We start from the raw sequence: 462,083 nt of genomic DNA on the forward strand, positions 1-462,083 counted from the left end.
GTCCTTAATGTGCAGGCAGCACCTTGGTGTGATGCACAGCACCCACAGAGCAGAAGGCTGTGGTGCCTTCAGTCATATTCCCCCTCCAACAAAGCCCACACTGTCCCAGAGAGCAAGGACAGCAGAATCACAAACTGCAGACACAGCAAGGAATCTGCCCAAGCCCCTCCTGTGACAGCCCAAGCTGAACCAGAGGTAAAGAAGGATGAAAGGAGGCTGTTTGGGAAAGTGGTGGGCTTTCTCCTGGGATTTGCTGTCATTACACTGTTTGAAAAGACTGATGCTTTGGATCTTACATTGGTAGCACTGGGGCACACAGAGGCTTGGGGCACACTGAGGCTTGTCTTGCTGCTTATATAGGAAGAGGTGGATCTTGCCTTACTGCTGCTTGTGACAGAAACAACAGAGGAAGGAGCAGAGTCACCCTGAACCATCCTCTGCTTCACACTTTTGTGAATGGTCAGCTTTTATTTCAGTCATTTCCATTCTGCTCTGATCACCTGCCCATGAACCAGCTGTGGTGTGTGCTGAGCATGGTGCTCTTGATGAACTGGCAGAGACAGGGCACGTTGCTGTGCTCCAGGTGCCCCCCTGCCACGGCCCGAGGGAGCCGGCCGGTAACCAGGAGCCGGACATAGCATCCACTGAAGATCACCAGAAGCTGCTGGGCCATCACCTGGAGTGAGAACAAGAGCTGTCAGAGCAGAAAGAAGGAAGAGGGAAGACATTTGCTCCCTTGTTCAACAACTGTCCTTGTCTGAAAGAAACAGGAGCCAATGGCAGGTCTAAGTGTCCCATAGAATCACAGAGTTGTTTCAGCTGGGAGAGACCTTTCAGCCCATGGAGTGGAGCCTCTGTCCCAGCCCCATCAGCCACCAGCCCATTGCCCTCAGTGCAACACCCACCCAGCTCTAAAACCCCTCCAGGGACAGTGACTCCAGCCCCTCCCTGGGCAGCCCCTTCCAATGCCTGACAGCCCTGACAGCAGAGAAATTCCTCCTCACATCCAGCCTCAACCTCCCCTGGTGCAGCCTGAGGCCGTTTCCTCTTGTTCTATTGCTTGTCCCAGATCCTCTTGTGGTCAGCAGTCACTCCCCATGGGGAAGTGACAAGAAATGACCACTCAGTGGTGGGTGGCTGATGAGCCAGGCTGCCTGGGGACCTGCCTGCTCTGTCACTGCCTCTTGGTGCTTGTTTTTTCCTGTAGACAGCCAGAGAGCTTCTTCAGGGATGTCACCTGCACCAAATTCACTCAGTAACAGTGAGAAGAAAACCATAAAATCATCCCTTCTGATGCTTCTTGCCACATTCATTGCTCAGCACAGTACAAATCTTTGGAGGCATGTTCCACAGAGGGGACAACATGGTCACGCCTCATCCCCAGCCCAGACATAGGAGCTGGATCTCTGCAAAGACCCTGCAAAGACCCAGCAAGAAAAAGCCCAGTGCATGAATTCCTCAAGGATTAAGCATTAGCTGCTCAGAAGGCATTAACTGCTCAGCAGTGTCAGGGCTGAAGAAGGTGTATGTGGACTCCCAGGTACTCCTAATGGTGAAAAAGGAGGTGTCCCTATGGCTGGTGGCTGCTGGGATGAGTTTTGGAGTCAAGGTGCCTTGGGGAGGTGATTGAGCACCTCTGTCATGGAGGGATATTTCTCATTACCTCTGGTGGGCCCTCAGGAATGAGGTGGAGCAGCTCATTGCATGTCACAGGCTCTTTCTTTAGGTTGGCTGCATTGGATAAAAGAGGAGACTCTTCATGTGAAGCCTCTTCCTCTGTCTCCAGGTCAGGCTGAACCACCATCTCTGTAACCACACAGAGTTGGTCCAGGCTGTGCTGCAAGTCTGACTGGAAAAGAAAGACTTTGGGAGTCTCAAAAAGCAAGCAGCATCAGCAGCCTTCAAAAGGCACCATTTCCCTCCTGCACACGTTTTACTCCTGGTAAAAAGCAGCATTACCCAAGAACCATGCCCAGCACTTGGAACTAGGTATCTTCATCCCACAGCCTTGCTGCCATCAGCTGCCTCTTGTGCCTGTGACTGTTCTCAGGGCAATGGCCACAGCCTGGCACAGAGAATCTTATCTTTAAAAACCCTGTGAATTCTATCAGCCAGTATGAGTTGGTGTGTTGCTGTCCATCCCCCAACCTGCACCATCCACCAGTTCACCCAGGGAGATGGGCAGCCTTGATTTTTGGAGTGTTGTATCCCCTCACCTCTCATCCCATGGCAGTGCTCAGCAAAGGCAATAAAGTACAGGAGAGTATGGTGTTTGTGTATTTATACACCCACATACTGGAAAATATGTTTTGAAGGCCAAGAGGACAAATTTTTCACATGGTTAACCCAGTACAGTGTTTACTTATTCCTCAGACTCATTTATTTCAGCAGGACAGTTATTTCAGTTGTGACACATTCTCTCAGCTTTTGCCCTTGATGCTTGATGACTTTCCTTTGTTAAAGCTGTACAGTTAATTATCCAGACATGCACATACCACAGGACCTAAACCAGCTGACATTGCATTGACAGATTTTATCCACCTCCCAGTCTGTTCAGCTCCCAGTTCACAGCAGGGGATGCCCAGGAAGACAATCAAACACTCAGTTCTCCTTGCCTACCTCTACCCTTCAAAAGTTGGGCAGAGAGGTGGACCTGCACATGTCCCTGTGGGAGCTTGGGCTGTGCCCACTGTCACTTACCCCTCGCATCCTCTGCAGGTCTGTGATGTGAGCTGACAAGGACTGGAGGCAGTGCTCTGGGCTAAAGTGCACAAACCACAGCTGGGATGGGTAGGGTTAAGGAAAGGGTCTTGCCATGTTTCTCCCTCTGAAGCCCCTCACTATGGACCATAGTACAGATCTTGCAGGAAGAAGAGCAAAGGCAAGTGGTGCCCATGGGATGCTCAGGACACCAGAACCAAATAACACACCACAGGGCTAATTTTAAGCCAAGAGAGTCTGGGCTCAGGCAAAGCCTAAAGGTAATGGGGGAGAGGGGAAGGGAAGGGGAAAGAGAGGAGAAGAGAATGAAAAAGCCCAGGAGGCAGCCAAAGGTCTGCCCTTGTGTACTACTCAAGCTGCCATAATCAAAGGGATTCAGGAACAGCCTAAAAGCTAGAGGGCTAAAACAGCTTTGACATTGGAGCAGAATGAGAAACAACTTGGGTTGTTTTCTGCACTCAGGCAGTTCTGCGACACATAGATAGAGCTGAAAGCTGGTCTGAACAACAGTGTAATCCAGGTTCTCAGGTGTTTCCTCCTCACTCTTCATGATTTCACCCCTGCCAGACCTCTTGTGCCAGACCCTGCCACCTTCTCTGGTTCTGTGTTTCAGCCTTGGTTCCTTCTCTATTTCACACTTCTCTGTATGTATAGGGGAGAGTGATGTCCACCAGCAAATCTAAGACTGTCTCTCTTACCTTTTAGCACTTTCATGCTGTCTTAAAACTCTTAAAATACCCAATTCCTATGGCATAGGAGAAAAACCACATCCTAGAAATACCACACACTGGAAATCCTCATGAATCATAACATCATTGAATACTTCCATGCCATTAGCTACCCAGGAGAGGTACAACCCACTCCCTACAGAAAGGATACTTGTAGGATGCTGCGTGGTCCATCCAGGGCATCTGTAACCCCAAGTATTAAACCATGCTTGATAAAGATCTCATTGACAGCTGCCAGCCTCACATCTGTGTTCACATTTATCTGTTAAAGAATGAAGGAAAAATTAACCAGCTGCAGGCTGGTTACTTCTCACACTACCATCATCTTGCTGTTGCCTTCTCCTGCCCAGACTACCTCAGGTTTATAATTTTATTGCAACTTCTGTGGCCTTTTTCTTTCTGGACCTGTTGTAAGGTCTGATCCAGAAAAGGTATCTCTAAAAAGCAGTCAATGAGCCTTCCTCTAGCTGGTTTCTTCAATCTGTACTTTTGAAAGGCCATGAAGGTCACAAGTGCTTGTCAGCTACACACCAGGCTGCCCAATGTGCATCCCCCTTGCAAGCTCCAGAGCACCACAGTGACACAAGTAAACAATGCTATTAATAGGTGCACACAGCTGAGGCTGCAAGGACTGTCATCAGAAGCAGGGCAGGAGCTGGCTCTGTTTCAGAGCCCCCATGACTTCCCACCAGTGCAAACCATGCTCTGCAATGGTCACTTCCAACATTTACTTTTTAGGCCATTAAGACACCAAACTTGGTTGTAAAATATCCCTTGTCTGAACTCAATCTCCTGGCCTGCTGTAAAAATATTGCTGCCTCCCCAGATAATGATGTTCTTCATACGAATCCAGGAGATGACCTGGGTCCCAGCACTTTGGTGGGAGGGAGTCCTGCTCCCCAGGAGCTGCATGCCCACACACACTCAGCCTCCTCTTACCTTCCTCTGGTGACGATTGACAATCAGTATGACAACCACAGTGACCACCACAGCAGCCAGGGTCACCAGCACACTGGCTTCCCAGTAGCGTCCAAAGGAACACAGCTGGGTTGTGGAGTAAATGCTTGTCCAGAGAGACATGTAGAAAACCTACAGAAGGCCAAAGAGACTGATGATACAAAACTATGAAAGAAAAGTCAAAGGAAGAATAAAACTGCCAGCCCCTTCTCCCAGAGTAACACTTTGCTATAAATTAAGTCACACGTGATTTTCAGAAGGCAAGAAAGGACAGAAATTCTTTCCAATCATAAGCACAGGTAAGAAGGGACTAGAAGGACTGAGTGAGCTCTAGTTTGTTATAAAAAAATTACCAGTCATGAGAGACAGGGAGGGAATTACTAATGATGACACAACACATAACATTTGCTGGTTGTCCAGCCCACTTTGGTAGCACCACCAGCAACGAGCTGGAGAAAATAACTTGCCCTCCATCTATAGAAAATCTGTGAACTGGGATTTCCAAAGGAGCACACTAAGATGAGAAGACCACTATCTCTTCCCCACTCAAACATCTCTCCCTCCTTGGGTATGTGAGCCCCAGGTGTGGGCCTTCATGTATCTCAGCACGTGCGTGTCTATGGCAAGCCCATGGGAGACGCCCCTGTCCTTACCACAGCAATGGCTATCTGGAATGCCCTGGAGTTGTAGAACATGTATCGTCTGACTTCAGGCTTCAGGACAGCGTTCTGGATCAATCTTTTCCACTCATTCCCTGCCACCTGCTCAGGGAGCAAACAGAAAACTAGAGCAACTCTCCAGCTCCAGGCTCCTTGTCCCATCAGAACTAACTTGAGCAGTTATCGTGGGGCCAGGCTGGCACTGCAACTGAAAGCTGTGTCCCAGAGCACCCTCCCAGAGTGCAGCACCCCCAGGCTCATCCATACAGCTGTCACATACCAAAGATCTGTTCATTATCAGTCATATCTCCCTGGAAAGTGCAGGGAAGGTCACAAGAAAAGCCATTTCTTTATGACAAAGAACAAGATGAGCCACTGTCCCAGGGATGCCCCGTCCCATGAGTGACTTTCAAGCAGTACACCCAAACCTATGTTGAATGGGTTTCTTTATGGAGCTTTAAGCCAAGATCATTAGAGTTTACTTGCAGTTCATGGGGAACAGACTGAAATTGAGTTGAAATAAGCAACTCTCAAGCCAAGAAAAGTAAAGGCTGTCTGTGATGTGGGTGCAAAGGCAAATTATGCTAATTCAGCTAATCCAGAGTTCCCAGGGGACATAATGTGGGAGAAGCTTACCTGAACCCCAAGGGACTTCAATTTCTCTGCACAAAGCTCCATGTCAAAAGAGGTGGCTGAGCAGTTGTTGTCCATGCTGAGCACCATGAGCACCTGGCCATTGGGAGGTTCTGCAAGAGCCCAAAGGACTCATGAGCATGGCTCTGGCATAGGTTTTCCTCCCAGCAACTAAGGAGCACATGGCAAAGGGAAGGCTGGGGGATGCAGATCATCTTCATATGTTTTAAATTAATCCAGAACCCCCCCTGGATATTTCTAAGAACATCACACAAGCTTTGGAAGCAGCCTGATGTCCCCTGTAAGGAAACAACCTACAAAAAGGGAGGAAACCCCAAACACATTGTAGGAGTGAGCAGTCAGAAATAACCTGATACTCTGATCTTCAGCAGCATAATCATTGCTGATCCCTAACTGAATGGCCAATGGACTCAGCTGTTCATTGTTGCTAAGGCTATCTACCTCTTGGAGAAATCTCCCACCCCACCCACCACAACAACTTTGAGCAATCAAATTAAAGTGCTTTCCAGTAATCACATTGTCTGGGATGTGGCAGGGCTGTCCTGCAGAATGAGCCTCATAGATCCTCCAGCACCCAGGTCTCTGCTCCAGAAGTGCTCCTGGACAGCATGACTCAGCTCAAGGCTCTCAGCTTCCCAGTTTCAGCACTAGGTTTAGGATCAGAGATGTAATCTAGAGACCAAAGTTGCAGTCAGGAGCTTAGAAAGTGTGAGGATAGCTTGTCTTAGATTTGAGCAGCAGGTTGCTCAGGGCTGAGGCAGAGCAGCCATGGAGTGGCACAGGAGAGCTGTGATCTCCAGACACATCTGGCATTCATCTAGAGTTTACACAAGTTGTGCTACGTCAAGAGGAAGAGATTGAGTTTAAAGAAGTGTCTTGTTTGGATGAGATCCTGTTTCACTGAAACTATCCACTCAGTTCTCCTTCCCCTTTGCAGATCCAGGGTCAGAGATGTGTCCTCTGGGGCTGCTCCTGCTGACACTGCTACTTAGTGCTCTCCCAGACTGCTGTGCAGAGCTGCATGCACTCACCTTTCCCTTCTCTCCTACCTATGTCCCCCATCCTCATCATCTCTTCACTGCTTAGGAGTGAAAAGCAAATACATTGCATTGAGTTAAAAAGGGAAGGAGAAAGGCACCTGAAACCACCAGAATAACAAGGTGCTGTTTGTTTCCTGAGGTTTCTCTCCTCCTGACACAGAGCAGTGGAGGCAGTGGGTATAAAGCAAGAATCAGACCAAGTGGCCTCAGCCTTGGGGCTCAGCTTTCCTGTTCTCCATGGGTATGGGCACATTGCTTGGCACAAAGTCTAGCAACTTGGGTACCAAGCTGAGATACCTGAGATTTGCAGAGGGGCTGAGCTCCTTCAACCTCTGCTGGGGCCTGTTGGAGTGACAGGGGCTGCTTCATCCTCTCAGAGGTCTCAGTGAGAGTAGCCATCTGAGGCACTGCCCTCTGGCTCTGCACAGCAGCCCATGTGGTTTCAGAAGTAGTGAAGCAGAGAGGAAGCTGGTGCAGTGCAAATGATCACTTGGAAAGCACAGGTCAAGTTTCAGAAAGATTTGTTGAGTTTTGAAGGCCAAGAGAAGAGAACTACCAGGGTCCTGGCTTTCAGTAAGTGCATGTCTATGCTTCCCTATATATCAGGCTTTCCAAAACAGGCCAAGTGTCTCCGTGCCCCCCCCAAAATGCTGAAACATCCACAATGTTTAGTTACTTTTGCAAATGAGATGCTGTTAATGAGCATCTTACAAAAAGCCTGCCTTCTGTTATTTTGAGAGCACTCAGTACTGCCTTTCTCTTTACCAGCCACAAGTTGCTCACTTACCTTTCACCCACTGCAGGGATCCTTCCTTTAAATCACTCTTACAGTAAAGGATGGAGGAAAATAACCCATTTTTCTCAGTTCCACCAGCTTCACTTTTATGGGCCATGCTGAAGCTGTCTCTCCTTGAAGGATTCTGTGTTGTTTTGTCAGAAATTCAGCAGTTTGTGTATCTGCTTTATCTTTTACTGCTAGGAAACATGGATCCAGCCCAGGCAGCAGGCAGCTGCTCTCCTCCTCAGGGAGCTGATTGTGAAATCCTCATTCATGCTGCCACCACTGATGACTTCTTTGAGACCTTGCTTTCCATGAGCAAGGAGACATTTTCTAGCCCTGAAAAGAGTAAAAAAGGAAACTCCCAGATCTTCTAGAGACAGTAAATAAAGACTAACAGCCCAGATTCCCTGGGTACACTCTGCTCTTTGGACCGTGCTGCCTGTGAATGTTATCACCAGGTTGTTGTTAGCCAGCCAGGAGTGCAGCAGGCACAGGCTCACCTTTTGCTGCAATTACCTTTTATTTTGTCAATCAGTGGAAAAGTTATTCCTTAAGTTATCCCAACACTGTTATATATTCCTGTTTTGTAAGCAGTTGGTTAAGGAATGAGGAGGATTTCTCCTTGCAAAGACAACAGGGCGTTTGGCTATTGCTTTCAGCAGGCTTTATCAGAAGAAAGTGGAGCATTGTAAATGCCACTCCCTGGAAGTGGTACACCCTGCTCACTGATACAGTGCATAATTCCTCAACTCCAGAAGAAAGCAGTGCAGATAAGGAAGAAAAATGCATCCACTGAAGGCAGAAGCAAGCAGGAGCTCTCATCCAGCAGCAGAAAAGCCCTTGAAGGTCTCTGCTTTCCTTACCTGTCTCCACCATGGGCAGTGCCAGGAGCCGCTGGGGCACATCCCTACAGCAGGCACCGTGCCCACGGGTTTTCCAGGCAAATGCTGCTGACACAGGTCTCTAACCTACTGCCAGGATCTGTGGGTGGCTATTAAAGCAAATGTTTGGAAGACTCTGAAGTTTACTTTCCAATTATCTTCCAGTGACGTGGCTCAGCTGCCTCTGCACTGGCTTTCCAAAGCTATTATTTACTCTTTAACCCCTACTTGGTTTTACTTTCACACCAGGAGCCTCTTGCTGTCATTTAGCATAAAGGTCCCTGGAGGAGTTTATCCACTCTCCTTCCAAAGAGGATTGCTGTATTTTTGTCTGATGGTTGTTGCTGCAATGACCCCCTTGCACAAAGCCAGAATGGGCACTGCCTGAGGAAGTGTCAGGCAGGAAACTGAGGCAAGAGAAATAATATGAAAAGTTCTTCTGATTGCAGAAAAAAAACCAACCCCAGCAGAGGGCTGGAAACTCCCACTTAAAGGAATCCAGCCATGGTATGCATTGCACAAGAGGTGTGCACAGTATGTGTCTGTGTGTACATGGGAATGGCACAGCACTTGCTCTTCAGCACAGGTGAGGAGAGATTCTGCTGTACCTGGAGAGCAGCTGTCCAGTGCAATTTACGTGCAGAGCACAGGCAGCCATGAGTTACAGAGCACACCCCCAGTCCCCAGAGGTGGATTCAGACAGTGAATTTTCTCACTTCATTCCCCTTTACTTTCAATCCCTGCAGGTTAGCATTGAACAGAAGAGAAAATGAAAAACAAAACAGAGAAGCTCACACAAAACAGCAGCAAAGAGTTAAAAAAAACCCCAGGAAATTAAAGGAAAACCTAATTAAAACCTACTTGTCACTGGCATGTTAAGTTAGAGATGAATCAAGGCTCTCTGGCTTAGATGTTGAGTTTCTGAAAGCCAGTTCCCAGCAGACAGCAGTGAACAGTGCAGCAGGGTGTGGGAAGCTCAGCCTTCTCCAGCCCGTTGGAGAGCTGCAGGAGTGAGCCTTCCCCAGCCAAGATGAGCTCATTTGCAAAAGCAGCTTTGTTTTTGCCTTTGTGAAGCACAGACCTTGTTTGTCTCTGTTGCCTTTTACTGCAGAGCAACTGTTTTTAGAGTTGAATACCCTTCAAATATTTCTCTGCCATCTCCTGTGTTAACATGAGGGGCATCCTCTCATCTCCTGTGCTCCCTGGTTCTATGTCTCTGTATCTCTTCTTATTCTTTATGCAATGTTAATGTCTCTCTAGTGACTTTGCTTCCTTCAAGCTAACAACCACCTTTTTATACCTCCAAGCCCTAAACAGCAGAGAAATGTTCAGCAAGCCCTTCTGTTTCACTTCCAGAGCAGCTGGCAGAGGCTTACCTGCTCCAGCTTACCTCTTGGTTGGTCCTGGAGAGCCAGCTCAGCTCCCTCCTCCTCACTGTCCTTTATCTGCCATCGTCCCACTCTGCACTGGCCAGGTGCCACACTGTCTCACACCTGAGCAGAGGTCTCCAGTCCTGTAGCCCCAACCAGAGTGGAGAAGGTCACTCTTTTCCCTGCATCTCCCAAGGACCAGGGACTAATCAGGCACAGCTCACCCAAGGCAAGAAGCTCGCGCCCCCGCGCTCCCTCTCATTGCTCCAAGCTGCAAGCACCAACTTGCAAAATCTGCCTTGTGCATGTGACTTTTCCCCTAGGCTGGTTTCAGAAACATAGTTTTAACCCTCTAGAGTTCCTCAAAAGTGTTTCCCCACCGAAAGCACAGTCATGGGAGAAATCCCACCACAGGATTTACCCTCATCTTTTGCAGGGTGAGGGACCTGAGGTGGAGCTGGACCCCAAAGGTCCTGAAGGAATGAAGTGTGGCACAGACAGAAGGCTGTCCTCCCCCTCAGTCAGTCAGGCAGGACTCATACGAATCCCAAGGTTACATCAGATTAGTTGCTGTGAATATATTAGTGAAAGCTAGACATCGATGACAGGGAGAGGAGAAGGAAGACTCAAGGCTGAGAACAGGTCACTGTACATTTAGCTAAAGGTAAATGCTAAAGCTCAGGGGTAACACACAGGGTGGGGCTTGTAGCTCCCCTCAGAACAAGAGGCTGTGCTGATATGGGGGGCAGGTTGTGAGATTTTTCTCCAGCTGCTGGACTTGGAAGAAAAGCAGCAGGCTTGGACACACAGTCATACAGACCACTCAGATCTGGAAGAAGTCATTTTCTTTCATGAGGAGACATCACTGAGAGACACCACAGGAAAAAAGACTCATTAGCATGGGAATTGTGGTTTCATAGCTCACCAAAAGCTGGAGGATCCATGGAGGCTGGGAGCTGAGTGACTCAAATAGCTTAGTAACTGGTGTTAAAGGAAACTTCATGCAGTGCCTGTGTACACTTCCTGCAGAAAATGCTGTTCTTCTCTTGAGGGATGAATTTCTGCAGCCCTGCTTGCTCCAGACATTGCTGAGCAATGTGTTGGTTACATCACAGGGCTCCATGAGGAAACAGAACTGACTCCAAAGCCACTTAACCACATGGGATCTCATTACACTGGAAACTGGCAACTTGCATAGTAACATCATCCAGGCATTGAGAAAACCTTGCTGTTGTCACTGTCTCAGATCTCCACCTAAGCCAGGGCCATGCAAAGCTTTAGGTTCTTTTGAAAACGATCCCCATCAAAAGCTTTGGCTTTGTTTCCTCCTCCCACCCATGCAAAGATGCTGTCAGAGGCAGAATACAAGCAGCAGAGTGCTTAGAAAGAACAGTCAGCTCACTGCAAAAATACCCCCGAGGCAAAACTCTGTGGGGGCAATAAACTTGAAAGCAACACTTTACCTGCAGCATGCATATCATGCACCTGCTCTTTAACAAGATGTGTGTAGGGGCTGATGTTGGCATCAACCTCTAATCCCATCAGAACAAGAAGAAAAATCCTGCTCATTTAGGTGGGGAGTTATCCCAGGTTTGCTGCTCCACACTACTAAATCTTCAGAAACTTTTTGACTGACAGCCTTTCTCTGGGGAGGTTTTCAAAGCATCTGTTTCATGTGTAGCAGAGGAACCAAGGAGGGAGCTTCACAGCAGCTTACACCAACCTACATGGAAAGCAAGGTTTTGCAGTTGTTATCCTGAGAGTTTTTCAGCCAAACACCTCCCTCAACTTGCAGCTCTGGCCCGAGGACATAATGGATCTGCAGGCTGGGTTGTAGAGAGTCAAGGTCTCCCAGCTTGACTCTTGCTGACTTCAGCAGTCATCAAGCCACATGCTCACAATCCTCTGTCAGGTGTTGGTTTTCTGATCAGCTTGTTTTGGGACATAATTTTGATGCTTTTGTTAGGCAAGCAAAATCCTACCAGCTCTCTTCACAATCCAAGCAGGTATCTTGTAGCCACAGCTCCAAGAGTATAGTCCATAAAATATTCAATGATTAATACACTTCAGTATATAGATTCTAACTGGACAATAGGCTGTTATTGTGTTTGCACACACACTTTTATGTCTGTTACATTCCTATCCCATGTATTAATGGCCCTACCAACACTTTAGTATTAGAAATTTAACCCTCTGAAAGCCAACAGGTAGAGCTGTAATTAACAGCAAACACAATCAGTAAAGTAGAAGGAATTTGCAGAAAGTCAGGCAAAGGCTCACAAGTAACAGGGAACTCTTTTGACTCTAAAATAGAGAGAACATTGGCAAGTTCCCAATGCAGATTGGAGGTGCTTCTGTTTCACAGAAGCTACCTGACACCCTCTGAAATGAAGGTCTGCAAATAAAGGTCTTCCAAAAAATGAAATGAAAATGCAGATTGTTCTGCTCCAGGAAGCAGCAGGTCAGCTACATGTTCAGCTTGTGCTGAATGGCAGGGGACCTGGGGATTTGTTTTCACAGAATCCCAGCATGGTGGGGGTTGGAAGGGCCCTGCAGAGCTCATCCAGCCCAACCCCCTGCTAAATCCCTTCCATCAGGTGACACAGGAACGTGTCCAGGTGGGTTTGGAAACCTCCCAAGAAGGAGCCTCCACACCCTCCCTGGGCAGCCTGGTCCAGGGCTCCCTCACCTCAGCACCAAAGGAGTTTCTTCTCCTGTTCCAGTGGAACTTTTTATGTTGACAGTTTGTGCCCATTACCCCTTGTCCTGTCACTGGAGACTACAGGAAGAAGACTCACTCCATGCTCCTGACACCCACCTTTTAGGTATTTGTGTTAATGAGGTCTCCCCTCAGTCTTCTTCAGGCTAAACAGCACGTCACTCCCAGCCTGTCCTGGTGCATGGGGTTGTTCCTCCTTAGCTGCAAGACTCTGCACTTGCCCTTGGTGAATCTCATGAGATTCCCCTCTGCCCAACTACTCAGCCTGTGCAGATCTCACTGAATGGCAGCTCAGTGCCTGGTGAATCAGCCAGTCTTCCCAGTTTGGTGCCATCAGGGTCACTCTGTCCCCTCATCCAGGTCGTTGATGAAAATGTTTAATAAGATGGAGCAGTCAAGTCCTTCACTGCCCAGTGTGACTGCAGGCAGCCATTCATTCATGCATCCTGCTTCCCTCCCTCCCAACCACAAGAAGGGTCTGTGGAAATACATCAGTAAAGCTTTTTGCACAGACCCTGAGCTGCACAGCTCTTGGGTCTGATGAGGCACATGCTGACCAAGGGCTCTGTTCCGCAAAATGCCTTACACTGAAGTCAACAAAACAGCAAAGCTACATTTAATAGTCTGTTGGTGAGAGTGGGAGAGGAGGAAACCACTACAACATGAAATCTCTCAATGTATTTGCATGTGTTTTAATCAAATTGCTAAAAGGGACTGCGGAGACAACCCCAACACACTTCACACTGCTCCTGGGTACAGCAGGATGCTGCAGGATACAGTATGATCTTGATATAAACAAGCAGTGACCAGTGCTCAACCAAAGGAAGGATAATGACTGCACAGTACCTGGCTATCAAACCATTCTAGTGAACTGGCAACCTTTTATTTCTCCTAATAGTCACAAGAACCTTTGTTCCTGAAGGTTTTCAGAATGATCTGGCAGGTAAAGCATCAGTCTCTTGCCAAAGGAGCTCTGCAATGGGTTTTTAACTTACCTGCTGTGACTTTCAGACACTGCTGTATTTCTCACTCTTTTATCAATGCTTGGTAGCTGTTCTGCAGAGTTCAGACTCCCAGGCAACACAGTGAGACCTTGCAGCACCCTCAGAACAAGTTACCAGGAACAAGAAGACTGACGAGAAACTTCAGAGTGAAGTGTTTTTACTTCCAAGTGTCATAGTGCCAGACTTGTAACTCAAGCTAAGAGCAGAATATACAGATACTCAATACTGAGAAACTCAAGCACCTGAAAATTAGCAGCCAGCACTGTAGAGCCAGAGAATTCTTCTTATAAGGTTTAATCCCTGTACAACAGTTAACAGCACATCAAAAATGTATTTTTGTCAATGAGAATGCAGTTACACAGCTCTAACAATTACTGACATGGGCTCTCCATTTAAACCTGGCCAGCATCTCTCTCTCTACTTCACAGAGGAATGCCTCCCACTGAACACTATCCAGATAAATAATGAGTATTAATGTGTCAGCTGGAATATATATTATTTACTAACTGAGCAGAGATTTGAGACATGGCCATTTAATGTTGAAATCCGTGTCAAGAGAGAAACTAACAGAAATCCAACAAGGTATTGCAACCTACAACTCACTGAGAGAAACTTAACACATTGACAAGAACAGCTAAGGTATGGCTAAGAGCTGTACATTCCATCTGAAGCTCAGATGTTACTACCAGCATTCCCAGCGTGCTTATTCCTTCTTCCACCACTACCCGTTGATACGATAATTGACGTGGATTTCAGGTTTGATGTCACACACCAGTGACAAGAGCTGGGACAGGACCACCTCACGGTTCTTCTGGAAGTTCTGCTGGATTACACTCATCTTTTCCTGGGTCTCTTTCTCAACTTCAGTGGTACAGCTGCCATGAGATCCAAGTGCCTATAAACAGTCAAGGAAACAGAAAGTTCAGGTGAGGGTAGTTTGACAAAGAAAAACCTACACCTAACCATGTGTTTGGTTATTCTGGGTGAGTTCCTGTGTGCCCTACTCTAGGTGCTGCTGCTCTGGCAGGAGGGTTGGACTAGATGATCTTTTGAGGTCCCTTCCAACCCTTAAGATTCTGTGACTGCCCCAGTGCATCTCAAACATGAATCTCTGCTGAGGGAAGACCTGCACTTAAAAACAATAAACACTGTTGGATTTTCTGCTCAGATTTCTCACTAGACTCATACAAGTTTGTATTTCATCCCCAGCCCATGCCTGTTACCCTCTTTAATTCACCATCAGTTTAGTGAATAAGCTTTTAAAGAATACCCCAAATACAGGGCCTGCTGCACTGACTGGAACTGGCAACCCCAGAGCACTGCTGCACTAGATGGTGCAAGAAAAGCAACACCCATCATTTGGTTTAAGCACAGTCTTCAGATCATGTCATTGCTTCTGCTGTTGGAGAATCTTTATTAAAACCTCTCCCTCCCTGACAAGCCTGTGTGCCACATGATACACACAGCAAGGGGTCTCTCAAGGAGTCTGAAGGCACAGAAAAAGAGGCTGAAAATAGACCCCAAGACTCAAATTCAAAGAGCTTCTCTCTCTGGGTAGGGATAGATAAAACCAGCTGTCAGGCAATTAAGTCCACTTTACTAGCCTGGGATTGCCTGGTACCATATGCCTAGTGAACAGAGCTACCAAGCAGTTGTAAAATATTAACCTTGTCCTACTTGACATGAAAGCTATTGTGCAGGAGAACAGAAGTGCTGGTACTGTGCTCACCAGCAGATGGACAAAGGGGAGGGCTGCCAGGCCCTGAAGATTTCACAACTGACACAGGCACTGACACTGGGCAGCAGAAACAACCTCAGCTGGCAAAGGGTCCAAGTTCTGCACCTTCTGGCAACACCTCCTCTTCCTCAGAGGAAAGGGAAACACATCTCTTGAGAAAGAGCAGGTAACCCTGCTAAGCAGACTACAAGCCACATAACTGCTTCATCAAGAGAGCAGTATCTACTAGGCAAGTGATCTCTATCATGACAGTATCATCCAAACCAGCTTGTCGTAAGAGGAATGAGCTTGGGGTTTTTTTGATGCTGCTACATACAAATTTTGCGAGGTACCAGGCAACCCTTCTTAAGCTGATTCAGTGCCAGTCAAGAGTTCTGGCTGTTGAGATGCATCACACCACTATCTGATTCACTCCCACTGTTTTTCCTGGGACACGTGGCTTTGTATCAGAGGAAGGCAGTTGGGGAAATACCACTCTAGCAACACGTTCCACATTGAGAGCTGCTCTCAGGGGAAGTAATCCCACACACAAGGCTGAGTAGAAAACAGGGAATGATCTAGAAAACAAACCGCTGCCTCCTTGGCTTTGAACTCCTTCTCCCTCTGCAGGCGGTACTGCTCGATCTCGGCCTGGGCTTCTTCTTTTGCCTGCTTCAGCCTCCGATTCTTCCCTGTTTCCAAAGAACACACCAAATAAAATACAGAGAAGGGACTGAGAGTGTATTTCCCTACACCTCCCAGCCACATGATGCACAACAATCACTATAGTGTTAGCTACTGCCATAGATCCTTCTGCAGGAGGTACAGCAGGGCATCACACACCCTTACAGCCCCTGCAGCTCTGCAGTGATCCTGGGAGCAGGAGGATGCCCCATGTGCCAGCCAACAACAGCCAAGCTCACCACGCAATGAGCTTCCACCAATGAGAACTGGAGAAGCTCTCGAGCCAGTGGATGAGACCTGCAGCCTCTCTGAGCAACTCCAAGGAGCAAAGCAGAAAGAACATCAAGGTTTAGTTTTGCCTCGGGCAAAAATATCTGCCACATCAACTTCCTCTCTCGGGCTTTCCACTACTGCTCCCCTCTAAGGTTATCACCGTCAGAGGGAACGACAAGGATGTGCTGCTCTTGTCTGGGGGCTGAACTGCAAGAGGGCGGCTGCATTTAAAAGAAAAGGGAAAAAAATAGGACCTTGAAGCAGTAAAGATGTGTAAAGGTGGGGACTTTTGTAACTAGAATTGATCTCATTTAAGAAGAAAAGCTAACACGGATCCCCAAGGATTACTTCTCTCAACTCAATAAATCTAATTGCCAACACGGAAACCCACAGTTTTCATCAGGAAGGGGAAGGAGAGATGCAGACAAGCATCTCCCAAGCAAAAGCAAGGCGGCGTTTCGATCGCAGCCCGGGCCAGGAGCCACCGAGCTCCTCCGAGCCCTGTGCCGGCCCCTCCAGCTGCCGGCACGGAGGGTCCCCACCGCTGCCAGGGCGCATCGGGCTTCGGTCCCCACTGCGTCACCCAGCAGACGGGTTTCCCGATGAGCCCCCCGCGCTCGCCGCCGCCCCGAGCAGCCCTTCGGCCTCACCGTCAGTCTCCTGGGGCAAGGCGGGCCCGGCTTCCTCCCCAAAGGCCCGGGGGATCCCCGCCGGGGCCCGCAGACGCGGCTCCTCCGCCCCCTGCGCTGCCGAGCGGCGGCCGGGCGGGCCCGGGGCCTTCCCCGCGCTCCGCGGGGCCGCAGCGGCAGCGCCGGGCCGGGCCGGGCCGGGCCGTTCCCCCTCACACCGCCTCAGGCTGCCGCCGCGCCGGGCCCTGCGGGCCGAACTCACGTTTGCGGGCCTCAGCCACCTTCTCGGCGGCGCGTTTCTCGGCCTGCAGCAGCTGCTGGATGCCCTGCGACTGGCTCGCCATGACGGCCCCGAGCTGCCGCTCCCCGCCGCCGCCGCCGCTGCGTCAGGCCGGGCCCGCCCCCGCCCGAGCACCGCCGGGCCGGCCCCGGGGCGGAGCGGGGCGGAGCGGGGCGGAACGGCCGCCCTGGCAGTGCCGCCCGCAGCCCCAGGTTGTCGGGGGTGTCGTTGCCCATGGACAGAAAATCGGGTCGTCTTTATTTATTGTTATTTATTTCTCGATCGTTAATTATTGGCCCTGTGGCAGCTCAGAATAAAGGTCGTTTGCACCAGCCATCCCCCGTGGGAAGCTCGGTGTCAGTATCTTCTCCTCCCGCTGCACAGGGAATGTGGGGTCTGACCCCCAAGCACAGCCACCGAGGAACCGATTGTCATCCAGGACCCTGTGCTGCAAACACCCCCCTCCTTCCCTCCTACCCCTCTCCAGCCCAGCCGTCAGCCTTCACAGCCCAAGGATGATGTAAAGCCCTGAACGCTGCTCCCCGAAAGTTTGGGAGCATAACTTACAATTATTACCAAAAACTATTGCTCTGACGAAGGGTCTGAGCCGTGACAGTGACTCCTGTCGCTGCAGGGAGGAATGGGGGGCTGCTGGTTTGCCTCTTGAGTCCACTTCAGGGAGTGATGTGAGCCAAGGAATCAAAGGCACATTTAGAGTGCTGAACAGACATTATGGCTGTACGGCAGGGTGACCTTCATCTGGGCCCAGCAAATAACTAAACGAGCTTAGTGGGCTTGTCCATCCAATGTTACATTTGCTTCAGTAGAAAAGGAAAGAAGATGAGAAGAGCTCTGATCATAAACCAGTGTTTTGGAGGCAGCCCAGGGCCCAGCCATTCGGGCGAACAGTGAGCAGGAGCCACTGGGAGCAAAGGATGAGCAGGCATCTGCCACAGCACCAGCAGCTCCCACCCTGCAGAGCTTGAAGGAAATTAAAGCTCCTTTTCTGTGGCTGTTTCCACAGGTTACATTAATCAAAGGGAAACAAAACACACTTCTTAATTTTCTTTCTTTTTTCCAAAAGCTTGTTTATTTTCTTGTAAGCAGTGAAGACTGACTTCATTTTGGAGTGGTGTCTTTTGTCTTTCTTCTTCTGTTCCACACTGGATTGTAACTCCATGCCTGTGTTATACTGCTTTCTGAAATATCAGAGGGTGTTTCTTGAATCAGGAAGAAAAACACCCCCACAGACTTCCTCTTCTTTTTTTGTCTTTTAGTTTCCAGGCACAGCAGACATGTGCCATGTCTTATGATCCTGCAGTCATTAAGATTTCCAAGGGAAAGGAGATTTTAAACGTTGTGTCTGCTTTCTTCCCACATCAAATAATTACACTTCTCTCTCCTCAATTCTCCTGCACTTTAAATTGGATGTTATTATTCTCCATTCCCTGACTGAAACTGTTAGGCTATGCAACTTTCTACCCTCTTAGAAAAGTTTTGTGTTGGATGCCTGGGTACTAAACCAGTTTTTCTCTCTGAGGTTTAATTCATTAACACAAAGAGCTGACAAGCAACTCAGGGACCTCTTGAAAAGGGCAGGAAACCTGGCACTGGGTGCTTTCCTCTTGCTCTAACTGTCCAACATTCACTGAATCTCCCTTGGCTGCACCCTGGCTTTTTCAGTCTCATGGAATCACAGAATGGTTTCAGCTGGGAGAGCCCTTTCAGCTCATGGAGTGCAGCCTCTGTCCCAGCCCTATCACCCACCAGCCCATTGCCCTCAGTGCAACACCCACCCAGCTCTGAAACCCCTCCAGGGACCATGACTCCGGCCCCTCCCTGGGCAGCCCCTTCCAATGCCTGACAGCCCTGGCACCAAAGAAATTCCTCCTCACATCCAGCCTGAACCTCCCCTGGTGCAACTTGAGGCTGTTTCCTCTTGTTCAGTTGCTTGTTACTGGGGGGAACAGACCGACCCCACCTGGCTCCAGCTGCCTTTCAGGCTTTTAAAGAAATAAAGGGAAAAATACTGAAATTGGAGAGCAGAGTAAAACAGAGGCAAAAAGTGTTTAAAATGAGGGCACAAAGGAAAGAAATTTTTAACAAAACAAGTAATTAGGCACAGAAAGAACATTTAGAAACTGATGAGCTGATTAAGGAACTGAGCTGATTAAGGGTGATGGAGCCCTGGCCCAGGCTGCCCAGGGAGGGTGTGGAGGCTCCTTCTCTGGAGGTCTTCAAACCCCACCTAGACGTGTTCCTGTGTGATGTGTAGGTGGGACCTACTTCTGCAGGGTGGTTGGACTGGATGATCTCTAAAGGTCCCCCAACGTGCCCTCGTGGCTAAGAAGGCCAATGGCATCCTGGGATGCATCAAAAAGAGTGTGGCCAGCAGGTCAAGGGAGGTTCTTCTCTCCCTCTACTCTGCCCCAGTGAGGCCTCATCTGGAGTCCTGTGTCCAGTTCTGGGCTCCTCAGCTCAAGAGGGACAGGGAACTGCTGGAGAGAGTCCAGCACAGGGCCACCAAGATGATCAGGGGACTGAAACATCTTTCATAGGAGGAAAGGCTGCGGGAACTGGGTCTTTTTAGTCTGGAGAAGACGAGACTGAAGGAGGATCTTATTAATATTAACAAACATCTAAATGGTGGATGTCAAGAGGTTGGGATATCCCTTTTCTCTATAGTAGCCAGCAACAGGACAAGGGGTGATGGGATGAAGCTGGAACACAGAAAGTTCCACTTAAATATAAGAAGAAACTATTTTACTGTTTCAGTGAGGGAGCCCTGGCTCAGGCTGCCCAGAGGGGTTTTGGAGGCTCCTTCCTTGGAGCTCTTCAAGACCCGTCTGGACATGTTCCAAAGCGACCTGATCTAGGTGGGACCTGCTTCTGCAGGTGGTTGGACTGGATGATCTCTAAAGGTCCCTTCCAACCCCACCACGCTGTGATTCTGTGATTAGGGAAATAAAGAAAACAAAAAAGTAGGAAATAAAGACAGCAAACTGAAAGATGTGGGAAAGGGATTTTCAAAGAGGTAGTATTAAGGAAAAGAAAGAAAGAAATTAGCAGAGTGAACTCGGTGTCTGCAGCAGCGGGCGGCTCCGGCTGCGCGCTCAGGGAGCCGCGGTCCCGCCTGTGCCCGCAGGGAGCGGCGGTCCCGCTGTGCGCTCTCAGGGAGCCGCGGTCCCGCCTGCGCGCTCAGGAGCGGCGGTCCCGCGTGTGCGCTCAGGAGCCGCAGTCCCGCCTGTGCCCGCAGGGAGCCGCGGTCCCGCCTGCGCGCTCAGGGAGCCGCGGTCCCGCCTGTGCCCGCAGGGAGCCGCGGTCCCGCCTGTGCCCGCAGGGAGCCGCGGTCCCGCCTGTGCCCGCAGCGCGGCAGCACACACGGGCGGCTGCTGCAGGCGCGGCCCGCCACCTGCAGTACCGGGCTGTGACCACAGCGCGGCAGCACCGAGGCCGCTCCGTGCCGTCGCCACTGCGCATGCGCGGCCGCAGGCTGCGGCACGGAGAGGGCGAGGCCATGCTGGCCGCGGGGGGTGAGCGGGCTGAACCATGCACGGCGCGGGGCGGGATGGTCAATGCGATTCCGAGGGGTGTTCTCGTGGCTTTTCCACGTGAAAATGGTAAATACTAGAAGGGCAAACCAAAAGAGATGTAAGAAAGGACATTTTAGAAGCGTGGGCACGAAGGAAAGACAAGGAACAATAAAAGCAGCAGCAAGAAGGAACCAGGAGTAGAAAGAAAAACTAAGTGAAGGGCATTAAGAAAACAAGGAGTAAATTCAAACATAGAGATGGCAAGCTGGAGCCCACTGCCTTGCCCTGAGCCTCTCCCTAAGTTCCTTCCTGGAGGATCATGTCTCCTGTGCAATATCCCACCAAACAGTGAAGAACAGCCCATGAACATGAGATCGGGTTTTACAAAAGCTTTAATAGTGAAACGTTTGCCAGTGCAAGAGTCAGATGTGAATGAAGGCAGAGCAGGACTTGGTTATCTGGGATGCTGCCAGGGTGGGTGGCAGACTTGGCACTGGCAGAGAGCTGCAATGGCACGTTCCTGCTCCCAGTCCTGCTCTGAGTTAGTGAAGGAAGAACCAGAAACCTCAGCAAAGTGCAGAATGCACAAGGCACAGGAGAGCACACAGTGCATGAGAATGGCAGCTACCAGCCTCCTTGGAAAGCTCCTGGATTTGAGCATTTGCTCTTGCTGGTGTTTGGCATAGAGCAACTGCCAGAGTCCTGCTGGCTGTACAAGGCAGGCTCTGCCTATGGAGATCACAGGTCTCTCCAGGGTATGCAGCAAGGCAGAATTTAGCCCTTTAATACAGAGCATGTAGGCACAAAGAATAGGAGAATCTAGACCAGTTTCCATGCAGCCTAGTGTCAGTGTTGGCTTCATTTCTGATCACAGTCACAGTAGGTGATACCTATGGTCTTGCCCTGAGACTCAAATTTTCACTGCCAAATGCATACCCAAGGTATTGCTGGAATCCAGGGGCTACCCAAGCAGGACCTTGTTCAAATCCTTGTTGTCAGTCTAAGTGATTTGGTCAGCAGGGTAAGCTCTTCTTCCCAACCAGGTGCAATTGCTCCATAAGGAATTGTCTCATGCAAGAGCTCAGTAGGCTTGAGGAAGGTATGGTAAGGACATGGTGAGCAGCTACAACCCCTGCTGCCCTGCCTGCTGCCAGAGGGAAGGAGGACAGTATATGTCTGTGGGCTTTGCAATCACACCTCTGGTGCCCTGGAGACATCTGCCAAGGCTCCTAGCTGAAGCCTGTGCCAAACAAGGTGATGGTGCACAAACAACATCAGGGAAAGGTCCAAATGTAAAGCTTTTCCCAAAATGCTCAAAATTATAGCAGTGTTAAGAGACAAAGGCACTTTAAAGGCAATTATGGCAATCTTTAGGTCACTCTCAGCTCTCATGTTGCAGCACAGGTACAACACACTTTGAGTTCTGATGCCCTGAACACAGAAGGTAGAAGAGGATCACCAGGGCTGAGGCTCTGCTCCCTGTGCCAGTGCCAGGATCATCCCATTCCAGCACTGCTGCCCATCAGCCAGGGTGGCAGGAGCTACCTGAGGGCCCCTGGCCACCTTCTACAGGAGGCAGCAAGGTATCCTCACCAGTCCAGGCCCTCCTTCTGCACCGGGAGCCTCGTGCTCTTCTGGCTGTAGAACTGGGCGTACCAGCGCCGGTGCTTCTGGATGCTGGAGTCCTCTCTGACCAGCAGTGGCTTGGGCAGGTACTGCTTGTTATTCCAGATTGTTATATCCCTTTCAAACTGGGGGGAGAAAGATGGCATCATTCAGAGGGGGAAACTGAAGCCGCTGTTTCATGTGAGTTACTGGCACAGTAGGTTTGGTTTTGAGCCTTTCTCCCAGATGGCTGGTGTGGGACCACACATGCTATTTGTAACCTGTCACACTACAGCTCTGTCTGCAGTCAGGAGATCTATAGCCCATTGTAGCTCCCAAACAAGAAGCCACTTTCAGCTTAGGCAGCTTTTGTCATAGGAGATACTGGAAAAGAAATGGACGTTGTGTAAGCAGGAGCTGCTTCACCTGAGATTTTTTATAAGCTCCAGTCAACCAGGGCTTCTGGTTAAGCATCTGTACCTTAAACTCTGCTCAGACACACAGGCAGTAAGATTATGGAGTTTTTCCTCTGGGAAGAGGTCTCTGTAGAACTGAGTGCTGCTCAGTCTCATTTGTAAGCAAAGTATTAAGCCAGCATTTATACAATATGAACTAAAACAGCTCAGTTTGATTTGAGGTAGGTTTTTGGCATCTGAAAATCAACTTTTGTCTATTTTTACTGTAGTGCCAGTGAAACTCTCTCTGGTCAGATCAAACTGTTTCCAATCTTTAACCCCTGAGGGAAGGAAAGGACATGAACTCTTCTGACTATCTGACCTGAACTTGGCCCAACTGGGATTCTGAACTGGAGACCTCCAGGGGGACCTTTGAGCACTTCTATGAATCCCTGTGGTAAGCACCTGGCAAATCTCTGTCAGGAGCTGCAAGAGTTGCCAGATCTCCTGACAATTTAACAACAGGAGGATTCACTGGCACAGTTTTCACCAAAGGATATAGGATGAGGTCTTAAAGCACCAGCCTGGGATGCAGTTACCAGTTCCCTCAAAGACTTCCTGCAGTCTGGGAGAGGTGGCCTAATCCTTTTGCCCTGGTTCCCCATCCACAGGCCAGGGATAGCACCTCTCTGACACCATCAACGGATGACCCACTGCAGGGACCCTCTTTCCTAAACCTTCAGTGTAGCTCTTTGGGCTACTAAAACTGAAAGAACATGCCAAACATGGGAAGGATCTTGCCCACAAGTGCTTTGCTCCCACATCTGAGCTCACATTGGCAGCAGCTCTTCCTTCTCTCTACCAGGCTCCAGGGGAAAACCTTTGGCTGCTGTTCTTCAGAGGCCTTACCTGTATGCACTCTGCTCTCAGGATGAATTTGGGGATAATGGCTGGAATGTTCTTCTGGTAGTAGATTTTGTGGACAACACTCTGCAGGAGAGGCTCCAGGGGAGTCACTGTCTGCAGGATGATCCCATGGCCCAGGAAAGCGTGTTCAAAGAAGAGGAAAACCAGCCCTGGTCCCACCTGCAGAGCAACAGAGCAGCCTCAGGGAACAGTCCCATGTGGTCCAGCAACTCCCAAAGCCTCAACTCTGCTTGAGATGACTCCTAGACTGTGTTCAAGTTCCCATTCATTCTGTCTCTCTTAGTCAGGCAGTAGGCAGAAAGTCAAGCTCCCCCTCAGGGATGTGAATCACAGTTTGCCAACTGTTAATGCTCCCCAGGCCAGGGGCAACCCAGTGGAGCCACACAGCCCATGTTGGCCTGGGGTATTCACAGATGTGGCAGGGCTGGAGGGCTTTGCTGTGGGCCCATGGGAGTTCATGGGGGGTTACATTGCCTTATTGGTCCCAAAAGGTTTAAAATCTAATCTTCTAGGAAATGCTTCCAAATTTTCACTTGGTCTTGTTGTTCATCACTGAGTTCCCTTCAGGTCATGAACAGCCTTACTGGAATTGCTGACACCAGTCCTGGGCTCTGCTCTCAGTAGCACCAACTGCAATACAACATAGAGGTAACACAACATCCCTGCTCCTGTTCTGGCTTTCTGCTTTGCAGCTACAACAGTCACATTGGGTTTTAGCTGAAATCAGGTTCAGCCTTTTTCCTTTGTGCTGTCTCAATACCAGTGTGTAGTTTTGGCCCATGTGTCTGCTGCACTTGATAGGAAAGGCTACACCAGGCAGGATGGGCAGAGACTCAGACTTTTGGGTGACAAAGCCCTTCAGCTGGCAGTGCTGCTGGGACATACCTGCCTGGCTGAAACAGTCAAATCCATCAGGGAGACACGCAGCCCGAAAACAGTCGCGCTGTGCTGAAGCAGCATCCGGGAGCAATGGCCATTGGGCTCTGGCTCTGGCTGCCATTCAGCCTGGAGGGGTGGAGAAGAACTGGCTCAGTCCAAGAGAGTACAGACTGTGGAGAAGTAGCTGCAAGTTGGTGAAGACCATCTAGAGATGAGCACAGATAAGGGAGTGCAGCTAAACCCCTCAGAGACACAGAGACTGGACTGTGGCAGAGGTGGTGAGGTGGGACTGATGCTTTGAGGGGACTTGGTGACCTAAGCCACCTCCTCACAGCTAAGAGGGGAGCTAGGGTCTTACCTTCCAGATGTGCTTCATAAAATTCCACAGCTTGGACCTTGTGTATCTCAGATCAGACCCGCCTAGAATAGCTGGTCCATGGAGAAAAGCCAAGTGAGCCGTGTCAGCCGCGTTCTCGGGGATTTCCTGCCAGTGGGGAACAATTTGCCCTTGGAAAGAGCTGACTTGGCTGTGAGCTGCTTGGACTTCACAGCAGCATTGCCAAAGCAGCAGCACAGCCACAGTCCAGCCCAGCAAGTCAGTCTGGATGCAGCAGAGATGCTCACAAGTATATGACACAGCAAGAGGCAACCAAGTGACTGGAGGAAAGGGCCTCAGCACAGGCTGACTGACCTGGGCCCAGTCCTTAGTGAGTGTATAGGAATAATTTAAACATGAAGCTCAGAAAATTCAGCATTAATTTTAGGCTCAAAGAAGCCCATGTTAACTTCTGCAGCTGCACAAGCTGGGACTCCAAATAAGTCCTTCCTTGGACCCTGTAATAACTGTAAGGAACAAGCATTTCTGTGTTTGTTACAGCAGTTAAAAGTCAAAGCAAATGAACAGCTTCCTTTTAAGTACTCAGGACATCTGTTCTCTACTCAAGAAGCTCACTATCCGTGTTTGGGGGAGCACATGCCATATTCTCAGTATACTCACAGGGCTGAGCTCTGCCAGCAGCAGTGATGCCACTGAGCACAGGTTAATTGGGAGGAGGATGTCCCTGAACTGGACTAATAAGAGAGGATTCAGGTGTGGATGTACCCCATGGAGGGACTGGGCTTCCTACCTGGATATGTGCATCAACCAAGTGCTCTGTCTGACCACGGAACACCCACTCTTTGCTGGTGATCTCACGCTGCTCAGGCACTGCCCATGTTGGCCCAAGCCCTTCGCAGTGGTACCACAGCAGCAGCATCCCATTCACCTCACAGGACGGCCAAGTCCGGACCCTGGCAAAATCTGGCACTGCAGAGGACAAAGAGGAATCAGTTAAAAGTGGCATCTCCAGGGATGACACTGACACTAAGGGTCACCTCGTTCTGAAGCACAGCTCAGACATCATCTTTATGGGAGACATTCACATGGCACAGACTCTCGTGACACCTCAGCTGAAGAAGGCCAACAGCTTCTGAAGATCACAGAACAGAGTTTGCTTAAAGCCCTTTCATTTCAGCTGGGTGGTTTGTGGAAGATTTTTAAGGAAGAAATCTGGAAATCTTAAGCCTCTTCCACTACTCTGAAAACTGTTCAAATAAGTGAATGTCTGCTGCATCAATGCTCTTCAAGTTCCAATGAGCTAAAGGAAGATGCTTTCAGTTATAGATGTGCAGAGAGTAAAAGCCATCTCAGCCCCTCGAGCTCAAGTCATTCTGTCACAATACTACAGTATCCTGTTGCTTTGGGAATGCATCTGCACTCTTTCCAGTGACATTTTGGCCTTTATGTTTACCCAGTTGTCAGAAAGTGGAGCTTCTACTGGACTGGAAAGCTTTTGCCTTTTTTTTTCTCCTAATTTTCAAATAAGCACAGAGTATAGAGCTTCCTTGATATGCAGCCTTGTACAGTCACTTGGGAGGTGGAATAAGCAAGATAATGTTTCTCTTTCAGTCAGTGAACATCAGAAGGGGCAGGAGGAGGCCATCACTGCCCTTTCTGATTGATAAAAATCCAGTGCTTTGGGTGGGATGCATCTTATTACATTTCAAAGAGGGTTTCATCTGCTCTCACACAGATACAGAGTCACAGAATTGTTGAGGTTAGAAAAGACCTTTAAGATCATCAAGTCCAACCATCAGCCAGTACTGCCATGGCCACCACTAACCCATGTGTCTCAGCCACAGCTACATAGCTTTGGAATCTCCCGAGGGATGAAGACTCCACCACCTATGGCCAGAAACTTTGCTTCCAGCTTGGTTTTCCTTTTATTTCAGACTGACTTTTCTCCTTGTCCCAGGCTAAATGGTGATGAACTCAGGTCAGAGGGTAATTATGGTATTTTGATGACATTCTACAGTGAGTTTAGTACTTTGTCTTCCTTTAGGAGAAAAGGTGAATCTACACCCAGTAGATGAAAAGTCTTTATGCCTTTTTGAGAGGGAACAGAAAACTGACAGCAAGAGCAGCAACACAAGATACAGGCACAGTGGATTTGGATGAGGACTCGATCTTAAAGGTCTTTTCCAACCTAAATGACTTTATGCTAATGTGACAGCTCTAAGCACTGACAAGGTGTAAGCTGTCACTGCAGACTACTGAATTTTCTGAACCCCAGTAGCTTCTCAAGATCCATCCCTGCTGGTGCAATGGATGATGCAGAGTTTAAAATCTTTTATATCCTACTTGCTGAATGCAGGAGATGTAGGACCATCAAAGCCAAGAAGGATGGATTTTTAATTAAATTAAAGTCCCAGTTGTCATCTAACATAGAAAAGGGGCATTGGAACATTATGAACATGAACAACCAACCCAGGAGGAAAATTAGGGTGCTGCATGAGATAGGTGAGCAGGATGGAGAGTGAGTTATGATAGAGTCCCATTTTCCTTAATGAAGTAGCTTTTAATGAAGACACACACAGCACTACCATTTCTGGGGCTGCTTTCTGTGGGTCTGGGGGATGTTCACCTTTGTCTGCATAGGGGATGCTGATGCATTTCCCATCTTCTCCTCGGAACCGCCAGCCGTGGAACGGGCACTCGATGCAACTGCCCACCACGCGCCCGCCAGCAGCCAGGTTGGCCCCGAGGTGTGGGCAGTAGGCATCGACCACGTAGGCTTGGCCATCCCGGGTGCGAAAGGCAGCCAGCTGTTCTCCTGCACAAACACAAGATTCTCGGGTTGTAAAGAGCAACATCGCCACGCGAGGAGGGGTCGGGGGTGGGGGATATCAGGCGAGTCACACCTCGCTTGGCCGCTTCTGCCAGCTTTAGCCAACGCTGCAGGTGGCTGCGGTGACAAGCCAGGTAGAAACAGCCTGTACAAAGTTAACACCGCTGGTTGTCTTTCCTTCCTAGTGAAGTTCAGCGGCCGGACAGAAATAAGGCTGCTGTTGAGAAGTTGTTTAACCAGGAGATGGCAGCAGACAGCTGGCAGAGCCCGGTCCGGCGCAGGAGATAGCGCAAAGGGGGAAATGCAGCTGTAGCAAATGCCCAGGGCTTGGTGGTCGTGAGTTCACTGCCCGGGTTTCAAAGCCATCGCAAAGCAATGAGGAGATGCGTCTCATCCCGTGTTTCGCAAACAGCAGGTTGGCATCCTGCAGACAGGCTGCTGCTCAGTGTCCAGAGAGGCTGCTGTAGCACAGAAACATCCACACTCAAGGGCACTGTCTTGCTCCACACGGGGAGGGGAGCAATTTCTCCTGGTAAACTCTTACAGCTTTGACCCTCAGCCCTGGTTTTTGAGCTCTCAGAGCCTGTTTCAGATGCAGGATAAAAGGTGCCTTCACAAAAATGTTTAAAGACTTAGGATGCACCCCCCCTGCTAAAGGAGAGATACACAGAGAAAAGTGATAGCTGCATTTAAAGAGAACTCTGTTGCCATCCCTTTGCCTGAAAGGTGTAGACCAGAGCTCATGCATTTCAGGAGTCTCTGAGAACAGCAGCTGGAAGGAGAAGCCCTTCAACTGTTTGAACTCTAGGAGCCATCTAAACTGCCTTCCTTGGGCAGGGACAGCTGGGTGCTGCAAGCCAGAGCACTGATACCTCCTCATCACTGCTTTTCTCCATCACTGGGCCTGATTCTTTGTGCTTCCTGAAGCAGTGCAAGGGTTTTCCCTACTGGGATCCATCCCTTATCAGTTCATGGACTGCCCTTCTCCTCCTCACCCCTAGGGTAGCACCACATTAGCTGAGCAAGGAACTATTAAAGTGGAGAGACAGTCCCTGTGCTATAGCCATAGCTACAGCACTCAAGTGTGCAAGGCAACCACAGCTGAATGACTGACCACAGTATCATCTGAGTAAATGCTCTTCCTGGACAGACCAAATAGGTACCAGGTGCTTTCCCAGTCTGGAACAGAGCTGTGCTAAGGGTGCTGTGGCATCACAGACCTACCACCACTCACATCCCTGCCAGAGGAGAGGGACTGCTCATCGATGCCCTGGCTGGAAAGCAAAGCTAGACCTTCTCCAGTGTCCTCTCAGGTCTTGTCCTGGTTGGAAGGGGACACAGCTGGTTTGGGAGCTCAGGAACACTTGGAGGCTGTCCATATAGATGAGGCCAGGTCCTCTCTTCCATGCTGTGCCTCAGCTTATGTGTATGTGTATTCATATTTGATCAGCTTGTGAAATCTGATTGTTACAGTGGTTGCTGTAACTTAAAGCTCAACCAGTGAGAGAAGACCAAACTAAACTTTGGGAGCCAGGTTCTTTGTGTTTTCCCAGACAGCCACACTGATGGCAGGTAACACAGTCTGAGCTTTCCCATCCAAAACCACTTTTCTTATTTGAAGTTTCATGATCTGGGATAAGAAAAGGAAACCCTGCCAACTTTCCCAACCTTTGAGTCTAGGAAGGATTAACTCTGATATCTGGCAGAAATGAGTCGTACTCTGGTGCCTGGAGATCCCTCCTCACCAGGACACCTGGCTCTGTTGCAAGTCCCAACAGTCTTTCTGGAAAGCTCTCACACATCTGCTGACAGCAGCCACAAGGGAGTGGAGGCACCAGAGGTGCAGGTTCTTCCCCTAACCCCAGATAACAGGGATTCATTTTGAAACACGAGCATTTTCTTCTCTAACCTGCCTCTCTACCTGAACTGGGGTCCAGGGCAAAAGGAAGAAGGCAGGAAAAGGGTTTCTGCATGTTGTTGGAGGTGTTGCAGATTCACCAGGAGCAGCAGCAGTGTAGAAACAGAGGAACAACACTGGATGAGTCAGATCAGAGCACTTGGAGCCTGGGCAAGATCCCAGCCACATGCCCCAAGGAGCAGCCTTGCAGCCTGCTGTTCTGCCCACCACAATTTTAAGATGGTTTTACTCCAAGAAGGTGTTACCTAGAGGTAACACCTTCATACAGGCAGCCTGGAGCTCTTCTGCCTTGGAGATCTCAAGTAATGCCCATAGCCATACCCCTACTGGGCTGCCCATAAACCTCACCCAGGACTCCTGAGCTAGTGCTGCTTTTACCTCCAGCCTTTGCACTCTGGAGCCAGCTGATCAGAGTAGAGTAGCAGCTGATCTTTGCTCTGGCTTGTGCATCAAATCTCATGTCTCTCCACAGGGGATGACAGTATATTAGAGCATTAAAAACCTCTAAGAACAGCCACAAACTGATGGTCACTTATTAAATTTGCCTGTTTCTTTTATGGAAATCAAAGAGCAATTGCAGCAAGGATAGCACATGGGACACAAAGAGTCCCAAGTCCATTGTGCAGTTCTGGGTACCTGGCTGGGAGGCCTCATCCCAGCCTCCCAGGACACAGTGAGCTGCAAGCAGCAATACCTGGGAGGACAGCCAAGGCACTGAGATGTTCCAGCATCCCAGCAAAGAGCTCAGGCAAAGGAGGAACCCTGTATCATGGTGTCTCAAGTGCCTCAGCAGAGATACACAATGCTAATGCAAACACTCAGGCGGTGACAGCCTTGGTACTCATGTGTGGGGTGCTGCTATGCTCCTCCTGGAGGGATGCCCAGGCAGTATCATCCCAGTGCCACAGCAGAGACCTCAGGCAGGGGTGCCCTGCCAGGGATGCCCTGCACACTAGCAAAGAGCCTGGGCTGGGACAATGCAGTGCCTCAGCACGGGTGCTGGTTTGAATACACCAGAACACCCAGGCTGGGGTGCTCCAGTGCCCTGGTGAGGATGTCTGGTAAAGATGCCTGGGCAGCGCTGTCCTCGTGTCCCAGCAGGAGCACCTGGGCTGGGATGCCCCGTTTCCCTGCCAGGGGTGTTACCCGGTGCCCCATCAGGGATGCCTGGGCAGGGCTGTCCTGCTGACCCCACGGGGATCCCGTCGGGGGTGTGCCAGTGCCCTAGAACTCGCCTCGGCAGCGGTGCCCAGGCAGGCGGGGATGCCCCGGTGCCGTGCCCGGGCAGCGACGCCCCGCGCCGCGGCCGCATCCCGAGCCCGTCCCGCCGGGCCGCACTCACCGAGCAGGGCGATGCCGAGGGTCGCGCCGCGGGGCAGCTGCGCCGAGTCCATCAGGCGGTACCAGCCGTTGGGGTAGGGCGGCGGCGGGGCCCCGGCGCGGCGGGCGCGGCGGGCTCGGCCGGCAGCCTGCCGGGGGCTCAGCCCGGGGGCCGGCACGTAGCCCACCTGCCCGCGGCCTCGCCGCAGCGCCAGCGGCCTGGAGCAGCCCAGCAGCACGAGGAAGAGGAGGATGCAGAAGAGCAGCAGCCCGCAGCCCGGCGCCGCGCCGCACCAGCCGCACCACGCGCTCGCCATCGCGCACCCGCCGCCGCCGCCGCCGCCTCTTATAGCGCGGCCGGCTCCGCCCCGGGAGAGGCGCCGGGGGCTGGGGGCTGCGATCCCACGCGGGACCCCCTCCCGGGGCATCCTCGGCTGCCTCCCGGGCTGCGGCGGGGGAATCGCCCCAGCTCGGCACCGGTGGGGGCTGCGAACCGGAGCAGCAGCGGCCCCGGGGCTGTGCGGAGGGGGGCGGGGGACGAGGAGGGGCCGGAGGAGCCGGGTTTGTTTCGTCCGGCAACGGGGAGGCGAAGTGAGGGAGGTCGGTCTGCAGCCTGCTGCGAGCTAGGGGTGCCGGAGTGGGGGCAGCCGGGCTCTACTCCAAGACTTGCAGCAAAGAGGCAACGAGCACAATATGCAACAAAGGGAGCTCTACTTGCACAGAAGGAGAAACAATGCCTCCTTGAAAGAGTGGTCTTCAATCTGGAAGATATATTAATTAGATAGATAAATACCCCACCACCCTCCTGAGCTGAGAAAGAGGGAGCCGAGTGTTTGGGCTGGCCTTGTTATCAGAAACCTGGCAGGACCCTGACCTTAAGTTCAAGAGCAGCTCAGGGAGGTGTCAGCACAGAAAAAAGGGGTAACATGGGACCTGGATCTCCTCGGTGCAGAGAAGATAAATAAGGGCAAAGCCAAAGCTGGGCTCTCTGAGCATGCCAACTGGCTGGAAGGGTGATGCAGAGAAGTAAAGCTTACTTTAGTCCAAAGAATTGCACAGGTCCAAGAGGTAACCATAGAAAAGTCACCTGTAGTTGTAGTCAATAGTTTCTAGGAGAAGCAGCAACTCAAAATACTCACCATGGCACCGAGTAATTGAAAAGGGAAAAGTGCAGAAATGGAGCATCCAGCTGAGTCAAAAGGAGCATCTAAAAGGGGGAATTCACACAGGGTGAATTGCTTGAAGACCTCACATGAAAGATTCAAGTAAATATATATATCACTTCTTGGAAACCTGTACTGGGAGAAGAACACTGGGGTGGTTCCATAGGACACTGAACAGAACAGCTGGAAGTAAACAGAGGTCCCTCAGAGAGGGAGAAGCTGAGTCCTGCCTGCACAGGGAAAGATGGAGAGCAGCAAGTCTGGCAAGTGAGGGATTGAGTCAAAATAAGGCAATTTTGAAAGGGATTTTCAAGAGTGGCTTAGTAAGTGGCTTAATACATGATAAATAGCATCCATTGCACAAATCCAGAGGCATGATGGGTGGTTCAGGGACTAGCAGATCAATGAGTCTCAGTACAGTGCTGGGCAAATCCATTAGGCCCTGCAATGAGGGGCTGAGAAATGCAGGAATAAACATGCTGTGTCAGGGATGAGCCCAACGCCCTGTTTGCACAGAGAAGTCACATCTCAGAAACAAAGCCGAGGAGTCAACAGAGCTGAACAAGTTCACACTTTGTTCACTTGGCTTTTCAAGACACTTCCTTTAGGATATGTTGCCAAAGGTCTTTAAATAATCCTGAAATAACAAGGGGAACCTCTCTGCTTCTGTAATTGGAGAGAAAAGAGGAACCAAGGAAAAGGAATAGATGCTACAAGGGAGAGCAGTACACGTTTATTTCCAGATCATAGTATCATCTTGATTAAGATGATTCCAAATTATTCACTATGGCAAAACATAAAGTTAACTGTGAAGTCCTGCAAAAGAAACCTGACAAATCTGCTGGTGGTTGGTGGGTGAACAGCAACGTTTGCCAGTGAAATGTTATGCACATGCTGAAGACCTATAGGAGAGTGTTAGCTGTTGACCAGCACTCAGAAAGAGATCTGAGCATTACTGGGCTTGGGCTGTGAATACATCTGCTCAACTGGTCCACACTGCTCAGAAGGAAAAAAAAACACCTGCACATATTTAGTGTACTGCAAGGTGTGTGTATGGTGGCCAACTCACCTGGCATGGAGTAAACCTAGAGGTGGGTAGGTTAGAGGCAGGAAGGAGGCAAGTGATCAGAAGCCAGGAGTAGCCTGAAAAGAGCAGACCTAAATGAGAAAGTGACTTTACCCATCCATTACTAGCCATTGAACTGGCTTTGTCTCAGTCTGACATTTTCCTTTTAAACTCATATTTGACCGCTTTTCCAGCTTAGAAGGAATTTATGAGTGGGCAGAAGTTGGTCAATCAGGAGAGAAAACAAAAGGACAAATGGGAGACAAGAGGGTCCCCAAGGTGTTGCTAAATAAACCCAGCAGCAATAGCTACTGCCACAACAAAGAGGGGCTCCAAGAACTTGCTGACCAGAGACTTTATTAACACTCACACCCTTTGCTCTGCTCAGTTTCCCCAGATATCTTAAACATCTCTCTTCCAAGTCATGTTACAGGTTCAAGGAGGAGGGCCAGAGCACCCACAGCATCTTGGGTGAGACACACAGGGTGCACCTCCACCACCACTGATGAAGCATCAAGTGTTACTCAGCACACATCTGGTGCCTCTGCTTCCTCAGGCATGGGTTCAGGCAGAGAACAGAAGTGAAACAGCTCCTGATGTATGAAGGCTGCACAGAAGCCCTGGACATTAGAGACTGAGTGCAAGAAGCATTTACAAACTGACATGATGGGCCCAGGACAGAGAACTGGGAGTTCCTGAGTGAGGTGATGACAGAAGCACCCAGGAACGGGTTGAGTAACGCAGGACCTCCATTCACACACAGGGCATGTGCCTCTGGCTCAAGTCCTGCTGCCTTCTGGGATTCCTGGCTCAGAGGTGCTGGGGATGGGCAGGACTGGGATGAAGTACACCCCATGTGAGAGGGGAAACCCAAGTTCAATGCAGAGATGTCCTCCTAATTAACTTCTCAGGCAATGCTGGGCAATGACCTGCATGGGACCATTCCAAGGCATCTGGGAAAAAGAAGAGGAGGATGTTAGGATGTTAGTCCAAGCAGCAGTAAATGTTTCTGTTAATTATGTAAACAGAGGATAATTAAGTATAGGTGAGGTAACTGTGGCTCTGGAGGCTATTATCTCTGTATTTGTTTTTAAGATATACTGAGAGTCTTTTGAGTGGTACATAGCAACCTTAGCTCCAGCAAAGCATTTGTTTGGGGTTCAAGGTAGTGCCTATGGTTTCAGATGCTGAACACTTTTCTCTGTGTAGCAAACACCAATTCCAAACACTCCTGAGTTTGCTAACCACTGAAATGCTTCTCTCCCCAGGTCTGGCACAGACAGGAGCAGTGATTGTGGTAGAGAAGATTCATCTACTTCAAGAGGTTGAGAACTCTATAAAAAAAAAGCAAGTAAAGGAGAAATGTGGTGTTCAGCTAATGTTAGAAACCCTTAGACTGGTTGGGGCTTTCTGGCACATCTCTGCATGAGATCAGAGACTTGACTGAAATGAGAAGTAAAGGGCAAGTGACAGGCTTGCAGGAAGAAGAGGAAGCCCTGGAGAACTGAGTTGCTGGCCACAAAGATTCTCAATGACGTTTTTCACCAGGTAACCCTACCTGTGTGTCATTCCAGGAAACCCCTCTTGAGACTTGCTTTCCAGATGCTCTGACTTGCAAGTACATTATAGATAACTTTAAGGGTAGGAGATGAGATAACTGTCTTCTTCAAAACCAGTGCTGTTTAGCCTTGTCTGATCCTGTGTTTATTTGGTTTTAGGCTGATTTCATAATAGAACTTGTATAACCAACCTATCTGACGTTGGCAACAAGGTTTTGGTCTTCTAGCAAATATCAATCACAAATGACAGGAGGACACAGCTCTTGAGGGAGCATGTTTGCTAACACATTCCTGTGCTCTTGGATTTTGAGTTGGAGATCTATCTCATTAATTATCTGTTCTGGTGCACACTGGAACAGACCCAGGTTCCACGCTCCAGCCTGCCAGCTGGCTCCTGGGGTGAGCTACACCAAGTGTCTGATGCCATTCAGCTCCTGCCCCTACATGCCATATTCACACAAGTGGGCCAGCTCTGGCTTTGTCTGGCTTGCTTAACATCTTTCAAAGTTACTGTCATGTCTCTTGTTTATCGTATTTGGTGTCTCTGAAAGACACATCTGACAGATTGGAGAGCAGCCCTCTAATCTTTATGTTGTCCCAAAGATGGGAGCATTCACCTGGGAGCTGCATGGGCTGGAGCTAGTTAAATACTCACATAGCATGAAAATTCCCCAGCATTAAGCTGTATTCAGCACAGTTCACTCCAGGGGGGTAGATCCATGTCTGGCTGGGGCAATGCAGAGCTGGGCTTCAAGATGTGACAGAAGCTCTGAGCACTGTGAGGGGCTGCAGGGAGGTTTGGCCATGCACACAAAGGGGCTCTGCCATTGAGATGCTCTCGCTCCCTGCCTCCTCCCAAAGGCAGGTTTCAGAGGTAGAAACTCTTGGATGTTTCTACACCCATCATTGTGAAACAATGAGTACACCTTTCTCTGAAAGGGTTAGAGGTTGCAGAGTGCCTCATTTGTCACTGGCTCCTTTTTGCTTCCCTCTTTTCAGCTTCATCCCAGCCCAAAGAGGTTTGGCATGGCCCAGAGGTCTCAGTCTCCGTTTGACAGGGCACTTCTGCCTATCAATGAAGCCTGTGACTGCTAGGACTCTGCTGGGGACACAGGCACCTGGGGAAGCTCATACAACCCCTTTCCCAGGGAATTTGGCTCTTCCAGACTCTTCAAATGCTGGGACCATTTCTGCTTGACCAAGATGCTGCACAGGCACAAACCACCGTGTCTTGCAATGAGCAAGGCTGCAGGTTATTGGTGTAACAGCTGTCTCTAGTATCCCAATGTTCCCAGAGAGTCCCTGGAGTGAACTTGGATGTCAGCTCTACCTTGTGAAGCAAGGCACCCACATTCCATAGCTGAGCTTTCCCATGTACACACAAGCTGTTGGACTGAGCTCCATGCTGTGGGCTGTGCATGTTGGAAAGCACCAAGGACTGCTCAGGTGCTGATGTTCCCCAGCATGCTCCATACCCTGCCACACTGCACTGGTGACTACATCACTGCATTACTTGGACCCAGGCTCTAGCATCCTTCAAGATGAATATATGCAGGAAACACTGAAGCAGTGGCCAATCTCTCTATGCTCCTTTCCAGCCTCTGCTATGCAGCAGTCCCAAGGGGCTGGAAGTCCCTGAGGACAAGTTGTCCCATCTCCTGGGACACGATGTGTAGGCAGCTGAAGCACAGCCACCTCTTGGCTGTTTTTTCAGCACCAAATTGGAATTTTGTCAAAATGAGTTTCCCTACAGAGCATTTCAAAAGTGAATGCTGGTTTTCCCTTAGAAAATTATTCTAGTGGAGATTCCCCCCCCATTCCTGCTGCACATCTGACTGTGTGTTTCTGTGCATTCAGTTCCTTCTGATTTCACAGAAGCTGTTTCTGTGTTTCTCACTGTCTTTGCCTTTGGCCATTGATGTTCCATGTCCCATCTTCTTAAGGGTCATCTGAGTATCTCCCTGCCTGCCCAGGAACTCCTTGGTATCCAAAACCCAAGCTAACTGCTTCTATCTTGCTTTAACTCTCCCCAGCCCTGTGAATGCTCAGCTGCTTTGGATGAAGGAAAAGAGCTGGTGGGTGGTGGGAGTGCTCCTTCCTGCACATGGGTGATGCAGTGATGCAGTAACCTGACATTGGAGGGGGAGGGAGTGATACCTCAATTCTCTCCATCTGGTATAAGATGCTGCTGTAGCTTCTTTCTGTGATGACAGGGACTCCAGAGGTGACACACATGCTATGCTCCAGAGGGTGGCAAAGGCCCTTGGAGTCCTAGATCTCATGCCGTGTAGGGAGAGCCCAATAGAGGCAACACATACCCCATAGTAGGGCAGCTATGTGCTGCATCAGTGCTGAAACAGAGTGCTGTGCTGCCTGGTGATTTCACCAGCCACATCTGAACTGCAAAGTAGGCTGGGCTGAGTCCCTCTAAGCTGGGAAAGCATTTAGGGAGGGCACAAGACCTGCTGAGGGACTGTAATCCATCCTGGGTGTCATCTGGAGAAGAGATAGAGCTAGAACCATAACATATGACAGGAACAGAGCAATTCAAATGGCTGTTCAGACGCTTTCACCTTGGTTTCTACCTCATCTCTTCCTGCATCTCACCCACCATAGAAATAACACCTCTGGGCACCTCAGTCTCTGAAGACACCAACATTGCCCATCAGTCTGGCCAGACAGCTGACACCATGACAAAGACATCCTCCTGCTGTGTCCCAGCTGCTCACACAAATTGCAGCCCCAGTGACAGGGCTGATGGTGGGGAACTCACTGCACCTGTGTCCAGGTAGGTGGTGAGGAGTTGAGGGAGGCCCCTGCACCCCCTTCCTGGTCCATGATCCCTGCCTGCCGTCTGCCATCACCTGCTGCCCACCTCCACCTCAGGCTGGGGTTTAGTGCTGTTCTTCACCCCTCTCCCAGGCCATCCTGGCAGAGAGCCACCAAGGCCAGGTTATCTCTGCCTGCAGGGCACCCAGGGCACGGGACTCCCCTAGGAGGTGTCCTAATGCAATAGGAACAGGAGATGTGATGAAATCAGGCAGGAGGCTCTGGCCATGGCAGGGAGACAATGTGAGGAGGAGAGGGTTGTCTTCTTTCAACTTTGCCACCCTGCCCACCCCAGCTGTGCTGAACCCAGCTTGTACTGAGAGAGAGAATCTGGAAAGAGCTTCTGCAGCACTCAGAGGACCTTGGGAAAGCATCTGCACAGAGAAAACAGTCTGTTATTGCTCCTGCTGGGCAACTCCTGATACCACAGGCAGCATCATTTCAACCACTTGCATCTCTTCTGTAGCAGCTCATGAGGGGCTTTTCTTCAAACATTCTCAGGGGACTTGCTTCTATTCACATGGCTCTGCACCAGCTGTCTTAAAACATGCTTCAGTGCTCTGTTTAACAAACATCCAAACTATCTGGCATTACTATTTGCTCCCTCACAGATTTTCTCATCAGTAACTGCTTCCAGAGCAATGGCAGCAATGCTGAAGCATCAAACACATCACAAACCCTTTCCCACCTGCAGGAAGATCTCTATCCTATTGCAGTTCTTCACAAACAACTGCTTTTAGAGCTGTGCCACGAGCACCCAGCGTGTGCTGTACTTCATTTTACACCTTAGATCAACCACTCATATGGCTTGAAGCTGTACATAAAAAGCACTCCCATAGCCTGTGGTTTAGCTGTGCAGTTCCTGTTGTCAATTAAATTTTAACTTTCCCCAAAGAAGAATTGAGTTTGTTTGGCAGCTCCATGATGACTGGCACAAATTACAGTCACATTATCTTTTCCACCACTGGGACTGATGCCTCATGCCAAGGCAGATGCAATTTCCTGCTGGGTTCAGTGCTGTCTCTAGGTTTTACACCAGTGTGGCCATAAGAAGAGTTATACCATCCACAGTCAACAAGACACCACACAAACACCATCCCCATGCTCTTGTCCCTCTCCCCTGCATCCAAAAGGTGGCAGACATAAAGAGCAGGATCATGCTATGCACATGGTAATTGCTAACAGGCAACTGTGTGAAGTTCCTGCGCCAAAACATAGCCACAAAGGTTGCTATGATATGCCAGGAGGCAGCAATAGGAAAAGACCATTGCTTGCTAGAGTCCTGACAGGGATCAGCTGGTGACTTGCCATTTACACAGCTCCCACCCTGGGAAAACCCTGCGTGCACCCATTGCCTGCAGATGATCAGAGAGCGTGAGGACACGGTGAAAGTGGAAGTTGTGCAGTGACAACATCTGTGCCGGCTGAGCCTGGCTGCTGGAGGTGATCTGGGCTGTTCCTGATGCCAGGACAACACAGAATGGTGTGAGGCACAAGCTGAGGGGGAAGCAGGTGTTTCTCAGATCTCAGCAATGGTGCCAGAAACAGGAGTCTCTGGAGACAAAAAACAAATGGAGGCACAGAGGGAAGACCCTGGCTCCAGGGCACGATCATCCTGGACTTCTGTGTGACACAGCATGGGCTCACCAGCTCTATGCCTTTTTCTCCCTACAGGGGACTCCATGGAAGGTCTTTTGCACTCAAATGTGAGCAAGCCAAATAGTATTTGAAAGCCTTTTTCCTTTGTATCCTCTGCTGAGTCTCTGCTGTGGCCAGGTCTTGCCTTTGTTTTTCTACTGCCATCACACCCACCTGGGTCTGGGTCTGTATAGCTCACTACAAAACAGTTTCTTCCCAAACAACCTACTGCAATTGCACCTGGTAGGCAGAGTACAGTATGAAGTCACATGTGTGCAGTCTGAGGGTATGGATGCAACTCTAACTTTGTACCCTTTATTCCTCCAAGACAGCTCTGGAGCCCTTTGGGTGGGCAGAGTCACAGCAGTACTGCCAGACCCTCCCCTCTGTGCATGGAGGAGCAGGAGTGACACAGTGACATGGAAAAGGGTGATGCCCAGAACCTGTGCTGAGAGCACAGCAGGGTCTATGTGAAGCTCCTTGCAAAGCCCTGCAAGAGTTAAGGTGAGGTAGGGCCATTTTCCCTCTCTCACTGAGTGTGTCATAACCTCCATGGGGTTCATTGCTTTCCAAAGCCATTGTCTGCAGCATCTCTGAGAGGGTTTCATAGCTGGAAGGGTGCTGCAGCCCCTTATATGCTGAGACCCTGCAGCATTACACAACAGCCATTTTGCTTCTGCAGCTTCTTCCAAATGCATGTGGGCAACGTGGGACACAAGGCAAAATGGTTTCCATGGCAACTCGCACTTCAGAGATGCCAGTGAGAAAATGTGTGTTGGGGGGGGAAAAATTCTGCTTCAACTCACGTTGCAAGCAAGCACAGAGGTGGGCTGCAGAAGTACCTGAAAATGGCTGCTGTCAAAATATCTCTGGTGATTTTTCCTCTGCAGCACTCAGCCTGCACTCATCTTGGCTGGCACACAGTGGGCTGGCTGATGGCACTTGGCCCATGCAGTCACAAAGGAACACCCTGTCACTCTCTCAACTCCTTTGTTTTGTGGGGTTGTTTTCCCAAAAGACCAAAGCAGTGGCTCTGGGGAGCACTGTGCTGTTCTGGCTACTTCACCCCTCCAGCCCTGGAATGGGAAAGATATGGTCCAGGAGTGAAATTCAGACTCTTTCAACCACAGAGCAGGACTGTCCTCCAGATCTCAGCCTCTAGCTGCTGTGCCTCCATTTCTTTTGGGGAGGCTGATGTCAGCCCAGAGGCAGATAGAGAAAAGAGAACTCCAACAAATCTCCTCAGCAGACAAATCTTAAGGTCACATCCCAGAGGAATTTGGTGAATCAAATGGAGGAAAATGGCTGTTTGCCCTGTGAGCTCATGGTTGGAAGAGTGGTGGCTCTGTCTGGGGGGACAGTGTGAAACCAAGGAACCAGGCTGAGCACGGGGTTAACATCCCTGTCCAAGCCCACAGCCGTTCTCCAGCACTGCAGTGAACACAAGCCCTGATGGCATTCCTCTCACAAGCAGCTCTTGCTTGTGAGATGCTGCAAAGCTGGGAATATTTGTTCTGGAGAACAAATCCTGGTTTACCCCCATCCAGTGTGATCGCACCCGAGGAAGTGGTGGGTTTGCTCCACGGCTGCCGTCATGATGTCTCCTGAGGCAAGGGGAACACTGGCCCGGAGCCAGCAGTGCAGGTGGGAGCTGGGCTGGGCCCCTCCATGAGCCCCTCTGCACTCCCTGCCCCAGCAACATGGGGGAGCTGGAACCTGGCCCCTTCCCTGTGGCCCCCAACACCCAGCCCCTGGCTCCCAGCCCCATCCCCATCCCTCAAACCCCAGCCTCATCCCTCAGCCTCATCCTTCAGCCCCCATCCCTCAGGTCCCAGCCTCATCCCTCAGACACCAGTCCCCAGCCCTCAGCCTCCAGCCCCCGGCCCTATCTCCGTCCCCCAGCCTCCATCCCCATCCCCAGTCCCATCCCCAGCTGCATCCCCAGTCCCATCCCCAGCTCCAGCCCCATCCCCATCCTCATCCCCATCCCCCAGCCCCAGACCCATCTCTCAGCCCCCAGCCCCCATCCCCATCCCCCAGCTGCATCCCTCAGCCTCCAGCCCCCAGCCTCATCCCTCAGCCCCATCCCCAGCCCTCAGCCCCCATCCCTCATCCCCCAGCCCCCAGCCTTTAGCCCCCCAGATCCCAAACCCAAGTCCCAGCCCCAGCCCCAACGCCATCCCTATCATCCCCATCCCTCATCCCCCATCCCCATCCCCATCCCCATCCCTCATCCCCCATCCCCATCCCCATCCCGATCCCCATCATCCCCATCCCTCATCCCCCATCCCCATCCCCATCATCCCCATCCCCATCCCCCATCCCCATCATCCCCATCCCTCATCCCCCATCCCCATCCCCATCCCCATCCTCATCCCCCATCCCCATCATCCCCATCCCCATCATCCCCATCCCTCATCCCCCATCCCCATCCCCATCCCCATCCCCATCCCCATCCCCATCCCTCATCCCCCATCCCCATCCCCATCCCCATCCCCATCCCTTATCCCCCATCCCCATCCCCATCCCCATCATCCCCATCCCTCATCCCCCATCCCCATCCCCATCCCCATCCCCATCCCCATCACCCCCATCCCTCATCCCCCATCCCCATCCCCATCATCCCCATCCCCATCCCCCATCCCCATCATCCCCATCCCCATCCCCCATCCCCATCATCCCCATCCCTCATCCCCCATCCCCATCCCCATCCCCATCCCCAATCCCCATCATCCCCATCCCCATCATCCCCATCCCTCATCCCCCATCCCCATCCCCATCCCCCATCCCCCATCCCCATCATCCCTCATCCCCCATCCCCATCCCCCATCCCCATCCTTCAGCCCCCATCCCCATCATCCCCATCCCCATCCCCATCCCATCCCATCCCCATCCCCCATCCCCCATCCCCATCCCCATCCCCATCCCCCATCCCCATCATCCCCATCCCTCATCCCCCATCCCCATCCCTCATCCCCCATCCCCATCCCCATCCCCATCCCCATCATCCCCATCCCTCATCCCCCATCCCCATCCCCATCATCCCCATCCCCATCCCCATCCCCATCCCATCCCCATTCCCGCCTGCCGGGGTCCCCGCGCTGGGTGCCGCTGCCCGCCGCGGGGGGGTCCCGCCGGGGCCGTGTCCGTGTCGGGCCGCGGGGGGGCGCTGCGCGGGGCGGGGCGGGGCGGGGAGCGCGGGCGGTTCAGCACCGGGGACAGCGCCGCGCCTCGCGCCTCGCCTCGCCGCGCCGCCGGGCCCGCGGGGGGGGTCGGGGCGGGGGGGCCCGCGGGGCTCCGGGCCGGCCGTGGATGAGCACCATGCGGCTGCTGCTGCTCGCCCTGCTCTTCTCCTCGTCCTTCGCCCGAGCCGGCTGCGACCCCAAGATCGTCAACATCGGCGCGGTGCTGAGCACCAAGAAGCACGAGCAGATCTTCCGAGAGGCGGTGAACCAGGCGAACAAGCGGCACGGCACCTGGAAGCTCCAGCTCAACGCCACCTCGGTCACGCACAAGCCCAACGCCATCCAGATGGCCCTCTCCGTCTGCGAGGACCTCATCTCCAGCCAGGTACCCCGGGCCGGCGATTCGCACACCCCTCCCCTCCCCGCGCCCCGCTCCCTTGCGACCCGAACCCGGAGCCGAGCCGCCGGCCCTGCGCGACCCCCGTCCCCGCGTCCCCCTCGGCCGCCGCCGGGGCTCGGGGCGGGCAGAGCCGCGGCGGGGGAGCCCTGTCCCGGGGGCTCCGGGGCGCGCTGCCCGCATTGCAGCCTTTATGTAAGCGCGGCCAGGCGGCACACTCCGCCGCACGGCACCCGCAGGCACCCCGGGGCACCCCCGCATACACCCCGAAGCACCTGCGGGCACCCCCGCACACAGCCCGAGGCGCCGGCGGGCTCACACGCGCACCCCGCGGTGTGCACAGAGGCTCTACCCACGCAGAGTGGATGTGCAGACCTGGCCGCCCGACACCATGCATGCAGAAACTAACGTGTGTGCACACACACACACACACGGTGCACAGACACCCATCGCCGTGGTCACACCCGGGCACGCACCAGCATCCACACACCGCGGTCAGGCGTGGGCACGGGGACACACACACACACACACACATGCACAGAGTGTGCTCACTTATTGCTGTGGGAATGCCCTGCACACAGGGATGTGCACACAGGGATGGATGTGCAAACAGGCATGCTGCATGTCTGCACTCATGCCGGTGTGCCAGCACACTGCTGCACACATGCTGTGCCACATGCATCCATGTGCATACATGAGCACACACTGCAGCAGGCACACTCACACATACAGCCACACACTCCGCAGCGTGCACTACAAGCACACACACACAGCCCCACATACACACACACAAACCCTTGCACAACCCCAGCTCATACACTTGAACAGCTGTGTACCACAGCAGCACACTCGCCATGGCATGCAGCACCGTGGCCTCCTGACACCACACAATGCCTGGAGCAGCCACAGTCCCCTGCTGCCACACACACACACATACCGATGCAGGCCACAGTGCTCACACACCCGCAGGGACACAGAGCCATGTGCCGCACACACAGCACAGCTCCTTGCTCCCTCCTGGCTATGGGGGTCACCCTCAGCCATCACAAGGGAGCAGCCTGAATCTGCAGCACTGGTGGGTGCAGCCTGTGTGCCCTGCTCCTCCATCTCCCTTGCGTGTGTTCTTGGTGCTGAGCCTGGTTAATGAGCGTAGTTCTCCCCACTTGGGGCCATCAGGAAGGTACAGACCCATCCACATCTCAAACACTTCCCTGCACAAGCCAAAGGTGAACACACATAGGTACAAACATGCACACAATTGTATGAGTGCCCACACCATGGAGACACACACATCCCAACACAGAGATAAACACTTCTATGCACACAGAAAGGGAGAGGGGAGGGAACTGGACGGGCCAGAGGTGCACAGAGCAGCAGAGCTGACATATTTGCAGCTCAGCTTCCAAATGTGGAGATGGAGAATGGCTGGAGAAATCCCTGGGGATGGTGGCAGAGCTGATCGGGAAGCACATCACAGGCTGTAAAAGATACCCACTGCTCGAGAAGGGAGAAGGCTCAGCTGGGTTCCTCACTGAGCTGAGGCTCCGTTTAAGCAATCTGGTTGATGGATGCCTGTGTCACTGCCACCTCTGAGCCTGGTCCCCATGGCAAACCCCACAGAGCCCCAGGCCAGTGTAGGGTTGCAGGCATTGTCATGTCCCTGCATCAGGGATGGGATGAGAGGAGCAGCTCAGCCCGGGTGCAGAGGGGGGTGCAGGTGCTAGAGGTGGCCACTCTGCCTCAAAATCCAAAATTCCCAGCCCCATGGCCCCAGTGTGGGGCACAGCCCCCCTCAGCTCTTATTCACTGGCACTGTGCCTGAGCAGGGGGCTGTAAGGCAGAGGAGGGGCTGGGAGCCCACTCAGGCAAAATAGCTCCTGATGCATAGCACTGCACAGCCCTCACCCCCACACAGCCCCCAGCCTCTCCCCACAGTGATTGCTCCTGCCCTCAGACCCATGCCCCAGCCCTACTGGGTGCTGGTCCTCACTCACCCATGTCAGCAGGGCCCTGGGCACTTCCCTCCCCCTTCCTCCCCGAGTCAACTCCCCAACCCCTTCCCCAGCAGTTCCTCCCTTCTCACACGAGAAGGTCTCCAGCTGCTGCCCCAGCTCTGCACACTCAATTTGCTCCCACCCAATGCCAGGCAGGATCTTCCTTCCCCCTCTCAACCCAGCATCCCTGCAGCCAAGGACAGAGCACATCCCGAGGCTTGGGCAGATGCTTGGAGAAGGCAGAGGTGTTATTTCTTCTCAGAGATCAAAGTCCTTGCACTGATGTGCCCTAGCTGGAGACCTGTCACCAGCTGGAGAGAATTCCTTTACTGTGAAAGATCATTAGTGTAACAAAGCAACCCCCAGGGATTACCCCAGCTCCTTCCTCTGGTTTGACACAAAATAGGATCTTGCTGGAGACCAAAATCCCAGCCCTGTGTTAACAGCAGGATCTTGCTGAGATCATCCTTCCCCATTCTGGTATATCCCAGATCCCCTTCATCCCAGTGTGCTGAGAGCAAGTCCCAGCTCCTGCCCCCACAGACACCCCCAGCTCTCCTTTCCCTTCATGCTCAGGGCCAGATGGCTGCTCTGTGCTGGGGCTCTGCACAGGGGCTCCACACTCCTCCTGCTCAGAGTCCCAGCTGACCACTTTGTTTGTAATAGTCCTCAGAGGGGAATTACAACCGAGTATTAAATGTGTGGTTAAAGAAATCGCATTACACAGTGTGACTGTAAGGGAGATGTTTCCCTTTAATCTGTAATCCATGAAAGTTATTAGTTTAGCAAGCAGAGTGGCTGGGCACGGCTTTGCCATTGAGGTGTAACCCTGAGCAGACCCGAGCCGTGGCACAGCCCCTCGCTCTCCAGCCTGGCACCTCCGTTCCCAGCTCTTTGAGTGCCGTGACTCTGCTGACATGGGGCTGTTTTAACATTGCAGAAAAGATGAGGAAAATAATGGCCCTCGATGGCCAATGTGCTCCTGTGAAATAATGTTTGTGTCGTGTATCCTGTCCTGCAGGTCTATGCAATATTAGTTAGTCACCCTCCTGCTCCCAACGATCACCTAACACCAACACCCGTATCATACACAGCTGGCTTCTACAGGATCCCTGTCATTGGTCTGACAACACGCATGTCTATATATTCTGATAAGGTAACTGCTGCATGTTTCTAAGTCTAGTACCTCATACATGTGGTGTAAAGCAAGAGTGCTCGTCAGGAGGGTTAATGATGTCCACACTTTCCTGTCTATCTCTGTATCTGTTTGCACACCCATCTCCTCCAGCTAAACCTACTGCTCCCCCTCTCTCTCTTTCTCTCTCTCTCTCTCCTGCATTCCCTGGTACATTATTTCTTTGCAGCTGCCAGTGTTGACCTACATAGTGCTGGATGATTTCTGCAGCGTTGCTCTGCCAGGCTGCTGGGCTCCCTGCACTTCAGCCATGGCAAATGCACAAACTCGCTCCTGCCCCGTTCACTGGTGACAGCCCTCGAGGTCCAGGTGTACCCTGGGGTGTGGTGAGCTGCAGAGGGGCAGGAGGATCCTGGTGCAGATCAGGCAGGAGCTCCCCTGGGTTTGAATGTTGATTGTGTTCACTCCTCTGGGTTTATGTGACGTCGGTAGGGCAGATAATAGAATTGACTGACAAGTTACCCCAAGGCTTTAAATGACATTCAGTCTGGCCAGCACTCAAAAAAGAGATTCAAATTCCAGTGTCTCAACTCACTGTCTGCTGTCCCTGTGGGAACACAGAGGCTTTCAGGCTGGATGAGGTCCTGCCATGTGCAGGGGCTGGAGGCAGTGCCCTGGATGATGAGATGTATAATGAGATGGTGCCCTGGCCAGCTCTTCCACTGGGTGCTCAGCTCATAACCTGTCTCGTGAAGACACTTTGGGATTTGTAAAAGCCAGAGGAGCTGAGCAGAGCCAGGCAGACCACATGCCATTACAGCCTTGGTGGAGGTTTTCATCCAGGTGCATGAGTTTAGTGGGTGAGACCGAGCTTGTTTCAAAGCACGAATCAGCCCTTGCTTGGAAAATGTGAATATTCAGTTATGCAAATGTTCAGTGCAAAAATAGTCACTCCACCTACGTGCTAAATGAAGTACATTTCGGGAGGGAGGAGCAGAACCTCCCAAGGATGCAGCCCACGGGACTGCTCAGCTGGAGAAGCAGCCAGTCTTGGCATTTCCCACCATGGAAGGACATCAAGGAAGCTGAGACCATGGCAGTGACAGGAATGGTGTCTGGCAGAGCTGGGGATTCACACACCCAGGCAGGGGCCTGTCAGGCACTGTTAGAAGCAAAGGGATGGTAACACAGCTGGCAGACAGAGTGAGGGGGCAGGCAGCAGGTAGGAAACGTGCAGGGGGAATTTGGTTCGTGCTGTCATGGGGAGGAGATAGGTTTAATCAGCAGTGTCACCAAGAGAGACCTTGTCACAGTGCATGTGATGGCAAGGAGAAGAGGCCCTGCATTCTATGAGCCCAACTTCTTCTCAGCAGAGCTGTGTTCATCAATGCAAACTGGCCACCTTTTCCACAGAACAATCTTGTCCTGGATTTGCCTGCTGCCCTGAGGGGGTGGGAGCTTCCCCTGCAGACTCTGCTTCAGACATTTCTAGTTAAAACACATTATCTGCCAAAGTGGCTCATAAAACCTACCTGGCTCACTTCAGAGCTGGAAGAGTGACCCAATGATGCAGTGGTGACCCACTGTAGTGGCAGGGACGTGCTTCCCACTGAACATTTGGGGCTATTGGACAGGTACAGGGCTGTGGGATGCACTCACCTGTCAGAGACCTGGCAGGGAGTCTGAACTGTGTGTCTCACCCCTCTGAGCCCTCCTGCCTGGATGGCCTTGTACCCAATCTCCTTCCTATCAAGACAGCCAGGAGCTTGAGGTCTTTGAGAGAGGGGAGTTGCAGGCAGGAGATGGGGCAAAGGCAGGGACTGGATGGGTAGAGGAGCAAAGATGTTGAACAGTGGACTGGCAGGAGCTGGAGGAGACAGCAGAGGTGGGAGTGAAGGACAGCAGAGCAAAGGGGTGTGCCAGGCTCTGCACAGTCCATGCAGGCCAGGCTGGCTGGTGCAGCACAGGGACATTCAGCTGATCTCCTTTTTGGGTTCCAGTGATCAGCCTCATCTTTTTTTTTCCTTTTTTTAATTGAGGAAATTATCTCTTTCAGCTTAGTTTCTATGGAAACAAGCTTGTAAGATCACTTTATATGTATGCCCCTGATTGGTTTTGAAGGCATCAGGCAATTTTAGCTGGATTTCACAGGGGGTTGAAGTTGCAGAGTTGATTATGGTCCTCCCAAAGCTAAGCTGCCAGGGAGAGGAAAGGCATTGGCCTCAGCACAGACAGGTTTGCCCAGTACCTTTTCATGCTCTCAGAGCATCTCCAGTCAAGCACAGTGGTCCATGAGCTGTATCCAGCCTTTCAGCAAAGATACCCAAGGGAAGCAAGCTTCGTTGCTTCCAGTATTCAAAGAACTGTTTGTTCTAGGAATGGTATCACAACTATCAAGCTGAGCTGAAGCTTGGACTTGGCAGCCTTTGTTTTGCCTCCTTGTGCCAACCAATTGCATGAACATTACATGTTTCTTCACTGAGATCCTCACATTATTCAGCACAGTCCTGCCTGTGTGATGAGTGTCTCTGAAGTCCCTGTGATCTCTCAGAGAGTTGCAGGAAGAAAGAGGAGGGTCCTGTGGTAATGGTGGTAGAGTGGTACCCATCATGGTGGTGTCCATCACTCTGGAGAACCCTACATGAACTCCTCATGGACTGAGCAGTGCAAGGATTACAGTCTGACTGGCTCATGCTGGGCCCCTGAATGAACAGGCTGGGCTATTGCTTCAGTGCTTCTCTGAGTCATCAGGGGTGTTTATACATCCTTTAAGTCTCAGCTGAAAAAGAGATGACATTGGTGTTTTGACAATATGAGGAACATGAAATGACAGTTAGAGCATGAGAGCAAAGCTCATGGGGAAATGCACAGCTCAAGAGCTGGGAGGGTCTGGTGCCATTCATCACCAGCACCTGGAACCACACAGAGCTGGTAGGAATGAAGAGTCAGGCTGGGTCCCCTGAGGTGCTGAGCCACACACCATTCCAGCATCAGAGAGGATCAAGTGTGGCTCTTGACTGAGACCTGCTCTGCTGCTGAAAGAGGTGGAAAATGGAGTTTAGTTGTTCTGCAGATGGAGAGGCATTTCAATGTCCAGCTCATGGTCCTGGTAGTTGAAATGAGGTCTGTCTCTCTCCCCTACTTGAGCCTCAGATGATTCTTTTCTCTGATTCCTTTTCTCAGTAGAACCACTGCGTGCCCTTGCAGGGGTTGCTGCTCTCTGAGAGGAGTGGTTTTGTTCATCACTGCTCAGCAGAAGCAGTGTTAGTGTGGGAAGCTGTACTGAAAGCAGGGAGAAAAGTGATTCCCCCGAGGTCAGCGTCAGGAATCTTCCACTGGCACCTGCAAGATGTGACTAGAGAGGCTGGTTAAGGTAAGGTAGAGATCTTTACCCCTGGCATGGATCTCAGAGCCTGTGCCAAGCAGCACAGCCGTCAGCAGGGGCTGCCAGCACTGCATCAGAGCGGATGAGCAGCTCTGTGCTGATGGCAGTGATGGAGCCCACTCATCCCAGCACAGGAGAGCTCTTCACAGGCTCACAGAATCTGAGCTGATAGAGGGACAGAGCAGCCTGATGACTCCCCAGGGCTACTGCTGTGGTGCTGGTTCATTCCCCAGAGGCTAAGGAGTCCTTTCCTCTATGCACTGCAGGGAAGGGCAGATGATACATTTGTGCCTGAGCTCCACATCCATCTGCCCCCACTAAACTCCTCCCCAGCACATGTCTAAGCTGTTGCAGAGTCTTCTCAGCTCCCTCCCACGTCTGTGGCTATCATGCAGGGCAGCAGGAAGGCAGCTTTTTAGTGGGGCAGAGCAGCCCAGGTTTCTGCCATGGAGACATTGGCCAAGGCTGCTTGTTTCATACCCAGCTGATGACTTTTGCTCATTTGTCAGGAACTTTATATATTGGGGCCTCTGTCAAACTCCTTGAAACTGTGCAGACAGCTTAGTTTTGGGGGACTGACCACATGATTTCCACAGATAATGAAACAAAACCACATTGTTTCCTCAAACCTGTAGGAGAAATTACCAGCCATGAACCATGAGCTGTGTTGAGCCCTTAGGCAGACAGGGCTGACCACCTCTGCTCACCACAACTTGGACTTGTTAACCTTTGTGGGACTCTGCTTTCATTTTTCTGCTGGTCTTTGGGCCCTGCAGAGAAGTTCAGGAGTCCCAGGCTCTTCAAAAGCTGAGCACAGAAGGTGAATGCTCATCTGACATCTAGACTCAGGATTTGTGGTTAGTTATTCTTCAGGATCCTATTTGAAAACTACAGCTCTATAATCTGAGAGCTGAGATACCACCATAGCAACTCTACAACCCTTTTGACACCACCTCAAAAGGTTTGCCTGACCTGTCAAACCAAGTCACTCTCTGGCAGCTTTGCAGCAAAAATCCTTTCACCTGAACCTAGTGACACATAAGAAAGTCACCAGCAGTTTAAAGAGCATTTTTATAAACTAGTTGGAAAACCAGAAAGTCATTTGAAGCAATATACTGACATGTCAAAGATGTTTTAAACTCAAGAAAGAACTGCAGTAATTCGAGGTTACTTCTCTTGAGTTAGTATTTCTCTGCTGGAGTTTGGGGTTTTTTGAGCTCTTATGTTCTCTTATTAACTTCTTGCCTCTCTTCTGATGTTTTTTTCCATTTTCATTTTCCCTGGATGTCCTTAAACCAATTGAAAATGCTCAATTGAAACATGCTCAGAGCTATTTTGTGTTCCCCTGGCCCAAGTTGTGGAGCTGGACCTGGAAGTACCTGGGCATCTCTTTAGACTCCAAGGAGAGCCTGAGCTCCAGTAGTGATGTGGAGACCGTGACTGTGCTTCCATTGCTTGTCCTTCTGGGACTGCTTCTCCTCAGTCCTGTGGGAACGTTGTATCAGTCAGATAAAACTGCAGCTCTGACATGCTCATCGTGGCTCTCCTGGTTCATTTCCTTCTTCAATTAAATATCCACAGTTCTCAGTCTTTTCAGTGATCAGGAAATGTTTACAATGCTTTGGGATTCTCGGGGCTGCCTCCATCATTTCTGTGTCTTGGCCCAGGGGAGGGGCAGCAGGTCTGTGCAGAGGCACCTAACCACGACAGGGGGAGTATATTGCTTTCTTCATGTTGCATGGTTCAGTTTGACTTTATCACCGTGTTGAGTGTCAACAAAATGCATTATCCAGTCTGCTTGTTCCTCCTGTAAGGTCCATGGTGGACGTGATGCCTCTTCCCTTCTAGTGTGAATTGCTTCAGCCTGTTGAGGACTATTTCTGACCTGCGCTGGGTCTGGTCTCTGGATGAGCAGAGCCCTGTCTGATCCAGAGCACCACCATCTTAGCCTTAAAAAAAGAAATAGGACAATGTTTTCCTTTTTGTGCTCTCCTGCTCAGACTTCTGCCTCTCTCCAGCACACAGCTGGTTTGTCAAGTAGCATCCATGCTGAGCTTGGGCACTTTCATGTTCTAATATTTGACTCTAGGGCCTTTTGGAAAAAATGCCTTTTTAAAAACCTCTCTGTCAGCTGCAGCTTTTGGTCCAATTGCTCCCCTAAGAGTGTGGTACTTAATTAGGCTGAAATTGCTATTGCTCAGTCATCCAACCATAATGATACCTTATCCAAATCAGATAGGTTAACCGGGACACGAGTCCAGAGCTGCCTCCTCCTCTGTGCTGCTGCAGAACTGGCTGACCTAGAAACAGCCAAAAGCCCTGTGATAGAATTGCTTTTCTGAACTTCTCTCATGGGAAATAACTCATATATTACCTGCCTGTACCTGCCACCGCTCCTTGTTGCTCTCTGAAGGGGATTTGTGCTCTTTTTGATGTCCATTGCCCTGTAACAATTTCAAAGAGTCCAGAGGAAAGGCTATATTTGCACTGAACGTTGCTGGATAGGCTTTTTCTTTACCTTGCATTTACAGACCACAAAGCAAAAACCCCTCTTTGCCACGCACTGGACTGACCACAGAGGGGAACAAAACCCTGAGTCCAGGTCCCACAGGCTGGCTCAAGACACAGTTCCAAAAGTTGCTGCTCTAACTCTGGCTTTGTGACCCCAACCCCACCCCTGCAAACCTGCCCGGTCCCTGAGATGTCCCTGGCTGACAACCCAACCAGTCTGTTGAGCTCTTGTTCTTCCTTGCAGAGCATCCACCTGTCCTTTTTGCGCACGGTCCCACCCTACTCTCACCAGGCCAACGTCTGGTTTGAGATGATGAGAGTCTTCAACTGGAATCACGTCATCCTGATAGTCAGCGACGACCACGAAGGTCGTGCTGCACAAAAGAAGCTGGAGACGCTCTTGGAGGAGAGAGAGTCCAAGGTCAGTTCCTGAACATTGTCTTGTAGCTTTGTTTAAGCAACAACAACAAAACTAGAAGTCTTGGGCTGTTGTATGTATGTAGATTTCTGTATGTAAAACACCTTTTCTTTCCATTGTAACATGGCTAACATGCTTAAAGCATCAACAGTGTCTGACTAGTACCTGACAGAACTTTGTACTTTATTCATTTCACTTGCTTTGCCATGGTCAAAATCTCCTACATGTAAATCGACTTCAAAAATGAAGGGAAGGATAACCTGGAGCTCTGCAAATGCCTCGCCCAAGATTCCCACCTAAGGAGAGGACCAGTCGCTCAGCTTAGGGAAGCACCTGCCCTGTTACAGCCACCCAGGGGCCAGGCAGACCCAGCAGTGCCAAACCAACCCCCAAAAGCAGCTTCTGAATTGGCTAACCCGAGCTCACCTTAGTGCCTTAGGAGGGGTAAAGGGCAGCCGGCGTGTTGATACGTGGAGGTGGGATGCACCCTCTCTGTAAAGCTGTGGGCTCTGTGGCTGCAGGCCCAGGGCCCTGGTCCCATCTCCATTGAAGCACACGGCAGAGGCTGCTTCCCTGAGGCCCCACGAGCCGGCACAGCAGCTTGATCCAGGAGGTGCACTGCACCTGCACTCAGGGCTGAGCGAGAAGGGAGGCAGGGGAGGTCCCCGAGCCTGAGAGAAGTTCAGGAGGACTGCTGTAGACCTGCTGCCGTTGAGTAAAAGCACCGAGCAAGCATTCAAGACAAGCAGAGGAGAATACAGGCAGTGGTTTGGCTGCAGGGCTTCAAAGGCAGCCACCTCTTTGGAAGGCATGAGACCACCTCCTGCCCTACGGGGTGAAGTCCCAGCACATCCTCTTACCTGGGGCAGGGCGAGATCCCCCTCAGCTGGGCAGAGTCCAAGCCCATCTCCAAGTCTCCAGCAGCATCAGGATAGACACCCATTCCTGGCTGGTCACTCCTGGGTCGCAGGCAAGGACCACAACCTGTTCTTCTTCAGCCCCAGCAGCAGCTGCTGGACATTTGGCAATCAGATGTTGAGAAGATGTGGCCATAGACACATCTTGTGCTTGGATTTGGCAGCTGAGAGAAACCAGAGAGAGCAGCTGGACACCACTGTGTGTTACCTTTTGTTGAGCCACTGCAAGAGCAGCTGGAGGAACAGGGGTACAGCCTGGCACAAGTGACACTGACCAACAGGCTTTGGGCTTTGGTGGTGGCTTCCATGAAGTTTCTTCCTTGCTGCATCCTGGGCCATGGTGGTACACTAGTATTGCCACCAATCACGGTGGGATCCTCCTGCCTCCAAAACAGCTTCCCGTGGGAACAGACCAGAGTTCCTCTGCAAGCACAATGTCTCTCACCCAGGGAGAGTTATGTTCCCACTCTCCATCTGCTGTCCCTTTCCTTGCATCTTTTGATTTCAACTTTGTATTCCTGCAGCTCCTGTGCATCCCCCTTAGCTGCTCTCTCTCATGCCTCCTCTCCCTACTTGCTTGCTTTATGCAATGCTCCCAGGTACAGGCTGCATTCCTTCTCAGCTTCCCACCCTATGGGAAAGCCTTTGATATCTGGTATTTAACAGGTGAGGGAGGGAAGACCTGGCCTCACACCTGACTTGCATTTGCATTTCATTTACAACATGTCTTGGTGTCTTCTGACAGCCACTGAGCTACTGCAAACACCCTGGCTATCCTCCAGTCCAGGACATGTGCTCTGTGGTGATAGATCGCTCTGTCTTGCCCTCAGGCTGTGCCACCATGTCTTGTTTCTTCTTCCTTTGAGGAGCTTGCTCTGGTCAAACTGACTCATCTGAGTGGTCTTGAAGGTGGTGGATACCCCTCTTGGGACTTTCCTGTCTTCCTCTATCTCTTCTGCTGTCCAATTGCTCTTCTGATCACTAGTGTGCTGACTCTTGTCATGCTGTGAAGTGGTTCCCTGGACCCTTCCCCAACCTGCTCAAGCACAGCCTGGGCTTTGGGGAGGAAGCAGATGGAAGACCTGTTCTCGACCTCTGCAGGGCTTGCATTGCAGCTCCTCTGGACCTGGGGGACCTGGTATGGGTCACCTGCTCTTGGATCTGAGCATGGCTTCTCCCCTGGAGTTTGCACCATCCCTGGATGTCACTCGGTCACTGTTGATTTGCACTTTGAGCCCACTGTGGAGCCCTGCACTTGGGCCAGGCTGGCTGGTCCTGTCACACCCCATGTGCCAGCCTTGTCTTAGGTCCAGTAACTCAGCCTGGAGCTACTGCTGCATCTCAGTACAACTCTACTCGTTTGTCTGGGCAGGCTGCTGTTACACCAACACTGCTTGGGCTCAGGAGAGAGTGCCAGGTACCGTGAGAGTCCGAATTTGTCCAAGTGGGAGGTGACAGGTCCCTGGTGTGCCAGCCCCCTTTCTCTGGGACACTGGTGTTCATGAAAGTGGTAATTTTTAGAGTGAATGCTGGAAAACATGGTGGCAAGTGAATTTTGAATTTGTGTGTCCCTGTGTGAAACACGGATGGAGGAGCAGGGAGGGGCTGCAGGACCACGTGGGGAAATGGGAAAGAGGGGAGACATTACTGGTCTAGTTCTAGCAGTAGGGATAGTGGAAGGGAGAAGCAGAGGTGATCAGGTGCTGTAAGGTCCAGCTTTACTGCACCCAAGACTCTATTTCACTTTGCTGACCAGTTTGGGTTGAAACACCAGCACATCCTGGGCACACAAAGCGATTCACGGCTCAATGCTGCAAAATGGATCACCAAGTTTCTGGCTGAATTGACAGTGCCTGAGCAAAAATGGCCAGTGTCTCATCCCTGGAGAATATTTATGCTGTCCTGCTGCAGCTCTGCTCTCCCTGGAGGCAGTAGTTACTCCAGGTCTCACTGCAATATGAGCAGACTCTCAGAAGCTATTGCAGAAGTCTTCACCATGGACCTCATCAGAAATGAAGGCAGACCTGGGCTCCAAGCAGATACTCCTCAGATACTATTCCTTGCAAGGACCCAACTTCCTGTCAGGCTGTGTCCAAGAAGAAAGGAAAGATCACACAACTGCACAGAAAGGAGACCTGGCAAAAATGAGTGGTCTGGGTGCTCAGGAAGAGGCAAGCTATTTGGTTTGGAAAGCAAGATGCAGAGATAAAACCTGACTGCCTAAGGAGCAACCTGGGAAGAAGAATGCTTGCATTACAAGGGTGCAAAGAGTTGGTTGGGTTCCTGTCAGGGATCACCTGCCATTGCCATAAGATGCTACGAAATGGAGATTGGCATAGAGTTGTGCCTCATACACCCAGATCAGGGATGCCCAGCTGGGGTGGGACAGGGCCAAGGAGAAGAGGTCAGGCCAGGTCCCATTGAAACCTCCCAAGCACTGTCCTGCAGATGCTGTCAGGTTGGTGTTATTGACCTGACCACAGGTGCTACTCCCAGAAAGTTCCATGAGGCTCTTTGCAAGCCACTGACAGGTCAGGGCTCCTGAGAGCAGCTACTGTTGACCCTCAGCACGTTGCCTAGAAGAAGAGGTAAAAGTAGGTTTCATGCCCCTGGCTCCTTTGGGGCCAAGCAATAGAAGTTCCTCAGGCAGGAGACAAGGAGAGAAGCAGGCTCTCTGCTCCAGTCCATCACCTGCAGGGTCAGTGCATGCTGAGCCACCTGCCTCTAGTCCAGGTACGATGCTGAAGCATGGACACCACCAAGCAGTGAATACCACTAGTCACACTTAGGGCCAGGTGTTGGACACTGTGGTTTCTGGTAGGCGCACCTCCTCCCAGGGCCATCCTCGTGCTACTGAGGCATGAGGTGCCCACGGCCTCCCCAAGCACCAGGTAAAAGCTGCAATGTCATCCCATGATCACCATTGCTTCACATCGCCACGCTCTGAGCCAACGCAGGACGTAGAGAGCTTGCTCTTTCTTTCTCTTCTGCACAGCAACAGAGCTCCAAAAAAGCTACTCTGTCCTTGCAGGGGGGTGAGAAGCTCAGCTGAGACCCCTCACTTGCTGTGAGCTCTCTTAGGGTGAGCAGGACTGTAATGGTGCTAGCGACAGTTGCAATGCTGATACTCTTTAACTTGTAACCGTTTGCGTTTATCCAGCACTTTCCGTACACAACATTTTGTCCTTTACTTCCAGAGTAACCCCACGGAAACCCCAGCACTGTAGGCCCTTAGAGACGCATTAGATGGTTTTGTGAGATTTTCAGATAACACAAATTTCTTGCTGAAGAATTTACCCAGTCCCACAGGGGAAATGCAACTGCACCGCCACAGCTGTGACCCTCAGCCTTGCTCTAACCCTGCGGCGTTGCACCGTGACGCTCCCGCGAGAGCTGAGGCCCTCTCTCTCCTGATAGCGGTTTTTGCGAGCTCCAGCGTTATAGAGACCCTTTAGCAAACAAGTGGAGGAGGAGGTGGATGTTGGATTGCTTTACTACACGTCATTTTCAACTGTTTATAATATTCTTCTGTGTCTACATATTTTCTCTGTGCACATTATTCATCAGAGTAAAAAAAGGAACTATGAAAACCTCGACCAACTTTCCTATGACAACAAGCGAGGACCCAAGGTATATATGCATGGAAATGCACGCCGCCCACCAACCTAACTAGCAAATGAAAAATAGCCACAGCCACCAGAAAAAAAAAAGATAAATAAATAAAGAAACTAAATAAAAAAAAAGAGAAAGAGAAAAAAAAATTAAAAAGAAAAGAAAAGAAAGCAAAAAAATAAAGATCCATGACCATGTTCCTGGTAGCACGTTTTTATGTTGAGATAGTTTGGTTTGGACTTGAGAATGGAAACCTAGCAAGCTGACCCTGGAAGGATTTCTTTTTGAAACATGCATGTGAACCAATAATTAACTTGCAAGTTGTTTTTGTTTTCTTCTGGTTTTTTTTTTTTGGTTTTGAAAAGAGTTGAACCGAATTCCCCCCCTTTCCTCCCCAAAGGAAATGGTTCCTTGGTGTAAGTTGCTCACTTTGACTCCCAAAGGTTTAACCCTGTGCAATATGGTGTCTTTTTCTTTTTTTTTTCATTTCCCATGTTTTTGAAAAACAACACTCGTTTGAGTTTTCAATTGCATTCCAAAGCCTTTTTCCTGTACAATGCACGCCTCTTCTTAGGTCTTGATTGACTTCAGTTTGCATGCACAGTGCAAAAAAAAAAAAGAGAGAACAGGAAGAAAAAAAAACCCAAAAAGGCAAAATCTGAAAAGAGAAAGGAAGGAAGGAAAGAAAGCAAAAAAAAGAAAATAGAAAAGAAAAAGAAAGAAAAGAAAAGGAAATAGCTGTAACCAACCTTATTTAGCAGACTTTTGTGCAGTTTAATGAATTCTCTTGACCTTTTCTAGATAGCATGGCTCTCACAAGCAGTCCTGGGGTTCTCTCACTAACCAGCTTTGCTCACACTAATCACAGGCTGAGAAAGTGCTTCAGTTTGACCCTGGAACCAAAAATGTGACGTCGTTGCTGCTGGAGGCTAAGGAGCTGGAGGCTCGGGTCATCATCCTTTCTGCCAGGTAAGTCAGAGCCGTCCCTTCCCCTCCCTGTGCTAATTTCCTCACTCTCCCCTTTGCAGCGCTGCCTAGCACTGGACTCAGTGCATATTTGAGGCTCGTTGTCCTTTCAAGGAGCATGAGAGAAAACTCCCATGGAGCCCCATGTCCCAGTCAGGGGATGCTGTGCCCTGCATGCTGCTGGCCAGGGAGCTCGCAGCCGTGAGCGTGGTTGAGCTGTCTGGCTGTCCTGCAAAGTGTGAGCAGCAGCACTTACCGATGGGGTATCCCAATCCACCTCTGAAGGAGAGGAGGCTCATTGCCCCTGTGCTTGCAGACAGTGGGCCGTAAGGGATGGGTCAGATTTGCAAGTGCTCAGCAGTGCTGAGCGCCACCGGATTAGATGAAGCTGAGAGACAGGTTCCCATTGCATCAAGGAATTACCCATTGCCCAGGAGAAGCGGTTATCAGAGGAGAGCTGCTCGGGAAAAGTGTTTTCCCTAGTGCTGCCCTTGGCATCCAGTGGAGAAAAAGGGCCATCCAGCACCTGGAGCCACATTGCCGTTCCCTTCTTCTCGTTGCAGTGAGGATGATGCGGCCACGGTGTACAGATCAGCAGCCATGCTCAATATGACAGGCTCCGGCTACGTGTGGCTGGTGGGGGAACGGGAGATATCGGGCAATGCCCTGCGTTACGCCCCTGATGGTAGGCACCTGCCTGAGGCACGCGTCCCGCTGGCAGCCAGGCTTGGAGGAGCCTGCTTGGAGCTGGGACCAGCAGCACCAGCCGTCCCGGGGACCCCTTGGGCTGGGGGAGCGCCATGCCGTGCTGGTCCCAAGCGAGCAAGGGTCCCACACATTGCTCTCTGTGCCTGTTGCCCACATGAGGAGACAGCAGCCTTGGCCATGCTGCCATGCCCCAAATCCAGCTCACCGGGGCTTTCAAGATGACTGTCACCTGGGGGAAAGCCTTATGGAAGGGGGTTGGAGTGGAGCAGGGGTTGTGAGCACTCCTCCTAGCTGTCCTCAGTCCCCATCTCACAGGCAGGATGGTGCCAGCCCAGCACGGCTGCAGCTGCCTGCTCTACCTGCCCCTGCCTGAAGCTCAGACAGCTCCCCAACCGCATCCAAGGGTTCCTCAACCCCATAACCACGTGCTTTGTGGCCCCCAAGCCCTGGGCATGGGAGGAATGGCAGAGCAGGCCGTGTGCCCCGCTGACCAGCCTCCCGTCTGCTCGCGGCAGGAGTGATCGGTTTGCAACTCATCAACGGGAAGAACGAGTCAGCCCACATCAGTGACGCGGTGGCAGTGGTGGCCCAGGCCGTGCACGACTTGTTTGAGAAGGAGAATATCACAGACCCGCCTCGGGGCTGCGTGGGCAATACCAACATCTGGAAGACAGGACCCCTTTTCAAGAGGTATTTGAGAAAGGGTCCTGCTGGAGGGAGCAGAGGACCCACTGGGGGAGAGCTGGAAAAGGTGGGAGCATGTGGAAGAGGTGCAAGAGGGCAACATGCTAGTTTTGTTCAGAGTAACTGTCACTCTTGCTTTGGGGCATGTGGCACAGGAGCACTTGGACTCTCCTGCATGATTTGGATATGAAGGCTACATATCTCCTAGAGAACTTGCCAGGACATGGGCTCAGGCACTGTCTCCCAGTTTGCACAGGCTGTTTAGGTGTCATTCGAGTGCCCAGCACCCATTCAGTCCATACCAACCCATGCTGTCCTGGGCAAGGCCTGGGCAGCTGGGATAGGTGTGAGTGGGGAATGACCCTGGGAGGAAGAGATCTGAGAGCCACGATCTCCTCTGGTCTGGATCTTAATTCTGTGGGTGGAAGAGGGGAGAAAAGGAGTTTTTATGCCAAATCAGAGTAGGGGGATATTTGTGCCAATTTTGAGCTCAGCAGTGCAGACACATTTGTTACTGGACATCTCAGGGCTGCAGCATGGGTTAGCACGCTGAACGCAGGACTTTGGGGCAGGAGATCTCTGTGCATGGGACAGGCTGCTGTAACAAATACGGGTGCTGTGGTTTCGGGTGGTGGGGTCTGAGCAGAGCAGAGCATGTGCAGCTTGGATCTCGCTGCTGTGGGTGGTGTGATCAGCAGAGGCTGTGTGAGCTTCCCAGAACCCAGCCTTTGTGCTGTGGGGTTTTGTGCTGCGTCACTGCAGATGCTGGAGCCACAGGGGCCTCTTCTGAGGCTGCATCTTGGCAAAGCAGCAGTTGCCTTTGCAGCATGGCTCCCTGTGTGGGAGGACAGCTTTCCAGGGGGCAGCCAAGCACCAGCCTGTGGATTTGGCAGTGAGACCTTGTGCTACAGGTCACTCTCCACAGATACAGTCATGGTGCCTGTGGGGTGTCCTTTCTGTAGAGCTGGGTTCTCTTGAGCATGGGACCTGCAAAACTCCAGGATTATTTCAGGAAAAAATCTGGCATTCTCTGCAGCGACACAATTTTTGGCATGAGCAGTTTGCAGTTGTTCTCTGTGGTGCATGACAAGTGGCTCAGCCAACTCGTCTGTATCTTCACTGTCATCATTCCAGGGCTTGGGGAGCTGGATCTCTCCTCAGTAGTATATGTGCATGCCTGGGAAACTACCCAGGCTGTGATGAGCTGGTGCCAGACAGAAGCACCAGGAGTGGTGGTGTGGACACAGCTCACAAGGGACCCCCAGAGGAAGGTGTCCTGGGGTCCTGTGGGACAGAATGTTCCTTAAGGGAATGGGGCTGATCTGGTGGAAAACAAGGGGCAATGGCAACAGATGTGGTACTGCAACCTTTGGGGAACTGACCCCATCCATCAGAGGGGATGGCCACAGGTCTGTCAACAGACCATAGGTAGCCTTGCCTGGGCTTCTGTAGGGCAGTGGGCATATGGCAGGCAACTGAGAGAAGGCACTTCTCAATGGCCACAGCAGGTTTTCTAGGTTGGCCCCGCTCTATTTCCCTCCACAGGGTGTTGATGTCTTCCAAGTACTCAGAGGGTGTCACGGGCCGGGTGGAGTTCAATGAGGATGGGGACAGGAAGTTTGCCAACTACAGCATCATGAACCTGCAGAACCGGAAACTGGTCCAAGTTGGGATTTACAACGGCAGCCACGTACGTGCAGGCCTGGACAGCTTTGGTAGGAGGGAGATGTGTGCTGGGGCATTGACCTGTTGCCTCATATATGTGTCCTTCCTCTGGGTTTGAACACAGGTCTTGACCAATGACCGGAAGATTATCTGGCCAGGGGGAGAAACTGAGAAACCTCAAGGCTATCAGATGTCAACTAAGTTGAAGGTAACAAGAAATGTCATTAGGGAGATGCAGGTCTCCTCAGCTGTCTGCATGCAGGGATGTGTCTTTATCTGCCTCCCACTTCCACTGTTGCCTCTGCAGCTGTAGCAGTATTTGCAAACCCAGGGCACTTGTCATCTCAGAGAGGATATAGCAGAACAACTTACAGGGGGTCTAGTTGTGCCCTGTTCCTGCAGAGGTGCTGTGAATGCACTGGGATCCTGCTGTCCTGAAAAGGTCCAGGGCAGGACTGAAATACCCACATTACCCTGAGGCAGTGTGACAGTGTCTGGAGCACCATTCAGGGCACTAATCCCGGCTGTGCTGTGGCTCTTGTCAGTCTGCTGTTAGAGAGAGGGCCTTGAAGGGCCAGAAGAAGGATGCTGATATGGCTCTTCCTCATCTTGAGTGCAGGGAAAGCAAACATTCCCCATGCCAAAGCAGGTCCCACTGAGAAGGGCACCATGGCATTTGGGCCATGCTTGCATGGACAGGGCAGCCCAGCTCCCCACCCAAAGGGAACAAAGCTCAGGAGGGGAGTAAAGACAAGCAGGTGTTTGTGCTTCCTCTCACAGATCGTGACCATCCACCAAGAGCCCTTTGTGTATGTGAAGCCCACACAAGCAGATGGGACCTGCAGGGAAGAGTTCACCATCAATGGAGATCCTGTGAAAAAAGTCTTTTGCACTGGACCCAATGAGACCATTCCAGGTAACTCAGCCTGGGGGTGAGCACAGTGACTCTGCCAGCCCACTCAGCTGATAAGGACTCCCATCCCAAAAAGAGGTCTCCAGAGAGGGTACTCAGTCCCACGGGAAGCCCAGGGGATGAGGAGCAGAAAGATGACAGTACATTCAGGCCCCAAATGCCCCCTGTCAGCTCAGTCCCACAGTAGTGCTGTGCAGTAACTGGGCACTGGAATTCAAGATTTTACCCCAACAGATGACTTTCCCATTGTGTCTCTTCTGAGTGGGCTTCAGGCATGAGAAGGCTCCATGGGAGATTGCATCTCAAGGTTTTGTCTCCTGGCTTGCTCCAGCTCTCTGCCTTGACCCCAAGCAGAAGGGAGAACCCCGAGGTGCTTTAGTGTTTGCTGTACTGGTACCAACACCACGAGCTTCAAACCATTGTTACAGAATGCCTGTTTCAGCATTAGGAGTGAGCACCTGGTGAGGAGTGTGAGCTGCTTAGCAATGCCAGGCTTGCCCAAATCCACCTGAAGAGCATCCCCTTGGCCCACCATGCTTTCCCATGCACAACTTCCACCCCAGCCTCAAGCTGTGTCCTGAATGTGTTCAACCTGATGGTTCATGTTCCAGCCCAGCATGTGTCACACCCCATCTTGTCCCTTGCAGTGGGTCAGCAGCACCAGTGCTCAGCCCCTGCTCCTTAGGACCTGAGCGAGTCCCCTTGGACCCCAGCCTGATAACACCCACAAGCGATGGAGGCAGTGGGAGAGGATGGTCAAGGTGGATGGCCCTGCCTTGAATACATGATTCCATCACAAGTGAAACCAGAGCTGTGCAGGTGGCAGCTTTCTCTGGTGACAGCCATGGACCCTGCATGGGGTTCCTGCCTCCATTCCTCCCTCTCGTTTTGTCCCCCCCACAGGCCGTCCCACCGTGGCACTGTGCTGCTACGGCTTCTGCATCGACCTGCTCATCCGGCTGGCAGGGGTGATGAACTTCACTTATGAGGTTCACCTGGTGGCTGATGGTAAATTTGGTACCCAAGAGCGGGTGAGTCTGGGCAGCATGTGGTGTCTTTGTACCTGTATCGTGTGTTGAAACAGCCCCAAGCCCCTCTCTGGAGTGGGGTGGGGGGTTGGGCAGTGCAGGGTTCCTGCCACACGTGTGGGGGTCCTGGCTGGCGGGGTGGGTGTCAGGGCAGTGGGCTGATCTTGTGCTGGCCGTCTGGCAGGTTAACAACAGCAACAAGAAGGAGTGGAACGGGATGATGGGGGAGCTGCTGAGCGGCCAAGCAGACATGATTGTGGCTCCCCTCACCATCAACAATGAGCGGGCACAGTACATCGAGTTCTCCAAGCCCTTCAAGTACCAGGGCCTCACCATCCTTGTGAAGAAGGTACGTGCTGGGAAGGGATGTTTCACAGAACAAGGGAGGTGTGACTTGCTCCCCAGCTTGCAGACACATGTTGTGCAGGCACCTTGCCCCTGCCCACCCTGGGGCAACCACCACAAATCCCAGCAGCTGCTGTGGGGTGGCAACCTGAGGGCTGCTGCTTTCAGTGCTGGGACTCAGCACCCCTGAGCCTCACCATGTAGCAAAGCAGGAGGTGCTCAGAGCAGGGCAGGGGCCCTTGTCAGTCCAGCCAGGCAGGCAAGGTGCAGCATGATGGGTGCCAGCGCTGTTCACCCCTCTCCTGTGTGCTAGGAAATTCCCCGCAGCACCTTGGACTCGTTCATGCAGCCATTCCAGAGCACGCTTTGGCTGCTGGTGGGGCTGTCTGTGCACGTGGTGGCAGTGATGTTGTACCTCTTAGACCGATTCAGGTGAGTGTGCTTTGAGTCACCCAAGGGCTGGAGGGGATAGGGAGGTGCTCCTGGGAACTGTCTTCTGGGTCCTTGCAGTGTCTTGCTCAGGCACAGCCCTGCAGCCCTTTGGGAGGCTCTCACAGGAGCTAAAACCACCTTCTCAGCTGAGTCTGGCTGCTACTAAGCAGAGATATAGATATGTGGGGTATGTGGGAATACACCTGTCAGGTGCCTGACCAAGGGGACCATCAGCTCCTGGGCTCTCAATTAGTCCCCTTCTTTGGTGCCAAGGCAGCTCCTCTGAAGGGCAGAGAGCCTGATCCCAACCTCAGCCCTCTGCCCCAAGGCTTTTGTGGTTCATCTGCAGCAAGCCCTCCTCCTTGCAGCAGGAGAGGCTCGAGCTGGCCAGGATGACATGACCGTTCTGTCCTGGAGATAAGCATGATGAGACCAGTATCAGAATGAGACAGACAGGGCTGCAGATCAGCAGAGGGGACATGCAGGGCAGTGGGATGTGAGAGTTGTTTGAGGCATAGGCACGATCTGTAGGAATCAGTGATGTAGGTCTGTATCAGGACATGTAGGGTACCATGGAGAGCCCTGGGAACTGGGATAAGTGATATAAGAAGAGCTCACTGTCTTGTTTTCCAGCCCCTTTGGCCGGTTCAAAGTGAACAGTGAGGAGGAGGAGGAAGATGCCCTGACCCTCTCCTCAGCCATGTGGTTCTCCTGGGGAGTCCTGCTGAACTCTGGCATTGGAGAAGGTACATCACAGCACATGGTGGAACTGCTCTGTCCTGCAGCCCCAGCCTGAGCCGGGCTGGGCTGGGGGAGAAGCCCATCCCCTCTTCCACTGCCTCCCTCTGCAGCAGGGCTGATGCCTTGGAGATCCTCTTCCCCTGAGCTTTCCCTGGAGCAGGGTGGTAGGAGATTCAGTGATTCTGGGGGTGGCACACCTGTGGCACTTGTGCAGACCATCCAACCATCCCTCACCACTAGCAATGGGAAACAGGCTGTTTCTCCTGCCCAGTATTTTCCAGCCATGCCCTGGAAGGAGATGGGATTTTCCTTGGTTTGGGCTACGCAGAAGCTTCTTACCCAGAGCAGACAGACAGTGCACATCTGCACCTGCTATTGGTCTCATGGGGGATGGATGTGGGCTTTGCAACCAAGTCGAGCCCTTGTCGTGCCAGTCTGATCTCACCTCTCTCCCTCCAGGTGCTCCCCGGAGTTTCTCTGCCCGTATTCTTGGCATGGTGTGGGCTGGCTTTGCTATGATCATTGTGGCCTCATACACTGCCAACCTGGCAGCCTTCCTGGTGTTAGACCGGCCTGAGGAGAGAATTACAGGCATCAACGACCCCCGGGTAATGACCCCTCCCTTGTTTTCCCCTTCCTTGTCCTCCTCTGGGCAGTGATGCAGGAAGGGCCTCTGGGGGGTATTTGGTTCATATAATGTGACATTATATGGCCTCTGGCTCATATAATGTGGCTGGTAGTATCAGAGCCTTGCTTTAACATGGCCAAGGCATTGAGCCCTGGGTAGCTCTGCTGGGGGCTGTTGCAGGTGGGTTTGAGGCCCTGTGCTGGGTAAGCATCAGCAGACATGGGGAGGGATCATCAGAAACAGCATGTACCCAGCCAAAGTGCTGACAGTTCCTGGAGAGCCTGCACTAACCAACGAGGAAACAATTCATTATGGATGAGTTATAACTAATGAAATTGTCCCTGAGGAGCAGTCAATACTCTCAGCAGATACCAGCATGCCTCAAACCCATTTCCTGCTCTGGCAAGGACGCAGCCACAGCTCATCAGCCCAGGCAAGCAGGGACGTACCTCACAGCAGCATTGATCCACAGCAGCCCACACCAAGCTGCATCCTCTGCCCACATCACTGGGGGCCTCCACAGGCCTCCTGCATCCTCGGTGCCACAGTGTCCCTGTCTCACAGCATCCCCTGCCCCATCAGTGTGGTCCCAGAGCATCTTCTGCCCTATGGCATCTTCAGCCCTGCTGAGGAGACCGAGGCCTTCCGTGGGAAACAACTCCCTGAAGGAGATAAAAAGTTAGGAAACAGTTTTAGGGTGAACTAATTTGGTGGATGGACAGAAGAATCAGGAGACCTGCCTTTGCCTTTCAGCTGCGCAACCCCTCTGACAAGTTCATCTACGCCACGGTGAAGCAGAGCTCGGTGGACATCTACTTCCGACGGCAGGTGGAGCTCAGCACCATGTACCGGCACATGGAGAAGCACAACTATGAGAGCGCTGCCGAAGCCATCCAGGCAGTCAGGGACAAGTGAGTCATTCCCACGTTGCCTGGCCGTGGTGGGAAAAGTTTTAGGGAGCTGCAGCTTGGCGCAGCAAGCAGGGTTGAATGTCACCCTGGAGGGAGCTGCAGGCACAGTATGGCTTGCTGGGATCTGGCCGACCGGTGCTGGGTGGCATCATCCTGGTTCTAGTTTTCTCTGGGTGGAGAGCATGAGGTCTGCATGAGGAAAGGTACAGTCAGAGCCCTGCCCTGGCTGTGGCCTGCCTTTCCAGCCTCTCCACTTGCCTCTGTGTGATGCTGGCTGCCTTCAATTCTTCTGTAAACCCCTCACACTCCTCTCAAATTTTGCCTGCCAGCGGCACAGACCCTGCTGGGAGGGAGAGGCTGATGCTAAGCAGTGCTGAAATTAGGTCTGGGAGCACCCTTGCTGCTGCTGTGGTGGCTGCAGGCAAGCTGAGCTGCCCAGCCTTACCATCTGTCCTCTGTCGGTATCCAGCAAGCTCCACGCCTTCATCTGGGACTCGGCGGTGCTGGAGTTCGAAGCCTCTCAGAAGTGTGACCTGGTGACGACGGGGGAGCTTTTCTTCCGCTCCGGCTTCGGGATCGGGATGCGCAAGGACAGCCCGTGGAAGCAGAACGTCTCCCTGGCCATCCTCAAGTCCGTACATGTCTCTGTTGGTGTGGGGCTTCGTCCCCTGAATGTTGCATGTGTTGGCACTCAAGTAGCCTGGTGCCAGGCACTGCCACCCCTCCAACCAGGGCTCTGGGCGCTGTGGTGTCACTCCTGACAAAGGGGACATGACTGAGTGACTGGGGTGGGCAGTTCTGGCTCACAGGGCTGGTGGGAGGGCAGGGGCAGAAAGCAGGGGCTGTACTTGGCCACAGGGCTGGCAGAGAGCAGCCTGGGGCCATCCAGAGCAGGGCAGGGCTGCAGCAGCAGGCAGGGTACTGCCATCTCCCCTCTTCTCTCTGTGAGCTCAGCCTGACTGACAATGTTGCACTGCCCTGGCTTGATCTTCCAGGGGTTTTTCTCTTGAGTTTGGCTATTCTTGTTAGGCAGAGATATGCCAGGACCTCTGTTAAGTCCCACAAATGCTTTTACACCAGCCTCAGCCTCCAGCGTGGGGTGCCACAAGTCAACTCGATACTATGGATACAAAGGGATTTCCACACACTAATTCAGAAACGCCACACGTTGCAGAATGTGCTGATGGAGTAACAGATAGCTGGGAAGCAGCAAGTGGAGATTAATTTCACAGAGACATGGGGTTGGGAGCCCCCAGGATCCTGCCCCTGATGTGGAAATGAAAGGCTTGAGAAGTGAGGATGGGCAGGATGTGGAAGACATGGGCAGGACCCAGAGTATTGTAGGCAGCCGTGGGGGATGGTCTGTGAGGTGGTTTTACCATGGGGATGGGTGGCAGCAGGACAGGTAGGATTTGGGGCAACAATGTGAGAAGTCTGGAGAAGCAGCAGGAGTCCCTTGTGCCCTCCTGGGAGAGGATGGAGAGCCCCAGGGCTACAGGTGGCCCAGGAAGGTGGTGAAGGTGGTAGGGGAGCAGCAAGAGGGAGGACAGCATAGGGGGACCCATGGTGAGATATGTGCTCTGTGCCCACCTCCATCGCCACTAACTGTCCAGGCAGGAACAGGCACTGCAGGGATGTGGTTTGAATCCTCCCAAGCTGTGACATCAAGTCTCTGGGGAGTCCCAGCCCTTGACATGCACAGCAGGGAGCAGCCAGGCAGCCGTTTTGCCCTTGCCTCGATCCAGAGGGTGCTGGTGATCACCAGATAGGATTGGGGTCCAGCATCACTTGGGCTCCCTGCTGGCCCTGGCAGAGGTGGGGACCATGCAGCAGGGCCCTGGGAGATGTGTGCCACACCAGCTCCCTGCAGCCTCCTTCCAAGCACGCTCTCCAGGAACTGCCCACACCTGCCAGCTCCATACAACAGGTTATACGTGACTCTTTTTGGCAGCAGCCAGACTGCTCTCCGGCTGTCCAACACAGGGAGCTGGCACCAGGCAGCTGTGGGTGCAGCACATGGCTCGTGGCAGCACTGGCATGCAGGGCAGCCAGCCATGGCAGAGAGGCCACACACGCTCACTCTGTGCCAAAGCCATACCCGCACATCTGCCTGCACTCACACGCAGCTCCCACAGCATCAGCCCGTGTGCCTGTGAGCTGCAGGTGAGCACAGAGCTGTAGGGCAGCGGGCAGGAAGGCACAAACAGCTTGTGCTTCAGCTGCCCAGTGACTACTCTGCCCTGTCTCCTCGTTCTTTTAGGTCCCACGAGAACGGCTTCATGGAGGATTTGGACAAGACTTGGGTGAGGTATCAGGAGTGTGATTCCCGTAGCAATGCCCCAGCAACACTCACCTTTGAAAATATGGCAGGTTTGTTCTGCAAACCTCTTTCTTCCTCTTGGCTGGGTAGCCTGCTTTCGCTCAAGATATTCTCCTCTCCGGGGCTGTCCTCTCTGGCCAAAGCTCTGCTTCTTCGGGTTTGTGCTTTCCTGGTGCTGGGAGGCTGCTGTGCTGGGCTCCCATCCTGCATTATCCTAAATGTCTCTGCGAGGCTTCCCCCACATCCCCTGGGGTGGCTTTCTCCTTGGTGGGTCTGCCCTGATTTGAACATTGCTCCCCTCTCTCTGCTCTGGCCAAACTGTGCCTGCCATAGTGAAGTCAGAGCTGTCACCAAGGCAGAGAGAGGGGAGCAGCACCTCAGGGCAGGCAAGCGACCATCCTGCTGCAAGAGGGAGCTGGTGGTGAGGGGCAACCCCAGCCCCGAGGAGCATGTCCTGGCTGGTGCTGGGCAGTGGGCAGGTGCAGGGGAAGGGTAATTGATACAGAGGGGGGGAGGTTTCTTGATCCCCCTTGGCAAAGGCTGTGAGTTCTCTTGAATAGGCTCTCTCTGCAGCAATGCAGTGCTGCTGGTCCTTCGCCCAGCTGATGTGGTGATGGGGGGTGAGTGGTGTCCAACAGGACCCAGTCCTCACTGGCACCACGGGCCAGGGCAGAAGCATCAAGAGAGGGGATGCTTGGCTCTGACTCCTCAAGACACCACTCCCAAAATTCCAGCCCTGAGAGCTGCAGCTGGCCAAGGACAGCAGAGAGCTCTGTACATGGCTGTCCTCCCTGATGAGCCAAAGGCAGGCACCAGAGATGGGTTTCTGGTGCAAACCACCCTACAGCCCCAGTAGCCAGGGCTGCCCCAGGGCTCAGTGCAGACCCAGCACACCTTGCCTGCCCCAGCATCACCACAGCACAGCTGATGCCCTGTGCCTGACAGGATCTTGCACAGGATGGCTGCTGGGTTCCCCTCCTTGACCCCTCCAGGCCAGGTTGTGGGGGGACGTTGGGGGGCCAGGGGGACCCCGGGTTGGCAGGTGCTCCTGCTGCTGAGCACGAAACAGAGGAAATGAAGTGTCGTGGTGAAATTTCCATTGCCCCCTGTAACTTTCCTGCTTATTTCAGGTGTGTTTATGCTGGTGGCTGGAGGTATTGTTGCCGGGATATTTTTAATATTCATAGAAATAGCTTACAAAAGGCATAAGGACGCGCGGAGGAAGCAGATGCAGCTGGCGTTTGCGGCCGTTAATGTGTGGAGGAAAAACCTGCAGGTAGGACAAATCGTTTTTAGAGCAAATCTCCAACAGGTGCGTTTTCCATTCCTTCACCAAATCAGTGAATGCAGAGCTGTGGATTAGCATTGGGCCCTCTGTCCCACACCCCACACCTCAGTAACTCCAGCCGGGCATTACTGGGTGTCGAGCAAACCCAGCAGGGTCCCTGCCCTGTCCCCAGGACCTGCCCTTGGCCAGTGAGTTTGTCCCAGGAGGTGTTGTGCACAGCTCCAACTGGGACAGTGGAGTGGCCCAGGTGCCCCGGCGGTGCTCAGGGTGGGAATGTTTCTCTGCTGGGGACCGTGTGCCAGAGTCATGCTTCACCCAGGCTGAGCAAGCAGGGCCAGTACAGCGCCTTTGCTGGCACTGAGCTCTGACCACGCTCCCCAGCAGATGGGAGGGTTAATCTGCTGCCCATGAGCATCCCTGCCTGGTGCCCAGGTGCAGAAATGCTCCAAGGATGGTTTCCATTGCTTTCCTCTCCCTGCCCACTCCCCAGGGGTATAGTGGCCCTTGTCATACCTGGGACCAACTCCAAAAAGAGGTGGTGCGTGCTCTTGTCGTTTGGAGACAAGGACGTCTCCCCACGTGGGAGCTAGCAGTGCCAGTGCCTGTCAGTGCCAAGGCTGCTCCGGGCCCCTTCTGTGGGGCCATTGCTTGCCCTAGCTTCTCCCATCTCTGAAACCCTTGCATGCTGCTGAGGCAGGGGAGCCCAGGAGGAGGTTCATTGGTGCCTGGCAGTGACACTGAGCTGCAGGCACATTTGTGGGCCACCAGCCTCACACTTCCCTTACCCCGTTGTTTTTGGAGCTGAGCCCCAAGGTGCCCCCAAACACCAGTTTAGTGCAGCTGGAGGCTCTCTCTGATTTGCCCAGGCTGCTTTTCTTCCTTGGGTATGCAACCTGGTGTTCAAAGAGCACAAGATCCTTTAGGCAACTAAAGGAGACTGCTGTTCATAGCAGAGCCAGTGAATGACAGAGAGAGAACGAGGCTCAGGGCCCCCAGAAGGAGCCCAGAGCGGTGTCCCCTGGGAGCAGCACTGGCTGGGGCGTGCGGGTGGGCTGCCCGGGTGGAGGTGACCTGCCCGAGAGCAGCGAGGGGGAGCAGGAGGCCGGGCTGCTGTATCCTGAGAGCTCGCTGGGTTCAGTTCACTGATGAGAGTCTCTGAAAAAAACAAAACAAAACAAAACAAAAAAAAAAGAGCCATTTCTCTATTTTTCTTTTTTCCTTTTTTCCTTTCTTTTTTTCCTTTGCTTCCAAAAAGCAGCAGCACCGAGGGGGTTAAGGCTGCTGGGACAGAGCACACTAGTCGCACTGCCATTTTTCACTTGCCAACCTTCTAGAAAATACTGCACTGGGTCCTTGGGCAGAGTCTGTGGGACTGAGAGCAAAGCATGCTGCCCTGTGGGGGTTAAACAGCCTCATGGTAAAGAGCCGTTTGACATTGTGAGACTTTTCCACAGGAGGAAACGTCAGAGCACTAGTATCTGGTACATTGCTAGAAGGTAGGCAAGTGGAAAGATTTATTTGTTAAAACAAACAAACAAAAATGATGGTTTTTGGGATCACAGTTTTGCCATGGCTATTTCCTGAGATGCCATGGAAGAAAAACGACATTTCATTCCATTCATCTTGCTTTCCTTTCCGTTTGTGCATGTCCGCAAAAGAGAGAACTGAGAAGGAGGAGCAAATGTATCCCCGAGCATGCTCTACGCACCAGCGGGATACATTTTGGTTACCCCCGTGCGGTAGCAGAGCCAGACCTGGTCACTCCGTCCCCCGTCGGAAAGGTCACACTCATTGGCACGAAAGCAATTGGGGAGGAATCGTTGTCAGCGCCCGCCGCAGAGCGCGGCCGGTCCCCTCGGCTCGCTGCCCCCGCGCCATGGCGGCTGGTGCTCCCAGCCTGCGCCAACCAGGTCCGACTCGCTAACACCAACGCCTACATTTTTCAGTTCTGTTTCTCTTTGAGTTCATCCCGACCCCGATGACATCATAGTGCTAACGCTTTGCCTCCTCCCTTTCTTTTCCCTTCTATTTTTTTCCCCCTTTTTCTTTTTTCTTCCAGTTTCTTTTTTTCTTCAGTATTATTATTTTTTGCTTTTTTTTTTTTTTCTGTTTTTCAACCTTTCTTTTTACTTTTGGAACAACAACAACAACAACAAAAAAAACAACGAACAACCAACCAAACCAACCCCACCACCACCAACCCACGTTCGGCTTTGCACAACCGCCTCATTTGACTTTTTGAACACATTTTTTCTTTTTGCAGAGTCCCCATACAATGACTTCTCTTTCAAACGCAGTCCTCTCTCTCTCTCTTGTGGCACTAGGATTCAGCCTCAGAAAAGGCCCTCAAGCAGGTTTTGGTTTTGTTGGTTTTTGTGGTGCTTTTATTTTTTTTGTAGTGGTAGGTTGCAACATCTCACCTCCCGGTCTCGCCAGGCTAGTGGTGGAAGCGAGGGGCAGGCAGAGCATCCCCAGGAAAAGCGAGGTTCAGCCGTGCCGGCCCAGCCGCAGACAGCCAGGAGAGCAGGGCTGTTCCCGAGGGCTTCCCGCCCTGCAGCCGTAGGAGTGCTGTAGCCCTGGGCCACGGAGGCCCTTGGACAGTGACAGGACACCTCCAGTAGCTTTCTCACCTAAATGAAGGACATGACACGGGGCAGTATTCAAATAGATTTAGCGTTTCCGACAACACACTAGAGATCTAATCACTTATACATATTCATTTTAGGATAGAAAAAGTGGTAGAGCAGAACCTGACCCTAAAAAGAAAGCCACTTTTAGGTCCATCACCTCCACCCTGGCCTCCAGCTTCAAGAGACGTAGGTCCTCCAAGGATACGGTAAGAGGAAGAAGAACAATTCTGCCCTCTCTCTTTCTCTCTCTTTCTCTCTTCTGCCATCCCATCGACTGCCACACACCCATCCCGAAGCTGCCAGTGTACATGCATAGCTCATGTTCGTCACCAGTCAGTCAGTCAGTCAGTCAGTCATCCCGTGTACCTGAAAGGATGCTGGGTCCTGGAGGGCAGGCAGGAGGTGGCTTGGAGTCCTGTGATGAGTTGGGAGATGCAACCGAGTTTTTTGTTTCGTTTCTTTGGTTTTCTTTCTGCCTGGATGATTCCTGACGTCCCTCTCTGTGCTTCGCTCACCTTCCCGGTGCTGACCTCTTGAAACCAATGACATTGATTTCTTTTTTTGAGTTAAACCTTTTGGGTTGGTTTTATTTTTTCCCCCCCTCTGTTCCTGAGTGTTCCTGTCCCCGTTGGTCATTGTATGCCTAAAACAAAAAAGATCACCCCGATTTAATTTGGGCACTGTGTCGCCTCACCCAGAGCCATGCGTGTCACATTCTCTACATGTGATTTTTGTTTGTGACGGTTTAGCCTTCGGGACATGGTCCATGGCACCGGAGTGACAGCTCTCTCTGGTTATCGTCAGCAGTAATGCAGCTCTAGAAAAGAGACACAAAGGCTTGAAAGAGGAGGTTGTTAAAGACCCCAACCTTGTGCTTTCCACCTCGGAGTTCAAACTGCTCTCACGTAACCAGAGAAAATATCCAAATTGCTGCCTCTAAAGCCAGCTGTTTCCAAATGTGCAAACGTGTCTGCTCGTGCTGGAGCTCCAGACACTCTTCAGCGTCAGGTTGGGCTGTTGGTCTGTCGGACTGAGCCGGTGTCCCTCTGCATGTCGCTGTCTGTCGTATGACACTCTGCACTGTGGCTACTCTGTTGTCTCGTGTGGCGGCGGCCGCTGCGTTTTTGCTGCCCGACCTCCTGGCGCGATGTGGGCTTCCCAAAATCGCCTCCCCGGGGGGCGAGCAGCGCGTTTCTGCCCAGGGTTACTTAGAACAGGCTCCCTGCCAGGCTGCCCCAGGCGCGAGGTGGGCTGGGGGGACGGCGGCGGCGCGGGGAGACGCGGGTCCCGCAGCGGGATGGCCCATCCCTGCCGCAGGCTCGGGGCACTCTGAGGAGCGGCATCGCAGGGGGTCTCGGGGCCATGGCTCTGTATGCGGAATGGAGGCGGCTGCCTTTGACACCAATGCAGGCTCCAGCTAGAGAAGCAGCCCTGGGACACAGCCCTGGGGACAGCTGGCCCCTTGGCCAGGCTCGGCTGCCACTGCCTCACACAAAGTGCTCCTCTCGCTGTCACCTCGAAGCCTGACAGGCCAAGATGGGGGCCCATGCTCTCCCCACTCATCCCCAGTGCCCCACATGGAAGACGGGCATCCCTGCCATCTCCTTCACTATCCTCATGCTCCCTTGTCCTAGAGATGCCTCAATGTTTGCCTCCCCGACCCATCCCCACTGCTGCACCCCCTGAGCAGCTCTACAGAAGGACTGGAGGTTGTGCCTTGGTGGCCTGAGCCCTGGTGGGGGTAGAGGAGACAGAAACAGGATGAGTGGTTCAGGGGAGAAGATGGGAAGAGTGCAGAGGAGGAGGGACAGCTGTGATGCACAGAAGAAAAGGGATAAATATTGCAAAAAGAGATGCTGGGGTGACCCTCAGCATGTCCTGAGCAGACCCCCATGTCTGCAGTGTTTGAACCACTCCATGGTTAGGAAACCAAGGGATCCTGTCTTGGGAGAGCAGGAGTATCACAGTGCAGTGGGCACATGGCAGTCAGTGCCCATGATGGGTGTGGGAGACAGGGAGAATCCAGGAACAATGGGGCAGCTGGTGTGTGGCACCCGTGGTACCTCCCACTTGCCTCCTCTTCAGGGAAGCATCCTGGGCCTGATCCTGCTCTGCAGTGCAGCATCCACCCTATGCCACACACTCCACTGCACTCTCTACCCCAGGATATGAGCACTCTGATGCCCTAAGCTGACCTGGTCCAGGAGCCACCTGTATGAGAGGGTGAGCAGTGGAGCTGTGCTTCCCAATCCCTTTGCCTGGCAGGGGCTGATGTGGCATGGGGCTCGCCGTGCTTTGGGTTCTGGCCATGCTCTTGACACATTGCTCACAGGCAAGTTATGGAGGGAGATGACACCACTCATCCCAGAAGATGGCCTCTGCTTGGGAGGCAGCTGCATTTGTGAGGCAGCTATGGGCAACCATGCCCAGGAACCTGTTGCAACCTTCTGCCTGCCATGGGGCAACGTGGCCAGGGTCCCAGGAACCATTCCCTGGGGAACCAGGCTAGTTGGAACAAAACCAGGTTATTGTGACCAACATCCAAGCCAATGCAGTCCAGATGGAGGCTAGTAGATGCAAGGTCTGGCTATCGCAGGAGGTGTGTGGTGGAGCGAGCTTTGTCGTGACGTTGGGCAGACCTGCTGCTTGCTCCACAAGGCGAGTGACCCATGGAATGGTGCTGCCACCAGTTTGTGTCACAGCCTGACGTTTGGTGCCCTCCGCTTCCGTGCAGCAGCCCTGGCCCAGACACCCCAATCCCTCCAGCTGTGGGAGGCCCCGTGAGTGCGTAGCATGCGGGACACATTGCCTGGGGTCCTTGTACAGATGAGAAAGCAGTGAGGCTCTCTGTGTCATGATGCTCAGCAGAGCTGCGGGCCCACACCAGGTCTCAGATGGGCAAGGCTTGAGAGCCCATGAGGCTGGAAGGCCAAGCTGACCCCAGCCCCATGGGCTCTCCTGGCTAGTGAGAGAAAGACGCAAACCTGGTGGCCTTGCTTCTTTCCTTTTCGTTGTCGGGAGTTTTAAAAATGGATTCTGCTCTGCAGCCCTGCAGAATGGTCCCTCAGGAGTGCCAGAGAGACAGGCTGGCACCATGGAGCCAAGACAGCCCTGGGAAGCTGCCACCCCACTCTGAACGTCCTAGCGCCCACCATCACCCGAGCTGCACAGCCTCTCCGCGGCACATCATCCCCACCGCCCCAGGAGGAGATGCATGTGTTCCCCATAGGCAGCTCCTGCAACTCGAATAGCACTCGCAGAGCTGACGTACTGCCATCCATCGCAGCCACCCACGATACTGCAACCCCACAGAAGCCATGTGAGATGCATAAAACCACACAGACACCTTCCGAGCCGGCACATTTTGTACAGACACATCATGAGGTGCACAGGTCCCATAGGCTTCCCGCCCACCTCCCCGCCACAGCCATCATCAGCCCTCGCAGAGTCACTGCCAGCCCACGGGCATCCCCCCAGACACAGCACGACACAGGCCCCACGTCACCGCCAAGCCAGGGCTCGGTGCGGCGCGGCAACGCTCGCCCTGCGCCCATGGGGATGGTGCCAGAGCTGGTCGAGAACTGAGAGGGGCTGGTGGAAAAGGTCACCTTTTCAGTGAAGGATCAGCTGTCCCAAAGCCAAACACTTCTTGGCTGAAAAAAAAAAGAAGAAAAACCAACAAACCACACCCTAGATTTTGACCCAAAAGAACCAAAAGTAGGTCAAAGACGACTCGTTTTATTCTCTTTTTTTGAAAAAGGAAGGCTGATGTTTTCTACAGCAAGATTGCATTTAGCTGGAATCCTGATTTTTAGTTGAAAGAAACCCCAACAGACCAAACCCTGAAACTCTTCCAGAAAAATCTTCCACCAGCCAGGGACTACCATATGAGCCCAGATCAGGTTGAAGTCATTTTTAAAGACATAACTAAGTTCTTGTCTATATTTTCTTCCTGGTTGTCATTTAAAGTTTTTGGTGCCTTCACTTCACTTCCATACCTTAACATGTTTGAGTCTCTTCTACGGTTAATATTGATTAATTTCTTGGCTTTATAATGTTTGGTTTTGGGGATAGTTGCACCATCCCTGTAACATACCCTAAATTACTGATCTGTGCTTCTAGCATTAGTTCTACTTTACCATAGCTTTATATGACCGCTTTCTTGCTTTTTTTTTTCCCCTCTCCTTTTCCTTTTTCTTTTTACCCTTTATTTTTGTTATTAAAATTGCATGCATGAACTCTACACAACAAAAAGTAAATGCAACTGTTACCCTGTGATAACTCTGTGATTGGAGGAGATAATGCTTTCAAATCAAATGCCATGCTCTTGTATTTTAATTTTTTTCTGCCAGATTCCCCCACCTCGCTTGGTTACTTTAAGCATTTCCCACCCCCAGAGCTGTGCAGAGAGGCCAGAACGCCCCAGCCTGCCCTGCTAGACCTCCAGCTTTCCGCTGCAGCCGCCACACGTACACCGAGGCACACGCACACAGACACACAGACACACACACACACACACACACACACACATACACACACGCACACGCTGCTTTTTCCACCCTGCTTGCATCAGGCAACATATTGAACAAAGGGCCTTTCTTCTACCCCTTCCTTTTTGCACCTCAAGCTCTTCCTCCTTCTCCAGCAGTGAGTCACTCAGCCTCTCCCCTTTCCCAGTCGCCTCCCCGCAGGAATGGAGCCCCGTCCCACCAGCACCAGCCTCCCATTTTGCTGTGAAAAGGAAAGATTGTATTTAGCTGGAGTCCTGATTTTTCACAAGGAGGGGGTGGTTGCACTCGTTTGCTGGAGAGATGGGCATTTTTTTTTGTGGAGTGATGAATAGCCACAAAAGTCCCAGCAGGGCAGCAGAGCAACTTCAGCATTACCTCGGCCATTCTCTGTGCAAATAGGTGATGGCCGAGGTGTTGCCTCTCAGCAAAGCAAGGCCACAGCAAAGGGAAGTTCTCAGAGTCTCAGTTTTGATGCGAGCTACTCCCCTAAATGAAAGAATGATCCCGTGAGAAGCTCTCTGGGTGTCAGCACATCCCCAGCACGGGCAATGGGGAGAGGGGATCACGCTGAGTGCTGCCCCAGCCGCTCCCCACTGAGGGATCCTGGTGAAGCACAAAGCTGGGCAGAGCAGGGCAGCCCCCAGGACCCCACGCAGCATGCAGGGGGACCCCAGCCCTCCCCGCAGCAGGAGGCCCAGCAGAGCTGCACAGGGTAGCCACAGTGCCAGAGCCGCCAGCAGCACCGCGGGGCCACAGTCACCACCGACCAACGCACGGCAAGGAATGTCCTGTCACCGAGGAGCCCCGCAAACAGCAGCCCTCCTGCGTAGTGTGGCACAAGGGCCAGGCAAACGTCACTGGAGAGGGTCTGTGCTGCAGCACACGAGACCCACAGAGACCCTTTCCTGCCCCAGCAGCGACTGAGGTCCCCAGACAGCAGCACAAGATACTACGTGCTTTCAGAACAGGGCTGGACAGGGCTTGCAGGTCAGGGTTTGGAGTTAGGAGAGAGAAACTGGGAGAGGAAGGGAGTGTGGATGGACAAAAGGAGAAAGTAACTGCCCAGTTGTAAATCCCTGCCTGGGAAGGAAGGACTTTTTTTTTCTTGCCCACTGAAGGGCATTCCTGCTCTCTTCATTTGCTGGTGGGACTGTGGCTGGGGAGGTCTCTCCCAGGGAGCACTTGCCAAACCCCTCCCATCCACGAGGAGCTCAAAACCCCAAATCCAGGCCACATCCCTAACACGAGCAATTGACACAACAGTCTACTGGCAAGCCAACCACACCACACACCTCCTCACCTGCATGACAGGACAGAGCAGAGTCACTCAAGCAAGGAGGTGAAACGCCCTGGCCTCAAAGCACAGCTTGATCTGGCACCAGAGAGATGCCAAAACCCAGCCCGACCCTCCAAACACAGGTTCAGCCGTGGGCTGGGCTGATGAGTCACAGGTTTTGTGTTGTAGCTCTCCCTAGCAGAGGGGCTGGCTCAGCAGGCGACGCGGCTGGCACGCTCGGCGGGAGCTGCGCCGCGCCTGGGGCATCCTCCCTGCCCATGCACGGGGTGCTTGGAGAGTGTCTGCAACGACCTCTGCACAAGCCTGGATGGCATTGGGAAGGGGACCTCAGCCAGCAGCAGGTTTCAAGCTGTTGCATCACCCCCAAGAGATATCCTGTAGGGACACATGGGATGTAAGTAGAGGCAGGGACAAGTGCCAGAACTGCCTAACACTTCTTTCTCCTTGTCTGTCTATTTGTGTGTTGCAGCAGTATCATCCCACCGACATCACTGGCCAGCTCAACCTCTCCGACCCCTCAGTCAGCACTGTGGTGTGACCTTCTCCCCGAGGGCCATCAGTCCTTGCCCAGCACAGTAGGAAGGCACAGCCAGGATTGCCTTTCAAGGGACACTGATGGGTTCTTCTGGGTGAGATGGGAGGAAAGCATCCTTCATCCATACACAGTGACTTCATTGTATATCTCCCTTCCTAGGCCTGCTGCCATGCTCGTGCCCCAGAGTGCAGGGCAGAACCAGGACATGGTTTGGACTTCACTGTACAGAGATAATTGTTTCCAACCAGTGCTGTTGATTGTCTGTATTGCCACTGACTGGCTATGTGCAAGGGGAAAGGACTTTGAAAGGCACATGGTGCCTGCTCTCCCACGATAGTTGGGAGGAGCTGGTGCCAGACTTGTGCTTCACTTTGCAGGCTGCAGGCTTCTCAGCACACGCACGGTCCCTCAGATGTGTGTTCCCGGTCTCCCAGCACCCCAGAGGGCTCCAGTGTGATGTGCCCATGGTCCTGAGCCGCTGGAACAGTCAACACAGTTCAGCAGGTTGGGCATATGTTCCTGCTGTACTGTGACCCCACCCCCCCCAAATCTGTAGCAGGGGCTGGAGATGTGAGCTCTGATCCTCACAGGGGATATTCCACTGTTCCTCCCTCCCATCAGCCTGTGGCTGTGGCTTGGCTCCTGCACATGGTCTGTTTGCAGCAGGAGCGCTCCCAGCCCTGCAGCTCAGGCTCCTGGGCTAAACGTGGTATTCTGGAGCTTGTAACATGCTGCCAGCCAAGATCCTGGCTCCCCACCTCTCCTGGAGGACATCTCCAGGACCTTACCATAGCCAGCATGTAGCTCTCACACTGTGGCTCTCCAGGCCAGGAACATCTCCGCGGGGAATGGCTCTGGGTGGTTGCACTGAACTCCAGCCAAGCTCCACACTGCCTCAGCACCAGCAATGCCAGGAGAGGGGCTGTGGGCTGGTCGTGGCTCGCTGAGTGCTGCCATATCTGCAGCAGGCACCCATCCTGCCCACAGCCTCGGGGCACCACGGCAGGCACCTGCAGCTTCCGTGCCACACTCACCTGCAGCTCAAGCTTGATAGCTGCTCCTGTGGCAGCCCTCAAGCCTCAGCATCTGGCCCACATAGCTGCATCTGCCTGAACCTGGAGATGTTGAAACTGGATCCCAGTTCAGGAGAAGGGAACGAACAAGATGGGTTGACACCATTCCTCCCCACACCTTCTTCCTCTCAAACAGACGTGCTCATGTTCCAGCATCCCTGAGCACCCTTCCCGTGGGTGCTGTGAGCTGGTGCGGAGATACCAGCGTTGGGGAAGGGTCTGGCATCAGCCAGCCTGGTGATGAGCAGCTACAGCACACGCACGGGCAACATCACATCCTGCCTCCTGTGAAGGTGCAAAACCTACCTGCAACGTGGTACCAAGCCCCAGGAGCATGAACTGCCTTCTCCTTGTCCCGGTCGAGCAGATGGGATTTGACCCTGGAGGCTGGCAGGCTCTTCAGGCAGGATTTTCAGATGGCAGCTGAGGTCTGTGAGCATCATCCCACTGTCTGCAGTGGCTCCATCAAGTTCATCTCACTCCAGCTGAGAAATTGGACCCATTCTACTTTATATGTCAATGTAACATTAATACCAAGTTTTTGCAAGAGCTCAGTAAAGTCTACACTGGATCATGAAGTGGTTTATTCCAGTGCCATGTGCCTTTTTCCATCTCTGCCTCCTGGCAAAGCTGGCAGGGAACCCTGTGCTGAATCAGAGCCTCACCCAGTACCACTACAGGGTTTGCAAACACTAGAAGGTGGAGGGATGGGGAGGGATGGAGAAGCCAGCAGGAAGGAAGGCCAGGAGCTGCAGGGAAAACCTGGAGGGAAAGGACATCCCCATTCTGGGATGTGGGGCTGATGTGGGAACAGGCCTGGCAGCAGGGGCTGGGGACGGCCTGCCACTGACCAAATGCCAGCACCATGCCAGCTGGGTCTCATCCACCTCAATCCAGGAGAACAAGGTGCTGTGCCACTGCTGTGCTGCCCATGCTGGTGGGACAGGCCTTGAGGACAGGGGTGAAGGCAGCTGGGGAAGCCCCCGCACATCAGCATGCGTGTAGGGAGGTTCCTCAGTTTGCAAAGCAGAGAGGCAGCTTCCCTGGACTGGACTGAAGCAACATCACCCATTCACAGCATGCTGAGATCACCAGCCCAACCTCCATGGGGGTCTCAGCCCTCAGGACAGTCTGGGAGGAGGAGCAGGGCTCAGGGCGCTGTGCACGATCACAAGTGATGTCCTAGCTCCAAATGGGAAGCCCAGGGCTCCTCAGCAAGGACCAAGTGCTAGAGAGGGTCTGGGAGAACTGGGCTCACTCCTGGAAAGGTGCAGTGCAAGGGGCTGGTATTGGCAGAGGTCTTGCAGCCATCCCAGAGGCAGGGCTGGTAGCACTGGAGGAGCTGCTGTTTCCACCCTCTCACTGGGGAGAGGCACCATGGGCACAGCTGAGTGGGCACTGAGCACTGTGGCAACATGCTGGGGTTGTTTCTCTCTTGAAAATAAAAATGAGAGCAAGTCACATCCCAGGTGACGTTTGTTTTATTCTCTGCAAGATTTACTTAACCTTTGCCAAGAGCTTGCCAAAGGATGCACTGACCCCTGTCCCATCCCTGGCTTGTCCTGCAGCTCTTGCATGAGGTTGAGTGAACAGGGGGAGGCTGGTGGCCACAATCTTCACATCATGGCTCTTACCACCTCGCGCTGGGTAAGAACTCCTGCCAGAAAGGGCTCCTTCTTGAGAGATGTTTTTGTCATTCCAACTTGTGTTTTCCTCTGAAGCACAGCTCCAGCTCCTTCCAGGCCATCTCCCCCAGCATTTCCATGCAATACAGAGGAGAAGCATCTCTTCAGGAAAGGGCAGGAGGCAGCAGGGCAAGGAAGCGCAGAGCCAGCCCCTGCTCCTCTTCAAAGGTGACAGGGGGAGTGGCAGCAACAAGAGCCGCAGGCTCTGTGCTGTAAACTCACAAGGGCTCTTTTATCTCCACTCCCATCACTGAGCTAATCCCAGACCTTGGCCTTGGATGAGCTTTAGCCTCAGGAAACATTGTGCAGCCTCTTTGCCAAACCATATCAGTGAGAGCTCGAGGCTCTGTTTCCTTCCAGCCCTCGCCCTAAACTCCAGCCTCACCCTAGGTCTTGGTTGTTGGCTGAGCCTTCTTAGCACTAGCAGCCTTGACACCAGGGAAGAAAAATACCCAACAAACTATTGAAAGACGTATTTTGCAACCTGCCCTGTCCTTGGGCAGCACACAGAGGGCTCTGGGATTTGTGAAAGTCCTGTGGAGGCCCTGGAGTGCTCCAAAGGCACCCAGAGATCTTCAGGTGCAACAGAAGGCATATGGAGAGCTCTGGGACACGTTAAAAGGCAAATCAATGTCTGTCAGCATACAGAGAGCCTAATGGATGGCATGTGGATGCATGAAAAGCAAAGTCAAGAGGTCTCAAGGGCACAGAAGGGCACCTTCAGGCTGATGGGGCCACTAAATGGCACGTGGAAGGTGCTGGGAGCACCAAAATGGCCAAGGAGGGTTTTGTGACAAGCAGAGAGGCATGCAGAGGCTCCTGCACTGCAGCAAAAAGGCAAACAGAGGCTCCTGAGGTGCATTCAAAGGCACCCAGAGGGATATGCAGGCTCTCAGGACACATCAAAAGGCACACAGAGGCATCCTATGCATCCTGAAATGTACCCTGAGGGCTCTGGGCAGCAGAAGGAGCAGGACAGGGTGAGCTGGAGGAGAAGGATCAGCTGCCTCCTGCCCCAGGAAAGGGGCTGTGCAGGTCAGAGGGGGGCCTGGGGGGAGCCTCCCAAAACACTGAGAGCAGCTGCAGCCAGACTGTGCCCCCTAGCAGGGCTGAGCTGGAGGTTGCTTCCCCCAGCAGCAAGGCAGAGGGAGCATGGCATTGTCTTGGAGGACTCTAGGAGGAACTTCCAGGAACAGAGCATCCTCTGGAGAAGCAATTTCCAGGAACAGAGCATCCTTTTCCAGGTCCACATGGAAATGTTTGCAACAGCAGGGTGTAGACAGCTCTAGAGTCTAGAGAGGCTTAGACTGGTTAAAGCCTGGTCACCCTGCCTCAGGGGGTGAGCCCCACCTCAGCCCCTGCAGATGTGGGGTCTCCTGTAGAAGTGAGGTTCCCTGCGCAGGTTGTGGAAGGCAACTGTGATGGAGCCCACGAAGGTGCAGAAGAAGATACTGGCCATGAAGGAGAAGGGTCCAATGATCAGGAAGGTGATGTACTGCTGGGCAGGCAGCGAGGCCTCCTGGCATCGCCTGAAGGACTCGTTCCCGAAGGCCATGATCGGGTAATTGTTCAGCTGCTCTGGGACTCTGCACAGGATCAAACTCTTCACTGGAAGAGAAAAGCAGTGCTGACAGGCAGCTGGGACAGGAAGGTGTCCAGGACAGAGGGGATGGCTGGTCCATACGGGACAGATGGGCCCAAGGTGGGAGGCCAGAGGCCAGGTTCCCCAAGACCACCCAGGACAGAGTACAAAGCCAGGGAGCAGAGGGCTCAAAGCTTATCTATATCCTGCACCCTGGGGAGGAGGGTGAGATGGGATTGGGAGACAGGCAGAGTGCTGGAAGGCGACTGCAAAACAGGCTTGGGGCAGGACAGTAGATAGGGCAGGCAAGGTGTTGTGCCTTGTCCCAGGGGACAGGCGTGGGGGACAGTGACAGCCACTCTGGAGATGCCACAGCAGATACAGCCAGCACGAGTGACAGGAGCACAACCACAGTGGGAACAAGCAGGAGTGAGTGGCAGAGGAGGGAGGGATCTTGCTGGCAGAGCTGTGGTCACCAGGGTTCACCAGATCCCTGTGTGAATTGAGCTGAGGGCGCTGAGTCACGGATGGGTTACCCTGATACACAGGTTCTTCTTATCCCTTCAAGTGCCCACTGCCCAGCACACCTTGCCCTCAACGTGGCAGGCCTGGTGCCACTGCCAGGGATGGTGCTGGGTGTCTGCTGTTGGGACATTGCCCAGCCCTCCTCCAGGTAATCCCTGCTGGGGAGCAAGGTGGGCACCAGGTACCAGACCCCAGGATGCATCCACCCAAGTAGACACAGGAGCTGCCATGGCCTGAGGCCAGGTCCTGAGGAACCTGGCATACCCCCATGGGCACCCATCATGCAAGCCCATGGCCAGCTGGCAGATAGGGTGCTGGTCAGCCCCGAGGAAGTGACCAGCCCAGCATGGAGGGGTTGGGGAACACGGTGCTCCAGGCACTCACCTCGCACTTTTTCCCTGTTGTGGCTGAGCCAGCGCCAGAGCGGCAGGACGCTGCAGCTGCACACCCAGGGGTTGTCCTGCAGCAGGAGGGCTCGGAGCTGGGGCAAGGCATGCAATACCCCAGGATCCAGCTTCCCCAGCCTGTTGCCACCCAGGTTGAGCATCACCAGGCTGGTGAGAGGCAGGAAGGTTTCAGGTGCCAGCGTGGTTAACTGGTTGTTGCTGAGGTCCAGCTCCTGCAGCGCCCTGAGCCCCTCCAGAGCCTGCTCGTGCAGCAGCTCCAGGCGGTTGTGGGGCAGGCTGAGCAGCAGCAGCACTGGCAGGGGAGGGAAGGAGAGCGGGCCCAGCACAGTGATGAAGTTGTAGCCCAGCCACAGGGTGCTGGTGTTGGGCTCCAGGCCGTAGGGCACCTCGCTCAGGCCGTGCTCGCTGCAGTCCACCTCCCCCGCGGCACAGCGGCAGGCGCCCGGGCAGGCGGGCACGGGCTGCAGGTGCAGCAGCAGCAGGCAGCCCAGCACTGCCCACGGGCCCCTCCAGCAGCCCATGGCCACACACCCACGTGGGGACAGCTCCAGAGCCTCCTGTGCCAGGCTTCCCCCACAGCCAGGATCCCGAGTGCCCAGCCGCCCAGCCCTGCCCGGCACCCACAGTTCCCCTCTCGCTGCCACCCTCCCGCTGCAAATCCAGCACAAGCTGCACTCCCAGACCCAGTTTTTCCTCGGGGTGGAGCTGTACTTTTTTCAGCAAATATTTTTGCAGTGATGCCTGCCCTGGCAAGGTGCAGAGCCGTGCCCTCGTCCCTCCCTCTGCCAGGCACCGCTCCAGCCAGGTAAGCAGCCAGCCCTGCGTGGCCTGGCATTAACTGCTTGTGTGCGCTGCAGGCTGGAGACATGGGAAAAGTAAACCCACTAAAACCATCTCTTGGCCTCCATCGTCCCCATACGGCATTCCCCATGGGTGTACTGCTCACCAGTTGTGGACAGAGGACCTAGGACACCCATAGCTGGCTGAGTTGGGACAAAGCTGAAATCATATCATCAGCAGATCTAATTGGTCTCTGGCTCACCATGCCCAGAGGTCATCCATGGGGAGCTCTACAAGGAGCCATGGGCTACCTCACTGAGCACAGCCCTTGGCCAGACTCTGTTTGCCCCTGGCAGGAGGCCACAAGCTGTGCCAAAATGAGGAGGTTGGGATGCAAGTCCCATGAGCCACCCTCCTCCTTCTCATCAGGATCACACGTGTGCACACTGGGGGATATCACATGAGAAGGCATAGGAAAGGTGAGCAGCCATCCAAAACTTGTTTATCCTTGCCCCAGCATGGCAGCACTGGCTCGAGAGGGCTCAAAGTCTGCCTCCACCCTGTTTAATCCTGCTGCAGTTGCAAAGCTGCCTGAATCCCTGCAGCAGAAAGCTGGAGAGAAAAGGTGTCACCTCCCAGCACACACACTGTCCTTGGCAGAGCTCAGCAGGCACCACAGGATGAAGGACGTGGCCAGCAGCATCTCATCCAGCCCACAGGCCAGAGTGGGGACCTCAAGCAGAGCCACTGACCTCCACTCACACCCTCACAACTCCTGTCCCATTTAGGACCCTGGCAGTCACCGTCCCAGAGGAATTCCTGTCACCTCTGCCCCATGGCCAAGGAGAAAGGCAGCACATGCCTGTGTCCCCATAGGCCAGGACTGGGATGTTCCCAAATCTGGGGCAGAAGCAGCAGACAGGAGGTTTATTAATAGCATCCAGAGGAGCTTTGGTTTGTTTATCTATCCTGCAGCAAACTCAGTTTGCAGCATTAATCCCCATCTGGAAATAATTCAGATGAACCCTCCAGCCCAGCCCAGCCCTGGAGCAGGGCACAAACCCAGAGCAATGATGAGTTGCAGCATCCTGTCAGCAGCTGTGGGCTGTATGAGAACCTGGATTTTTAGGGAGCCCTGTCCCAAGATGCTTTTCCCCCTCAGGGACTGTGTCATCCATTGCCTGCAGCCACCTCGGAACAGGAAAAGGTACAAAAATCACATGGAAAAAAAACCCAACCAACAATTAAAAGCAAGGCCATTTGCAGCTTTTGTGCTCAGATAGGCCAGGAGGCTGCAAATCCATCTCAGCCCCTCCACAGCCCCTCGCTGTCGTCCCAGTGCACAACCCCATGGCACATGGCAAGAGAGCTGGGGCCAAGGTAACTCAGCGTGCCCAGCACACCAAACCTGCTCCCACAGCAAAGTGATGGAGAGGCAGATAGAAACTGCTTCAGAGACTGGCTGGGGACAGCAGTGACATGCACAGAAGCATATGCTAAGGGCCAGGCTCCGTGGCTTGGTGCTGGTGTGGGGGGATGTCAGGGAGCAGAGGTGGGAACATGAAGGCAAAGACCCAGGCATAGGGACAGGCTGCTGTGGGCCTTTGTCACCCTTTGCCATCAAGAAGCTGGGACCTAAGGTGCCAGGCTGAGCACAGAGTCCTGCTGGCACCTTTGTACTGGGCTGGGATGGACCCTTCCCAGACTCTTCCCACCACCTACTGTGAAGTATTTGGGGAGAAATGAAGGTAGAGGGCAGGTAAGACTCTATGTCAGCTTTTATCTCATTCTCGAAGGCTTCAATTTATTGCATGTTTCCATGTAATTAAAGACCCGAGGCTGGCAGATGCCCACTCGATGGAGTCCCTACACCATCCCTCTGCTGTTCCCCCCGGGCACCTCTGTCCTGGGGCATCCATCCCTGGTGGCCCCGCTCCCGGGGCCGCTGCTCCCGGGGCTGCACCCAGCGGGAACAGCTCAGCCGTGACTCGTTTATGGCAGATGACACCAAGCGGCAGAACTCTGCAAGCACCGGGGCTGCCCGGGGACACGGGACCACTGCTGGCCCCGGGACTGCCTGGGGACACAGGACCATCAATGGCTGGCCGGAGTCCCTGCTGAGCCCCAGGCTGTGCCTGATGCTGGGATATTGCAAGAGCTCATAAACCACATGGGAAATAGGTACAGCAAATGGGGTTTGGGGAAGGAACACAAGAACTACCCAGGCAACACTGAGCCCTGCCCAAAGACTCGATTGGTGTCACCCTGGTACACTCCAGTCCTCCTCATTTGGCCTCTGTACACCTGCCCCCAGCTGCACAGGGGCAGGCAGGAGCTCCCATGGGCTCAGCTCTCCTCCTGTACTGGAACAAAGTTAAGTGGTGGACAGATAAATCCAAAGAGACTCCTAACAAATGTGTCATCCTCAATTACAACTGTCCAGCTACTCCAACACTCACATTCCTCAATGCAAACGGCCAACAGAGCAAACACCTAGAGGAGAGCAATCTGGCAGGACAGGTCGCTCCTCCCAGCCTGCCCCCTCCACTGGCAGGGCTTGCCCCAGGGCTACCCCCAGGCTTGCTGACAAATACAACCAGGACATTCAGCCCAGCAGGGCCAACTGAGAGTTGTTTAATAGGGGTGAACCTTTCGGGTGCCACATGCTCCCCAGAGCATCACTGAGTCACTGTGCTGAGTCCCTTGTCCCCTGCCTGGGGGATGCTCAGCTGGGGTGTCCCTGCTGAGAGCCACAAATATGGAAGAGGGGACATCCACGATGGCTGAAGCAGGTTTCTGAGTTGTCAGAGGGGTGGGATGAGGGGATGAGCACCTTCCCCCCCCATTGCACCCCAAATCCCAGCAGGATGCACAACAAGCCCTGAGCAGGTCAAAGCCCTTCCCAGGCTGCCAGCACAGCCTCATCATGCACATACAGGTGTGGGGTCTCCAGAAACGACCCCAGACTGCACCCCAGCAGCTCAGCCGCCTTGCAGCCCACCAGCAGCCCCCTCCTCACGCTCAGCTCTCGAAGGCCGCCGTGACCCCGCAGCACAGGCAGGGCCGGCAGCAGCCGCGCCGGGGGAACGACGCCGGAGGCACCGAGTCTTGGCACAGCCCGGCCGGCTGCTGGGTCACAGCCTGCTCCTTGCAGCAGCCCTTGGTGCCCGGCTCGGGCTGAGAGCCGCCGGGCAGCCGGGGACGCTGCTCCCTGTCAGCCTTGACCACCAGGAAGGTCGGCAGGTCGAGGTCGAGCATGGCGACGCCGGCGCGCGGTGTTGGCGTGTTTTGGCGGCACTGCGGGCAGGGGATCCAGCGCTGCTCGTTGGCCACGGCGTCCAGGCGCTTCAGGCAGGCTTGGCAGAAGGTATGGCCGCAGTAGAGGCGGCGTGGCAGCCGGCTGCTCAGGTCGTAGGACGAGTAGCAGATGATGCACTCGGGGCGCTGGCTGCCCCGGCTCAGGGGCTGCGTCTGTGCCCCCACAAGCAGCCCCACGTCCTCTGCACGGGGGCTGCCACCGGCCTGGGACATGCTGGGGAGGGCAAGAGGAGCCGTGACAGCCACAGCCCCAGTGTGGGATGGCACCTCTGAGTGCATCTGAGTGGGAGATGAGGCCAGCTCCGCGTGGTGGGCTCCCAGGGGATCAGGCTCGGTGCCCAGCAGCGCTGCCTCTGCCCACCTGCCACTACAGACGGCTCTGCCTGCCTCCAAGAAAGAGGCGTTTTCCCTGGTGCTCCTCTGCTGGGAGCTCTGCTGAATGTTCCTTACATCCCATGGGGATCAGGGTGGGATGGACTGGACCTCAGCAGGCTGCCTGGGCTCTGGGTTGGTGAGGAATACAGGGTGGGCAGGAATGTGTCAGCTGGATGGGAGCACTGACCAGAGAAGGAGGCAGTGCCACAATCTGTGGCTGTGCCAGCCTGCTGTGGGATGGCTGTCAGCAGCAGGGGATGGGCATGCAGGTGGATGGAGAGGAGCTGAAGGATCCAGCCTCATCTCAGGTGCAGTTTGGCAGCAGCAGATTTGCAACCTCTCCCAGAGGCCCAATTCTCTACGGGTGACCTCAAGAATTCTGGTGTACAAAGCTACCCCTCTCCTCCCCTCCTCCCAATTGCCCCATCCTTACCTGTCCTGAGATGCTCCCCCAAGGCCTCAGGGGAGGTTGCAAAAGCGCTGTGCTGTGCTGTGCTGTGCCAGGGGGCTGTGGCAGTCCTGTGGGAAGCATCAGGGGCCTGAGCTGCCAGCAGCTCCCCAGCCAGGTCCCGGAGGCTGCTGGTGGCTGTGACAGTGGGAAGGGGCTCACCTTTCAGGGACTGGCACGCTATTGGATCTGCTGCTGGGAAGCCAAGCCTGAGAGATTCAGTTACAAGCACCTGGATAACAAAGACCTCTGAAATCTAAGCCCCAGGAGCAGTCATTAACTGTCCCTCTCTGCTTCATTAGCAGAAGAGACCATCCCTTTGAGGCCAAGGAGCTCTGGGTTTGGCTTGTGGACAGAGAGGGCTTGGACATCAGCTGTACCTGGGCAGCAGTGTCAGAGTCTTCCACATCATCAGCCACCTTCCATGGCCAAGAACACGTGGGCAGATGTTGAGCAGTGGAGACATCCCATCACCCTTCAGCCCATACATCCCCTGGTAGTCCAGGATGGCTGCAACTGGAGTGGGAGGGCAGAGCAAGGCTCCAGGTTCCTCCAGGCTGGCAGTGCCCATGCGTGGGATAGTGGTCCTCATCCCATGCCTGGGACTGACCACAGGCACTCACACATTTGGGACCTACCTCTGCTATTCTTGCTGGGGATTCAGGCTCTGGCACTGGGGGCTGAGGTACCCTCAGCTATGCCAGGGCTGATGCTCCTCAACGGGACTGGAAAGTGCCCAACACCCCTTGGTGACATCTGCAAGGGGTGACAGTGCATGACCCAGGGAGGGGACAGTGCAGGGTGCTGGCTGAGTCAGTGCCCAAAGCTGCCAGCCCCCTGCACAGCCTTTGGTCCAGCAGAGATGCCATAGTCTCTGCATGGAGAGTGCACCAAGCAGGGGAAGATCAAAAAGGGAGAGGGTGATAGAGGGACAGATATTGGACCCAGGATCCTGGGGGAGAAAAGCACACCCTGGAGCCAGGGCAGGACTGACAGGACACCCAGCAGCATTTCTTAATGGGAGCAGGACAGGACAGCAGTTCCAGGCCAGAGCAGGCAGCAATGCAGGCAGTGCTCTCCAGCATTTCCTGCTTACCAAACATCTCAGCTGCCCTCAGGCCATGTCTCCAGCAGCTTTGGGCAGCAAGAATTGGGGGGTTTAGAAAACAAGAGCTGTGTCAAGGACCTCAATCTTGGCCAAGGTAGGAGCAATGGCCATGTGCCCCAGGTGGATCAGGAACCAGCCCTGTGGGATTCCTTCTGTGCCTTGGCAGCTTGGCACCCTGCCTGCCTGCAGGGTGGGTAGCAACACCCCAAATGCCAGTAGCCAGGGCAGAACTGGTGCCTGGATGGGCACAGCATGCTCCCTCCAAGCCACATGCCTAGAGACAGCCCACCCTGCCTGTCCTCCTATCCCTCCCAGCTCCTGCCTACCAGCCCTTGTGCCCCCCTCCCAGATGCCAGCAGTTTTGTCCCATCAAGGGTTTGTGCCCAGTTGCTCTTGGCCACGTCTGCCCTTGGCCAATTCTGCCCCTGGTACAAGGCCATGTACAGCAGTTCACCTGCCCTGCACCCTGTAGGCAGGGGTCAGGGTAGGACCTTGGCTGACATGGGCTGTGCATCCTCCAAGGCATGCAGGGTGACACTGAGGGTGACACTGAGGGGCACAGTGCCTGAAAGCAGCCTTCAGCCCCAGCTGAGCTCTGTCAGCCCTTCTGAAACAGACGAATACAAGCAGGGGGAAGGCATATCTGCAATCAGTGGTGACATGCTTGGGTGGGCAATGTCTTTTCCTGCTCCCAGGATTCATCCCTGAGCGCTGCAGGGACCTTTGGCACAGCAAGGCAGGGAGCGGCAGCCTCAGGGGAGTGCAAAGGTCTGATCCTGACGAGCCAGAGCTGTTCATCACCACCCACACTCCAGACACAGGAGATCACCCACACAACCCTCCACACTGAGCACTCTTCAGAGATTAAACATCCCTGGGAGTACCCATGGGACTGTGCACACAGCTGCCCATATCCCCCAGAGCCCCTCCAGGTCTGGGGCTGCATCCTGTGCCCTCCCCTGCTCACACCCTCAGCTTTCATCTGCCTTCAGCTTAATCATTGCCCAGGTGTCTGGCAGGCAGCACTCTGCCCTACCTCACCCAGCTTGTTTGCTGTTGCCCCAAGGTTGGGCAGAGCCAAGGGCAGCAGTGACACATGGCACTGTTGGCAGATGCCACATCCTGTCAGCCCCTACCCAGCCCAGGCCAGCACACCTCTCACCCCACATCCCCCTGCTGAGCCACACAGCCCCGGGGCTCTGCCAAAGCTGCCACACACTCCTTGGGGTCAGTTTCCCCTTCCCAAACTGTGTTTGTGCCCACAGGGTACATCAGAGCCCTGGGCCACCGAGCAGCCTCTGCGGGTTCCATCCCAGCCAAGGTTGTGCGCAGCCATGGATGGGTGGATCTGCCACCCTGTGCCAACACTGCCCACAGCCAGCCCCAGGCCAACAAGGCCATTCCTTGTGCAGAGCAGCGTGGGGCTTTGTCCCTGCCAACATCCTCCTGCACACCCGCAGCCACCCCCCAGCCTGGGACCTAGGCCAGGAAGGGATAGGGGGTGCAAATTAGGAGGGTTTTGCCCTGCACCTCTGCCAAACCACAGCTCCTCCCGCCCAGACACTCCAGGTGGGTGGGATTTCAAGGATGGTGGGCTTCTGGGCACTGCCAGGCTTTGGGTGGTGGGGAGCTCTCAGCAACAGTGGCCTCCCACTTCTGGTGCAGTCTCCATGGTGGTGGTGGGATGCTGGTGGTGGTGGGCTCCAAGCAGTGGCAAGCTTTCAGCAGTACTGGTGGGCTCCCAGCAGGTCAGAGCTAGCCAGGACAGTGCCACAAAGCCCACCCAGCTGGCCTAGCCAGGAACCAACCCTTCCCCCCTCACCCCCCATCCACAAGCTGGCATCTCTCTTCCAGAAGACAGGACAGCTGTCAGGCTTGGCAGGGTTGGGCTGAGCACCAGCAGCATCCACAGCCAGACAGAAGTAAGCTGTACTGGGAATACCTGGTGAGGAGAGAGCTGGGGCCAGGCTGACAGCAGAGCCAGTGCCTCTGCTGCTGCAGCAGCCGGCAGTGCAATGGTTAAGGTTGGGTTTGAGCACAAAGAGCTGTGTCCTTTGCACTGCCCTTACACAACCCAGCCGGGAAAACCCAGGGCGGAGGGAAGAGACATACCTTGGCAGGGGAGGAGATGGCTCAAGTTTTATTTGCAGCACCCTGAAGTCATCTGCTAACACACACACACACACACAGAGACTCTTTCCAAGCCCTGGCAGCCCAGGCAGCTCCCGCAGCAGCCGCGCTGCTTACGCAGCTGCCCTGGCAGCGTGGGCACCCGCCCGTGGGACGCCGGCACAACGGCCGCCTTTGTCGGCTTGTTCCAGGTCGGCGGCGCCAGCCCCAGCCAAAAACCCCGTCTGGAGCCACCCCAGCACGTCCTGAAGCCGCCAGCAGGCTCCTTGCTCCCTTTCCTCCATGCCCAGGGGGTCGCAGGGGGTGAACAATGGGGATCTGCATCCCAGACAGCCCCAGTGCCAGCTTGCTGCTGGCCCCAAGCTGGAGTGCAGATGGGGTGAGGGGTTGTGCCCAGCACCCCTCAAGCCCGGCAGGGGAAACCAAATGGGGCCAGGGGGTTCCTGGCACTGGGATGTTAACACTCATGTTAACCCATGTTGTGCTGCAGGGTGCTGCCCTGGAGCACTGCCCAGCCCTCTGCCACATTTGTCTGTCTGTCTGTCCTCCCTGTCTCCTTCCCTCTGTCCCATGGGCAGTGTGGTGAGAAGCAGCAGTACCCAGCTGGAGTATGGCACAGGGCACTGCAGCATCCCCCTGATGCTGTTGGTGGGGGGCACTGCTCAGTTCTGAGGAGGTGGGTCCCCATCCCGGTGGGGAGCATATCCTTGGCTCCTCCTCACCACTCCAAGACAGTGACAACAATGCCCTCCTCTGCCATGCACACAAGGCTGTCATCATCCAAACCTGCTCTCTGGTACGTGGGCAACACCTGCACCCTGTCCAGAGTTCAAGGTTTCCCAGCAAAGGCAGACTGGCAGGCTCAGTGTACAGGACTGCAGGCTCAAAGGGCTGCCTCATCACCAGTGTAGGCACTTCTTGGTGGTGTCTGCGTTGGCACACATCATCCCCAACACTCCTGGGCCTCAGCAGGGCAGGGAAGACCTGTCCTTCTTCCCCACACAGGGCTCTCAGGACCTGGCAGCTGCCCATCACTGGTGTATCTGGCTGCAGAGCTCATGGGTATAAAGCAACAGTAGAGTCCAGCGAGTGCCACTTCCCTGCTGCAGCTCTGCCAGGCACTGTGGCAGCTCCCCAGAGAGCCCAGGACAGGCAGCCATGTCCCTGCAGGGCCACTTCACCCCATCCCATGGTCAGCACATCCTGTGGGAGCTGTGAGAGCCCTTAGGAGACAACACAGCAGCACTTTCTGAAGCAGGGGCAGCACTTGCAGCAGCTGCATCTCCCGTCGGTCCCCAGCTCCTGGCCCTTGGGTGGCTTGTCCAGGGTGACAGTATAGAAGGAGTTGGCCGATTCCCCATTCCTCAGGCTGGCATAGGGGTTGTAGGGACGGGACCAGGACCTCTCTGTGGAAATGGGTGAGCTGTTCCAGCTGCCAGTGGGGTCTGCCTGCTTCTCCTCGCTGTAGGTGGGCACGGCCGCAGGGTTGGCGATGACGGTGGGCTCGTCCTTCAGGTAGCGAGTGATGAAGCTTTGCTGGAACTGCTCTCGTGGGATGCTGACACTGGCATAGGGGTTCTCCACGCTGATGCCACGATCCATCCCTCTGCTCGTTGTCAGGACACCCTGCTGCCTCCTGCAAGACAGATATTCCACTAACCCAGGCCATAGGAGGTGTCAGTGCTGAGGTTGTACTCGTGGCACAGTGAAGGGACCCCCAGCAGAATCCTCTGGTTTGGGAGCAGGGTGCTGAGCTGTGCAGGAACTGCCAGCCCCAGGGGACCCCAACATGCAACCTTTGACCCATGTGGCCCTGATGGCTCAGCTAGGAGGGGAGGTAGAACACGGGGGTGGGCAGGGTGGGGGGAGGTGAGAGGGGGGAGATGGTGCGTTAGGGCAGTGGGATGGGGCAGGAGCTTCTGGGGGCAGATAGCTCTCAGAGGTGGGGGACAGGCACGGGGAGAGGAGGAGGGAGAAAGGCGGTGCGGGGTGAAAGCGAGGCAGAGACAGAGGAAGGAGGGGACAGGACAGGGACAGCAGGGAGAGAGGCAGCGGACGGGACAGGCGGCGGGAGAAGGAGAAGGGGTCGGGACAGAGCAGGACAAGAGCAGGGGGGACGGGCAGAGGCGGGGGGCGGGCAGCGGGTCTCTCCCGGCACTCACCGACCGCGCGGCTCCGGGCGGCTGCGGGACCGCTCTGCACCGCCCGCGCTTCCTCCTGCACGGACCGCCCCGACCGCCCCGCCCGGCCCCGGCCCCGGCCCCCCGCCCGCACCGACCGCGCGGCTGCACCGGGCACCGACCCGCCGCCTCCCCGAGGGGCTGCACCGGGCACCGACCCACCGCCCCCCCGAGGGGCTGCACCGGGCACCGACCCACAGCCCGCACCGACCGCGCGGCTGCACCGAGCACCGACCCACCGCCCCCCCGAGGGGCTGCACCGGGCACCGACCCACCGCCCCCCCGAGGGGCTGCACCGGGCACCGACCCACCGCCCCCCCGAGGGGCTGCACCGGGCACCGACCCACAGCCCGCACCGACCGCGCGGCTGCACCGAGCACCGACCCACCGCCCCCCCGAGGGGCTGCACCGGGCACCGACCCACCGCCCCCCCGAGGGGCTGCACCAACCCCAGCCCCGACCCACCGCCCCCCCGAGGGGCTGCACCGGGCACCGACCCACCGCCCCCCCGAGGGGCTGCATCGGGCACCGACCCACCGCCCCCCCGGGGGGCTGCACCGGGCACCGACCCACCGCCCCCCCGAGGGGCTGCACCGGGCACCGACCCACAGCCCGCACCGACCGCGCGGCTGCACCGGGCACAGACCCACCGCCCCCCCGGGGTGCTGCACCGGGCACCAACCCACCGACCCCCAAGGGGCTGCACCGGGTACCGACCCCACTCCTGACCCGCGGGGCTGCACCGGGCACCGACCCACCGCCCCCCCGAGGGGCTGCACCGGGCACCCGCCGGCGTCCCATCTGGGTGCCACGGCCCCGGGGAAGCTGCAGGGGACTGGCAGATGCTGCCCGCCTGGCCTGGGGAAACACGGCACCATCACAGCTTCACTGCAGGACACTCACATGTCCCCCGCGTGTCACCTGCGAGGGCCGATGGCTGGAGGGCTTTGGGCTTCTGAGGAGGGTTGTTACTGCTGCGTGGCTACAGCCAGCCCTGACAGGGGCTCCAGTGCACCACGTCTGTGCTTGGAGACAGGCTCGGTTTTGCTGGGAACCTGTGCCTAGCCAGGTATCCTGACCCCGGGGTGTGGGACACAGCCCCTGTCCTGTAACTGGGCTGTTCCCCAGTCTCTCCTGGGCTGGTGGCTGAGCATACCATGGGGTGGGATAGGACCACCACACATCCCCTGCTCCCACTGGGTCCCTGCTGTGTGACACAGCTGTGATGCCCTCAGCTGATGTCACCCTTCCTATCACCAAGCCCCCCCAACTGGGGTTTTTTTTTTTCAGAGTCCCCACATCTTCCACCAAGCAGTTCCACACAGAAACCCATCCTTGAATGCCCCAGGGTTGTGGTGATGGCCATGGGGCCAGGGCAGTCTGGGGCTGGGTGCAGGGCAGAGAGTGCCCTAAATGCCAACTGGACCCTCCCTGGGGCTCAATTACATTTCCCAGAGCTTCCTTCTACCCATTGCCACAGAAAGGTGCATTTCTCACCTGCACTCAGGGCTGGGGGTGCACTGGCTGCCGGGTCCTGCTAACAGCAGTGCCCACCACTGCCTTATGCCAAGCTGGAGGCTGCACCTCTGGCACCCATGGAGCAATCAGAACTGCAGTGGGTAGTAGGACCCTGCCCATCCCTGGCAGCACTCTTTCTGTGATGGGCTGATGCTGGGCTTGCAGCTTCCTAAGCAAAGAGACTCAGTGACCTCCTGGGAGGTGAAGGGAATGGAAGAGAGATTTGATTTGGAGCTGTCCAGTTCTAGCGTTGGGAGAGGGGTCCCATGCAGGTCCGTGCCTCAGTTTCCCCACACAGAACTGAGAGGAGCGGTGCAGCAGAGCATGCACTGTGCATCACCGGCACCACAGCACCCAGACTGTGCTTTGAAAGCTGCAGATCCCTGCACAGACACTCCCGGGGCTGCTCTGCTCACACAGAGTTACCCAGAGGAGAGACCCGGCAGCCCTATCCCCTCACTGGGCCTCACTACTGCCGGCGTTTTCGGAAAAAACTCGTATATTTTGCTAAGCAGGCATGAAAAAAGCCCGGCAGCAGCATCTTGGCGAGTGTCCTGCTGCAGCCCCAGCCCTGCCTGCCCAAGCCGGCACATCCCCACACGCGCAGGGGAGGTCGCTGTGGCACTCTCAGTGCCGTTCCTCTGCCTCTCAGCGCCTCAGGACTTACTCGTTCCGGCTTTTTTGCTCCAGATTTCCACACGCAGCACTGTTCATAAGCAGCTCTGCTGGCAGGGAGCTGCACGTCAGGTAGAGCTCGGCTCTGGGGTCCATGAGACCCTGCAATCTCCCAAAGATGCTCTGAAGTGAAGCCCATCTCCTTAGCACCTCTGAGCCTTTTGGGGTAAGGGCATCCCCTGCACTGCAAGCCCCACACAGCAGGGTGTTAGGGTAAATCTGGAGTACCTCCACCCCACTGAAGTCCCTTCCCCAGCATCTCACCGTGGCAGCCCCCATCTCACAGGCAGGATAACCTCCTTCCTCACAGATTCCAGCTCACAGCAGCAGGGCTGGTTGCAGTTTTGCCTTGGGAAAGCCCTTCCATCCTCTGCTGCTGCTCTCCTGGTTCAGATCTGGCTGCATTCTCCTTGCCAGCCTCTATTTCCTGATGACAAATTTGTTCTGGGGCCAACAGTGTTTTTAATAGCTCCTTTCCTGCTGCCCATGGCTGCAGCAGCGATGTGCCTGGACCCAGTCCTGCAGCGAGGGCTGGGGATGGGGTTAACCCAGGTCCTCTGGCAAGGAAAAAGAATAACTGGGGGCTGCTGCCTGAAGGCAAGGTGTCCCCAGAGGCTGAGGGATTCAGGATGACAGCAGCATCCATGCCTTCCTCCTCAAAGCTCCCCAGCTCTGTCAGCCTCAGGGAGTTTTGACCCTTTTCTCCAATGTAGCAGATAAGCACCTAAACACCAAAGCTGGGGAGGACACTGCCAACAGGGCTGAGGCTCTAGCCCCTCCTGGGGCTTATTTATCTCCTCATGGGTAAGGTGACTCAGCTGTGGGTGACTCCCATGGGGGTGGGGTCTCCAGCAGTGTAGGTGGTCCATTAGAAGAAGTTACAGCTGAGTCTTCTTCCTTCTGACAGATGCTGAGAACAAGGAAGAGGAGGAGATGGAGGTTCTGGCACATCAGGACCCATCAGGGGACACCCCTTTCCAGGCTGCTGGAGATCTCAGGGACAACACAGAGAGCTCTTGTCCCAGAAGACCCCTGAGGTAGAGACCTTATAAAGTCTGGGCAGGGCAGAGCTGTTCAGTGTTTGTCAAGCCCAGCAAGTGCAAGGGATTAGTGGGGTGAGCATCTGTATGGAGAACCCCACGGGGTCGGTACCACAAGGCACTCAGCATCCCATCCCATGGGGCCTGGGGCTGAGCCTGTCTTTCAATGCAGCACATGGGCACAGGCTGGTGGGTTTCAATATGACCTGGCAGCCCCTCAGCTGTACCCCATTGCACGAGGCCTTGGCACCCACATGTGCCCGGTGTCCCTGTGTGGAGTCACAGCCCTGCTTGTCTCCAGGCAGTCTGCCTGTGGCATGCCATGAGTTTTATCAGCTCTTGGTTCTCTCTCATGGAAAGTGATGTGTTCCAAAGGCTGGCAGCAGCTTTTAAAGCCCAATCAGAGTCTGGAAATGACCTGCAAAAGCTGCTTGATGGGAGGGATTGCCTGTGGTGCCAGGATGGCACTCGGGTCAACACACAGACTGCATGTGCCAGGGGTCCCTGGGCCAGGCCCCTCTCCTGGAATGGGCCCGATCCTGCCCTTGGCAGCAGCTCTGGGATTCAGCTCCACACTGAGGGGCAGCACAGGCTTCTCTGCAATGCTCCTGAGACTCTGCTGCTCATCCTGCAGCACATCCCCTGAACAGGCTGATAGCTCCCCAGGTCCAACAGGATCCAACAGCAGCTCTGTCCTGTGTGTGCAGCCCTCTCCTGATGTGACACCCCAGCCACCCCACAGGCCCAGGAGTGGGGGACAGGGATGCCAGGAGCACCATGAGGCTGTGCAGAGGCAGCAGGTGCTGTATGCAATGGGGCACAGGGGCCATGTCACACACAGAGGTGCTGGGCACCCATCACAGAATCACAGAGTTACAGAATCTCAAGGGTCGGAAGGGACCTGGAAAGCTCATCCAGTGCAGCCCCCCTGCCAGAGCAGCACCACCTAGAGCAGGGCACACAGGGACTCATCCAGCTGGGCTGGAATGTCTCCAGAGAAGGAGCCTCCACAGCCCATCTGGGCAGCCCCTGCCAGGGCTCCCTCACCTCAACAGGGAAGAAGTTTTTTCTTGTGTTTCTTTGGAACCTCTTCTATTCCAGCTTGTGCCCGTTGCCCCTTGTCCTGTCATTGGCCATCCCTGAGCACAGCCTGGCTCCAGCCTCCTCACACCCATCCTTTATGTATCTGTAACCATGAATGAGGTCACCCCTCAGTCTCCTCTTCTCCAAGCTGCAGAGCCCCAGCTCCCTCAGCCTTTCACCACAAGGGAGGTGCTAAAAAAACTAGAGAGAGGCCACTCTCCTCACTGCTGTGCTGCGAGGGGTGAGAACGCTGCAGCTGTGCATTTGCAACGCTGGCCATGTTTGGGCTCCTCTGCATACACAGAGGATGCTTAAGCTGCAGCTGTAGAGCCAAAAGCTTTTCCAGTTGAAGCCTGGCTCTACCCTGGCAGGAGGTTGCTACATCCTTCAAGGATAAAGAGTTGGATAAATAACTCAACATCCAGGCTGGCACAGAACTGGCATCGCAGGGGTCAGCGTGGCCTGGCCTGGCCTGCTGCCTGCCTCTCCACGGGCTCACCCAGCCACAGGAACCAGCAGAGGAGCTGCTTCCTTATCACCCTCCTGCACTCACCCTCCATCCCCCTCCCCTGCAGCTCCCCAGCCCGTCCAGCCGCGGGTCACGCAGGGCCTTGGCAGCGGCGCGGGGGAAGCGTGCATTGTGGCTGCCCACTGCGGCCCGGCTGGAGGAGAAAGCAAGGATTTCCTGGCCCAGAGCAAGTCCTTCCCGTCCCCTCCCAGCAGCTGAGCACTTTGGGGCTGGGGGTGGGATGTTCCCAATGGCTCTGGACCAGGAAGCTGCCCCTGCATGGAGTAATGAAGCAGGAGGCAAGCGTGGAGCTGGGGCACCACACTTCACGCCATCCTCCAGTGCCAAAATCTCCCCCCACAGCTCTGTCCTACCCATGTGCAGGATCCCTGCTGAGGCAGAGCCTCCAGCCAGCACAGCAATGTCCTGCTCCATACCCTCAGTGCTGATGTATCCTCACCTGCAATGTGCTGTGGGGATAGGGTGGTGAGGGGTGGCCTTGTGCCATTACACAGGGGACTTTAGGAAGAGCAATTCACCCCTTGCCAACCTCAGGCCAGCACTCATGGCAGATCAGTGCTGTGGGATTTGTATGCAGTGGGCCATAACCTGCATCTCTCTGCTCAGAGCCAAGCAGTGGCACACAGCTTGGGATGTCTTCCAAGGCACACAGAGACCTGGCAAACAGGCTGGAAGCCCCACCAGGGACACTTGGTTGGGCAACTCACGTATATGGCCACGGTTTTCCCTCCTCAAATGTCACTTCTCCTTCCTGAGAAGGAGGAAGCCGTGCTGAGGCAGGGGCAGCTCTCCCTGCAGGCACTGCTTCTGCTCTGGCTGCAGAGCCGTGCGGGCGCTGCCGCAGCTTCCGCTGTGCCGCAGCCGTGTGCAGACGCTGCACAGCACCTGCACCTGCTCATGGGGCTTCTCTGGGACAACAGCCTGGTTTCCTGCTATTTTTCCATGATTCAAAGTTTCCAGTCCTGAGGATGGCTGTGGCAGAAGGGCCGTCACCACATCCCCAGCCAGCCCCATCTCCAGCACTTTGTCATCTCTCGGCCCCTGCCCCAGGGATGGATCAGGGACAGCACCATCCTGCCCTTGGGGAAGCAGTCTGGGGAGCAGGCAGACCCCAGGCAGCACCCAGCTCCCAGCCAAGCCCTTGGCTCCGGCTCTCTCCCAGAGGAGGTCTGGTTTCTGTCCTGCTGTCTGCTTGTCCTCTCTCACTTCAAACAGTCCTCGTTTGTTTGGCTCTCGCTGCCGGCTGGAGCCGGGGCCGTGTGCCTGGGCCGCCTGTGCACAACGGCTCCTTGTTCCCTACCTCTCTCCCTGCTCACCCCTTGCCTGCTTTAGCAATTAGCCCAATTAGCTGTGCCCTCTCCTTGCTCCCTGTTGCACCCTCATCCCTCCTGCTCCACGCTGGTGGCAGCAGCGCTGCTGCCCACAAAGGGCCATCTCTGGGACAGTGGGACGTGGGCACGGGGGTGATGGCTGATGGCTTCCCGGGTGGCATGTTGGGCAAAATCCAGGTGTTTGGGGCCTGTGCTGGATCCCAGGGCTCTCTTCAAACCACTTTGGGGCTGGAAGAGGATGAGGAAGCTGTGCCTGGACCTGCAGCTCCTGGACTGCCTGCCCTGTGCCCCTGGCATCCACCTCTGCTCTTTCGAATCGCCTTAGTGGGTGCTGCCCATCCTGCCCCAGCCATGCAGGACGCTTCCCCTGCCTCAGTCCCCAGGGACATGGGAGCAGCCAGATGGCTTCCTGCAAGCCACAACCCACATGCCACCATGGCAGCACCATCCTCCCACAGCTGGCAGCTCAAGCAGGAGCCAGGGGCTGGTGGTTGAAGTTTCCACACGCCAACACAGGCTGGGGCAGCTGCTTGGGCTCTGGAAGGTTCCTAGCAGAGGTTCCCAGGAAGGTGGTGGGGACAACTTCCCCTCTGCCTTCCTGAGCCCATGGAGAAGATGGACCACAGACCCTGGGGAGCTGCTGGGTGCAGGAGTATCCCCCTTGTGAGAGCCCAGTAGGAGCAGCAGGGCCATTAATCCCTGAACCTTGGCAATGGTTTGTGCATCCTCCTGATATGAAATCCAGGGCAGGAAAACCCCCATATGCACCCCATGCCATGGTCCTGAGCCATGGACAGCCCCCACTGTGGTCACTGCAACATGGAGCAGCATGGGCACCGTGCTGCAGCCATGCAGGGACACAGCACTTTGGTAGGGGCATCACCAGGCAGGGTGAGCAATGGGGATGCTGCTCTGGGATGGCTCCAAGCACCCTATCTCATGCTGACAGCAGCCCCAGGCTCCTGGGGTTTGGTCTTTATGGCTTAGGCTAGCCTGTCTGCTCCCATTTGTGTCTGCCTTGTGAAGGAAGCGAGTGCTGGCAAGGCAGCCTGGCAGCTCTGTGCTGACACACAGGCAGCCACTGGGCAGGCAGCCCCTGTGCTGCTGCAGAGCCTCCTCTATGACTCTGCCAGCCCCAAATCCCAGTGCATAGACCAGAGCCCTGCAGAAAGCCAGGGTCTAGGTGAGCCCTAGCAGGTGGGGGGCTTCCCAGAGACCCTTTCTGTCTGGTTGTGGGTGGCTCTCAGCCTCGAGCCTGCACCCAAAACTGCACCTTGTTTTGCACTCACAGGACCATGATGGCTCCACAGCATCCTGTGGGCTGTGTGGGTGCTCAGCATCCTGCATGGCTTCCTGTCCCTCCCCACCCCCAGCACAACACGTGTCCCCAGCAAATGTGAACATGGCTCACAGTTGTACAAGTCTTTGGTTACCTCTCTCCTGTCCTGGGGCCTCAGCCCAGTCCCTGATAGGTACCCCAGTGGCTCCTCCAGCAGTCAGGATATGTCAGGTCTCCTTCCAGGCTGGACCTCGCCTCTCCATGTCACACCTGAGATGGAGCTGGCTCTGGTGTGACCACTCACTTCTGCACAGCCTGCATGGGAGCATTGGGCTGCAGCAGCTCCTGTGTTCCCAGAGGTCCCCTCCATCAAAGGCACTAGGCAGGGCATCCTCTCTGGAGAGAGCAGCAGGGCGAGAAAGGACACAGAATCCTCCTGGAGCATCCCAGGATGTCTCCTGGAAGCAAATATGTTGACCAGGCCCTTTGGAAGGCTGAAGAAATCAGGCAGAGGAAAGAAGTCATGAAAACCCCAAGGCCAGATGATGCTGTCAGCATCCCTGTCCCACAGGATTCAGCCCCCTCCCACAGACCCTCTGCCAAGGGTCCCAGCTTCCACCCAAGGCGATATGGGGGGGTTCAGCAGCTCTCGCACTCCCCCGTGCCCCCATCACCCCTCGCAGCCACCTCCGGCCCGCAGGGCTCTGCCCGCGCTGCTGCAGATCTCCGCGCCGCACGCTCCGCACGCTCCGAGGCAGAGGCGGAGGCTGTCCCCGGCGCCCCGGCAGCCCCCGCACGGCCGGCAGCCGCTGGACCGCACCGTGCCGGGGCAGGAGCCGTGCCGGGGGCAGCTCCCGGCCGCGCACACACACGGCTCCCCGGCGGGGCTACAGGGACGCAGGAAAAACAACATCCTCAGGTCAACACTCAAATTCACTCAACTGGCCCAGAAACGCAACTGTGCTGGAGTCACCGTCCCTGGAGGGGCTTCAGAGCCCGGTGGGTGTTGCACTGAGGGTGGGTGATAGGGCTGGGACAGACGCTGCGCTCCGTGAGCTTGAAGGTCTCTCCCAGCTGCAACCATTCTGTGTAAGAGCATCAGTTGCCCAAACCAAGCAGAAGGAGGTGTCAGGAGAGCCGGGGGCTGTCGCCAGCAGCTGGGAGCAGGGGTAGAGGAGCACGTTGTGCCCCCAGAGACCCGAAAGCACGGCCACAGCCTCCTGTGTGAGGCTGCACTCAGAGCAAGGGCCAGCAGCAGCCAGGAGCTGGGCACGACTCGGCGGGTCCCATCCACTGCGCACAGGCGCGTTGTCCCGAACAAGCTGAAATTCTGCTGCCAAAACAAATCGCTGCTTCAGTGCTGGGCTGTTCTTTGGAGCCGTGCCCCAGCTGAGGCAGCAGCCGGGAGGGACGAGCTGGCTGGAGCTCGGGCACCTCTTCACCCACGCCAGGACCGCCGTGCCCCGCCGCGCCTGACGGGCACTGCGAAGGCACACGCAGCCTCCTCCTCCTCCTCCTCCTCCCTGACCCAGTTTGTGTCTCGCCGCCGCATCCTGGCGCTCAGCGCTGTCAGCAGCAACGAGCTCTCCCCGGGAGCCTGCGAAGCAAACGCTGAGCCTCAGCACAGCTGCGAGGCGTCTGCCTCAGCCCCGGCAGTCCCCACCAGCCCTGCAGCCACCCGACCTAAGGAAGGAGGGCTGGCAAGAGCCACCACATCCCAGCTCTGGCACATGCTCTGCTTTCTGCTGAGAATCAGATCTTTCCAGCTCTGTTAAACTCAGCATCAGCTGGGCTGGATGGGAAAAGGGAAGCTTTCTGCAGAGCTGCCATTTCTATTTCTAGGCCATCCCTGTCCTCTTTTGCTTGGGCACAAGGTGTTTTCTAAAGGACATGGGTCTTCTTTGCACCTCTTGCCCCTGAAGTGTGTCTCAGAGTCTTTGTAGTCACCCTCTGCCCGGGCCAGCAGCCCACAGGGACATCCAGGTCTCCCCATCAGCCCATGGTAGCACTGCAGGACCAGGAGGGTGTTTCTGAAGTGACTGTGTTGCTCCAGGGTCATCAGCAAGATGTGACATCCTCCATGCCTTGGGAGTCTGTGAGAGTGTGCACCCAGATACAGCCCCTGGATGAAGGGGGGATATGATGGGAGCAGGGAACCCCACAGGTCCCACAGGGACTGTGGCTGGTCCCACTCCTGTAGAGAGTCCAAACCCCTGCTCAAAGCATGGACAGCACGTTGCTCTGGACCTTAGCAGGGCAGCTTTGCACATCTCTAGGGCTGGAAATCCCATCATCTCCCTGTGCCTCAGTCCAGTGTTTGATTCTCAAGGTGAAAAAGCTTTTCCCTAGGTAGCTATAGGGAAATACAGCTGGAATTTCCCATGTCCTGGCTGGTGGCTGTTGAGCTTCATCTTCCCTCCCACGAGATAACTGGAGAGCAATACATTTTCCATAAATATTCTTTTCTGGCAGCTGAGCAACCCCAGGTCTGCAGGCACAGAAGGAGCTGGTGGGGAGGGGAATGGAGGTCACTGCATCCAAGGAGAGAGGAGATGGTCCCTCTGGTCCTGCTGCCTTTATCTCCCTCCAGCCCATGTGCATCTCATCTCTTCCTCTTCCCTGCCCCCTTGCCATCAGTGTAGCACCAGCAAGGTGAGCAACAGCTTCACACTAAGGGCACCCAGAAGGGGCCACAGTACTACTGACTAAACCAAATCAACAGTAAAAATAATGATCTTAGGACCAGTTGGGGCTACAGGGAAATCCATAACCAGACACCACACATGGAGATCTGTTGTGCTATGAAGCTGATAATTTCCAGAGTCTCAGGTTTGTGTGTGGCAGCACATGGAAGAGCCACAGCTTTCTCTTTGCAACTCTTCTGAGCACCATTTTTCTCAGGGTGGAATCTCTGTAGAAGGATGGAAACCTAAAAATGACCACATGTAGATTCACCTCTGCATCAGGGCTGTACTGCATCAGCATCAATGGGCAGGTTCTGACCACTGCCACCCCACACACTTCTGCTGCTTCAAATGGCAACCAGAGCAACCAGCTCTGCAGCAGCTGGCTGCATCCTTAAGCAACCAGCTGGCAACAAGTGACTCTGCTGGCTTCTTGGCAGATTTTTTAATAGCATCCTTCCTTCAAAATGGTGTTTGCTCTGCCTGGGTGAGCTGCACGTCCCAGGAGCTGCAGACAGGACCTGCCACAGTCCTGATGGAGTGGTGTAGCAGACACACAGTGTGAGAGCTGCTCTGCTTTCAACTTCTGTCGGTGTCTGCACTGGGCTGTTGTGTGAGGGAGGGCTGCTGCCAGGCCTGGAGGGCCTCAGCCTGGGAGGGTGGCAAGCACAGCACTTGGGATCCATTCTTGTGGTCCTCTGTCCCAGGAAGGAGAGGCAATCCTGAGGGGATGGAGCATGGCTCGATGGAGGATGAAAAGACTTACTGTGGAGCATGGAGCATCCACATGTCTCCCAGCCAGGCCAGGCCAGGTCATTCCTCTGGCACCATGGAGCAGCCAGCACCCAGCCCACTACAGACCTGCCGACAAAGCTGCTCTCTGGAAGGCTGGAGATGAGCTCACTTTGTTTTGTGGGTGAATTATCTGTGTGATGAGTGATTCAGCAGCACAAAACGAGCACTGCAAGAAACAGGCTAGATTTTGGAAAGACCTGCTGATGTGTGCAGGACCTGGTCAAACAAACTCTGTAATGAGAGCAGCAAGCAGTAAACAAAAGTTGTGTGAGTCGTTGCAAAAGCACCAGCACAGGCAGCAATGGCCATAGCTGGGATGCACACTGTGGATGGGATCCAGGACATGAAGGTCTGGCACACACAGAGCTGTTGGCTCACTCAGGCTGAGTGCAAAGCAAAGACTTGTGTGGCATCACGGCACAGGGGCAGCACCAAGCGAGGAAGGAGCCATCCTGTTGGAACAGGACCTTCTCTGCAGGCATTATAAACCCAGAAGGGCAATAAAACCCTGAGCATGCAGCTGGGCAATCCAGACAATGACGGCTGATGAAGATGATGAGGATGAAATTTAGGGTCAAGTTATGTTCTGGCAGCACCATTCATCTCAGCAGAGCTGCAGCAGAGACTGGCTGGCAGTGCTGTGTCTCTCAGTGCATCTGTAAAGCAAAGGTTTAGAAATGATCCTTTTGTGACCCTGGAAAGTAATGAGTTTTGCAAAAAGAAGCTGTGGTTGAACACAGGGAGCTACCAGGGGAACCAGCACCAACTTGATTACAACAAATAACCTCCTGATTACAAAAAGCAAGGTTTATTTCATCTGCGTGGCATGAAGTGAACCCACTGGCATAGCTGCCCCTGTGCACCCATCCAAGCAGAGCTCAAAGCAGGGCATGGGGAACACAGGGTACACTTGAGCTAAGGAGCTCCCTCCAAACCCAGGGGAATGCTTGGCCTGCTGGCAAGTTCTCTACCACACACTGGTAAAACAAATCAGTGCTGTTTGTAAAACCCAGAAGAGTGTGGCACGTCCCATCACCACAGCTCAGACGTGCTGAGGACACCCTGCTGCAGCGAAAGGAGACACGTCTCTGGTGACACACAAGAGCAGGTTTTTGTGAAAGGGGATGGTCTTCAAGACCCACCTGGACACCTTCCTGTGTGACCTGATCTAGGTGGGACTTGCTCCTTCAGGGGAGTTGGACTGGATAATCTCTAGAGGTCCCTTCCAACCCTCATCATTCTGTGATTCTGTGATATTTGTGTATATGACAAAGTCAGATGATAAACCCAGGAGCAGGAGTGTGGCCAGAGCCAAAGGCAAATGTTAGAGTTGGCCATGGGAGCAGGGACATCACTTGAGAGTGCAGCCACCCAGGCCTGGCCGAAGAGAAAGGGTCTGGGCTTTGAAGGATGAGATTATGAGGGATTTGGGGTGGAAAGCAGAGATCTTGGTGAAGTGACTCATTAAGGAGAAACTCTGCACCTCCAAAACTGAGCACTCCTATGTTGGGATGAAAACCTGAGGCCAAAGTCTCTCTTGCACAAGGCTTAATCAGTGGACCTCATCAAGCCTAATGCAAGCTCTAGGAGAAAAAAAGAAGCACCAGGCTGTGGCTTCACAAGTACCTGAAGAGGTGGAGGAGAGGCTGAGGAGGATCCAGCACCATGTCCATTGAGCACACGAAGCAGAGACCAGCAGCACCATTTGGGCAGCGAGAGCATCCCCAGCACCTTGGCACAAACACACTCTTGTTCAGCAGAAGAGGTGCCTTAATATCCTTGATGATTCTGTTTAAATGGAGCTGTTGCTTCAGTCATGGCCCAGCAGCGTCATGGGAGCATGTGGCTGGGTCAGCACGTGGATGCCGTGTGAATTAATGACACAACACGGCCCGTGCTCACTCACTTCCTGCCATTGCCTCTGCTCTGCGAGTTCAAGCCTAACAGATCAGCTCTTGCTATCTGCATCCAGAAGAGCTAGCAGGAAAGTAAGCAAGAACCAACACAGAGGGGATGGGGAAGGTGAAGGGAATCCCTCTTTAGAGCTGCCAGGCAGCCGCAGCCTCACATGGGTTTTGGCAGGTGAGCACATCAAAGAATTGCACTTAGAGGGACTAAAGGTGAAGTTGTTCCCAAATCCCTGATCCAGTGAGGAACTGGGAGATTAAAAATACAAGTGGGAGTGAAGATTTGCAGATGGAGGTGGCTGGTGGGTGAAGGTGTGTGGAGAAGCAACGCTTCGGGGTCAGTCCAGCGTGAGGAGGGAGCAGGCTGAGCCCATGGAGGGACAAGGGATCCCTCTGGGCTGGGCAGGGTTTGTCATCTTCCCCAGGCCAGGCATCTGGATGAGGTTTTGAGAATCACTGCCTGGAGTGTGGATGATCAGATCATCTACAACTGTCACAAGGCCTGACAGAACATTCATGGGGACGCAGAGCTCAGTGAAACACAGGAGCTCCTGCTTCTGTGTCTGTTCCACTGATGGAGGGGTCAGGGGACAGGGATGGCACTTGTCACAGGGTGAACAGCAGCCAGGCTTTTGCTGCAGTAGGGCCAGAGAGCCAAAAGGTCTAGTCAGGGTGATCTTCAAGGGGAGGGTATCAAAATCCTGGGGCCAACTGGCGAGTATAAAGAGCTCAAAGGTGGCCGTGGGTGACCTGAACCCCAGTAGCACCCAAAGGAGCCTGGTGAGCCCCCACCAGCACCCTGCTCCAGAGGGGGTGGGAGGGAGGGGTGGAGTGGGTTTGGGTGGGTTTGGATGCAGGTTTGCACATGCTGGAGTCACTGTCAATGGGAGGGGTTGGCTGTGAGCTCTGAGTTCAAGTGTGGCTGGAGTTGAGGGGCTCTGCATAGTGCTGGCTGCCCATCTTGGCTGCTTGCCTGTGGACTCCTCACACTGGGGGCACCCATGGTGGGGGGAGAGGGCAGCCCAGCCTCTAACATCTGCTGGGGCATGACAGGAGCCAGAAAGTACAAGACCAGGAGCCATTCCCCTGGGGCACAACACAGGGTATCCCCAGCCCATGTGCTTGTGTGTGCCTGTGCCAGAGAAGTGGGGTCAAAACAGCCAGACTCCAGCACCACATGATGCACTGTAGGCACCCAGTGGTGGTGTGACCCCCACGCACTGTGCTGAGCCCACCACAGCCCCCAGTGACCAGCGAGGCCCTGTGCTCTGCTCCCAGTGCTCAGCGTGGGCCAGGATGGTCAGCTGGATTTTGACCTCAGCATGGGGGAAGCTCTCTGCTCACTCAGGGGCTGTGGGTCGGGGTCGGGCGTGGCTGTGGGGCAGAGTCTCTTGGGACACGGGTGGGTGCATGGCTCTGAATGAGCAGAGGGAAAACGTGCTGGTCGGGGGGGCATTACTGGTGTTTCAGCCTTTTCCCAGAGCCGAAAGCTGCCGGGGTTGTTGGCAGGGGCCCCTCTCCCCGCTGCCACACGCTTCCTGACACCAGGACCCCAACCCCCTGCCCTCCGGAGCAGCACCGCCCGCTCCCCAGCCCGCCCCGCGGAGCCATTTCCAGCGGCGGCTGCTGAGTCACCGCAGCTCCCCCCCTTCCCCGACCCACCCGGGGGGACCGGCCGTGCCGGGCGGGGGGCGGGGGGAGCGGCGGGGCCGGCGGGGCGGTGCGGGGCGGTGCGGGGCGGCCGCGGGCCCGGCGCTGCTGAGCGAGAGAAATGTGATCCGGCTGCACCACTGCGGCGGCACTGCGGGCGGCAGCGGGCGGGAGCGCGCAGGCAGCGCCCGCGCCCCGCGGGACAGCGCGGACCGAGCCCGCCCGCACCTGCCGGAGACGAGCCGGGGGCGGCGGGGCGCCCCGAGCCGCAGCGTTCCGCCCGGCCAGCCCGCCCGCGCTACCGGCCGCGGAGCGTTGCATCAGCCCCGCAGCGGCGCGGGGGGCTCGGCGGCGGGGGCAGCCGCGGGAGGGCGAGCGGGGCGGCGGGAGGGAGGGCGGAAGGTGCCTCTCCCCGGCGGTACCTGCCGCCTCGCCCCCCACCGCCCCGGCAGCCGCTCCCCGCCGAGCATCCGGAGCCCGCGGGAGCCCGGCGCCGGCTGCGGCTGCCTTTGTGCCCGGTGCCCGTCGCCGCAGCCGGGGAAGCGGCTGAGGAGGCGGCGAGGCCGTGGGAAGCGGGGCCGGGAGCCACGGCCCGGCCGGGACCCGCCGGCATCCTCGGGAAAGCGGCGGTCGGCGCGGGCAGCGCCTGCATCCCTCTGCCTTTCACATAACCTTTAGCCGCTTGGGCCTCCGAACCTTTAGCGGGAGGTCTGGGGGCGAAATCGGAGGCGCAGCCGCAGCGGGATCCCCGAGGCACGGCAAGGCCGAGGCAGGTAACGACCGGCAACGACCGTCCTTTTGGCCGGGCCGCCCGGGGGGCATCGACCTGCGGGGCGCAGGCGCGGGCGGGGGGGTGGGGGGAGTGCGTGCGGGTGTGTGCGGGTGTGCACATGTGCGTGCAGCGCTGGGCTGCGAGCCTGCCAGCGCGGCGCGGGGCAGGGGACTGCGGCGGGAGGTGAGCGGGGGGCGATGCGGGGCGTCGCGGAGGCGCCGGGGAGAGCTGCGTCGCCCGGGAGTGATGGGGCTGCGGGGTACGGTGCGGTGCTGCGCCAGGGCTGTGCGTGAAGGGGTGTGACAGCGGGACTGTGGCAGCGCGGTGCTGTGCGTGGCAGCTGCCGGGCCACAAGCGATGGCCGAGCCCGTCACGCTGCGGGTGAGTGTGTGCGTGAGGGCTGTGGGCAGAGCCCCACGGCGGCTGCTGCTGCGGGGCCGGGGGGGATATGCGCTGCTTGTGGGCTGCGGGGTGCGGATGTGGGGTGCAGGATGTGTGCCGGTGATGGGGGATGCAGGATGTGAGGCCTCCCTACCTGCCCCGGGCAGGCATTGCAGGATGCACGCAGGACCCCAGTGGCGCCAGGGCATGGCCCCCCCGGGACACCCCTGCTGGGATTGAGCAGGGATCCAGCCCCCCACGGCTCTTGGGCATCCAAGGCAAAACCCCTCATGGCCCCTCGCTGTCCTCAGGGGCTGCTGCAGCAACCAGATGGCCCCCTCGGGCCCCCTCCATCAGGCCTGGCAGGGCTCAGCCAGAGCAGGCATCCCTCTAACAGGATTTGCAGCGTGATGGAGGAGAGGAGAGCGCCTTCGCTCTTCTTGGAGGAGAGACAGGCTGTCGCCAGGGCTGCTGAGGGAGAAAATGGCCACGGGCTGGTGGTCTGCCCCTCATCTCCTGCCCCTCATCTCCTGCATCTGGCCTGCCCTCCCCAGCAGCCCCAGGACAAGAGCAGGGAGCTGGGAAGGGGGAGAGGAAGCTGGAGGGAGGGATAATAGCAGGGACAGACCAGGAGCAAGCGATGGAGGTAAAAATAGATCCACCAAGCAGAGGAGGGGCTAAACGTGAGAGAAAACCCTGAGCAGAGGCAAGTCAGTGTGGGAGGCCCCCCAGGAGGGGCCCTGCGTCCCCATCGAGGCACAGTGGGACCTGACCTCTCAACCCCCAAGGCAGAGGGGGGACCCAGGTCCCATGTTGAGAGCTGCAGAGGTGATGCCTGGGGGGGAAATACCTGCCTGCTCCCACTTCCGCCTGCTGAACGTGTGGGCGGATGGACAGGACTTGCAGGGCTCCATTGCCAAATTGCTGGGATGCAGGCGGGCACGCGTCCCAAGGGAGCGCTGGCAGCTGGTACAGCCCTGCAGGGATCCAACCCTTTCTTGCTTTTCATTTCCAGCGAGGACGAAGCTGAAGTGGGGACAGAGTTGCCGGAGACAGAGGGGACAAGGTGTGTGGCAGCCCCAGCAGCAGCCAGGGTGAGCTGCCCTGCAGCACAGGATGCTCCTTGAGCTCCTTCAGCCAGGGAGCCGCCAGTGACAGCGAGCAGGAGAGCTGGGAAGTCAGAGCAAAGGAATTTGCAAACACATTCTTCAGCAGCACGAGGATCCCACTGCACAGTAAACAGGAACAAAGGCCGGACGGAGGCAGGGGCTGTGGTGAGGCAGCGGCTACTCCTGGTTCCTTCGAGCCCCTGCCGCCGGGCTCACCTGCCCCAGGCAGCACCTGGTGCCACAGTCCCCAATTTACTGCTCACCCTTCCCAGCTGCAGCTCATCTGGGGCCGGAAGTGCCAGCGAAGCGAAGAGAGGGGCTGCCAAGGGACGGCCAAGGACGTTGATGTCCCGGCAGGCGCCGCAGGGAGCCGACGCTTTGATCGCCTGCCCAAGAGCATCCTCCAAGGCAGGCAGGATGCTGCTCTGAGCCCTGCCCTCCCCTGCTCGCCCCAGCCTCGCCCTTGGACGGAGAAGAGGGGTGCGGGGCCCGCCGGCGCTGCCCCGTCTCCCCAGGATGCTCTCCCGCGCCAGGGGCTGCTCCCCGTGCTCCCGCTGCGCGGGCCGGCCGAGATTGAAAGCTCAGCAGGCTGCCGGCATGTTTTAGCCTGATGCAGGCGTCCCTCGGAGACCCCAGAGCAGTGGACAGTAATGTGAAAACGATACTCATGTCGTGTCTGAAAGGGCAACAGGTCATCATTAAAATGGAGGCGATGAAGATCATCCACCCAGAGAAGTTTTCGGAGCTGCAGGCGTCGCAGCCACGCTACGCGCCGGCCCCGCGCCGGGAGCCTCCCCTCGTGGCCAAGCGCGCCTGGCCCTCCGAGTCCGAGATCATCGTCAACCAGGCGTGCGGGGACATCCCCAGCCTGGACGCCACCCCCGGGCCCCTGCCGCTGCCCCGGACTCCCCCCCTGCCGCGGCGAGAGCGCGGGTACCAGAGCCAGCGGAAGGGCAGCTCGGAGGTCTGCTACCACCGGCAGCCGCCGTCGGACGAGGTGATCGTCAACCAGTACGTGCTGCACCCCTCGACGCCCTGCGAGCCCCTCGAGTGCCCCACCTGCGGCCACATGTACAACTTCACCAACAAGCGGCCCCGCATCCTCTCCTGCCTGCACTCGGTGTGCGAGGAATGCCTGCAGATCCTCTACGAGTCCTGCCCCAAGTACAAGTTCATCTCCTGCCCCACCTGCAAGCGGGAGACCGTCCTCTTCACCGACTACGGGCTGGCGGCTCTGGCCGTCAACACCAGTATCCTCAACAGACTGCCGGCCGAGGCCCTGGCTGCCAACCCCGTGCAGTGGAGCAGCGACACCGACCGCAGCTGCTACCAGACCTTTCGCCAGTACTGCGGGGCCGCCTGCACCTGCCACATCCGGAACCCGCTCTCCTCCTGCACCATCATGTGAGCCCCGGCAGCGGGCGGCCAGGCCCTTCTCTGCCGCCGGCACAGCCCAGGGACGCTCCGATGCTCACCGAGGACGCGGGAGCAGCGTCCTCGCTGGCACTGACGGGGGACGATGGGACCCCTCGCACCCTGATGTGCCCATGGAGAGGGACACGGGGATGGGAAAGCACATCTATGTACCAGAGCATCCAGGGGCTCTGGCTGCCCTGGGTCCTGCGCCAGATGCCCCGCTGTGCATCGAGCATCTCGCCACCCTCCTTCCCTGGACTCCTTCTCCCTCCGTTCTTCCCGTGGCTCCTGAGAGTGGACGCTGGGTCCTGACCGGAGCGGCACCGTCCCCATCGCCCTGCGGCTGCCGGCAGTGGCACGAGGAGCCCTGGAGACGCACGGTGCCCCGCTGGGTTCCCCTCCTGGCACGGGAGACAAGGACAGATCCCTGGCTGCTCCCCCTCCCACCTCTTCTCTGTAAGTTATTTGCCAAAGCTTTCATCTCAGCGGCCAAGCTGCCATGTGCCCAAGGTCTTGTAGCCATGCCAAGCCACCGCACCGGCCCCTGGGCTGCGAGCAGCCCCGCAGCCCGTTTCCTCTGCAGGCCCTTGAGGAAAGCTCCACTTTATCCTCGTTTTGGAGGATTCTCATTTTTCCCCCACCCCGTTCCCCGGCCGCCTCATCCCAGGTTACTTGTTCACAAAGGCATTGAGCTGTGCCCGTTCTCTGCTGCTCCTGCCTGGGGGCCCTGCACCGATGCCCCGTGGGGGCGGCTCAGAGGTGCAGCGTGGGGTCCTGGATCTCATATCGCTGGCTCCAGCGAGGGGATTTGGCTGGGCAGCAGGGCAAAGGTTTCACTCCTACCCACAGCTCCTTCCCTGAAGCTGCACCTCTGCTCTGACCCCTATGAGGAAGGACTGGCAGGGCAGCAGCCCCCTGTGCACTGTCTTTCTTTCTGCAGGGCACCTGAAGGGGTGAGTCTGCTGCCAAAAAAGAAAAAATGATCAATAAGAAACCTAAAACAAACAAAGCCATAATTTGCAGGTGCTCCTGCGGGGCTGAGCACCACAGCCTGGCACAGCTGTGGCACCGGGGGCACGCGCTGCCCAGTCCCCAGGCACGGGGGCTGGGTGAGCCAGAGGGGCTCCAAACACACCGTGAGAAAAGGGCAGCCCCAGCTCCGGGCAAAGCCTGGCATCCATCCTGGGAGAGGGGCTGAGCGTGCCCCCCACTCACCCCGAGGAGCGGCCCCGGTGCCACCCCGCTGCCGGCAGAGAACGGGGGCCGATAGCGTTTCTGTGTTGCTCTGCCAATGCCTCCTGCTGCTGGTTGTGACGATGATCATGTTTTATACCCGGCCTTGTTCTGCCCCCCATCGGTCTCCCCAATAAAGGTTATATTGGAACGAGCGGCGAGCTGGTGTCTGCGGCGTGGCTGCAGTGGGAGCGGGGCTGCACACCGGCCAGGATGCTGTGTGCCATGGGGCAAACTGAGGGAGAGATACCCAGAGGAAGGTTTGTTCCCTGGACTGGCACCTCCTCCTCTACCCTGGCTCTCTGCTCTGATGTGGTTGTGTCACCTCCTTGCCCAGTCCTTGGTGCCACTGCACATGCTGTGCTCTCGGCAGTGCCCTGCCCACCTTGGCAGGCGGTCCCCAGACAGACTGTGGGCTCCTGAATGCCATGCCAGGGGACAGGGTTTGCCAGCCTGGTGCCTGTGGCAGCCACTGGCAAAGGGAGCCGGGCCAGGACACGGGCCCCAGCAGCACACGGGGACACCCTGGCAGCGCTGGCACATGGCATCAGTGGGGAGCACCCACTGCCAGCCCCGAATGGGAGTGGGGAGTCTCTGCCTGGAAAACAAAACCGAGTCCATGGCACTGAAGTACAACATCAACAATGCAGCTGATGCCATCCACAGCCCTGACCTGTCTCCCCAGCCCTGCACCCCCATCCCCACCATCCTTCAGGGGTTATGTGGGGCACAGGCAGCCCTGGCAGCAGTGCTGAGGGGCTGCTGGTGGTCACAGCATCCCCTTAAGTGAGCCCCATGATGTGGCTGCTTGGGGAAGCTGAGGCAGCCCCGAATCCAGAGTGACCAAACACACAAAGGCACGGGCCAGCCAGGGCAGAGGTGGCAGCAATTTTGCCCTCAAAGCAGGAATTTACCCTTTTTATTACATAAAGTACAGCATGTCCTCCCCTCCCTCCTGGTACCCCTTGGGCACAGAGTAAATTTTAACCTGCTAATTTGATTTTGAATTGCAATTAAGGAAGAAATGGGGCTTTTCAGGAGTAAGAGCTGGGTGCCAGCCCATTTCTCCAGCCCTATTAACCTCGAAGCAGCGCTCGCTGGCAGAGGGGCCCGGGTGCGCTGTGGGGACAGGGACAGCAGCAGTGACAGCCCTCACTGATGGCTGCAGGTGAGTTAAAAGCCTTTCAGAGTCACTCCGACATCCCACTGCTGCGATGCTCCCCGGCTGCTGTGGCCACACCAAGCTCTGTGCCTCCCCTCTGCCTTTTCAAAGTGTTCCAAGTCCCACTGGCTGTCTAAACATGGCCAGGACATTGCTGTGGGAGCAGTTTTGGCCACGTGTGAGCAAAGATGCTCCTCCCAGCTGTAAAAATCTCATTGGTGTAATGTCTGTCCCAGGTCAGGATGAAGCTCTGGGTTCTCCCTGTGTCCAAGCTGGCCTGTGATGGGAGTGGGGGGTTAAATGGCACCTGGGGATGGCCCTTCCCCAAATGCCCCTGTTTTTGCTGTGCAGAGGACCAGAACGGGCAGGTCTCTGCTGGTTTGAGGCCAGCTTTCAGCAGGGGTTCAGGGAATGATGTTCCCCAGTCATTCTCCCCAAAACCACCTCCTGCAGCCCAGCTGGCTGGTGGCAGAGGTGGTGCTGGGCCAGGGGCAGCTCTAGCTCTGTGCTCCCATTGCTGCTGGGTGGGCAGCCCGGGCCCCACCAAGGCTGGGTGGCCCCAGCTGTCCCCATCCTGCCCCAACACCACCCCAGGACATTGCACAACAGGATCAGTTCCTCGTTGGCACAGAGAGGGAGGAGGGTGCGGCCCCAGTGCAGGGGCTGAAGGCTGTTCTGGGCAATGTGGTAGCACCATGCCAGACTGGGCAGGAGGTGGCCAAGCATCAGGGTTTCTGTCCTCCCTGGGGACACACAGCCTCAAAACCTTGGCCCAGGATGGTCACACACCCAAAGGGAGAGAGGAAGCTGCTGGCACCGGCTGCTGCTGGCATCCGGCTTTCACAACGAGCTGCAGTCCAGCCATGAGAAGATAATGGGTAGTGACACGGAGCCCAGGAGGCTGTGACAGGTCCCCAGGGCAGTGCTGGCCCCACAGGCACAGGCACCAGCTCCTGCTCACTCCCCAGCTCCACGTGCAAGGCCAGACCCTGGCACAGGAGTTGCTCCCAGTGCCTCACCACTTATGTGCCACCTCCTTGCTCACAGGTGCAAGATGAGGACAGCACTGGCATGTCCCCAGTGTGGGGGCTGAAGGGGAAGGGGAGATGGTGCAAGAAGATACCTCTGACCAGAGCTGGATGGGATCCCTGACACCCCGACTCCCCAGCCCCAACCCTCGCCTGCCCAGGCGGGTGAGAGCGGGTGCACTTGGCACATGCCTGAGGGTGTCTGTGCTGCACGTGTCCTCAAGGCCAGCTGGCATGGTGGGGTCCCAGGAGGGACACAGGGCTTTGGCAGGACAGGCCAGGAGAGAGGTATGGCCCTGCAGAGGAGGCAGGTGCCTGCGCGGATGGGGATAGCCACGACATCCTCCCTGTGCCAGCACCTGGGAGATGAGATGAAGCATTTGGGGTGCAGTGAGGTGTCAGGAGCTTGTGGGAGGGGACAAGGAAGGCTGTGAGAGGGGTGGGAGGAGATGGGCTGGATTTGAGAGGCTGTGTTCATGGTGGGGGCAAAGAGGCTGGGGGGCTACAGTGGGGTAATGGAGGGGCAGTAAAGGAGGGATGGGGGCTGGATGAGAAGGTGGCTGAGGGCTGGATGGGATTGTGTGTGGTGAGACTGGGGTGCATGGAGGGGCAGTGGGGGCTGTAGGAGGGGGCTGGGGGCTGCAGTGAGGTGTGCAATGGGAGATGGCGTGCACATGGCTGCTGGGAGGGGTCTGGTGCATAGTAGAGGGGAAAGTACAAGGGGCCTGCATGTGTGAGGCTGTGAGTGGGACAGTGCCCACAGACAGAGCCCCCCATGGCGCCAGCTCAGCATGCTGCTCGCTGCTATCTCAGTGAGCTAAATATAACCAAGTCCTTGCAAGCAGACATTGCAGCCAGGCTGCTGCAACGGCACCACCGGACTCTGCAGCCCCTGTGGATCCCACTGAGAGGAGGCTGGCAGATGAGTGCCAGCATCCACAGAGATTGACTCCTGCAGTGGGATCATGGAGGTCTGACACCTCCATCCACCCAAAGCAAGCCTGGAGCCATCCCCTTCCCCAGGCAGCAGCTGCCAGACCTGTGCTCTGCAGTGTGTCAGGGAGCAAGGGTGCAGAGGAGCTGTGCCATGGCCTAGGCAGTGCATGGTTGGGACACAGCCCCTGCTCAAGGCAGACTGCCAAGTACAAAGCAGAGCCCACAACTTGCTCACTGCTGAGGTATTGGCTGGTGCAGCTCCCCAGCAGCCGTGAGCAGTCCCTGCATGGGCTCAGTGCTGGTGCTGTGCTCACTGCTCCTCTGCCCGTGGTGCCTGGCTGGAGCTGGCTGCCAGCACCAAGCACCGGGGACGGAGCCGTGTTTGCTCCCTTATCTCGCTGCAGGACAAGGCACAAGCACAGGCTGGCACGGCTCAGCCAGGGCTGGGCAGTGCTGCAGGACCAGGCACCCTGTTGCAGGGTGGCTGGGTACTGGTGATGGTCCCTATTCCCTACTCATGCCACTGCTGAGCCCCAAGAGGACACAGCCCAGACCAAGCACTGAACTCATCTGGACACGGCCGTGGTACAAACACAAGTTGTATTTTCAGTCCATGCTGGGGAACCCCAGGCCCTCTGTCCTGGGCACAGGCGGCACAGCCCTGCTCTGCCTGCAGAGCCCCTTCAACTCCCAGCCCCGCGCCACAGACATGTCTCCAGTGCAGGATGGGCTCCTGCCTCATCTGCTGCCTGGCTGCTGCAGTGCTGTGTCACCTGGTGCCTGCTGGCATACAGGTGATGCCCAGCTCCGGGTCACCACCTTCAGCTGCCCACTCCAGCGCCTCCACCGCCTCAGCCACTCTGGGATCACAGGCAGTACCAGAGCATCCTGGCCACTTGGGCTCTCAGGTTGGCATCATGTCCCAGCAGCAGCCTCAGGGGCAAAGCAGCAACCGTGTTCCTCTCCACACAATACTTGTCCAGCGCTACTTATCCAGGATGAGGAAGAGCAGCACCATCAGGACGACGGGGAGGAAGATGAGGAGCAGGCTGAGCATCTCAGCCATCAGCAGCAAGGCCAGCACCAGGAGGTAGCAGCAGCGGCAGCAGCGGCGCAGGCGGCGCAGGCGGCGGATGAGGCAGGGCGGGTAGCGGATGCAGGGCAGGCAGCCGAACATGCGCGTGGTGTGGAACCGCACCTGGAAGCGATGCTCCAGGGCACCCGCCAGGCCCGGCCGCCGTGGGGGCAAGGCAGGGGGCCTGGGGGTGGCCGGGGAGCCGGGGGAGCCGGGCTGGGCGTGCAGCAGGAGCAGCTCCTCTTGCAGCTTGCAGATCTCCCACTCCAGCATGGGCGTCTTCTGGCGGCAGATGGGGCAGCTCACGCGGCCGAACTCGGCGCCGGCGGCCGTGTCCATGATGGCGCGCAGGCAGGCGCGGCACAGCCCGTGGTTGCAGTTCAGCAGGGACAGCCTGTGCCGCTGCTCGTCGTAGGGCTCGGTGCAGATGGGACACTCGTCCTCGCTGCCCGCTGGCACGCGGCACGGCTCTGCCACCACCTCGCTCAGCGTCTCCTCGTCCTTGCCAGAGAGGCTCGGGATGGAGCCGGAGGCGCTTTCCAGGCCGGGCGACCCTCCCCGCGGCACTGGGCTCTCTCCACGGGGCAGGATGGGGCTGTGAGTGGTGGTGACGGCAGCGGGAGGGTCCTGGCCCGTGGGTGGGGAGGCACCGCGGGCAGGCGGCTCGTCGTGCCCGGGCAGGAGCAGCTCCACCGTCTCCTCCTCTGGCAGCAGGTTCCAGCAGCCCCAGGCAGCAGCGGGCACCTCTGGGCAGAGTCGGGGCGGCTCCTCGGGGCCCTGCGACCCCACGGCCTCGCTGTCACCCCGCTGCCCGGCACAGCCCTCCCCAGCATCCGCTTGCACTGGCTGGGAGCCAGGCCCTGCCCGCTCGCCCGCTGCCGGCTCCATGGGGGCAGCTGTGCCACAGCCACCCCGTCACCCACCGCCCCGAGCGCCCTGGCAGCCGCGTGCAGGACAGAGCAGGAAGCGTGGCCTTCAGCACGGCTGACAGCGGGATTCAGAGGCTGCAGCGTCCACACGGAGTCCCGTCATCCCTCCGGCACGGTTTGGGCCCCCCTCCCAGGCAGATGGGTCAGGAGCCCCCAAAACAGGGTGCATCCCCATTACCCTCATCAAGAGGCCTCCCCAAGAGGGGCATCGCTGTGAGCATCCAGCAGTCACCTCTTCACACTCCTCCTCTTCTTCCTCCTCCCCCCAGCGCTGACACGGTGCTGACCCACCAGGGTCCGGAGCAGAGGGCCGGGAGCCGGGCACTGCCGTGTGGGGAGAGGTGCAGGACGTGACGGGCCTGGGAGGGCTGGGGCTGGGCCTGGCTCTGCCCAGTCTGGTTTGTCAGCTTCTGGAAGCGACTCAAATGCAGGCGGCGCGGGGCAGGCAGCCACGCTCACACCAATCAGCTGCCGCAGCAGCCGGGGAGGAGCGGGGCCACGGCCGCCTCTTCTCACCCAGCAACAATGGAGACACCTCTGCAGCCAGAGCTCGTCACACTGCTGCTGTGGGGATGGCAGAGTGAGGCATGGCAGTGTGGGGCATGGCTGTGTGAGCCATGGCAGTGTGGAGCATGGCAGAGTGAGCCATGGCAGTGTGGGGCATGGCAGAGTGAGCCATGGCAGTGTGGGGCATGGCAGTGTGGGGCATGGCAGAGTGAGCCATGGTAGTGTGGGGCATGGCAGTGTGGAGCATGGCAGTGTGGGACATGGCAGAGTGAGCCATGGCAATGTGGAGCATGGCAGAGTGAGCCATGGCAGTGTGGAGCATGGCAGTGTGGGGCATGGCAGTGTGGAGCATGGCAGTGTGGAGCATGGCAGTGTGGGGCATGGCAGTGTGGAGCATGGCAGTGTGGAGCATGGCAGTGTGGGACATGGCAGAGTGAGCCATGGCAGTGTGGGACATGTCAGAGTGAGCCATGGCAATGTGGAGCATGGCAGTACGGGGCATGGCAGCATGGACTCTGCCCTGCCCCAGCACAGCCCCCCAGCTCCCAGCCCAGGACAGCACACCAGCACAGCCCTTGCGCTGCCCCAGCCCAGACTCCCTCCAGCTCATCCCCGTGCCCCAGGTCAGTCCCTGTGCTGGGCCAGCTCACCTTGTGCCCCAGCAGCAGCTTTGGAAGGAGTAAGTCAGTCTGGATAGTGCCCAGTGCAAAGGGATGGTGTCACCAGTGTGACAGTTGCCACACAACAGCAGCCCTGTGCTGACCCCCAGCTGTCCCTGGGCCATCAGTCACACAGCCCAGCCAGGCACTGCAAAGGGCAACAGCTCCTTGCAGCATGGCAGCAGGGGGAGACCCAAAAAGCACAGGGCATCAGTGCCATGCAGGACCCCAGGCCATGGCATGTGGGAGGGCAGCTGGGTCACAGGCCTCGCATGGCACTGCTGTCCCTTCCTGCCCCAGCCTGCGCCCGGGACTGTCCCGGCTGAGTCAGGCCCTGGGCCCTAATTGCTATTTACACAGTAGCAGTGAATTGGCTGAACTGGGGGAGGGAGGTGGCACCAGCCCCACTGGGTCACTGGCAGGGCCAGGACTGGCATGGCCCTGAGGCTGCTGGGGAAAAGGGCTGGAGGCAGCTCCAGGATGGGGCAGAGGACGGGTCCAGCAGTGCAGGTGGTCAGGGAAGGAGGTAACTCAGTGGGAACTGGCATCCAAGGAGCTCAGACCTCGGCATCAAGCAGGCTCAGGAAGAACTGGCAGCAAAGACAGAGGGATGGAAGCGTCCTGCTGCACCCATCCCCGCTGGCCTCAGCCACTGGAGACAAGGGGAACAGGTCTGTCAGGGCAGCCTCCTGCAGCAAGCACTGCTGCTGCTGACTAATGCCAGGGCGGAGGGACAGTGCAACAGCTCATTTCCTCTGGGCCCTAACACAACCCCCAGCTGCCACTGTAGCTCTAGCAGTGCCTGCGGGTGCTGCTCACCCGGCCCAGGGACCCCAGGAGCTGCAGCAGGGAAGGTCCCTGCAGCTTGGTCCCACTCAGGAGCCAGCCAGTAGCATCCCCCCACTGCCCTGGGAAGCCAGGCTTCCCCCACACCAACCCCTTGTCCACCTGCCATGGCCCTGTTGCCATCAGGGAAGAGCTGGCTGTGTACATCCCCCTCCCCTTGCCAGGCCCCTGTCCTGGCTTGGATCCTGGCTGGGGTAATCTCAGCCCAAGGGTGAGGGCAGAGGCTGATCCTTTTGCTGGTCCTTTATTCAGGCAGAGCTGCTGGGGCAGGGGGAGGCAGGGAGCCAGGCTCATGACCACGTTTCAGCTTGGAAGCGTTGGCAGCGTTCCATGGCAGCGAAATGCTCCTGTGCTTCAGAGGGTGACATGCCACCTTCCAGCTGCAGCACGGATTGCAGGGCCTCAGCCACTGCTGCTGGCATCTGCTTGGCATTCCTGGAAGAGAGAGGAGGTGGTGTGATGGAGGGGGAGCAGGAAAAGCGGAGGCTGTCAGTGGCTCCATGGCCCCAGCCCCACCACCCCACACTGCAGCACAGGCTGCCTGGCACAGAACCAGCACAGGCTGAGAGGCAGCCAGCCCCTTCCCTGGAGAGCTGCCCTTACCCAGGGCTGGCACAGGGAGGTACAAACACAGCCTCAGTAGCCAGTCTGGGGTGAAGGAGCCTGACAGCTCAGCAGCCTTAACCTTGGCCTCTGTGTTGCTCCATTTCCCATCATCCTCATTAAAAGGAGACAGGGAATATGCACAAGTCACAATTTATCGACAGGAGGGCAGGAAAGGGGCCTTTCATCTGGGGAAACATTGGCTGTACACCATGTCTGACCCTGAGCTGGGCCAGACCACTGCTGTCTCCTTTCCAGAACCCTGAGATGGTCATTCTGCTGGTGACACTGGGAACCAAAGCCAGTGCAAATCTCAAAATAAGAGAAAACAATGAAGAAAAACCACGAGCTCCTCTGTAGAAAACACAGCAAATAGGATTGAGCCCTTCCCAGAGTGATTCCTTCTTATGGGAAATAAGAAATTCAGACTTCTCTTTTCCTGAAGAGAGTTTCATTTGATGAACTGACTGTGCAACAACAAGAAAAACCCCAACCCCATCTAACAACAAATCTGCCAGGCTGCTCCAATTGGCACGAGCAGCTGGCAACGTCCTTGCTGTTTCCCAAGAACAAGGCAGAATTCTGACTTTGCTTTTGAAGCTGATTAACATCCCAAAATACACAGAAAGGAGGTCTTCTTTTTTTGGAAGAGTCATATTGTTTCCAAGTTAGGCACCAGTATGCAAATGGGTGATGGCACAGCCTGCCTTCTGATGGAAAATATGTCAAATGCCTGGGTTTTTTAGCAGAAAAAAAGAGAGACATTTTCAACCTTTTTGCCCCTGGGTGAGATAATCTGGGCACAATCACAGAGAAGACACAGCCATGGCTCCCCAGGGCCTGTTCCAGCCAGCAAAGGCAAATGCACAGGCTCAAGGACACACAGCCCTAGTGTGGTTGAAGCAGTGAGTAGTATTTTTAAGGAGAGAAAAGGCCATTTCCAGGTTAGCACACCTATGCCTGGCAACTCCCTGGCAGTTCAGAGCCTGTGGGGTGGGCACTGTGATCCTGGGTGCCTATGTGTAGGGTGGCTGCTCAGGATGGCTGGGCAGTGCCAAGGCAAACAGGGCAGCTGCCACTTCCACAAGGAGGATGAGGCTCTTGGGTACCACCTGCCTGGCTGGGGCTGAAGCTCACCCCATAGCAGGGACAAAAGCCCTGTGAGGTGGGCTTCAGCATGACCCTGATGTCCAAAACACCTTCAAGACCACTGTGAAATGACAGGCCTGGGAAGTCCTGTGATGCAGGAGGCACAAGGGAGCAGGCAACAAGTGATGGAGCAGTGGGTGGCTCAGCCTCTGCTTCCTGGGCAGGAAACAAAAATCTCCTGCTGGAGGAATGCAGCAAGGCCAGTCTGGCCCTGCAAGGCACTGAGGAAGTTCCTGCTCTTGTGCAGGACAGGCAGGAAAGAGCCTCCTGCAATTGTTGCTTGTGGTGACACCAAGGCCCAGGCTTGCAGAACGCTTTCCAGGTCGTGGGGTGCACAACAAACACCATCCACAGCCTCCTGCCTGCTCAGGAGCCCAAAGCATTTCACAACACTGGCCCCAGGCAGCGGGTGAGCAGCTTCCTCCCTGCCCTACAGGCAGCAGCTAAAGGCTTTGCCCAGGAAAAGAGCCACAGAACTAGGAATGGAGCTGCAGATGCTCTGCCTCCAAAGGCCAGTCCCACTGCCAGAGCAGGCAGGCTGCTGTGTGACACGGCTCAGCTCTGCACTAGGAAGGCAGTTTTGGGTGAGAAGAGCCATACAGATTGTGCCAAGGGTCATAAAAGCTGTAGCACGAGACCCAGCACAGGTGTAATCCTGGTACATTGTGCTTTAAAAGTCTCCTGCCCACCTGAGCAGCCACAGGAACTGCATGAGCCTTTTTCCCCAGCTCCACCAGGCCCCACTGGAGGAGAGAGGGGCTCCAGGTCCCACTGGAGCCCTCCCAGCTATGGATGTGCTGTGGGTCAGAGGCCAGGCAGCCTGCTGGCAGCTGAGGCTGGTCATGGGTGCTGGCAGCTGAAGGAATGGGCTCAGGAGCAGCTTCATCATGGTTCCAGCTCTGCCCCTCCAAATCCGAGCTCAGGGTGAGAAACAGCCCAGAGCCTGCAGAGCAGAACACGCAGAGAGGAGGAACTGCAGCCCCTGATCTGCTAGGATGCTGGGTGCGCTCTCTCTAGAGGCTGAGCTGAGGGAACACAGCCCTGTGCAGCTCTGCTCCCCACCCTGCAGGAATCCCCCACTCACCCAGCCAGGTAGACACGAGTGTTCCCGTTGCTCAGCAGCTCCCACAGCAGCCTGCGGTTCTCCAGGATGCGATGCTGAACATAAACCTTCTCCTCCTGCAGGGAAACACAGCACTGAGCCCACAGCCCCAGTCCACCTGCAGGAGGGGGCACTGGAAGAAGCAGTTGGATCAACTATTGTACAGGGAAGGCAATGCCCTCACCTCGTATGGGATGGGTTGGTGGGAGATGGGTGCAGCAGCAGGAGCTTCAGGGGGGAATGCACCCCAAGCAGCCCCCTCAAATCCTTTGGCTGCCCACTGCCTGCTCCAGCTCTGGGGAAGAGCCAAGACCAGGAGCTGGGGAGTCCCAGTGAGGGTTCCCCTCCTGCCTCTCTTCTCCCAGCCTGGGCAGAAACCAGTCCCAGTCTGTGCCCCCACGTCAAGGCTGCTGAGGGGCAGAAGCCTTTCCCTGCACACCTGGCTGTGGGTCCCAGTCCTGTCCCAGCCCTGTCACTTGCTGGAGTCTTGGCAGAGCTCGGAAGGGCAGAAATCTCAGAGGGTCACCTCAGTCCCACTCCCCGTCCCTCTGCTCTGCTCAGGGACTGGATACACTGGCTCTCAGCACAGTACAGACCACCAAAGGAGTGTTCTCAAAGGGTTAACCCACAGTCCTTCCTGCAGCCAGGCAACTGCCTACACCCTGGCTCCTGCCCAAGTGGAACAGGGCTGCCAACCAACCAATCAACCAAGGGGCCTCAATTCACGGGGCCCAGGCTGCTCCATGACAAAGGTGACACTGTGATGGAGGCCAAGCCCTCGGCCCACCACGCTGAGCTGAACCACAGGCACAGCCTCCTGCCCACATCCTCTCTCTCCAGCCAGCCCCACAGCTCCCTCTGTGTGTGGGCACAGTCCCAGGGGCCAGTCACCAGGGCCCATGGGTCACCTCCAGCACCCCACAGCTCCAGTCTGCCGCTGGTGACACGGGAGGGGAGTGACCCTGGCATCACCATCCTTCACAGGCACCAGCCAAGTGCTGACAGAGGCTCTGCCACAGGGGCTGTAGCTTCCAGCAGGTCACTTAAGGACCTGCAGCTGCCTGGAAACCAGAGCACCCCAATGACACAGTGGGGTCAGGCCTTGGCTGAACCCTGGGGCATCCTGCTGGGCACCAGCACAGGCTGCATGAGGCTGGGTCACTCAGTCTGCACTGGGGAGATGTGCTGGGACAGGTCACTGCAAAGGGGACTTGGCAGAGGGAAGAGGGAAATCCTGCTCAGCTTGGGAGCATCCCAGCTCCTGCCAGGTTTCATTTGATGAGTCTGTAGCTGTGGCATCTCCTAGAGCTCCAGGTATAACCCCACCATGGCGCATTGTACCCACCTGCCTCTCTGTGTGGCACTTGTGGCAGAAGACTCTCATGGCAAACTGCCTTGCCCCAGGGAGCAGGCATCTCCTGCAAGCCCCATCCCTCCAAGGTCTGTGAGGGCAGGTGAAGGGAGGCTCTGGGGTTGCTCTCCAGATTTGGGGAGCAGCAAATCCTCCCATTGCTGTGTGAGCCACCAGAAGAAAAAGGGCAGACTGGTTGTCCAACAAGCCTCTGCAGTGCTGTTCCTGCTCATCAAAGACTTGGAAAGCCTTCACAGAGGCATTCAACTCATGCCTTACAAGTGACTGGATAAAAGCTGCTGGCCTCGTGTCAACACATGCACACAGCCAGGAGAAAAGGGCTGGTGCAGCTGAGCCACCAAGAAACACCCATTCTCACAGACCCTTTGTGTCAGATCTGTGTCTCAGAGGCAGGCTGAGCTTTCAGTGCCATCAAGGGACAGAGCAAGGCAGTGAAACACAGAGCTCCTGGGGCAACATAAAAGGCTCCACAGAGAGTCACCCACCACAGCCAGTGCCTGAGAAATGGGGGAGCAGAGGGAGGGGCTGAGCTGTGGGGGTGCACATGTCCTGGGGAGCTCCTCCTGCACAACTGAGGCTTGGGCAGAGCTAGCACAGAGGCCAAGCTCTCCAGCCTCAGCATTGATCACAGGGACACAGTGGGGGAGGGTGGCACTAAACTAAGAAAGGTTATTGCCTGGTGACCCCCCAAAGGCTTGGGAGCCTTTTATCACTCACATGATGCAGCCAAACAGAGCTGCCCAACACCTTATCTGCCCCAGCTCTCAGCCCCGTCCCAGTAACCTTTCTAAGCTCAACTCAGCCAGACACGTCTGGGCAGTGTCACAGCAGCACTGGTGGGGATCCCAGCCAGCTCCCAGGAGGCATGAGGGAGTGAGGTGACCACTGTGCCAAGCCACCAGAGCCTTCACAGGCCATGCCCACAGGTACACGGGCCAGGAACACTGACAGAGTCCCACCAGCACCACCTGAGATGCTTCTGTATCCACCTTCCTCATCTGGGAACAAACCTGGTCTCTGGAGAAGGCCGTGAAGAGTGTCAGGACGCCCTTTGCCACCAGCTCTTCCCACTCTGCCTGGCAGTAGAAGTCCTTGGATTTGTGGCGGCAGCCAAAGAACAAGTAATTCCCTGCAGAGAGCAGACGACAGGGGCTGGCTGGGTGGGTGAAGGGCAAGTGCTGGGCACTGTTGGTGTCCACAGCACCTGGAGCAGAGCCCCAGGGCCCCCACCTCCCTCTGCACCTGCCTGGAAGAGCCAGGAGCCATGAGAGCACGAAGCCAAGTGACCTGAGGCAACCAGAGGCCGCTGTGTGCTGGGAAAGCCAGAGGAGAGGGCTGGGTAGGGCAAGAGAAATCCCTCAGGGCTGCCCATTTCCCCCTCCCCCCAGCCTCTCCTTCCTGCTGAGACCCATGGCTGAGCCAGGACATGGGCAGAGCTGTGACTCCTGTGCAGCAGCAGAGCTCTGTAACCCATCTCCACTCCCAGAAAGCCAGAGAAGAGCCTCTGCAGAGCCCTACCCAAGGGGCAGCCTCACCTCACAGCCCTGTGAACTATCACGCAGGCTGCACACACCAGCCTCTGATCCTCACCTGCCTCAGAGCCCAGGTTGCTCCCACTCAAACACAGCAAGGCCCAGGCCTGTCCAAACCCTCAGGAGCACCCCAGTCCCTTGCTCCCATGTGCTGAACACAGACCTGCCTGCAGCAAGGGGCATCCCAAGTCCCTGCTCACCTCCGCATCCTTGTGCCACCCGCTCCTGTATGGCTGCTCGGAAAGGTGCCACCCCTGTGCCAGGGCCAATCATGATCACAGGGGTGTCAGGGTCAGCTGGGAACTTCATTCCTCCTTTTTTCACCCAAAGAGGCACCCGGACATCACCTGCAAATTAGACTGAGTGGCATCACCCACAGCACACTTTGCACAGGGTCAGCCCGCTATGCAGCTCTTCCAGGATGCTCTGGAGATAAAGGATGGCACCACTACCCTCGCATCAAAGCATCCCCAGTGCCAGGGGCACACTATGTGTGTAAAGAAAGTGCTTCAGCTGTCTGAGCATGGTCTCTGCAAGCACCTGAGCAAATATGAGCAAGGCAAGAGCCTCACAGCACATGGGCTATGGGACAGCCTTCTCACACAGCTGGTGCCAGGGAAGACAGTGGTGGAGGCAAGCAGAGATCTCAACCTGGCTGTTGAGTAAGGACTAAACTTGCCTCCTCTGGGAGCCAAAGGAGGGATGAAGACCCACATCTATATGCTCTGAGATAGATCCAGTCTTGCCCTGGAGCCCTGCAGAGCAATGCTCTACCATCCTGCAGCAGGTTTGTCACATTTTCTTGGGGACCCAGCCAGAGGGGTTCTGTGGTTAAGAGCAGACAAGCAGCACACATGGGCTTTGCAGGACAGGATGGATACACTCAAAGGAAGGACCATCCTTCTCAGGGCTGGTGCTATGGGGCTGGAGGTGTCCAGCAGTCAGAGCACTGCCAGCTCCAGCATGCCAGTAGCAGCCTGCTCTGGCACAACCAGGCACACTGGCAGTGGGAGAGGGTTGAGAGAGAAGGTGGGAGAAAACCAGGGGCTCAGGGTGCTGAGGGCAAGCTGGAGGAGCACCCCATGCTCTGAAGAAGATGGGAGCAGCAAGGAAGGGCAGCTACCGAGAGTTCAGCCTGTCCTGCCAAGCCAGTGTGCTGCAGCTCCCCATGGTGGTAACGCTCCAGCCAGGGCCCACAGCAGCTCCAGCACATGGACAGCACATACACAGCCCCTTCAGCACGGGCTCTCAGTGCCATGGCAAGCACACGGGCATCTCACAGAGCCCAAGCCATTACCTTGCTCTGGGTTGAGAGAAGCCAACCAGGTAGAGCAGAGACCACGGCGAGGTTTGCTGAGCCGTGTCTTGTACCGCACTACTGCCACGAGGATCTGGAGCCGGTCGGGGTGAGCCTGTGTCCAGACAGCAGCCACAGAAATGAGCAGACACTTAGCATGGCTCTGCAGAGAGAGCCCAGGGCCTGTGCCCAGCTCCCCTCAGGGTGTCTGTCACATTTGCCCTGGCCTGAAACAGCCACTCAGACACAGAATGGAGCATGTCTCTGCCCCAAACCCTTCCAAGAGAGAGTTATCCCAGAGAAGCACTGCTGTGGGAACGCTCCAACAGCTGGCAACAGCCACAGGGACTGTCCCACCCAAGAGGTCTTCAAGGAGGACAAATGCCACCTGCCCAGCCATAGGGCCAGGCCTGCTGCTGCCACAGCCCTCTCACAGTCACATCACCTGGGAGGCTCCTGCCTCACCCACCACTGCTCTGCCACAGGGACACATCCTGCTGCAGCACCCTGGGCAGCCTCTGCTCGCAGGGCACAGGGGCTTGCCACAGCCCTGGGCTAACACCCAGCACTGCCACCTGACAGGCTCACGGCAGAGTGGGGGTACATGTGGCTTTGGGTGCTCAGAGGGCCTAGGAGCACAGCCTGAGCATCTGCAGCACAACCAACAGTCAGCTCTGGCCCAAACCTTCAGGCCAGAGCCCGACACAAGGCTGAATAGGGCTGAGCACTTACCATCATGGAGGAGGCGATGGAGAAGGCGCGGGGTCTGATGCGGGGGATGAGGTCCAGCAGGTACTCGGCTGGAATGGCACACGTGGTGTGAGGGAAATCCCAGAGAGCCTGCAAAGCCAAGGCAGGGTGAAAACTGGCACAGCCCAGAAGGCAGTCTGCCTGCTCCCTGGGCCATCAGAGGCTGTGCCATGCTGGCCTTGACCAAAGGCACTGCACCAGGCACCTCCAACCACCCCATTCCACTCCCTCCCCTCACCCCCAGGCTGCAGCATGGGGCCCACCACACAGTCCAGGATCTGGAAACACAAGGCCACTCAGAAAGTGAGTGAAGTAGATTAAATTCCCCAGACAAGAACAGAGGGCTGAGCATGCCCCTGGGTGTTTTAAGCCACGGCACAGCCCTCACAGAGTGGGCTTGCCAGGCTGCCCCAGCCTCACCTCCAGAGTGGTCCTGCGGGGCCTGTTGCAGTAGCTGTACAGCTCTTCCTGGCCCTGTGCAGAGCTGAACTCCTGCAGCTTCTCCCTCTCCAGCTCGTTGGTAGAGAAGTAGGACAAGAGCTCAAAGAAGGAGCGACGTGGCACGCAGGAGATGTCCAGGTAGTGGGTGACCAGGTGCCGGATGGTGCAGGGTTGTGGCAGCAGGGCAGGGAGGGATGTGCCTGCAAGGCCAGGCAGTGGGGAGGGCTCAGGGTCAGCAGGGGAAACAGACACCCAAGTGTTCCCTGCCTGTAGCCCCTGCAGCTCTGCTGCTCCCCACATCCCCAGACATCATCCCCGCTGCCTGCAGGCACCCGCACATCACATGAACATAATGGGGCCAACTTCAGCTACTGCCATTGCTGCTCGCCCCACAGGCCCCCACTCCCTCCTGCTCTCCCCAGCTTGCCTTCCAAGCCCACAGGTTTGCAACAGAGAGCCAGGGGTGCAGGGCTGTCTCTTACTTTACACAGGTGCTTTAGGACGATGCCTCATCCCCTCAGGTCCCCCTTTGCCCACACACAGCACAGTAGAAACAACCGGCAGTGTCGGATGTGTCAGGCCTGTCCTTGTCTCCTACTTCTGTCCCAAAGGTGTGAGGAGCAGACTGAATTTCTCTTGGGTTTGCCTGCCAGGCAAAATTCCCAGCACTGATAGACACATAAAAGATGGAGGGGGAATTGGCACTTGGGGAACAAGAGAGAAAACCCTCTCAGTACCATGAAGACTGCAGAGCCTCCAAGGGGTTTCTCCAGTTGTTGGTGCTGGTTTGTGGCTGCAGAAGCACCTGCATTAAGTCCCTGGGGTGCAGGTAGAGCAGGGAGATCTGTATAGTCCAGGGAAGGAAGCAGAGGCTTCACAACCTGGGTCTTGATCAGGGGAGGCTACAGGATCCTCCACACTCACTGCTGGAGGCTGCCAAAACACAAGGCATGGGGGCAGCCTGGGCACAGCTGGATTCCCCCCACGAGTCACACTGGCCCTAATGCAGGATCCACACGTGCCCAGCGCTGGGAGGGAAGAGCCTCCCCCTACAGTGAGACAGGCAGACATCCTGTGTCTGTCAGCCATTGCCAACTCCCTATTAACCAGAAGCAGAGCTCCTGGGTGGGCCAGAGCTCAGGGGGCTGCTCTGTCCCACAGGAATAGCTGGCAGGACCTACCAGGCTCTGTGGGCTTCAGCACAAAGCGCCTGTCCGGATCCAGGCGCAGGAGCTGGCAGAACTGCTGCACATCTTCGGGGAAGTTCTGGGGCTGGATCATCACCACATCCCCTGCGCTGAACCTGTGGATGCAGCAGGATCTGCTGAGTGCAGCCATGGGCACAGCACTGCCAGCCCCACCAGTGCCTGCACCAGGCAAGGCCACAACTCTGCCAAACACCCAGCATCACCAACACTGCTCTCTGACCTGAGAATCATAGAATCACAGAGTGGTGGGTGTTGGAAGGGACCTTTTGAGATCATCCAGTCCACCCCTCTTGCCAAAGCAGGTCCCACCTAGATCAGGGAGCACAGGAACGTGTCCAGGTGGGTTTGGAAACCTCCCGAGAAGGAGCCTCCACAGCCTCCCTGGGCAGCCTGGGGCAGGGCTCCCTCACTGAAACACTGAAACAGTTTTTCCTTATGTTTCAATGGAACTGTTTGTGTTCCAGCTTCATCCCATCACCCCTTGTGCTGTCACTGGATACAACAGAAAGAGGTGCTGCCCCAACCTCCTGATACCCACCACCGAGATATTTCTAAGCATTAATGAGATCCCCCCTCAGCCTTCTCCAGGCTGAACAGCCCCAGGTCCCGCAGCCTTTCCTCGTAAGAAAGATGTTCCAAAGGCACAGAGCAGGTCCCTGGCAGGACCCACACCGCTGTACACCCCTGAGTGCTACAGAGGGGGCAGGAACCACAGCCACAAGGCTGCAGCCTCAGATATTTCCAAAGCAGGGGAGTGGAAGAGGAAGGCAAGCTACAGGACACCCCATCCCACACAGCAAAGCCTGGGGGAGTCAGGAGAATGCTCACGTGATCCCTGAGCCCGTGACATCAAACTCGATGAGCCGCACGTCCTGGAAGTGCTGGTGCGCGGTGAGGCGCCGGTTGGACAGCAGCCGGGCAGCGAAGGGCCGCAGCTCACACGGAACAGCCCTGGCTGCTGCCGCCTGCAGCTGGCCACCGGGCTGGCCATGGCCACCATGGGGCTGGGGGCACTCCTCAGGCAGGTACTGCAGGGTGTATTTTGGGGGCAGGCTGTGGGGAGGAGAGCAATGCGGTGTGGTTACCTCCGTGCCCCTGCTGCCGTGGTGCTAGAGGCTGCAGGCAGGGAGAAGCCTGAGGTTTCCTGCTGTATCCACCACCCATCGTCCCTGTTCACTGGAGTTGGCTTGTGCTCAGGGAAAGCACTGCAGACTGCCTGGAGGAGACCCTGAGGGCTCCAGAGTGGGCAGAGGGAGGCTGGCTGGGCACATACACTCGACAGTCTGTCAAGGGCAGGGGCACATCCAGACAGTAAGAGGGGCAAACCCTGTGGGGGCTGCTGACACACATCCAGAGCACAGGGAAACAGGGGTAAGCCCAAATACAGGGGTTACCAGGGACACCAGAAGCTGTGTGGAGAGGCTTCCTGAGCAAGGCAGGGCACATCTCCACCTGGAGAACAATCATGGCAGTAGAACACTTCAAGTCAGCTCCAGCAGCTCCTGTCTACCCACTGCACTCACCACACATCTGGGCTGATGATCTCGAGGCCAGGAGGGAGAGGATACAAGGTGAGGATCTTGTCCCATAAGGCCAGGAGCCATGGGTCAATCACTGCATCTGGCCTGCAAGTGGGAAATTTGGGCTGCAGCAGCTGAACATCATCCCCTCAGGCTCAAGCTGCTACAGCTGCACCCAGACAACGCTGGACCCACCCTGGGCAACCACCTCTGCTCCTCTTTCACTGCACAGTCACTCTGTGTTGTTTACTTCTAGATGCAGGTCTGGAAATCTCTCAGCCACTCTCAGCACTCACTTGCTCTCTGGGACCCAACCACTGTCATCTGAACAGAACCACCAGCTCCTCAAGCAGAGACAGTGGCAAACAGTGGTCCCCACGGCACATGGAGCTTCTGCCCCATGAGAGGGGCACAGCAGCACAGCTCAGGCTGCCACACTGCCATCAGGCACACAGCTCTGCCACACAGCCCTGATGGGTCTGAGCAGGACTGGGGAAGAGCCAGGAGAGGCTGGGTCATACTGGGGGTAGTGGGACACTAGCGCACCCCAGGGTTCCCCCCCACCACCCATCCACTGAGCCCTTACCCCAAGTCATGCTGGTCATCTCCCAACGCCACTGGCAGCAGAGGGTTGCCCCCAAGCTGAAGCACTCGTTTGTGCAGCTTCTTTGCAACAAAGTTGAACCTGAGCAGAGAATGAGCAGAGCTGCAGAGGGCACAGGGCAGGGCTGCTCCAAGAGGCCAGCAGGCTCAGGCTGTGGGAGGCAGTGCAGGCTGCAGCCACAGCAGCAGCACAGCCTGGCCCCTGCCCTGCCCAGCCCTCAACTCCATCCCAGGCAGCACAGAGAAGCAGCCAGCTGCCACTTGCTGGGACACACAGGCTGTGCCCAGCTTGCAGAAGAGACTCTGGGAGCTCCAGTTTCCCTTCAGGGCAGCCTATTCCCCAGACAGAGAAGTGCTTCCTTCCCTCTAGCCCTTCACAGCTCAGGCATACTCCCATCCCTCCCACTACAGCTCTCTCAGGCACACAGGAACAATGTTTTGGGAGAGAACTGGGACCAACAGGGCTGGCTGCCATCTAAAGCTCCATGTCTCCTGCTGGCTCAGTCCACTGAAACTGTTGTGGCACAGGCCTTCCTGCAATTCAGACAGTGAACTGCATGTCTGCAATAACTGACCAGGAAACAATGTCCCAGTCACTGCAGCAAAGCACCTGCTTGAGGAGGCTGGGAGGAAAGAGGCAGAAGCCCCATTCTTGTGGGGCTGGTAGAGCAAAGCTGGTGGGAATTGTGTTTCATCTGAGCTGCAGTTCTAGAACCAGGCTCTGTCTCACCTCACTGCCTTCATTCCCCAGCCACTTTGCTCTCGCTCTTGCAGCCAGAGCTGTGAGGAGCAGCTGTCACAGGCAGGCAAGGAGCCGCCGAGCTGCTTACTTGGGATAGGAGGAGTCGCCAAGGCCCAGCACGGCGTAGTCCAGCTGGCAGAGGGAACTGGGTGGCAGGTTCTTCCGGAACAGGAACCGCCAGAACATCTACAAGGACACAGCTGGGAGTCACACTGCTGCTGGGGAGGCCTTCCCTGCCTGCCTGCCCCAAGCTTCACCCACCCAGCAGGCCCCTCCTGCCCTCTGCTGAGTCCCAACACAGACAGGAGAGTGGCCTTCTGCAGAGGTGACCCCAGAAAACAGCCACCACTGCTACCTGCCAGGGGGACAATGCCCTGTGAGCCCTCCACAAAACCAGCAATAGATGTGCTGCTCCAAATGCCCCCCCTCAAGCTGCTTCAAGAGAGAAATCCAGTCACTGGACCAGGAATATAAAAGCAATATGGCACATCTTACCTTCATGTTGTCAGGCGGGTCACCCTGGCCGGTGGTTGCACACACAAATACCACCAACAGCTCGTTGATGAGGTTGGCCTGTGGGCACAAACATGGAAAGACACATTCAGGTCAGCAGCCTGCAAACACAGGTCCCAGCTGTCCTGACACAGCTGCTCACATCACACAGAGTTCATGGACAGACCACACTCAGCATGAAACCCACAGCTCTGCACGGCACAACCTCCTCTGTGAGCATCTACTGCCCAGGTGCTGCCTGCAGCATCGGCTCCTGGGTGCACCTCACCTTGCAGCACACGGCTGAGCACGTGTCATCTAACACAGACTCCATCCCCAAAGCCATTGCTCCCTTTTCACACCTTTTTCAGCTGGGTGGAGCACAACCTGCCCTCGGGAAGGACACAGAGACAGGGGCTGGTGAAATGCAGCAGGTCGCTGAAGGGGTGGAGGATTCCCAAGCCTGAAATGTGGTTTGGTGGAGATGAAGCAAAACCAGGAGCAACCCTCTGCATCACCACTCACCACATCATAGCTGTCCAGGGCCTCCACTCTGCACTGGAAGTGCCGTCGCTTGGCTTCTCTGCCGATTCTCTCGGCTGTGTCTTGAGCCGTCCCAGTTTGGCTGCCAAAAAGAACAAGGAGCTTCCGTTCCACCATCTGCAGGAGACAACAGCAGAGAAATTACCAGGAGGTGAGGGGAGGCCAGCCAGGAGGAAAAGCCAGGGACTGGGCTGTGACCATGGTGGGGACTAGCTGTGAGCCACAGGCCCCTTCTCCAGCTCCAGCCATGGGAGAACTCACCGTCAGCTCCGAGCCCCATCTCCCAGCCCCGGGTAGGACCTACCACGAGCTCTGAGCCCCGGCTCCGAGCAGGACCCACCGCGGGCTCCGAGCTCCGGCTCCGAGCAGGACCCACCGCGGGCTCCGAGCTGCAGCCCCCGGCTCCGGGCACGACCCACCGCGGGCTCGGAGCTCCGGCTCCGGGCAGGACCCACCGCGGGCTCCGAGCTGCAGCCCCCGGCTCCGGGCAGGACCCACCGCGGGCTCCGAGCTGCAGCCCCCGGCTCCGGGCACGACCCACCGCGGGCTCCGAGCTGCAGCCCCCGGCTCCGGGCAGGACCCACCGCGGGCTCCGAGCTGCAGCCCCCGGCTCCGGGCAGGACCCACCGCGGGCTCCGAGCTGCAGCCCCCGGCTCCGGGCAGGACCCACCGCGGGCTCCGAGCTGCAGCCCCCGGCTCCGGGCACGACCCACCGCGGGCTCGGAGCTCCGGCTCCGGGCAGGACCCACCGCGGGCTCCGAGCTGCAGCCCCCGGCTCCGGGCAGGACCCACCGCGGGCTCCGAGCTGCAGCCCCCGGCTCCGGGCAGGACCCACCGCGGGCTCCGAGCTGCAGCCCCCGGCTCCGGGCACGACCCACCGCGGGCTCGGAGCTCCGGCTCCGGGCAGGACCCACCGCGGGCTCCGAGCTGCAGCCCCCGGCTCCGGGCAGGACCCACCGCGGGCTCCGAGCTGCAGCCCCTGGCTCCCCAGCTGTGAGCTCCGAGGCTCCCCCTCCGGCTCCAGCCAAGTGAGAACCCACCGCGACCCCCGCGCCCCGTCCCCTGTCCCTGGGCAGGACCCACCGCGAGCCCCGCGCCCCGGCTCCGGCCCCTCTGCGGTACCCACCGCGGGCTCCGAGCTGCAGCCCCTGGCTCCTGGCAGGACCCACCGCGGGCTCCGAGCTGCAGCCCCGGCGCCGGGCAGGACCCAGCACGGATCCCCCCAGCCCGTCCCCACTCGTGTCCGGCGCGGCCCGGCTCCGCCTCTCGGCAGCGTCATCTCCCCGCGCCGCTGAGGCGGGGCTGCGGGAGCGGTGGCGGCCCCGGCCCCGGCCCGGTCGCGGTGCCATTCGGATCCCCGTCCCCGCCCGGCAGCGCCCATGTCCCCGGGACGATGCTGTTCTCCCTGCGGGAGCTGGTGCAGTGGTTGGGCTTCGCCACGTTCGAGATCTTCCTGCACGGGCTGGCGCTGCTGGCCTTCTCCGTGCTGCTCGTCCTGAAGGTGGACGGTCAGGCCGCCGCGCTCTCATGGTGGGTCGTGTTCGTCCCCTTCTTCGCCGCCGACGGCCTCAGCACCTACTTCACCACCATCGTGTCGGTGCGGCTGTTCCAGGACGGCGAGAAGCGCCTGGCCGTGCTGCGGCTCTTCTGGATCCTCACCATCCTCAGCCTCAAGTTCGTCTTCGAGATGCTGCTGTGCCAGAAGCTGGTGGAGCACACCCGGGAGCTCTGGTACGGGCTCATCATGTCGCCTGTCTTCATCCTGCTCCAGCTGCTGATGATCCGGGCCTGCCGGGTGAACTGAGGCAGCCGTCGCCCCGGCCGGCCTGCGCCTGGCTCCCGGCGGCCTTGGACTCGTAGCCGTGGCCGTGGGGTCGTGCCCGGCTGTGGCTGTGCAGGGGCTGGCTCGGGTTGCAGCCTGAGGGGGGGCTGTGGTTACACGTGCTGCTGGGGTGGGGACCATCATGTTTCTCCAGAAGATCCTTTTGCGCCGTGACCTTGCTGTGATCCCCTCAGCCCGTGGCGTTGGAGGGTCCTGCCACGCAAGCGCTGGTTGATGTGCCAGTGGTTTAATAAACGGGCATGGAAGGGGTAGCTTTATGGATCAGACTCTTTGTGCTTAGACAGCATTTGTACTTAAAACTGGTGCCTGGAGGTGGGAGATTGCCTGGAGATGTGTTGGGTGGTTGCTGTAGATGTGCTGGTACACCACAGGCCTCGTCTCCTGCTCCTAACGATGCCTGGGCTTCAACGGCAAAGCCCATGTACTTCCACCTGTCCTCTTGCTTCCCTGAGCATTTCATGCCTCATGATGAGGGGTGCTGGTTGTGCAGGGGAGGGGAGTGTCCCTGAACCCCTGCTCTGGTGTGAAGCACTGCCCTCTGACCCCAGAAAGCATGAGGCAGTCAGTATTCCTTGGGCCTTAAATGCCATTGTCACCAGGAGCTCCCAGCGCCAGGGACACCTCAGTGTCACCTGCATTTGGCTCCTGGCACCGGGGCATTGAGAGCAGTGGATCTGCTCTCTCCTCAATGTGAGAGGCTGAGCGTTGCTTTGGAGCCCAGGCACAGGGTGCTGGGCTGCTTCTGCCACTGTCACAGACTTTGTACTCTATTGGTGATGTCAATTCCAACTAAACACGTGGTAGCTGGGGCTTCCCCTCCACCCTCAGCCGCTCCCTGTCTTTGCCCCAGCTCCCCAGCAGCTGGTGCCACCCTGTCTGCTGCTCCCAGAGTCAGTTCCATGCAGGCATGATCCTGGCACAGGCAGCTGCTGTCTAATGCGTGCTCCAGCTCACAGGCTGAGGGAGCAGCAGGGACACGGTGGTGGGTCTCGTCCTCCCTGTGAGATGCTCTGGTGACAAAGAAACAAGCAGCCACTTTGTCCCTAGAAAGCAGCTGGGAGCTGCAGGGAGTTTCCTGCAGGTGATGTGTTTGTCCCTGTGCTGCTGCCACTCATCATCCTTGTCACAGGACGGCAGCAGGAGAGCCAACAACCTGGGCTGGCAGGATCCAGGAGCTGACCCAGATTTAGCTCAGAGTGGGCCATGATGGGGCTTAGCTCCCAATGTGACCTACTGGCCTCTCTTGAGGCAGCACCTGGCTCCAGCCCTGGCTCTGTGTCCCCAGTGACCCTGGATAGCCCATCCTGGTCTGGTGCCAGGGTCTGGTGTTGGCAGTGCAGGATGGGAGCACCCATTTGGCTCAGTCCTTGCACACTGAGACCTGCCTCACCTGAACTCCTCTGCTCCTGATTGATCTTGGGGTTTTCCAGGGCCTCACATCACCCCAGGAGCTCCTCTGGTCTGTCTGCTTGGAGCCAGCCCTTTGCTCACACAGCCCAAGCCATGGCAGACCAGGGACACGTCATCTGGGAGAGGGAGCCCTGTCAACTTTCCACCTCACCAGTGTGACTTCATCCCCACTCTCCACATCCCCGTGTCACAGCCGTGCCCACAACATGCCTGGTCACCCTGAGAGCACAGGGCATGGATGAGGCATCACCCGCAACCACAGAGTCACTGGTGTGGGGCTGGGGAGGGTGAGGGATGAGCTAAAGGCAATGGGGGTGAGAGCAAAGGAGCAGGCTGAGCTCACGTGGGGGTGGGTGACAGGCATGAAGAACCAGAGCCACAGAGGGTGACACAGTCAGTGAGGGTGGAGAGGATCAGGAAGAGCAGCAAAGCCTCTGAGTCATGAGGGGACACCCACTGAGTTACCCTGGGGACTGACTGGTGCCTTTGGAGTGCTGCAGCTCCCCAAACACCTGGCTCATTAAACCAGAGAAGGGGGCAAACCAAAAATAATGATACAAAAATGAAGATGAATCGAATGAGCACATCCCTGAGCATCACTGCAACGCTGTGGGGCCGCTTCCTGGGGCTGAGCCCCGGCAGGGATTGCCTGGGACCATCAGCCCCAGCGCAGCCAACAGTCACCGGGGCGTGGGGGGATGATGCCACATCCCCCCGTGTTGCTGCCAACCTGCCTGTAGCAGCTTTTCCAGCACTTTGCAGCTGCCCTGGGGAAAAGCAGCACCAGGTGCTCCTCAGCTCTGCTCCTCTGAGGTAAGGCAGCTCCAGGGCGCTGGGTGTGTGAGGGGAGCATGGTGCCAAGCTCTGGCACTCGAGGGCTGCTCTGATGGAGATGGGGGGGCTGCCTGTGTGGCTGGGGGTGGTGGGGACAGACTGACAGCCAGGGCTAGCTGCATCCCTTCCCTGGACTCACTCCTCATGCAAAGGAGTCACCTGCTGTGCCCAGGGCCACCAAGTCCTACCAAACCTCCCAAGGCATTTGCCTTGAGTGAGCAGTTCCAGCACACTCCATGGCTGGAGCCTTCTGGGAGCATCGCCCTCAGTGAAATCCTGCTGGGGCCCCTGATCTGGGGAGGGAGGCTTCTCAAGTGTTGGGCCAAAAGGTTCCTTTAAGTGCTGGAATATGCTCTGGCAAAGATCACCTCTGGGTTTATGTTTGTTGCTGCAGTGGGTGAGTTGCTACAGCTGCCAGCTAAGCTTTTTCCAACCCAGGTGCAGCTCCTTGGCCAAAAGCCTTTGCCAGGGAGTGCCCCAGCTGCTCCCAGCCCAGAGGTTTGGTCCCACTGGGGGGGTAGAGCAGCTTTTCCCCATGCTGCTGCTCTGGAGCCTGGTGGGCGCCCCAGACCCTGGAACAGGGGCAGCTCTTGAAGAGGCATCTAAACTTGGGATGGCAGCACTGGAGGGAGATGAAGCTGGTGCCGTGTCCATATGTGCTGTCCAGAGCAGAGCCCAGCCTGGGATGGCTCAGATGGGCTTTGTGCATGAGAAAGAATCACAGAATTGTTGAGGCTGGAAAAGACCTTTAAACTCATTGAGACCAAAGGTTATCCCAGCACTGCCACAGCACTGGGAATTACAGGACATTCTGGATAACAGCTGACTTGCTCCTGTGGCCCCTCCAGTGCTTGGGCCATGCTGGGGCAGAGCTGTTTGTGGTGCTGAGCCAAGCACCGGCTCTTGTGGGCTCCTCTGTGGTATCTCAGCAGCATCCCAGCACCCCTGAATGTGGCTTCACCAGCTGCATATCTGTGCCTCAAAGGAAGAGCCTCCATAGCTCCTTCTCTGCCCCCAGAGCGCTCCAGACCACCACCCTGATCACCTTCATCACCTCCAGTGCTGATGTGGTCCTTGTGCTCTAGCCCCTCCTGGCTTACCAAAGCTGGTGCATCCCTGTGTCCAGGGAGAGCCTGGCTGGTGGTTTGGGGTGGCAAAAGCAACAGTAACCTTTGCAGTAGAGCAGGTCCTCTGGTGGTTTCCTCACCAGCAAGCACACAGGCTTCACACCTTGAGTGCCGACACCAAGTCATGGTCTGGGGTGTGGTAAGTGTGGGCTGGTTATCTCACACACAAACTAATTCCCTTCACCAAGATGAGAGACTCAGCTTCCTGTGCCAGGTCAGTCCTGCAGGGAAAATGAAAGCAGCCTGTCAGCCCTGCCAGGAGCAGCTGCATAGCCCTGCCTGTGGTGAGAGGTGCTGTGGGTCACCCCTGCCTGGAGCTGCCTCCACACACACTCCCCTTGCAGCTGTGGACTTGCTTCTGGTCCAGCTTTTCAGCTCTCCCTGAATCCTCCTGATTTAGATTGCTTTGTGGCTTTTTTCCCCCCAAGCTTTTGTGTTGGACATGTCTTAGCTGCATGTAGGCAATGGCAAACTGCAGCTCTCTTAGCTCAGCTCCTAACTGCCAGGAACATTGGGCAAGCAGTCAAAAAGGTGTTGGAGACCACCTAGGAAATCTGGGTTTGCCAAGAAACCATTCCACCCCAGCCTTCTGTTACAGGTGACAGCCACTCTGGAGATGAGAGAGGGCAAGCACAAGGCATGCTTAGGAGGGGCTGTGGTCAGAGTGGCTGAGCCAGCTGCTGGATTGTTGGGATTTAGAGGTGGCTTTAGGGGTGTCTCTGGCTAATGTGTGTAAAAGCAAATGTCACCCCACAACCAGAGGAGTGTCCTGAGCTGCTGCAGCCCCCAGTTTCAGGGCTGGTGTTCTGTAACTTTGAGAGAATAACTTAGAGAGTTGTCCAGGCTGCAGTTGAGAGCACAGAGCCAGTCACCACTCTTGGTGAGAAGTGTGGAGCAAGTGCTGGAAACCCAGAGGCAGCAAAGATGAAGGAAGAAAGGCTGCACCAACGGTGACAATTTCAGAGAGTCTGTGATTCTGTGACTCAAAGCCAGGGTGCTTTCTTTTCAGAAGGCACAGGGAAGATGTTAGCAATGGAGGTGATCTCATTTCACAAGTATCAGTGACTGGCAGTAATGGCTGGGCTCAGACCCCACAGAGTCTCTGCACCAGCCTGGCAAGTTCCTCTGGGACTCAAAAGAGGTATTTGGAGGGTCATAGACAAAGAACTAGATGGTCAAAGCAGATCACACAGGGGGTGTGTGTGTGTACTCTAGCCACACTTCTACATGGCAGATTTGTTCACCTGCAGTCAGAAGAATGAGACATTCAGGTCCCTTTTTCAATTACAAGCAAATAGCACATTTGTCTCCCTCCAGAGCACATCCCTGAAGGCAAACAGGGCAGGGACTCATCAGCACAAGACCCAAGGGGAGCCATGTGAGAGCAGCTGCTGCTGTGGGTCAGGCACCCCATGGCCCTTCCAGGGCCTGCAACACCCCACACTCAGGCACCACGTTTCCCCAACACACATCCCATCTTTTAACAGACAAGCATCTCTTTGGGTGAGATTACCTGAAGAAAAATGACGGCTGGAGTGTACATGGCATAGAGCCAGGGTGCTGTCACCTTGCTAGAGCCCAGCAGAGCAGCATTGCCTGGGAGGGGTGCAGGGCAGGGGCAACAGGAGAAACAGCCTTCTCCCTGCTGGAGCACTGCAATGGAAGAAGAGAGTATGATGTACAGCTCATTCATCAGGAGGAGATAAAAGCTAAGGCAATTATCTAATTAGCTAATCAAGAGGCCCCTGTGGGAGCCCATGAAGGAAGGGATGCAGCAGCAGCAGCTGTATGTGATGATATACTCTGGGGACACGATGCAAGTTTGGGAAGATGTTCTCCAGTGACTTCACCTGATCCCACTGAGGCTCAGGGGCTGTTTCTCCCCAGCTTGCTGTGCCTTCTCCCAACACTGTCCTTCTGTTGCCCCAAAGTTTTTTGCAGGGAGGATTTACCAACACAATTATGAAGCCATTACCTGTGACTTGGCTCAGGAGTATCTAGAGTAAACTGAAGAAGTACTGACTTGTATTGGCTGTTTTAGCTGAGCTATTTATAGGTACTATTAACTCTCCCAGCAAAGCCTCTGTCTTGGCTCCCACAGCTCTACCCACTAGCCCAGCCCTTGGGGTCTGTAGGACAGCAGATGGGCCCCAGGAAGCAGGGTGCTGGGAGAAGGGGGGGTTTTGGTCCCACTTGGCCAGGGCAGCTGGGAGCCTTGCTTGGTTTCAGGGGGAGGGAGACCTACAGCAGATGGAGGAGGTCCCTTGTAACCAGTGTTTCCTCGAGCATCTGCCCAGACCCAGCAGTGCCACAGGCCCTCTGCCTGGGCACAGCCTGTCCTGCAGCTCTGTCCCCAGCCCTGCCAGTCCCTCAACACCCAGACAGGCTGTTTGCTCAAGGAAAGGGCTGGTGAAACTGGTTCTCCTGCTTTTGCACGTCCACATTTCCTCCCAAGAGGATGGTGGATGGTCAGGACCCCAGGAGGTGGATGAAAGGCTCTGGCAGATGGGGGATGGCTCCCAGCCTCACTCGTGGCTGTGAGGCGTACAGCTGCTGTATGGGGAGCTGCCACATCTGCCCATGTCAGAAGGAACTGGTGCACCACAAGCACTGCTTCCACAGCAGGCAAAGCACTGCTGGCTGCAGCTGCCTGTGCTCTGCTCACTGATGTCCGTGAGGAGCAGAGCCAGCTTGGCCCCAGTCTCCAGCCCTCTGGGGCTGGGCCCATCTCAGGAGCAGGGCTGACTCTGGTCCTGCCATCCTTTCTAAGACAAAATCTGTAGGACATAGGTGGCTGAGGGCTCCTGCGGTTCCAGAACAACAGGGCTTCCCCTAGGTCTCCTTGGAGTGAACACAGGTCCTCAAGGGACCAGATCCCTGAGATGGAGCCACAGATCATGGGTGGAACCATGGGGCCACGTGTGCCTGTGATGGCATGTCCTCACCTGCCTTGAGTGCGTTGTCACCCTCACAACATTCACCAGGGTCCATTGCTTGAGAAGCTGAGGGACAGATCTGGCAGCATTACAAAGACAGCATTTGGCATGTGGCCCCAGCTGCACCCCAGTCCCCTACTGGGAGAAGCTCCAGGCTGGTTGCAGACCTAGGGCACTCCCATCCAGCCTTTCTTTCAGCAGCCCAGGGGACCCTGCTGTGCACCACAGCCAGCTGCTGCCATGCCAGCTTGGTCCCAGCAAGGTCTGTCCTTCACTGCCCTTGGGCTCATGTGGACCAGGGCTGCTCCTGGCTGGGTTTACCCCAGGCTGGTGGCAACAGGTTTGCCAAAAGGCTGAGGCTGGCAAAGATAGACAGAATGGAGACAGACAGAGCAGCTCAGACAGTGCCACTGCCTGGGATGAGCGGATGGAGTCCCTGCAAGCCAAGGGAAATCACGGCCTGTCCCCTGGCTCAGAGGCAGTTACAGGATTGTCATGTAATCTCTGGAATTATTCACTACAGAAGGGACAGGAAAGTGAGTGGCTCAAGCTGGGTTTGGGGGCAGGAGCTGGGGGCTGGGTGGGCTCTGGGAGCACAGTCTGTGTGACCAGCAGGACTCAGCTGGTCAGTGCCTCTCTGTCCTGCATGAGGACACATCCTTCCACAGGGAAAGGTGCTTTGGGAAGGTCACCTGCAATGAGGGCTCCCCAGCACACATTTCCCTTCTGGCATCTCTGTGTTTGACTCAGCTGAGATAAGGCAGCTGGGAACTGAGTCTTTCCACTGAGATGGCTCTTGTGATAGCCCTGGCAGCCTCTTACCAGGGACCTGAATCAGCAGGAAGCAGAGAGCAGGTCCCCAATCAGTCTCACCTCTTACAGATCTCACAGAGATCTGTAATGGAAATACTCAGACTAGTGAGAGCAAAGAGAGAACAGAAAAGTGTGAGCATGTGTGTAACAGCACAAGGGCAGAGGGCACGTCAAGGGCTAAAGAATGAGGAAGCAGTAACCGGCCGAAGGTGAGGATGCCTCAGTAGCCACAAACACACCTGGCAGGCAAAGAGAAGAGCACACACAGTCAGGAGTTTTGTGCAAGGCTGAGGGGGTCTGAGGCAAAGTAACGGGGAAAGGATTCTCCAGCAGTATCCACCTCCAAAGGACAGAAAGGTAAGTGCAGGCTGGGTTTGCTGCTGGCACTGGAGCCCAGAGCCACAGCAGCCACGGGGAGGGCTCAGAAACCAACTCGGAGCGATCCCACCTGGGCACACAGGACTGGGAGCTGCTGGGAGCTGCTGGGTGTGTGGATGTGAGTGACAGCAGGTGAGCAGACCTTACTTAAAATACAGTCACCTTCTTCTACAGTATGTCATGGTGAGGGTTTTTGCCACTTGCCATGCTCTCCTGTGCTTGGTGCAGTGCTCCTTTGGCTCCTCAGGACCTGATCCTTCCTGGGAGCAGGGAGCATAGAGAGTGGGTGCAGCACCTAAAGGACTGTAGTGATCCCATCATGGCTGTGCCAGTTTCCTGGACAACCAACCCCTCTGTCCTTCAGCCCCCACTGTTCTATCCTAATATTGCTTTTCCCAGGGAAAACTCTGATTACCTCTCAGGATTTCTGGGTTACACAGCTGGAGGTGGTGGCAGCCTGGGGACAGCTTTCTGAGCTCTCACTGCCTGGCATCGTTCCCAGCTGTGTCCAACCACCTTGCTCTGTGTTTGGGTTTGCAGGAGCTGGCACCACAATGTTGTCTAAGAAGCAGCACCTTGTCTATGCCATTGTTGGGGCACTGGTTGTCCTCTCCACCATTGCCCTTGTTCTCAGCCTGGTGCAGATTGAAGATGTCACTCTGCCACCCACAGTCAAGGTGAGCCCGAGGAAGGTCCTTGAGCATCACAGCAGAGACCAGTTGCCTTGGGCAGGTTGCTCAGAGACAGCAGCTGATGTCTGGGGTCGGGAGGTGAAGGGGGGTCACTAGGAACAGCCTTAGAGCAGCTGAGTGGGTGTTTTCTTCCCATTTCAAGATGTAAGCTGAAGTAATACAGCCCAACCACCTAAAAAACAGAGGGGGAAGCCTTCTCTGAAACTAGCCCCCATGCTCTGTGCTTGATGTTTTGAGATTACCTTGGGGCAGATGGGTGAGCATGGCCCTTGCCCCACTCCCTGCACCCTCCCAGGGCACCGCACCACGGGCGATACGGCCCCGAACAGCCCTCGTCCCTGACAGCTCCCACGCAGCACCAGCACTGTGGCTGCTCCCCATCCCTCTCCTGCAGCTTGGCGTCCCACCCTTCCTGCTGCAAGTGGGCTGCCAGGGTTTTAGGGTGAGGTGGAGGGCTTTAGGTTGCTCCTGGCCTGGGGTTGGCATGGCCCTGCTGGTCTGTGCCCAGGCTGGGTGCACCCACAGAGTGCTGAGGGTGGGAGAGCTGCTGGCCCCGAGGTGGGGCCAGTGTAGACACAAAAGGTATGTGACCAAGAGAGAAAACAAAAAAGCATGAGGAAACAACTGAGATAATGTTTATGTGAGCTGGCACTGCTGCACAGACCTCAGTGGGGGAATGAAAAAGTCCTTCAGTTGCAGTGAGAAATGTCTGTGCTGAGGCCACACTCTGTCACTGCTCTGCTGCGGTGCAGGTCGCTCTGCCTCAGAGAGGTGTCTTCTGGGGCATCCTCTGGCCCCACCACCCTGGCAGGGCCATGGTGGGGTCAGGAGCAGGCTGCTGCTCCTCCTGCCAGTGTGATGTCTTGGTTTTTCCTTCCAGTATGGGATGGTGTTTGATGCAGGCTCGTCCCACACCTCTCTGTTCGTCTATGAGTGGGATTCAGACAAGGAGAACGACACCGGTGTGGTCAGCCAGACCTTGTCCTGTGATGTCCAGGGTCAGTATCTCCCTGCATGTTCCTAGGATGGGTGGGATGACCCACACTGAGCAGCCCTGTCCCCTGGGCTGGCACTGCTGCCCAGGCTGAGGGCAGGATGCTCCCTGACTCCCCATTTTCTTCACTCATGGTTGGGAGCCCTCAGCATCATAGTACCCACATGCTTGCTGGGACTGAAGCACCTTGGTGTTGCTCTGGATTTTCATTCCTCCACCTTGAACAGCCCCAGCTGCCCAAGTTGCCATCCTGTCTGGGGAGGGTCTCACCCACAGAGGTGGGGACACTGCTGAACGCATGGGAGACATGGGGAATGTGTGGGAGAGGAACATAAGGGGGAGTAAATCAGGCCTCAGGTGACACTGGGACCTGAAAGGCACCTTTTGCTGCTAAGAGGTGACAGAGCTCACTGCTGTGTGCCCTCCTGCTCCCACACCCCTGTCCCCAGCTGTTCCATCACCCTGTCCCAGCCTGACTCTCTTCCAGGCCACGGCATATCGAGCTATGCCAACGACCCCCTTAAAGCTGGCGATTCGCTAAGGGAGTGCCTGGATAAAGCCCTGAAGGTTGTTCCTGCTGCAAAACAGAGGGATGTCCCAGCTTATCTCGGAGCAACTGCAGGCATGAGGCTGCTGAGGTATCTATCACTGTGGGGTGCAGGGTGACAGAGCAGGGACTGGGCTGCAAGAGGCCACTGCCAGGACAGTGTCCTGCACGGGGTCGAGCTGCCAGGAGCTGCCAGCTCTGATGCTGCTGTGAGCAAACCATGGGGAGTGGGAAGAAGGTCCAGTGGGATCATAGGTGGCTGAGCTGTCCTAAGCAGGAGAGACTGCCCAGAGAGAAACCATCCCCCATCCTAGGTTGTTGTTACATGCCCAGTTCCAAGCAAGAAGTGCTTCCTGGAGCTCTTTGTCTGCTCTTCGTTATTCCTGAAGCACAAGGGGTTGAGATGCCACCAGGAGATGTGCCATCTGCCCAGATGGATGTGTGCTGGTGGGGGAGGGAGGCTGAAGCAGTAGGCACCAGGTGCTGTGGGACCTGCTTTTACCTTTCACCAGCCTGTATTAGCTCTCTTCAAATGTCAGCCTTCATTTCATGGCTCTTGGTTTTACGGCTGCAGATATGTGACATTATGTCTGTGCCCAGGCAATCAGACCACTTCCCTGGGAAGGAGTCAGGGCATAGCCTGGAGGTTACTCGCTTCAGAGAGTGAGCACATGCCAGCAGCTCTGACACATCTTCCCCACTGAGGTCTGAAACCAGGCTGGAACCTTCCTGAAAGACCCTTTTGAGCTCAGCAACCAGCCCTGGCTTTGGTGCAGTCCCTGAGGTTCAAACCTAGGTTTTACAGCACCATCCCCTCTGACCTCCAGCACTATGGAGATACTTAGGTACAGGAGGGTGGTCTGGCAAAGCTTTGTGACTAGGATCCAGCTTCAGTGGAGGGAAGAGATTGCTGTTGCTCCTAGATTTGTGATGCCAAGCCTAGACAGCTGGGACTTCCACTGCACCAGCAGCTTTGACAGGTTGTGTAGCAGGAAACATTAATCACACAAACTGCTTGTTGCAAAAAAACTGGAGTATATGGAACTGGGCAAAATCCAGACTGTTTGTATGTGCTCCCTGATGAGCTTTGTATGTGTCCTGACCTTTGAGTCCTTCTCAGGGAACAGAATGGCTCAGCAGCAGATCAAATCCTGACTGAAGTCGCAAAGACCATGCAAGAGTACCCCGTGGCTTTCAAAGGGGCTCGAATCCTTACAGGAGAGGAGGAGGGGGCTTATGGCTGGATCACCATCAACTACCTGCTGGAGTCCTTCACTAAGGTGGGAAAAGGGTGGGACACTCCTTTGCTAACACAGTTTAGCTGATTTTTCTTAAGCCTGCTCAGCACAGAAGTAACAGTTGGGATTAACAGCTTTCAGGAATGATCATGGGGAAGCAGCCAGTGCTCCTTTGGCTTGTCTGCAATGAAAGAGGAGGGAGAAATGAGGAACAGGGGTGTCTCCTAGGGGCTAAGGGCAGATCTCCACATTGACACCAGGGACAGTGAGGGCAGCCATGCAGCCCAGCATGGGCTGTGTGCTCCTGACAGGCTTTGTTTCACTGCACTGGGAAGGTCCCTCTCAGTGTGGTGCTAGGAAACTCCAGTCCTGGTGCAATGTGCCAGTCTGAAATAAGCTTGCACCAAACCTCTTTCCTGCAGCCTCTCTGCTGGCACTGCCAGAGCTGGGGGGTGCTGGCACCATTGGCACCCTGGGCAGGCTATTCCTTCCTCATGCACCTCTGCAGCTCTTCAGAGGGCAGCTCCTCCAAACCAGGTCCCCTCCAGCTTTGGCCTGGGGAGCAGTGAGTCAGAGTGAGGTGAGCCCACAGCACACTGGCACAGTGTGACCATCAGATGGCTCAGTCTGTGTTCTGTGGCTCTGATGAATGTCCAGGCTGGTTGGGCAGGGAAGGCAGAGGCACCTCACACACGGAAATACTCGACCTGCATACCTGTTGAATTTAGTAACAAAACCCTGTTGACTTCAATGAGATGAGAATTTTGCTCAGGGCAAGTGATCCCAGCCTTGTACCCCTCCTCTTCCTCTCCTGTCTTGCCTTGGCAGTATTCCCCCAAAGCACACACGTGGCTTCGTCCAGAGGCAGCCAACATTTTTGGGGCACTGGATCTTGGAGGAGCATCCACTCAAATTAGCTTTATGCCTGAAGGTTCAGAGATAAACTGGAATGAAACCTCCAAACTGACCCTGTATGGGTATAACTACAGCATCTACACACAGAGCTACCTCTGCTACGGGCAGAACGAGATGCTGAAGCGACTGGCCAAGGAATTAATTGCGGTGAGAGGGGAACTGTGGGGGGGAACTGGAGTTTGCTCTTAAGATACCAACCACAGACTTGTAATGCTTGAAATAAGAACAGGCAATGCTCTTCCAGAGAGGCATCAGCAGGGACTGAGAGCAGGTACAGACTCTGTGGAGCACAGGTGGGCAGCTGTGGAGAGCTGCATGGGAAGCATCAGAAGGAGCAGCTCAGGAGAGATCTGGTTGTACACAACTGCCTCACACAGGGTGTAGAAAAGGCAGGACTGGGCTCTTCTCAGAGGTGCAAAGGACAAGAGGCAATGGGCACAAGCTGCAACATGCAAGTTTCCAGATGGATGGAGGGGAAAAGTTTTTTCCACTAAGATGGTCAAATATCAGAATATGACCCAGAAATGTTGTGGAGCCACCAACCTGGGAGATACTTCAAATCTGAGCAACACAGAGGGCTCTGAGCAATACAATCTAGTTGGTCATGCTTTAAGGAGGGGTTGGCACTGGGACTCCATAGCTCCCCCAAACCTCAACTACTCTGTGACTGCATGACCTGAGATAAGTGAACCAGAAATCTTCCTCAGGCCGTTTTTAGGAAGGTCAGAGGGGAAGAGGGTCTTCATGGAGCTGCATCTTGCCACAAGAAACAGCTTTGGTGAGACAGAAGGGTTTGCCCATGATGCACAGCCAGGAAAGGCCCAGTGGCATCCATGGCTTGGGCTGGAGCTAGAGCTGGGCTGGAGAGGGCTTTGCATGCTCCAAATCATGATCCTGCTGACCATGGGAGAGATGGTTCTGGATTCCTGAAACTGGTCTGACCCCATGGGAGAGGGAATGAGACAAAGCAGAGTGGGATTTAGTGTTGAGCTCAGACTGAGGCTGCAGACAGCTGCCGAGAGCATCTGCAGGAGGGTCTCTGTGCTGAGGGGGTGAGAGATGCCTGTGGCTCTGGGGGGATCCTGCTGCCTGGCACACTGGCCAAGAGGGTTTGGAGGAGGCTGCAGCCTGTGATTTTGCTGTTCCCAGGAGTCATCCTCCAGCATGCGAGTTGCTCACCCTTGCTACCCAAAAGGCTACAATGAAACCATCTCGCTGTCTTCCTTCTGCACCAGCCCCTGCACCAACCGCAGCGACCCACGGCTGACCCTCAGCGACAGGAACGTCACCCTGGAGGGCAGGGGCAATGCCAGCCAGTGCCTGGCTGCTGTCAAGAAGCTCTTCAACTTCTCAGCGTGTGGCCAGAGGCAGGACTGCAGCTTCGACGGCTTCTACCAGCCCCCCCTCAGAGGACAGTTCACTGTAAGGCAAATCCCACCCACCCACCTCCACAACAGCACGTCCCCGGGTGCTGCAGTGTCCCTGTGTGCCCGTGGCACTGTCACCTCCCCACAGCAGAATGGGGGCAAGCAGCTCCCAAGCTACCACTGCCCCAGCACACACCAGGGAGTGCTGCTGCCTGCTTTTCCAGCCAGCTCTCCAAATGGGACCATGTTAATAGAAGGGATGCTTAGTCAAATCCCAAGTGTTCAGTACGTCCCAGCTCAGCCAGCAGCCTTCAGGCCAGCAGACACCTCCCCCCAGCCCACAGTGTCTGCTGGGACATGGACAGTGATGCCCTGAGACCCTTGGGTGGGACATAAGAAAAAGCTCTCTCACTGTGAGGTGAGGGAGCCCTGGCCCAGGCTGCCCAGGGAGGGTGTGGAGGCTCCTTCTCTGGAGGTTTCCAAACCCACCTGGACACGTTCCTGTGCCCCCTGATCTAGGTGGGAACTGCTTTGGTTGGATGATCTCTACAGGTCCCTTCCAACCCCCACCACTCTGTGATCCTGTGTTTCTATGAAACCTTATGGACAAACCCCAGCTCCAGCTTCACAGGGGATGGGGGCAGCTGCCTGCAGGATTTCCCCTTGCTTCATGGCATTTTTGCCTCTTGCCTTTCAGGCCTTCTCTGCCTTTTACTATAACTTCAATTTCCTCAACCTGACCGAGGGGCAGTCGCTGGCCACTGTCAGAGAGACCATCGAGCATTTCTGCACGAGAAGCTGGGAAGATGTATGTTCCCCACAACGGGAGGCTGTGGGGAAGCTTCACAAGCCAAGGGGTCCTGGGGCACGGGGAGAGGACTGGGAGCCAGGGCTGTCCTGCATCCACCCTTGGGGGCTCTCCTTTCTCATGCAACGCTGGGAAAGGGACGGGGGAAGGCAGCAAAATCTCCCCTCCAGCACAGGAGCTGGGGATAGAGGTGGGTCTGTAGCACTGGAGGGTGGTGGGAGGACAGCAGCTGATGGAGATTAATCAAATAGGGATGGGTAAGGCCAAGAGATGTGCTAGGACCACCATGGGACAGAGAGCATGAGTCCCATGGATGAGGAGGCTGTGATGGGAGGATTTAGGGCATGAGGAGCTTCAGTATTTCTCTCTGATTCAACATGGAGTGCAAACCCTTCTCAAAGGAGTTGCCCTGTGTGGACAGGTACAAAACACCTGTCTGGTCCAGAAGTCTTTTTCTGCACTCTGTGCCTGTAGAGCCATTGTCCCTCATGTAGCAGCTGTCAAGGCATTGTCCCTGCACCAAAATCTCCTGCAAATAACTTCTCTTCCTCCCAAACACTTCTCCACCCCAGCTGTCTTCTAGCTACCCTGAAGAGAATCCTGAGCGCCTGCCTAAATACTGCGCCAACGCCAATTACATCCTCACACTCCTCCTCGACGCCTACAAGTTCAATGAGACCAGCTGGAACAACATCTACTTCCAGATGAAGGTGGGCAGCAGACCCAGGCACAGGCAGGAGTGGGAGGAGCAGTGGCAGCTTCCCATGGTGGGGTGCTGGGAGCCACAGCCCAGAAAAGCCACATGTCCCCATCCCAGCGCGGCACGGGGTGTGTGTTGCAGGAGGGGGATTGAGGTCACCTAAAGAATGAGCCTCAAAGACATCAGCAAAAGTGATTTTAGAGTAAAAATGCAGTTTAACAGAGTTCAGTGTTCACTCTGTTGCTCACTGCAGGGAAGGAACATGCAAAGGAAAAATGAGTTAGAATGATTCACAGAGACCAGAGATGCAAAAGGCTGAGGGAGACCCATTGAATCGTGAGGTTCAGAGCAGACCCCTTGGCTCTCTCCACCCCTGATGGAGCTCAGGTGTGGCCAGCTCGCATCTTAGTCTCAGACTTGGGCAACAATGGGATGAGCTACATGGATTTCATCAGTATGAACTCAGCACAGTCACTTACTGAGGATCTGTGTGAACAAGGGGCCCTTCCTTGGTCAGGGAAGGATCTCTGAGTCACGGGGGAGGAATCTCAGACTTTGAGAGGTGTCCCTGCTCAGCAGGAGAGTTGCCTGGCTGCAGTCCAGTTACCATTCAGGGAGAACTCAATTTGAGGTCATCCATCATGAGTAAAAGGTGTCTCTGCCTCAAGGAGCAACCTGGAGAGGCAAGATGACCACCATGCAGCCACACTGCTGAGCAGGGAGGGCTCCCAGCAGGCTCACACAAGCTGTCATATTCATGGGATAAAGTGGTTGGCTCGTGGTCAAACTGCCCACAATGGGAGAGGCACACATGAGACTCCTTGTACCCACAACTGTCTTTGTTCCCTGACAAATGGGTCTTGGAAAATCCACCTGCTATTCATGTGTTATTTGCATGGTTGGTGTTCCAGGCTCACACGTATGAGTGCTCACTGGGTCACTCTGCTCCTCTGGGGATTCTCTGGAGGAATTCTTGGCCTGGCCACAGCTCAGGCTTTTGCCTCCTTTGGAGCCTGTGCCAAATTCCTGCCACTTTGGTTATGGGGTCAAGCACATTGTCACAGTATGGGGACAACCACCACAACCTGTGTCCAGTTCTGGGCTCCCCAGCTCCAGAGGGACAGGGAACTGCTGCAGAGAGGCCAGTGCAGGGACACCAAGATGCTGAGGGGACTGGAGCATCTTCCTTGTGAGGAAAGGCTGTGGGACCTGGGGCTGTTCAGCCTGGAGGAGACTGAGGGGGGAGCTCATTAATAGTCACAAATATCTAAAGGGTGGGTGTCAGGAGGTTGGGGCAGCACTTCTTTCTGTTGTATCCAGTGCCAGGACAAGGTGTGGTGGAAAGAAGCTGGAACACAAAAGGTTCCATTGAAACACAAGGCAAAACTATTTTACTGTTTCAGTGAGGGAGCCCTGGCCCAGGCTGCCCAGGGAGGCTGTGGAGGCTCCTTCTTGGGAGGTTTCCAAACCCACCTGGACACGTTCCTGTGTGACCTGATCTAGGTGGGACCTGCTTGAGCATAGGGGTTGGACTGGATGAGCTCTAAAGGTCCCTTCCAACCCCCACCATTCTACCATTGTAAATGAAAATGAACCTGAGCTGTGCAGGAGTGGGTAGCCCTGGTCCTCAGAGCCTGGCTCCTGCAGAGCTCACTGCTGGTCCCCTCTCTCGGGCAGACGGGCAGTGCCGATGCCGGCTGGACACTGGGGTACATGCTGAACCTCACCAACATGATCCCAGCAGAGGCTCCAGCGCACTTCAAGGGGCATGTTCCTTCCCTGTGGGTTGCAGCCATTGCCTTCATCATCCTCACCTTTGCCTTGGGGTTTGTGGCCCTGCTCCTGCTCCTGTGGATGTAGGAGACTGGCTGTGTTCCGGAGCCCAGCAGGGCTGGAGGTCTGGCAGCTTGAGGTAGGTTCGACAATGCTGAGCACATTAACCTCTGCAGCACTGAAGTCTTGCAGGTCTGGCCTCCCATGGGACTGCCTCAGCATGCAGAGGGGCACCACATGAGGTTTCCAGAGGAGCTCCACTCCTGTGAAGAGCCACACCACAGGACCCCCAGCCATGCCTACCAGCCTCCTGACTCCCCCCGTGCCCATTACAGATACAGCCTCCATCCCCACACTGGGCCTGGGGCTGTGGAGAGCCACCCTGGCACTGGAAGGGCTCCCTGAGTGTCAGACTGTCCATGCATGGCTGCAGGCACTTGCTGACAGGGTATTTGGTGCAGTGCTGGATCTGACAACAGTCTGTGCTGGTCCCTGAGGTCATGCAAGGCTCCGTGGCATCCCAGCTGGCTCTTCTGGGGAGGCATCCTCTGGTCTTGGGAGCAGAAAGCACATTGAGCATCCCAAGTCACAAGTATGGCCCACGCCACCCCACCTCACCATCTCATCTCACCTCATCTCACCCCATCTTCCTCTTCTTCTGGGACAAAGGGACAGATGATGCCTTCCCGCTGCAGCACGAGGCCCGGCCACAGCGGCTGTCAGGCTGAGACCCTCCAGCTGTGTGTCCCCCCAGCCCTGCACACGCAGCTCACCACATTCTGCCCTCACCTTCCCCTCAGTCCTGCTCCTTTGGTACCTGCCCTGGGGATGACTCACAGTGCCATCTGCCTCAGGCAGCCAGGGCTTTGGTGTCTCTGCAGGAAGCAGCCGTCCTGCAGCTCTCGTCATCCAAATAAACATTGTAAAAGGCAGCGGATGGGGAATGGCTGTTACTTTGCCCTGGATCACGTACAGTTTTATTGCTTCCATCTCCCAGATAAGAGCTTGTGATGACAACAGGGAGCCAGGGGAGTGTCCACATCACCCAGTGCTGTGGAAGATATCCCTGGAGACCTTGCAGCATCACCCAGACCTCAGAGAGGAGGCAGCAGAGCACGAGAACAGGCCCGTTACTTCTGAGAGCCAGTGTTTCACCTCACCCATTCTCTGGCTGCCTCTGAGACTCCCCAAAAATGTAAGGAGGGCCCCAGGAGCTGCCTCTGACTATTTCCAGCAGCATCCTCAAATTGCCCTGTGTTCTACAAAGGGAGGGTGAAATGCTCAGGCACAGGGTGCAGCCAGGCCAGAGAGGAACCTGCTGCAGAAAAGCAGGGGACTGCTGCCACTCCCCACCTTACAGGGCTTCCCACTCCTGAAGTCCTCTCCAGTGTTTGACCACAGACATGGCCATGGGCCACAGACTCTTGTCCTGGGATGGGGCAGAAAACATCCACCCCCCAAAGAGTATCTCTCTAGGGTCTAACCAGCCCCACAATGATTCTCTTGCCTCCCTCTTCCCTGACCTGATGGTCTCCCTATTTCCAGCCACTCCCCACCACTATGAGCCCCTGCCCCACACATCCCTGCCCTCCCTCCTAGAGCATCTCCATGCAGTACCAAGGGGAAAGGAAAATAAGACAGGAGAGAGCTACTGGGAGGATTTTATACAGCCTGTGCTGGTTCCAGCTCATCAGGCCAGGACACAGGTGCCCTACATCAGAACTCCCCAGCTCCAGGGCCCTGGGGGGGATTCCCTGGTCTGCAGCTCCTTGCAAAAGTGCAGCAGGACAGCAGCCTCTGGAGCCAGTGCTGCTACAGGCTCTCATAACCAGAGTTTCTCTGGCAGCATGTGACTGTGAGCTGGAAGAAGATGAGGATGAGCATGACAGCCAGTAAAACTGTGGCTGCTACCCAGCTGCTTCTCTGGAGGCCAACAACTCTCTGGGGAGTCTCTGAGGGAATCATGTTGGTGAGATTGAGCATATAGCCCAGAGTCCAGCCCACATCCACGTCAGAGACCTGTGTGGAGGAGAAAAGAGGGTTGTGAAGGGCTGCAAAGTACCATGCCGACAGCTAAACACCTTCACTGTTGCACTCCAGGTCCTACTCCAGAGCCACTGCAACTATGCACACCTTGGGCTGCAGGCATGAGCAAGACAAGCTGCAGGACAGCATAAATGGCCCAGGGCAGATGTCCCAGCAAGTGCCTGTGTGTAACTCAAGAGCTGCACACAGCAGTGGCTGTGCTGCCCCATTGTCCACTGCTCCCTGACCTGGGCATGGCAGAGGCAGCGTGGGCAGGAGTCGTTCCTGGCACAGAGTGTGGGAGCTGGGGGCCATTGGGCACCTCCCTACCTGCCTGACGAAGTGGATGTTAAGCCAAGTTGTGTGGTTGAATCTGTAGCCTTGCAGGAGAAGGGTGAGGGTGTAGGAGTTGGCTGCACAGGCATCACGGAGGTGGGTCTTGTTCATGGTGGGGAACTCCTCCTGCAGCTGTGGGGGTGGAAAAACAGGGGAGCTGCCAGCTCAAAGCAGCACTCACCCTGTGGGGAAGAGCCCCACAAGGCAGGGGAGAGCAAAGATCCAGGAGGCTGCAGGTTGCTCCCTCAGCTCTCTCCCTGTCCAGACACCTTTGTGCCCCTCACAGCTCCCTCCTGCTCAGTAGAGTATGGGATATGGCTGCCCAGAATCCAAGTGAAACGTGGGCAGAGACTGGCATCTCCCAGGCAGGATCTCACCTCATCCCAGCTGCTGTTGCAGAATCGCTCAATGGTGGCATTGACTGAGCTCAGGGACTGTCCTCTGGTCAGGTTCAGAAAGTGAAGGTTGTGGTAAAACCCTGAGAAGGCCTGCAAGTGTTTTAGACCAAGGGCAGAAGGTTGGTGAAGCACCCAAGCCACTGCCACCCCTCCCCATCCCCCATATGGCTGTGCAGGGGCCACTTCTCAGCATGCAGGGTGATGCCTGCTGACCTGCTGGGAGTGGGCCTGGGGCTGCTCCCCACACACACAGAGCTTGGTGCTGTGACAAGAGGCCTGAGGCTGGCACGCTGGGGGGCACATGCATGTCTCACAGCAGGAACAGACCCCCTCCCAGGGCTGCCACTACTCACACTTTTCTCCTACAGCACTTTCCCGAGGCCGGGGGCAGCCCCTGGTGCCCCAAAACCCCCCAAGCTGTCACGCAAGCCCTGAGGCTGCTGTTTTCACTGAGCTGTCTCAGATCTGCTTCCCGGGGCAAGATCTCCCCGATTCCCTCGGGCAGGCTGGGCCACCACAGAGCAGACCACACGTCCCAGCACAGCACCGCTGCGCAGCTCGCACCAGCTCGGAGGTCCCCTCTCCACACCCATTCCCGGGCCAGCGGCACGGCCGCTCCCACCCTCGCTCCTCCCCCGGGGCCGCGGAGGCTCCTTACGAAGAACTGTCCCCGCACGGGCGGCTGATAGACGCCGTTGAAGCCGCACGAGCCGCTGGCCCCGCAGCTGAGGTTGAAGAGGCGCTGCACGGCGGCGCGGCACGCGGCCGGGTCCCCCGTGCCCGTCACCGTCAGGTTCTGGGCGGCGCCGGGAGCGCCGGGCGCGGGGACGCAGGGGCCGCCGTAGAGCTCCGCCGTGCTGACGTTCTCCTGGTAGCCCCGGGGGTAGCAGGGGTGCGAGATGCGCTGGCCGGCCGGGCTGCCCTGCGCACAGCGGCAGCGGCAGCGGGGGCTCGGCCCGGGACGCCGGCGACGCCGGCCCCGCGGCCCAGCCCCTGCCCGGCCGGGCCCCGGCGGCGGCGCCCAGGCGCCCGCGGGCTCCGAGCGGCGGGCACCGTGCGCCCGGAGCGGGCCCGGCCCGGACGCGGCTCCTGCCCGGCCGGGCCAGGGGCTGGGCGGCTCCCGGGCGGCGGGGGCTGCGCTACCTGCAGCAGAGCGGCCAGCAGCATCCGCAGCGCCTGCAGCTGCCCGTAGCACAGGTAGCTGTGTGTGTACAGCCCGTACTCGCTGCCGTACAGCCGCAACGACACCGAGCTGTTCTCGTCCTCTACGGCCGCTCCGGGCTGGAACGTGATTTGTGTCGAGGCCCCTCCCAGGTCCAGGGCTCCCCACACCTCGGTGTCCTGGGGATGTTCCCATCGCTCTGCAAAGGAAAACTGCCGCCGCGCCACAGACAGCCTCAGTCTGGACTGCAGCGACTCACAGCCTCTGTCCCCTCCCTCAAATCTGGTGGGCTCAGAAGCCCCTGAGGCTCCTGCTTCCCTCCTTAACCCTTTCCTGCCTACGTGCTTCTCCACCCACATAGGCCTGGCACTGAGGTCTGACTGACCCCTTGGCTGCTGCACATCAGCGGGGATCAGACACTGTGGCACAGAAAGAGCAACACTGTCATCTGCGGGCTGACATTGCTGCGTCCCTGGCATACCAAAACCCACCCACAACTAAGCAGAGAGCACAGGGCCAGGCTGGGCCAGACACACAGACCCTTCCTGCGCTCTCTTAGTCCCGACACTGGAGCTGACACGGCACGCTGCAGCCCCTGGGAACATCGATTTGGATGACCAGCAGTGCCCTGAAACTTCAGTTGTCTCTCCTCCGGGAAGAAAGCAAGCTGTGTGTGGCTGAGCTGGGGCTCTGTACATCGCCCACCCCCGGCCCTCGCCCCCAGACACACCTTGACCAGCGTCTGCAGCAGGTAGTTGACGGTGATCCAGCCGAAGGAGCCCTCCTCGTTGCCCGTCAGGATCTGAGCCCCGTGGAAGGCCAGCGGGTACTCGCCGATGGCCCTGGCGATCTCGGCAAAGATCTGCTGGGCCTCGCTGCTGTTCTGCTCCCTGCCCAGGGAAGGGGACAAACACCCAGCCGTGCTGGAGCAGGCCGTGGCCGGGGAGCTCTGGGCGCGGGGCTGACGGCCAGCGGCTGCCGTCCCCATGGCCAGAGGCTGCCGTCCTCTGCAGGCAGAGCTCAACGCCCCCGGCGCCAGGACGGCTCCCACGGAGCCCAAAGCCCTCGGCCGGTGCCGTGGGAGCCTCCGGAGAAGCTGCCCGGGCTGTGCCCGCGCCCGCACAGGAGCTGCCGCGTCCTGGGGCTGCTGCAGTGGGACGGGGGCTCCCGCGGGCACGGCTGGAGGGGCTCTGTCGGCCGCCCTGGCGCGCTGCAGACACGGCTGCTCAGCCTCTGGCCACGGCCTGCCCGCCAGCGGCCCCCCGCCAGCAGCCCCCCGCCAGCAGCCCCCTGCCAGCAGCCCCCTGCCAGCAGCCCCCCGCCAGCAGCCCCCCAGCCCCGGCCGGCCCCTGCCCCGGCTCTGCTGCAGCGGTCCGCACTGGGGAAGGGCCGGGAGCTGCCCGGTGCCAGGCTGTGCCGCTACCTCAGCAGCCGCATGCCCGCCGTGGCCCCCAGGTAGACGGGGGTGTCCCGCTGCTGCTCTGCGGGGATCAGCTCCAGGGCCTTGTCCAGGCAGGGCTTCAGGCTGGCCCCGGCCCCAGCCGGGTTGTCAGCGTAGCTGGAGATGCCGGGTCCTGCAAGAGGCCACGGATGTGATGCAGCGAGCTCCATGCCACTCATGGGATGGGACAGATGGGGACATGTTCACTCATTCTTCAAGCCCAGGGAGTTCTCTGGGACTTCCTTGGCAATACCTAGATGTCTCAGTCATATCCCAAAACTGCTGTGGACCCCAAAATGAAAACTGCTGACCCAAAAGCAGTTCTGAAGCACATACAGAAAAGCCAGTAGAAGCACTGCAATGCTGAGGGACTTGTGCAGAGCTTTTTAGGAAGCTCTGTGTGAACAAGAAGCTGCACGTGATGAAAGAAGCTGTGAAGAGCTGTTGTGGGAAGAAGAGCCAAGGAGGCAGATGCACAGGAGAAGGAGCAAACTCTGCACATCCAGCATCCTGAGCTTCACATCCAGCATCCCAAGCTGCAAACTCACGCACAACCACTGTCTGCAAGAGTGATCTGGCTCCAGGAACCAGGCCAACGGTGGTGACAAACTCCTTACCCGCCTCTGGATCATGCAATAGGGCTCCCTGAGGTGCAAACTACCCCCTCCCATCAGACCATCCCCCTGTGCCCCAGTATAGGCTGAAACACTCTGATCACTAACAAGGCCATGAGAGTCTGTGAGGGTGATCCAGAAGGGTGGGAGGGAGGGAAACCCTCACCCAGCACACTCACCAGCCACGGTGCAGGCCTCCACCTGCGAGACGATGCCGGTGCCGTTCTCCTTGTCTGCAGGCCAGCGGTAGACGTAGAGTGCCGTGTGTGTGGAGCCAGCATCAAACACCAGACCGTACTGGGGAGGCACAGGGGGCACAAGGTCACAGCATACTCAGCTGCACCAAGTGCCACAGGGGTTTCTGAGAGCTCCTCCTCTCACTTCCCGTGTGTGAACACAAACAGCACAGGTTTGCATGTCCAGCCTCCCTTTAGCAGCCTCACTCTTCCTCAATCCCCCCTGATTCGGGCATTCAAGCGAGTCACAGCTCAAAAAGGGAAGGTGTGCAGGTGAGGTGCAGAGCAGGGAGGCATCCAAGCATGTCTCAAAGGGCTCAGGCTGCCAAAGCTGCTCCCAGACCTTCAGGAGGGGCAAATCTCACAACTATATTTAACAGCTTGCACAAGTCAGCAGAAAGCAATGGAGGACAGAGATGTAAACCCAGAAGACAGAGACGGATGTCCCAGCAGAAGGGCTGCTTTTGTCTCCTCCTTCCTCAACAGGGAGCCAGGACTGTGGTTCGGGAGGATAACTGATCTGCCCAGTGCTACCCTGATTAGGTTAAGCCCGGAAAAGCTCAGCTCGTGGAGACTTGCAAGTGGGGAGGGAGGCAGGGCTGGTGGAAGGAAGAGAGGTGGGAAGGGGCTGGTGGCCATTCCCGGGCTCCCCTGAGCCTCACCTTGTTCTTCACAGGAAGGGCAGCGTCCCTGGCCAGGGTCAGGATCAGGAGGAAGGCGGCTACCCCCAGCGCGGCGGCCAAGCCCCAGCCCAGGGCCTCGAGCAGGCGCGTCCTCATCCCGGGCAGGCTGCGGGGCGATCGGCCCTTCAGCGCGGCCCCGGCTCCGGCCCCGGCGCCTCCCGGCTCCTCCCGGCTCCGCGGCAGCGAGCCCCGCGGCACCCCGGGGCAGCGCGGCCGGGCCCGGGCGCTCGAAGGCTCCTGCCCGCCCCCGGCAGCGGCCCCGCGGCTCCCGCCGTACGTGTGCCGGGACCCCGCAGCCGCCCAGCCCGGCGCGGCCCTGCCCGGCCGCCGCAAACCGAAAGCGCGGCCTGTGCCGGCCCCGGGGCGCGGGCGGGGGCGGGAGGCCCAGGGACAGCCCGCGGCACCGCATCGCCCGGCCCGCAGCGCACGGGCACGGACACGGCCCGCGGGGCACACGGACACTGCCATCGGGGCACACGGACAGTGCCATCGGGGCACACGGACACTGCCCGCGGGACACACGGACACTGCCATCGGGGCACACGGACACTGCCATCGGGGCACACGGACACTGCCCACGGGACACACGGACACTGCCCACGGGGCACACGGGACCCCGCACACGGGGCACACGGGACCCGTGGGACGGATGTGTCTCTGGCCAGGGGGATGGTCTCCACTTGCCAGGTCCCTCTGGTTTCTGGGCTGGGCCCCTCTGCCAGCCCGTCTGTGCCTCCATGGGCAGCGCGGGGCACGCAGGGCCAGTGTCAGCAGGGTGACAGCCCCTGCCCCGTATTTACCTTGCAGCGTGTTCGCACAGCGGTCCAGAGCTCGGGGTCCGTGCAGCTCCCGGACCTCAGCCGCTGCCGTCCTCCTGGGGCAGAGGCACAGGCCGGGCTGCGTGAGCCTCGTGGGGCTGAGCCCCCGCCGGGCGCCCGCACGGCCCCGCAGTGCTCCCCAGCAGCGAGGTGGTTAACGCCGGACGGTGTTTGCACCTCGGCTCTGCCTCTGGACAAGCCTCTCCTGGGCAGGTTGCTGGTCTGGAGCCAAGGGGAGGGCCACGCTGGCCCGGGCAGCCTTTGTCCCTGGAGCAGTCTCCGCACTCCAGGTACGCGCTGACACCGGGAGCAGCCGCAGCGGCTCGGGTGAGCGGGCAGCGAGCGCGCCGGGGTGCCCGTCCCATGCAGCCGGGCTCGGGGACAGGGTGGGCTCGGCCCCGGGTGCTGGGGATAACAAACACGCTCCCTGGACTGCAGGCGCAGCAGGGAGAGGGCTGGGGTGTGAGCGACCACGTTTCGGGGCATGAGGGGACGTGAACAGGGGATGGAAGGGACATGGAGGGGACATGGAGGGGACATGGAGAGCACTGCTGAGCCCCAGTGCTGGTGGGAGAGATGGGAGACAGGAGACCGTTCTGCCTGGCAAAGATGCTCCTGGCATGCACATTCACCCTCTCAGTCTTAAGAGCTCGGTTGACTTTAAAGTCCCAGATGTGAGCAGAGGGGAAGTCAGCTTCCCACTTTCCTGAGCAACAGTTTAGATCCAGCAGTGCCCTTGAGCCTTTCCTCCAGAAAGCCAAGGCCCCTGTGCCCCTCCTGAGGGACAGTGCGAGGTGAGGGCTGTCCCATGGGCTCCATGGAGCACTGTGTGCCTGGGCACACACAGACACGAAGGCCCACGGCTGTGCTCTTCCCACAAGTTGGACTGGGCAGCAGCTTCTTCACCTCTGGAGGCATCACCACCACCTTCCCATCCCTGCTGCTCAACTGAACCTGCTGCATTGGCAGCAAGCACGGGTGCTGGCCAGCCCTGAGGTGCCCCAGAACGGCTAAGCGGATGGATGAGCTTCTCATACACCTCTTGGCTTCTTTCCCACTTTGCTGGGCCCTCTCCCCATGCCCTGCTCTCCCCTTGGGCCCCACTGGCTCTCTGGTGCCTGGGGGTGTCGACTCCTGCCCAGTCAAAATGGAAATCAGTCCCTACCAGAGCAGCTGGAGCCCATTTCCCACCTGTTCCCTCATGCAGGACAGGGCAATTTATCACTGGTTGGTGTCATCCCATCACATGGTTCCTGGGACTCAGTTCCCCAGGTGTGGGCTGGGCTGGGGACTTTTGCATTGCTGTGTTACCTGGAGCAGGGGAACCACATCCCAGCGACAGAGATCTATCTGGGCAAACCCTATCAGGGCTGATAGGGCTGGTGATGTGAAACACAGGCATTTATTAGCTGCTTCTTTGTGATTGCTGCTGGCAGTAGCCGCCGTATAGGGGAGGGCTCCTGGCTGTGGAATAAGGTCTGATAAGGGTTTCCTGGAGTCCTGCATCCCGTGACATGGCCCAGAACAGTTGCTGTCCATCGTGACACATCTCAGTCACGCAGGAGTCACCTGTGTTCGTCACTGGAGATGCTGATGATTCTAAAACAGGAATCAGCTTCTCCTTTGACCTTGCCAAAAGTCTTTCCTCTCCATTCCAGCCTCTGCTCTGGCCTGGCACAAAGGGCACTTCTCTGTGTTTTTATGCACTCGCAGAGGCCAAGTGACAGCACCCAGGTGCCACCCCAAAGCACTGGCTGGGCTGAACCACTTCTCTAGGCTCTTGTCCAGGGCTCTTGAGACAGACTCAGCCAGAGGCTGGCTTGCAGCCCATGGCTGTGGTCGGCTGTCAGCCTGGCTCCCCAAGGGCACGCTGCCCACACAGCCGCTGGCACGGAGCAGCACAGTGCCAGAGGGACAGCTGTGTATTTGAGAAAGCACATCTGGAGCAGCTGTTGCAGGAACCAGACCTTGGGCTTTGCTTCTGCACTGCTGTTTCTTACTAATGCCTCAGTGCTGATCTGCCAGGAGCTGAGCTCCACTGGGAGGAGCGGGAGGCACCAGGCCCGCTCTGTCCCCAGGGGCTCCTCCGTGCCCCACTGGCCTTGCCTGCCTGTGCCACCTCATTTCTGTCAGCATTCCAGTGTGGCTACGGGGCTGTGCATGCCCAGATCAGCAGGATCTTTCCACCTCTGCCCCTGGGGCTGCAGGAGAGGCTTGGGGGGTCACCTGCAGGCAAGGACACTATCTCTGCATGCCTGTGGCATTGCCAAGAGCTGAGGAGAGCTGGACCCTCTCAGGCACAGTTTGGGCCTGTTGGGCAACAGATGGAACCTGATGGTCCCAAGTCTTGTGTGATGGGAATTCTTTCTGGGACTCATGCTAGCCACTGCCATGCTGCCTAGTGATGCTGCTGGGAAGGGAGATGCTGACCTGTCACCTGGGGGGTAGTTTTAGCAGGGAAGAGGGCTGGAGTCCAGGCTGTGTAGAGAGAGGGGACTAAGGACTGCAGCTGAGAAGACAAGGCTGGAAAAGCCATGCTAAAACCCTTTAAGGAGGGGATGCTCAGAAGGAGAGCATGCCAAGAGCCCCCCATAAGAGCAGCCACACACTGGAGGATGGCTTCAAGCCAGTCTTGATGAGTCCCATATATAGCCAACAGATTTGCATTTCAAAACTGGCCTTGCAAATGCAGAGGTGTTGGGGCTGTTCTTGCAGGTTGGAGGAGGAATGGACCACAAAGCCAAGGCCATTGCAGGTCTCCTGGCCATCACCTGTGTCTTCAGCTTCATTGCCCTCATCCTGAACGTCGTGAACGTGAGGGACGTGTTTCTGCCTCCCAGAAGCAAGGTAGGCTCCTTGGGAGGAGTGCGGCTGCCTCGTGGGACAGGGTTTTCCCTGGCTTCCAGGCAGGGTGTGCTGTCTGTCCCCAAGGCAGGGACAAGCTCCCACACAGGCCAGGCAGATCTGGCAAAGTTTGGTCCCTGCCACTGGCCCAACAGCACGTGCAGCCTTTCCATGGCAGAGCATCACCCGCTCAAAGGGCTTGTGGCAGCCTTGTCCCTGAGAGCTGGTGACTGCAATGCCACAGGGCTTTCCCTGCTCGGGTGACACTTTGGCCACTTGAGTTTCCCCTTCTCCTGGAGCTCCCCTTGCTCTGCACCCCCCGTGACAGCCTGTGTCCCCTGTGCCTCCCCAGTACGGTCTGGTGTTTGATGCTGGCTCCACACACACGGCACTCTACATCTACCGCTGGCCCGCAGACAAGGAGAACGGCACCGGCATCGTCTCGCAGGTGGAGGCCTGCACCGTGGCTGGTGAGTGTGCTGGGTGAGGCTTTTCCTCTGCCCCTGCCCCTGCACCTGCCCTTGCACCTGCCCCTGCCTGCTCAGGGACAGTGGCACTGCCCGGCTACTTGCCAGAGTGGCTGCCACAGTGCCAAGCCGAGCTGGCTGGTCCAGGCCAGGAGTGGTAAATGATAAATGCTCCAAAGGGCAATTATTTATTGGGCTTTTATAAATACACAAAGGGGTGCTTATTCCTATTGCAAAGGTGCTGTCAGGCTTTGGCACAAGGACTGGTCTCTGAGGAAGAAATGACCAGGTTAACCAGCGGAGGGAAGTGGGGTCAGATGAATGGTGTGTGGAGCTGATCTGGGACTGGCAAAAGCCACCAAGCCAAGGCAGAGGTGCATAGGCAGGGGGTGAGAGGGCTCAGAGACCACCTTGACCACAAGCCCAGGCCCTGTAGTGGTGGTGTGGCAGTTACTGGTTAACTGCAGAGGTCTGGCAGAGGGCAAAGTGTAAGGGAGAGGCTGTGTGGGCTAACAGCAGTAACGGTGTGCAAAGCTCAGGGGAAGGTAAATACTGATATTTCCACCCCAGAACCTGTCCCTGCCCACCACAGGACCATGCTGGGTGCTCAGATATGATGCCAGCTGCTAAAAATAGGAACTCAAACAAGCTGTGCAGAGGGCACCTCCTGGTGCATATCGGCTCCAAACGCCCTTGCAGCAGGATGCAGGAGAGCCTGCTCCCAGGGAAATGAGGAACTGCTCTGTTTGTCCACCGAATCCTCATGATTGCCTTCAGGCTGTTTGGCCTCCCAGGGATTAAACCATGCCCAGCATAACAAAACACACTGCAGGAGTCCCCTCCAGAGCAGCAGCTCCTGCAGTGCCATAGCTGTGACATACGTGCTGGTGAGGCAAGGCCAACTCTGAGCACAGCCCTTCCTGGGACAATCATGGCAAGGACACGGCCAGGAAACTCCCGGCGGGGCTTTCTAAGTGGACCTGTCCCCGTCTGTCCCATCCCACGAGTGGCACAGAGCTCGCTGCATCACATCCGTGGCCTCTTGCAGGACCCGGCATCTCCAGCTACGCTGACAACCCAGCTGGGGCGGGGGCCAGCCTGAAGCCCTGCCTGGACAAGGCCCTGGAGCTGATCCCCGCAGAGCAGCAGCGGGACACCCCTGTCTACCTGGGGGCCACGGCGGGCATGCGGCTGCTGAGGTAGCGGCACAGCCTGGCACCGGGCAGCTCCCGGCCCTTCCCCAGTGCGCAGCGCTGCAGCAGAGCCGGGGCAGGGCCGGCCGGGGCCAGGGGGCTGCTGGCGGGGGGCTGCTGGCGGGCAGGCCGTGGCCAGAGGCTGAGCAGCCGTGTCTGCAGCGCGCCGGGGTGGCCGACAGAGCCCCTCCAGCTGTGCCCGCGGGAGCCCCCGTCCCACTGCAGCAGCCCCAGGACGCGGCAGCTCCTGTGCGGGCGCGGGCACAGCCCGGGCAGCTTCTCCGGAGGCTCCCAGGGCACCGGCCGAGGGCTTTGGGCTCCGTGGGAGCCGTCCTGGCGCCGGGGGCGTTGAGCTCTGCCTGCAGAGGACGGCAGCCTCTGGCCATGGGGACGGCAGCCGCTGGCCGTCAGCCCCGCGCCCAGAGCTCCCCGGCCACGGCCTGCTCCAGCACGGCTGGGTGTTTGTCCCCTTCCCTGGGCAGGGAGCAGAACAGCAGCGAGGCCCAGCAGATCTTTGCCGAGATCGCCAGGGCCATCGGCGAGTACCCGCTGGCCTTCCACGGGGCTCAGATCCTGACGGGCAACGAGGAGGGCTCCTTCGGCTGGATCACCGTCAACTACCTGCTGCAGACGCTGGTCAAGGTGTGTCTGGGGGCGAGGGCCGGGGGTGGGCGATGTACAGAGCCCCAGCTCAGCCACACACAGCTTGCTTTCTTCCCGGAGGAGAGACAACTGAAGTTTCAGGGCACTGCTGGTCACCCAAACCGATGTTCCCCGGGGCTGCAGCGTGCCGTGTCAGCTCCAGTGTCGGGACTAAGAGAGCGCAGGAAGGGTCTGTGTGTCTGGCCCAGCCTGGCCCTGTGCTCTCTGCTTAGTTGTGGGTGGGTTTTGGTATGCCAGGGACGCAGCAATGTCAGCCCGCAGATGACAGTGTTGCTCTTTCTGTGCCACAGTGTCTGATCCCCGCTGATGTGCAGCAGCCAAGGGGTCAGTCAGACCTCAGTGCCAGGCCTATGTGGGTGGAGAAGCACGCAGGCAGGAAAGGGTTAAGGAGGGAAGCAGGAGCCTCAGGGGCTTCCGAGCCCACCAGATTTGAGGGAGGGGACAGAGGCTGTGAGTCGCTGCAGTCCAGACTGAGGCTGTCTGTGGCGCGGCGGCAGTTTTCCTTTGCAGAGCGATGGGAACATCCCCAGGACACCGAGGTGTGGGGAGCCCTGGACCTGGGAGGGGCCTCGACACAAATCACGTTCCAGCCCGGAGCGGCCGTAGAGGACGAGAACAGCTCGGTGTCGTTGCGGCTGTACGGCAGCGAGTACGGGCTGTACACACACAGCTACCTGTGCTACGGGCAGCTGCAGGCGCTGCGGATGCTGCTGGCCGCTCTGCTGCAGGTAGCGCAGCCCCCGCCGCCCGGGAGCCGCCCAGCCCCTGGCCCGGCCGGGCAGGAGCCGCGTCCGGGCCGGGCCCGCTCCGGGCGCACGGTGCCCGCCGCTCGGAGCCCGCGGGCGCCTGGGCGCCGCCGCCGGGGCCCGGCCGGGCAGGGGCTGGGCCGCGGGGCCGGCGTCGCCGGCGTCCCGGGCCGAGCCCCCGCTGCCGCTGCCGCTGTGCGCAGGGCAGCCCGGCCGGCCAGAGCATCTCGCACCCCTGCTACCCCCGGGGCTACCAGGAGAACGTCAGCACGGCGGAGCTCTACGGCGGCCCCTGCGTCCCCGCGCCCGGCGCTCCCGGCGCCGCCCAGAACCTGACGGTGACGGGCACGGGGGACCCGGCCGCGTGCCGCGCCGCCGTGCAGCGCCTCTTCAACCTCAGCTGCGGGGCCAGCGGCTCGTGCGGCTTCAACGGCGTCTATCAGCCGCCCGTGCGGGGACAGTTCTTCGTAAGGAGCCTCCGCGGCCCCGGGGGAGGAGCGAGGGTGGGAGCGGCCGTGCCGCTGGCCCGGGAATGGGTGTGGAGAGGGGACCTCCGAGCTGGTGCGAGCTGCGCAGCGGTGCTGTGCTGGGACGTGTGGTCTGCTCCTGTGGTGGCCCAGCCTGCCCGAGGGAATCGGGGAGATCTTGCCCCGGGAAGCAGATCTGAGACAGCTCAGTGAAAGCAGCAGCCTCAGGGCTTGTCTGCTGGCTCCAAGACTTTATGGGTGCAGAAACCTGGGAATTACGTGGGACTCTATCGTCAGGCAAGAGGGGCCCCTGAGTCCTTTTCTGGGTGAAGGAGTTGTAGATTTTCTATCTTTCCTCATCTCATAGGCCTTTGCTGGCTTCTACTACACCTTCCACTTCCTGAACCTGACCAGCCAGCAGCCTCTGAGCGATGTCAACTCCACAATTCAGAACTTCTGCAGCAAGACCTGGACAGAGGTGAGAGCCCTGCAAGGGGCAGCAAGGAGCCCCGTGCTCATCCTGTCCCAATTCTCTGCCCAGGACACACACCATTCCCTGGGCTGGGGAGGGTTTCTCAGCCTGTTTCATTCCCTGATGCCCTGTGTCCCCTGACTGTCCTGCAGCTGGTGGAGAGCTTCCCACAGGAGCAGGGCTACCTGCACAACTACTGTGCCGTGGCCACCTACATCCTGACGCTGCTGCTCGATGGCTACAAGTTCAACGAGGACACGTGGAGCAACATCCACTTTCGCCAGCAGGTAAAGGCCCTGCAGGGCAGTGGGAGGGGGCAGGTGGACACACCTTTGTCCCCATGTCCCCGAGGACATGTTCAGGAGCAGCATCCCTGGAGTCTCCTCCACCAGAAACGTGTCCCTGTCTCATGGCTGCTCCCCAGCGATCCCAGCATGGCTTGATTCCTGCCTGCCCCCCAAACCTCTGGTACCAGCCTGTTTCTCACTTTGGTGTGGACATAAGCTCATTTTAAGAGGGTTAGGGAGGTGCAGAGCAGGATTTGGCCACTTTGGTCTCTGATGCTGGGTACAATTGACTTGAGCATCAGGGAGGGGTGATGTGGCCTCAAGACCCATCTAAACCAGAGCATGACCAAATTGAAAAGAGCATGAGGGAAGAGAGAACCACAGATCTAAACCCATGTGCAGCTCACAGAGGCACTTCTTCACCAGAGCAGTCATGTTCAGCCCTGGGGAAGAGGGGAACTGGTGCTGGTGAGATCAGGTTCTCCATAGCCAAGTCCACACATGAGATCACAGCTAGGGCAGCTGATGGCAGAGACACCCATTGTCCCTTGTGCCAAAGATAAGGGTGCCTGGGAGAAGCACCTTTGGGTGATCTCCTGTGCTCTCTCACCTCAGGCAGCAAACACAGACATCGGCTGGACGCTGGGCTTCATGCTGAACCTCACCAACATGATCCCTGCAGAGGCTCTGCAACACGTCAAGGGGCATGAGCCCGGGCTGTGGGCAGGAGCTGTCTCCTTCATTGTCCTGGCCATGGTGTTCGGGATGGTGCTCATTTTCCTCCAGTATTTCTGGAAAACCAAGTAGCTCCTGATGAAAGGCATTGTGCCCACTAACGCAGACAGGGAGGTGGTGCAAAAGGAAGGGGGAGAAGAATGATGGGCATTAGACCCATCTCCATTGCTCAGGAGGCCTAACTGGGTCATCTCTGTAAAGATGCCAAAGATGGCAAGGATGTCTTGAGCCCTCTAAGTATATCCAAGAGGAAAAGACTCCTGTCTGCAGAAAAAAAAAGCCTTTTTAATCTGGCAGACCAAAGCTGAGTGAGACCTGGTGGCTAGATGAAGCCAGATTCATTGCAACTAGAAATAAAACCCTTTTTATTTTTCAAATGTAAAAGTCACTGACCAGCCTGGCAGAGCTTCCTTGGCACATCCAGTCCTGCTGGGCAGCTCTCCTGCCAGTGTGGGAGGCAGCTGGGGATGGGGGGCAGCAGTGGTCACCTAAACTATGAGGAGTGACCTTGTCTGTAACCTGCCCTGTGCCAGATGTGCAAGATTTCTGTAGCACGACAGAGATTCTTCCCAAAGACACTGTCAGCTGTCTTTAAAAATATTTACTGGCATATCTCAGCAGAAAAATACAAGTGGAAGTTGATTTAAGAGTTGCCAACTCTGGCTCAGCCTTTATTTTATATTCAGGTTACGTAGCCCAGCTTTGTCAGACACCAAATCCATAGCAGGTTCCAGCTCCAGGCACTTGAGTGCTTTATGTAGCACAGCTCAGATGCAAGAACCAGAGAGACATTTCAGCCTTCTCAGCTCCAGCTCCAGCCCAGACAGCCCTCTGCCCAGCCCCTCCAAGGCTCTGCCAAAGCCCAGGGCTGCTCTGAGCAGGGGTGTTTGCACAGCTACCCTTTCTCCCTGCTGAAAGACTCCTGCCCATGCAACATGAAGCAGTAACATCCAGGCAAGACTTCAGGGCTTATGAAGAGAACCAAAGGCATCTGGGTTGAGGAATGGACAGAGTCCTTTGGCTATGGCAGGCTGTGGGGTATTTGCTCTAGATGACACAGAGTGGTCCTGATCCAAGGTGTTGCCTCATTTCCCCACTGCAAACTGGTTACAGAAGCCTTTCAAAAGAGCAGATCTCTGTCTGGTGGAGACAAGGGTATGCGAGCCAGGGATCTGGGCTCTGCCTCCTGCCCAGAGAGTTCTCATGGGCTTCAGTGGATTGAGGCTCAGCCTTCCTGAACATGAGCAAGGAGGGAGATGGGGTGAAGCCCTCCATCCAGAGGAACCTCTTCCCACTCAGCAGTCTTGAGTCCCTGAGGTCTGAGCTGCTACATGGCCATTTCCCACAGCCAAACACCTCATCCCTCTCCCTTCTGTCTGCCCTGCACAGGCAAATCTTTGGAAGTGGAAGCACAAAGGTAAAACTGCCAGGCTGTAGAAACTGCTGGACTGCTGGAACCTGACCCTGTGGGATCTGTGAGCAGGGCACATCTCCTGCCCAGGTTCAGCAGAGCTCTGGCTGTGCTGGCTGTGGCCCAAATGAGCTGGGACTCATGTCTTCCACCCCTGGGAGACAGTGCAGGTGGCAGGAAAAGGCTCCTGTTGGCTATGGGAAGGCAGCACCACAACCTGCCTGTGTTGCAAAGCATTTGGGGAAGATGCCAGTCTTGCCATCACAGCGTCCTTCCAGCCAGTCCTCATTCACTGGGAAGACAAAGGAGCAGGGTGAGCCCAGCCCCACAGGAGTGGGGTGTTAGCAAGTGTTTATGGCTGGAATGTTTATGGCTCTGGGCAAAACCCAGCACAAGTCTGGCCTCCTGAGAGGGAGAGCCCAACAGAACACCAGAGAGGCCACCAACTCCCAGTCCCTCCCTGCAGCAGGCTCCAAAGCCTGCCCCAGTACAAGCCTGCAGACAGGACCAGAGAGCTACCTTCAGAGAGAATGTCCAGCACGTCTCCCTTGCTGAAGGCCAGGTCCCCAGGCCCCTGGGCAGGGTAGGAGTGCTGAGCCAGCATCTGGTAGAGGACGGGTCTGCCCACCGGGGAGTCTGAGTCCTGCAGGAGAAAGTCAGCACAGGGGTTGCAAGGCAAAACACAGATTTCAACCCAGCACAGCAGCAGCTCGTCACAGCCCACGTACCTGGCAGCAGAGTGTCAGTGTGCCATCTGTCAGCTGCTGCCACATCCTCCCCAGATCCTCCTCCCCTGATATTGCACCCAGCTTGTTGCCATCCGCATGCCTGTAGCTGCAAGGGTTCGTAACATGGCTCAAGTCACCTCACTTCAAGCCAAACGTTGAGGCAAGCCCAGCCCTCTACCATCCTCAGGCTCCAAAGTCTCCCCTGTAAGCATCCCTGAGCTCATCACCTTGCACAGTGACACGGGGCCACCCTGCATGCTCAGTGGGCAGAAGGGGCACTGCTGGGGAGTGACACTGTCACCTCCTCACACACTTACTTGAGGGGAAGATCCTAAACTCCCCTGACTGCATTGACTGTGTGTCCCCAGGGCTGTCAGGCAGGGACACCTCACTCCAGCACCAACACACACTCACACCCGTTTCTTAGGCTGCTGTGCATCCACCTGGTGTATTTCAAGGAGGAAACCCAATACACAGCAGCTGCAGCTGCACAGAGTTTTTCCTTCTGTCCCCCCAGTTCTCAGCCACGATACAGTTCCTTGGGAAAAACCCTTTGGGCCTCCAAAGCCCACGGAGCACATGCTCATCTGCAAAAGCCAGGCTAATGTCAGCCCAGCAGCGGCAGCGGCGTGCCCACACCTTTGCCGAGCGTGTGCTGGAGCCCTCGCAGCCCAACCCGCTGCGCCCTGGCACCGGCGGCAGGCGGGTGCCGTTACCCGTGCGGCCGTACCTGAGGCGCCCGCGCTGTGCCTGCGCCCGGAGCCGCTGCTCCAGCAGGTCCCGCAGCCCCGCCACGCTGGGCACCGCCCCGGCCCGCAGCAGCACGCAGCACTCGCACCGCACCCGCAGCACCGCCGGCCGCTCCACGCCCGCAGCGGCAGCCGCCGCGCCGCGCCTCGCTGGCACCTGCGGGGACACGCGGCGCCCAGGACGCTCCGGTGACTCAGGGCTGCGACAAGGGGACACGGGCACGGGCACCCGACTGCAGAGCGGCGACAAAATGCGGGTCTGAGTGTCACGGGAGGAAGGTGATCAGGGGACCGAGATGCTGAGGGGCTGGAGCATCTTTATCATGAGGAAAGGCTGTGGGACCTGGGGCTGTTCAGCCTGGAGAAGAGAAGGCTGAGGGGGGAGCTCAGTAATAGTCACAAATATCTCACTGGTGGGTGTCAGGAGGCTGGGGCAGCACTTGTTCCTGTTGTATCCAGTGACAGCGCAAGGGGTGATGGGATGGAGCTGGAACACAAACAGTTCCATTGAAACATAAGGCAAAACTGTTTTACTGTTCCAGTGAGGGAGCCCTGGCCCAGGCTGCCCAGGGAGGCTGTGGAGGCTCCTTGGGAGGCTTCCAAACCCACCTGGACACGTTCCTGTGTGACCTGATCTAGGTGGGACCTGCTTGAGCATGGGGGTTGGACTGGATGAGCTCTAAAGGTCCCTTCCAACCCCACCATTCGGTGATTCTAACCAGTTCACATGTTCCTCCCATGGCTCAAGATGCCCATTTCTGGGTCCAACTGCACAGGGATGTCCCAACCCCAAACATGAATGTGCAGGGCCACAATTCCTCCAGTAAGCAGCCAAGTCCCTGTGTTCTGCTGCCTTGTCTGAAGTGCAGCTGACACAAAATAGCTCCAAAAGCCTGACAAAGGTGGTTGGCAAAGGCAGAGGGAGCAGAGCTGATCTGCAGCTGCCACTGCCCGAGTGGTGCTGTGCCTGGGTGGGCACAGGAGCAGCTCTGTGCCATCCCACGTGGCGCTGGGCAATGACAAGGAGGCACATCGCAGCACACCATCCCCAAAGAACAGCAGTGTGAATGAACTGTGGAACCCAGACACTGGCAGGAGCAGAAAATACTACCCAGGAGGAGGGGGAAGGGACAGCAGGCAGGACAGTTCTCTTGCAAAACGGCCTGTAAAGTGCACCCCTGAGAACATTGCTGTGTCTGGGGTTCTTGGCTTCTCAGAGGGTGGCAAAAGGGCACTGCTCTGGTGAGCCCCAGCCTTGGGCTGCCTCACTTGGGAGTGGTGGAGGAAGGGATCTGTCCAGGAACCTGACATTTTTCACAGCCTTGATCTCTTGAAGCTGCAGCAGCTTCAGCTGGTGATACACTTACCTTGAAGTCTATTTGGGCATCAGCTTCATTTGCAGAGGCAGTTTCTCCCCCAGGAGATTCTGCAGAACAAAAGAAGGGCAGAGGAACAGCACCTGTAGTTATGAGAGGCCTCCAGCAGCTGCTGGCACAGGCAGCCAGGGCTGCAGTGGGCAACCAGCACCCCCAGGGTACTAGACATGCTGAGGCCCCTGGCCTGGGCAGCTACCTGGCTTCTGCTTCACCTGCAGCCGGCTGGGAGGCACCTGGGCAGGAGGGAGGGGAATCCCATTGCTGATCTTCTGCAACAGAACAACATCAGAATGGAGTGAGCAGAAGACACCAGAGACTGCACAATGCTGGTGTGCACAACAGTGTGCAGACAGTCATAAATTCCTGGATGTAACCCCAGAGAGAACCCCAAAGAGACCAGTTCATTAACTGGCTGGATGAGGTGGAGCTCAGGTGATGGTCTCTGCAGCAATCCTGGGTAGCAGGAGTAAGGAGAGGTTTGGTAGGACCCTCCCTTCAGCCCCTGCCCCTTGATGGGTTGCTGCTAGAGCAAAGAGAGGCTGTTCACATGGTGCTGAGACTCTCTCCATCATCTGCCAGCTCACCCAGCCAAACATGGGATGGTCACAGGGAGATTTCCATGGAGCAAATGCCCAACTGTGTGTCATGGCCAGGGGGTTACTTGGAGAAAAAAAATCACATCAAAACAACCATTTGCTTCAAAAATCTCTCACAGGAAATAGGGGTCTGGGTCAGACCCTGCTGCACTGGGATCATGTGTGGGTAGATATTACTGTCCCACAGCAAGAGTTTAACCTGCTCTCACTTTGCTGGTGAAGGACAACATGTGAGCACTCCTCAGCTGCTTCCACACTAGAGCTGGTGGCTACAGATACCATGGAAGCAGGCTGGATAAGTACATCCTCAAGCCCTCAAACCCATCTCTGTGTTCCAGTGGCTCAACAAGTCACAGTGGGTGCCACAGCTGTGGCAGCTTCTCATCTTTGTGTGCTCCATCAGCCCACAGCAGATAACAGGTAACAATGCCAGATCAGCCTGTGATCCAAGTCACTGTGCCTTTGCTGTGTGTCCAAGCCCCAGATTTTTCCTGTGGAGGGATCCAACATACATACAAACACTGACATTTTTCCTGCTCTAACTCTTCTGCTGCTCGTGTTCAGGAGCACTTGCTCTTCAGTCAGTGTCTCAGTGCTTCATGCTGTTTCTCTTACACAGTTGTGTCATCCTGGGATAATCTTACAACTACACATCCCAAACCTATCTCTTGTCCTCTCTCCCCGTGGTTGGGAGGTTGGCAGCTCACCTGTTTATCCATCCTCGAGGCAGGCTCCAGGAGAGAGCTCGGAATGTGCAGCTTCTGTGGGACAGAGGGCAGAGCTGTGAGACCAGGGGCAGGCACAGCCTCAGCCCATGCAGTTCCCTCTGCCCCCTTCCCCTGCCCCTGCCAGCCACCACTGCCTGCTCTCCCTGCTGCCATCCCAGCATGCCCACAGCTAGTCTGTGGAAAGAGCTTCTGAACTCTTCCTCTGCTCTACAGTGCTGCCAGTGGGTCCTCAAGGGACACGCTCAGAGGGTTGTTCACAGGCAAGACTGAGGTCTCTGCTGGGAAGCCCATCCCTTGTCTTACCTGTCCATCGTGGATGGCTGTAGCCCATCCATCTGCTCCCCTGGACAGCACAAAGACCAGGCTGCTGGCTGTGACTGACAGCTCTGAGTCCTCAGGGCAGTAACGGGACAGAACTCGATAGTAGCCTGACTCACTGTCTCTGCAAAGAGAGAAAGAATGAGAGCACCTTTAGCAAGCCTGGAGCCCAGTTGCTGGATGGCCTTCATCCAGAACACTGCTTTGACCCAAACTGGCACGTGCCCAAAGTGTTGGGAAGGGATTTCTATTGCTATTCTTTGGTTCAAGTGGGAAAAATGGGAAAACACTGATTTCCCAAATGCAACTGCCCAGTTTCCATTGTACTGGCAAATGTTCCCCAGGTCAAAACAAATATTCAGCTCAGCCCTGGAGTACTGCTGGTACAATAACATCACAGCAAATGACTTTCGTGTCTTTTGAACCAAAGACATCAGACAAAGACATCAGAGAACAAAGCACAACCTTCTGAACAGAAATAGTGAGAGGAGAGTTAGACCTAGGTGGGACTGAACACTTACCGCAGAGCATCAGCACTGGGTTCATAAAAGCTCTGTTTCTGTGGGAGGAACAACAGCATCTATTTATAACAGAACCTTACACATTAATTACTGTCCCTCTGATTTCCACACCACAGTGTTTTGCCTTTTCTTTTGACTGTGATGTTGCACCACAGCTCTCAGCAGAAGCCTGCTGCTCCACACCTTCCTAGGATGTTCCATCTATTTCTCCTCCTCCCTCTTTGTCCCATCAGAAGATAAGTCACAAAATCTTTTCCCCTACCTTTTATTCTAAGAAACTCATATTACAGTGCAAGGCAGCCATGCTTATGCTAACAAATTCACTACAGTGCTGGGCAAATGTGTCTTGAGCAAAGCAAAGTTTCCACTGCTGTTTTGACACGGCAAAGAGACAAAGGGCAGAGACCCACATTGCTGAGCCCCTTCCAATCTCCATCTGGCTTTGAATGGCCCTACGGATCTTACCCTGATGCTGTTAGGATTTGAGGCCCTACCTGGAGCTCCATGACAGCCCCATTGCTCCTTTCACAGCTATGTCCTGCTCACCTGAGGCCTGAGAGGCTCAAAGCCAATGTACTCATCATTGGGAATGATGGACGAGATTACCTGTTGGAGGACAAAGTAATGACTGAATCCAGGTTGGACAAAGAGACTCAAACTTCATGCAAGGTTATCTGCTCAGAACCATTTCCTTCTGACATCCTAAAGGCCAGCATAAAGCAGAGCCACATGCACAGTGGAAAAAGCAGAGCTGGATTCCCAAAGCAGCTTCAAGCAATTGTGGCCCTGTTTGTTTTTTCAGTCTTTCCAAGGATTCTTTAAAAGTCTATGAATGAATTACTCTCCCTTTCCTGTATTTGTGCTGGAGCTCTCTGGCCCTGTGGCACTTCCACTGACTGCACTGGTCACAGAAAGGATCAGAGAAATTCTCTGTGGACTTAAGGGATGTGACAAAACATTTGTCTCACAGGAGTCTGCCCATCCCCCCGGGAATGCAGCTGCGGGTCAGAGCTGAAGAATGTGCTCCTCTTGACCATGGTCAGCAAAGGGACGGCCAGGTGACCAAGACTGGGGAAGTTTTTTACCAGCAAAGTGCATTTCTGACAGAAGAGGTGACAAATCTAAGGAATTTCAGCTTCTGTGCCCCAGGTGCCTTTCCTGGCTCCAAGCCCTGACAATCCTGCTCTCAGGTCTCCAGCGCAGGGAGCGGTGCAGTGGCCAGCTCCACAGTAATGGTCTCTGGTGATGTCAGAAGGTGGGACTTTAACCTGTTTGCTGTTAAACTTAATGATTGCATGCCTGTTACCTTGGGTTTACCCAGGAAATCTTTTGACTGCAGCTGTTCAACTTCCTTCTTCCGTGGCCTGAAGAACTCCCCAGGAGGAACCTGCACAGGCTCTAGAAACAGACGGTCCTGTGGCAGGGAAAGCAGACACGGGAAAGCCATCAATGAACTTCAGATGAAACATGAGAGCACTGAAAAGTAAATATAGTTAGTTTCCCTATGTGTGCAAGATCAGCTTCAGGGAGACACTGAGGCAAAAATTATGGTTGTGAACTTGAAAAAGGTCACTCAGGTTTCACAAGCATGTGCAGAGAGCTCAGCAGCCACTGCCCAGCGCTGAGTCAAAGGCTCTGTTGGCAGGGGATGGGTGGGAAGGGAGGGCAGTGCAGTAAGGTTTATTAAACACATCCTTTAAGCAGTTCTTCCATCTAACTTCAAATGGTTTTCTCTCCTGCATTCAGCCACTGAGTACCATGGTGACAGCAACTGTAACACACTAATGTAAAGCACAAACGTGATGGAAGATGAGATCAGATTAAGGAGAAATGATCATCTTTTAGAAAGGACACAAGATAAGGAAATATGGTGGTAGCAAAGTAATGAAGCCCCCAGGAAGAGTAAATCAAAGATCTGCAAGATATCCCTAGTCATAGAAGACAAGGACAGGAAACTATTCTATAGAACCCATCATGGGAACACTTTTACACTCCACTTAACTCTAAAGGTGGTTGTCATTAATATCTGAGCTACCACCAATTGTTACTGAGGCCAAAGGGACTCTCTTGAGAAGGCAGACTCCTCTAAATCTGCACTTGCAGGGGTTCTGCACCTAAGCATTGCATAAAGCAACGTGTTTTACAGTGCAAGTACAAACGGAACCAAGCTCCTGAACAGCAGGGAAGAACGGCAAGAAGCTTCCCCAGCCTGAGAAGTTATCCCATAACTCTCCAGTATGGTGTTTGTGAAGCACCTGAGGGGGATAGAGTTACTTGATTAGCCAAAGCACTGGTGTGGTAGAAGGTCACGTGCAAATGGCTTAGATTGCTTCCAGTCAAAGGTGACAAGAAAGCCCAAACATACAACAATTGGCACATTCTGATCTCATATTTCTTAAGCCCAATGCATGTGCCCAGGTACTCACAGAGGGGGTCTTACCTGCACCTGCTCCAGGGCCAGCTTCAGGATTGCTGTTCTCCCTTCAGGTCTCCACACAACGGCCTCATCCAGCGTGGCTCTGGCCTCGTCCCACTGCTGCAGGCGGGTCTGTGCGGCCGCCGTGCTGTACAGCACCTGCAGCAGCAGCCAGGGAGCAGCACTCAGCAGGCTGAGGCCACCCAGACACCCAGCACTCAGCCAAGAAACAGGGACCAGGCACTAAACACCACAGCAACAGCACCAGTCTACTCCCCACTAGCCACCAGAAAGGCACTCTGAGCAGCATGGCTGAAATAAACTTCATAAGCCAAGTGGAAAGAGATAAAAGCTGGTACTTCCAGGTCAGCTCCTGGCTGTGCAGGAGCTGCCAGCTTTGTCCAAGGCAAGGGGAGGCATGGGGAACACCACAGCAAGACTCTGTTACCATACCAGTTTCAATCTCACCCTTCTTGTGTCTGAAAGGCCAGGAAGGGGTTTCTTGGGTTTCTTTTCTATGTGAAACTAGGTGATATTTTTTGCTGTGCTGAGTAACTCTGTCTCCCTTTCACTGCAAAGGAACTGAACTGAGACTGTTTCACAGTGTTGTGGGCTGTGAATGTGCAAATTGTCAGCTGTAACTTGCTACCCTTTAGCAGCATGTATGTTCAGTGGTGAAGTGGCAGAGTGTAGGAGTATTACAGACTGGGTGTTGGGAAGCCTTGATCTATATTCTGAATTAGGAGTGGGAGATCTCTTCTTGTCACTGGCTAACAGTCAGTGCATGGAAAAGCTGCTGTCCTACAAGGCAGAAGTGTGGCCTAACAGACTCACTTACCAGGGAGCCTGCTATCTCATATGACAGGGTTAATGGCTTGTAAATTGCTTCTTGGTATCTGGATGCAAGCAGTGCTTGGGACAGAGGTACAGCTACCAGGATGCTTTTCCTTCACTCCCTAATCATGACAGTACAAGACTGCTGTTTGGGAGCAGGGAATGGCAATCTGAGCACCTGTAGGAACTGCATACAGGCTCCCTCCTGGCAGAGTCAAAGCAGCAGCTCTCATTCAGCTCATATGGTCTTGCAAGCCCTTTAAATCATGCAGTGTATCTCCCTAGAGAAGATTAGATGCAGCATGTGAGAGTCCATGCATGGGGAAAGCTGATGTTTGGCAGGAGGATTATGTTTGTGTGTGTTGAAAAATGAGCTGCAGGTAGGTGCAAGAGTGAGATACAGTCAAATTGGGATGCAGATTCTGAGTCTGGAGTGCCTGCACAGTGAGAGCATATGTCCTGGCAATGCCCAGAGCTTAAAGGGCTGAGTGTTCACCTCAAAAAGGGCACCAATGTCCTGCAGTTCTGCACCTTTCAAAGGGAAACTATTGTTTCTAAGTGTATGTGAGCTCAGAGAAGGCAGCACTGTAGCACCGAAACTGTTAAAACCAAAGAAGTTTGGGTAATACCACAGATTCCAAGGATGGCTTCCTCCTGCCAGGTTTAAAATGCATGAAAACTGAGACTGACTGACAGGTTCTGGGTGTGCTTGACTGGAGTTACACAATGACTCCTCACTCCTGCAGAAGTAAAGAACTAAATACTCTCCTGTGTGTGCTTTTCAGTCTGTGTGTGTGGACTCAGGACAGAAAACAAACTGAAACCTCCAAATAAAGTGCAGTTTCCAAGAGTCTTTTACACCCCAGATATCACAGATATTTACAATCAGTTCAGACTTAGAACTGTGTTGAAGAGGATGTGACAGGCTGGCTCTGTGTAAGAGCTGCAGGGTGAAGTGCTACTGCAGCAAAACACAGCTTGCAGCCCAGTGTGCATGTGGACACACAGAGGTAACATTAAGACCAGCTGCTACATAAGACCAATTTTCTTCCCCTCTGGCTATACCTATTTTAACTTTCAGTGCTGAAGAGATCACAAAACTTATGTGCACACTTACACACACGTGGGTGCAAATATTACATGCACAGATCAGCTTAAAATCCCCCAATATACAAATCCCTGGGCATCTGCTATGGAAAACATTTTACTTTCCAAACAGCATAACTTGCTAAACTCTTCAGAATGACACTGTCTTATGTCTCCCTTGATTAAAGTCCTCTAAAAAATAAAGTGCAAGCAGAGAATTTCAACTGTTGTAGTGCCCTGTCTTGAAAAACTCTTGGGTTATTAACACCTACTGCTGAACACCTCCACGAGAGGGGAAGGATTACTAAGACCAGTGGGCTCTTACCTCCCATGCATGAAGTATGTGCCTCAGCCCCAGCTGCTTGTAATCAATGAAGGGATTTTTTCTGAGGTGACTGAAGGCCATTTGATAGTCAGAGAGAGCTTCTTCATACCTACAATGAAGAGATGACAGTAATAAGAAATCTGAAGACACTAATAAAGCTAAAAAATCAAGCAAAAATCATGTATTAGTCTCTGCAGCCTGGCTGAGGAGAGTTGCACCAGTGATGTGTGTCATCTTGTGACCATAGAGAATTTCCTGTCCTCTCCTTGTTGGGAGTTAGTACAAAAGGAACATGGTGGAGATTACCTGCACTGGTTTTGAGACCTGGAACAGTTGTGAGTCCAAGGAGAAAGAAACAAAGAGCAAATATTAACAAAGGCTGTGAGCTCCTGCCCAGTCGCTGCTGGCAGATTTCTTCCTGCAGCTGAGTGTAGAGGCAAGAGCTGGGAAACCCCTTTTGATCTTGTCTCAGATAAGGCAGCCAAGGCTTGCTGACCTGTGACACAGTTTGCAAGGCCAAACTGCACCCCATGAACTGTTTAAGATTGCAGGAAGTGATTTTTTAGAATCATGGAGTTATTTAGGTTTAGGAATGAAGTATGGCTAAAAGGAGGAAAGTGAAGACTGAAAGGGACACGAGCCCCACTTACATTTCCAGCTGCATATGGACAAACCCCCTCTGAAAGAAGCCAACAGCTAGAGAACTGTCCTTCAATATGGTTTTATCAAATGCCTAAGGAAAGAAACACACACACACCCCAAGGGTCAGTTTGAATCTCTTCTGCCAGTGCCTGGGTGTATGCAGCCAGCCAGCCACATCCAAGCTGCACTTGCACTGGCCACAGAAGACATCCCTGAGCTACCCTTGTCACCTAGCATGCTGCAATAGGAAAACTGTGTTGCTTGGAGCAGTTTGCCCTGACCAACAGTAAGACCAGCCCGGCTGGGGAAGGCTGTTTGAAGCCAACTATGAGTGTGTGACAGAGTGCAAGGGAGAATGGTGAAGGGCCTCACACTTACAAGTCAATATTTCTGGTCTAGTCTCACAGCTAAACACAGGCAATAACAAAGCTGGTGGCAGCTTGTGGCTGATGGTTCAAAATAATGCTGTGTGGGGAGAAAACTGAGGTGTTCCTTCTTTTATCACTGCAAAGAAATGGCACACAGGCAACAAATCAAGCCTGAAACTCCAGACTTCCCTGATAACTGCCTAGACAGGGATGGCACTGCAGGAGTGAAAATACACTGCGGGAGGTCACCTGTGCCTCTGAGCAAGGTGGCAATTGGCTTCTCCTGTGACTCCAAGAGCACCCCTTGCCTTTACTGTGCCATAAACGACAAAAATGACCAACCATTGACCTAGCAGGAAATGCAGCTGAGCTTCTTCCTACACAGTGCCCATTCATCGGGGCTGGAAAGCCTCTCCAGAGCATCACCGTGCTGTGCTCACCGTTGCCTCTGATCTCAAGTGCCCTGCCCGGGAATTCTCGGCCCTGCCCGGTCTCTTTTTGTGCTATTTCAGAGCCGGCCTGAGACGCGACCCCTCTCAGGGCAGCGGCACAGACCTGCAGGTGAGCTGCGTGCTGTGATGAAGGGCCATTTGCCGCCCGCCAGCCGCCGACTCTCCAAGGGCTGCGGTTTTCCAGCACGGCGCTTTCCCTCGAGCAGCCGCGACCGCCCGTGCGGGACCCCGCGGGGCTCCTCCCGCCCCCACCAGCCTCGCACTCGCGGGATGAGAAACGCTGGGATGTCATTAGGTACCGTTCCAGCGTTATTCCCTCAAAGCCCCGAGCGGCTAAAGCGGTGCGGCCCCGTCTCAGCGCGCCCCGTCCAACCCCCCCCGGGACCCCGCTCCCGCCCGGGGCCCGGCCGCGCCGCCGCCCGCTCACCCGCAGCGCCTCCGCGGCCCGGCCCGCCCGCAGCTGCAGGCAGCCCACGTTGAACCAGATCCTGGACGGCGGCTCCGGGATGCTGGCGAAGATGTCCAGGGCCGCTTCCCAGTCCCCGCCGTCGGCCGCCAGCACGCCCTCGTGCCAGAGCCTGACCAGCTCCCGGTACGCCATGGCCGCGGCTGCCGACGGCACGGCACGGCACGGCACCGCTCAGCACCGCACGGCACGGCACGGCACGGCACCGCTCAGCACCGCACGGCACCGCACCGCTCAGCACCGCACCTGCCGGGCGGGCGCGGCCCCGGGGCGGGGAGCGAGCTCACAGGGAAGTCCGTCCGCCTCTGCCGGGCGGGGGCAGCCGGCGGGGCCGCGGTGTCCAGGCAGAGGCGCGGCCGGAGCCGTGAGCCGAGCGCGCAGCTGGGCACAGAGATCACCGACAGTACCACAGAATCATTACGGTGGGAAAAGACCTTTCAGATCATCGAATCCAAGCGCAGCAGGAGCGGGAGTGGGTCCCGACGTGTAGAAACGTGATTAGAAAGCATCGGCCAGCTCGGCAGAGGGAGGCGAGGTCTATGTGTCGTTAACGGAACTATCTCAGATATCAGTCGCACAGGTCGCAAGGGCCAAGCAAAACATGCGGGCTGATGTCTGAGCTACAGCGACACTGGGCTTGAATGTTGTCTAAATACATGACGGAAGGTGTTTGTGGAGTCAGCCCCTGCACCCGCCTCTGCGCGGACACGAAACCAAACCCCAGCTGGGCTCCGTGTGCGAACTGGCTCATGGCACATGGGCACCAACCCGCTCCTTGGGCAAGGGGATGGCTCGCTTGAGCCTGTGACAGTGAGGGACAACTGAAAAGACACCCGAAGGCAGCTCCTGGCAGTGCAGCGCACAGCCAAGACTGGCACAGCCCATAATGCTGGTTTGGTTTTGTTTTTTTAATGAACGGTCTTACGGCCACATATTATTGCGTGTTAACTGCAGTAAATACGGTAAGCATCTGGGTGCAGCCGTGCTCTGGGATATACGGTAAACAGCTCCTCTACGGTTCCGCCCCTCAGGATTCGTCACTGGCGCCGCGCCTCGGTGCTCCCCGAAATGAGACCGGTGTGGGCGCGGGACTGAGCGCGGACAGTTCCGCGGCCCTCTGAGTTTGCCGGACGGAGCGGAGGAGCGGGCGCGACAGGGAATAATTTCAGCAACGGACGCCCAAGCAGCTGAGGGCGCTTCCGGGTTGGTGCCAGGTGAGTGGCAGGAGCCGGCAGCCGCGCCGGGCCGGCTCCGCGCCGGCTTGCGGCTCCGCCGAGGCCTCGGAGCCGCGGCGGGGCCGCGCCGCCGCTGGGGCCCCTTCCCCCGCAGCCCCGGGCCGGCGGAGGCGCGGCCCGGCCTGGCCCTGTGCGGAAAAGCCCGGCGGAACGCCAGCGGACTTTGAGCCTTGGAAGCCCGAGAGGAGCGGCGGGGCCGGGGGGAGCGGCGGGGCCGGGGCCGCGGCGGGGCCGCTCCGGTTGTACGCGCTGCGCCGCTGGAATAAAGCCACGAAGCGTCTGTCGGCCTCGGAGCAGGGGGAGGAGCGGTCGCGGCTCGGAGGGGTCGCGGCGGGGCAGCCCCTCAGTGCTGGTGCCCGCAACGGCTTCTGGGCTTCGGCACAAGGTGCTGCCGCCCGCCCTCCTGCCGGCTGAGCCCACGGAGCCGCTGGGCAGGCCCCGCCTGAGGTACGATGGGAGGCGGGCTGGTTCCCGCTGCCGAGGGGCTGCCGGCAGCCGAGCAGGGGAGATAATGATGGGCGTGGGGAGGGGGGCGGACGGCGAGCGCTGGCTGCAGCTTCCTCACGACAAGTAACTGCGTACTGGGACAGGTTGCGCATGACCACCGTACGTAATCACACGGTCCACAGGTGGAGTGGATTAATTAGAAGTTATCAAGGGCAGCCAAAGGAATCTGTGGCAGATCCTGTTACAGGCAACGGTAGCAGCAGCGTTGTGCTTTCAAGCAGCTTGGTTTTAAACATTGGTTGAGCTCTGGCTCAGATTTGGAAATAGGGAAGAAAGTCGGTGGGCCAGAAGTGCCACAAATACTCTCCACACATGTGAAAAGATTCACTGTGTTTTAGGAAAACAAAACCAAGTTTGCCAATGTGATGTTAGTAGCAGAAATAAAATGAGCAGATAGAAGTTTGTGAATAGATACTACACAAACAATGAACATGGAGGTGGAAGGCTCTTGAAAGAGATTCACCCACACCCTGGTGTTCCTTCTTGAGAGGGATTTGGAGATCTGATTTAGTCAACTGATGATGGAGCTGGCAGCTTAATTGAACAAACCTGGTGATGTAAAGCAGCAAGGCAAGATTTAAGAATGACCTTAGGAACAAATGCTGCATCTTGATTGTTGATTGTAAGGCATAAATGAGTGAGCTACTTCTAGTCAGCTCTTCCACTTACCAGTTCTTTGTTCAAATAGTAACACTGATTTAAATGATCCAAAAGAAGGTTTGTAACCTTTGCTGTTAAAGTTTACTGATGAGAGATAGGTGAGGTGATAGTGACAAGATGTTACTTCTGTAGCATGGTCTGACCTGCCTGGTTGGACGGTTCTAAGTAGAAAAAGGTTATTGGCAGAACAAAAAAGACCATGTAAAGTCTAGAAGCCACAATAGCTTCCTATCACAAATACAGAGGTGGCAGAGAGTGACCTGCAGGAGTGATGCCACTTGAACTTCACTGTTATGGGAAGAATTGATTTGATTGTTGCCTTTTTAGAAAAAGGAAAAAAGAATCAATTTGGAGTCAATGTGTATGCACATGCTGTGGTTAGAATGGGCTGCCAGAGCATCATCTCCAGTTACAATAGCTCTCAAGGAAGATACAAAAATACTGGAGAGTTCAGAGGAGGCCACAAAAATGCTCTGGTTCTGGAAAATAAGCTGTGTAATGGACTTAGTGAACTCAGTTCATTCAGGGACATCCAAGAAAAGAGGGTTAAGTGACTCAGCTGCTCTGAAATCCGTGCCTGTGGGAAAGTTATCTGATAGCTGAATGTTTTCAGTCTTTCCAACAAAAGCATAATGAGATCCAGTAACTGAAAGTCAAAGCTACACAAATTCTTTTAAATATGACACAATTTCCTAGCAGTGATGGAGGTTAATTATAGGAATAGTTTACAGGAGAGGTCAAAGGCTTGCCATTATTTGGAGCTCTGAAGATGAAACAATAGCAAATGTGAAGATAGGCTTAAACCTGATATCTTGGGCAACTTGCTGGCTGGGGGGAATCAGTGACGTTATCAGAGAGTCACCTGCTGAGCTTTTGTAGTTCTTGGGCTGCTTTCCTGCAGAAACAGCAGGGATTTTATTTTAGTGTTGCTTAAAGGGATGTAGTTTAAATGGAGATAAGCAAGCTTATGCTTTTGGATGTGACCTACTCCAGGTAGTCCTGCTCTGGCAGGGGGGTTGGACTTGGGTGGTCTTTCAAGGTCCCTTCCAACCCTTAAGATGCTGTGATTGTGTGAAAGGGGAATTCCACATGCTGTTGTTAAGAAAGTTAGATGAAGCTAGGGTGTTTATTCCTCCGCTGTTCTTTAAATCATCAGTTTGGCCACAGAGAGCAGTCACTGAGTTGGGCAAACAGATGTGCTACCCTAGTTCAGAGAATCCCCTCCCTTGTTTACCATGTCTTCCCCATATATTTGCAGATTGTGACAAATTTGGTGTCAGGAAGGGATTTTCAGCAAAGTCTAATTTGTTGAGGCATCATATGCCCTTTCCACCATCAGCAGGAGCATAGTTTCCATGCTGGGACTTTGTGTTGGCCCTGATTTAGTCTCATCGGGTTCTTGTAAAGAGATGTAGGGATCTATTTGTCTCAATGTATTTCTTTCAATAAGATGAGAGTGCTTTTGAGGCAGTAGGTTTTACAGAAGGGTATTGGATGATAGGGTCAGCTAGAGGATCTGTTGAGTCACTGAAATTATGACTTGTAAATAAATAGAGAAGAAAAACCTTTACTGTGCTTCTGTGAACACTGAAACTCTGCCTCTTGACTAGTTGCAGCAAACTTCTCTCCCTGTCTTTGCTGGGGACTTGAGCATGGGAATTGACATAGCAAATGGCAATTGACATGGCAAATGGGAATTGACAAAGCTGAAACCAGTGCTGTTTCAGTTCTCCAAGAGCTGAAAGGAGAGGCAGAAGTGAGTGTCCTGGTAAACACACCCCGTGTTGTGAGCTCTGCAAGGATGCTCTGTGATAGGACCTTCATGCAGAGATAGATGCATCTGTTCACAGTTGGAAAGAGGAGCAGGTCTGTGCTTTTATACTGTTTTACAACCAGAGAGTGTGCTCCTGTGAATAAAGAATGTAACCCAAACTTGCATTAAATAACTTGCTGAAACGTGGTGTAGTCTGAGAGGAGTGTGCTGAGGGGGCCCAGGCCACTGCTGGGCCAACTAAAGAAACAGTTTGTCAGAGACATTTGATTGGAATCAACAGTAGTGTTCTCCTGGATAAAGTATTACTAATTTAATTCAGAAGGTAATGACTGAGTTTGTGTAACACACCAGTGCCTTTAGAATGAAATCTGAGGGTGTTTTGTAGCTCTCTGAGGATCCTTGATGCAGTGACAGCCTCCTTGGGCAGCTCCCCATTGTGTTCCTGTGCTTTGGATGAAGGAGTGGCCATAGGAGAACTGAGTAGTGTATGAGAGGAGCAGAAGTACCTTAACAGAAATAGGAGCTAGGCTAAGTACTAGTTCACATTTTCATCCTTTAATTGAATCAATTTATAATAAACTAATACAGTGTAGGAAGAACTCTGGTAGATGTCAGTGATAAAAGCCTGAAGTTGTGGGAAGAATGAAAGAGGGGAGTGTATATGTGTGAGATAAGGGAGAGAAAGTCCAGTTAGATTTTTATCAGAAGAGACATCTGGAAAGTTTCTTTTCCCAGAGGATAAAAGTCTTGTTTCTGTTGCGAATCCTCCTGGAGGTTTGGTGTTGGAATGTGACCAAATAACATTGGCCGTGGAAGATGAGAGTCTTGTCCAGCTATCTGAGATCAGGAGTAGGATGTCTTTTCCCAGCCATGCTGGGTGATTTGGGGAAAGAATGCTTTATGACCTGCAGGTAAAAATCAAGCAAGAAAACCCTGCTGCTTCTGTCCCAGCTTTGCTGCTTGCTTGGAGTGATAGTCCTTGATGTTGGCTCTAAGTAGAAATAGACCTGTCTGAGGGTTGGGGCAGTTGCTGTTAAAGACATTTCTAGAGAAGAAAAAAAAAACCACGTTACTAATTCCTGTAGAAAAATCCTCTTTGCAGTGTCTTCTGCAAGAAATAGATGGACAGTGAAGCTACAGAAAGGTCAAGTGTTTAGAAATCTGATCAGACCAGAAGCAGGTAAAAATCCTCCAACTTGTGTCTCATAATCTATAAAACATGAGTCTTGTTCCTACATGTGTTCCATGCATTTAAATAAACTCTTTATGATCCTCCCAGCTCTGCCAAGGATATGGCCACACTTGTGAAGTGTAAATGTGTAACTATTGTTATTTGAGGCTGTTCTTTTATGATTAAAGTAATGCTGTGTTTTCCTATGTTATGGCTGGCTGTACCCAAACAGTGTGATTTATTCTTGGCTGCTGCTCATCTTGTCTTCAGAAAGCAGAATACTTTACAAGGGGTTACCCCTATAGCTATGCATGTGACTGTGCTTCAGTGGCTAATTTCAGGTGCTTTTTGTCTCTTACATTTTTCATTCTCTGCTGAAACTTTCTGTTATATGATTCAAAGGGCCTTTTGTGCTAATTTCCACACAAGTTCATTGGGCCTTGTTTGGAGTTCACAGTCTTGAAAGGGGTTTTTTTTCTCAAAACATCCAGGACACTGTCTGCTGCTGATCTTTTTTTAATAAGCTGATATGTAAGGAAAAAAAATGGCTGGAACATAGCAGTACTGTGAGGGATGTTTAAAAATGTATGAGAGAGCACAGCAGGAACTTTGCACTGCTTGGGAAATACTTAGTGTATAAAACTGCTCCTGGTGGGTTTTAGGTCATAAAATTGCCTGCAAATTTTTGGGAGAATACTCCTTGGGGACTAAAATCTCCCCCTTACAAACTAAAAGGGAAATGGATTTGGCTTTTTGAGAAGGGGAGTTTGATTTTGCTTTGCAGCTGTTTCAGACTCTGCAAAGCAGGTGTTTATGAGCCATGTAGTTGAAAGCATTATTGTTTGGGTTTTGTTTTGTTAACAATGGTAATTGGGATGGATGGGAGTGGAGATTTCCTGATGATGTGTTTATTAGTGCAGATAACCTCTGTGGATTAGGACAGTGTTTTGAAACATTGGTGTGGTGTTCTTGTTAGGTTTTTTTGCCTCTCAGCCACAGAGCATAGGAATTTGCAATAGGGCTTCCCCCTCCCTCACTTCCTAAACTCCTTTTGAGAGCAGTCTGGTTGCAGCCAGATCCAATCTCAGCCCCCACATGAAGAGTTGGGACTCTCAGTTCTGGCCCACAGTCGGTTAAGCTGGACCTCCTAAGAGCAGGCCTGAACCCAGAAATCCCCGTGTCATCATACCCTGACAATCCAAGTTCCTCTCCTGTCGTGTGAGGTCTCAGTCCAACAGTAACATTTGAGTCAGGGGTCAGTCTTGTTCCTTCCAGCCCTGTGACTTCTCTCAGAAGTTGGTTTCTGTTCTGATGTGCTCATGCAGATTTACAGTCCTATTATCTGCACTGAGGTGTCCTCAGTGTCCCATCTTATGTTAATTTCAAGTAGGAGGATTGCCACCTCCCACCCCCACTCCAACCCTTCTTCTAGCTTATCTTCTTGTTTAGTATAACATGTCCCCCACTGTTTTGTCACCCTGAACTTTGTGGCCTCAGGCCTTAACACTGACATAGTTGTTCAGCATTCAAGAGTTTCAGTTCATCTTGGTTTTGCACAATTAGTTCTAATATTTTTCAATCAAGTTATTTTAATTCCCAACAATGACCTTGACGTTACACTAAAGATGTTTAGCAAGGAGTAAAAATGCTGCCAGGTATGCAAGACTGGTTCAAGAAAACATTTGATGCCTGCCAATCTCTGTCTTTCCAAGACAGAACTTAACAAGGTGCTTAAGCTGGGATCAGTGGAGCTTGGATGTTGTGTTCACAAGTGTACAAAAAGTATTAACAGGCCTCTTTACTTCCTTGCAGCTCTGTGGTAGCAGCAGAATTCCCCAGACATTGGCCAACAGATAACACCTTCACCAGCCTTCAGGGGTGAGTTGCTGTGGCTCTGGCCCGAGTCTGTTCAATGGCATTTGGCAGGATGGGGCAAACTCCACATTTGTCAGGATGGGGGCAGTACAGCTTAAGGAATTCCTGCCTTCTTCTAGTCTGTCTCAGGAAAGGATCGTTTTCTTCTTTGATTACTTTGTTGAGCTTAGGTTTTTGGGGGACTATGGCATGGGGTCCCCTGGTGCAGCATGGGGTGGGAGGATGAGGGCAGCAGTTGCATAGGCTACTGTGGCTATTCTGATCTGACACTGGGAGATCTTTAAGTGGAACAGTCTTCTTTGGATAACTTGATACTGAGATTATTAAAAGTAATGTCCTGAGATCAGCGTCACCTTTCCTGTGTGGGCTTTGTTTCTGAAAGTTGTGCAAGCATGTTTTTGTTTGTAGGATATTTTATTAGTTTTGTGTACACATGTGAAAGGGAACTTGACAATAAACCCAAGTATCAGTTGTCCAAGCTTGTAGCAAAAACTACATCACTGTAGTTTGTGTGACCACTCTTGGACGAAGGCATCCTTTCAAAGCAGCAATGTTTTATGGTACAGCACTGTATCAGGGAGTAGATTTCATTTTGATTTTTGAACTTCATGATATTCCCTTGTGTTTGTAAATATTGATTTAATTGCATCCTATGTTGAAAAGTTACACAGCAGTTCCATGCAGATAAAGTAGCTTGTGTAGAATTCAGTTTGCCTATAAAAGTTGTACTGGGTTAACTGCCCTGCAACCCCATTGGATTCCATATCCTTTCTTCTCTCAGAATGGGAGAACTGTCACGTTTCTCTTTAGTGCTGCCCATGGAGATGTTTAGCAATGAGAGCTTGCATAATACAAGGAAATATAAAATGTCTGTACAGGAGCAGTCACCCATTAGCTTGTATCATCTGTTTTCCCTTTTTGTTCAAGTGGCATCAAAGCTTGGTGTTTAATGAGAAATTTCTGGATGGTTTCATTTTGGGTTTTTTCTAGTCTCCCTCGTGTGTGTTGTGAACTGCAGCTGCAGCTTCGTTAGAGGGCACTCTTGAATAGCATGTCAGACAGCAGCCACCACATACTCTTCAGAGAAAAGTCCAGATGCAAATGGCATTTGCCACCCCAAAGCAGAAAGCATGAAGCTTGAGATGCATTATGCTGTAGTCTTCACTGTCTTACGATGCAAGACAAGTTTGACTACACTACTGGCTGATTTAACACTTGTGCTGGAACACAGAAACAATCTCATAGATAAGTCACCATAGCTTTCCAACTGTGGATTAATTAAATAAACTTGCTTTTCTCATAGCCTTTATCCCATAAACTGCCTTGATTCTAGATGTACATGCATTTTGGAAGCTTTTTTTTTGTATTGTAGCCATCTTTTAAAACAGAATCAGCCTTTTAAAAGCAATAAGTTCCTTCAGAAACTCTTGGATTTTAATTCCAGCCCTTGCATCAGTTCCTTCTGTGCCTTTGACAAGTAGCTTATCATGTCTTCTTTCACTTCCCTTCTGTAATACAAGGGATGATTTTTACCTTAGGAGAATTAATCAATGTATATAAATGTGCTGTGAAATCTGAAGTGTTCAGAATTAAAGAAAAACAAACCAAAACTAGAATATTGAACAAAGCAGGAGTCGGGGAAGTCACATTTAAGACTGTGATTATGGCTCAACTGCTTTGGTGCCGCTTCTGTTCTGGCAAGATTATAGAGCCAGATCATTTGCATTACTTGGGGCTTTTCTTGATGTGTTTTTGTTTGTTGTTGGTTTTTTTTTTTGTCTAAAGAGAAGCATTCTTTATATGCAGGAGTCAGATTGTCTGTAAACATAAACATGGTCTTAACTTTGTCCAAAACATACCTCATTTTGCTTTTAGAAAGCATACCAAACCGGTGTAACTTGAAACGTTTTTCTGAGCAATTATCACTGAATCATACCCACGCTGGGTAGGCTTGAAGTGCATGTTTCCTGTGCAGGATCTGTGCCTACATAGCATCAACCTCAGCTCTAACATACTGCTTCACTTAGCCTTTTAGTTCCCACTTGCTCCTTAGCATTGCTGCTAGTAGCCAGTCAGAAGTGAGCACCTCTCAAAGAGGGCAGAAGAGGTACTGTGTGGTGCTGTGATTTGAATAAGGTCACAGAATAGGGCAGTAACAGCTATGAACACAAACCAGTCATCTGGCTGATGGATCCATCTCCTTACTGGGAAGTATCACAGGGCTGGAGCCCTTCTCCTGAGACTGAGACAGTTGGGGTTGTTCAGCCTGGATAAGGAAAGACTCTGTCCCAATTGTTCTTGCACATAGTTTGGGTGTTATAAAAACACAGGAGTAATCTAGGAGCTAGGGACGTCTACAGATCATGCTGAAAATGAGCTCTAGTGTGTTTGCATGAAACACTGTCTTCCAGTGCTGACTAGCATTTCCTACAAATATCTTCTTATGGAACATTTCTGGGGAACTGAAAGGTTGTTTTTATGATGATTTATGGTTTGGTCTTTATCATTCTTTGAAGACCAGCTGGAATCACATGGTGACATGTCTGCATGGGTTAGTCAATGCCATCTTCATGGCATGGTGTATTAAATGTTATTAGTTGATGCTGGTGTCATCTTTGCTTCAGCTCTGAAATCAGTTCCAGGTACTATCTGATTTTTATTTAGAAAGACTTTTGCCTTTCTTGGTCCCATCTGTGGTTACAATCAGCATTGTACTTAAAATGTTCTGCCAGGTTCCCCTTATGCTTTGCTGTGCATCAGCAGCAGCTTGTCTTTTTGGGATCTGGAGAACCCAGTGTGTGTTTCTGGGCAGTGTTTTGAGGATGGCATTGTGACTGTAGTTTCTTGAGCACCTCCTTGCAGCTACCCTACTTCTTGATTGACATTTCTGATACAGCATTTCTGATACAGTATTGACATCAGAAGACATTGGGAGACAAATTGCTGTCTGATACGGGTAGGTAGCAGTAACTGGAGAGTTTTTACTGCTTAAACTGGAGTAAAAAAATGCTACTTACAGAATTTAAAGGAAAAAATAGAGCATGTGTTCATAAAAACACAGGAGAGGAGCATAACGGGGGAAAGCACAAATTTAGGCCAGTTTTCTATGTAATGCACTAATGTAAATGGAGAAAGCACCTATTGTTATTTTCAGTAGGAGCAGTGTAGCTAAGAGCCTCGTGGTGCTGGCTGGTTGGCTGACTTGTCGTGAGTTTAAGTGCCAAAAAGTAAATATTTTTAAGCAAAGCAAATGCAAAACTTTGGGGATATACTTAAAACACAAAAGGAAACAAACAAAAAAGAACAAAACTGAAGAAACCCTTTTGTGTATAGTGTCCAGAGCAATTTCAGAATGCTCTTATTCCATGCCTAAATAAATTATTGTTTCAGCCAAAGAGAAATCTTTCCTGTTGATTTATTACACCAATTTAGATATAAGCCCTCTGTGCAGGATTTTCAGTTCAACAGAACAGCTTTCTTTTCCCTTTCAGATTTAATCCACATGTTGTATCAACAGAGCCTTTGTCTCTGCTCAGCTACGAGTTATCCTTTTTTATTTAAAAAGAAATAAAAGTGAAAACACATGGGCTTTTAACAGCCTTATTACAAAAAGCATTGGATAATACAGGGACAGGTGACTATCATACAGTGACTCTGATTTGTAGGTAACTTCAAAGTGGTGCTGCAAGAGTGACAAATGGACCTCTCACCTCTCCCAGTCACAGTGGAAAGCCCAACAAGGACAGGAGGAGGCAGCAGTATCATTAGCCAGGATTTCCTAGGTTTTTCCTCCAGCTTGTACAGTGATGCTAAACATACTCTTTTTAGTTAACTCTAATTTCCTTCTGTTTTTTAAAAGAGGGATTTATGCAGAGGTGTATGTAATTCACATTTCCTTCCTTCCTGCCGCCCTCCCCTGCAGAGAAGGATTTCTTTCTTGACCCCTTCTGTTTCCCAAATGGAGCGGAATTACTCTCAGGAAACTCATGAATTTGGTGTTATTTCTGTGCTTGGTTTGTGAGAACATTTATTTGAGCATCAGTGCTTATTTGATACCTTCATAAGACTTCAGAAGTGCATGTTAGAGCTGCTCAATAAAGTGGTTCACTACATCATTTGACTACGACCTTATCACAAAACTAACTCGTGGAGCATCATGAATTAGTTCTCAAGATTCACTTCAGTACCTCCTGTGCAGGTAGCTTGGTGAAAGGCAGAACAGTGGCAGTGTTTGTCTTTGGTGCTAGCCTGCTTTCTTCCAGTTTGTGTTAGATTCCTTGCTGTCACTGCAGTCTCCCTTAATTCTCTTTCAAATATCAGTACAGCAGATCCCACCTCAAGTGTCAGTAACGTTCTTTGCAGTGGTGTGATTTTAAAAGAAGCTAAGAATAAAGTGTCTTCAAGCAGAAGGAGTTTGTCTGGCACTTAAAAAATGTGGCATGATCCTGTTCTAGTTCTCAAAGTTGTAGAAAGGGGTAAAAGAAGATCTACCTTGGAAGCTTTAGTAGTCATTGATGGGAAAAAAAGGGCTGTATCCTTGCTGCCTGAAGCAGGCAGCAGGCCTGGCCATGATGGGATAGCACTGGGGAAAGAATGGTCTTGCTATATCAGGCAGATCTCTTGGTCCACCAAGCTCTTGAAAAAACAACACACAATCCTCAGCAGCATGTGTGTGGACACAAGGAGCCGATGGTATCTTTTTGTAGAAGTTAAACTGATGGCTTTGTCAGAGGACAGGGAAGCCAGGCTATGAGTGTAGCAGCCTGTGCTGAAAGAAGCACACTGTTCATGTTTAAGGCAGCTTAGATACTATCAGATCCTCTGGTTAACCCTGTGAGCTTGTCTTGCACAAGAAGAAAAAACCCATCCCTCTGAACATGGCTGTGGAATGCAGACTTACAGGAGTGTGGTGGGGGGGTTGTGTTTGTGTTCCTGCAGACTGGTCTTTTGTCACTGCCTGCATTTTTCTCAGGAGAGCTGAGTATACCTTTCTAACTTATGATAAAACGTGGATCTTGGGGAGATTATCCTTCCCAAGCTCTCTGTCTCCAGTCCTCAAGTCTTCATTCTACCAAGTTCAGTTCTCCAAACTTTGGTACTAATGGACGTTTAGATCAGGTTTGTTTCCCTTTTCAGTGTATCCTTGTTCTTAATGGCACCTAGCCATTATTGCTTCTCAGAACAGCTTAGAACTTGAATCTCACCAGAGAAGTGGTGAATCAAAGGGCTATTTGGCTAGCAAGAACCATTTCTTTATGTCTGGATTTTGCAGGGCACTGTACTATGTTATGCCTTTATCTAAAATATCCTTGGGCAACCTCAGCCAGCTTTGAAGTTGGCCATCCTTTGAGCAGCTGATTGGACTGGAAACCTCCAGAGATTCCTCCCAAACGTATTTTGTGATTCTGTTTTCTGGAAGAATTCTGGCCAAGATGGCTTCTTTTGGTTTTGTTTAGATCTCTGTGCTCAACAGCTTTCATCATGTTGCTATCATAAGCAATTCTTTAAAACGAAGTGATGTGTAAACATCAGGAACAGTTTCTAAGCTGTAACGTGAGTTTCCCTCCTTCATAGTTCAGACAGATTTTTATGCTGCCATATTCAGATGATCTGAAAAGACCATTTTCTTCTATTGCTATTTAATAAGAGATAATAACTTGGGCTTTGTGTCCTCAGGCACAAACATTTTACCAAGGGGCGACACAAAGGATAATTTTCTGAAAGTTAATCAGTCTTGTTCTTGGGTCAGCTTCATTCATTTGCACGCTTTGTTGGAAAGCTGCAGAGGAAAGACAGAGAACAAAACCTTGTGATGTTATTTGGGATTTAAAAGACTGTATTATTGCTGCCTTTCAAGTTAAGAAAATTACATTACTTTTATGGATATTGGTATATATTATCCAAACACTTCGGCTCATCCTTAACTTTGTGCTGTATTTTGTTTAATATTTCAGCAGTTAAGCTACTTTGGATCACAGTGGACCTACCAATGTGTCCTGCTAGTTCAGAAGCTGTGTGCTTGACAAGTGAATGCTGACAGTTTGTTGGCTTGCTTGGATTTACAATTTTATTCTGAGGGCAGAACAGGATGATGGGACAATTAAACTATACATTTGGTATACATAACTCCATCTATCACATGTGTACTCCAAACTGAAGTTGACTAATCTTGTAGTTCATACTTGCTGCATATTCAGACTTTAACCTCTCTGCTGAGGTTGCCAACGTGGTGCCAATTAGTGGGACCACGATGTGGACGCTAAGGAATATAACTCACTTCACATGGGTTACCAAACAGTTAGCAGATGTTAAGCTAATGGTTCTTGGCTACTACCAGCCTGACTTGTATTTCAACCCAGAGGTGAAAGAATTTCTTTCTCTCCCATTACGATTTCCCTTGGGCCATATTATCCTGAGCGTGGAGAATTCCTTCAACTTACTCTGGAAGATGATCTAAACGTTTCCCCTCCCCTTTAAACCTGTTCTCACGGTGTCTTGTATGTTCTTTTATTTTTATGTTAATTTGCCTTCTTTTGTTATTCTGCTGGTAGGCTTTGTTATGGATGGTAAACGAAAATGTAAACACTTTAAACATAAACCTGGAATTCTTAACAGGAGAAATCTGTGCTGAGTACGTGGTGTGGTTCACATACTGCACCTACAGCTACATCTCAAAGAAGTGTCAAAAAGTAGGATTATTGTAACTACTTTGAGTAACAGAGACTGTAGAAAGTGGTGGGTCTGACTTTCTTGTCATTGCTGGGTATTAAACACTGTGGAAGGTGTAAGCCCATGGGGTTTTTTCTAGGGATGAGTGGATAGTGCACTGGACAACTGACTGAGATTCTGTGCTGCCTTTGGTGTGATTTAGAGCAGCAGGCAGTAGTTGTTACTCAAGACAATTTAAAATATGGTATGAAATACAGTGTAATAACTGGAAAACTGCCATCACTTCCCTTTATTTCCTATCAAGTGACAGGTAGGATAAGAGGATCTTTGGCTATGTAAGCTTTGCACCTTCAGGAACAGCGGAGGAGGAAAACGTGTGCTCAGCTGAATGAACAGCACTTAAATACTGATACCTAAATCTCCTTTTGAAATGTCATGTATAGTCATCTGACATGTTTAACCAGGGTGTGTAATATTAGGGCTGCTGATTTTTTTGTTCTCTTACCAGTAACTTTGTCTTTCCTTCTGTGAGGATTCAGCCTCTGACCTAAAAATGTCATCTGCAACATTATGTCTGGCACTCAGTTTTTCAGCGATTTTCTTACCTTACTCATTTGATACTTTGGTAAAAGGCAGTATTATTAGCATAACAGGTTTTTGAAAAACAAAATTATACTTAATGAGAAGATTTCTGTTACAGCTTATTTTCATACTGCCATGCTGTTTGAGGTGTCAAACACCATCGGCATTAACATGAACAGCAACAGGCAGAGCTGGGTGAGGGTTAAATAACTGTTGCAGTTCCAAAGAAAAAGTTTAATTCAGTGATGTCTTTGATGCTGAACCTCCACAAAGAGCAATTCTTAAACATTTCTTGATATGAGCAAGGCTGTTTCTGTCCCATGGATTCATCTTTCCTGATGCTTATGTGTTTACAAAGGACAACATAACAGAGGTAATTAATACCTTTCACATTTTCTGTAGAACGAACAGGGAAATCTCATAAACTGAGAAAAAGAGGAACTATCTACTTTTTAAGAGTGGCAGGTTATCAAGTGTCAGGTTCAGGGTGACAGGAAACAAGTCCAATAGGAGTTTGTAACTACATTCGCTCTTCTCTTTCTTGATATCTAAGTTATTCAGTCCAGTAGATGCAGCCTTTCTCTAATGATTTCACTGTCTTTCTTCCCATCTGGACTTCCATGTAGCTCTGTGTGATAAATTACTCTTCTTTTGAGAGACTGAAGTGTTGGTCCATTCCCATGGGTGTAGATTCAGGGACATATTGAAATTGTAATGAATACAGAGTGAAAAAAGAAAACAAATTGTCTTGTTCCCATAAGTTTCTGTAATATACACAAGTTAACTCCACACTCAAGACACCAGAAAATTTCCCTCCTTCCCCCGAGGTTGCTGGGTTAATTAGTATTATTTTTGTTTCTTTGTCTATAGTGATTAGTAGAGAATACACTGGGGCTTTCCTGTGTCATAAATATCTGTAGCCCTTTTTGTTGGCAAATAATAGCAGAACAGCTTTAGAAGTCCAAAAGAAACTTAAGTACTTGATGCAGGAATTAATTTATTAGATAATCATTCAAGCAACACTTCCCAGCTTTTCTTGAACATAGCTGTTTTGTTTTATCAATAAAACACCCACCATGTTCACTTTGTCATTGAAACTTTTCATTGCATGACAGGCAGTTTTTTCCCCCTAGATGAACATTGACAAAACAAAAAAGGAAAGAAATCATACCAAATGTGTCTGCATTTCTAGACAGACTCTGAAATCTTAAGAAATAAAATGAATCATAGAATCATAGAGTAATTTATTTAGAAAAGTCTTTTAAGATCATGGAGTCCAACCACTAACCTCACATTGCCAAGCCCATCACTAAAATACATCCCTCAGCACCTCAGCTCCATGGCTTTGCAATATCTCCAAGGATGGAGACTCCACCACCTTCCTGGGCAACTTGTGCCAGTGCTTAACAAGCTTCTTGGTGAAAAAGTTCTTCCTAAGATGACCTAGGGAGTTTGGTTTCTGTGTGAGACTGCTGAATAGGGCTACTAGAAGGCTGATGGAATAGACATTGATTGGAACAGTCTAGCACCAAGATACAGGTTATATAAAAGTGACAGAGTAGTTCAGACTTCTGCAATGTCTTAAAGCTAAATGTCAAGTTTAGAGATTCTCAGAACTTGTAGATAGGAAAAGTATAGAATAATAGAGAGTATGTAACTTCAAAGTTCAATGGGATAAAACTGGCATCTCAGTCCCCTTTGGCATCAAGACCTTTGAGAAACATCTGGTTTGGGACTATGGAAAGAGGAAAATGCTTTTGCCTTTTTCCTGGTAACTGTGCAGAATTTGGTTCAAGATTTTATTGCCAGTGGCACTCTGTAAGTAGGAACACAAATGAACTTTTACAGATCCTTGCAGAAGGAATCCAACCAAACACTGCAGTGAAGGGATGCTGGATTTCAAAAGGGAAAGTACATCAGAATGAGTATGCAGGTAGAAAAAGACACTGAAAGGAGCAATGAAAAGGGTGAAGTGTTGGTAGGTAGTGTGAAGATTATTTAAAGACACTATACTGCAGAGCAAATGCCCCAGCTCTATCAAGATGAAAGTTATGTGAAATAGCAGGGAAGAAAGGCTGGGGAGTCAGAGGCACCTTTCCAAAAGCTGAAGTCACAACCAAGTGAAAAAGACAGAAAAGAACAAACATTTTGAAGTGTAAAAATCTTAGAGGAACAGCTGTCAGAAAGTCTAAAAAGTAATGGTTCTTTTCCAAATATGTTGGGAATAAGAAGCTTGTCTAAAAGTCAGCAAAACCCCTCAAAGACTAGAGTGTGAAAGAATTGCTTGCATCATGGTTTCTTTACCAGAATCTATCTCAAATCCAGCTATTAGTGGAGGAATTTAAGAACACAGTGAGTAAGAGCTGGCTGCAGGGTCTAGGATGTTAAAGCCCAGGAGGGATTAAAGGGAGAAACTGTTGAATTATTAACACTTGTGTGCAACCTTAAATTAAAACCTCCTCAGCCCTATTAGAGAACTGGGAGAGCTGATAGGATGCCAACTTGCAAGAGAGTTCCAGGGAGCTTGGGGAACAGCAGACAGAAATCTGGCTTTGTATTGCAGTGATTAGATTAGAATTCTTTGGCACATGATTGTCTATAAATATGGGGGAGTCAACTTGTCTTTTGTAAAAGGAAGTTACACTTGATAAATCTTCAAAGACTTTGAAAGGCTCAGCAAACATCTAGATTAAGGTGTTGCCATGTGTATGGTATCCTCAGACTTTCAAACAGCTTCTGACATGGTCATTTGTTGCTGCAGCTTCTTTAGCAACTGATCTTTCTGGGGTTAAGAGGGAATGGTCTTTAGTAAACAAGTGGCTGGCTAAATGGTAAGAAAATGTCTAGCAGAACATTTGTTATAACAGGAGAGTAGTTACCATTTGAGCTATATGGGAGTCTAGTGCTGTTTAACACTCTCACAGATGATCTGAGGAAGGCAATGGAGAAATCTGAGTGATTTAGAAGTACTTTGGCATAGCCAACTGTAAAGCTTCAAAAGAACCTACCTTTTGGTATGGTGTGATTGTAAAATAAACCATCAGGTTAAACTCTGCATTAGTAAATGCAGAGTAAGTTAAGAAAACAGAGTTTTGTCTGTGCAGCTAAAGGAGATACTGCCTCTCCCAGTACCAGACTATGGAACAGCTTGCACATGAAGAATGTCTGGGCTTAAGAAAAGGTGCCTGAGGGGCATAGAAGATGATAAACAATCACTCCTCATTTCTCTTCCATTCCTAAACAAAAAATAGGTACTTCAAATGGAAGTAGGAAACTCAAAATAAGCAGAGAGAAATACGGCTTTGCCTGATGGGAACACATTGTGGTAGCTGCTGCAGCAAGGCTCTGGTGCTGAAAGTTTGTGTGAAAGTGGCTGGGTATATTCTTGGAAGAGAGGTCTACAAAGTCTGTTTCATACCAATACAGAAGAGCTGGCATATGGGAATCTTAAGCTACAATTTGTTGCAGGCTTGGTGAGTGTAGCTCCTGAGTTTTCTTGCCTAGGCCACTGACCACAGTCTGAGACATGATCTGGGCTAGATGTGGGTGCAGTCTTGCTTGGAAAGGCTTGTGCCTTACTGTGTTTGATTTTGTTTTACTGTTTCTGTACTTGTCTGTTCCAGCTATTTCCTCTTCTGTCAGATGCTCCTCCTACAAAAGAAATGAAAACACTTTTTTCTTCTTGTTTTTGTTGTTGGGGTGGGTTTTTTGTGTAGTACATTGAGTTGTTGTATGTAACTTAAGTTTATTGTGTTTGCCTACAGAGTTCTTGGACAAAAAATGGAGCTGCTGCTGCTTAAGCATTTCCATATGTGTTTAGCCATATTGTTCAACTATGTTATTCACCTAATGTAACTTGTAAAAATAAACATCTTTAAAGTATTATTATTTTCTGTGTTGATAAAGAGTTAATGAAAGTAGAAAATGTTCCAGACCACTGTCTGTCCCTACTGTGGATGGTAAGAGGGCTATGTCATGCCTTGATAGTTTTCAAGCAACCTACAGCTTCATCTCTATAAATTTGATGGCCAATTAGTTCATCCTTCCAGGAGACTTAGCTGAATACAGTCCTGCTGACATTTGAACACAGCAGAAGACTTTTAACAAACAACTCACTTATAAATGGAAAACTTGCTAATGTTCAAGTAGAGTGAACAATCCAGACCCTGCCAAGTACATGCTAGGCTTTCACAGGCCTGCTGGCCTCAGACATCATGTGTTGTCTCTTTTTTTTGATTTAGGGCAGAGTTGCAAAGTTGATGTGTTGACAGAGACATAAGGCAGTGTATATATCCTATCTGTGTGAACTCAACTTTCTATATGCTGTCTTGCACAGATGATATGCTTTTGTACATTTTATTTCACACTTTATGCTGAACAAGCTAGGTTTGAAGAGATGTCCTACATTAATTTAGTCCCTTATAAACTCAAAAGAACTTGTTGGTGAGGGTGGCAGGAAGAAGTGGTGGTCTCTGTCTCCTTAGTCCATCCATGTCTCCCCACCTTCCCACGGAGCGAGTAAAACTCTGTCTCCTCTTTTGATAGTTGAACTATTTGTCACTGTAGGAAGAAGTTAATGAGAGTCCTGACATGGAGAGTGTTATCCTTCTATCTTCTGCTTGAAAAGATGCTTATATGGGAATGAAAATTGTGGCAGTTGCTCTAATTTTGTCTGTTTTCTAGTTCCCAGCTTTTCTGTCACCAGTAGAAATAGTGGGGTGAGGTTTGAAGAGGCCCATATTGAGGTAAAATCTGTAGTCTTTATGACCAAGAAGAAATTAGTTATAGAATCCTTCAGGATGTGTGGGAAGAAAGTTTTGATGCTGTAGGAGCTTCTTGATTGTTCCTACATTTGTAACACTGAGACATGGAGGTGCTCCAGTAATACATTGTGGGTTTTGGTGATGCATGGCCACTATTGACAGTGTGTTAAGAGCACATGTTTAGATTGAATTCAAAGAGGTGAAACAAGAAAACAGTCATCAAAATGAGACCTTGATGATGAATTCAGTTTGGTTTTGAGCTGCTTATTTTTGACACTTTATTTGGGGGAAGCTGCACAAAGTGCTGAATAGAAACAGTTAAGTTTAGGAGTAAGGGAATCTGGGTGACTTGGAAGAGTCTCCTCAAAGGAAAGATTGCTAAAAGCACAGTTTATTAGTAATGGTATAAGAAGCAATGCGGTTGTGCCAGGTTCTGCAGAAATTCTTCAGTATTGCCTACAGTGCTTACCACAGAAGTGTTTAACATGTATTGCACAGCTCTTAGAGATACCTCCAAGAAAACAGCAAAAATTGAAAACTACTCTTGGAAGAAATGATGATTAGAATGATATGTTCCTCTCTTATATAACATGGACTACCACTGTTTGCATTTTAATGACTTTTAAAAGGTAACTGCTCTTTGTATCCAGACTTCCTTTACTGTTTTAGGATTATTTCTGAAAGGTAGAGTTCTTTCAGAACACCTGTGAAAGTCTCCTATGCCCTCTTTGTCCATTGCTGGGTCTAGTGGGGACTTCTGATACTTATTTAGACTATTTGCTGAAATACTTTGGGTTTAGTTTTCTTCCAGACTTCATTTGTCAAGAGCAGTTTGCTTTTTATTTCTGTCATTCTGCATGCTGGTGGCCACTCTTACTTTGGGGTATTTTGCAAATTTAATAATTGTGTCTTCGTTTTCCAGTGTGGGTATTTTGACTCCAGCAATAGCTGTGTGATGAGAAGTTTTGGCAATCCCCACTAACTCATGTTCCTTGTTGGCTTGGGGCATTGCTGCCACCTCCCTCTTTTTCTCCCTTGTTCCAATGCTTGCTCTTAGCCTTATCTGCAGTTTCCCAGCATTGTCATTGGAAGGGAAGCTCCTGAGGCTTGCAACATGTCAAGATTCTTACATTTCTTTAAGTTTTACTTTCTAACCTTTCTTTATTGAGCATTTGCAAGTGAAGGCTTTTCTGTGACTATCAATCTGGCCTGATTTGCAGAGATTTTAATGAGAAAGGCAAAGCCATATCTGGGTATGGAAAATGTGCATGTTTCACAAATGGAGGAAATGCTTATAAAGGAATCTTCTCAAATAATCCAGTCTGCAATTTCCACCAAGAAAATATCTGTCTAGTACAGTTTTGTAATATTACAAGCAACTGCAAATCAGAAGTATATTACAGCCCTATTGTTGGGGTTCTGTTAAGTCTGGTTTATAATGATTGATGACTTTTCTAGAACTGAAAATAGCTTGGAATCAACTACTCGTGTGCCTAGGCTACATTCATGTTTTTCTTTATTAGCCTTTTGCTTGTTGCTTTATGTGTGTGATATGTTTCTTGTTGGGTTATTTATTTTAGTAGTGAGGTGTTAAGTCTCTCTTGGGTCTTACTTTAAATGTCACCCCTCTCCTGGATGTTCTTGTCCAGGAGAATCACAATGCTTAGGGGGTAATCCAGTGAGTACAGTGGTGCTCTGAAACTTGCTTCTATTTCTGTTGTCTGGAGTGAAACCAGACACTATATTTTTGGCTGAAATGAGGTAAGAACACTCCTAACCTCTGTATCACTGAGAGGGACTGAATGTATATATCTGCTCTAACTCTGTACCTTGCAGAGCTCATAGGCCCACAGTTTGTATAGTTAGTGGAGAGAAGTTTGTAGGGCATGAGTCTGATTATCTTAACATTAATGATATCCTAGAAGTCGTGTCTCTTGAAAACAGGACGAGCAGTAGGAGGCACAGATGGTGGCACAGAACCTGCAGCTAATATCATAGAAATATGAGAACTAGAGGAGAAAATAAAGCAACATGCCCTGCATAAAACAGGAGCCTGGCTGAAAATGAATAAATCTATTCCTGTGTTGCTATTGAGTAATCAACATGAAATTGCTTTCAGGAGCAAAATTGCCTCTTTATCCTTTTCCTGTTTGCTGTGGTTTCCATTTCCTATATCATTGTTACACTGGCTGTCAATGAGCTGTTGAGGTTTTACTATGGCCAAGCTGAACTCTGTCTGCCATATTTATAAAGAAATAGATTAAGAAATGTATATATTTGCCAGAAACCCCCCAGGCAGAACGGTGTGCAAAGTAAATTTTTCATCTGCCATCTCCCATCTGTGCTCACACCAAACCCTTCAGAGACACGGTTGTATAATAGTACTGTACAGCAAGAGCTAGACAGGATCCCTGGTGACTTTGTTGCCCTAAGGAAAGGGTGGAAGACTGGAGTACAAGAGGAGGCTGAAAACGTGGCAATTACAATCTGCTTCAGCTGACTAAGCATGTGTTATCTTTTAGGCAGAATTTTGCCAAGGCTGTTCAGTTAGTACCTATACTGGATCTGTTTTAATGAGTGTGGCTTTTGAGCTGAAGGAGACATCCTTCCCTGCCACCAGTGAAAGTGTCAGTGTGACTTTCAAGAGCTCAACATACCTGCCTTGTGAAAATGATGGCTGAGGTTCTCTGTATTTGTGAAGCTGAGCTCTGAAAGGTGTTTTCTTGAGGGCTTTGGACCCATCCTTGCCAAAAGTAACAGAATAAGGAAGTGTATGCCAGTGTTCATAAAAATTTGTACTTACTGGTCCTCCTATGGCCAGAAAAAAAGCTGGCAGGTATCCAAGTGCCATTGAACCATCTGTAGAGGGAAATTACGTGTCATGCTTGTGGAAAATGGATATCTCAGTCTGTTAAAATGGAAACCCACATCTCCCTCTCTTAACTCCATGTTGCTGAAGATTAAGTTCATTCTTGGAACAAGGCCTGTCTGTAGTTTCCTATTCACCCAGGCTTGGCAATGTTTATCCTTTGCTAGATGTTAATGTAGCTTTGCTGCCCGTAGCTGCAGGGAGCATCAGAAGGTAACCTACTTATCTCATGGTCCACTCCTCTACCAAATTCCCTGAAGAGCCCTTGACCAAATAGCTTCGAGAGGTTAAAAGGATACAGTTCCCCAAAGTCCTTCCCAGGCACATGCTCTCATTGTTCTTGTAATTGGAAAGGATTTAAATGACAATCCATGCTGGTGGCACGCTCACAGCTCTCCTATTCGTTTGATATTTATTACCTCCTTTAGAAACAGTAGCATGAAATGTAAAAGGAATGTACCCCATTATATGTCTTTGTACTTGAAGCTGAATTCTCCTTTTCCATAGTTTTGGGCAGTAAGTTGAAAATAACTCTAAAATGGTACACAGGGGCTCAGCAGATTTATTTGACTAGTGCTGAAATTAATATAAAGGAGAGTGGCATCTGAACATAGCTCATGAATGTCATGAGCTGTATGCCCAGGACACTGGAAATGTATAAAGAATTATGTATATGTTTACCAGAAACCCCCCAGGCAGAATCCCCCCTCATTTTGAGAATGACCAATGTTTAATTCTGCTTAATTACAGTAGTGAGTTAATTTGATACGTTTGCATCTGGTTATATTTCTGGAAGCTTAAGAACAAAATAAATTGCTCTGTGTTTTCAGCTGACACAATGTTTGAATGAAAATAAAGGAAACTTCCCTGAAGTCTTGTATTCATAAAATCTAATCTTTCAGCATTCTGAAAGATCTGTTGATCAAAAGTTTGTTCCTCTGAAAAATGGATAACACTTTGTAGCCTCTCCATTCTCAACATTTAACTACATTTTGGGGTTTTTTTCCCTTTGTTCTCAGATGCTTTTTGGCTACTGTGGCAATTCAGTGAGCTGGTGTTTTGACACTGAGGATCCCACCTGCTGTCCACTCTATAAACTTATTATTAGTAAAATAAATCTAATACCAGAATGATCTTTCCTAATACCAGAGTTGCAAAGTGTCAAAAAGCTTTAGATCAAACCTAAGGGATTACTTGTTTGTGCAACTATTTCAGGTGAGTTCTGGAAAGCTTGATGAAGGGTGGTATGAGTGCTAAAGCTCTTGTGCATTACAAACAAACAATTAGTGGGGGAAAAAACCCACATTGAAGACTTTTACAAACACAGCCTCCATCTCTGCCTCAGATCCCTGTGCAGCAGGTTTTCAGAAGCTGGAAGAGTGTCAGGAAAATACCACTTCACACCTGCTGCCTTTAAATAGTATTCCTTTGGCATGTGCTGTTGTCCAGCTTTAGGTACAGGACATAGGTAGGTGATCTTTTGATCTTATTGTGCTCCAGAGTTTGGAAAGCAGAAATGCACTTCTGTGCCCTGAAGTGCCTTGAAGGTTCATCTATGCTTTAACCCAGCCAGGAGCTGACAGGAACGATAGGCAACTTTTGGGAGCATTGCAAGACAAAAGATGACATAACAAAAAAATAAAGAGATGTCAAAACACAGATAAAAGAGAGTCTTAAACATTTTCTCTAGTCAAGGAGATGGTCCTGCCAACCAAAGTGTTAAATAAGCAGTAAAATATTGTTGCAGACTTATGTGAACCCTTGGTCTAAAGAGATCTTTGTTATATGCAGCACTAACGTAGAGCTGTACTAGAGTGCTTACAGCAGCTTGGAGTAATGAGATGAGGTTTGTATCTCTGAGTCCTGTTTAACATGATAGCTGCATATGAGTCCTCTGGCCAACCTACTCAGCTCCATCATTTTCTGAGGTGCTACATAGAGGTGCCACTATATTCAACACATAAAGATGCCCCATGAGGGGACAATTCATTCTTACAAGAGGTGAAGGATATTTTAATCCAAAGGAGTGTGTTTACAGCGAGCTAGTCCCTTGATTAAACAGTTTATCCATTTGCTAAGCTCCTGTTTATTTGGGTGTTGTGGCCAGCTCCTATTAGTCAACTGGTGAAAGGGAAGCTCTGGTTTTTGGGTTTTCCCACAGCTGCATCTGAAACAGCTGCTCTGATTGGGATGTGCAAGTGGTAGGTACACAGAGACCTGATCACACTGATAGGTGCTGAAATTGTTTCTATGCTTGTTACTATTGTGGGAACTCTCCACCAGGAAAAGTTGCTGTCATTCCTGCTGTGCTTCAGTGAACTCAAGTGAACTGGAAAGGACAAGGCAAATACAGAAAAGCAGTTTGGCCAACCAGCCATTTTCAGTGCTTCCACTGCTGCCATCTGTCCTTGGAAAAGAGTCCTTTCTCCCCCATATGTGTCTTCAAATGTTCTGTTCCTCTGGCTTTTTTTCTTTTTAATCAAGTTCAGACCTCTTGTTTTTCCCCAACAGCTTTATTCTGTGTCTCAGTTTTCTGCTCCTCAGTATCCCTGGTGAATTCAGCCTTTCAAAATCCATGGACATAAATTGACCCATCATTAATACAAAAATAAAATAATGAAGAGACACTCCCAGATCCCTTTCAGTCTTTGGTGTGGTCTGTCTCAAGACCATAACCCTGCTAGTGAGGGACTTGGGGCTTGTGTGGGGCAGTACTTCATGGTTACACCACAGATCCAGTGGTGAGGTCGTGGTCTTTTCTTCACAGAAATCGGATCTGGAAATTGTCTTGCTAACACGTTTAATCCATTTCCTTGCTATTGTCTGATTCTTTCCTGCAGTACATTTGTTGGTGGTGTGCCCAGTCTCTCACAGAATACCCACGCAAAAGCTCTTCCAGTGTTTCCCTGGGGAATAATTCCATATATTGATTCTCACTCTTCAGGACTCTTTTTTTCTCCCCAAATACTCAGCCTGTCTTTTGCTCTTGCTTAATTTCATTGCTGTACTGTGTGCCTGTTGATGTAGCCCTTGGTACTGCACATAAATTCTGCTTGTATCTTTCAGATTGAGCCTCCCACTGCCTTGGCTGTGCTTGAGTGCTCCCTCCAGCCTGTCTCCTAAGCCTATGTACAAGAGTTCACCCATTCTGATAGTGTTGGTTCAGGTATCTTGTGCAGCAACCTGTATTTTCCTGGTAAGGTGCCAGACTTTCAGAAGATGGATTACCATGTAGGACAGTTAACTCTACTGCTGCTATTGCTTTTCTCTATTGAGACCCTATCTGCAGGAGGTGCAGCTGTGCAATGACATTACCTTGCAAGCACTGGTACTGTCTGTTGCATACTCGAGGCCATGTGAGACTCGTGCTAGTCCACATGCAGTAGGGATTACAATTTGTGAAAAGTAAGTCAGGAGGGTTCCCAACTTTGCTTCTGCTTGGCCGTAAATGCAGAGAAGGAATTAATAGGATGGAAGCTCTCCAGCCAAGATGCTGCTGAAAATGATTGCTCTTTTCTGTCTGTGATTTGGCTGATGTAGCTGTCACGTTGCCACCACTAAGGATGACATGCAAAACAGAAAAAAGGGGTTTTTACCTTTCAAGTACCCTCTGTTTCTTAAAACCATCACCCAAACTACCCTTAATTCCTACTGACAGAAGTTATGTTGAAATTTGGTAAAGATCATCAATCCATTTTTAAAGCCCTTTACTTGATTGCAGGACAATGCTATTTACTGCACAGCCAGGACAATTTCTAGGCCTACACATGCAGGACACGTTGAATTTATGATACAAATTGTTCTGTCAAACAAAGGAAAGTTGAGATGTGTACAGCAGTAGGATTATCAGCTGGAGCTTGAGTAAATATTCCAAGATTCACATGAAAATGTTGAGAGTTGGTAAGAGTAAACAGTGTGATTTAGAGTTAACTTTAGCTGAAGTTGTGCTGATCAGATTTCAGTAATGTTGCAAAGCTCTGTAATTCTCCTAAGGATGGGTTTATAAATACTTTTCTCGGGGTGTCAGTTTTCACTCACTGGGCACAGTGATAGTCTAATATTAGTATTTTGGAAAAGCATTTTATGTGAGATTCTTCCCAAGTCTGGAAGTAGTTTTTTAATAATGATCCCAGCACAAAGTCCTTAAAGAAAAAGAAAAGAATCAGTTGCATGCAGCATTCCTAGAGACTGGAAAAGGGACTTGATGCAGTTTTTAGTAACAGACTAGGAGTGAGATCCAGAAAAGTCCATTCTTGGCTGAGATATTTGTGTTAACCAAAGGGCTTTCAGAGAACACTCTGGGAAGTCATTTCAGGATACATAAAAGTCATAGCCTGGAAGGGGTCTACATACATGTGGTTTTAGCAGGGGCAAAAATCCTGCTTTCTGTGAGCTCATGCGGAAGAGAACATCATGTTCTCTTTAGGAGAGGACCTCTTAAGGCACAGCTGCTGCACTGCACCGCAGTGCTCGATGAGAGTGCTCACATCTGGAAAGAGATGGCTTTTCTTTTGTGAATTAAGCCGTGGTCTAAACTCACATCAGTGTTTGTACAGTATTGTACTTACAGTTAGTGCATGTAGGCAGCACAAAACTCTTGCTGTACCTGAAGACCAGCTCAACACTTTTTACTTTTGCAGCCTGTCCTTTGGAGCGTGCTTGGCCTAAAAACTCCTCCTGCTCTTGAACAGGGTACAGATTTCTGATGAGTGGGCACCATCACTTGTAAGCCCTGGTATGAGGAACATGCTAGAGTTGAAATCTTGTCCTGACAGAAGGAGGGTGGCAAACTCCTGCCCTTTTCCACGTGTGTGGCAGTAGCTGCTGTTACTAACAAGCATTCTGCTCCCTTGCAGTTTCTCTTACTTGATTCAAGCTGAATGTAAGCTTGGGAAGGGAATGTGTGAGCATGTGCACACCCGTGTTATGTACTTGGAGAGGAGGGAGGCAGTCTGGTACCTCAAACTGAACCAAGTTGATTCCTTGGATACTCTAATATGCCTCAGGGACATGATTTAGTGCTGGCCTTGGCAATGTTAGATTAAGAGTTGGACTCGATCTTAACCAAAGGATGAATAAATGGATCAGTCACCACATAATTCTATTCTTTGCCTTGCTTTTCAGTAACCTGGATGGTTTGATTTTCCTGTCATTATCACCAGGGCAGACACCCAGTAGAAACCCCTTTCTCTGACTGATGGTATTATTCATGTGGAAACATTTTTGTGCCAGCTACAAGATTCTCAAGAGTTTGAGGGGATTCTTGAGAAGTGAATGCATGGTTTACTGGGAGCTGCACTTGTTCAGGGCACAGCTTCCCAAAACTGGGCTTACAGTCTCATTGCTTTAAATGGAATCCAGGCTGGTTGGTTGCTTCATGCTTCTTTAAAATGTCCTGCAGGCAAAGCTTTTTCTTTTGTTCTGGAAATTGCTGTTACACCATCCTTACAGGGCAGGTGCACTTTTACTTGCATTAATTATTATTTGTATCGTTAGTTTTAGGTAGCAAGGAGAGAGAACAAACGTAAGAGCAATCCTTTACTCTGGTGATCTCTGGGAAGCCTGTTTGCTGCTGGCTGCAGTGTCTGTCTTTCCTGTTTTTCTTTCTCTTGAATTTTATTTCTAATTACTTTCCATTCATTAACATGACCTTGAGTAGGTTCTTAGTCGTGTTTTACTTAGCAATGCCTCTATGTTTTTGGAGAAATTAGGTAAGAATTACCCAGGGTGGCTCTTCAGTGCAAACTGGGTCTTGGAAGATCTTGTAATTACTTTACATAATGACCTTTTTTTTGGTGAACTTAGCCCAGATACCTCTGTGATCCCAGATGTGCAGAGCTGTTTTGCACCTTCTCTGGCATAACCAAATTTAATCACGTGCAGCTTGCTAAATGCCATCACGTGATAAAATGCCATAGTACAGTTTGTGATGACCATGAGAAGCTGTCAGCGGGCAGGATAAATGCACTAACATTTGGTCTGAAGTACACTAGAAATTAAACACACCATTCCTAGTGAAGCACAGAGGATGATAAAAATATTCCCAGCTGCCAACTAAGTCCCCTGAACTGCTTTTGAAAACTGTCTTAACTCTTGTACTTTCTTCCATAGCACTCTAAAGAGAAATCTGTGCTTAAAACCTAAAAGTGATGCTGCAGATAATCAAAATGAAGATAAACTGCTAAAGTGTATGTCTCCATGTAGAACGTAACGATTGACCATGTACTTCACTGTTACCACAGTACATAGAATTGCTGTATGTTGTGTGTCACATTTATTTAATGAAGATATAATTGTTTCTGGGTTAGAAAACAAAAGTGGTGATGTGAAATTTCAGTGATGTACAAGTATGCTAGGACTTGTTGCAGGGAGGAGGGTGATAAGCTAAGTTTGGGAGGAGTTATTATGAGTGTGCCAGCATGTCAAGTAGAGAAGTCAAATAATCTTTTTAGAGATTGCAAAAATGGGCCTAAAAAGAGGAGTCATTTAGTTACAGTAACAAGGCTCTGCATTTAAGCAAGAGTTGCCACGTTTTCAGGTCAGGAGGTGAGTGACAAGCCAGTAGTTGTACAGACTTCATCGACTTTCATCCACTCAATGATCTACTGTAGCCTCCAGTGTCCTACTGCTGAGGGGGACAACTGCATGCACATGGAATATGCCCACTCTGCTGATGAGTTGTGGTGATGCCTCTGTGTGGAGTGCTGTGCCCAGGTGGAGATGTTGCATTTCTGGAAAACTCTGGGCTGCCAATTACAGAGCAAGAGCTGAATAATCTGCAGGTTCATAAAATGAGATCTGAGAGGTGGAAGAGGAGTGATTCAGCCTCGCCAAGGGACAGTGTAATAACTCTGGTTAGCTCTGTGGGAGCTGAAGGAAAAGTCATCTGTTGTCCCTGTACACTTTGAACAGAAATAATGAAAGACTGGAATGGAATCTGATGGTGGGTTGGTGAGTATCAGTGGTTTAAGGATGGGTTTAGATAACTATCTGTTGAAAATGAAGGAGCTACAGTTGATTCTGCCTTAAGGCATAAAAGACCAAACAAGCTCTTAAGGGCCCTTCCAGCTCTGTTCTTCTTGATTCCCTAATACAGCTAAAGTGTTTTTATACCCTCCATTATTGTCATAACAAGTGCAACTGGCTGAGAATGTACCACTTTAGCAGTGTTGCAGGCAAATTAAGTGACCTTTGGTGTACTTAGTACAAGCTTATTGCCAAAAAATGTCCATCCTTTTCCAGCGTGAAGAAAATAAAGACAATAAAGCAAGCAGTTATATCTGTATTCCATTTTCAATTTGGTCAAACTTGGATTCATTAGAATTTTAGCATTTAAAGGATGTGGAAAGAAGGGGATTGTCCACTCAACCATCTGGAAGGGAATATAAAAGGTCCCTGGAGATGTTGCATTGTGCAATAGCTGAAGCTCATGACTTACCTTCAAGAGCTCTAGATAGAAAACATGTGGAGGGTGAAAGGCAAAATGTAAACAGTAAGCATGAAAGAAATAACAAAGCTGGCCTGAGTGCAGCATGCTGTTCTGACTGCAAGGTCCAGACAGTGAGGATTGTGTTGTTCAAACAGGAAACTGAAGGAATGTTTCTCCAGTGCCTATCTTTCCAAATTCTGGAAGCTGAGCATTATCAGCTAATTGTTAGGCTGGGCTGATAATGAGAAGACATTTGTCCTCTAGCTGCAGTGTTTTCATTCCTAGGACAGTTAGTAAGAACCATAAACAATGTGTAGTTGTGTTCCTTCAACAGTCCTATGTCATGAACAACCAGCCTCACCTCCTGCCCACTCTCATGTGTGGCGCAATAGGACTGTCTGAATCATTGGTTTGGTCTCTATTGAAGCCTGAAAGAGGCAACCAGTACTGCAGCCCTCAGAAAGGGTATCTGTCCACCACTTGAGCTGGTGAATCTCCTGTCATCAAAGTCAGATGTGACATGAGGAAGTCAACAAAGACAGCAGTGCTAGATGCCCAAATGATGGAGTTTTACCTGTCATGTGAGTCATGCAGAGGAATAGGAGCTTCTGGCTGATTTTTTTTTCCCTCCCAAAGGTTTCTTAATGATACCTTTCTGTTGAACAGAGAAGAGTGAAAACAGATTTGTTAGTTTGGCTGGTTTGCCCCCAAAGCAGCTTTTGACAGAAGCATTCCTCATCCATCAAGAAGTGTGTTCATTGCTGGTCTGTTGAAGTTTTGCGGGTGTCTGTGCACTGGGTGATGTGATGCACCAACAGCTCAGTAGTGCCATGCTTCTAAAATACATGTTATGTCAATGTTGCTACTCATTGATGCCTTTGTGCTGTATATAGCATGAATTTTGCATTCCACCTACTCTTGCTCTGTGCCAGTTTTTCCCCTGTTCTGCCCCCTTCCTTGACTATGTGACAATGCTGCAGTAGGAGTATTCCCCACAGAGCTGAAGGCCATTTGCTTCATCTTGCAACAGAGCTGGATGAGAGCTGGTGTGTTGGAGACATCTGAGATCCATGAAGCCCTTCATGAAGACAGTGAGTGAAGGAGAGGTCTGCACTGGGATAGATGATGCTCTGACCCAGGAGCAGCAGGGAGGAATAGCCAGGCTGTGGCACTACCCTGCAGTGTACCTTCTGCCATGGCGTGGAGTCACCAAAGAGATATCTGTTTCTCCCACTGAGTGAGATTGTGGAATGAAATGTTAACGCTTGTTTCAATCTCCTAAAACTTACTGCCCTGCCCAGCACGGTTTGGATTATCATAATAGGACATGGTGTTCTAACTGGACTTGCCCCTGAGCTGCTGGTAGGGAGCTGAGGGCTCCAGGTCTTCCTCTTCCTGGACTAGAGAGTGACAGTCCAGGGTCCTCTGGTCAGTGGAGCATGTCCTCACTCACAGAGCCAGGTCCCTGCTCCCTTCCCAGGTGTGGGGCTGGGTTTCTCCCCCTCTGTAGGGGTGTTCCATAGCCACTGCCCTGGCTGCTCTCAGACTGCATCATTTTCAACTGCTGTGCTTTGCCTGTTGAAAGATACACAGAACTGTGACTAATTTGAATATCTAAAGTTTCTGCTATGGTGATAAGAATGTGCTAGAAGATGTGAATGTTAGTGATTAAAGTGATCACACTCTCACTGAGTGTGAGCCTAAAACCTGCAGGGCTTACAAACAGGAGTACTTCATGGGTAACTAAAGTCATAGTTGCAAAATAACCTTTCAACACTGAATAACGATCACATGTGGTTCCTGAGGCTCGGTGAGGGAAGAAAGCAAAGCTCCACCTGGTCTTTATAGCCTCTCTCTTACCAAATTGTTTTCTTTGCCCACTCTCCAGTCCTGACAAGTGTTATCTGTTGCAGCATAGCAGAGAACTTGGAGACTTTGGGGTTATTTCAGGCAAAGGCTGTGTGCAGGCATGCACAATACTAATGGCACTGTGAATGTCCTGCCAGGATGCGTTATGGGGAGAGCCTGGTCTGTGCTTGCTGCAGCAGTGCTGGGCACTGGGCAATCCATCAGGGAAGCAAGTCCAAGGGTGAGATGAACCCCAGTTTTTGAGTTTTTTTCTAGTCTCCATGTGTTTATGCTGACATCTTGCAGATTGTGACCCACTGAATTCATGAGATGGTGCAGTCTCTATTATCCGTGGTCATCCTGTATCTCTAATCTGTGTTTTATGAGCAGCAGGGAAGATCTATAAAAGAATAAATTGCATCCTCTGAACCCAAGTACAAATGGCTGCATGCTGGTATCACAGCAAGGTGTGTTTCTTGTCACCTCATATTTTAGTGTTCTGAATGTTTATTTTCTGCCAGTAAACAAAGCCCAAGTTGCATTTCAGGCAGCCACTGTGCCCAGAACAGCTCTAACACCAAACTGAACAATCCCAGCTGAAAAGAGGGGACGTGTGGCCTGATAACTGCTTGCCTAACACAACGAAAAGAGAAGTTTCTCTTGAGTCTGCTCATGATGGACTTGTTGGTACAGGATCACACTGAGCCAGGGTGAGTGAGTAACCTACTGTTGGGAGGTTTATAATTACTTTTGAATCAACCAGTAGAGCTTCTGCCATGAGGGATGTCAGAGCAACCTTCACCATCTCCTCTCTATCTTTAAACCCACAATTATCCTCTTTGTCTTACATGGCTTAAGTTTTGCTGCCTTTCCTTAACTGGCTCAGGTAACGTGCCTTCAAGTCTGTTGACTGTTTTGTTCTCAGAGTTGGACAAAATGGAGATGAGCTGCCCAGGTGTTTTCTGTTTAGTTGATAATTCTCCATTCTGCTCATCCATTAACCCCATGTGGTAAATACAGGGAGTCAAAAAAGTGACCTCTGGAGGTTATCCTGGCCCCGTCTTCTCAAGGCTGGACCAATTTCAGTGATACCAGGTTCCTGAGGGTTTTGTCTCCCCTTGTATTTTTAAGGATGGAGATACCTCAGCATCTCCTGGCACCAGTTGCAATGGTTGACAGCTAGTGTGAACTTTTCTCCCCAATATCTAATCAGAATTTTGCTGTCTGAAACATGAGTCTATTGTTCTTCATCTTGAGAGCACTCTGGGAAGAGAAGCAGTTGAGATTTTTCAAGCAGAAAAGTAAAAAACTGAAAAAAGTAGCCCTTGTCTATTCCCTGTTTGCACCTGGATCCTCTGATGGTACAAAGGGAGCCAAAGATCCCAGCAGAATTTATTTGCATCTACCACCAGCAGGAGAATGCCTATCAGCAAAAGCATTTTAATTTCCTTATTCTGTTCAGGTCTGCAGCTCACCAAAAAGCTGAAGGGAATGGTGGGGAGCTAGAGGCTTGTTACAGAGTGGTGACAGGCTAACTCGACCCTGGAAAACTTCATTGTTCTCTGCTGACTGGATTTCTGTCTTACATGCACTGAGCCTCCTTGTAGAAGCCAAGAGCAGGGATTACCCTACACCTGTGGTTTTGATCTCTGTTGCAGTGAGGGAGGGGATGTGTCTGCTTCAGCCTCTCATTTCTGATTAGGTGTCCTTCAGGTGGGGTTTTCCCACTGCAAGACAGTATGTGGTTATGCTGTTTCTTAGGGAGTATCTTGCTGTTAGGGCTGTGCATGGTGCAAGGGCAGGTGGGGTCTCATATTCAGACAGCCTGTATTTTAAACAAGACAGCAATGAAGTAAAGAGACAACCTGTATTGTGCATTAGCACTTCTTACTGAGTCAGTTATTCTTCAGACATGCCACATCTCAGCATGTCATCTAACAGATCTGATGTGCAGGAGGCAAATACCAGTAGTCTAGTTTTTGCACGCTTCCTTTAAAGACTTCAACCCAGTGCTGTTTCTTGTATGGCAGTTGCTGCCAGACAGGTGGATGAAAATGTCTTCTGAGTTTTCCCTGAAGCCACTTGGTCAAACCCCCTTCTTGGAACTGTGCAGTTACATTAGTCCATTAGTAGAGTAGTCATTTAATGTGGTGAGTCTGATAGAAGAGGTGTAGAAAGTGCTTAGTGCTATATGTTACAAGTTTTGTGTATCTCGTAATCACACTGCCAAGCATTCTTATTTTATCAGGTAGTTACTATTGTTCCTGGCAGACCGTGGCTGGTGAAATGCAGAGCTTGGCTGGTTGTGCAAAGGGAGCCCTTCTTGGGAAGCAGGGACTCCTGCAGCATGAGCAGCTGATTAATACCGGTTTGCAGGGACTCGTAAAGTGATTCGGAGTTGGTTGGAGAAGTAAGAAATAAAATCAGAAACTCGAATGAGTTACAGATGTGCCTTGTAGGTTTCAAACTGGGAATCCTAAAACCACTTGCCTAAGTTGAACCACATTAAGGGCTTGAGAAACACCAGGTCCATGGGAATCCTTTGCTGCTTGGCATTGTGTCCACAAGCCTCTGTTTTTCAGGCTAGACACCACATTTGTAGCTGGAGACTGTTTGGATTCCAAGCAGATTTTTTTTCATTTTGTTTTAAGCTAAATTGAAAAAAAAAACCAACCCAAAACTGCAGCCAGGAGAATCTTTGGCTTTTGTTCCTTTACCAGCTGTTTTTGTTCTCGGAAACTCATTTTAGCTCCTGGTGTGTTTCTTCAATTTGTAGCTTATGAATTGCAGGAGCAGATGAAGCGCTGCTGAGTGCACTCTCTGTACAGAGCCGTGTGAGAACCCAGCCCTGTGCGTTACCGAGGGCGAGCCAGTCGTGATTTATTCCTAGAAAGAAGGAGCTTTTGGGTGAAGGTCGCTAGACAGGATCTTGTGGTGGAGAAGCTGGCTGGTTTCAAGAAGTCTTGCTTTGTAAGAAGGCTTTAACGAGCTCTTTTCGTATCTTGAAGTTTTGCCTTTCATATGGAGTGGTGGGAAGTGCCTGCTGCTCTGGAGCAGATTGCCACACAGAGCAAAGGCTGTAAAAGACGTAGATGTGGAGCTCTGATTTACATCTTCTTCTCTTTCTGGTTTGGGGAAGCTGCTCAGCTCTGCTAACCCTGGGCCCTGGCTGGAGAGCTGCTGCCCTTGCTCCCAGCGTGGTTCCTGGATGTGTGGCCCTGGCCTGGCCTGCCAGCACTCGCACCCTGGGCGGTCTCTGAGTGCCTCACCAGCCCTTCTCCTCGGGGCCGGGGTCCTCCAGGGTTTCAGCATTTCCTTTGATCTGTTGCTGAGCTTTGGCAAAGTGACCATGTCACCGGGGTGGGGGCCACACTCTTGCCTTCTCACAGCTATAAACTCAGAAGTCTGCTTGCATATTTGTTGAGATGCTTCTTATCTCAACTATTGTTTTACCTTTCCTGCTTGTTCCCCTAACAACTGCTTTTGATCCAGCTCCATAGCGACCAGCCCATCATCCACCCAGGCAGGGAGGCAGGCATGGCCAGCCAGGAAAACAATGCTGTTATCTCCCAGCTATTGCTGATGGCGTCAATATTATTCCTCATTTGTCTGGTGTAAGAATGAGAAATAAAAAGACTGGCTTCGGACCTCCAATGGTGTGAGTGCCTGACTTGTCAGCCAAAGCCCTTTCTGAATCCACTTTCTTTACAGTTTCTTGTCTTTGATGTCAGCCACGTGTGTTTTCTCCGTGGCTTTGGTTTGTTAAAGCGTGTGGTGCTTTATCGTGTGTTTCATTTTAAGCACAGTGAGAGTGCTTATGTGCTCAAGCTTGTTCACAGATGTGTTTTTGTCTCAGGAGTGGTGTGTGACTGAGGAGCCAGGGATTGTGGCTTAATTCTAGCAAGGAGTCTAGCTGAGTGTTCACTCTGAAGAATTATGCTTTAAAGACATTACTTTTCTGGACAATTAATTTATAGCATGGTGTGATAAAAAATGTTATTTACATTTCAGATTGCAAGTAGCCTAAATTGAGGAAATGCTGGAGTGAAGTGAAGGATGCCAGCACAACACCAACATACCACAATGTGGGTGTGAATTATGACAGTCTTTAATTACATGACCACATACCAACTTCTTTTTCTCCCCAACTGTTGCTTTTCACAGTGTTGAAGATGAATATGCTCTGGAGTGTGGAGTTAAGAAAGCTCTTGTCTGTCAAAGCTCTGCCTCACTTGTTACCATAACCAGAGGGTGTAGAGGCAGCTTAGCAGTGTGTGGCAGGAGAAAAGGAAATGCTGCATTCCTACAGAGACTCGGCTTGTATTTGTGTTTCCTCCACAGAGGTCTCATACCGAGTCTTGAAGCTAAGCACACTCAGAGCAGTTGTTCTGAATTTCAGTTATCTATGAAAGGAAAAGGTGTTGGGACTTGGGGAATAGAGGAAAGGTAGAGTTGGGGGAATGGGGTTAGTGGAGGAAAGCCGTGATGAGGGACTCCTCTTTTGGGAGTGAAGAGCCAAATAAGTAGTTTTTAACCTATGGAACATGATCAGTGGATAGAGGAGGAGGTTTAAAGGGCACAAAATGCCTCCTTCCACTGTATTACCTATAATGTTGTTCTCTGCCTAAAATCTCTCACAATTTTTCTCACTGTACTAGTTGAGGCAGTTTCATAAAAGTTACTTGATGACAAAACTAGAGCTACATAGCTGTAACAGTATCACTCGTGTGGTCAGCCTGAATGCTTAAAAACCCCTTAGGTACAACACTATCTGGTACACTGACTTTCTCATTGTCATGGCTTCTAGTCTCTGTACTGGTGTGTGTGTGTGTTGTGGTGCATCACCCTCTATTTTAAAGGAGATGATGCTGGGGAAGGAGATGTTTTGCAGAAATGTTCACCTGATTTTGTTCCTCACAGAAAACTCCAAGTGAACATACTGGCTGTATTTTCAATATAAAGTATCCTACTTTATTATTTTTTACCCTAATGATGGTCCCAAGCCCACTCCTGTATGTGCAGGATGGGAGCACTGAAAGCCCAGTGTGTGAGCAGGGCAGTGCTGGTGGGATAAGCCATTCATCCAGCTGTAGATGTGTTCAGCCTGGAGATTCCTCCTCTGCGTAGGCTGGCATGTGGAAGAGATCTGGAGCAGTCTAACCAAAGCAAAGTCTTTACATCAGGATGTTTTAGTCCCAAATTCCTATGAGGGCTAAGCTCTCCCAGGAGAATCCAGTACTGATTTCTGAGATAGGAAGGTGCTGAGCATCAGTGCTGGTTGTCTCACTTGTGGGTTGAAAGGTGTTTTGAATGCTTCTGTCTCACTTCTGATGTTTCCTCTAGAATTATAGTTAACACAGCCCTGTAATTACCATTCCACAGATGAAGTTGGTGTTTATTACACCATATTTTATGTCATGTTTCTCCATTGTTTAAAATGAAATAGTTTCATAAGACCAAAAAGCCCCCAAACCCCACAGATGTCAGCTGTGAGAGAGCTGACAGAATCTTAGGCCATGCATTTCTTTTGGTGGATTCTAAATTTCCATCATCTCCTTGTACCACCTTACTGCAGGTGGGCTGGATTCATGGCTGTAGCTGCTTTATATCACATGAAAGACTTTGTCAGTGCAACAGCTAAGAATGCAAAGTATTTTCTTCAGGGGTAATGTACTTTATAGAATACAATCCAATAGAGTGGTTTGTTTAAGCCTCTCAAAGCTGTTGCAAAAGCTATGTTAGCTGTTGCAAAAACTGGGATCTCCTCACTTGTATTCATTTGTTAATTTGTTGGATTTAGGGATGGGTAATTGCTTAGCAGCATAAGAATATGTATAATTCCCAATAACTCCAGCATACTACCTCTTCAGCAAGTCTAGTTATACTCTATCTTGCTTTGTTCCACAGAATCCCTTTGCTCTACACTGAATTCCACAGTACCAAAAAGAGAAAGACTCGGGTTGGGGGTTTTGGGTTTGTGTGTGTGTGTGTTTTTTATGAATAGTGCTTGCTGTAATCTTTTCAGTTCAAATTCTCTTCCATCCAAAACACGTTCTTACTGAGGTTTGGGCAGTTGGAAAAAAAAACTGATGAGCAATTTACTTTTAATTTTTGTCTTACTAAGCCTGATTATTGTTTTAATTATCCATTGCTATTGTTTGTGACCTTCCACTGGAATTGTTCAGTACGAGTTTAGAAAGATTCCTGCTTTTATGTGAAAAGGGTGTGACTGTGAGGAAATGTTTGTTCAGTTGGATGGAACAACTTATCTTTCTCGTGCTTGCTTTGTGGGACATTCATCTTCGGCTGAATGCTGCAGGATCATTCACTGAATCATTCATTGTCCTCAAAAAGAAAATAGTCTTTTAGATTGAGCAGATTGAATTGTCCATTCCTCTGAAACTTCCAGATGATCCCATTTACTGGGATGAAATGCTTGAAGGACACAGACATGCTGTTAGTACCCAACTTCTAGTGTATAGGAAAAGAAGGGAGAAGTTGGAGGGAATGGACTGGGGAAGCCTAACTTCCAGAGAAGCTGCTCTCTGCAATCAAAACCTGTTACTTTTGTGTTGTGCTGCATAGCCATAAAGCAGCAGCTGATTGTGCTTTAATGAATAAAGCATTAAAATTGTCACTCTGTGATTTGTAGTGAAGTGTGTTTCTGGTTTGTGTCTCGAGGAGTTAAATTCCTGCATGGTGGAGTCAGGGGTTTGATGTCATGTTGGAAAGCAAGCGCTGCCAATTTGGAGTCCATGACTTTAGTAATTGGCGACCCTACTGCGTTATCCATAACAAATGGACAGTTCAGATGCTTTATGTTTATAGAACTAATTTCCTAATTTAAATGCTTATTTAAAAGCTCTGGTTTAGTGTTTCGTTTCTCAGTGACCCTATTGTATTGAGGGATTGAGTTTCAGATCAGAGCCTGGATGTAACACAGTATGTTTTAGGAGCACTGCACAGTCTGAACTGTGCTGAATATGAAAGGCAGCAACAAAAACCACCTTTGGCTGAATTCAAATTACATGAGGTACCCTGGAGATTAGAAAATGTGAAGTGTATGCCTGAGGAACACTTATTCTGGGAAGCTTTATAGATGTGAAGTTTAACCATCATGCTACAGAACTGTGTATTTATTAATTAAACTATTTTCAAAATGGTCATTTAACCTAATGCTCGTATTTAGTGGGTACACTTTAGAGAAATAATATGAGGGTGGATTTCCAGCTTTCTCAGTAAGGAGAACTGTGTATAGGTACCTATTTTTAATGATCTATGCACCTTACTTTATATGTAGTTTCTCAACTGTAAATGCCATTCAGACTTTAAAAGCTAGTGGCAGTCAGGTTTATGTTTTACATCCATGCAGGGTTTTTGAGTCATCTGTTTGGGACATGGAAGAAAAGAAATAGCCAGATGGTTGACAAGTGCAATTACTTCATATACAGATGTTTATTCTTTATTTGGTAGTGACCAGTAAAAAAACCCAACCAACCAACCAACAAAACCCCTCAACAACAAAAAAACAAGTTGGATAAGGGCAATGAAACTGTAAACTGCAGAATCCAGTGTATGGTTTTAGAAGATGCATATTTGGGAACAGGTTTCTGTTCCAGCTTCTTAAAATGATCACCTTTTGTTTTAATCAGTAGCATGCCCGTTGAAAATCAACTCAACTTCCTGGAGGGAAAACAAATGAATATTGTCCCACTTTTCATTAGAATCTCATTAGTTTTGTGGTTATGAGGTATAATTGGAAAAACATAAGCCAAAACAGCAGTGTCCAAAACACAGAGCTGTTTGGAGTCTTCCTAATGGATATCTGGCTCCTTAGACTTGGTCAATGTGTGATTGGAATTCAGCAGGGTACCAGGAGGTTTTTAGGCTCGGTCTGGTTCATGTAGATAGCATGTGAACTTCTGATACCAGATGCGTTTGAAAGCCATTTCTGATTGCCAGGGCTGTGACTAAGTGGGCAGTCTGCTCACTAGTGTGTTCTCAGGGGCTTGCATACACAGTATATTTGAGCACATTGAACTTGACCTGAAGAAGGTGCATTTTTAAAGAATTTCTGCCATGATTGTGAAAAACATGTTAATTGAAACTTTTTGTTTTGAATGTGTTTTGCAATGCAGCAATTTTAATTTTAGTGAAATATGGACATTGTGAAACTGCAGAGATCTGAAAATGGGCATGGAAATAAAGGAAACTTTAAATGTGTTTCCTTCACACACCGGTTTTGCAAGCTTATGTTAAACCAAATAGTCATAAAAGTGGAGTGTGATGGTTCATAGCTTCAGCAGCATATAAACCTTGCAGAAGTCAAGACAGGGACATGCACTTCTTCCTGCAGAGGAGCTTTAGTGGTCTTTGGGGAAAAAATATCTCCCATTGTAATAGAATGATTTGTTTTCTTTCCAAAGCTGACTGTAGTGCTGTGATCTTTAGTTGAGTCCTCATGAGCATAAGCACTTCTTGGTCCTGTCTCACCATTGTGATTCACAGTGTCCATTTCTTCTTGCATCAAAGGACTTTTCTGTTGCAGAGGTGCAGATTCCAAAGGAGAGGAGTGGGGTATGATCTAGGATCTGGCAGCACAATGTCATTTACTGAGAGTACAGGAAGGCAGAGTAGGAGCAAATAACAGGGAGAAGGTTAGGTGATCAAGTCAAATCACTATTATTTGTGTCATGGATTCAGAGTGCCTTGCTTTGATGTCATTATTTACCTGTGCAGGGTGCTGTGACAGTTGAGGTCTGGAAACAGTACAGCTGCCATCATACCCTGGGGAGCCTGGGCCATAAACCCTGTTCCATCTCCTGCTGCTTCCATTGTGAGCTTGGGTGTCTGAGCAGGGAAGGGTGGCTCAGGGGCACGAGAAGAGACTGGCCGGGTTGTTGCTATGCCAGATGTGAGGTGACTCCTTGCCAGACCACTCTCTGTGCTCTGTTCCTCCGTGCTCTGGGTTCAGAGAGCTCAGAGACTGGAGGCAGTGCTGCTGTGCCCACAAACCAGAGGTCTAATGTGGAACTGGCAGGGCTGTACTAGCCCACTGCTCTGCAGAGACACCCTCCAGTGTCTGCAGACCCATCAGCCTTTTCCATCACCTGCCGTGGGTGACACTCCTCGTGACATTCCAAATCTTGGAATGAGAGGCATCCTCAAACAGGTAAAGCAACCCCACACAGGAGGAAAAAAAGAGTCATGGAGGAAGCAGATTGCTTTGTGATGGAGTAAGGAGTGAAGCAGATGAAAGTGTTCTCCGTTGAGTAATGCTGTAACTATGGCCCACGTATCTGTAGGTCTTGTCTGTTAAGTCTTGTAGTAAGTCTTTGTACTAAGTCTTGTACTTAGCAGAGAAAAGCCTGTGTGTTGGTTGCTGTTTGTTTATATAAACACAAGACCCATGCAGGCTGCTGTTACTTGGGGAGCTTTTGCAAATTAAGGCCTTCAGGACAAAGCTAGACTGTTTGCTTTTTGTGGTTGTGTCTGCTTAACCACATGGCTTTTATTATAAATATAGTAGATAATGTATAGAGCAGTTCCAGGAGAGGAGAATGTCTCTAGCTTAACCAAATTTTATGGAAAATCAATTCTCCCTTTTAGTATTACAACAAAAAGGCTACTTGCTTGCATTTAGGAAATACCTAGCTTGTGTGATTTAAAGAAATGATACTTTCTTTCATACAAAAAATGAACTCCCTGGGCCCAAACAGATTTAATGGCTGAGATTAGAGGAGGGTGCATACAAGTCTGTTCAAAATCTGCAGTAATTTGACATGAACTTTGATTTCCTGCCAGCCTGAAAAATGTAGGTCAGGAAAAACAGGTACTTGTTTCTACAACAACCGTTTGATTGCTGTGGTATAACTTGCAGAAGTGTTCTGCTGTTTTTGAAAAAAGATTTGCACTGAGTTATAAATCTTCAAGTACAGAAAAGCAGAACAGTCTTCCACTTCTTCCAGAAACGCTTCATTCTTTCCACAGTATGTGTTTGGAAACCTGAATGCTCTTTTACTTGGATAGCAGGGGCAAAAGAAAGTAAAATGCTTGCCAGTTTGAAATGTTTTACATTTTTGAGAGCAGTGGAGGCTGCACTAACAAGCATTTTGAACCCTTCCCTCCAGAGTGCCCTGGGATGCCATGTGGCCTCATTAACTTGGCTGCTCCAGGAACAGCTTGAAAGCTGCTGTTTTCATGTATATTGTTTAAAACTTGGCTGCAGTGATGAGATGGGGAGAGAACACCAGAGAGGGGCAAAAACAAAAAAGGGAGAGAGCAACTAAAAGAGTCTTAATGCTGATACTGCTGGTTGTTTTGTTCCAGATAGGGAAATGTTTGCAATTTTGCTAGAATAACATCATTTTGGCTTTGATATATTCCATTTGGGATGTCTTCTTTACACTTGCTGAGTTTAACTTGGATTAAGATGAGGAACATGTTCAGATTTGAGCGTGACTCTAGAAAGTCTCTCTTGGTGGTAGGTTAAAAATAGAGCAATTTTGAGATTTTTTTTCCTTGCTGTGGTCTAGATGAGGTGCAGAAAGAAACAGATGTTAGTATGTGCTGTCTTGTGGCTTTTGTTCTAAAGACAGGGCACATTGGTGGTGTGTCTCTTTTGGAGAGACTTTAAACCAAGTGACAACTCATTCAAGGTAGGACTGAGTGGAGTCAGGCTGAATTACCTCTGTGGGTCCCTCAGTAGGATGTGCACACTGCTTAAATATGGAATCAAAGAATGGTTTGAATTGTAAGGGACCTTAAAGACTGTCTTGTTCCAACCCCTCTGCGCTGGGCAGGGACACTTTCCACCTGCCCAGGTTTCTCCAAGCCCCATCCAACCTGCCCTTGAACACTTACAGGGATGGGGCACACCACAGCCTCTCTGGGCAACCTATGCCAAGGCTTCAGCACCATCACAGGGAAGAACATCTTCCTAATATCTAATCTAAACCTCCCCCCTTTCACTTTGAAACCATTTTCCCCTTGCTGTGTTACTACAGGCCCTTGTAAGTCCCTCTCTGGCTTTGTTGTCAGCCCTTAGGGACTGGAGGCTTTTCTATGGTCTCCCCCAGAGCCTTTCTTCAGACTGAATACCCCCAACTCTTTCAGCCTGTTCTCACAGGAGAGGGGCTTCAGCTCCATGATCATCTTCATGGCCCTCCTGGACTCTCTCAAACAGCTTCATGTCCTTCTGATGTTGAGGGCCCCAGAGCTGGATGCAGGACTGTAGGTGAGGTCTCACAAGACCAGAACAGAGGAAGAGAATCTCCTCTCTTGACCTGCTGGCCATGTGTTCTAGGTCCCTTAGCTTGTGTGGCTCTGTGACAAAATGAGTTTGTTTCCCCCTCTGTCTTAGCCAGGAGCAGGACTCTAGGCAGTGACTGAATTAACAGCTGAAGTGAGCATTTGAGTATTTTGTGGAGGAACAGGAGAGGGGATTTCTCCTCAAAGCTGGGCTGTGATGGAGTGGAGTTGCTCAGAAGGTGAGTTGTCCTGCTTGCTCTACGCTCCTCATCCTCGTTTCACCCAGATATTCAGCAGTTTTACTGACAGGCCAATAGTCCATGAAGGAGAGCTGTGACAGGTAATGGTGTCTGTCATGGTTCTGTTCCTGGGGTAAGGGACCTGTGCAGCTCTGCTTGACAAGGCTCACTGGAGTGCTTTTGGCAAAGTCTGCTGAGGAGGAGACCACAACCTATGTCAGGAGTACAGTGAGGGGATGTCCTGGCACACCTTTGGATTTTGCAACCTACAGAAACTATCCTTTTTCACGTAAGAAAATAGTTGCCCTCTCTAATTCTGGTTAATTGTGGTGTGTCCACACCCTGAGTTACTCTAAGCTGAGCTGTTTCCCTGGGTACCTGGGACTGAAGATCATCTTTGACAGTGTGACTTTGTGAGTCTTAAAGGATTGATTAACAGCCTTTGCTGCTTTAACTGTGCAGGCACAAGAGCAAGCCTGATGCCATCTGATCAAACCTTTGTCATCTGCAAGCTCTTTCTTCCCTGGTACTGAAAGCAAAACGTACTGGGTACTGGGAATGCTTTCGTTTTAGCATCTTTTGCTGCTTGCAGATCAATATAGTTTTAATTGTCAATTCTATCCAGGGATTGCTTCTTTTTCCTTCCTAATTGTTCGCTCAGCCCTTCAGAGGCCCAGAGACTCTTTAATGGCACAATATCAGATTGATTGTTGGTGTATCTGAGGCGTCATTGTCTTAAGCTTGGCTTCTGATGCTGCGTGCAGCAGCGGAGTGCTGCGAGCAGAGAAGAATGACAGATGAGCAGAGGCTTCCTGGAGAGCCGGCAGCGCATCCCCCAGCTGTTTAGAAGCATTGAGAGAGAAAAAAAGGAGAAAGGCAGATTATCCCATTATGTTTACAGGGCATCGGTCACACAAACAATGACTGTCCTCTTTGACAAGAGGATTGTTTAATTAGTTAAGGGTTTGATAAAGAGATGACTAAACACAGAGTGCTCTGAAGGCATCTGCCTTTTAGTACAGCAGGCACGTCCCCATGCCAGTGCTGTGCTTCTCCTTTTTCCTGAGGTGCACTGGAGGTCTCTAGAGCTCTGTTCCAAATCTCAAAGCTGGTTACTTTGAGTATATTAAATTGAGTTTCTGTCATCTGAGAATAAAAAAAGCTGCCTGTGAACTAGTGCTGAGCATTCAGAGAGTGAGGCAATGCCAGTTACACTTGAGAAGGCATATTGTGGATGTATGTATTCTGGTATCATCAGCCCTCTCACCTTTCTAGCTTTCCCTGTGCTCCTTTTTTCTTATTTTTCATCTGTGACAATTGCTGCCAGGTAAAATTCCTTCCCACAGACTCTGAACTGGACTAGAATGAGAATCTGTGTAAGGAGATTATTAGCTAAGCATAGCTAAGTGGATGTGAAACAGTGGAATTCAAAATGCATGTTTCAGTGGCCCTAAGTACAGTATTACACTGGCTTCACCTTCCTTCTGAATTTGACCATAAAATCCAATTTGAAAGAGGGAAATAAGACTCGAGGGTGAATTCAATAGTATGTTGGACTGTTGGTGTTAGCAGTGATTCTAGTCTGTATATCTTCTCAAGCCCAAGGATTATACAGAAATAAAATCACCATTCAATACTTTCTGTAAAGAGTTGCATCTCAGCCAGGAAACAATGGCCAAAACACATTTGACATCCTGCTGCACTTGCAGTGGTTCACTTGCTTTTCAGTTGGCACCTGCCTTTGTAACCTAATACTGACAAACAATTGCACACAACACCTTCTATGTAGTAAGAAATAATGCTGTAGCAAATACAACTTATTTCAATGGAAGCTACTCAAAATGGTTTTGTTGCTGTATCACACTTAGCCCAACACTTGGAAGCCACTTATATCTTGGTCTAGTAGCATTTTTAAGTTTTGAGCCTGTGGTACTGGTTTTTTCTTGGAGGCTTTTTACTCTTTCTAGTGTTTTGTGACCACAGAACAAACACTCCTAATGTGTCAGTGACTGTGTGGCATTAGATGTTTAATCACAGAGATGGCATGTATCAAACATTTTAAATTCACAGGAGGATTGTGCATGAGGATTAACTGTCCAGCATTGGGAACAAACTGCTGCCGTGTCTTCCAGTTATTGATCTCGCCTTTGCAAGCTTCCTCTTTGTGTGCTGTGTGTGACAGTGGGTAGGCTGTGCCATGCGTCAGCGTCCTTCCTCATCCGGGCAGGGGAAGACAATGCATCCAGCATCCCAGGCAGTGGGGGAAACGGGATAAAGCTGCTGACACCGATTTAAGCATAGGTCAGAAATGCCTCTGTCTCAGATGCCGGTGTTTATTGTCTCAGTGCTCTCCTAAAGTGTCTGGGCTATGAGTTTGCCCCAACTCTCAAGAAAATGAGCCTTACTGCCTTTCTTAAGATTAAAATGTACAAACATAGCTGCAGCTGAGTGCTTCAAAGATCTTATCTGGACACAGGCACTGTGCCTCTTGGGGCCTCTTTCTGCTCCTTCTATATCCGTCAGTGTGGGGCTTGCTGCTGTGTGACACCGGAGCTGCAGGACAGCGAAGCGTTTACAGCTGATGGCTGCTGCTTGCAGGTCTCATGGAAGTTTGTGGAGTCCTTTGTGCCTCACTTACTAAGTTTCCGTTACAACTTCCTAAAGGGATGCAAGATGTTCTAAAAGATGTTTTTCTGCCCAGTAAATGGCAAGCAGCCTTCACTTACCATTGATGAGCAGCTCTCCTCCTGCTGCCACCCATGTGGCGTCAGGTCGCTGTTGGCTCAGGCTGTTTCTGTCTTCCTGTTTTCCACAAGCTTGGGCTAAAGGAGGCAGCAAAAGTACCTTGAAAGAAATGCAGGTCAAGTATCTCATCAGCACAGGATGCCACTTCATGCTTTCCTACCAGTGAAGATCGAGTTTCTCTTCGGTAGAAACTGTGCCAACTTCACCACCCACAGCTTTGACAAAGGGTATTGTTTCAGCATTTGAAGTGATTAATAATTTTTAGGAGGTTGCAATTTTCCTGTTTTAGCATGTTGCTTCTGATTTCCTTTTTGTGTCCCAGAAGGCTTTGGAGAAGCTGAGAGGCACAGTGAGAAGTGCACATGCGACCAAGCTTACCTGCGTGGAGGAGGAACGTTGTAGTTCTTCCTGAAGTGCTTTGTCCATCCAGCCCTATTTAAGAGGAAAATTAGTGACTTCCTCAGACACAAAAATGTTTTCCTTAACTACCATCAGCCTGTGAGAAATTTCCTTTCCAGTAATGAGTTTAAACAACAACTTTCCTGCACCTTAGCCTCATAGAAGTCCCTGAAGAAGGATTGCAACAGCCTATAGTTACACACAGCTTTAGAGTGCATTTCTGCAAGGGAATGCAGATGGTTCATGAATTAATGCAAAGGTACCTCAAACAAAAAAAGGGAACACACGACACAGCTACAAGCAGTAATGTCTTTCACTTAGCTCCTTTCTTTTGCCAGTTTTCTGTGGTCTTGCCTCACTGAAACACCCTGTAGGGAGAGCTGTGCTTACAGCTTTAAACCTTGCGCTGTGCTGCACTTATTGCATGGAAAGTGGACAAGACAGACGTCACTTAACAGCCATGGGCAGTAAATATTCATGTGCATTTCTATCTTCCTGTGGTGCTGGGACAGCAGCACTCAGAGCTCGAGGGAGCTGTTTCAGTGCCTGGGTTCTTCTGGTGCTTTTTGAGTCGAGTGTTGCTGCTGCAGACCTGTGGCTGCAACAGTAGCTGTGGGGTTCTGTATAACTGCCCTCATTTGTGTTCTGAAAAACTTGACACCTTGAAGTCCAAAAGTTAGTATCTGCAGGGAAGCTGAGGAGAAAGGGAGTGAGGGGACTTTTCTCTAAGCTAACTCATGCTCACTGCTGAGCACCTTTCTTGAGACAGCATGCAGGATAAATAGCTAAATAATATCTCTGCCTGGCTTCCCAGCGTGGAGAGCCATTAAGGCACAAAAGTGGAGGAAGGGATGATATTTCAGACCATTCTTAGCAACTTTTAAGATAGCTGAAAAAACTTCTAAGAAAGTGTGTGGCCACAGCAAGAGATGCAACGCAGAGGAGAAACACGCAGATGCGGCAGAGCAGAGCCAAAGCACCCAACGCTGCTGTTACCACACATCCTTCAGACAATGCCCAGTCCTGTACAGCGTGCAGCCTCGCTGGGGTTTAAGAAGGAACCAAAGGAGCTGATTTCTCACACAGCTGAGATGTCCATCAGTTCTGCTGATAAGAGCATGTAGTATCTCAGCCTTTTTACTGACCGCCATAAGCAGGTATCCCACAGCATCACCTCCACAAGGCCTGCCAGCAACGTGACAGTGGTGCTGGCTGAATCAGTGATATCAAAGGAGACACTGTGGTTCTGTTCTAGTTTGTTTTTCAGCCCCTGCAGTTTGTGGTAGGCACTGGCAGCCTCACAGAATGGAGAGCTTTGCTGGAGAGCGCTACAGGGCGAGATCTCTCTCCAGTGGTTACTTTGATCAAGTGTGGACTTGTGAGTACGTAGAGCTTTATTAGAGAGGTACTTCATGGCATTGTGGCAATGCAGTGCAGATGCACACTATCTTGATGTAGCTAACTTGATGCCCTGTGAACAAGTGAGTGAGATTATAACACTGCAGAGCAGACGTGGCATTTCATGTTGAAATGAAAAAGGAGAGAATTCCAATCTTTCCAGCGGTTGCCCACAACTCTGCTGCTTCACTTTGAATTTGTTGCCAGTTGTTCAGATGCCAAATCATTTGGCAGACATAAATCAGATATTCCTGCCCATGCCTAAAGGAGAATAATATGTTGGTTCTAACACTTGTATTATTTGATGAGTCGATTCATCATTCCTTAAAGGTCTTTCAAAAAGTGGTTAAAACTATGCATAAACTGTAGTATTTCTGAAGAATTAGACCATGATTATTGCAACTGTAATTGCAACTAATAAATCATGCTGAGAAAAACACATGCCTTTCAGGTTAGTAATATTGTTTATGGATGCATAACAGTCCAAAAGCTGGTGCATACAGCGTTTTTCTAAACTTTTTCTGCAGATAATAATAGAAAGTTCTGTAACTATTGAGGTTTCGTGACCCAAGCAGACAGTTCCACAGTGATTGCACATGGTGCTGCTCAAAATGCTTCTGACAATTAATCTGAGCCTTGGAACTTGGGTAGTCTGTTCCCCTGAGATAGTCTGGAGTGATTTGTTGGGTGATGATGCAGGAGGAGGCTGAAAGCTAAAGCCCTAGCTTCCTTATAGTAATAAAAAACAAAGGACAGTGAGGTGACCCATCTTCCAGTTGTATGGAATAACCTGGCTCACTACCCAGGAATTTCAGGAGTGATTTCTCTGTGCTGACCTTCCAACAGAACTCCAAATTCAAAACTCTCCTTGTTTTGTACATATCACCTCCCAAACTTGATTACAAATCGATGTCCCACATGAAAGCCATTTCCGACACCAAACATGACCTTGTTAATCCCACTGATGGCTTAATCACTGCATCCAAACCCTGCTTTCTGGGGAAGACCTTCTCTAAGCTTATTCAGGAGATAAAGGGTGAGGAAGAACTCTCCCCAAAGGAGGGCAATTTGTTATGGGGCATGGTGTAGAGAACACTGATATGGCTTGGGAAGAGATGCAAATTCAGCACACAGTGTGTGGTGAATAACGGGACCTGACTTTGTTCTGACTTTGTGGGGTTTTACATTTATTATCCCTGTGCTCCAGCAGAAGGTTTCTCTTGCTGTGGGTACAGGTGTGAGAAAACTGACAAGGAGAATGGGGGGAGTTGTTGGCTTTGTGCTCTAAAATATTGACAAAGACCTAATTGTCTTTGATAAGGAGCCTTAATTGACCTTGATGTCATCTAGTGATGACAGGGAAAATGAAGTTGTTTTAGAAAGAAGCTAGAATGCTTACACTGAAGGATTGATATGGGGATGTCCATCCCCTAGTTGCCAACAGGGGAGATTGAAGACAGAGGTCTTCTGAGAGTGGGCAAACAAAGCCCATTTGATCTTGTAAACACACCTACTGGTCAAAGTCTCAGGCCAATAATCTGTTATCCCTTGACTTATATTTCCAGTAGTAGTCAGGATCTTCAGCCACAGCAAGCTATTGTCTCCTCTAGCTCTTCAGTTGTTGCCAGATGTTGGCAATTGATGTCTGGTTGCTGCAGCTCCTACCTCTCCATCCTCCTTGTCATCCAGCATTTCTTCCTCCTGTCTGACTTCTGTTGCATCATTTAATGAAGAACATATTCCCTGAAGGAGGTAGGAGGACTCGTGTGTCATGATGTGGGTAAAAGACAAATAGAAATAAGAGGCAGAACTTACTAAAACAAGTAGCTTCATGTTTACAAGGTATATCTGATCTCAGGTGAGAAAAACCGAAGAACATCTACGTCAAGCCTGGTAAGATAACCTGGAAATTAAAATGCCAATAGCTTGTGAGACTTCTGAAAATGTTTACAAGGCCTAACAGCACTGCCTTTGGGAGACAGAAAAGTAGCTTACCTCTAAACTTGAGTGCTGCTTGAAACCTGTGCAAGCTGCTTCACTCTGGGCGTGGGCAGACTGTTGGTAACTCTGGTCAAAGATGGAAGATGAGGGGGCACAGACAGTTGGGATCAGAGGGATTTGCTAACAACAGGGATGACAGATGAAATATTGATTTGAGAGGAAATCTTTGGATCATTCTGCTTTGATTCAAATAGTGTTTAGATGTAGTCTGGTGTGGAAGTGATCAAGGAGAGAGCAATGCAGCAGAGTTTCAGCTCCTTTGAGTGAACAGAAAGGCAGATTAGCAAGGGAAGCAGATCAAGATGGAGAAAATTTATTAGATTGGTAAAATGACTCATCCAGCCTGTAAAAAAACAATGTGTGTTTAGTGTTGTATCTATAGCTAGAGCTGTTCCAGCAAAGCCCTCAGGAGAAGCAAAGCTTTCAACACTTTCCTTATAAAAAAAGGAAAGGTGGTTTTGTCAGACACACATTCCTCTGTCCTGTACACACTGTGATTCTCAGAATTGTGTTGCTTTTTCTTAAGCATCCATCAGTCAGGAAGCAACTGTTTTTACTGCACTTTTACCAACATCAGCCTGCTTCCAAACCTTTGTAGTGTAGGCATGGCTGAAGTGGTTTGGTGATCTCTTAGGAGCAACCCCCAAAGTGAGATATTCGGTGGGAGGTAACAGTTCAGATCATGTTCCTGCATGCATTGATGATCTGTGTGTGTTACTGCTCTGACTCATGTCTACTGGCCAAACAGCTGCAATAATTTAGGAGAGGACTGTCCCCCACTGTTTATTAGTGCTGCAGAAGGAATGTGTCCTTGTATCTCAGTTTCTCTAGCTCAGAGGCCAGCCATTTTGCATAAATACTTTCCCCCACTGTTCACATTAACGTGGCCAAATTGAGAGCTGAGGCATGGGCTGTGCAGCCTTGCATCCAGCCCTGCTGCCCAGGCACCAGCTCCTGCCAGACAGAGGTGGGACAAACAGCTGGCAAGAGCAATGCCCAGCTGCCACAATTGTGTTTGCCAGAGCCTGTCCAGCAAAGCCTTTTAGAAGTGCCAGACTCTACAGTGTGGTTAATACATTAAAAAAAAGAGAGAGAAAATGACTGGGTTTATGCAAGATAATGAAGCTTCCCCAAGCAATCCAAGAGAGAACATTCAAACACTCTCTGTCAGAGAGCGCTGGGCAGATGTTGTTAATGCTGTGTTCATTGCTTAGCACTGGTGCTTCATCTAGAAATCAAAATGCTGGGAAACAGGCAAAGTGCCTGAAGAAGTCAAAGTGAAACAGCTTTGGCTCTGTTTTGGGAAGTAGTGAAGTCATACTGAGTCTCCAGTGGTGTTGTGCTGACAGTGTTAACACAAAACTATTCTAGGATTGGAGAAAAGAAAGCAAAGTAAGCTTCCCCCTCTTATTTGTGAGAGAGCTCAAGAGATACTGAATCATCAGCATTTCTTTTTAAAGTTTTCATTTTCTTTTAAAATATTAGAGTGGATTTGAATAGTGGCCAACAAATGGGAAATAAATGTGTAATGTGTGCTCATCCTGACTGCCTTTTTCTTTTACACTTTGATTGTGCTTTGAAATCCTGAATTGTGGAGTTCCAAAGCTCCCTTAGGTCTTTTTTATTTGGAGGTGGAATGATCCTTTAGGATTCTTTCTACTGAAGTGGAGTTAAGCATGGCCTGCATGTGTTTGAAGCAGCATTTAGAAAGTACTGGTGTAACTGTCTATTCAGCCTGCAAACTGTCTTTTGGTTTACCCAGCTTATGGTACCAGTCAAGCAGAGTTTGTTCTTCTGGCCTTTCCTTCAGACAAATAGAGAAAAAATAAGAAGCAGAAAAGTGTAGGCAGTAACAAGACTGAAAATCCATCTCTAAAGTTATATCTCAGAAAATGAGGTTTCTGTTTTGCTGATGCCTTTGCACAGAATATTCTCTGCTCCTGGTGTTCACTGCTCCACAGAAACCTTCAAGTGCAACACAGCAGGGTCAGGTTGTGTCACGTTACTGATGCATTTAAGCAAACCCTGTTGCTTCTGGTGTCTGCTGCCTGCAGAGAGTTTGGGTGTTACTGATCACATTCAGACATCTCTGTGTACCTTTTTGTGATATGCCATGTGTTGGACGTGTTGCAGGATTGGTGCTGGCTACATGACAAAGGTGTGATCAGCTCTTCCCTTCCTTCATCGCTGCCAGGAGGCACTGGTGGAGGGAGGTGACACAGAGGCCCTACCAGGCCCAGCTCTAGTTTCCATGCACTGCTGCCACTGGTCCTCTGCCCAGCGGTGCTCTGGCCCAGCTCAAGGACATGGAGAGGTTGCAGTGTTATACGTGCTGTGTGACAAGTGTGACAGGGAGACTGTGGGAATCGTGCATCAAAAGCACAGGACTGAAAGGGTTCAGATGGTTTCCTTCCAGGGGTGATGCCCTTGGTTATCCCTGGCTGATACCTGAGCTGGAATGTTGTGCTCTGGATTATTGCCCTTTTCATTCTCCACATTAGTGTAGGAGTTTCGGTCACTTCCCTGGTACAGGCCTTTTTGGAAAGGAAGGAGAGGATAGATGCTGCATGTAAGTTGCTAGGAGGTGTTGGTAGGTGGAAAGGACAATAAATACAAGGGGCTTTAGGAGAGTAGGGAGCTTCCTTTACATGGTGTGCTCAGGGAAAGAAGGGACACCTGTGATTAGTGTAATTTTACAGAAATATGTGGTCACACATATAGGAGAAGAGAAATTTTAACTTATGAAACGTTAATTTAAAAGAGGAGATTTGGATTGTGTTAGCAGGGTATGGCCCTTCCAGCCTCAAACGCTGGGCACTGGATGAGCCTGCACTGGTGGGACAGGTCGGTAGTGATTTGTCAGCAGAGGGTGCCAGAGACCACCAAACAATCTCACTCTTTGAGTCTGGGAAAGGAAAGACAAGTGTGACCCAACCACCTTGTCTTCATTCCATGGGGCTGCAGCCCAACCAGAGAACCACCTGAGACACCAAGAAGCATCCTTGCAGTGTTGTCTGAGTTTCAGCAGTGATTTCAATTGTGAGCTTTCCAGGAGACTGAAGGTGACTAGTGTGTAAAAAGAAGGAAGGGAGCAGGGAGAGCTTGACCTGTCATATTGCTGGCAGAAAAGGAGAACTTCACACATACTTTGAGAAGGTGAGGAGAAAGAAGAAAACACAGTGGCCAGCAGCTGTGCTCCCACACTTGGATGTGTAGGCAGAAGTTTTTATCTGTACATGCTGTTGGCCTGCAGGAGCCTCTTGGTGGGAGTGGAGATTTGCAGGTGGTGAGAGGGTTGTTCTGGGAGCCCTTCAGAAGATGCTCAGAGCCAGCAACGTGGTAACAGAGGTTTTGGGTTTTCTCTTGGTGCAATGAGCCTCCTCTCAGATGCTCTGTTGCAGTCAGCTTCCAGGAAGCCTGACAGCAAACTGTCTTCCAAGTAATTGGAGATTGCAGAGATACTTAGGAATCATGTATTTATTGTGTCCTATTTATCCATGACTCTTCAGATCTGCAAGACAAAAGGACAAATGTTATTCCTACCAAATAGGTAAATAGCTTATGCATGAGGCTGCTCTCCTCTGATGCAAACGTGTCTTGGGAGTCACAGTGTCCCTCCAGTGAGAGAGCTCCAAGGCAGAAATCACTGAAGCATCACATTTAAAGGTTTTCTTGGGCTTTCAGAACTCAAGGCCAAGGTGTGAATTTTGTTTTCTCTCTCCTTCCTTTGTTAGGAAGGACTCATCTCATTTCAAGAGGTTCTGTTAGACTGTCCTTGCCTGTCCTCCGCAGTAACCCTCCTTTCTGCCCCACTGCAAATTGAATGAAGCAGTGTGTTGCTGCGTTAGCTTCAGTCGGATGCTGCTGGAAAACTGCTTACCCTGGCTGGGAGGGAAGCAGTGACCCAGCTGTTTGAAGTTGCTGCTTTTATAACAGACAGTCAACTCTACTGTCAGGAATAAAACACACAGAAATGAGCTGCTGGCCTCTGATTTGCAGAGTCAGCTCTAGGTTAGGAAAGGCTGGGTGTGAACGTGTTGGTTTCAAATGTTGCTCTGCATGGCTGGTACCTGTGTATGACCCTTGTTTTATTCTTGGTATCCTATTGATGACCATGATGTGCTGGATCCTGCCTGTGTACAGGAAGACACACTCTCTGCTATACAGGACCTTCTCCATGGCTTCAGGTTTTATTTATGCCCTTGGTGTCACAACAGTTTGCTTATTGATGTTAGGAACTTGGACAGGAACTACCATTAAAAATGTATTCTTGTCAAGCTGGCAAGTTTCACCATGCTGAGGGGAATAACCTTGGTAGTCCAACAGCCTTTGATAGATATCTGTTGGTATTTTGTCAGTTGCTTTCTAGTTTTAATGTCACAACTAATGAGGCACAAGGTGTGAGCTGGGACTGTGTAACTCTGGGTTTCTGCTGTGTGTGTTCTGGTTTGAGCCTTTAGCAGTTCCAATGAATCTTCTTATTATAATCATGGTATGAAATTATTAAATGACTCCCATAAATGATCAAAAATCAATAATAGTTTAAAAAGATTCCGTTAAACCAAAGTGGAGAAAGAGAGATCTCCTCCTTAAAATGAACTCAAATGGAATTCATTGATACAGAAAGCACCTTTTAGCTTCAGGGTCTGCTCCTGGGATGCACTGGCTTCTGCTGTGTGCTGTTCCCCTGGTGCTGGGCACCCCTGGGACCTCACTCTCCTGCCTGCTTGGGGAGGGAGGGATGGATGAATGGATGGACAGATGGCAGTGGGGAGAGAAGGATGCCTGGGGCTCTCTACACAGCACGGTGTTGCTGGCAGGCATTGCCTGGCAGCTTCTGATGTCTTTTTTTTAACTTGGTATTTTTTTAATGGTGTCAGTGCTTTTTTTTCTGTATCCTTATCACAGAGAAGCAAAGTTTCAGTTTCTCAGTAGTTAGAGATTTATGTGATAAAGACCATAAAACTAGGTGGAACTGCTGTTTGTGTTTCAGCCGATGGGATGAGGAGGCTGCTGGCCTCTCTGATGCTTTTTCCCGTTATGAGACAACATAAAGCTGCTGAGATTGCTCATAAATAGTTTTGGTATGTAGGTAATATGTGACATACTGAAGTCTGAGATGCTGTAATTCAAGCATGGAACAGAGTTTTAGGGTTGTGTAGCTTAGCTGGTGCATTATGAAGAATGAAGTGTTGGGTTTGTGGCTGATGGAAGCCTAAAAGCCAAAGCTGACCTCAAAGCTACTGAATTGGCTTTAAGTACAGGATCCAAAGTCTGTAAAAGCAATGAAAGAACACCAATGCTTTTCAGATAATGCTTCTGTTAGCACTTCTAGGTCTACAGCTCCTACAGCATCCTAATGCTGGATATCTTTTGCTGTATGTGTCTATGTTCTGTGAGAACAAAGGGTTGCAAAAACGTGAGCTAAGCTTAGAAATCACAGTGTGGAGAAGCCTGCAAACAAACACTGCATCCTACTGTTTGTCATCTTGTTTCTAAAGCTTCCAGTTACTTTTACTTCACATTTTCAAAACTTTTTCCATAACCAAGGAGAACAGAAACCAGCTTTGGTTTTTGTTTTGGTGACATTTCCTGAGGAGAGGTGAGATTTCTTGTGCATTTTCTTCACTCAGCTCCTAGGTTTTGAGGGCAGCAGGGCTTGAGATCACAGCACAGGAGTTGACCCCATAGGGGGCTAACAAGCAACAGTAAATCTCTCTCCTGATACTGCTTTTCTCAGCATGGCTCTGAAGCTGAGGGTTCAGGAGCCTCTTGTTGGCTCCAGCCCCATGATGGACCTGCTTGAACTGCGATCACTGAAAAGGAAACCAATGGCCTCCAGTTCCCTGTCTGGTGGTGGCCGTAGCTTCAGTTATTACTGAGAAAACAAGATTGTGAACTCTCTTTACACAAGGTAACTTCACCTTTGGAGCACTTAGGAACTGCAGGCAGGGGAGGTGCCAGACCTTTGTTAGACATTCAGCCTTTTTCCTTCAGCCCATGCTCATTAGTCAGGGTGACTGGGTGGAATCATTAGCTCATTTTGCTTAAATATGAAGCAAACCACTTCTGCATGGAACTAGTCCCCCAAATCGAGAGCTCAGTGGTGCCCACACCTGATCTGGAGAAAAATCAGAAGTCCTTGGAGAAGCTCTGTGCAGAAGCCTTTTTCTTTACCTGTGCAGGGTTTCCATATGGGGAATGCTTTGAACCAAGCAGAAGACATCTGTAACAGCAATTACATTCTGATGGGCTAATCTTCACCCCTGTAAACTATCACAACATCCTGCAGGATTGAAGATGATTTTGGAGTTATATTCTCCCTTTGGACACACTTGATTTTCACCTAAGTGGGGCTGGCTTAAGAAAAAACCACATGCTTGATCCTGACTACTTCCTGCTGGCAAGGAGTGAGAAAATAGCCTTTTAATGAAGAACAATTGAATTGCATTTAATATGAACTTCTGACTTACTCTTGTGTGATGTAAAAAGCAAGACTTCAGGGTTTATAGGTAATGTAAAGGTTGAAACAAGCCTTGAAGAGAAGTTGTGACTTTTTTCTACTGTTCAAAAGAATGGAAATAGTTGCCCCAAAGTGTCTCTGGCAAGCAACTTTCACTTGATTACATAATTGAATGTGTCTGACAGTGATGTGAAAAACTACAGAGTGGTGCAGACAAAAGTGAAGTGAGTGTTCTGCAGCAAGCTGGGATTCCTGGTGGGGTGAAGAACGAGGAACAGGCTGGGGCCAGCAGGATGGATTCTCTGGAAACCTCAGGTGTTACCCCAGGGTCATAAGGTTTGTCTGTCTCCAGGTGTGTGCATCCCAAATGTAAGGAGTCTTTTAATAGACAACCTTGAAGCAGACTACAGGATCACAGAACAGTTCAGATTGGAGGGGACCTCTGGAGATTGCCCACTCCAATCCCATGCTCAGACAGAGTCAGAGGAGTGTGTTTAGTCAGCACGGAGACTCTACAGCCTCTCTGGACTTTCCCTTCCAGTGTTGGAGCACTTGTCCAGTAAAAAAAGTGTTGGGTGGGGATTTTTTCCCCCCTAATGTTTAGACATGGTTTCCTGGATTTCAATTCATGTCTATTGCCGTCGGTCTTGTCACTGGGCACCTCTGAGAAGAGTCTGGCTCTGTACAAAAGACTCTGGCTCTGTACAAGAGACTCTTGTATCTGTGTAGACATAGTAAGAGAAAAACAAAAATTGTAGGCAATTAGAGTAACACAGAAAGAATGAACAGGTAATAGATTCAAAATACCCAACTTCAGAGCAGTGGCATTTGGTTTCATTTGGTACTGGTGCTTTTGCCTGACGTCTTCTGATGTGTTTCTTGATGTGCTGTGGGACAGCAAAGCCAGTGCGTTCAGCTCTGGGGTAAAGTAATGCTAGAGGGTGGGATTCAGCTCATTGGACATAGGTACCTTCGTCTAAGGTGGCCACTGAGACAGTCTGGATACCTGCCAGAGAGAAACTAGTTACTCCATAAGTGTTGTCCTGATATCATCCATGTTCGGATGAGCTCCCTAGAGCTGCCTCTGTATCTCCACTGCTCAGAAGGGGTGCCCAGATGGTCAGATGAGATGCAGGTGTCTGCATGTGATAGATGGATCCTGCACAGAGTGCCCTTGGAGGGGCTTTGTGCCTCCAGAGCAGCACCCATGCTCCACTCATTTGCTTTGAGAGGTGCTTCTAGTGGGACTAGGGATCAGTCTTGGAGTTCAGTGTTCAAACAGAAGAGATGGTGGTGGGAAGCTTACAGGTGTTCACATGGCTGCATGATGGGATGGCTGCCCTCAGACCAGACCCCTCTGGGGACAACACTTCTTTCCCATGGGGCCCTGCTGGTGTCACTGGAGGGACCTGTGTCCCCATGCACTGGAGGCTGAGAGAGTCTGGAGACATCCAGCTCTATCTGATGTGCCCACTGAAAGCTGCTGTAGATAATGAGTGTGACCCCAGGACACTGTGATTGAGGGTTTGGTTCCCTGCCCCTCAAGAGTTAGTCCTGCTGGAATTTCTATACAATGACATTTAAAGGGAGTGCAAAAGAAATCTTGTCAGAGTTCTGGGAATCTGCCCAAGCACGTGTTTGTGTTGGTTACTGTGGTGAGGTCTCGTGGGACACAACCTGGAAAGCCATTGCTTGCAAATGGGGAAATTCTTCTCCTTTGCCCAACTGCTTAGCACAGCCAAATTCTTCAGAGTCCTGGACCATGAACTTTCCATTTCAGTGGGTTTGTGTCCTCAGACAGATTACAGATGAATTACAATCCTTTTTGTTTTCTAGGAGACTCATGGGGTAAACTGCATCTAGGCTAAAACACATTTGCTCCACTCCTGGTATTTTCACCCCTGACCTGCTTTTTGCTTTCTGTTCTTTACTTTTTCTTGAAGACCTCAAAGAAAGAAAAGGCCCTTTGCTCATGCAACATGTTGAGGTTAATTCTGATCTCACATAATACAGCTGCTTGCACTTAGCAGCTTGGCATGAGATGCTTCCAAGGGTGACCTTCATGGTGCCTGGTAAGAATATAAACCTTTTGAATCCCCCTCAGTGACATACACCTAAGGCTAGATGTGAGTTAGATGTCTTCAGAGTTAAATATTATCTGTTGGAGCAGCAGGGGGTTATTACTCTGAGGACATCCAGATGCACTGCTTGTGTCATGTCCTGACTCTTGTGTCATGTCATGACTCTGTCATGTCCTGCTCAGTGGTGCCTGGCTTACACTGCTGCTAACAACAAAAACCAGTCTACTGTTGTATACCTTCAGCCTGTTGTACAGTGCCTTAAATCACTTGTTGTTGCTAGTCTGTCTGTATTTTTCTAAGCATTTGTGTTCCACCAGCACACTCAGAGTGAGTACTCTCGAGGGGGAATTTCCTTCCTGATAAACAATTCTGCAATGTGATTCAGCAGGAAGGATGTGGTGGTTAAGGCACTGGACTGGGATTTGGGAGACATGGGTTCTATTCCCAACTCTACCACGGTCAAGATGTGATGAGTGGAAGGGCAAGCAAACAAAGAGGAGGAGGTGTTTAGCTCCGGCAAAAACACTCTCTCATGTGGACTGTTTGTCCAGTTTGGAGGTCAGATAGGTCTGCTTTTTTGTTTGGTTAAACAAGTAAACAAAGTGTTAGAGACTCCTATTTGTGCAATTGAAATCTGAAAGCTAACCTTGACCTATTCCAGGAATGCAGATGTTGTTTTAACTACACGTAGCTTTAACTTACATAAGAGTTGAGATGCCACTTTTCAGTGTTTTTTGATTGACTTAATTCACAGAATCTTAAGGGTTGGAAGGGACCTTGGAAGATCATCCAGTCCAACCCCCATTTAGTCCTCCAATCTTCAGGCACTGTACTATGACTTCTATGCTAAGTTGCATGTGCACACAATTTCTCCATGATATTGCTCAGATTCAAAAGCAACAGAAAGTACACAAGATATTTCCTTTGTCACACAGGGTGAAGTTCCTGTAGTTTGATAGTAACACTACATTGTTTCTTTTCAGAAGCAAGAGCTTGGTCTGCCAACTCTGAGCTGTGTACCTCTACCCTCAGCATCCTGATTTGGTGCTGCCTTAGGGAGGATGAATCAGGACAGTGACTCAAGTGATCAGCCCACTGGTGAGTTTTCTGTTTATCCAAGTGGTTGCCTATCTTCTCCTGTTCATTCAGCATGATCTGCTTTTCATTTATTTTACTTAGTGCTATTGGAGTTGAATGCTGAGTCACAAATACAGCAAAACCTGTGAATTGAATGTTGTGTGCCATGAAGGTTACTGGATCTTTGAGGTTTGCTGCTCCACATCTAGATATCAGCGTTCTTACAATTCCAGGTCGAAACCTTTTGTAGCAATTGTTTTTTAGAACTTCTCACCAATTCAGAAGAACACATCATTTTTATTAGTTACACAATTTGTTCAGATTTTATCCATGGTTTAGTCTTCTCATTAATGGCTTTTGCAATTGCTTTACCATATAAAGTAAGACCAGGGGAAGACACACACACGTACTGTTTTCATGTATGTCCCATGAAGTGTCAGTGTCAGAGTCTTTGCCAAAGGGATTGAATGGACAGGAGTTTGTTACTTACTCTGTCTCAATCCTGCCATAATTTTCCTCTCCTCTTCCATCCCCATTTTTGATTACTGGAATTCAGCATCATCTCGTGCCTCTGGCAGTTTCTGCACAGGAGAAGGGCCGGGTTGATGCATGAGGCAGCAGCAGCCCCTGACAGCCTCCCATGCCTTTGCTCAGCTGTCTGCTTTTTTTGGATGTGTAAAGGGACATTCTTGGTTCTGACGTGAGGGCTATTTTTTGACAGTTTCCATTGTTCCCCACTCTTTGTTAGTGGGTGAGGTCTTTTTGTCTGATTCCTTTTTCAGAAATCAATGTTGTCATAGCTGCCTGCTCACAGGTTTGGGGATATTTCTTGTGTTGTGAGCAGTCCTGAGAAGTTCTTCCTCCCTTTTTCAGACTCCCTTGGGCAAACTCATACAGACAGTATCTGCCTGAGGAGGATGCTAGGATATCCCCTTGGTGGGATAGTGAGGAAAGTGATCCTTGTGTCATACTCTTGCTGTCAGTCTGCGTGGCTGTAGGCAGATCAAGTTGATGAGTTTGTGGTTCTGAACACCTGCCTGTGCCAAAGATCTCGCTGTTGTCTGTGGGTTTGAATCTGAGAGGCCAAGAATGGAAAACTGTAGGAAAATTCCTGTGGCAGCATGGAATATTTATTCTGTAATACTCTGCACATGTTTCTGTTGCTGTGAACAGGTGATGATTACATATCAGCATGTCATCCAGATTCATGAATCATCCACAAAAGGACCTAGAAGCAGTGTCTTTGGAAAAAGACATTCAAGGAAAGTCTCTGTAACCCAAACCATCCTGGGTGCTCATGAGGAATGTGTGGATCACATGGTCACAATATCCACAGGTTGCTCGTTGCAGTGTTATTTTTTTGTAGGGGTATTAAATGCTGTACCTGGAGTTTAGATGCACTCTCTAAAACAGGCACAGGAATGAACCTGTCCAGAGACACACGTTTCTAATGTGCTACTTGTGTGGATTGTACACCTTCTGTTGTTGTGCTTGCTACTGGTTACTTTTGACTAGATTACACCAGTGTGACCCAGTGATGATTTGTATCTTGGCTGGAGATGGGGATCTTCAAATGTGGACTTCCATTTGTTCAGCTTCCAGCACCTTCCCTCTGTAGCCACCTATGAAGCTTTACATCGTCAGTTCATTTAGTTATCAAAGCTTTGCTGCCACTGTAGCTATACTTAGAGAGGAAGGATATTATAATCTTGTGAAAGATTAAAGTATTTTTACTGTAATCCAGCTGGAAGGGTAGCTCTTTTCTCAGGGTAGGAGAGAGCCAAGGATTTTCCCATTCTATCCCCTCCTTGTATAGAGGAAGGAAATGCTGGCAAAGGCCCCCTCAGCTTCCTGTCGACTCCGGAGCACATTTCCAGACACAACCTTCTCCACCATCCATCACCCAGCCCAGCCAAACAATCACAGCAGCACAAGGCAAAAAACACATGTCTCACATAAACACTTGAGAGGCAGCGTGAGCTCAGACTGCAGGGATTCGTGCAGTTGGATCTGTGGGCTGTGGCTGACGGCAGGTTACTGGGGGTTTTCTTCCCTCATCATCGAGTATCTCAGTAACCAACATTTTCCCTTCAGAAGGAGCAACTTAACAAAGGAAAAAGGGGGAAAAGAAGGAAAAGGGCTGGTGGTTAGTGAAGAAGCTACTGCACTGACAGGTTGTGCAGCCTGAGGCCAAGGAATTGACTGGGGTTGCTCTCTGGCCTGAAGCACCCCAGGGTGATGTGTCAGGCTACAGGGGACAGAATAACTATTGTCTGCTGTGATGGAGGCAGAGGTTTCTGCTGGGTATTCAGGGCAGGGCAGTGATGAGGCAAACACTATCTGGGATGCCTTAAGGAAGGAGGAAATACACAAGGTGGAGGCCTCACCTTGAAATGAATCAGCTTTGCTGAGTGTGTTTCTGTGCCTCTCTCCAAGAAAAGATTCAGAACTGAACCATGATCTTTTTCTTGTATTACTGGTTTTGTTTAACTGATGCATGTTTAGATAACTTTTTCAAACCTGCCTACTCTGTAACCTTTTTTAAACCATTCCTTAAACCAGCTATTTGGTTTTATCTTTTTCAGTGTGGTTTCAGTATTCTCACCAGCTTTGACCTGGGATTTTCATTTCAGTCCTGATAGCAAAAGCCTGCAAAGGTCAGCTGTTAAGAGATGAGCAATCACTGAAGCACCTCTCAAGATCACTGTATAATCCTGTTGTATAACTGAATGTGACAATATCAAGAGTCTGATTTGATGGAGAAGCAACTTTTCAATGTTTGGGGCTTAATTATGTATCTTGCCTGAATGTTTGATGTGTAAGGCTGAGCACCTAGGTTAGTCTTTCTGGGTGTGAGCATCCACATAGAGAGAGCCCTGCCTGCATTACCATGTTCTCACTCTACATTTTCCAGTAGGTATTTTGAAAGCCATCCTTTTTGGCCTGAGATACTCCAGAGCTACCAACAGCAAGAGGTCTTGTTTGTACTTGGGAATGGAAGGAGGAAGGTGGAAAGACCATCAGCCACCAAAGCAACTGTGCCTGCCCTCCTTGTTTCAAATTGATGCTTCCTTTGTTGAATTGTTCTCTGTGTTTGAGCCCCACACCTCAGGGTCAGCTAAGCACATCAGCTTGTAAATTAGTGTGGCATTAAAATGCCTCCAAGACTTCTCTGAGTCACTGGAGGGCTTGGGGGAAAATTCAAGTCACAGTCCAACTTAATGGCAAATGTAAAACATACCCTGAAATTTCAACAGTTGCTCATAGTGTAAGAAAATGATATGTTGTTGGGTTGTGTTTCTCCTGAATTAACTGACAGTACAGGACTCTGCCAACCTTCCCTCTGGCCTTTCTCCCTGAAAAAGGCTACTGTCAGTATTTCTGCAGTGTGACCGTCTTCACAGTGTGCCCAGTGTACTCACAGGCAAAATAGCATTGACTTAAGGATACCCTTTGTTAAAGCTGGGGTGAAGCTTGGATATGAGTGTAAACTCTAGTGTTAAAGACAGAGTATGTTACTTCAATGATCAGTTCTCTAGGCTAGAGTTTTGGACGATTGCATTCTGCTGAACTCTGGTCACCCTGACTCCATTTACACACTGGCTGATGTGGTGATTGTGCTTGTAACACATCTTTCGGTGCAGGTTATACTTTCTGTACTTTTTTATCCTGCCAAAAACCCACGAGTAACTCTTAACTGTCTTGATAAGCAAAAAATATACCCATCTCTTTGCTGGCTACCTACATGAGCACCTCGTTTGCCCAGCCAGATGTGCCTTTCTGTGGTTATTTCATTCCTTCTCCGTTTCACATATTTATTGTCCTTTGTCTGGGCTTGCAACAAGCGTGGGGTGGGGAGTAAGCTCCTTAAATGCCTTTACAATACTCTGTGGGACAGAAATTATTTAAGGTCTTTACAGAATGCAGCATTATGGGCTCCTCATTTAAAATCCGAAGGTGTTTCTGAAGTGCTGGCAATTATTTTTTAAGTCTACCAGAAATGCACATGAATAACGTCAATTGCAAAAAGAAAAGAAGGTAAAAGGTGCTGGGGATGGGAAGGATAATAAACACTGGTAATAGCTGTATGTTTATACAAACAATAACAAAACCAAAAAGCTTACCCGTCAGGGCAGTGGCCTAGAACTAGGACAAGTCCAGGCTCCCCACTGGTCAGGGCTGAGAGCAGATGCTGCTGCTGCTGCTGCTGCTGAAAGTTTGCTTTTTACAAGACAAAAACAAAAAGCAAAACTTGGCAACCCAGTTTCAGGTCCTGCTGTAGACCTGGAGTCCCCAGACACTTTGTGGCGTTTGGCAGTCTCATTTCCCTGTGCTGTGAAAGTATTAATCTTCCCCTTTGTGAAGCTGCTTGACTGTACATGGGAAAGTGCTCACATTAACAACGTGCAAAACTTCTTAGTTTCCTTCTAGAACAAAAAATGGACTGTGTCTGCTTGTCCTCACCATCCTGCTGCAGGAAGAAGACGTCACTCTTAAGGGGCAGCAGGTGCGATTCTGCTGGGTTCCTACGTGCACTCATCTCTTATTGGTTTTATTAACCTAATTATGCACTGTGGCAGCAATGAATGGGTTAAAAACCAAAAAGAGACAGGGCTGTGATTTGTTGCCAGTGTCTCTTCGAAGTACAAGAGTGCCAACTGGAAATCAATCCCCGGCGTGCTCGCCGAGCAATGCGAGGAACGCGAGAGGGCTGTAACGTGAGCAGATGTGCTGAGAGCAGCCAGCAGCAGTGCTGCTGCGTGGGGAGACGCTGCCCGTGGCCCAGGGGGTTGTTTCAAGAGCCGTGGCTGGGAGGAATGGTGATTCTCAAAGAAGTGAAAGCAGGCAGGGACTTGTGAGCCCCTTCTGATGTCTGCTAGTGGCATGTTCGTGGCTCGAGGGAAGGGAAGTCCTCAGGACAGCCAAAGTCAGGAAAGTCAGGAAGAGGGTTGTGATAGGAACTGCTCTTTGCCCAGGGATACTGAACCCCTGTGTGACTGAGAAGAATTATGTCTAGATTGGGCATGTGGTTGTGTGACATGAACTGATTGATAACAAAGTTCTCCATGAATGGTCTGTACATTCCTCTGCAAAAAGGACTGGGGTGTAAGAGCTGTTTCCTCCAACTCTGGTTCTTGCACATAGATCTAGTGAGGACAGGGGTTAAGTTAAACCCAGCAGTCCCAAACAACCTTCACAAACTCTGGTAAGGTCTAAGTAACAAACACTAGAGGAAAAACAGACAGTGAAATCAAACAAGCACTAGTTGGAAAGACTGGAGGTGAAACTGTGTCCTATGATGCAAGACCACATTACTGCCTCTGGGTGCCTGGGCTCATGGAGCACCTTGAGAGATCACAGGGTTTTCTGCATCTGTCTTTCCCTGGCTCCACAGCCCTTGTTCTCTAGGCAGGCATCCTCTTCTCCAGCTTGACAAGAACTCACTGGGTGGTGTGGGCTCTAGGAGCAGAGGGGTTGCCTGCAGCATGTAGACACTGATCTCACACAAGGTGGCTGCTTCTAAACAAAAGGGTTTGGGAGTAAGAACACAACCTCCATTTGAGTGTGTGGAGGGAGGAAGGACTCTTCCACTGTAGGGATCCAGCTGTGTTTCAGTGGGAGCTGTGAGGCAGGAGGAATGCCCTGCTCTGAGGCTGAGGCAGCATTTGCCACGTGTGTGATTGTGAGTTCTTTTAAATAAAACTATTTTGCAAGCACTTCCTTCCTGCATTTCTCAGAAGGAGGGAGGGGGGTGTGCAAAGAATGTTTAACTGCCTTTGACGGAGGAGGAAAACTGAAGAAAACAAGAGATGCAATCCTAACTACTGACCTTTTACTTGAGCTTGGTGATGTTTTTCAGCAGCAGAGCCTCCAGGGAGTAACAGCATCCTCCTTGCTATTGTGCTGCCTGCCCAAAAAGAGGGCTAAAGTTCAGCTTTTATGATGTTCTCACTCTGGGCTTGTGGGAAAAAGGCCACATTCCCTTTCTTAGGTCATACGAGTGCAAGAGATGACAGAGTCCTACAGTCTAACCCCAGGGCATTAGGCCAGTTCAGAATGAGACTGGGATAGACAGCTTGGTAAATATGCAGCCAGCTTTTTCTCCTTATGGAGATTCACAGCAGGTGGGAGGGTAATTTACATTGTTAAATTAAAAGGCACTGATTTATTTGATGCTGGTGTGTTATTGTTTCATAAAAGCACATGAGTTGCCATTACTCATAATGGACTCTTGCACTTTATTGTTAAATACTCCTTTTCCACTTTGGTCAACAGTTACTGGAAATGAATGTTATCCACTAAGACAAAAACAAGAGGCAAATGAGCATAAAATGAAACCCCAACCTCCTCCTCAACACACTGCAGATGTTTAGGGAACCCTCCATGGTTTTTAGGATTGAGACTATTGCAGTGGATGTTCTCAAACGGTGTTCCTTGTCCATCAGATTGTTCCTTTACTTAGGGACTAGAGAGCCATTGGTCCCTTTCCTTACTGGTTCAGACCAAGCTCCCCATCTCAGGTGCTCAGCACCATGGCAGGCTGACTGTTACCATTCCCCTGAGTAATACCTAGTGTTTCTGTCCATTGAGGGTCCCCTTCAGCCTTGGTATTGAAGTGTCAGTAGATACTGAGCTGGTGCTGATAGCATGATCCTGGCTATGAATGTGCTGTGTGTCCTGAGCTGTTGAGCAGAGTCTGGAACCAGAGGAGGGGGTTTTGCCTGGAAACTCTATCTTAATTATCAGTACTGTTTTAGAGTTACTATAAGACATAATTGCTTTAAAAATGAATCTGGATGAAGCTGACAGCTATTTCTGTGTGAGCATCCTTTCATCAGCGCTTGCAACTCCTGCTCAAGCTGCTGCAGAAGACTCAGAGATCCTGTCTTGTGGCTGGTGCATGAATTTTACCTGAAGTTGGACCCTTGTCTTTTGCAGGGTAGAGGACATAAAACTCAACATTGTACCCACCTTCCCTGCAGGTTGTTGAAGAATATGTACTGCTACCAATTGTATAATGAATAATTGGTATCTCTCATTGTTACAAGGAAAGATGTGTGTTTGGCACAACAGAGCAAATGGAAGTGCTGACTGATCTAGCAGCTTAATCACAGCTGAGAAGGGAAGATCCTGCTCCCTGCCCTTCTCCCTCATGTTCTTGTACCCAGTCCTGGGTATACAAGTCATCCTTATTGCCCCAGTTTGGACCTTGGAGCCTTCATTGACTTGATTCACCTACTGTCCTAGCAAGAACTGATCTGTATTTTAGACAAGTCTTTGGCCAACAGCCTGAGTGGGATTGACTTGTGAATGGTCTGCTGAGGACCAGAGCTACTGCGAGCTGGGCTTGGGAAGGGGTGAACTGCCAAGATGTGGGGGGCTTCAGGTTGGTTGGTGTAATTGCACTCACATGCAATATGCAATGGAGATGTAATGAGGACGAGTCACTTAGCTTTTGGATAGCTATTGCTGGCCCAAGTAAAATGTCTTGGCACCATCAAAGTGGTGAAGGACAGCCAGGTATTAATTCAAAATACTTGAAAAATGTGCATAAGCCAAAGCACAGCTTTGGGTGGCTGCTTTATGGGAGCAGACCTGTTAGGTATTTCCTCCTTAGTAATGCTTTCACCATCCTGGGTACCACACAGAAGGGACATAGTGGTGCATGTGATTGTGGTGAGCTGTGGACCAGCACACTGCACCTTAGGGGGATTGGTTTTTGTCTTTTAACATTGATCTTTGCTTTTGCAGCATCTTCTAATGACCGACCCTCAAATTTGGTCCATATAAATATCTAGTTACCTGAGGTATGCAGGCAGATGTTTAGATTGTGGAGGAGAATAATGAGGTACTTGGAGTCTGTCAACTCTCTGGCATTTCTGGTTATCATAGTGAGTGGTAGGGTACAAATTAATGCTGGGAAAACAGGCTTGAGGATAAAGAATGTTTGCCAGGAGGTTTGCCGCAGAGAGATTTGGACCTGTGATGCAAAGCCAGTGAGCAGTGGCACTCAGATAACCCCAGGAGTGTGTCAGATCAAGGCAAAATCACAGTCCTTTTAGCCAACTTGAAAATTGTTTAATATTAATCTGTCTTTCTGGCTTGCAAGTATTGATTTTCATATACCCAAGAAGATGCCTGTGGCATCCCATGTACAGCAGTGTCTTGGCATAGATGCTGGATACACACACCTGCCCATGCTCCACCAGCAGCTGAGGAGTGAGCAGCTTGAGTAGCTCTGCAGGAGCCACCGACCCTGTTGACTTCCAAGGAAGCTGTTTTACAGAATTGTAGGCTTTGGCTCTACAGATCATTCATGTATAGAATCACAGAATGGTGGGGGTTGGAAGGGACCTTTAGAGATTATCCAGTCCAACCCCCCTGCTAAAGCATTTAACCTCATTTAATTCTGCCTAATTTGAGGAGATATCTCTTCTCACCTTCTTCTGGGTGCAGTGTGTGTTCAGCTACACAGACATTGCAAGGGAGAATAATTTTATTTCTTAGGGGGAGAAAAAGTAAGATTTATTATTGGGTTTCCCTCCCCAGGGCTCTGCCTCAGAAAAATCTTCTCTAAAGCAATTTTCAGCTTTTGCTTCAAGAAGTATGAAGCAAGCTATCAGTAATTCAGCATAACAAAAGTTCACACAGTTCAGAGCTTTCATGACTACAGAGGAGCTTTTCTTGGGATTTTTAAAATGTCCTAGACACAATTAAAAGAATTTCTCAGCAAGGAGAGTGCAAGCTGGGGACTCTCCAGCAGATGTAATCACTCAAGGAAAACTTTGTTTGGCTTGGCTGGGTCCTGCCTTCATTCCATGCTCTTTGATCCCGCCGCCAGTCTTTGTCTCTCAGTCTTTTGCAGTGTCTCTGTCTGTCGTTCCCTCTCCTGCTCTGCCCCACGTTCCCTCACAGGCTGAATGGGACAGCCTTAACCTGGCCACTTCCAAGACAAACAGCCAGCCACATTGAAAGAGGGGGGCCTTTGGCTGTCAGGAGACTTTGCGGTCACCCACTTCCTAGAATTAAAGACTGGGAGTTGATCTGTAAGCCAGCCAAGCTGGAGACAATGATTTGGTTTCCATTTTGTTCCTTTGACTGACTGAAATATGTGCACCAAATGGCAAAACAAAATTTGCATAAAAGGAACTAGAAATCCACTTTCTTACAGAGATCTATTTTACTCTGGGACTTCTGGGTGACACAGGTGGTAAAACTCATCCGCTGTTTCCTAAAGGCCTTTGGAAATTAGACCTGTTCTTAGAGAAGTAAGTTGTAATTAAATTCCTGGCTGTGATGTGATCCTTTTGGCCCTCAGGAGATGTGACTGGTGTAACTGAAATCCCAGTGGGCAAGAGGAGGGTGCACAGCTGTGTCACAGCTCTGAGCACTGAGGTTCCCTATGGCCCCTGCTGCCCAGGAGGGCCTGTGCCTGGGGGACTGTCAGCTGGGTTTCCAGAGCTGCTGATACTAGGCTAGAATCAGTAGGAAGTGTTTGTTAAAACAGGTGAAGCCATACTGATGCAAAAATGAGGGAGGTCAGGTTCAGACATCTGTTCTCACTTCCTTAGGGGAGACTTTGGGTAAATGGCTTCACTTCCCCGTGTCTGTGTGTTTAAGAAGTGCAGCACCTTCCAGCTTTATAGACTGCAATGTATAGCCTGAGGTGCAGTTTTTCAAGGAAACCAGTACCTACTCAGTATAGAAAAGAAGAAACACAAACTGGGAGGGCTGTTGTCTTCAAAGTAATACACACTGTTGGCAGGTCTTTATGATAATGCTTCATTCAGCACTGCTGCTTTGAGATGTGTCTTGGTGACACCATTGGCTAGCAAGGAAAGAGCTGAAGTGGTCACAGGAAGGGCTGTGAAGAGACATCAACACATCCTTCTCTGCATGCAAGTCTGATGGGGAGGTTTCAAAGATCTTTATTTCAAATGGATGGTGGAGGAGAGCAACCACTTGGGAAAAGGTTTTGGGTAACTGCAGCTCCCAAAGTTGTGTATAGAGTGGTCAGTTGTCCAGGTAGCTTTGTGTCAAACTTGGTGATGTTTTTGCATTGCCAAGAGAACCAGTACAGACTTCCCAATGCTTCGGTGCTCCCAGAGCTCCAAAGCCAGTTTCTTCACCCCTAAACCAGCTGTGACCTACAATTGCCTATGAAGGCTGTTGCAAGTCCTGGGTGGGAGATACTCTAGATAGCACAAAGAATTGTTGAAGGTAAGTGTTACAGTCAGTCACATCTCTCACTGTGTGATCCCTTTTTGGGATGGAGCTGTGGTGACAGCGCACAGGCACTTTGATCTTTTAATCCCTAGCAACTGCATGGTGCAGTCCTCGCAGAGATGTCTCAGTCTACCTCCTTCTACTCCCCACTGCTCACTTGTTTAAACTATTACTGAGTCCATGTATTTATTATCCTGCATTTCAATATCTGATTGTACTCATTTTCTATTTTAAGACCTTTTGCATTCTTTGTTGCATCATTATTATTCTAAGCATGTGCTCAAATAGGTCTGTGGTGGCCGATGTGCTATAAACCCAAGTATTGTTAATATCAGGTCTTTAGTGTCAGGCCCTGTCTCTAGCAGTGTACAATGACATGATTGTACTGTTCAGTGATCAGAGTGTGGTGGCGTGGGGTCTGATTCTTCCATGAGATATGATGACATGCAAAAGGCCTTAATGAATATTTTATGTGTGCATTTTAAATAGGTGAAGTGATGAACAAGTATGTGAAAGAGTGTTCAACTTCCCTCTTTCACAGTTAGTAGCTAATCCTTGGACACCCCAAGCCAAAATATTTAGCAGTATTAATTTTCCTGCAAGCCTGAAGCTTTAAGGAGACTTTAAGTCCAGTCCTCAGCAGTGCCTAAATGGGAATGACCCTTCAGCATATTATCTTCCTTCATATTTTCTTTGATTCCAGGTAAACCATTCAACTCTGAGTGGTTTAGATACTCCTAAAACACAGAGGGATGTCCCACTTCTAGCTTCTCACTCAGCTGTTCCAGCTTCCTTGTTGAACACCTCGTTCTTCCTGCTACCACAGCAAGCAGTCAGGGGCACTTACAGTTAACTTTCCAAGCTGTAGTTCTTTTGGGTTTTCTGTATGCCTGGCTGTAAGTACATCTTGTCCTTTCCCCCTGCTGGTGGGGAGTTCTTCTCTTTTCTGAAATGAAGAAGTGTGATGCATTAAAGCAAGTGTGACACTGTGTCACCTGCAGCCTGTTCCCCCAGCTCCTGGTTTCATTGTTGCTCCTTTGCCCTGTAGCTGGATGTTTCAGGGTGAGTGTATTGCCCATGCACAGGGGTGACAAGAGCATGTGTGTGAAGACTGGTACCTTTCCCCTGCTCCAGAGCCACTCATGAGGCAACATTGTTGTGCTTTTTGGACATGAGCTGGTTTTCAGCTTTAAACTGCAGGATGCTGCTGGGCTGTACCAGCTTGTGTTCATTAGTGCACAGTAGTGGTTACAGCACCATATCTGCTGCATTATTTGCACGTGTTGCAAGTTCCCTCACTGATGACAATGAGATGAGAAGTGATAAGGTTCCCTCTCAGGTACTGATGGACATTTAGAACATTCCAACATACCTGTGCTGATTCTGCAGGTGAGTGAAAGGCCTGAGAAACACCTGTGAAGGAGTGTTCCTTTCCACAAACCAATTCAGAATCCAGCCTGGCTTCTCTGTCCAGCAGCAGGAGCGTTGCAGCACCCTGGGTCTCTGTACCCATCCCTTCCCTGAACTGAGAAGGGTGTTGAGAGGCAGCAGGATTGTGCTCACTAAGCTGTTTCTCTCCATTTTGATTCAGAAGTGTAACTCAGTATCTCACACTAAAAAGACTTTCCATTGGTATTCATGGCTCATATAACAGCTCCTCAACAGTTTCCTGGGGCTTTGGAGGGAAGGGATCTCTCCGTGCATAATTTAGTCACATTCAGCACTGCACCACTTGGATGGGTTTTTTTTTCCTCCACAGAAAATTCTAAAACATCTTGTTAGTTAAATCTTGCACTTTTAGAAATGTCAGTGAGCTTGCTTATCTTGTTCATTCAGATAAACACCTCTCAACATCCTGTTTTTCTTATGTCATACGAACAGGAAGAGAGCGATTGTTTGAGATGTGCGTCAGTCATAATTGTAACCAGGCAGCCACGTTACCCTCCCCATTGCCATAGAAACCAACAAATCTCTTCAAACACGTTGGTGGGGAGCTGACAGGTATCCTTTCTTTTCTATTTAACCTCCCAAGAGCTATAACTTTGGAAGTTCATGCGCAGGACCACTCAAAGACTTTTTATTTTTATCTAAGAGAGTGCACCTATAAACTTTGCAAGTGAATGGTCATCACTTCTTGTATCTTAAGCAGCACTGTTATCTTTTATTTGGCCTCACATCCACTAGGAAACACTGAAAAAGAAAATCTGAGGCAAGCTCCTTAGTCAGTGGCAGTGCAGTGTGAAGGACTGAGCAAGCTTTTGCCTGAGCCTGTGTGCAGTGTCTGCAACGTGTCCTAGAGAAGAGTGGTTTGAGCCAGGCAGCTGATGGAAAAGCATTTGACAGTTTTGCATTCATTTAAAGGTGACCTGAAGAGCTTTGTGCATGGAGGGAGCACATTCAGTGTTTGGGCACACTTCAGAGTAATTGCAACTGTCCTTGGAACCTCAGGTTGAGATTTCCAAAAGCAGCAACAGGAGCAGAGATAGGTGTGAGGAGCACATTGTTTGAAGATTTTTGCTTTCTCTGGCAATGACTGGAGACTGAGTTTTAGCATAACACTCTGAGATGTGATCAGCTGCAGGAAGAAGAAATTCTTCTATAGGAATTTTACCATTATTGTCTTCAACATAAGCAAAGTAGCAATTGCACCCTGCCTGTGGAGACCTCGATTCATTCCCAGGCTAATGAGTCTTCTCTACTTTGTTTACCTGAGTCTTTTAATTACATTAGCTATAACCTGAAGGGAAGCTGAAAAGCTGCTTTACATTCCATATCTTTTATTAGAAGGAAGCTACAATACTTTCTCAACTTACCATTCAAAGAAAATCAGTTTGGTTTGATATACTGCCCAACACAGGCATGGATCATGGATGCCCACATCTGCCCTTTCTGCATGGCTGGTACTCATGGCCTGTCTCCCAGTGCAGGCAGAGGAGGAGGAGGGAGGAGAAAAGGAGGAGTGCATGGAGCTGGTAATAGTGTTGGAGACTTCTCTTGAAAACACATCCTGAGGGACAGAAAATAAGCCACCTGTGACCAGGACCTGCTGGCCTGGAGGAGGGGATGGTTGGTAACCCACTGTTAACCTGTGCCATGGAGGAATGGCCAAGGAAAGAGCAGCAGAGGGAAAAGATTTCCCAGCAGCAGACTCAGAGAGGCAGGTGGTGACATCCAGGCCATGGTGCTGGATGATGCAGGGCACCATCATTCAGCATCTGAGAGCAGAGGGGAAGCACTGCTGGTGGGTTAGGTAGTGTCTCCCTTTTATCCTCCTCTGCTGCTCAGAGTGAAGATGGGAAGTAAACAGAAAAAAAAAAGCAGCATTTGTATATAATTCCTGCATCTACAGTTACAAAAATAGACAGGGATAAAATCTGAGGAGTCATTGCTTTTATTTTCCTGTGTCTTTGCTCTGAGCAGATCTGTTATGGCTGAACATACCCATGCACTGGAGGACATGGCACTGCCATGTGCTGCAGACATCAGCGTTTTGGTTTGGTTTTTAACTAGAGGGAAATATCTGTACAAGTTCTAACCTGTGTTGGGTAGAGCATGTGAAGAGGAACTCACACAGACACTGGAAAATAAAAGCAATAAATGGCAAAATGTAATGTCTTCTTAAATGTCTCAGCCTTGTTCCAATAGCTGTGTCGTCCCCCCCCCAGTTCTGCCTTTGTCAAGTGCTGGATGATAAAAGCTGTGGGTTTTTCTATGCTGGAAAAGTTAGTTTCAGTTGTATTTGCAAGACACTAATCCTGTTCTAGTACTCACCATTAACTGGAGTTTATCCTCAGCTGACAACTGTAGCTTTTGCCAGTCACTGTGTGCACTAAGGAAACAATTACAGCTGTTACCAGAGCCCGACTCCAGAAGGAGACAGTGCCAGAAAACCCGGAGCTGCTACTCGACTTCTACTGGTAGAAAGATGGCTCAGTGTATTAAGATCTACAAAAGCAGCTTTTATTAAAAGAATGTCCCAAATGACATGGAAAGGATGTCAGAAGGAGATCTCTGGTTATGATGTACACTTGGCTTTCCCAGCATGGAGCTCTAGCATGAGGGTCTTCTCTTAGGCAGTTTGGAAGCTACAGCAGCTTTGATTCTGCCAAGGGCTTGTTGCCTGCTCTGTACCAGTGGTGGTCAGCAACAGGACCTAATATTGACCTCAAAGAGAGAGGTTCTGTCTCTCCTTCAGCATCTGCTGGTACTTTTGAAGTACACCAAAGTGAAGAACTGGCAGAAGAAAATGTGAGAAAGGCATTAAAACAAGAATCAAACTATTGTTACTGTTCTAAAGAGAAAGCTGGATGGCTTCAAAACATGTACTGCAGCTTTTTAGTGTTAACAGTTGGGTTTTTTCATGGAAAACTACGTAAGAGAAATAGTTAAAGGTCCTTAGGTTTAGAACATGGGGATTTCCAGAGATGTCCGGAGGAGGAAAAAAGCATATGCATCTTTTTAGCCTTATGATAGTACTCTGCATCTGATGCTTCTTCCCCAGTCCTTTGGACCTGCTACTGCTGCTGTTCCTGATGGTTTCAGCACTAAGTAGTCAGAAATTAAGGACATGTATAAAGAGCTGTCTCTTTCTCCTGAACAACATTAGGGTTTTTTCACTTTTGCAGAATTGATGAGCTTGAAAGAAGAAATTGGTAGCTTTTTGGAGTGCTGTTTTAAATGCTTTGGAACTCAGGAGTTTCCATTTCCATGCTAGTGCCTTTAACTTAGCACAGGGACATTGGCTCATCCTGGGCCTGTGCTTGCCTGGGGAGGAGGGTACAGCAGCCCCAGCCTGTGGGAAGTGGCCCATTCCACAGCAGTGAGTGGTGTTAGTGCTTCTGGCCACTTTGCTCCTTCCCCTTCCTGCCTCAACACAGATGTTTTATGGGAATGCTTCTCTCTATCACTGAAAAACTGTGTGGAGCTGTTGACTAAAGTAAAATAGCTTGGCTGAATTTTTGGAGGAAAAGAAATGTTGGATGATGAAACTGTGTTTTTTGCTGAAATAGGTTTGAACACAAGAATACAAACTGTGGTTTCAGCAGGATGACGATCCCCTGAGCTCAGTCTCTTCAGTCACCTCTCTGGCTCTGCCTGGTGGTGAAGGTGTAGGGAGAGGGTGTAAAAAGTCCAAAGGGAATGAGGGAGTGCACTGTTGTCCTCCCTTCTGGTATGTGCCCCAACTTCCATCCAGCTGCAGCTCCAAGTCCTCCTGTGACAGAGATTATATTCTCATTTTGTAGCTTAATAATCCTTGGTATTGAGATTCTTGCCCTTCTAACAGACGGAGGCACCATTAAAAGAGTTGCCAGTTATTTATAAGAGGCTTATGCTTGTTACATTTTTAGTCTTTTATTACTTTGGATTTCACTACCTGCCTAGAAAGCAACTTCTTAGCACTATTTTCAGAATTGGGTGTACTTCTCCTTGTCAAGACAGGGTGTATTGAAAGTATCCAGCTGTGTGTTTGAGGTGATGACCCCCATGTGTGTTCAGACCCACAGTATGAGATGTTCTCCTTTGCCATTGTGCAAAGGGAAGGGATATTTCTGCCCCCTGAGAGTGAGTCCTCTCAGGCACAGTGTGAGGATGTCCCCAAGGCTGGGTAGCTTCTTGGCTGCAGTTCATTGTTGTTTCTTTAGTTGGCACCAGATCTGAAGTGCAGTGCTTACGTGTGGTTGCTCAGGTGTCTGTAGGCAGCGAGCAGCAGAGGAATGTGAGTGCCCCTTGGGGTGGGAGAGGAAGGTTCTTGTTTGGGGTGCCAGGGGAGCCAGCCTGCCCTGCACTGTGGTGGCTGGTGAACAACTTTCTTCTCTCTTCATTGACAAACAGCACTAAGAAAATAAGAAGAAAATGTTATTGGCTGTTCTGCTCAGACAAGCAAGCCTTTTCTTTTCATGAGAGTGCATTCTGTTTGATCTGTGTTATTTGGGGGAGAAATGATGAATTTTAGCCATTGTGAAAACAAAAGCCATGGTTATTTGTAAGGATTGTTTTATAAGAAGCATATGTGTGCTTTATTATTCTTTTACTTGAAGTGTGGGGATTGTTTTCAGTAGGGAGGTTGCATTAGAAGAATGTGAACTTGTGACTCACTGAGAAACAGAGCATGTACCAGCGAAACCGTGAGGTTTCCTATTCTGTTTTCATAACTCGAATTTCTCAGAGTGACAGGGATCTCTTTTGCCCTGAGTTAACAAATGACTTCTACTGCTGTTGAGAAAGACCAGGTTCAATATACTTTTACTCTACCCACTGTTAGTCATTTCCCTTTCTCCTTTCCAGCATGGCAGTTTCTCAGGGTTGTGCCTGGTTGTGCCTCATTCTCCAGCTGTATTTCCATCACACCTCTACATTTTGACTTTGCTGTAATGATGTCCTTGGCAGGACAGGCTTCACCTTGTGATCCCAGGAAGAGATGAGCTCAGCTACTGACCTCTAAGGAATTTCAGCTTTTCTCTACAAGAATCAATTGAGAAACACGAAATCAGCTTTGAATGCATAGCTGGATGCTTTGTGATAAGCTTTTACAAGATAAAACACAATTAATAGAGCTAATTGTGTAACACAGGATTACATGCTGCCACGTTAATACAGTAGCTCAAAACCAAAGTCTACAATTCAGGACTTACTGGCCAATGCCTTGTTATCCTATTTGCAAAGGCACATCATTGAATTAGATGTTTCTATTAAATCAGGTCTGTCTGAAAGATGGCGAAGAACCACCAGAAGATAAGCTTCTAGATACTGACTTCTCCCCTAAAGTGAAGCCGAGTGTTTCCTGCTGAGCGAAATCATTGTCTCATTTGAATTGAAATGAAGCTTTCTCCCCTGCTTTTGATACAGGGAGGGAACTGGGGTAGCAGAAATTGTTCCAGCTTCACCTGACTTTTCTATCTGACCTATGAACCAAAACATCGAACTGGTTCTGCAGTTCCAAGTATTGTCTGGACCATCTCATGGCAGTGCAATAGGTGATGTGAACACCTTTATTTCAGTAATGATTCCAGCCAAAGGGTACTTCCTCTGCTGTAGAGAGACTGCAGGGGAAAGCCAGCCATGGCCTACAGATCTCCTCTTCTCCAGCAAGCAGGAGTAGACGGCTACTGTGTAAGGACATCACAGGGCTGGAAGAAAAGTATCAGAACTGTCACAGCTGGTTGACAAATGGAGAAATAAGGAACCATTCATGTTACATGGAGGTTCTAGCTACTGAAAACAAGCTGTTGTTCATAATCAGGTGATTACAAGAAGGAACTTACTGCATCTGGGGATTCTTTTCCCCTTTTTTCCTCTCCCATCTGATGCAGATACTTCCCTGGCTGCTTTAGCACATCCCAACGTGTGAATGAAGAATTGAAGGAAGAAGTAATAAATGCTTTTCCTTTGGTGAACCTAGACTCAGAGACCTCCCAAAAGGCTAAATCTTTAATGTTAAAATTATAGAGGAGGTGTGTGGTGTATGGAGATTTTAAGGCCATGGTAGCTGCGTGTGGTTACTTCCCTTCTGAGATCTGAATCATTCTGTGTGGTGGAGTTCAAAGCTCTGTCGATTAGAAAGCTGTAGTTAAAATTGGAAACTGAGCCAATGGCTGGAGTGAGCCAGACATACCTCATAAAGAAGGGCCCTCTCCATCTCCTTGCTTCATTTCCTTGTTGTGAATTCAGCTAAACCCACATAGTTACACATTTGTAAGGCATTTTTGTCTTTAGCGGGAGGCGCAGTTAAGGAGTTGGTAGCTGGGATGGGGAGTGAGTGTTGGAACACTGGCAACTGTGCTAAAGCAGAGCAATTTATTGCTTCTGAAATGAAATCGTTTTGTGACATCTGATCCTCCTGTAAATTTTGCACTGGAGGATTCAGCGGTGGGATGTAATGAACATTTCAATTGATCAGGCTCTTACAAGGCAGCGTTCCTCTGCCTGTCTGCAGACACTGCTACCTGAGAGTTCTCGCTGCCAGCAGTGCCTCTGGGCTGCTGTTATTCCTAGTGGGAGTCTCATCACTGCAGTCAGTGGAGATTGGGATGAATCACCCAGTGGTTGCTCTTTAGTCATAGTGTTCTTGGAATTGAACTCCTATCATTCCTGGAAGTATCTATTTTTCCTAAGACATGGACTTTGCCATGAGAAAGTATTAAAGAGTCCTTGACCCACCCTGGTGCAGGTACATCTGAAACAGGAGTGGGCACTCTTGTGAGTGAAAGCCCTCCCCATCCCAGGATGGTGCTAGTTTATGTTTAAAAGTAGCATCTGGGGTGGAGAAGAACGTACTGGAAGTTCACTCAGTCATGGTGTTACTGGAATGTGAAAGGTACTTCTGAGAAAATCAGTCTTCCTTAAGAAAACTGTAGAAAATGGAACTGATGATGACAAGGTATCCAAGAGCCATAGACTCCCTGGTTCATGTGAGCTTGCAGATCTGATCAGAAGATGGTATGGACACTAGTGAGGTGATTGAAGCTCAGGGTGCAGTGTTTGCACAGGTCCACATTGACTTCCCTGTCCATTTGTTGGGCACTGATTTGGGGAGAAATGCTGTGGGCATCAGGAGCACCTGCAGCCCCTCACTGCCACAAGCTGGGTGCAAGCTGGCACCACAGCCACAGCCCAGGGCTGCACCCTGACCTCACTCATGCAAGGGTTGCTACAGTCCTTGCTTTGGTATTAGTCTTCTTACCATAGTTTCTTGGTAGTTTGGAGTTCTGCCTTCTTGGCTGCTTGCTAAGTTGTTTGAGTTGTTTGTGTCATGTCTATTAAGCAAAACCCTTGGTGACTTTGATAGTCAGAATGTGAATCGAATGAGAACAGGGAAAAACTGACCTTGGGACTGCAGAAAGCAGTGGCAGTCTCAGCTGTACTCCTGTGCTGGCATGGGTGCAAAGCAAGCAGAGCTTGCATTTCATTGTGGGTAGGAAGTAGGAAATACGATCCTTGGCACTGTTTGCAAAAATACAGGCAAATTACAGCAATGCCATTAAATGTCATTTAAAACACGTGTTCTCAATAAGAAATGGAGAATGGATTGGTACAAGGGGGAAGGAGCAGCAATACCAACAAAACCACTTCTCAGGATATTGCATCTATCAAATCTTGACTGGCTAAAAAATACCCCTGTGTCCCACCTCTGTCTTTTCCAGTTTCTGGTGCACTAATTACCCTTTGCTCTTCCCTCCCTCTGAGATCAAAGAGGAGAGTTACACTAGCCTTCCTCCAGAGTTGTGTTTCGACTGGATACACCTACAATGGAAACACAACAGTTACTCCAAAAGACACACTAATAACCCAAAAGTTCCCAGTGTGGAGAAGGTGCTTTGCAGCAATGCTCTGGGGAGGTGGGTGGTCTCCCATCAGCAGCAGTTTTGTTTTCAAAGAGATTTCCCTGTTTCAATCTTAGGTTTGTTGGAGGCATCTCTTGAAGGCAAGTCTTCAGCAAGAGACAGGGATGGTATGGCAGGACCAAACACTGTTGAGACAGCATAATCCGTTTTGATGGTGACCGCTAATTGTAGTCTGTGTGACATCTTTACCCACTCCATGGTTATGTAGCTTGTCAGGTGTCTCTCCCCAAACCCTGAGAGTAAATTACTGAAGAAGCCTCCTAAAAGGCAAATGGCACTGCTGTGCCCTACTAAGCTGATACCCACATGTTCACAGACGTGCCTTTTCTGAACTGTTCTCAGTGATGGCCAATGACAGGACAAGGGGCAATGGGTACAAGCTGGAACAGAAGAGATTCCAAAGAAACACAAGGAAAAACTTCTTCCCTGTTGAGGTGAGGGAGCCCTGGCAGGGGCTGCCCAGATGGGCTGTGGAGGCTCCTTCTCTGGAGACATTCCAACCCAGCTGGATGGGTTCCTTTGTGCCCTGCTCTAGGTGGTGCTGCTCTGGCAGGGGGGTTGCACTGGATGAGCTTTCCAGGTCCCTTCCAGCCCTTGAGATTCTGTGATTTATTTGGGCAGAAAACACACAAAGCTGTAGGTAATAGTAAAAATTCAGTGGTTGTTGCCTGGTTAGGTTGGATGTTATAAATGCTGTTAAACAGTTATTAAAATCCTGTTGATTTGCAAGGAAGAGGCATTAGCTCTTTGCCTGAAGAAGACTTAATGGCACTGTGTTGTTGACCTTTTCTGTCTGTGAATTTCAGCTGCAATTGACTGGGAGATGTGAGCATTGATTGTAATTCTTCCAGGTCTCAGACCATGGGATCTTTAATGGTCTTTGATACAAACAAAATGTGTTGAAAGACTTTTTTTTGTTGGTAAATTCCTCCTCTGGGGCTCGATGTCTCACTTTCCCCGTGCAAGATGCACAAGGACCCTCAGCCACAAAGTGGGTTTCTCTTGCCAGGGTGTTTCAGCAGAACCAGTGAATAATGCAGCATAATTTTGCAAGGAGGCAACAGCAAAACCACCACTTCACCTCAACATGGCACAGCTTTTGTTGTGATCACAGCAGGTTTTGAGTGATGTATGCACAAAGGAGAAGGAGGGAATGGACAGAAAGTAGTTTATGGCTTTCCTCAAAGGCACTTTTCAAACTCCAAAATATAAGCCTTGTGGTTTCTATGGTTTTGAAATGTAACCACAGTTATTGAGAACTGGAGAACATTTGATTTACCATCTCTTGCAGTTTTGGTACCAGATTCAGGGCAGAGGGAATTCGTTTTCAGAATAGAAAATGTTGAAAGGAAATAATATATTAATGTCAAAGTTTTACAAACCAGAACATTCCCTTTGGAGAAACTGTCAGATGAAGAAATCGAGGTCACTTGTGTCTTGATCGAGTGAGTGCAGATGAATCTTTTTCAGATCCCCACCAAAATGCTATAACCTTGTTTTGGTGAAGCTTTGCCAGATATTTTGTGGTCTGCAGCCCCCTTTTTTTAGAGCTGTGAAGGGTCAGTGTCAGACTGAGCACTTTGAGCTTAATGGAGGAACTGAATGGGGTCAGCTGCCTGGGGCACGTCTTGGCTTCTCCAGCATGGTAGACCCCATCATCCTTGGGGAGCAGAGCAAGCTGATGCTCTCCTGCTTGCCACACCATTCTTGTTTACTGTTTTACATGGCCTCATGTTTGTTTTTCTCATGGAGTAACCCTTGCTAATAGCTGGATGTAGAGTCTCATACTCAGTAGGCAAGAGTCTCTGCAGAAGTTAACTGTATTTAGATGCAGAGATTCTGGGTGTTCTTGGTATGACATAGGAAGGTGTTTTTCTGGCCTCTGTCATGCAGAGTTTCTGTTAAAACACAGAGTCACAGAATGGTAGGGATTGGAAGGGACCTTCAGAGATCATCTAGGCCAACCTAAAAACATGTATCTCAGTAATCACCACTTCTTGCTCCTCCTGCAGTGTCTGGAGGTCACTCCAGAATTTTGCTCTTCTTGTCCTCTGAGTTGAGCCCACATGCACTTATGACCATTTGCTTTTCAGTCACTATGCTTTGTTCTTCTTTCCCTTGTGTTTCTTTCTCTCTGCCTTTTGTGTTGAGCAATCATCTGCTCTCCAGATTTCTGAAGGCTTATGAACTCCTTGTAAGGTCCCGTTCTTTATCCTTGGCATTAGCTTCCTGCTGCTTCTCTGGATGTTGATGAGCAGGAACCTATCTAGTGTTCCAATGTGAACATAGCAGTGCTGTTACTACTTCATTATCCATGCCAAAGACACTAATTTCTCAGTCTTTCAGGGTGCAGGAGGACTGTGAGGAGGCCAGTATCCATGAAAGGTCCTGCAGGAGAAATAAAAGATGAACAGTTCATTTCCTTCAGGACCCAGAATGATGTGAACCTTCACATTTACATCTTCTGGCCCAGGTGGAGGGTATCTAGATACAATAGCTGAAGATCCACATCATCTTTCCACTGCATCCAGTGCATCTTTCCACTCTGGTAGGACTAAGCTAAAGCATAAAGTTGCTTTCTTGTCTTGTTGATATTTGGCTCTAGGAGTGACTGCTTGTCAGTTATATTGTTGTATTAAGCCTCTGATTTTATCCTCGGATGCTAAACAGGCCTTACCAGGTATGGAAGGAAGCAGCACTGCTCTGACAATCCTGCCATTACTATTTCAGTGGTTTCTCTCCTTATTCAGTCCCTGTAGTGGAGAATTGAGTGAGAATTGCCCCTTTCTTACATACAGACTGGACAATAAAACTTGTAGGTCCAGTCATGCCAGAAGATGAGTGGTTCCCCTCCCTCCCTGCGAGTGACCATGGGCTGCCCCAAGCCCCTCCACAGCAATACCAGTGTCAGGGCTGCCTTCACCTCCAGCACTTGAGGACGGGGAGGTTGTTTCCTCCTCACCCAGACTTGCACAGTGGCACGCTGCCGACACGCTGGGTTATTGAAAATTGACTGGAGAGATGGTTTTCATGTGTCTGTGTATGGAAAAAGCAGTGAGATCAGATTTCAGTTACAGGGAGGTAAGGTAGGAAAAAGTCACGTAAGAAAAGGGCTTGTTTCGTTGATTGAGGTTTAGAAAGCTTTTTAACGAGTTGAATTATTGGCTGTATCTGAAGTGAAACGCTGCTTTCCTAACTGCTCTCATTTCCTGTATCATTCCAGCTCGTTCACTGCGTTAATTACAGTTCAGATTTACAGTGGATTTGGTTACACACTGGGTTGCATTCGGAAGGGGTTTTTTCTTGTGTGTGTATAAATTTAGTTGGGAGTCAGGCCAAGAGCAGAGTGTGTGTGTATGTGTGCTCACACACATGGGCTGAACCGGGCTCTTAGCTGCTAAGCTTGTGGGGAATAGGGGTCTGGATTTTCTTCTGCTTTGTTGTAAAAAGAGACTTTCCTTTTACCAAAAGAGAGGCAGTAGCTGAGAACAGCCAATGTTTGGAGAGTTGAAGATTTCAGGACAGCCAGAGAGGAGAGAAAATATTATCTTATGAATTGTCAGTGTGGCATTTTCAATTTGGCTAGTGTTTCCCAGAGGTTAGTGAATAATGGGATACTAGCATTCTCTTGGCTCGACCAGTAAGCAGCTTGCTACTCCACAGTATTTTATAAATGCAGTGCTTCAGAGTGGAGTTGGATGAGGTAGAGCTTTTCACAGTTGAAGTAGCTTTTTGTGACTTGAAATATGAAGTGAGATGGGATACTAAGCAAGAAACCTAGCCTTTGGAAACGAGCTGTTTAGTAACTGGAGAATGCAGAAGGTGACTGAAAGGGTGTTTCCTTTTCAGTGTAGCATTTTTTTCTTTTGGCTTTATGAAAACATAAGGCAAGATGCACTAAATGCACGAGGAGGGAGGTTGGAGAGCTCATTCAGGTTTTGAATTCATTCGTCACGTTTCAGCTGTTCCCGCAGTACGAGATTTTCATTCAGAACATTCTGAGTCACGGGTGTGTAAGCAAATGATTGTGAACTAAACAGAACCAGATATCAAAGATGTTACTGCTTTCAAAATGGACTATTCCTAAACAATTGACTCCAAAATACTGATATGATGAATAATGGTGTGATGAATCACACTGGTGTGGGGGATGATAACAGATACAAAATACCAACTTCTCAAGGAATTAGGTGAAAAGTAAAAGAGAAGATTCCAATTAACCTTCTTTGGAAATAAGTGATCACCCCTTGGGTTTGGTGGGTTTTTTTTGCCTTACCACTAATCTCAGAAGCATTTCTTCCTCAAACACCATCTTGCCCAAGTTGTGCCGGAGCCCAGCCCGCTCCAGCCCCGTGTGCAGCCCACTGGGCTCCGGCACTGCTCAGGCACAGGTTGAGATGAGGTTAATGCTTTAGAGCCATTTCATTAAAAATTGGTGCGTTGATGATCCTTTCCAGTCAGAGCAAGATGCTTCTAGGACTGTTTTGGTGTACTTTGTAGAAGGGAGAGTGGTGGGGGGACCGGAGGGGATGTATTTGATGCGTAGTAGCAGCGTGATTTAGTTGTAAATGTGCCGATACAGCTTTTCAGTATTTGAGCCCGTGTGGGTGTTTAGTTAAAGCCATGCATGGATGATGTCTGTTATTTTGTTAGGATTTCAGAGCGAGGGATTTTAGCCCTTTAATCCTGACTGACAGTTGGAAGGTTGGTGGTTTCAAACACAGTGGCATGGAGTAGCTGATTTCTCGTCGGTGAAACAATGCACCAGTGTGTCTAGGCTGCCTGTACAGAGCCAATAAATCTGTTTTGTTTTGTTTTTCTCACCCCTTTTCTCTTTCTCTCTCTCTCTTTCTCCTCCCTCCTCCAGGCCAGGACCCACTCCTATTGCTGAAAACCCTTCAGCTTCTCTGGACAAAGAAAGAGATGGAGAAGGTAAGGCTGAGCCTCCCCTCCACGCTGCAGTTAATAACTGCATGCAGAGCATGTCCAGACGCAGAACGCTTAGGTCAGACCTGCAATTCTTCATGATTGCTTTCAGTTCCAGCACACAGGGAAAGAGCCTATGCATTTGCAGCAAGAAGTGAAAAGAAAAGGTAGCTCTGTGTGATGTGAAGCAGCTCAGGGGCTCATATAAAAGAGCTGAAGTTACAGAGGGGAAAAAAAAATCAAAGTTGCTTTTGTTGTCTTTTAAACACTTTTTTTGTTCACTCAATGGAGGATCTTTGGGGGAGGGGGTAGAATATTTCCAGTAGCTGAAAAAAATGAGGGTTGAAGTCAGTAGAAAAGTGCTCTTTGCCAAGTGGAATGGTATCAAAGTCTTCATATTCAAAGTCTTTTTGCTCTTTTTTTCTGATTTGGTTTTGCCTTTTAGAGTGGTGAATGCAATTTACACTGCCTGTCTAAAATTAGTGCTGTATTTTTATACAGCACCCTATGGGCTTAACGTGGCAGTTTCTCATACAGAGTAAAATATACTTCATCTAAATTTGGGAGCTTGAAAACTAACAAAAACACTAGATGCATCAGCTTAGTGGTGACTTTACCATGTTTAACTCTGCGTTGTTCAGGCAGATTCATAGCCAAGATGTCTTCTTCTAAAAGGCCCAATGACCTGCATCTTGCCATGTGGAATGTGTCCTGTGTGAAATGGCTGGACACCTTGTTTTACATGCCACATCCTCACTGTATGGAGTGTTTAGCCATTGTCCTTGTCTGCCACACTTAGACTTTCCATTACTGAAGTCTGTGGTTCCCAACCAGAATAATTAAGCAGCTGGAAGCACTGTGTGAGAGATGCCTTTCTAAATGGTCAGTCACTGATATAGACTTGAGCTCAGCAGCTCTGATGTCTTGAGCTTTCTGTCAAGGTTTGTTAGGGTTGGAGGAAAAGAAATATTATTTGTTAGGTCTCGAGGGCAGTTAATCCCACAAAACAACAGTAGGGAAGAGTAATCATCAGAATCTGTGCTGTGTACCCTGGCATGTGAAGAAAAATACTCTGGGAAGGATAGAGCCTCCCTTCGATGTGGCCTTGGGCAGAGACCACCACAGCTTTCCTGCTGAGGGTGTAGGGCTCGAGGATCTCCATGAGCCACACTTGCAGCTCTGCTTACTCACTTTGTTTCTGGCAGGGGCATCCCAGCGAGTCGCCTGGTTTTGCAGAGCAGAGCAGGCTGGCTGCAGCTCCCCAGTGGGGCAGCTCATCCCTCTGGGACACTCTTTAGGCAGAAGCATGTTTCTGAACCTGGAGGATGTGTTTCTGAAGCATGAGGAAAACCTTCAGAGAGATGAGGAGGGCTGCGGTGGGACCAGGCAGGGCAGCAGCTGCCTCTAAGGGGGATAGCGCAACAGGAATGTTCCCAACAGGTCCTGACACAAGCCCGTCACACTGCCACTGAGATGGACTAATCCATGCTTGTGGCATTACCCCCTTCAGACATACAGTGCAGCCACAACAAGTGTAGACACTTTCTGCAGGGGCAGCTGCAGCCCTGTCCTCTGTGTGCCACCTGAGGCAGGTGGTGCTGCTCACATCCGAGTGTCCCCTTCCAGTAAATGGAGTTGTCTTCAATCCAGCTGACTGCTCCACTGACATTTAAATGGCACGGAGCTCCTTTGTCTGTAAATGTAATTCAATGTTTTCTGTTCACTACTGTGAATCAACCTATTGGTCTCAAATCTGTGGCCATGACCAGGGGGAGGGCATCTGTCCATGGCATGACCTTGGTTCTGAAGCACAGTTATGAGAAGTGATCATTTCCTACATGGGAAAGAAGGTCCTGGAATAACCAAGAAGCATCAACAGACTGGCCTGAGCTGTATAACTAGAAATAAGGGACCAACACTGAATGTAAGGAGTATGTAGTTGAGCATCAGCAAGATTGTCTTATTCCCATGGTCTATCAGGCTGTAGAAATGCCCCAAGGAGCACTCACTGCCATGGGAATCAATTGAAATGGAAATGGCAATTACACATTTAGAGGAATCCTTCCCTGGCAGAGGATCAGCCAGGCAGCACAGCACTCTTTCCTCTCTGATTTAGGTGTCTCATGCCTTCTTGTTCTTGGTGTTTTTTCTCCCTTAAACTATACATGCTGTAGTTGAAGTCTTCAGATCATTAGGAGGATGGGAAGGCTTATCAAAGCTTAGATGATACGAAGTCAGGACTGGGTCTAGATAACAACAGCTGGTGCTCCTGGCAGCTGTGTCGGTGTTTGGAGATGCTCTGTGTGTGAAATGCTTGTGCTCACACAGGGGCCATGTCTGCTGGAGCCCATCCTGCCACAGCCTGGGCTCTGACTCAAGCCCGAGAAGGAGCTGAGCCGTGCGGTCAAAGCTCTTGTTGAGGCTAAATGTTCTGAAGTGGGGCTTTGGGGGGTGGAAGAGAGGCCATTTATAAGCAATGCAATTTCGTTGGCGAGCTGCTTTGTTTTGCTTTGGCTGTTGTGTTGGATATTTGTGGTTGGACGAGAGTTTGCCTTTTCCTTCTGCTGAATCTCGCAGTGAAGCTGGAGCCCTGTGTTTAACATCGCAAGTTCTTGCCACAGGGAAAAATACTTACAGGGAGAAATGTGTTATCTAAAGTCACATCTTTGTTAGTCATCAGCTTTTTTGTACTGCATTGTGATAATCTAGTGAGAAAGAAACTGCCTCTGCTGTAAATGATAGGTCCTGTGGTTTTTCCGGACATGAAAGACGCTACGGAAAAGCATCTTTTCCAGTAACTATTGTAGATGAATAAAAAAAGAACAAATCCATTGGCAAATTTTCTGTAGATTTGGTTGTTTGTTTTTCATACCGTTGTTCGAACTTTACGTTGTTTCCATTGGAAGCTGCGGCTGGGGCCAGCGGATACAGTAAATTACAAGTGCTGGCTGCAGGCGGGAATGAGCATCTTTTGGATTTTGCTTTTTAGTCAGAAAAGAAAGAAAGCAGCTGCTCCTAGTGATTTCTTGTTTTCTGTCTCTGCTTTTGCCTTGCTCCTCACCAGTACGTGTACCATGCAGTGAAAGCTCTTGTGTGGGTACTGAAGGATGCCACGTCTTCACCCTGCCAACCTTCTGAGCTCCTTGGAAACTGCTTCTAATGTAAACATTATAAAGATATTGCTCAGTACTGCTAATTTATCACTTCTACCAGATGGGTAGTAAGTAGCCTATTAACATTCACAAAGTGAGTGTCCAATGCCTTCACATTTCTGAACACATCACCCTGGGATTCCTAAGATTTATGGCCTGGAGCTTTCCCATGTCCAAGCCGCTCCACACAGCCCTGTGGAGGTGTGCAGTGGCAGTAGGTAGTCACCAGAAAACACACTGCTCATGAAGGTTTGAAGGAAGAGAGCATGGATTTGCAATCTGACAGAGTTTGAGCTCTGATCTTTCTTTCTAATCCTGTGTATAAAATCCAAACTATTGTCATACTCCCCAAATATTCCTGTTACAGTGAGTAGTGTTATGCCATTGTGGCTGAAGTGGGTATAAGGTCAAATAGCAAAGTTTGTGGTACAAGGATGAGGAGGAGGGGCTTATGTGCTTTATTACTTGTAGGTCTATTAGAAGTTGAGTAGGTTTTTGAGCCCAGTTATCTACCTTCAGTGTTGCCATAGTCCTAATAACACCCCTTTCTCCAGCTCACTTCTTTTCTACCCCTCCCCCAAATCCCAAGCTGCTTTGTCTGCCCCACAGAACAACTTCTCTGTCTTTATGGGATAATTAGTGTGGACAATTGCTGCTTTTCCCATTGGGTTTGAGGTGCAGTGAGCCATGAAGGAATCTGTAATGACATGAAAAGTCACTGGAGGCGCGGATGGTGGCTGAATAGCAACAGTTACCTCTGTGAATAGATTAAATTAAAAAAAATAAAGCTTTGTGTTCAGCTGGGGGAAGGGAGGATTCACTAATCTTTTTGTACATGACAATGTGGTTTTGTATCTCGGCAGCTCAAGGAAGAAATCAGGCGGAGCTTTGCAGGACTGGAGGATCCATTGGCAGGACTCCTGGACATGCTGGAAAGCAGCAGCAGCGATTGGAAGGGAAAAGGGCATTCCCTTGGGTATTGCATCACCACTGAGTTGCAGCTTTGGATAAAAGAGCATCCTGCTGCTCAACAGGTTAGAAAAAGAGAGAGTGAGAGAGCCAGGAGAAAGGAGAGGGCAATTGATTTTCATGTCCCTCAAGTGTCCCCAATGTGACTTCATTCCATAGTCCAGTGTCTTCTCTGTATCCCATGCAAACCCGGTGAGATGAGGTGTGAAATTTGTACTGAGGTGTTGTTATCTGTTGTATGTTGGCCCAAAAATGAAATCATGTTAGCAGCTGTGATGCAAGACCTCGCTTTCCCCTTCCAAGCTGGGATTTCCATCTTTCCAGATCAAACCACTTTGATCAAGCATTGTTCTCTCAGCCTTTGCCGGGCTGGAGGCTTTCCCACTGGAACTCACATCCCTGCTGTCAGGATGAAACCAATTGCACTCATCTACTCAGCATATTCTTCCAGTTCTGCAAATAGAAGCCAGTTACTGTACGATTGCTTAATTCCTGCCATATGGTGGGGAGCTTTTATCATTGAGAATGCAGAAAATGGTAACAGTATGGCTTTCCAGAAGCTGAATGATTAGCTTTGTAACATTGGGTCATCAGATTATACATCCTAATGTTTACCATTCCTTATGTGTTCATATATTCTGACCTCATGTTTTCTCTTTTTGTAAGCTTTTGGCTCTGATCTGCAAGACACTTTTGGGTTTTATTTGTTTCATTTCCCATTTTTCCAAATGTCTCTTTTTAGATGTTAAGCTGTGCCATAGCAGTATCTGCAAAGTGTAGTGTGTTGAGCTGTGCCATAGCAGTATCTGCAAAGTGTAGTGAAGTGCTACTGGCACTGAAAATCCCTGTGTCACAAGGGAATGGCTGTGCAGAACCATGGGTGGTAATACTTGTATCTTTTGACAACACTTTTGTTTTTCCTGCCCTTCTTGAACCCAGGAAGAAGCCTGGGAATGAAAGTTGAATCCTTATGCCTGACAGGTGAGATCTGTCTTGAGAGGAGTGACTGGATTCAAAGATTTTCTGCTGGGAACTAGAGGACAGAACTTCTAAAGTGCTGTCTTAGTAACAGAGAGCAATTTCCCAGTTTCATATTTTACTTTTGCACAAGGCCACATGCCTTTTCCAGAATTATCCCGCAAACATTTCGTGTTTTTAAATTAGATGCTGTGCAAAAAATATGTATCATCTTGTTCTGATTTCTGCTTGCAGACTCCATGGGGAAATTGGAGAATCCCTTCCCAAGGAATTGGCTTATTCCACTGTTTAAACAAGCTGCATTTTCAACTGCCATTGAATTGTAGCCATCTCTTTTTTTTGTATTGTTTTTTTTTCCCCTCCAGTCTGGCATCAAGCTGAAGAAGCTGCAGGCCCGTGTACTCAGAATACTAGCCCAGTGCCCAACTAATCTTCTTGACCCTCTGATTAGCATTTACCAGCTCCATACAGCAGACCGGAACTGTTTGCTTGGACATGTCAGTCATCTTTATCACAAGGGCGATTACAAAGAGGTGGGTCATGTCTTTCAAATAAATTTACCTACCCAGCTCTAGTCCTCTGTTAATGTCTGTGTCCTTTTTTGGATGCATTTCAATGGGAATTCCATTTCATCACAGCAGCTGCACACCATGAATGGTGCAGCTTAGCATGGCCTTCCCATCTACAGGAGTAGGCTCTGTTCAACCTCATTTTTTCTAATGGCTGAGTACAGAATGCCAGTGAATCCTTTCTCCACTCCTTTTTTGACCTTTGAAAGTAATAGGTTAATAGGGTTTAATTTGGAGAATATAAGGGGATGGTTGGGTTCTTTTTTGTTTTGCTTGGCTAAAAAGAAGGGATTTTAGTACTTGGTCATAGACCTGCTGTGCTATCTTCAATCTGCCTGCAGCAACGAAGGCTTGGAAGATCTCTCTCTTCCCACGTGATTCCCCTAACCAAAGTGTCTCAGGAGTTTCAAAACCTTTTTACCATGTTCAAAATATGTTGTTACTCGTGTATTTGAGTGTGAGTGGCTGCCACTGGCAGGAATTCAACAAACCCAGCATTTCAGATGCTTTACGCTGTGCTTTATAGTACTTGCAGCATCTCTGGCATCACCATGATGTCTTGGTAGCCTTGTGAGTGTTCCCATGAGCAAACTAAAACACTGTTAGTGCCTTTTTTTAAAAAGGAAAAAAAAAAAGTTGTTTTTTCTCAGAGCAAGATGGTTTATTTTGATGGCATAGAACAGCTTGATCTTGTTTAGAAAAGGAAAAAGATCAAATCGCATTATAAAAACCCTATTCTTCACTAAAACCAAACTCCCAAGTGAGACTGTGGATTTCCATTCTTGTTGATTTCTTTGAATACTGAAACAAGGATATTTCATATTTGATTAGAAGTTCACAGGTAACTGCTTGAAACTTACTAAATTGCTTAATAACTGCTTGAAACTTACTCTCTTGCTCTCTTCCTTTCAAACATAAGTGTTTGAAAATCCTAACAGAAATGTGCTATTTAACTGTATTCAAGGGTGATTTTTTTAAGTTCATGGCTCCAAAGATATTATTGTTTTCATTAGAAATGCAGTTCTTTCAAGATCTGGTGTGGAAAGCTCCATTTTCTTTTTTTTTTTGGTGGAATTGTGTTTCTGGTCTTTCTTCCACAGAAAAGCTCATTTACTAGTCATTCCCAGTGTGAAGAACAGGAAACCTCAACTGTTGCTTACCCTCAGCCATAACTTTCTTCTAGTTTTGTTTTCTTGCCAGAAGGATGAATAGAATTATCTTCAAGAATAACAGGAAATATTTTACTGCTCTTGGGGACTAATCATACCTAAGTTCACAGCAACTAACCCCCAAAAACCTGGAACTAGGGCTGTGGCAGGTCTGTTCATCTAAAGGGGATTCACACATAAAATTTTTGGCTCTTCTGTCTTTCACCTGAAAGGACAGAAATCCTTCTGAGTTCTTGCTGTCATTATTTACTTACGATAAGACACCAGGCATTTGTTCTAGAGCGTGTTTTGATGCATTCCCTACTGTGGCAGCCAAACCATGGCAGTCTCCAGTGGGTTGAGGCTCCTTTCCCTCACAGAGGCCTTGGAGAAAGATCTCTTCAGAAAATGAGATCCCTGAGGACAGCCGTGGTGGTTATTTGGTCCTGAAGTGCATCTGGCCCACTCTTTCTGCCTTGTTGCAGGGGCGCTGGTGGAAAGCTGGATTCACAGCTTGTGAATCACAGCAGCCAGGTTTCAGCTGTGGGTTGTGGGGAGGGTGTAGGTGTGGTAGGGGGCAGGAGGATCACCAGCTGTGTACAAGGATGGTGGGAGAGGGCACAGGTGGAGTTGATTTGCCTCTGATGAAGTAGCACATCTAGTGTTTGTGGGGAAGAGGCAGGTGTTGGGGAGCACTGGCCAGAGGATGGCACCAGTGGTTCACAGGGGAAGAGGAGGCTGACACAGCGGGAGAGAGGAAAAGGCAGAGACCTGTAAGTGAGTTCTCGAGGTGTCTGGCCCATTTGGGGTTTTTATCCATTCCTTTGTGAGTGGAGTTTCAGTTGCTGGAGGAGTGTGGCAGTGTGGGGCCTTGCAGGGCACTCTGGAGCTGGCCAAGGAGCTCCTGGCTCCGTGCTTGATGGGCTACTTGGCATGAAGAGACAGAAGGGTTTAATGTTCCCGCTCAGGTGGCTTCAGGTGGAATGTGGCGGCTTCGTCAAGGCCTCTAGAGCCACAGGCCATGGCTCCAGGCCACCCCTGACCCCGGCTGTGCCGGGCCGTGCGGAGCCTGGCTGGGCGGATGGCTTTGTGGGGAGGGTGATGGCTGCCGGTGGGGCCGGACAATGCGGGGATTCAGCAGACCGGGGGTAATGCAGTGCGAGCGAGTCTGTGAGAAGCCCTGAATAGGCCAGGCTGTGCTTGAGAAGAATGAGGGGTAGGCAGAAGGCAAGCTAGTGTTTCATGGTCATCTTATGTTACACTTCAGCCTTTCAAAGAGTGTCTGGGGCTGGTTGAATGAACCTCTCTTGCACTGCGAATGCGGGAGCCTAGAGACAAAGGGGACTCTTGTCACTCGCAGGCCCCTTTCGGGAATAAAAGCCATTGTCACATGAACAGGGGCAGTCTGGCAGGCTGTGCATGCTTCAGTGCCCCATGATATCGCTAAGTCTCAGCAGAAATCACATTCAGGGCCCTGTCAGCTTTGATTAGCGGGGTCTCATGACTTAATGTGCTGCGATATTTCATGTCTAAGGGTGGCGGCTGTCTTTCTGTGGGATGAATGCCCTCTATTGTCCACTGAGTTATTTTATTTACATTTTTTTAAACAGCTTATAAAGGTAAAAAGATAGCTGTGCTTAAAGAAAAAAATCAAATTCCTTTGCTTCTGGATCAGTCGTGAGTGCTGCTCGGGTCAGATACAGTGAAACTTGTTTTCACAGTCAGCATCAAAGTTCTCGTCTTGTTTAACAGCTTTATAGTAAATTCTGAACAGGTGGCAGTGGAGCTGGGTTTAGGAAGGAAACAATAAATAATCTTTTTAGCCTCTGACAACCAGAAATATTCTTGGGCTTGAGAGAGCTCCCACTCTGACTTGTCTGTATTGGTGGCTAGTAGCATTTTTCTCTCCTTTATCAGTTTGCTTCTTAAACAAGAATATTGGACTCAGCTATCAATGGGACAGGGAGTATTTCATTTTAACAGGGGGTTTTTGTTATTGGCCATCCAGATTTCAAAAGCAGAGTATTTTATTTTTTCTACAATTGTTTCACCTGTTATTGACCACAAACGAGGTTGATTCCGTGTGTTAAATTCAGTTAATCTTTGCTCTTTCAATTAACATAATGTGGATTATCTATTAAAATTTGGTTGTTGAAATTTGTCATAAGTTGGAGCACACAGAGCAAAATCTCTGTAAGCACAGAATACAAAGTTGTCAATAATATATACTACTACAGAAGTAATTGAATAATTTATTAGAAAGGATGGTTGATGAAAGAGCTAAAAGAATACAAATATGCTAAGAGATAGTTACGAGTAGCTCAGTCACCAGTGTGGTCTTCATCTTTCAGTGTAGTGATGGCTTGAACACCAATGCAGGGATGTTGCTGTTGGTCATCCTACTTCATACTCACAGTGCTGAGTACACTTGGTGTAATTTTGCAAATCTGTCGGTACAGATCAGTGTTAAGACTGAGCATGTGAATGCATATTCAGAGTTGGGATTTCTTCACTCTCTTTTGAGCTGTTCTCAAGACAGTGAAAATGTCTCTGGTGTTGCCTCCTTCCCCCATTCACCAAGTTAATTACAAAGGCTTGCTCACCTCTTGCTGTATTTTAAAGTGTGTGCATTTGAATTTCCTTGTTTCTTTTAAATTAAAAGTAATAATCAATAAGGAAAACAAGGAAAGCCTTACAAGGGATGTTTCTCATGTAAAGGTGATGATGTCAGGTTTTTTCCTATTAACTTAATCTGCTGCCAAAAGACAGCCTTAAGGGCATGTTGCCTGATAGATTGATGCCTCTGGAGCAGAGGTAGACATCCTGTGAGCAATGGCAACTCTTCTGCCAGCTCCCAAATGCCAGGTCTTCTGGAGCTGCCTCTTCTATGGGCAAAGTGGTTGGGAAGGAGCTTGGGTGTAGCTGGGAAATAATAATTCAGATGCTTGTGTTCTGCTCCTACTGCCAGCCTTTCTGGCCTCTCCTCAAGCAAATGAGCTCTTGACAGAGGTGTAAATGTGCAGCAGATCTTGCCACACAGAGTCTGGCTCTGGAGGATTGGGTGAAGGTGGGTGGCCTGTGTGCAGAGGAAACTTGAGCAGTGCTCTAGAGGACCACTCATTTGTGAGGAAGCACTGACCAGTCAAACCAGGTTTAAAACTGCTTTGAGAGACCTGAGGAAAACAAATCTTGTGTTTGTTTCAGTTCCCTCTTCCCTTCACCTGTGCACACACATATTCCAACCTTGACTTCTCTCCCTCCACTTCAAGTTCTTTAGATACAGGTAACCTGTCACTACTTCATTTTGACAATCTCACTCCTTATTTTATAAGCTCATGGTCTCTTGAAAGTGGATCTGGGAAATCTCATCGTTTTCTTGTTTCTGAAGATCTCCCTGAAGACAGCTGTGTATGTTGTACACTCTTTAAGCAGGAAGTAATTAAACATCTAACCTGATGTCATACCCTATGTGGTGATGCACTCTGAGAGTCTGAGCAAAGCTGATTAGCCAGAAGGTTGAAATGAGTGATTCCGAAACACAAAACAGATGTTCCCAGTGATTAATACGTGGTGTGCCTTCTACTTCATTTTTTCTGCCATGATTATACATCCAGCCTTTGATCACTGTGATTTTCCTGGGGTTGACATTGGATCCTCCTCTGCAAAGTCTGATTCTGTTGTTTGGTCTGTTCTATGGGTTTTCAGAAATTCCATCACCACTGATTCAAAAATATTCCACTAAGTCAAGTGCAGGCATATTTACCTTTGTGTTGTCCCAACTTGCTTGCAGCACAGCTAAGTAATGCAGGAGTCATCAGAAACCGTTTGTGTCCGTCCTGCATCAGCACTCCAAGCAATGCTACTAGCAAAAGGTTATTCCTCTGGTGCTAACCCTACCGTGGGAAAATTGCCTAAATTGTCAATGTAGACACCACCCAAGTGCACATGCCCTTGCAGATAAGATCTTGTGTGGCTTCCTGCACTTCGTACTGTATGTGGAAAGAATAGTCACTTTTAGATGAGACAGAGCCAATTGCATTCAAAACAAGTCGAGAGGATCAGGTATTGGTGCAGAGTGCTCTGGGCTTGTGTGTTCACTTCAAAACACTCCCTGTTTTCCCATACTTTTGTTTCTGCAATTGCATGACCAGAAGGATGGTCTGGTGCACATGGCCTGGCCTGAACACCTCGAGTTTGGGTCACTTCCCTCATCCCACGCTCAATGCACTTACACACATTTTAGATATAATTTAATGCAGTATTACCCAGCTTTGATTTCTTCCCTATCCTCATCCAACCCTCCTTTGCTGTATTTTTAGATGTTTATCCTTGGGAAATAAAACTATTACAAAATGTCCAAATATGATTTTTTGCTTTCACTGTAATTAAAGAATGACCCAAAGCTGCCTGAGCACAATGTGGAGACTCATCAACTTTGATGGGTGTTAGGCAATAGGTCACCACCTTTTCTCCTGCACTAAGCAGTGTACCATCATAGCCAGGCTTTTTACTCTTGTTGAAGTGAGGGAAGTCTGAGGATCTGTAGTTGGATTAACATGATTGTGAGCTCCCAGCCTACCCTGGCTGGTCGTCCAGCACAGCTTGGAGAGTGCAGCACTGCACAGGGAAATGCCTGTTTCTTTGGTGGGGAAGGGGATTCTCACCATTTCAGTTACAGCTCTCTGTCTGCCTAATTAAAGTGTTTGTTTTCTAACTACGAAATGAGTCTGCAAATGAGGTGGTGTATTTCTGGAGATCTTATCATCTATAAGCAGACTGTTAAAAATAGGGTCGTTTTACACAAAACTTGTTTGTGGAGAGAAACAATTCAAAACATGATAATAACAAAACAAAACCCTAAAATAGCTCTGAATCGAGACCACAGACACAGCTGCCAAACACTTTCATCTTTATTACAGTTACTCATATCTCTTCTCTTATTATTCCTATTGTAAACACGCTGATTTTATCTTGGTTGTCCTCACTATTCAGCCAGGCAGCCCTCGTAACACACTCAGATCCAGAGTTGTTGCTCCTGGGACCCAGATCATGCCTCTCCCTCCACGTTTGGCTTTGTGTACAGCCAGGGCTGCTGCCCCACCACTGCCCATGTTCCTCACAGGTGGAAGTTTCAGCCAGCTGCATGATTAATCTGACAGCTCCATCCTCTACCTTAGCTGGGTGATGTTAAAGTGATGGTAAAAAACAGCTTGTGTGGTTTGCTTGAAGTTCCTCTGAGCTGCAGCAGTGGTGATGTGAGCTGGGTCTGCCACAGCTGGGGTTGGAAGGTGAAGTCTCTCTGTGCTGTGGCTAGGTGAATATTCCTCACTCAACATCCTTTGGTACAGGGTAGAACATACATCCAGTAAGGGAGAGAAACCTCACCTGTCCCAGCACATGTTCATCTGATTAAGTCACCCTTATGGTTAATAGAGCTGGAGATAAAGCTGTGCCATTTAGATAACAGTTCTGCAATTAGCTTAATCTGAACACAGGTGTGAACATTAAAAAGCTATTAGGGAAACCGATGTGTGCTTGCACCTTAAAACTAACGGGTTGCTTTTTAATGACCAGGTGATGGAACAAGATTTTGAGAACTGCATGTCATTTGTTGGTTTTTGGTTTAGGGTTGTTTGTTTTTCAGAAAACTGATAGCTGGGAGGATAACAAAACCAACTGTCAGAGCTTTAGAGACACAAACCTCTTAAGTCCAAACCAGAAGCAGCATCCTTCATCTTGTATGCAAATTGATAATGACTACTGGCCTTGAGCTTTGTGATGTTAATCTGATCATCTGAGAGAAGAGGTGCTTGATGCTGAACAGTGCCCTGTTAGCCCTTAAGCAGGTGGAATAGTTATAACATCTGGACTAAGAGAGAAGATGTAGCTAGGCTGAGGGATGATAATGTGCCTTTCTACCCAGCATCTGGCTTGTAGCATACAGTCACTGCTTTAATACTAGTTCCTCTCATTTTGGGATGAAGCCTGGAATGCAGTGTTCATTTTATAAAACCAATCAAATCCCCAAGCCCCAAAACCATACCCAAAGCAAAACAGGAAAACAATCCACTGATGTTTTCCCCTTCATAACCAAGTATCTCTCTCTTCCTGGGCTATGTGAACAGTTGAACTTAGATGGAGTGTGTGTTGTCTGCTTTTGTTCACTCAGCCTTTGATGCATGAGGTGAAATCCATGCAGGGGTGGCCCAAAGGTAACAGAACCCACAGCTGCTGCTGTGAGTAATGCTGGGCTGAGCTGTTGAGCTGGGGCTGGGGCTGCAGAACTTGTGCTTCCAATGGTGAGTGAAGATGTCATTTGAATGCTGGGAGACAGGACAGAAAATATGTTTTAGGGTGAGCTCCTACCCTCACTTGGGTTATTCGTCTGGTTCAGTTTTTCTCTAAAGCTCTGTGATGAGCAACCTTGGAGGGAGTGCACTTTTTAATGTGTGTTTACATATTCTAACGAATAGCACTGTTCTAAAATGCAGCTGTTTTGACAAATCCATCATTTCCATGGTCTTTGTCTCAAATCAGAATCAGTCGGAGGTAGCAGAAGAACCTGAGAAGAGCTCAGAGAAGAGCTTTTCCTCTAAGCCCTAACACAGTGGTTTTAGCCTCCTCTGAAGGAATAGATATTTGTGAACTGAGTGGCTTACATCCCCTGTCCTGTTGTCACCTTCATGCTGCAGCAGGGTCAGAGATTTGTGTTTGCAGACACTGTTTACAACCTTTTTGGAAAATGCAGCCTAACTTTGCAAAGCTGTTAGAAGGACACCTCATGTAAAACATCACAGTTACATCAGCACTAACACCGAAGTGTGCTAAGAAGGCTCCTTGCACTTACTACTCCATTTACTGGAACAATAATTAAAGCCATTATATGCTTATTCTGTTTTTGAGATCCAAGTACTCTCACACACTACAGAAATTAGACATTGTTAACTGCTTAAAATCCTAATTAGTTTATATACCTCTTAATCAGTGCATAGTTGGATCTTCCTACATTTCTGTAATCACCAAGCTGGGGCAGGACAGGCAGTGGCTGAACCAGTTCTTCATGCAGTCTGTGTTACTGCAGATCACCGTGGCAGTTTCCTTATCTGCAGAAGATACTGATTTGGAGTTAATTTGTGAACGTGGCAGGTCTCAGCTTATCAAAGATTTGTAGATAATACTAAAGGGAAAAATACAGTTCTTACTGGCTTTCAGATTCTGGAACCCTTCGCACTTCCAGGGGTCTGAAGCTACACAGAAATTGTAGAAACTAAAGCCTCTTGATTTCAGGGTCTATTAAATCTTGAGCTGCTTTCACAAAATGCCACCATTTTACAGAATTTAAAAGTCACAGCAAGCTGGATAAAGTTAATGCACAAAGATGTAGTGGGTCAGAAGTATTTTAGAAGTATATCGATGGAAAACATCCGTCTTAGCTGATTTTGTCCAAGTACTTTACTTTCTTTCTCTCTCTTTCTGCTAGACAATTTGATCTTTAATTTTTGCTCCAGGATGTGCTGCTGATTAGAATATGCAACTCTGCCAGGAGTGTTCTTGTGCATTTCTAAGTGGAATGTATGTGGCCAAATGTTTATATGATTTGTACTTGAAAATTTAACAGAAATCATTATCACATTAAACATTTGTATGCTAGCATATACACTTTGCTTTGGAATAGTGCCCATTTATCCATTCTGTTGTTCTTTTCCTAAATACACAACTTTCTTGTATTTTCTAGGCAGTCATACTGAGTATTAAGCTAAAATTACAGCCAGATCAAGATGTGGAGAAGGTGAGTCATTTCCTCTGCAGGCTTCTCTGTCATCATATCCACCTTGTGTTAAGCAGGAGATCCATCATGCCCTCCAAGTTGTGCTGCCTTTCACTTGAGGCTTTACTTTGTTCCCAAACAGGCTGGATTTTGTTAGACATCTTACTGGGCTGCTTCTCTTGCTGCAGCCACTGTTACAAAAAACTCCCCCTGTGTTCTTGACAAATGGTTATGGTTATGATGAAGTTCAGTGCTTTTGCAGTTTTGAAGCTTTGCTGATATTTGTACTGCAAATGTCACATCGCTCCTTCAGGCAGCACTGGCTGCTGAAGGCAGGATTCGAGACTTGCTCACCATGGCTGAGCAGCCCTCTGCCAGATTCACTCTGCAATGTCAAGGGGCCTCTTCATGCCTTCCATGTGCTGCAGAACACAGGGATCAAAGGCCAGTGCTGTGCTCTCAATGTCGTTTCTTCTCCTAGATGTGTACACCGCTGCTGCTCCAAGATAAAACTAACTTGGTGGAAGATTACGTGGGAGAATATCCTGAGCTCCAGAGCAAACTCTTGCAGATCCTGGACTCGTGGTGTGAACCCGGTTTTAATATTGGAGACATCATAAGGTAGAAACACTTGTGGACTTCCTAAATGGCTGGGGCCAACTTGCTGTCAGAGGACAGTATGGTCTCTGGGTGTCTATCTGAGGTCATTTCTCAGTGTAATGGAGTGCAATATATTTATGTTTCAGCTGGGAAAGGGGAAATTCTGGTGCCTGTGCTAGAGTCTTCTCAAACACCTCAGCCCATGAGACAGAAGTATGATTCCTATTGACAGTTCCAGTCAGGACAGGGGTACAAAATGAAACCTGTGCAGCAGAACTTATGTTAACAATATCAAAGCTTCCTTGGGGAGGCTGTAGCAGTTAGACTCTCGTGATTTGCTGCAGACAAGGGTGAGTTCCAGTATCGGTTGTACAGGTTCTGCAGGAAGATAGTACTGTGATGAAGTGGCAGAAAAACAAGAGATACAAGAGATACACTTGCATGTGCTCGTGGAATAGTGGTGTGTGTTTCAATTTATAAATTGCCTCTCACTAGGACAGATCCTGGCAGTCACAAACCCAACAGGACAACCAAACTGGTGTAGATGCAATAGTTGCAGTCTTGGTTCTGAAAAAAGAAAAGACAAGAGGTTTTGCTCACTTTCTCTTTCACTAAAACAAGCCTCTGGACTCGCTTCAGTCATTGGCTGGGAAATGTGTGTGGTTGTATTATAGAATCATAGAACCATAGAATGGTAGGGGTTGGAAGGGACCTTTAGAGATCATTTGCTGTAACTTAGGAAAGGCAGGGGGCTGTTGTTCCCAACACCAGCAAACCCTCACAGCTCTACTGTTAAATACTTTAGATGATTGCTTAGATGTTTCTTTCTGATTTTATCTGCTTGCAGGCAGTATCAAGGCCTGGTCAGGTACAAGCCAGATAAACTTAACCGCAGAATGCTAAACAAGCTGGTCATCAGGCTCCTCGACCGATTTAACGTAGATCCAGGTATGTGACGTGGCAACACACCGTGGCGTTCCCTCACCAGTAAAGAACAGATGAAGTCAATTTGTCTTCTCCTACGTTCACCAAGGAATGTCTACTGTAATTTATCGTGGGGAGTTACAGGCTTTAATTAATGATATTGAAAACCAAAGCTGGTAAGTTATGGGAATTAGCACTTTGTGCTGTCGAAGAATGAAGTGCTTGTGACTAATAGGCTGCTGCTTCCATGATATGAAATACATCTTGACCTCTAAAGGGCTCTACGTAAACACATGATGGTCAGCTTTGAGTTATGACTCCATTCCACTCACATGAGAGGCAAGTCATTATTCATCTGGGGATCTGTTTTCTTGAGTTATGAGTCTGTCAGCTGGGAAGAGATAACCCTTGGGAAGCAGGAGCTTCACAGCCCTTTGTATTCCTTGCATAAACTAGGTTGGTAGTAGGGAATTTTAAGGCAGTCTGAGAGGAGTGACACATTTCACAGCATGAATAGATCTGCTTCACTACCACTTATCTAACAAACTTTGTTTTTCTTTGGCTGTTACTGGGAACTGCTGATCTTTCTTTCTTCTCTTTGGGACCTTGTGTCAGGCACCTTTAGATGCACCATTAGGTTTTAGCCTGCAGAGCTTTCCATCATCAGCTCAAGGTATGCAATTCTCTTTTCTTGGACTGAAAAGTGTCTCCTGAGCACAAACTGTGGGCATATTACACCTGGCAGCAACATTGTCTTGCATATTAATCTTCATATCTTCAGACTGGGGTTCAGAAGTTAATAAGATAATCCTTACAAACCTTGAGGATAAATAAATATGATTAAACTTAGCACATTGGTGTGACTGCTGAGACATATGAGGGTAATTTATTTAAAATCTAAAACCTTCCCAGGAGTTTATGAGTCTTTGTTTACTAGTAATTGTTTCTCCTGTACAAGGTTAGTCAGTCGGTATGCTGTATTGGCTTTTATGATCTGTAAGGAGAATTCAGTTGTTCCCCTTTCCTTATGAAAGCTCCACCAAGGATATGATACTAAGTGTAGAGGTGAAATGGTGTAACTCTTCCCATGCAAAATCTGGAGAGATGAAAAAAACAATGATGGCCTGGGAGAGGAGCATGTAGCTGTTACCTCAGGAGCTCTCTGTGGGACAGTAGTGTACCTCAGCCTGATGACAGTGTCCCAGATGTTGTAGCTGCTGCTAACAGTGTCCAAATCTTGCTAGTCCTCCACAACACATTCACTAGTGGGCAGGTTCCTTGAGATAGGTACAGTTCCTGTTCCTGCCTGTGCTTCCAGTGAATGATTTACCCTGTGCAAAGCTCTGTCTATAGTGTGGTGCAAATCACTTGCTAGAGAGGACTGTCTGCTCCTACTGATGTGAGAGGGGAGGTGAGCTACTGATTTTGACAAGGTGCCAGATTTGGGGCAGGTAAAACCAGTGTTGGGTGACTCTCATAGTCCTGTATGTGAAAGTAGGTGTTTATTTCTTGCATAGTATCACATGTAAGAGCAGAACTTCACACTTTGCTAAACTGTGGCCATCTTAGTTTCCTTTGAAATGCTTTGGAAGGGGGTGAATGTCTACCGAGCAATTTTTGCCTTAGTGCTGGTCCTGCCTAAACTGAATTGGGAAGTGGGGGCAGCTGGAATAACACGGCTTTCCTTTTCTTCCCACCTCTCTCCCCTCCCTTCCTCTGATTTTCTGGGTGTTTTTTCTCCATTCTTTAGTAGAAATAAATCTGGCTGTTGAGGAAAGAGCATACAAAAAGGAAGCAGGCTATATAAAACATACAGATTGGAACCCCCTCAGTTCTCTTGTTCTGAGCAGCTCCCCCAAAAGCTGGCAGTGAAGTAAAACTCAACACTTCTTACCTAACCTGATCATGGGCTTGTTTGATGCCACAGTTGCCTGCTATTTTCTGTCACCACTCACAGCTCCTACTCGCTGACAGAGGCTGAGAGCAGCAGCAGCAGAAGAGGGAAGTGGCTTTTGGTGAGAAAGGTTGGAGGAGGACAGGGTTTCTTGGTATGAGAAGGCAAACTTGTATGTGACTCAGTTCTTGCAGTTGTAACTCTACTTTCATAATTCACTACCTGAGCTCATTCTTACCCACTCAGAGTAAATATCACTGGCTGCTAAGGAAAACTCACACATTAGCATTTGAAACACTCCTTGGAACTGCCAGTCTTACATTTCAGAGCTAGATAGGAGGTGGGCCAATATAAAACAGATCTAGAACCTCAGGGTGGAAAAAATAAAGCCACCATCTCGGGTCAGTTCAGCTCTTCTTTTTCTAAACTGTATTTCTGCTAACACACTAAATACTGTGTAGGATGTGGAAGATTTTCTACTGAGTCCCAAAGGTGTCCCAAGAAACTGTGTGTGGGTCCCATGTAGTTGGTATTACTGGGGAATGAAGAAGTTGGGCAGAAATGGTATATGATTGAGGAAACTGAGTTTTACAGAGTCATTTCTCACACATGGGTCAGGATGCTCTGGTTTAACATGCCTGTAGCTTCTGCAGGCTAGGTACTTAATACTTTGGAGACTCTGTGAGGTTGATTTACATTTACAAATGCAAGTTGTTGTCTTAACACTTCCCCAAGATGAGGGAATAGACCCTACCTAGGTTTGAAATGGCTGAGTCTACTTTGTGGTGTGTTTCTGCACAGTGTAACACTGAGTCCAGTGATGTTTTTCATTGCAAAATCATTGGGTATGTGAGGCAGGAATGATACGACTCTGCAGAGTCCTCGTGTGTTGGGCTATAGTGTGTGTATGACAAGAAAGCAGAGGATGATGGTGTTGACAGAAAAGAGATGGTAATGAAATGCACAGTACCAGTAGTCATCATCCTGTAGCAGTGTAAGACAGGAGCTCAGCACCCTAAATTCTGAACAGGTGAACACATGTTTACCATCATCTTTTAAACAAAAGTTGGTATCATCTAAGAGAAACGTTTCCCCTTGTTAAACCACCAGGTTATCCTTTAATGTCAGTTTGATATGAGCACCCCCATCCCCGGCGCTGCTGTCCGCTCCCGCCGCGGCCGCGGGGCACCAGAGGGCGGGCGAGGGCCGCTCCGCACGCGGCGGCTCCGCGGCCAGCGCCGGGGCAGCCGGGGCTCGGGGCTGCGGGGCTCGGGGCTGTCGGGACTCGGGGCTGCGGGGACCGGGGCTGCCGGGACTCGGGGCAGCCGGGGCACGGGGCTGCGGGGCTCGGGGCTGTCGGGACTCGGGGCTGCGGGGACCGGGGCTGCCGGGGCACGGGGCTGCGGGGACCGGGGCTGCGGGGCTCGGGGCTGCGGGGGCTCGGGGCTGCGGGGGCACGGGGCTGCGGGGGCACGGGGCTGCGGGGCTCGGGGCTGTCGGGACTCGGGGCTGCGGGGGCACGGGGCTGCGGGGACTCGGGGCTGCGGGGGCTCGGGGCTGCGGGGACTCGGGGCTGCGGGGGCTCGGGGCTGTCGGGACTCGGGGCTGCGGGGGCACGGGGCTGCGGGGACTCGGGGCTGCGGGGACCGGGGCTGCCGGGGACTCGGGGCTGCGGGGGCTCGGGGCTGCGGGGGCTCGGGGCTGCGGGGGCTCGGGGCTATCGGGACTGGGGGCTCGGGGCTGCGGGGACCGGGGCTGCGGGGGACTCGGGGCTGCGGGGGACTCGGGGCTGCGGGGGACTCGGGGCTGCGGGGGACTCGGGGCTGCCGGGGCTCGGGGCTGCCGGGGCACGGGGCTGCGGGGGCACGGGGCTGCGGGGACTCGGGGCTGCGGGGCACGGGGCTGCCGGGGCACGGGGCTGCGGGGGCTCGGGGCTGCCGGGGCACGGGGCTGTCGGGACTCGGGGCTGCCGGGGCACGGGGTTGCCGAGGCTCCCTGTTCTGCAGGAAGTCCACACCAGGCTCTTCAAAAGATGAGGTCTCAGAAGAATGACTGTTGCTACTCGGCAGGAATGCCTTTGGAAGGAGGGAATTTCACATGTTCCTGCATTTTCCTCATTGAAACAGAGCAGAAGGTTCTTCCTTTCTGTTACATTTGCTTTCCAGGAGTTGTTTCCCTCCTACTCCCATGGTGATTTCCCTTCAGACTTTAGCTGTCCTGTTAGATACCAGCACATCTCTATGTAGCTCTGTCACTGAGGAGAGCCTGAGGGCTCAGTCATCCACTCTAGAAGCTGCTGTGGCTGCAGAGGCAGGGAGCTGAAGGAGAAGGAGATAGAACACACCAGGGTCCTTTCCACTCCTTTATCTTTTCAGCTACATTTTCTGTCTGCTGAAGTACAGGCAGCAGAATATGATCTGCTGTAGAACAAGACAGGCTGGCCAGCAGCTCCAAGGTTTTTGTTGCAGAAGCTGCCACCACCATTGCAGTTCTGAGCATGAGTTTATTGTATCCAGACATGTGTCTAAAGACCACACCAGAGCATTTTTTTCCTTTAGGTATGGATTGAAACCCTTGTGCTGTGCTCTCTGTTCTTCATCACATCACCAGGTGTTCCAGGCAGCAAAGCTGGCAGGTATCCTGAGGGCTCTTGGGGTAGCCTGGGGCTTCTGCTGTTTCACCTTCCTTTTTGAGGATGACTGACACTGATCAGTAGGGGCACACAGAGATACACTAATGCATCTAAAAATGGGTTTTCTTGAGTTCAGCTCTACCCTCCACTTCGCACTTAGGGACTAATTTCATAATACACTGAGAAACTAATGCTTGGCTTCCTTCTCATCAGATTCCCCAGCAATCCTTAGCAGTATTAAACACCTCTACTATTTCAGGCATCCTGACTCATTTAGAAAAAGGCTTCTTTACTTCAACCCCAAACAAAGTATACTTTGTCTGCAACCTTCTGTTCTGCCAGGACAGGGTGAAGGAATCTCATTGGAATAGATGTCAGGCTCTTGGGGCAGTGTAAAGAGAGGATTAGGTCCATGTCCTAGCTTAGGAGGCATCACATATCACCTGGGAGTGGTAGTCACATACCATACCTAAAAATATATTGCACCATCTTACTGGTATTACAGAGTGAAGTGTGCATTTCGGGTTTCATACCCTGTGTGACAAGTAGCTTTCCTTTTTACTTCCTCTGTGTTTCTAACTCTCTGCTAACAGCCAAGAGCAGATCGGATTGTTTTCTTCTGAGTCAGTCCCAGATGTGAAATGTAGTTCAGATAGAGCACAACTGTGGTGAAACTGCCAGGTTAAGAGTTAACACATGCCCAAAGAGCTGCTTTCAAAGTATTATACCGTTCGTATTTCACTGGTGCTCTACAATCCAATCATGATCCCAAAACCTCATTGTGTAAAGACAGAGTAGAAGGATGTCCCTGTTCTGAAAAGCTTAGGATGTTGTCATTTGCTCCAATCACCAGAACACCACTTTTGACTCACAAGACCTGAGTTCAGACTCCTGTTCACTCTCAGCTAGGTGTGTGACCTTGAGAAAGTTGCTCTGCCTTGGAGCGCTTTGATTTCTGCAAATACAAGGTGTAGTCTGGAAACTGCAGGGCAAAGGTCTGGCACAGCCTCTGCAGCACTGCCTGCATCACCCTGCTGCCCCAAAGCCCGAGGAGCTCCTTCTGCTGCTTTTTATATGCATGGAATGTGGGACCTCCACGGTGAAATGTTTACCATTTCACACACAACCTAGGCCAGTTCTTCTCTAGCTTTGCCACTGGAGTTTTGTTGGGTTTTGGTGTTTGTTTCCCTCCAAAAGGCTTATCTGGAATTTCACTTGCCTTTACAGCTTTTGGAGAATGCATCTCACGTTTTACTTCAGGCTTTCAGATTTTATGTGGTTGTGCTGTTCTTCTGTGTGTGTGTGATCCAGTTTCCACGTTCTTTTGACTTCTTTCTTGGGACTGAGATCAACAAAAGCTTCTGATTTAGCAGTTGGTGTCTTTGCTTCCAGTCTTTCCATTGCCAGCTCTTCTTATCTCCTTTTCCTCTTGTAAATTATTTTCACATGAAGTCTTACCTGCCAGTTCTCTGAGTTTATGGAAGTCCATTTTGTCGTTTTTATCTGGCTGGTTTTCCTTTCCTTAGGGCTTTGAGCTCTTTATTTCATTGTCTCATAACAAGTTACATTTTTGATTAGTCCTTCTCTGATTTTTGTAATAAAATGTAGAGAACTGGATTCAAACTCAGTTCTTTGGCTCCATCAGAACAGAAAATGTCACCAGGGCCTTCAGAGCTGTTCCAGTCCATCTACATTCCTCTGTCCTCCTTTCAGCACAGGTAGTTATAGGCATTTCAGCCCCTCAGTTCTGCCAAATCCTGTGCTTTGGATGTGTTCTGTAGAAGCTTGCAGAAGAAAAGATTCAGTAGATCTTTTTGGTGACCTGGAGCAGTCATGCTGTTTCTTTCTGAAGTACTTTGAAATCTTTAAGTTAGTTGGTGATATTGTTACATTTTTATGTTGATCTTACCTTCTTTAAAGTGTTGCTTTCCAGGAGCTCATGATATTGGGATCTTGGATATTGGGATAATGTCTGGAGGAAAGATCACTATATTTATTGGGAAAATACCCTGTGGGATAATTGCAGTACTTTCCTTTGAGGGCAAGGATGTGTTGTCACACTGTGGAGAATTAACTTCAAAATAGCAACCTTAAGCATTCCTATTTGAGATGGAAATGTTCAAGTTATGAAAGACTCAGAAGCTGCAGTCTGGTCAGTTCATGCTGCCACTCACCAGTAGCACATCAGGTCATATCCCTCTGCTTCTGGGGTCTGATATTCAGAGACCTTTCTTTGTTCTCTCAGTTTTCTGTCCTGGGGCATGGCATGTGTGGGGCTTGGCAAACACATGAGTCAGTAGCAGCAGTTTCTCCTGGGTTATGCTGATTCAGGGGAATTTGCTGAGAATTTTCACTTCACTATTTTCTGTTACTGTTTCTGATTGCTGGTCCTGCTCCTCCTGTCTACCACTGAGACAGTTTTAGCCACCAATACCCCACTGAGGCCTTTGTTTAAGTCTCTCCCTCCATGCATACCAGCATCTAGCAAGAACTGACAGATCACTATGCTAATCCTAGGTAATGTATTTTATCTTCTGCATTTATCTCTCATTGCATTGGATTTCAAAACAAGGTGCTATGTGAAGATCTTGGGTTTTGCACTTGTAATGAGGCATATCTAATACAGATGACAGTAATAAAAACAATAACAACAACTGTTGCTTGCAAGCTCAGCAAAACAATAGTCACCTCCCTCTTTGTATGGATATGGAGTCTCTTTCATGGATATATGTTGTAGCCGATAAACTTTAGCCACAAGTTTACATCCTGAATAACACGTTTGAAACTGCTTCAATGAGTTAACAGCACAGGTCCCAATTAAATCCAAAAGAACACCGCCTCTAGAGACTGGAGGAGGTGCCTGGATGAAGATGCTACCTAATTAAAGGTGCAAAGTCATTGACTGTGAAGCACATTGAACCAGCAAGTGGATCTTATCGTTCAAGGGTGGTAGGAGAGGTATCAGTAGCTGAGGATTAGCATTGCTAATCACGGTGGAAAGTGTAAATAACAGTTTCTAGTTCAGATAAGCTGACAATGGGTGTATCTGTCCCCCTTTGTTCCAAGTGTGATAGCATCCTGCCTTTTACATACTGAGTTTGAGTTTGGGGAAGGAAAAGTGTAATGTCTAGACGGTGGAACTTCAAGGAAGTTCAGCTATGTTGTAAACTTAAACGTCTTTTTCCTTCTTTTAGCTCTCTGCCCTAATGTCATAAATCAGCGGCACTTGAGAACCCTGAATTACCTCTTCTACAAGAGGTTTGTTGAGGTAAGTTTCTGTATTGTGTGGCATGGGTGTGAAGGAGTCGTTTAGTTGATTTTGCATCTTGAACAGCATAACTGATGTGACTGAAATGTATTGGCAGTATATGAGCAAGTTCTCATTGTGACTGGTAGTGCAGAGAAATGGCATCAGCTGTGCACTCAAACCTGTTTTTTTCTGTGAGTAAATAGTTTGTGTGTCCATTCATATTGCAATGCCTGAGTGTCATGGTCAGTCAGAGCTGGGTGCTTGTGCACCCCTGTGTGCTCAGCAGCCATCCCAGACACACATAGGTAGGTCAGGGTGTGCTCTCCCTACTCAGGTTCCCACAGCCCTCTCAAATGGCATGCTGGCTAGAGTGTTTGGGGAAAGATGTATGTTGGTTTTGTTGTGGTGGGGTTTTTTAAGAACACCAGGTTTTAGGCATTCCACGTTCTTTGCAGGCACTTTGCTTTGGTACCTGTGGCCTGGCTGTGACGGGTATGGTCCAAACCTGACACATGCTTCTTTGTGCTGACAGACACGTTACTGCTGAGCAAAATGGTAGTGCTTTCAGCCCCTGTGAACTAATTCTGCTTTTGTCCAGCCTCCAAATTCTCTTTCCAAATATGCTGGTACTTGTCTTGCACTGAGGGCTTGTGGAAATAAGAAGATGCCATTAATCCTTCCTAAGGCACAGGTTTCCAGGAGGCAGCTTGGAGGTTGACTGTCAGTAGAATTAGTTGATTACTGTTTCTCCTCCTCTCTCACAAATGTACTGAGCCAAGTCACTGCCCCTTGGATGCTCCTGAGCCCACTGCATTGGGGAGCACAACTCTCTGCTTGTGAGCAGCAGGGCAAGTGTGGTGCTTCCCTTGATGATCTGGCATACATCATTACCCTGTGCCAGGAGACAAGTTTTACCAGCTGAGAGTAAGTTTTTGTTCTGCTTTTTCTGGAAAAAACACCTGTGACTTTCTGTATCAATTGGACTGTGAAGGGCAAAGGCCAAGAGTCTGAATATCACAGCAAAATGTTTCAGTTTCTTGAATTTTTCATTATTAAGCTCTATTTGCCAAACACAGAGTGCTGTGTCATCTGCATAGAAGACTTTCTCCTTGTAGGTACAAGAGGCTTTTTAAACAGTTTTAACAGAGCCCAACAGGTTGTTCAATTGTTCCTGTGGCACTATTGATCCAACCTTCAGAGAGACAGTTTTCAGGAAATGAGACACCTCCTCCAGAAGTGCCTGTTCTTTTGTTCAAAGGAGGATTTGTTTGATGTCCTGACAGAAGAAGGCAGATGCATGTGTTTTTTTTCTGATCCCCCAGTACTTTGAACACAAAGATGGGATTGAGTGGTGATGATCTGATGACACCTGTCTGGCACAGACAGTTCTGCTTCCAAGATCTCCTGATCCATCAGTGAAGGCTCTGATCTGTCTTCACTGCCTGCTAGATCCATTGACAGAGGATCTGGGGAGGATCGAGCATTCAGTGTCCTGCATCTCAGAGCTTTAATGTTGGATGACATCATTCTAGAGAGCTTTGTCATCCACAGTGAGAGAGAGTAGAAAGCATTTTTCCAGATGTATTGATTTTGCATGAGTGGAATGGATTCTGGATCTGGTGTTCTGCTCTCTCTGGCCTTCCACTTCCTTTGTTTTGGAGTATTTGCTTGATTTAAAGTATCCAAACTGGCCAGTTACTTTCATTAAGGTACATTTGGCAGCTGTTTCTGGACAGAGTCCCTTCTTCTGAGAGCTCTTTGGTGTTCCCTGTTTACCATTCTTAGCTGTGTCTGAAGCCTGGTTAAATGGCTCCTTTATCTCACTAGTATTTAAATTACATGCTTATATATCTCCAAGATGTTTTCTTTGAGGCTCTTACTCCCTGTTTGCTCTTGTACCTTTCCATGAAAGTGGCACTAGTAATGACTGTTACCTCTGCCAGAAGTGGGGGTGAGGCTCAGGCCTCGGTGGCTGCTCAGTCTCATGTAACCTGTGCTCTGGGCAGAGTGGAGAATAGGCCCCATCATGAGTTTCTCCTCATGATTGGCTCTGAAGTTCATTGAAATGGGGCTGTTATTATTAGAGAGGTTGGACTAGATAATCTCTAAAGGTCCCTTCCAACCCTGCCTTTCTCTGATTCTACTATCTGTCGGTTTCCTTCCCAGACCTCATCATTCTGGAGGATTTTTCATTACTTGACTGTTGAGAAAAGTTAGCATTTTTGTATTCTGAAGGCTCAGCCTTGCAGATGGTCCCTGAGGTCCCTTCCTTTGCTGGAGCCTGTGAGGAAGGTTCTCCCCTGGGCTGGCTGCAGAGGTGAATGGTCTGTGGACATGTTGTGGATCTGAGGTAAAGGCAGCAGCAGTGATCCATGTCTTCCACCACACCATGGCCTGTGTCAGCTTTGCTCAGTGATATCTCCATCATTGCAAGGGCACCATGTGAGCTCTGAGGCATTCAGAAATGCTGCTGCACTTTGCAGAATGCTGTTGCAGTTTTCTGCAAGTGAGCCCAAGACCCAGCTCCAGGTAGCAAGGAGAGTTTGGGCTGCTGCTGGGTAAGGGTCTGCCATTGCCTATGTACTTGGGTGACATGTGGATTGTGTTGTCATATGTGCTGCAGTGTAGCTGCTGTCTGAATTACTTCATCTAAGCTGTGTTTTTCTGCCATGCCCTGGCTGACATATGAGAAGCAGAGGTTTCCTGCATGCTCCAGAATGCATTCCTCAGTCACAGTTGATGCCAGTTCATACAGTGGTGTGTTAAATTTCAGCTTGCTGTATGTAGCTGTCTCCCTTTGCTAAGATGTCTCAGAAGTAATTCTGTCTTTCAGAAAACCATGACTCAGGAGAATTGGACAGATCACGTTCAGGTGAGTATGGATTTCTCTCTCCCATTTTCTCAGAGTGGTTTGCTTGGGGATTAAGATGTTCAGAATATCCAGCTCTGGGAATTGCAGTCATACTATTACAGTTTTACACTTTCTCATAATTGTTCATGCAAGGAAGAGCAAGAGAGAAAGTTTCTATTTCAATTCCTGTTAAGTCTTTAAAAAATGCTCTAGTTTGGCTGAAGCATTTAGGTAAGATCATCAAGTACATTTTTTTACTTTCATGCACTTATTTGGAAGTGGACACTACACATATTTATGTTGATTAATTACCAGGAGGGAGGAAAAGAGAGTTCACTTCAGCTGACAAGGTGTGTGAGTAAATCACCTCTTTCAGTGGGCTTATCAGGTGGCTGTTAGATATGGGGACTTCTGTGTCTTGTGCTGTAGTGCACAAGTAATTTCAGTAACACAAGAAGAAGGGTAGCAGTGGTCTGTATGCCAAATTGTTCAGGCAACCATGTTTTGGCCTGACACTACAATAAATAGGTATGTGACAATGAAATATCAAGGAATTTCCTGGTGAGAAACCATTACTGATTATTTATGTGTCCATGAAATCCCTGTGGAACTGCAGCCCCGTGGTGTCTGCTCCTTTTATGTAACTCCTTTCAGTTTGAAACCATGAAGGACTGCTGGCCATAGGCTAGAGTCTGCCTTTGAAAACCCATTTGAATGGTCAGTGTGGGCCCTGGAGTGGTAACAGGCCAGTCTGATGACTGATGATCTCATGCATTTGAGATCTTAGACACTGTCTGTACACAGCAGCAAAATGACTGGGTATTAAACAAGAGATGTTTCTTGTCTCTTCCATGGGTCAGCAGGAAAAAAAACCTTTCAAAAGGCATGAATGTATATTTTTTAAGACAGAACATTGACAAAATGCCCAGCAGTGCTTCATGGCAACTGTTAAAACCTACTGTTTAGGCCAGACTCTGTGAGGAAAGGAAGGAGTCTTACCTCTTCATCTCAGTGATCTTCTCCAGTGAAGGAACTTTTTCACAAGTTTAAAGGGCAGCACACATGCTGGTACCTTGCTGGATCAAGATCTGAGATGGGATTAGCCATGAAACTGCAAGCAGACATCTTCTGTCACAGCTCCTGGGTGTGCTTTGGTAATGCAGTGAAGGGATTTCTCTGCATGCTGTGGTGCATAGTGGAAGAAATGTCCCAGTTAACATACACAACTGTAGATGGTGTCAGTCGCTTGTGTGGACAGGAGGCTTGGGAATAGATGGTCTCTGAAAAGTGCTTGGTAAGACAGCTCCTTAGGGAAGCACAGAGCTCAGCTGCATGGTGAACTGTGGCAGAAGGTCGACTTTGCTTTCCCAGAGTATTCCAAACTTTGTGTTTTCTGTGTGCTGCCAACTTGTATGTTTTTGACAACTATGTGATTATCACACGAGTAGTGCTTAAACTTGCCTCTTATCAGTCCTGACTCTCAGTGCTATCAGAGATCACTGTCTTTGGCATCACTTCACAGCAGTTAGTACCTCTGCATCTGGAGCAGACTGACATAATGGCATGTGCAGGTAGGCTCTGCTCCACGCTGCTGCAGTGCCTGTGCTCAGCAGAGTTACAAAGGAGGAAGCTCTGAGCAAATCTTGCTTTTCAGTGCAAAAACTAACATTGTCCAGGACTGTGTTTCTGAAGGACTGAGCTTTACATGAGGGAAAGGTTCAACTTTCCACTCAGAGTTTCACCTGTGACCTGACAGGTTTTGATGAAAACGATCCGTCGGGCTCCTTGCAGAGCTGGAGAGAATTGGTGGTGGTGTTGCACATCTCATTTGTGTGTTTGGTTCAGACTCACAGACAGGTTGTATCTCCCAAGCTCTATCTGGTGATGCAGTACCACAGGCATATTGTGCTGGGTAGGAAGCAAGGGATGGGATGCAGTGACCTGGTGGGATGGGAACCAAAACTCCACAACAGGAAACTCTCAGTCAGAATTTTTGGCTCTTTTTTTCAATGTCAAGTCCAAAGTGTTTGAAAGTTTTCCTGGGTTTTAAGTCCTTTTTTTGTTTAATTCTGTGCTGCAGCCATAACAAAGGGTTTCATATCTCCACATGCTGAGAGCCCTGGTGAAGGTGATGTCTCTCCTCTCTCAGTGGTGCTGCCCATGGCACGTTTGTTTGGCAGGTGATGAACATTTCTGGGCTGATATTTCTTTTTGTTTGCTCTGAGCCATGTGAGTACAGAATTTTCCTGTGGGATGAATCAAAGGTGTGATCCTGACTGCTCCTACAAAAGGCAGAAACTCGGGAGTTAATTGTGGGGCCAACAGAACCTGTTTCCAGCCCTGTAATAAACTGGTTCTGCCCCTCTGCCTGCCAGCCCCCGTGCTGCTGATCTGCTGTCCAGGCTGTGGCTGTGCAGGCAGGGGTGGCAGCCTGAGGCAGGCAGAGCAGATAGGAGCAATAGCAGAGGGGGATCAAAATGCCTCCATGCCCTAAGGAAACTACCCTCATCCCAACTACCTGTTGGCAGGCCTGGTTAGCCCAGGAGGACAGCTACCATTTGTGTCATCTTCTCCAAGCAGAGATACCTGGAGGGCAGAGGGAGGGGAAGAATACTCTTCTTGCACAGTGCCAGCTGCATTGCTATTCATTAGCTTGCCTAACTGATTCCGAGCTGCATGGAAACACACAGGAGACTGCTTGTCTTCACAAGCAGAGGGGAAGGTGTGTAGGATATTGATGGTAGATAGGCAGGAAAAAAGAGGCAGGGCAGGAGCCAATTGTCTCCTCTGCTATGTGCCCTTTTTTTGCATGCTTCATGTTTTTCATAGCTTTAATCAGCTGCATAAAGATGATAAAACTGGGTAGAGCCAACCACAGAGCAGCTGACGTGATGACACTGATGAGATGCATTCAGGAAGGGCCATCCTGCTGCCCACAACTGCCCATCAGCAAGAGGGGCTTATTGAATGCTGGTTTCCCTGGAAATTCTGCAGGACATAATCACTTTGAGACTGAGGCATGAAAGGCACTTTTCAATCATCTGCCAACCTTTCAAAAAGGGGACACACAAGAATATCTATGAGGAGCAGAGTAGGGAAGCAACTTTGATTGCAAATGACACCTCTTCCAGGGTTTTAGATGTCAGATAGTGTTTAAGGTACTCACGTGAGGCTGGCAATATGACATGGGACCTCCTGGGGAGCATTCCCTGCTTGGGTGGCATCTGAAGCCTGAAGACATCTCAAATAGCAGCCAACACCTGTGTTTTGGCGACCCGAAATTCTCCTGGTTTAACACAGGGCTCGGGAATGTCTGGTATTTTACTGCACCACTTTCAGTTTCTCACTGATGTTTGGGAGGGGGAGATTTTGCAGTTCTGCCCTTCTAGACTCAGCTTGGCCAATTAACCCCAAAGCCCTTGTTCTGTGTGGAGTCGCCCCCAGCCCTTCAGGCCCAGTCTGTGCCACGTGGGAGCTGTGCCCATCGATGTGGGAGAGCTGCCTGGGAAGCCCCAGGCCCTGCTGCCACCCACAGCAGCCACGCTGGGCTCGGGGAGGAGTGACAGTGTTCTGGGTAGTTCTGAACAGTTAGAGCCCAGAAGGCACACACTCCCTCAGTGATTCCAACGTCCAGGGTGTTTTCACAGGGAATAGTTTGACTGCACCAGAGCTAACCAGTTAGTGCAGTTTCAAATGTTATCTCAGGGTACTTTGTCCCAAGAAGTGTATAGGTGTTTATTTGGACTTACTGCCATGAAATTCCTTCTCCCGTGGAGCAGAACAGGGTGATGGTGCACAGCAATGTAGCTCTTCAGTTTCAGCAGTAAGAAGAGTCAATGTTGAGCAGGGTTAAAACCAATTGGCTTGCTTAAGTCTGTCAGTGTTCTAGTCACTCGTTTGCAAGGCCTGTGGAGCAGTGAAGAAGTAGAAATGGTTCTCCCACTTTTTCTGACTTTGAGCCAAAGGTCCTTTTGTTGCTAAATCAGAAAGCTTTCTGCTGATGGTGTTTGCACAGGGACAGCTGTCAGTTTCTCATATGTAAAAATATTAAACCCTTCCAAAACTAATGCACAGGAAAAGCACTCATGTTTGGAAAAGACTTGTTCTTAGGGCACTTACAGGGAGCTGTGGCTCATTAGCCAGCCCTTTTGCCAGCCAGTGGTTGGGGTGGAGATACCAGACCTGGGGAAGTGGCCCTGTTTTTCTCAGGCCTGTGTTTTGCAGCTCTTCAGTCTGCAAGGGGATGAACCCTGGAGCCAGCTGTTCTGCATGTCCAGCTCTGGGAGAGGCTGCAGCTAATCTCCTCTCCTCCTCCAGCTGTGACAATGAGAACACTGATTATTTTCAAATTTCTGACCATGAAAACCCAGCCCTGTGCCAGCTCATTCTCTGAGTGACCAGGGCTGAGATGCTAGTAATTCATAGCAAAAGTATGACTCTAGTTCCTCTAAAATGCTGGGGCTGGTGTGCTGCTTTACAGGTAATGTTCAGAAATGTGCCCAAACAGAAGGCATAAAGGTGCCCTCCTTTATGTCTAATACATCTGAAAAACAATTTGTGGTCCTGAGTAAATGTTAAACTATCTCACACTGCACAAGGATTTGATGCAAGCTGATTTATTTAACCAATTAATTTCTAAATGGCAAACATCCTCAGTGACCATTGCCAAGATCCTAATGTGCTCTTTTTGTACAGGACCATTTTGACCTCAATTAAAATGTAACTACCTCTGGAATAAAACATAATAGCCACTATGCTCAGGGAGTGGATTTTAAGGGGAATTTAAAGGGCAGAATGCAATTATTTTTTAAAAGGTTTTTGTGGCCAGAACACCTGGCCAGTAATCCTGCTCTGGGGACTCTTTAATAAGGACAAGAGGTCAAAAAAGGCCACTTTGCAAATATCCACATCTAGTGTCCTTCCCTGGGATTCCTGAGCTCTGGAACACTTTTAAATTGGCTCAAGATTGTTTTGATTACAGCAGCATCCCTGTAGGGTGAGGAATTGAGCAATCAGTGCAATGCAAATGGGAATGATCTTCAGGAGGTGATTAATGAACAACATGTCTTCCTTGTAGAAGTCTGCATGTCAAATTATCTTCTGCTCTGTGTTTGAATGAACTGTTTATTCAGGGGTAGAATGGATTTCATCACTGCGACGTCAAATCTAGACTGGCTGTTTTCCTGGAAGGTAGAAACCAAAACTAGTTTAACCAGCCCTTGTGTGGAGTCCCTTGCTGCTATTTCTGCCTTCTCTCCTTTTTTTAGCAGGAAATTAGAACCAGTGGGTGATTGGTTTTTTTCCTTCTGGCCCTAAAAGTCTCGGGGAAGGGATCATCAGCTGAAATAAGCTTTCATGGTTCTACTAGTGTTGCTGCAAAGAGGGTGTTTGAGCTGAGGAGCTGTCCCACTTAGCTCTGAGTACAAGTGTGTATGTAAATATGCAGGAGCTACTCCTTGTCTCTGCTCTGCCTGCAGTTTGACTGTTAAGCCATCTGCAAAAGAATTGCATTTCTCTTTCCACCACTTTGAGCAGCTTCCTAACAGCTGCTGTTTAAAAAGAAGATTTTTTTATTTGTTTGTTTCTTTTCCATTTCCCTTTTTCCAAAAGAGTTGGTATTCAGACCTGGACCAGTGACAGGTTTAAGATCTGGTATCTTTCTTGTGAAGCCAGGATTGAGGGAATTGCTTTATATCAGTTGAGAACTGGCAGGCTTTCTTCCCCCAGTGTCCACTTGCTGCTTCCATTGCTCTTTTCATTCCTTTCCCTGCGTTTTGGCCTCTGTTCAGGGACTGACTAGCAACTCAGTGGTGGTGGGAGTGTTTTGGCAATCCCTCTGCTTTTGCCCTGTGCCTCTTTCTTTAGATTTACTATTCTTGTTGGAGGTCTCTGAGGGGAGCATATAGCCACAATCTGATGTAAAAGTACATTGTACCTAAGGGAATATTAAACCATGGAAAAACTGGACAATAAAAGAAGCAGGCAAAGTATAGATTTCCTTCTGTTTGTCAGTTCAGTTTGTAAATGGTGTCATACATTTATTGATAGCTGAAATAACATCAGAGTTGCAAAGCAAAAGGACTTGCTGATAAGGCTGATGCAGAAAACAGGCACATCTGTGACTCAGGAAAAGCATAACGTAATTGCTCAGTTACGTTCTGCTTTCTGGAGAGAGAGCAGTAAAATGTGCATCTGTACTAATGAAGTTAGCACTGTTGGTCTAAAAGAAATGGGAACTTCTCATTTGACAAATCCACAGCTGTTGTGGGAGAAATACATGGGAAAAGCCAAACAGGCAGCGTGTTCCATGCCTTGTTGTCCACAGAAAAGTCTATCAAAGGATGATGTCTAGAGTTAGAAGTAAATACCTCCATGTCCTCCCTTTGTGGCTTAGGGGGGGTTGGTTTTCTGTAAGAGCAGGAGGGCTGGTGTGCCTCATGATAATGATGGTAGATTTGTTTATAACAGCCCCAGCCATTTCTAGATAAATAAATTGTGGTTAAGCACAAGCCTACTAATGAATCCTGGTGGAATTTTACAGTAGATACAAAGGAGCTAAGAAAAACTGCCAGTTTTCTGTGCTATGTACCAAACCAGCCAGAACTTTCTCTGCAGTGATGGAAGATGTGTTTGCTCAATAACTTTGGAAAGTCATCTCACATTTACTTAAGTGTGGCTCTCTGGGATAAGCTCTGGGGATCCAGCAGAAGCTTATGAGAGCTGAGAGTCTGTCTGCTGCTTTGGTGAGGTATTGGCAAGCAATTCCCTTGAAAGCTCAGGATCTCAAATTTAAAAGTTGTAGCCAGACAGCCTTTATGTCAAACATATTAAGTACTGGAGAGTGAAGAAAGGAAATTGGAGAGAACACACTGGGGGGAAAAAAAAATCTCCTTTAAATTGTTTTGGTATGTTAGAGATGCTTTCTGACCTTAAACCCCCTGCAACCAGAAAGGGCTGGCTTGCTGCTAAGCAGTGTAATTACATTTCTGTCACTAGCATGCATTCATTCGAAAGCACAGCTTCATCAGAAGGAGATTTGGTATGGTATAAAAAGGAGGCTAATTGGCTTATGGCTGTAGGTTGAGAGGTCAGTATTAGATTAAAGAGTTAAGAGCATCAGCAAGCTGTTAGACTGAACTGATGCTGGTGTTTTCATTCCTGGTGCTGTTTCATTCAGCCAAATAGGAGAAGCTGCAGGAAACGATATAGGAAAGACTATCATCCAAAACCTGATAGGAACATGTGGAACATACAAGACCCTTAAAACCTCTATCAGAAGACTAATATAGTAGTTTCCAGGGTACCTGTTACTGACTCCAAACTGCATCAGCTGTAGGATTGTATACCACAAAGTAAAACTGAGGACAGCCTCACTTAAAACAAGCAAATCCTCTCATTCCTTTTGCTCCAAGACAAAGGGAGCTCTTTCCACAGCACTGGCACTGATGTGTCCAGCAGAGACAGGGAAAGGTGAAGAAGGGGATGGGACATGGAGCTTGCCTGCTTCCTTTGTTAGCATGGAAGGAGAAGATGGATTCCCAGCATGTTTTTAATAAAACCAAGAGGGCTCTGCACATGTGCTGTCTGCAAGTGGGAGACAGACTTTGCAGCTCTCTGGCATGAGACAATGCACTACTCTTGCCCAGTGGCAGTTTCTGTGCAGAGGTAAGGGCTGCATTTGGCCAGTTTTACCACAGTCTTGTACCTCTTGACACACACTCACAAATTGACTTTGCTCTTCTTACCCAGGCAGCACTAACACTATCTGGTCATTCAATAGTCATCCCAGATTATGTCAAACCCCTGTAATCAATCAGTACCTGTCTGAGTGTTTCCACAGGCAGATACTGGATTCGAAAGGCCTGTGCAAATCAGCTGCCTCGCACAAAGATGGTCGGGCTGTTTGCAATTGATAGTTTGGCTGTGTTATACTTTTAGGCAAGATTAGTTCACCAGTTCCCTGCCAAGAAGAGAACCACATAAACAGAGGATTGTTTAGAAATTTTAAAAGCAGTTCCTCTCGACAGAGAAGTCATGTAAATGGGAAGAAACAGGAACCTAATCTTCCCGTGTTCGCTTCGAAGGAATGCATATCTCTGAGGAATGTTGTAATTATGGATTTAGGAAATCAGTCCAATTTGCCAGGGTGTGAATTTCAGAGTTCATTCAGTCAACCCTCTCAAGCATTTCTCCTTCAGAACAAAAACCACCAGGAGTTTAAATGTACCAAAAGAGATGAAAGGAGAGAAAAATCTACTGCCAAGCTTTGCTTTTGGTAAAGATCCTCCAAAGATACTTCTTATTGCTTTGGCTGTGAGCCAGGTGAGGCTTGTGCATGGTAAAACAGAAATAAGTGGGAAGCCAGGTTTTTCCTGTGGGCATCTATTTTTCATAGATTAATGGTGGGAAGAGTTGGTGCTCCTGAGCAGGCATTTCCTTCTTCAGGAGTTCTGATTATTCACTTTGAAGACTTTAGTAAATAGAAAAATGACCCCTGCTGGGAATGCCAAATTAGCATGTGCCTGGAGAGAAAGGAACCTAAACTCAGGTTGCTAACTATTCTGAAGCAAGCCTGGTCTGGAGCAGATCCATGAGCAGAGTGGAGCTGGCGAGAGGGCTGGGTGTGAATACAGGGCACAACAAGGCTCAGGAAGATGAATGAAGTAGCCCACGGCGAGCTGAGGAGTTCCCACATGGCCCAGAGAAGGGATTTCAAAGGCAGATTGTGAGCTCTCACAAACCTGCTTAGAAGTGAAGCGATGGTGGCAAAGAGACCTCAGAAGTCTGAGGTCAGGGAAGCTTGGGGCTGAGTTAAAAAGAAAGCAAAGAGATTAGCTTTAGAAATGAAGGCAGGAGATTCCACTTCAGAGTTTACAGGCCTTTTAATTTAAGGTAGTGATACAGGTGAGAACCTGATGCTCTTTGATGACCAATCTTGTGCAGCTATTTCCATAAGAAAAGAGGAGATCTGTACATCAGGAGTAAGTGCAGGCAGAGTAATGATGCATCCTGATACAGAAGGACCCTTACAGAAAGCTATTAAAATAATCCACAGCCAAGAGCAAGTAAGAGGAGACTCCTGCTTTGTTGCTTCTCCTCATGACTTGGAATTTGAGCTGGGCAGGGAGTAGGAGCTCCTGAGCAGGAGCTCATTTGACCTGAATGGAGTAGGGACAGAATGAGAAAGAGGTTTCTGAGGGTCTTCCCCCATCTGCAGTTCCTTCCTCCTGAAGAGTCTCGGCCATGTGAAGCTGACACAGGCTGGGCCTGAGCAGTGAAGCCTCCTGCCTCGCTGCTGGGTGAAGGTGCTGGAATGCCACATCTTGGAAGGGAAGATGGAGCTTATGAGTTCTCATTCCGAGTGTGACTGAGTATGGGAACGTTTAATTGAGAGATTGGTTGGGTTAATTGGTATACTGGTTCAGCTTGTTAGGGTTAATATTAGGGCTATCCAAAACAAATGGGAAAGCATCATGGTGGCTTCATCTCATGTACATCCTGAGAAACTTCTGGAGTGTAATCCTGCAAGTTCATTTAGCAACAGCAGTGGAGACAGGGTGGCAATGGTTTCATTCCTGCAGGCTCTTCCTCTTTACTCATCTGCAGCTCTTGCAGTCCTGTAGTGAAGCAGTGCTTTAGTCCCTGTTCCTGATCCCTTAGTGGTGTCAAGCTCTGGCAGCGTGTGGCTGGTGCTGCATTCCCTTGCTGGGCTTTTGCAGCTGGAGTGTAGTTCCTGCAGACAGCTCTTGTAGTATGAGTGGGTGTAGTGCACTTCTGCTAAGCTGGATTTTGGAACAGTCCCATTGGATATCATCCTTCAGGCAGCCTCATAGCTTAGCAGAAAGTCGTGTTTTCCTCATCCAGGCTTCCACACTTCAAGGTACAGACTCAGAGTTATGTAGTGTTGACTTTGCTAGAACGCTTATGAAAGTGTTTGGTGGCTGTATGAACCTTCTTGGGCTTGAGAGACCAGAGAAACTATATTGGGTCATATGAGGACCAGGCTCAGTGACCCTCAGTAGCAGTGCGGGTCAGCTAATGTGCAGTATACGATGGGAGCCCACTGTCTTCAACTGGAGAGCCCCGTTTGCCACTTGCCACAGCAAAGCTTTGTTCATGTGTGTGTGTAGCATAATGACAAAAGGCAGTAGATAAATGCTACTTCAGAATACACTGGGAAGATAAGGGTTGCCAGTTTGTCTTCAATGCACTGTGTTATTGGACTTAGACAAAGCATCTACTGTGATAAGTAACATACTACTTTGTGCTCTGAAAGAGTTTGGCCAATTTCCTCATCCTCATTCATCTTCTCTCTTGCCAAGTGCTGGAATGCTCCCAGAAAATATCTCCAGCCTGCCATCGTGGGACCAAGAGGTGTGAGAAATCTGGAAGCTTATCAAAACTGCGTGGCTTATGCATTCAGAACAAGTCCTTGGTCCTTTGCTGATCCCTGGGATGAATAATATTCAGCAGCTCTGGGGCCAGGGTTAGGTTAGAATTTAAGATGCCTCTGCAGTGATTGTGAGAAAGGGATTACAGGGAGAAGCACAGACTTCACACTGGAGTGCAGGAAAAAGCAAGTAGGGTAAAGTTACCTTAGTCTATGATCTTAGCCTAGGTAAAGAATTCTAGTTTTGGTTTTTATGGATGGCATGCAATTATTTCTGTCTCCAAACAAAGGTTATTTTAATCAGATCAGCTTGGCTCTATAGCTCACTAAAGACATACATCTATGACATTCCCTCCCACAGTAGTAGAGAGGAAATTGCAGGTGAATTCACCCTGAATTCACTGGATGTCATTGAGGAAAAAAACAGTTAATTGTGGGTTAGACTAAAAAGAAAAGTTGTGATTTTCCCACTGGGAAATCCCCCCAAATGTCAGGCTACACCTACACTGCTAAACAAGAGCAGGAACTGATGTGTGACCCTGAAGACAAGTGGCACTGACTCGTACCAACACGGCCTCAGCCTCTTCCCTCTGGGAGAGCTGTCTGAAATGCTCAGCGACAGGACTGTGGCGAGCATCGAAGTGCCTGCACCTGTGTGCTGGTAGGTGTTGTGACTCAGTGGCAATGCCAAGCTTTACTGCCTTACAGATGTATCGTGGTGCCCTCTTCATTAATCCTCCTTTGTCCTGCGGCACGTGGAGCATCGCCTGCCTGACCGTTCGCTTGGTCCGTTGGGAGACTTGTTACACCCTCTCCATTAAACCTTCATTTCTGTCAGGGCTTGTGGCTTCTCCAGCCAAGAGACACCAATATCTGTGTTCTGTTCAGCTACTGAAGGGAAATCTGGTCCTGATGGTGTCAGGTTGGCTGAGGTGGTGTGCGGGGCCTTGAGGTGCCCTGTGCCCTGGGAAGCGCCGCCGGCAGATGGTTTGTTATCTGCTCCATCGGCTGGGTGAAGGGTTTGGAAGTGTCTCCCATGCTGTGCTTAAAAAAGTGTCTCAACTTCTTAATATTTTCTGAAAGCACTCTCTTCAGATCTGGCTTTGAAAGCAGAGTTTGCTCTGCTATAGACCTTCTCTCATCTGTGGCAGCATGAGCAGATTTCGGAGACGTGATGACTTCATCTGGCAGAGATGAATGACTTCCCTCAGGGGCTGCCTGACAGAAATTTGGAAGCAATCCCAATGCAGGAAATGTATTTGGATCTCTGTGTAGTATTGTTGAGCATGATCAGGACCATCCTGTATTCTGGGTAGATGAGATCTTGGGTGTTCTTCTCCCGGGAGGTGCTTGGAACTTGAAAGAAGCAGTTGCTGCAAGAAGCCGCCTGTCTGTGTGGAGACGAGTCTCGGCACTGGGGAATGCACAGCCGTGCTAATCACAGAATCAGAGCCTGATTTTGGGTTGAAGGAGCCTGTGGAGGTCTCCTCTCTGCCCTCCTGCTCAAAGCAGGGCCAAACCCACTGGACCTCTTCAGCCATTTCTCACTGTCACCTTTTTTTTTTCCTTTAGGTCTGTCAGGAATTTCTGGAAAGGTCTGACTCCATCTTCTCTATGATCCCTCACAATAAAACTGAAGACAGCTATTGTAGTCCCCCACATCCCCAAGCTTAGCCTTCCCTAGTCTGAACAAGCCCTGCTTCCTCAGCTTCTCCTTCTGCATCAAGTGCTCCAACCCACTGATCATCTCGGGAGCTCTTTACTGAACTTTCTCCTACTTTTCAGCATCTCTTTTACACTGGGCTGCCAAAACTAGGCACAGCATCCAGATGTGGTCTCACAAGTGCAGAGCAGAGGGGAGGAATCACTTCCCTTGGCCTGGCTGAAACTGCTGGCTGTGCAGTTACCCGGCTGGATTTGAACAGACAAGCTATACGTTTGTTTTTTCCTTCTGGCTGCCATTTGGTAGTGGAGTCTGGACTTCTGAACGAGAAATTGTGTTGGCAAGATTGTGTGAGCTCCAGAGAGAAAAACGGAGCCAGATGTGTCTCATCACACAATATTGTCCTAGCTACTCATCACGAGCTTCATTCAGGTTGCCCAGGAACAATAAGCTCCTTGTGAGGAGCCTCAGTGCAGTGGCAAGTTGGCTTTAAGAGCTGCCTTTGCTCTGATCCCTTCTCAAGTGATACCGTGAGTTAGACTCCTCTGAATTGCCTTTTGGAAGAGCTGATTGCTTAGGAAGACTGAGAAGCTGAGTCTTCTGATTCACAAAGCAGAAGCTAGGTAGTGTGAACATGCCCCAGGGAGCCACATTGCCAAAGCTTTGTTGAAAGAGAGAAGAAAGACCACTTCCCCGGCATTGATGTGGTAATGGCCTCCAGAACACTGAAGTGTGGCTCTGTCAATGACGCACTGATTGCTATCTGAAAGTCAGTCTTCTGGGATATGAATGGAGGCTATTTTGTTCTTCTTCAGTTCATAAATTAGTGCATCTGAGTAGCCAGTGCCTGTGAGGGAGGGAACAGCTCAAGTGGTGAGAAAGCTCAGCGTTCTCACGCGTCCCTCTTTGTCCCTTGGCCATGGGTGAGTGGCCTGCTGCTTTCACAGAGACACAGCTCAGAAGTGAGTGTGGTAAAGTTGGCATCTTTTATCTGAGTGCCATCTATGTGGGATATCCAGAATTCCCCCTCTCTCACGGAACAGGCTGTGACCCTGGGCAGAGCTGGTGCTGAAGGCCTCAGCTCCAACCTTCCTACACACCAGACTCCCCTTCAGGAACATACTCTGGTGCCATACTATGCAGCATCTCTCCATGTAGTACAAGCAATGCTAACTTCAGGACAGAAGTCTCCAGCACAAATAAAGCAACACTGAAACTAACACAGTAGGATGTTCCAGGGAACCTTTAAACAGAGGTGTCTGTCCAGTACCTGCAGCACTGCAGTGAGTTTAGAAGTGCTGATGGTGTCCTCCACTGCTTGCCGTGGTTTTCTCCTTTCAAAGTTCAGGTTTCTTTTCCCCCTCTAAGTTGCTGCCTCTAAAATATTCTACTTGACATTTTCTCTACATTAACAGGATTTCTGTTTTGTTGATTCTGGAAGCAGTTGAGAACAGGGGAAATTGTCCAAGACATTCAAAAGTTAAATTAAAATCTGCCTCTGCAAAGAGCTGGTGTCACTGGTGTGAACAACTGCTGTCCCCAGCAGCCAGAAATGCAGCTTAACACATGGATAAAAGTAATCCAGGGTTGGCCAGGGTGACTTCCAAAGAAGATCCTGGCTATTTGGATCTAAAGTTATTGATAACAATGGAGGAATTGCTGATGCTGTGAGTTAAATCGGGACATTCCTCAGCTAACTCTGGTGTGAGCTTTGTAGAGTGTTCAGCTGGGCAAGAACAGGATTTACGGGTGGGTAATCTGCAGCAGTCATTTTGGAAAGCTTTAATCACGGCTTACTGTTGGTGTCAGGAGTTTTTGTGTGTGCCTATGGATTAAAGAATGTGTGATATGTGTAGAATTCAGAGAGGGATGCAGACAAGCCTCATGGTATATATAATCTTTTCCTGCTCGGACGTGTCGCTGATGTCGATCAAAACAACTGTGCCAGTCTGCTCTTGAAAAGTGTTCATTTGCTGAAAACATGACCCATGAGATGGCATCTCTAGTGAGACATTTGTCTCTGCATCTGTGCCCACATCTTCTGGGGCCAAAGTTTCCACATTCTTGCTTCCTGCAAAGCTGTTGTGTTGGAAGCATTTCCCCTTTGTAGCAGTGCTGGATTTTTTTCAGTTAAACAAAACACCCCAAACAGCTCTTTTCCATTTGAGAACGCAAGATGTAATGTCTCTGGAGAGACAAACCTTCTTTCCAGAGTTGTTTTTGTGGTTGAAGGAATAAATCTGTTATCATTAATAATAATACTAATAAAACCCTGCACCTCATTATTTCCAGAACTAAATCTGACATGAGGAGAGGGACTAAGAACTGACTCTGGGGGAACTGAAGAGAGATCCAGCCCCAAAGCCTTTGTGTTGTAGAAAAAAGGCAGAAAGACAATAGGATGGACACAGGCGAAGCTGGAAGAGGGAATTGCTCTGGGATGTTAATAAGAAAATATGTTCTTTTGGGGAAGGACTCTGAGAAGTGGCTTGGCAGAGGCAGCAGCAGGAGTTACCCAGATCTCTCTCACGTCTTCGGTGCTCGACTGAGCTGAGTTGTGTGAAGGCAGAGATGTGGGAGATGCACGAAGCAACAGGACTGGTGGGGCTGGGAGGAAGGATTCGGGAGGAAATGTGGAGGGCAAGGAGCGTTAACATGAGAGCTCATCCTTTCCTGCTCTGCCCCTTCCCTCCCTTCCCTCTCCTGCTTCTCTCCCATAGCTCAGCCCCTGGTTAGCTGCTGGGCCTGCTCCCACTGACAGTCTCCTTGCTGTGCCACCAGCCACTAAGGAGCAGCAATCCCAGTTCTTCACATGCCCATGAGAAGGAACATGGTACTTGGCAGTCACAGGGGTACAGCTCAGTGCTGAGGCAGCAGTTCCTGTGAGCAGGCTGGCTTCTCATGCTGGCTTCTCATGCACACTACCTGAGATGCCAGATTTCTCTGTGACTTCTCCTCAAGCCTCTACCCCCTCCTGCACCTCTAAGGGGTGAGTCATTCTTTTGGTTTTTTCCCCTGTCTTTTTTCCTTCCCTTTTCCCTTGAGGCCATCCACAGGTTTGTTTCCTGATCTCTGTGCAGGGTGTCTGCTTTGAAGACAACTTCTCACCTTTTAGTTACTGAAGGAATGTGAGGAATGAGGCCCCATGGCCCCAGCTACCACCCAGCCAGGCTCTTTGTACTGGGTCTGGGACTCGCCCAGCAAGCACTGATGGTGGCCACACAGGATGGATGGCAGTGGCACTGATGGTGCCACACAGGAGGGAGGGCAGTGACACTGATGGTGCCACACAGGAGGGATGGCAGTGGCATGTATGGGGGCAGGGATGGACCTCAAGTGTGTCACTACACTGAGATACTCAGTGGTGGTGCCAGCAGCAATGCAGCCATAGAGCTGCACATCCTGACCCACCATGGAGAGTTTTAACTTGTTTTAGTAATTAACTTTTCTTGCCACTATTAACTTCTAAGGCAGATCCATGAGTAAATCAGTCTGGCAGGAGGAGTGAGTCTCTGGTCTGGCTGCAAGTGCCAGTGGGTTGTTGGGAAGGAGGAGAGGATTATTCCCACTCCAGGTAGCTGCTGTGACTGTCAGGGTCTCTGTGTTCATATTTCCTCTTACAACTGCATCCACAGAGAGGGTAAACAAGACAAAAGAGCTGTGGTGAGTGCAGCTGGCAGTGGGGGCTGTTACAGGCCCTTTGTCTGCCCTGCCCCTTGCCAATAGCTGCTCCCTCGTGCCATGGTGGGCAGTGTGCCACGCTGGCTCCTAGCAGGGGCCTTGGGCTTACACCAGAGGCAGCTGTGAGTCTGTGCTCGTGCCCTGGGGTCTGCAGTGTGTGAGGCAGAAAGCAGCAAGGAACAGACAACGTCCTGAACTGCCCTTGGTGTTTGCAGGTGTGTGACAGGCTCTGGCAGCCACACTGGCATCATCAGGTTTGTCCCTGTGGCTGAAGCAATAACCCAGAGCTCACACACACAGGGAGGAATTTCCTGCACTCAATGCTGGTTCTTGACAGCTGGAGTGACTGCTCTGGTTTCCTCTTGTGATCAGTGGGGTTAAAGGAGGACTTTGGAGCACACTTCATACCACCCATTTCTGATGCAGTGACACTGTTCCCACCCTGGACCCGTCTGCTAGGCTGTGCTGGTGGCTGTGGTTGAGCAGGGACTTGGTGCCCCTGGTTTCACAGTGCTGGATGCAGGTGGGCTGGAGGCTGATGGGGAACCTTTTCCTCCCTATGAACATCAAAGTCTGTTGGTCAGATGTGTGATGCATCCTTCCCATAACCTGTGTGTGACTGGCAACCCTAATTACCTGTGCAAATACTCCCAAGGCCAGAGGAGACTCTATGGAGAGAGGCTAAGCTACCCCATTTGCCTCTCCCAGGACATCAGGTCACAGCATTGCTTTAGCCCTATGTACAGGCACCAAATGAGAATAAACCAACCCAAACTCTCACCCCTTGCATAATTACCTGCCTAACAAGCCCAAAGACCTTTACTGTCTGATCAGGCATTAGCTCAGATTGTGCTCAATATAATCACTAAATGAGCAAATAATGTCCTAGTCATCAGTCAGGTGAAATGGTATTGTTTTACCCTCATTTCTCTGTACTGCACCTGCAAAGTGGTGTTTCCTGAACAAGGAACTGTGCTGCAAGGAGTCCCAAGGCCTCTGATGAGCTCTCAGTTAAAATATGGGCACTTCACCTCTTGTCAGAGAAGTTGGAACAAAATCACTCCTGCAGCGGGGGGAATCTTGTTCCTTTGTCCAGAAACCCCTGGAAGATGCTGACTCCTTGAAATGGGGTAGAAATACCCATGATGGAAGTGGCACTGACAGTCTTCCTTCCCCTGTGATTGCCCTTTCAGAGCACAGTTGGAGAGAATCGATGGCTTCAAGAGCACCTGATCCAGCTGCTCATCCGTTACTGTGGTTTGAACACAGCAGCAAGATGGGCAAAACACTGCAAGATGCCTGAGGAGATGCTGCCTCATGGAGTGGCTGAGGAGCTTCAAAAGCTTCACATCCAAGAGAGGTAAGTACTTCTGTTTCGTGCCTTTTCCATGTACAGTACTTATCTTACAAGGTCTAAGTGTTTGCTTAAAATAGTCTACCAGAATGCTCCCTTGGGGAGCTAATTTGGCAAAAGCTTCCTCCATTTACTCAGATCACATCTTGGCTGTGTACATGCTGCATTTGCTTTTCATGAGCCTGGTTCTGTCTGTGAAAGGTACCTTTTAAACTCAGTCTTGTGTAGTTAGGAGCTGTATGAAATTGCTTCACGCTGTAGAGAGATCTTCAGGCTCCCTCTGCCAGATCAGCAGCAGAAATGGAATGATGTGGGTAGGAGCTGAATATGCCTCTATTTTACTAAGGTGATTACATGTCTGTCAATGCACTCTGCATTCCCTCTGTTCTGTAGCCTGGGTTAATGCCTTTTGGGTGACTTACAGCCAAGAGAATCATTTGGAAGTTCCTTATTTTTTTTCTAGTTGCATTTATTCTGTTCCTTTGACAGCTCATAAGCCACTTTTCATCCCAGGCAGTAATTTTTCCCTCATCTGAAGCTTTCAGAAGTAATGGGAATGTTTGATATTTGGGGTCAAATCCCAAAAGAGTCCCATTAATTGAATTTGGGATAAAACCAGACTCTCCAACACAAATTTACCGAGTCAGCTTAAGAAGCCTTTAGCCCCTAATTAGTCTCTGTCCCTTTTTCTTCCTCTAATGCAATCCCAATAACACAGTGCTGTGCTTCCTCTGCTGCTTTGGGATCCCCATGTTCTATCAGCAGATTAGCCTGCAGTAGCCACAGTTCCTCCCCTGGTGGGAGCTTCATCCTGTGGCAGGACCTGAAACAAGACTATAAAGGCAGAGGTACAAAAAACCCAAGGGATTGAAAAATCAATCTATTAAGGAAAAGGTTCTTACAACTCCTTGGTTTCAAGTGCACAGACCTGTGCTCACAGCCCCAGTCGAGGATTTTGGTGAACCTGTTAGTGTAGGAGGAGCAGAGGGGAAGGATGGGGAGGAGATTGTGGCAAGGTTTCATGCTGTGTAGACAAAGCTCCTCAAAGTTGAAAAGAGGCTCAAAATTCAGAAAGGCTCATGTAGCCACCTAAACTGTTAGGAGCTGTCTGATCCCCACAGCAAGCCAGATGCAGAGGGGGACCAGAGCTGTGGGGTTCTGGGTATGCTGTGCCGTGGCTCTGTGAGAAAATGACCCAAGGTTATCCTCTTCATGCACCAGGATCCCAGGCAGTTGTTCAGCTATGCAATGTGGAGGAAGAAAGAGTGTATTTGAGAAAAAATGACTCAGTGAGGTGATTTGCTGAGCTCTGGTAACTCACTTCTATACTCCCATGAGTGATGGTGTCCTTGCTGTGCTTCAGTGACGTGAGATGTTCAAGCATGTTGTTCAGAGGCTGGCTGGTTTGGCACCCATTTGTGAACCTTTTTTCTGCCCTGCAGAAGGGCCTGCACATATTCAGGCTACTGCAGGTCTTGAGGAACTGCAGAGCTTGCAGATGGTACTTCATGGAGGTCCTGTTAGGATCTCACCCAGGACTGCACATGAGATCTGGAGCCTTGGGCCAGTAAGGTCTGCCTGGTAGTCCCTTCAACAGCAGCCCAGTAGCCTCTGTGCTCCTGCAAGGCTGCAGGCTACCACAGTCCTGGGGCCAAGGTAATTACACAGTCACCTTTCTGGCTTGCTCCAATCAAGCAGCATTTTGTCTGCTCATTCATGTGCAGGAATTCATCTAATTGGATTCTGTGCACAGAAGAGTTATCCCTGAATGCTCCATGCAAATGCAGGAGAGCTGTGGGCTGTGTGGTTGGAGGGCAGCATAGCTCAAAGCCTTATTGTCATTCAGGAGCAATCCTGTGTTTCCAGGTAAAGCCAAGGCCTTTGCCAAAAACAGAAGAGAGGGAGCAGTGATAATTTTGGGCTTCCTCAGAACTCTTCCTTTGCTTGCATCAGTCACCTTCTTCCAGGGTGTTGTGCTTGGCTGCACTTGGCACTTCCTTGCCTGATACCTCTCTCTTACCCTCACTGGTGAAATGTGTTGAGGTTTTTTAGTATGGAGATGGTGTTTCTGGTTCAGGAGCCAGGTGAAATTAGAGGAAAGTTTGTGGGAAAATCTTGACCACTCCCAAGTGGTAACTACTTACAGCTTTGTGCAAGCTGAGAGCCTGGATCTTTATCATCCTGCAAACAGCCCTTGAAGTCTGTGATACAAGGGAGTAGCCTCTGATATGAAGCTGGACTTCTCAGTGTGCCTGATGGAACACTGAAATGCCTCATTTCAGTGAACCTGAAATGAACTGTGTGTCCAGGGGTGGGGGGTTGTGGTGACACCACACATGGCCTGTTTAGGGAGGAGTCCAGCCAGCCCTGGCTGCTCCCTGGGTAGCAGGATGGATGCTTTCAGCACCGAGCTCTTGGTGTGGAGGCAGAGGCAGAGTCCCCCTTGGCATGGCTGTTGCACAAGTCTCCTGCCCATGTTCATCTGCTGCCTTGTGTGGGCTGGGGCTTCCTCCCCTTACTGCAGAACCTGCAGATGTATGCACATGATTTGGCTACTTCCTTTTCTTAGAGCAGGACTTTCCTGCTGGTGTCACCTGTCAGTGATGAACTCCAGCTAACAGGATGTGTCTCTGGGTGCCTGGCTATGCTGACACCTCACTAGGGTGTAAGGAGACCATCTGAAGAAAACCAAGCTTGAGACTGAGGGAAGTTCCTGCTCTAACAGGTTCATCATCAGGTTTGTAGTCTTCAACAAAACAGCAAATTTCCATCTCCTGGAAGAGGTGTTCATGCCAAGTCTGCAGCTTTCCTAACTACAACTCATATTTTTGGAGCACAGATTGGACTATGTTGAATCACACAGAAAGGGAATGAGAGCACAGCAGGTTCTTAGTCATTAATGCTGATGACTTGGGAGGATATCAGAGATGGCATTGAACAGTTCATGTGCTGGGCTTCATGGATCTGATGTTTCTCCTAGTGCAGATCTGCACTGGTTCATGTTCAAGCCCCATGGAACCTCAGGAAATGTGACACAGATGTAATCACCCTTGAAACAGCCTGCAAAGGCTCACTGCTCCAGATGGGACATGGCTTAGAGCACAGGAAGCTCTTATCTGTCTAGGACATGCTTCTGCTCAGCTCCAAAGCATTGCTGGAGCTGCCCTCCTCCTCCCTCCAGAGGCTGCACCAGCCACCAGTTGGGAGCCAGAAGGTTTTTGCATGAGATGGAACCCCTCAGAACACAAAGGGATAGTTAACAGGAGGCACACCCTGTGCATCTGGAAAGATAAAGAACATCAGTACCTCTCTCTGCTCTGGGAATCCTCTGTCATGTATGGGGGATGGAGGCATGCCTGTAAGGATGCACTCTGCCCTTCATGAGGAGCTGTGACAGCTGAGTAAAACCCTTTGTGCCCCAGTTTACTCATCCAGTCATGATACCTGCTGCAGCAGCTGCTATAAAATCAGTGGAGCCATGGAACCTAGTAAAACAGTCAGTCTGCCTTATTTATGAACCAACAAAGCAGCAAGTTCTCAGAGAGGGTGTTCACACTCTACAGAACAAGGTGGTACCAGCATATAAATGACATCATCTCTGCCACTGGTCACACCACACACAGCTCCCGAGCTCTGCAGGTGAGAATATTCCTGGAGACCTGAGACTGCACACCTTCATTAAATATTTTACACAAATATTGACTTCCCCATGCACACAAACCCAGGGAAAAGAGTGTTTGTACAGTGAAAGCTGCCATGCTACAAAATTAGTCACACAGTCCTCTAAACATAAGGTTAGTAAATAGTCTCTCAAATAATAAACCATTTCAAGTCTCTGTGGGAAAGAGGCTGTCCAGAAATTTGTGATGTGTCCAAAATAGCTGGATATTTTTTATTAGTTTCTTTGCTCTGATTGCATCATCTGGCTGAGACACCACAGCAATACCCTGACCTCCCAGTTACATTTCAAGAGACTCGACTGCATTTTGAAAAGAGAATGTGCTGTGTAAGATCCTGTTGTAGGAAATGTTGTTGGCTCATTTCTGCAGGCATCTTCCACCAGTCCCAGGGTACTGAGACACACAGACTGAACTTCTGTGTGGTGCCATCTGAAACCCAAATGGAAGGAGCAGCACAAGCAAGGCAGTTGGTGTGTGGGCACAGCTGGCTGTCTTCCCCTAAATATAGAAGGTTTCAGGATGTATTTCTGAACTTTTCACATTTAACCCCTGTGCAGTGTGGGACAAATGTTCTCATGCAACCTGTGTGGACCTCTGACAGGGAGGAGGATGGAGGAGGAAAAGCTGGATCGCATCAGGGAGCTCCATGAAGCCCTCCAAAGCCATTGCACTGTAAAATGGTGAGGCAGATTCACCTGGAGCAGTCTGAGAATCTTTTTCTGAACCAGTTTATGCTATGGGGAAGTGTGAAGCTCCCATTTGGACATGATGCTGGTCAGAGCTGACTCTGTTATGTATTACACCGTGGGAGGTAGCAGACTTCCATGTTAACCTCAAGGGCAAAAAGCAGTAAATCTAAAATGTGCTATCTCTGACTGTGGAAAAAGCTGCCCAGCTTTGTCATCTGAGCTGTGTCAGTTCTGGGAAAGAGCTGGGCACTGGGGCCAGGATTTGTGACTCTGACTGTAGTGAGTGCTTTGGTTTGAGGCTTCTCTGCAGTAGGTACAGTGCATGTGTGTGGCGAGATCTCAGACACAGTGCCATAGCAGGGGGGTTGGACTAGATGATCTCTAAAGGTCCCTTCCAACCTCTACCATTCTGTGATTCTGTGATTCCTGTGGTAGGAATAAAACAAGAGGGCAAGTCAAGATGAAAAAGACTGGGATTACAGGGCAAGTGAGGAAAGAGAGGGCAAGAGAAATGAGTGGCTTGAGGAAATAGAGGGCCAGAGTGAATTAAGGGGCTTAAGACTATTTCTCCAATCCAGCATTTCCTCTCATTGCATGGCTTAAAGGTGTCGCACCTGATTTTGTGCAGGGAAGAAGAGGCCACAAAAGCAGAGAATTATGAAGAGAGTAAGAAGAACTATTACCAGCTTCCTATTGCACGGGCAAACATTCACTTCCTGCAGACGTGGGAAGAGACACTGCGGTGCTGGGAGAAGGTGCTGCAGGTGAGTGCTTTTAACTTTGCAGGGTCAAGGAGCAGAAACTCCACAGCAGGCTGGTATGCAGGGTTGTATGTGGGATACTGCCATCAAATGTCTCCCTCTCAAAGCAAGGAACAGCTTCTTCCCTTAGGCTTGTCTGATTTGGGAAACACATTGAGAGTTTCTGTGCAGGAAGAGTCCGGTGCTGTGTGAGTCACTGTAGCAGTTTGCACATCAACAAGAGATGCAGTTGTTGAAAAGGAAGTGCTTGCTCTCTGGACAGGGCCTGCCCAGGCTACCTTGAAGTGTAGACAGTCTCTAAGTGAAGAAGACTTTGTCTGTGTTGCAGCCTGGGCAGGTTGTTGGCATCGACATGGAGTGGAGGCCATTGTTCGGAATGGTGGGGAAGCCCCGCGTCGCCCTCCTGCAGCTGGCACTGAAGGATGAGGTGTTCCTGCTGGATTTGCCACAGCTCCTTGAGCAAGCAGAGATGGAGGGTGAGAAGGAGAAGCTTCCTCGTTTCATCCAGATGCTCTATTCGGATGCAGCCATCACTAAACTAGGTACAAGGAGTCTCCCCCCTTTCGCGGGTCCTTACACGGCTTATTGTGTGTAATTCCTGGATCCTCCTGGAGCTGTCATTCTCTAAATCCTCTTAATAGAACCAGATTTTGTAGCCCTAGGGACTCAAAAATTGCTGGGCTAGGAAGCAGTGGCCAGTGTAACTGGGAATGATAGAAAAATCTCCCCATTTCAGGTCAGATCCAAGATTTCTGCTTTAGTCTCCTCCCTTGGACTTGAGATTGCCTTAGTTCCATACTAACCCCTGACTTGTACCCAGCCTTTCATGGTCTAGGGAATTCTGCCATCCAGAGCTTTCTGGATTTGCTGACTCTGTTCCAAAACCACTGTGCTGGGCACCAGAGCTCTCTGGCTTAGCATAGCTGGGTTTACCTGCTGTTTGGAGGCTTTTGGTGGTTTTTGTTAAACCCAGAGTTCAAGGGCAAATTCCTAATTGCCTTTCACTGACCTAGTGGATTTTCAGTAAGCTGATCTTAAACTCAGCATGTTCCATCCACCTCATCTCTCTCAATCTTCATAGAATAGTAGGGGTTGGAAGGGACCTTTAGAGCTCATTCAGTCCACCCCCCTGCTAAAGCATCTCCCACCTAGATCAGGTCACACAGGAACATGTCCAGGTGGGTTTGGAAACCTCCCAAGAAGGAGCCTCCACACCCTCCCTGGGCAGCCTGGGCCAGGGCTCCCTCACTGAAACACTGAAACAGTTTTTCCTTATGTTTAAGTGGAATTTCTTGTGTTTCATCTTCTTTCCATCACCCCTTAATCTTAATCTGCAAGAGTCTCTCTTAGGAACAGGAGATGGGAGGCTACCTCATTCCCCATCTAGACAGTCATTCCACCAATGTTTATATCTATTGTCAGCATACAGCTAGAAAAAGCTGCAGCCAGTTAGCCATGACTTGAGGTTTTCTACCTGTGTGACGTGGAGTTTCTTTTTTCTCCAGGTTATGGGATGTCTGGAGACCTCAGCAGCCTTGCAACCACATGTTCTGCTCTGAAAGACATGGATAAGCAAGCACGAGGTGTGGTGGACCTGCTGACAGTGGACAAACAAGTAAGGATGAAGAAGTGGAGATATGGAAAATTGTGTCTTCTCTGTGTGCTCATAGCTAACTGGTGAATTCTCAGCATTGTCCTTTTGCATCCTGTATTGGCAGGGAGATGGCCAAATGAGTAAACAGACCTTTTCCGCTTGTGGTTTCAAGGGTAATGTGATTCTGTAGACACACAGAAGCATTTAGTTCTCATCAGCTTAAAAGTTAGAGCTTGAAACACTAATCAATTTTTTTCATAGCCTTTATGAAAGCTATGAAAAAGCATCTGAAATGGAGACCTAGCTCAGTTTCATCCCATTCAACTACACAAAGTTTCTGAGCACAAGTCGTTGCTGAATGTGGTCACAGTGAATTCTTGTAGATGTTCTGATATTCCAGGCTCATGCAGTACTGAAGCAGATATCATGGAGTTAATGATTTGTAGAGAGCTCATGATGTTTGTAGGAGGGCTGCTGGTGGATTCATCACAGGAGTTTCTGTTCAGCTGAAGTACAGCTGTCTGTGGGTTTGCACACAGTAGTTTTTAACAGTCTGCAGAAATGTTAAGGACAAGCATTCTAATGGGTAAAAGGTAGAGAGTGTGTTAAAGGCTATGGGTTGGGATGAACCCAGATCTTTGGGTCTGACAGCTTAACCTGGGAAGTGCTGCAGGGTTTGAAGTATCTGCCAACAGCTATTGCCTCAGTTTAACCTGAGAAACAGCAACTGCAGAAAGCCCATTGCCCACTGGGTTACAGAAATACCTTTTCCCGTTGGAATTAGGAGAAAGGTGCTGAGCTACCACTGCTGTTCTCTTACTGAGTTGTGCCCAAGAGCCTCCAGCACAGCTGAGCACACCCCAGCCCCATCTCCACTGCTCTGATGCAGTGCTCTACAACACTGCATGGGTTTTTCCTTCCCTGGCTATGAAACAGATTTCTTTCCAGCGAGTGTGTTTGTTAAACAAATAACCAGATGCCACATATCTGTAATGCCATCCCAGCCCTTGTCTGAGACAACGGGATTCAATATGCCAGGCAAGAGATAACATGATAGGGTTGCTTCATGGCCCCACCCACTGGGATGGGAGATGTTGCAGGAGTTGTTTTATAACCATGTGTTTTACATCTTTTTGTTTCCATCAGCTGCAGAAAAGCTCCACTGACTGGAGGAAGGATGGCCAGAAGGTTGATGTACTGTCCCTGGAGCAGAGCTATGAGGACAAAGGGTTCAGGAAGCCAGAGAAAGGACTCAGCCTCTTGGTGCATCATGTGCTGGGGAAACCTCTGGATAAAACAGAGCAGCTGTCTAACTGGGAGAAACGGCCTCTCAGGGAGGAGCAGATCCTCTATGCAGGTCTGGTCATTGACTCTGTGGCAAGATGCTACAGATTGTCCATCACAGGCCGTGATTTTATGTCCTCTGTGACTGGGAAAATCATTCAATAGCAAACATTTGCAGATTAATTCCCTTTCAGGGAAGCCAGCACATACTACATTTGTCCTTTTGCAGACATGGCTTTAATGGTGGATGGTTAAACTGTCCAATGACTATTTCCCTTATGGAAGAATTCCTGTGCTTTGCAGATTTTCTCTGATGAAACACCTTTGTGGAAACTCCTCTCAGTGACTGAAAGGAGGAAAGTCCACTTCCTTCTGCCTCGTTTCACAGCAGTTTGAGGAAACACATGCTGTGTTAATTTGTCATATTGAAGTGCTTGTTAGAGCAGGGTTAAAAATGGGTAGCAATGGTGTCAGAAACTGCAGCACAGTGGAGTTTACGGCAGATTACCCCAGAGTCAGAAGTCTGAGTCTAAAACTTCTCCTGAGGCATCAAAGGACATACTGAAATGAACCAGACCTTTCTTAAATTCAACTATCCTTGAAGCTGACACAGTTCCCACAAAAGTTAATCACTAGGAAGGACTTGTAAAACTGGCTGGGAGACTTAGTTCCGTTGCAAGGAGCAGAAGCCACACAGCAGTGCGTGTGGGCAGGTGATTGCAAACACCTCACTTATTACTTTTCAAGATATTGCATCTAATGGGGAAGTTACCTTCCCATCACTGAGGTGCAGTAATAAACTGTGGGCAAGTACTGCCCAGTGACAGTGGGCAGTAAAGGGGGGTGGCTGGAGGTGTCTGACGGGGGTTTGAACAGGCTGCCCTGCAGCTGGCTTTGCCAGAAGGCGAGGGACAGCAGAGGGCATATTGCTTTTTCAGCTCCTCTGCCTTGACTCTTTGCAGTCTTGTGATAAGTCATGATGCTCACTGAATCAGTAAAAGAGTGCAGGGTATGGTGTTAATAAGTTGGAACCTCACAAGTTGTTTCTGTTTGGTAGTATTTACAAAGGTGAGGGCTCTTCCTTACATCAGGAAAGCCTCTGGTTTAGTTCTGAATGAAACCAGCTGAGACTCACGTTCCCTTATTTCCAGCTTCAGATGCATACTGTTTGCTGGAGATCTATGAGAAACTCTGTAAGGATCCAGCAAGCTTTGGTCTGAGTTCAGACCTGATGGAGAGTCTGGTGGGAAAACCGAGCATAAAACCCAGGGCAAAGAAGCAGCTGAATAAACAAGAAGTACCGTCACCTTCTGGACAGGTTGGTAAACATCTTCAAAGAGCTGCATGTTGCTCAAGACCCCTGCAAATCATATGTTGCCTTGTCTCTCAGTCATACTACTAGCTATGCATGGCATGCCTGTTTGTAGTCTGTTCTCAGGACTACTGCAGCCAACATCTTCCTTGCCCCTCCCCTTTAATGGTAAGATGTGCTTTCTCCTTTGTGTGCCTTGCTTCAGCTTTCCCTGCAATTTTAGGTCCATTTGCCTTCACAGAATGTTGATGCAGATCTGTGTGGCAGGATCCAGCTGGCCTTGCTGGTAGAAATGCTCCTTCCACATGTCCTCAGTGGTGTGGGTTTGAGTTCTGTGACCTAGGTGTTCAAAACATTGACTTCCTTACTTCTGCTTTCAACTGAGCTTTTACCCTTTGGTTTCACATTGGGAATGCCTCCTTCATTTTGCCTGGAGTAGAAGTCTGCAAAGTCAGAAACAAACAACCCATCAAACAAGACCATCCTTCTGCTGATGCTTTGTCTCTGTCTTCCTGCCCACCACCACGTGCTCTGTCACTGGTCTGCCCCTGTAATGTATGCTGTGACAGAGCCTTAAAACTCTACTCACCATAACTTAGAGCTCTGTGACTCTGCTTAAACATCTTGGGACATGACTGGTCCCTCTCAGTAATAAAGTTTTCCTTTCAAAATGCAACTGTCTGTTTTTTTTATGCACCTACAAAAACAGCAGCAGAAGACCAGTTTTGTTTATTAGCTGAGAAGACTCACTGTGGCTGTGCATCCTTCTGAGTGGTCCCAAATGTGTGTGTGACTCCTGAAGTCAATGGTGCCTTCCACATCTGGCCTGAGGTGCTGTTGCTTATAGCCATCTTTTCAGTGTCCTCCTTATCACACATGTCTAAGTGCACAGTACCAGTTGGTTTTAGGCAGTAAAACCCAAGGCTGCTCAGTAGTTTCCAAAGCACTCTGTGTTCATGGGAACAGGGGATGTTACAGCAGATCTGAGTGGATCTTTCTGCTCTGTCCAGTCAGATTCATCAGCTGAGGTGGCTAGTAAAACCTGGCCTGGGACTCCAAAGAGCAGACTTCTGACTGTATCCCACATGACTCTCTTTCCTAGTGTTTCCTAGTCCACTATCTCAAGTGGGACTAATGACACTGTTCTCCTTTAGAAGCTTTTTGCTCTCTGCTGGCATGAAACGTGAGAAAAAAGCTACATCTGACATTGCTGGCCATTGAGTAAACATGAGCTAAGAGCCAGCTGCTGCTCCTCTACATCTGCTTGAACAGAAGCAGCAGCACAGGGTTAGTGTCTTCCGACTCCCTCAGCATCAAAGGGTCAGCTCTATCCGTTATCACAGCACTGAGCTCTCAGGGCACAGCTGCACCCAGGGAGGTCCTTGCAGGAGCTGGTGTCAGCCCAGTCTGCCCAGTGCTGCGGTCCTTGAGTGCACATTCCAGCTTCTGGGAAGTGCAGCCTCACACTGGTTGAGCTTCCCCATCTGACCTGGTTCAGGCCAGGGGTGTCTGCATGGTGTGCCACAGCATTTCCAGGCCCCAGTCACTATGTGCAGGGCTGCAATCACTCTGGCTCCAAACACAGTGCAGCCCTGCAAAGGTGGTGGCTGTGTCCTTTGGTCATTCCAGATGATTCAAGTTCCTGGAGGCAAAAGCTGAACATTGGAGGTTCCTTAATAACTTCCCTTCTCCATGAATTTAGCTATTGTCCTTCTGGGAGCCTCCCTACGACAAAGCCTCCAACTGCAGGAACTCCCCCAGCAGCACACATTGCAAATAAAATAAACAGAATTCAGGCATTGCCTATTTTTAAACTTCCAAAGATAACAAAGCTGACATGGCTGCTTTGTCTACCTGTTTCTCCCTCTGTCTGTCAGAGCCCCTTCCCAAATCATAACTTTGGCACATGGATATTAATTTCAGTCTAATTCAACAAGGGAATTACAGTCTTGAAATGGTTTCTGTGGCTTCATGAAAAGAAATGTCTGTGTAGAGCTTGGAAGGCCAGGATGGCATTTCTCCAGGGAAATGTCTGGTTTGGGTGGCCAGCTGGCCAGTGAGTGAATGGCTGATTCAGGGCTGCCCCATCATGTGCTGCCTCCTGCCCAAGGAGTAGGTGAGTGATGTGGAAAGGACATGGAGGAGGAACCAGAGGTGTTGCAGAGCATGGGGCAAACTGTAATGCAGGTAGGGAACAGTTGGATTTGCAGGGAGACAAAGCACAAATGTACTGTAAATCAGCCTCCTGTTCTGCTGCTGACAGATCTCTTCCCTTTCTGTAGCAATGCAAAGGATCCCAAATGGAGAGCTCATGCCCCCCTGCTCCCATCTCCTCGAGGGAGTTCAGCGTGGTCTGTGATAACATGCTGCAGGGCCTGGGCCGCTACCTGCGCTGCCTCGGTGTGGACGTGCGCATGCTGGAGAACAAAGATGACCACAGGAAAGCTGCTGAGGTCAGTCACACACCCAAATCCTCCTGCACCCCTCATGCTGCTGCCCAGCTGCACTGCTGGAGCTGCCCACAGCAGTGCTGAGAGCCAGCTCTTGGGCTCAGCCCAAGAAAACTGGTCTTAGCTAGTCCCTAAGGTAGAGTGTAGGTTTGGTTCTCCATTGCCAGGAGAGAAGAGGTGAGCAGAGAGTGCTGTGATCTTCAGTCTTATTTGTGTCTGTACATTCATGTCATTGACAGCTGGGATGTCTCAAGTCATTAGAAGGATACAAAGAGACTGTAAAGATGTGACCTGCAGTCTCGAGTGTCTTTGGCAAGGAGGCAGCGGTGTGTTTGCAACAAGACAAAAATCAGAGAAAGGAACCCAAAATTCACTGAAGTTTCTAGTGGACTCTGCTTTGGGCTTCCAGAGGAGGTATTTGCCTGCCTTGTGCTTGGGTCAGGCAAGTAGAACCGTAATCAGAAGATGGCTGATCAATATGAAAGGGAAAGTTTCCATAATAAATCAGCTTGTGGCATCCCAGCTGGCTGCCACCTTGTGAGACTACTCAAAGGTGATCAGCCACAGCTTTCAGTGGAGCACTTGGGAAGGGAGGAGTTTCTAACATACATGAGGACAGTGAGCATTGATCTGGACTCCCATAATGATGTTGACCCTCAACTTCTCAGAGGACAGACATGTGCTTCTTCATTTCAGACATATTCCAACTATGCCAGAAATGGAGATATCCAGCCCACACAGTGTGTCCTTATCGAGTGTGCACTGAGCACCCAGCCTGGTGCACAGGATGTTTCCTCTTCAGATGGCTGCTTGGCCTGAATCCTTCACAGGCTCTGACTTCTGCAGAAATAATTAATATCTCCACACTGCCAAAGTTGCACAAGTCACTTAAACAAACTCTTTCTCACTGCCTCCCCCCAAGAGCCTCATCTCCGCTGCTCCCGGTACCTTATCGTGCTATGGACAGGATGTTTTACATTGCTTTCTCTATGGTGACAGGACAAACATCCTTTCACTATCAAAAGCCCTTGGAGTGTTACTGTATTGTTGAGTCTTTGATCTGTGCTTGGATAATCAAAGATAAAAATAGGCTCCCCCCACCCTGCATTATATCTGGCTAGTCCTGATTGAATAAAAGCTGAATGTTGACCACCCTATGCCCAAAAACTTGTAAATATTATTGGAAAGGCCAGGAGAAAGGTTTGGATCCTGGTCACTGAATACAGGATAGACAGCTTGGGTGTTGTCCCAACACAGTCTCAAACTAGTGTCACCAGGAACACATAAGTGTGTACAGAGTTAGTGTTTGTTCTGCATTCAAGTCGTTTCACTGAAATGATTTATCAGTCATATTACACATCTCCTTGTGCCAAGAACCCCTGAATTGCCTGGCACTTGCTCCTTATTGTTCTCATTGCTGGTGCTTCTTAAAGTGACCTCAGGTATTGCTGGCAGATGGGCCTTGTCCTTCAGCCTCTGTTATTGGAGGTCAAGCTTAAAAGCCTGAGAGTCTGCAGATTGTGCTTGGGCAGCTCTGGATTATTTACGTTTTTTCTTTCAGGCCAATGCATGTGGCAGTAACTGGTTTGAGAAACCCCATTCCCAGGCTAAATGTGAAGTCTGTGTCCTGTGTACTGCTTCGTGTTGTGCTGCTCTTGTTGGCCAAATCTTTTCTCTTGCTCAACAGTTGTCATGGCAAGTTTCTCATGCTGGATCTGCCATCTCAGGCCTGCCAGCCCCTGAGAGCAGGCTTTGTGACACCATGAGCCAGTGGACCCCTCATTAGTCTGTATTTAGCTGCTGTGAGGTGACACCAGTTTGCATTGTCTGTGTAATGATGCTGTACAGTTAGGACTTGACTGGAGAAGTGACTGATTAAAAACTGCCTGTCATAAATGTGGACACAGAAAATGTCTCAAAAGAGAAAAGTAGTAGAAATTCAGACTGAACATTTCTCTGGTTCAATCTGTCCCTGTGTTGAAGGCAGAGAGCTCACAGTCCATCCTTATGAAAGCACTTGAGCCTCTGTTGATGAGCACCAGCCTCCCTGGGCTGAGCAGCTTTGTGTCCACGTGTGGGTGCTGCGTGGTTTCCCTGTCTGTGCCTTCAGTGGGTGGCAGGAACATTTTTGCTGAGTTACGTTTCCATCCCAGCTGCTGCAGTGCAGCACACACAAGTGTTTGGCAAAGCAGGTATGCAGCTGGGAATGAAATTTGTACCAGATGTGCTGGATGAGCTCCTTTACCTGCCTTTAGCAGCCTGTGCATTGAGAGCTGGGGGGATTTCACCATGTGCTTTCGCTGAAGCATGTCCTGGCCTGGCAGTTCCAGCCCTGCATCTTGGTGGGAGGCCTTTTGGGAGAGCTTTGGGTAGTTCCCAAGCCTAGCTGCCTGCTGTGAGGCAAAGTAGAGAGGCCTCTCTGGAGAAAGGCTGTGTGCACCCCACTGTTCCTCACCAGGGGCTCTGACTCCATCCCAAGGTAAGGAATGACTCCATCTGGTAGGGAATGTGGAGATTCGACCTGTCTTACGCAGCATCCTTCAGCGTGAGCAGCTGCTGTTACTGGGATGAGCCACCCTTGGCATTTGTTCTTCTCCTATAAGCAACATGTTATTTCCAGTTACATTTTTCCTTACTTAAATCACCTCCTATGCCTGCTCTGTGGCTAGCCAGGTCTTCCTGCTTGTCTTCAAACTTTCCTTTGTAGAGAATCTTAAACCTACCTTTTGGGCCTTCTAGATGGAGAATTGGGAAGGAGATGGGAAAGTTTCAGAGTCAGGTGGAGCAGTGGGATGCTTCTCATACTAACCTTAAAGGATCACCTACCAACCTGAAGCGACTACAGTAGACTTTCAGTGTCGTACTTCAGGAGTGGAGCAGCAGCTTGTAAGAAAATCTTGGTAGTCTCTTAGATCACTAATTCCTAAGAAGAAACTTGGGGGGATCTCAAAGCCTCTTGAATTGAATTGTGGGTTGATTATTTTTCACTGAGCTGTGCTTCTAGTCTTCAAAATCACCCTCATCACTTGCATGCTGAGGCAAACCTGGGATCTTCTGAAGTGTGATAATATCAGAGGTTTGTGTAGAGCCACTTTTTGCTTGGTAACAGGGAGAAGGGGCTGCAGGGCTGGGCCTTGTAAGCAGTTCTTGACCCACTTCCCACCCCTGTGGGCCAATCTGCTGCCTCTGCCATCACTGTTTAAGGGAAATCTGCAGCTGAAGGGGAGGTGGAAGGGTGGTACCAGGTGGAGGTGATCATGTGGAGAAGGAGGAAGGGAGGAGAAGTGTTGGACTGGAGATGCCCCTGCAGCCCCTGGTGAGAGGCCAGGCCATGCCCCTGCCACCCATGGAGGGCAATGGTGAGACTGAGAGTCACCAGCAGCTCCAGGAGGACATGGTGCCAGAGGGTGTGACTGTGCCCAGACAGCAGGAGACTGTGTAAGGAGGGGCCCTGGTGCATGTCTGGCCATGCTGAGTGTCTGTGGACCCCAGAGACCCCCACGGGAGGCAGAGAGGAGCTGTGGCCCATACAGGGCTGTGGCATGTGAGGGACCTCGTGCTGTGGAGTAGGGGAATGGTGAGGAGTCCACCTGCCCTGAGGAGAGACAAGGGCCAGGAGCCCTCAGGAAAGGACAGACTGCACCTGCCATTCCCACCTCCTGCCTGCTGAGGGGGAGAGGTAACAACATCAGCATCAGGTGCCTGAGCCTGGGAAGAGGGGAGGGGTGAGGGGAAAAGTGGTCTTAAAGGGCTGGCTGTGCTCTTCTTCATTGTCCCACTCTGTGGTGTTTTCTGTTTGTTATGGTTTCAGTTGGTGGTGGGCTAAATTCATTTTTGGTTTCTCCCCCAAGTTGAGTAGTTTTGTCTGTTCTGCTTGGGACTGTAAGTGGCAAGTGAGCTCTCCCTGTCCTTAGAGGGTTCCAAAGGCCTGCAGTACTTTCTTTCCCCCATCCCATTGGGAGCAAGAGGAGTAAATGAGTGGCTGTTCCTGGATGGGCCTAAACCACGACAGATAATAACCATAAGACTGGCAGAACTGGCTTCCTGCAGCTTCCATGGCATAGAAGATTCCCTTGCAAGGTTACACCTATTCCCCCAAAACTCCAGGTGAACCAGCAAGTTGGAGAGGAGAGCCAGGCTTGGATGGATGTCAGGAGACAGAACAGTTTGCAGCTGGATCTAAGTTGCCCCAGACTGGTTTGGAGTCATGGGACACAAAGGGGATTTCTAATAGTGCAGTGAGCAGAGCTTCATGTAATGGGGAAATCTAATCTCTGATCTCATCTCAGCTTTGAATGTCTTTTTCCATATTTTTGATGTAAGAGACATTCTTCAGGTTTGTTAGTCTTTTTACTTCCCTGCCAGTCTGCAGAGTAAATTCACAGAGGACAGATGAAGAACTGTTCTGCCTTTAAGATCAAGACTTCACTTTTGATGTTTGGTCAGCAGGAAAAGAATGTCTTTCATAGGAGACCTTGGTACAAATGGGTCTGTGTTAAGGAAAGGAATGGTGTCAATGATTTTAGTGTGGTACTTCAGGCCACTTGATGAAGTCATGCAGTAACTCTGTACAATTTATGGTTTTCAGGAATGCTGAGAAGTCTGGGGTTGAAATACCAGTAGTAGGGCAAGTGCACTGCAGGACAGGGCTGATAGCTAGAAAGCTCTTGGTTTACCTTTTTAAAAGAGCCTGAGATAAGAGGTAAGGGCTTCAGGGTCAAATGGAGGTTTGCAAGCCAGCTCCCTAGTAGATCTTTGTCTGGGTGCTGTTCCAGCACACATCCCGGAGCAGATGCTTTCTGTCTGCTCCCTTCTGGAACCCTCTGAACTGGGACCTTGCTGTCTGGGCTTCACCTCCACTGCAAGAAGAGGGCAGAGCTTTCCCTGGCCAGCCCCATTGCAAAGGGAACACAGTAGTTTGCCTCTTCAGGGACACGTGGCATTGCCCAAGTGTCATGCAAGGGCTTGGCAGATTTTAAATTGCAAATCTACAGCTTTGTGCTGCTGTTTCCTGAAACCTTCTTTGGCCTTAATTCAGGATCCTTTAGGTTGTCACCAACTGCTCTGATGCTGGTTTCAAAACACAGAGTCTCTCTCTGCCTTCTCTCATCAGTCACTGCCTTTCCCTGTCTCCTTTGCAATTCATCTGAGTTCGTTCATCTCTGCAAGATGAAAGTTGGCTGAACAGACAGGCACGTTAGGGCTAAATAAGAATACCAAGTTATTAGGAAGTGCTTTCTATCCAGAAGGTCTAAGCCTTTTCCAGAGGAAGTTGATATTATCTTTTTAATAGGTTGTGAAACTGAGGCCAATGCTCTCTCTGCAGCACTTGGGATGCAGCACAAGTCCCTGACACCCACCCCAACCCACTGCTCAGGCCCTTCTTTTCCTTTTCTCTGCACCTCTGAGCATTTCTCTCCCAGCTGGTCCCAGTGCTGCCTGCTGTTATTTCTTTCAGAGGAAAGCATTGTGCCCTTTTGTGCAGCACGTATCCTCTGTGGTTCCAGTCAGATGTGTGCTATCACATGGCTTCTCTGGCTCTGCGTGTTTCTCCCAGACCTTGTTCCAGAGGCGGAAAAACATGCTGGAAGAGTTATCGCTTTTCTCCTTTTTATTTGATGTTCTTTGCCTGTCTCTGCAGAGCCATTTAGATAAGGGGATTTATCAAGCTTGAACTAATTAACCCTGGATGCAGGAAGTCAGAGTGGAGTGTTCCAGCTGTGAAATCCTCAGGCTTACCCTGAAGCACACATTGGTCTGAAGGAATTTCACATCTCTTTTTCCCTTGTCTGCAAACCCCTGAGGTGTGCTGGTGCCTTAAGGGGCTGCTGAGGTGCCCTGAGGGTGGGTTGTTGGCAGGGCTGTTCAGTAACCCTGACTGCATGTAGGAGGATTGCATTCAGCATGGGGGGATCTCTACTGTCACTTCAAGGTGCCTGTTCTTGGAGATTTTGTTCCTTTCTTGAGAGAGAGGGGTAATTTTGAAAGAAATTTGGTCATTTTGCCTGTAGGAAGCTGCTTTAGAAGTTGTTGCCAATCGCTTTCTCAGTACAGAACTGGCAGCCAAAGAGTGACTTCACAAAAAGGGAAGAGAAGCAGCTACCTGAAAGGTGACGAGAGGAGAAAAATGGCTGCTTCATTGGCTGCACAGGGAGTTTGTGCCTTCAGAGCCTTCTCCTTCTTGTTTCATGTTGCCATAGGTCCAGTGGATCTTCAGAGCAAAGCTGCCCAAGATGGGGCTTAAGACTCTTATTTGTTTTTCTCAGAGCTATCTGGCTGTGTCAGACTGTCTGGGAAGTGTAGCAGGACTCTGATCCCAAATGTGTCCTCCTGCCAGGGTTAAAGAGTGATCCAGAGAGAGCTTCTGAAACTCAGATCCAGAAGAGAGGCCTCTGTGACACACATCTGGAAACAGTGACAAATACAAGGGCTTCCAACAGAATCCACACCAGGGAAGAGAAATAACCTTGTGCCTACCTTGAAGTGCCAATCTCTTGTCAGCACTAACAGAGCCCAAGTCCTGGTTCCCATGGGAATCCTTCTATTGCTGTGGCCATGAAACTACTTCTCTCCTGCAGGAGGGGGCGAAGGGGTGGGAGGGAGGGATGTCATTTAATCATATAAAGATCAGTCACACTTTCATCCTTGTGAGGAATTACAGTTCCAGATTTAGTATTGCCTTTTGGCACCAAACCATTTGGAAGTGTCTCTTACTCTGTTGCGAAGGTCAGAAGTCCCCTGATAATTCAGCACAGACTTTTCCCTTGAAGGACAAGACCTCTGATAAAAGTGCAGGATTTCAAGTCAGGAGGTGATAAACTCTCATGGAGATATTCTTTGCAGCCTGGAAAGGGTGCACAGTTTCTGTGTGTCTGCTGCTGGGAGAATAAGACTGATCTGTGAGCAGTGGAGTGAGCATCGCTCTGTTAATGTCTCTGAGGCTTGCAGACTCATTTAATGGTACATTGTTTTGCTGGAATTACCTGCTTAGCCTACTTTTTCCTTTCTCCCCTGTGCACTGCTGTGTGAGCAGAACTGCTTGCTGCTTTATGAACCAGATTGGGGAACCAGAAATAGTCTAAGTTAAGAGGGGGGGAAAAAGAAAGAGACGGGAAGGTTTTTGATGGGATTATTTCGAGGTGGATTGGTTCCCTGGGCCATCTGCAGTGCAGATGCACCAGTAGCTTGTTCCAACAGCCATGAGGTGGGGTGGGTGTTGGCAGGAGGGGATGGGCAGTGAGTGAGCAGCACTTCAGGCTGCTCCTGCTGTTGGACCAGACCCCAGGGCTCCTGGCCCAGTGCGTGTCGGCAGCACAGACGAAGACTCGGTATCACCAGTTTGTGTTGTCTCTGCTTTGCCTGAAAGCAAAGCTTGGATCCACTGTCTCTTCAGCCCGTGTTCATTATGATTTTTACTGTTTTTTCCAGATTGCCCGACAGGAAGGAAGAGTCATTTTAACCTCTGGGCTCCCATATCAGACTGTAAGTGTTCAGAGCTTCTGGCGTTTTTCTGGCACTGGATCATTGTGTGCTCTAGGATGTGCAGCAGAGAGAAGAGGAAAAGTCAGATGTGAATACAACAGCTGGCTTAGCTTTTTCATGTTTTCTGCACTAAAACCTACATTAAGGCTCTTGAGAGGTTTGCTGTTCTGATTGACCAGAACTCAGGGTGGATTTTTGGTTTCTACTCAGAGCTGCATCAGTGGGGAGAGCGATTGCTCTCGCTGGGGGCAGGGGGTGGAAGTGAAGCCAAGCGATCCAGAACAAAGTGTTCCTGTTTGGCCTCTCTGGCAGGTGAAAGGCAGTTCCATTCCCATGCTTTTTATCACAAAGATTCTTGTTTACTGACTGGCTCCACACTGACATAGTTTCAACACTTAAAGATGTTTCTTCAGGCTTGGAAGGGAGAGAATGGAAGCCACCAAGTATGGGTCCTGGTGGAAGCTGCAGAAGTTTTGTGTTCCCGTAGATACATAAAAAACAAAGCAAACCCCAACCTTACCCTCAGCACCAGATGTTCAGAACCCTTCTTGAGCCACACGCAGGAAGGTGGTGGTGTGAATATACTGAACCTGTCCAGTCAGTGGTTGTGATGCTGTGATGACTGCTGCAGGTCCCTTGCGCTTTGTTACTGCCCAAAAATTCACTTGGAAGAGTGAAACTATTCTGGATTACAAACATGAGGCAGGATGCAGGACTTCTGTGTTAGAAACTGCCAATACAAAAGCTCCCAACTACTCAAGCAGCTAGCTGGAGTATTTGCAGACTGTGTATTGCTAATCTCCTGCATCATAGCTGAGTGTTGAAGAAAACTGCTGCCATGACAAGACACTGTAGGGCAAATGCAGCTGTGCCATGCTCCAGCTCACCTATCCAGAATGAGATTCCTTGAGTCTAAAGCTGATAGAATAGGTAATGCAGCATCCAGCACAATCATATTTGACAAAGCTTTAATGTCAAAGTACTGTGTAGGAATTGCAAAAGGAAAGTTAACAGTTTCCCAGTGTATGCTGCTGTCCTGGGAAAGATCTGGCTCCCTTTGTTTCTTTGCCTGTGCTGTACACGAGGGCAGGATGGCTCTCCTGAGCTCCTGTATTTGCATGTAGTTGATCCCATCTTGCTGTGAGTACTCACTGTGTTCATAAAGATGTGTCTGGAACTTCCAGTGCTTGTTCCCAGATACAAATATCTCTGCTGAATGTGGAGCAAACATTGAGGGTCTGTCCATATCAACCACTCCAGTGGCCATCAGTGAAGTCCAGTCTGTAAGCTGGAAAGGTTGAAGTGCTAAAACTCATTGGACAGCACCTCCATCGTTGTGCTTTTGTGTACTGTGTGTGATGTGGCCAGATTTTATGGGAAAGCTGTGATTAAATTCAGTTTCCTCTTGCTACCCTTGTCAGCACCATGCCACCAAATTATAAGGGGACTTGGGCAATCATGTCTCATAGATATAAAGTGCTGTAGGGCTTCAGTAGTCTCAGAGCTATTGCAGCCCTGGCCAAGTGTTAAACTGCCAATTGTGTTTGTTAGATCACAGTTTAGACTGGAAACACATACTGACTCCAAACAGTATTTCTAATTAAAACCAACTTATTAGGAACAGCCTCTGTGCAAGGAAAGGCTCATCCATTATCTTCCTGGTTTATGACTTGTGTTTTGAAGCTGCGGTCCCAGGTGGCAGAAGGAAGGTGTTTCTCTGTGAACTGCTCAGAAAAGGCAAAAGATCAGGCCCTGCAGGTTCTGAAGCACTTCAACGTTCGGGTATCCCCAGCAGATATCTTCAGCCGCTGCCAGGTAGGACACGGCTTCCTTTCGTGGTCACTCACTCGCCATCCCCTGCGCGACAGACGCCGCTTTGGCATTTCGGGTCTGGCACTCGGTGCTTCTACTCGGTTCCTGAGATCTCTGCTTGAACTTTGGCAGCATCTTACAGAGCTGTGAGGACTTCTGAGTGTGCTGATGACTATGTCAGGAGAGCAGAGGTACTGCATCTGCAGCTTTGCTGGAAACGGCTGGATTTTGGTGCTTGGCATGTGTTTTGGCATCGGCTGTCACAGCAGTCTCTCTGCTGCCGTGTTCTCTGTCGAGGACACATGCTGGTTTAATTATAAACCGTGTTTAATTATGGCTCTGTGATTCTGATAACACTTAATTACTTTAATAGGAGGGTTTTTTAGGACTGGGGTGGTTTTTTTTCAGAAGCTATTAGGTTAATTCATGTCCATGCTAGTTGATGACTCCAGATTGTGTTTGGCACTTGATATCTGTGGATTGTTGTCAAAAAGATATTTTAATTGTGTGAGCTCAAATCTCCATCTCTTCCAATTTCACTCTTGTATTTGTTACAGTAACAGGCTGAAACCTATCCCTTCAAAAAGTGTAATATAAATCAACTTGCAACTTCCACATCTCTCATCTTATCAGTGTTTAAAGAGAGAAAAAGAAGAAATTGCAGATCTGGCTAGAAAAGGAGCTTTCTCTTAGGAATAAACAAGCCAGCTGAACACTGGCTCAGTGGAGTCTGGCTCAGTTGAAGTCTGGCTCAGTGCCTTGTGGTCAAACTCTCAGGGTCTCCTGGGCTGGTGGAGCTGGACAAGTGTTGTAGGAATAGCGATGACTTCTGAGCAAGCACACCAGAGAGCATTTTCTAGGCCTCTGCTTATATCTGCTGTCAGTTGCTGAAACTGTAGCTGTAACTTAGAGAGAAAATGAGAGTCACCCAGCTGTGCAGGTTGTCTGTAAGAGGAGGATGACGTAACTCCATGCAGACGGGATCAACATAATATGGGTTGATCTTACTTCAGGATAAATGTATATATTCAGACACAAGATACTGTGTTCAGTCCTGTGGTTTTATTGTTCTGAGAACAGATTGCAGTTGTTATATAGTGGCATGCTGGCTTCTTTGCTCTTTAGAAAACCTTGTGGCTTCTCTGATTCCCTGGGATCCCATAAAATAGCAACGTTCACGTAGCATAAGCACACCCCCAAACCCCTGCTGCAGAAAACAGGGAGATCTGTAATAAATGCAGGAGGCTGTGCAGCATAGGATATAAAACTGACCCCTTGCCCATGGTCTGGAATCTGGAACTGTTTAACTCTCTGGCTTTTTAGTACGTGCTGTCTTAGTTTACAATATAAATAGGGGTAATCAATCTGGCTAGGAACATATACTAAGTGTTCATTTACTTCCAGGAGAAATGCTTTCCCTGTAAATTGTGGTGGTAGAACAGCTGCGTGTTTTACACTGCTAGGCATGGGAAGATGCATTATTTGTCAAGCCCTTCTGTGTTGAGTCATGTATTTACCAACACTGAAGGCATTTTGGAGCCGATTTTGTTCAGCCGTCCCCTGCAGACTGTTGCTGTTGTGAGGAGAGCCTGAGCCCTTCCCAGGACGCTGTGTAACTGCAGAGTGGGGACTCCCTGCCTCACAGTGGCACATTTCATCCTTCAAAAGGCTGCTCTGGGGCCACCGTGGCCAACAGACACCTCAGCACTTCATTTGTAAGTTCTTTCTAAAGCATCCAAATCCTCTGCAAACCTAATTGGGCTTAATTAGGATGGAAGTTAGATCCTGAAACTGCTGAGCTGTGCCTTCCTACTGCCTGTTCTGGTCTTTAACTGGGTTACAGACCTCAGGGCTTGCAAACTGCTTGGAGGTCTGCCACCTCCTTGCAAAAATGTATATTGCTGGTGGGTGTCCGAGGTTTCAGCTGTCCCTGTAGCAGGAGAGCACTGGTGGTGTGGGAACCAGGGCCTCCAGAAACCCCCAGGTGCTGCTGCCTATGTGCTGGGCAGGAGGATGAGGCTGGGGGATGCTGATCCACAGCTTGGGCCACTCTCCCTCCCCACCTTTATCATGAAAGGCTCGCAAGGGCACAAGTGGTGGCCTCTCAGCTGCCATCATCCATTGCAGACAGACATTTTCTGGGTGTCACAGGAAGGAATGTGGCATCCTGCCTGCCTCTGTCTGGTGGAGCAAGGGCTTGTTTTATCCCCTGGGCTTCTGTTCTGTAAATGATTTGAGTGAATATGTCAGCAAATACTGTTGCTGTAACAATTAATGTGTGTAGTGCAGAGCACACGGTAAAAGTCAGTCCCAGTTCAGTGCTGTACCCAAGATGGCTGTAAAATGTGTTTGCTCTGTCAGCAGGGATGGATGGTCTCTCCTTTGCAGATATAAAGAATAGGCTTGCTTCCTAGCCCTGCCTTTTTCTGCATGGCAAATACCAGTTACCTCCCTCTGACTTGCACAGAGAATTTCACCCATGGACTTCTCAGCCTGGCTGCTCTCAGGGGTGTGGGGCCTCGACTCAGCTGCTCTGGTTAAAGCTCCAGAGATGGAGACTGCTGCTGTCTGTGTCAGTGATGCTTGCCAAGGACAATCTTCTCATTGCATGTGTCTCTCAAGTACTGCATCTTAGGACTCTGTGATGGTCATGGAGAAGCCACCTGCACACAGCAGCTTTGGCCAGGCATGGTGGTGTCTTTGGTGAGGAACATTTTAGAGGGGCTGAGTGAAAATAAGACAAAGTCTGTCTTTTGGTGACGTGCCAAAAAACTCCAAGAAAGTCCTACTCCTAGCCTTAAAATATTTGAAATGAACCCATTCCCCCTATTTGAAATGCAAATGTCTTTTGTCTGTCACCTCTGCACACATTTGAATATCTTGTATACAGCTTTTCTTCTTTTCACATATCCAAAAGTAGCTCCTTCAGAATCGGGTGATGTGAAATGCATGCTGGAGGCTGTTCTTACATGATAAATTCAGCACATTGGTCCCTTAATGCTAGTCAGGAAGATCTTTGTGGAGTTGTCAGGGGCTGTTGTAAGCAGCCTGAGGGTCAGCTGGCAAACTGGCTTGAGTGGAAGATCAACAATGCTCTGCTCTTGACAACTTGAAGAAAGTTCTAACACAGAACTTGCATTTTTAAGAAAGGAAAAAAACAAATCAAAACCTGCTAAAGAAGGTGACCTGCTGGATGGCTACAGTTATGGATACAAAGGGCATCACAGAATGGTTTTGGTTGGAAAAGACCTTCATCAAGTCTAACAACTAACCTGACATCTGACAGCGAGGTCATTTTAGGAAAGGAGCGAATTTTGGCTTCTCTCCCAGGCCTGTCCATTCAGGGGGGACCTTTTCTCACCCTGCAGTGTGTGCTGCAGCCCAGGAACAGCCTGGCAGGACAGCAGGGGGACATGAACACCCTTCCAGTCTTGAAAACAGACATGTTGGGGCAGATGTTACCTGGATGACTGGCTTGGCTTTTGCCTTCTTGCTTTTCGATGCCTCCACGGCAAGCAGATAGAGACTGCAGCTCCTGACCAGGCAGTGTGCACAGTGCCTCTTTGTTTACTGCTCATTCTCAGGGAGCCCAAGGTGCTGAGGATGTTTTGCTTCCTTTGGCTAAGGTATGGTGTCTGCCCTAGACAGCTTGTCAGTGAAAAAATGCTTGTGTCAAAGCAAATCAATTCAGGTAAGGGGCTGGCAGCACTGGGCTGTGAGTGATGCTCCTGTGCACAGCACTGACAGGGTGCAATGGTGGTTAGCATGGTGATAAACTGAGGAGATAAACAGTGCAAGTTGTTGGCTTTAAATCTTTGTATGGCAAGTGTTTGTCAGGGTGGTTTGAAGGGAAGGCAGCGTGTTCAGTGCTGCAGGGGATCGCTGGTCAATTACTCCTGGTATACAAGAACCTTGCCATTTAAAGTTTATAAGGCTGCTGTAAAATCCTTGCTCTGCAGACAGATTTGGAGCCAGGAGAGCCTCTCCATCTTCAGAAACGACAAGTTGTCTTCAGGCTTCACTTCAAAGCTGCTCAGCTCCATTTTGAGTTTGAAGCTTTGCTCCTGTACAAGGGAGGGAGCTGGAGGCCCCGGGGTCCTGCCGTGCAGCTCTGCCACCTCTGTGCCTCCCCTGGGCCCTGCTTTCCTTTCCCACCCTCTGTTTGACTTGACCCTTTAGCCTTTAAGCTGGCTAGGGCAGAGACCCTGTTTGAACAATACCTAACGCAATGGGAGGCTGATCCCAGGTGAGGTCTCAAGGCTTTCCTGCAAGGAAATACGATTGCAGTTATATTCCCTGCAAAAATAAATGTGCAGGGGGGGGAAAAAATCTCAGGCTCCAGCTGCAGTTTCTGCAACTGAACAGCCCTGCGTTTATTATAGGATTATCTGCAAATTCAAATAGGTTGTCTCTTTCACTTCACTGAAAGCTCTGATCCTAAATAAGCAAATTACATCACCTATTCTGATGTCCTGTTTAACTTATGACCTCAGCCTAAGCGCTGCAGGATGTGAGAGATAGCTGCTTTATTTCATTGTCTGGAGATCTGATATCTTCCCACCCCCCCCCTTCCCTGCTCTTTCAGTTTCAAAGCTGCTCCCCCCCCCCCAGCCTTTTAGAAAGGTGTTAGCATGGGATTAGGAGTAGGCGGGGAGGAGGGGGGCAGGAAGAGAGGAAACCACCTTTCTTTTTGAAATTCGGTGCAAAAGTGTTCTAACAGTTGCAGCAAATGTTTCTGGTTTTTTGTGGTTAAGGTAACGAATTTCATTGCTGCAAAGCTCATCATGTGCAAGCTGATTTACACAGAGGGAGCCCAGTATGGAGCAATCCATTTAGCAGGGACAAAGAAAAAGGCCTTATGATTAGATGAAAAACCCTGTGCTTGGGGCACTTTGCAAGAAGCTTTGAAGCCAGCCTGGGAACTCCGGCGATATTAGTCGATAATTAGTAATATAGATCCCTCAAGCTGTCGTTTAGATTGGAAATGTGCACGTCTCTCATGAGCCTCTGTCACACCAATCTGATCAGCAGGCTTTTTTGTTCCTTTTATGTGGCTTGCTCTGTCGGTCCCGATGATGATGAGAACTGCCAGACATCGTCTTTCTCACTAACTTGTGAGCCCGGCACCTATCTCCCTGCTCGAGCGCGGCGTGGCAGCGGGACCAGGGCAACTGGGGTTTGCGGTCACTTGCCCAGCCCAAGCAGCACTCTTTGGGCTCTGTTGAGCATCCCACTTGTCCTTCCACATGCACAGTGAGAAACCAGTAGAATTGAAAGGCTGTCTTGCTGCCCAGCAGTCAGTGAGGGGTTTGTCTCAGGAGTTGCTTAGGACAAAACGCATCTACAGCTGAGACGGGGCCGAGGCAAATACCAAAGCACGTGGAAAACGTCAGTTCTGGAAGCCCACGTTTGAGTTGTTGAGGTGCCTTCCACTGATGTAATGTTGTGTCCCTATTTACCCCCTTTCAGCCCTGAAACCTCCTTGGAAAGGGCCATGTCACCATTTAAATGACAAACTAAGAAGGGTCATGTGCGCTGGGTTTTGTGTCTGCTTGGGAACGCTGAGACAGAGCACTGGAAACTCTCTGTGGTTTAATAAGAGGTTCATCCATAGGATGCAATTTGTCAGCGCCTACAGGTCAGGAAAACCTGTGATTAACAGCATCTGTGGTTTCCCCAGATGTGTGAGTTAGTTGCTTACTCCTCACCAGCCTCAACCCAAACGGAAAGCTCAGCCCTGTGCCTACCCACTACGTGGGCTGTGATTTCTTGCTTCAGAGTGTGATTGTTCAACACAAAGGGTAAGGCCCTCTTAATCTTTTTGTTTATCCTGGGCTTGGCAATTTAGATGTAATCTGCAACTTGTGCTGCTGAGGCTCTGGCCAGGAAGCACAGCTGGTATTATTCTGCCTCTGCAGACGTTGTTGAGGGAGTGGATTGACCTCCAAAGGTACTTGTCTCAGGACTTTGTGAGTGGTGAATGCACCTCTCCCCAGCCCTTCATTCACAGGGATGCAGCTCTTTTTCTTTGGAGTGCCTCTACCCAACAGTCATTAAATAGCGTCAGGGTTTGTGATAATTTGTCCTGGCAAATTGTGCTCCTTTAGAGTCTCCAGTTGAGGTTTTTATTGGGTGATCTCTCAAGCTTTATAGACCACAGTGAGAGCTCATGGCGAGTGGTGGCCATCCCGAGGCAGGGGCATGTGGAGACAACTGCTGTGTCCAGGTGGGCATTGGGTGCAGGGTGGGAGGGGGCAGTGCTGCCCAGCCCAGCTCTGCTGAGAGACATGCAAGTGCCCACAGCTCCAGTCCTGCAAAATGCCCAGCCTGTAGCCTGCAGCCCCTCGCTGCTGGCCAGGCAAAGCTCAGAGCCCCTCAGAAAAGGGCTCGGCTGAGCCTAATTCTCACCAGCGAGCCAGGACGGTGCTGCCTGGTTCCCACAGACTGTACACTTCCCTGCCAAGATTTCAGTATCTTCAGAAATTCAGTGGAGCATGAAGGTCACAGCAAGGGAAGAATGACAGCCTGAGACTTTTTTTTCCCCCTTTCACCAGCTCGGAGCAGACTGTTGTCTCTCCAGCATGTTGACTGTTTTCATAGGGTTAGCGTGAAGTTTATGTTTTACACAGACCAGTGGAAGTCAGATATGAGAATGCAGCAGATCAGCTGTGTTTCTTCAAAGAAAACTGTCTCATGTTGCAGGCTTTCTTTCTCAGCATCTGCAAAAGCTTGATTTCCAGTGAAATTTCCTTTTTAGATCTGTGGCTTTAGGTTCTTTTTGTGGACGTATGTGAGAGACTGTACCCCAGGTTTCACTTTGTGTATTTCTTTCCTCTCTCTTACTCTCACTTGCAGAGCTGCAGGCAGACATTAGACTTCACAGGGGGAAAATCTGTTCATTTTTCACGGTGTTATGGATTACAGTGCACAAAATGATGATACCATTTAGCTTTAAGAGATCAAACCTCAGCTGATAGTAAATGTTTTCTTTTGAGGAAGTCATCCTTATTCCTGGGAACCAGTTTTGTTCTCCTGTGCTAACTGCAAGAAAGGTATGAATGTGGGTTTTTTTTTTCCTGGAGGGCAACACTAGCTGGAAAAATGCTGCTTTTTAGCCAGTGGAAACAGCACAAGCAAACAACGATTGGCAGTGAAAACAGCGCTTGTATTTAGACTAGCACAGAAAAGAAGACACAGGGCAGTGCAGAGTAAATGTCCTTTTATACAGTTCTGTACAGGGCTTTTTCTTCCTCTCATGGATTTGGACAGATCGTGAAGTGCATTGGTCAGCAGTGATGCTGGTGCACTGGGAGAAAGTAATGAAAGGTCAGTGGGTGACAGTGATGGAGTGACTGTAAGGAAAGTGAAGAACTCTCTGGAGAAGGCAGTGACACAGCTCTAACTCCCATGTGTCCTGAAGAAACCGTCCCCATGTTTTCTCTCAAATGTCATGAGAAAACAAGAGATTTGTAGCCAATTTAAGTTCTGTTGGTTTCCAGTCCCCTGTGCCTCCTGAGGTCAGAGTTCAGGGGATTGACTGTGTCAAGAAGTCAAAATTCCCATGTTTTATGCACTGTGGAGTTTCTCCTCCTTTCTGACATCGGTGCCCTTATAATGCTCCTTGTTTGTATGTCATGGTAAGGATGGGATGCCCAATCCCATGTTAGAATGGCTGTATATTTGTTCTGGTGGTCTCTCAGGGTGGTAATCCTACACATAACCCATCAGTGCAATCACTGGGTCTCGTTACTTGAGATACCTTGTACATGAGAAGTTAAATAATGTCAAAGTTCTTGTTTTCATAGTGGAGTGACCAGCTTCATTAGTACATCAGGTGAAGTAAATTGATTTGAACCACCCAGAAGGCCTCTAGGCCTTTATTTTCCCTTCACAGATCAAGATGATTAAATAGTGTTGGGAAGAGTTTGTCTTCTACACAGTAAGACATGGGCCATCTCATAGCACAGGTGGTATCGTGGCAATGTTCTCCCAGTTCCTGTGGAGAAGCCTGCACAGGATCTTGTCCTGTCGTTGCAGATGCTGTTAAATCCTGCTGCATCCTTCCTGGGGAATGAGCAGTTCTGCAGCCATCCAAGACTTGCAGTGCTGACCTGGGCAGTGGTTAACGCTGGCAGCAGCCCCTTGTTCCTTCAGAGGAATGTGTGATCTCCAGGCATTTTTGAAGCTTTCATTTGAGTCAGCATTATACACTGAGCTGCACATACTTGGCTTCCTTGTAGAATTTGCCAGATCTGTAATTGCTCAACAGCATTTATCTGAAGACCTTTAGGCATTAAACTGTGTAACTTCCTATTGGCGTTAAATAAGCTCTATCTGTAATTCCCAGCATTAGTTGCAGGGATGACGCCCTATGCCAAAACCATCCATCTCTGGACCCCTGTGGGGTACAATAAGTGATTTCCATCTTCATCTACTGCTGCAAAGGCATTTTCAGCTAAGGCTGAAGACTGTAAGCAACATCTGTAGGGTTTGGGCTTTCCAGGACCACTTTGTCCCCATCAGGTGGAAGTGATCTAAATTACCTGTGGTAAGAAGAGACCATTATGGTTTTGTGTAAACCCTTTCATCCCAGGATCACACAGTGTTTCAGAAACAGAGACAGCCAAAGCAGTATCCTGGTGAGGACAGAAACAGAAATCTTGTAAAGGAGTTTCTCAGTTCATAGTTTGTGTCAGTCCTGAAGAGGATGATATTGTGCAGGTGTCTGGATGAAATGCACCTAGATGATGTGCTGTAAGCCCAAGGGAGGGTTTTGCTGAGCTGGGCACGGGTGCTGGCTTTGATGAATCAGTCATTTGTAAGAGGCTTGGGGTAAATTTTTCTTCCTCTTCCCCTGAGAAGACAATAGAAATCCCTATTCCTAGGTTTTTATAGGAAGGTTTTTATAGTGAGCTTATCTGAGAGTGTGGTAAACCTGGAACAAAGTCTCCCAACGGCACAAAGTATTTCTTGCAGAGGGCAGCCCAGTACCCTCTGGCTTCCTGACAGCAGCAGTGAGAGCTCAGAGGCAGAACTGACAGCGTAGGAGGTTTGGCAGAGGTGGAAAACGGAACTTTTGGGGCACTCTTCTTGTGAGTCATTGTGTTTTCTCTGGACAAGTGGATTTAAATGAATTACCTGTCATAATTCAAGATACACAGAGCTGATGATCCTTTCATTCCGAGACACGCTGAGGGAAGATGCAGGTGAAAGCTTGTTTTTCTCTCATCCCCAGTAACTGCTCCATTCCCACCTCCACCTTGGTTTTTCTCTCAGTGGTTTCTGGGGGAGCTGCTCCCACTGGGGCATTTTAGTGAAGTAGGAGCATATCATGTTTCAGGTGAGCATAGACAGTTTTCTTAACGGCCCCTTAAAATGTGTCTTGCAGCCAGGAGAGTGGCCCAGCACCCCTTGTCCCCTTCTCACTTGTCCGTCTGCAGCTTGTGCCTGGGGAGGGGCCACATTGGGAGCCAGGCATTGGGGCTGAACTGGATGCTCCTCTTTGCAGCTGGGTTGGTGCTCTGTAGTCATGAGGGACCCCAGAAGCAAGTTGCATCTCGGATACTGATGGCATGGGCTGCTTGACCCTTAGCAGCCTGAGCCTGAGACATGGCAACAAGTCCTGCAGAGGTGTGGGCAGACCGTGGATCTCTGCAGCTGTTAGGGTTTTAATTTGACAATCTGATTTCATTAGACTTTAAAGAAGGAGAGATCACTGAGCTGGTGATGCAGAAAGGGATGAGCTGGTGGTTGGAGAGAAGGAAGTTGGTGACAGAGGAGTCAGAGGAGGAACATGGCTCCCTACAAACGAGGTCATGTGAATGGCTGTTTGGTGACAGGATGGAGTGATCGATGTGCAAGAATAATAGGTCGCTGGGGAGTCAGCCTGAAAGCTGAAGCCTCTCAGAATGTGTGGGACACTGTGGAACAGAAAGTTAAAAAGACATCAAGTAGAGGCAGGCAGCTCTGACTAGCATCCTTCCCTTAGCTGGCTTTTGCACACTCCAGTTTCTGACTGCATAAATGAGCTGGGCACTAAAAAGCTGATCATGCTTCCTTCTGTGCAGACACTGGCCTGTGCCTTCAGTCCTGCGAGTCCATGCACCCTGGGGCAGGGACCAGCCCTGAGGAGCCCTCGCTGGGGCTGCCGGCTGCGCTCGGGCTGTTGCTCCCCTCAGCGGGGCCTTCCCTGGATCTGCAGCATTTACTGGCATTTACTGGAGGGCTCGGATTACCCCAGTGAAAATAATCGGTTATGCAAAGTTACGCTGTTTAGATTGGGTTTCTCCTGTGTGGCCAGTGAGGTGTGAAAGTCAATCTGCTCCACAAACCCTGAGGGCACTTTCTCTGTGCTGACTCAATATGATAGCTTCGGGGGTTTGACTGCTGGGGGAGGAAAAGCTGGTCCTGGGTCTGGTTCAAAGGGACAAACCACAGGTGGTGATGGTGGGACTGGGCTCCTGAGCAATACACCGGTCTCGAATCCCTCCAGAGATGAGCAAGCTCCAGCCTGGTGAAGCAAAGGGGTGGCAAGAGGAGGACTTGTTGGGATTGCAGAGCCCTTCAGGGCTTGCTGGCTGCTCATTGATGTTTATAGGCACTGGAGGATCCCAAGGTAATCGGCATGAGCGATGGCCCATGAGCTGCTGTCTTGGCCAGGTAGTGCAAACCCATGGAGTGGGAGCAGTGCAGAAAAGCAGCACATGAATATTTAAATCAGCATCAGTTTATGCCACGGCTGATCTGTGACTTACCGCTGTAACATTCATATGCAGCTTCAGTGCCAAAAACAATGCTGGGCTGCTTTCTTACTTCTTAATGAAAAATACCTCTTTAGGGTTTCTTTGAAGTCCCCACCCCTGAAAATCCCTCTTATATTGTCATCATTGTTACTGTTAACAGCCCCTGCCAGTATGGGAGCCTTTCCTGACAGATAGCTCTGCAGGGGCTTTGTCCAGCGCTCCAATTCAGCGCCACACTATAGACAGTTTTAAATGGCTAATGACGGGCCTCCCAGGGGATTTCTGCCAAGCCTCAAAGACCTCCCAGGTTTAGAAGTGGCAGGGTGTCCTTTTCCTGGGGCCAGCCTCAGGAGGAATGCACACAGTCAGATTCTCCTACCTAAGCTGCATCAGCCTAGTTATTTTTTCAGTTGCAAAGACTCATCCATGCGTATGTGGCTGGTTGCTTAGCAGAAAAGAGATAGCTGTGTCAGGAGTGGACAGGGATTAAACAGAGGAAGAAGGTTAGGTGGAAAGTATCCCACTAGTTGGAGGCATTACTGCATTTTAACATTGAAAATATCCTTTCTGAAAGTCGCAGAGAAGTATAAAAGGCTTTGAAAAGTTTAAGCCAGGATCTGTATCAGAGGTAGGACAAGATCCATTCTTGCCCTGTGTGCAGTGATATTTATGGGAATGGGGTCTAAATGAGCTGAGCTACGTGCCATTTTCAGAGGAGAGGCAGAAAAACACTTGAGGATCACTGAGGGTCTGTTGGAAAGGGGCCTGGGGCACTTCTGCCATGATTTCACTGGAGTTTGAAGGCAGTGAAGGCGGCTGGTGCTGGCAGATGAAGCTGAGCCTCTCCTCTCGCCTCTTCCCTACCCCAGTGCCTCTCTAAGCCCTCCTTGTTCCAATGCAAGTGCTTGTTTAACTGCAGGATTGCTGGATCAGGGAACTGATCCCGGTTGAAACAGCCCTGTCAAAACCAGATGGTTAATTTTAACCCAGCTCAGTTCCCCAGTCTGGTTCACTCTGCAGCTGCCCAGATGTGTGTCCGTGCAGGAGGGGGCTGTGTCAGCACAGGCTTACACCAGCCAAAGCCCCTGCAAGCCCACAGCTGAAAGAGCTCAGCCCTTGTCCAAGTAAAGAGAACTTGCCTGGTGCTGCTCAGTGTGCCAGGGAGGACGACCTGTCCTCTGTGGCTCAAGAGATGAAGCCTCAGCCTGTCTCAGCCCTACTCCGTTAATATCCCTTAATTTTAGACCCTTCTGGCAGTTAAAAATCTGATTTGATTCAAATTTGATGTTCAGCTTTATAAATGAAGTGCACAGCCAGGTTGGCCCTTATTCTGGGTAGAGGGGAGCTGTCCTGTTGGAGCAGCTCAGGGCTGAACCCCGGCTGTCACGGCCGCCTGCAGCTCGCTGCCTCCCTCAGTTTATTCATAGTGAAAAGAGTCTTCTCAGGGATGAGCAAATGAATTTCCCAGAGAATGCCTAACAATTGGTTCATTGCTTGTACTATCAAATGCAGCTAAATCTTCCTGCTAAAGGAATCAAAGAGAATATGTCCTGTTGTGTATTAAAATTAGGTCCTTTTTTTCCTGGAGAGGAAAGCTGCCGTCTCTCACAGCGATGCTGTGCCTTTAACGGGGCTGCTGTTGTACAGAGAAGTTGAAGCTTCATTTAGCCTGAATGAAAAACTTGATGCACGTTGCTGGAAAGAGGAAACTGGTGGTGGATGATTTACTTGGAATGCCCTCCAGCAACTGGGTTATAAATGAAGAGGGGAAACACTAAGAGCACTGAGATCTGAACGGGAGGAAATGCACGAAGCCTTGAAGTGACCTTATGTAAATTCCTAATGATGAGACTTAATTGAACTCATTTTTCCAGGGGTTATAAAGATCAAAATAACAACAGCCTTGAAATGCAAAGGTCCCTAGATAATGCATATGAATGTATGGTTGCATATAGCTGACAACTGCCCCGGGTTTGTGACACCAGCCTGGTCACCAACTGGATATTGGGCCCAGTCTTGCTCTGGAGCTGAGATGCCCAGGGGCTCCAAACGAGGCAAAGGGCTGCTGGAGGTGCAAAAGCAATGCCTTGCCTCCAAGCCCTGCCTTTCATCCCTGTCTGGAGCCACCTCTGCCTAAAGGCTCGTTTTAGACTCAGTGTTTCCATGCTGGGTCCCAGGATGTGTGACATGCCCCGGGATGCCAGCGGCGTGTGGCTCACAAACCCAGCCCGTGCTCTCAGCCTGGCTGGTGGGGTGAGTGCCCGCTGCACAGACACCCACATGGCAACAACCCCCCAGGGGCAGCCCGGCTGTGCCCTTCTCACCGAGGCTGGCTCCTGCCCTGAGCTGCTGTGGGCATGTGTTCAGTGTGACAGCGTCAGAAACTGACATGGACACTGTCAAGACCAAATTCCCAGGCTGTTCCTGGAGCTTGGGATTTTTTCCCTCTGTGCTTGCATTCAGCTTTAGGATTCATTTTGCATTTGTGGTATTGGTCTGGAGAGGAAAGGCAAGTGGTAACTGCTGTGAAAAATCCTTGTCACCAATTCTGGTGCAGAAATTCCCTGGGCTGGTGTTTTCCAATGGCTTGCAGATTTAGGTACCCACACGCACTGGTTGTGTGTGAAACAGCAACTGCCAGAGATACCAGATTAATTGATTTATTTAGATTCATAAACAGCAGTAGAGAGCAGGAGGCTCTGACCCAGTGAGAAGCTGTGGATATGGCTGTGAACAGGAGGCTAATGAAGATGAAAAACCTCCCCTGTCCAGAGTAATCCAAACACAGTCTTACATATGAGTCTGTTGGCCCAAGTGCAGCTGTTTGTCTTTTCAGTAATCTGAAGCCAGAGCAGTACCCTGAGAAGCAAAGGGGACAGTGACTGTGTGTACGTAGCGAGGTCAGTCGTGCTGCTGCCTGCAGCGAGCAGCTTCCCTTGGCAGGGAGAGCTGGGTGGCATGGCCGTGGCAGCCCTGGGGACGGGCTCCCGCGGGCACAGCCCCGGCTCCATCCGACCTGCAGACAGCAAGAAACTCGACCCTTGGAGGGAAGCTGGAAAATCTTCTCTGTATTTAAAGTTCCCATGGCTGCAGTTTGAATTTGGCACACAGTTGGCCAGGGGGGTTATCTGAGGTCATGTACTCAAATAGTTGTAGATAAAACAAGGGCCTGTTTGGATTGGAAATCTCCAGAGGGCTTTTCCTTTGCGCGGGTAATGATATTGCAGGAGGACATGAGCCAAAATAAAGCCTCTGCTCCATGTGCAGTAGCTCAGTAAAAGAAAATGAGCAATGGAAAAAAAAGGCAAAAAAGAAAAGGCTGTTTTTATTACGTTATTTTCTCAACTTGCCGTTGAGATGGAGGAATTGCAGCCAAGGAGAGGGATCCTGCAGCCAGGCACCATCCCAGCCGGGCTCCCCCGGTGCCAGCACCGTCCTGCTGCGCTCACCTGCACACAGGCCCCCACAGAGCCAGCAGCCAGGGTAGCTGTGTTGCTGCCAGCCCCCTCCAGCCTTGTAGCTCTTGCTCCTCTGCCTGAAGAGATGTGTTTCCAAAAATCCCTACCAGTTGGGGCAGTTCTAAAGGGGAGAAGTTAATGGTTTTTGGAAGTTAAAGAGGGAATAAGATTCTGTCGGGCTCTTTCGCAGGCCCTTGGGCTTTTATGGGAAACTATTTACTTGCTGCTTAATGGAAGACTGCAGAGCAGAGCACATTTGGACCAGAAATGTGATTCAGTACTTTTCCAAGCTGCCATTAGAGCAATGCTTATAGCAGCAGCTTGCTTCCTTGCCTTGCTTGCTGCCTGCCACAAGGGTCTTTCACAGCCTGTTGTAATGAAAATAACTGAAATGCAAAGTGACAAAGATGGGAAGAAAATTAGACCTTTGGGGCGTTTCTGTCTTCCTGTGGTGCCCTCAGATACTGTGGTGGGAGATGCTGCTGTAAAAGCACCACCCAACAGGTAGTGAGAAAGTGAAGATGAGACAGGAAGGAGGAGGAAATGCAGGAGGAAAAGAGTTCACCACACCTCACATTATGCTGTGGCTCAGGGCACCAGGCATCCCCAAACAGGATTTTTCTCTTGGTGCTGTGAGGTCCTGCCCTGCTCAGAGTGGCTGCAGGGGCTGTGCAGTGCCACCAGCCAGGCTGCTGTGTGTCAGGGAGCTGCTGTGTGTCTCTGTCTTGCTCAGTCACCACTGCTCATGCTCTCAGCTACCAGAGAGGGAGATGAGGAATCCCCCTGCCTGCACTCAAAATCCCATGGGTGTGCATTTGGGCAAGCTCTGCTGAGCTGCCATAGCCCAGAGGTGCATTTCAGGTGGTGTTACAACAGGTGGGACGTTGGCAATGCCAACTCCAAGCTCTGAGCAGGAGCTGGCTGTTCCCCAGTGGGGAGCTGCTGTTGGAGCAGAGAGCACGTCCCACGGCGTGCAGGGTCACCCAGGCACGGCATGGACCTGCTGCCTCTCCATCAGGCTTTCCCCTGAGAGCGAGGAACATACAAACCTCTTACTAATATGAATTTCATGTCTGTGTTGGTTATCTGAAGACAGCTTGCAGCTTTGTTGTGCTTGTTTATTGTGTTGGCTTTAAGCTTGCTTGCTGAGGAACTCCAGACGTGGCTGTGGACATGGGGAGCCCGACTCCCACCACGTTCAGGGAGATTCCTGTATCTCCTCTGGGCTGCTGAGAAGAATTCAGCCTCAGTCAACAAATCTATATCTGTGTCTTCATTAGACTTCACTCAAGGTGCTCACTGGAGACTTTGGGAGTTTGAAAGGTTGAATTCATCCATCAGTTTATTTCTGTCTCCTGTCTGAAAGGGAACAACTGATGAATGGAGGTTTCTGGCACAGATTCTGAAGTTTACATCTTCACAGTTCAGTTTCTGCTAGTATATGCTTTGAATGCACAGTCACATTCTTTCTGTGAAGCCGATCTGTTAGTAGGGAAGGAGTCATAAGAAGGTCACATATTCATCAGGAGTCATTTTTAGAGAGGGAATGAAGCAGCGTGCAAGTCTCCTTGGAGCACTGGCCCCACAGTTCTCCTTACAGAGAGTATTTTAATAATGGGAACACTGTAGTTTTTCAGCTCATGGAGATGTACAGTGTTCACAAAAAGCTTTAGTTGCCATCAGTGCTACCAAGGGGTTTTCTCTCTCTGTGCATCCTGTGGTTCTACATTAAGCATGTTACAGCCTTTCTGTACCTTGTACACAGGATGTTTCTTAATGTGCAGATGGTGTGCTTTTAGTACTTACCAATGACAAATTGCTCATCAGCTACTTCAGGTCTATAGTGATCCATCTAAAGCACTTTTGAGCTGCTGAGCTCTTTCTGAGCCTGCGTAGACATACTGGGAAAAAACAGCCTGTCCTGACCAGAGAAAGGAAAACCAGGAGGGCTTGGCACCTGTGGAGATCCATATGATGGCATATGGACCTCTGTAAAAGTGACATTTTCTGCCAAGAAGGTCTGAGTGCAAACTGCTTTGGGTGATGGTTCCAGAGGAGATTCACTGTGAGAGTGAGGGAGCCCTGGCCCAGGCTGCCCAGGGAGGGTGTGGAGGCTCCTTCTCTGGAGTTTCCAAACCCTCCTGGGCACATTCCTGTGTGACCTGATCTAGGTGGGACCTGCTTCTGCAGGGGGGATGGACTAGATGATCTCTAAAGGTCCCTTCCAACCCCTACCATTCTGTTTCTGGGAGCTGTGGCTGTACTGGCCTTGAGAGCAGGATCACTCTCCCCAGTGCCAGCTGGAGGGGGACAGAGGTGACAGCTGTGTGACAGGCAGCAGCCTTCCAGCCCCAAGACAGTCAGGACAAGTCAAGTTGAATTTTACTCTTTCTTTTTGGTTGGAATATAAACTATCCACCTACTTTTGTGTTGTGTTAACACTTTGTGTCGTGTGCCAGCACTGCCTTTGGTCTCAGAGCAGAAGCTCTGCTCCTGGATTTGCTGTGTAGTCACTCTGCAGCCCGTGGCTCCCACCCCTCTTGGGCAGCAATCCATTTCACAGAACCTCATCTGAATTCAGCAGGTTTGTTACTCTGGCTCCAGAGAAACTCAGGACTCAACAGAAACACCAAAGCACTGCAGAACACTGGCACTGGCAGAGCACTGGCCAGCCCAGGAGGACGAGGGACACGTTTGTCACCTGCAGGGTCTGTAGGATTTAACCCAACACACACATCTGGCAGTTTTATGGTGGTGACATTTTGCAGGATTTTTTTCCCCAGAGGTAGAGTAAAATTAATCAGAAACACTTTGGAACAACAACTGTTGTGCAGGGATTGCAGCATGAGCACGGGAGGAGGCCTGTCATCGTGGCAGCCTCACAGCTAATTTGCTGAGACATTCAACTGCCTTTAACTCTCCACTAGAGAATTTTTGCCTTTCTGGTTGGGGGTCACTTTTGCTAATTTGGCATCTTAGAGCCATTTACATTTCTCTTTCAGCACAAACACTTATCCTCTCTAATAATGAGAACGCTCCTGTGCTTGGTTTTTGGGGGTGGTGGTGAAAGTAGTTCAAATCTGAAGAGAGGCAGCTGTTCTCCTTGGCTCACCAGAGTGTTTCAGGCATTTGTTGAGCCTACAGAGGAAACACATTCTTAAAGTCTGTGTCAGGAAACCAGCTTCGAAGGCAGAAAAGTCGTGTGAATTTGCAGTGTTCCTGTAAAACCTGTAATTTGTTACAGCACCAAGGGTGCTGCAGTTCCTTTGTGGTGTGTGCTAGTGAAGCCCTCACGGGATTTACACCACAGCACGTTTGGCAGATTTGAATCTAACGTTACTGAGTGGAATCCGAAGTTGCTGTGTGGGAAGGTAGAGCTGGGACGTGTGCTCATTAGTGCGTAGACATAAAAACTCCTGACACGGGTTCAGGCCCATGTGTTTGAGTGTCAGCTGGCCAAGAAATGAGCTTTTGTCAGTGCTAAGGCCGTTCCTAAATAATTTGACATGAAATGCCTGAAGCAAGCCTGAGATCCTCCCCTGTCCTCCATGTCCCAGAAGAAGAACAGAGAGACAGTTGTGCCTCAGCTGCTCAACACTGGTGAGACTGAAGGCTCTGGAGAGGTCATTTACCAGTGAGATCAGAAGGATGTTTTATTTGTTGCAGAACACAGAAATGCCAAGACATTCTGGAAGAGGACAGTGGTACATGTGAGAGACTGTGAAGTCAGTGAGAGCTCTTGCCCAAGCAAAATGCAGCGACCGCAGCAGAAGTGTCGGAGAACTGGACCCTGGTGACCCAACCTCTCCCTGAGGAGTCCTGGAGGGATCACAGCCCTCAGGGTGGATGGACAGGAAAAGGAACAGGGGATTCCTGTTAGAAAAGGAGGTGGTGGGACTGATCTGGACAATTGAGTAGCCTTTGCAGATTCCTCCTCCTGTACCAGAAAGCCTTGATTTAGGTTTAAAGTCACAAACTTTAATTCAAATCAGTCCTTCAAGCCTAGGTGATGTTTATCCAAAGCATAAAGGTGCAAAGCAGCTGCTTCCTAGGAGCAGGACACCTCTGAAAGGGAGATTAGTTGTGTGTTGCTTGCTCTAACAACAATCATTAAAGGTTTCTTAGCAAGCTTGTTCCCCTATTAGAGATTTGAGCCTCTGCTTTGAAGTTCCATCTCCAGCTGGAACCTTTGGGCCAAAAGCATTTCTTTCCCTGAATATTTGATACCAATGCTTTGGTACAAATCTCTAATTTGTGTGCAGCTCCTGCTTTGGGACTCGTCTGTCTCAGCAGAAGACAGCCAGGGACACACTGGGTTTACTGAATGAGGGAAAAATCCACGTTGTCCTGGAAAGATACCTTGGGACCTCAAAATCCTGCCTTGGGATAACGTGTCATGACAGCTGGTTTAGGAGGTGGAAGCATTTTGTTTCTCTCCCCTTTCTTCTGTGTGAATATAGAAGCTTTTAGCTCTCCTCCATACCAGTGATGGATCACTAAGAAATGCAGAGCATAATCCTTTGTCTTGTTGGAACTAGGGAATGTTTTAGATCAAAGGTTGAAAGACAACCTCTGTGTTTAGGTTTGGTGGCTCCAAGTCTGGGTGCAGATGCAGATGTGCCCATGCAGAGCAGCTCTGCACACATGTGCTGTGATGGGGTTTTGACTCTGTGCTTGGAGCAGTGGTGTGAGTACATTTGTCTCTTCTTCTCTGGACATTGCAGTCCTCAGGGGAAATGAGCAGCCCACAGACAAGACCTGCACAGCTCCCATGTGCCAGTCCCCACAGAAGGGTGGTGGCCATGGGCCATGCAGTCAAGTGCACACCTGGACTCTGGACTTCCCTCCTCAGTGCTGGAAGTGCACAAACACCATTCATGTGTGACCCTGAACCCAAACGTGCTCTGCTGCCATCACTGAGGTATCCCAACTGTGCCTGGCAGGCTGGGATGGATACTGGATGGCTGTGTCTTACTTGGAAGGCCGCATGGTAAAGGCTTTCAGAAAGCATTTCCATGGAGGAAAGTCCCGTCTCATGGTCTCTCCCCCACCCCCAGTCACAAGCATCTTTGTGTAGCCCTTCCCTGCCGCTGTTTTCCCATGGCAAGAAGTGCCTAGTTCAGAAAGCATCAGCCCCAAGCCCTTTGATCTTTTCTTTCTCAAGAGAAAAAAAGATTAAAAAGAGACAAGAAGTTAAGGATTTGTGAGGGGGAACGGAACATGAATAGCAAATTCTGCTGCGGAGGTCACCTCCCCCCAGCTTTCTTCCTGTGTGATCAGGAGGAGGGAAGGGTGCGAGGGGTCTGTTGGGGGAACCCAGGGGGGAGGGGAGTAAATTGGGGGCAGAGGAGTGGGGGTGGAGGGGCGAAGCCCTTCAAAAGGAACAATGCTTGCAAGCTCCTGCATTGTTAGGCGGCCCTTTACAGAGAGTGCCATGAATACCGGTTATAAATTCTTTGGCCATTGAGAGAGCTCTCCAAACCTGACTCCATCCTGCACTAAACCAGGCCTGAGCCCTATCAGTTGCATAGCAATGAATTCATTTACATCTGGATAGTTAATCTCCAATTCACTTGACAGTTTATCTCACCCTCGGAAGAGGAGCAGTGCCTGCTGTATTGTGTGCAGGCCAGTGGATCATCAGCTAGGCTGGCACCTCTGTTTTGTGTGAAGCAAAGATAAGAAGGATGGGTGTTAATATCAAGCTTATGAAACACTGAGTTATTACCCCCAGCTGCTTGATTCTGCAGTACTTTCACTTGACACCCTCCCTATCTTTACCCTTTGCCTCTTCAATGTGGAAATGCAGTGTCCCTCCCTGGGTTGCTGTCCCAGTACAACTCAAGTGCTGCTTTTCTAATGTGAGCAGTGTCAGCTGAACGACTGATACAATGCAGAACTCTTTAGTTTGTTCTCGTTTACCGAGGTCTCCTAATTCTGCATGGGCTTTTACCACTGGACATTTTGCACAGATCCCTCAAGGAGGAAGCACTGGTCTTGTTCCAGCATGGCTGAGCAGAGCATCTCCTGGGGAAGTGCCAAGGACAGTGCCCTTGCAGCTGTGTCACAGGGAGCTGTGAGAAGCCTGTGATGTCCCACGGGGACAAGAGAGACATCATTCATCCCAAACTCCAGCAAGAGGAGGCAAACCTACTTGAGAGCCAAGGCTTTTGAGTAGCACTGATTTGACCCATTCTGACAGGAGAAATAACTACAGTAACACACATCTGAATGGGCAGCGATGTGGGGAGGGAACTCATTGCTTCTGGGCTCTGTGGGCATGCAGAGGTGAGAAGATGGCCAGGTTTGACAGATCAACTGACCTCCTGTTCGTGTTAGGGAAGTGCATTAGGAAAAGGGACCTCAGGGGTCAGAGGGCAAAGTCAAGCGTGAGAATTCCTTGATTTATTCGTATTTTTAAGTCTCCAACTTTAATTTCCTGCAGTCAGTATTTGTATGTATTTGATGTGGTTTGGACATGATCTGCTGAAAGGCCACTCATTAAAATATCCCTCTGCTTTTATCTAGAGTGACTGCAAATCTTTAACCAGTCCTTTTGTTTCCTCTAACACACAGTGCACTTAGTTCTGCTCTGGTCACGAGAATTATGTCTGAAAGGCTGTCTGAAAGGTTTAGTGTGGTTAACACTAAACAGTGATAAATAGTGAGGTAAAGGAAAAACTGATGTGAAGTCAAAACTAGTAAGTTGAAGCAGGAAAGCAGCTTTGGCTCTTTCTTGAAGTACTAAAGAGTCTTTCATTTGTCTGCAACCAGGAAAGTCAGAAGTGTTTCTTTTTCTGCTGAAAGCTCAAACTGCCTGAGTCACAGCAGTCTGGCAGCTGAAACTCGAAGTGGAGCTCCAGCCCTGCAGAGGCTGGTAACAGCCCTGTATGTGCCAGGCAATTCCTGCTCCTCTCTCCCTCTCACTTCACTGCTCCTTGGTAGGGCCTGTAGCATTGAAGGTCATAGGAGCTCTTGGGTGAAGAGCAGCTTTAGACTGTGCCAGCAGCATGTCCCAAACAGGAGTGTGACTCCTTCTTGTGACTTCTGCCTGGAATTGGTTTAATATTGGGAGATTTGGCTCAGCAATGTGGCCATCACTGTTGCTGATCTTCCTTCAGCATGAGCCACCAGTCTATCTGGATAGACCCTCATCTACCCAGACTAGTTGGGCATATCTGAGTCATTCTTCCTTCATTCACATGTGGTTCTTTGGGAGCCAGTGAGCAGACAGTAAACCAGCAAGTCACACCTGCAAAGTCTTTGCCTGTGAAATGTAATGGGGTCAATACTGAGTCCCCAAGGAACACTGCTGGTGTGACAGAATAACATGGTGAGGGCAGAACAAGCACAGGGCAAAAGGCAGATGCCTACCCCACAGAATTTATTCTGTAAGTATAAAGATGGGGACAGAAGGGAGAGCATGAGGAGACAGGTCTGGTCAGTGAGCTGCAAAGATGGGGAGAACATACAAATACTTCTCTGACAGTAAGAGGCAGTTGGATGTTTTGAGTGTGAATGGACCAGAAGTGAAACCAGCCCCTCAACACTGCATGAGAAGTGATGGGTGTGAAGGAGGGGAGGCTGAGGTTGGAGCTGAGACAGAACTGTTTCCCTGAGAGGGGTGTCAGCCCTGTGCCAGGCTGCCCAGGGAGCTGGGGCAGTGCCCAGCCCTGCAGGGATCCCAAAGCCATGGAGCTGAGGTGCTGAGGCCGTGGGTCAGTGCTGGGCTGGGCAGGGTGAGGGCAGGGCTGGGACTGCAGCAGCTTCAGGGGCTTTTCCAAACAAAACAAAATGATTCTATGGACACAAGAGGCCAGAGAAGCAGCTGATAGTGGGTTTGAAAGTGAGAGGAAAAGCAGGAACAGAGCACAGAGGGGCATGTGTCAGGGGTGTGAGTGGAGAGTGGTCGCTTGCAGAAGTGCTTCAGTGAATGTGAGTGAGACAAAGTGGCATTTGCTGAGTCTGGGGGTGCTGCAGGAGCTGGGAGGGGGTGGTGAAAGCCTCATGGGGCCTCCTGCCAGAGTTCTTGTTTGATTTTATTTATTATTTATGTGTTTCTAGTTTTTTTGCCAATGCAATCTTCAAATTCCATCGACTCCTCAGTTTTCTTTCCTCGGGGTGTTGCTGTGAAACATGGCAGGTCCAGGACACTGAAGCTTGTTTCTAGCATCAGCTTCCAGAGATTCAATCACAATACAGGACAGGCTGCTGCCTGTGGGAACAAAGCAGAGGGCCTGTGTCCATCAGCAGGGTAATTCCTCATCCCTGGGAGGAAAGTCATTTCCATTCGGTGCCATGGTCATTATAGGAGTGTAACAGTGGCTTAGAAGCATTTGTGAGTGTGAGTGTTGGTACTCTGCAGACTTCCTTCAGAACAGAAACCTCCCCAGGTCTATCTCCTCACCCATGGAGAGGGCAGAGGCTTCACAGGTTTAAGCTCTTGCTATTAGCAGCTATTGGCATGTCTCTTTTTTCTGCTTCATGTGACATCAGCTGTTTTATCTCCAGGTGGGAAGAGTTTGGGACTGGCTGGTTACTGGGGAATGACACACTGAGAAGCAATATGATTAATCACTGGAACAACTGAGGTACCAACGTGGTGCATCCTCTGACCCTTGGGGTTGTAGCCCAGGATTTAATGTCACTTCAGTGGGTGATGGTTGAACAGGGATTTCTCCAAGCAAGATTATGTTACTAACCTCAAAATGTTTTGGGAGATTTGTTTGGTAAATACATTAATGACTGTGGAAAGCAACATCCTGTTTCAAAGCACAAAAATGACTGTTTTCTCCTACAGAAATGAGGCAGGGTTGTGGTTTTCATGTTACCTTTTTGTGCTCAAGTGGAAGAGTGAGGGAGGAATGGAATTAATCCTGCTCTGCCTTCACAACTTCATGTCTTCAGTGTTCCAACCCCTTTTCATTGTCTCTTAGTGTAGGAGCAAATTGCTTTTTCTTGTGTTGGTGTCTAGTGACCCACAGCCATCTCTCCACATGAAAGATGTCTTCTATCTCCCTTATCTGGTCTGTGGTTTTTGTTTTTCAAACAGCCCCACACAACGTGATTTCATTTCACTCCTGTGTGCGCCTTCAAATAAAAATACATTATAATAAACAGCATTCATATAAATATTATGGTTCAGATTTAAACTAAACAGAATTAGGATGCTCAGAGCTGTGTTTTCCACAGAAGCTTACTGAATCCTCTTTCTGCCTCATTTTGTGGCAGCCTGTGGAGCAGGACACGGGGCAGGTTTGTGGTTGGGATGGGACAGGGTGTGACTGTGCTCAGCACGTTTGGCCTTTGCTCCTTTGACAATTTAGTTGTAACCTCTCCCTGGCTTGGCTGTTTGTGTTTAAGTTTCTTGCATTATTTTCTTTTCTATTTAAAAAAACAGTTCTTTTCTTGCTTCCTTGGCTGCATCAGAGCTTGTGCACAGGCTCAGGCAGCACCAGGGAGTTGGTTCTCAACACAATGAGTTGACCTGTCACCATTTGTAAAGGGCTACCAAGATGCTGAGGGCACTGGAGCATCTCTCTGAGAAGGAAAAGCTGTGAGACCTGGGGCTGTTCAGCTTGGAAAACAGAAGGCTGAGGGGAGACCTTATCAATGCTGATCAACCCTAAAGGATGGATGTTGAGAGCAGGGGGCCAGTCTGTTCTGTGGTACCCAGTGACAGGACAAGGGGCAATGGGCACAGACTGGAATATGGGAAGTGCCACTGGCACAGGAGGAGAAACTTGTTTGGTGCTGAGGTGAGGGAGCCCTGGCTCAGGCTGCCCAGGGAGGGTGTGGAGGCTCCTTGTCAGGAGGTTCCCAAACCCACCTGGACATATTCCTGTGCCCCCTGATTGAGAGGAACCTGCTTTAGCAGAGGATTGGGCTGGAGCAGCTCTGCAGGGCGCTTCCCACCCCCACCATGCTGGGATTTTGTCTTGTGCAGGACTCACAGTGCCCAGCCCGTTCAGGTCGTGTTGGTTTCAGAGGCAGGTTTAGAGTTTACACTTGCACCCAGGATACAGCTGGAAAATGTCTTGATTAGCTGATGACTTTCACATTTTCATGCTCAGCTCCCTGGAACGAGCCCCGTGGGCCTGCATGAAACCTGTGTGTTTGGGTGGGTGTTTGTCAGTGTCTGGGTGCAGGAATTCCTGCTGGATTCACTCCTGGAAAACCTTGGGCTGTGCTGGATTGTGCTGCTGGGCTGCAGGGCAGAAGTTCTGTCTTCTGACACCTCCCTCACAGGGACAGCAACTTTCTGTGAATATCTGTTATCTTCCATGACGAAAGCCAGATGAATAATTGCTGCTACTTATGCTATTGAACTTTCCTAAGGAAATTCTCCACTGGGTTAAGAACAAGCATGACAAATCTCAACCCAAAGGAATGGAGGAGGGGAGTGGTAACTTATAAGCCATGAAAAACAAGAGCTGGAATGGAAAATAGCTTCACACCATAACACTTGGCACTCACCCCTCCATGCTTCAACCTGCCTGGTCGGTGCAGCCAAGAGAAAACGGGGAGCAAGTTTATGCTGGTAATTACCCCTCAGCTGGTGCCTGACACAGCCTGCTGCACTCTGCCTGTCAGCAGCTTCGGCCAGCACTGTCACAAAGCATCTTCTTGCTCTGGGCAGAGGACACCCAGCCCCAGGGGTCTGTGGGAATGAACCACTCAGGTATCTTTGGGGAGCACTGGAGGCCAAGGCAAGCAGAGGGCAGTGCTTCACTCAAGGGGCTTCAGACCCTGCCAAGGTTGAGTGGGGGCTGCTCTTTGGTGGCTCTCCTTGTTTTGGGGGACTCCTCTTGTTTTCAGAGAGCTGCAGACATAAAGGGGAGAACTGCTGGGGCACTGAGGGTGCAGACAGAGCCCTCACTGTTCATGGAGCATCCTGGGAATGGGTCCCCAGCGCAGCTGAGGGGGTCTAGGTCTGCCTTGTAGGTGGCAGTGGAAGGAGATGAAGATACAGGATCATAGAATTGTTTTGTTTGGAAAACCCCTGGAAGCTGTTGCAGTGCCAGCCCTGCCCTCTCCCTGCCCAGCCCAGCACTGACCCACGGCCTCAGCACCTCAGCTCCACGGCTTTGGGGTCCCTCCAGGGCTGGGCACTGCCCCAGCTCCCTGGGCAGCCTGGCACAGGGGCTGACACCCCTCTCAGGGAAACAGTTCTGCCTCAGCTCCAACCTCAGCCTCCCCTGGGGCAACTTGAGGCTGTTTCATCATGTCCCATCATTCATTACTGGGGAGCAGAGACCAACCCCCAGCTCCCTGCAGCCTCCTGTCAGGGAGTGTCAGAGAGTGCTGCTGTCTCCCCTCAGCCTCCTCTTCTCCAGGCTCAACACCCCCATTCCCTCAGCCCCTCCCCAGCCCCTTGTGCTCCAGCCCCTTCCCCAGCTCTGTGCCCGGCTCTGGCCACGCTGCAGCCCCTCAGTGTCCCTGTGGCAGTGAGTGAGGGGCCCAGCACTGACACAGCCCTGGAGCTGCAGCCTCCCCAGGGCCCAGCACAGGGGACAATCCCTGCCCTGCTCCTGCTGCCACCCCACTGCTGAGCCCAGCCAGGATGCCACTGGCCGTCTTGCCCCCTTGGGCACGCTGCTGGCTCCTGTTAAGCTGCTGTCAACCAACCTCCCAGATCCTTTCCCTCTGGGCAGCTTTCCAGCCCCTCTGCCCCAGACTGGGGTGTTTCCTGGGGTTGATGTGACGTGAGCTGTTGTCCCCCTCTGCCATCGCTGTGTGCTGCTTGGCCCTTTGCACTCTGCCCTGAGGGATGCAGCAGAACAAGACCCTGTTCCCAGGGCCACAAAGCATTGGCATCTCAGAGCCACCACAGGACTCTGTTCACATGTTGTGGTGGGGCAGAATTTTCCCACAAAGCCCTCAGTTTGCCCTGACCTCCCTGTGACACCGTTCCTCCCGTGTGTTTCCCCACAGACAATTCCCTGGGGTTTTGTGGGTCTCCTGGCCCTGTGTCAGGCAGAGGAAGGTGCTGTGCAGGTGCTGCTGGGCCAGGGGTTATTTGCCCATTTGCTGTGGCTGTGGGGGCAGTGCCTGTGACCTGTTCCCTGCCAATAATGGGGGCCAGAGGCAGCACTGAAACCTCGAGGGAATATATATTTTTGAAGTGTTTTCTTCTTGAACTAATGCAAAAAACAAAGAGCTTATTTCAGTGCTTATTTCAGTGCTCTCCTCTTTCAAACTGGATGGGATCCTGGATTTTTCAAAAGAAAACAAAGCATATTTCAAGTACAGCCCTTCTTTTTGTCCTTTTTTTCCCCTTCCAGTTGCTTTCTCTTTGCTGACAGAGATTTCAGAGCCCTGGGGAAGGTGCATCTGGCAGTGATGATCTCGGCTCTTGGTGAAGTCCCAGCTCTGTGTGGTGGAGCTCAGCCCTCCCTCACTGCCTCTGCTTCCCAACCAAGGGCTGAGCTGCTGGGACAGGGTCCTGGTACCACTTCCCCCAGTTAAGAATGTCACCTGGGCCAGCAGAGGAAAAAGGGCTCTGGGTTGGATGTGCAAACCTCATCTGCTGTCCCCAAATCCCATCTCCTATGGCAGGTGTTGTGTTTGGTTAAAGACTCAGACAATCCTGGAGGGTCAGGGACACCCACCTTTGCTTGTTTGTGACTAGCTGCCTGAAAGAGCTCACTTTTACACCCAGAGAAGTCGAGGCAGTGGCATAATCTGTCTTGTGGTCTGTGGGAATGTTGATGGCAAAGCCTCAGTTTCCAGAGACAGAGCTCCAGGACACACCAGCCAAAGGAGTGATGTGTTTGAGCCCTGTCCTGGAGTTAGTGTGACATTAACTGCTAGGCAAGAAGCTTGACAACCAGCAGAAGCCAGAACCTTAACAGTGCCCTCCTGTGCCTTATCAGGGGAAAATAAATCTTGACTGATTAGTTTTTACAAATGAGAATTCTCAGCAAATAAATGAGCTGCCTGCACGGTGATAATAGGCTGTTTGGATAGCGAGTCTGCGGAGTGTGGATGCGGCTGGAAGTCATCAAAACTGTCTTATCCTCTGGAGCCTCCTGTGCTGAACTTGTATGTACAATATCAGACAGAAAAAGACATTTTTCCAATGGATATTTTCTGGTAAATTTTTGTGGCCAAGCAGCAGTGTAGTTGGGGCTGCCTGCAGGGCTGGGGTAGCTTTGCTAGCTGCAGAGACCTGACCTCCCTCTCTACATCCCTTTCTTACTATTATGCATTTGCTTGAGTTTAAATCTGTGTGCTGAGGGTTGATGGACCCTGAACATCTCATGAAAGATTGACCTGCTGGACCACTGGTGAGAACAAGCTTATGGCAAGAGGTCAGCACACTGCTTCTGCCCCCGTCCCTTCTCCTGGCTGCTGTGGTGAGCAAGAGGAACACAACTGGGAAGGATGCAAGCCCTTGCACCAAGCAAAGTGGCTCACAGTATGTCTTGCTGTGATTTAGGAGCATTGTCAGCTTTATCTACCCTTTTTTTTCCTCATTTTACCAATAATCCTGACATCCAGTCACTAGTTATAAGCAGGACTAAGAACACCCTTTTGGAGGATGGTCATAAGTACTTGATGGTAGTTCACCACATCATTCTGCCTCTATCCTTCCTTTCCTGCAATCTCATCCATAAAGATCCTTTTGTATGGTTTCTGCTGAAAGTCAGCACTGGATAATTGGCCAATATCCTGCCTGCTGGCAGTTTTGAGGGTTCATTGTCCTCGTGCTCATCTCCCTCGTGTGTCAAGATGGTCTCTGCTGATGCAGGGTGGTGGCTGTGGGTCAGTCAGGAAAATAGCTGTGCAGAAGGCAGAGCTTGGAGTGTGGTGTGCTGGAGGCCCTGCCTTGTCATACCCTTGTGCTCTGCTGAAGGATGCTGAGACCATACTTCAGGGGAAGCATTAGGAAAAAATCTGAAGGTGATTGAGGTCCAATGTTAGGTAACTGTGGAAAAAAATGCAAGTTGAACTTGCAGCCCAGTCTCTCAGTTGTGTGTATGTGAGATCTCTTGGCATCTCACATCTCTCTCAAAAGCTGGTGGTTTTACATTTATAACAGGGTATTTTTGATGCTGGAAACCTTAAAACTGTTCTGACATGAACCTAAGCTATTCTACTGTCTTAAAAATGAAGTCTTAAAGGAGAACTGAAAGATAATGGACTATGCTTCAATTTCAATACAGCAGAGCTCTTGAACATGTCCATGAAAAGAAGGGAAACACACCTGGAAGTGGATCCAAAACTGGAGCTTTTCAGAGGCACTACCCTGGTTACTCCTCTCTGGAGCTAACCCCCAGAGAAATCAGCTTTGCATGCAAAGCCATCATCATCCAGCTGCAGAACCCAGCTGAAATGGAAACTCAGTGTTCACGGGCGATTTGCATCTGTATCTGTGTCTGATTAGCTGGAGCTGCACAGCAGCAGTCAGCTCTGTTACCAGTTCTCCCCTCCTTACCTTGTGTTGCCAGTTCTCCCCTCCTTACCTTGTGTTGCCAGATCTCCCCTCCTTACCTTGCCCCACGTTATGTTCATTTGCACAGTTCTGTCTTTGGCTTGAGCCCATCATGGTTCCCATGGTGATTCAGCATCAGGCACAGTCTGAGCCTGGCTTCAGGGGTCTCCAGACAGCAGAATGATAGAAAAGGTGACCAAGGTTTGTGATTCCTGTGACAGTCACCGTGCAGACAACAGTGAGACAGCTCACCTGGAGTGGGGAGGATGAACTCGGGCCTGGAGGTGATCGTGAGCCCGGGCTTCCCATAATGGGATTTTCACGATGATTTGCTTCCCCTGTCATGTTGTTTCAAATTCCTCACAAGCCATACTTTTCACAGTCTGGATTTTCTCTCATGAATTTCTCAAGGGGCTATCTGGAAGGGAAACTATTTCTCACCATAACAAACAACCAAAGCCTTCATCGTTAAAAAATAAAGCGCCAACATGGCCTTACAATGGACCCTTTGTCAAGTCACATCTGTTACAATCACCAGAAATTATAAGCCTTTACTTTTGAAAGTCATTTTCTTTTATCAAAATAGGAAAGAGGACTGCAAAACATTCAGGGAAAAATCTTCATGAAAGCTAAGGCATGTGACAGCAGTGCTGTGTTTTACACAGGGAAATGGAATTGCCTGGATGCACAGATACGGGACTCGGGCTCTTCTGGCTGAAGGGACAGATGACTCCACAGCACAGGTCACTGCTGGGCTAGTGTAAAAAAAACCTGGCCTGCTGGACAGCAAAGCTCTCATTTCACAGCCAGTACAGATTGCCTTGGGTTTAGCCCTGTAGTTTAGAATCTGTTTCCCAGAAGCTGTCTGGCAGTAACTGCCAAAATGCAGAGCGAGAGGATTCAGGTGGGGAATGGTGTAAAATCTGATGTAAGGTGTGTTGGATCCTTTGAATTAAATAATCCACAGCCATTTGCCCCCAAGCAGTGCAAGTGGCTGCAGACACAGAGGAAGCTCCAAGTGCTGCCATCCCTGCGCTGGTGCACAGTCACACAGAGCTCTCACACAGGTTGTGCTGGCGCTGCAGCAGGAGCAGCTGCCCAGAAACCTGCTGCCTAAGGCCCTGCTCTGGCTCTTTCCAGTGATGCTTCTGTCCCTCCCCAGTGCAAACCAGCTTTCTGTGGGCACAAAGCTGGTAACTGCTATGGCAGCCACACCACGTCCCACCACCATCCTTGGCACTGGCCCAGGCCAAGCTTCTGGTTTGGAAAGCCCAAAGTTTCCTCTGAAACAAGGGCAAGATTTTGCAAGGCAGTGAGCTTTAGGACAGTGGATGTAAGGCAGCTCCCACTGCATTGTAAAGCTTTCCTGGGTGCTTTTGAAAATCCAGAACATTTGGGCTGAATTCATTGGGTGTGAATTCCAGTAGGTCTCTGAACCAGGGCTGGGGGGAAAGCCCAGAAGCACGGAGGTTTGGGGGATGCAGGTGAGCTTGGTGTGAGCCACAGTGCTTAGGAATATGAGCTGCCTAGGTCTGAGTTCTTATAATAGAAGTCTTTTGTGAAAAAATCATGCCCTCTGCCTTGGGTCCCAGCAGTCCTGCTGCTCACCATAGCAGGGCAAGGAACAAACCCAGTTTTCCCTTGAGGCAGTTGAAATACAAACTGTGCTCGTCCTGCTCCACCAACAGCTCTTAAACCACTTTTACTGCATCCCCATGGAAAGTTTCAGCAGCAGTGACTGAAACATCCCCAGGCTTGTGTCAGATGTAAAGCTAGAAACGAGCTCAGGACTGAAGATGCTGTGTTCATGGTGGACGTTTTCTCTAGATGAATGAGACAGATTTGTCGTGATGGAACAGAAAGTCCTTCATATCCTTTTCAGGGGCACTGTCAATGGAGATGAATTACAGATCATTCCTGTGCATCAACAAAGGGAATGGTTGTAGCAGTTCCTCTAATTACATATAATTGGTTTTGAAATGAAATGATCTGGGATTGCTGTGAGTGACTCTGGGAAGGATTTTACTGGCCAAGAGGGAAGAGCGGCCCGTTGGAATGAGGTAGATGCATGGAAGTAATTATGGCAACAGTTAGCTGTGAGAGCTGTGATACAAAGATAAATTAGAGCAGTTTAGGTCAATGTGTGCAGAGTTTCCCAGCTGACTCCTGCACTGCAGGTACTGTGTGCTGGCAGGGAAAAGGCTAAAGAGCACGTAGTGAGGGAAGGCTGGAGAACATCAGTCCTTCCTTCTGGTGTTGAGTGAGACAAAATAGAGGTGCTGCTTGCCTGTCCTATCCCCAAGCATTGAGTTCTGTCTCTCAGAAACACTCTCTGGACTGCAGTTGTGCCAAACATGCAGCTGTCTGGGTGAGGATGTACAAACAAGGTGTGCCTGGTTCCTGCCTGGTTCCTGCGTGGAGGAGTTACCAGAACAAGTGCAAACACGCACCAGGAATTCCAACATGAACAGACAGCCAGATTAGCAAAGAACTTCTGACTGCAGAGACCTGATTGGAGCTACAAGTCGTGGCATCTGTACATGTAAACGATGTGCCACTGCACACGAATTGTGAAACCCTGTTTCTAAGGAATGTTGGTATTTCTATGTATTAGACCACAAAGCTTATCGAGATCCCCTTTCTAACCATAGTGATGAGATCACTGGAAAAAGAGTTACCCACTGTTCATCACCCTTCCTCATTTTGAACACCCACGTGTAAAACATCACACAGTGCTTGGTTCAGAGCTTGGATATCGAGTGAAAACAAGATCCAGAAGTGTAGAGGACAAAAGGAGACAACTCACAACCTGAGGAGCTGTCTCTTACATGCCAGCCCCAAGGATAAGGGACAAATACAGAATCCAGCTCCTGAGCTCCAGGAACCTCCAGCCTCATGGGGTGGAGACAATCAATCTGGGAAGGGCACTTGTTCTTTATGTCACCCAGACCCTCTTCACTGTAAGCAGAAGCAGCAGCAGGATAAAGCCTCAATTAAAGGATGAAAGTGCTGTGGAGAGATGTCTGATGGTGGCTCTGCTCACCAGCCTCTCTCTGTGCAGTCCCCATGGGGCTCTCACCTCTCTTTGGGTCATTGTGTTTCAGACCACAGGGGTATGTGCAGCTTTCCCTGTGCTCTTCCCTTATAGCCAGAGGGAAACAGAAGGACTTTGACCTCCGTGGCTACCAGAACATGGGCACTTGCTGGTGGCCAGCCTTGAGCTGCCTGGCTACAGCTCCTTTGTCACAGGAAGCATTGGTGCTTATTACTTTCAGGTGCAGTTGAAAAATACCTGTGAAGTCACACTGGCCCCAGTCACAGGGAGGAACACCCTGAGGCCATCAGAGTCCCCTGCTCACTGGGCATCTCCCATTCAGCTGTTGCCTGAGCTCCCAGGTGGTTGTGTTTAGCATCAGTGTTGTCTGTGTTCCTCTTCTCTAGTAGGAATCCCCTTTTCAGTTATTACTGGGCTTTCCCGAAGTGGAAAGAATGTTATCTTTCCAAATCACCTTTAGAAGCCTACCTTGGAAAATGGTGTTTAGGGAGTGCTCCCTGCCACCAGGCAGCTGAAGCAGTGGAAGAAAAGGCAAACTGCATTTAGCTACTTCAGGCATGTGGAAAACAAAATAAAGAACAAGACATGGGGCACAAATAATTTGTCTTTCTGCAGAGTTACAGGGAACCCAAACAAGTTCACTGGATTGTTTTACCACACCAGTCCACAAACAGCTCTGTCAGCAGAAACGTGGGATCAGTGTGTGCTGGCCTGGGTGGAAGAACACCCTGAGCTGACAAAAACAGGGCACAAGGACTGACATGGACTGGGGTCTTCAGAGAGCAGAGTGTCCTCGGGGGCAGAGCTGGTAGTTTCTTCACTATTCTCTTTTTCCTCATCACTTTGCTTCAGGCAGCAGCCTGGGGCAATGGGCTGTGACCCTACTGTAACTCTGAGTAGCTGAACTGTGTGGCTGGTGTCCGAAGCTGATGAATGCATCTGGTCTTGTATTTTCTCTTTATTTTTTGCATGAATTTATGGATGCTCTTGCTATCTTTTAAGACCCCTCCACTTTTAGTCTCCTGTGAGCAAGGGGGCCAGTTCAAGCTGTGGCCCTGTGACAAGGTGTGAGTGCCGTGGTCGCTCCTGTGCCACCCACTTTGCAGTTAACATTGACTGGTGCACGAGAGCATCTCTCTGCACCCATAGCCAGGGTGGCACATGGGCAGGTGGGAGCAGGGTCACATGCACATCGTGTTTTGGGGATTGGCTTCCTTCTTTTTCTCCTGAAGTGCCGTTCAGCCCTTGCCACCACAACTGCAGGGCAGAGTAACATCTCCACAGAGCCCAAACAGCATTAAAGCAACGCTGAGGGCCAGTCACAGGTAGCAGAGCTGCAAGGCAGAGGGGCTGCTGTTGCCCAGAAATGTGTTGTACCAGGTCTGTAGGGCCTGTCAGGGTGAGTGGGACACCAATGAGTGTGACAGGAGGGACGTGCCTCCCTTCCCCTCCACCACAGCACAAGTCAGGGCTTCTCCCGTTCCTCCTTGTTTTGGCACTGAGCAGCCCAGCTGGCCCGTGCAGGTACCTGTGATGTTTTATGTTCTGGAGGTCTCCCATCTTTCCTCTGGAGATGACTGACCATTGGCTGCAGCATGGGCCTGGCCTGGCACTTGTTTGGAACAAGCTGTCGTGTCTCCTGTGCCCTCAGCTCCGTGGGGAGAGGAGATGAAGCTGGTGCCACAAGGGCTGCACAGGGCAGGGCTGCTGCATCTCCCCAGGCTCTGCACGATGCCCTGGTGGTCTCCATCCAGGTGGGACATCCATGAGCTTCAGCTGTGCTGAAAACACAATTATTTGAGTTAGAAACCTGTGTCTTCCCAAGGCAGAGAAGCTGTGAGCCTCAGCCAGAGGCAGAGCGTGCTGAACCACAGCAGTGAGACATGCAACACCTTTTGAGGCATTTTGGATGTTCCCTGGCAAGACACACTCTGCATCTGGTTTGTTCTTATTATCCCCATCAAAACTCATTAAGAAAAAATCTTGTCCTCAGAACCAGTAGCCAGATTCCTGGCTGTTTATGTCTCACATTGAAAACTGGGCAATTTGGGGAGATTAGGGCAGTAAACAGTTATAAACAGAGTAAACCTGGATAGCATTGCATAGGGCAGCCCTGTTAAGTGTTGTTCCCGCTGCCAGTGTAATTTGTGTGCGGTTCTGTTTAGTTTATAAAGTCAGCAGAGGGACTGGAAAATGCCTTACTCACCAGGATGTCTTCAAGGCTTAACTCTAAGCTTAAAGTCACATCTAACTCCAGCCAAGTGCTCAGGCCTGGGCCTTGAGCCTGTGTGCAAGCAGGGCTGCTCCCCAGGCAGCAACAGGAGCAGGAGGAGGGTGTCAGGGGTGCAGGTTGGGCTGGGCCCCGCAGACTCTCCTGGCAGCAGCGTGCGGCTGCCGCGGCTCTGACGTCATGGTTTGGTTCTTGGGCTATTTTTGAAGCTTGAAAGGTGAGTGTAACCAACACTTCAGCGTTTTCCCACACCCCTCATGTGACACAGGACTCTGCCCATTCATAGGACTGTCCCTAGGACTTAACACTTGTCAGGGTTTCACTTCCTCCGTGGGTTTCTTTCCTTCCGTTCTGGAGGCAGAGCAGTTGGTTCCCTTTGCTGCCCTGAGAGCTGTCTGGGGAGCTGCCTGCTTCAGCCCCTTTCCAAAAAAGTACTTCCTTTAGAAGAGTCTCATCAGTTTTGAACTGTTTTTGCAGGCAGGTAGTGCCCTTTGCAGTCTCCCTAGACGTGTTTCACAATGGCTGTTCCATGTCTTGGAACAGAGAACCAACTCTTGGCCGAAGGAGCTTTACAGGTTATTTAATCACAGAATCACAGAATGGTAGGGTTGGAAGGGACCTTTAGAGATCACCAAGTCCAATCCCCCTGCAGAAGCAGGTCCCACCTAGATCAGGTCACATAGGAACACATCCAGACACAGCACTTTTGCATCTATATAATGAAAAGGTTAAAGAAAACCAAGCCCCAGCTATTTATTGCATGCAGCCCTTGCCCATCCACAGCGTTAGGTGCATCACTACCTGCCCATCCTCAGGGGAAGGGGGACACAGAGGAACTGGCTGTACAGAAAATGCTTCATTTACATGCACAAAGCCCCAAACCACGCAGGGAAGTGCTGGTGCTCTGCTCTGCCTGAGTTGCAGTCAGTCTGGGGATGGCTGTGACACTAGTCATTAACAGCGCTCCATCAGCTCTGGGAGGTTTAGGTTGATGATATTCCTTTAATTCTAACATACTATTAGAATGTTAATTAAAACAAGCATACCAAAATGAACTACTCCTCCAAGAACCAAGAACCTGTCATTTGTGTGAAAACCCTGGATTATAAACCGCTTCTTCTACTTTTGCTGCCAAATATGCAAAGTCCATTGCACAATTTCAAGGCTGTAGTTGAGCCGCTTTGTGTTTTTCTTTCTCCAACTGAGAAGAAACATTTTCTTCCATCTGAGAGGGAGTGATTTGTTTTTCTTGCCGTGTGACACGTACAGGCTCTCATCATCCTTCACACAATCACTTCTCTACCGTTTCTTATCTCGCTTTATCATGCCGTTGTGAGTTTTCTGAGACAAGGATTGTTTGTTGGCTTGCTCTAATTCCTCAGCTATTTTTCTAAATAAAGTGAGGCTTAGCAAGAAGAGCAGTGATCACAGCTGTGAGCTGTGCTGAGTCTTACTCCCACCCCTGCTCAGGTGTGAGAACGCTCTCAGCCAGTGGCACTGTTCACATCCAAACTCTTCCTTAGTTACCAAATACCCCCATGATTTACCCAAGTTTCATCCACAGGTTGCACAGTCAGTTAGTGTTTTATGACAGATATTGGGATGCTCTCTGAATTTCTTAGTGCCTTATCTTTGGAGCTGCAGGGTTATCAGATGCCAGGTGGTCTATTATGGAATATCCCAGGAGAAAGGGACAAGGAAGCTTTTAGAAACCTCCCTCAGTAAACTCTTCAGTTCATGTCTTCAAGTTACTGGGACACTGCAGAACCATGTGTGTGCCTGTCTAGGGACCCACCAGACTCAGGTGTGTTAGAGCCAGGCCCATTTCCATCAAAGCTGGTGCTGAAACCTCTTCTTGAGTAATGCAGGATGGGAATTCCTCCTCACCCCTCAGCCAGCCCAGGCTCTGGCAGGAGCAGCAGCTCCCCGGTGCCTCGTGGGCAGAGCAGGGATGTCACATCCCCACACTTCACAGGCACTGTGCTTGAAAACCTGCCCTGGTTCACAGCCAAATTCAGTGTCTTATCCTGCCATCATGTTCTGAGGTTGGTAGGTGGATAGAGAAGAACTATGGTATTGCAAGACAGCAGCAGATGCTGTGGGGCTGCAGAGCTTGTAACGGCGCTTTGGGTGTCCAGAGTCCTCACACACATCATTCTCCTGTACAGCTCACATCGAGCTCCTGACAGGTCCCTAATCCATCCTGACGTGCACACAGATGCTCAGCTGAGTGTCATTTCCTGCTCTGAGGAGCCCAGATTGATCCTGACGGGCCCTTGGGTTGGAGCAATCGGTTTAGTTTTTCTCTCTCATTTATTCCCTTTGCCTGAGGGAACTGAGCCTCAGCCCCTTCTGTAGTTGTCCTCATCATACAGCACTCAGAACACACTCAGCAGGGGTAAGGGCTGTGTTTACTGCCTGGGCTCCTGCTGGCTGCCATGCTGCTGGGGTGCAGGTTTGCTGGGGGTGTGCTGCTGCTCCGGGCTCTGGTCAGACGCAGCCAGCTCCTGCGGCCAGCACATGGCTCCTGCAGGCCCTTGGTGCGGTGCTGGGGGCAAGGCAGGAGAGGGGCTCTGCAAGCTGGTGGGGGCCAGAGGGAGTCCCAGCCTGTCATTGTTGAGCCCAAACGAGGTTTAAGCTGAGTGAAGAGCAAGGTGAGGCTCCTTCTCAGGTGGCTGCTCTCAGCCCAGGACAGCTCAGAGGGCTGCAGTGCCCGAGTGTGAGCAGGAGAGTGGAGCCGTGCAGCAGATGTGCTGTGACAGCTCTGCCTGCTCGTGTCTCAGGAGAGAACACTCTACTTGGAGTCCTTTCTGAAGCAATTTGAGGTTAATTAGCAACTTCTGGCTTCACTATCTAGCTGGTCTGTTTATCTTTTGTCTGAGTGAATTCTCTTCTCTTCCTGTTGTTGCTGCTTCCTCCTGAGCAATGGGGAGGCTGTGCAGACATTCAGCACACTCAGGGACCTGCTGGGCAGGCTGCTCCCAGATGTGCAAGTTGGTCCTTGTCTTCTGAAATTATAGAGCCAGAGAATCATTTCAGTTGGAAAAGCCCTTGAAGCTGCTGCAGTCCCAGCCCTCCCCTCACCCTGCCCAGCCCACCACTAACCCACAGCCCTGAGCACCTCAGCTCCACAGCTTTGGGCTCCCTCCAGAGCTGGGGACTCCCCCAGCTCCCTGGGCAGCCTGGCACAGCGGCTGACACCCCTCTCAGGGAAACAGTTCTGCCTCAGCTCCAACCTCAACCTCCCCTGGCACAACTTGAGGCTCTTTAATCTTGTCCTATCACTGGTTACTTGGGAGCAGAGACCGACTTCCAGCTCCCTGCAGACTCCTGTCAGGGAGTGTCAGAGAGTGCTGCTGTCTCCCCTCAGGCTCCTCTTCTCCAGGCTGAACATCCCCATAGCCCTCAGCTGCTTCCCATCAGACTTGTGCTCCAGCCCCTTCCCCAGCTCCAGTGCCCAGCTTGGACATGCTCCAGCAAATATCTCTGTGTGCCCATCCGACCCTTTAACTTTGCTTCTGCATAAAGGAGTCCCATTGCAATGAGAGGTGGTGGGCTGGGCTCAGCAGTTAGGAGGAGGGAGCCTGGAAAGCTGCAGCCAGCCGTGCCAGCTCAGGAGCCTCTCCTCCCACGAGCCACCACGGAGCACAGACACAGCGGGTCGTCCTGGTTGTGCCCAGCCTCTGGCACTGCTGGGCGCTGGGCTGCCCGGGGCCCTGGGCGCGTCGCCGCAGCCCGTGGGTGGGTGCTGGAGCGCAGAGATGACATCTGAGCTGCCCTCGGCCACTCCTGGAGCCCAGCTGTTAGTGGTGATGGACAGGATCCAAAGCCCAGCAGTCAGGCTGCAGCTGAGCCTTGGGTCACCCCTTGCAGCGGGCGTGCACCAGCCGTAAATATAGGCCACTGTGTTACTAATGTGCTCACCGTCAGTGTTTTATGTAACCTCATAAACTTCGAGTAGCTGTAATCTTATAAAGCCTGTGGCCTTTGCTGGACTGGCATTTTAGGCAAGAGGCCTGGAAGAGCCAGACCATCTGTGGTGGTAATGAGTTTCTCATCCTTTCAGAAAGAGAATAGTCCCTCAGTGGCCTTCCCCGTGAGGTCTCATGTGCTGAAGACTGCATGGGATTTTCCTAACTTGCGTGTCAGCGAGGATCTGGCTGTGCAGCGGGGAGAACCCGGGGTGAAAGTACTGGGTATGACCCTTGAATTCATCCATCAAGCTGCTGCTGAGCAGGTGAAAGAGCAGACACCGAGCAAGGAGAGACTGTCTGTAAGCAGAGCAATTATGCAGCCTATAAACGAGCCTCAGACCTGTGCAAACCCAGAGGAGCTTCTCAGCACAGCTGTTTATTTTATGCTGAATGAAGCTTTTCCCTTACTTGGTGAGAGCAGACTGCCTGGAGGCTGCAGGCTCTGCAGGCTGGCTGGCAGAAGGTACCACCAAAGACTTGCCAGGGACTGTTTTTGCAGACACTGTTTATCTCTTAACACCTTCATTTCTCTGTTTTGAACCTTTCTAAACTCTTCACAGAGGACCTCACCCCTCCTTCCTACCTCCCCATTCTCTGCCGTGGGTAACCCAGGCCCTGCAGTGATGGTTATTGTGGGAAGACTTCCCTGAGACTCGGCTGCCCTGGTCTCACAGAGACCCTGCCTCCCTCTTGGCCCTCTCATCCTGGAAATCCTCCTGCTCACCCAGTCCAGCACACAGGCAGATGGTTTCTGTTGCAGCTGTCGGGCTGCAGCTGCGTGGCTGAGCCTCAGGACGGCCAGAGGTTCTCTCCCCACATCCCTCTCACACACTGCAGCGACCAACCTGCTCCTGCCCTGCCTCAGGGCCATGCTCTACAGGCATCCAAGCTCACTGCCAGTGGTGCCAGGGTGGGTCTGACTCTTCTTCACTGCAGGAATTTTAACACCAGCTCTGCCTGCACAAGGAGCTGGGCACCTCAAGCAATGAGCACAGTGAAAACGTTCCCTTTATTCCTTAGTGAGAGAATTCTTCACCCCTGCCATCGGGTTTAACCTTTGGGTGGTTCTGCTGGATGTTTCAAGTCTCTTGCTTTTGTGCCTCTCAGTAGTGGCCACAGTGGTATGGGGGCATATCCCCCATGGGAGAACTTGCCCATCCCTCCTGGCTCCTGAAGCACATGCCCAGGGATTGCCTTCCCGAGGGCCTCAGGTGTACTTGGAGTGATAACACAATAAGAAGATAACAAGGGAAGAGCAGTGCTGGTGGAAAAGAAGCTCCCTTCATGCAAGGCCTGGGCAGAAAGCAGTTTTGGAAATACCCAATGAGAGATATGTGTGGATGTGCATTTCCCAGTATCAGATGGTTTGTTCCTGGAGCCAGTCATCTGGTCACACAGAAGAGAAGGCATCTGGAAATCTCATTTTCACACGCCTACTGTCTGGGTTTTAATTCAAATACTGCCCTAAACATGCATCTGCTCTCCCTTCTGGTTTTTTGGCTGTTACTTCTTGCTTCTCCCCCACCACCCCCATTTGAAGTCTTTTTCTGGACTAGGGTATTCAGCCAGGGGTTGGTGGAGGTTCCTTGGAGCCTGCCTGGCCCCAGGCTGCTCTGACAGCCACCAGTCCCGCACCCACACTGCTGCTCACAGCCCAGGCCACTCACTGCAGCTGTGCAGCACGAACTGTGGAGATCCCTCTGCCATGATGAACCTTGAGTTTTAGTCTTTTGATCCTGACCAAACCACTTCTCTCAGAAATCCAGGTCCTGAGAAACACATACAAATGCTTTTCAGCCTCTTACTTTGCCCTGTTAACGTCAGGCTTTCAGCAGCAGGCAGTGCCCATCTCTGCCTGTCCCGTGTTTCCTGGCTCCCCTGAGAGCTGGGTTGAAGGACATCTATGCTCTGGACACTGGATTGAATGTGCTCCCATTGCAGTGGGATTTCATTCCTTCTCATAGTGGTTCACATGGTGCAGCTCAGCTTCTGGGCTCAGTGTTGTGCAGCACAGTTCTGTGCCAGAGAGTTTGTGTCTTGCAGAGATGAGCCAACTCCAAACAGTATGTGGGTCTGATATCATTGCAACTGCTCTTGGCCCATTGCATGGGAGAAAGGAGTCTTGGCAGAGCTGTGCTGTGCTCCTCTGTTTTCCTCTCGCCTGCTGAGCCTCTCCCAGAGGGCTGCACCAAGGGACCAGCTCCCCACGCCGGGTGGCTTCTGGGACTGATGGAGGCTTCTCCCTCTATGAGATGTCTCCTGCTCACTCTGCTCACTGTGCAGAGCTCTCATGAGCCCCCAGACCCATCCTCCTCTCCCCAGAAATGCCCAAGCCTGTGCACAAAACAGGGCAGAAGTTTAAGCTCATTTTGGGGAAGTAGCTGCAGGCGGATGAAGCGAGATGCCATCTCCTGCATCCAGGCTCTGTCTTTTCAGTCCCCACTATGTGTAATCAGCTTCACATGGAGCATCTCCTGTCCCTGGGCTGTACTCACCTCTGCCTTCAGCCAAGAAGGGAGAATGACCAGGGAAGGCTTGTTCTAGCTCAGAGGTGGGAGCTTCCTTCCTCCTCCTTTCTGTGGGGATGTGAGGTTTGCACTTTGAGCTGTTGGTCTCCTCCACCCTACAGTGTTCTGGCTCTGGGGAGGCACTGAGTGGATAGGCAAGATTCAGCTCTTCAAGGAGGTTTTCTCTGCTGGAGCCTCCCCAGGAGAAGAGATCAGAGGTGTCTCAGGCCATCAGTACCTGGTCAGGGGAGCTCTGCTTTGGCCATAACCCAGCTCAGGACACGCGATGGAGTCGGGTTAGGTAGAGGCTCCAGCCCACCTCTTCTGACCAACGTCTGTGAGAGCAGTGATCAACTTACTAGGTGGAAAATCTAGGAGTTGGTGTGGTCTCTCGAGGACTGAGCCCACATTACAACTTAGAGGTGGCTCATGGGGCTCCTTACTGCAGGTCATAGACTGATTGTGCTGTCTCTGGTTGCTCTTCCCCTCTTCCAAGTCAGCAGTGGGAACAGTGATGAGCCTTGCTATAGCCCCAGCCCACCTGCCAGGTGTGGAAACACCTCTGATGCTTTCTCAGCTGCACCCATTGACCATTAACAGAAACAGAAGAGCTGGTAGGAGACCAGATTTGATTCATCGTGCCACCATGGAGTCTGCCAGCAGGCAGGAGCATCCTCCAGACACAGCCCAGGTGTCAAAGACTTGAATCTGGAGGTGACACATTTGCAGCTGCTCCTGAGTGCGATGGTATAACTCATGGCTGGGGAAATCCCTTCATTGGTGGAAATCTGGATCAAATGGATTAAGAATGGAATGTTAATGTGCCAAAACAAGCTATTCTCTTCCTGAAGATTTGGTTATGCACTGGTCAGAGTAGGAAAAGCAGTGTACAGGTCTAAATCTTCCAAACTTCATGTGCAAGACACAGTTCACAGCCTCAGCCTCATGTGCCCCCCACCACACTCCCTCTGTGCAGGATGAGCTGCAGGATGTTGCACCAACTGTTTGCAGCAAGAGCCTGGGCCTCTGGGAAAAACCCACCCTTTTGTGGTGTGCATCACCTCTTCTCCTCTGAAATCACTGTGCACATGCCACTGTGGAAGCTCCTCAAGGTGCTGGCTGCAAAGCTTTGCCTACGCGACGCTGTCTCTGACCACAGATGAGGAGTGTTGAGCCAGTCAGAATCGTTTCCATCCCCATGCTGTAGCTCTCGTGGTGCAGGTCAAAAGGCACACTGCCATGACTGGCAAAAAGCCCAATGATTTGAGATTTCATTCTTAGTGAGAGGGTGGATGCCCTGTGCAAAGGTGTGGGGAAAACCAAGAGAGCAAAGGGGAGAGGAGCAAACGCAGGCGTGCATCTGAGCCAGCCAGCCCTCGCCTCGGGGCTCTGACCAGCAACTGTTACCTATGATTAAGAGTCCGTATCAATCTCGATGTCATGAAAGTCACCCAGACCGTGAAATCCCCGTGTTTGGTGTGAAATGCAGCATTTGATGCATTTTTGTTTGAAATGCGTTAAATCTGCGTCCGAGGGGCCGCGGGGAGCGTTTGGACCTGGAGGAATCGCGTCGTCTCGCTGCCTCGGGGAGCGGGGAGTGTGGGTCCAGCGGGTCCCAGCGGCTCATCCATGACAAACTGCAAACATGGCAGAGATGTTTGCCACGGTCAGCCTGTGAAATCAGCCTCCTCTCTAGGAATGAGAAGCCTCCGTAGCTGCGGGCCAGGCCTGCCCGGCTGGCCGTGGCTTCCCTGCCAGAGCAGCTCCCAGCAGCAGCCAGAGAGGCAGGTAGGGCTGCACAGCCCCCAGCCTGCAAGTGGGATGGGAAAGCAGAGGGAAAACAAGGAGCTCTGGTAGCTTGATGGCTTATTCCATTAACCTGCCTCCTGCATACATGCTGGGAAGGAGATTTGAGCACCCTTGGCCTTTCATTCACAGGAGTTTTGCAGTGCAGGCTGTAAAGCCACTCTTTGGGTGACTCCGTGCTGGCAAGGATGATGTGTTTTAGCAGCCAGGCGGCCCTGGGGATGTCCCCAGCTCTTCCAGTCGTCCCTCGGGAGCCCTGTGTGCACCTGCAGCCAGAGGGGAAGCGGTGAAGCCTGTGCTGCCGCGCTGGAGGAACTGCCTGTCGCTGCAGCAGGGCTCGGGGCTGCCCCGGGTTTCCTACAGCTCGGCTGCTTGCAGCCACGGCTTCACAAACATGCCGATTGATAACTCTCTGGAGTGCATTTTCCCTTCCTTTTCCACATCACGTCCTGAACTCAGCTCTCCCTTTGACGGTTCCCACTTGTGGAGCAAAGATGGGGCTTTTATCCGAAGAAGGGGCACGTCAGAGAGGCCAGAAGCAGATCCCTCGCTGAGCACAGGGGCCTGGCAGCGTTTGTTTGTGTGAGGTAGAGTTCTCACGCTCTAAATATACAATCTGTGATAAGGGAAGGGAAAAAGCCCAGCATGGAAATATTCCTTCTGTAAGAGAAATAATTTGCTGCTGCTAAAAATATATGTTCATATTATTCCTGCTTGGGCTTTAGCTGGATGGGAGAGAGCGCACGCAGGCTGCCCTCAGGGGACTCGGCTCCGCAGGCGCGCGGAGAGGCCGGCGGCCGCTGCGGCTGAGGGGTCGCGCGGGGGCCAGACGGGCTCCTCATCCTCCCTCTGGTTTATCATCTCCATCTCTTTCTCAGGGCAGTAAAAGCGTGATACGGGGTTACCCCGAAGGTCGTAGCAAGTAACCTCTAAGCAGGTGCTGACAGTGGGAAAGGAAAGTGATCCACGGTGTTCCCAGAGCAGCTGGGAGCCCGTTCCCAGCCCCGGCTGCGCGGGGAGGCAGGAACGGCTTTGTTCAAGGGGGACGTGTGTGCAGGTCGGTGGGATGTGTGTAATCCCTTCCTGTCTCATCTGCAAATGTCCCAGGCCTGCTGCTTCCTTCCCCAACTGTTGCTGCCGGGACCCTGGGTCCCCATTCACAAGCACTTCCGAGAGGAGCCCAGCCGAGGCGAGTGGCTGCCGCAGGTTTCCAGGGACAGCCGGGGCCGGGAGCTAGAGCCTGCCCGGGGACCCCTGCCTAGGGGACTCCTGTCCACTGGGCTGCCCCCTGCACACCCCAGCAACAAACCAATTGCTGCTGCCACGGCCTCACTGGCAGAGCCTGGCACAGCTGGCATAGGAGCACCTCTGTGAAGCCATTCCTCTTAGAGGTGGATACAATCTGTGGCATTCTCCTGCTGATTTGTCTCCAGAGCATGGTAACTGGACACAGTGGCTACTCAAGAGCAGGTTCTGTCTTCAGATTCTGTGATTTGTCATGAGTATGGTCAAGGTGCTGGCATGGCAGGAGGAAGCCTTGCTGCTGTGGAGCTGTGAGTGAGTGATGATGGACTTTAAACCCCAGCAGACCTTGCTGCAGTTTTTGTAAATTGTGTATTGCCTTGGCATTGCTTTTCTGATTGTCAAAGAGCTCCTGCCCCATTTGGGGCCAAATATGTGTCCTCAGAGCATTATTTGTGAAGGTGCATTAATTTCCAGGCGGGTGATCGTAATGGGAGGTGGTAACAGCATCATTTCAGTTCAGGATCCAGCAGCTGGACCACTGTGCAGGGAAAACATCACTGTGAAACCTGAAAGATGCTTCTTTTTAGTACATCCTCATTCAGATACCCTTTTTGAAGCTCAGACATAACCTTAAGGATCAGGCACGTTCATAGGCAGGAGCATAACCAGGGTTATTTCAAGAAGGTAATGAGAAAAGTCTTCACTGCTCAAAGGTGCTCCAGAAAGCCCTTTGTGAGCTGTGTGCTGGCCACCCAACACAGCTTTGAAGCATTGACTGTTTTGCCAGGAGAGCTGACAAAGGACAACATCCACAACCCTTGCTGGCTGAGTCAAACCTCCCCCAGTCTATGTTTTGGAGGGCTCCTGGGAAACCTGGAGGAGAGCTCAAGGGGTTTCTCCTCTAGATTTGCCAAAGATGAAAGTTCTGTCTGATGGCCCAGAGGCTGTGTGGGTGCTGCAGAGTGTGTTGCACCCTGGCACGTCCCCATCCCTCCGTGGGGAGGGACTGTGGTGTGTGGGGCACAGCAGGGCAGCGGCTTTGCCGGGAGTTTGTGGTGGAAATGTGTGTCGGTGAGGCGTGGGTTAGATGCTCTAATCACTGCAGCTGGAGCTACAGGGCTGAGAGAAATGCAAAACATCAGCCCCACATCAGCCTGCTGCTGATCCGCTCCTGAGGTGTCTCAGTGGCACTGCAGGGGGATGTTTGTCTGACAGGCCGGTTTGTGCAGCGCAGGATGGTGACTCAGGGCCCTGTATCAACCTTCGCAGGGTTTCCTTCAGCAGAGCCTCACCAGGGCATTCGCTCCCCACGGCTGCCCCATGTCCATCCTGGCACCGTGTCAGGAATGTGGGTGTGCTGGGCAGGGCAGGGAATTGCCACCAAAAGAAAGGGAAAAGCTGCTTCCTTGTTTTTCCTGCTTCAGACCCTCTCCCATTTCAATCGCTGGGAAAGGCAGGGTTCGGCCCGGCTCAAGGTTACGTCCTTCTGCTGCCTGGCCCCGGGCCAGTGAGCGTGAGAGCGAGCTAGACACAATAACAAGTATGTCAAACACAGGATCACTTCCCTGCAGACCCGGGCGAGTGTGTGAGCAGCACTGGGAAGGGATTAGCAGCGGGACTGAAGCATGTCAAAGCTATTAGACTTCTTTTTCCACCCCAGGTGTTCTTCTAAAATAGGGAGCCTCCTACCTCTGCTTGACTGGGTTTTGGTGTGCAAAAGCTCTGCCCCCTCAGTAATTCTGCTGCTTGCTGGGATGAGGTGAATTTGGGTGATTTGACAGAGCCTAGACCCAGCCTGCTCTAGCCAAGGAGACAAAAGGGGTAGTTGAGTCTTCTGCGCAACTCTTGATTTAAGGGAGTGGAGCATCTCCCTTCTGATGGAAGGCTGAGGGAGCTGGGGCTCTGCAGCTTGGAGAAGAGGAGCCTGAGGGGTGAGCTCATTCATGGTTACAGATATATCCAGGGTGGGTGTGAGGAGGCTGGAGCCAGGCTGTGCTAAGTGATGGCCAATGATAGGACAAGGAGCAATGGGTACAAGCTGGAACAGAAGAGGTTCCAAAGCAACACAAGGCAGAATTTGTTCCCTGTTGAGGTGAGGGAGCCCTGGCAGGGGCTGCCCAGATGGGCTGTGGAGGCTCCTTCTCTGGAGACATCCCAACCCAGCTGGATGAGTCCCTGTGTGCCCTGCTCTAGGTGGTGCTGCTCTGGCAGGGGGGTTGCACTGGATGAGCTTTCCAGGTCCCTTCCAGCCCTTGAGATTCTGTGATTCTGTGATTCTGTGACTTAGCCAACTAAATGCTATCAACAGCTCATTCTCTTGCACCAATCCTCAGGAATAGGTGGGATTTGTGTTTCAGATGTGTTGGCTTGATGCAGTGGTTGGTCCTTGGTAAGAGGTAAGAGCAAAATCAGGTCAGCTGCTGCCCCAGTAGGTCAGCACAGCAAAGGTGGTGTGTATTATTGAAAGTCAGTTTAAAGTAGTCTTTATCTTGCTCAAAACACAGAGAAAATGAAGTGGATCTTAACATCTGCAGACATGGCCAGAATGATTTATTGGTGGCTGCTCAGACCACTGCTACCCTGCCAGGGACAAAGGCTGTGCTGGGTGGGGAGGGGGGGATTTTCTTTTCCTTTCTCCTGTAATGGAGATGTCAGAGCTTCTCAGTACAGACAGAGAAATAGAGCTGGGAATAGAGCTGAGGAAGAGCCCTCTCCCCTCCCTCTGCCCTCTGGTCACCACCGTGCTGGGACCAGCTGCATGGTCCTAAGTGGCTCCCACCAGCCCTCACCAAGAAGAGGAAAGGAGACAGGACAGTTGTGGTTTAAGGGAAGCTGCTAACTGGAGCATATGGGATAATTAAAGAAAGATGGTGGGTCAGGTGGTGAAAAGGAATCGCCCAGAGATTTCCTGACAAGCTCTACATGATTGTCACTTTGGTGTTGGCCTCACTGGAGCTATTGTGGGGCTATTTCTCACCTTGTTCCTGGTGCAGCCACCTGTGGCAATTGGAAGGGGAGCATAACAGTCATGCACTGGCCTCCTCGTGCTGAAGGAGAGGTGTTGGAGTGTTGGCTGTCAGCCGTGACACCAGCACTCACACAGGGCAGAGTGACTGTGGTGGGATGAGCGCTGCCAGCCTGGCCCAGCATGGCCCAGCCACTCACAGGTGGGCTTTGCTTTGTGCAAATGTGTAAAAAGGTGGAGGGAGAGGCAAGCAGTGGGTGCTGAGAACCCAGTGCCATCTGCCCCTGGCCAGCAAGTCCCAGTGTGGATAATGCAAACATCTGCTGCAGAGATGTGCAGAAGAAACTGGGTGTTTTTTACAAGTTAATGTATTTTTGTCTTTAATTGCTATTTACTTCCCTGCCCCACCCCCCACTAAGTAGAGACTGATTGCTCAGGGTGTTGCTGCCCTCACTACACAGCAACAACACTGTTCCACAGAGTGCAGGAGCCTGGGCGAGCGAGGGCTGTGTGTGCAGGGAGCGGGCAGAGCACACATCCAGGCTGACAGGAGAGGCTGTGCTGAGCCAGGTCTGCTCTTCTGAGCCCTGCTCCTAGTGTCTGAGCCTCACTGTGCTGCTGAGGGTGATGCCTTTGGGGGAAGGCCCTGGCAGGTCCTGGGTGGGCACTGCAGCCATGCCTGATGTGCCACTGCACCAGGCAGCCCAAGGCAGCATGTGCCCTTGCTTTCAGCAGAGAGGCTGAGCCAGGGCCCATCAACCCACAGTCAGTATCTGGTGATCCACTGCAACTCACAGGGCAATCCCACCTCATTTGCTCCTTGAAAGCATTTTCAGCACAGTGGGTCGATCAGAGAGCCCAGTGAAGTCAGTCTGGCTTCAGCACAGACCAAGCCCTCCAGAGCTGTGGCACACAGAAGCTTTGCACTGCCTCACACATATCCCACCATCACCCCTCCCCAAAGGAGATGCTCCACGGTGTCAAGGGGCTGAACCCAAACTGCTCGGTGCCACTCGCTCAGCTGCCACAGCACCGTCACGGTGTGGAGCAGCCTCGGGTGTGACAGCTCAGATGCCAGTGGCACAAAGCTGGCCATGCAGGGGGTTGATTTGCCTGCCAGTCTCCCTGGCCCATAGGTGCCTTGTGGGATCCAGGTGGAGCAGGGTTAATGCCAGCCAGTGTCCCTGTGCAGTGGCCTTTTATCTGATTCGATCCAGCTCATTTCCCAGTGGAGCGGTTTGTGTCCGGTCGTTAAGGCTGCTTGGCAGCGGAGCAGAGAGGAAGGCTGGAAGTAAACACAGGCACTCTTGGATCAGTAGCTGGGAAAAGAAGCGAGAAGCTGCATGGGACTGCCGTCTCCAAAACCTCCCCGTTTCCGTGCCTCGCAGACAAACGGCTTCCTGCCAGGACAGCAGACACTGCGCGGCACCGCGGCAGCACCGGCCCTGCCCGCTGCCCCGGGGGCTCCCGGCGACCCCATGAGCAGGGGCTTCAAGTGGCTTTGAGCCTGCAAGGTGTGTGTGCCCAGCTCCATAAGAGCCCACAGAAAATCCCAGGCTGTGTTAACTTCAGTATTGGTCTGTCTTGGAGCAAGAGTATTGATCTGCACTGGAGCAGCAACAGCTGTGGCTGTTGTGCCAGGGGCGGGAGATCTGCCCTGTCAAACACCAGCCATCCAGTCTCTCACACCTCAGGCTACTTCACCTTGGGCATACCACTGGGGTCATGACTTGAGGGGGTTTTGTTGCTAAAGTCCAAATGTCTAAGCTTTCACCTTTCTCCTTTGAATCACTGGTTTCAGCAAGTCCTGGGGTTTCCTAGAATGAATGAAACGTGTCTCTAGATCCTGCCTCTCTGGGTAGGGGGTTGGTAGGAGGACATCATTGTTCTGAGCAACTCAGAGCTGAGCCATTGACCTGACTGCCACAACAGCTAAGTAGGCAGTGAGAGCAAGAGCTCATCCCTCGTCTTGAGCAGCAGCAGCTGAGCTGCTCAGGTGAGATGTTGTTTGGTCCGGTAGACAATGGCACAGTCACCATCAGTCACTGTGCCTCTTCAAGCTTTTCCTCTTTCCTACTTCCACTGAAAGGTAGTGCTTTTGCTGGCTTCTCCTTGGCTCTGGGCAAATGCAAATGTGCAAACTCTGAGGCTGACAGGTAGTCAAAGATTTTCTTACATGTATGAGATAGCTACAGAAATGTCCAAGCTGCAGTAAGGAGCAGGAGGTTGTGAGAGTCCCCTCTGCCAGGAGAGTTTCCCAAACAATGAAACCATTTGCCTCTTTCTGCCACAGGAATAAATAATCCATCATATGGAGCCTCAGCTGAGGCTTGGGGTGTGAGCATTGCTCTGGCCTTCACCCCAGTCGTGCAGAGGAGGAACGAGGCAAATGCAACACAAAAACGCTTCGTTTCTCCTGGAATTGTGGAATAAAATGGAGCCCATTTCCTCAGCCTGAGCCTCGCTCTGTGAGGTCAACAGCCACGAAATGCACCAGGCAGGAGGGTACTGGTGTAGTTGCAGCATTTTCCGTGTCACAGACTTGTTCTGAAGCCTCTCTGTGAGGGGAGATCAATAATGACTTCACTGGTTTGCAGCGTAGTCGCTGCCAGATGGGCAAAGGGCCACTTGCATCCCACCATGGCTTTGCCTGAGATTCCCACTGGGGCTCATTTGGATTTCATGTCTCAGTGCAGAAGGGCACTTGGCTGATTTTATGTTCCCACTGTCTCAATTCTTCTCAGCTCTTTGTTTCCATGGACTTCCCTGGATTTTCCCTGGAAGGAGTATCCAGCTTACTGCTTTCTCTTGCCTTACACACCATTTCTGCCTCAGGCAGCCACTCGTGTAGGAACAACCAGTGCAGGTTGTAGGAACAACCAGTGTGGGAGTGTGCTGGCAGCCTGGAGAGGAGGATGCTGTGCTCACTTGAGCTGTGGTGGGCATCCCCAGGGGCAGTGCCACAGCCAGCAGTGTCACACAGAGACTGGCACTCAGGCCATCTATTTGAAAGTCCATATCCCACACAGCTGATGTGCTGGCTGCTGAGCTGAGCTCTCTGTCTCCAGTTGTCACCCAAAGAAGGGGTGAGATAATTTTTGCTGTCCTGTGGAGTCCAGCAAGGCCACATCAAGCTGAGCTCTTTGCCCACCCCCATGGGATGTAAGATTTGGGCTTTGCTGGTGCTGTGTGCAACATCTCCCTGTTGCTGAGTTCCTCTCTGTGTTTGGAGCAAGCAGTTAGACCCCAGATGTGCCCATGTGTGTCCCAGGTGAGAGGCAGCTGCAGGACACTGCTGAGGGAGCAGCAGCCCCTTCCAGATGGAAATGCCATGCTCAGGATCCTTGTCTTTCAGAGCAAAATCCAAGCCTTTCCCAGTGTTTGTGCCCCAGTTTAGATGTCAGGGGTTACCATACCCTCTTGTTTCCCAGCAGTCTGCCCAAACCCAGGACTGAGCCATGCTTGGTTTTGTCTCTGACTTCTACCACTCCCACTTCTTCCTCTGAGGCCGGTGCAGTCCCAGCCGAGTGGATGTTCACAGGAGATCCTGCCAGGCTCATGGATCAAAATAAAATATTTGGAGACTTAGGTTTTTCATGAACACGTTCCCTGAGTCTGTTGGTGAGAGGAGCCAAGTCCCTGCTCTGAACAGCCTCCTCCTGTTGCAGCAGGCACCCGCTTGCTCCCGATGCGCATCCCGGAATCCTCCCTCGCGCCTGCCCGGGCGCTGCCGGGGGCACGGAGCAGCCAGCGCCCGCCAGAGCAACCTCAGAGCCTGGGGCTGCATTTCTGGAGGAAGGGAGGGGTGTTGTGCCTCCTCTGATGGAAAAATGAGCGTCAAAGCCTCTTCCAGCCCATGCAACAGGTCCCTGCCTTGCTGTGGATTCCTGTCTCTGCATATTGGTGCTGGAATAGCCTCCTGGGAAATAGTTCTTGATGGGAGCAGGGAAGAGAGCAGGAAGCCTCCCGTGGCAGTGCCAGGGGATCTGTGGCACTGGAGGCCTCTCACTGCATTCCCAGCTCCTGCCCTGTTATGGGAGCTGGGGCTGAGGAGGCCTGAGAGCAGGGCTGTGGCTGAGTGGTGTGCCAGTGCCCCAGCCGAGTGTTCTGCAGAGTATTTGCAGCAGGGATGGATCTTTCCTTCCTGGCTGAGCCTTGTGAAGCAGCTTGGAGTGCAGTAACCTCTGTTGTGGCTCTGGCACCAGCCCTCAGAGGCTCTCAAGCTGCTTTCTTGCCATTAATGAGTTCTCTCCATGCCCTTGAAAGGCAGCCAGTATCCTATAGCTGCTGGTAGAGCTAGGGAAACTGAAGCACATGGAGGTAAAGTGCCCTGTAAGGTGCATGGAGTACTGTGTGTGTCTCCTGGCTGCTCTTAGCTGTTAGACCCAAGTTATTTAGTCAGTGAGTGACCTTTCTGCTCTATATAAACATCACCGTGGCTATAGTATGTCGTCAGGCCGTGGTTACTCCCTGAGCTTGTGTCCAACTCCTCCTGAGGAATCTGATTCTGTTTTTCGACCCAACATGGACATAGCCCAAAGGCCCAGGGATCTTGTGAATGGAGGGGTTTTGCTGCCTGCAAGATGCAGCATGAGGTTCCAGGTCAATTTGTGAAGCTGAACAAGGAGGAAGTGTCAGTAGGGAGCAGCCTCTGTAAACACCCCAGGCCCCTCTGGTTCTTTGGGAGCTTTTTCTCCATCCAAGAGCCCTTCCTGGGATCCCTGAACATCTTGCAGAGAGGGGGATGTTGCTCTGACTCCTGGTCCCAGGAAGCACAGAGGGTGCATGGCCATGTAACTATTCTATTCCTTGTTTTTTGTGTTATACTTGGTCTGTTTGGCAAGTGCAGTGTTGCAAGAGCTGGGATCTGTCTGAGGAGAGTTTGGGGTTTCTCCCTCTAAAGCGGTGGTGGGTGCCCATGGGGGTGTGTCTGTGGTGGGGACAAGCCCATAGGAAGTGGGATCCCTCCAGCACTGCGTCTCACTTGGCCACAGTGGGGGTTTGGAAACTCTCCTGCAGCCTCACACCCTCTTCCCCCTGTGGCTGCAGGTCCCGAGGGGCCATCAGGAGCCTCCCATCGAGGTGCTCCCCAGTGCTGCCGTGAGCAGTGTCGGGTGTGGGGTGTGGGTGGAGAAACAGCTTTCTGACTTCGCTGACTTTGTAAATAGAAGGAAGTAGGAGAGACTCTAGATCTCTGATTATCTTCCAAGGGGACTCCCATCCCCTCCAAGGCATGTCTCAACTTCCCAGCCAAGGCTGGAGCCATTCCAAGAGCTGCAGTGTTTCTTGTCCTCTCCTGCAGCACTTTCCTTTGCTCCCCTCTGATAAAAGTCCTTCTCAGGTAGTGAAGCCCCAAGCTCTGGTGCAGGAGCAGCCCATGGCCAGGGCAGGCAACTGACAATCAGGCTTCTGTTGCTGCTAGAGGGAAGAGCTGTTCCAGGAAAGGTACTCGAGGCAGTGACACTGCAGAAGTGCAGGTTCAGAGCTGTGCTCCTGGTGCACTTGCTGCTAGGGCAGCGATGGGGTCTGCAGGCTGGGGTCTGGGTGAGCCTTGGCTGATGACCAGGGCACTCTTCCTGCAGCATGGTGTGCAAAGTGCAGAGCTGCTTCCCAGGGCATGTTCCATGGGCTTCCCTCCTCCCACCTACCTCTTTCCTCCAATTTTGTGGGTGTTTGTGGATTTGCACTACAGGCAGTCTGTGCTGCACGTTTCAGCAGAGCCTTTGCCTTGGAGAGCAGCTGAAAGGAAGGATCTAAGAATAATAACAATGACGATGGTCAAGTTCAGTTTGATTCCAGGAACCTTCCCCAGCCCTGAGAGCTGCAGGGGAACAGCCTGGGTGGACACAAGCCCCTGCACACCTACACAGCTGAGCTGGGCTCTGTGCTGCCAAGGGCAGGAGGGATGGAGGGCTTTAGCTAATGCACACATTCTGAGCATCATCATCCCCTCTGGCAGGACATCTCTGCCCACCTGAAGGGTCTGAGGTGGCTCCCACCACAGCCTTGAGGCCAGGAAGGCTGCAAGTCACCAGCAGCTCCTGCCAGCAAGCTCTGGCTCATTTCCCACGGCAGTGAGGCAGAGTGGTGAGGGTCTGTTGGGATAAGGAATGGGCTATGGGGCTGGTGGGTGAGAGGAAGAGATGCTGCTCAAGGAGATGAAGGAGTTCACAGGCAACAGAGAAAAGCCCAGTGCTAAAAAGCAGTTTTTGTAAAGCAAGTCTGAAAGTGAGACTGAATCCATCTGAGTTGTTAAAGGAAATAACAAGAGGTGCACTGCACTACTCTTGGAAATTGTCCAGCCATATAAATGAAAGGGGAAGCAGGGAAAAAGAAGTGGGGCTGGTATGTGCAGAGAATGGGACAGAGATGAGGGATAATCTATGTGTAGTCCTGAAGGAAACAAAGTGAAAGCTTCACCAGGGTTCTTGGTAGCGATGGGGATGGCTGAGGGGAGAGAGGCAGGATGGCTGGTGGCAACGTGGAGATGCCATAAGCAACATGGAAGCAGCAGTCAGGGAGCTTTGAGCATGCACACAGGGAGGACCAGCTAGGTCCAGAAATGAGAAAGGGCTGGCACAGAGCTGAAGCCATGAAAGAAGAGTTCATAATAAATCTGTCAAACTTCAGGGGTTGGCTGGTTTGGCTGGGGAACAGCAAATAGAGGTCTGCTGGTTGGGGCAGGGAGAATGTGTTCTTTGCACACAGGAGTCTATTAGTCCCAGTCTATTAGTATGCAAAGCTTTAGAATAAACACTGAAACAAAGAATAATTTAGAACATGGAGAATAAGACAAGACACAGATTTTCTGAAAGTAAATTATGCCAGAGGAGAGGAAAAACCCTGGTCTTCTTGACAAAACAGACAGGAGACACCTAAGTTGTGTGGTCTGCAGTGAAGGAGGAATATTCAGGCACTTGGCAGAGGAAGGTGCTGGGCTGAGCTGTGCTGGATGGGCCTCTTCCAAAATCACTCTTGGAAATTATCTCGTTCCATATTTGTAATGGCCTTGGCACAAAACACTGAAATTGCTAATGAAATCTGGTAATTGCATGTAATTGGAAATCATCATCAAAACAAAGGAGCTGGGGGAAACTGCACAGGGAGACCTGGATGCCCTTCAGGGTAGGAAAACAAGGAGTGAGAAGAAATGGCAGAGGCAAGGAGCTGTGCATGGAGGAGTGTGCAGGATCTCTGCTCAGGAGCAGAACAGACCTTCACCTGGAGCCTAAGAGCCTCAACAGTGGGAAAGCCAGACCCTGAGTCACTGCTTGAGGCAGAGGAGGGGGAGAAGCCACCCACTTCTGCATGACACAGAGTTGCATTTGGGGCCGTGGTGGGACCAAACACGTGGTGCAAAGGCCCCGCTTTTGGTGGTGAGGTGTTGTGACGGGGCCATCTGCATCCCCCTGAGCATGTTTGTTCTTGAAACCTAGGCAGGATTCATGCTGCCATGCCTGGCACTCCTTTCTGTCTCACTGGTTGTGATTTCATGGGATGACCTGACTAACTTTACCACGTCAGTGCCTTCGAAAGGGGAAGGTCCCTCCCCACCCTCCTTGGTGTGCTCTCCTGAGCTGGAGTGGCCAGCAAGGTTCCTCTGACCAGCAGGAGGCCAGTTCAGTGCACTGTAACGGCAGAAAACAAACCTGGCCAGGAAGGAGGCATTTCCATTTTTACAAGGTAAATGGTTCCTGTGTGATCTGAGGTTGTGCCAGGACCAGTCCAAGGGTGTGAGCAGGCACTGAGAGGAGGTTTAGGGAAGGGGAAGTTTCTGAGAAGTAACTCCTTGGTAGCAGGGAGTTTGGAGCTGGCTCTATTGCACCATGAAACCATACCCTGGGCATCAGTGCCCAGTGCGTGCCCAAGGCAGAGTCCTGGGCTAGAAGGGTTTGTTTGGTGGTAACATCCAGTTCTGGCTCCCAACAGGTGAAGTCAGATGGGGGCTGCAGGGCAATCTGTTCACAGGTCAGGGAGATGAAGATGCTGTCATACAAGAGGGGACCTAGAAGAGCTAAGGAGAGGGGCTGGTGGCGAGGAGTGGTGTGGATGTAGGAGAGATGTGGAGCGAAGGCAGCAGTGCCCAGGAAGGAAGGTGCTGTCAATGAAGCTAGGCTGGAAACTAGAAGGAGGCTCTGAATCTCCCAGGAAGCACATTTCCACACCCTGTCCCAGTGTGAAGAAACCCCAACTCAGTTCCTGCAGGGACAAGAGGACACAGCACTACAGGAGCACAGTCCAGCCTTGGTAACGCAGCGCATCCCTTCCCGTCCCACATTCAGACCCCTCGAGTGTGTCATCTCCTGTCTGGCTCTGCAGAACACAGGTTGCATGTTTTCTTTCACTTTGCCAGTTATCAAAGGGCCTCATGTTTCTATTCCCATAGCTGCACCCCTTCCTTGTGCTCCTTACACATGAGCACCAGGGTTTTGTTCCCCCTGTCCTGCTCTGCAATGCCATCTCCCAGCTACACTGCACCGCAGATACTGAGTAATCCTCCAGCCTTAAAACAAATCCCTCCTGGCCGTTACTTCTGCACTTTGCCAAATCTATTTGCACATTTGCTACTTGCACCCTTTGCTACTTGCACCACTTGCCCAAGTCCCTCCCAGATATTGGCACTGCAGAGTGTGACAGAGAAAAAAGATGACAATCTGAGCACGTCCCTTTCTTTCTGTTTCTAATAATCCCATGATACGGGATTTTGTGTTGCAACACAAAGGATCACCTGAGGCACTGGAATGGTGAGAAAATAAGCCTATTAAAATGTTCAAGCTTACTTAACTCTTCAACAACACCAGAGGATAACTAGTAAGTTTTTAGCCAAGACTGTGAGTCATCTTGTCCTGCACAATTGTCACAGCTCGGCTCATCTGTTCCGTGTAATTGCTGGGGAAGAACCGCTCGCAGCCAAACAGGAGCCGTCCTGCTCGAAACACTGAGGGAGTCCTGGGCAGTGTGAGCGAGGCTCTGCAGCCCAGCACCTGAACAAGAAACCTTTAGAATAGCTGAGCTGGGAAGCCATCAGGAGAGGAAGCTGGTGATTCTTCCGTCTATGCGAAGCTTCAAAAAACAACGGTTGTTATTTTATGTAAATAAAGTGAGTTATTGGCACCCCTTGGATCATCTCCTGTCTCAGGTACTGGCACAAAACCTCCAGCCTTCCCTTGGAAACGCTGGGAAAGTGGCCCATTCATCACCAGCCTCTGTCAAGTGTTTTTTTCAATGTGCTCCTGATTAAGCAGTGGTATCAAGGGGATAATTGCTCGTTGGAATTGATCCCAGAAGAAAATCATTCACTTCTTTCTTATCAGGTCCTTTCTCGCAGGGCGAGATACCCACAAGACTTATCTCCCTCTCCAGTGCTGGCCTCTAATTACTATTTAAACAACTCATTAGAAAACCTTCATTAAAGGGTAATAGTTGAAGCTGGAAATAAATGGCAGTGGATGCTGCAGGGAAGCTGTGTCCTCCCACGCGTGGCCGTGGCCCCGGCGCTGCCCCGTGGCGACGAGCAGGGCTGTGGCACACACCAAACCCTCGTCCTGTTGCCAACCTGCCTGCTCTGGTGCATCACAGTGTGACTCCAACCCGGGCTGGAAGGCTCCCAGGAGCTGAGCTCCACGCTCAGCCCATTCCCATGCCTGGCACAGGATTCCAGCAGCTGGGAGGCATTGTGAAGTCAGGGTTACAGCCTGGAGAAAATGAGAGACCATAGCAATCCCATTTTAAAGCAAAAAAAAAAAAATGCCATCCATGGGAAATGTTTTTATATGGATTTATTTGCTGGTGACATGCTCAGGAGTGTGAGCCTCGAGCCCTCCCTGTGCCTCTGGAGCATGCCCAGCGCCAGCGCAGATTTCCCCCTGAACCTGCTGCGGTCCTGGCCGGGCTGGCTCTTATTTCTCTGGCTGTAAAACACATTGGGGAAGGAATGGACACGCAGGCTCCACACTTGCCCGTGTCCTGGCTCCCTGACAATTTCAGCCCCAGAGGAGTCACTTTTTGGCATTAATCTTTCCCTGTGTTTTTCAGCAGGAAAACCGCAAATCTTTAATGAAAATGATTGCAGAGGGATGCCAGGCAGCGTCTGTGTGTGCCCTCTGGGCTGCCCTGGCTGCTTTGCACAAGTGGACCCTGGAAATAATTTTGTTTTGACATTGAGGAAGTTTAGAGAAGTGGTTTATTACTTCCCTGCCAACTTGACAACCCCGGCGGGAAGAGGGCGATGTGCGAGGCTCCCTGCGCTGCCCTGGCCGTGTGTGCAGCAGAGAGCTGCTGGAGGGCTTGTGGAGGGCTTGGAGCAGGATGCAAAAGCTACAGCTGGCGTGGGGTCAGGGTGCTCCTCCCCTCCTCCTCCTGCTGCTGTGGCAGTTTGGTGACAAGAGGAGGCTACCTGTGGGCTGTTCAGCGCTGGTGTTGGCTGCAGAGCCGCTCACGGGGCTATGGGAGCAGGTGTCCTGCCCCAGGAGCGTGTGTGGATGCTTTTGAGCTCACTTGGCTGTCTGGACTGACCTCTGGTCATGCATCTGGAAGGGGAAAAATGTCCACTCCTGCCCAAAGCAGGGCCAAGGGTGTCAGAGCAGTGACAGGCACCAGGAGCTTTGCAAGCTCTGGAATCCTTGCACCTCTGCACTCAGCGACACACTTGGGTTTTGCTCCCACTTTGTGCATCTTTGGGAGTTACTGAAACCTCTGAGATATGTAACTCTTCCAGACACAGCCATATGCCAGCTCAAGTCTTTGTTTTGGCACCTCTTAAACAGACTCAGGCATCATCCATCCTGTGGGTTTCTGCAGTGAGTGGCAGGTTTGGTACCTGAATGCATCGATAGCCATCATGTTGCACTGGATGCCTATTGAACAGAGATGTAGGCAGGTGCAGAAGCTAAAAATTATATCAAATAATTCATTAATTAAATGAAGAGCCTCTGTTTCATGAAGCTCCAGCATTGGAGTGACTCCTTTCTGCTACAACAAAAGGAGGACCCTGACGGGCCTGGGGAGGTGGGAACATGGTTGTTCACAGGATGTGCAGCCAGAGAGCTCAGAGGGACTGGCCTGAATTGCCCAGCAGCATGAACCCCAAGAGCTACTGCTGAGAAAGCAGAGTTGATAAATATCCCATGGGTGAGACGTGCCTGCCTGGAGACTTTTTGAGGGAAAGACCTTTCCCTCCCACACAGGTCCCTGGGACCTGATGCCATTCACGTGAGTTCGGCTACTGCCAGTGCCTGGAGCTTTCTGGGAGGAGGCAGGAGGCAGTGGCGTGGGAAGGGAAGGGGAGAAACAGGTAACTGCAACTTCCTGAGACTGCCTGGGCTGGAGGGGAACTGGGAATCACCTCTGGTGCAGCCTAGACACAGCCAGTCAGCTGAGAGAGATGAGGCAGCAGAAAATAGCTGGGGTTTCGTTAGATCCTGCCTTCCTCAGGATTTAATGCCTCCTCTGACTAAGCAGGCATTTTTATGTGCTTGTTGTTCTTCTTATCCATAAACACAAACATTCTCTGCCTCCTCCTGTGCCAAAGCAGTCAGTGCTGCTGGATGCTGCTGTCCTAGGGGGGGGAAACCCACCGAAAAGCAACCTCTGCAGACACATTCCACGAGCACAGCCCTGGAGACCCCAGGACATGGAACCGCCATGCCTCTGGGTTTGTCACAGGAAGGACCTCAGTGCATTTATCAGGGTAGGGACATGGCATGTCCTCTCCAGGGAAGACACCAGTGTCTGCCAGGAGGCTCCCCCAGAAGCAGCCATCACGTGGTGGCTGAACTGTGGGTGGCTGCAGGGTGAGAGGCTGCAGGGGCTCAGCACAACGCTGCTGCTCAGACGTGGCTCTCGGGTGAAGCACACACTGAGCTTGCCAGCCTCAAGAAGGATGCCCCAAGCAGCACAAGCCAACAGCAGAATGCCTTCAAAACATTTTTAACCAAAAATGCTTTCATAAGAAATGGTTTTTTTACAATCAAAACCTTTTTAGCAGACAGCAGCGTTTCTGCCTTGTCAAAGTGTCAAACACAATCTCTGTTATCAAGCACCAGCTTGCTGCAGCCTCACAAGAAGCACCCTGAGCTCCTCTGTTGTCACATGTGCCTGGAAATCTCTTTCCAGGTGTGTTTCTTTCCAGGGTTTTTCCCATACATATAACAGAGCATGTACATTGATGTGGATAATAGATGCATATCAGTGCCTGTGTTCTGTATATAGAATATCTTCCACTGTCAGGGGGAGTCCCACAGCTGACAGAGCTCAGCCCCGTGGCCTTTTCTCTCCCCTTCAACTTTCCTCTGTTATTCTTGGGGAAGCTGAGCAGGGGTCAAGCCCAGGCAGGGAAATGAGGTCTGGGGCTATGGAAAACTCAGACCCCAGAGCCACCTCCTATTATATAGATATAAATGGAATGGAAAATTATTTTGAATGGAAGTGCAGTGCCCTCTGAGCAATGTTCTCACAGATCTGCCTCCAGCAGCGCCTGCACTCTCGCTCGGTGCTCTGTGAGGGGCCTGGGGCAGCGGTGCCTGGCGCAGGGTGCTGGCACTGACATGTGCTGTGGCCAAGCTCTCCGTGCTGCTTCCAGCCCTGGCACAGGAGGGCCCTTCCCTGTCACTTCCCTCTCCCTCTGTGCTGATGATGAATCTGCATCCGTGAGCTGCCCAGAGCTGTGTCCCTGGGAAAGAAACAGGGCTCGGCTCCAGCGTCCCCCATCTCTGCAGGGCTGCGTGGAGCAGAGCTTCAGCAAGGATCTTTAGAAAGCTCTTAGCAAGCAAGGATCATTAGAAAATAGAGATGCAGGTGTGGTAAAGCCAGTGCCAAGGTGTTTACAAGTTGGGGAAGCAAAATGCTAGGTGGGATTTTGGAAGACAGAAAGGCCTGGTGACCAATGCATGCATGAGCAGAGAGCCTGCAAAAAGCAACCTGCAGCATGTAGGGGAAGACTGGAAAGAGAAGGACACTGCAAGGAAACAAAATGGTTTCTCTGCATCTTCCTACCCTATGGAGGACATGGTGAAAGCACTGTTCCTTTGGACAAGAAGTGTGTGGGAGTCGCTGCTGGGTTTATGTGTTTTGCCCACTAAAACAATGGTGTGAGGCAATGGACTCGTGTGCAACAGCTTCCTCAGGAGACTGGTCCCACCTCTCCTCCCTTCCAGCTTCGTGAGTTTGAGTGTCTGTGGGGAGTGTATAAAAACCCAGAGGGTGTGAGCAGGCTCCTCTAGAGAGCAGGTGTGGATGAGATGTCAGGAAGATGTTCTTCCCTGTGAGGGTGCTGAAACCTTGGCACAGGCTGCCCAGAGAGGCTGTGGCTGCCCCATCCCTGGAAGTGTTAAAGGGCAGGTTGGATGGGGCTGGTAACAACCTGGACTGGTGGAAGGTGTCCCTGCCTATGGCAGGGGGTTGGAACCAGATGAGCTTTGAGGTCTCTCCAACCAAAACCACTCAATGGTGCTATGATCCTGTGCCACTGTGTTGGCAAGCTCCATCGCCACGACAGGCAGAGGCCTTGCGGGCAGGAGGGTTGTTCCCCACACAGGGGCTGAAGTGGCACAGTGTGATGGGAGCAGGGGCATGTGGCTGTGCTTCAACTGGAGCAGTAGGTTTGTCTGGGTATGGGAGGCAGAGAAGCTCCTGGGCCATGGGTGACCTGTGGTCCTTTGTGCCTAGTCCTGTGCCAGAGCTGGGAGGAGAATGGTCAGTGCCTGGGAGAGGCTTTGCTGATAGGGGATTAGTCATTGTGGCTTTTGGAGGAGGTGAATTTGGAGCAGATCAAGGCCCTTTTCACTTGCCCACAGAGGAGGCTGCACACCCTGAGATAAGGGGCAGCTCTGTTCTCACGTGAAGCTGTGGCAGTTCAGCCTCCAGACAGGTCTCACCATCAGCTCCTCTTCACCACAGTGCTCAGGGTGAGGGATTGCATTGCTACCCCCAGGGGTGCCATCCACCGAGGTCCCGATGCCAGGGCAGGTACTGGGGGTGCTTTACCATCCCAGGCATGGCTCTGCAGGTTTTGCCAGGGAAACTGATGTGGTATTTCACCCACTCCTGGCTGGGTTCAAGATAAAAGGTAGAGATGGGAAATCTGTGGTTTACATGGGAACACCAGGCACAGGTGAGCTGGGCACACACAGGCTCGTAGCTCATGTTGCCTGAGGAAAGTACCACTATGGTGAAAAAAGCTGTTAGCTGCATGATCTTGACCATGTAGTCTGCTGGTCTGCAGAGCTTTCCACTTTGGAACAGCCCAACAGTACTGCCTGTGTGATGTACCTGCACCAGCAGCTCCAGAGGATGCTCTGTCGCGGAAGGCAAAGACCATTGAGATGGTGGTGGGGATCCCCCTCCCCACGTGAGGGATGCTGTGGGGGGACCTACCTGACTTGTCTTCAACCCCCCATCCCAAGCACTGCAGCAGAAAGCATTCAGTGAGATGCAGGCAGGGCAGGCTGGAGCAGAAGCCAGCTGATGGGATGGCAGGCTGCTGTGCCAGCCTGGCCGTGGGGCTCACCTCTCTGAATCCACATCCCCAGTGCCTTCTCTCCCCTCTGCCTTGGGCAAGCCCCAAACGGGGTGGATGGTGCCCACAGCCCCTCAGACCCGCAGGGGGTTGCTCCATGGCCGCGGGGCTCATCCTGCAGGGCCCATCCCCAGGGCGCTCAGCTCACTGGTGGCGCTGCGGCGGGGGCGGGGCGGGACGGCCGTGCTCACCAGGGCTGTTGGGAGCACGCTTTTTCCCAGGCAAATTACTTCGCCTTTTTAGCTTCATCCCCCCCCCACTACACCCCCCTTCCTCTGTTATTTTGGTGCCTTTCCCCAAGGGAAACAAAGTTAGCTCAAACACAGTTCCCACCAGAACGCAAAAGCTCCCTCCCCAGCTTTCCTTCCTCTTTTGGGTTCAGGGTAATGTGTCCCATGACAAAATAAGCACAGATCCGTGCACAAAGCGCTTTGCCTTTCTCCTTAAAGGGAGAGTCTTTCTCCAGGGCCCCAAGGGCCATCACTCCATCACACCAAAGTGCCTCTCGGATGGAAGGACGGGCAGGCTGGACTTGGTGAAAGCAGCCCATGCCCAGACCTGTTTGGGGAACATTGGTGGGTGGCAGTAGGTGTGTAATACAGAGCAGGGAGCAGTGATGTGCCCAGGAGAGCAGTGATGTGCCCAGGAGAGCTGTGCTGGAGGTCGGGTGGCTGCTCATCAGCCATCCCTGGTGATAATGTCTCTAGGAGAGTGGATGGTTCAGGCCCCTCTGCAGCCCGCAGGGAGACAAGGTCCCTCCTGGCACCCTAAAGCAAATGTCCAAGGTGGAGCAGGACACGCATTTCTCACCACTGCCTGTAGGAGTGATGGATGAGGAGTTATTCATCCATCCCCACTGCAAAGCAAAATATGAGGGGCTCACATGTGGACAAAGACCACCTCAGTCCAGGCCAGTTTCATGGGCAGAAGCACCCGTGGAAATGCTGGGCTGGAAGTGGCTGCTTGTGGCTGCTGGATGAGCACCCACAGGCTGCCTAGGCTGCCACAGGCAGCAGGGACACAGGACTGCTGCAGGAAGCTCTTAAAGATAATGTATGAGTATGGACTTTCCACACTGCTTTGGGAAGGCAGATTCCTAATTGTTCAGTTTCTGCTCCATAAAATCTTCTTCCTAGGAGTGGCTGGTCACCACTGCCCTGCCTGCTATGGCAGAGACAATGTCAGTTACTTTTAGTGCACGTGGCCACTGCATCCTCCTGCAGCTGATGCTCCTGATGCTCCTGCTGCAGCTGAGCATCTTCACCCTCAGCAGAGGCACACGGCAGACGGGCTGCACCACGCTCACAGCTCATCCACTCCATGGGCATCCCTGGGCCTCTGCAGAAGGCACCCAAACATTTTCCTTGTAAATGCTGTTTTCAGGATTGCCTCCACCCTTGGATTTCTTTTAACAGTTTTTAACAAGTGGGATTTTACTGCATGCCCTGAGCAGAGAGGCTGCTGCTGTTTGTGTTTCCCCTGCGGGCGATAACTGAGTGGTGGGAGCCTGGGGACGGAGGCGTGCTTCCTGTTTTTGCAGCTCAGTGACCGTGCACCATGAGACCTCACCAGGGTGCTCTTGGAACCTGGGCCTGCAGTAAGGTGCCTGAAAGGGGAAGAAAGGGAAAAGAAACCAAAAGGAAATAAATCCCAAAGGCTGGGGATTGCTTGAGGCGAGAAAGGCAAAAGAGAAATGGAATCCAGACTTGCATCTCCTTAAAAAGAGAAAAGATGCTGAAATGGGGCTGTCGTTTTGTTTCAGGTTGTTCCGGGGAACGCAGACCTTGGGGATGGCAGGGAAGTCCGTGGCGGGCGCTCAGGCCCGGCGGCCAGTGGCTCTCGGTGGCCTGGGCACAGCGTGGGGACTGTCCTCTGGCACCCCGGTGCCATCTGGGGCAGGATGTGCTGTAGCCTCAGCAGCCGTCTGCTCTGGGCGAGACCAATCACCCCATTGCCCTGTGGCGAGCGGGTGCAGAGCCGCGGCGCCCGGCCCGGCCGTGGGCATCACCAGCCTGCGGGACACGGCCCACATGGACTCCCCAGCCCTCTGCTGAGTTTGCCTCCACACAAGAAAGCCAATGAGACGGTGAAACATCCACTTCCAGCCAAGATCACTGAGTCTCGTGGCCAGAAGATGTCCCCGCTGGAATCCTTCCCTGGTGCCGTGCAGCACAGGAGCCGTGCAGAGGTGTGGGTCCGGCCCCGCGCTGCCTGCCACAGCCTCCGTCTCCTTCCCATACCGTGCCCGAGATGGTGCCTCTGCCTGCAGCGGCACCTTGCTGGCTGGGGCGTGGGGATTCACGACTTGCAGCTCCCAAAGGTGTGGATGTGGGAGTGAGAGTGACGCAGCGGAGGGAGCGCGGCCCTGGCCCAGGAGCTTGGCAGCCTGGCTCGCCCGTCGGGAATGCCGGGATGGAGGGAGCGTTCCAAGTGCATTCAGCATGGGAAAATAGTTCATCAAAGAAACTTGGAATAAAAAGATACAATTCAAATCTAAACATGAGTGCTTGACACAGTGCCACACGAGGGCTATTTTTAATGTCCTTCCTGGTCATTCCACTTGTTTTCATCAGCAGCAGCTCTTTGAATGATGGGCTTAGTCACCATCTATGAAATGAAGTAAACAGAGAGCTCACGGTTTCCGAGTCAGCATCGTCTCAGCTCCCTGAAGGCAGCTGGGAGCCATGGCTCAGCAGTGCCCGGCTGGCACCCAGGGCCGTGGGCTCAGCTGGGGGTGCTGGGGCCGGTGAGCCGCGGCAGGGCCGGGCTGGTGGCTGTGCCAGCAGGGCTCGTGCTCTGGCTGCCGACACTTGTACATCTTGCTGTGGGGAAGGTGCTTTCTGTGGAGCCGCCGGTGTAACACAACATCAGGGGTCTTGAGAAAGGGGGAAGGCTGGCCTGTTCTCCATCCCCACTGCTCTGTGGTTTTACTGTGACTACTTTTAGCTGTGCAGTTACTGAGCTGGAGAAGCCCTTGCTGAGAGCCTGCAAATGGTGGGCTCAGCATCCATCCTGAGGCAGGCGTGGCGAGGAAGGAGGAGAAGCCGAGCAGCAAGTGCTGATGGGTCGGCCTTGAGCACCAAGCCCTGACCTCACTGCAGGGCCAGGCAGGGCTCCTGTGCCCTGGGCACAGCCACAACCCACAAAGGCTCCTGACAGCTGCAGGTGACACAGCAGTGTCCCAGACCCCATTGTCTCTACACGCTTTGAAGCCACCGGTGCGTTTTCTTTCTGGGTCATTGGTTTCTTAATGTACTTAGACTCAGCACAACACCAGCTTCTGGGATTTCCAGATGCCTGGCTATATCTGTGCTCACTGATTCCTTGGAAGAAGCAGAGTGGTATTTGGTTGATTTCATAGCTGGAAAACACTTGTGGATATGACTGGAGCAATCTCCCTTTCACTGACCCAAGAGGATCCCCATGGTTGTCTCTGTAACAGTGGCTCAGTTACTGAGCACTTTCCATTCTGCAGACTTTAGCTAACCTATTTCCTAATCCTTTGAGCCAAGCTCCTGAAGTTAATGGGAGTTATTGGAAAGCCTGAGGAGGAGTATGTGGGCTAAACAAGCTGAACTTGAATGATACTTGTTCATTACAGACCAACATTGTATTGCTTGGGAATGTCTTTCTAGGGAAATTCTGCTATATTTGACTTTTTACTTCTCAACCCTTGTATCTGTTCTGAATATACTTCAGCAACTCATAAACAATGTTCCCATTTAATTCCAATACTGAGTTAAACACTCAACTGTCCAGCCAGGGCACTGAATCCCATGTTGGCATTGCTCGTGCCTTCAGTTTCACCAATTGATATCAAGTCCAAGAAAGCTGAATAAGATCACCTGATGGAATGGCAATAGTCTCCTTCCATGGCTTTATGCTTGAATAGAAGATGTGCAATGGGTCTGGCTGTTGCTGTACCATAAGGAGGAACCTGAAGCGAGAGAGGAATTCAGGTGGGCAGAGGCAGCAGCCACCCCCAGCAGGGCACCATGGCCAGCCCCCTCCCTCCCCCAGCCCCTCCAGGCACAACAAGCCCAGGAGTTACAGAGCTCCCTGAAAAACCATTTGGTTGGCTTTGGCTCATTTAAAAATAAAAGCTCCTGCACAAGCCAACACTATTTGTTTTTACAGAAGGCTGGAGTTTCCCACAGTGGGCTGTTACCATTGGGGACTGTTGCAGCCAACATCCTTTTTTTTTTCCTAAGGTAAGGAGCCTTTCTTAGCAGGATTGTTAGGAGGATAATCATGACAGACATTTCCTAATTAGTCCTTAATCACAGACTGGCCTTTCTGACACTTCCTAGGAGCTGCTGCTCCTGCCAGACCCTTTGCACTCCCTCTGCTGCAGTCCCCACGTCTGGGCTGTATCCCTGCAGGGACACTGGCATGGGACCCTTGGCACTCCCTCTGTCCCAATGTGTAGGCTGTATCCCTTCAGGGACACTGGCATGGGACCCTTTGCACTCCCTTTGCTGCAGTCCCCATGTCTGTGCTGTAGCCCTGCAGGGACACTGGCATGGTCTGGTTGCTCAAGAGGAGGCACAGCAGGAGCCTCTAAACCAGACATTGCTGGTGGAGCAGTGGTGCCCATGGGCACACGTGCCAGGAGGAGATACAGGGGGCAGAGATGGGCACTTCTCCCCATGGAGAAGGCACTTGGCAGGGCCAGGCAGTGGGATCAAGGGTAATAGTTGGAGGTGCATTAGTGGGATCTGGCTCCTGCCACAGCTCCTCAGCCCAGGGAGAGAGGGAGGAGGCAAGGGAATGCTTGGGAGAGCTTTGTGTCTTTAACAGTTGGAGAGCCACAGGGATGTGGATGAAATCCCCATACTGGGCTTTAGGCAGGCTGAGCATCAGCAGCATGCTGTGGAGCATCATCAGGCAGCCATTTCTCAGTGCCTTCCTTCCCCCAGAGCCATCCTCGGCTCTGTGAGCGTGCGAGGCCGTGGCAGAGCACAGGGACCCACCCAGGCCCCGTTCCCACACTCATCATCCCCGGGTCAGGGCACACACAAAGGAGATGCCGCGCTGCTGGGAGCCGGGGCCGGAGTCGGCTCTGCTGCCTCATTTCTTTCTCACTGAGGACGACCTTCAGCTTTCTCCCTGCTAATCCCTCCCTTTCATCCTTCTCCTCTCCTCGCCCTGGGTCAGGGCACTTTCTTGTCATCTTCCTCCGGTTGCTCCATCCCGGTCGCTGTGGGTAAGATTCAGGTCCAAGCCGAGGTGTGTCCATCACCCACAGGCCACAGCATCTCGCTGATGGATGGGGGCCTGGAAGGGGTCTGCAGGAGAGCTTGGGGTGCAGCTGGGCTCTGCTCTTGCCCACTGCTTGTGAGGTGGTGAGAGGAGTGACTGGGAGGTGGATCCAGGCACAGCTAAGCTCAGCTCCTCCCTCCTGCTGAATCCCCGCCTGGGAGCCGAAACCGGTGGGGCCCCTTTGCTGGGCAGCTAAAGGAGGTGAGGAGCTGAAAGCCTGTGTTCCCATAGGCCCCACAGCAGTGCTTCACTCTTGGGTTCCCTCATGGGGCCAGGGACCTGCCTGAGCCCCTGCCCAGGCTCCTGACACTTCCCTGAGGCAGATAATGAGCATGACGAGTAGCAGTGACCGGGGTTAATGGCAGTTCAGGGACCATCACCAGTCAGAGCTGCAGCTCTGGGTCCATAAAGGCTTTACTCAGAGTCTGAGTTCAGGGTCTGACTTTTGGTCCTGATTTGTGAGAGTCTTGGCTCTGACACTAAAGCACCCATATGTTCTCTATTAAACTGTCCAACACAATCGATTTCCAGCCCCTGCTGCAGCGATTAGATGAAGTGAAGGAAGTCAGTAGTAGTAGTTTTACTGGAAATTCAACAGTAGCATCCACATTTCCAGGGCTGTGGAGGGGACTGAAGGTCTGGAAGGGTGGATGAAGCCTCCTACTCTGCACATCTGTGGTGGTGCCAGCAGATTTCAGAGCCATCTCTTTTTGCAGTTGGCTTTGGGATGTGTGCCTGCTGCTCATCAGCTGCATCCTTTTCATCTGGCATTTCAATATTTATAGTCCTGGGACGTGGCATGGTCCTTACCAATGAGCTGGCTGTTCCAAAACCTATTGTTTCAAGGCAACTGTCACCTAAACTGGTGTCTGGTACCCACAAGGCTGGGGGCTGGCCAGGGCAGAGAGCTCCTGCCAGCAGCCCTTGGCATCTGCCATGTTTCTGGAGGACCTGAGGACGTGCCTGTGGGTTTCTCCTGGTGACAACTAAATCCTTTGTCACAATCAGCCCTCTGAGACTCTCAGTAGTGCTTCCAGAAGGGCTACACAGAGGTTGAGGCCCAGAGCAGCAGCACAAAGCCCTCTCTGCTGACTTCTACAACATAGCATCAGGGACCAGTGAACAGAAAGCTGCAGCAGAAGCGGCTTGGGTTGGGAGATAAAGTCTTCCTTCCTGCTCCCCACAGCACCCTGGGCTTTTTATCTGCAATACTGCAAATAAAAACATGGAGCCAGCGAGGCTGATTCCCACAGTACAGCCAGGACTCGTCAGGTGAGGTTTTGAAATGTGGGATCTCACATTTAGCACCAGCATTAAAACAGAGCAACTCATTTCTGCACCAGCCTGGTCAAAACGATGGGTGCTTCTCCTCACCAGCACCCTGTTTGCATTACTTGTTTCTAGAGACATGTACAGTTTATGATTCTGCCTTCTTTCCATGGAATACAGTGGAGAAGGTGTAGGTGCTGCTGGTCTGGAAGCATTTTATCAAGCAGGGTTTTGCTTAGCAAGCCCTAAGCCACACAGTTGTCGAAGCCACATCTTCCACTTTCCAGAAGCCCAGGGCATCGATAAAGAAATTCAGGGTTGCCTGATATGCCAGTAAGAACAACAGAGCATCTCAGCACAGGTTTGGCCTGGGGATTTTTTAGCCAGAGGGGATTTCACAGCAGGGGGAAGCAAAGGGATGGGCTGGGGGCTCCTTGGGCCAGGCCTGTGCTGGCAACAGGTTTGCTCTGCCTCTTAATGAGATGCAGCACAGCAGAACTTTTAAGGGCAACAATGTCAAAAGCTTTAAGTAGTTGTACAGGCTTTAAAGGTGTCTAACCTTTGGCTGGTCAGGGGAAAAAAGTAGGGAAGAGATTCCTTTTTCCACTGGAATAAGTGCAGATCCCAATTAGCAGCAAAAGCCACTAACAGCACAGCATGTGCAGCTCTGGCCTCTTCTCACAGACCTCCTGAACTCTGGGACCATTTGCTTCTCAGCCACCCTTTGCCAGGATGATCCATCCCAGGAGAACTCATCTCTGCTGCAGCCTGAATCATTTTGGGGGGAAAGTAGCAGTTTCTGGGTGGTGAGGGTGGGGACTGTCAGAAAAATCCCCTCCTCTCACTATTCCATCAGTCACGTGTGTGTGTCCCCTCCAGGGCTTTGGGCTTTGCCGTGGTTGTACACGAATGTTTCAGAGCCCTGTTTTCCATCAACTGCTTTCCTGGGCTTGTTCCTCCTTTTCTGCTCCTTTTCTGTATGATTTGTCTCTCCCAGCTTCACATTGCCCAGGGCAGGTGACACCGGGCTGGGCCCCAGGAAGAAGGGCAGGATCAGGCTTTATTAAAAACCTTAGAGAGTGATTTCACTGAGGCCATAAAACAGCAAGGCAGCTAAAAGCAGATAAATCTACTAATTATTTGCTCATTAAAAAAAACCTCCAATAAATCCTTTTAAGGTGATCCCATAAATCTCTCCTACATCATTAAGGCCAGTTGTCTTCAATTCTTATCTCCCTCCAGGGAAGCCTTTTATGGGCCTACAAACACCGTGCTTTTAGGATTTGTGTTGCAGATACAACTGAAGTTTGAGGAGATCATGCAGTGGAAGTGACCCTCTGTTCCTCAGGGCAGCAATCAGGGAGCAGCAGATCCTCCCAGGGAGGCACATGGAGTCCCTTGGTCTGGGACCAGTGGCTCTTGTCTCACATCTCCAGGAGCCACCACTGTGGTATCACCAAGCCAGGCTTTCTGGAGGGCTGTATAGACACTGAGGTTTGGCCCCAGCTGCTGCAAATGCCTTTTGCTGGCATTGCTTGAGCATTTGAGCACAAGATGAGGCTGTTGGCAGCCAACAGGCCTCTGACACCGGCTGCACACAGGGATTTGCTCACCAAAGGGCTGGGGATGGGACCTGCCTTGGCCACGCTTGGGGTGGCTGCATGGAGCCCAGGGGGAAGGAGCATGTTCTGCATGTATGTGTTTGGGAGCCATCTGTAAGGCTGAATCGCTTCATTAAGTAGTTAACAAAATGCAGAGGAGCCTCACACAGGTGCCTGATCCTCTCCCTGCAATTTGGCTGCAGCTTCAGGGGCCAGACATGCTCTTCAGGGCCTAGATATGCTCTGAGGGAAGATTCCCCAGGGCTTATTCAAAACTGACAGGAAAAGCATCCCCCAGCCAACCATTACAAGCATTCCCCCACTGTCAAAAACACCCTGAAACCTTCAAATGGATGCAAGAGATTTTTTAGGCTGTGATTGTCAATGCAGGGTTGCTTCCTGAGCTGGTGTCAGGTGCTGCCTTCTGCTCCACTCAGCAGAGCAGCATTTCCACCATGGCAGCTTCCTTCTTCCCTTCCTGCAGCCACATCCAGCCCTCTTTTATCCCAGCACTGCTCACTCCTGCCCCAGGGAGCCTGCACAGGAGCTGGCACAGGGAGGCTGCACCAGCACCCTGCAACCCTCATCCACCTCTCTGCAGTGCCAAGTTCACAGCTTGTTTTCTAGCCAGCACCTGTATTATCAGTGTTCATCTTAATTTGGTCATTGCAGCAAGATCTTATCCTGGCTGGGGTCTCATTCAGGTGACACAGAGTCTAACTGCTGGTCCCAGGCTCAGGAGACATTTCCTCTCTAACCAATCCATCCTTGTAGTATGGGGCAAGGGGCTGGGTGGCTTCCTGACATCCCAGCACACAGCCACCATGGGCTGGGAGCCTGACAAGCACCACTCACAACACAGTAGCTCCTGGGGAGTCACTTTGTTTATTACTCTGAGCAATTAATTAATGGCTGCTTTGGCCCAGAGGCCCAGGGATGGAGTGACCACAGCCCCGAGCCCGCTGGGACTGAGCAGCCATGACTGCACCGTGTGTGTGCCCAGCTGGGCTTGGAGGTGGACCCTTGGGGCCTTCGGTGGATCCTTCACCCCAGGTGCTGCAGCAGGGACCCACATTGCCTGTCCTCATGCCACGGGGTACAGAGAGGGGATGTGGTGCTGTGCAGTGCCTGAACCCTGCAGCACCTCACGGCCAGCCCGGGGGCTGCGGGACAGCTGATCAGCTTCTGAGGTGAGGCTCCCCAAGGGCTTTCAGTGGCCTGGCTCAGCAGCATTCACTTACTTGCTTTCACCTACCAAACTGGATCCAAAATGTAACAGCTGTGGCGTGAAGTATCCTGAGCTTGGGCATCTGGATGTTGTGTGCAAGAGACGCTCTGACAGTGTAAGTCCCAGTGGCCCTGGGGTTTTCAGCAGGGCGAGGTGGGTTGCTTTCCCTCTCTCCCTGCTGAAAGGGCACTGATTTTATTGTCTGACTTTTTTGTCTAAACCTGGTGGCTTCCCAACAGTCCTCAGGGTGTATTTTATTCCTTCCTAGCTGGCAGTTTGTGAGCCAGGGGTGGGTCAGTTGGAGCAGCGTGTTCTTGGGTGCCGGGAGTCGGGGCTGGGCCCGGAGCCATGGCCGCAGCTCCTGGCCATGCGGCCGTGCTGGAGCTGTCTCCCCCAATTACCCCCACAACCTCTCACCCTGCAGCCCTGGGCTTGGGGAGCAGTTCCCCAGGCAAATGTCACCAGCAGCCTGATTTATCCTGACAGAAGTTGAGGCGTGAGCCTGATCCCGCCGCTCAAACCTCACCCGCTGTCCCCGGCCTTGCTTTGCTCAGGCGGCCGCTCACGCTGCCTTTTATTTCCCAGTGTTATTGCTTTGAGATTAGGGGCTGTGCAAGGGGGCTGTTTCTAACCACCCTTCACTCACTGAGATGATGTGTCGCTTGATTTTATGTGTGTTTCCCTGATGGGTTGTGCTTTCTGCCTGTGTAAAGGCCTTGCATCTGTTCTGTGGAGTCAGGCCGCTTCAGCCACTAAAATGCTCCTCAGGCACCCGCCGTCCTTAGCCCCGACACACAAGGGTGTCATCAGGCTTCCAAAAAAAGGAAAGGAACATGAAAAGAATGTTTATTTTTGCATCTCAGCACATGCAAAGGCTCCAGTCTCCAGGCAGGATGCTTCTCTGTCAAAAACTGCCTTCTGAGTGCTGCCGACCCAGGGTGATGCAACTGCGGGCACAGCCAGGCACATGCTGCTGTGGAAGGGGCAGGAGCTCTGATCAGCGCAGGGTGCAACAGATTGGACCCAGAGCTTGTCCTACAGCCCCTCACCTGGTCCCGGGGTGACAGCCAGTGATGACAGTGTGGCTTTTGCACTGTTCTTGTCACTTCTTTCTCATCTGCGGAGAGGCCGCTCCTCTCCGGGGATGACAAGCGCCAGAGCTGCCTTCCCACGGCGAGATGCTGCCTGTGCCTCAGCGCAGCCCCTTCGGCTTCTCTCTGATGTGGCTGCCGAAGGATGTGGCGACAATAAAAGTGTGAGTACAGAGAGGTGCTAAGGTGGGTGAGGCACTTGGTTTCCTGTTAGCACCAGTGCGACAAGACAAGGCTCTTCCCCACTGCCCGAAGCGAGCCGGTTCCCAGCCCACTCCCCGCACCACAAGCTCCATTTACAGCTATTTACTAAAACAACACAGAGTGTGTGAACTCCCTCTAGGCCAAAAATAACTGCCGCCCCATTAACTCGAACTGTTTGTTTGTTTTCAGCTGTTTTCTGCCCTTATCCCAGGCAGGGAGCCTGCCTGCTGGGGGCTGGGGAGGGGAGCAGGGGTTATCCCCTGCTCGAGGATGGGCTCTGAGCCCACCACGGTTCCTACTCCTGAAAGGTTTTGTTGCACAGGGTAAAAAGCAGCAGCAACCACAATGTGTCTCTGGGCTGGCTGGGATTTTGTTTCTTGGTGTGCAAGGGGTTTCCTGGAGGTCTCCCTGCAAGGATGGGGCAGCTGAGACACAGTGAGATGTCTCCCAGCTGCTCGATCTCTTGCCTACACTGGTTTTTGGAGACCCTGTGGGACTGTAGGGCCATAGCAAAGGACTGTGGCTGCGGGTGTCAGGGAATGGGGCCAGCAAATGTCCCTGCAGGTGCTAAGCAGGGTCCTAAGCAGGCCCTCATGAGGGGCTGGGCAGCCTGAACTGGGACTGAAGTAGCAGAGAGCGTTCCTGATGAGCCAAGAGCCCCCAGCCCCTTCCTGGTCCCTCCTAACCCTGCTTGTGGGACAGCTTTTGCTCAGTTTTCCTGAGATAAATTGCAGAGGGAAACCCTCAAATAGGCATTCACTTCAATTCCTAGTCTTTCAGACAGGTTTCAGGGCTGGGAACGATGGTTTTCACTCTTTCTAACCCCCAAAATCCTGGGAAACCCATCATGGTTTCCAACCAGCTCTGAAGTGAGGTGAAAAACTTCAAAATCAGAAGTTGGTGTGAAAACCACCCCAGATGCCTGGATGGAGATAAACTGCTTTAAAGGAAAAAGAGAACACTTTGCCCCTAGCTGCCTGTGACAATATTTCAGTGAGGCAGCCCAGAGCCCACCCCGCTGAGCTCCTGGTGCTCCTTGCCATGATGCTGAGAACTCCTGCTCCCTGGCAGCCCCACTCCCACCAGCCACCAACGTGTGGGAAGACTTGTCAATGTCCCTCCCCACAGGGATGGATGGGTTGGGGGGCTGGGGGAGGACCATGGAGGGCTGCAGCCCTTCCCATTCCCCATCCACACTGCCCAGTGCATTGTGCCTGCCTCAGCCCACGTGTGAAGGTATTAATCAGGCATCTCTGCCTCCCTGTGCAATGCTCTGCTCTGGGGCTGCTTTTCTGTGGGTGTCATCTGTGTGCAGCTCCCCTTTGACTTTTCTCTGCCCTGGCTTTTGCAGTTCAGTCCATGTGTTCTTGCTCCATGTTTTATGTGGGCATAAGAGAAGTGGTTTCCTCATGGTTTATCCCCTCTTCTGCCTTTGGTTTATTGTGTTTATTCAGCAGGTTTTGCTTGCACATGTGGATTGCAGCCTGCTCTGTGTCCATCACACCTCACTGCTGTGATGGGGAGGGATCCAGCAAAGTCCTGGGCATTGCTCTCGGGTCTTGTGAAGGCAGAATCTGGGCATCAGGGAGTGCTGCTGAAACCCTTCACACTACCGGAGTCAGCAGCTCTCCCTGGGAGGGGACACCTTGCCCAAAGTGCAGCAGGACCACAGGACTCGCTGCCTCACACAGGCACAAGTGACCTGGCTGGAAAAACCAGTGTGTGTTGCAGGGCAGTTAAACACCATGTGCCAGCACTCCCCAGCCACGGCCAGGAAGTCCCTCAAATACCAGTTCCATGGTCAGAAATAAGAAGTTGGGTCTGTCAGGAAGGAGAAGGGAATGTTCTGCAGGCTGAGTGAGATCAGTGTGCCGTTCCCACACAGGCTGCTGTCTCAGCCACTTCTGCATTGCACCCGTGGGCTCCCACCTCCACGGCCACTGGTGCCTTGGGCTGCTCAGCAGAGGTGGTGGAATCTCCATCTGCCTGATTAAAGTGACCTTCACAGGGAGCCAGGCTAGGGAAGTCAGTAAAAAGGGCTGTTTAAAACGTCCCCTACATGCCTCATCCAAGGATCTCAAAGTACAGCCCCCTCCTTGTAGGGAAAGGTCTGTTTGTCTGAATGGTGGGCTGTGGGAGATGGATAAATGTATCAAAATGGTCTTTTTGCTTCTGTGAGGAAGATCTGGCCCTGCAGAGCAAGCTGACAGCCCTGCCTGAGTGCTGGCACTGTCCTCAGACTTCCTCGGTAGAAGTCATTTCGTGCAGTCACTGATGCACGAGTGTCCATGTGATACCCTCACTAAGACAAAGTGGAAAAGTCAATGAGGAACTGATGGAGCTGAAAGAAATATCTTGGCTGTTATGGGCAAAGCCCTTTCTTTGGCAGCAGCAGTAGCTGTTCGGGTTGATTCATTCGGGCAGGGAATGCCCCGGGCTGCGATTGTCATCCCGGACCGTTTTATCTCCATTAGTGTGTCTGTGGAGGAAGTTGAACAGTGGCAGAGCTGGAAACTGAGCTTGGGGCTGTGGGGGAGCTCAGCAGTGCAGAGATTTTCTTCCCACTCAGAGTAATCAGAAGAATTTGGGTTTGGGTTGTGCAGAAACAGCTTGGGGGTTTTATTTGTTGACCCTACTGAGATGTTTACAGTTGTTACCAACGTGATTTCTAATTTCAAGGGGGTCTTTTAAATATTTCTGTCCTCTTCTGACAGTCAAAAGATTTTTCTCACCCAGCCAGCTTCCCCTTAATGACAGAGCAGGATGGTGCTTCACAGTCTCCTCTGGCTGGGACTCAGCAGGTGTCCCTCTCGTCTTCAGTCTGTTTGCAGTGAGATAGTTGCCCTGTCTTAATCCATGGAAAGCCTTTTCCAACCCTCTTTAAAGATCTCCTGATGTTTCACAACATCTTTGACATCTCTCATCTAGATGACCCTGGGCAGCAAAGGTTTTGGGGAGGATCTGATGACAGCCCATGGCTGTGAGGGGTTACAAGGCACTCAGCTTCGTGGGGAGGTGCAGACTGAGCTGAGGCTGTGCATTGGATGGTCCCAGAGAGGTTTCTGCAGCGGTGACAATTAGGCACTGATGGTGCTGGTGGAACCTGGCAGATGCCTGGCTCTGTGCAGGGCTGCAGGGTGGTTCCTGGCTCTGAGACAGGCCTGGAATCCCCTCATCTCCCCTCCTTGCTGAGCCCTGACACTTCGTAAGAGAACAGAGCCAAAGGCACCTTTTACCATTTGGCTTTTGCCCATGGCAGGGTTTCAGAGCTGCAGCCATGGCGTGAGCTCACACGTGTTCTGGCCACTGCTCGTCCCCCTGGGATGGACGGCACCGCGCTCTGCTCCAGGTGCCAGTGCCAAGTGCCAGCCCTCGGCGTGGGGACGGGCACAGCAAAACCCCATGTGGGTGCCACATAGTACTTGAGCCTCTGCCAGGCAGCAGCCTCATCTCTCGTCTTCCCTTTTGTGCCTTTGGCTTGGGTGCCATCCTGCTCGACGGCAGCCCCAAGCCACACAGTGGGATGCGGGGCTGTTGTTTATTTACAGCCTCAGCCCCGCTGCCCCCAGCTCAGCCTCTGGGCACTCCAGACTCTTCAGCTTTTTGTTTCCTTCTTCACACATTTTTTTGCTGTCTTCACATCTCCTGTTTGTTTTGAATGCTGGGAGGGAAGGACACACAGCAGTGAATTCCCAGCCTGGCCCATACTGTGTGATGGGGCAGGGGATGGGGAGGTGTCTGCTCAGGACGTGTTCTCACTGCAGCAGAGGGGCCAGGGCCTGCAGACACCACACTCCTGAGGGTGCTCAGCCCCATACCAACATGTGGGCAGCACCTACAGCCCCAGCAGGACCCAACCCTGGTGCTTCAGGGAGGACTTGCAGCTGTAGCCAGAGGGAGGATTCGGGTGCTCCTTCTGCAGGGGGGTGTGGAATAGTGAGGTGGGAGCAGCCAGGAGAGCCCAGCCCGAACAGGGCAGTGCAGAAACCCACCCTTGGCATGATTTGATGTTGGCACAGTTTCCTCTGGAGTTCTCTGTTCAGTTCCCTCTGGTTCATTGCCAGCAAACTTGGAGGGATGAGGGTCAGGGCTGGGCAATGGCTGTGTGAGTGTGGAGAGGAGGGACCCCTTACCTCAGTGAGCCCCAGCTCTGGGTGTTGGGCTGGGCTGGGCAGAGGGGGCTCTGCAGGGACAGGCTGTGGGTGCTGCCAGCCATGCCATTGCAGATGCTGGCTTGATTCAGCTGTCCTGATTCTCCCCACCAGGCTTTGTTGGCCTCCAGTTCTGGGTCTGATAGTACTTGGGGAGCATGTCCCAGCAGGGAGCCCCACCAGCAGCCTCTCCTTAGCTTCTATTTTAAACAAACACACGGGGAGTTTCGTGCCAATCCCAGCAGCTCCAGCACAAGGTTGTCCCGTGTCTCAGCACCAGCACAAAGAGCCTTCTGGGGTTCAGGATGAAACATTAGAGCAGTTCTGGGCGCTCAGGGTTGTCAGGCTTTGTCATCTGCCTCCAAGGTCGCTGAGCCGGGGCTGGCACACTGCCTGGAGGGGATCTCCTCACATCCCGCTGCAGCCGTCCCACCTCTGCAGCTGGCCTCTCCTTGACCACGCTCAGGACCTCCTCCCTTTCCTTCCCACATCCTCTCCTGCCGTTCAGGAGCAGATCCTGTTTGTGGTGGACCCCTGAGGGTTTCGCCCACTGGGCAGTTCCGTGTTCCTGGCTGCCGGTCTGTCAGATCCGCTCGGGGCTGTTGGTTTCTTTTGGCCCATTCTTCATACTTTTGTGTTTTGATTTGTTGCTGCTTCGCCCCAGGTGCCCTCCGGAGCAGCCCAGTAGGTAAAGGCAGGCTGAGGACGTGCAGGAAGGGCAGGAAGCCGGGTGCAACTGCTGCCTGGCAGCACAGCACAGTGCCCAGACCGGAGCCTTTGGTGCCAGGCTGGCAGAGACAGGCCCACGCTGCCTGCCAGGTGTGCTGGATGGGGCAGCAGGATGGGGGTCACTCAGCAGAGACCCTGGCTTTCCTCTCCTTCCCACAGAAAGGTATGGCTTAGGTCTGCAGAGATGCAGCAAGCACTCTCCAGCCTGGCCAAGGCACAGGGCGTTTTGGCATGGGGAGGTGCAGAAGCCAGGCGTTACGAAGGGATGCAGGGCTGGGGGTGACGGTACCCGCACCCCAGGGCATAAACCCCAGGGCTCTGCCAGCTCCCTGCCTGGCCTTTGGGGACAAAGTCAGAGGGAAAGGGGTTTAGGTTAATCCAAACTGCCTGTCCTGTGTGCCATGGTGACACTGTCTCAGGTCCTGACCCCCACCAGAAGCAGCAGAACCCCATCCAGCCTCTCCCAGGAGCAGCCAGAGGGCCCATCTGTGGCTGCCGCTGCGTTTCCCTGCGGGTCCAGATCCTCTGGCTGAAACAGTTTCTGTCTGCCAGGGGATTTAGGGGCACTGCTCCCATTCACAGCACAGGGCACAAAACTTCCTGGCAGCCTGACAGCCCTCACATGAAGCCAGCCTGGGAGCAGGTCCAGTGGATGCTGCCAGGGCCATGTGGGAGGCCACTGTCCCTGTGCCCTCCCAGATGGGTGCTGGAGGAACCTTAGAGTGGCTCCTGGGAGGATGGTCCTTAGGGGGTGCCAAGGTGCTGTGGCATCGGGGAGTAACAAGGTCTTTCTCATGATTTCCCTTTTGGGTTGCCTTGGCTTTGTGCTGCCCCTGAGTAACCCCAAAGCCCAAGGCTTTATCCTGTGAGACCACTGTAGCAACGGGGGGTTAAGCCACACCGTACCAGCTCAGCTGGGAGCATTTTTGCCCCTTTACTTTCTCCCTGCTCTCACCACACAAAGAGCAAAGCTGCCAGTTTGCCCGGAATGACCTCTGCGCCCTACAAACCTAACCCCTTCCTCGAAAAGACAAAAATCCCATTGCCTTGCACCTCCATCTGTTTAGTGAACAGTTTAACCTAACAAGATTAGCATTCGAGGTCGTCTCTTCTTCTTTTACGTTTTCCCCCCGCCGTTTGCAAAGAAAACAGCATTGGATTTGGGACAAAAGCTCAAAACCCCTCATTTGTAAGTAGCACAGCCTTTGGAAACTGTTTTGTTCCAAAGTTATCTGAGGAAGGGGTTTGTGAATCCTTCCCTAAAGCAAACAGGAGTTGGCCAAGGGGCTCAGCCCCAGGCAGGATGGAGCTCAGCACAGGGCACCTGTGCCCAGCTCTGCCTGCTGTGGGATTGGGTGAGTTTCGTCGGGTTGTTCCCCCTGAGGAGGTTTGTGAAGAGAAAGGGTTGTGGTAGCAGGGAGAGGCTGTGGCAGGGCAGCTGGAACAGGAGGGGAGCAGGATCACCATTCCCCTTTCCCCCATAGACACCCTCTGGGGATGTTTTGGGTGCTCACTCGAGCCAGAGCTCATCCCCAGCGCCATGGATGGACCCACAGCGGGACGAGGGTCGGGAAAGAGCCCAGAGCATCAAAGCTGAATGAACCTGTGAGGGGACACGTGCTATTTTCATGAGTTTACATGCTCATTCCTTAAACAGCATCACATCCCACCACAGCCCCGTCCATGCCCAAGCCACGGCCCCGCTGCAGCGGGCACTGCCCAGAGAGGCGACGGCCTGGAGAGTCCCCAGGGAACCGTCGGCAGGGCGTGAGGGGGAAAGGTACAGGGTTTGGTTTTCATTCTTTGGGACCGTTTTCCCCTCCCTCATCTCCCACCCACCCCCTCCCTTTTTGCCACATTGTGCGGAGCTTGAATCGGGCCTTCACAAAGGGGATTAGAGGCCGTGTGCTGATAAATAGCAAAGCAGGTTGGAAGCGTGGGAACCAGCCATGGCGCAGAGCGGAGGGACATTCCTGCTCCGGAGGGCCGGGCGGGAGCAAAAGTCCGGGCTAACCCCGGGTCACCCGGGGGACCCAGCGCCTGAGAAGATTTGTTCGGACACTGGCTTTTGTTGTGCACAGTTCCGTGTCAGCCCCAGCGTGTCTCTCGCTGCTATTGAGGGAGAAGGAAAGCGCTATTGTCAGGCGCCCGAGGGCCCCCCTTTCAGTCCGCGCTCTCGGGGTGACGTCAGGGCGGTACGTGGGAACCCGACGGGCCGGCCTGGCGCGGGGCGAGCGGGGCCCGTGGCGCTGCCCGGCTGCTGCCCGCACGCCAGCGCGGCACAGAGGCTCCAGGGCTGCCCAGGAGCCGAGCTGAGCGTCGCCCGTGGGGCCGCGGCTCTGCCCTCGCAGCCCGTCGTGTCGCAGACCGTTGCTGCAGCAGCAGCTGGGTGGGAAGGCGGAGGGTGATTTTCTTTATCTCAAGCCTGACGTTACCAGTGAAGTTTCCCAGAGAGAGGAGGTGAAGCAGGACTGTGCCAGAAATTCGTGCCGGGAAACGGCCGCTGGCTGAGAGCAGCCGCCTGGCCCGGAATGGCCCGGGATGTCTGCTTGGCGGCTCCCAGCCCACCTGGACACCTGCTGATGGGCTGAGCCATTCCCTCATCCTCGGGCTCTTGTTTGCTGACACGGGTTTAATCTCCACCTTGAGACCCTGGGAGAGGTGAGAGAAGGGTCCAGGGCTGGGTCTGACTCACCCCTCAGTCCGGCTCCTGCTCTTTTAGGGCAGAGGCCAGGCAGGGAGTTTCCCCGCTGAAGCGCTGTGGCCTGTGCAGTGAAGCTGCCCCGAGCAGCTGAATGAGGCTCAGCTGCTCTGCATCTGGCGCCGGGGCTCGCAGCAGCACCGCAGAGCATCTGGGGACAGGCGGCGTGCCAGGGAGGGAGCCTGCTGGGAAAATCCCTCCATCCCGCCTCCGGCTTTTCCCCCTGTGACCTGGCAGCAAGGAGCTGCAGGTGACCTTGAACCCTGCAAGCTGCCTCATCCTGATCCTGGCTTCTCCTGCCATCTCTCAGCTCAGAAAACGAGCTGAGCACCAAGGCTGGGAGTAGTTCCCAGCACTCGTTTCTCCCCTGAAGCCCAATTTTGCAGCCACAGGCTCACTGAGAGCTGAGCCTCCAGCTCTCCGGGGTCTGCAGGGACCTCCAGCACTTGGGTGGCTCTGGAGCAGCCCCCAAAAGCTCAAATGAGCCAAAACCAAATAATCTAAACACCCATATCTAAGTAGGACCCAGAGGCTCACGCCCAGCAGAGAGGCAAACAGGGCAGAGCCACACAAACCTCCTCTGTGAGCTGGGATTACCCCTGAGGAGTGCAGGGGACAGTGGGAACGTGGCAGCTCTGCTGCCGAGGATCCTCACTGCCCTTCCTGGGAAAGCTGTGTGGGCAGCCCCAGAAATATTCCCGGAGGTCACTGGGGAGTCTGGAGCTGGGGAGGCCACGTAGCTCTGCTGGGGCTGGGCAATGGCCAAAGCTTTTTTCTAAGAGCTGTGAAAAAAAGCAGACACGGCTTCCGAGAAGCAGGATTTTCGGCACACGCCGGTTCGGGTCCTTCCTGGTGGGTGGAAGGAACAAGTCACCACCTGGCCACATTTTGGGGCCTTGCCCAAAATGCTTCCCTGGCCCCATGTGTGCCTGAGGGCAAGGACCTGCTGTGCTGCATGCCACTGTGCCCAAGTGCTGAGTCAGCTCTTGGCAAGCCTGGGGTGTTCCTGGTGAGCCTGGGAGTGTGCATGGATTTAGGGCAAGGATGGAGATGAGGATGGGGATATAAGGCTCCAGGGAGACCTTAGAGCAGCCTCTGGTCCTTAAAGGGCCAGCAAGAAAGCCTGAGAGGAACTTCATACAAGGGCAGGAGTACAAAGAAAGTGGTGCTCTAGGTGAGGATGCTCCATCCAGCCTCTGACCTTTGGGTGCCCGACCTGCACCAAAGGCATCTCCTGCATCTTCCACCAGCCCAGCAACCCCCTTCCCCACCTCCAAAAGCCATTGGGGCACAGCATCACCCACCCCCAGCCAGGCTGAGCCCTCAGGGTGCTCAGATGAGCCCTCAGGCGAACGTTTCCTCCAGCCTCTCCCACCACCTCTCACCCCTGCAGACGTGCTGAAGGGACCCAGCCGGTCACTGGCTGTGTGTGATGGGCTGCTCTTGGATTTTCCTACAGAAAATAAATAGTCCTGCAACAGGAGGGGATTTTCTTATTAGTTTTATTCTTCCCAGGCTATCAGAGTCACCAACTTAGCCCTGCCTAATCGAACACAGCTGTTTCCTCTGTGCTCAGCAGCTGCCTCAATGCTCTGCCGTCCTCCTTGACCGTTTATTTAAATAGGTAAGATCTGGATTTCTGGCACTAAACAAGTGGAGCTGGAGGCCTGGACTGCTCCAGCCCTGATCCCTCTGCACCCCAGCAGAGCCCCTGCTGCCTCTCTGAGCCTTCAGTCCCCTTTGGGGTCCCCTCTGCCACTGTGACGGGGCAGGGGCAGCTGGAGAAGGCATTGGTGGAGATGCTGCTCGTGGCCAGTTTCATTCTTGTGTTCCAGCACCAGGAGAGGATGAAGGATTGTGCCCTTGTCCCAAAATACCACATTTCTCTGGCTGGAGCCTGTTAGGCATTCGTGTGGAACACTTGAGGCTCAGACCTGTCCTTCCATCAGTGGGATGGAAGTTCTGCAAACCCCTGTGCTGTGTGTCCCCAGGAGAAGAAACACCCAAAGTCAGTCAGTGATGAGTTAGAGGGACAAACGGGAGATGTGAGGGTGGCGAGCGGCCGGTCTGGTGGGTCTGCGGGGGAAGGTGAGCTGGGAGTGTCAGCGCCTGCTGAGATGGACTGTTGGGTTTTACTGGGCTGAGTTTTGTGCCCATTTTGCAGGGTTAGGTTAAATTTGGAGCGATATTAACCTTTTGGTTGCTGCAATTGTTCATTCAATTAGCAACGGGTGCTAATCACTTTCTTGTAACTGCTGTTCAGCATCTGACCCGTCAGGAAGCAGGTTTGGGAACCAGGGCTCCCAGGGGCCTCACTGGGGCTCGTGAAGGCACATGGGGCAAACCCCCAGACTTCTGAATGTCCCTGTGTGGGAAATGTCAGCTGAGATACCCTCTGGGTCAGACCATCCTGCCAGGGCCCCCCTTGGGCTGGCAGCTCGTGATGCTCACCGGTGGCTGCCCCATATGCCAGCAGCCACCATGGCCCAGGAGCCGCCATGGCAGGAGCTACAGTGACCCAGGAGCTGCAGTGGCCCAGCCACCACAGCCCTCCCTCTGCTCAGAGACACCTCTTGTCCCTGAGCGTCACCATTCCCACGACTCGTCCCTTTGGCTCTTTGTGCCGTTTGGTGGTGTGAAAACTGTTTGGTGTTAGTTTCGGGCTTTTTGGGTGCGGCTCTGTGACAGAACGATGCTGCCGTGTCCCGATCCAGTGTGTCTGCGCAGGGCCCAGCCTGGCACTGCCTTCACCCTCACCACAGCTCAGCTGCTGGGAAACTGTGTGTGTGTGTGGTAGGATTTGGTGGAGTTCACTTGGCTGCTGAGGCAGGTCAGGTTGCCACTGCAGCCCAGGCCCGGGGGCACTGTCACGTCTCCCTGGCAGAGCCAGTGAGGGCAGCGAGGCTGCTCAGCATGGGCTCAGCGCCACAGCCTCTCCCAGTGCTGCCACTGGGACAGCACCCACTTCCTTCCATTTTCCTCTCCTTCTTGTTCTCATTCTCTCCCAGCTTTTCCCATCCCGGCTGTGCTCTCCCTGCAGTTCAGACCCATCAGGTTTGAAGCTGCTCATAGGGATCCACAGCCCTTTGGCAGAGGCATCGTCGTGCCCCCTTGCCCAGACACCATGACCCATGTTGTGTCAGTGAGGCCTTGAATAGCAGAACCAAAACCCAAGCTGTAGCTGGGGTTGGTGCCAAACTTCCCTCCTGCCTGGGCTGTGACACCTTCGGGCTTTAGGACTGGGGCTCACCTCACCCTCCGTGCCTGGAGCACCAGGTCAGTGGCCCCCATCCCCGTGGGCTGCTTTGTGTGGGCACAAGCGAACACAGAAGAGAGACGTGTGAGGGAATGCGAAGGAGAGCGGGCACAAGCCCGACATCATCGTATTGCAGGGAGAACCAGAAGAAACCCTGGTGCCTCAGTTTCCCTGCCAGATTGTGGGGGTGTGAGCACTTTGCCAGCGGCTGCGGAGGCGACAGGCCCTCACCCGCCACCCCCTCCGGCGCGCAGGGCAGCCCGGCCGCCGCCATTTGGGCCCAGGGCAGCGCGAGCGGCTGCGGCGCGAGGGAACCGTTCGCACCTCGGGCGGGAGATGAAAGAGCCGCTGGCGCTGGGAGATGAAAGAGGCAGCGGGGCCACGGCGCGGGGCGAGGATGGGAGCTGAGGGGAAGCCCCGGGAGTTGTTTTTCTTCTCACCTCCGGCAGCCAGCGCTGGGCTTTCCCAGGCCGTGGCGAGCAGGGCCCCGGCAGAGCCTGTGCCACAGCGCCGCAGCCCCTTCCGCTGCCGGATGGGATCCAAAGGGGCTGCTGAGCGTCCCTGAGGACGTTGCATGGAGGAAGGGGTGCTCTGGGGGGGGTTGTCAAAGGAGAAAGGCTACGGGAGGGTGTTCACACACTCCTGTGTTCACACATGGCTCCTGGTCCTGCCCGTGGCTGTGCCGGCTGCCTGTGGCTGTCCCCCTCACTCAGCGTCAGATCCCATCACGCAGGGGTGACACAGCCTTGGGCAAAGTCTCCGTCTCTGGTCTGTGCATGGTGAAGCTGGGGACAGGACACAGTGGCTTGTCTGAGAGTAGCAGAGGAAGGGCAGACCTCGGTGTCCCCAGAGCCTGGGACTCCTGTCCCCACATCACACCATCGCTGCATTGGCATGCGGGAGGCCTGGAGTGAGCCGTGCTCTGCCCTGTGTGCCGCTGCCCTTGCACACACACCACACTCCATTCCGGGTGCAGCTGTGGATTTGGCCACGCAGGGACCAGCTGGGTGCTCTCCAGGGAGTGGTTATGTGTCAGGCTGCTCTCTCAGTGCCTCCTCTGCTGTCTCCAGACTCTGTAATTCAGCAGGGCACAGGCTGCGCCAAGGCAGGGCCCTTTTTATCATGGGGGGAATAATCATCTCTCTTTAGTCTCTCCTTTGTCCAAGACTAAAGCTGAAGGAGCAAGAATCCTGAAGGCAGTCAGAGTCACCATGAGCTGAGTGGGTGTCTCCTGGGCTACCGAGGATACTCTGCCTCAAAGGCCCCCGTAGCCTTCTGCATGGGTGCAGATTGTCCCCAAGGGCTCCTGCAGAGCAGAGAGAGCAGAGGCCAGTGCTCTGGCAGATGGGCACCCACACCTTCCCCAGAGAGCCTGAGACTCAGAGGTTTGGACTTTAGCTTGCCTTAGACTTTAAGGTTGAGCCTCCAAGACCAAATGGCAAGCTGCTTCCCCCTAGGGACTCTGCCCAGGTACCTGATGAAGGCTCATTCTTCATTTCTCTGTATCACCTTTGTATACAAGAGCTTGTGCGAGGGCCTGGGCTGTTGCTCTGGGGATCCTCAGCCTTGCAAGTACCCACAAAATGGGTTTGAGCAGGAGAGGCTCCCACCCAGCTGCTCCCTCCAGCTCTTCCTCTCAGTCTGCTCCCCCCACACTGGCAGACAGAGCTCAGAGAGTTTTATCCTCCAGCCCTGGTCTTGTGCATCCCAGAGCTCTGCCAGTCTGCAGGATCTCCTGGCAGGCTGGTGGTGGCCAGAGGCCCCAACCAGCTACAGCCACAAGCAAAGGACAGTGAGGAAAAGGGCACTGACATGGCAAGTGGGGTTCACCAAGGCTTCACGGACCTGCAGAGTGTGTGGTGAGGATGCTGATGGAGCCAGAGGTCTCAGCTTGGCAGTTGCATGACTCAAACTGCAATGTGCTCATCACTGCATGGACTGGACTGAAAAGGGGAGGGAGAGCAACAGTTGTTGCTGTTGAAGTTGATTGCCCCAGGGTGGCTCAGTCGGTTCTGAACCTCTTTGAGGTGATTGGGTTCAGGTGGATTTGAGGCAGGGGAGGCAGAAAATCCAGAGCCATCCACTAAACCACTCTCTCTGTGTCTTCTGGGTGTTTGGGGCTCAGCGGGGCCAGGCTGGGCTGAGCCAGAGACACTGCACGAAGGCTCCTGGCTGCTCCTCTCTCACAGCTGCAGCAGGTTTGACAGTGCACTGCCATCCTCTCCCTGGAGAGCACCAGCCTGTGCAGGGCTGGGGAACTCAGTTGGCACTGGGAAGCCCAGGGATGATAGCCAAGGGGATGTGGGTCCCAGCTCAGCTCTGCAACTCAGCTCTGCACCAGCCCCTCCTCCTGTGCCGGCAGCCCAGCTGCTGGGTGAGGATCACTTCTCACCTCACACAGAACTTAAGGCCCATGGCCCCAGTTCAGTCTGTGGCTCAAAGGTACTTGTGACCTACAAGTTAGGGGAGATAACTGTCCCATGTGCTCATCTCCATGGCACAGACACGTGTGTGCAGAGGAGCAGGAAGGCTTCCTCCTCAGCAGGCACCTGTGTGGCGATGAGCTGAACCTGCCACCAGCTCTCCAGCCCAGACACCACACTCTGAATGAAACAAGAGGTTTTTGAGACCATCCCAGAAACTCACCAGGACACCAGGCCTGTTGTTTATCATGCTTCTGCTTCCCCCTGAATTCCAGTCCTCTGACATGTTTAGATCAAACCTGATGACCCAAATCTGACTGCAGCAACTGAGAACAGTGACCTTCCAAACAGCCCAGTGCAGGCAAGTGGCCGCCTGTGCTTCAGGCCACCCTGGGCCACTGCCCCCAGCCAGGCCATGGGGAGGAGAGAGGAGAGGAGCAACCAGGCAGCTCCAAAACCTTTCACTGGCTTTAATTCAATTGCTTTGCAAAACAGTGTGTAGCACTGATGGCACCTTCACTGTGGCAGCAAACACCTCAGGAAGCTGTCACGGGTGAGAAACAGCTTCCAGAGCTCAGGCCAGGCTCTAACAAACCCGTGTATGCAATGCAAAAACCATCCACCTCTGTGCAAGGGACCTGCTGACAGAGCTGGGGAGCAGAGGGTCACCCCCTCCAGCCCCACACCAGGCACTGGGGATGGACTAGCAGATGGTTGGAGGACTTGGAAAAGTCCCTCAGGCCTTAGGGACAGGTATATTGTGGGGTTGGGGAAGGTGCCTTTGCAGCTGGCTGGAGGTGGAGGCAGGTAGGGATGGGAGCAATAGAGAGGGGGAAAATGGACACACATCCCTCCTTCTTCTCGCATTAGAAGTGTGGGGCTGGTTGAGTGAAGGCAACAAGTGAATCTGGGATCCTTGGGGGTCTCACAGGCAGGCAGGAGGGGTGATGTGTCCCCAGGTATGGGGCTCTTCAGGTGTTTGTCACCCTCTGGGGCCCTGGGCACCTCTCAAGCCCACTTCCCTAAGCTGCCAAAGGTCTCCAGCCAAAAATGGGTCTGAGCAGATATTTTTCAAAGTGAAGAAAGCAGGAAAGCTCCTTTTGTTTCAAGATCCCTCCTCTAGCCCGTTATCTCAATATCAAGCAGTTGTGAGGGGCAGAAGCTCAATTTGCCACTCCAGGCAGATCTCATTTAGTCAAAAGCCTGAGCAAGAAGGCTGTTACCCTACTATTCATCTTCTCAGGCAATAGTTGCTGGTGTTTAGGGCAGGGAGACACAGCCCATGGTGATGCCTGTCCCATCCTTGCTGCTGCCACGTGTCCCAGGGAGACCATTGCTGCTGTGCTCAAGGAGTTTGAAATCATCTGCTCCAAGTGCTGACCTGGAGCCTCTGTTGTCATGCAGGTGGGTTTTCCTCAGCCTGGTGATGCTTTCCCAGCCTGGCTTCCCACCTTTCAGGGTAGCTTGGAGGGGAGGGGGAGTTTCAGACGCTGCACATCCCAATGCACTGTGGTCAGTGGTGTGGGAAGAGCCAGCCTGAGCCCTGCAGAGCGCTTAGGGGGAGCCCAGGGTGAGCTGCAGCAGCCCTGGGGACTGAAGGGGGGCTACTGGCCCAGGTACCCCTGCCTAGGGGCCATTCTGGCAGTGTGCCTGGATGGGGAAGGGTTCCTTGCAGTGGCTACCCCAGGGGAGGGAGTACCCTGTGTACCCCTTCCCACAGCTTCATTCATCACTCCCTGGGGGGACAGGCAAGGGGGATCCCAGCCATCTGGGGCTCTGGCAGAAGGATCTCTTACCCCAGGGGGTTCCCCTGCCCCCCTCCCCAGGGGCTGCCCCACACACAGAGCCCTTTCCCCCCAGCACCCCCAGGGCTGGCAGGGCCTGCAGCCGCCGGGACGTGGCCCCAGAACCCCCCGCTAAGTGCTTGTGGGGTTGGGTTTTTTTCCACTCCTGGGAACCAAGCGTCAGCTTTTGTTGGCGAACAGACCGTAGCTTTCATGTGAAAAGGTTAGTACAGTATGTTAGTTCCTAATGAGGGGATAATAGAGTCTGATTCTCACACCCCGGCACTGCAAGGTGACAGCAGCACGGGAGAAGGGTATTTAACACCTTCGCCCTGGGAACCTTTTCCCTTCACAGCCGGGAGTCCCCAGGCCTTGCCAAGAGCAGGGAGGAGGAGGAGTGCAGTGCAGAGCCTTTGTCCCCGCTTCCCCTCACGCCCCGATGCCATCCCCTCGTCACACACGTCCTCCCGAGGGAGGGGGAGCGGGGAAGCGGCCAAGAGCCTGGGAAACGGGCTGACAAGTCAGGATCTGGCCTCCATCCCTGGCTTTTGGTGTCAAATCTCCTCAGCCGTGGGCCCAGTGGAGAGGCTGCAGGTCAGGGTGGCTGGGGGGGTGCAGGGAGGAGGGCTGAGCTGCCCGGGTGAATGGTGCCCTCCCTCTGCATCCCCTCGCTCACTGCTGTGCAGCCGTGGCTGTGCCAGGACCGGGGCTCATGGTGCCATCCAGGGCCTCCTCAACGGGCCAGGGTTTGGGGGCAGACGTGTCCCACAACGCCCAGGCAGTGCACAGGGCAGGGAGGATTTAAGGGCCCTGCTGCCCTGCCTGCCTTTTCCTAGAAGAATCAAGATTCCTCCCTAAATCCAGCCCCCAAGCCCATCCTGCTGCAGTGGCTCAGGAGGAGGATGAGCCCTGTGAGTGATGGCACCTGGGGACAGCCCTGTGCATGGCCATAGCCCCCTCCATCCATCCCCAGCCACGTGCCATCCCCAGGGTGCCAGACACAGGGCAGTGTTGCCTTGTTGTGGTGGCAGCGACCAGTGAGGGCAGCCCAGAGGCTGAGGTGCCGTTTCTCAGGAGGCACAGAACCAGGCCAGGAGCCTCCCCAGGGAGCACAGAGCTGCTGCTGGGGACTGAGCTGGGTTAAACCCCGCACCCTGCCGCTATATTTGTTTGGGGAGTTCAATTCAGACTGCCCAGGGAGCTGGAATGTCCTCAGAGCAGGAGAGACCAGTTTAGCCAAATTCCACCCTCATGGGATGCCATATTACAAGTGTCATCGCCTGGGCTGTCACTCCAGAGGCTGTGGGAGCCTCTCAGGGCACACACCTTCCCACTGCTTGGCCATTTTAGAAAGGGCAGGTTTCTGCAGTAACTCTTTCCTGGGTGATCTGTTTCTCATATGGAGGTTGCACGTGGGAAACCACCAGAAAGCTGAGCTGCTGCCCAGGGTTTGCTGCTTCCCCTGGGCCATGCTCAGGTGGGACCAGGGATGCTGCAAAACAGCAGCTGAGCTGCATCAGTGCCTGCAGCTCAATGTCACTGTGGCCCCTCCACGAGGCTGAGTCAGACAGCAGGGCTGAGGGATTATTTGAGGTATGGTCTGTGCCTGCTATAAACAAGGTGCTGAGGAATTACTGGCCAAAGGCTAATGGCCAGAGTCTGTGATAACGTGGCTGGCTCCGTGGTGCTCGCCAGGCGCTGCCAGCTCACCGTCACCGCGCCCATCCTGCGCACCCTGGTATGGCAAGCGCCGTCCCTCTCAGCCCACGCAGCCCTCCTCTCTCCAGCAGCTCCTGCCTGTGGTGCTCAGCTCTTTTGTGCTCTTGTCTTTCTCCTTCATTCTTTAAAATAGCAGGACACCAGCTCTGGCCTGGCCACATATTCCAACAGCTCCACTGGAAGGGGCTGTGCTCTGGTTCCTGCAGCCCGCTCTGCAGTGGCAGGAAGCCGGTGGCAATGCCTCCCTGGTTGAGGCCAGGCGTTGGGCAGCTCACGGGGCTGGGCTGTCCTCTGCTCCTCAGAGAACCCAGAGCAAAGCACAGTGTGGGATTTCAGGAGACAGGCTTTGGGTTGGATCTTTCTGCATCCCAAGGCTGGCCATCTCCCCTGGCCTGCTGGACTTTGAGGGTTTCTGGGTTAATGGGAAATGTGGGAGCCCCTCTGCTTCCCTGAGGAGACAGAAAAGTATGGAAGAGGTTTGGAGGAAGGAGGTGGGGGAGGCTGGGAAAGTAGTTACTTAAAACCAACCAAAAGATCACAATGAGGTGTGTGGATGGTCACTGTCTGTGGGTCAGCATCACAGTGCACCTGAATAATGAGAATCCAACGTTTTCCTTGTCTGCTGGGTTATTCTGAAGTGTTGAAACCACGGGCCAGTCCTGAGGAGGAGAACCAGCCCCAGGGAACTGCCATGGGAGTGATGACATTTGGCAAGCATTTGCTTTACTGAAACAGGGGCTCTGTGGCCCCAAAACCTGCCAGGTCTGAAGACAGAACTTGTGGGCTGTGCTACATGGCTGCTATAAGGTGTGACATGAGTTATGGGACAGCAGGTTGGAGAGGCACTGACATGCAGGGACAGGCAGAGGCACGGTCCCTCTTCTTTGGCAGCAGTCTGGGTGCTAAAGGCTGGGTTTGGGGTGACACAGGCAGCCGTTGCCTGTCTGCCATGCACTGGGCTGACACTTCTCCAGGCTGTGCTGCCATGGCTGCTGTCCCCACGGGACCCCCAGGTCACAGGATGGAGAGGGAGGAGGTGCTGGCAGTGCCACTGCTCATGCTGTGCTCAGCCACACAGCTCCTTCCCAAGCTCCAGGGAGTGGGGCAGAAGGGCCTTGGGGATGCCATAGCCATGGGGGTCACATCATCCCCGGGCCTTAGGAGCATCTTTCTGGGTCAACCTGCACAAGACTGTTTGTGGAGGAGAGGTTTTTCCAGCTGAGGTAGCCTGGGCCTGAGAAGCAGACATTCCCTCGTTCGACTGTGCTGAAATGTTTAATTAGAGTTTAACAGCAGCCTGGGAAAAAGGTGTCTTGTCATATTTCTGGGCTGTGTTTTGTTGTTGAACTGTGAGCCCTGTATGAGCAGAGCCGAGGGAGACCTGCAGCACAATGAGCCCTTTATCTGCCTCTCCCCGCCGCTCGCCCCGACCCTGAACTTTCCCATTAGCTGCTGGCGCCGTGCCCTCGCCATGTGCCCGCGAGGCAGCCGGGCCTGGAGCACAGAGCTGAGCCCAGAGTACACAGCCAGGTCTGGAGCACAGAGCTGAGCCCAGAGTACACAGCCGGGCCTGGAGCACAGAGCTGAGTCCAGAGCACACAGCCAGGCCTGGAGCACAGAGCTGAGCCCAGAGTACACAGCCGGGCCTGGAGCACAGAGCTGAGCCCAGAGTACACAGCCGGGCCTGGAGCACAAAGCTGAGCACAGAGCTGAGCCCAGAGCACACAGCCAGGCCTGGAGCACAGAGCTGAGCCCAGAGTACACAGCCGGGCCTGGAGCACAGAGCTGAGCACAGAGCTGAGCCCAGAGCACACAGCCAGGCCTGGAGCACAGAGCTGAGCCCAGAGTACACAGCCAGGCCCAGAGCACAGAGCTGAGCCCAGAGCACACAGCCAGGCCTGGAGCCCAGAGCTGAGCCCAGAGTACACAGCCAGGCCTGGAGCACAGAGCTGAGCCCAGAGTACACAGCCAGGCCTGGAGCACAGAGCTGAGCCCAGAGTACACAGCTGAGCCTGGGGCACAGAGCTGAGCCCAGAGTACACAGCTGAGCCTGGGGCACAGAGCTGAGCCCAGAGCTGAGCTCAGAGTACACAGCCAGGCCTGGAGCCCAGAGCTGAGCCTGGAGCACAGAGCTGAGCCCAGAGCACACAGCCAGGCACACAGCCCAAGGAGAGGACATCCCCCTGGCTGTGCCTGCCTGGCTGGATGAGTCCATGGGGTGCTGCTCTGAGAAGGGCTCTGGTGTGTGGTCACAGGGACGGGAGCTGGTGGCCATGCACGGGGCAGGAGGGCCCCAGGGACACGGCGTTTGCCTGTGAGGGACCCTCACGCCAGTGTTCCTGAACACGCTGCCCACATAGATCAAGCATTTCGTTTCTCAGACTGCAGTGGGATTCAGACCTCGGTCCCATCCCTCTGCCCCACGCTGGGAATGGAAGACACTGGGCCCTGCCCAGCTGATGGGGGCAGCGAGGCCACAGGACAGGATCCTCAGGTCTCCCCACCACCCCCACAGTGAGGGCAGACCCTGGGGAGGTCTCCTGAGGGAGCTGGGGAGGAATGTGAGGAATGGAGCACATACCTTCCTTCCCCCACTTCACCTCCACAAAGAGCCCATCAGCGTTTTCCTCTCACAGGTATTTTTTTCCTGCAGGGTGAAATTAAAGTGTTGCCACCATTCACCTGCCCACGTCCTGTTCATCAGCAAAAGAGCAAAGCCAGGGCTGGTGGTGTTGGATCACTCCTCTCGCTGTCTGGCTCACCTGTGTCTCCTCCAGTTGGCCACTGGAACAGCAGAGAGCAAATCCCTCAGGTCCAGGTTTATGTGTATATTATTACCCCTTTTTACCTCTGGGCCGGGTGAGGCGTTGGGACCCCCGGGAACACGCACCACAGTGACCTCCCGTGTCCCTGACTCGCTGGGGTCACAGTAGCACGTGGGGAGGTGTCAGGCTGGGAACACGGAGGAAATCAGTGCACAGGATCTCCTGGGGTCTCCTTCCTCTAGCAACTGCTCCCAGGGGCTTTCCTCTTGCTGGTCCCAGTTAGCAGCTTGTGTGGCTTCTTTCTGAGCCTGCTTTGATGGATTCTTTTGGAGATGTCCATGGAGATGAGATGCACATGGTGGTTCTCAGAGTGGATGGTGTCTCAGCAGGGGCTGAGTCAGAGCTCTGTGTTTCCCACCCTGCTGATAATAAGGGGGAGCACCCAGCCCTGATCTCAGGGCCCTCGTGGGGTGGAGATGCCCATGGCATGCAAGAGCACACACCACCCTGGGGTGTGTTTCAGCACCGCTTTCATGAGGGAAGGATCAGGTCCTTGGGGGCTGCAGCCCCTTTATTCTGGCAGGTGATGGGCTCTCCATAACCTCCCCAGCATCCAGGAGGCTGAACACAGGTTCAAAGGGGATGGTGTGTTCCCTTGGAGGGGCTTTGTGAGCCACAAAACTGCTGGCCAGGACAGGGCCAGAGTGCTCAGTGCTGGAAGTGGCTCCTCCAAGCAGTGTGTGGTCCCCTGTCCCTCCTGAGGACGGGGTCCAAGCAAACCGAGGGGAACATTGGGCCCCTCACTCTGCTCGGCTCCCAGAGCCCCTTCCTGAGCAGAGGCACAGGGCACAGCGTTGGGTTCACTCTTCTGGGGCTGCTGGAAGGCTGCTGCCTGCTCAGCACGGATCCTCTGGTTGGAGGGAGGTGGGAAGAATGAATCAAAAAGACTGGATGTGTTTAGCTAGATCCAAGAGGAGAGGGCTGTTAGTGACAGCGGGGCTCAGGAGGCGTCTGACAGGACTGTGGAGTGGCTGATGGTGGCTACACAGGGAAGTGGTCTTGGCTTTGGGCTGCAGGGTGAGCAAGGGAACCCAGGGCAAACACATGAGTGAGCTGGAGAGCATCAGAGGGCTGAGGCAAGAGTGACATGGGGTGTGTTGGACAGTCATGGAACCAGGAAGGTGCAGGAGCTGAGTCCATCTCCCACGGTGGAAGGCAGAGCACGAGGGCTGAGGGAGGAGCTTGGTGTGAATGTACCTGGAAGTGTCTGGAGTGGGGGCAGGCAGGTTGGAGGTGACAGGAGTGGGGTTGACAGGCATGGGACTGGTCAGTGTGGGGTGTGTGGAGGTGGTGGGAGTGGGGTGACCAGGTTGGACATGGTGAGAGTAGAAGACAAAGGCCCTGCACCAGCAGGCAGAGATGGCAATGGGCTTTGTCAACACTGAGCCTGGTGAGAAGCTGTGCTGGTGGGCAGCAAGGGGCTGTGCTGGTGGGCAGTGAGAGGCTGTGCTGGTGGGCAGCGAGGGACTGTGCCAGCCTGGTGAGAGGCTGTGCTGGTGGGCAGTGAGAGGCTGTGCTGGTGGGCAGCGAGGGACTGTGCCAGCCTGGTGAGAGGCTGTGCTGGCGGGCAGCAAGGGGCTGTGCCAGCATGGTGCAGGTTGGGTTTCTCCTGCATTTGGTGGACAGTAACACACGAACTGAGATGCAAAGTGTGTCCATGTCAGGCTGCTGGCGAGCTGCCCAAGGGCCCTGCCGTGCTGCCAATGTGGTATCTCTGCCAGAGGAGCTTCTCTTTACCAAGCTAAGGGCTGTCTTTGGGTGTGAGGGGTCTGAAGCTGCTCTGGGGCATTGTACCACAGCTGATTTTTAGGCTCCCAATGGGCAGGGCTGGAAGCCTACACCAGCTGTGAGACATCACTGAGTGCTGAGATCAGCACACGTGGGACCTCAGGGCAGCTTTTACTGCTGCCCAGGTCAGGGCTGGTGAGACACCTCTGCCTGTGACTGGAGCCCAGCACCCGCTGCCTGTCCTGCACAGTCACCCCGTGCCGCTCCCTGGCAGGGATCTGGGGAGTCCAGGCCCCGTGTGCTGCTGGCAGGGGCACAGGCCAGGGGACAAACGTGGTTCTGGGAGCTCAGCTGCAGCATGCTGAGGGCTCACCAGTGTGTCAAATCAGGAAAATGAGCTGGGCACAGCTTTGCCTGTCCAGGGGGTAGCAGTGCCCAGGCTGCTGCCCCAGCCCCGGAGTGGGCACAGAGGTGTTTGGAGGGCACTGGGAACAGTTTGGCTCATGGCGTGTGGGGTGTGAGGAGCTCTGCAGGTGGATGGGAGGATGGATCCAGCTGGAAGGCTGGAGCTCCTCCTTGAGATGGGGAGGCTGTGGGGAGCAGGGCTGGGGGAAGTTGGACCCATCTGCAGAGACAGGACTGGAGGGGATTCAAATCCTCAGGTGCAGGAAAGTCCTTGGTCACACTGTGTTTGCAGGGGGCGATGGGGCAGACCCACAGGCGGGTGCTGAGAACTGTTTGTTACCTCTGTGAGCTATGGTGTTTGTTCCCTTCCTCACCCGCCGTGGCTGAGCTGGCAGCAGCACCACTGCCAGGCTGGCACAGCCCGGCCCTGCTGCCCTCGGGCTGAGCTCAGGCTGGGGATGAGCCCACCTTAGGCTGAGCCCAGCCAGGAGTGAGTCCAGCCTGGGGGGAGCCCAGCCTGGGGTGAGCCAGTCCTGTGAGTACGCCCTACCTGGGGCAGAGACCTGCCTGGAGGATTATCTCAAGACCTGGGTTAATCCCAGCCCGGAGTCTAACTCCATCCTCAAGTCTAATCTGGGACCAATTGCTGAGCCCAGTCTGGGCCTGATCCTGCCGGACCCAGGCTGCAGGAGGCTACTGTGCCTCTCTCCATCGGTGCCAGCCAGCCCAGCTGCACTGTGCACACCCAGAACCGGCGATTTTGGCCCCAGACCCGCGCGTGGGAGCCTGCGGGCACTGCCGGGGGCAATGCCGGGGGGCGCTGCCCGGGGATGGGGGGCACAGCCGGGCTGGCTCCGGCTGCCCGCGGATCGCCCGTCCTGTTCTGCCGGCTGCGAGCACAGGGCAGCCCCTCCTCCAGCCCGTTCCCAGCCCATTCCACCTTCTGTGTAGGAACTGGTTTTTCTTCCTGGGCTATTGTTTCCGCTGGATTGGGTAGATTGCTCCAGGCCTTGCTCAGATTTCCTTTCTCACGCTTCCCCCCCCCCCCCCCCACTCCCATTCCTGCTGCAGCTTCTTTTCTCGCCCCAATTAAAGCAGCAGCAGGCGCTGCCCCGGGATGGGGGGTCTCACCTCACCTCGGTCTTACCCCAACGTGATTGCCCAGGACGAGGGGCCAGGCTCCCAAATCCCGTTCCTATTGAGGGGAGCTTGCTCTGGGGTGGGTGCAGGCAGCCTCTGCCCTGCAGGCTGCACACACTTCTCAGGCTCCAGCTGCTCCTGTGCCTGTTTTCTGCAGCTCTGTCCACTAAACCTTTTTTATTTTGCTTCAGTAACTAAAAAGCAGTGGGTCTGGCACAGCCCTAGAGCCTCACACAGAGCCCAGTGCAGGGTGGGATGGCAGAGTTACCCTGGGACTGAGCCCACCTGCACCCTGCAGGCTTTAACTCCCACTCAGGAGTCAAGTGGGTGAATCCTGACCCTCCCAGGCCAGTCCCTGTGATGTGGATTTAAGGCCTGAGAAGGGCCACATGCATCTGGCTGCAGACCAAGGCTGTGGTGTGATGCACAAGGGCAGCTCTGTGTCTGCAGGGGTTTGCTGGGATGATGTGTGCCCAGCCTCAGCACAGCTACAGGAAAGGGGAGCCTGGCCTGAGAGAGCTGTGCCTGGAGTATATGGCTTTGCTCCCCAGCTGGAACAGAAGAGGTTCCAAGGAAACACAAGGAAGAGTTTCTTCAGTGTGAGGGTGAGGGAGCCCTGGCAGGGGCTGCCCAGATGGGCTGTGGAGGCTCCTTCTCTGGAGACATTCCAACCCAGCTGGATGAGTCCCTGTGTGCCCTGCTCTAGGTGGTGCTGCTCTGGCAGGGGGGTTGCACTGGATGAGCTTTCCAGGTCCCTTCCAGCCCTTGAGACTCTGATTGTGTGACACAATGTGCCACAGGCCTGGCAGAGGCGTGGGGTGGGTGTCCCGGTGCCCTCTGCCAGGGCTGGCGTACAGGCAGGGACAGGCAGGTAGCGCAGATGGGATCTGGCTCCAGCTGGGGAAGGCAGCGTGTCCCCCAGGGCCTCTGCACTGCAAGCTTGGGTTCCAGATAAAAATAGAAGCTGAAACATGAGCCTGACTTCCCTGGCTGCTGCCATGGCCACCCACCTCTGCCCCTGCACCCCTCGGGGCTGCTGCGCTGCCGGAGGCACTGGCCCGTGTCACCCTGGGAGAGTCGAGGAGAGGCAGCAGGGAGCTGGCTGAGGGTGCTCACGGACCAGATGGCCATGGAGGAGCAGAGCCACGCAGCCACCTGGCCCAGGCTGACCTCAGACACTTGTATGGAGCTGAAAACCATCCTGGCGAAAGCTGAGAGGTTTGGGGCACAGCTTCCAGGCAGACACAGCCTCCAGGGCTCAGGACGGGGCAAGGGGAAAAACTCTGATGTACAGATGGTCCCAGGGCCTTAGCCAGAGGAGGGACAGCTGTCAGGGGAAAGCAGAAGGAGCAGGAATAAGAATAGCTGTTGGCTTGATAAGTGTTAAAGCTCATTTCCTAGCTCTTGCCCAGCACCAGAGCAGAGGATGGAGCCCCCGGTACAACAGCACATTGAGGCAGGAGGAAGGTGCAGCAGCAGAGCTGTGGCTTTACAGCTGCACTGGGATTTCATGGGACCTGGGCCAGGCAGGAAACAGCTTCCAGCACAGCCAGCCTGTGTGTGGGTAAGGGGGAGCAGTGCTGAGCCTGACTCTTAATGACCAGAGTGCTGGATTCAGCTATAGGAAGATAAGCTTCAGTCCTTTGCCATTTCTGACACTCGCAATCAGAAGATGTGTCTCTGTGACCCTTTCCATTCCTGGTGCCAAAATGCAGCGCTGCTGAAGGTCTGTGGGATGCTCAGTACCCTGATTTCCACCTGCACTTTAGTATTCAGGTGAGACCCTTTTGAATATGAGCTGTCAAGCTGTGGCCCCTCACTCTGCTCTCGGCACTGGCGCAGTTTCAGAGCTTGGCCTGGGTTGTTTTTTCCTGCCCTCACATTCACCAGCCTCCAGCATCCCCCTGGCCACCAGCTAAACTCCCACCTCCAACTGCCTAAAACTGGGCAGCTTGATGAAGAGGAGCAGCAATGAGCTGCAGTGCAAGGAGCAGGGCAAGTTAACCCCTCTCCTGCCACGGCACAGGTTCCCCGGGATGGCTCAGGGGCACAGAGCTGCGTGGGGCAGGTTTGACACCCCACAGGGTTTGTGCTGGCAGAGGGCTGGGGAGGCTGGATGGGAGGAGGGGGGACAGTTCACTCACTGCCCCCCAGGCACAGCTGGCACAGAGCTCACCCTAAACCAAAGGCTTCGGGGATGCTGTGTAACCCCGTCAGCAGGCAGTTAGTTCTGGTTTGGCTTTGTTATTAAACTTGTAAGCGCTGGGAGCCTGTCCTGGAGCAGCACCCGCTGTGCTGGGTGCTGTATAAACAGGGCTGCTGGCTACGGTGAAGGTTGGGTCAAGGGTGCTGTGGCAGCTCCAGGTTTTTGGAGGGGCTCAGCCCCTATCTCAGCAGCTCACAGCCCAGCTGGGAGGAAAAATGAGCAAGGGATACTTGGGATGGCTGAAGGACAGCTGGAGGAGGCAGAGGGACCCAAGCAGGGGATTGTGTGTGGCATGACGGGGGTTGAGCATCTTTTTTCTTTCCCCTGGGAAAATCAGCTTTGCATGTGGGGTTAAATAATGTCAGGTGTGATTCTCATCACTGCAAAGGCCTTGAGGGACCCAAAAAGGGCTTTTGGTGTCTCTGACAATAAGGCCCCAAGTACCCAGTGCAGTGAGACAGTGTGACCTGGGGGTTGTGGTTATGGACCTGGGGGTTGTGGTTATGGACCTGCTGCCATCGGCCCCGCTTGTGGCACCACAGAAGGCAGAGACACAGCATCCCTGGTGCTGACCCTGATGAGTGCTGAGCCCCCACCAACAGCCTCCACACATTACTCAGGGATGTGCTTGTGTTTCCCCTGTCCTCCCATCCCTGCCCTTCTCCAGGGGAGCTGATGGGCGCCTCCTCAGCCCCCCAAATCACGTCCTTTCCCGTCACTCAGAGCAACTGTGAGCTGGCAGGTGGAAATGGGAGGAGGGGAAGGCTGTGCCCCTACAAGGAGGCAGCAGGAGCTGCGCTGCCCAGGGAGATACAGGCCCCTGTCACCTCTGACATTGTCGCTGTCTCCTCAGTCCCATCAGCAGAGTAGCTCTGCTCACCTGCCGGCTCCAGCGCGCGCTCCCAGGCAAGCGAGGCCCTTCTAGCTGTCAGGTGAGCCTTTCCCAGGGCTTATGCAAATGATACTAATTAAAGGCATTCTTATCTGTTCGATTTCCCACACCTTTTGCCTCAGAGGGGGATAGAAAACTTCATGTTTTAGCGCCGTGTTCCGTGGCAGTCGGAAGGACTGCCTAGGGAAAGCGTTGGGAAACGCAGCGGGTCACTCCTGATGAGAAGAGCTGCCTTATGCAAGTGTTGAAACACTTTATTATGCATGAGAAACCTTCCAGAAACGGATGACTAATAGCAAAGCGGGAGCAGAGAAAGCAGTGGGAACGCCGTACCAGGCTGGCATGGGATCTCATGTCATCTTACCAGCTTAGCAGGGTTGGGCTAGGTCAGCACTTGCCTAAGAGACCTCTCAGAGTACCTGGCTGGCGATGAGGGAAGTGATGTTAATGATTCAATAAACAGAGCCCTTCCTTCTTTGTGAACCAAAGTGCCCCTGTGCGATGCCAGGAACCCACCGGCAGCCCGGCGTTTCCACTGGCAGCACCTTGCTTTGCTCAGAGGGTCATAAAAACCCTGTGGCATGGGAGGGATGCCCAGGCTGCATTCCCACAGGGTACCATGGGGCTCCATCTTGCTGTGGTGTGTGCAGATAAGGCTCCCTGGGTTTTGGTGGCCACTTGAGACCCTTGTGTGCACCAGGAGGTGGAAGAACAGGGCTGGCACCGCCTTCCTCTGCTGCTTGGGTGGGTGTCAAGGACACATTAGTCCCTTTGTACCAGAGCAGGAGCAGCAGTTGCACCATTATGGTTCCCAGGTACTGGTGATAAGAAGGTCAATGAGAAAGCTCTTGGCAGAAAAGGGAACAGCTCAGCCAGCTGCTTTCTGCAAATGCCCTATCTGGGGCCCGACTTGCCCCATGCTGCACCCAGAGGTGCCCTTTGTGCCCACGGGTGGTGGGAAGCTCTGGCAGGTGGAATTGCTGTGGTTCCTGCTCTTTGTGCACAGACCTTGAAGGTTCTGCAGGGCAGAGAGGAGCCCAACCCACAGCACTGCTGGAGGAAGAGGAGGGTGTCAAGGTCAAAGCTGTGAGAGCAGCATGGAGGAGCTGGAGACTGGGGAGAAGCGTGGGAAAACATACACACGGGCAGATGAGTGTGATCAAATCCTGACTCGTGTCTGGAACTTTCCAGGTTGTTACCTGGGTTTCTTTCACTGCCCTTCCCTCCCTTCCATCTCCCACCTGGGTGCTCTCTGCATTGGGTGTTGAGCAGGAGGTCTGCTGGAGGCTGCAACGTGGGCAGCCTGTGCTGGGGAGGGAGCTGGCTGAGCCTGAGCATCCTGTGTGCCCGTCTGGGAGGTTTCTAGTCTTGATAAGTCCCTGAAAGAAACTCTTGGATGCTCAAGGACTGTGGTTTCACAACCAAAAGGAGAGTTGCAACCTCCATCCGGAGGAGTGGCCCTTTCACCAGGTGATATCCATCTCAGAGAGAGGGAAAGAAAGAAAGGGAAGAGGGTAGGCGGTGAGTAGGAAAAGAGATATCACTCCAGGTGGCTGTTGATATGGCGAGCAGAAGACGCCCAAGGAATCGTCCTGACATGAGCTGCCCTGAGTTGCCCCAAAGAGTTCATGCCAGGCACTGTTGTCCTCTACAGCTGATTTTGATAGACTGAGGATTTCCCAAGCCAGCAGCTCTCCAGGCAGAGGGCTGTGTCTCACCAGAAAACCTCTGCCAAGGAGATCCCTCAGCGCTGGTGACGTTGGCCCGTGATGTTTGTCAGCAGAGCAGATGGAAGGAGCCCTGCAAGCCTGGGGCTGTTTTGGGGGTGGCTCCTCTGGGCAGAGCTCAGCATCAGCAAGGTGACTTTCAGAGCACTTTGTAGATGCAGCTTTCAGGGGTATGAAGGGAAAAAGACTCCACTGCTGTCTGAGTCATTTGCCTTCTATGTGTGTTGGGGACCTCCAGGTGAGCTCACACCACCCAATTCATCCAAGCTCACTCTGGTTCCCACAGGGCACTTTTTGAGTCTCAGAAGGTTTGGCTCCCATTGTCTGCTGGACTTGAGGGTGTTTTCAAGCTTTTTAGGTTCCTGGGTGGAGGCCCAGGAAGGGGGTGAGAGGCTGAGGTGGCCTCAGAGCTCCAGGCTGGAGCAAGCAGTCCCTGGAGCCCCAGGCAGTTCATGCTGGTGCAATCCCCACCCGGGGGGGGTGGGAGCAGTGGGGATCATCCACAGCAACACTGAGTCACGTTGAAAAAGACCCTTTTGCCTGCCCCATGTCCCTCCCTGGCCATGCAGGCACGGGGAGTATCACTGCCAGTGGCCCTGGGGTGGCCCAGGCTGCTGGGGCAGCACTGAGATCCAGGCTGCCGTGACATCCCAGCAAGGTGTGACAGTACTGTCCCAGTCCAGTGCCTTCACTCCTGATGCCAGTGTCACAGGTTTCAGTGGTGCCACCTCAGAGCAGGCTGGGCTGTGTATGGTGGGCGCTGGCATGAGGTCTGGGGCAGGAGCGCGTGCCTGTGGGGGTGATGGTGCCCAACACTGCATCAGGACACTTGGGTGCAGGAGAGGGGATGGCAGTGAGGGGCTGTGGTGGGAACCGTGGCTCTGCCTGAGAGGGACCAGACCCACTCCTCATCCTGTGGGCACAGGGAGCAGACCCTGAGGGTTGTCAGTGCCATGCCTCTGCCCAGAGACAGGATTCAGCACCATCCTCACCAGCCCCATCCTCACTGTCCCTCTGGCCAAGCAGGCAGCGGCACAGCCCGGGGGGGCAGGGGCTGTGTGTGCCCAGGCAGCCGTGCCCATGCCCATGCCCGTGCCCGTGCCCATGCCCATGCCCGTGCCCGTGCCCATGCCCATGCCCGTGCCCATGCCCATGCCCGTGCCCATGCCCGTGCCCGTGCCCGTGCCCATGCCCGTGCCCGTGCCCATGCCCGTGCCCATGCCCATGCCCGTGCCCGTGCCCATGCCCATGCCCGTGCCCATGCCCGTGCCCGTGCCCGTGCCGTGCGGGGCACCCGGCGCAGGGGCTGATTCACACGGGGTGCTGGAGCCGCGGTGCTGCCGTGGGAACGCGCGCCCGCCATGGCTCCCGAGCGCCAGATTGCTTCAGCGGGGGAGCAGCCAAGATCCATTTCACAGAGGGCAGAGCAGATCTCGGCTGGGATTTACCAGTGACTAAGCGTGTGCTGGCAAAGGCTGCCCCAGCGTGAGAACGGCCGCCCCGCTCCTCCCCCGAGGTGTGCCCGCAGCCGCCCGCAGCGCCCGGGACCCTGCCCCGCCGGGACCCTGCCCCGCAGCCCCCGGGACCCTGCCCCGCCGGGACCCTGCCCCGCAGCCCCCGGGACCCTGCCCCGCCGGGACCCTGCCCCGCAGCCCCTGGGACCCTGCCCCGCAGCCCCTGGGACCCTGCCCCGCCGGGACCCTGCCCCACAGCTCCTGGGACCCTGCCCCGCCGGGACCCTGCCCCGCAGCCCCTGGGACCCTGCCCCGCCGGGACCCTGCCCCGCAGCCCCCGGGACCCTGCCCCGCAGCCCCTGGGACCCTGCCCCGCCGGGACCCTGCCCCGCAGCCCCCGGGACCCTGCCCCGCAGCCCCTGGGACGCTGCCCTGCGGCTGGGCACGGCTGTGGCGGTGCTGCAGGGGCTGCAGCCCCTCAGCCCAGATCACCCTGTTCCTCCCCCGTGGCCCAGCGCTTGCACTGTCTGTGTGGATGGGCAGGATGATGTGAGCAGAAAGCTGTGGCTATGCTCCCTGCCACATCGTCCTCAGGACAGGGCTGGGATGTGGGGCAGAAGCTGCCCCCCGATCCCCCAACCCCAAGCCAGGCACAGGGGGCCCTGAGGTGATGTAAGGGAAAAGCCAAACCCTTTGCTGTTGGGTGGCAGCTCCTGCTCACAGTGGTGACACCCCAGGGCAGCATTCAGGGTGCCACCATGCCCTGCTGTCCCACCACCACAAAGGATTTTGCCCTCACATCCCCCTCACTTTGAGGAGGGACCACGGTGAGTCTGGGGAAATCAATCCTTCCCTAGGAGGAGCAACCCATCCCTTCCCCAGCAGAAAAGCTCCCCACTCCCCTGTCTTTACAACCAAAGCAAGACCTACACAAAAAACCCTCTTGCACATCCCCAGGTGGTGATGCTGAGATGCAGAGGGCTGTGGGAGCCATGTCCCTGGGCAGAAACCAAGCCCAGGGCCACTGCTGGCCCCTGCTCAGCAGCTCCTCGGCCCAGCTTTGCCCAGGCTGCAGGCTGCACCACTCCAGCTCTTCTGCCTCGTTTTGGCAAGGCATTAAAAACAAATGAATAGCAATTTTTTTATTGCAGCTAATTGGTGTGGTGCTAAGTGGCTTATCTGGCTCCTGAGCCTGCCCTGTGTGCTTGGGAAGCTGAGGGTGGCAAAGGCCCAGGGGCTGGGGAGATGGCATGGGGCATGGAGCCCCACGGCATCTGGCAGCCCCAAGGAGAGTGGAAGTGCCAGGTTAGCCCTGGGCTGCCAGGGCATGCCTGGCCCAGGGAGTAGACTGCCCCTAGTTTACAAGGATGATGAAGTTTAAAGCAGAGGAGTTTTCCTGAGGTGGCTCCGTGCACACAAGAGGTGGGGTGAAAGTGTGAAAAGGAGCCAGTGAGCTCCAGTCCTCCTGAGTCCAGACAGCTGAAGCCTGAGGAGATCAGACTGCAGGCTGCAGTGTGGCCCCGTGTGATGCTGACCTCCAACGTGCTGTCTCCTTGCTCACCAGGCACCGCCAACAGCTGCAGAAATACAGATCCCCTCAAATAAAATCATCTTTCTGCCCTCTGGGCTTCATCCAGTTTCATTCCCCAGACACCTGAGTGTGGGAGCAAGGGTGCTTTGCCTCACCCTCAGTGTGAGCGAGGAGGAGCTGGAGCAGAGCAGGGTCTGACCCACCTTTGCACAAGCAGCAGGTGTCTGATGGTGGCTGTGCAAATCAGGACATTGTTGCAGAATTCCCTTTTTTAAAGTGATGCAGCAGTTTCCACATCATTTGATCACTTCCAAGGTGGCACCTTGTCCATCACTATCCGTGCTGCTGCTCTGCAGAGCTCTGAGGACCTGAGCCCAGCCAGGTCGTGCCCGGGCCGGGGAGCCTGCACTGGTTTTGTGGTGGCTGCTAGTGGAAATAACCTCCTCCAGCTGCAGGGCAGAGCTGGGACACGGTGGCAAACTCATTTTCAAACAAATTCGTTTCCCTCCATCCTCCTTCAGGCAGGGTGTGGGAGGAAGGGGCATCGCTGCACCTCGCCGTGACCCCAGCGCCGCTCCCGCTGGCACCCGCAAACCGGCAGAGCTGCCACGGGCCCGTGCTGCTGCCTGCTCAGGAGCTGCAAAAGCCTTTCTGGTTTCAACAGGCTTTGGAGCAAAGCCCCAGGCAGGGAACTCGTTCTGATTGGTGAAGTTATGCACCTCTCTCGCTGCTTGCCTTGGGTGCAGCGTGCTGGAAACGCTCCTCAAGCAGAAAACGGCCCCTAAAAACAAAGAGCTGCTGAAAGGTGTTGTGGCACATCCCAGCAGAGAGGGGAGAGGAGATCAAAGCCATCAGGGAGCCCACTGTGATGCTCCTGGGGAGGTTCAGGGCCAGCCACTCCTGGGCGAGTGTGTTCGGCGTCCGGCTGCAGCCTGGGCCCAGCACCGGCACCGGCTCCGGGTGCTCGTCAGCAGTGGGGTTTGGGGAGCTCCTCGAGAGGTCTGGCTCCCCAGGGACCAGCACTCAGCTTGGGCAGGTGCTCAGAGACCTCCCTGGGTGTGTTTTGGCAAACCCAAAATGAGGTAGACAATGCAACTCAGCTCTTGTGGTGCTGCAGCAGAGCTGGGCTGAGCAGGGCCAGCCAAGAGCCCAGTGTGTCCTCCACAGCTTCCATGAGACAAGAGAGGGCAGATCCTGAAGCAACAGCCACAGCTTTGAGTGTCTGCTTGATGTTTTATGGCAATCTCAGTTGCTGGTGTCTTGTGGCATCATGTAGGGCTCAGGGCTGAGGACTGCCAGGGTGGGCAGCAGTACTGGCAGCCTGGCATGGAGATGTGGCTGAGCACTGTAAAGATGTAGAGCCTCTGGAGAGGAGATTCTTGTGCCTTGTGAACTCCAGAATCTGAGTCTGGTGCTGTTCTGGCCCTTCTCTGGTGACACAGGCCAGTTCTCCCCCTGTCATGATGCATGCCCAGCATGGGACTGTGTGCTCCAGGCAGGCAGGGGATGCCCAGAGCACCTGGCCACCATCTCACCAGCCTCCTCTTCTCTCTTCTTCCAGGTGTGCAACTGCAACAAGTACCTGAAGGTGTCAAGGGAGAGGATGAGGCAGCTGGCAGAGGGCAGCGTGGGGGACAGCAGTGCAGGTAAGCGCTTGGTCAGCGGTGGCTGGGAGCCACACTCCAGCCCCAGCCCCTCTCTGCACTGCCCTGGGCAGAGTGGGACTGTCCCTCTGGGGCTAGGGGGTGTCTCAGAGGGGAACAGCATCTTCTGTGGCTGGGTGCAGACCCTCAGAGCCCTTTCAGGCTTTCTTGATCTGGCACATGCCAAGCACAGCTCCCAGCCCTGGCTTGGGACTGCTCGACCCAGGGTGCTTTGGTGACGTGCCAGCAGTGGCTCAAGTGGCAGCCTAAAGCCATGGCTGCCTGACCTGGGAAGTGGTGCTGCTGACAGAGCCCTTCCCACCTGCACAGTGCCTCGTAAACCAGGTCAGGCATTGGGAGCAGTGAGTCAGAGCCACTGGCCTGGCTGGGCTCAGGTGAGGCTGTGGTGGCCGTGGCAGGGGAGGCTCCTCCATCCCTGCCCCGAGCTGTGTGACCCCACATGCTTCTCCTCACAGGGAGCTGTGTTTGGGTGGTGGATGTCACCCACTGCAGGTGCCCCCAGATGGAAGTGTGTCCCTCCTGTTGCTCTGATCCAGCCTGGGCTCTGTCGCCGTGCCTCAGTTTCCCCAGCTGCTTGGTGGGAGCGGCAGCTGCGGCTTTGCTGGGATCCACACATGTGGCTCTGGGGAGGAGGGATGTGGTGGGGGGTTTGCCCCAGTGTGGGCAGCCTGCAGAAGGCTGGGGCATCCTGCCCAGCAGCTCCTCTGGCGAGGGCACCCACTGTGTGTGTACCCAGCGACCAGCCCAGCCTGCTCAGCCAGTTCAGGGGATGGGAAACACAAACGCTTTCAGTTCAGCTCTGTGAGTGTTTTCCCCATCCCTCTTCAGGATGGAGGTGATGGAGCTGGGGGGGGCTCACAACCATCACTCAGAGTCCTCAGAGACACCCTGTGTCCCTCCCGTGCTGAGTCCCTCAGGTCCAGGGGGGTCTCGTGAGGGGAGAGCCCCGGCTGATGGGCCAGCTGCAAGCCCTGTGCAGCCATGCTGGGCATGACCCTCCACACCCTCCACCACTGAGCAGTCAGGGTCTGAAGGTGCCACCACATCTTCAGGGGGTTGGTGTTTCGCTGGAACAGAGACATAAAACAGAAGCTGTGATTCTTGGGCAGCTGGCACCCAACCCAAGGCTCCTGGGGACTTTCAGGGGAAGTCCCCAGGGCTTCTGCCACCCTGGGGTTCCCATTTCTATTTAGACTCTGGTCAAGAGTTTAAGACTCTGGTCTGGGATTGTAAGCATCAGTGTGAAGTCAACTAGATTGTCCTCAAAATGTCCCACTTTGGGTCAAGTTTCATGGAGGAGAAACAGTGTGATGACACTGTCCTGCTGTCACTTGGTGGGTTCAGCAGTGGCAGGGGTCAGCTGGGCAGCCAGATGAGTGGCTTCATAAGGAGAACCTGTTTTCTCCTGATTCCTTTTGCATTTTCCTTCTGGAGGGGGCTGGTAGCAGTGACCTGCTCTGCTCTCAGCTGTGGTCCAGCACATGGTGTGAGAGCTCAGCACCCCCAGCTGCCCACCCCTGCCAGGACCAGCCCCCGCTCCCTGACTCCATTCCTGGATTAACCCCCAGGACTGTGGCCAGATGCTGCTGCTTGGCAAGAAAATGCCCTTTCCCCTCTCCAGGCAAGAGGGGAGCCTCTTCCCAGGGCCTTCCCTGCGTGGGGAGGAGCAGGTGGGTGCAGTGGGAGCCGGGGCTGCCGGGGCAGTGGCAGCATGGAGGGGGATGGATCCCCCAGCACCAACCCTCCACATCATCCCGTGGCTGCCACGAGGCCGCTGAGCCAGGCAGCCTGGGGCTGCTCACATTTGGGATGAGAAGCTTGAGCCACTGCTGCTCCATTTGGCTCCTGGATTTTTATGGCAGGGCTTCCAAGTGATGAAAGGCAAATTGTTTGTGCTGTAACAGCTCACTCCAGTTTGGAGCTAGGACATTCCCAGGTTTTAGGGAGAGTTTTCCCTGACACAGCTGCATTTTCCCTGCATGGGGGCTTTGATGAGATCCTGGAAATAGTTTCAAGCTTGGACAGCTTTGCCCTGTGATGCCCTTTTCCCAGGGGGATGCTCTGAGCAGCTCAGGTGCCTGGAGCAGGCAGGAGATGCGTCAGAGCAGGCAGCAGTGCTGTGGGGCACAGGCCAGACCTCACTGGAGGCCATTGGCAGCATGTGGGCTCCCAAAAGACCCAGGGGGGTGAGCTGTGTCACAGACTCTCATCTGGCTGGGAGAAGTTTCTTGCTTAGTGTGGTAACACCAGCTGGCACAGGCCCAGTACTCAGGGGATGCTCCACCCGATGAAATCTGGTCCCTGGGAAAGGCAAGGATGGAGCACATTCGATGTGGCTAGGGTCTGCCAAGCAGGAGAGGCTGCTTCAGCCATAACATCACCTCCTGCCCTCTGAAACATGCTGTGAAACATGGAAACAACTGGTGGTGCTTTCCTTGGGGCTGCACCACTAACCAGGCACAACGGAGCCTCTGTCCCGTGCTGGAGGCACACAGAGGAGTGGGTGCCTGGCCAGGCATGCTCAGGGACCCAGAGCAGCACCCTGGGGAGCCCCAGCCTGGGTGAGCATCCTCCCTGCCCAGACAGAGCTGGCACTCAGGACCAGTGTGATCTACACTGCCCATCTTCTCCCCCACCACAGCACCTGCAGGTGCAGGATGAGCCCTGGGCAGCTCCGTGGGTGGATGGAGGAGCAGCCAGGGTGTGCCAGAGGTGGGATGGCCAGGGCTGGTGGGGCTCTGAGCTGGCAGAGGCAGGCAGGATAAGGAGCTGCAGGCCAGTGTGCTGGGCTGCAGGGTGACACCAGTATGGTGCCAGGTCCTTTACAGCCACCACAGTGGGATGGCTGAGGGCATAGGCTGGTGAGACCCACTGCCCTCAGAGCCAGGGCCTCTGATGCACAGCAGGAAGAGGCCACTGCATGTCCAAAGCCTTGAGGATGGATGCAGTCTTTTCCTGCCATGCTTCCTTGATCTATAGTGCTTGGCTTTGCCATGAGCATCACCCCCATTCATTGGCACTCAGGTGAGCCCTGTGTGTCCTCACTGCTTTACAGCAGACCCAGCATGCAGGGGAGGCCAAGGTACCTTGTCGGTCCCTGAGGGGCACCCATGGGCCCAGCGACTCCCCAGGCCCATTCACCCTCAGACCAGAACCCCTGTGTGTTTAGGCTCTCTCTGAGGCACAGTGAGTGACAGGAGTGTGCTCACATCTGTCTCTGAGCAGGGCAAGGACGGGACTGGGTGCCACAGTGATGACTATCCAGAAGCATCCCCAGGCTGGGCTGGGATGTGTTCCACCAGCTCTCCTTCAGCAGAATTGCATTTTCTGTAATGACTTGTTGGGCTCCCGAACTCCAGAGGGACAGGGAACTGCTGGAGAGAGGCCAGTGCAGGGCCACCAAGATACTGAGGAGACTGGAGCATCTTCCTTCTGAGGAAAGGCTGTGGGACCTGGGGCTGTTCAACTTGGAGAAAAGAAGGTTGAGGGGACCCCATTAACACTTACAAGTCCCTAAAGGGTGTCAGGAGGATGGGGCCAGTCTTTGTTCTGTGGTGTCCAGTGACAGGACATAATGACATAAGCTGGAACACAAAAAGTTCCACAGTCACAAGGAAAAACTTTGGAGCTGCTGCCTGGCCAGGCACAGGAGCTGGCAGGGTTCTCCCACAGCAGCAGGGGCAGCTGGTGGCAGCCCAAGGTGCCTCTTGCCCTGAGCTCATCCTCCCTTCTCCACCCTGGGAACGTCTTAAGATGGCCATGCTGCTGCAGCCCAGGTTGCACAATCCCAGGTCCTTTGTCCTTTGCTTATCTGCCTTATCAAGGAGGAAAAGATAGCCAGGCATCTTCAGGGCCTGCAATCCAGTGTGTTTCTCAGGCTCGTAACTCCCCTTATCAGGTTTAATCTCTCACCGGTGAGGTTTCCCATGCACCTTTGTACTCCAAGAATGCTCCCAGCTCTGCTTTCAGCCTCCTTGCAAAGCCTTTGCCATCCACAGCTTTCTCCAAAACACCTCAGCCTTAATTGCCTAATTAGGGACGAGTCTGGGGAGCAGCTGATGACAGCTGGGCGCGGCTGGGACAGGCCTCTGGCTTGCACAAGCGCTGCCAGCCGCTGGAGAGGTTCCCGCCGGCACCGGCCGGGGCAGGCACCAGGCTCTTTGCCCCAAGGCCTTGCTCCTAGCTGGGGTGACACAGAGGGACCTGGGCAAGAAACGGGGCCTGGGGCGCGGGATTGAGGGCAGCAGCAGCCGGCTGTCCCCGGGCAGCGTGGGTCACCCTGCGGGGCCCCGGCAACACAGGGGGCCCCGGGGCTGGCGAGCGTGGGGACGGGCTGTTTCCAGCCAAATCGGGGCTGTGTGGTCTGGGAAAGGGGTGTGGGCACAGGCTCAAAGGTTTGCCCTGATCCGTGCCCCGTCACAGCTTCCCAGGCCCTGCTGTGGGGGGTCCCGGCGGTGCTGAGCCGGGACTCCTGCGTTGCCAGCAGCACAGGCTGTAGGGCTGCAGGTCACCAGTGTCACCGTCACGGTGGCCTTGCAGTGTGATCCCTGCAGCACTGAGAGCTTTACTCTGGGCAGGGGAGGGTGCATATCCCCCTGCTCGCTGCCAGGAGCCAGGCCCTGGCCCATGTCCCTCCCGCCAGGCTCAGCCGCCGCATCCCTGCGCAGGAGCTTGCAGCGGGACACGCAGCCCTGTGGCTCCTGTCCCCTCCCCACGCTCTCTGGGACAAGTCACTTTGCCCACCACAGCTCCCTGGCGCAATAGTTTCCATCCAGGGCTCGTGTGGGACCGTCAGCTTGTGGATGTGAGGTCCCAGGAGCTGCCATGCTCTTGTGATGCAGCCCTGGCTCGGTGTCCCCAGGCTGAAGGTACCACTGGTACCACTGGTTTTGGGGGACCATGCAGTGCCCAGGGCATGAGACGGGGCTGTGACATGGCTCTTCCTCACAGGCTTGGTGCTGTGGGAGGGGATCTGAAGGAAAGGGAGCATGGCAGTGGCTTGAGCACAAAGCAAGGCTGCTGCAGAGGGGACAGTTGCATCTCCTGGGCTGCAGAGGTGGGATCCCACCGCTGAGCGTGGCCTTGCTCAGCCCAGGGAGGGACCTGATGCACAAATAAGCAGAATTGAGGTCCTGCAGCATCCCTTTTGCCCTGACCGTGGCTGGGCAGTTGCTGGGAGGTGGGCAGGAGCTGGAGGTGTGAGTGGGCAGCATGTGGAGGGCAGAGGAGAGCAGAGGAGGCAGCTCGGTGCTGAGCAGGGCTGCTGGGTCAAGGACAGCACTGTAGGACAGGGACAATCCTGCTGCATGACACGGATGGGTGCTCAGCCCTGGCACACGGGAGAGGGGCTGCAAGACTCAGCACCCCCCAGGCTCAGTGACCCCCAGGGTGACCCAGGCAAGAGGGGGAGAGGTGAGCCAGAGGCAAGAGGGCTTTTTTTATTTCCAAGATGTTTTCTAATGGGATTATTAGTTCCCAAGAGGTGTTTCAAATTGATTTGGTAAGGAATCGCTTTCATTTCTGCCCGGCAGAGCTGTGCTGGTAATCCAGCCTTTGGGGCAATCCACTGCCTTGCTCTGGAAGCCTTGGAGCTGCTGAGCTCTGGGCAGCCTTGGGGCTGTGCTCAGCTCCCTGGGCCCCACACACCCCACATAGCCTTTTGCTCCATCTCCAGCATCACCCGTGGTGTGCAGCATCCAGGCTGCAGCCCCGTGGGAGCAGTGGGGAGGCCTCTGCCCATCTCCAGGGAGATTGCAAAGAAACCAAACCAGATCCTTCAGAAAATCCCCCCTTTTCCCCAGGAAAGCCCCTTTCTTTCTGGGGGAGCTGACCTGCTCCCAGCAGGGATATCAGGGCGGGCACCCCGTGTCCCAGTGGCGGCGGCCAGGGGAGCGCAGGCATCTTCAAAAGCCCCGGAAAGAATTTGGTGGGAGGGGGAGAAGGGGTTTTACAAGCTCCTATTCAAAAATGGTCACTTTGAAGTGATGTAGCATTTTCAAGCCTTTGAAGAGCCACAATTAGGAGGGGGCTGGTGCAAGCGAAAGGCAAAACTACGGGGTGACCATCAGAGCTTTTAAGGGATGAACTTTTCCTCCCTGCCTGCCTTTTTCTCACGAGCCAGGGGGGTGGGGTTGGGGTGTCTGGGGGAGCTGGAGGTTTCACCTCCCCACCATGGGGAGAAGGAGAGAGTCTGCATTTGGATCTTCCCACCAGCAGCAGGACGACTGCTGCGGTGTGTTTGAAGGGAAAGTAAATTGCCCAGGGTTACTACAGGAGCGTGGAGTGGCTGTGCCCGGGTGCTGGCAGGGCTGGGGTGCTGCAGGGTTTGGGAGCTCCTGGGGGGGATCCAAGGTGTTCAGGCAGTGTGGCTGCTGGCTGCTGGCAGCATCATTCCAATTGAGGTTGGATCTAAAAGGCCCAGCCAAGGCAGACGTCGCTCCTGCCACAGTCCTGGAGGCAGATGCAGAGGGCACCCAATGAGAAGGGAAGAAAGGCAGAATTGTGTCTGTGTGTTACCAACTGAACAAAACTAAATGCCTGATGGCCCTGGGTTTTGCAGGGAGCCTGTGGCTGCTGTGCTTGGAGGCACATCCTGCAGCTGGGCCAGGCTGTGACCACCCCGTGCCACCAAGCCCCTGCCTCCTGGCACAGGGATCTGCCACGTGCCCACAGGCTCCAGCCTGGAGAAACCCCTGGGAAGGGGCTCTGCCTCTGTGTCCCCACTCCCATGGCTCAGGATCTCCTGAGAGCAGCCCAGGTGCTTCACCACATGCCAAAAACTGGAGACATTTGAAACTGAGGTGGCTGTTTTTTCCCCAGGAATGGCTGTTGGGGTCCCACACAGGCACAAGCGGGGCCGTGGGGCACTCACCTGGGACACAGCGATGGTGACCCAGCTCTTGGCCTGGGCCTGGAGGCTGCTTCCCCTCATGTTGTGGCAGGTTCAAACCCGGTCCCCAAACCTGTGCCACTGCCAGGCTGCATGGTGGTCCAGGACTGGTCTGCAAAACCACCCTGAGAACACTCTCAGTGACAGCCTTGGCCCTAAGTGTGACTGTCAGCTGGAGGGGTCAAGATGACTGTGCCCCACCAGCTTGGGCTGGTCTCCTCTGGGGAGGTGTGGAAGGTCTTAGGGGCTCTGGGGACACTTCTGAACGAGGGCTGGTGGGGTCTGAGCTTCCCACACCTCTCCCCAGGGGCTGTGGCTCGCTCTGCCAGTGCAGTGGCAGGTCCAGGCCCTGCCAGCAGCCGTGGGGGGCTCTGCTGGGATGAGGTGACCGTTCCAGGGCCTTGCTTTCCCCCACAGTAATCACCAGCATGTCCCAGCTCCTGACAGCACTGGGATGCTGGGATGAAGAGCCAACTGGGAGTGCTGGTGTCCCTCTTTGTCACAGCTGGCTCCCGACCAGGTGCCGCCCAAGCAATGCAGGATGCCTTTTGTAGTCTTAATTGATGCCTGGGCAGGACAAGTCCCCCCCTGCCAAAAGTGAGTCATCCGGCAGCAATAAGGGCAGCGGCGGCCCCGGCTGCCAGGAGCCCTGATGGATGGGACCAGGAGCCCTGATGGATGGGACCAGCTCAGCCCTCGGCTTCCGCCGCCCGGATCTGGCGACTTGCCGTGCCCCGGCCGCGGGCAGGAGACCTGCACCGAGCTGCCAAAGATGCCCTGGGGGCTGTGGCACTCGGCTTGGGGTGGCAGCGAGCTGCTGGCCTGGCAGGGCTGGGGCTCAGGGCATGCAGGAGGGCTCAGGGGACACAGCCCCACGTCACCCGTGTGCCCCATGCCTGAGTTATGTGGTGGAAGGGGTGCCACGTGTGGCCCCGTGTCCTCGGGCAGGCCAAGGGAGCTGTGGGTGTCGTGAGCAGAGCAGACAGCTCTTAATGGTGGCTTCTTTTACTGTTTGCTTGCCCTGTGATAGAGAGGGGAGAGGGGGGCACAGCCCAGCTCAGAGAGCAGCCTTGCCTGTAGCAGGAAAGCAAAGCCACGACACCCAGTACAGCAGCACTGGTGCAGTTACCCAGACTGGAATAGCTCCCAAGGCAGGGCATGGCAAAGGGGCTGCAGGAGGTGCTGGGTGGCTGCTGGGGAGAGGGAGGCTGCATCGGTGCTGTGCTGGGGGCCTGCAGCTGTGGGATGCTGGCAATCACCCTCTCCCCAGTTCCCCCCAGTCCATGGGATGCTCCTCCCGGGGTGCAGGGCAGAGCCCCTCACAGGGCTGAGCACAGCCCCTGCTCATCACACCAGTGCCAGGTGGTTAATCTGCTGTCTGCTCTCCCCACAGGCTGCCTGGGGAGTGAGGAGAAGCCTGGCCAGAGCTGCATTGCCCATGCCACAGCCCAGCCCAGCTCCACGGCGCAGGGTGAGTGGCCAGAGGGGCCGCAGCAGCACGGGGCGGCCGCAGGGCTGGCAGGGGGCATGGTCCTGCAGGTCTCTGCCGTGCCCCTCGGGGTGCTGGACAAAGCTGACCTCACTGACTTCTACTGCTGCACCCGCTGTGGGAAGGTGTTCTGGGAAGGGTCCCATTTTGGACGTGTTATCTCCCAGTTTCAGGATGTTCTCGTTGCTGCTGGGGATGAGAAGAGCATCTATGAGCTGAGCTGAGGGATGGGGACGTGCTCCCCAGGGAGCCTCAGCAGGATCTGGGGCTGTGGGCTTGAGGTGTGAGGCTGGAGGGGGCTCTCATTTCAGGGTCTGCCATGGAGGGGGCTTGTGACATTTGCACTTGATGGTTTGTGGTAGCCTGAAAACACGTGGCCTCCACGAGATCATTAAATCAGAGGTGGCTGGGGAACAGCCCCTTTGCTTTGTTTGTGCCTCCCTCTGGTCTGGGCACAGTGAGGGGCTGGCAGAGCTCTCCAAAACAACTCCCAGGCAGTGCCAACTCCAAGGCACCCCTCAGGCCCCAGCACCCTTGCCCTGCTCACTCATGTTGAGGAGCAGGGGCTGCGTCCCCAGACTCACAGAGCATCCCAGTGCCTGTGGGACACATCACACCACCAACCACCACCTGTCCTCAGCAACCCTCTCCCTGCAGCCCTCCCACCATTGCCCAGAGGCAGTGGCTGGGCACAGCTGTGGGGGTCTCAGGGGCTGAGGGGCCACAGAAGAACCTCTGGGTGCACTCTGGTGCCCTCTGGCATCACCCTGTGCTGCCCCAGCAGAGCTGGACTGGCTTGAGGGGGCAATCCCATGGGTGCCAAAGCTCCTGCCAGCCCAGTGGGACCATCAAGCCACCGCCATGCCCAGGGCTCTGTGAGGTGACACACAGGAGTGGCAGTGGAGTGTGTGATCCCACCATCACCAGGAAGGAAGGGCCACCAGCAGGACTGGCCAGTGTCCAGATGCCTGTTCAATACCTGGAAGCGGCACGTCCTTACATTTGCCCACTGCTGGTGTCCCCAGCCCCTCCAGTGCTTGAGCCATCTCCTGTATAAACACTCCTGACTTGTGCCTTACTATGTCCTTGTGGGCAACCAGACCCCCCAGCTTCCCTGGGGACTCTTTAGAGTGTCCTTTGAGCAGAGGGTGGACAAGGCTCGTGCTTTGCCAGCAGCCCCTCTACACCAGCCACTGGTGGAGGGAACTGGTGGGGCCACCCTGAGCAGCCCCAGCCCCAGACTCACCCTGTGTCAGCTCGTGCCACTCTGGGGTTTGCTCTGGGAGAGCAGGAACTGGGGCTGAAGCAGAGCAGGATTGCTGCAGAGCCTCCTGCCACCGGCCCCTGCTGTGAGCGATGCTTCGTCACGGTGAGATGAACCTCTCCAGACCCAGGCTGGGGGAAGCTTGTGAGTCACACAAACATCTGAGTCATCCAGTCCTGGCCTGGAGCAGGGGGGAGGTGGAGCAGCATGGCTGAGCCTCCCAAAGCCCACTTGCAGCCAGCCCACGGGCACTCCTGGGCTTTGCTCACAGGGCTTTGTGGAACTGTGGTTTCACATCGGGCTGTCGCCGCTTTCACTGTGGAGAGGAGCTGGCGGGGACAGCGGGGCACACTGACCCTGTCCCTCACCCTGGGGATGCTCCTGGCCACACAGCTGCCTGGAAAGGGCCCTTCCTTCTGACAGGGTCACCTCCTGGCCACCTCTAGGACTTTATCTCCCTGCCATCTCCATCAGTTTGGGCGTGAGCTCAAAGGACTTGTTTTAAGAGAAGACCTGCCAGACATCAGCAGGTCGTGTGTGCGTGTGGCCACGGCACAAAACAGCCCCCAAGGGGCCTCATCCCACTCCTGGGGCCAGGGGCAGCAGCTGAGACTCAGCCCAGCACCTTCTGCTCCCTGCAGGAGGTCATGCCCAAGTGGGATCTATGCAGCACAGTCACCTCCACTCATAGACACAGTCAGCATCAAACTCCAGGTCAGACCAGCCTTGAGCCGCATCCAGGAAGTAATAAATTGTCTGGTTTTGAATGGTGGATACAGATCAAAGGGAAATAAACCAGGGTTTTAATCAGCCTTCAATATTGTTTCCCTTTCTGGCTACTTTAAAAAGAAATAATATCCAAATCCCATTGTGTGTGCCATAGGAATGTTTGACATTGATGAGGGCAGTGCTGAGCACTCCGTGGCTTTTGGGAGCTGTTGGATGCTGGTGGGCTGCCCACACCCACAGCCCTTCAGTCCCCATGCTCAGCTCCTGCCCCTGCACTGCAGGATGGGGGGGGCTGTGACAAAACAGCCCCAGGGAAGGGGGTTTTCGCTGTTTTATCACCCCAGCCTGAATGAGACCTGTGTGAGCAGCATCTCTGAGCCCTGAGAAATCCCACGCTGCATCGGATGTCGGGCCGGTTCCTCTCCGCGCTCTGTGTACCCCTCGCACATCCTTCAGAGTTTGATGGGGACAAGGTGTTTGGAGCTCAGGCCAGCTTTAGTTTACAAATGAATATATCAACATTGTTCCTCATCAGGCAGGAATGTGCTTCCCTCCCTTCTCCCCCACCTTATCCCCATCCCCTTCCGAGCAAACTTCCTTCCTCCTGTAATCTGGAGCGGAAACCTCGCCGCATATTTGACCGGCTCAGAGAAACGGGCTCTCGTTTCCCTGGCGTGACTTTGTGCCTTGAACTAGGGCTGGTCAGTCCCTGAGGCAGCAAGGCAGGGGAGGAGGAGGAGGGTGAGGGCTGTACCACTGCCCAGCCTCGACACGGGGCTGCTCTTGCAGCCGGATGCTCCGATCCAGCTCCCAGTTGCCCGGTTGCCGTTTTCAAACCAACTGGCACGTTTCTGGGCACGGGCCCAGGGCTGATGAGCCCGAGGTTGGCTGCAAGCTCAGGCCCTTCTGCTGCCCCACACCACGGAAACATAGCTGCCACAGGCTGGGAGTCACTTGTGCTGGCCCCTCGCTGGGGGTTGGGTGGGAGAGAGGTGTCCATGCCACGTGAGGAGGGAGATTTGCCCGAGGAGAATGTTTGCTCCCTGGGAAAGAGGCCAGGCCCAGGCCCTTCCCATCATCCTGCCAATGTGTGGGCACGGCTCGGGGCAATGAGCTGCTACGTGCTGGCCAGACCTGCCTCACGTGTGTCTTGGGGCATGGCCGTGTCACCCCAGGCTGCCTCAGCACCAGGGCTGAGGTGCTGAGGGACGTGGTTCAGTGCTGGGCTTGGCAGTGTGAGGGGAGGGGTTGGATTCAACGCTCTTAAAGGTCTTTTCCAACCAAAACAAGTCTCTGGTTCTGTGATGTCTCCACAGAGTGGTCACCCAGTCCCCAGGCCAGTCCCAATGGGCTCTGCCGTGTCTTCTGGGGGAACTGTGTGGTGGGAGCAGTGAGGCCACGTATCCCCATCCCCACAGCCACTGCAAAGGAGTGAATCATTGGCCCTGGGAAACATGTGTCTCAGGAGATGGTCATTTCCTTGGACCAAAGCCCTGCACCAGCACAGGGTTCAGTACTGGAGCTCGTTCTGATGGCCCAGGACAAGCTAGTTATGGGGAAGTTGGCCCACGGCACATAAAACCTTTGTCTCTGTCTCCAACCCATTGTCTCATCACCTGCAAAGTGGATGTTTGGTCCCTCCACATGCCAGTTTTCCAGCACCAAAAGCATGGGCTGAAGTCAGGCAGGTTGGTGCACGTGTGTTTGGCTGCACCAGAGACACCAGCCAAGGCTATGCCATGGAGTGGCCCCGCAGCACCGGGACACCAACACCGGTGGAGAGCCCTGACTCTGGCCCTGGGCAGGAGGTCTCCAGCTCTGCAGATGTCCCAGTTGGAGGCCTTTTGCCCCAACAGCATTCTCCCACTGCCAGATACAGAGGCTGTAGGCTGCATCAGAAGAGCTGCAGCCTTTTCAGCAGGGTAAGCACTGAGAAGACTGGACTAAAGCATTAAAGGCCATGCTGCAGTGTGACAGCCCAGCCTGCACTGCCCAGCACCACAGCCCCTGCACAGAGCTGGGTCCTCCAGCCCCCAGCCAGGCAGACAGGGGTGCCCCCGACTGCGTCCCCCCTGAGGACAATGACCACGTGGAGAGTTATGAACATGGTTGAGTCTCACTCAGGTTTTAAATCCTGCTTGTCACGGGCTGAGAGGGGAGGGAACACACAGAGCAGTCTCCATGGAAAGCAGCAGCTCCCAGCCCATGACCCTGTGGTGCAGGTGGCCCAGGAGGCTGGGGCACGCCTGGAGCCTCCCCTTGTCCCCAGGGCTTCTCCAAACCACCCGGGAGAGCTTTGCTCGTGGTGCCTTGCTCCCTGGAGAGGACACAGGGCATCCGCACACGTGTCCTCACCGCACGAGCGGGAGGTTTCTCTTGCCAACCTCAGCTTCTGGCCGCGGGAGCTTTCTGCCTGCGGCTCTGGAAGGGGCCCACACCCCCCTGGGCACTGCCCGAGGGCTGCCCAAGGCTCCCCCTCAGCTGTGTGACCATGGGGACAGCATGAGGCCGCTCCCACGGCCGTGCCCTGCTCCTGTCCCGCTGTGCGTGGGGCAGCTCTGGCAGCACAGAGGAAGGTTTTTTTCCCCCGAAGACTCCCTCTCACCCCCCGTAGCCCCTTCCCCGCTGCTTCTTTGCTGGCAGCAGCCTCCCGGGGAGGGTTTCCCCTCCCCTCCCGCTCGGAGATGGGTCCCCCCGGGGCAGATCAGCGCCCGCAGCCCCGGCCTCGCGTGGGCTCCCTTCGCTGCCGCGTCCCCGCAGCCGGGCAGGAGGCCTTGGCCCCTCTTTACCAAAAAGAAAACAAGCCAGGAGGCAAAAAGCAGCGGCGGAGGAAACCTCTGCGCTTCCTCCCGGCTCGCCGGCAGCCGGGCGGGCAGGCCGCGCTCGCTCGCAGCCCTTCGCCGGGGCTCCGCGCTGGGAAGAATCGCGCTCGTCTTTCCCACGCTCCCCGACACATTTTAATGAATTAAGTGGGGGCACCGCCCCCTCGCCGCCTGCCCGGATCCGGCCCCGGGCTCTCCGGCTCCCTTCAAGGAGGCCTCCGGGGGTGGCTGGACTCCGGCTGGCTTGGACGGGCACTGCCCGTCTGGGATATTCGGGAGAGGGCTCCGAGCCCCCGCGGCACCGCCGGCCGCTGCCTCCCCTCCCTCCCTCCCGCAGGCTCTCACGGGCAGAGGGAAATTGGGTTTTCACGTCTCTCGAGGAGGGGAAATTCGTTCCGCGCTTCTCGGCGTGACCGTTTGCCTAAGGCACCGCAGCGCCGGGTCCCTCTCCCCGCCTCCCGCCGCCGTCCACGGCGCGGTGCTGGCCGCGGCCTCCCGCAGCCCCCTTCTCCGGAGCCAGCGGAGAAACCGCGGTGTGGGACCGAGCCTCGCGGGGCCCCCCGAGGCAGCAGAGCGAGGGAAGGGACCTTCCCGCAGCCCCGCAGCCCCCGCAGCCCCCGGCCGTGCGGGGAGGCTGTCCCGGCCAGCACCGCCGCAGCCGCTCACGGGGCTGGGGTACAAACCGGCACCGAAATGCAGGGTTTCAAACCCGCCTTTTGATTTTCCTTCTCCTTTGTGTGTGTGTGTGTGAGAGAGAGAGCCTTTTCTGCTCTTCTCCCTCCCTCTCTGGCACTGGTCCCAGGCCGAGTCCTGCCCCCACCTGCCAGCCCTGAACATTTGCATGGCTGGGTCCCTGCCCAGGCGCTTTATTTTTCTCACCAGTGTCACTGGCAAATGCAGATTCGCTCGCAAGGATGTAACTCTGGCCGAGCCCCAGACCGGGGAGGTGTGAGCAATTCCCACTCTCCCACGGCTGGCTAAGAGGGCTCGACACCTCACAGGATACGGCCCTTAAAGGCACAAAATCTGCTGTGCCACGATATTTAAGCGTGGAAACGAGAGGGTGAGGCTGCAGGAGAAGAGCCCCGACCCAAGGCCATTGCCAGCCCTGCCTGGCTGCGGCAGAACCACCACACAACCCTCTGCTTCCCCTTTGCCAGTCATGGGGTTTTGGTGGGTTTAGAGCCAGTGAGGGGCTGCTGTGGCTTCAGGTGTTTGCACTGCTGGGCAATGCCGGGCCCTGGGCACAGCCATAACTCCCCTCACCCAAGGTGAGGTGACACGGGGGAGAGGAGGGCTCCGACTGCCACTGGCATCCCCCGCGGCCACCGTGGCTGGAGTGATGGGGGGCAGAGCCGGGACAGGCCCTCGGGGGCACAGGGCAGGTGTTGCTCTGCACTGTCCTCAGGCAAACCTGGCTCCTGCAGCGACCCCAATGCCCTGAGCCCACCTCCGTGCCCTGTGCCGGTGTGGTGGAGGCTCAACACCTCAGAAGCAACAGGGATGTCCTGGGAGAAGCCAAATGGAGTGAGGCACAAAGAGCAGGCAGGGTGCAGGGAGATTGCATGAGGATGGAAACGGGCTTGGGCATGGAGTGAGAGTGGAGAGAGGATGGAGACAGGCATGGCCGAGGGGTGAGTGTGGAGATGGGAGTGGGGATGAGGCTGGGGACAAAAAAACACCTATCTGCAGAAATGGATTTGGAAAAGCAAACCCTTCTGTGAAGCAAGACAGGAGCTGCTTCAGCAATTCCTCACAGCCCAGACCATGCTGGTTCCACCTCTTCCAACAAAGGAGATGGACCAGCAAGGGTAGAAGTCGTCCCAGCCCCATCCAGCCTTCCCCTAAGAGTGCCCAGGACAAGCCCCGAGCAAAGGCCATGGGGTGAGTCACGCCCCAAACTCACGGCCGCTGCAGCTCTTTCTGCAGAAACCCTGTCCAAGAAATCTAGGAACTCCAAAGACTGCCTGTTATTTATTTTTTGCCTTTTATCCTTTCTTTTCCTCCCCTTTTTCTATTTCTGTTCCATTAACACACAAACATTGGCTGCTTTGGTGGCGTAAGCTCTCGGGCCGGGCACGGGCAGGGCTCGGTTTGGGGTTGATGCGCTGTTTTCAGTACCATTTCGCCCGTTTTCCTGTCCGCACCTCCCCGCGCTCCCGCAGCGGGACTGGGGCCGTCGGCCCCGGGTCCAGCCCCGTCCGACCCACCGCAGCCACCCGCAGCGATCCCGCCCGGGCATCCCTGGAACCTCGGACCCCCACTGCTGCGCGGCTCCGTAGGGGAGGCTGAGCCCCCTCACCCCCCTCACGGGGAGGCAAACCTGTGTCGCCCCCAACTTTGATGGGGACCCCCCGCAGCACCTTGGCGACACCTGTCCCCGCGAGGTTTGGGGCCTGCGGTCCCCGTGGAGGGTGGGACGGGGGTCGGCGGGTCGCGGGGGCGGTTTGGGACGGGGACAGCGCAGCGCTGAGCGGCGGCGCGGCGGGGCCGGCTGGACGGACCCCCTCGGCTCGGCTCGGCTGGGCTCAGGCCGTGCGGTGGTGCCCCCTGCCTGCGGCCACCGCGCCCAGCTGGGACAGACCGTGCCGAGCAGAGCCCCGAGCCTCTGAGCTCCGAGTCGGGCCGAGCCGAGCTGAGCCGAGCCGGGCCGAGCTCCGAGCCGGGTCGAGCCCCGTGATGGGCCGAGCCGAGCCAAGCCGGGCCGAGCCCCGAGCTAAGCCGAGTCCCGAGCCGGGCTGAGTCTCGAGCCGAGCCGAGCCAGGCCGAGCCCCGAGCCAAGCCGGGCTGAGTCTCGAGCCGAGCCGAGCCCCGAGCTAAGCCGAGTCTTGAGCCGGGCTGAGTCTGGAGCCGGGCTGAGTCTCGAGCCGAGCCGAGCCGAGCCGAGCCGAGCCGAGTCGGGCCGGGCCGAGCCTCAAGCTAAGCTGAGTCCTGAGCCGAGCCGAGCCGAGTCTCGAGCCGAGCCGAGCCCCGAGCCGGGAGCGCCCCCGAGCGCCCCCCATCGCCCCCCCCACCCGCGCGGTTCGCGGCCCGGGAGGGGGCGTGGCTTCCCGCCTGGCCCCGCCCCCCGCCGCACGGCAGCTCCAATGGGCGCGCGGCGCCGTGGCCCCGCCCCCCGCGCGCGTGACGGCCGTGCCATTGTTATGCAAATAAAAGGGCGGGTAAAAGGCGCGGCGCGCGCCGGCTCCGCTCCAGAGGCCCGGGCGCGGCGGGGAGCGGCGGCAGCAGCGGCAGCGCGGGGCCCGCGGGCGGCAGGAGCACCGGCCCCTCCGGCACCGGCCCCACCGTACCGCATCGCATGCCCGGGCGGGCGCCGGCGTCGCCGTCCATGCGGGGCGGCGGGGCGCGGGCGGCGGCATGAGCCAGAGCGAGGTGTCGGCGGTCGCGCCGCCGAGCCAGCGAGTCTTCCAGGAGGCGGTGCGGCGCGGCAACACCAAGGAGCTGCAGTCGCTGCTGCAGAACATGACGAACTGCGAGTTCAACGTCAACTCCTTCGGGCCCGAGGGGCAGACGGCGCTGCACCAGTCCGTCATCGACGGCAACCTCGAGCTGGTGAAGCTCCTGGTGAAGTTCGGCGCCGACATCCGCCTGGCCAACCGCGACGGCTGGAGCGCGCTGCATATCGCGGCCTTCGGGGGCCATCAGGACATCGTCCTCTACCTGATCACCAAGGCCAAATACTCCGCCGGCGCCCGGTGATGCCGGGGCCGCCCCCGCGGCCGCCAAAGCTGCTCCCGCCCCCGCGCGGGGTTTATTTGGCGAAGATCTGGGGCCCCACGCAAAACACGCTGCCGTTCGCCTGCTCTTCTCGTCGGTTTTTTGTTTGATTTCCTTCCAAGGGTTGTTCTCCTACTGTAACGTGGGGTTTTTTTGTTGTTTTGGTTTGTTTTTTCCTCCATCTACCTCGGCCGCACTCACAGTATTCACGGTTTCAGTCTGACATCTGGGCAGATGCTTCCCAGCCCCCTGCCCCCTCCCTGCTCGTATTTAATCCTCACCCCGATCCCCTCCATCCCACCTCAAGTATTCTGCCTCAGAAACGAATTCATTTCAACGCTCCCCGAAAAACCCCTCTGTGACTGAGCAGTCCCGGTGTGTCCCCTCCCCTCTCCCCCCCCGAGTGACCCATGACGATGGGCCGGGGGCTCCCGGCAAGGAAGAGCAGGAAAGCCTTCCTCCTCTTGCAAGCTTCTCCCACCGCCGAGTTTTGGTTCTTCCGAGGCGACTCCGTTGGAATATGACAGGTTTTCTCACCCCAATCGCTCTTTGTGTGTGTGTGTGTGTTTTCTTTGGCGTTGGGTTTTCTCTTTGGGTTCATCCTTTTTTGGGGGGTAGGGGGGGAGGGTGTCTGAAGAACGTCTGTTTCCTCACCCGCTCCTCCAACCCGTTCAGCACGCGTGAGATTCCCAGGAAAAGACATTGAATCCTTCTGGCTTGGTCTGTAAAGGGGGATTAGCAAATCCTGGACAAAAACAAAACGTGAAAGAAACTCTTAAGAGGCAGAGGATTTGCTTTTGCACAGCGAAGGAGCACGAGCGCACTCTGCTGCTGAGAGAGACGCCGGAAAACTACTGAGAACAGTTTGGGAACTTTTGTTTTTATCCTTTGGTGAAACTTGGATAACACTTCTCAATGCCCAACGATTCACTTGACGTACGTACATTCACCCGCCTTTATTTTATATATATATATGCTGAGATATATATATTTATAAAAGAGAGGGAGGAAAGAAGAGCGAACCAGCCCGAGGGTGTGTTGTGAAGTGACTGCACATAGGATCGCAAAATGCTGCTGCTTTTAATCGCTATGGCACAAGAACATCCGTTGGGGAAAGACGTGGAACGTGTCTGAAGGCTCCTTTCTGCCGCTGCTCTGTCAGCCCCCTCCTCTCCGTCTGCACTAAAACCATCCGACTCACTGCTGCCTCCCTGCTCTTCCCTCTCGTGCTCCCTGCATCCGAACCATCCCGATTAAAAACAAAAGCACCCCCAGGAAAAAGAACACAAAAATTAGTTACCTGCTACTTTATTTGGGGTTGTGTCTTAACTATTTATCATGTCTGTATATATTTGTGGGTGAAGATTGAGAGCCTGGTTTCGTTTGGAGCTGATGGCGAGTGTTTCACGGTTATGGTTTGGGAAATGTGCTTGGTTTGGGTTGCTTTGGGTTTGGGTTTTTTCCTACCCCTTAGTCTTAAAACTATAAAAACCACTTGAGTCTGCCGTGATTGTTTCCCATTGCACTGAATATCCTGCTTTGCCTCTGATGGTTTCACCTGCAGTTTGGTTTGCTCCACTTCAACACTTTGAGGTGATTGTTTTGAAAAGCTCCAGATGATGGGGGGGATAAAAAAAGAAAGAACAAGCCCTGTCAAAAGCATCTACTGTTAATGCTGTTAATTTGCAAGGAACTGCTTGGCTGAAGTCTTGCTGTGAGCGTGGGAGGGGTGTCCAGCACTTCCACTGGTGCTTCTGTGCGATAGTGATGGGGTGGGAACAAGATCTTTTCTAGTGAGGTGTTTTCTTTTGTTGTTACCAGATGGTTGCACATTTATATTATTGTTTGTGTTTTTTTTTTTCTTTGACTAAATGGATTTGCCACAATGAAATGTCATAACATTTATGACATGGTATTAAAAAGAAAAGTGTATTGTAAAGCCAAGTTCTAGATGGATTGTTTTTAAACAGAAGCCTTGGTTATAAACCCAGTCTAAAGGGAGCTCTGTCCAAGTGTTGTAAAGACAACATGATGTAACCCATATTTATATTTTTATAAAATACCTATGAAGACTGTGAATCTCCTGTGTGAATTTGCTGGGTGAGTTGTTTTAAGAAAAGTATTGTTCCTTTCCAGCCTCCTGGAGCTTTTGTAGACACGCTGAGATTTGGGGAAACGACGTCGGGGAAGGGGGTTTGCTCTGAAATTGAGTTGATGTATTTTTACATCCCTTTTGTATTTTACTGAAAAGCTGCTGCCCTTCCTAGTCCCTAGAGTTTCAATTTTCTATGCAACCCCCACCCCCCCCCCCAATCTCTCTTGATCCTGAGAAGTAAAAGGGATGCAGATTGATTCCAGTTGAAATGAGGGTGTGTGTGTGTGTCCCCTCCCTCCCTCACCCCCTCCCCTTGTTGGCTCATCGTGCTGCTGCCCCTTCATGCCAAACCAGGGAGTTCCAAGCTTGACAAGATGCAGAGGCAGGTGGGGGAGGCTCTCTAGGGCGTGACTGGTCGCCTTCTGGCAGTCATCTTTTTAATTATTATTATTATTTTTGTAAGAAGAATATATTGATAATGTCAGTGAAATAAGCAGACATTGAAGCTGATGCACAGATTGCTCCAGAAAGGAGTTTTTCTGTAGATTTTTTTCTTTAGCTGCAAATACCTTTTTTTAATTATGTTAATTAATGTTTAAGGATTTTTTTTTAGGCTTATATTGAAGCTGTATGTGGGTCACTATATGATCATTTCTAACTGGATAAAGTCTGTACAGTACAGCATATTCCTGAGTGTATGATATAGACCTGTAGCCCCAGAGTGCAAATTTATAAATAAATTTTTCATTGATCTTTTTATATAAAAAAAAAAAGAGGCTTTTTCTGTTTGTTCTTCTCCCACCTGGCTCTGGGTGATGCTGGCTGCTTCCTGGGGGAAGGGGAGGTGGGTTGGCTAGACCCCCCGAGGCTCTGTTGCAGTGTCCAGACCTGCAGCTTGGGGTTAAAGATGTCCCCTGAGGGTGAAGGTTTGGGGGGAATGTGGGCTGAAGGAAGCTCCCTGGGGTCTGGGGGCAGTCCTGGTCTGTCTCATCCCTGCATTTAGGGGCTGGGGGAGGGGTGATGGCTCAACCCAAACTCTGGTGCTACTCTGGTGTTTGGGATGCCCCTCAGCCCAAACCCTGGTGCTGCACTGGGCATGGGGTGTTTGGGATGTCCCTCAGCCCAAACCCTGGTGCTTCCCTGGGCATGGGGTGTTTGAGATGTTGCTGCAGAGGAATGAGGTGGGAGTTCTGAGGCTGCTCCCACAGGCCATGGTAATGGGGAGTGTGTTTGGATCTGCAGCCCCACTCCCCCTGGCTGAGCACCCTGTGGCTCCCTGCAAAGTCTCCCAGGCTTTTTCATTACAACCTGGGCTTCAGCAAGGATGCCTTGAAGAGGCATGGGGTGAGAGTCAGTACAGAACCTCCATTCCTAAAGCCATCTCCATCCCCAGTGTGGCTCAGAACAGGCTCAGCCCTCTACTTTTGGAGGCTTTCCAGGTGGGACCTGGCAGCTCAGTGAGTGGGAAGAGCTGAGGCAGCCCCGCAGGGCTGCTGGGATTTGAAGGCAGGCTGCTCTCCCTGGCAGTGCTGGGGGGCTTTTGGGTGAGAGTTTTTTAAATATTGGTTATTTTTCCAGCTCTGGAAACTCCCAAATCCCCAGAAAATGCTCATTTTGTTCTGTGGTGTGAATGCCCAGGGATGCCAGGAGCAGTGTCCTGCAAATGGCAGTGAGGAGGAAACCTGGAGAGAAGGCTCAGGCTGACCTTTCTAGGTTGGTCAACCTCTGCACCAGTGTGCCCAGCCCCATGGCACACAGCACCAACGTGGGACAGTGCCAGGATGGATGCAGGTGGGTGCTTTGGGACCCTGGGCAGCAGCTCAACGTGGGGGCACTGAGTCACTCTGTAGCAGGAGAAAGAGATGATGCCAAACCCATCAATTGCAGCTGCTGGTGATCTTGCAGGTTATCAGCAGGGGCTTGCAGCAGTCTCAGACTGCAGCAGAGTCTGTGGACTGTGTGTGGGGAGAGCACTGTCCCTTCTCCTTCGTGTGACAGTGACCCACTGATGGGTGCCACCAAACCCAGCCCAGTGCTCCCCATGGCTGGGCACTGCAAGGTTGTACCAGTGGCTGCTAAAAGCTGCTCCAGGCTGCTGCTTTGGGCTGCCACAGAGCTGGGCTCAGCCCCGCAGCTTCTCACCTTGTCTCAAGGCCTCAGCCAGCTGGGCTGTGCCAGCCACCACCTCAACACCCCAAACCCGTCTGTTTTCTGAGGAAACACAGCATTTCTGCTCACAGCTCCCCTCTCCTCACACACACAGAGTGGGCTGGGGCCTCCAGCAGCCCCTTTGCAGGGGACCTGGGCCAGCTGGTGCATACCAATTGCACCCCCTGGCACCGAGCCCGGTGCCCATGAAGCCGCCCGTGGCCCTGGGCCCCCACAAGCCACAGCCCCTGCAGCTGACAACCCCTCACCCCCTAGAGCTGAGCCCACTGGGAGCAGCCACCCCGGGGCCCAGCTCCTTGGGCCACCCTGCTTTCACCCCCTAGAGCTGAGCCCACGGGGGAGCAGCCACCCCAGGACCCAGCTCCTTGGGCCACCCTGCTTTCACCCTCTAGAGCTGAGCCCATTGGGGAGCAGCCACCCCAGGACCCAGCTCCTTGGGCCACCCCACTTTCACCCCTTGAGCTGACCCCATTGGGGAGCAGCCACCCTGGGGCCCAGCTCCTTGGGCCACCCCACTTTCACCCCCTAGAGCTGACCCCATTGGGGAGCAGCCACCCCGGGGCCCAGCTCCTTGGGCCACCCCGCTTTCACCCCCTAGAGCTGACCCCATTGGGGAGCAGCCACCCTGGGGCCCAGCTCCTTGGGCCACCCCGCTTTCACCCCCTGAGCTGACCCCATTGGGGAGCAGCCACCCCAGGACTCAGCTCCTTGGGCCACCCCACTTTGCAGCTCTTTCTGCAGAAACCCTGTCCAAGAAATCTAGGAACTCCAAAGACTGCCTGTTATTTAATTTTTTTGCCTTTTATCCTTTCTTTTCCTCCCCTTTTTCTATTTCTGGTCCATTAACACACAAACATTGGCTGCTTTGGTGGCGTAAGCACATTCCTCTGGCATTTTGGCGTGTCCCTGGCTGCCCGTTACGTAGGTGCCGTTGTTCCAAGAGAAACCAAAGCAAGAATTTGAACTTTCAAGTGCTTCCTGCCATTGTCTTTTGCTTTTGTTTGTGCTAGTGACTCCAAACCAGATGGATCGGCTCCCCTCCCGGCCGTGGGGGCGATGGGAAGTCAACGCAGCCCCGGCGAGGTTTTGACAGCTTTGTCTCCTCTTCTGTTGCCCTTCATCCGTCAAGCCCAGCCATGGGGGCTGAATTGACCCACGCATATGGATGGATGGGGAGTGGGGGGAGGAGGAGGAGGAGGTGGGATTTTATTTGAATTTCAGGGAGCTTAACACAGTAAGTAATGAATGAGAAAGAAAGACAGGGAGCGGGCGAGCGAGGGGACGGCCACCATCAAAATTCAGTACATTTTAAATAGCTGCTTTGTTGGGCGTTTGTATGACTATGATAATGCTGCAGACTGCAGACCCCAAGAGGAGTTACCTTCTTTTTTTTCGGGGGGAGGGTGGGGAGGGAAAGAAGAAAAGAGAAGAAATCACAATCGACTTGTGTTGGGTGCCGGGAGGAGCCGGCGGCTCACGCAGCCCGGCCAGGGCACCTGATGGCCTGGCCTCCGGGTCTGGCCCCTTCTTGAGGCTTTCAGGCCTCTGTCCCTGTGATCAGGGTGAGCCCCTCTGCCTCAGGGGGTGGTGGGGAGGAAGGGGGTACCCATGGGGTGCCCAGGGAGGTGGGGGAGTGCCCAGCCCTGGAGGGATCCCAAAGCCGTGGAGCTGAGGTGCTGAGGGGTCAGTACTGGGCTGGGCAGGGTGAGGGCAGGGCTGGGACCCCAGGAGCTCACAGGGCTTTGCCAACCAAAATGATTCTGATTTCAGCTGTTTTGCTGCTACTGCACTGTCTGGTGCTGGGACTTGGCATAAAGGTCCCATTGCCCCAGAGCCCTCCCAGCTCATGCTCGGGGCTGTGTTGCATTAGCACAGGGACTGCAGGCGGCTCCCACTTCTCCTTGGTGGCCAGGGCATCCCCAGGAATGATTCTGTCATGGGCAGGACAAACATCTTCCTTCTCTTCCCAGCAACTCTTCAGCTGCTGTGTCCCACTGCCACCATGAGCACTCATCTCTAGGGGTGCTCAGCAAGGGGTGCCCGGGGAGAGATGACCTCAGTGTCACAGTGGGTGGGATACACACCTGCAGGTGCAATGTAGTTTTGGTTTCTTCATGTTAGCAGGTTTCCTGACCCTGAAGAAATGGCCAAGCAGGGCACCAGCCTGGTTTGGTTTGTTCTGGGGAGGCCAGAGGATGGGGCTTGTGTCTGGAGCAGCAGAAGGTTGTGTGGATGGAGGGCTTGAGGGATGGATGGCTGGGGAGGGTTAGGGAATGGCTGGGAAGGGTTGGAGAGGGTTGGTGGGGATATGGAGGGATGGGGTTGGCTGGGGAGTGATCAGGGAATGGAGGCAAAGCTGAACTGCTGGGGAGGGGTTGGGACAACTGCTTAATTGGAAACTCCTGGTTCAGCAGCATTCTCCCCTGTCCCAGGGCAGATCAAGGAGTCAGCACCTTCTGTAGCACCTGGTGAGGCCACAGCCCTCAGCCCAGCTGAGCTGAGGTATTCTCCTGCTACTCTTTGAGAAGAGGCTGCTCAGAAGGTGTTTTTTTCTTTCCTCTCCCAGCAGACAGACCAGGGGAGTGCAGAGGGGCAGAGAAACCCATGTGTGGGCATTGGCTGTTCAGGGCAGTGCACAGAGGGGGCTCCTTGGCCTGGCCAGCACTTGCTCACTGACAGGTCCATTCTCCTCATCTCTGATCCAGTCCAGCACCAACCAGCTTCATGTTTACCCAGGGTAAGATGGACATATGGGGAGCATGGCTGGTGCTGCCAAACCCCCCTCAGTGGGGAGGACACGGGAGCCTGGCACAGGGGCACAGGCAGATGCTCCCTTGTAGCACAGAGCAGGGACAGTGCTGACCTGTGGCACAGCCTCCTGCAGCCCAGGCCCAGGGGACATCAGCCAGGCAGCAACTGGCAGCTCTGCCAAGCTTCTGTGATGCCTTGGTGGGCAAGGGGAGTCTGAGCCTTTGCAGGAGGCCAGAGCAGCCCCCTGGGACTGGGGGTTTGCACCCTGAAACACAAGGGCACAACAAGCAGGTGTCTGACTCCAAGTGACTTACCCAGCCAAGGGGAGCCTCTGCCTGGAAATGGCATCTCTGTGGCCACCTCTTACCCTGGGAGTGCACTGCAACCTCTGTTCTTGTTTTCTCCAGCTAAACAATGCTCCTCACCTGTGCCCAGGCAGCAGCAATGTTACTCCCCATGATGCAATTGCCTCTGCTCACACAGCCCAGGGAGCTCTGCCTGGGATGTCTCAGGGCAAGGGCAGTGTGCCAGCTCCTTGGACACCTGATTTCCTTTAATTATGGTACTTTACACTCAGCCATCCAGTGGCCAGAGGGCTCTGCCAGGGTGGAGCAGTGGGAGGTGTGGGTTGTGTCCCTGCTGCCCCATCCCCTGCCTGGCATACCCCATGGAGAGGAGTTGGATCCTGCAGCAGCCCAGCACCTCTGGGAACCAGCAGTTGCTGTGACACTTACTGGGATCCCTCCTTGGATGCTTCATTTTGGAGGTCACAGCTGGGAGACCCCTGGCACAGGGGGCTGGGACACCCTGAATCCCTGCGGGAAGAGGGATGCTGGGTGGCCCGAGGCAGCACAGCTGTGTCTGCAGGAGGGTGCTGGCCCAGCCCCATGTGTCCCTGTGATCAGGAATTACAGGGCAGCCCTGTCCTCACCCTCCAGCTCCAGGATCAGGCCCTGTGTCCAGCCTTTCCCCCTGCTCACATTCACAGCTACGGTGACAACTCCGAGCCGCCCCCGGCCCCTTTTCCACTCATGACTCCCCCTCATTCAAAGCCTCTGTCCTTTTAAGCTATTTTTTTCCCTTCCTATTCATTTCCCGGCCGCCTCTGTCCTTTTCTCTTGCCTAGCCCCTCTCCCAGAGCAGCTGCTATGCTAATAAGCATGAGGCAGAAAAGCCAGCGAGCCTTTGCAGCGGCTGGGGAGGAGAGAAAGACCCCAGAGCCCTCCAAATGCTAAATAAATCCAAGGCTGGAGCAGCATCCCTGAACAAAGAGGCTTGGCCTCCCCCCTGTTTTCCCCTCTTCCCAATTCCACCACCTTTTCACATTCAAATCCATTAAACAGCGAGCAGAAAGACCCAGAGTATTCATAGCATTGCATTAAAGAGAAAGCCCCTGGTCCCTCTCCATCCCACCCGAGGAGGGAAGGACTCTCCAGCCCTGGGCTGGGGATTCCTCTCTCTGGCCCCTCAGCCTGACAGGAGAAGGACAAACCCCTCACCACTGCACAGGGAGATGTGTTGCCTTCCACTTGTGTTCCAGGTTTCTTCCCTGCCTGGCATCTTCAAGCTCCTCCATCGGACTCCTGGTTTCTGTGGGTGCTTGGAGGGGGAGTCTGGTGGGATAACCCCTGTCTCCAGCTTGTTGGTGGTGTAATGGCAGAGATGGGGCAATGGGGACACCCAGGTCTTTGGCAGGTGAAGATCTCCCACAGCCCAAAGGGAAAGCTCCTGTTCTTGGTGAAGGATGGGAAGGGAAAGAGGGCTATTGCTGGGCCAAGGACAAGGGCCTTGGGCACAGCAACGTGTCCAGGGCCCCTGAATGAGGTCCAAACCCCTCTGCCTCACCACAGCTGGTGTTTCCCCAGCAGGGCAGGTGCCTTGTGCTGAAAATAGAGGTTCCTTATGGCAAAACTGATGATTTCCAACCCATTTTGCCTATTTTGCCCTGGAGTCAGAGCAGCTTGCTCTGGGATGCTCCTGACAGGTTGTTTGTCACACACACTGTGCTGTGGGTCAGTGGGAGGGATGGCAGCCCCTTGTGGGCAAGAAGCCAATGGCAGGCTGGGGGCATCCAGCAGAGTGTGGGCAGCAGGGCCAGGGAGGTTGTGCTGCCCCTCTGCTCTGCCCTGCTGAGGCCTCATCTGGAGCCCTGGGGCCAGTGCTGGGCTCCCCAGCTCCAGAGGGACAGGGAACTGCTGCAGAGAGGCCAGTGCAGGGCCAGCAAGATGCTGAGGGGACTGGAGCATCTTCCTTGTGAGGAAAGGCTGTGGGACCTGGGGCTGCTCAGCCTGGAGAAGAGAAGGCTGAGGGGGGATCTCGTTAATAGTTACAGATATCTCAGTGATGGGTGTCAGGAGGTTGGGGCAGCACTTGTTTCTGTTGTATCCAGTGACAGGACAAGGGGTGATGGGATGAAGCTGGAACACAAACAGTTCCATTGAAACATAAGGAAAAGCTATTTTACTGTTCAGTGAGGGAGCCCTGGCCCAGGCTGCCCAGGGAGGGTGGAGGCTCATTCCTTGAAAGATTCAGCTGGACACGGTCCTGTGTGACCTGATCTAGGTGGGAGCTGCTTCTGCAGGGGGTTGGGCTGTATGAGCTCTAAAGGTCCCTTCCAACCCCACCATGCTGTGAGTCTGTGAGTGCCGCTTTGCTGTAGCTCCCAGGGCAGCGGCGTGTCTCTGGAAGCACGCTGTGTTTTCAGCAGGAGCCGTGTGGGTCAAAGGCACGTAACTGGAGATGGCTCCTGCCGTGGGTCTGGCGGGGAAAGGGTTAATAGCTGCCCCCAGCCGCCGCCAGGGGGCGCGGTGAGGCCATTCCATCCCTTGAGATCACGCTGCGGAGCGCGGGGCCGCGGCTGCGGTGCGGCTGCGGGCACGGAGCGGCCAGCAGTGGGCAGCGAGCAGCGGGCAGCGAGCAAGGGCCAGTGAGCTGTGGGCAGCGAGTGAGCAACGGGCAGCGAGCAAGGGCAATGGGCAGCTAGCAATGGGCAGCGAGCAAGGAGGAAGGGCCAGTGAGCTGTGGGCAGCGAGTGAGCAACGGGCAGTGAGCTGTGAGCAACGAGCAATGGACAGTGAGCAACGGGCAGCAAGCAATGAGCAGCGAGCAGAAAGCAATGAGCAGCGAGCAATGGGCAGTGAGTGAGCCATGGGGCAGTGAGCAATGAGCAACGAGCAGTGGGCAATGGACAGTGAGCAATGAGCAGCAAGGAGTGAGCAGTGGGCAGTGAGCAATGAGCAGTGGGCAGTGAACAGTGAACAGTGAGCAGTGAGTGAGCCATGGGACAGTGAGCAATGAGCAGCAAGGAGTGAGCAGTGGGCAGTGAGCAATGAGCAGTGAGCAATGAGCAGTGGGCAGTGAACAGTGAGCAGTGAGTGAGCCATGGGACAGTGAGCAATGAGCAGTGGGCAGTGAGCAGTGAGTGAGCTATGGGACAGTGAGCAATGAGCAGTGGGCAGTGAACAGTGAGCAGTGAGTGAGCCATGGGACAGTGAGCAATGAGCAGCAAGGAGTGAGCAGTGGGCAGTGAGCAATGAGCAGTGGGCAGTGAACAGTGAGCAGTGAGTGAGCCATGGGGCAGTGAGCAATGAGCAGTGGGCAGTGAACAGTGAGTGAGCCATGGGGCAGTGAGCAATGAGCAGTGGGCAGTGAACAGTGAGCAGTGAGTGAGCCATGGGACAGTGAGCAATGAGCAGTGGGCAGTGAACAGTGAGCAGTGAGTGAGCCATGGGACAGTGAGCAATGAGCAGTGGGCAGTGAACAGTGAGCAGTGAGTGAGCCATGGGACAGTGAGCAATGAGCAGTGGGCAGTGAGCAGTGTGCAGCAGGCAGTGGACAGTGACACCAGGCATAGCTCGTTTATGTCCCTTGGCCATCACTGTAACTGCTCACTCCTTGTGGTGTCCTATTAACTTGTCCTTATCTCGACCCACAAGGTTCTAAGTCTCTGTCTTGATTCTCCTCCCCATGCTGCTGAGGTGGGGAGGAGTAACTGTGTGGTTTGGTTATTGTTCAGCCAGGGTTAAACCACCACAGTTTTTTTGGCACCCGATGTGGGGCTCCAAGGGTTGAGATAAGGACAGATCTGATGAAGAGTGTGTTCAGATTTGTTACACAGTTTTCTTACATTGGCCATCCAAAGCAGCTGATCACAAAGCTCCCTCAGCTGTTCATGTGGTGTGTTTATATGAACTCTTACCTGCTCTGTGTGTTCCCTGTTTATCACCTCAGGGGAAGTAATGAAGATCACAGTTTTGTTACACTGGGTTCTTTTGGCTTCTGATTATGTCATTATGGGGCTTATGATATGTCATTATGGGGCCCAGCTGGTATTTGTACACAATGTTGTGATCACTCCCATACCTCAGGCTTTTCCTTTCAGCATTCATTAGTAATCTGACCCAACCTATGGAGAAGGCAGGGAAGGAAACTTTCTCCCACTCTTTTACTTTCTCTCCCTCTGGCTAACTAAACATTTGAGAAATTGGGATACTCTTGGGACATTGCAGTCATCCTGCTTTTGCTGTTCTGTCTCCTCAGTGTGCTTCATGTCCTGCTTTGGGTTGTAACATTTGTTAAAAGTCTCACCCAAAGATCTACCCCAAGGCTGGATGCTAATGAGTGGAATGGCACGTGGGAGAATATGGGCAGGTATAGAATCATAGAATGGTGGGGGTTGGAAGGGACCTTTAGAGCTCATCCAGCCCAACTCCCCTGCAGAAGCAGCTCCCACCTAGATCAGGTCACACAGAAACGTGTCCAGGTGGGTCTTGAAGAGCTCCAAGGAAGGAGCCTCCACAGCCTCCCTGGGCAGCCTGGGCCAGGGCTCCCTCACCCTCATAGGTATCTAGAGAACTTCTGACTTCCAATGGTCTGGAACTTCACCCTGGAACAGCTACATAACCCTGATAGAGTGATAGAGTACTTGAAAATGCTATGGCTGTTCCAGAGAGGCACAACTGACAGCACTGTGCTGGGCCCTGGCCAGTATCTATCAAATGCTGCTCAGCATTAGACAGCACCCTCAGGGGAAGAGGAGAAATATAGGCTGACAGGCACTGCAGCTACCTCAGCACCAGG

At 52.1% G+C, this 462,083-nt stretch overlaps 18 protein-coding genes across 38 annotated transcripts; 8 read left to right on the forward strand and 10 right to left on the reverse strand.

The window, feature by feature from the left end:
- Window positions 1-448: 448 nt before the first annotated feature.
- On the reverse strand, window positions 449-9,841 carry TMEM268 (transmembrane protein 268). Its single transcript, XM_062011482.1, is given in 11 exon segments — window positions 449-676; window positions 1,664-1,849; window positions 2,701-2,781; window positions 3,601-3,711; window positions 4,389-4,538; window positions 5,060-5,167; window positions 5,702-5,811; window positions 7,547-7,673; window positions 7,676-7,773; window positions 7,776-7,876; window positions 9,798-9,841. Coding segments are annotated over 10 exon segments (1,188 nt in total). The 5' UTR covers window positions 7,813-7,876; window positions 9,798-9,841; the 3' UTR covers window positions 449-496.
- Window positions 9,842-13,654: 3,813 nt separating this feature from the next.
- On the reverse strand, window positions 13,655-17,220 carry ATP6V1G1 (ATPase H+ transporting V1 subunit G1). Its single transcript, XM_062011483.1, has 3 exons — window positions 17,080-17,220; window positions 15,823-15,923; window positions 13,655-14,409 (listed from the first exon to the last, which is right to left on the reverse strand). The coding sequence occupies exons 1-3, from the start codon at window positions 17,159-17,161 to the stop codon at window positions 14,236-14,238; spliced, it is 357 nt and encodes a 118-aa protein (XP_061867467.1). The 5' UTR covers window positions 17,162-17,220; the 3' UTR covers window positions 13,655-14,235.
- Window positions 17,221-22,219: 4,999 nt separating this feature from the next.
- Window positions 22,220-31,158, reverse strand: LOC104549732 (cholesterol 7-desaturase nvd). The gene is made up of 7 exons (XM_062011968.1): window positions 30,864-31,158; window positions 27,400-27,588; window positions 25,564-25,742; window positions 24,795-24,920; window positions 24,443-24,562; window positions 23,540-23,716; window positions 22,220-22,381 (listed from the first exon to the last, which is right to left on the reverse strand). The coding sequence occupies exons 1-7, from the start codon at window positions 31,156-31,158 to the stop codon at window positions 22,220-22,222; spliced, it is 1,248 nt and encodes a 415-aa protein (XP_061867952.1).
- Window positions 31,159-42,408: 11,250 nt separating this feature from the next.
- On the forward strand, window positions 42,409-78,255 carry GRIN1 (glutamate ionotropic receptor NMDA type subunit 1). Of its 5 annotated transcripts, XM_062011497.1 has the most exons (21): window positions 42,409-42,666; window positions 45,694-45,828; window positions 51,948-52,124; window positions 56,606-56,668; window positions 57,519-57,619; window positions 58,180-58,301; window positions 58,840-59,014; window positions 60,554-60,698; window positions 60,798-60,881; window positions 61,454-61,589; window positions 62,490-62,617; window positions 62,799-62,963; window positions 63,273-63,391; window positions 64,025-64,137; window positions 64,592-64,740; window positions 65,514-65,671; window positions 66,141-66,302; window positions 67,932-68,041; window positions 69,122-69,267; window positions 72,005-72,115; window positions 78,187-78,255. In XM_062011497.1, exons 1-21 carry the CDS (start codon window positions 42,409-42,411, stop codon window positions 78,253-78,255), a joined length of 2,826 nt encoding a protein of 941 aa, XP_061867481.1. The 5 variants fall into 5 exon arrangements, with proteins under 5 accessions (XP_061867481.1, XP_061867484.1, XP_061867483.1 ...); XM_062011500.1 differs by lacking the exon at window positions 72,005-72,115; XM_062011499.1 differs by lacking the exon at window positions 56,606-56,668.
- A 2,585-nt stretch (window positions 78,256-80,840) lies between these two features.
- On the reverse strand, window positions 80,841-84,448 carry LRRC26 (leucine rich repeat containing 26). The gene is made up of 3 exons (XM_062011969.1): window positions 84,444-84,448; window positions 83,502-84,175; window positions 80,841-82,618 (listed from the first exon to the last, which is right to left on the reverse strand). Exons 1-3 carry the CDS (start codon window positions 84,446-84,448, stop codon window positions 82,362-82,364), a joined length of 936 nt encoding a protein of 311 aa, XP_061867953.1. The 3' UTR covers window positions 80,841-82,361.
- A 2,877-nt stretch (window positions 84,449-87,325) lies between these two features.
- Window positions 87,326-87,835, reverse strand: RNF224 (ring finger protein 224). The gene has a single exon (XM_062011260.1). The coding sequence runs from the start codon at window positions 87,833-87,835 to the stop codon at window positions 87,326-87,328; it is 510 nt and encodes a 169-aa protein (XP_061867244.1).
- Window positions 87,836-92,907: 5,072 nt separating this feature from the next.
- Window positions 92,908-93,285, reverse strand: CYSRT1 (cysteine rich tail 1). Its single transcript, XM_010203754.2, has one exon. The coding sequence runs from the start codon at window positions 93,283-93,285 to the stop codon at window positions 92,908-92,910; it is 378 nt and encodes a 125-aa protein (XP_010202056.2).
- A 302-nt stretch (window positions 93,286-93,587) lies between these two features.
- On the forward strand, window positions 93,588-98,906 carry LOC133627314 (proline-rich protein HaeIII subfamily 1-like). Its single transcript, XM_062011970.1, has 2 exons — window positions 93,588-94,572; window positions 98,755-98,906. The coding sequence occupies exons 1-2, from the start codon at window positions 93,588-93,590 to the stop codon at window positions 98,904-98,906; spliced, it is 1,137 nt and encodes a 378-aa protein (XP_061867954.1).
- A 12,316-nt stretch (window positions 98,907-111,222) lies between these two features.
- On the forward strand, window positions 111,223-113,419 carry RNF208 (ring finger protein 208). Its single transcript, XM_062011561.1, has one exon. It carries the CDS (start codon window positions 111,227-111,229, stop codon window positions 112,022-112,024), a length of 798 nt encoding a protein of 265 aa, XP_061867545.1. The 5' UTR covers window positions 111,223-111,226; the 3' UTR covers window positions 112,025-113,419.
- A 3,569-nt stretch (window positions 113,420-116,988) lies between these two features.
- Window positions 116,989-118,754, reverse strand: LOC133627283 (collagen alpha-2(XI) chain). The gene has a single exon (XM_062011750.1). It carries the CDS (start codon window positions 118,352-118,354, stop codon window positions 117,377-117,379), a length of 978 nt encoding a protein of 325 aa, XP_061867734.1. The 5' UTR covers window positions 118,355-118,754; the 3' UTR covers window positions 116,989-117,376.
- Window positions 118,755-120,635: 1,881 nt separating this feature from the next.
- NDOR1 (NADPH dependent diflavin oxidoreductase 1) lies at window positions 120,636-135,002 on the reverse strand. 7 transcript variants are annotated; one of them, XM_062011742.1, is made up of 15 exons: window positions 134,888-135,002; window positions 133,744-133,878; window positions 133,222-133,299; window positions 132,815-132,912; window positions 131,968-132,066; window positions 131,385-131,486; window positions 130,690-130,914; window positions 129,835-129,956; window positions 128,633-128,853; window positions 128,195-128,302; window positions 127,463-127,577; window positions 126,366-126,512; window positions 125,644-125,762; window positions 123,244-123,338; window positions 120,636-120,842 (listed from the first exon to the last, which is right to left on the reverse strand). In XM_062011742.1, exons 2-15 carry the CDS (start codon window positions 133,876-133,878, stop codon window positions 120,698-120,700), a joined length of 1,809 nt encoding a protein of 602 aa, XP_061867726.1. In that variant the 5' UTR covers window positions 134,888-135,002; the 3' UTR covers window positions 120,636-120,697. The 7 variants fall into 7 exon arrangements, with proteins under 7 accessions (XP_061867726.1, XP_061867728.1, XP_061867730.1 ...); XM_062011744.1 differs by lacking the exon at window positions 134,888-135,002 and adding an exon at window positions 134,719-134,741; XM_062011746.1 differs by lacking the exon at window positions 134,888-135,002 and adding an exon at window positions 134,217-134,276.
- A 52-nt stretch (window positions 135,003-135,054) lies between these two features.
- On the forward strand, window positions 135,055-135,865 carry TMEM203 (transmembrane protein 203). Its single transcript, XM_062011736.1, has one exon. The coding sequence runs from the start codon at window positions 135,155-135,157 to the stop codon at window positions 135,563-135,565; it is 411 nt and encodes a 136-aa protein (XP_061867720.1). The 5' UTR covers window positions 135,055-135,154; the 3' UTR covers window positions 135,566-135,865.
- A 7,791-nt stretch (window positions 135,866-143,656) lies between these two features.
- On the forward strand, window positions 143,657-152,223 carry LOC104563920 (ectonucleoside triphosphate diphosphohydrolase 8). The gene is made up of 9 exons (XM_010210522.2): window positions 143,657-143,779; window positions 144,675-144,792; window positions 145,276-145,426; window positions 146,456-146,615; window positions 147,402-147,635; window positions 148,638-148,910; window positions 149,553-149,663; window positions 150,236-150,373; window positions 152,041-152,223. The coding sequence occupies exons 1-9, from the start codon at window positions 143,657-143,659 to the stop codon at window positions 152,221-152,223; spliced, it is 1,491 nt and encodes a 496-aa protein (XP_010208824.2).
- Window positions 152,224-153,780: 1,557 nt separating this feature from the next.
- LOC133627260 (ectonucleoside triphosphate diphosphohydrolase 8-like) lies at window positions 153,781-160,016 on the reverse strand. 2 transcript variants are annotated; one of them, XM_062011516.1, is made up of 10 exons: window positions 159,832-160,016; window positions 159,011-159,137; window positions 158,292-158,409; window positions 157,481-157,631; window positions 156,788-156,947; window positions 156,039-156,269; window positions 155,554-155,817; window positions 154,875-154,985; window positions 154,492-154,629; window positions 153,781-154,155 (listed from the first exon to the last, which is right to left on the reverse strand). In XM_062011516.1, exons 2-10 carry the CDS (start codon window positions 159,125-159,127, stop codon window positions 153,949-153,951), a joined length of 1,497 nt encoding a protein of 498 aa, XP_061867500.1. In that variant the 5' UTR covers window positions 159,128-159,137; window positions 159,832-160,016; the 3' UTR covers window positions 153,781-153,948. The 2 variants fall into 2 exon arrangements, with proteins under 2 accessions (XP_061867500.1, XP_061867501.1); XM_062011517.1 differs by lacking the exon at window positions 159,832-160,016 and having other exon boundaries at window positions 159,011-159,345.
- Window positions 160,017-162,576: 2,560 nt separating this feature from the next.
- Window positions 162,577-168,102, forward strand: ENTPD8 (ectonucleoside triphosphate diphosphohydrolase 8). Its single transcript, XM_062011623.1, has 9 exons — window positions 162,577-162,696; window positions 163,046-163,163; window positions 164,209-164,359; window positions 164,836-164,995; window positions 165,514-165,744; window positions 165,966-166,229; window positions 166,597-166,707; window positions 166,854-166,988; window positions 167,604-168,102. The coding sequence occupies exons 1-9, from the start codon at window positions 162,577-162,579 to the stop codon at window positions 167,793-167,795; spliced, it is 1,482 nt and encodes a 493-aa protein (XP_061867607.1). The 3' UTR covers window positions 167,796-168,102.
- A 258-nt stretch (window positions 168,103-168,360) lies between these two features.
- NOXA1 (NADPH oxidase activator 1) lies at window positions 168,361-180,874 on the reverse strand. 2 transcript variants are annotated; one of them, XM_062011634.1, is made up of 15 exons: window positions 180,701-180,874; window positions 179,462-179,544; window positions 178,812-178,920; window positions 176,591-176,725; window positions 175,457-175,564; window positions 174,697-174,756; window positions 174,151-174,188; window positions 173,615-173,753; window positions 173,291-173,344; window positions 172,184-172,256; window positions 171,979-172,037; window positions 170,593-170,768; window positions 169,863-169,968; window positions 169,654-169,777; window positions 168,361-169,426 (listed from the first exon to the last, which is right to left on the reverse strand). In XM_062011634.1, the coding sequence occupies exons 1-15, from the start codon at window positions 180,872-180,874 to the stop codon at window positions 169,329-169,331; spliced, it is 1,536 nt and encodes a 511-aa protein (XP_061867618.1). In that variant the 3' UTR covers window positions 168,361-169,328. The 2 variants fall into 2 exon arrangements, with proteins under 2 accessions (XP_061867618.1, XP_061867619.1); XM_062011635.1 differs by lacking the exon at window positions 170,593-170,768 and having other exon boundaries at window positions 169,358-169,426.
- A 941-nt stretch (window positions 180,875-181,815) lies between these two features.
- EXD3 (exonuclease 3'-5' domain containing 3) lies at window positions 181,816-443,539 on the forward strand. 9 transcript variants are annotated; one of them, XM_062011576.1, is made up of 22 exons: window positions 182,076-182,421; window positions 187,899-187,964; window positions 239,681-239,795; window positions 264,210-264,274; window positions 268,284-268,454; window positions 269,733-269,900; window positions 278,820-278,873; window positions 279,334-279,473; window positions 280,300-280,400; window positions 288,097-288,170; window positions 290,986-291,024; window positions 307,931-308,097; window positions 313,089-313,224; window positions 313,550-313,763; window positions 314,727-314,836; window positions 315,962-316,172; window positions 317,251-317,417; window positions 319,694-319,864; window positions 327,290-327,343; window positions 329,027-329,158; window positions 432,977-433,061; window positions 441,362-443,539. In XM_062011576.1, exons 3-22 carry the CDS (start codon window positions 239,759-239,761, stop codon window positions 441,679-441,681), a joined length of 2,616 nt encoding a protein of 871 aa, XP_061867560.1. In that variant the 5' UTR covers window positions 182,076-182,421; window positions 187,899-187,964; window positions 239,681-239,758; the 3' UTR covers window positions 441,682-443,539. The 9 variants fall into 9 exon arrangements, with proteins under 9 accessions (XP_061867555.1, XP_061867560.1, XP_061867554.1 ...); XM_062011571.1 differs by lacking the exons at window positions 182,076-182,421; window positions 432,977-433,061; window positions 441,362-443,539 and adding exons at window positions 181,816-181,953; window positions 391,852-392,634; XM_062011570.1 differs by lacking the exons at window positions 432,977-433,061; window positions 441,362-443,539 and adding an exon at window positions 391,852-392,634.
- Window positions 443,540-449,477: 5,938 nt separating this feature from the next.
- Window positions 449,478-452,068, forward strand: NRARP (NOTCH regulated ankyrin repeat protein). The gene has a single exon (XM_062011905.1). It carries the CDS (start codon window positions 449,630-449,632, stop codon window positions 449,969-449,971), a length of 342 nt encoding a protein of 113 aa, XP_061867889.1. The 5' UTR covers window positions 449,478-449,629; the 3' UTR covers window positions 449,972-452,068.
- The last annotated feature ends 10,015 nt before the right edge of the window (window positions 452,069-462,083 follow it).

Source organism: Colius striatus, chromosome 19 (genome assembly GCF_028858725.1).
Source record: "Colius striatus isolate bColStr4 chromosome 19, bColStr4.1.hap1, whole genome shotgun sequence".
NCBI lineage: Eukaryota > Metazoa > Chordata > Aves > Coliiformes > Coliidae > Colius > Colius striatus.

Excerpts from the sequence above, each read along its gene's own strand:
- RNF224 (XM_062011260.1), bottom strand. The coding sequence starts at position 87,835 with ATGTCCCAGGCCGGTGGCAGCCCCCGTGCAGAGGACGTGGGGCTGCTT.
- GRIN1 (XM_062011496.1), top strand. The coding sequence starts at position 42,409 with ATGAGCACCATGCGGCTGCTGCTGCTCGCCCTGCTCTTCTCCTCGTCC. Across the intron at positions 63,392-64,024 it reads TACCTCTTAGACCGATTCAG|CCCCTTTGGCCGGTTCAAAG; the intron begins GTGAGTGTGCTT and ends CTTGTTTTCCAG. Across the intron at positions 64,741-65,513 it reads CAGGCATCAACGACCCCCGG|CTGCGCAACCCCTCTGACAA; the intron begins GTAATGACCCCT and ends TTTGCCTTTCAG.
- NRARP (XM_062011905.1), top strand. The coding sequence starts at position 449,630 with ATGAGCCAGAGCGAGGTGTCGGCGGTCGCGCCGCCGAGCCAGCGAGTC.
- LRRC26 (XM_062011969.1), bottom strand. Across the intron at positions 82,619-83,501 it reads CAACAGGGAAAAAGTGCGAG|TGAAGAGTTTGATCCTGTGC; the intron begins GTGAGTGCCTGG and ends TTTCTCTTCCAG.
- ATP6V1G1 (XM_062011483.1), bottom strand. The coding sequence starts at position 17,161 with ATGGCGAGCCAGTCGCAGGGCATCCAGCAGCTGCTGCAGGCCGAGAAA. Across the intron at positions 15,924-17,079 it reads GGTGGCTGAGGCCCGCAAAC|GGAAGAATCGGAGGCTGAAG; the intron begins GTGAGTTCGGCC and ends CTTTGGAAACAG. Across the intron at positions 14,410-15,822 it reads TCAAAGCCAAGGAGGCAGCG|GCACTTGGATCTCATGGCAG; the intron begins GTTTGTTTTCTA and ends GACTGTTTATAG.
- LOC133627314 (XM_062011970.1), top strand. The coding sequence starts at position 93,588 with ATGGGGCAGGAGCTTCTGGGGGCAGATAGCTCTCAGAGGTGGGGGACA. Across the intron at positions 94,573-98,754 it reads CCCCCAAGGGGCTGCACCGG|CTCCCCAGCCCGTCCAGCCG; the intron begins GTACCGACCCCA and ends CCTCCCCTGCAG.
- CYSRT1 (XM_010203754.2), bottom strand. The coding sequence starts at position 93,285 with ATGGATCGTGGCATCAGCGTGGAGAACCCCTATGCCAGTGTCAGCATC.
- EXD3 (XM_062011571.1), top strand. The coding sequence starts at position 239,759 with ATGAATCAGGACAGTGACTCAAGTGATCAGCCCACTG. Across the intron at positions 239,796-264,209 it reads CTCAAGTGATCAGCCCACTG|GCCAGGACCCACTCCTATTG; the intron begins GTGAGTTTTCTG and ends TCCCTCCTCCAG. Across the intron at positions 280,401-288,096 it reads CCGATTTAACGTAGATCCAG|CTCTCTGCCCTAATGTCATA; the intron begins GTATGTGACGTG and ends TCCTTCTTTTAG.
- NDOR1 (XM_062011742.1), bottom strand. The coding sequence starts at position 133,878 with ATGGTGGAACGGAAGCTCCTTGTTCTTTTTGGCAGCCAAACTGGGACG. Across the intron at positions 131,487-131,967 it reads GATGACCAGCATGACTTGGG|GCCAGATGCAGTGATTGACC; the intron begins GTAAGGGCTCAG and ends TCCCACTTGCAG. Across the intron at positions 123,339-125,643 it reads CGGCCTTCTCCAGAGACCAG|GAGGAGAAGGTTTATGTTCA; the intron begins GTTTGTTCCCAG and ends GTTTCCCTGCAG.
- LOC133627260 (XM_062011516.1), bottom strand. The coding sequence starts at position 159,127 with ATGAGGACGCGCCTGCTCGAGGCCCTGGGCTGGGGCTTGGCCGCCGCG. Across the intron at positions 154,986-155,553 it reads CCGTGCGGGGACAGTTCTTC|GCCTTCTCAGGGTTTTACCA; the intron begins GTAAGGAGCCTC and ends AAACACTTGCAG. Across the intron at positions 154,630-154,874 it reads GCAACAGCAGCTGGGATGAG|CTGCAGGAGGAGTTCCCCAC; the intron begins GTGAGATCCTGC and ends CCACCCCCACAG.
- NOXA1 (XM_062011634.1), bottom strand. The coding sequence starts at position 180,874 with ATGGCGTACCGGGAGCTGGTCAGGCTCTGGCACGAGGGCGTGCTGGCG. Across the intron at positions 172,038-172,183 it reads GCAGGTGAAGCAGAAGCCAG|AATCTCCTGGGGGAGAAACT; the intron begins GTAGCTGCCCAG and ends TTTGTTCTGCAG. Across the intron at positions 169,778-169,862 it reads CACTGACACTCTGCTGCCAG|GACTCAGACTCCCCGGTGGG; the intron begins GTACGTGGGCTG and ends TTTCTCCTGCAG.
- ENTPD8 (XM_062011623.1), top strand. The coding sequence starts at position 162,577 with ATGGACCACAAAGCCAAGGCCATTGCAGGTCTCCTGGCCATCACCTGT. Across the intron at positions 164,360-164,835 it reads GCGGGCATGCGGCTGCTGAG|GGAGCAGAACAGCAGCGAGG; the intron begins GTAGCGGCACAG and ends TTCCCTGGGCAG. Across the intron at positions 164,996-165,513 it reads TGCTGCAGACGCTGGTCAAG|TTTTCCTTTGCAGAGCGATG; the intron begins GTGTGTCTGGGG and ends GCGCGGCGGCAG.
- LOC104563920 (XM_010210522.2), top strand. The coding sequence starts at position 143,657 with ATGTTGTCTAAGAAGCAGCACCTTGTCTATGCCATTGTTGGGGCACTG. Across the intron at positions 143,780-144,674 it reads CTCTGCCACCCACAGTCAAG|TATGGGATGGTGTTTGATGC; the intron begins GTGAGCCCGAGG and ends TTTTCCTTCCAG. Across the intron at positions 149,664-150,235 it reads GCACGAGAAGCTGGGAAGAT|CTGTCTTCTAGCTACCCTGA; the intron begins GTATGTTCCCCA and ends TCTCCACCCCAG.
- LOC104549732 (XM_062011968.1), bottom strand. The coding sequence starts at position 31,158 with ATGGCGAGCGCGTGGTGCGGCTGGTGCGGCGCGGCGCCGGGCTGCGGG. Across the intron at positions 24,921-25,563 it reads TGGTTGATGCACATATCCAG|GAAATCCCCGAGAACGCGGC; the intron begins GTAGGAAGCCCA and ends CCCCACTGGCAG. Across the intron at positions 22,382-23,539 it reads TGAGAGCAGAGTGCATACAG|TTTGAAAGGGATATAACAAT; the intron begins GTAAGGCCTCTG and ends TTCTCCCCCCAG.
- TMEM203 (XM_062011736.1), top strand. The coding sequence starts at position 135,155 with ATGCTGTTCTCCCTGCGGGAGCTGGTGCAGTGGTTGGGCTTCGCCACG.
- LOC133627283 (XM_062011750.1), bottom strand. The coding sequence starts at position 118,354 with ATGGAGCCGGCAGCGGGCGAGCGGGCAGGGCCTGGCTCCCAGCCAGTG.
- RNF208 (XM_062011561.1), top strand. The coding sequence starts at position 111,227 with ATGCAGGCGTCCCTCGGAGACCCCAGAGCAGTGGACAGTAATGTGAAA.